The sequence below is a fragment of the Pezoporus flaviventris genome, unplaced genomic scaffold, assembly GCF_033815535.1.
Source record: "Pezoporus flaviventris isolate CSIRO_AGI_PZ_B2104156 unplaced genomic scaffold, CSIRO_AGI_Pfla_v1 ptg000016l, whole genome shotgun sequence".
Classification (NCBI taxonomy): Eukaryota; Metazoa; Chordata; class Aves; order Psittaciformes; family Psittacidae; genus Pezoporus; species Pezoporus flaviventris.
In genome coordinates, this window is record NW_026892564.1 from 7,165,858 (window position 1) to 7,698,343 (window position 532,486).

General features: G+C 37.9%; 2 protein-coding genes across 11 annotated transcripts; one reads left to right on the forward strand and one right to left on the reverse strand.

Annotated features, from left to right (window-relative positions):
• The first annotated feature begins 67,216 nt into the window (after positions 1-67,216).
• PPFIA2 (PTPRF interacting protein alpha 2) lies at positions 67,217-388,397 on the forward strand. Of its 7 annotated transcripts, XM_061454685.1 has the most exons (33): positions 67,221-67,539; positions 79,008-79,258; positions 244,451-244,513; positions 268,384-268,485; positions 278,814-278,978; positions 289,085-289,159; positions 309,031-309,147; positions 318,643-318,864; positions 319,896-320,042; positions 321,797-321,931; positions 329,400-329,486; positions 329,913-329,996; positions 330,345-330,476; positions 331,524-331,586; positions 333,935-334,026; positions 336,600-336,735; positions 337,205-337,425; positions 339,119-339,356; positions 342,024-342,053; positions 342,957-343,087; positions 346,520-346,674; positions 350,327-350,420; positions 365,947-366,028; positions 371,705-371,905; positions 373,925-373,987; positions 375,434-375,463; positions 377,027-377,202; positions 378,068-378,165; positions 379,927-380,102; positions 380,197-380,265; positions 381,475-381,634; positions 383,325-383,417; positions 386,897-388,397. In XM_061454685.1, exons 2-32 carry the CDS (start codon positions 79,010-79,012, stop codon positions 383,381-383,383), a joined length of 3,852 nt encoding a protein of 1,283 aa, XP_061310669.1. In that variant the 5' UTR covers positions 67,221-67,539; positions 79,008-79,009; the 3' UTR covers positions 383,384-383,417; positions 386,897-388,397. The 7 variants fall into 7 exon arrangements, 2 of the variants coding, with proteins under 2 accessions (XP_061310668.1, XP_061310669.1); XR_009743619.1 differs by having other exon boundaries at positions 67,218-67,539; positions 346,523-346,674; positions 379,927-380,265; XR_009743621.1 differs by lacking the exon at positions 289,085-289,159 and having other exon boundaries at positions 67,219-67,539; positions 379,927-380,265.
• On the reverse strand, positions 303,745-481,442 carry ACSS3 (acyl-CoA synthetase short chain family member 3). 4 transcript variants are annotated; one of them, XR_009743624.1, is made up of 17 exons: positions 481,005-481,371; positions 472,608-472,752; positions 463,742-463,930; positions 457,446-457,580; positions 457,029-457,169; positions 455,534-455,614; positions 455,351-455,446; positions 441,373-441,524; positions 429,195-429,298; positions 410,986-411,081; positions 408,169-408,232; positions 397,264-397,345; positions 396,197-396,319; positions 392,749-392,848; positions 392,484-392,659; positions 392,067-392,184; positions 303,745-303,758 (listed from the first exon to the last, which is right to left on the reverse strand). XR_009743624.1 is itself a non-coding variant. In XM_061454687.1 (16 exons), exons 1-16 carry the CDS (start codon positions 481,313-481,315, stop codon positions 392,119-392,121), a joined length of 2,061 nt encoding a protein of 686 aa, XP_061310671.1. In that variant the 5' UTR covers positions 481,316-481,371; the 3' UTR covers positions 391,406-392,118. The 4 variants fall into 4 exon arrangements, 3 of the variants coding, with proteins under 3 accessions (XP_061310671.1, XP_061310673.1, XP_061310672.1); XM_061454687.1 differs by lacking the exon at positions 303,745-303,758 and having other exon boundaries at positions 391,406-392,184; XM_061454689.1 differs by lacking the exons at positions 303,745-303,758; positions 481,005-481,371 and adding an exon at positions 480,681-480,787 and having other exon boundaries at positions 391,406-392,184.
• Between the last annotated feature and the right edge of the window lie 51,044 nt (positions 481,443-532,486).

A 532,486-nucleotide genomic window follows, 5' to 3' on the forward strand; every position in this document is an offset into this window, starting at 1 on the left:
ATAAATATAAAAACAACTCCTACAACATTAAATTCACTCCATACCAGCTTCTGTAAGTTCTGGCATATATGTGCACAAAGATGCCTAGAAAGTAAAGCAGCTGTTAGCTTCAGAAATTGACAAGTGCTGATGTTACTTGTGATACTGATATGATTCAGATTCAGGAGAAAAAAAAAATTCTATGCAAATTTTTAAATAATACAAAATATTATTTTAATTGATTTAATATTTTAATTTTTGTAAATTTGCTTATGTGGGTTGTTGTTTGTTTTTTTTTCTATAGCTTATTACATTTTATTTTTCCTCAGAATGAAAGAAAAAGTCCTTTTTAAGAGGCTATTGCCTGCATTCACACTGTCATTAAAGTCACTAGGAATTAGCAATTGATTAGTCCCTCTTAGCAAATTCAAGTCATCAGTCTGTCTGAGCAGCAAATCTGCCTGGCAGAGTTATGCAGCCACACAAAAGAGCCACAGCTCTTCTGTTGCTGGGGGGCTGAGAATTAACTAGCAAGTGTTGCATGGGTAAGAGACATGTCTTGAACATCTTGTCTTCTGCTGCAGCAAGTAAGACAGAAAAGTAAAACAAGAAGTGGAGAGCTTTCACACAGGCAGACCAAGCCCATTTGCAGCTGAGAGAGAAGGAGGTTGCAAGAATTTATTCACAAATCCTTTGAATCGTGAAATATCTTTTTTTTTTTTTTTTTTTTTTTAATTCACAAGTATTACACAATAATAGATGCACTGTAAAGTGATTTATTGTCCTCTGGAACACCTGATGGCTAGTTCCCAAGTTAATAATAATACTCGGTTTTATCCAGACCTTTCAATGCTAACTCTGAATTCTTCACAACAGAGTTTTTATTATCTACATTTTATAAACAGAGAAATAGATGTACAAAAATTACTTGTTCAGGTCATCACTGTCAAAGCTGGGAAGGGATATAAAATAGATTTTTTCCCCTATTGCTTTATTCAGAAGAATAGCTACATAATATGTGCAATATATGCACCTGATACCTAAGCTAGCAAAACAATTGTCATGTGCATCTTGCCTTAAATTTGATGGGAAGAATGGGCTTTCCCCTGGCTCATTTTACACTTTTTTGGAAGTGGGTATTTAGCAGCAGTAAGGAATGGAGGTTTTGCTGAAGAAATAATAGCAGGCTGATAGTACACACTGTATGGTCGTTCTCAGGTCTGCATTCAGCCCAGCAGGAGCGAGAATGGCAGTGTTTGCTCACTCATAACTGAGTGTTAAAACATCAGTTAAACTCTTTCAGATATTATTTTTTATATAGTACTGTTTTCAATTAGTTTTCAATGCAAGGGGCTGACAGCTGCATGCAAACTCTTTCAAGAAACAGTCTTTCTAACTCTCTTTGAATATTAAAATTTTGTAAAATCCAGAATACAGTCCCTTCCCAACTTGAAAAACAAGTGTTCTTTTCAATACATTTGTGTCCCATCATTATGGCATTCAACTGATGTTTGGCAAAACAAAAGTAGGTCGCAAAGTAATGTTCCTGTTCTGGAACATGGCTGAGGTCCTCATTTACTGTACATTTGCTCTGTGGTATCCCTATTTTTTTCTTTTCCTTATGAGCTGTCACTGCTTCAAGACAATTCTAACTAAATCACAATATGCATGCAAAACTAAAACTCTTGATAAAGGAAAGAGGGCTCTGCCATTTCTAGGTTAAGTCTCTAAGATATTGCAACAGTCCTTTTGAATAGTAAATACTCTGTAGCTGTCAGTACTCGGACAAAGTTTATTTATTAATAATGACAATATTTTTACTTGTGTGTCTCTATAGGATTCTGGAAGCTCTCATGCTTCCAGTCCAATACATTGCTGCATGTTTTCATAGTTTATAAACCTTGTCACTTATGTAAAAGGCAAAACCAGCAATAACTCTTATCATGGCATTCGCTTTACATTCATCTCCATTCAATGTTATTGTAAAACATTTGAGAAGACATATTCATGGCTGTATATGCCAATTTCTCATTTAAGACAATTATCTTCTTCTCATTTTATGGTTCCTCTCAGTCTTTCAGACTGAGTTTTGAGAAATATTTTACTTAACACCTGACTGTCTTAAATTTCCCCTTAGAAGATTTGGTACTTGTAGTTTAAAAGTATACCCATTAATTCAAATTGTAGACACCATGAAATTATGTCATAACATAAACAGGTCCCCTGTTGACATCAGCAGAAAATATTTTTGAAGTGTTTATTCAAAAAAGAAAAATCTGAGGGAGAATGAGGGACATACATAGAGGCATTAATCAATGTGACATTTTTCTTATCCCTCTTATAAATAATGTGGGCAACAAGAAACTGGCAGTTACAGCATTCAAAAACAAAGAAAACACTTATCTTAGAGAGCATGTACAGGGTGCATAAAGTGGTGTGAGATATTTAAAGTGTAAAGCCATTCAGATACTCAGAAGATATAATGTTTTCTTGGAACCAAGTACTTAGTGAATCACACAATTAATTTTGATAATGGAATAGAGTGTCTGTAAAATTCTACAGGGAGTTAACCAATATGAAGTATTTCCAAGACATAATGTTTTGCTGCTGATTTATATACCCAACTTTTGGAGAATTATTAGGTCTAATAGTACCACTTGGTATTACTTTACTTCTAATAAATAAAATTGCTGGTTGCAGCACAGAAATATTAGAAACTGTGAACTATAGCTGCTGGATTGATTACTACAAGTAGTGGCTATCAGCCAGTCAAAACACATATGTTGGGTTATTATTTAATACAATAACCTAAGGCAGAACTCCAGCAGAAACCATAATACATATTGCCTAATTAAAGAATATCAGTGTATCATCGTGGAGACAGTGACTCAATGTTAAGACAATAAACCTACTCTTACTGTTAGTATTCTTTAACTTCTGAGTGTTTAATTTTGCAGGATTAACATTACAGTAGAACCATCTTCAAGACCAAATTTCCTGGAGAGGTCTGGATGTAAATTGCCATACCTGGTAATACCAGTGAGCCTCCAATACATGATGGTGCTCTAGCAGTTGCAAGATCCACCTGAACAGCAGGGCTGTTCACTGAAATAGCTGCTGGGCAACATGCGCTTTCCCCAGTCCAGAACTCCAAGGCTCGAAAATGCTATGACACATTACTGTTTGCATCTCATTTAACTTTTGACTTAGGTCTTTGGGTACTAAATTTGCTATCCTTACAAATTTAGTGTTCTGCCCTTATTACAGTCTGCTAAGGTCTGTACTTAGTGCTTTTGTGCAGCCATCATTTCACCAGTCCTTTTTTCCCCCTACGACTAACTAGACTACATAATCACTGCAATTCCTAAACCTTGATGTTTTGTTTGCAAGTTTCTCTGCAGAAATTTCAAGATTACAGGTCAATCCTTTGATGATTTCACCTGCTGTTCAAGAGAACTGAACTAAACAACATCTCTCCATAAGGCACAGAGGACCTAAAGCTTCCTTCCCACTCCCTGTGGCAGGTTTGAAGGTGTGAAGTTCAGAAATTTATTTTCATGAGTGCGAACTTACAAGGCAAATTCATCATGGAAGTCCTAATGTAATGTCAGTGTTACATGCTATTGGTTAGTAAACATTTCCAGTGGATTTTGTTTCAAACCATACCTTATAAAACCTGCTGGAAAGCAATGTCCATCTAGTAAAACTGCTGATGAAATTACAAGGTACAGGGACAATAACCTCACATTTGAGGAAGTTTCTTTAGTCCGGTAAAATAATAAACTTAAGTAAACTTTTTATTGTACACCGGATATTATCTGTGGAAATTTGTATATAAGTGGGAAGGAAAGACATTACTCAAATTTCCTTTCAGTTACTGAAAAAAAAAAAGTGTTATGAAGCCACCCTCTAATGGGTCTTAGGTCCTTTATATCTCTTTTACTTCCCCATTTCCCTGTTTTAGAAGGTATAGCTGCAGCCTGCAGTTCTTGGAGTAGTATGTATTGCTGCTGCTTATGGAAACTGTGACTCGGACATTGCAATGTTCAGTCTTTTTTAAAAATTCTAGGAACTCTCAGTGTTTCAAGTGAGAAAAAAGAAATGGGCTGCTTTGTCTCACTCATAATAGGTAACTGGAATGAGACAGATCTGTGTGCAATAACTACAAGTTAGTTACTAATCAGTTACTACTGGTTAGTGTAAAAAATCCTGCATGCTGACATTGGAATGAAGAGCAGCCTTTACAATAGAAAATGTTAGGGACTATAGAATATTAACTTCTAATATCTAGTAATTCTCAGCTTCACATTTTATGAAGTTATCTGAAACATTAAGTACTAATGTTAAGTATTTTATGTGAAATGCTTAGTGTGTCAGATACTTAACTGACTTTGTACTACATGGCAAAAATAGAGGCACCTATAAATATTAGACCGGGAAAATCTTTATATCAGGGGTAGAAAAAACATACATGGTATCTCAAGGACTGAAAAAAAAGTGCAATGATAATGTAAAATATGAAAGCAAAAAGCAAAAGATCACATAAACAAAATAGGTTTGTCAGATACAGATGTTTTTTCTTGTGAGAATACTGTATTTGTCTCCATCTGTATCAGTGAGTGTGGAAATGCTACTGGAACCACAGCCTCAGAAGACACCCAGAAAACAAGTAATAAAAAAATGAAGAAATAATTGCAATACATCAGTGTATACTCATGATTGGATTGTAAGAAATGATTAGGGGTTGCCACAACCAGATGAGTAGCCACCTTCTGAAAATTAATATTTCAGTAGCTACCCTGAATTTGTAATGCTCGTTTCCTAGTTCTCCTCTTAGAAAACCTGATTCATAGTGATTTTCTTCAATGACTGAAAGATCCCTAAAGAAACACATGCTGTTTTAACCTTAAATAATTAATTTCTTATTAGGCAGCTACCATTTTCTTGACTATGGCTGCTGTTTGCTTTTACTGTGGCATCTGTGTTCCTTCAAAACAATTGCAAGCTTGGTCAATGCGAATGATGACTACGAAACACATTGTTAAAATTTTCTCTTCCAGCAGGATCATTTTACTTCTGAGCATTTCTACTTTCTGAGACCATGATATGATTTTCACCTGGTAGAAATCAACAGAATTCTGCGGGCTTCCTCTGGAGCTGTAAATCAAAGCCATCTGGACAAGTACTGAAACTCACTTGTTTTGTAGTTCAACATCTACAGGGGTTACTACATCACTAGTTAACAAGATTTCTGCTTCAAGGTGTTTTTGAAATAATTCTACAAAGAAACAATGAAAAGAACCATGAACTTAGATGAGATCAAAGTACTTAGGATTTTCCTTCCAAGAATTTGTACCGTTTGCCGAATCACACTTCTTAACTGTCTCAGTCAAGTGCTTCTTATGTGCACTTCTACAAGAATATCTGCAGAACAACAATGCTGTCTTATATAAGTCAGATGTCAGTGTGAATAGAAGCAACTGCTGCACTGACGTTCATGAGAAGTTAAGTGGCAGAGGGTAAATGATTTGTACTAGTAGAAGTGCTTTTGGTGTCCTTGAGTATGTCACTGCTTGTTGACCTACTCTGTTGGTTTCTGGAGTAACATCCAATTAACTGGTGCCAGTCAGTGCCTCCTACTAATGTTAATGCCGTGCACGCTGTAGAAATGAATGGTAAAACAGAAAAAAAAAAAAAAGGAAAAAGAAATCCAAGCATCATTCTGATTTCAAACTGGTGTTATATTAGTGTATATCTCCAAGAGGTGCAAGAGAAGAAGACCTTGTTATTAAGCACTGAGATATGACTCAGAAAATGTGGGTGAAATTTCCAGTTTGGCAGAATTTTTGTGACCTTGAGAAAGGCACACAATCCTAATGTATCTCAACTTCTTCACTTATTACAGAAATAATACTGTATCTTGTTAAAAAAAGCTTATGTGGGGATTAACTGTCTTTTCAAGAGCTTCTGTACAACAAGGAAGGAACTTGCTGCATTATGTCAATAGGATAAGGCTTCCTACTCTGAGCTCCTCTGAAATATCCTTGCTTTGGTGGCTTCAGTTTAGACTGAACATGCAAAAACTGCATGTGCAGTGACATGCAGTGGAAATGGGAAGATCAGAAAAATGTTGAAACCCAAGGAAGGGTAAAAAGAGGATGGACTCTGCTGTATTGTATGCTGAAAACAGAATTATATTTGACAATTCTGATGGAAATTTTAAGCATCTAGATTCCCAGTGGCTTCCCAGCCCCAAGCCGCTATTAGAATCAAACCAATGTAACACATTTTAGAGGAAGTGTAGAAAATGAGGTGAAAATGGACACCTCCACTTTGGAGAAGGAAGTAACCCATGAGACACTCAAATGCCAAAGCCAAATAGGACAGATAGGTTAATATTCACATTGCTCAAAGCCAACACTCTTCTAAAGAAGACAATGGCACCCTCACCCCACAACATTTGGAGGTTGCCTTGGCTGCGTACATACACCACAACCCTTTGAGCTTGCTCATGCCCCATATATTTCTCTAATACATGTGCTCCTTGTGCAACATATTCATGATCTCCAAAACATAAAAAGGCTTCAGCCCTGCAGCTCTGTGTATCTTTGTTGTTTCTGCTTGCACCTCTCTAAAGCCTCATGTTGACTATTGTTGTGAACATAGAGATCACTCCTGCTGTGGGTGCTTCTGTCATCTCTTCAGGTATTAACCATGGATAAGATAGGAAATATTTTATGCTGTTTTCAACACAACCATGAGTTTATCATTCTCTGCAGGATGATACCTTTTCTCCTATTGCAAATATCTTGTAGGAAAACTGAGGTGAGATTCATGGCCCAGGAGTCCAATGTTCACCACTTGGCCAACATATTCTCTATAAATAAGCTAAAGAGAAATGTTGGGTGCACCTGTGAGTCTACTAGGCAGCAGCAGAGGTGCAGCATCTCTTTGCAGTCCCTGGTGCGTAACCAGGAAAAGGGAGTCAAGCAGGTGACTTGTTGGAGTACAAGCAAGATTCAGGCCACCAGTAACTCGGAAATCAGGAAATCCTACTTTGTGAGCAGCAGAAAATGTTTATTCAAGGAACATGTTAGGGACAAATCAACTTTTCCCATACTATCAAGAAATGCTGATTAATGACTGTATTTCCTATATCTTGTAGGACCTTTTTTCTGTAACAAATGTAGATCTTTATCAGATGATTCACTGTTATTGGATTAAGAACCAAAAAAATGCCAAATATGTGGGTTTTATCTTAGATTCCCTTCAGTGAGGAGTATAGCTTTATTTAAACCTGTGGTGTCTACCTTTATATATATCTTTCTCTCAAAAGGTCATTCAAAATTATCTTATCTGAATGAGATAGCCTTAGTGGATATCTGTTATTTACTCAATCCTTTTTTCAAAGTGGAAAAACATTAATTTTCCTCTGGAGTCTTTGTCTTCAGACTAGCTCTAAATAGAAGAAGAATAGGAATTCATTTTGTTTTGCAAAAAGACCCCACTGGTGAGATGAATGAGAAACTCCATTATTTTCTTCTTAAACAATTTAGGTATGACTAAATATTTTCCCAAGTGCATATGAAATTTTCTTAGCTGTCTAGTTTTTGGTTTTTTTGAGATGATGATGATGTGAGAAAAGGGTGGGAGAAGAAATTCCTAGTATCTTTAGTCTTCTTCACTGGAAATATCTGAAATTTGAGCTTTTCTGTGTTTGACTGTTTATGTAAATTATTTCTGTTCCTTGATTAGATGGGCGTGATTGCATTCTGTTGTTTTTCTTTCACATTGACAATTAATGGCTCCTAAGAGAATTTCAGCTGATGTCCCCTGGTAGAAAATCTGGCAGGATGAAGGATGAAAAACCTTAAAGTTGTAAACATTCCTTTCATACGGAAAGAAATGTCTATTGTTGTGTAGAATAAGGGGAATTCAGAATAATTTTAATCATGATACATTCAGCTTTTACGCTAGGTAGTCCTTTTTCATTGTCTGAGAAAAACAACATCAAATCAATTTTTATCAATAAGTTGTAAAGAATAAAGGTCAAGTTTTTACCTGAACCTGAATAGGAAAACATTTAACAATACACAAAATTGCTGTCATTACAGTTGAGATAGGAGTCATTTCTTTGACTTTAATGAAGATGCAATCAGTTTCCTAATGAAGACCTTGGAAGAGTCTTTCTTCATAGCCATGCCTGATAAGATTTCCCTATGATTACTGGGCTGCACTGATCTCCCATTCTCCGAGACCTAGCTCCACAACATAGAATTTCACACCATTGTTTCAGGAAATACTGTGCAGCAACTGCTTGCAAAGGCTGTGGTGCTGATTCAGACTTCACCCATTTTTTACTGTCTCTTTAAACTAACAAGCTACAGGAGTCTTGCCTTGATGTCGTGCAGTTTCATGCAAATCATTGACCCCATTCCTGTAACAGAAGCACTGTACTTTTTTTTGCCACTTGCCCTTTCAGTTTGAACCAAGACTATCTATTTTCCATTCTATAAAATAAATAAAAAATCTTACCATTACACTTTACTGGATTTTTTTTTCCAGTTGTGTTAGGAAATAATATACAGCACAGTAGCAAAATGAAGAAAAGTTTGTAAAGGAATTCTTCAGTGTAAGATTTTATTATACGGTTTGTATTCGAGTACCAAGTATATAAAAATTAAAGCAACTTTCCTTCTGATTTCTCCTTTAGGAGAGAATTTCTATTTGAGACTTATCAGAAACTCATACTTTCCAGTTTCTTCATGAGTTCTGTATCTGTGATTACTGCTGTAAAGAAGTATATAAATAACTTCAACACAGCTTTTTCCTGTTGCTTATCATGCTTAAATCTTAGATTTACCCTTTGAATCTTCAATGTAGTAAAGTTAAATGTTTCTTTCTGAAGAAAGAATTAGAGAACTGGTGGAGTGTCAATAGTACATTTCTTTGGACTAACCTGTAAATTGTATCTGCTTCAAGATGTTTGTGTCATTTTGTTGAGGGGCAAATATTAAATGTAAGTCCAATTTATTACTTAGGGTTTCTTGCATTGGTATATGTTTGGAACAAGAATGGTAAATGGACTGAGAGAGATTGCTGACAGATTGCTCATCATGCAGTCAGGTAACAGACAAAGGTGAATGCTTTCAGCATCATAAACTCATCATCAATCAAAACTGAAAGCTAAATCAGTAAAGCTGTTAAAACGCATACAATATTTATACTCTCCTAAAATGAATATATTAGTTCCTAATTTCTTTGAGGTACATATGTTCTTGATTAACTGTAAACTTCAGGGAGAGTCAAAGCTCTCAATGCTTTTTGGCCAGATTCATTATTTCTCAGATAAAATTGAACAAGACAAAATACAAGCTCCTATGTCTGTAAAATAAAAAATAGATTTTTTTTTTTTTATGTCAGGAGCACAACTGGATGAAAGCAGTACAAAGAAACAGTTGATTGCAAGATTATTTGGGGTTATGAAAGTAACAATACCCTGACAAGGTCTCAATTCTATGTATAATTATGCTTAAGAAAGATCTCAGAATTTCATAGGAATAAAATAAAACAATGCTAAACTGCTAAGAAGAGTGAAATGTTTTCTATATGGAGAATAAAAAAGCTTAAGTTTTTTCTTTTATCAAATGCAGGTTGAAATGAGATATCACCATTGTATAAAATAACATGAGGACAATGGGAAGAGAATATTTGCACTAACAGCCACGACTAGAACAAAAGAAAAATGGCAGCAAAATAACCAAGAACAAATTGCTCTAGAAACAAACAAACAAACAAAAAAAAACTCACCAAAGTAACTCAGTATTGAAACACATCTAAAATGGAAGTCATAGGAAAAAAAGTGTTACTGTTTTGTGAAAGAAGGTGATGCAGCCCTTCTGTTGCTGACAGCAAGGTGCTGGACTCAGTGACTCAGGAGGGTCATCCTTCTTTCCTGCCTCACCAAAATGTTAAAAGGCAGCTTTTGGGTTTTTCCCCAAGCCATGTCTCTCAAGGTTGCATCTGTCTGCACACAATAGCAACTCTCAGTTCTAGGATTCTGTTGAGCTAGGATGAAACTTAACATGGACTTTGTATATTTATTTACTACAACCAGAGTAATACTGGTGTATGAGGATGACAGATGTCAATGAGGTAACATCTGCAACCCTGTGCGGGCATGTGCACACATGCACACATAAAATTTTCTGCATAGTTGCACAGTTCAATATAAAACAATTCTTCAGTTGACTTTCATTGTCTATAAGCTATTTAAATATATATTATTGAAAAGTAACATCATGGAAGCAGCTGTCCCCAGAGGTGTCTAAAATGAAGCAGACACTTACTAAATCACAGACAGGACTCCTAATTTTCTTGTTTCAAAATCAAAAATAATTATTGGTAAAACCAGTTGAGGGCTCTGAATAATAACTGCAAGTATTCTTGTCATTCATCTATAAAGAAAGAAAATACATAATTAAATCTATCATATGGAAACTAATCCACTAAAAATTTCTTAGCTATCAAAAATTAATTCATGTTTTACTGTAGGAACCTTTACTGTGACTCAGATACAAAAGCCTCATCACCCCACTTAGAAATTTCCCATTCAAAATAAGCATGCACAATCTTTGTGCATTAACACTCTAATTTACAGTTCCATTTTGAGTAACAGCAGAAGTAACTGGACCGTGGAATAAATTATCAAGGGAAGTGGTTATGGCAACATCATTTCAGAGAATGCAGTCTGTGACATTAGCAAGGATGGCTTAATGAACTGCTGTGCCAAATGTAGGTCGAGTTGTATCATACAGGTAGCTGTATTATCGAACCCTGAAAACAAGAGACTTCAGTTTCTACCACTGTCAGTCTGGGCTTTTCCTTTTCCCCAGCCTTTCTATCTCATTCTCAGGCTTTTCTAGCCACAGGTGGCTGCCAGTGATGGGGGATGGCTATGTCTATGCTCTAGCCCCCACTCGAGAGTTACCCAGTGGTTAGGTTACCTCACTGACTTCCATGCCCCTGGAGAATCCCTGTTTCTTGGTGTGCCCCAATGAGAAAGTCATGGATGCCAGCCTGACAGCCTGCATCTGCCTGCGCAGTAAATTAGATGAAACAGGTGGAATAAGACAGCTCTTCTGCTCAAGAAAAAAAAATAAATTAAAAAATGAGACAGATGACTCCTTAAGCAAATAAACAGAAGAGAAAGAGCAGGGTTGTCCACACTGCCTCCCAGGGCAAATCCTTGACCTATGCTGTCCCAGGGACTTGGTACAAGCATTTCTCAGGCTATTTCTGGTTGCTCCAAGCCAGAGCTGTGCCAGGGAGCATGTTAACAACTAAGTAGTGTAGCTGACATTGGAAAAACATCATAGCCTGTTTTGCGACTGCAGCTCTAGCTACACCAGGAATTAGCCTGGCAAGCAGATGTGCCCTTCTGGTTCAGACACCGTCACTTCACAGTTTTTGTTTCTCTTTCTGTTCTAGTATTGTTTTCCCCAGCTGATTGATGGGATTTTTTTCCCCTTTGTATATTTTGTGGAAGGAAAGGTAGTGTTTGCAGCTGTCAACACACAGAGATGAGCGCCGTCTCAGTGCCTGGATGCACCACATTACATGACATGGGTGAGTACATTCATAGTGTATCTAATTATTTTCTTGGCCCTCTTCTAAAACATTGTCTATCAGCATATCTTTCTTTGGACAAGGAATCTCCTCAAAGGAGAATTTGCTATAAGTGTTTCTTTTATTTTTTTTTCATTACTGAATAGACCTACAGACAAGATAAAGGCTGGGTCATATTTTTGGTCCTGAGCCAGTACTGACATTTTGTTCCATAATCTACTCTTACCACAGGTCTTAACACAGGATTCAAGCAGAGCTTAGTTGCTTTATATTTCTTTAAACAGATTTTTTTTTCAATAAAAATTATAGTGTTACTGAAGCTGTAAGAGGCTAATTTTAACGAAGTATAGTTTTAAAAATAAAGTCTTTGCATGATATCTGTAATAACATATCTTTAAGCTGGAGTTTATACTTACTGCACCTCTTGTAGATCCTTAACAATAAAAAAACCCTCATGTTCTCAAGAACATGGAAATGAAATTCACAGTTCCCTGAAACGAAAAACTTGAATATTTTCCTTCCAGACTGTCATCTTGTTTTAGTAAGTCCACCCACAAGCTTTATAAAATGTGATACATGAAAGGCCAGAAAGACTGAAACATTCAATAAGAAAGCCATATTTGTCACAATAGCAGAAAAGATTCATTCCATGTGAAAGTGAAAAATTAGATCTATGCCTCCACAATTTGTGATAGGTACTGGTCTGAATGAGGTATTATGTAAGAAGGACTGACTAGACTCAGATTACCTGAATTCATATGAGTGGATTTATTGTATTTATTGCAATATGCATTTATTACAAATATAAACATAAAACTTAGTTACCTGAAATGCAGTTTTGGCTGCTGAATACAATTTACGTCCCAAATAGCCACAGAGTAGTATTCTGATGACTAAAGGACAGCTAGGAAGAAAAAGTTTTGACTTTATTTTTCTTTTGTAATCAGTAATATTTTACTTTACTGCACATTCTGCCCATTCCATGACAAAAAAAAAAAAGCAAACATGTGATGTCCTGGAGGAGCGGAGTATGTCCTTGTTTCTGCCACTGGGTGCCATTGTGAAAGCCTAGACAGTTCATTTAAAACAGGCTGTGGTTTATGGATATCTCAAAGAACACACCTTAGCTTTGTTGCACATGAAAGAAAAGTGGAGGAGCTCTGCCTTCAACCATAAAGATGTAAAATGCATACAAATGCTATCCAAGTACTAAGTATTCTGAAAAACTCACCTCTGTGTGTTTCAAATTAGCACCCTGAAGAATGGATACTTTGGATAATTTTGGCCTTAAGATATTTATGATAATCCCCCATGTATGAAATGGAGTCACCTCACAGAAGTACTGTGTGGATAATTTCATTAGCATCTTTAAAAAATGCGTTAGATGCACTGGCAAGCATTTAGGAAAGCTCATGAGAGAATACATAATAACAGAATGAGTAATTCTGAGTTCAGAATGGGTTCAGTTAATAATGGACAGATCCATACACCTAGAATAATGAAGAATAAACAAACAGAATAATATCAGGCTATCATGTCAAGGAATACCCTTTATTCTTGCGTGTCAGCAGACAGGTTTTTGGGGAAAAAAAGGTGTATATGTTTACCAATCAAAAATTTATCATGAGATATAGGAGGCCTAGTGAATGTAGCCTGAGCCAATTTTGCAATTTTAATGCAGATTTCAGAAGCTGGAGGAAAGATGTTATTATATGAGATTTCAATCCCTACTTAATTCTTTGGTGTGAATACAGCAAGTACAGTTCCAGAAAGCTTTTCCTTAGTAGATACTTTCATTAAAAGAAAATGTTGTCTTTTGGGCCTCCACTAAGGTAGAAGTAAAGCTCTCATTTAGTTTCAGAGACAGGAAGACTGAAGCTCCTAAGCAAACAGTACTCATCTGACTTTTCTATCACAATTATGCCTATTTAATAAAAGTCAGACTTTGGAACTCCACTGTTGTGTAAAAATTTTTCTGAGCATTAAACACACAACTTCCACTAATACAGATTTGACAGCATTTCATATGTTTTTCAAAAGTTCCAATGAATGTAATAAATCTTTTGCACTTAGCGTCTCTACTTGGCAGTTTCACCATGATCCCTCGTTACAAATAGAATTTATACTCTAATCTTGAAGGACAGCTTATGTAAAAGGAAACACTCTTGAAGCAAAATGGTGACATGGTTAGCTGTATCATTAAAACCTTTCCGAACATAATGATCACTGTCAGGCACACAGGAATTACAGACTACTGTGCTTCTTTCAGTTTTAAATTACAGAAAGGCTTAGAATATGTTGTCTGAAAGTCATCACATAGAATCAGCAGTGACCACCTACTTCATAAACAACTGACAGCTCATGACAAAAGTGATATTTTCAATATAGGGAAGTAATTTATTATTTGTTTTCTGTGTCCTAATTCATTGTTAGAGTAAGTGAATGAGAGCTCAGAAAATGAAGATACGCTCATGTACCTAGCCTCAAATGTCTATTCAGTTTAATCATGAGATAGTTTCATGGATTTGGTTACAAGGAGCACAATATGGCCTTGTACACATTGCTTTTATATACTATGTTGATTTAGAGAGAATTTAAACCAGAATTCATCATTTGAGAAAAAGATGAAGCCACCTAGCATGTTACCTTCAAAAGGTCCAGTGACTGTTTCTATATAAGAAGCAATTTCACAGTGTGTAAATGGCTGTGGTGTGTTGCTTGGTTTCACAGAGTGTAGTGTGACATAACATAATGAATGGTTTCAGAGGAACTGAGTGTTGTAAGCAGTAATAACACCAGTGAAAATATCAATAGAAGATAATTTGTACAAACATCAATGTTCAACATTGACCTGGTTATTAGCTTAGGACCACATTCTCCTTTCGTGGTTTAACTGCAGCTGGGAACTAGGTAGCACACAGCTGCTCGCTCACTTCCCCCTGCTCTGCACCCATGCGATGGGGAAGAGAATCAGAAAAAGGAAAATCTCATGGACTGAGATAAGAACAGTTTAATAATTGCATAAAGTAAAATACAATAATATAAAATAAAAGGGAGATTACAAAAAGAGAGGAATAAATCCCAAGACAGACAATACAAACACATTTGCTCACCACCAGCTACCAGTGCCCAGCTTATTCCTGGGCAGCAATTTATGGCTCCCAGCCAACTCCCCCAGTTTCTATACTGAGTATGACATTCTATGGTATAGAATATCTCTTTGGCTAGTTCTGGTCAGGTGTCCTGTCCTTGCTTCTTTCCAACTTCTTTTGCCCCTCCTAACTGACAGAATACGAGAGACTGAAAAGTCCTTGATGGGGGAAAGTATTACTTAGCAACTACTAAAACACCGGTGTGTTAGCAGCATTGTTCTTGGACTAAATCCAAAATACAGCACTTCACCAGCTATGAGGAAGAAAATGAAATCTATCCCACCTGAAATCAGGACATCTTATTAGGATAATTGGAGTTCTGCCTTCTATTTTTAAACTAACTGATATACTTCAGTCAGAGATTTTGCAGTCAACAAGTATGTTCTTGTCGTGCTTTAAACCCAGTCAGGCAACTTGTTCACTCACTCCCAGTGAGTGGTGCCGGGCTGAGAGCAATTGAGCCCCCCCCCACCCCCCCCCCCCCCAGGGCTCTCCCCTTCCCCGCTCCCGGAGGAACGGGGAGGAGAATCGAAAGAGTGCAACTCCCACGGGTTGAGACAAGAACAGTCCAGCAACCAATGTACAACACAAATCACCACTGCTACTATCAACTACAACAATGATAAGGGAAAATAACAAGGGAAGAGAAAACAATACCACAGGCCAAGAAACAAGTCCCACCCGGAAGGCCGTGTCCTTCCAGGTAACTCCCAGTCACCCCCCACCCCGGCCATGACGTGCTGTGGTATGGAATACTTCCCTGGCTAGCCTGGGTCAGGGGCCCCGTCTCTGCTTCCTCCTGGCTTCCCCTCCTCCCTGGCAGAGCATGACCCTCACAAAGTCCTTGGTCAGGGTAAACATCACTTAGCAACAACCGAAAACATCGGTATCACCAGCACTGTTCCCAGGCTGGAAGTCAAAACACAGCACTGCACCAGCTACCACGAAGGAGAAACATGACTGCTACTGCTGAAGCCAGGACAGTTCTGCATAGTTTCTTGTCTGGAGGGAATCTTCTACCTTGAGAACAATTCTCTCACTGAAGAAATTTCCAGAGGTATAACAACATGACTGGGATCACCTATCACCTTGTAGCACTCTTCCCTCTGTTCAGATAAAATATCGATCAAGGCCCCCAAAAAAATAAGTGCAATAAATTACCACCTAAACTGCATATATGACAGAAAAGAAGCTTTTCTAAAATTAAATATATATACATTATGATATGATTTGTAATTCATGTACACAGCATAAAATGAAGCCAATCAAAGTGGTCAGATTCATTACAATCCTAAACTGGTTAGTGTGTGGCAAATTATTCTTCCATTTAGAAATATTTCTATATGGGGGCAAGTATATAGGGGCTTCTTGGGCAGTGTAGTGCAGCAACATTGCATAAATATAAAGACAATTCTTAATGGTAATTTACGAATTCATACTAGGAGGTAGGTCACCTACCTCATATCTTAATTACTTTATAGCCTTACATAAGCAACAAATATTTGAAGAGAAAAAATACGATTCTCTCTGAAGAATAGAGAACTCATAACATTGTTTTCCATTGCTTGATTGTCTTGTTTACAATAACCTAAAAATATTTTTAAAATCCTTAATTTATTACATTAGAAATGAAATATATAATTATGCTACAGTAAAATTTCATATAATTAATAATCTTTCAGGCACTGTAGAGAGTCCCAATTCCATACTGTAATGAAATCAAATTCCCCTGTCTTGAAAGGGACTATTAACATTTGAAATATTGAAATATAGAAATCCTGAGGAATGCCAGCAGAAAAAACAGTAACTGCCTTAACCACAATGCAAAGCATGGAAACACAGAGTACGTAGAATGGCTACAAGTGGGAGTAATCTAGTCAAGATACCCACAGACATAGCAGTGAACAGATTTTATGAGTGATCACCTTTAGCCTAGCTTTGTTTTCACTGACATCAGTAGCAAAAATCAATCAAATTCCCTGGGACGACTGTTAGTAAGAGGCAGGAAGTCTTTGAAAACCATGCCCTGGGCACTGGAGAATAATTCTTGTAAACAATCCTTTTCATCTGCTTAATATCTTCTTGTCCTTGTTATTTGTGCACCCCTGAAACATGGAATGCAAGCCTGCTTCTGACTCTAAAGCTGTGCGTTTCCTATATGTACCTTTACATTGTGCTGGGTGCAGCTCAGCACTACAGCAGTCTGCTCCTTGCTTTGCTTCCCAGGGAAGGCAACAGCACTATGCAGACCAGAAGGGAGTGGCAGCAGTCCTTGGGTAGGATCTCAGTATTGGAATTGATACCCTGACCCTGTTGTGCTCACCTCCCAGTTGGTTTAGCTGCTTTTTAGGATGAGCTTCTGGCAAGCCAGCGATATCAGTAGAGGGGCATACAGAAGAAAGCAAAAATGCAGAAGCTTCATATACATCTGCCCATACATATACACTCTTCTTAGGAGAAGGTTTACATGGTTTTTATTTTGCTGGTTTCTATCCTTTTCTATTTTACTTAAAACTTATAAGTAATTTCTGCATCCCCAGATCCTATGGTTTCCTCTTCCAAACTGTTACAGATTTAGGTAAGTCTAATGCAGCTGACCTTCTTTGTAATTACTATTTATGTGGTGGAGCAGGAAAAAGCTATTTAAATGTTACAGTATTTCAGGGTTTTATTGTCTTGTCTTTGTAGGACTTTTCTGTCCTATCTGACTCTATTTGATCTAAGTGCTTATATGGGCCCAGATCAAGTGTAGCTCTCAAGCACTTAGTTTGTGTCAATTCATCCCACCCTTGCAACTTCAGTGTGATTACTTTTATATGCAAAATGTACATGTTTTTTTTTCATACAAAATGAAGCTTGTACCTAAATACTTTGCTCACGCAGGACAATAATTGTCCTGTTGGTCAAACACAGCCTGCCTGAAATAGCTTTACTGTTGTAGAAATGCAGTTTGTAGAAAAGCGCTTTGACTTTCTTGTGGTTTGGCTATATGGTTTTGCTCCCCTAGCAGCATCTAATGACTTACTCTGTCAAAAAAGGTCTTAAAAATAATCCTGCATTCTATCCAGTTTTTAAGCAAGCATCTTCCATTAAAGGTCTTCCTTCAGTATGGTTATCATACCAGCGCTTCCATCTGAGCTTATGAAGTCCTAACACAGTTCAGGTTCCCTTATTTCTGTGTAGTACAAGCTTGGACAAGTAAGGAACCTACCTCCTCAATTCCATAAACCCCTTTATTTTACCTCGACAGTAATCTGTTATACGGTATTCAGTGAGGATAATTCTGGGAACACAACCTACAACCAGCTGTCAGCTGTGTGCTCTTTCAAAGCCATCTGAACCTCAGATTTCACTTTTTCCTTAGTCCTTATAAAATTTTCAGGAATGGAAGGGAGCAAGTCCTAAAGTGTCCCCTGGAAATGATGTAATAACTCCTCTTCCTAGTACCCCATGTCACCTGTTATTCCCACAGTGTTTCTGGATAGCTGGTCAGCAATTCTTATATTGTCAGTAAAGGTCAATCTCAAAAACATTTGTAGGTTTTTGAGAAAGCTTCACATAAATAAATATGGTAAATAAAATGTGGCAATTTGTATTTGGACTATACCAGTATTTCACAGTGTTCTAGGTGTCTTAGCCTTTCATGATGGTATGGGCCTTATATACTGGCAGCTCTGTAACTTGCCTTTTCTTTTCCCTGACAGCCACTGAGTTTCCCCTTTGACTTTTTCCTCCTTCTCTCTTTCTCCTCTTTTGTTTTCTTATTTTTCCCAAAAAAACAACTTCCACCATTGGAGTCAATCTCTGCCATCAGCTAAGGAGGCCACTAATGTGCATGTAATTTCTGCCAAATTCGGAAATCCATGGCTGATCAAATTTCTTAATGTTCAAAATACTTGAATACTTTTGCATGATAGTAGGGGCTGATTGCATTTTATGAAGCAGAAAGTGTTTGCCAAAGAGAAGACATAATGTGATTTTAACAAAATCAAGGGAGTTTGTCAAAAGATGAGGTAAATCTTAACACCTTCCTTTTGAAATGCAACTTTCAGAGCAAATTCCCATTAAGGTGGAAAGCTCCTCAATGCAAGCATTTTAAGAAATAATAGATAGCCCTCATGTTCTCAGGATTAAGTTCCAGAAATCAGGTTTTTTCTTTAACCACCTGTCAGTTAATTTCTTTGGCAGCAATGAGATAGGAAGAGCTCTTTTTGAAACTGTGTGAAAAGGCTTCCTGTTACTGGCATGAAAATATAAATCCTCAGTGTAGCTAAACAGCACACTTGTAAAGAATGAAAATTAGAAACAGTCTCAGTGGAATGGTATGAAACCCAAATGGACAGATACATTCACCATTGCTGTCACCTAAAAGCCCTATTTACTTCAAAACTGGTGGAAAAAGAACTGAAAATGATATTCTGGCATAGACATGCAAAATTATGGAAGTAGTAAGAAATGAGTTAGCTTTCCTTCATTCACATTTGCAAGCTTAATTAATTATCTCAGGGTTAAAATTAATTTTAAGCATTTGTTCGTTAAACCAAAGAAATAAAGACATTGGCTTTTATAACATTAGGGTTTCTTTCATAATTCTCTCAAACCTTCAAAAGCATAGTAGACAACACAAATATTGATAGCGAGCTTCAAAAAGTAAAACGGTAAATATAACCTGATGTTTGAGATTTCAGCAAACAAAAATTCCAACTTTTAATGCAAGAATAAAAAATATGTTTATAATTTTAGTGCTTCAAAAGATCCCAGTTGACTTCAGGTTCACCCGTCTATAAATTCACACAGGGTTAGGTAGTAGTGGATAGCCAGCCTCTTAAAGGCCCTATGGAACTGACATGCTAACATGAGTCAGAAGATTAATGTAATCTTTTGGTCAAGGAAATGGACTTGGAATTAAGACATCCAGGTGCAATTCCAGGATCTTTTACATTGAGCTTAAATACATTTTCTGGCTGCCTATTAGTAATCTTTTCATTTCCATGTCCTTTTTCTCTCTTGTATGGTTGCTCTCTCCCTGGCGGTGTTCAAGGCCAGGTTGGACAGAGCTTTGAGTGACATGGTTTAGTGTGAGGTGTTCCTGCCCACAGCAGGGGAGCTGGAACTAGATGGTCTTAAGGTCCTTTCCAACCCTAACTATTCTATGATTCTATGATTCTAAGCTATTAAGGGCAGAGATGTTGTATCCCAGCAAGAGGGAAAATTGATATCCATTACTTTTCAAAGGGTATGTATGTCATGTGGGAAAGACTATTTGAAAACTACCAGTCATTAGGAAAGACACTGATCTTGATATTGGTAAAAAAGGAGCGTGGGCATTAACAGAGGCCTTTCTATTCAATCATTCCAAACTTCAAGTCAGTGAACTAAAAAATAAAGAATTGGTGCTCATGGAAACATGGTATCTGACATAGCTGTTCTTTTTGTCAGTGTGTTTTGTCAGTAAGCTTTCATCCACTTATTCTAGACTGGGCTACTAGGAGCTCAGAAGTAGCCAAATCTCATCCACAAATTAATCTGTACCTGCTGCTACTTTGGCAATGTAGCTCTAAGTAACACAATCATCAGTTCTTGTGATTTTTATAAATCACAAGATTTCCAATTTTCTTTTCTAATGAACTTTCAGTTCAGACAATTTAAATGCTACTGATGTGTTTACAATATTGTTACAACATTCCCATTCACCTTTGAACTTGCCAACAAACGTCATAATTGATATTACCAATGAGTAGTGAAAGAGAAAGACATTCAAATAATCAAACTGCTGGAAAACAGTTTGTTGCTTACTGCACATAACCAGAATGAAAAGGAAATATTTATGGAACTGAAATAGAGAGATTTATGGATCAGCGCATTAGTTGCCTATCCAGAAGTTATCAGGTTTAGATACTGCTCTCACTGAGAAGTAAAATGGAGATAAGTCACTTAAAATAAGTCACTGGTTTAATCACTTGTCAGGCTAAGTTAGTTGATAAAAGCATCAACTACTGTATTTAGGTAAAAATAAGATGGAAAATACATACTATACTCACTTGAACATAAATATGTTAAAATTCTAAATCAATTTCAGTAGTTTGAAAGCAGGTCTTGTGCTTTTGGGCAGTACCGACTTGTAATTTTGGGCAGTACCAACTCCAAGGCATGTTTAACACGTGGTTATGTACCTGTATTTTAAAGAATTTACTGTTTTAGCTTATCCATGTTTCTCATTTTGGACAGTGTGATTTTTATTCTCTTACTGCATGAGAAAAGGAAAAAATCCTTATGAAAATGGATCATACAGCAATTGTCATCACTCTAGCTCCTGGGGAGTTATTCCTTATTGATATTAAGAAAAGCATGGCATTTTGTAGAAGAAAATCTCAGCAACGTCTCACTTGGAACTGAGAAGTTGTTTAAAAGTATCTATGTTTTAAAATTACATTAATGCTTTAAAATTGTTGTGAAGTATTTAAAGTTCCACTAAGTTTATTTATATAAGCAACAGCTGAAGATTTAGGCCTGCAGGATTTCTTAAACTTTAAATGTTTCTTCCTGCTACACCTGTTTGAGAGAACCTTCACAAATGGCGATGAAAGAACCATAAAAACTACTAAGTGAGGCTTCAGATAATTTTCCCCCTTTAATTTTTCATGTCCTCCATTTTTCTGAAAATCACAGGTGATAGTTTCCTTTTTCAAGACCATGATCCATAGTAAATAACCACTATGGTACTTTAGCTTCCAGTGATTCCAAGGCTTAAAATAGAGTCTTGAAGTTGAGATAAATAAATAGTGTCATGCAGCAGACAAAAATGCATATGTTTTAAGTGACTTAATTTTTCAAATGTTCTTTATGTGTAAAAATAACATGGTTGCTGTGTTCCAGTTAGAGTATTGGCATGCTATAAACACAGATGTCTAACACAGAAAGCAGATGTTTTCAGAAATAGGTCAGAAACAAAAGACTGACAACCTCAGCGATGACAAAATCTGACAACACATAGGGTACTCAATTCAGTCAGCTAAACTGAGGTGTATAGTGCCCTCTGAGACTTTTATCTTTTGTGTACCTGAAGTGCCCACCTGCAGCTGTCCTCCAGGCATCACATAAAGGAGTCCCATACACTTCTGGACTGGTGAAGCTCAAGCTCAATACAATAAATGGCACTAGATGCTCTGTGTTTACAATGGAAACTCGTGGACTTGTGCTTAGATCAGCATCTGCCCTTTAATTTCAGACACTATTAACAAATGAGAAGTTGAATCTGCCTCTCAGAATCTAAAGACAAAACAAACTAGACTACATTTCTCCACTCAAGGAAGGGTTTCATCTTAGGTGAGAAGATCCAAGCTCCTGCCTTTGAAGCTGTGTACCTTTGGTAGACAATGCTTGCTTTTGAGGGCATCAATTTGATTTGCCTGCATCCTAGGTAATTCTGGAGGAACGACATCAAATACATTTGGTCTGTCAGTATGCGCTATTCTGAAATCGGCAAAATAATGTGCTCCATGGAAAGGCAGGGGAAGGCAGTCAACTTGTCACCACAAGAATGCACTTGCACGTGTGTAAAAAATACAGCCCAATCCGCAAACATTGTACAGGTTGATTAGGGCAATTAGTTTTTAATTATTTTAATAGGAATGTTTCCAGTTCGTGTTAAATAATCAAGCATCTGTCATTCTTTAAGCTGTGGCTTTCAAGATTTTTAAGACTTTTTTTTTGCCAACTCATCTGCAAAGTAGTAAACACTTTGTAGCATGCCTTCTGTGCATATTTGCTGCTTCCTTCTTTATCAGCGCTTCCTTTGGTGTAAATTCAACTCTGAATAAATTTGTAGGTCACAGCAGAACTGAAGAAGTAAATCCATACAAAGTTGTAAAGAAACTTGAGAAACAAACTGAGATATGCAAAAGACGTTTTTATACTACCCTAACTAAATCCAAATAAACAATGGCACAGATACACCATAGAAGCATATAACCAAGCAGCTACATTTATCTTTCTGTTTACTGAGAACTGATTCCACTAAAATATGTGGTGGTTTAATTCTGAGCTTTAGTCTTTTAATTTCTCTTAAGAGAATGCTTTGATGCCAGTTTATCTGACAAAGCAGGACTTTAATAAATAAGGGAAAGAGCTTAGCAGAGAGAAGTATAACCAGTACATGGTGTAATTAGTCAAAACTCTGAACATGCTCAAAAAAGCAACTGATAATCATGCAAAGAATACTCCTTTTCTGTTTTATGCAACTGACACTTAAAAAACTCTGCTCAATTATACAGAAAAACAAAACAACTCCAAAGTTTAAGTGAAATAACTTCTCCATCTAGATCAGTTTAATTGAAGGATGGGCAGTGTTCGTAAATTGTGCGTATATATACATATATAAAAAAGATAACTCTAAGATGGTATTAGAAGGTAAAGATTTGATACTTTAAGAAATAAGAGAGAGCAAAATAGAACAGATTTTTTTTCTCATTCAAACCCACTTTGGAGGTAGATGACTTTGTAGAAGGCATCTGGGTTGTACTTTTGTAGACCCCTAGGAACATGAGTAACATTATTTGAGTGATCAATACTGCCAAGAATATTTTGTTATGAGAAACTGTAGCTTCTGATAATACAAAATCAATGTTAGGCTCTTCTGCAGTATGTATAATAATAGGTGTGATACCCTACAGATTTTTCTATCATAGTCACTGAACTGAAAAGAGACTATCCTATTTTAGACATGGTTTTCTTAAATAATAAGATAATTTCAAATGAGCTAGAAGCAAAAAAGTAAACAAAACCATGTTGGATTGTGTGACCATGTGTTGATTTAATTGAACAAAAGTATATGTATAACTACTGTTCTTCAGTCTGACTCATTTCCCATCAGACTTCTCTCCTCTAGGGAGAATGTCATTTTTCATTAGGAGTTAAATCAGGACAGCTATTGGTAAGCAAGTGGGACAGCAAAACTGTGACTCAGAATAACATCCCACAGCAAATATTTGAGGCTAGTTTGAAGATGAGTCACTGAAAAAGGTAGTTCAACCTCCTGAATTCACTGAACTATTTTTCAATGGACTGAGTCAAAAAAAAAAAAAAAAACAAACCCCAAACCAGGCTGAGAAAGATAAATCCACTCAAAAGTGAAACTCAAAATGTAAAAGGAATGGAAGGACTATTCAAAGGACTGTTAAAGAAGTAAAGGCAGTTGTCTTTATTGAACAGTCAAGTTCAGCTGTGACTGACATCTGTGTATGCAATCTGGGGTATTAAATATGTTTTTTTTCTTAAATACAAGGCTTCAACCTGCTATTTATATTAAATACTGTTTTCATTTGAAGAAAACTATTTAGTCTGTTCATTATCAATTACAGCCTCCCAAGGCTAAGAACAGTCGTACCTGCTGTCCTGGGTTCAGCAGTAGCAGTCATGTTTGGTTTTTTTTTTCCTTTGTGCTAGCTGGTGCAGTGCTGTGTTTTGACTTCCAACCTGAGAACAGTGTTGGTGAAGTCAATGTTTTCAGTTGTTGCTAAGTGATGTTTACCCTGACCAAGGACTTTGTGAGGCTCATGCTCTTCCAGGGAGGAGGGGAAGCCGGGAGGAAGCAGAGATGGGGCGCCTGACTCGGGCTGGCCAGGGAGGTATTCCATACCACAGCACGTCATGGCCAGGGTGGGGGGTGACTGGGAGTTACCCGGAAGGACACGGGCTTCCGGGTGGAACTCGTCTTCTTGGCCGGTGGTATCGTATTCTCTTCCCTTGTTATTTTCCCTTATCATTGTTGTAGTTGATAGTTGCGGTGGTGATTTGTGTACATTGGTTGCTGGACTGTTCTTGTCTCAACCCGTGGGAGTTGCACTCTTTTGATCCTCCTCCCCGTTCCTCCAGGAGTGGGGGAGAACCCCGGTGGGGGGGGGGGACACGGACCTCGATTGTTGTCAGCTCGGCACCACTCACTGGGAGTGAGTGAACAAGTTACCTGACTGGGTTTAAACCACGACAATTTGTTGATCCAGCAGGCATTGCTCTGTCTGAAAACCAGACTGGGTAGCACAAAAGATGATAGCCAGAAACTGTCTTCGTATTCCTAGAAAAGGACTCTGTGGTACCAAAAGGCCTAGGGACTGGTTTTGACACTGAGGCTAGAGAGGACTGAGTGGTTGTGCCCACATTACATAGCATTCACTTGGGGTGATCACCCCTCCCCATCATGAGCATCCATCATTCTAGATAAGCATTTTTTGTTCCCTCTTTCCAGTTTATGTTGCATGCAACAATGTCAGGAATGCATTGCAGTCCATCAGAATGGTACTATTTCATATCATGAAACTGAATGCATCTACCATATGCTCCATGGTAGAGCATGAGAGTGTTTAGAGATCGCAAAGCCTGGTGGGAACATAATGTTGGAAGAGAGAGCTCAGCTTGGTGACACATGATAGGTTACACTTCTGGAGAGCTGGGCAACCGCTGCCATTATTGCAGTGATCAAGTGTAGACTTACTGGAACCAGAAGTGGTGTTGTTGCCGCAGTGGCTAGAAGGTAATAATGGCAATGCGGCTACACTTCCGCCTTTTATAGGATGCCAGTCTAAGGCTAATGGCACTGAGCCGCTACTGCTTCAGTCACATTGGCTTGTGACATGGGTTATGCAGCAACAGCTCATGTGCTTGTTAATAGTGAAGCAGTAGTGGCTCAGTGCCATTAGCCTTAGACTAGTGTCCTATAAAAGGCGGATGTGCAGCCGCAGTGCCATTATTACCTTCTAGCTGCTGCGGCAACAGCAACACTTCCGGTTCCAGTAAAGACTACACTTGATCACTGCGATAACGGCAGCGATTGCCCAGCTCTCCGGAAGCGTGACCTAATAGTCCATGTTGACTATTAGGAATGATCTCTGGAATAAGCAATGCTCTGAACTGTGCTGGTGTTGTCTCAGGGGATATCCATTGGAAAGGAAAATGGCAGTTAGGGCTGAACAGAAGTCACTGTGGATTTTACTCACTATGCAGGAGTTGCATAGGGATGGCAGGGCTGCCATCATCGACATCATCAGCTATTGTCCTATCACTAGATTCAGAGGGAAATTACCCTGAGGTTTCTTGCAGCCCTATGGGATATATAATAATTTCTTTTGGGGAATACTGGTGATACACTTTAGATTGAGAAGCACTCTTCCAGTTTGCTAGTAGTTTGTAAGACCTACCTCCTGACTTGGTAGTAAGAAGTCATGTCCCCTGTACTTTAATTTTTACACAGAAGGCATTTAACCAGTTTTTGAAAGCATGGTGCAAGCCAAAAGAACCTTGACCAATGGGATACAAAGGTAAGACACAGTTTTATGAAATATTTTTAAGAAGTTATTAATGTGCTTTCAAAAACTGGCAAAAGAGTACTTACCACAGCTGCAGAAAAAAAAGAGATAGCCAAAATATGTTGCAGTGGGAAACATGTGTTATGTAGTGAATTCTCATTGACTGACAAAGTAAAACAGATACCAATACAATTAAGATAACACATAAATGTTTATTATTATTTTATTTCATTATACTTAAGAATCACATGTCAAGGACATAAAGGCTAATGAACTGTAAACCAGTTGTTCTACTGCAGGGCATTGGAATCCCATGCTAGGAATTCTCATATGTAACTTAAATTTCTATTGACAACTAGAAAGAATTCACAAGAATAGCTAATTAGAAAGAAATATTTTCATACAGTGATTGTCTTGTACAATGTGCACCTGCAGAGAGGAAAAAGACCGGATGCTGATGAGTCAGGCAGGTTCTCAAGAAGGTTGGCTGTTGGAAGGCCTCTCTTTCATCCACGTAGAGACTGAAATGGAAAGACTAAATCAGGAAATGGTGAACCATGAAACATAAGCAGAAAACAGATAAAAACAAGAAAGTGAAAAAAACAGCACCAAAAGTAAAAAACTGGATGAAGCAACTGAATACAGTGAAAATAAAGCATTAACCCCCTGCATATATGGAAGGGTTTGTTACATGGATGGGAGAGCAAAAATTAGGATCAGATATATGCAATAATTCTGGCTCAGCTTGTTCCTCATTAGGAGCATCTGTTTCTTATACCGCTGTTTTCATGAAATTTTTAGGAACTTAGTATGTTCAATAGATCTTCCCTCCGCAGGAAAGACATACCACACACAGTGTGCAATCTTGAAATTTATTATTATATTTAAAATGAAATATATTTCATTATCTCAGCAGTGAAATCTTGTTGATGTAGTTAACACAATGAATTATGGATGAAGTTTTTGACTAAAGCAATCAAGATTAGCTAGCAATGATGGTTTACAGTGGTTAGGAAAAAAATATAGACCCACAGAATTGTAAAATATCTTGAGTTAGAAGGATCAAATCCAGCTATGATTTCCAGAATTCTGATTCTGGTTGGAGGCTATTTTTTCCTTTTTAAAAAATAAAATAATATCCTAATAAGCAAACTAACATGGAAATACTTCAACTCTGTAGTTTATAAAGTCAGTTCAAGATATATCAGTGTAGCTTCTTCATTTAGAAAAGTCCAAAGATGAAAAAATGAAAGATTGTGGTTTGCAGAATTGGAAGGAACTGGGTGTACACAAGACATGTGAAAGTAAGTGATTTCAACCATGTAATTTTTGTAAAAACTTCAATTAACAGATTTGATTAAATTACTTGGCAATTAGTGAGAAAATCAGCTGGTAGCTCTGTGAAGGTAATGACCAAAAAAATTCATTTGAATTCCACTTATGTGATGAAAAATTAAAGCAAAAAGAACCTTCCTTGAACCTTTGGATCTATTGATGCCTCCAGGAGGGACTGTATTATTCATATAGTTTTAATTCAAAACAAATATTTCACTGGATTCCGTCATGTCTATTAAGAAGTGAGTTTATTAGCATTTTCTCCATAGGAACACTAATATCTTTTCTCTATACAACTATTATTTTAATAGATACTTAAATTATATATTTCTAAGAATTCGAAGTACCAAATTTGGTCAGAACTGGACAATGTGATCAGAAAATACTGGGTGAAGGCAGAAGAGATGTCTCATGTACTCAGGCCTATATGAAGCTGGGACAAAAAAACCTTGGGTGCAACATCATTACTCAACTGTGCACTCTGGGTTCTGGCCTTATATCATGATATTTTACAATTCATTCAATGTAACTAAGTAAAAGATCAGAAATGTAATCACACTATAAAATTTCACACCTCTCTACCCCCAAGGGGACACTGAGGTTTACAAAAGACAGGAAGAGGGAGAATGATAAAAGGCTGATGCTGGTCAAGGAATCTAACAGGGTATTCCTCCGAAAAGAACAGGAAACACTGGAACTTTAGTTTCTCAAAAGATGCTTACTGAGATCAGGCTAATGAAAACAGCTTGCAAAATGAATTTAGCAGTTGGAAAACTGTATCAGTTTTAAATAATATAACCTCACCTCATCTTGTCCAATTATACTGCAACACAAAAATATACATTTCTGTAAAAAAAAAAAAAAAAGTGCAGTTATAGTGGAGATGGAGGTTTTTTGCTATGTATCTGAAAGATTGAATTTGGGTCTCACTTCATATGGATGCCAACGCTGACCTTTAGTGGTCCACATCTAAGGGATGAAGGTTATCAGGTGGGGAAACAAAGCTGACAGGAATGCCGCTCATATATCATTGGCTATAAAACCTCTTATTATTTAATTATTCCTGCTCAACAAACTGTCTAGCTTTAAGACAGGTAATTTGCCTGTATGATAGGAATACCAGTGATGTAATTTTAACAATTTTTGAAGAATTTTCTAACTGTTCACAATGTATCTATGAACTGAATCATGCTGCCATCACACTGCCCTTCCAAATCTTCAGGAAAATATTTATTTTGTAGCACATACAGCACACAGCACATAGGGATCCCAGACGTAAATCAATGCCTCAATAAGCTCTCTGTATTTCAACATGCAAGATATTATAAACACACACAAAAAAGAGGCACACTGCCTCAATAGATCTTGCGGTGGACTTTGATATGATCTGGTCTTGCCTTTCTAGCAGTTTTTTAGCACTTTTAGTCTCTTTTGTAACATTGGATTAGAGAAAATGCTGCATGCTTAGCTGGATTTGTATTGAAGGCAGTGTCCCATGCTAGAGGATATGTGAACATCTGTCACTAGCATCAATGCACTTGTTCAATCAATTAATGTTTAAAGTACCTTAAAGATTAAAACTGCTAAGTGCTATTATTGCTTGTTGATGGTTTATTTCTTAAATTAAAGCCTTTCTGCTAATTCATGAAATCTCAGAATACATTTTTTTTAACCATTAAGATATTGGAAAGTTTATTCTATGGATAAACAGAAAACAAAGTCAGGTTATTGGTTTCCACCACATCAAATATAAGATGAACGATTTTTTTCCTTTAAGTTAAACAGGAGAAACATGAGTTTATGATATGTTATGTTATGAGTTTATGTTATCTTTAGACAGAAGAAACATGAGCATAAAATTAAATGCTTAGGAACTTTAGTTATTATGTGATATAATTTTTTACTTTTTTTTTATATTTCTAACAAGTATCTTCCATTACCAAACAGCGAATCACCTCTCATTGATAATTAAATGCACCATTGACAGTTCCCAGATGAGCTAGTTGGTACCAGGATTGAATATCTTCTATGATTCCAAAATATTCTTTGCTTTCCAAAAGGACACAAAACTGTTGGAACAAGTCACGAGGAGGGCCATGAGGATGATCGGGGAGCTGGAGCACCTCCCTTATGAAGACAGGCTGAGAGAGTTGGGACTGTTCAGCCTGGAGAAGAGAAGGCTGTGTGGAGACCTCATAGCAGCCTTCCAGTATCTGAAGGGGGGCTATAAGGATGCTGGAGAGGGATTCTTCATTAGGGACTGTAGTGATAGGACAAGAGGAAGTTTAAATTGGATATAAGGAAGAAGTTCTTCACTGTAAGGGTGGTGAGGCACTGGAATGGGTTGGCCAAAGAAGTTGTGAATGCTCCATTCCTGGAGGTGTTCAAGGACCAGTTGGACAGAGCCTTGGGTGGCATGGTTTAGTGTGAGGTGTCTCTGCCCATGGCAGGGAGGTTGGAACTAGATGATCTTAAGGTCCTTTCCAACCCTAACTACTCTATGATTCTATGATTCTCTGTCAAATGGCATTAACAAAATGCTGTCTGGTTTACTGACCTGGAGTACATAGAGCATGCCGATAATGTCAACGGCAGCACAATTATTTACTAGATTTCAACAGCAAATAACAAACTGAATATCAAAGTAAAGACAGTCTTTTGCTTCCTCAGATGTGAACCTATATTTGAGAAAAGAGCAACTGAGTTCCTTTGTTTTCCACTACTGCAGAAGGACCATTTAGCTTTACAATTTCTAGTTATTAAGAATGGTTATCAAGTTTATTGCAAAGTGCTTATATAAAAAAATAATGTATACACAGAAAAGCTGCAAAAGAATTTTGATTAATGATTTCTTTTTGAGGGGGTGTGTAAAAATGGCTTCATTTCACAATCTCACTGTCAGTAAAATCAAGTGCAAACAGGGAGACAAATACTTTTTCATTCTAGGACAGTACTGAGTATTAATTTCCCCAAGGAGCCGCCTCAGAAGTTTTTTCTAAAATTTATAAATCAATTTTAATACTTGCTCCCATTTCAGAGTGTATTAGCTACATTTATTCATATGTTTGTGTATTGTCCTACTAAGACTGCTGATGAAAATTTTTTTTTTAGGCTTTTGTCTTTTCAAAATTCTAATTTTCAAAATTGCTTTGATTCCTTTTCATGGAAGCATGCAAGTCTTTACTTCTGGAAATACATGGGAAGAAACAAATATGCCTCTCTTTGTTTTTAAATTAAGATGTCTCTGTCCTTCCATTAGTAATTTTGTATCTCTGCATTTCACCCCACAAACGTAAAATATTTGAGAGTGGAGTTTGGGTACTGCTTGGCTCTGGCAAAAATATGGCTTTTAGCCTGTCACATTTTCGTTTTGTCTCCCAAGTAGATTGAGCAGTCTAGTAAAATCTGTTTCTTAATTTACACAAGGCATGAATTTTCTGGAGCTTAAGGCATGCTCTCTGTAAATGTGCTGACAACAATGACTGCACAGCGTTGCACGCACTCAGTGACAGCCTATTGTGTGAGGAAATGGCTGAGCAATAATAGATTTCCAGAGGGCATAAATCTGCTAATGGTGATTTGATGTTCTGGTTCCTTCTCCTAAGAGAGTAACAGGTTGAGAGGACAGGGAGGTTGTGCGGCAGCCGGAATGACATTTGGAAAGGAGACGGTCAGGAAGTCAGATTCCCTGGGGAGACGGGGGGGTGTTTAATATGGAGTTGTGGCACGCAGGTGGTTGAGTGCACTTTGGCACACACCAGGAGGCAGAGACAGCAGCTTAACTGGTGGTCTGAACAGTGATGCACTGTGAGAGCAAATACAGAAATTTCTGAACAGTGATGTTACATCAAATCATTCAGTAACCACATAAAGTGAACTGATGGTAATAATTATGAAACTGCCCACATTAGGAAGCAGTAGAGAATTTTTCCACCAGAACTTCCTTCTAGCTGAAAATTAGTTTCCTTAACTAAGCAGCACCACTGCTTCTCTCAAAACCATTATACTTGTCCTAGACTAATAACTCTTTCCCAAATGGTTTTAACTGACTGTCCTGTGTTCAGCAGTAGCAGTCATGTTTCTCCTTCTTGGTAGCTGGTGCAGTGCAGTGTTTTGACTTTCGGCCTGGGAACAGAGCTGATAGCGATGTTTTGGTTTGGCCAAGGACTTTGTGAGCCTCATGCTTTGCCAGGGAGGAGGGGAAGCCGGGAGGAAGCAGAGACAGGACACCTGACCCAAACTAGCCAAAGAGGTATTCCATACCACAGCACGTCATGACCAGGATGTAACTGGGAGTTAGCCGGAAGGGCTGGGAGACTGCAGGGTTGGAGGAGGTATCGGTCAGAGCTTGGTCGGGCTTGGGGGACGAGTTATCGGTCAGCTGGTGCTGAGGTGATGTATTCTCTTCCCTTGTTATTTCCTTTATCATTATTATTATTGGTGGTAGCAGTAGTGATTTGTGTTATACCTTAGTTACCAAACTGTTCTTATCTCAACCCGTGGGAGTTGAATTCTTTTCGATTCTCCTCTCCGTCCCTCCAGGAGTAGGGGGAGGGAAAGAAGGGGGGGGAAGTGAGTGAACAAGTTACCTGACTGGGTTTAAACCTCGACACTGACATATTAATTTTGGTATGTAAAACTAAATACCTAACCAATATAAAGGAGAACCTTTTTAATAAACTGATATTTTTAAAAATGTGGCTATGTAATCATAGAATCATAGAAGAGTTAGGGTTGGAAAGGACCTTAAGATCATCAAGTTCCAACAACCCTGCCATGGGCAGGGACACCTCACACTAAACCGTATCACCCAAGGCCTCATCCAACCTGGTCTTGAACACTGTCAGGGATGGAGCATTCACAACTTCCTTGGGCAACCCATTCCAGTGCCTCACCACCCTAACAGGAAAGAATTTCCTCCTTATATCCAATCTAAACTTCCCCTGTTTAAGTTTTAACCCGTTAGCCCTTGTCCTATCACTACAGTCTCTAATGAAGAGTCCATCCCCAGCATCCCTATAGGCCCCCTTCAGATACTGGAAGGCTGCTATGAGGTCTCCACACAGCCTTCTCTTCTCCAGGCTGAACAGCCCCAACTTCCTCAGCCTATCTTCATATGGGAGGTGCTCCAGTCCCCTGATCATCCTCATGGCCCTTCTCTGGACTTGTCTCAACAGTTCCATGTCCTTTTTATGTTGAGGACGCCAGAACTGCACACAATACTCCAGGTCCCTCTGGATGGCATTCCTTCCCTCCAGCGTTATCAACCGAACCCCACGGCTTGGTGTCATCAGCAAACTTGCTGAGGGCGCACTCAATCCCACTGTCCATGTCGCCGACAAAGATGTTAAACAAGACCAGTCCCAACACCGATCCCTGAGGGACACCACTCGTTACTGGTCTCCAGCTGGACATTGAGCCATTGACCACGGCTCTTTGTGCGCGGCCATCCAGCCAGTTCTTTATCCACCAAGTGGTCCATCCATCAAATTGACGTCTCTACAATTTAGAGAGACGTGTGGGACAGTTTCGAACGCTTTACACAAGTCCAGGTAGATGACATCAACTGCTCTACCCCTGTCCATCAGTTCTGTAGCCCCATCATAGAAGGCAACCAAATTGGTCAGGCAGGATTTCCCCTTAGTGAAGCCATGCTGGCTGTCACCAAGCACCTTGTTGATTTTCATGTGCCTTAGCATGCCTTCCAGGAGAATCTGCTCCAAGATTTTGCCAGGAACAGAGGTGAGACTGACTGGTCTGTAATTCCCCGGGTCATCCATTTTCTCCTTGAAAATGGGGGTTATATTTCCCTTTTTCCAGTTGTTGGGAACTTCACCTGACTGCCATGAAGTTATGATGTCAGTTCTTGCAATACTTGAATTCACCTGCCTGTAGAGATTTTATTTACAGAAAAATAACATCATCAATAGCAGCAGAACTAAGATTAAAGTAACTAATAATTATCTATACTGTTATTGATAGTTGTTCCCTATACTGATAGTATTAAATTGTAGATAGATGTGTTACTGTGATAACTAATTGTAGTTTAAATACCAGGAGTAAAACTCTGGTTCTATTTAAGAAGGAAAGCAAAAGTAACCAGGCGTAGAGTTGTAACTGGCTATTACTTAAAAAAATCTTTGAATGTAGAACCCCATATATTTAAAAATAATTAAATCAAAAGCCTTACTGACATGTTAATGGGAGAAAGTTGAGAAGTATTTTGAAGATTTTTTTTTTTCTTGATAAATTGATCACTGAGGTGAAAAATCCTGGGTTTAAAAATACCTTATTCTTAGAGAGGAATGCTCAACATGATGGGAACTCAGATGATCATATTAAAAAAAAATTGTGGCTTTTAAAAATAATACTTCTCATTTCCAATCTCCCTGTTTACATTTCCTTTAAAATGTGAAGGAGAAAAAAATGTATTATTAATGGTAAAAACAGTAAAAGAATCGTGTTTTTCTCCTTAAAAGGACAACTAAAATATTTCTGATGTAGAAACTTGATATCTCAAAAACCATTGCTTTAGGAATATACATCATAATTTATTAACATACAAACTATGTAGTATATGAAAATAGCTCACACAACATATTAATAAGTGTCTTCAGTAGAGAAGATAATCATTGCAGTAGTCACTATATGCCATTCTTCTTTTAAGTTATACTGCAGAGTAGTGCTAAAACTGGAAATTAAAAAGTCATCATCTCTTCAACTAACCTTTCAAAACAACTCCCCCAACAATCTTTGCTGAAAAAATGCTTTTGCTGAAGCAGCTCTTCCTTTAGTAGTACAGCTATTACAGTACCAGTGACACAGATCATAGTTTTCCAAAGTGTAGCCTCTTTTTTTAAAAACTAAAAAGTTTTCTCTCTTGCCCATCCCACCTCTGTCTGATGGTAAAGCCCACAAAAGACTATGTCTGTAAAATAAGCCTGTGTAAAACCGCCCTCAGGACAGTAATCTCAGGATATGTGTATTTATCTAAGACCATGCTGACTGTTCACATGGGAAGCATGAGCTCAACCAAAAGAGGTATACCTAACATAGCTTAAATTTATCATGAGCTCAACCTAAAGATGTATACCTAACATAGCTTAAATTTAGCACAGTAAAGCAATCAAAAGTTAGCAGGTTTCAGTGTGGGCCAATGAGAACATACTTTTAGAAACTTGACTACAGTTATGACTTTTTAGAATGAATACTTCAGCTAGCTAGATGAATACAAGTTTAAGTATAGTTATAGTTGCTGCAATCATACACCCAGTTGCAATGTAGACATACTGTAAGACCTCCTGTGGAGAGATAAAAACAAACTTTGAAAGTCAAATACATTTGGTTTCTCAAATATATTTCAGGTAATTTACAATTATGAAATTTGCACAGTAGGACTGCTGCTTTAACTTGACACAAGCTCTTCTGCTGTGCTACACAAGTTCTCTCTGCAAAAGGAAAAACAAGGATAGGAATTGATTTTAAATTAGAAAAAAAGAGATGCTAAACCAAGAAACTAATCTAAAACAACACTTTTGGACAGCCACAGATCAAATCATCTGTGCAGTTTTAAACTTCATCTTGAAAAAAGAGCAAGGGAAAAGTGCTTTTTCTTTCTCTGATGCTTATCCTCAACAGAAGTATGAACGATTTGACTCAATGGCTTTTCATGTCACAAATTGCAGAAACATATCTCACACTGTGATTAAGTTTATAGTCTCATTAATTTATGCAGTTATACCTATTACTGGTACTAATACAATATTTTTTCCATTTCCTCTGTCTAATTACATAGCAGTACAACAGATGCAAAAGATTCTTCTGGAATAAATACAAGAACTTACAAGGAAATATAATAGATTAATTCCCTGTTTTCAGTGACAGGTTATAAAATTATATATTAGTTCCTTGTTTCACACATTTTTGTCATACTAATTACAGCCAAAAATGTAAGGTTAGTAAAATACACCTTAGAAGTTCAAAGAAAGAAACCTAATTTGATAATGGTCTACTCCTAATTACTAATATTTACTGCAATTGCATGACATGTATTAGTAGGATATATATGTTACCTCTCTGACAGAGCTAGAATACCCTCTTTATTTTAATTCAAAAATGGATGGTATAGGGTAAAAAAGTCTTGTGACCTGTTTGTGAGGCAACGCTTCAGGCTAGAGGTAGTCTAAAGCATTCATTCATCCAGCTTAAATCTAAAATACACCGTGACAGTGCCTTCTTCCTGACTGCAGAAGTTCAGAGTTACTACGCATCTAGAACGACTGGAAAGGAAATATGTTTTAACACACACTAATTCATACAGGATAATAAGGTGTTAAGAAATAATGAATAAACTGAATAAGACAAAAATATTCCTTACACGTGCCCAATGTGACAGATGTTATGTCAGGTTTAGCAGGGGTCAGATCCATTATCTTCTGAAATCAATGGAAATTATCTGACCTTACTGAAACTGAGTAAGATTTACAGAGCACTATGGACTTTTTAAAACCATATTATTTCGCTTTGCCTAGTAGTCAAATTCATAAAATTTCCTCTCACTGGAGGAAAAAAACTAATTAGCAAAAAGCACTCTGCTCTTTGAAGTAAATTAGCTCCCTACAGTTATTCAGTTATTTTGAACAATTTTGCGTAGTTTCATGTATGTTCAAACATCAGCTAAGGTTGTATGGGTGTTGCCATCACTATCTTGCACTGGTAGAAGTTGGTCTTCACTGTCAATTCTTCCAGAAATGTCAATTCTTTTAAGAATGCAGTTCTTTTAAGAACTTTTAATCTAAGTACCAGCGGCAAATACCACACCTGGAGAAGATGGATATTAGCAAGAGTTGTAGGTATACTAATATTGATTCAAACGTATAATTGGTCTGTGGCTTCCAAAGAAATACCTGGATGTTTTGTGAAAAACGAAATGCCCACAGAGACACATCTTGGTCCTCTGTAAAATTATCATAATTTATTGAAAGAAAGAAGAAATGAACAGCATGGATATTCTGTCTTGGTTTTGATTTAAGTGTATCTGCCTCTGCAGGTAGATGTAGAACGTGATGGATTCAAGCTATGAGCCAGCTGGACTTCAACAGCAAGGTCTGGAAGCCATGGAGATGCAACAGCACAGACACATGTCTACCAATGAGCCTAAGAAATGAGGGAAAAAAGTGGGGAGGGGAATCTACAAGGAGGACAGGGGGAGTATATGTATATCCTCCTTCCCAGATCCCATGCAGGGTCTGTAGTAGCTTCCAGTACTTCCTGACTCAGGGGCCTCCAGCTCTCCCAGAAATTCAGACCTTCTGCTCCAGAGCTTACCCCCAAGTTTTTCCCTTTCAGAACTTTCAAATCCCAGTCTCCTCTATCTCACACCTCTCTTATTCAACTTAATGCACATAGTGCCCTGTTACTTTTGTCCAAGAGTCTCTAGGCTTATTTATCATATTTGAGAGCTATTCAGCTGTCATCAGTCCTTCGCTTATGACTTGACCTCACAATGAACCATCCTATGAAAGCCTTTTTCTGTATTTGCCTGTTGCAAGCCTTTCTGTTGAGATCCTTGTGTATTGTAGAATCATATAATCATAGAATGGTTAGGGTTGGAAAGGATTTTAAGATCAAGTTCCGACTCGCATGCCATGGGCAGGGGCACCTCACACTAAACCATGTCACCCAGGACTCCATCCAACCTAGCTTTGAACACTGCCAGGGATGGAGAATCCACAACTTCCTTGGGCAACCCATTCCAGTGCCTCACATCTATGATCCCGCAGCCATTCATGGAATTACATTAAATACTATCACGAACTCTTTGTACTAAGTAGACAATTGTAAGTCCTAGTAATACTGAGATTTCCAAAGAAATATGAGTGTCAGTGATTTACCAGAATGCATAGGTTGCAAAATGTTTTTTATGATACGAGCTTCAGTGAATTCCAAAGATGGCAGAAGAAGTTAATGACAGAGAGAGAAATTACATAAGAATACAAATTACTTTTGTTTTTGTAATAAGTTCCCCAGCTTTAATAATGCATTGCAGAAAATTTCTTATATTCCAGGATATACTGCATTGAATTCCTGATTTTTCCAGTTCCTCAGCCTTTCCTCCAGACCATACTTCTTAATTTATTCATCTTCTTCCCTTTGAATATCTGTGTTCTATTTAGCCACTCATCAAACAACAGTCCTTAGCCCTGCAAAAATTTGTTTTTAAGACTTGTGAATGGTAATAGGGCTCAGTGTTACCGCATTTCTTCCAAACAGCCTCTGATTACAGCACACAGAGAAAAGAATTTAAAGCAAGAGATCTTTATGTGTATACTCTGTTACTCTTAGCTTTCCCTCAAGCCCTTACATGTAAAAATTTAATTTTAATGTTTCCAGTTGTCATCAGGACAAAATGATAGCCTTTTTGCTAGAGTCTAAATATTAAACTGGGACATCTGTTGGTCCTCTTCCTTATTTGTAGGTTGAATCTTTTTTTCCAATTGAATCTTTTGGTCTGCAGATTTTTATTCTGAGCATAAGAAAATATAACATTGCAATTCTGCCACTTATCAAAGCCATTCTTTCAACTTCCCTGCTAATAGCCTTTCATGATTTCTACAGTAATTTAGTTTAAGTAACAAGCATAGCTGTTCAAAGTAATGCATATATATTTTCTGTTATTCAAAATGTTATTCTTACTTAGGGTAGCACTACAATTTTGAAGCAATGTTTCTAAATCTGGGGTTAAACTAAGAATAGCTTAAAATATCACAGTGTCATGTTTGCGCTTTATTTTGGCTTACTGAGGAATACAATGGCCAAACTGTTTTATCTTCATTTAGGTTGCCATTTAATCTTTCTTAGTTATGACTCATACATTAAAAATAAACAATCAGTATTTATGTGTATCCTGAGAGTGCTCTTATAAGGAAAGATGAAGATGTTCTCTTAGAAGATCTAACCATTCTGTAGGCAGGTTATTTTTAAAAAATGACATATTTTTGAGTAAGTGGAGATATTCTACTGTGAGAATATTTAACTGCATGCAATCTTGTCATCGATTCCACCCACTTCAAGGGGAGTTATTATAATGCTTATTGGTGCACTATACCTAGTTAAGGGCATAGTTTCTTTTTTTTGCCTAATGAATTAGAAACCTCTGCACCTTCTTTTTTATTTTAATATAGCAAAAAGATTACTAAAGAAACTATGCTTCAGTTCTGGAAGCTACAGAAGTATGTGGATAGGCTTGTGATGTAGATTCCAACCAAGGCATTTTCTGTCCTGCTACTGACCACTCTAAACTCAACTGGAATATAATAGTAATTTTTATGTATATGAAACAAAACTGACATTAGGCAATGAGTCATCTTTCAAATGGATGAAATAGTATATACCGACTGTAAAGATATTTGTCAATAATATATACGAACTGTAAAGATAACAGTCTAATCTTCTCCTTCCACATTAGCATTGGCAGTTAAAAATTGCATAGCATAGATTTTGCACTGCAATCCAAGTGATAGGAAAAGAGAAATAAATGCAAGTAGTATTTTTTTCTAGTAGTGGATCTCTACGCTGTTTGTTTTATTTGTGGCTTGCAAGGCAAAAAAAACATGTAAAATGGGATTTTTGATGCTATGAGAAGCTTATTTTGGTTTCTGCCCTGTCTGCTGGTGAGGACACACCCACACAGTTTGGCTCATTACCTCTAAGCATGACTGATTAGGTTTTTATGGAAAAAAAGGCACAACGTTACAAATTAGTCAACTGGAGCTATAAATGAATGTAGAGCACATGAAAGACTTGCTTTGAATGCCCAGATAAATCCACTTGACTTTCAATACTAGCATCTGACAAAGCTGACAAATACTCTGGTGCTAAAAAAACTTTCAACACGCAAAAGTATTTGATGCCTTATTTGTCAGAACAAGTAGTGGAAAATATTATCTGTTTCAGAGTGGGAAGGTGAACAGCCTGAAAGTGATGACTTTGGTTTGCTGGAGTTATATCTGAGTTTTACTTAGTGACTTACAGTAAATACAAGCTCCAGAAATTCTTCTTGACTTCAGCCTAGCACAACCATTTCTGCCCACCCCAGGATACTGGAAAATGGCCTGTAGTTTGCATTGACTATATTAATTAAGCAACCTGTTAGAATTTAATGTAGTGCATTATTTTGTCATTCATCATTACAACAAGAAGGTTATTGAAGGATACTGACTCACACAAGTGAGACAAAAGCTTAGGAAATAAATTGCTGCAAAATCATGACAGCACAAAAGCACAAAAACACTTGACAGAAGAAAAGAATCAATACAAATTAACAATATCTGCACATGAACAACAATCTTCCCATTTCAGCTGGGAACTAACAGAAGTAATGTCCTACCAGAATTATAGATGACTACTTCAGGAAGGTTTCAATTCCAGAAGGAATGCAATCATTCTTCTTCCAGGTCACATGATAGAGAGGGCTTACAATCAAACTGTGATTTGGGATGTGCATTTGCCAGAACCCCACAGCACCTAAGAAAGCTTATGTTTCTTTCTTATTAGTTGGTGGAGATATTGCTGTTATCTTGTTGATCACATCTGTGGGGATCTGGCGACGTCCATCTTGCCATTTAATTCCCCAAAATTGTGCAGGTCCCTTGGCAGGTCCCTTGTGCAGGACCCAGTGCAGGTCCCTTGGCCTTACTCCATTTTATGGCAAAACTGGCTTTCAGCAGGATTTGGATTATTTTCCTCCCTTTCTCAAAGACTTCTTCTGCTGTATCACTCCACACGATAATGTCATCAATGTATTGCAGGTGTTCTAGAGCTTGCCCCTGTTCCAGTGCAGTCTGGATCAGTCCATGGAAAATGGTAGGGCTGTGTTTCCACCCCTGGGGCAGTCGGTTCCAAGTGAACTGGACACCTCTCCAAGTAAAAGTGAACTGTGGCCTGCACTCTGCTGCCAAAGGAATTGAGAAAAACACATTGGCATATCTATCCAGTTTGCCTGAATTCCCAATCATCAGAGAGAAAGAAAGGCCTCTGAAGACCTACAAATACAGATACAGTTGTGGTGGGTTCACCTTGGCTGGACACCAGCTGCCCACCAAAGCTGATTTGTCTCTCACCTTCCTAAGCTGGAAGGAGAGAGAAAATATAACGGAAAGTTTGTGGGCTGAGATAAAGGCAGGGAGAGATTATTCACCAATTACCAGGTGAATCAGACTTGACTTGGGGAAATAAGTTTAATTTAATACCAATCAAATCAGAGTTGGGTAATAAGAAATAAAACCATATCTTAAAATACCTTCCCCCCACACCTTCCTTCTTCACAGGCTTAATTTCACTCACGATTTGTTCACCTTCTACCCTCAGAGCAGCTCAGGGAAACAGGAATATGTGTTGTTTTCAGTTCATCACATGCTGTCTCTGCTGCTCCTTCCTCCTCAGGGGACTTGCACTCTTCCATGCTGCAGTGTGGAGTCCCTCTCATGGCAGACATTCTTCCATAAACTGCTCCAACGTGATTCCTTCCCATGGGCTGCAGTTCTTCATGACATGCTCCAGTGTGGGGCCCTTCCACCGGGTGCAGCCCTTCAGGAACAGGCTGCTTCATCATTGGACCCCATGGGGTCACAAGTTCTGCAGCAAACCTGCTCCAGCACAGACTCCTCTCTCCATGGGGCCACAGGTCCTGCCAGAAGCCTGCTCCAGCACAGGCTTCCCACAGGGTCACAGTCTCCTCCAGGCATCTCTGTGCCCCTGTGTGGGGTCCTCCATGGGCTGCAGGTGGAGGTCTGCTACTACATGGATTTCCATGGGCTGCAGGGGCATAGCCAGCCTCACCATGGTCTGCACCACAGGCTGCAGAGGAATCTCTACTCCGGTGCCTTGAGCACATCCTCCACCTCCTCCTTCACTGACCTCGGTGTCTGCAGAACTATTTTTTTCACATATTCTCATTCCTCTCTCCCGGCTGCTACTGTTCCACTGTCCTTTTTCCTCTTCTTAACTATGTTATCCCAGGGTTACTATGACACTTGCTGACAGGCTCAGCCTTGGCCAGCAGTGGATCCATCTTGTAGCAGGCTGGCATTGGCTCTGTCAGACACAGGGGAAGGTTTTGGCAGTTTCTTATAGAAGCCACCTCTGTACCACCAAAACCTTGCCATGCAAGACCCATACACCAGTCCATTTAAAAGAGCTAAAGAGCTGCTTTCTTTTTTTAGTTTTTCTTTTTTTTTTTTATAATTACTACACTGTAGATGCAGTGGTAAACAGCATTCTGAAGAATTTTCCTCTCAGTGACAGTTCCTTTTCTATCTGTACACCTCTCATTGAGAATTTCAGGAGCATTATATTTGATTAAATGTACTTATATCTATGCTAACTTTATATGTGTCGTGGTTTAAACCCAGTCAGGTAACTTGTTCACTCACTCCCAGTGAGTGGTGCCAAGCTGACAACAATCAAGGTCCGTGTTCGTCTCCCCCCCCCCTCCCTGCACCGGGGCTCTCCCCTTCCCCGCTCCCGGAGGAACGGGGAGGAGGATCGAGAGAGTGCAACTCCTACGGGTTGAGACAAGAACAGTCCAGCAACAAATCACCACCGCTACTATCAGCTAAAACAATGATAAGGGAAAATAACAAGGGAAGAGAATACGATACCACCGGCCAAGAAAACGAGTTCCACCCGGAAGCCCCTGTCCTTCCGGGCAACTCCCAGTTACCCCCCACCCCGGGCATGACGTGCTGTGGTATGGAATACCTCCCCGGCTAGCCCGGGTCAGGCGCCCCGTCTCTGCTTCCTCACAGCTTCCCCTCCTCCCTGGCAGAGCATGAGCCTCACAAAGTCCTTGGTCAGGGTAAACATCACTTAGCAACAACCGAAAACATCGGCTTCACCAACGCTGTTCTCAAAACTAGAAGTCAAAACACAGCACTGCACCAGTTAACACAAAGGAAAAAACATGACTGCTACTGCTGAACCCAGGACATTATCCACCCCTTATTCCATACCATTCACGTCGTGCTCAGATCCCACATTTTCAATACACCATCGCTCTCCCACATATATACATCCATATACATACAGACCAAGAGGAAAAAAAATCATTTTCTTAGTGCATGGACCAATCCCTATAATGCTGCCGAGTCCATTCGGTCCATGATGTTCCAAGTTCATTCTCTGTTGGGATGATGGCTGGAGGGAAGTCAGGGCCAGTCGCTGGTGACCTGGAGACATCTAGTTGATGGGCTATAAAAGCATTACACAGCAGGCAACAGCATACAATTGAGTTCACTGGCTGTTTTCCCCTAATATCAAATCCCCTTGAGGTATACATCGGACTTCCCCATCTTCCCGCATTACCCACCAAGTATATCCAGGTCCCTGAGCAAAAGCAATCCCACGAGTGGGTTTGCCTTTACCTGAAGCAGGAATAACCCAGACTGTCTTCCCCAGCAAATTCTTCATATGCACCACGGGAACTCTGTCCCCCTCTACAATATGTAAAAGTTCTGACTGGGCTGGGCCAGCCCTGTTGGCAGATCCTCTGGTGTTGACCAACCAGGTGGCCTTTGGTAAATGTGTATCCCAATGCTTGAAAGTTCCCCCACCCATCGCTCTCAGTGTAGTTTTTAACAGCCCATTGTACCGTTCGATTTTCCCAGAGGCTGGTGCATGGTAGGGGATGTGATATACCCACTCAATGCCATGCTCTTTGGCCCAAATATCTATAAGGTTATTCCGGAAATGAGTCCCATTGTCTGACTCAATTCTCTCTGGGGTGCCGTGTCGCCACAAAATCTGTTTCTCAAGGCCCAGGATGGTGTTCCGGGCAGTGGCATGGGGCACAGCGTATGTTTCCAGCCACCCGGTGGTTGCTTCCACCATGGTAAGCACATGGTGCTTGCCTTGGCGGGTTGGTGGCAGTGTGATATAGTCAATCTGCCAGGCCTCCCCATATTTATACTTCAACCATCGTCCTCCATACCAAAGAGGCTTTAACCGCTTGGCTTGTTTAATTGCAGCACATGTTTCACACTCATGAATAACCTGGGCAATAGTGTCCATTGTTAAGTCCACCCCTCGGTCACGGGCCCATCTATATGTTGCATCTCTGCCCTGATGGCCTGAAGTGTCATGGGCCCACCGGGCCAAAAATAATTCACCTTTATGTTGCCAATCTAAGTCCATCTGAGCCACTTCAATCTTAGCCGCTTTATCCACTTGTTGGTTGTTCTGGTGTTCCTCAGTGGCCCGACTCTTGGGTACATGGGCATCTACATGACGTACCTTCACCACCAGATTCTGCACCCGGGCAGCAATATCTTTCCACAGTGCAGCAGCCCAGATGGGTTTACCTCTGCGTTGCCAGTTGCTCTGCTTCCATTGCTTCAACCACCCCCACAGGGCATTTGCCACCATCCATGAGTCAGTATAGAGATAAAGTACTGGCCACTTTTCTCGTTCAGCAATGTCCAGGGCCAGCTGGATGGCTTTCACCTCGGCAAATTGACTCGATTCACCCTCTCCTTCAGCAGTTTCTGCAACTTGTCGTCCAGGACTCCATACAGCTGCCTTCCATCTCCGATGCTTTCCCACAATACGGCAAGAGCCATCAGTAAACAAGGCATACTGCTTTTCACTTTCTGACAGTTTATTATATGGTGGGGCCTCTTCAGCACGCACCACCTCCTCCTCTGGTGACATTCCGAAATCTTTGCCCTCTGGCCAGTCCATGATGACTTCTAGAATGCCTGGACGACTGGGATTTCCTATTCGAGTTCGTTGTGTAATTAGTGCAGCCCATTTACTCCATGTAGCATCAGTTGCATGATGTGTAGAGGAGACCCTGCCTTTGAACATCCAGCCCAGCACGGGCAGCCGGGGTGCCAGGAGGAGCTGTGCTTCAGTGCCAATCACTTCCGAAGCAGCTCGAACCCCTTCATAGGCTGCCAGTATCTCTTTCTCAGTTGGGGTATAGCTGGCCTCAGATCCTTTGTATCCCCGACTCCAAAAGCCGAGGGGTCGACCTCGAGTCTCCCCTGGAGCTTTCTGCCAGAGGCTCCAGGTAGGACCGTTCTCCCCAGCTGCAGTGTACAGCACATTTTTTACATCTGGTCCGGTTCGGACTGGTCCAAGGGCTACTGCATGAACTATCTCGCGTTTAATTTGCTCAAAGGCTTGTTGCTGCTCAGGGCCCCATTTAAAATCATTCTTCTTCCGGGTCACATGATAGAGAGGGCTTACAATCGAACTGTAATTTGGGATGTGCATTCTCCAGAACCCCACTGCACCCAAGAAAGCTTGCGTTTCTTTCTTATTAGTTGGTGGAGACATTGCTGTTATCTTGTTGATCACATCTGTGGGGATCTGTCTACGTCCATCTTGCCATTTTATTCCCAAAAATTGAATCTCCTGTGCAGGTCCCTTGACCTTACTCCGTTTTATGGCAAAACCGGCTTTCAGCAGGATTTGGATTATTTTCCTCCCTTTCTCAAAGACTTCTTCCGCTGTATCGCCCCACACAATAATGTCATCAATGTATTGCAGGTGTTCTGGAGCTTGCCCCTGTTCCAGTGCAGTCTGGATCAGTCCATGGCAAATGGTAGGGCTGTGTTTCCACCCCTGGGGCAGTCGGTTCCAAGTGAACTGGACACCCCTCCAAGTAAAAGCAAACTGGGGCCTGCACTCTGCTGCCAAAGGAATGGAGAAAAATGCATTGGCAATATCAATCGTGGCATACCACTTGGCTGCTTTTGACTCTAGTTCATACTGAAGTTCTAGCATGTCCGGTACGGCAGCACTCAATGGTGGTGTGACTTCATTCAGGCCACGATAGTCTACTGTTAGTCTCCATTCTCCATTAGACTTTCGCACTGGCCATATGGGGCTATTGAAGGGTGAGCGGGTCCTGCTGATCACCCCCTGACTCTCCAGTCTACGGATCAGCTGATGGATGGGAATCAGGGAGTCTCGGTTGGTGCGATATTGCCGCCGGTGCACTGTTGTGGTCTCAATTGGCACTTGTTGTTCTTCAACTTTCAGCAACCCCACAGCAGAGGGATCTTCTGAGAGACCAGGCAAGGTGGACAGCTGCTCAATTTCCTCAGTCTCCAAAGCAGCAATACCAAAAGCCCACCGGTACCCTTTTGGGTCTTTGAAGTACCCTCTCTTGAGGTAGTCTATGCCGAGGATGCATGGAGCCTCTGGACCAGTCACAATAGGGTGCTTTTGCCACTCCCTCCCAGTCAGGCTGATTTCAGCCTCCAGCACAGTCAACTCTTGGGATCCTCCTGTTACTCCAGAAATATAGATGGGTTCCACCCCTTGACAGCTTGATGGCATCAGGGTACACTGTGCACCGGTATCTACTAGAGCCTTATACTTCTGTGGGACTGATGTGCCAGGCCATCTGATCCACACAGTCCAGTAAATCCGATTGTCCCCTACCTCCACCTGGCTGGAGGCAGGGCCCCTCTAATGGTCGTCACAGCATTGGACACTTAAGTCGTGTTGAAAGGGATTATTCTTCGTTATCACAGGAGCTGGAGTAAAATCAGCTCTTCCACTCCATCTGGGAAACTGCTCACCAGAGACTGAAGCCGTAGCTCTCATGGGACGATCAGTCTTGGCCCTTGCTCCCCTCTTCAGTTCACTCACCCGTTCCTCCAAAGCTGAAGTAGGTTTTCCATCCCACTTTGTCATGTCTTCTCCGTGATCCAGCAGGTAAAACCATAGGGTACCCCGTGGCGTATACCTTCTGTATCTCCTCTCTTGAACAATAGGACGTCTTTTGTTAATAGCTGAGACGCGTGTTGGTACACGTGAGGAGCTGGATAAATCAGATACATCGTCCCTCAATTTGTCGAGGTCCTGGGACAGTTTTTTCACAGCTGAGATGATGGAAGGAGTGAGATTGTCTTCGAACTCTCGGAGTTTATGAACCATTTCATCCACTGTTAGTGGTACTATGTCATTCCAGGTCACTGTTGCCAATGAATGGGCATATGATGACGGTGCATTCCGTGTAAGTTTTCGCCACATGGGTCGTGTACATTCAACTTCATCTGGATCTATAGGTGTATCCCCGTTATTCGGCTTGATGTGATAGATCATCTCTACGATGGCCGATTCCCTCAGAGACTGGATGCCTTTGTCTATAGTAGTCCACTTGGCCGAACGACTCGTAACATCGTCCTTGTACGGAAACCTTTCTTTCACAGCTGCCAAGAGCCTCCTCCAAAGGCTGAGGGACTTTTTCTCTCTTGCAATTGCTTTGTCAATTCCCCCTTCTCTAGCAAGTGATCCCAGCTGCTTGGCTTCTGTACCTTCTAGTTCGTGACCATCGGCCCCATTGTCCCAGCATCGGAGTAACCAGGTGATGATGTGCTCCCCTGGTTGACGGGTAAAATCTTTTCGCATATTCCGCAGCTCGGTTGAGGTCCGAGGTCGAGAAGTTACTTCTTCTTCTTCTTCGTCATGTGAGGATGACTCCTGATCAGATTCTGGACCGGGTGGTGAATTCATTGGTTCTTCATCTCGCTTCACCCTTTTTGCCTCCTTTTTGCTTGTTCTCTTGCGTACAGGGGCAACTGATATTGGTACGAATTGGTCCTCTGGTTTGGCTGCAGTGATTATCACTGTGGTTTGAGTAGCGACTGTACTTGTTGCTGGGGGTGGTGTAGCTACCGTGCTTGGAGCTGGGGTAACCGCGCTGTCTGTTGCAGTTGAAGTTTGAGCAGCTGCTGTACTTGCCACTGGGGTAGCTGCGCAGTTCATTGCAGCCAAAGTTTGAGTAGCGACTGTCACTTTGCCCTCAAATCCGCCGACATTCTTTTCCTTTTGAAGGTGCTGAATAGTGTTGAACAAGGCCCTGTAAGCATAGGCCAAGCCCCAGCACGTTGCCGTGATTTGTCCATCTCTGGTATGGCCAGAATGACCACACACCTCATTTAAGTGTTTTACTAATTCTTCTGGATTTTGCAGTTGTTCGGTAGTGAAATTCCAAAATACTGGAGGGGCCCACTGACCTAGATACTTGCCCATACTATCCCACACACCCTGCCACTCATGGCTGTCCAGCCTCTGGGAAAGTCTCTCGGTCCTCCTACATCGTTGTTTGACCCCAGACAAGACCCAAACCTGAATCTGCTTAACTCTTGAAATCAGTAGTGGGCAAAACACACTCTGTATGCGTGTTAGCATGGTGATTCCCATCACCATCAGCAAACAAGTCTCAAGAGCATTAAAAGGCCATTTAAAAAATTCAAAACTCTCAAATGTAAATGGTCTGGGGGGACGACTAGGAGGGTAAAAGGATGTCTCCTTCACAGGTTGAGCACCTGAGAAGGAGAAAAAAGATGTGTAATTGCTAAGCACCTCCATCATATACCTCCCAAAGTATAAAGGTGGTGACCACACTGGGAACATAAACCAGATCAGTTTCATGATCAATGATTCTATTGTATTACAAGTCATTACCATAAAGTACAATGGGATAAAAACCTTAGCCCAAGCCCCACACTTGAAAAACACTAATACAGCCAATACCGGATGGATGTAAGATATGGTATACTGAAACTGTGAGATCAAGAGGAAAAACCTTGAGAGCCAATAAATCAGCATTGTGACGAGTGACTATCAATCCAGTCAGATCTGTTCTTATCTCAACCCCTCGAGCCCCACGTTGGGCGCCAAAAAGAACTGTCGTGGTTTAAACCCAGTCAGGTAACTTGTTCACTCACTCCCAGTGAGTGGTGCCAAGCTGACAACAATCAAGGTCCGTGTTCGTCTCCCCCCCCCTCCCTGCACCGGGGCTCTCCCCTTCCCCGCTCCCGGAGGAACGGGGAGGAGGATCGAGAGAGTGCAACTCCTACGGGTTGAGACAAGAACAGTCCAGCAACAAATCACCACCGCTACTATCAGCTAAAACAATGATAAGGGAAAATAACAAGGGAAGAGAATACGATACCACCGGCCAAGAAAACGAGTTCCACCCGGAAGCCCCTGTCCTTCCGGGCAACTCCCAGTTACCCCCCACCCCGGGCATGACGTGCTGTGGTATGGAATACCTCCCCGGCTAGCCCGGGTCAGGCGCCCCGTCTCTGCTTCCTCACAGCTTCCCCTCCTCCCTGGCAGAGCATGAGCCTCACAAAGTCCTTGGTCAGGGTAAACATCACTTAGCAACAACCGAAAACATCGGCTTCACCAACGCTGTTCTCAAAACTAGAAGTCAAAACACAGCACTGCACCAGTTAACACAAAGGAAAAAACATGACTGCTACTGCTGAACCCAGGACATTATGTTAATTATGCAAATAAAAATGTTAAAATGTATTACAGAAACCTCTATGTTATGTGAGTGTTTTTTTACTGTGATTTACGCTTCTATTACTGTTTCATAATTTTTCACGATGTCTTCTAAATTATTCAGCATTGCAGTAATAATACTAAATTGTATAATATAGTGTCATTGTTGGGTTTCTTGCAAACTTGCACTGAACTTCTAGGTAATACAGGTCTTCAGGCCTGTTTGTTCCCTGCTCGTACCATTCAGCCTGGCTGTAAGTCTGTAACTAACTGTGGATATGATTTAAAATCCATTTTCCTAAATATCAGGAAAAGCAGGCCAAGATTCAAGCTTTGTCATAAAAGTGTAGGTTGCTTTGACTGGAAAACATCTGCTCTTAAAGAAACTTACAGCTAATACTTAAGAGTTCAAACAAATGCAAGTGTTGCAATTCTGAGTACCATGATATCAGGACCTCCTGCCATCTCACAAAACTGCCATCTCTGATTTAAGTGTGAAGGCCTGCCAAGCTACATAACATGCCTAATAGGAAAATCTGGAAGTAATGATTTATTTGCCTAAGCCAATAACGAATTGGAATGCTGAAAAACTGAGAGGAACTTAAGAATCTACTCCTTGTTAAAGGTCAATATCCAAATCTAGCTAGATAGGCAATTCTTTCTGGCTAAGATACCTTCATAGGAATTGTCTCCTATATTTGTCCAGAAAGTAGTCTTCTTTTAAGAAGAAAACATTATGTATAACAGAATAGACAATATCTTAGCAGTTCAAGTTCCTCAGCTAAATAATGTGAAAGTCAGTGTCAAAATCCTATTTAACCCAACTTGTAGCAGGGACTTTACCAAAATTAGTGCTAGACTCACCAGAGGTCTGAATAGCACAACCCTCTTTCAGAGGTCTTTCTTCTTGTATTCCTTAAGTGTTTTTAGATACCTATATTCAAAAAGAAGTATTTGGGTCTCAGTTACATACACCACAGGTGAGGACTTTAGCCTCTAAGGTATAGATCTGGCAGAAAAATTACTTTGTTGATTACAGAAAATGGAAGAGTTTCAACATGAAAGACAGAGATTCTTCACCTTCCTATTTACTATCTTAAAGCATTTGCCCGAAATACAGGATCAGGTCACTGCCTTACATCAGACAGATTAGGAATCTGAGCCAAAATCTCTCATCTCAAATGGGCTCATAATTGATACAGATTTTTGCCAGTAACTTGCTGTTGTATACATTACATTTCATGAATAAGAGGTCTGACAAAGTCCTGGCAGACTCATGAGCTATGCCATCAGTTCATCAGTTTGATTTAATTGACTGTGGACACCACCAGTGTTTAGGTATCTTTCCATCTGCTCTTTGACATATACCATTGGTGCATGCTTCAGAGCTAGGGTCTTTGAAAGGTAAATTAGATTTTAAATATTTTGTAAATCTCATCCATAAAAAGAAATTATTCCTGGGCTTGCAGAAGACAGGGATTTCAGGGGGATTTTTTCCATCTCTTTATCTATATTTAGAGTTAGATGAAAACAATATAAAATACACTCTTAGTCAATGTGAATGATGTTGCCCCACTAGAATACAATAGGACATACATAAAATACTAAGTTCTATTAAATTAATATATAGAGGCGGTATTACACCGTTCTACTTAACGGACAGTTTCTTTCTTTGATCCTTAAATGTTCTGCACATATGGCCCTGCATGCAAAATTCTCCTTAAACACTGTAATGTAGATTTAGTAAAATTATTTTTTTTTTTTTTAGTTATATGTCCTTTTGTATGGAAGATTTGCAAAACTAATTTAATAGGAACTGGCTTTTTGGATACATGTCAACAAAATTGACTTGCCTAAGTAGAATTTATCACCTTCTCCAATACAATGAATTAATAATAATGGGAAAACTTAAAATCTCTGAAAATTATAAAAGCTTTTTCAGCTCTGTTACCATTAGCTGTTCACATTCCCTGAAGGAACAGAAAATGATTACCAAACACATCCAAATAAAACCATTTGTACAAATCATGAAACACTGTAGAAAGCAACTTGATCTTGAAATAAATAAGTTTTACTGTGATTAAAAAATCTACTAAGCAATTCTGATTCCTATTCCAGATCACTCCCACACACTTAAAAGGAGCCTGCTGCATTTTTTGAACTGCAGAAGATACTAGGATTTATATTTCTTCCAGCTGCACAAGAACATGAACGACATGGAGCCAAATTTCTTCTTATTGCAACTCTCGCTACTGTAAGAGAGTTATCTACTGAAAAAAATGTCCACTCCTGGTTCCAATTCTGAAGTATGACAACATGGCTAAGAGAATAATTTACTTCAACATATTTAGTAATGAAACTTACTTAAACCTAAAAGTTTATGTTATAATCCACTGATTTAATTTTTAGTTTGTTTTTTTTTTTGTGTCTGAAGCAAGAAAAAACTCTGAGTAATAGAGTTTAAACAGGGAAACATTTTCCCTCTTTAATCCAGATATAGCTCCTTCTTTGTTTCAAGTTGCTTTTGAAATTTCTTAGATCCAGTGTTGTGATGGCCACAAGCATTAAACCCTCCATATGATCTCATTTTTTGATGTGGTTCAGCTGAAGACATAAAATATAATTTTAGTTAAACCAGTGCAAATTTTATATCTAGACAAGGCCTATATTACAACTGCTAAATATTTATTATTAGTAATAGTATGATTCAAGGAGATACCACTGCTTGCTTGTAATCTCAAGTGAGAACATTCATGATTTCTCATTCTCTTTTCAGCCATATCTAACACATTCTAGTTTTAAAGCACTGCTCATTTGACGTGGAATATTAAGTAGTAACAAAAAATATAATTTCCATAAGGTTATTTTTACAGAGGTATTTCCAAGACAATTGTTCATTTCTTAATCGGTCACAAAATTTGGCTGAATTAGAGATTATTAGATCACGTATCTATTTATAACAATTTCATGTGCTTTTACATTTCCTTTTATTGTTCTTGTTGGCATTATATTATTTTTAGTAAATAATTTTTTTATGAGGCTGTTTTAGTTTTACTGCAATTTGAGTTTGCTACTCTGAATATTTTTTTTTTAGCTTTCCCAGTGAAAATTCAATCTTTTCTCAAGGAAGCCAGGAAATGTTTACACATATATTTCAAAGATAGAACCTTCCCTTTAGCTGTTTCCAGATTTTCTTCAGAGCTTGAGATCAAATGTCTCCCTGTGTGCACAGAGTAGAAAAAAAAATAAAAAAAAGTCTACAGATATTTGATTGATGTTGGGTTTAAATATGAACAGCATTCTTCATACCTCCAATCTAAGGATCTATCTTCCTAAGGGAATAAAACACCACAGGGCAACAGAAGCTGCACTCTTCAATGGCTACAGTGATAAGTAAAAAGCATTTCTTTGGTGTGTAGGGAAAAAAAAAGCCCTATTTGGGGATGTAAATATTCATATTAGACTACAGAAAATAAGTAACCCTAAACCATCTCAGACAGAAAATAAAATGCATTAAACTGCTTTTACCTTTTCTATATGCACCCAAATTATGTTGTCTAAAGATTTATGACTTTAAAAAGAATGAGCTGGTACTTTCTTAAAGTAAAATATCTTAGCTCATTGCTTGCAACACCTTTGTTGCTAGGCTGCATTAGGAAACAGGCATTCTCATGTTGCCACACTAATTTGTTTCTTCTTTCCTTTGTTAACGCTTCCATTTTCTTTTCTTTTGTCCATTTTTACCTCATGCTTTCTTCAGCTGGGCGATTCACTTCTATATTTTTTATAGTCTAATAATTATATTTCTTGGCATTCTGATTTTATCCTTCAGTTCTGTTCCCAGTCCATCCTCTAGTTACCAGAAAGCTACTGAGCTAATGTCATCCAAAACTGAGTTTTGCAGATGTAACAAGGAAGGGGACACTGTTATCTCCACTGCCCAAGCCAATACTCACACAATTCAATAAATGTCAGCACAAAACAGGAGATAGAAAAAAAGGTAGAAATATTTACACCAGACAGAAAACTTTTACAAACATAATAAGGATGGATTTGGTTTGTTTGTGATTATTTGAAATCAGTTTCCCCGACCCATACTAGATTTCCTCTATGCATGTAACCTTCTTTCCTAAAAGGGACGACATCATTCTGCAAATTGCTAAATTTCAGTATAAAGTTTGAGAAAGTTAAAAACATCACAAAAAGGAAATCTGTACAAGTTTTCATTACTGACTTAGTGGTTTTCAGGTGACCAGAATATGTCTAGTACTAAGTTCTAGCAAAGTGCACTTATTAAGGCGTACTGAATAAAGACATGTAATTAAAATTGTAATGCTAATTTAGAAAAATTAATAGGCACATACATATTTCCTACAGGTACAGCAGCACTTCTCAAATGTCCAGAATGCTTTTTGGACAAGTCTGAGTTCACTCTTTTGAGAGGCTTGGTCATTCCAGTTCTGGAGATGAATCTGTTCCCTGTACAGCACATTATCTTTGTCTGTGCTGGAAACTGTTGAGGTGGTGCTGTTTTGGCTTAGTTTTGTGGGACTTTTTGTTTGTTTGTTCTTTGTGTTGTTTTGTTGTTGTTGTTGTTTTCCTCCATATAAAAACACGTAAACAGATCAACCTGCTCCCAAACTCCACACAACTAAAACAAGCTGTTTTTAAAGGAATGAATTCTGATACCACTAGATGTTCTGAACATGCCATTAATCCACGGTTACACTCATCATCTGCAAGAAAGGTGCCACAGTAGTTATTGAAAAAGGATGTCCAAGCACAGTTCAATAAAAGAGTCATGTGTGATATAAGAGCACATGCAAATGAAATTCTAGCCCTGAGGCTGCAATTGTCATCTTATGTTCAGCAAAATTTTAATATGATTTTGTTTTCTGCTCTATTTGCTGTCTTGGTGCAGAAGATATAAATATACTGGGAAGGGATGATTTATTTGTTTTGAAAAGTGATACATCCGATGCTTTATTTGTTGACCATCTAGGATCATATTCTAACACATTCAACCCTGCTGATACGTATTTTGACAACAGTTTCATTGATTTTTGGTCTGGCCCTGAATCCAGGGAGAAAAGTGCCTAGTATGTGTTCTGAGTTGGTTTTGCTTTACATCAGTGATGAAGAAAGAAGGACAACTAATATGTCATTTAAAAAGAAGTGATGTCAAGTCAGCATGTTTCTGTTCTTCTCTGACTTGATGAAGAGTCACAAGGGCATATTTAGACTTTTGAAGTATAAGAACTCCTTCTTGAACTCTTTTTAGTTCTTTTAGCTAAGTATCTGAATGATCTCTCCCCCAAGCCCTTTCCTCCCTCCCTCTTTTTCTAAATACCAGAGCAACTGCTGCTACTTGAGATGTTGGATACATGCCTACAATGGACACAACAAAAATGAGTAGGAATTCACAGTGATACTGTAACCATGGTTTCATCAGTGAGTACTTGTTCGTATACCATTTTAAAGGCAGAGAGGAAAACAGCAGGTATTTCTGATAGTAAAACAGATTCAAATCCAACATGACAGAATGTCTTACATAAGGAAAACACAAGATTTAGTGGAGTATATTACAGTTCTCAATATTGCCATGATATTCCTGAATGGAATATAATATAATCCTGAAAAATATGATTTTCCACTAAATATGCTTGAAAATACTATATGCCTTAATTTTCCAATACTTTGTAGAATAATCTGAAATTATGAAGACTGCATCGTGCAATGAAAATCTAAAACAGGAGTTGTAGATAAGTTTCTAGTACAATCATCAGTACAATATGCTCACCAAATGTTTCCTTTCAGTCATTTGATCTAACAAAAAGTTTTGGATTAATTTAATTAATTTAAACTACATTCATTCCCAAATAGACATTTTATAGCAAGCCATATTAACACACTTGGAAGATATTTCTGTTCCTCTTGAAATACTATCTGAAACTTGGGACACTACATCTTCTATGGCAGCAGTTGGAATCTACCTTAGATATAATGGCAAGGATTAATGCAATACAGAATGAAAAGTAAGAAACAGTGAGGGAAGAACATCAGAGGGAAAAAAAACCACACATAAAGACATCTCTGTTCCCTAGGAAAACTGACTACAAGATAATTAAACTCACTATAACAAGGTTGAATATTCAAGCACTCGGCGACAAATTCCAAACATGAAGACAAAAACCCATGGGAAGTATTAGCATAGCAATGCTTTAATATTCTGCATTTTAAAAATCACTCTTATGAGTTTCCTATAAATATAGCGGGTCAAAAGAGTCAACTCTCTGGAAACAAGTCAGGATAGCAACTTAGTAAAAAAAAATTATCCCTTTTTATATGCACCAATGAAAGTCATGACAGACTTTACCAGTTACCAGTATGTGTGTTCTGCCATAGGAGTTTCTGTTTAGCACATGCGGAAGAGATCTGGACTATGGAACAAACAGCTTACATGAGCCTCAGAACTGCTGGCACACTGACAGACAGCAATGGCTCTCCTGATCTTAGCACTTGTATTCTGGAGGTGATATTCAACAACAGATGACATATCTGTAGGCCAGTCTACCTGCTGTATAGTTTACTGTTCAAACTGAGAAGTCAGGATAAAGGCATAACTATTTCTCATGCTGTTTTTATTTTCTCCTCTAATTCTCCCAGGTTGTGATCACAGTTTCAATCTCCTTGGAACTGTTTCATCCAGGTTCAGAAGCACTGACCCATGTCTAAAAGGAAAACAAAAATATGAAAGAAGACACCTAGTACTCAGTGATTTTTTTTTTTTCACAAGCACCACTCGAGTTGTCCTTATTCTGTCTTTTTCCTCCTCTCTATTCAGCAGTCCTAGTTAAACTACAGGTGTGACATGCCTATCACTTCAAATCCCTGAGTCATAACATTGCATGAAAGTAATATTTTTTAAAATAAAATATGAAACTCTTGGGTTTCATTATGTTGCAAAAGTCTTGAAGACACAGCTAAACATAACAAAAACAGCAGTATGTGCAGAAAACCTGAAGCCCAAATTCTGAAATCTGTCAAAATAAGACACAACCAGAGAGAAGTGTGGACCTCTAAGCCCTATGCCTTCTGCCATGCCATGCTTACGATAGTGCTTCCAAGGGTGCATACTAGGGAAGTGCCTCTCTCCAGCTCACTATACTGCTTGCGCTAGTTGCACCAGGACCTGTGTCAGCAGTGACAGGAGAAGAGAAGACTCTTCTATGGAGGTGAAAGGCAGAGAAACACCCTCAAGCAAATGCCTGTCTTCCCCTGAGAGGGGTCCTTCAAGAGCCATAACTTGCATTGCATGTCAAGGCCACAGAGGGTAGCTGTAACAAAGCACTCGGTGCTGGCTGAAACGATCAGTGCTGGGACAACAGACTGACATACATGTGTGGTGACACCTCACTTGCCTCAGCATACCAATGTATGCTTCTCCCAGGCAAAGTTCAGTCGCCTCAAATGCACCCTCACTTTAAAACACCACCACCACCAAAAAAAAAAAAGCAAGAAAGCTGCATGTACTTCAGTCTCTTATTTTTCAGTTTGCTCCCCATGATATGGCTCACTATTTAAAGCATTCAGTCTTTGTGTACAGTAGTATGAAGTTATTTGGAAAAATAATGTGTGGTAAATTGGCAGACAAGTACAGTTTAAAATATAGACAATCTGTTGAATGATTTAGGAGAGCTGCCATAAAATTTCATTTCTTATATTATAATATGTTCAACATTTTATGCAACATAGTACTGCAAGAAGATGATAAAATTAAACAGCGAAGGTTCTTTGAAAATGCCTTGTAGGGAAGAACACACCAAGTGATTGTCAGGGCACAGCAGGGGCCAGGCCTGGGGTGGGAGGGACTCCCCTGGGGTAATAGGCCAGGGCTGGGTGCCAAGGCCCATCCCAGCCCCAGCCAGGAGTGCACTGGGGCAGTCCAGCCCTCAGCATCACCTCCCTGGGGACAGGAACAGGCCAGGATGTGGGCTCGACTCAGGGGCATGCATGGCTGGGCAGGGCAGGGCTGTGGAGAGCTGGAGACTGGACCTGCTGTGGTGTTCAGGGTTTGTGTGTGTATGTGTGTGTGTGTGTGTGTTTGTGTTCTGACAGCCCTGGGGGTTTGAAATGGGGTGCTGGGTTGTGGGCAGAATTGGGGAGCCCCAGGGATGAGTCAGAGATGGTCATGGCTCACAGTGCCCTTGGGGTCCTGGGTTATTGTGCTTTCAAGGGAGAGAAAAATATTCACAGACAGTACCGTTTTAACCTTTAAGAAAACAAAATCTATACCTGATATTCTATAATTCATGGAAAGAAATCTCCAGGGCGGAGCTGATGGTATTGTGATCTGGTGAGTTTATGAAATAATAAGATTCCACTACTTGCACTGGGCTACAGAAGATTGCAGGTATCTTATATTTGGGGCCTGAAGGCCCAGGCAGAAGGTATTAACAACTACTAGGAACTTTCTACTTAGTAAAATTCCATAAAGACTCAGAAAACAATGACCATTTTTGACACTCACAAATTAATATAGGAGTCCACATATCAAGCTGTTCAAACACATGAAGAATACCAACTGGTTTTGTAATTGTAATTAAAAAATTAAACAGACATGCAAATTATTAATTTTAACATCTAAACACTATGAAATCCAAAGTCCACTGAGGCTAAAACCCATGCCTGTGCAGAGCTGGAGTTTCATCCCAGTTCTTTACACCGTTATCTAGCACACAATGTAGTCTTTTTGTGTTGTCATTCTGTATTAAAAGTTGCGTCAAAAAGAGTTGCTAGTCTACAAAACAGTCTTACTTTATTTAGTCCAACTCAATAGGTTTGATTTTTAAGGAAGGTAAATGGGTTTTTTTGTGAGGATTTTTATTGGTTAAATCTTAAATAATAAATGCAGGAGGAAGAGAGTTGTTCAGAAGCTTTCACTACCTGGAAACAGTCTGGCAACATTATTTTTAAGTTTAAGGTCTGCAGAAGCTTTCTCCATGTTTAAGATTTACTATTGGTTAGCATCAAGACTCCATTGCTTTTTGTGTTCCACATGTACAGGTTTTCCTTTACCACTAAAATACTGTCTATGTCAAATTTTTCTTTAATCTTTTTTCTGGCAAGAGTACATCTGAATGCTTTTCCCCATGTGTATATATAGCATTGAAAATCTATAGCAGCGAAGTTCTCAGCTTTGTAAGACCTAACTGAACCCACCATACTCTTTAGGTCTGAGTTAAGTGTTAAGGAAAGAGGTATCGCATTGTATCTGATGAGATTCACACAAGAGAATGAGTTGAGGACAGTCTATGGCAAACAGTAGAAGATGCTCTGAAAGAAAACAGGGTTTAGTCTAGTACTCTAAGGGGGCCATACAGCTTTGTAGAGTGATGCTAGTGGTATTCGCTGTCTTTACTCTTCTCCCTTTCCCTAGCAGAATGAGAATTATGACAGTCACCTGTTTACCACAGCTCAAATCTAGTTGAAAAATAACTGACTAATTGTATTAATCACCCTATGAATGATAACGGTTGTTTTTTCTTTCTGAGAATGCTATGTAAGATGTACTCATTGGTTAACTACATCTCTCTCTTACTTTCCTGTCTGGTATTTGAAATAACTCCCATTTGTGCAGAGTTTAGTTTTTACTTTAAACTACATATTTTTCTCCTTTGCAAAATTCAGATAGTCTTTTTCATACAATTTCAAAGATTTTTATAGTTTATAATAGTTATATATCTGTATTAGATTTGATTTGCCTTTTATTTCAAGAAATGCAGATTGACAGAAATGGACTACCTGGAAGCAACAGGTATAGTTTCTTTTTAATAAAAAGATTAATAATTAGTAATAGCTGTTAATGGTCATCTTCAGCTTTCCAGTAATAAACTGAAAAATTATTCCTAACAAAATGAACCAAATGCTGAAAAAGTAGGAACAAAAAACCCCCATCTCCAAGATAATAAAGGAGACATGGAGAAGTAGAAGGTGAACAAAAGAAAATTTCTTCAATCTGTAAAAATTTCATTCTAAAATGGAATTTCTATTGGCCACATTTTATAGTAAGATTTGCTTTTTCATGTGATCAGTATTGAAAAACTTAATATTTGGGGGTTTGATAAATTTCTCTGGTAATTTTCTGGAGAATTCTTACAGCACTAAGATTTGTAGGCGTGAAATTTTTTCTTTTTTTTTTCTTTAATTGTCTTGGGGATCTGTTGGCAGGTGTGTACGCAAGTGTGTGTGTGCATGATATGTGACAAGTCCCCTTCAGCTAGGATTTTGAGTTCTGCAAACAATGACATTTTGTTCATCTCTGCTCTTCTGCTTGCCTCTCCTTTCCCTCTTCTGTCAGCTAATGGTAGAAGTGGGAAGCTTGTCACAGATACAGATGTTAAGAAATCTTTGCCATGACTGAAAATAGTTCAAAACTAACAAAATAAATTGCTAGCAGCGATGCACATAATTAGCAGAAAATATGACTCACTTAAAGGAGAAAACTTAGAAATTCTGCAAATACATGTATTTTTTCCAAATACATGTATTTCTCCCTATGACTGAATTCCTAGTCCATTACTATTTTCTACTATGAATTTTTATTCAGATAATTGAACAAAGTAGAATTAACATTTTTATATTCTTCATTAAATATAATGGACATTAAATAGCACTAAAAATTATAAGCAAAAGGAATATATTTCATAATAATATATTAAGCCAATTCTAGAATACCTTACCTTTTGTCTAACATAATAAATAACAATCTAACATATAGACAGCAAAATAAAGAGCAGGCTCAACATCACTGAATCTTACGTAAATTTAAATTTGTACCGCTACATGTTTAATGACACCACAAGCACTCAGATCTTTGAGAACTAATGGCTCATTATTCCTGTTACTGCATAAATGTATAGAGGAGTACAGAAAAGAGCCCTGTGTTGGTGTGCAGCATGGCAAGGTGAGAGGCTGGAAACCAGCCCCATTGCAACACAGTTAATGCTGTTTGGGCCGTGTTCTTACTGCAATAACAGTAGCATGCAAGCTCCTTTAACTTCTCTCTCTCTTTTCCTCGTCTTTGTATTCTTGCCCCTCATTCTTTTTAATTACTATTTCAGATTCTCTATCAGGTATATTGTGTGGGCAGGAAGCTCAACAGGTACATAATAAAAAGGTTTGTGTATAAAAACACATGCAAGTCCATGACCTACCAAAAGAAGGAACTCGTTTGGGCTTTTTCTAGTCCTGAACCTTCCACTGTTTTACTGATGATTATGAACCTAAGCTTGTACCCTAAGGGAGATGTATGGTTCATATACTGGCTTCTATTTCACAGTTTTACATTAATAAAGAAAATATTTTGCACGTATGGAACTCCTGCAGTCAGACTCCTTCTTCTAGGAAAAAAACTAGAAACCTCTCCAAAGTACCTGGCTGTTAGTAGGGCTGTTTGTCATAGTGAACGAAGAATCCAGTTTCTTTTTTTTGCTCTTAAACAACAATTTGGACAAAAAAAATAAAAAGAGGAAAAAAAAAACCAACAACAAAAAAAAACCCCGAACACACAAACAAAAATCCTCAAACTCCCAAACAAACAAAACCCAAACAATCAAATGAACAAACAACCCAAAACTTAAAACAGTGAGAAAGAACCAGTACACATATATTGCGAAGCTAAAAAATACCTTTATGAAGAAATATTTTAAATGGCATTGGTAATTTTTGTACTGCGAGCATATGAATTATTTAAAAAAAAATTGAAATGTTATTTGCACATCTGATGAAGATTTGCCAGCCAGAACACAGCACCGTAAGCAACTCAGCATTCTTTGAAACTTTTTACACATAGTAGGAATGAACAACAGCAGATGCTGGAATGCAGTGCTGGAATCTCCTAAACTATTGACCTTGTCTTTTGACAAAGCAAGGCTTTATTCTGTTAGCAATCCATTATCTTATGAAGTTCTTTCTAGCACCAGAAGTTGCCATTCCCTTAATCGCATCGAAGTGGAGGTGGACATGCTTTGGCTACACATGAACGTGAATGGTTGAATAGTGGGGAAATACTGCCACAGTTTTTGTGAAAATCTGTTTAATATTCCAGGTAGGCATTTAATCTGTGTGTTTCCTTATTTATTATCCTTATTATCTACTTGAAGCAGAAGGTATACAATTGAGTGTCTTACATCAGCATGATTTCTTAAATTTCTTTGTTTTGGTATGTTTATACACTACTACATTCAGCCCAGCAGCTAAGAAAATCCTACAAGAGTCCTTCATTTTATATTTTTTTGCTGAGCAGATGACATTTTTCCCAATAATGAAACATTCTGTTATAATAAAAGAACCTAACTGTTAAACTCTAAACTTTAATTAATCTACTAGAGAGATAAAAAAACCCAACCCATGGAATATTTGAAAGTATGGAGTATCAGAACCTCTTTTAAATATCCCTGTGTTTAAAATCTAGAATAAGGAGTGGTGTGCATTTTGGCTTTCTCTGAGTAGTCTGTCTAGCTGATGAGCCATACTGCACCACAAGTGCAGTACTTGTAGTTTCCTGGTCATAGGAAGATTTTTATCCAGATGAATAGCACTTTTGTAGCAAAGCTAAGAGATTATCAAAGTCTGTGTAGCTGAAGCTACCTCACTGACGTTACACTGAGACAGTTTACTGGCAATTTATAGTGATGGAAACTTTAATTTGGATACTGCTTTGGAGGGGTTTAGTGTAAGCAGGTTTTTATTTATTCATGTGTGAAGGAACCAGGCCTGACCTGAAATACCTGTGAGATATCTCAATGACCTGATGTTTTCAGATGGAGACGTCACTGGTCTTTACCTTAACTTTTTCAGGTTTGAAATGGTGAAGGAATCTTGGGGTGGAAAGGTAAACTAATGTTATCAGTTAGTTTGTCCTGATGCTGGCTATGATGTCTTTTTTACTGCCATTGGTGTTATAGATTGGATTATTTCTTAATTATAAGATCTTTCACCAGCATCAGTTATGGCTCATGTTACTATTTTCTGATCTCTCTAGTCAACAGCTCCTTTGTGGTCCTCACCCTTGGCTTTAGAATTAGCTCCTCCTTCTTTAACTCACACACTATGCAAAGAACTTGATTGTGACTTGAATGATCTTTAACAAATGCATAGTGATCACAAACTTTAAAATGCTTAAAGTATTTTTAAAATAATGATACCTTGTTTCTTGACCACAGCGGCTATTTTGACAGTCCGCATGTTCTTATACTTGCACGGATGAAAAGGAAGCTCCTCATCTAAGCAACGTGCATAGGACATGAATTTCTCTCTTGTGTACCTGGATTTCAGTGACTTTTACAGACATTGCTGTTACCCACTCAGATCTGCTCCATGCCATCAGCAAAGACCAATTTAGAGCAGTTTGTAAAAAACCTGAAACAAGACAAAGAGGAAAAATTATGACAGAAATGGGAGAAATTTTTTTCTTCATGCAACCTTTTGCTTGCATCTATATGTTAAGGATAATAAAGCTAATAATTAAATCATAGTCCAAGAATCTGATAGCACAGATACAACAGAGGTGAATGACATTTATCATTTCATATGGTAATCACAGTAAAGTTTTCTATTACACTTTAAGCATTCAATAGAAGACAATTAAAATGTTCACTCACATACCACTTTAGCTGCAAGCAATACTTCAGCTGAGTAATATCAGAGTGAGTAGAAAAATAGCAGAATGACTGCTCTTAAACAATGTTCCCAATCTGGGATCACAAAAATAAAAGGTCCCCTTCAATTTTCAGGTATGATATACAACAGTATGTGAGCAACTGGGATATTTCAAGCAGGTCTTTATCAGCCCTTAAATCACACCCCCAGAAAAAGCACCCCAGAGGAGTATAGTAAGACCAGAAGATTCTGATACATTCAAGCATTCTGCAGGCAGGAACTAGAACCTGCTCTGCAGATCAGCTAACTAAGAGAGAGAAAAGCTGTCCTTGCCCAGGTGAGGGCTTTCATCTGTGCTGAAAGGTGCTAACTATCCTATTAAACTCTCAGGTTTGGATGTCTTTTATTGGCCTTTAGTTAGCTTCAAACAATTCAATTCTAAGTTAACAGGATGTCCCTGTTCTGAGCTTTTTCTTCCTCCATTGAACGTCTGCAATAAGAGATTTTTAAGGTTACCGCATCAATTTCTGAAACCACATGTATAATGTTTTTTTTTGTGTGAGAAAATCAGGTTTATAACAATCTTCTAGTGGAACACAGAAATCAAGATATGGGAAGTAAAACTCACAGCTGAACTAGGTAAGAAATTTAGTGAGGAACTACAGAGGAACCCTTAATATGCAAAGAGCCTTTGGGAAATAAGCATGGATGCAATTGTAAAGTACAATCGGAATTATTACTCCAATTACATGGGAATGTAATTTATTCACACAATATTTATTTATTTATTTTTTTCCTTTTTCCCGGTCTTAGCCAAGATCCCTTGAGCTTTATTTCTGCACTCCTCTCTTAGTCTCTAATGGCTTCTTTATCAAGTAAAGGCTAGTTCTAAATATTGGTGCTCTATTTTTTATCCCAAAGTAACATTTCTAAGACAGGTTCTTCCTTCTCTATCTTCATTTAAAAATCTTATGCAGGCCTTCACCATGTTGTAGTAGCTCCGGCAGGCCCTAAAAAACTGAAGTGCTGCATCATCAATATTATGCAAAACAGAGCTACAGGAATCACTTTTCATTCTTACTGCTTTGACTACATCACATACTTTTGTAAACATTATCTTCTCCTCAGTTTGCACTGTATGTCTTGAAAGTAAAGGCAAATCTTTTTCAAAGGTGGTTCTTTACCTCCCTATATGATTAGTTATTCCTTGAGAGTACAGGGGTGTCTACGCTGTTTGTAACAAAATATTTCATGAGTCTCTTTCTTTGTTGGAGGCAGAATGTGAGGAAGACCCATGCTGTGACTTACACAGGGAAGGAAGACAGCTGTCAGATGTGTCTTTAAAGTATTCTTTCTGACATTAAATTATATATATATATTTTATTTTTTTTTAAATAACCTGGTAAATGGTGAAGAGGACTTCCTCTGGTAATAAAGAGTACAATCTCACCCTACTCTTCCTACCTGTCTTTACCCACTTATCTCCTATAAGTTCCATGTGCTCAAATACCAGATGAAACAGAGCCAGGTGACGGAGAGACTGGGCATTTCATGCTTTGGGGCTAATTAACAGATTTGGTTGGCGTACTTGGAGCTTGGATAAGCAAAAATATGTTTTGGAGGTCTGATGGTCAAATTCCATTCAAGAGAAGCTTAAGCGTGTAATTAAACAGCACATTCACTACTGAAGTTTCCATAAAATATATCATTATGCTTTTATGCTCTTCATCAAAATTATCCATGCAGTTTAGTTTTACCAAAAGAGGCCCTTTACTGTAGGGAGAATTCCCCTTGTGTAACAAAGCCCAAAGGGCTTGCTCCATCCCAGTTTTTGTGTTTCTTCCATAGTTTTTCATTTTCCATTCTTCAGAGTTTTCCTCCTTCTTTCACCCCATTGACTTCAAAAGCCTATGTGCTTGAATAGGAAGAGGCTCCTGTTCAAATTGGTATCACAAAGCACAGGTGTTAAGTGGCAGCCTCCACACTATGCAGTAACCTCAGCGCCATGAAGGACGGTATTTCAGCCATTTAGTCCTCTGTGAATCTGGCAACAGAGAAGCTAAGGGCAGCAGGTCAACTAGGACAATACTATAAGTAGCAGTAACAATCTTCCTGTGCTGGGTTTTTTGTTTTTTTTTTTTGTTTTCCATGCTTGAAAGAAAGTAGAGAGGAAGCGCATGAGGAGCTGAAGGGCCAACAGGCTTCCCAAAATGTCCTACAAATGTTTATAAATCAAATGATTATGAAGGAGACTTCAAATCATTGACTCCTCTAGTCCACAGAACAAGGACTGGAATTTTTTCCAAGTTCTAAAAACAACCACCTTGTGTGAACATGGACGATGAGTTCGGATCTCCTACATACCCAGCAAATGTTTTTATCGGTAAGTTGCTCTTTTAAATATGATAAAAAGGAAGGATGTCATAAATGACACTTGTTTTCATCAATACTTAGAAAGAGTGACACCCGCATGCTTACAGATGTTGTTATAAAACATAACAGGGCTAAGTTGTAGTTTGAAGTTGTGAATCCTGATCTGCCCCATGTACGTTATTTTACAGAGTAATGTGCTTTAACGCCAAAGACAGGAAAATAAAAATCCCCCCAAAATAAAGGAAGAAACCCCATCATATATGCCCTTCTTTGAAGAAGTACATACCAACCAGTCTACATGGCTGTCTGCTGAACATGCTTGCTCTCATGAGTGCTTTCTGAGCTGCTTAGTTTTCCTTTGCTTGCCTAACTCAAAACTCAGATTTGTTGCAATTTGTTGTGCCTAAGTGGATGATGGATCTTGCCCTTAGCTGCAGAGTGATTGTTAGGACACCGCTCTAATGGTTTGTGTGTTGAAGATAAATTAAGTCGGGATAAGGATCTGAAGTGCCCAAGATAACTGACAAAAAGCCACTTAGAATAATGGCATAAGTGGAGGGAAAGAGTTGGTTTGTCTCTTTTAACCCATGTGTTGCACTGAAAGGCCAAGCTCCAGCAACAAACTCTGGCTTGGCACCAGCACTTTCTTTGCACTTGTTTTTGCAATGTCTGTGTTGGCAGTTCTTCTCACCTATTTGCCTTCTACCATTCATGTGCATCCCTTCTGCATTTACATTTTCCACAATACAGTGTCAAAACCACTGTGAAACCACCACCGCAGCACCACTGAGCCTTGAACCCACTTGGGGTGGTCGCTCCCCTCCCCTCCCATGCCCTTTTAAAGCAGATGGACAGATGGATTTCATGGACAGTATGTGTAGGAAGTGTAAGCAAATACTGAAATATTTATTGCAAGAATGAAGTTTGTGCAGTTGATAACTGTGTCTCATCCTCAAACTAGGATGATCTTTCGAGGTCCCTTCCAATCTCTAACATACTGTGATACTGTGAACTTGATTTCAAAGTAACACTCTGGAAGTATTAGATATTGGGAAGAAGTTCTTCACTGTGAGGGTGGTGAGACACTGGCACAGGCTGCCCAGAGAAGTTGTGGCTGCCCGATCCCTGGCAGTGTTCAAGGCCAGGTTGGACAGGGCTTTGAGCAACCTGGTCTAGTGGAAGGTGTCCCTGCCCATGGCATGGGGCTGGAACTTTAAGATCCTTTCCAACCCAAAGCTTTCTATGAAATGCTATGAGAAGCTCCCATTTTTAACCGTTTTCTGGCACTCATTTATTCACAACACCCACGTCCTCCGAGACCCCGCGTCCCGCCTCCGCACCCCTTCTCCACCCTCGGGCCGCGCAGGACAGGCGAGGGCTGCGCAGTGAGTTTGCTCGAGCACGAGGGGCCCAACGGATAGCCACGCGGCCGCCTTCCCGCCCTTTCTAACGGCCGGAGAGGAGCCGTTGGATGGGGGAACACGACGCGCCACTCCCCCGACAGGATCCCGCCCTGGTGTCCTTTATGTAGGGAGTTGGCGTGAGGGGATAATCGCCGCGAAGCAGCGGCAGCAACTGCATGCGGGAACCGTGTGCGTGAGGCAGGGGAAGCAGACGTGATTACTTCAGAATTTATTTAAGGAGCGGTGGAAACCACTGCAGCGCCTTCCAGGGGAAGTCCCCGCCAACGAGCAGCGCGCCCAGCCTGGGAGCGCCCGTGCCCGTTCCCCCTTACCGCCTCGCTCGCCCGCTGCCGCCTTCCCCGGCTTTGGACCCGAGGAAAGGGCGCTTGCCATCGCCTGCCGTAATAGTAATTACACGCCTGGACTATTCAGATTATATCAGAGTTTAGCACTGCTTTGTCATGGTCAGATTACAGGAGATGATACGTTTTATTACACTGTATACTTGATAAGATGTACTGGCGTTTGCCTGAACTCGTTTGAATTACAGAATATAGCATCTTGTTGCTCTCGTGCTGTTTTCAACACGGGCATCACCGAGTTTCCAGCCAAGGGTAGGGCAGTCCTTGGCCCCGGGCGTCGGTGGCGCTGCCCCCCAGGCAGGGGCTCGATGCGCGGAGTGGACCGAGCGCATCTGCTGTGAGTGACCGGCCGGGGCTCTTCCAGCTCTCACTGCCGCGGCTCTTGCTCTGTACCGCTGAGACCAGGCTGCGTACGGTGCCTGCCGAACAGCGGTGAGCTGCGGGTAGAGGATTTCTTTCTGTAAAGCAGAAAACAGCCTTTGCTTTTGATCATGCAGGCAGTCGTGCGCGCGTGTGGACTTCAGTCACGCAGAGGCATAATTAGGCTGGAAGGTACTGAAGAACCAGAGAAGTCAAGCAGCGTTCAGTTAAGCTTTAACAAAAGATGAGAAATAAAGGGAAGATGCTTTCGCCCTGGCCCCTCCCTCCTGTAATCGCTTGCCTCCAGCTGCAAAGATGCTGTTGCTCTAAAGGGGCTGCTGGAGCTTTAAGAGGCGTTCCCCCCCCCCGCTCCCGACAATGGTCTGAGCCGAGCTCTGCTTCCAAAGCAAAATTTGTAATATGCCATTTTTCCCATGGATGCTTCTCCTCTTGGCTGCTGACGAAGTGACTGAAGAAAATGCTGAGGTGCCAAGCAGCCAGTCTTGCCGGAGGACGTGTGCGGGGGTTTGGGATTTCTCGGAGCAACGCCTGTGTCACCATTTCTAGGAAGATGGTCCAGGAGTGCTCGGCTGTGTGAGTCCCCCCTCGAAGCCGGTGGAGACTGCGGTTGTTATTGATCAAGTGAAATAGCAGACGCCGAAATAAAAGCCACTAGGTACTGAACCTTCTATTTCTGAGTTAAGACATTCTCTCCTTAGCTCTGCTACCCTCCGGGAGGTGAGATGCAAAAACAAAATCTTGCAGTCTGCTGCTTGCTGTAGTACATGTATGGTATTTCAATGCATTTCTGTAATGGAAGTTGGGGAATTTAAGACTAAAAATTGTGAAGTCAACTTCTCATTTATTTTTTGTGGTTGAGGGAGATGTGAGGCTGGAGGGATAACGTAAAGTACAAAGAGTCAGAATTAGTCCTTTTTTAAGGTACTGTGTTGATCACCCCTCCTGTGTGGAAGGAGTGCAGGATGCTTCTGTTAAAGGTGATATCATAGTTTAGTGGAGGCTGGCAGGTAAGGAGTTAACTAGGAGGAGGAATAGCATGTAATGCAACTCAGACAATAGGAAGGATTTTCCTTATGGAATTGCACTGTGCTGCCTAAGTGATCTTGATGAGAACATCTGAAAAGACATAATTGCAGTAAGAACTGGTTTTGTCAGCCACTATGTTTATTTAATGATTTGGGAAAAGAATAGTTTGTAAATGCAAAATACCCAAAATGATCCAATGAAATGAGTTTTCCAGCTGATGTCACTGTGGACAGGCTAGAACGTATGGTAGTTAGATATCTACTTCTTTTTCTTGCAGTAAAATTGCAAGTAACTTGAAATGACTCCTCAAGATTGGTATGCAAATCAACATTTGACTATAGAGAAAAGAAGGTTTTAAAACCAGTTATGGACAGAAAGGTGAGGGAGTAAAATTAGATTCACATCTAAGGTGGTAGCCTTCAAGGTGAGCAAAATGAATGCTTGTCTAACAGCCATTGTCACGCAGAAGCCAAGTAGTATTCTGTCTTCTCATTCCCAGAGCTTGCCCAAGTAAAAGAAGTTCAGCTGGTAAATTATACCTAGGATACATGAAATTGCAGAGGTGTTCATTAGAACATTTGCTTTAAAAAATAAATAATTCCAAGACTCTTGAACAATTGAGATAACAGGAGATGCCATACAGGGTGGGGTCTGATGAGAAGAAAGATACAACTTTTTAATTTTCCATCTTTATATAGCATATGTACCGGGGAAATTTCAAGTAGTTTTAGAAAAAGTGTTGAAAATGGACTTTTGCAGCCAGTCTATAAATGATTATCAGGATCTGTAAGACAGAATTGCTATCAATTTTGGTGTTAATGGAGGAGTTCCTGAAAACGAGCTTTATGTAACTCAGTTTTGACTAAGAGTAAGCATATTCTGTGTCCTTTGTTTCATTTTTTATTCGTTCACTCACCTGGATATCTAAACTAAGCTGCAGAATTTCTAATTGAGCTAATATTGAGTTCAGTCTTGATGGAGACACAGCTAATGCTATAGATTTGCTGTGACATTTTTCATATGACCTAAAAGATCTTTTGTGCAATGAGAATGAGCCACATTCTTTCCCCCTCTCATAGAAAAGATAACTTAAATAGTCATTGCTTTTTTCCAGTTAAATGTTGTGTGCTTAGAGGGGAAACCTGTTTGTGATTTCTCTTAATATTGTAGGCAATGGTCACATAACATCCCGTGTACTACCTAGTCATGCATAACACACATTTGTGATTTTTATCCCCCTGTTTGGAGGTAGTAAAATGACAAGAGGTTGATGGTTTGCCTGTGTTACTGACTTTTTGCAACCATCTGCCCTGATTCAAACCTACTTATATCCATGACAGAATTTGCATGAATTCAAGCAGTTGTTGGATTAGGCTCCATGCAAGTGATTGGAGAAAACACTGATCTAGGAACCAATCAACCTGGAACAGATTTTGCAGTAGATCATGTACAAGATAGGCAACAGATAAGGAAGAGAATGTATTTAGAGAGCTTTAATGTGCTGCTTCGCAGACTGCCATTGTGTGTGGCTGTTATACCTGAGCACTTCAGGTCTAGAACTACTATAAAAATAAGTGCTTAGGCTTTGCTTCAAATTAGAAGAATTCCAAAGTTATTACATTGCCTAAAAGTCTTTTCCTAGGGAGCAGGTATGTGCTACATAAAAAGTTGCTGCATTTTAAGAGAAACAGTAATTTGGCAGTATCCTACTTCCCCTTCAGAACTTCTCAGAAGGTTTGTGGTAGTTGTAAGGTGCCACACAAGTTCAGTGTCCATTACAGTCCTTGAAAGTTTTGGGCACTTAGTGTGCTCCCTGAGCAAGGGAATTGTAAGGTTTGCTCTATGACTTCTGATGAATCCAAAAAACAGTGTTTGTGTATTAACTGTAAGATGCTGATGACTTACAGTAAATGCATTTTTCTTTGAGAGATTGCTTTACTTACATTCAGAGTACTGAGTAAAGTGGTAAATTTCTTCCTTCAGAGATACTAATTCAATACCAATGGAGGTTTTGTTTTTCAAGAAAGAGAAACACATTTAAAAAGTCTTGAGATCAGTCAAGCATAGCTCTAATTAAGTTGTATTGCTACAGAGCATCAGCTGCCTTCTGGCAAAGGAACATAAGTTTTATCTTTTATTCTTTTGAATAAAGAGGTATTAATGAAGCATATGTCACCTTTTTAAGCACTTTCCCTCTACTCGTTCCTCTTCTTTGCAGTCCTGGCAGTATAAGAAGTATTGTACACGAGGTCTTGTTCTTTTACCATGGACTTCCGTGGTCTTGAAGGTATGCAACAGAGGTGTTTAATCCACCCCTTGTGGTTCCTAACACCAATGGAAAAAAATGCCAGTGCCCTCAGTGTTCTTTCTTGGGTGTCTATGTTCCCTCATACATAACTTTGCGTGCCTTCAGTCATATCCGGACAGAGCAAGATGGCTACCACTTGGTGGTGGCTTGCTGCCATTGTAGTTATATGACCTGTTCCTCACTCCTGAGGACAGGTATGTTTAATGAAGGTCTTAATTGCCTGTTCCCTCTCCACTTCCATTCTTCCCTCAACTCCTTTCCTGACTCAGTTTTGTGGGGGTACCAGTCTGCATTTCTCCTCCAGTGGCACAGAGCTGCGTGATTTACTAGATGCATGATTGGACGCCACTGGTATAATCAAGTAGGATTTGAGTATCAGATTAAGAAACCAAATTGGATGCCTGAAGTATACCTACTTCATCTTTTCTTCTTTCTTTCATGTGACCAGGGTCTTGGTAAAGAAATCCTTAGTAAATTACTTCAGTGGTAATTTACTGGGTCTCTGCAAATCTGACTCCAGATAGCTGCGTACAGATTTCTGAGTTTACTCAGTTCAGTATTAGGTACCTTTCAAGAAGAAGCCAAGTCTGTGTTTCTTGGTAGTTGGGTTTGTTTGGGGGTTTATATTTGTTTTTTTTTCTGTGACTATGATGTTAGGAAAGCTTTTTCTTTTTTTTTTTTTTTTTTTTCAGTTCTTGATAAGAACATGATGTGTTCTTGTTTTTATTTCTCATAAACACATTAATAGCATGGTCAGAGAACTTCCTAAATGTACCAAGCACCTCAGGGCTTTATGTATGTTATAAACATTGACTTGATAACAGATGATGACCACTGAGGAAGTTCAGTGTTGGGATTTGGCGGGGGGGGGGGGGAGGAGTATTTATTTATATTTACTGATTTTTCCCTTTAGATTCTAGAAGGAGCATATACCACTTGACTACTGTCATACTGTACATATGTATTCTCCTGCCAAGCTAGGCTTCATTAGCTTTTCAGTCTTTATTCTAAAAATAGTTTTTTCATTATTTGCTTTACTGTCATTCACTGGGTAGGTGAAAAAATATAAAGCATTAAAATCTTCAATCCTTCAATCCTTTTTTTTTGTTTAAACCATTTGAATGATAAGCAAGAATATGGGAGGCCATAAAAGTTGAGTTACAAGACTTTTAAAACTTAAATATTAAATGTTTTACGGCTTCTGATGTATCTAAAAATCAGTGTTTATATATTAACTGTAAAGAACTGGTGCCTTAAAGTAAATGCATTTTTCTTTGAGAGATTGCTTTGCTTGCATTCAGAATACTGAGTAAAGTGGTAAACTTTTTTTGGGGGAGGTGTCATTTTGACATCCAATATAACATTTTAGGTTTGGGGGTGTTTTTTTTGTGGGTGTGTGTGTATTTTCTGACAAAGAGTAATTGCCTACATTTCAAAAAATAACCACATATGTTCTTTAAATTTGGATGTCTAAAAAGTACATATTTTCATTCCTCTCCTCATGTGATTATGTTTTCATATTTCTCTAGTTTGTGGTTTTTTTTTTGGGGGGGGGGGCTGTTTCTTATTTTTTTTAATGTCATTTGGAGATTAGGATATTTAGTGTAAATAGCAGTATCTGAAAATGTGTCCATAGTTGTAATCAGGTATAACTGATGTTTATGTTTTAATCATGATTTTCTTTACTTTGTCAAAGTTTTCCAAGTATACAGATCCCACTCATCTCCACAAGGTAAAGATAGGCCATTCTACTAAAATAAAGTTTTTCTTTTTTTTTTCTTTTTACTTTTTTTTGTGTGTGTTTGTTGTTTTTCTTTTTTGTTATTTTTTGCTTTTTTTGTTTTGTTGTTGTCGTTCATTTATTTCCTTATTTATGTACACAATGAAATGAACCACAATTTTTTTTTTTTTTAATTCCAAATTTCTCTCCAGCTTTATTTAAATAGATATTAAATTTCAGAATCTCCATGGTAAATGAGTGAATTCTTTAAACTTAAAGCTTTCTCCAGACACATGAAATTATTCCGTGTAGAAGGGACCTTTGGAGGTCATCTGTACCAACCGATTGCCCAATGCTGGGCCAACTGCAAAATAAGATCAGGCTACTCAGTGCAGGTTTGGAAAATAAAGTTTTAGCAATCAGTGTAAATTTCTGAAGTGTAAGGCAGGTATTTATATACTCCAATTTCCTTTATATTTTGTCACATTATCTGAAAATTACAAGAGAAGTAATTTTGCAATATAGATTTGTGGCAATACAATTCAAGCTTTTTGTTGTAAACTTCAGAGGAGGGATTCTGATGATTCATACACCTTTGTCTTCACTTGTTCTTCCTTTACTGTCTGCTCTGAGTTATTTTTCACTAATAGGATTCATCAAAGCTACATAACTGTAATTGCCTTGTAGCACTTGATAGGAAGACGCTGATTAGTGAAAGGAATACTGCCCTGGGATAACAAAAAACATAGGAGCTGGTATGTGCAGACCAAATGGAGAGATTAAAATGTATGCACAGACATATTTTTACATCTGAAATTCAGTGTGCACATGGAGTTGAATGAGGAACTAACAACCTAATTCACTGTATAAAACCAATTCAGAAGAGAAGAGGGCCAGGAAACTTCCTCCTGATGTTTGATCTTTTGGGGCTGTCTCTGGTTACATAGTTATATATAGTGATCAGTTGTATGACAGGGGAGCAGGATCTCAAACCTATTGGCTGATATACAGAATTAGGAAACATGGAATATTCGGATGTCAGTTTATGACTGTATTTGGTCTATCCAAAAGTTACAGTTCAGAAAATCAAGTCCTGTAAGCCGAGCCATTGAAGTGGTAAGAATGGAGAACAAGGAGGAAGTTTAAAGATGGCCCATTAGTTATCCTGGTGAGTTCTGAGTAGAACTGATGCCTACATGAATGAATAAGAACTCTGTATCTGAGACAAATACCTGATACATATGCATGGTTCTGTTATTCCTGAACTATATATATATATATATATGTATATCCAGTAAGTTCAGGATGAATCTGATCTCTCTGTATGAAAATTGATTCATGCATATATAGTGAAACATATCTGAGATGTATCAAAAGTTCTGTAAGCTCACAGATCAGCCACAAAAACGCGTGTGCCATTGTGGGTCTAAAATGTAATAGAAGTGGGCTTGCCAGTAGCCTTATCCTGAACCTTTGAGAACTGCAGCATTGCATGTGGCTGCATTTCCCCTAAATACAATTGAAAAAGGCATTTTTCACAGAAGGAATGACTTATTCTGGTTATTTTACCAGAGAGATCACTTTCAGTATCTAATGGTTGAAATCCTTCCTGTATTAAGTACATTTTAGCTTAACACAGATTTATGATCCGCTATTAGTAGGGCAAGATTCCTTCACATTTCGGTGCATGAAATTTTGCAGTTGATTATATTATGAAACCAGAGTAAAAATTGCCAGAGTTTTGGTGGGTTTTAATCATCAAAGTGAGGCTTAAAATTCAGACTTACATAGAAAAATTAGAATGCTTTCTTTCCTCATTGGAAATTTAAGACTAAAATTACTCATGGTATGACCACATTAGCAGTCAGACCCAAATGTCATAGCAATACTATCTCTATTTTATGTTTTAATGAAGATTCTTCAGGTCTTTCGATCTGCATTGTGCTTAGTTCTCTAGGTGCTGTTGGTGTGTTCAAACTTAAGTTCCTTACAGCTACAGTTAAACTGGAAGCTTAACTGTAATGGCCTGACCCTGTGCGTGAACCACATCATCATGTGGTTAACCAAGGATTGTCTAATACCTGCACACGCCACCAGAAGCCTCTGGAAACTTCAAGAACTCTTATAACTCCCTGACATGATTCGCTTCCTATAGAAAGATCCAAATGCAAATGTGCCCTCCTATTTGTCCTCAGCTGCATGTCTTCAACTACTAAATTGTGATTGGGCTGTTTGATGATACTTTTTGTCTATTTTTGTTGGTTTGAAGTCCATGCTCTGTTTTACCTGCCTTTGCTTTTGTTGCAGCCCTTCTGAAATAACCTCCATTTTCTCCTTTTTTTTTTTTTTCTTCGTCCTTCTAAGTTTCTTAAATATTCTCAGTATTTTGATTCCTTTCTGCTATCAAGCAGAAAACTGATAAAGGGTGCAATAAGGTCCTGGGGAAATGGCTCTATTCTTGAACATATGCTGGAAGAAGGCCAGCATTTCTTGGGAATAGTGTTAAATGGTGGCAGCCTTGGGACACTGAAGGCATCCCATCTGCTGGCCGGCATGACTAATAAATGCCAGATAAAGTGGTGTGGTTGTTTTTTGTTTGTTTTTTTTTTTTTTTGTTTGTTTTCTTGTTGTTGTTTGGTGTTTTTGTTTGTTTGTTTGTTTGTTTTTTAAAAAGGGAGAAACATGTAAAAGAATGCTTTTCTAAGGGCAAGAAGACACAAATCATAGTAATGATACACGGATTGACTCCACAGCTCATTGGAGTTGTAAAGTAGGTATGCTTTACTCAGCGCTGAGGCGCATGGGGATTTCTCCTCCAAATGCATGTGACACCCCCTTTGCCACTCAGTTCGTTTATAATACATATAATGATTACCTAAACATGAGATTGCTTCACACCTAATACATATGCAAAACCTATTCCCATCTAGTATTATAATTAGTTTTCTGGCATTCATCCCATTGGTGTGCCTGCGCAGTGCCTCCTGGTGGTGGTTGTTAGGGGGTCGTGAGGATGAAGGCCTGTAGTTCCTCTTCATCACCGTGAGTAACCTCTTGCTTTCACGCAGACTCAATAGGGTTTCGGCTCCTGTCCAAACCTCAGTTTAGGTACCAGCCGGTTTTATGTATCTTAAAGCAGAAACTTGTCAGGTTTGTAAATTCTGTTACTCTGGCTATCTTTTGTTCCTTTTCTTTCTAAAGATACTATTTGAACAAGAATGTCTTAAATATTAAGCTATGAATCTTACCTACTACAATTCTGCCTAGCAGCTGTAACTCCTACAATTCTGCTTCACCATTCTATCAACTTTGACTCCTATGGTTCTGCTTCACCAAGCACAGCGACTGCTTAAGCAAGCAGGCACAATGTTAACCCTTTATTTCCCAGTATCAGTAAATTGGAAGAGCATGGCATATATGTCTTTCACAAAGACCTGTAAGAAATCTTTCTTTGGGAGCCCCACAGTATACCTGCAGTTGCTTGAAATTTCGTTGTCTTCTGAATTGATGACCCAGGAATACCCTGAGAAGCTGAGTTCCCTTCAAGGTTGTTCTGGGGGCCTTGTTGTCTCCCACAAAATATGCATGTGAGGACATGGCTCAGGATTCTCTTTTCACCTGCTCCTCATTGTTGCAAGTGTCAGCACAGCCCTTTCTGGTGTGACCTACCAGCATTTCTGATCTGGCCCAGGTTAGCATACTGCTTTTCTGTATTTGTCTCCAAGCTGAGGGTGGGGAAAGGGAGAGGACGTATATGGTTCCAACTGAAAAATGGCAATGATCTCCAAATTGCTTGAAGGCAGTGTACATCACCAGTCTGACTGCAAGAGCTCCTGTATCTTATAAAGGTTCTCCTGGGGCTGTGAGCTATGGGAGAAAACTTCCAGTAGAAACTGCCTACATCTGGAACTCCACCCACTTTCCCTGCCCTCCATGATCTTACTGATAGCAGAAGTTTATTACTTGTGTCATGTCATGGTAATGCAGCCCAGTCTTCCAAGGTAACCACACTGCGTGGTCCACTGCCCTCCCAGAATGCAGCAGCTGAGAGGAAGAAGGTGTGGCAACAGTGCCATGAGCATTCAACCCATGGATTCCATTGCTGCCCTACAGCCACTTACATATATATGATTTCCTGCATCTCCATAATGGCTATAGGAGGAGATTTTCTTTCTAGTTTAAATACAAAGAGTTGACATAGCAACAGCTGTTCACACAGAGGTTGCCCTGCCTGTTCATACACACATACCAGCATGTGTGAAAAATTGCACCACTCACTCTGCTGCTGCCTGTGAGCAGTCACAGTGTATGCTGTGCCATTCAGACCATGTGATTTGCTGTGCAGGACATTGGAGGTAATTTCTTGAGTGATGGAGGTTCATCAATGAGAATCCCCTGGAGCAGGAAGTGTACTCCATGAGATGTTGATGATTATGAGGCAGGAAGGGTTCAATGACAATCTGAATTGTTTCCTTTGGTCTTGAAGAATGGCCACCTTGGTCTCTGGCCACCTGCTGCATATGGAAAAGTTATGATTGAACTGGGCTAGTGACAGATGGCCTTGGATGTTTTAGTTGTCCCTTTGCTTTCTGTTGCCTTGACCATCCCAAACTGGTTAGCCATAAGACCTGGGTGGAGATGCTCCACAGGGTGATGGCTGTTTGCTGAGTGAAATATGTTCCCACAACACTGTGAGAGGTTTGTGGAGGCAAGACAGTGGCTCGTCCCTGCTGGTAGTCCCACATATCATGGCATGTGTGGACAGTGGACAAAGTCGTTACATCAGCAGGAACTTCCCAAAAGCTCTTCTGCTTCTATAGGAAATTGAAGTATAGGATGGTGGGTACTCATTTATTCAAACTATTCTGTTGGTCCAGCTGCAGAGTTTAGTCACTGTCCCTATCTGTGGTGCCTCACAGTACACAGTGTCTATACTCCAAAGAGGAAGTGGTAGCTACCACGAAGGTCAGTTGGTAATGGCACAGATATTTTTCAACTTGAAGGTTTTTTTGGCGATGGAGGTGCTGATGTGTTAACATCTCAATATGAAAGGACATTATGGTGCTTCCTAGTGAGGCCTGTAGTTTAGAAGAGGCAAAAGTTAGTGGAACAGAAAGTTTTGAACCTCATGAGTAATGGAGATATGCAGCATTGAATCAGATAATCCTGAGTAAATATACCTGACCTAAATATATTAGAGACGTGTGGACTTACCAGTATCTATCACTTTAAGCTATTAACTGTTTCTCTCTTGCACCTAATTAATTACTAAATGGGTAATAGCTGCAAACAACTTTTATTTTTCATCCAGTCCAGACATTTTAAAAGCAGGATCAAGACCTATCTAAAACCTCAGAAACTAAGCTATTACCTGTGAAGGTTATGCAGTAGTAGCTGATAATTCATGCTGAAATACCAGTGTTTGGTAGTTTTGATAGCTTTGCTAGTTATCACATTTGCCAAAAAAGTGAAAATTAAGGATGCATGAACATGCAGAATATGATCAAGGTAAATCTAAGCAGCAAGCAGTGTTAGCACAAGGGTTGCTTGTGGCTTAGTGATAATAGGAGGAGTTGGTTTTAATGAATTAACAAGTGTCTTAGGTCTTTTGTTCCCTGGTGTATGGCCTGTCTTTCAGTGACATTCTGTAACAGCTAGATCTTCCATTTTTCATAAATGCCACATTCACAAGTTCCATTTTCCTACTTTGGAAAGCAGATCAGATTTAAGAAAATGTAGAGCTAATCCATCATAGTAGTGAGACTAAAATGGTGAGAATGTTACATGATGACACATTTAACAGTGAAAACGTGTCAACCACGTGTCTTGTAGACAAAGATCATGTCCAGAAAGTTCACAGCAAACTTCTAAGTAAAATATTTTACTTTGATCCCACTTGTTGAGATAAAAGTCTTCCAATAGTTACTAAAATAACAGAATATCCAGAAACTAATTCTTAAGTTAATTTAAACTTAAGGTTAATATAACTTAAGGTTAATTTAAACTTACAGTTATGTCTCATGTACTTCTTCAGTCAAACTAGAAAAACTATTTCTAACTCTTTGGATGACTGTCATTGGGTAGATGTCATCTATTATTACACAATCTTTTTTTTTTTTTAATCTGAGCTTTGAGACCTCTCCTATCTTTGGATTTGTTTTTGCTTTGTTGTTTGTTGTTTTTTTTTTGTTTGTTTTTGTTTTGGGTTTTTTGTTTGGTTTTTTTTTTTTGTTTTGGGTGTTTTGTTTTGTTTTTTTTCTTGGGTTTTTGTTTTGTTTTGTTTTGCTTTCTCCCATTTGCTGGACCCAGTATCTCATAGCATAAGTTTCTCCCCAGGTGTGAACTAGGGTTTGAGATTTAAATAAGCAGCTTTATAATTGAAGAATGGGACTAGGTGGTACTTGCTCTGCTTAGGACTGGTTTTAGGAAAGAAACAACAGTGATTCTGACTCTGGTAATTCAGGGATGGTAATTAGGTGTGATTTTTCAGTATTTGACCTCTTGCTGAACAAGCTCACTGGAGAATAATTTCCCCCAAGGGTGGGAATAACTACACAGAAAAATAGATTAACCTGGCATTGTTAAGGCAGCATGATACTGGATCAATGGTTAGCCTAAGCTGTACTGTAGAAATGCCTAGAGCAGAAAAAAATCTGGCAATTAATGGCAGCTGCTGGCATCAATATCAACAATTCAACAATGACATTAAGAAAGGGGAGAAAATCAATGATAAAGGAGACTAAAATGCAGAGGAAGTCTTTTCTGTCATTTTAAGAGAGCATTATTTGCAAAACTATTAGTTTAAAATATTCCGCTACCCTCCGTCTCCTTCCAGTCATTCTTCTCTCCGCTTAGGAAGCACATTCAAAGTCTTTGCTCTGTTGACTTAGTCAGTGTATTTAATCCCTGTCTATCGACCATCTGATTAACATGGAAAGCACAAAGTTGAAAGAGGAAACAATGCAATAATCTGCTGTGTCCATGTGACAGAGTTAATTCCTCTTATCAAATCCCTTCAAATGTTTTTCTGCTGAAGAACTTTCCCTTGATTTGTGTTTTTTTTTTAAAGAAATGATGTGTGAAGTGATGCCAACGATAAATGAGGACACCCCGATGAGTCAACGGGGGTCCCAAAGCAGCGGCTCGGACTCGGATTCTCACTTTGAGCAGCTGATGGTGAACATGCTGGATGAAAGGGACCGTCTCCTTGATACTCTTCGGGAGACACAGGAAAGCTTGTCACTTGCACAGCAACGCCTACAGGATGTCATCTACGACAGAGATTCTCTCCAGCGACAGCTTAATTCAGCACTGCCTCAGGTATGTAGTTTATAAAGATTTTGGTTTTGGTTCACCAGTTTTCTACTTAATGCTCCTTCAATCGTAATCAGTATTTATTCCTTAAAGCCCAAATTCTGCTCCCATCGAGGTTGGCTGCAGAACTCCTATTGATTTAATAATACCTGGTTTGACCTCTTTGGGTCCTGTCTTCTCTTCAGAGTAGGAGTAATGCTGCTGACTTCAAGGAGACCAAGATGAAAGCCTGTAGCTACTGGTTCTTTTGGCTGTTGCACTAGCATTTACAACAGATGCAGGACCATTTAAATTAAAAATCAAATGCTAGGAATGAAAAAAAAAAAGAGGGTGTTTCTAACAAACAGGTAATAAAAGTAGCTTATATAGGTGAAATAAGGTACTACACAAAACCACGTGAGCAACTGATATTTGTATTCATTAATTTTTAAATAATTACATAAATGTCATTACCTAAAATTACCTTGGTCTTTTTTAGGAACTGCAAAATTAATTACTTAAGTTAAAATCATAATATGATATTTTGTTATTCTATATCAATATTATTCTTTTCACGATACTAGAATGAAAAAGAAACATCTTAGTTCAGTCTTGCCAGAGGTTTGAAATATACCATCACTGAAACTACAGTTTTTCTCCATGTTAATTTATTTGCGCCTCTGAACTGCCACTTACTAAAGAATTTGATGGTAGCCATGAGAGCCTGGGCATACTTGTCTTGGCAAAGTTGTAAACCTGTCAAGACAGTGGTTAGAGAAAAAGGAAGACAGATTCAGTTGTGTGATTAGAATAAGGAGATGGTAAGGATGAATCAAATGAGTGAGCAAGTTCTTAATGATAGAAGATGAAAAAGGCACCCACTGGAGTAGGGAACAGAAGCAGTTGCTTAAGGACTAACCCCTGTAGGTTACTGGAATATCTTGGGATAGGGTTGAAAAAGGGAGAGACTTTAATTATTTGAATAATAGAATTACCAGTTTCAGCAATAGCTCCAGCAATAAGAATGACTACACTTGGCTTGGGTAAAGCAGAAAGGAGTAGCAGTGATCTTGGTATACAGTAGAATCAAGGTGTTTTGGGTTTGTTGAGGGTTGTTTTTTTTTTGTTTGTTTTTCTCTAATCTATGGGCAGTTGTGCTTCTATTCCACTGGTGTCTTTTCAGAGTGTAAGAGAATAAATGAAACACAGCATAGATCCTTTATTCAAAGATTTATTGCTAGAAATCTGGAGAAGAGAGGAGGTTCTGCATCTGTGAACCTTCATGGGGTGTGCCACTTAGTACAGAGGCACTCTCAGCCTGTAGTGAGGTATTTCTGATGACCTATAGCAGATGTATAACCCTTAATGTTTCTGTGTCTCACATAAGCAAAACTGCTAAAATGCAGGAGACTAGCTAAGGAAAATAATATTCATCATAAATGTGATACAGAGCCTAAAAGAAATGGAAATTCTAAGGAACTGGATCATTATATTATTTTAATCTTTTTTTTTCTTCTAGTAAATGTTGGTATTGTGTGTTTTTGAATGGTAGCCGAATACCCCCTAAATGTAATTGATTTGTCAGGTGAACACTTTGCACTACCTTATACGATTAAGAATGCATATTTCAGATGGTATTCATTATGTATCTAAATGGAGATGTGTGTTTCACATGAGAAACTGTCTGACATACTGCTTACACTTTAAAGCAGAACCAGATCTTTTTTCTCATCAATTAGGTTGTCTAGATCTTCATGTAAGTAATTCAATGCTTCTGTAAGCCTGTAACATTCTAGTAATACAGCCTTCCAAGAAAATAACTTCCTTATGACTGCTGTACTATTTAGCTTCCTTTATGGACTTGAAATACTCTAAATAGTACTTTTATAAATTTTTTTCTGTTTATAATTTTATGAATGACAAGCTTGCATTGCTAGCAGCCTGACATATGCTGCTATGACCCCATGACAATATGCTGCCCAGTGCTTTTATTGTGGAGAGAGGAAGAACTCTGTGTTCATTTGATTTAATAGAAGAATACATAAAGATATGATGACTATATGATAATTATTATTTAGTTATAATGTTACATCTTATAAGTCTTGCTTTATCTAAAATATTTTTTAGCACTTGTTTTCTTTAGTGGTTTTTAAAGTTAGGTTATTTCTTACTATTTACATGATGCTTTCCGTCTAGAAAATATATATTGATACAGTTACATTCCAAAGCATTTTTGTTAGAACTCTGGTTTTGTTGATTGTCTTAACCAGTTAAAAATATGGTCTGGAAAAGTCATTACATTTTGCATAAATAGAATCTTAACAAAAAGAACCTTGCTTGAAAACTGGGGCAATGAGTAAGCCATAGAAAAAGCTTGTCTGATTGGAAATAGGAAATAATTAATAACATTAAATATGAAGCTTGAGATGTTAGTTAATGCTGCTAAAGCCATAGCTGTTAATGTTGGAGCAAAATCAAAGATTGACTAACTGTAGATGGTTCTAAAGTTTTGTACTGACCTATACTGCAACAGAACAATGTATTGTTAACTATTTCTTTAAAATTCAGGTTACAGAAATGCAGGTGTCTTGCTAATTGCTATCATTGAAGTAATTTTTATTTCCATTAGATTAGTAGTCTTAACCTTATGAACATCTGCGTTTAACTGGCCAGCTATGTTTAAAGAAGGAGGGAAAAAGTGAGCAGGTAATTACAGACCAGTTAGAATAAATGTAATAATAGAGAAGAGTTTCAAACTCTTTTTAAATTAAAAACTAATAATAAGTCAGAAACTTAACTTTAAAATATTACAAGGGTGTGCCAAAATTATCTTTATACAGAATAACTTAACATCACACTTTGGTACCAGAATTTCTAGACTATGAAACTGAACTATGATATCCCTAAAATAGATCTCTTTCAAAGTTTCCCCATTTAAATTACTGCTCAGTATGAAGTAAGAAAAAGTAAAATAATTAGTAAGGTAAATAATAAAACAGAGGAAAAAAATTCAGTTACAGAAGAGATTGAAAGGATGGAAGAGGCTAGTAATAGTAGTAGTTGCTGGTTAAGAATGTGTTTGGAGAGCATGCCAGTAGAAATTTTTGATGACACGAAATTGAGTTGAACAGTCACCTAAGGGAATGAGTATGATAGCACATAAGAATGAGTAACAGATATGGGATGATGTTGCATGGTACAAAGATGAGGGCTCTATATCTAGCAGTTAACAAAAATTTATGTTCTGACTTTTTAGGTAGCAGTAGGAGACAGGGAAAGTACATGTTATACAGCAGTTGCGGACAGCCGATGGGAGGTGGGTGTAAAAAAGATGAATATCATTCTGAAATGTATTACATGAGAGATTTCTATGAGAAGTAGAGGAGAATGCAGTTAAACCAAAGGCTGGTTTGAGCCTTTCTGCCTGGGTTTTTGTTCAGTAATGATTTAGACCAACCTTAAATTGGAAGAGATTCAGGAAAACACTGCTAGAGCAAAGAGGCAATAACACCTTCTGTGTGAAAAGACTAACTGGAGTTTTCTTACTTCTGGGAAAAACTGAGTTGAGGGGGAATATGCATTATTTCAGAAGTTTTCTTGGAGAAGCAGGAAGATGGAGTGACTATGTAAAGAAGGAAGAAAGAGTTTAAGCCAAAAATAATGTTGATGGAAGAAAAAATGAATATAGGGTACCATGAGTAAAGATATTATCATTCATCAGAAGGTCTTGAATTATCAAGGAATGGCATTCAGAATCCATCTTTCTTAGACAGGGTGAAAACCCCCAAAATGTTTTCAAGATCAAGCTGTTGTGAAAGACATTTATATATCATAGTACCTTTGGTTAACCTCTGAATTTGACCCAGAACACCCCTTCCTGTTCTTTATTTCAGAATTTACTGTGGAGACATTCTACTTTGTGTGGGATCACTCACACAAAGAATGAAACATGAGTCTGAATACTTTTACTAGAACTGTTAGAGTTATGTGATAGTACAGTTGAAAAGCATTCTGTGCAAAATAAGTCTTCTGATACTAAGAATCTAGTTCAGAAGTGGTCTTGTTTATTCTTTCTAAAGCTGCCTGTTGACAGTGGAAGCCTCTAAGGAAAATGTACTTAAGTCTGTGCTGCATGTACGCTTACAAAAAGCATTTATTATATTTAGGTCATGACTCTTGAGACCAGAAAAAATAAAAAAAATAAAAAAATTGCTAAATACAATATAACTCTAATGGGGAAGCATAGGATTTAAATACAGTATGTTTGTATTTTGTTGGAATAAAATTAGATCTTTTACTGTAGCTTAAAATGTGCTCTACTAAAAGGCTTAGAAACTAACTCCTGTGTTGAGTGGCAGAAAGAGTAAAATTTTCAATTACAACTTTCTCAAGCATATTTCGTCATAGTCTTCTCTAAGCTAAATAGTCTAGAAAGTGTCACCTATGTTAGTTGCCTTGTAAACAAACATGGGAGAAATACAGTTCCTGCTATTGTAAGACTTACATTGAGTCATAAGAATCATACAAGTTCCATGAATACTTGCAAGAGTTTTACTTACAAGAATACATACTTACAAGGATGCATACAAGAGTCATAACAGTTGCAATAAGTATGCTCTGATAAAAATGCTGGACTAGGCGTGTGTTGTGCTTGTTTTATTGTTTCATTTAGTCTTTAAAAAATAAGTTTCAAGGTATGGAAGATGCTGAGCTATTATTTATATGAAGATACTTATAGGTCATCACTCTGTAGTCAAATACTTGTATTTTGTTCATGAATAATGCACTTGCTCAGTGATTTACTTAGAAATTAATCTAATATTTACATGATCCCAGAATTGTTGAGGTTGGAAAGGTCACTTTATCCAACTCTTCTGCTCCAGCAGGGCCGGGAAGAAGGCTGCTGTGTCCTGCCTAGGACTGTGTGCAGATGGTTTTTGAGTATCTCTGAAGGTAGACTCTACAACTGCCCTGGCCAACCTGTGCCAGTGCTAAGTCACCCTTACAGTAAAAAGTGTTTCCCAGTGTTCAGGAGGAACCTCTTGTGTCTCAGTCTGTGCCCATTGCTTATTGAATATTATATTACCAGAAACAGGGATAACAATGTGGCCCAGTCCTGTGGCTGTGCATGATGATAAAGTAGAACAACTTTATGAGCACATTAAAAGACTTTCAGATGCTGAAATGAATCCTGCTGATTGTCAGTAAGGACAATTTCTCTGATAACTGTCAGTCTGTCAGTCTCTTTTTCCTGTCCTGCACTGGGAATTTATCTAGACATTACTGGGCTCATTATTAAAGGACTGATGAAAATGTGTAAGAACTTTTCACTCAGATGAGTGAGTTACTTTCAGTTTGAATCTGAAATAATAATAAAATTATACTGTGGATGATTCTGAGGAAATAAATTCCAAATTAAGTTTTCAAATACAATGGTATGATTTTTAATGCAAATGTTTATATAATTTAATAAAAATACTAAATTCTTTTAAAGTCCTTTGAATCAAAACTTTAAAGTCAATGATACTACAACGATTTTTTTGGAAGTTTTTTATTTCACAAAATCAGCATATTTAAATTTTAAATGTTGCTAAGGAGTTTTTACGCTTCAGAGCCTAACAGAGCTTTGAGAAATGCTGTTGCAAGGCTGAAAGGCCTGTTGATAATCACAATTTGAAAGCAGACTTCATAGGTGAAATATTATTCCAGGTGAAAATGGTAGATCATGACTTACATTCATTGACTAATACTTTGATATTTACAGTAATACATTGATTTTGTTCCATCTTTGAATACAAATTCTTTTTTTTAGAGAAAATTCATAGATGATGGAAAGGTCATACCATCACTGACATTGCTGTACTTATGCTGATAGAATACCTAATTCTTTATTTACAAAATCTTCCATGTGTTTTAAACTCCTTTCCTGAGCAGTTGCTGGGTTTTTATAAAGAAGGTTTAAGTTCCAGTTTCACTGAGCATTTATGTTATTGTTAATGTTACTTATGTTTTGGGGTTTTGATTTGGTTTGTTTTGTTTTTTTTTCATGGCTATAATTCTTTTCATGTTCTGATGATCAGAATCTGCACCTATGCTATGTCTTTTATAGTCAATTTATTCTGACTAATAAAGCTGTCTAAAAGTTAAGCATTCAGTCTTAATCACATAGAATCTCTCTATAAGAAAATGGGAAAATTAAGTCCTTCAGAAAGGGCAGTTAATTTTGTAAGATGGGTAGTGTGAACCTGGAAATGATCTGAGTTTGTTTTTTTTTTTCTCATGACTAGAGAAAAAGCATTAATGCCTAACTTGGATGGTTAACTTTTAGACAGCTAAACTTGTAGGAAGTGAATTCTTCCCTACATGGGTATAAAAGCCCTGAATTTAAAATGACCTTTAATAACTACAGCAGTCTAAATATGCTATTCGTTGGTAGAGATCATAGAATAATTTATACTGAGAGAGACAGTTAGAACTCAAGGGGTCCAAACCCCCTGCAAAGCAGGGCTAGTTATCCACACCTAGGAGGAGAGTGTTTCTGAAATACATATTTATTTATATATACTTTATATAAATGCATAATACATATTAATACATATGTTTCATAGAATCATAGAATAGTTTGGGTTTGAAGGGACTGTTAAAGGTCATCTAGTCTATCTGAGATGGCATTCTCTCAGAAATTCCATAGCAATAATAGACAACCCTGTTAATGGTAGCTAGCAAACACATGTATAACTTTTCATTTCGATAAATGTTTCATGCAAATTTACAATTTCATGAAAGACCTTCTAATAGTACATGTACAATAGAACAATTGAATTGCCTGTTTCTATATTAGCCTCTTTAGAGTTTTATTGAAAGTATCTTTGCTATGAAACCTTACAACAGGTAGTACTAAAGTCAAACTTTACTTTTGGTCTTGATAAGGAAGATCTTGGTAAGGAAGATAGCATGGAAACGGCTCAATTTTCTGAATTTATTTCTGCCTTTTTGCTTTTATTTCCAGCAACTTTGAGTGTATTGTGACTCCAGTGAATCTCAGTGGTGGAGATCTAAGCACATAGTCCTAATTAAGTATAAATTCTTCAAGATGTTGCCTTCCCCCCCCCCCCCCAATAAATATTAGTATTAGCAATATTTGAAAATCTGTTCTTTCTGGATATAGATAGTAGGATTGTTTGGGGTGTGAGACTGCAACGCTAAAAAGAATTTGTTATATCCTTAGTACCCCATAGATTTTAGCTAAACTCTTAATTGTTAGCTACAAGGATTCAGTAATAAAAGCAGTGATAGAGATATACTAGTAATCATTACGTTTTTATTTCTTCTAATAAGAGACCATTTATTTAGAAATGATTACTGGAGGCACGATAGAAGGGAAAAATCCAAAGAGGGAAATGTAATGACCTTGTTTTATTGAACCACTTTATGTAATTTGATCAATATTAAGCTTTAATAGGATTGTGATTAGAGAATTTTATTGATAGCCTTGCAGTTTCTTCCAATACTGATGGGCAATGAATGTTTTACTGCCAGGGACAAGAAAGGTATTGAAAGACAACAGTAAGTCAGTAGGGTCTTATTCTGAGGTTGCATTTTCTGTTTAAATGTGTGTGCATGTAGTGCATAGATGCAAAAAAATAACATACGTACAAATAAGTATAGTGACATAGTTACAAAAATAAAATAGCCCACCAGAAAAAAAAAAAAGCGTGTTTTTAAAGAATTGAAAATAAATATTGTTCTTATAAGATTAGACACTTGCTAAGCAATTTCAGGAATTTCCTTTTTAGTTAGAAAGAATAGTTTGACCCACAGTATTGTTCTTAAAATAGCTCTTGTTCATGTGATGAAGATGGAATGGTGGCTTTTCTTCTCGTTTTATTATTTTCTGGCTTGCTGAAGAACATAGAGTACCAATAGAATCCTGTGTATTTGAGTGAACAATCAGTACTTTTTTTTTTTAAGTACTAAAACCCTTGTCTTGTACAAATGGCTTCTGTAAGGTCTCCATCAATTTTTTTTATATTTCAAAGTAAAGCTTTTTTTTTTTCTTTTTACATTTCCACAGAATAATTTAAAAATAATTCCAAGAAGTGAAATGCAGATCCTATCTCATGTGTCTGATGTGGAAGTTTCAAGTTTTTTATGCTGGAAGCCCAGCGATGCACTTAGTATTCATGTGTAAAATTTAATCTCAGTCGAGTGCTTGTTGCCATCTCTAGAAGATTTCCACTGTCTTAGAGAACAGTTGTTCAGGCTTCTAAATAAAAATGTCTTCATTTTCAAGTGTTCTGAACCTATGCAGATCCCACTAAAGTCAGTCCAAGGATCAAGTCTTTGTGACTTCCAAAATCAGTTTAGATCACTAAATATAAACATAAATATTTTCTTAAATTGTAATGATACTTTTCTGCTAGTTTAAGGTTTATCTCAGCATATTAATATTAAGGTAAGCATATTGATAACATATACAAAAGACCAGATATTAAAAATAACAATTCTAACAGGGTAATTATAGACGTAGATACATTTTGTTACAGAATTTAAATGTATCATGGAGAGACAAATATTTACCTATACTAACAAGTATTTGCTCAAAACCATAAAACTATGTTAGGGACATGATTTTTTTCTAAAGTACACGTAATTTAGCTTTCTCTGGAGTCTGTGGAGTTTTCCTGATGACTCTTAACAGGTTTGCTGGTGCTGCTGAGTGTTTATAATTCACATGATCTCTGGGACTCTGAACTTCTATGAATAGAAGTTAAGGGATCTCTGGGACTCTGAACTTCTATGGATAGAAGTTAAGGGACAGGTAGAGCAGTAACCTTATTTTTATGTAATATCCTTTAAGATAAGTGTTTTGGGTTTTTTTCCCCTGGTTAGAATCACATAATGCTTTCTTTTTAAATTATCGTTGATCTACTGCATTCTTTACCATGTATGAGTTCTAAAAAAAATCCAATTATATTGTGACAGTCAGTTTGTTATGACAGTCAGTCATCTGTCAAAACAGATAATTTAAATAAGTCTTGGAGACTTGCAGTAAGGTCCTCTGTGTAGGTTGGTTTATTTGAAATGATGAAGTAACCAAATTACAGATTTTTTTTTTCCTGCATGTTTGTTTTTTTTTTTGGTGTGTTTTATTTTTTTTGTTTGTTTATTTGTTTTTTGTCCCCCATGAGAGTCTAAGCAGATGGGAACATAATGATAAATAAATGGAAAGAGTAATAACAAAAATATAATGCACAAATAGCCTCCAGCATGTCTACAGTTTCATGGGTAATCCAGAATTATGGGCACATGCATGGAATGCAGTGTTTCTTGAAATGCATGCAGTTGCTTCTGGAGTTCTTTGGACAGTGTTTTAGACATCCTAGTGAGTTAGGGAAGAAATATGTAGGGGGTTCTGGGCATGATGGGGCTTTTAGAATAAGTTAGAATAAGTTTGGATTTGGCAAGACAATTTTTGATTGTTAATTTTTAGCTTGCCTAGCTAAGCAAACGTGCATATTTTCACTATGCCCAAATCAAAAGTGTTCCTTGACATTCTCACTATCTAAACAAGACTCATAAGAGTATTTGAGTCAGTGGTGCAAAATTTTTATTATTGTATTTTTTTTGCATTTATAATGACTAATACCGTCATTATAGGTATTATAGGCATTGAGCACTAAGATAAATACTACATTCAGAAAATAGATTTTCTGATCTCCTGAAAAATAAAGTTAATCTTTCTTTGGTACTAATGAATAAAGTGCCATCTGGAGAAATGTGCTTTGGAGACAGAATGCAGAGATTATTTTTATATTTAGTATATATTTATACACTAACTTTGTGTATTATACTTCCTTTGCTTAATAATATAAAATTAAAAAAATAAACATTGACAATGGAAATAATAAGTATGCAAGAAACTAAGAAATGCTGAACAAATTTGCAGTGATTTCTTTTTAAAAGGTGAAGGATGAATACTATCTCATCTAATTGGCGCGTAAGCATATTATTGTAGGCTGCTTGGTCCAAAAAGTGTAGAAGACAGTACTTCTGAAATAATGAACACTAATAGATATTACCCCTGTTCGAGTAATATGTTACTAGCAGTAGAATCTTGGTACCAGAAGTATCCCGAGAAAAGGGGCTGTTTTAAGATAGAGAATTTCTTAATGTTCAGTAATTTATACATGTTCGTATCAGATCCAGATACCTGACTATTATGTGAGTTGTTGGCTTTATCTGGTATAAACTAACACAAAATTTGTCAGCCAAAACATATTTAAAATTCTAACACTATGTGGAGAACGGATCAATTGACTTATCCCAGTTATACTGTTTTATTAATCAGCTAAGTTCTGTGGCTCATTTTCTTTTCCATCTAACTGCTTAGGATCTTAGCTTTACTACAAATTCAGCTGCTTCCTTTATTAAGACAGAAATGTGGTTTTATTTTTTTTTTTGTAATTCCACTGATCCTTTTTCAGTCTGTATTGCTGCTACTTCTGCTTACAACTGTGGCATGCAGTTATAAGCATATACTCAACTATCCAATAATATATCATGCGCATAGATTCCTTCCCTCCAGAGGCTCAGTATTTGGATAATATAGGTGGCTTTGAGGATGTATTGTTTACTGAAATCATAATTAAAAAAAAAATCAAAAATTTCAAGAAAAGCTTTCAAGAAACAGCACAGTTTTTCACAAAATTAGACATGTCTATGCATTTATAAATTCTCAGATTAAGTCTTCAGAAATAATACTCTGCATGGACAGATGGTTTTATTTCAGTGCAAATAGAAACTTCTGCTTATTTAATGAGGATCAGTGAAAATTATTCAGGAACCTATCTTTAAGTCTGAAAAATTGATAATCTGATTTCCAAAACAAATAGCTACACAAGAGCTCAAATAATCTGAGTCGAACTTGCTGAAATGTGTGCATTTGCTCCTAAAAACATCACTATATATTTCTGATTTCACTATTTCATCTGGTTACAATTCTTTATAAGTCAGTTGTGCTTGAATCTGAACCAGTTATTTTCTGTGTGAATGCGTCCTTGATAATTTTGCTTCTTACATACGTATTGCAGAGCTATGATAGCTAGGATTACAAGAAGATCAGTGACACTTTGAGGTAATACAAGAAAATAGCGATGTTTTGATCTATGCTTGAAGATACAGAAAAATAAATTTTTCTTGCTGGTCATTATTTGTGTTCTCAGACATAGAAAGAGAAGTGAAAACAATCACTTTTTCTCTGGATACAAATATATCAAAGTACTTGCCTCCTAGAATACTATCAGGTAACTATGAAATATCTGGAATGCTATTTGTCCTAACCCAGTGCTGCATTTTTGAGTCCTTCATTATGATGTCTGTTTGTTTTCTAAAGTAACTTACCAATATTACCTAATTTGCATAGTGATAATGGTATGCTAATAAACCCTTTAAAGAAACCACAAAAATGACTTAACAAAGTTGGTTTAAAACCATAAAGATCTAAACCCATCTGTTTTAGATCTTATTCTCCACTTGAGAATAAAATTCTTGTTTCCTACTGCTTATTCAAACAAAAAAATAGTTTATTTGAAGTCATATCGCAATGATCTGAAAGTAAACCAGAAATTTTCTACACCTGTACATGAAGAACTGTTTTAACTTTACAGTTCTTTGTTTTTTGCAGAGATAGGTACCAATAGAATAGAGGCAATTGTTGCCAAGTTCATAACACTTAGTGCTCATTTCTAGAGTGTACACACACCAGCTGCTCACAAAGGGATGTCAAAGCAGAGGCCTAATGAAATGAGTAAGAACAGTACTGAGAGATCTCGGGGATGCTTTCGCAGACTTCTGCTATTTGCAACTGAGGGCAAGTTTTTCACTTCAGCTTGTATGCTGTTCCTAAGATAGAAGTAAAGTGTTTGTGCTCCAAAACCACTGCAGTAACTTTTGAGTCACTGTAAAATTAAAAAGAAAAAAATTAAAAAATATCATGGACTTCTTCCTACTTTTTAGATTATAGAATCATAGAATAGTTAGGGTTGGAAAGGACCTTAAGATCATCTAGTTCCAACCCCCTGCCATGGGCAGGGACACCTCACACTAAACCATGCCACCCAAGGCTTCGTCCAACCTGGTCTTGAACACCACCAAGGATGGAGCATTCACAGCTTCCCTGGGCAACCTATTCCAGTGCCTCACCACCCTAACAGGAAAGAATTTCCTCCTTATATCCAGCCTAAACTTCCCGTTTAAGTTTTAACCCATTACCCCTTGTCCTTTCACTGCAGTCTCTAATGAAGAGTCCCTCCCCAGCATCCCTATAGGCAAGCTTCAGATACTGGAAGGCTGCTATGAGGTCTCCACGCAGCCTTCTCTTCTCCAGGCTGAACAGCCACAACTTCCTCAGCCTGTCTTCATACAGGAGGTGCTCTAGTCCCCTGATCATCCTCGTGGCCCTCCTCTGGACTTGTTCCAACAGTTCCATGTCCTCTTTATGTTGAGGATGCCAGAACTGCACACAATACTTCAGGTGAGGTCTCACAAGAGCAGAGTAGAGGGGCAGGATCACCTCATTCGACCTGCTGGTCACGCTCCTTTTGCTGCAGCCCAGGATACGGTTGGCTTTCTGGGGTGGGAGCACACACTGAAGCCAGCTCATGTTTATTTTCTCATCGATCAACACCCCGAAGTCCTTCTCTGCAGGGCTGCTCTGAATCTCTTCTCTGCCCAACCTGTAGCTGTGCCATCAATTTATCACTTATAATACCACCAGCTGATATCCTCACCTTCACAAAGATTTAAATTATATGAAAAATCAGTCTTGCCTATCACGTTTTCAACATTGTATTGTTGAAGAAAATATTCATGTATTTGTAAATATGCCAGTCTTGTACATGAGTATGCTTGTCTGCATGCAAGCAATGAATAAAGAAAAGAATGTGTACATGATATGAATTAACTACAAGCTACTGATCCAGGTGCACTCAATCTGAAAACAGATGTGACTAAGTCCAGTAGCAAGTTAAATTTAGTGCACTTATCAGTTCAAGTGTTTTCTCCAAGTAAGAATGAAAAAATAAAAGGTATTGATGCTACTAAATGCAAAATACTTTCTGGTTCTCTTGATGACTCTGCTTTTGAGAAGAGCAAGAACACATTTTACATCATCACTGCAGAATTGCACTGTTGTCATTTTTGCACAGAACATATCCTTGAACCACAACATAACTTCCCTACCTCCTCTTTTTTCTGTGGGTCAGTTGTGACTCATGATTGTTGTACATTGTCCTCCAAAAGTGAGTTATTTTATGAGTAAAAAGTGTGTGACACAAGTCAAAGTCACCATGGATATTTGAATATTCACATGGAAGGTTGTACATTAACAGAATTTTAACTGGCTTGTGACATCTTCTTATTTGAAAAGGATGATGCTCTACAAGCTAAAGATAAGTAGCATATTTGGTTTTCTGACAGAGTGATCACTTTGTAATGTAGTGGTATAGGTTACATAATTTGATTATGTTGTATCCTTAGTGTCCTTCAGGATCCTTCTTTCAATTTCTAGTAGTGAAATCAATATTTCATCCATTTAGACTTCTATTGAAGATTCAGGTTCCCTTCCGTTATGTCCAACGTTTTCCAAAAAAACTTCTGTAGCTTGTTGCTTCTGTAAATGATTTTTATATTCATAATAGGCAGACTTGTTGGAAGCAGTTTTAATAACTTGTGAGAGTAGGTTTACATGGGATATTTAACTTTGATTTTCTATTAAAATTCAGTTGCTACTGCACTGGAGTTTCTACTGATTATTAGTAAAAAAAAAAAGATGAAAAAAAAATACCCAAAATAATATAATTGCATAATCATAATGTAAAATGTTATTTATTATTTAAAACATTGGTTTTTTTTAATTATTATAGTTTGGATTTTCCATGGAAAATAAAATATCTATAATATTTTCAGTCTCTTTTTCCACTATTTTATACGAATATTTTGGAACAGTTTAGTATAAATGCATCTTTGAAAAAAATAGTTTATTGAGGAAAAAATAAAATTCCGTTTTAGGAGTAGAGGTTGCATTTTATGGAGAAGGAAATTATTCATTAAAAATTCTTTTTTTTTATAGCTAGACTTATTTTTCAGACCATGTTAGGACTGTGATATTGTGAAGAAAAAAACTAGCATTACAAAAGTCAAAGACTTTTTTTTTTACAGGCATTGAACAATTTTTGAACACCTTAATGTAAAGTTTTGGGGATTTGTCTGGGTTTTGTTACCAAGGAAATCAGAAAAAAACCCAACACTATAGTGCAAAAGATAAAAACAATTTATTAGAAATTAAATTTTAAAAACAATTAATTGCTAAACTTTAATTTTAAGGCAGTGAAATCTGCATGAGTATATTCTGTTGCCATTGTCTGTATCACTGAATTCTTCTCATTTGTGTAAATATGATTCCAGAGAGAAGAGTAGACCATGTTTGGTAATGATTACTTTAGGAGGATATGCCACATATGTGCTTTTCTCTCTCGTTTGTTTTTTGTTTTGTTTTTTTTTTTTACAAGACCTAAAATAGGTTGGTATTTTATGAAGGTGTAAAAATTCCTATCTGTCCATTTCTCTTTTGTTTTAGTAAAACAGCAAATGATGGTTATTTTGCCTTCCACTGCAATTATGTCTGGTTATCTGTCTTCCTGAAAAATGCTTCCTGGTCAAACATGTTGATTCCAGCTTTATTTAGTATTGCTCAGTAGTAGAGTTGATTGCCTCTGTTCGTAGCTTGAGAGATAAAGACAAGAGAATTCCATGGTGTGGTTTGATGTTTGTAATTCTACCTTTTTTAAAGGCAAAATATTTAGAAATAAGGAGTCCATGCTTCTATTTTATTAGTTGTTCTCTTATTTAAAATCAGATATTTCCTCTCTGTTTTTTTTCTTTTGTTTGTTTTTTTTTTAATTGCTTTGTTTGTTTGTTTTTTGTTGGTTTTTTTTTTAATTAAACTGAGCCTATATGCCCATACAGATTTCCAATAGTTAGGTATTTTGCACCTGTTTTATTTAAGAAACTTTTGGTGGATTATTTAAGGAGCTTTCTTTGCTGTCTACCATCTAACCAGTCTAGCCTCCTAACCCTTTTTCTCCAAAAGTAATTAATACACTGCATTTGACATTAGTGGCTTTATTTTTGAGTCAAATTCATGATGAGAAATCTTTTCTACAAGATGACATATACAAACCTTTTACTTTGGAAATCTAATATTCTGTTTGGGACTTCAGAGACAATTGTCTGTTAGGACCTTCTCTAACTGCAAGGGACCACTTCTTTTTAAGCCTTGGATAGAGATCTTTTGAAGCTTATTTTGCCACATTCTGTAAATCTGCAGTTCAGTGAACTAAAGCAATATGTTACAGTTCCTTCTGTATTTTGGGTGTAGCAGGAATTGATGACCTTATTTCTCATTTACTAATCATGAGGTGCTCAGCATTGCTGAACACATGGAGAGACAGGTTAGGAAAGCAGACTAGATGAAAGGCTTGCAACTTCAACAAAACTGCTGGAGGATATTGGGAATAGCATACAGGATGTTCTCTAAATTCCTGCCTTATGGCATTTTTATGGAGTTTGGTGTCCACTGATTGAAGCAGGTTATCAATATACATCTAAAATATAACATCAAGTTTAATTTAAATTTCATACTTTTTCATTGTTCTATTCCATGTTAAAATGTTATGAAAATTAAAATGTGATACTTATACAGAGCAGGTTGGTTTTTTTTGGTTTTGTTTTTTTATTTGCAACAAATTTGTTGATAGGAGTGTCCCTGAAAGAACAAAATTTTTAATTTTTCTACCTGTCCCCTATAGAAGATGACTCTTTTACTCCACATGAAATGGTCTGCTCTGAAAAACTGAGAAACTTAGATTTTTTTCTTCTCTCAAATAGATAACATTAATTCCATAATTACTTTCATTAAAAAAAAAATTAAAACATTTTGACAAAGTTAATCTGCATTTCTGCAATAGGACTGAGGAACAATTGCATCAAGGAGCGAGGAGACAACCCACAGCAGATCATTTCTTACATTCTTTGTTCAGGGTAACCCACCTGGCAGAATCATTGCAAGCAAATCAAGTCACCTTACAACTGCATTCAGTCAGTGGTGAGCAGATTGTGGATATGCTTTTCTTGTTCTAAGTGTCTCCTGCCTCCTGCAAAGTGAAGCCTGGGATGGTGAGGCATTGCATTTTTATTTATTTAAATGAAAAAGCTCTTAAATATCCCAAAGCCTGTATTTCTCATGTATTATATGAGTAATCAAAATATTAACCGTTGTTACATCATTTCTATTTAGTTTTTAATTAATATTTGTAATTCTTTTTAAAGTGATTATAACAAGACAATATCTAATCAGAGAGCAAAGGTTTGGTTTTGTTTGTTGGTTTGTTTGTTTTTTTTTAATTAGAGGAAGTAGCCATATTTTGAAAGAGCAGCTGTCTTTGGAAGATATAACTTGTGCTTACATGATAGAAGCACACATAAAATTCTTTCTGATAAGTTACAGATAATGTAACTTTGTGCTTCTACTTGCCTACTTATGCATATAAATAGAGCAGTGAGGAACAGTGGTATTCACTGCAGAAATAGTTTGAAGATACAAAAAATGTGGGACTATACAGTTGGGAGTCTATACTTGTGACTGCACATCAAGAAATGAGTCTTGTAAAAAACAAAGATACTGAACTGTGATTTAGAAAAGCTAAGGAGTGCTTAGGTCTGCCTCTGAAGTGCTGTTTAACCATAGGTCAGTCATAAATTTGCTGTTCATCAAACCTCCAAAATGGTTTTCTTTCTGTTTCTTTACCTTTTTCATGTTTCTCATGTGTAGCCCAGGCTTTGATCTGACTGGCTCACTCATTTCCTCTGTCACTCGAAAAAACACAGTGTCTCTGTACATACCTGTTATAGTAAAGCTTTTAAGTTACTTTTGAAAGGGGTGATGGGGAGCAAATTAGTGTTAACAGATATGGAAAAAACCTGTGCAAGACTAGGAAAATTTAATGTCAGTGCTGGATGACACTAAGTGAAGCTGAAACTTCTGATTTATGCTACAGGCCAATGAGCACTGTAGGTTTTAGGTTGTGGAAACTGCTCATGAGATACCTAAAAAAGCAAGATTTGCATTTCATTGCTTCCTTGGTTGGTACATTGCACAGCTGAGTATTTTGAAAGATGTACAGTACATTTTTCAATATTCAGTTTAGCAGTAAGTATTAATACTTGTGCAGCAGTGACTCTCAAGGAATGGAGCTATCTATTTTTATTAATGTATAGTAATTAAATAATTTCCATTTGCAAATTAATATACTTTTTAACTCCATTTTTATGACCACAGAAAAATGTATACAGTGTGTATATACAGCAGTTCCTCTTTCATATTTGTTGTGTTTTAAGCCCAGCTGGCAACCCAGAACCATGCAGCTGCTTACTCAGCCCCCCCTACCTTCCTCCCCCTGCTCCTGCAGGGATGGGGGGGGAGAATCGAAAGAATGTAACTCCCACAGGTCGAGATAAGAAAAGTAACTAAGGTATAACACAAAACTACTACTGCTACTACCAATAATAATAATGATAAGGGGAATAACAAGGGAAGAGAATACAATGGCTCACCACCTGCTGACCGATACCCAGCCCAACCCAAACAGTGGTCTCGCCCTTCTGGGTAACTGCCCCCAGTTTATATACCGGGCATGATGTGCTGTGGTATGGAATACCTCTTTGGTTAGTTTGGGTCAGGTGTCCTGTCTCTGCTTCCTCCCAGCTTCCCCTCCTCCCTGGCAGAGCATGAGACTCAGAAAGTCCTTTGTCAGAGTAAGCATTACTGAGCAACAACTAAAACCATCGGTGTTATCAGCACTGTTCCCAGGCTGAAAGTCAAAAACACAGCACTGCATCAGCTACTAAGACTTGAGAAAAATGACTGCTACTGCGGAACCCAGGACAATATTAATACCAATTCAGTCGTTGATGCTATTCAGGTTCATAGTAGGACCAAGTCTTTGTGTTTGTAGTGTCCCAGTATGGGTGGGTACATTCCAGGTTTTCTTGATTTTCATCAAGTTTTCTCAGAAATACGCCTCTTGTGTTGAAGATTTTTTGCAAGTCTTGTGTTTTTGCGTCTTTTGTCTGTTCCATTTAGGTATCTGTTAATTTTCTGCTTATTTTTTTGGAATAGAGTCTTAAAAAAAGGGAATGGTTTGTTGTCTTTTCTGAACCCCACTAATGTGTAATATTTCTAGCTGCCTTAAAGCAATTAAACATAGCCACAGATATATGGGCTGAAATAGCTGAATAATAAAAAGCAAAGCTTTAACAACACTGGTTAATCCAAAACCGTGGGGAAAATGATTTGCATTGCTGTTAAATGGGTGTGTTTAACATACAAATTCATTTAACTGATATACGATCTTGCCATATTTCTATAGTCTCATTCAGTATTCAAGAGCAATGCAAAAATTACAAGATGAGCTTTCAAAGTTGTGGCATTTTTATAATAATTGTTGTATTTTAAATATTAGCACATATTTAGTGTGGCTGTGTGGTATGTAGATTTTTATCACTTTATGATTTTTTAAAGATACAAATAAATAATGCTGTGGATGTTTTAATCATTTGGACAGTTAGTGTCTAGGTGCTAGAAGATCTGGGGTCTCCCTGGGATCTGGGGTTCTGCCAGGGCAGAGCCTGGCCCCAGGACCCATCCCAGCCCCAGCCAGTAGCAGGGCAGCCGGGGGTGACTGGGGCAGACCCAACCCTGAGTGTCAGACATCTCCCTGGGCATGGGGACAGGCCAGATGTGTGCCTGGCAGAGGGGGACCCATGGCTGGGCAAGGTAGAGCTGTGAGGAGCTGTTGCAGCACTGCTGTGGCAGGGGCTGATTGTCCCAGGGGCCAGAAATAGGATGCTGGGCTGTGGGGGGAACCCCAGGGAGGGGTCAGGGAAAGTCAGGGCCAGTGGTGACCTAGGGACCCTCAGCCCTTATTTATAGAGTTGCCAAGGGAAAAATCTACAAACACTACTATTCTAACTTTTAACTGGTATTCTATAGTTAACAGAAGAAAAACTTCAGTGTATTTTTTCATTTGATAACATTGTGGCCTCATGAATTTATGAAGTAATAGGATTCCACTACTTGCACTGGGCTGTGAGAGATACAAATATATAGTGAAATGAGAAACCTCTTTATTTTACATGTATGAATGGCTTCTGCTTTGCAATTAATTTGTGTATTTATTCGCAAATGTCAAATACATAATTTAGAAGGAATGTCACAATTCAGTTTTTACCTTGCCAGATTCAAAATCTATGATTTTGCATGATGTAGCAACTGGTAGGTTCTTCTGTTCAGCCTACAGGCTTCAAATAGCTGTTAGAACAGCTCTCTTTTGAAGAAGCAGGACCCCTTGGGGATTGCAGATAGGTAAAATTCTTAGGAGTTTAAGAAAACTTAAATTCTGACACCCAGAGACTTAAAAATTCTTTGGCTGCCTTTTTAAATTCTGATGGCAACAAGATGATGAGCCTAATTATATATGCCTGAGTAACAGAACCGTATAAATTAGTGTGATGAATTACCAGTACACAATTAGGTGATAACTAAGGTTTCTTAAAGATGACAATTCTCACTGAGATTTTAAAATAAAAATACTTCTCAACTAAAATGAGTCTTGAAATTCCTTCATATGGGCTATATATTAGTCATTAATATCCTAGTGAACTTGGTCACAGGTGATCTTACCTAGTGGTTTAGAGCTTAATGATCTGGAGGTGTTCTTGTTATTATTAACAGACATACTTCATGTCATTACTTGACTGAAGGGACATAACATACTTAGGTTTATAAGCCATGTATGATTTTTACAGTCTTTGTCACATCAGGGGTTTAATCATTGTCTAACATGCAGAAAAAACAACACTTCTGTCCTGGGTTCAGCAGTAGCAGTCATGTTTTTTTTCTTTGTGTTAACTGGTGCAGTGCTGTGTTTTGACTTCTAGTTTTGAGAACAGCGTTGGTGAAGCCGATGTTTTCGGTTGTTGCTAAGTGATGTTTACCCTGACCAAGGACTTTGTGAGGCTCATGCTCTGCCAGGGAGGAGGGGAAGCTGTGAGGAAGCAGAGACGGGGCGCCTGACCCGGGCTAGCCGGGGAGGTATTCCATACCACAGCACGTCATGCCCGGGGTGGGGGGTAACTGGGAGTTGCCCGGAAGGACAGGGGCTTCCGGGTGGAACTCGTTTTCTTGGCCGGTGGTATCGTATTCTCTTCCCTTGTTATTTTCCCTTATCATTGTTTTAGCTGATAGTAGCGGTGGTGATTTGTTGCTGGACTGTTCTTGTCTCAACCCGTAGGAGTTGCACTCTCTCGATCCTCCTCCCCGTTCCTCCGGGAGCGGGGAAGGGGAGAGCCCCGGTGCAGGGAGGGGGGGGAGACGAACACGGACCTTGATTGTTGTCAGCTTGGCACCACTCACTGGGAGTGAGTGAACAAGTTACCTGACTGGGTTTAAACCACGACAGTTCTTTTTGGCGCCCAACGTGGGGCTCGAGGGGTTGAGATAAGAACAGATCTGACTGGATTGATAGTCACTCGTCACAATGCTGATTTATTGGCTCTCAAGGTTTTTCCTCTTGATCTCACAGTTTCAGTATACCATATCTTACATCCATCCGGTATTGGCTGTATTAGTGTTTTTCAAGTGTGGGGCTTGGGCTAAGGTTTTTATCCCATTGTACTTTATGGTAATGACTTGTAATACAATAGAATCATTGATCATGAAACTGATCTGGTTTATGTTCCCAGTGTGGTCACCACCTTTATACTTTGGGAGGTATATGATGGAGGTGCTTAGCAATTACACATCTTTTTTCTCCTTCTCAGGTGCTCAACCTGTGAAGGAGACATCCTTTTACCCTCCTAGTCGTCCCCCCAGACCATTTACATTTGAGAGTTTTGAATTTTTTAAATGGCCTTTTAATGCTCTTGAGACTTGTTTGCTGATGGTGATGGGAATCACCATGCTAACACGCATACAGAGTGTGTTTTGCCCACTACTGATTTCAAGAGTTAAGCAGATTCAGGTTTGGGTCTTGTCTGGGGTCAAACGACGATGTAGGAGGACCGAGAGATTTTCCCAGAGGCTGGACAGCCATGAGTGGCAGGGTGTGTGGGATAGTATGGGCAAGTATCTAGGTCAGTGGGCCCCTCCAGTATTTTGGAATTTCACTACCGAACAACTGCAAAATCCAGAAGAATTAGTAAAACACTTAAATGAGGTGTGTGGTCATTCTGGCCATACCAGAGATGGACAAATCACGGCAACGTGCTGGGGCTTGGCCTATGCTTACAGGGCCTTGTTCAACACTATTCAGCACCTTCAAAAGGAAAAGAATGTCGGCGGATTTGAGGGCAAAGTGACAGTCGCTACTCAAACTTTGGCTGCAATGAACTGCGCAGCTACCCCAGTGGCAAGTACAGCAGCTGCTCAAACTTCAACTGCAACAGACAGCGCGGTTACCCCAGCTCCAAGCACGGTAGCTACACCACCCCCAGCAACAAGTACAGTCGCTACTCAAACCACAGTGATAATCACTGCAGCCAAACCAGAGGACCAATTCGTACCAATATCAGTTGCCCCTGTACGCAAGAGAACAAGCAAAAAGGAGGCAAAAAGGGTGAAGCGAGATGAAGAACCAATGAATTCACCACCCGGTCCAGAATCTGATCAGGAGTCATCCTCACATGACGAAGAAGAAGAAGAAGTAACTTCTCGACCTCGGACCTCAACCGAGCTGCGGAATATGCGAAAAGATTTTACCCGTCAACCAGGGGAGCACATCATCACCTGGTTACTCCGATGCTGGGACAATGGGGCCGATGGTCACGAACTAGAAGGTACAGAAGCCAAGCAGCTGGGATCACTTGCTAGAGAAGGGGGAATTGACAAAGCAATTGCAAGAGAGAAAAAGTCCCTCAGCCTTTGGAGGAGGCTCTTGGCAGCTGTGAAAGAAAGGTTTCCGTACAAGGACGATGTTACGAGTCGTTCGGCCAAGTGGACTACTATAGACAAAGGCATCCAGTCTCTGAGGGAATCGGCCATCGTAGAGATGATCTATCACATCAAGCCGAATAACGGGGATACACCTATAGATCCAGATGAAGTTGAATGTACACGACCCATGTGGCGAAAACTTACACGGAATGCACCGTCATCATATGCCCATTCATTGGCAACAGTGACCTGGAATGACATAGTACCACTAACAGTGGATGAAATGGTTCATAAACTCCGAGAGTTCGAAGACAATCTCACTCCTTCCATCATCTCAGCTGTGAAAAAACTGTCCCAGGACCTCGACAAATTGAGGGACGATGTATCTGATTTATCCAGCTCCTCACGTGTACCAACACGCGTCTCAGCTATTAACAAAAGACGTCCTATTGTTCAAGAGAGGAGATACAGAAGGTATACGCCACGGGGTACCCTATGGTTTTACCTGCTGGATCACGGAGAAGACATGACAAAGTGGGATGGAAAACCTACTTCAGCTTTGGAGGAACGGGTGAGTGAACTGAAGAGGGGAGCAAGGGCCAAGACTGATCGTCCCATGAGAGCTACGGCTTCAGTCTCTGGTGAGCAGTTTCCCAGATGGAGTGGAAGAGCTGATTTTACTCCAGCTCCTGTGATAACGAAGAATAATCCCTTTCAACACGACTTAAGTGTCCAATGCTGTGACGACCATTAGAGGGGCCCTGCCTCCAGCCAGGTGGAGGTAGGGGACAATCGGATTTACTGGACTGTGTGGATCAGATGGCCTGGCACATCAGTCCCACAGAAGTATAAGGCTCTAGTAGATACCGGTGCACAGTGTACCCTGATGCCATCAAGCTGTCAAGGGGTGGAACCCATCTATATTTCTGGAGTAACAGGAGGATCCCAAGAGTTGACTGTGCTGGAGGCTGAAATCAGCCTGACTGGGAGGGAGTGGCAAAAGCACCCTATTGTGACTGGTCCAGAGGCTCCATGCATCCTCGGCATAGACTACCTCAAGAGAGGGTACTTCAAAGACCCAAAAGGGTACCGGTGGGCTTTTGGTATTGCTGCTTTGGAGACTGAGGAAATTGAGCAGCTGTCCACCTTGCCTGGTCTCTCAGAAGATCCCTCTGCTGTGGGGTTGCTGAAAGTTGAAGAACAACAAGTGCCAATTGAGACCACAACAGTGCACCGGCGGCAATATCGCACCAACCGAGACTCCCTGATTCCCATCCATCAGCTGATCCGTAGACTGGAGAGTCAGGGGGTGATCAGCAGGACCCGCTCACCCTTCAATAGCCCCATATGGCCAGTGCGAAAGTCTAATGGAGAATGGAGACTAACAGTAGACTATCGTGGCCTGAATGAAGTCACACCACCATTGAGTGCTGCCGTACCGGACATGCTAGAACTTCAGTATGAACTAGAGTCAAAAGCAGCCAAGTGGTATGCCACGATTGATATTGCCAATGCATTTTTCTCCATTCCTTTGGCAGCAGAGTGCAGGCCCCAGTTTGCTTTTACTTGGAGGGGTGTCCAGTTCACTTGGAACCGACTGCCCCAGGGGTGGAAACACAGCCCTACCATTTGCCATGGACTGATCCAGACTGCACTGGAACAGGGGCAAGCTCCAGAACACCTGCAATACATTGATGACATTATTGTGTGGGGCGATACAGCGGAAGAAGTCTTTGAGAAAGGGAGGAAAATAATCCAAATCCTGCTGAAAGCCGGTTTTGCCATAAAACGGAGTAAGGTCAAGGGACCTGCACAGGAGATTCAATTTTTGGGAATAAAATGGCAAGATGGACGTAGACAGATCCCCACAGATGTGATCAACAAGATAACAGCAATGTCTCCACCAACTAATAAGAAAGAAACGCAAGCTTTCTTGGGTGCAGTGGGGTTCTGGAGAATGCACATCCCAAATTACAGTTCGATTGTAAGCCCTCTCTATCATGTGACCCGGAAGAAGAATGATTTTAAATGGGGCCCTGAGCAGCAACAAGCCTTTGAGCAAATTAAACGCGAGATAGTTCATGCAGTAGCCCTTGGACCAGTCCGAACCGGACCAGATGTAAAAAATGTGCTGTACACTGCAGCTGGGGAGAACGGTCCTACCTGGAGCCTCTGGCAGAAAGCTCCAGGGGAGACTCGAGGTCGACCCCTCGGCTTTTGGAGTCGGGGATACAAAGGATCTGAGGCCAGCTATACCCCAACTGAGAAAGAGATACTGGCAGCCTATGAAGGGGTTCGAGCTGCTTCGGAAGTGATTGGCACTGAAGCACAGCTCCTCCTGGCACCCCGGCTGCCCGTGCTGGGCTGGATGTTCAAAGGCAGGGTCTCCTCTACACATCATGCAACTGATGCTACATGGAGTAAATGGGCTGCACTAATTACACAACGAACTCGAATAGGAAATCCCAGTCGTCCAGGCATTCTAGAAGTCATCATGGACTGGCCAGAGGGCAAAGATTTCGGAATGTCACCAGAGGAGGAGGTGGTGCGTGCTGAAGAGGCCCCACCATATAATAAACTGTCAGAAAGTGAAAAGCAGTATGCCTTGTTTACTGATGGCTCTTGCCGTATTGTGGGAAAGCATCGGAGATGGAAGGCAGCTGTATGGAGTCCTGGACGACAAGTTGCAGAAACTGCTGAAGGAGAGGGTGAATCGAGTCAATTTGCCGAGGTGAAAGCCATCCAGCTGGCCCTGGACATTGCTGAACGAGAAAAGTGGCCAGTACTTTATCTCTATACTGACTCATGGATGGTGGCAAATGCCCTGTGGGGGTGGTTGAAGCAATGGAAGCAGAGCAACTGGCAACGCAGAGGTAAACCCATCTGGGCTGCTGCACTGTGGAAAGATATTGCTGCCCGGGTGCAGAATCTGGTGGTGAAGGTACGTCATGTAGATGCCCATGTACCCAAGAGTCGGGCCACTGAGGAACACCAGAACAACCAACAAGTGGATAAAGCGGCTAAGATTGAAGTGGCTCAGATGGACTTAGATTGGCAACATAAAGGTGAATTATTTTTGGCCCGGTGGGCCCATGACACTTCAGGCCATCAGGGCAGAGATGCAACATATAGATGGGCCCGTGACCGAGGGGTGGACTTAACAATGGACACTATTGCCCAGGTTATTCATGAGTGTGAAACATGTGCTGCAATTAAACAAGCCAAGCGGTTAAAGCCTCTTTGGTATGGAGGACGATGGTTGAAGTATAAATATGGGGAGGCCTGGCAGATTGACTATATCACACTGCCACCAACCCGCCAAGGCAAGCGCCATGTGCTTACCATGGTGGAAGCAACCACCGGGTGGCTGGAAACATACGCTGTGCCCCATGCCACTGCCCGGAACACCATCCTGGGCCTTGAGAAACAGATTTTGTGGCGACACGGCACCCCAGAGAGAATTGAGTCAGACAATGGGACTCATTTCCGGAATAACCTTATAGATATTTGGGCCAAAGAGCATGGCATTGAGTGGGTATATCACATCCCCTACCATGCACCAGCCTCTGGGAAAATCGAACGGTACAATGGGCTGTTAAAAACTACACTGAGAGCGATGGGTGGGGGAACTTTCAAGCATTGGGATACACATTTACCAAAGGCCACCTGGTTGGTCAACACCAGAGGATCTGCCAACAGGGCTGGCCCAGCCCAGTCAGAACTTTTACATATTGTAGAGGGGGACAGAGTTCCCGTGGTGCATATGAAGAATTTGCTGGGGAAGACAGTCTGGGTTATTCCTGCTTCAGGTAAAGGCAAACCCACTCGTGGGATTGCTTTTGCTCAGGGACCTGGATATACTTGGTGGGTAATGCGGGAAGATGGGGAAGTCCAATGTATACCTCAAGGGGATTTGATATTAGGGGAAAACAGCCAGTGAACTCAATTGTATGCTGTTGCCTGCTGTGTAATGCTTTTATAGCCCATCAACTAGATGTCTCCAGGTCACCAGCGACTGGCCCTGACTTCCCTCCAGCCATCATCCCAACAGAGAATGAACTTGGAACATCATGGACCGAATGGACTCGGCAGCATTATAGGGATTGGTCCATGCACTAAGAAAATGATTTTTTTTCCTCTTGGTCTGTATGTATATGGATGTATATATGTGGGAGAGCGATGGTGTATTGAAAATGTGGGATCTGAGCACGACGTGAATGGTATGGAATAAGGGGTGGATAATGTCCTGGGTTCAGCAGTAGCAGTCATGTTTTTTTTCTTTGTGTTAACTGGTGCAGTGCTGTGTTTTGACTTCTAGTTTTGAGAACAGCGTTGGTGAAGCCGATGTTTTCGGTTGTTGCTAAGTGATGTTTACCCTGACCAAGGACTTTGTGAGGCTCATGCTCTGCCAGGGAGGAGGGGAAGCTGTGAGGAAGCAGAGACGGGGCGCCTGACCCGGGCTAGCCGGGGAGGTATTCCATACCACAGCACGTCATGCCCGGGGTGGGGGGTAACTGGGAGTTGCCCGGAAGGACAGGGGCTTCCGGGTGGAACTCGTTTTCTTGGCCGGTGGTATCGTATTCTCTTCCCTTGTTATTTTCCCTTATCATTGTTTTAGCTGATAGTAGCGGTGGTGATTTGTTGCTGGACTGTTCTTGTCTCAACCCGTAGGAGTTGCACTCTCTCGATCCTCCTCCCCGTTCCTCCGGGAGCGGGGAAGGGGAGAGCCCCGGTGCAGGGAGGGGGGGGAGACGAACACGGACCTTTATTGTTGTCAGCTTGGCACCACTCACTGGGAGTGAGTGAACAAGTTACCTGACTGGGTTTAAACCACGACAACTTCCTTTAATAAAGAAGAAGAAAATTGTAAGAAAAAATACAGTATATTGTCCCTATAAATGATGTTTAATGTGTACTTTAACACTTTCAAATGACTGCCCTTCCTTTTTAAGCATTTTAGGTTGATGGGATACCATCTTAATGAGACAGCCCTAATTATAAAAGTGTCACTTCTGGAAATGAATAAAAAATTTCATTAAGAGCTCAGTGATTATATTTGTGAAGATTGTCTAGCTAATTTAAGTTGCAAAGTTAGATGATGCTCTTAAGTGGTAATCTTATGTATTTTAATAGGTGTATAATTCTGAATAATTTCAAGGAGATTGTTAAATTCTATGATACCATTAAAGATACTTTTAACACAATAGGTTGTTCATTCCTGATTCATTGTCAGCTTCCAGATATAAATTGGAAAACAGGTATAGGTTAAATCACTTGAGAGCTGGGTGATTAACCTAGTTAGCAGGCTCATACAGTCATTGCTGTTCCACATAACAGCAGTCAGATGGGCATACATCAGTTGGGTGACTTTGTGTCCTGGTGGGACAGATTGCCCTCATTCTTTGGGGCATCTGCAACATCCCTGTTAGTTTCACTGACTTTAAGAAATGGCCCAGATCCTTAAAGGTTATCTTTTGCCTGATTGCTTTTGATTCCTTTAAGAGGTTAAGCTACTAATGTACTGTTAAGCACAACCAGACTTGTTAACTAAGCCTCCAGTCTTCCTTTGTGAGCCCTTTACCTCAACTGTCACATCCACTGGGTTCAGTTAAATACTCCTCACAGTGCCAGTAATCAGCTCAGAGTGGTTAGCAGCTGCCTACACTGCCAGCAGCCTACACTGCTGCAAGTTCTTGGGAAAGGAACCTTGATTCTCATCTAGTCATTGTCCTTTTTGGGGGAAATTAAAACCCTGTAATTTTGGTTCACTGCTTTAATGATAAAAAATACAAACCTGTTCTAAAATGTAGGTCTCTAGCATACCGTATGTTATTTTTTACTGCCTATAAGCTGGCCAAACAAGTATAATTGCTGAAAATATATGTGGTTTTTGGCTTCTCAGGCTGCTTAAAACTGACGCTGAATTAAGTATGAGAGGTCATAGAAAGAGCACAGTACATTATGTTGGCTGTTCATGTCTAGGCAGAGTTATGCAAATATATATAACTTCACACTCTGTCATCTTTCTCCTGAGTGAATTTATTTCAAAAGAAATAAATCTTTTGGTCTTTTCTAATCTGAAATCATAACTTGGCTTCTAGTCTAGGTCACTTGTTCTGTGACCAGCCACACTAAGGGGATGCAGTTGCACGTGAAGTAAAGCTAATTTAGGAGTAGAATTATCTGAATTTGTCTTCCTGATTTTGTGGGCTTGTAGTAATAGTCACATGAAATGGAACAAACTAAAAGAAAAAAACAAAACACAAACAAAATCTGTCTCATCGCCAAGTCTTTAGTAAATTTTCCTTCTCCCTGGAGGGTGAACTTGATATCCAGAGTACATAGGTGCTTCTTGTTATGTATACGTATACCGTTATCACAGAAACACTCTAAGTGGACTGTTACCATTGTAAATCTCTGGCAAAGCAATATGTTTTTCCAACATATTGGAAAAATGAACTATAGACTTAGGCTTAGGAAAAATGTTAATTGAGGGTTAGAATCCGTTAGAATCTGAAATGCTAATCTAATTTATTAAACACCTTACCAGCTTCTGAAAGGCTGGATATGGTCATCAAAGCCAATCATAAGAGAGGACAACAAAATTTTAAAATGCCATCTCTATTAATTTATTTTTTTTCCAGGCTGTGTTGGGGAACTGAAGTCACTGGGTCAGATGCAGTACATCCTGATGTAAAATGTGTCAAAAAATATTTTGGTTTCTTTTTCTTTTCAGAATTGGTAGTTTATTAATAAGCTACCTCCTATTTTCAAACTCATTGAGAGTATCTGCATTTTAGATGATAAAATAATGTTTTAAACAGCAAAACATAATTTCTTGTATAAATTAAGATTAACCTTAATCTGTAAAAATAGATACAGGGGCAACATTTCTGCTTTCTGATGGACTCACTAGTCTCCTAACTAGCATGACTTACTACTTGAGGTAAGGCTAATTTGGACATGAGGTAAGATTCTTTGAGCAGAGTTAGAGATGATAATGCATCATTGGTGATGTAGTAAGAAAAAATTGTCAAGGAATTTGGTAGATTCCTAATGTTTTGAAGTTAAGGAGCTTTTTTTGAAAAGGAAGACTTCATATTTTTTCAAGTTTTTCTCAATAAAAATATCCTTGCAGTGAAAAGCATATTGCTCCAAAATGCTGGGAAAGGAGGAAGAGGATGTAATAATATGAGGTTATGTCAAATGAAGCTGTAGGCTGGCCATATAGGCTTATTGCAAGACAGTTTACTTAATAATGAAAGGATGGAAAATGACATGATACATTCTTAAGTACTGAAAATAAAAATATAAAACCTAAACTGAAAAGACACGTTTTGAAGGTACAAATGAGGTTTGCAACTGATGGTGAAAGACATAGTATGGTATGAAATAATGATATTAGAAACTCTAAATGTGGAAGGGATCCTGTGGTATGCTAGTGCTTGATAATGTTGCAAAAAATAAAACGTTACAGAAGTCAGATAGCCATAAAATTTAGAATGAACATGAATCCTGCATGGTCATGAAAAAAAGTAATGATTTTGCTTTGCATGAAATTTGAATGGGGGGGTTAGCCTGCATGCGAATAAAGGTTTAGACAATCTTGAATGTAATGGAAAAAACTGCTGTAATGCAAATAATTTTTTTGAGAAGAATTTCATATAAAATGGTGTTATAATAAAATGTAGCTAGTATCTTAGCAACTATGTGAGTGAATATCAGAATAGGCATGTTACTTTTTCTTTGATTGTTTATGATGATACATTGTGGGTAGGAAAATGAATCTGAACTTTCCAAAAGGCTGCGTTCCATTTCTTCATCTGCATAAAATTGTAAAAGTCTGAACTCTGAAGTTCTGCATAAAAAATTATGTAGGTTTTTTGAAAAGTCTATGTAAGGCTTCTGTAAAAAGAAGGATTTTATGAAAGTCCACCAGTAATAGTTCTTGGCACAAAATCAGACATTCAGTTGGTATGCTGTGAAGCATAATTGCTATGAGAAAGGCCTACAGGGGGAGGACAGTAAACAGGAAGGAAGTCACACTGATACTTAGAGGCACAACTTAAAGCACTACAAAACAAAAATAAAAATCTAATCAGCAAAATGGTTCCTTTGTGGATCAGCGGTTCATCTGTTGTTGCTTTGTAACCAGTTTGGTTTCAGGGCCCTGAATGTTTTAATGTGTTATAACAGTACTCTGCATGGAAAAGTTTCCCTATTCTGTGCCTTTTGTTTCTCTGTTATAAATTATATATCAGTATTAATAAAATAGAGCTTTTCTCTTTAGATCATATTTTTACCATGGCATGGGAACAGGGAGGCAGTAGAGTCTGCCTCGTACGCAAACCCTGCTCCTGCCATCCCACTTTACTTCGCGTGTGCTTAAAGCAAATCCCATGAGCCTTGGTATAAATAGAAACAGCAGCTTCATGAAGTGTTCATACTTGCGTTGTTTATGAAATGAGAACATGACCTATTCCAGACATGCAAAATTGCCTAGTTTAGAAGGAAATATTTTCACAATTTAAATAATTTTGATAGTTTAGTTATTTTATAAATTTTATATTATTATCTTGGATTTTTGTGGAAGTAAAGTTTCTGATTTGATATATTTTACTCATTTTAAAAGTGAATGCAAAGCATCTGACAATCGAGAAACGAGCAGAAGGATATTTGACGTTACTGATTTGTATCTCAACCTCATTGTGCGTTTTTCTTCCTCAGGTTGTTGATTTATTGTTTTCAACCCACATCAACAGCTGTGTGACACAGTTACCTCCAGGTCCCTTTAAATTATAGATATCTGAATGTTCAATTAAAAAAGAAAAAAAGTGCTTCTGGCACATAATATACGGATATGCTCCGTAAATAAAAATTGTGGTATGTTTTGGTTTGGGAGAAGGTTCTTTGCATAAGAAAAGCATTATCTGTGAATATCATTAATATTAATTTAAAAGTGGCTGGTGATGGAGTGAAAAACCATTGTTAGAAACCTATTTGGAATGAAATCAAAGGTGCTTTTTTTCTTTTATTTTTCACTTACTTGTAGAAAACAAACTTCTTGCATCCAAGAAACACTTGGTTTGCATGATCTTGAAAGGTAAAGGAGCATGGGGCTGGCTAGCTACACCTGAGTGATGTCATAAAGGGAGTCAGTAGCCAACTAGCAACCAGAAAACACAGCCTGCAGGAAGAAGTTTGGTTGCAGACTGCTGCCTTGTGTCAGGAAGCAAGTTGGCCTAGCCTGAGTACTACTTTGGAAAGAGCCTGTTATCAGATGGTTTCCACTGTCAAAAGGATGTTTTTTACCCTCAGTCTACTTACAGGTAAAGGAGATTCAAAGTGGGATACTCCACCACCTGAATTATTTTTTCTTGAAGAAGTTACTTGAGAATAGCAGAAGGAATAACAGGGAGTGGCAGAAAAATGGTTATAGCTGCTCTCATCTTGGTTGTAGAGCAGACTTGTGCTTACCTGCTGGCTCCTGTGGGACTAGTTACTGAAGTCTGAGTTACATGCCAGCAGTGGTGTGTTGCCATGAAAGCAGGAAGGTGTTGCTGGAGATCTGTTGTGTTTCTTGTGAACTACTGGATAATGTAGTGAGATGGTGTCCTGTTGTACCATTGTCACACTTCTACCTTAACAGTTAATGCCTCAGACTTTTTTTCCCCAATACTTCCCTGTGTTAATGCTCTTTGCTTCATTTCTCATTTGCTTTCTTGGGGCAGCACTGATGTTTTCATTATCTCGGATTAATTTAACAGTGCTCCATGCTGATTTAACAATCGCTACTCTAACTTTTTAATAAAAGTTCTTAAGCATGGTTTTTCAGGTATAAATTTACAACAGTAAATTTTAAAAGCTCCTATTTTTATTTTGATCTTCTTTACTGTAAAACCCAAAAGAATCTATACCTGTATTCTGTCACTTACAGGTGACATTCTGACTTGTGGAGAGAACTTATTTCCTTCCCTGGGGATGGCAAATACCCGTAACTAAAATTCAACTCCCCTTTTGCATGATTTATTGATGATACTGATAAATGGCCATTCTTTATGTTAAGCTGGTGATTAAAAATCATGATGAAGTGTTGCTTCTGTTCAGAATCACCAGAGAAAACAGCTTCTGTAGAGCTAGCTCACTCCACTTTGTTGGTCTAAACCGTGTCTAATTCTGATCCCAGGCTATGTGCTGGTGAGGGTGAATTTAGAAATATAATGCTTTCTGGACATAATATGGTGGGGTTTTTTTGTGCCTTATTTTTGTCAGTCAGTGATAACCGTTTCATACTAATGGTCTGTAGAAATACATGCATTTTTTATAATACTGTCTCTTAATATTTCAAATTAGTGTTAATGTTTAATATAAAAAGAAGAAGTTACAGGCTTGTAACTTTGTGTCTTTATGCTACCATAGAACTTCTGAAAAGAATGAAATATTTGGGGTTTTGCTTACTAGTGCATAGTTTCAAGTGCTTTTCTAGAAAAATGTTTGCACAGTTTTCAGTATCTAGTTCCCTGAAATAATTCAATGAACACTCACATGTCCTTGTGGAACTGATGCAGGTTCTACAGTTTTGTACTGTATTTGAATGTATGCCATGCCCTCTGAAGTAGTTTATTATATCATTTATAGTAGTTTATTATCGTCATCAAGTTATACATCCTTACATAGCTTTATTACAATAAGATGTTTACATGAAGTAAACTGCTTTGGATGATGTTATAGGATGATGAATGTAGAAGGAAAATAGAAGGGAGAGAAATATTATGTTTTGAGCCTCTGTTTATGTTAAGATCAGTGTAGATTATTGTCAGAACTTATCCTTACAGGAATCTAATATTAAAGGAAATGTTAGAGGATGCAAATTCTGTTTTTTTTATTGAAGCTGTTCTGTGGTTTGTATTTTGACAATATGATTCATGTTGTTACTGAAAGTAGTAGGTTGATGCACACTTAATATCTTGTTATGGAAACTGAACTTCAAAAATAGAAAGGAAGAGAAACACTTAAACTGAATTGTGGATTTGTAACAATGCTACTTAATGTGTAAGATTCCAGTGAAAGTAACCTAATTAAATGTTGAAGAGAGATCTTGGATTTGGCAGCAATTTTCTTGTTCTTCATCACTGTGATAAGTAGTGATTCCAAGAGTTCTGTCTTTAGGACACTGAGATTATTTTTCTTAAGGATTTTTTTTTTTCCCCATGTAAAACTAAGCAGTTGAAGATGTTTCTGTTGACTTGCATCAGAGTCTAGAGTTCTGATAATGAAGCTTTCTCTCAGTGTAGCATGATTGCTGTCATGCACTTAAGTGATAGCACTTAAAACATCATTAGGGCTAGGTAGTATTCTACAGATGTGTTATCAGGAGGTCAGAAAATGAAACAAAAAAGCCTCTGTGCGCATATGTCTGTATATTTTGGGGGTTTGCTTTTTTGCTTAGCTTCGTATTAGTAGATGAGGCAATTCTGAAAAAAACTTTTGATTTACCTTTGTGATTGTTTTACACTTAGAAATCTCAGTGACGTCAGGTATTTTCTTAAGTAAATCAGCCTGTGCTTTTACCTCCAAACCTCTATGAAAACATGAAAATTTAAAGACTCAAATGGTATCCTGCTGGTTGCACTGAATGGGTAGGAAGAAAAACACGTTTAATTTTTATTGAGGCAGATAGTGTTTTGCTAAAGAGGACCGTCTCCAAGAAATTTTTCTCTCGGGGAGATGGGGTGGTGGGAAGAGAGTAGCAGGTCTTAGACTTGGCAGCTAAATGAAGTTTTGTTTTTCCCCTCTATGTCTTAATGTGCGGATTAGGTGTATTTGCACAACTGTCAATGGTGTCTGTCCCACATTATAGGGGGAATGCAAGTTGTTTATCTCAGTGGTGAACTTATTCTTTCCCTGTTGTGTATTGCCTTAAAGCAATGAGATGTGTGGTTTGGCTAAACTATTCTTGTTCTAATAATCCACAAAACTTATAAGGGGAAGAAACTGAACCATTTTGTCTCCAGCTGTCTGCCTTTCTTACTTTAACAAGATAATTTAAAAAACAAAACAAAACAAAAAAAAACCTTACTAGGCTTAAAGGTATGGTAATTTGTTCTTCAGCTCTGCAAGGTAGCTTTTCTAGCATATTAAGTTTTTTAGATACCAGTGAACTGAAGACACTCGAGTGTTCAATATCAGAATCAGTAGCATTTTACCTGAGGCTTTTTACAAGTCTGGAATCCTTCTTGAACAGGGTCCATGTATCTTTGTATATGTTACCTGTATGCACAGCAATATCTTAAATTCTGGACCTGGTAGGAATTACTGTGGATATAGCTATTCAGCTGCGAACATGTAATTACAGCCTGGGTTTGTCTGCCTTTTTCACTTGGATCAGGAAATGTACATTGTACTTTCTCAAACTTACTAGTATTTTAGTCATCTGCTTATTCCTGTGAGCGCAACAGTCCTCTTTCCATACGCTGCAGAGAAGAAAAATGGTCAGCAAGCTGTGCTATATACTCCCTGGCTCTAACCATTAAATTAAACCCTCAGATTAGTAAAAGCAAATTGAATGGGCCATTCTTATTCTGACAGTTTGGTCTGGACTTAAAAAGACCTCAACATTTTTTAGTATTGGAAATTGATAACATGTCCTCAGCTACAAAACCAAAGAGTTATTTAAATTAGTAAACCGACTGGCTAAAGATAGAATATAGAACCATAGAATCATTTGAGTTAGAAAGATCATTAAGTCCAACCATTAACCCAACACGGTGAAGTCCACCACTAAACCATGTCCCTCAGTGTCACATCTACATGTCTTTTAAATACCTCCAGAGATGGTGACTTAACTACTTCACTGGACACCCTGTTCAGTGCTTCACAGCCCTTTTGGTGAAGAAATTGTTCCTAATATCCAGTCTAAACCTCCCCTAGCGCAACTTGAGGCCATTTCCCCTTGTCCTATCACTTGGGATTTTACCTGGGAGAAGAGAATGAAGCCCACCTCGCTACAACCTCCTTTCAGCTAATTGTTGAGAGTGGTAAGGTCTCACCTGAGCCTTCTCTTCTCCAAACTGAACAACCCCAGTTCCTTCAGTGCTCCTCATAAGACTTGTGCTCTAGACCTTTCACCAGCTTAGTTACCGTTCTTTGGACCTGCTCCAGCACCACAGTTTTTCTTGTAGAGGGGGTCCAAAACAGAACACAGTATGTAAGGGTGCAGCCTTGCTAGTTTACTTTATTAAAGATGGAGTGGATGGCAGTATGTGTTGCTAAGATTGCCTTATAGTTTTGACTCCCTTAAAGTAGGTTTTAAGCACTGGAATGCCGTTTAATTTTATTTCCTTAACACTGAAGTTGTTCTGATTATCATTCTGTTTGGCATACAATATAAAGTGTCCTATTTCCCCTCATCCTACACATTTAAACTAATGCTTGGTTTTTATTATAGTTTAGAATCACTAGGTCTATCTTTCAATAATGAAACATAGATTATTATGGCCAGAACTTGTCTAAAAGGATGACACAAGAGTGGAAGTTTGTTTTTTTGCTAAAGCAGCTGAGGTTTTTATAAGAAAAGAATTCCAGCTTCCTTGCAACACTGAAGTGACATAAATTACAGCACGGGTCTTCTGTTACTTTCTGAAATTAATGCATTTTGGCATAGTACCTGCATAGATTCTAAAGTCCTGTAGAGGATAAACATGAAATATTTCATTGTATGCAAGTTACGTTATGCTGGCTGGAAGCAAAAAGTTGCATAGGAGATGCTCTGCAATATGCAAGTTCATAATACACAATGCTGAGCACTTTCCAACAGGTGTATGAGTTCCCACACTTCTTAGTAGGTTCTTTAATACATTCCAACTGTGTCACAAGTTATTATTCATGTTGCCCTTTTCAGCATTTCATTCTGTCTCTAACACTTTTTATCCTGGAGGTGCAATGACCTTTGAAATTAAATATTTTACGTAAAACTTTTGAAGGGTAATGTACACTGACATATAGGAAAACAGATCATGAATGCCTAAGAGACTCAGGACACCTGTTGTAATCTTACTTAAAAGTCTTGAAAAAGGGATGCAAATGATAAATGTATGCTATGTGTATGAAAATCATGCACATTATTACTCTCCCCCTGTCAGGATTTATATGCCCATCTTGTCCAGTTTGGTGACATGGCAGAGAAGGTTATAGCAGGATTCTATGTGTAAAAGTCAAAACACGATTAACGGCAAATGGAAACACTATGCAGATGTATTTAGACTCAGAGCAGCTAAACAAATAATAAAGATAAGTTATTGTGAGTATGTCTCCTCGAACTGAAAGAAGACATTGTGTTTTATCCAGAAGAACAGTGTTAGTACAGTGCTAATAGACTATCAGGCAGATCTTAGAAATTCAGTCTTATGGAAACAGGGTGGTGGTGGTGAGAAAAGGTCATATAGTGGAATGCCTCTTGCTCTTCGCTATTCGAACTTGGTTTCATGTAATCAAGAACTTTTTCATGCTTCGTTATAGTACTTATCTCCTGGTGAATGAGTAACAGACTTGGAAGGTGACAGGCTCTCTCAATAATTGTAATGCCATTGAGAGAAGGTCTGACCCAATAGTCCATTCCAGTCTAGTCCTGCTAACTCTAAAGTAGTGTGTGGGTCCTTTCAGTGTAAGGGTGCATATTAACAGCGAAGGGTAAGGATGAACAATGAAGCTTCACAGCTTCTGTAAGATAAAAAACAGTGCAAGCTGCACTGCAGATGAAGTAATTAATGCAGCTATGTCATATGCTGGCTTTGCAATCTTCTTCCCTTATCCCTCTTTGACTATAAATTGCACTAACAAACCCAGAAGCGGAGGTCTAAATCACCTGTATGCTTTCTGGATCACAGGTAGGAAGGAATTCAGTTTGATCCAGTGTTCTTCCTTCTAAATTGGATGTGAGGGATGTTCATATACATTTGGGAGCAATATGTACAGCTCCACTGCTTGTGGAGATTTTGATTCTGCCAGCGTGGATTTTTTAAAAATAGCTGCCCCCCCCCCCCCCCCCCCCCCCCCCGCAGTTGCACACTACAGTTATGCAGGAATTCTTGATCTGCATCTTATTCCTCAAGGAGTGTGTTTAATTAAGACTTGGAAACTGCGTCAATCTCTTTATCCCTGTCAATGCTTGGCAGATACAGAATTTTATCAGATGTGACTCTCCTTTTTTTTTTTTTCCTTCTCCTTAATTCAGTTGTTCTATAGCTTATGTTAGAAAAAGTATAAAACAAGATTTCATAAAGAAAGGAAATAGGCTGGAACTTTTGTGTATACAGTAGAGATTTGCTAAGCAATGGGAAATACTTAAGATATTTCCTAGCTATGGAAAGTTTGAGATTTTGGGGTTTGTTACTGGTTTTTGGTTTTGTTTTGGTTTTTTTTGTGTGTTTTTTTGGGGGGTTGTTGTTTTTCCCACAGAAATGGCTACGTACTCTCACTTCATGCCTTTCTTCTGTAAATCTAAATCTTACTTGTCAATTAAAACTTGCTGGCTCAGTTACCATCAGCCTTAACTGCTTCACTCTCTTACCCTTCTTTCTCATCTTTTCTGGTCGGTGAATGACACATGGTGGGTTAAGAGTTCTGAATAGCTCTTTTTTCACTCTCCAAGATAGTTTCTTTCCAGTTGATCTGTTATAACATTTATTCCCTGATCATGGTGGCTGGGAAATGGGATGTAAGTTGGGAATTGGGAAGTGTATATCCTTCTTTCCTTCTGCTCCCCATTTAAGAATTCTCATTAAGAATCTGCTCTTCATTTGAAATGAACTTTCTTAATTAGAAAGTTTCAACTCTTAAATGAAAATTAACTTGCTTAGTCTTGCTTAGTTTGCATGGTTCTTCTGCAGTTGTAATTTTCTGAAAATAACGAACCATTTTTTATTGTCTAGAGTTGATAATTGCTAAATATATGATAGATATTTCTTCCATGAGCTTCATGTAAAAGGTGAACATGTGAGTTTGGGAATTACTTCATTTAAAACACAGAGAATTTCAGGAGCACTCGTGCTCCAAAAGCTACTTGAATCTTTCTTTTCTGCTTCTAGTTATTGTGTGATTTAAAAAAAAATTGCCTTAGGCCCCTCACATCCCACTAAGAAGGGGAAGGCACTAAAGCAAAGGCAAGCCATGTCAAATGCCACACAAATGGGAGTGTATCAGTAGATAGTGCTATCCTGTCAGTTCATTTTTGTGGTATGAGTTTATGTGACAGTGTGCGTCACTGATGAATGCTGAAATACAGAAAATTTGAGTTAGGGCAGTGAGGAGAAAGGAGGAGGCTCAGACTATATCTGGCCTTGTTCATTAATATTATGCATAAGCCTAGCTGAGTTTCTTCCTTGGAAATGTTTCATAATGTCACTTTCTTAAAGTGTGTCTTCGTGAGTTGAATGTTTATTATATTTCTTGGTCTTCAGTTGACATTTTCTGGTACATCAGTTTTGCAGATAAATCAATGTCTTCTACTCAGGAAAATGCATTGACTGCATAATATTTATCACACTGTAAGAACATATGGATGTTATTGTCAGTTTTGCCTGACCATATGCTTGGACTTGAACAGACCAATGTAATTCCTGTTTTCTTAATGTGTTAAATATGAAAGTTTTAATGTGGAATAGATTACAAATTAAGCAGGGAAAATTCTGAGGATTTTTTTAAAGCCACCTTAAACACAGAAAGATTTTTGAAGTCAGGTAGCCTCATCTCATGTAAACAACTTGTAGGGGGCAGCAGTTGGAGTGGCTGCATCATTCTGATTTTCTGTGTGTGTGTGCCTGCTTACATTAAAACTTAAACCCAGCCCATTACTGAGAGACTGTTCAGGAAGATTTTGGTCTTTAAGATATTGTGGATGTTAGTCTGATCCCTAGTCACAGCTGCAACATTGCAATGTGTCACCTGTGCCTATTTTGTCACCAGTAATAGACCTGGAAGTGGGTTTATATATTCAGCCTTTACTGTGATGAGCCATTCAGCATTCTAAATTGTTATATTTCATGGGAGAATAGAATGGCAACTTTGTCAGCTATTGGTTCCATATGATTTGAGTACTTTGTGTGTACTGCTCTATTCCCCGACTAATAAATGAAAAGGATTTGCTTTCATACTTAAAATAGATCATAACATTTGAAGGTGAGTTGTATTTACTTCAGTATAAAATTATGTCTTTGTTTTCTTATCCTGCATTTGTTTCACTTTTAAGAAGTCCTATCGCAAATCAAAACATCTATGAAATTGGTGATTTTGTTTTTTCTGTAGAATTTGATAGTTGATTTTTGAACAGTAAAAATTTGGGTTCTATGTTCTGTGACAAACTGTTTGATTCCTAGCAATCATTTTAAACTTGGTATCGAGAACTGTGGAGCAGTAGAGGAAGAAGGGACCCTAGATGACCATCTAGTCCCATTGCCTTGCTCAAAGGAGAGTCAGCTAGAGCAGATTACTCAGGATCATGTCCAGTTGAGTTTTGAGTATCTTCAGGCACAGAGAACCTCAACACCTCTCACCAAACTGCTCCAGTGTTTGATCACCATTACAGTATTTTATTTTTTGTTCCTTGAATTTAAACAGAATTTTTTTGTTTTCCACTTTCTGCCCATTGCCTCTTATCCATTCACAGTCCATCACTGAGAAGAGTTTGGTTCCATCTTCTTTTTGCACTCCCCTTCAGTATTTACACACATTGGTAAGATCCCCCCTGAGCCTTCTCAAGACTAAACAATCGCTTTGAACTCTAAACAATTGAGATGGTGCTGTTCATGTGTGTACCTTAGAATTTGTGGGAAAATAACAGTTTCAGTGAAGACACGATATTTTCATCTATTTGGCAATTTTCTATTTGGCCTTATGCCTGTACATTGTGGCTGATGTTTGCACAGCTGTTAGCAATTGCTCACAAAGAGGCTTGCAGTAGAGAATCCGGCTCATAATATTAGATACAGAAGGCTTCATTTTTTAAAAATCTACAGATTTTCAATCCAAAAAGAAAAACCCTCTCTTTAAAGAATTTAAAACCCCATCCTCAGTAATGTTAGCTCATTGTGTTCTATGAAGATTTTAAAAAAACACATTAATGTTCACTGTGGAATTTAGAGCTACTACTCATCTCTGCTAGGTGCTTTGCAGTAAACAAGGAGATGACATCTACACCAAAGATGTGCTGTTAAGATAAGAGAGTGGGCAGAGGTAGCAAGTGGAATTTTAATTTCTCAGTGTTGATAGTCAGAAGACAATGTTGATCACAAAGGTAATCCAAGTGTGCCCACATCAACCCTGCAACAAAACGGAATTTTATTAGTAGATTTGAAGGGAAGTAGCAAAATAGTAGGAATCTGTAGGGAATTGCTTTCTAAAATAAGAAACAGTTTCAGATGAAACTCAAAGATGTAGACTATAGAATGTCACAAGTAAGCAGAGTTTTGTATTGCGGTCCCCATACAGCTGTAGTTAGGAATTCAAGTAGCTATCTTACTAATACTATCGTTTGAGAGTGAGAGAAGTCAAGAAACATCATTTCTTTTGGAAGATGAATGCATTATGAATCAAGCAAGTACTTTTGGAACTTAGGTACACAAGAGAAATAATGTTCTATGTTTCTTGATGTCTTTCTCATGGACACTTAGAACAGGAAAGGGAATTTGAACATAACAAATTCTTTCCCAACATGGAGCTCAGAAGCAAATCTAGAACTAAGTTAGAACTGAGTTCCTAGATCTGCACACTGATGGAAATGGTTGACTATATCTTAAATTACAGCTCAATGTAAAGGAAAAATACAGTGTAAGGACAAGCCATAAGTTTTTCTTTTTTTTTTTTTTTTACTTATATATGTCAATGTTCATTTACATAAAAAAGGAGAATTTGTGTTCACATACCAGTTTCTAATACTATTATATGGTAGTGAGAGAGAAATGACTAAACAGAGCAACAAAAAAAATTAAACATTAAAGGCTGGTGGGTGTTCTGTTTCTGTGAACACTTCTGTATTCTGAATTAAATAACATGCAGTCTTCAAAACCAGCTATACTAACTTCTGGGCCAGGTAGTGATGAAACTTACTGAGATTTAGATGTTACATTTAATACAAAGTTCTGTTGAATCCCATGTGTAATGGTCTGCTTTAGAGCCTCACCCAACACCTCTTTTGAGCAACCCACATTTGTGAGATGTCCTGGCAAGAACAGCCAGTCTCCAGTCTACTGGAGAACATTGTGATTAGCATTTCTGCAATTTGGCCATAGATGTGAATTAAGCCCATACAATCTTTCTGTTATTTTTAGTGACACACTTATCTTTGCTCTGTCCTTTAAAAAGCTTTTAACCACAGAGTGGGCTCAGTGGAATATTCCTTTGAGTTTGCAACTTTAGCACTGATGTCTGGAAAAGCATTGGAAGAGGGAAAGATGGAGTTGCAAACTCTTGTACTTCAGCTCTTGATGGCCCTGCTACCTAGGGGAGCCTAGTATTTCTTGTTGTAACTTAGATGTGCCTAAAGCCATTGTGGGTGTTGGAGCAGCACAAACTTAGGAAAGTGAAAGTGATACGGCCTTGGCTCTCACCTCCCTCAGACCTCTCAGAAACTGTCATAATACCATTCAGTGAGATTGCCTTGTATTTCTGGAGCCAGTACAGGCACCAGCTGACCTTGGTAATAGCTAGTGGTGCTCATGACACAGAACTGAGGCTGGGAAGCAGAGCCTCTAGACTTGTTTTCACTGTCCATCCTTATTGCTTAATTCCTTAATCTCTTCAAATGCTGTCGAATATAAACACACATTTATTCACTAAACTTCTTATTTCTGCTGATGTATCTGTAAGCTATATTAATTTGAATAAAAGAAGACAGGCCGCACACAAATTAATGGGAAATTCTTCATCAGTGCTCCATTGTGCAGAGGAAAGTTCAGACTCATTCTATGGGGCAGACATGAAAGTGTCATAAAACAATGATCAGATTCATTTGTTTTTCTTAGAACAAACAAAACCAACCAAACAAAAAAGAACAAGGAAAAAAATCTCAAATTAACTTCAAGTTTAATTTGAAGTGTAATTAATTAATGTGAATTATTACTCATCTGCATGTTGTACTCTTTTCCTGATTTCTTTGTCTTTTTAAGTTAATCAGAATAGATTGCCTCCAGTTTTACTTGTCCAAAAATGTGAATAATAAAAAACTGAATAGGGACAGTGTGCTGAAATGCCTCAGCATAGATGTTCATGACCACTAAAAGCAAAGGACATTATATAAGAAAGGCAAACAGCCATGAATAATCAAACAAAGCTCTCCATGTATATTGGGACTTAAGCAGGGTAAGAGAGAGAAAAAAGGAATCATTAGCAAATGAACAGCTGGCAGAAACACATGTTTATTCTTTATGTCTTTCATGAGATATACAGCTTTCTTACTGGAAAATTTAAATTGATACTGTCATTTGTAATAAAAACAGTTCATGTAGCTTGACTTCATTTGATGTATATACAGGAAGATAGTAAATTCTCTGCAGTTCTTTGGGATAGTAATGTCTATCAATAAAAATGAACACATATTAAGAGCCTCATAGTGACAGTTACATACCATATCTTGTAGATACTTTTTTAAGAATGAAAATTCAGAATAAGCATGCTGTTATCCCTGTCTGAAGCAAAATGCTGTAAAATGATTTTCTCACAGCTTAGTGATTAATCCTATACAAGTTTCCTTAACCAATCCCACTTTAGTTATAGCCCTTCCTTGAAACAAAACTGCAAAATATGCTGAGACTGTGATTTTACTTAATTTCTCAAGATCAGTGAACTTATTTTTTGTAAATGGTCATGAGCAGAGTTTCTGTATTGATCATTGAACTGGAGTGAAGAAATAGAGGAATCAAGTCCTGAGAGTATAGTAAGCTTAGGGACCTTAGAAGACAAGTGACTTGTAAGTCCTGGGCAGTGTTTCACTGAAGCACTAGAATAACATGAAGGAAATATGATATAAAGCTCAGAAATGATAAGTGATATCATTACTGAGTTGAAGAATAAACTGTAAAGTACATCAGGTAATTTACTGTTTAAAAGCAAAGGTAATATTTTTTAGAAAAGCTGTCTTCTTTTGAATATATGTTTATGTTTACTTTCTGTCACACAAAATGTCTTTTTCCACCAGTAAATCTAGTATTTCCTCTGTAAATGGAAGCTACTTGCAAGAATAAAGTAGATGAGTAGATATGTAAGACGAGCTTATTTTCAGGAAAGAAACAATATGATCCTAAACTCTTTTAAGATTCTTACTCCTATCTGTGCTATTAAAAAATTGTATTGAGAAGTGATCAGTCTTTGGAAAGCATCATCTCTGTGAGAGGAATAGAACCAGTCTAATCTATTGTGATCATGCTTGAAACACAGGCGTACTGTCTCCCCTGTGCTCTGCCCATTACCATGTTTACATGCCTGCAAAGGGTAACATGAATACTCCATGAATACTCAGGTATGCAAAGTCACATAAAATCAGACTCAGCTGGGCAAGTTGGTTTCAAATAGAAGTGAACCAGGTTTTAATTCCTTCTTCATACTTTGTTTTTGCAAGGGTTAATCTTTTGTTTCTTTTGTATGTTTGTGTTCTCATTTTTTATGTACTGAATGCCAGATTTCAATCATATATAAGATATTTTGAAGAGACGAGTGAAACAGGAAGTCCTGTCTGAGAGGCAGTTTGGAATAAAGTACTACTTAAAGATGAGTTTAAATGTCCTTCCTGCCTCTGAGGGGACCTGGACATTAGCCTCCTTGCAAAGATAGTGCTATTTCTCTGCCATATTAAAGCAAAGATATGAAACCCTTCAAGACAACTGGATGTATCTTGGTAGATTTTTCTGCAGGATTATAAATGCCACTGCTTTCTATTGGTGATATTTGAAACTGAGGATGATAGCAAAGATTAATCTAACTGACTTTTGGCTCTTCTGAGGCTTCTGCCTCTGATTTCAGATGTTGTACAATGCAAACATATATTAGATTATTCACAACTGCTTTCATATAATATGAATGAAAAGTAAATAGGCTAAGATGGGATGCATATGAATCACTGAAAATTATTGTCCCTGTAAGTGAAGACTTTATAAAGAGTGCTTCTGTGCTACAGTTTCTTTTTCATCTGTGCCCTTGATCTTTTCAAGTTGCTTTGTGACTGTGACCCTGCCAGTCTGCTCCTTTGCAGTGTTTGTCATGTTTTGGATGATTTATTTTTTTCTCCTGAGGAAAGTAACTTTTGTCTCTTGTGAAAATTTCTCCTGGTTGATTGGACAGGCCTTTATTGGAAAAGGCTGATTTCCTCTTTTCCCTGGCACCTCTTCACCAGACTGACCTCTTGGTCACGCGTAGTTAGAACGTGCCAGGAGCTGCAGGCAAAAGAGGCTGTGTAGTTTCCCTGCTCCAGCAGCACTCAGGTGGATCCTTTGGGAGAGGCACCAGGTGCTCAGCTTTCTGTCCTGGCACTTACTTACCTGGAACTTCTTTTTCCTTCTCAAAGCAGGTCTGGTCATAGCTTTGCAGTTTCTTCATTGAAAGAAGAAGAGTATCATCTTCAACAGTTCAGACCTGTTGGGGGAATTGGCAGCTCCTAAAACAGGGCTTTGAGAGCTGGCCATGAGTCTGTTAAATCCAGCAAATATACTAGTTGGTGATTTCAGTGGATTGTGTGAAACATCTGGAATGAGTGACTGTGCTGTTATGGCACAAGCCAGCTGTGGGTTACCAATTTACTATATATAGGTATGTCTTTTTCCAACCTTTTGCCATTAGCAGCTGTTTCTGAGATGCAGTGAGCCACTGTCTAGTGGTACCCAGGGCAGGATCTGATGGGTTTCCACCACAAATTAGGCAGGACCTCCTGGCAGTGATTTGCACCTTTCCTTCAGTCTGCCACCATGGAGTGGAAGGGTATTATTCTTGTCATATAGGTGGAGAGGTTCCTTCTAAAGGCCAATTTCTCTTCCTAATAGCCTAGGTAGGTGAAATTTGTGGCTGTGCCAAAACTGCATTGCTTTCTCAAAGGCATGCCAAGACAGAATGCTCAAGGGTAGGATTTCATTGTAGCTAATGTTAGGGTTTTGTTTTCAGGCTGAGATGAATTTCTATTTGAAGTTGTGCTTCCAGTGGTTTTTCGTAACATGAAATGTTTAGGCTACTCTGAAAACCATGCTATGTTTTCTTTCAAATAAACATTATTTGCTAGTTGGTTGTAACTGATAAATACATAGGTATGTTATTTGGAGACATGACTTAGCACATGATTAGGGATTTTATATTGCTGTATTTTTCTTGGAAATTTGTGCCTTATTGAACACATTATTTTATTATGCAGTTGCCCTGTGCCTGTATACTACTTGAGTTCAGGGAAATATACCTGCAATTGTGTTATTGTAACTTAGAAATACTATTAGTACTAATAGTATTAGTACTAATAGTATTTCTGTTAGTACTATTACTATTAGTATTTCTAATACTTTTAGTATTTCTAATGTTGTTAGAAATGCGAATAGTATTTCTATTAGTACTATTACTACTAAGACACTGTATTTTCACTGTGTATTACTTTGGTATCTTGTGTTTAGTTTTAGCATGAGACATTCATTGCTTGTATTTCTTCAGCCACAAATAAAAATAATGCACTTTTAAAAGAACTGTAATTTTATTTTCTGTTTTACTATATTATACTACATGGATTGATCTATATTATATTTTAATGAAAAGAAGACTGGGATTTATTTTGGTAGTCTGCCTACATTCATTTTGCTTTCAAATTAGATAGGAAAATTAACTATTGGTTTGAATGCATCACTTTAACAGCATTGTCACAACAATCAATCCATTATCAGTCCATTTCAGCCATTTTAAATCTGTGATTATTTTTTTAATTCTACTTTTTGCTTTTATATATCTTACCTTGTTTCCTTCTTTTCAGTATTTTAGCATTCTCCCCCCAGCTTGCTTTAGAATGATGTATGTGAAAGTACCAACTTTCATAGCTGCTGTAGAGGCTTGATTTACATGTATATATACAAGATACCTCTAAAGCCCATAGTATTTACCTCGGTACTTATATAGAAGGCCTCATGCATGTGATGTACCTGTCTCTTAGTAGGAAGTGGTTGTTATGACATGTTTTCATTTTGGGCAGACCTTTGAAATGTACATTCTCTCTGTCAATATTGCATGTCATCATAAATTGGGGGAAAGAGTTGGATGTGTAAGAGAAGAAATTTCTACTTTTTTCTACTTTTTCTGTAATATAAAATTAGTTGTAGAATTGGGAGGGGGGGGGAAATTGATTTTCCTATAGAACTTATTTTCTGCTCCTTACAAAGCTCACTTAATGCTTAGGCAAAGACATATTACCAAAAAGTCTAAGTAGATACTCATGCATAAACTAAGAAATCTTGGAGCGTACCATCTTTGTGCTTGACATTGGTATTTAGAAAATTTTAAAATATGTGTGCCCTGATTATGTATTGAAACATATTTTTAATTAATAATGAACTAATATGGATGTACACTGCAATAGGAGTACAGCATGTTCTGAAAAATGCATAAAAGGTGATATGTTTTTTTCTGCCTTTTTTAAGTTTGAATGAATTCAAAAATAAATAATTTCATCTGAAGCAAAAGGATTAAAAAAGTGTATATTTTTGGGGTTGGTTTTTTTGCCAATTTAAAACAATTTTGCGTTAATGCTAATTAAGAATGGACATAAAGATTTTTTCAAAATGAAGATTTCTGTCCATTATTTAGACTGGTGTAATTAATAAAATGGTTTCTGTGATTCCCACTTCTCTTACAGTTCGTTACATTTTTTGAATGTTGGAGGAAAAACTATTAAATGTAGTCATCATACCTCATTTAGGATGCAGACGTGATAGCACTAATTAAAGTTTCTTGAATTAAATAATGTAATTGGGTAGCTAACTATAGCTGGTATTTTAGAGTAGTTTGTTTTAAAGCTCATTATGTGGTCTTAATGAAACTGGCTTTTCCTGATTGGTGCTCACTACTCCAGACAGGTATACCCAGAGCTCCTGTCTCACCAGTGAGAAAAAACTGTTTCAATGTAGGAGCAGTGAGGATTGTTTAGCAGGAAAGAAGGCATAAAATTAGGCCTAGGCTGCTAATTAACCTTAATTAGAAGCAATTTGTTTAGAACCATAAGTTTTATAGCCTACTTTAAGTACTTCAGTCCTCTCTGTGGTGGCTCTTTTTAGGAATTCCACCCTATGAGACCTGTATAACCTCTGTATGCTTGTATCTAAATGTCTGTGGCATGCACACATGTAGAGAGTACAAAACCTTCCTTTACACTGAATTAAAATAGTGTTTTTTTTCTGTAGTAGTAACTGCTGCTACACTGCATTTTTTGTTGTGTTCTCTATTTCAAAGGTTATGTCACCACTGTACAGAGACATTTGAGAGGCAGAACTAGACTTGGTGCATGTTGGTACTTTTCAGTAAAAAAATAATTTTAGGCAGTTTGCAAAAGGTATAATGAAGTCCATCACAAAATCTTTTAAAGAAGGTTTCCTGAGTTTTTACAAGTTCTGGGGTCTAGCCTGTGTATTTATTTTCCCTTTTATCACCTGCTACTTGTGAAATTTGAAGTTTTGTCTTCCAGGAGGTTCTGAAGACCTTTTGAAAGCTTAGTAATTAACAGAGAAACAGTAGAAAACAAGCATGCAAATTCAATTAGAGGGATTTTGGAGCTACCTGTAATACAGCATATGTAATATCCAGATACAGTGCTTTCTATAGCAGAAAATTTTCCTGAAATAATTGAGGATACTGTCTAGAAATACTTTTTCAAAGGTACAGGAATGCATTATCAGATGTGATGTACAGTAGGCACAGAAAAATGAAAGGGCATGTAAAGTGTAGGAAAAAAGCCAGAAATAAAATACAGTATTTTGCATTATATGAGAGACATGAGACCTAAAGACACTGTTGCATTTCAAGTATCTTTTCATTGATATCTCAGGTATCATCTCATTGTCTAGATATAAGGGGAATAGCTCAATTATATTGATTCCTGACACCAGAAAATGCAACCCAAGGGGCAATTTAGATTTACCTGAATTAAACTGGAAGGCAAATCAGTGACAGCTTTATAATACTTAAGTTACAGTTTTAAATTCAAAACTTAGTTGGAAAGGAAAAGCTCTATTACACTTTTAATGGTGAAAGCAAACAGGGTAATGTATACAAATATTTCTTCTCCTTTTACAAATGCTTTCATTTCAGGTGGCAGAGTCTGGTGATCTAATGTACAGTTAAATAACCTGAAACAAAACCCTTGCCAAAAAAAAAAAACAAAAACAAACCAAAAACCGCAAAAATCAAAGAAAACCAAAATATCCGAAACCAAAACCCCAAAAAACCTAAGGCTGACATTAAAGACTGGAAAAAGGTTTAGGGATACTACTACCAGTCATATTGCTAATTCCTTTTTAATTTTTCATAATTTCCATACCTCAAGGACGTGGCTTTCTAAAAAGTATGGTTTTCTCAGTGGAGATGAAGGAAAAGGAATTGAGGCTTCTGGAGTTGAGACCTTCTGGGAGCAGATTTGGCCTTGCTCACGCAACACAAGCTGGAACAATCCCAGCTGGTAAAAAGTTCATGCACAATCATTCCAGGCAAAGGAACTGAACTGTAAGCTTGAACTCAGTCCCAGGCTGCTGCCCTTGATGCCATTGTCCTCTGGAGAAAGTATTATTGGAATAGGAATCAGTAAGCACAAGTGCTGCCATGGGGGGAACAGGCATTACCACCTCCAGAGGATGATTCTGAAATCCGGTGTCTGGCCTGGTGAACCTCAGAACAGACACATTGCTTGAGGTGGAAGAGTCCTTTACCCTTTCTGGAATCACAGTTGGAGGACCATGGGGAGGGAACAGCTTTCAGGCAGCTGATGTTGTTTATGTCACAGAAGAGACATAAACTGGTTATATCTCTCATAGTGAGATAACCAGTGTCCAGCCCCAGATCTCCTCATGGTGAGGCATGTTACTTCTCCCTCCAAATGAACTGACTCTCATACAGTGTTATTCGTAATGGATGTTGGCACATGGTTTAAAATAAATTCAAGAAGCAGAGAAAGAAACAAGTACAGCCACGAGTAGAGGGGAAAAGTACTAATGAAAATGTTACCCAGCAAGTTTATTCTAATGCTTCAGTCTCCTTGTTAGGATGATAATTGTCCATTACAGGCTTTGCAGGTAGTCAGTCAGTTAAAACAAGATGGCTTTATGGTGCTCCCTCCCCATCTTGTCATACTCTCAAACGCCCCAAGTGCCCTTTGTATTATCGAGGATTCAGTTTATTTCACAGTATGATTTAGGCTTCTCTCTTTCTTCCAAAGAGAACAGAGTATTATATTCACATAAAGACTGTAAGATATTGCACTGCTATATATGACTCATGGTGTCACTGTAGCATATAGTATTAAGACACAGCTTATCAGCTGTCCCACTGCATGTTAAAGGAAATCTCTTTCTACATCTTTAGGTGTATGACTTCTGTTAGTTTATTAATTTCTACTACAAATCTGCAGGTTTTCCACTGCTAATCTGTCCCTACTGCTTCCTTCACTCAGAATTCCTGTCACATCCCCGTTCAAAATGCAGAGCTATATATGAAGGTGCTGGCCTGTCCCTGCTGAACAGCCTTTCCTCCTGTCCATTTTCTTTCTGTTGAAGAGGTTAGTTCTCACCTCATGCGACCTCCTGGCTCTAATAAATGGTCCCTATGCAAATCAGGAATCATTTAAAAATATATTTTCCCATTCTCCTCTTTAGTCTGCTGAAGCCTGTGAGAGTGCTTATTTCCTTGATTGTAATAAAACTTGCATTATTAGCTGAGTTCCTCAGCTGTAAAGGATTACTTGTTTTCATCCTTTTCCTTCTGTAATACCTTACAAGCAACAGAATCCACAGACAGAGCTGTCACTTTTTGACCAAAGCGGACAGGAGGAAAAAGCAATTAGTAAATGATACAATAGAAGCCTACCTCTAGAATATTCCACTTAAGAGAGGAATGCGTCAAAAATAGAATTCTCTTCTACTTTATCTAACAGCAGAAACCAGAAACATGAATGCTTGCTTACTGAGTGAAGAGATTGCAAAGGAATTCTCTATAACCTTGTCAGCTAAAGTGGTGAATTAAATGGCATGTCTTGAATTACTCAAGATATCAACAAACTCGCAGGCAGGCAAGACTAAAAATGTGATAGTCCAGGTTGTCCGAATGGATCACATATGGTCTAGTCATAGGCAAAGCAGTACTCTCCACTGAAAGTCCTCTTTATCCTGACAATAACTTTTATATGTGGACATGATGTTGTATTTTAGTAGAGTTGCAACATACAGAATATTTTTAGTTGTGTGAATGGGATTTTTATTTGCATGAAAAAATGATGACATAAAGCTTAGTCTGTTTTTACTGTGTCATGTTGGTATTAATGAACTGTTGCTCAACCTGCAGTTTAACCATAAATGTTAGGGAGGATTGTTGGTTTTCTTTAATGTCCTTTTGGAGTGACTGTTTCAGGCATTGACAGGGTACTGTCAGAAATTTATGGCATATGTTGTCCCAGATCAAGGGACTGCCTGTCAGGAATACCAATAGATGGATATATGGACGTGGAAAAACTGACTGAGGGTTTAAAACTTCAGGCATCATATGTATGAAGGTAGCTTTTGGAGAAAGAATTAAAAAATACCCCCCAAAAAACCGCTTCATTTTTTAAAAATTTGATTTAACTTTTTTTTTCTTTTCATTTGACTCCAGAAATTAGTCACAGATATAAAAACTAAGTTTCAGAAGATAATTCTGTTCTTTGAAGAAGAGGATGTTGAAATGGATATTCTATTTTTTCTCTTCATTTTCTATGTGTGTGTTTTCTACATAGAGCTCTCCTGTCATAATAAATTGCTAACACTGTTGCTTTTCACATCTGTCTTTTGGCAAGACTCGTGGGTACTTAAAGAGATTAAACAGGGCAATTACTAAGTAAAGTCTCTTGAAACTATCAGTCTTGCTAATGAGAGAAAATGAATGCATGCTTCCATTTAAATGAGATATGTGAAAGACAAGCTTTCAATATATCATAGTACCATGGAACATGATGTAAACGTGTTGGAGCAACATGATGGTATATTGGAAAAGAGAATAAAAATGAACATGAAGCAGCAAGGTTGCTATGGGCAGAAATGTTAGACCTTTTAATTGCATGCTTTGTAGCCTTTGAGGAATTCTTACACAGCTGGAATTGGTGACCATTATTTGAGACATCCATATATTGGAGGTTTTTTTTTTCCTTCTTTCCTTCTTTTCCCCTCCCTCCCTTTCCTCTTTCCTGGATGTGGAAAGGCTGATTTTGCAAAATATCAAATGAAGTAACTGCTGTTCTTAGCATGGTTAATAAGTGTAAAGAACTTACGAGAAATAAGGTCTCTCCCACTACCTAGTAATTCTGATAGTATTTGAGACTGTAATGAGGAAAACAAAATGGTGCACTTTTCAGAGCTCGGTCACTTTATGAGAAAGGCTGTATAAAGTGTTTCTTGTCATCAGCACTAGGTGATGGGTCTTCCTGGCACAGGCTGATCTTACATAGTCCATACTTTGTAGTAACATAGTTGTATTTTTGTCAACTTCTTGGGGGGGGGGGGGGGGGGGGGCAGGAATTGTGGTGATTTTCCTCTGTCTTCTTTTTTTTGTCGTCAGAGAAAGAAGGGGAGATCAGATTAATACTTAAAAAATAATGACACCGGAAAAAATATGAGGTTGAAAGTTAAAAATATTTAAAATAAGAGCTGTAATTTATATTGTTTGTTAGTGTTTGAATTGAGAAAGCATGTGTAATGTGATTAAGTCTATTTAGGACTATTGTGTAGTTACTAAGCTTGGAAAAGACTATAAATAAAAATTATTGTCTACACACTTTTAACTATGTCATGGTTTAACGCCAGCTGGCAACTAAGCCCCTCTCAGTCACTCACTCACTCCCCCCTGGTGGGATGGGAGAGAGAACTGGAAGGGTAACAGTAAGAAAACCCATGGGTTGAGATAATGAAAGGACATGATGCTTTAATAAGTCCAGTGGTTGCACTTATACCCAGAAAATGCCCAAAGGCTATCATTTAGAAACTTGAATTATGGTAGTTTAAGCATTATTTAAAGTATTTTCCATAGAAGCAATTATTAACATATTTAAGCTTTTATTGTCATAGAATCATTGACTCATGGAATGGTTTGAGTTGGAAGGGACCTTAAAGCTCATCTAGTTCCAACCCACCTGCTATGGGCAGGGACACCTTCCATTAGACCAGGTTGCTCATAGACCCATCAAGTGTGGCTTCTGAAAGGTTTATAATCTTTAATGTGATTTGTAGGAAACTGAGGAACATTTCTTGTAAGAGGTGTGACTTCTCAGAGGAAAGAGGAACATGTGAACTGTATGTGCCTCTTTAAACATTCTTGCAAAATATTGTAATGGTTTAATGCCTGGCTAGAAGCTGAGAGCCACACAGCTACTTGCTCACTCCCCCTTGCCCTGGCCCAGCCCACTGGGATGGGGAGGAGAACTGGAAAAAGGACAAATCTGTGGGTTGAGGTAGGAACAATTTCATAATTGAAAAAAAATAAGATATACTACTACTGATAATAATAATTGTAATGAAAAGGAAGAAATCAAAGAGAGGAATAAAACACAAGAAAGACAAGTGCTGCACAATATAATTGCTCACCACCCACTGACTAATGTCCAGCCATTTTCACTCCCATCAATAATCTCTGTGAATCTCTCTAAATATGCAGTGGAGTCTGAAATGTGCCCTGCCTAAATATATGCAGCCTATTTTGCAAAGTCACAAGTGGTAATTTAGTGTTTTCAAATATTTTAAACCAGGTGTAAGAATTATCAGAATTCTGCACACACAGCAAACCTTTTAAAGAAAATAAATACTTGCCTTGTGCAGCAGGTGATGTTTACGTGTTTACTGTGACACACAGGTGATTAGTTTTTTAAAAAGAGCATCATCTGCTACTTATTTGCATGCATTTTTTCTTTTATAAAAGTGTTAAAATTATTACCATATCAGAAGTCCTTCTTGTTAGCATTATGATAGCGATAATCACACAGGAAACTTGATGTCCTCTTCAACACACCATTATTTAGAAAATCGGATATAACCCCCTTACTCTGTGTGGGACCCATTTTCTGTTTATAAAATAAAAACACAAATTATTTTAAGATTCAGATAGCAACTAAATACTATGTATTAATATTAATGTATAAAATAGCATTGGAGCTGATCTAAAGAGTATTTCAGCTATTTCATATTACGTTGTTTTTTTAGGGCTGTTTCTATGGGGAACCAGAAAAAATATTTCCAGATTCTATTCTGCCATCCTTTTTGAGACATATTCTGCAAACCTACTACAGCTGAAGGATATATGTTATTTCTCCTTTTATACTGTTGATGCATCTCTTCTGCTGTGCCTTATGTTTTACTTTATCATAATCAACTTTGTACCTGCGCCTGAATCTGCAAGCTCTGTCAAAATTCCTTCTAATGTTTTAAAGCCTTTTTTTTTTCTTTTCCTAAAGTCATGGTTAGTGTGGATAGACATAGGGTAAATTACTTAAGATGTTAATTTTTTTCTGCTTCCCAGTTTGCAACAGTTTTCTTCCAATGTAGAAGAGGATAATGGGGAACAGTATTTTGTCTCTCTTTTTCTTCAGTAATACTTTCTCCCCAGATACTTTCAGTTATGAACAAGAAAAATGATGAAGTCGACATTCTGAAAATACAAATTTCTACTCTGTTTTTCTAAATGTAGTGCTTCTTTAAAAGAATGAAATACTGGCGGTTATAGCAAAAGTATACACTTTACACATACACATACAAACACGCATCCTTACATCTGAGCTATCTGGCATTTATGTGAACTATTCATTGTACTGAATTTTGTTAAAGTGAAAAATGATTACTTTGTCATAAACAAAGATGCCTTGGCATAAAAGCTATCAAAAGGTAACCTTATGTATGGTGAAGTTACGGTGATAGTGTGTTCCCGATCCTTAGTGAGGCAACCGTTATTTTGCAAACAATTATTTAGAATGAAATTTTAACTCTAGTTTTTTAACAATATCTTTGTCACTTCAGAAGCTGTGGCACTGACTAGTTCCTGTAAAGAGAGTTTAGCACCACATCTCAAAAGTTCTGCCAACCTTACTTAAAGTTCTGGGCTTTTATCCAATGAACTTTTCTGGTTTTGAAAAATGCATTAGATTAGATTTAACTGCATTTGATGACTAGCTGTAGTGAAAATTGCCACTGTAAAGAAGAATAGAAGGTTACAAGCAGTCCAATTCATACTGAAGTTAAAAACCAAGAAAACTCTTCTGTGCCCTAAAAGTCTTTTAAGCATAGTTTTCTAGTAGAAATTTATATACAAGTTAGTTCCTTCTGAAATAATGTGTTTTGGAAAAAGATGGGTGTTTTTTTAGTTTGACTAGATATCTGAATATTACATGGTCTCTTCACAGCTGGGATCGTATAAAACAATCTGAATTGTAGCATTCAGGTAAATAAATAAATAAATAAATAAAAAATAGTTTTCTCTGCAGAGAAAGCCATCACATATTTTGATAGAGATAATAGTTTACATTTACATTAGTTTTAGAAGTGATTTTTGATAAAAATGGGAAAGTGCTGTTGAGATAAACAGCTTCTAATGAAATTAAATTTCTGATCCTCTGCTTGAAAGTCAGCCTTTGACAAATACAGCAAAATTAGGAAACAACAAGCAAGGGACAGGTAGTATTTTAATCAAAATACTTGAAAAGGTAAAGCATTAGAAATAAATGCAATATATACCAAAATCATAAATGCCTACTAGGAAAACTAGATACTACTGACTTGGTAATCCTGTAAGTATGAAGTGCTATTCATAAATTCTCACAAAACCTCAGGTCTTGCTTTTGCACCACTTGTTCAAGAGAAGTTAAGTTAAAGCCACTCCTATGAAGTCTAGTTAATCATAGACTGACAGGGGTGTTGAAGTGGGGATTTATGTTTGCCCAGTAGCTCATGTCTGTAGGTGAAACAGAGCTAGTGAATTTGGAACTTCCAAACACTTGGCAGCTCCAAGAGGCTGCTGTCCCACTAGCATGAGGCTGCACAGAGTGATTTAAGATTCTCTTTAAAAATAGTAGGCAGAGTACCTGCAAACTTTGGCCTGTATTGTTAATTTTAACTATAACATATGTTTAACCTTTCTGTCCTTTTCATAGAATCATAGAATCGTAGAATAATTAGGGTTGGAAAGGACCTTAAGATCTTCTAGTTCCAACCCCCCTGCCGTGGGCAGGGACACCTTATGCCAAATCATACCACTCAAGGCCTCGTCCAGCCTGGTCTTGAACACCCCCACGGATGGAGCATTCACAACCTCCCTGGGCAACCCATTCCAGTGCCTCACCACCCTAACAGGAAAGAATTTCCACCTTATATCCAATCTTAACTTCCCCTGTTTAAGTTTTAACCTGTTACCCCTTGTCCTATCACTACAGTCTCTAATGAAGAGTCCCTCCCCAGCATCCCTATAGGCACCCTTCAGATACTGGAAGGCTGCTATGAGGTCTCCACGCAGCCTTCTCTTCTCCAGGCTGAACAGCCCCAACTTCCTCAGCCTGTCTTCATATGGGAGGTGCTCCAGTCCCCTGATCATCCTCATGGCCCTTCTCTGGACTTGTTCCAACAGTTCCATGTCCTTTTTATGTTGAGGACGCCAGAACTGCACACAATACTCCAAGTGAGGTCTCAGGAGAGCAGAGTAGAGGGGCAGGATCACCTCCTTTGACCTTCTGGTCATGCTCCTTTTGATGCAGCCCAGGATACGGTTGGCTTTCTGGGCTGCAAGCGCACACTGAAGCCGGCTCATGCTCATTTTCTCATCGACCAGCACCCCCAAGTCCTTCTCTGCAGGGCTGCTCTGAATCTCTTCTCTGCCCAACCTGTAGCTGTGCCTGGGATTGCTCTGACCCAGGTGCAGGACCTTGCACTTGGCATGGTTAAACTTCATGAGGTTGGCATCAGCCCACCTCACAAGCGTGTCGAGGTCCCTCTGGATGGCATTCCTTCCCTCCAGGGTATCAACCGAGCCACACAGCTTGATGTCGTCGGCAAACTTGCTGAGGGCGCACTCAATCCCACTGTCCATGTCAGCGACAAAGACATTAAACAAGACCGGTCCCAACACCGATCCCTGAGGGACACCACTCGTTACTGGTCTCCAGCCGGACATTGAGCCATTGACGACAACTCTGTGTGTGCAGCCATCCTGCCAGTTCTTTATCCACCAAGTGGTCCATCCATCTATCTCTCAGACAGTCTGAGAGAACAGTGTTTCTGTGGAAGCTGCAAAGACCATGTGACACACATTTAGAAGAAATTGTGAAAACAAGGATGACTTTATGTTAAAATATGGCATGTGTTAAGCATTCAGTAAAAGATTGTCAGAGAAATTCACTTTCCCCTCTCCCCCCCCCCATCACTTTGTAATTAGGAAGTGATGATGATATTCAAATTAATAGTTAATAAGAGATATCTTATGCCAACTATAGCAGGCAATCCAAATCCAGTAGCAGTTAACTGCTCATTTATTTTCTCTATTATATGTATGGTAAAATACCATATCTGGAGTGAATGTAAGTATGGGTAAATATCAAATGTTAACTTAGTAATGCATACCAAGAGTGATCAAACTAGATGTGTTAGTAGCCTAAAAAATACTTGAATTTGTCTTTTATGTTGCATAAAAGAGAACCATCTCTAGATTTGTCATGCTGCATAGAAATAAATCAGATGTTCTTTCTATGTTGACAAATACAATAATGACTATATCTGATTTAGCTTTTGCTGCTACAGCCTTCATAAGATTTCTTCCTGCTACGAACAGTTAAAATACTTAAGATCAAATTAAGGTAAAATTGTCTGGGGGGAAAAAAATGAATTTCAGTCACTGCCTTAATATGGATGGATGTGTGTTACTCATGCATTTGTATAGTTTTACAGTAGGCCCAGAATGCTAAGGTAATTTCAAGCAGATTATTTGTCCTTAGACTTTTTATTTTAACACCTTCTGCTAGAAAAAAATCTCTGAGATTGGTTTAAAGAAATTAATTATATCAAAAAGAAATGCTCTTTCTTTCCATTTCCTGATTTCATAATGCAAATTTGCAGTTCTGTTAAACACACCTTTAGCCTTCTTTTCAATAGCCTTGTGTTTTGATGGGAAAAGCGTAGAATGGTTTGGGCTGGAAGTGACCTTAAAGATCATCTCGTTCCAACTCCCTGTCCATGAGCAGGGACATCTTCCACTAGAACAGGTTGCTCAAAACCCTGCCCAACCTGGCCGTGAGCACTGCCAGGGGTGGGGCATCCACAACTTCCCTGGGCAGCCTTTGCCAGTGCCTCACCACCCTCACACCTAAAGAGTAGACTTTGTGCAGCAAATATAACATCCCTGATTGATAGAAAAGTTTGTCATCCGAACATTGCTGTGGGTTGAACATTTTAGGGACTAAAATCTTGACCTTTCTTGCAAATTTACATTTAAGAAAATACTTCAGTGTTGTTCAATTAAAATATTCAGGTTTAAAATTAAAATATTTGACTTTATTACACTTTTAAAAATATCTGAAATATAATTTGTTTTGCATTATGTTTGTTTCCAAAATGTTTAGTTTGGAAAAATGTTAATGGAGTATTTCAACAGTAAGTAAGTGCTTTGTGACATTTTTGCTTGAAGTTCAAGTGAAGGAAATGTTGAAAATTTGTGTTTATATAAAATGGTTTTATTTTCACAAACCAACATTTCTGAACAGAATAATATCCCTCAGAAGCTGTTATTAAAACCCCCTCTACTTAAATGGAGAATGAAAAAAAAACCACATTTCTAATCTTCCAGAGCAGCACTGCCTCAGTTCTTGTATCTGCACAATGGCATGTGACATGCATTCACAATTTATTTTACCTTCCTTATTCCATCAAACAAGCTCTTTGCATTTTTTCTCCACTGAAATTATTTATTTGCACTTAAGGCAACAGCTGGGTTCTGAACTTGGCAGTAATCACAATTATAAATCAGTGTTTTGCTTATGCAGCTTGTGTATATAACACCGTTCACTACGTATGTAGTACACACTTTTTGCAATGATGAAGTGCAAGTTATACCTCGTGCATTTCATCTGCAAACACTCTTCTTATTTCCTTATTTTCAGCCTTCATTATTCTGCAGTACTCATGTGCATTGTGATGCTATAGAGAAACCCTAATTTTAGTTTAAAAAGTTCTCTCTTCTTGCAGCCATCTATTTTAATCTGTGCCCATTCTGTCCATTATAAGTGGTAGAGTTACCTGTAAAATAAATCTTCTGGGAGTAATGGGTGTATTTTGAAGCACAGATAAGAATTACCCTGCGCATTTGCCCAAGGAGAGATGTTAGGGGAGAGATGCTAGTGTTCTTGGTCTCCCCTTTTAAGTTCCCAGCATAAGTGAATCTCTCCCAGAATAATCGCAGCATTCTGGAATGGCATAAAGTTCATGAGCTGCCAGCTAAATCTACTGCAGGTTAAAGGAACTACTAAGGTTATTTTAAATTATATTGGCATTTCTAGTGTTACCTGGAGTTTCTCACAGAGGTGTACAAGGAGTTTAACTAATGGATCAAGTTCAGTTTAAAAAGAGTCTGAAAAAGCATTAGGATATATCTCTGAGTGGCCAACTAGAGGAAGGGTATGCAAAGAAAACAGCCTGCAGCCAAAGAGGAAAAATGGATTTTTCACAGTGCTACTAACAGAAGAAGCTGATGAGCTGCTCTGTCCTCATCAGTCTATTCCCTCATGTGAACCCATGTCCAAAGGAATAATGGTAATTTCTGCCTTGTCAAATTCTCCCCCTCTTCCTGATTATCCTTGCACCACTGATTCAGTCATCTGACATTCTGTTGCAGATTAATTCTCCCCGTGTGCTTTTTTCTTTTTTTAATGGAGACACTATGGATTCAATACTGAAATGCATGTTGAATAAGCGTAAGATTATAATGTTAGTAGGTTCCTTTATGGCCAAATGCTTTTTATCAGCAGAAAAACAAGGGAAGCAGGAGGGAGACAAATGAAAGTAAGTGATTGGGAAGAGACAATGTGACAGGGAAATCGTGTTTTGGATAAAATGTCAAGAAGCTGGGAATGTGGAAAGCTGTTGTGGTTGTTAGCTTCCAGGAGGGTCCATGAAAGTATTAAGTCACCTGCAAAGAACAGCACTGGATCCTTTTGAGTGTCACTGTGAAAAGGAACACACATAAGCATTGAACATTTTTCAGGGTTATGTATAATTTCTCATTTCCTGTCATGAGTCAAAGATGAATGATGTGAATTAAACAATCAAACAATCTATAGGCAGTAATACACCTTAAAACCCCACAACAGTTCACTGGTACTAATCACTGTGGAGAGTAAGGCACAAAGAAACTGGAACATGGGTCTTTATGTTTACTTTTTGTGCATCCCTCTCTCCAGTAGCATCCAAAAAACTCAAAGGGAAAGATATTATGATGTTTCTAAGAACTGGAAAAGGCCTGAATAACTGAGTAGCCCCATAGATTATTGAGAGACTTGGGGTTATTGAGCCTGGAGAAGAGAAGGCACCAGGGAGACCTTATTTCAGCCTTTCAACATATAAAGAGGGCTTATAAGACAGATGGAGAGAGATTTCACTGAGGCCTGTATGGACAGGACAAGGGGCAAGCGTTTTAAACTGAGAGGGAGTAGATTTAGATTGGATATATGGAAAACATTTCTTAAGATGAGGCTGGTGAGACACTGAAACAAGTTCAGAGAATTTATAAATGCTTCATCCCTACAAATGTTCAGGTTGCACAGGACTTTGAGCAAAGTTGTTTAGTGGAAGGTGTCCCTGCCCATGGCCAGGGAGTTGGAACTAGATGATCTTTAAAGGTCCATTCCAACCCAAAACATTCTAGGATTCTGTGATTATTGTGAGCGTTAAATGTACCAAGATAATTTGGATGCATCGTTACTAAATATGATAAATACGGTATTGTATAGCATTCACATTTGCAGGATAGGTGATGCAACTATCTTTCAGAACTTAGAGCAGAGCAGAAATTAATTGAAAAATGAGATGCCCTTTGAAGGCATGAGATATACATAGGAACTAAGCACATGTTTTTCTTTCATGTTGATGACATCCTAGCAGGAAAATAACTGATGTGTTAGTATGCTGTTTCCTGAGCTCCTGTAGTGTTAAAATCTCATTGCATAAAATCTTCACTGTATATAACAAACTTTTTCACCCTTTAGAGGAATTAAAGTGTAGATATTGGGGAAGAGATTTAAGGAACAGCAAGCATAGTCCTGTAAACTCCAGTTCAAAAGCCCATCTTCTGAACTTTTAACCTTCTCCTTTTTCAGTACAATAGTTTAATTCCAATTAGATATTTTTTAAACTATTATGTATCTTAGCCTTTCTTGGGAAATATTCTTTAAAAATATTAGAGAAGAAATAGTTGCTCATTTTACAAAAATATCTCATCAAGTTGAAGATTTTTATTTACAAGTTTAATGCCCTAAGCTATCATTCCACTAAAAGGAAGGCAGTTTTTATGAAGATGTTGCTTAAGGGCTTTAATCTGAAAATAATTTAAAAGAATAAACAGCAAGACCCAAGGGTGATAGGACTGTTTACTTGCAATATACGGTAGATAAAGAGTTTTTTAGTGAATGTATTTATATGAAAATGTAAAATTAATAGCCATGTTTAATGTCTTACACAGGAAACTGTAACAGTTATGAAGATGTTGATGTTTGCATAGGCTCTCCAAAATCTGAAATCCTTCTACTATTCATAATACCTTTCTGTAATTACCCTGGGCCAGCTATATGTGCCGTGGCACCTGACAGCTAAGTGAAGCACAATATTGGGGAAGGAAGGAATATTCATTATGAAACTGTAATAAAATATTCCACATATTAGGAACACTGTGCCTTATCTCAGTGAAAGAGTACAGTTCTGTAGTGAATGTAAGAGGGCAGTGCAAGATACACCGTGCGGGAGATCCTCTAAGGGCCTAAACTATAATAATTGCTACCTTGAGTCTGGAAAGTTGGCTCTTGTCAGCAACAGCTGCATGTTGGCAGTTTTAGAAAATCTTTAAGGCACTCCATCGTATTATTCCCAGAGAAGATGGTAGGGGAGGAGGCCCTTTGTAGATCCTCTCTTGTTTTCTGGGTGTACCTCAGGTGTTTTTCAGTTAACGTGGAAGGTTGGGTCCATATGCTTCAGCTATGATTCTTAATTGTTAAAAAATTATTATAGCATTTTTATTTTGATGTTTTTAATTTCTTGGAGATTTGTTCTCAAATGTGATGAGACAAATCCATGCTGTCTGTGAAGCTGATAATGATGCATGATAAAAGTGACATGATTGCTTCAAGCTAGTGATTTGACTGACATTTCTCTTAAAAGTAAAATAATTTTAATATACATTTAGAAAGGAATGTAAATACTTTGTATGTTATGTATGAAGAACATTTTCAATACTTTTTACTTTTTCAGTTACCCGCTTCCTAGTGGGCACAGGATATAAATTTCTTTTGAACAGAAATGAAAAACATTCCTAATTATGTATGATCATTCTGAATCTGAATATGTTTAGAAATACATAGTTAAGTTCATGTATGTAGTAATACCTATATACATACATAGAATCATAGAATAGTTAGGGTTGGAAAGGACCTTAAGATCATCTAGTTCCAACCCCCTGCTGTGGGCAGGGACACCTTACGCTAAATCATATTACCCAAGGCCTTGTCCAACTTGGTCTTGAATACTGCCAGGGATGGATACATAAGGGGAATTTATACAGTACTCACAGAGGCACATAATTTATTAAAAAACAATTTAATGTTATTTATGAAATCTGTAATTTTTTAAGAAAAATACAATTATATTTTTAAACCAAGAATACAGGAACAGCTTGAAGCCTCCTGTCATTATTAAAGTAATTGCAATACACAAAAACAGAACAAGGCAATGTTAGAAACAATAATCAAAAGAGAAAAATATGCCCAACTCAAGGAAATTTTTTATTACTTCCCTTGCATGCTCCTTGCATTACTTGCTTTTCTTCTTGTAAAGGAATTCTATTATTATTGCATTACTGCCTAAATCAAAATAATTTTTTTATAACTGATCATCTCGGGAGAATAGAGATAGTAAAATGCAGTTATATTTGCATTCCTACTGCGATAATCATATATAGATATGAAGAGAAGGCAAGGCTGTGCCTGTAAGACACAGTCCTAAACTGTAAGAAGCACATTATCTTAAGGGAAATTCAGGGAGGCATTGTGTGCTTCAGGGAGGAAGACACAAAAAGAACAACTTATTCAACAGGAAATGTGCTTAGAGCAATGCCCTCAGAAAGATGTCATTTTCTGTGGAAGGTGATGGAGAGAGGAATAGTTTGCTGCCTCTAAAGGCTTGCATTGTTTGCAATGCTCCATTCCTATTTGTGCCACAACTGAGTGATCTGAGAGCTCCAATAGTTGCGCTATGCTTCTCCCTGTGTACCTTACTTTTAACAATGTCCTAAGAATGACTTCTGACTATATATATATAGATTACACAGAAAAGATCACAGCATGCCCTCCATATTGGACCTCCGCTGTCATCAACAGAGAACTGTATGACTGCAACAATGTTTATAATTTGGGGAAAAATCACACTGACAGATTAGATTTTCTTTCGACATTTTAATCATCATAAAGACTCATTGTTGCTTTGTTGCACTGAAACCTTTGTGAATTGGATAATAAACACGTCAAACATTTGAAGGATGACTTCTTTCCCTGAAATTAGTTAAGCTTGACTAAATGTTGAAAATACTACATTGCTATCAGTTGGCAAATAGGTTTGTTTCTTTGAAATGTTCTTAGACTGCGCAACATATTTGTTTTGAAATATTATAAAGCACTTATTTTTAAATCAGTACTGTATTTTTCCTTGAAACAACTGCTAATGGACAGTTTATTTGAACAGGTAATTACTCTCATAACCAATTCAACATATTGTAGCTTTTCTGAGAAATGCTTTTGGGAACTGTCTTTAACCCAGTACAATTTAAATGGATTTCAGAACAACTTGCAGTGGATTTGGATAATATCCTTTCCATCAGCAGCTAATTGGCAGGAAATGAGATTAATAGTACACAACGAGTTTTTCAGTTTTGATCACTTGTAAGTGCGCTAAAATACCTGAATAACTCTGTATGGCATTACGCAGCACCTATTGTTTAAATAGTCCTATTCAAGCTACTGAGACTAGTGAACCAAGTAGATTTAACTTTCAGACATTGCTAACAAACTGCCTTATGAAAATCACACAGGAAGAGGTTCTGGGTGTCCTAAATCAGTAAATACTTTTTTGAAATTCAGGCTTAGGTCTTTTGTTGTCAACAGCTATGTCTTATGATTTCTGAGTTGCATATCTGCAAGCACTGATGAAGAAATTTGGGCTTTATATACTACTAACAACCCAGACGCTATTCCTAAAAGTTGACACTTGCCATGAGCATTTAGGACAAATTTTAAGACATCCAGTTGTTTCTGCGTAGTACTTTTTTTTTTTTTTTTATTTATCTTGCTTAATATGTGTCTGGTTTGCAAAAATATGTGCACAACATATGTCTTTTCTATTGCTTCTTGTCTGAAACAGTTTTAGCAAAATTAGTACGTAAATAGTGACTATTATTAATGTTGGCATTAGTCTGGCATAATTTGTTATACCCACTCATCTATATTTCATATGCTGATCATGTTGAAAATCAGTGAAGCATGTGAAATTGTAAATGACAAAGTGAAGCATTTGCAATTTTATCCACTTCTGCTCATGGATTAACTGTTTGGTCAAAAAATTAAATTCCCATGATACTGAAGGCCCACAATATGAGGTTTAACCATGTGAAATTTGTACCAAAATTTCACATAAGGGGATCAAATGATAAAGCAGCTATAATGATGTGTACCCATGTTCTTTGTATATGATGTAAGTTTTTGCTAGTAAAAGGAGAGGGAATGAAGCAGTGTGGCTAAATTGCTCAGGGTCACTTTTATGAAGTTCGTAGGACTAGAAGTCAACCATTTTTGTAATTGTGATGCAGACCAATCATTCCCAGAATCCTTCCTAGATGATTACATCCACCTTACATTACAGTGCCTTTTCTAAAGGGCACTGAACTCCAAGATTGATTAATTGTGACACACTGCTTTCTGTGACAGGAGCATAAGCTCTGAATGAACAATTATTTAAATGTTCTCAACTGAAAATCAAGCCCTTGTCATCCATGCTTGATGTACAAACATGGTCTCCTGACTGTCTACGCTTTTCCCCATCTGTTTGGATGGCAAAATGCCTGTTCTCAAATAGGTCAAAACCTTGCCATAGGGCATGTATGTGAGGCAACAATGGCTTTCTGTGGAAGACTGCATAACCCTGAAAGTGTCTTGACTTCTGCAGGCAGTCCTTCCTTTGGTATAGGATCGAAGCATTAGCTCCTCAGGTTTATATACTTATCCTCAGATATTGCAAAGCAGTGTCTGAACAATAGGAAGGAAAAGGAAAGAATGGCCTAATATGATTTAAACAGGGCAAGAAAGAGTCTTTCTTTGGTTTTATCTCCTATGAACTCTGAGAAGAACAGCATGGTTTTAAGGTCTTTAAGCGTGGGACCTGCCAGGCCAAGAGAAGAATCTGGCATGGTGTCTGGTGCATTAGGTTTCTCTGTCTACTTTTGCAAGTATACAGGCAACTTACTTACACGTTCAGGCCCCTGAGGCTGAAAAACAGGAAGCCATTGGTCAATGCACAGACCTCTGATTTCTCAAGAAGATCACTTACTGTAGTAAGCAGACTGCAGACTGTCTTAAAATAATTCTTATCCAAGAAATGAGTGAGGATATGCACATAATTTTAATTAGTCTGACCATAATACTTGCCTTGTTTGTGTGTAAAAATGCAGCATATAAAATGTAGTAGTGGAATTGCTGTGTGGTATGACTTGCACATTGTATGAGCACTTACCTATAGGCAGCAACATACATATCTCATTGCAGGAAATAGTAAAATTAATAAAATATCTTGTATATGTTTGTAAATGTTGATCTTGCAATAGCATAGACAGGAGTGAATATTCTGAGCTCTGTGGCTGCTGTACTCTGGAAAATATAAGCTTTTAAGTTATATTAAATAATGACTAAAATTTTCTGTTACAAAACTTTTGATATGCTGTCATGTATATTTTATTTCCAGCCAGTATACACTACCATAGCAATATAACACAAAAATAATCAAAATTATGGTTCAATTTCAATGGCTTCAGTACCCTGAAAGTCACTGAAGGGATTTAGGTGGGACATCTGTCTTATTTTTTTTCCCCTACAATTTCAGTTCTTTAGGGTTATCTCAGGTAGGTACTGATTGAAATTGATATCCACATTAATTGCAAAATAACCCATTGACACTAAAATGTTCTGGAGTTCAAATACTGCAGAAAACTCCATGCGAGTTACAGTTCACCAACTCCATGAAATACAAGGGAATTCTCAAAGTGCCCTCTAGTGTAAAAAGCTTAGCAATGCCTGTTTATAGAGTGAGTTGAATATAAAATCATACACTCTCTTTTCCATCTAATAAGGTCATGGAGAGAACTGAACTTTTAAAATTCTGCTGATTCATAACTGATTTTTTTCACTAGCACATTCATCTGATTTATTAATATAAAAGCAAATTCAGGTCTATCACCAGGAAAAATCAAACCAAACAGGAATAAATAGCTCAAAACCAGTATTAGGCATATGCTGTCCTAAAGAAACATCAGTTTCCATTAGGAAATACTGCTGGTCTTTCTTTGAACAATGTCAGCCCTGGTGGCCTCTGCAAGTCTGTTGTGTTTCTTCCTCTCCTTCCTGCTGGGTCCATGCCATAAAGTTTGAGCTGAAGTTGCCAGTGTCGTTGCAGTGTCGCAGTGTTTTCTGTCTAGAAAAGACAGAAAAAGAGAAGAGCGAAACATCACCAAAGTGTATGCCTAAGCTTCCTCACATGTGCCTTATAATTTGTCAGCTGTTCCTTTCCAGCTGAAATCCAGTACAGTCTTTAGTTATATTGTCAAAGTTCTCCTTGTGAATAATGGATAAATATTTGTATAAATCTTCAGGTGGGCAGTCCAAAATGCATTGCGTAAACCAAGAGCCTGAGTCTCAAGGTTGATTTTGCAAGTGGTCTTGCTCTGTAAAGTGATGTATCTGCATGCTGGTCTTGAAGTCTTAAGACAGCTGGTAGGAAATCAGTTATCTGTCAGGTATATCTGTGCACACATGTGACTCAGTGCTTCTCGGAATTATCCGGGATTCTGTTACCTTCTGAGATGACAGGCTATTATTTAGTAGTCCAAGGGTTAGAGTAGGATATTTGGGGTCTTGGTTCTCCTCAGCTTGGATCTGTAACTGTGCCACCCTAAATGACTGAGCCAATCACTGGACTGCCATCAGCAGTCACTGGGGCCCCTTGGCATCCTGCCCAGGGAAGCTGTGTTACTCTGCAGCCACAAGTGCAAGAACTTCTCGGGTGGAGCAAGGGGGAACTGGAGATGCATGAGTCTGGTTAGACCTGGCAGCTGGGAAGAGGCAGCCCAATAGTTGCAGCATCTGGTGCTTGGGCTGCTGGAATCACATAGAAAAACACTTAACTAACCTTTAAAATGCCCTACTTTATTACTGTGCCTTTATACCAAGGTTCATCTTGCTGGCCTTGTTTCTGGACCCTTGTATTGTTTTGCAGTCTCAGCATCAGTAAGAGCCACAGCCCGAGCTCTTACACAGAATAGGCATTTACATGGAAGTTAAGGCTGTCTTCTTGAACTGGGAGCTCTGGTTCACAGTCTTCTGGGCTGTGGAAGTTGTTTTACCATTAGGATATGACTTCAGTTCATATAGTCACATTATGATAGTGTACTGTTTGTCCATATATCTTAGATACACCTGAACATTCCTCAGGGACCTAGAGATGAAATCTGGCCTTCCAATAATGGAAAAAAGCACTAGAAAGTGCAGAGATCTTGGAATGCATCACAGCATACCCCTGTGAAACAGCAGACTGTCAGAGAATCAAAACCAAGTCAGAGTGATAAACAATTTCCCTGATGGTTCTTCAGAGCTGCTTCAAAGCCACTTGCCAAATTTGAAGATACATGCAGGGGTCTGGATATTCTCAGAGCAGTTTCGAAGGACTTTACAAAATACCCTTTTGTCTGCTTTCTCTTGCTATATCCCAGATATAGCAGGCAGTCTCCAGAGAAGCCCAAACAGTTGTGCTTAAAACATTCAACCAAATCTTTCTTAATAAAATTCAGGAATGTGTGCTACAGATGTCTTAGCATACATTAGCAGTGTAGGGTCAGTAACGACGGCCTTTTGCAATCCAGAGACTTGTTACTATAGACTGCAGGAAACGAAACAGCCTGCTCTGAAGCACTGTGGGGGAGCTGTTTCCTGACTCCATTGTCCTAGTAAATGATGGGCTGCAACAGGTTTCCCTGTTCCATCAGAACTCTCTATAGCCTTATCTTTCTGCAACTCCAGATCACCTTTCTTTATGATTCATTTAAATTACATAGTCTGGAGGTCAGTCTGCAGAGGAAGATCTATAGAGAAAGCCTTACAAAAACTATCTGGCTAAATGTTAATGTTAGGGACTGTGAATAATCCTCTGTTCTTTCTAAACTTAAACCTTTCGGTGGCAGCATTATAATAATGGGCATTTATGGTTTGCCTTGCAGTCCTGTTATTAATACTGAATAGGAGCCAGTCTTTTTGCAAATCTTGCAGCTTCCCAGTCAGCAGGTCTGTATTTATGGTTGCTATTCTGAGATACCTAATTTCCTGTGCGCTCTGTGAAGCTTTGGTGCCTAACACTTGGTTTTGGATTCCATCCCAGTGACCAGGTGCCTCTAAGTTACTTGTATAACCTCCTAACACTTTTTTTTTTTTTTTTTTTTATGTCTAGCCATTAAAACAGAGTTAATCACTGCTGAAGTTCAAGGTGCTATTTTCAGTGATGTCCAGTGTAGCTGGATGCTAGGAAACAACAAGTCCCCAGTCAGACAGATTGGACAAATTTTACAAAAGCAAAAAAAAAAGCTGTAAGTTGATTTATTTTACTTCAAAACCATCAGAACTGTGAAAATCAGAGCAGTATAGGTCAAACCTATGCAAATGTGTATGACAACCTTCAGTTAAATATATTGGTCAAGAGATTTAATAGGAGTAACGGGTAATAAAATCTTGAATTCAAGAGCAACTCCTTTTGAATTAAAAGTATTTCTCTGCATAAAAATCTGGCCTGAAGGACACTATTAATAATAAGGATTCTTATAGATAATGAAGAAACTATTGTTCCTATCACAGGAAAATCAGTCAGGCTGCTGAAATGTTTATGACTGTCAGGCTTAATCATTCCCAGATTCACTGGTTATGTGATAAATCTGATAAAATGTGATTTAGTCGCATGAAGTCCATTCAGGCCAGGTTACTGGTACTGAAAATAAAAAGTATATGATCTGTAGCTATCTGTTGCATATAGAGCTCTTTATGGTAAAAATAAAGTATCATTTATTCTGAAAACTGTCCTACCAAGTGAAAGAACTTGTTGATATTCAATAGCTGTATAAAATAAGGGGCAAGGCATAAGGGGAGGGAAATAATCATGCTGGGGTTATAAAGAAGCAGTAGCACAAACAAAAGCATCTTAAAAAATGTAGGTTTATCAAAGCTTGGGGGGAAGCAAGTCTGATATTTGGTTTTCCTTTTCCCTGCTACCATCTCTGCTACTTCTGTCACTTTTCCCCTTCTGTGCTAGAAGTGGTAAAAATTACAAGGTGAATCCCAATGTGCTGCATTTTTGATTGCTATTTTATTATATGCATCCCATTTTCAGGATATTTTTTTCTTACTGTTTATCTCTCAGCTAAATTTGGAAAGCTCTCTGCAGGCTGGAGTTCTGTTGAATGAGCTGGCTGCCTGGATAGATAACGTGATGTGATTTTGCACTGGTTAGGGCTGTAAAGTAAGAATACTGTTCTCTGGCTTGCCAAGGGCCTCTTTAAATATATTAAATCTTGTCTCCTTATATCATGTGAAAAGACAAAATTAAACCAATAATCCATTTTCTGAACAATTCTCAGCTTTAGTGGAAAATTATGTAGAGGAAGGGAGGAAGGAGAGATGCCTCATGCACTAAAATAACAAATTTGGGATGTGGACCTGTGGGAGTGAGTCGAGAGGAGGGCCACAAAGATGATAAGGGGGCTAGAGCACTTCTGCTATGGAGACAGTCTGAGAGAGTTGAGGCTGTTCAGCCTAGAGAAGGTTCTGAGAGACCTTAGCCTTCCAGTACATAAGGGGTGCCTACAAGGATGCTGGAGAGGGACTTCTTACAAGGGCATGTAGTGACAGGACAAGGGGGAATGGCTTTAAGGTGAAAGAAAGGAGATTTAGATTAGATACTACAGAGAAATTCTTTACTGTGAGGGTGGTGAGGCACTGGCACCGGCAGTGTTCCCAGTCATGCTGGATGGGGCTTTGAACAACCTGGTCTAGCGGAAGGTGTCCCTGCCCATGGCAGGGGGTTGGTACTAGGTAATCTTTCAGGTCCCTTCCAACCCAAATAATTCCATGATTCTATGAAATTCAGGACACTGTTAGGAAGTAAGGCTAGAAAGTGACCACTAAGATCAGCTACACAGATCCCCCTATAGATTTCCTCCAAGATACTGCCATACTTTGTGTCTCAAGTGAAACCTCTTAATTTTAGAGACTCAAACTGAATATATCAAATTTTCTGGTAGGTTACTTTGTTTTTTAATTTCTAAACAGAGAAGTGTTCTTGCATCTTAATTCTAGTCTCATGTATATACACAAAAGAGCCAGAGACAAAAACAAAAAACGTGTATCTTACCTCTGAAATCTTCAGAGTTTGGCCTTCTTTTCCCCACCACCAAAATTAACAAAAGCTTAATTATATTTCATATATATTTTTAAAGGTGTCCAAGCTTGAGTTCACAAAGACATATTATTTGGGTGACAGTGATTATGCCTTGGGTAACGTGATTTAGTGGGAGGTGTCCCTGCCCATGGCAAGGGGGGTTGGAACCGAATGATCTTAAGGTCCTTTCCAACCCAAACTATTCTATGATTATTTCCCAAGCTTTTGGCACACAGCAGCTTCTGCAGAAAAAATAAAACCAAACCAAACACAGTTCTAGAGAAGAGATGATGAATAGACAGAAATGATAGAGAAGACAGAAGCAGGGCAGAACTCTGACTGAGGCACTTCAGCTGTGAGGATCTTGCCTCTGAGACGAAAGGGAATCTGAGATGTCTTTTCCTGCTTCTGGTTAAGTTTAAAAAGCTATGCTTTTGAAGTCCATACCTGGCTCTAATGGAAGTGCTTTTGGGAATCCTCTACTCTGTTCCTTTTTGGTTGTACATTAGGCACCTTGTGAGAACACCCTCATTTTGAGTCATCTTCTTTTGATGGCTAAAATACTGCTTTACCAGAATCTCATTTTAGATACTATTCCTATAATGGTTCCTGTATTAAGTGAAGGATCTACCATATTAAAGTCACATTTTTATGTGATGTTGTTGTAACTCTGTAGTACAATAGAAACAATGAAAACACATAACTTTTTTAAGGCATCAGTTAGGACTACCACTGGCAGATACCCCAAAATTCTGTAAAGGAAACTGCCACATGCTTCCAGCAGCAGATAACAAGCATTCTCAAATCTTTGCATAATATTTCCTCTTTAAATATGCAGGCTTTGACATCTGGAAGTAGTGCTGAAATTATTCTTCCCTGAGCTTTTGATGGAGAATACAGGGAATGTATAGAAATTTCCTGGGCCATGTTTGCTTTTCACAGACTTTTAATAAACAAGTTTGGTAACAGGAATGTTCAATGATACAAGGAATTTTATTAGTTATGCAAAGTGAAATTTGTAATTATAATTGAGAATGATGGCATCAGGAATAGGTTTATGTTATGTAAAGATGTAAATATGTAAATTTTAAACAAGGGATGTCAGATGAGAATACTCATCTATTTCCAGAAAACACAACAACCAATAGTTCTTCATAAAAAGAATTTAAACTCCATCCAATATTAAATAAATACTGAAAAAACTTATTTTCATAGACTTCAAAAACAATAGAGGTATAGTGAGGGAATAATTGTTCATTGTGTATTAGTCACCCTGCTGCATTAATTATTATTACTAATAATAGCTGTCTCAGAATGTTTGGACCTTGAATTTGGATTAACTTTTCCATCTGCTCATGAAATAAAAGTCCTTAACTAGTCAAAGACTTGGAAAGAATCAGTAGGAACCACTGACTAAACATAGCTAGGACTTTGTAGAGACATGAGCTGTGCCTTTTTACTTTGTCTCTTCCAGAGCACGGATCACCCCAGAGTCACAGGAAGCATATCATTTTCCCTGTGCGGTAGCTGTAGGGCTTCCCTTGCCCTCTGGCTTTTGTCCCAGAGTATCTCCCAGGATAGAATTGATACTAGTAGTATGAGACTTGAAAGGATCCAATTCTTCATCACACTGCCTTTGGATGCCTTCTAACCAAGCATCATATTTAGAAGCAGCGTAACTTCTCATTGTCTCATATGCAACACATGTGTGTAATGTTTAAGGATTAAAAATTTCCTGTACATCATGGCATACAGCAATCCATGTACCCCCACCAGCCCTGGGGGAACAGATCTATCCACCTACTTTATCCATGTAAAAGACAATTCCAATCTGAGAAGGAAGGAAAATGAGAAGGCGTATGAGTGAAGGAGAGTGGTTCATGGAACTTTTACTTTCAGCAATAGAAAAATAACTTTTTGTTTGTACGTTTGTTTGTTTGTTCTTGTTTTCTCAGCCTCCAGAAAACAATATGTGAAATTAGAATCTTAACTTAAACATGGGCCTGTGTTTGATTTCAGGAGTATACTTTGCTAAGGAAATAAAGCTTGTATAGCTTCAGACTATTCCATATTTCTGCAGTTAAAAAGATTAAACGTTTTCCATTGTTCATCAAAAATGGGGGGGGGGGGGGGGAATGGTTTGTGCTAACTTCTTGTAGTTTCCTATTCTCTCTCCTTGCTCCCCATGCATTTGGTTTCCTCTTCTCCCCCTGAGCTGCTTAAGAGATTGTTCTGTCTCTGTGACTTCACTCTCTTGTCACTTCAGACTCCTGACTTGCTCTCAGCAGTTGTCTCTTCTGCTGCTCTGCTTTGTGTGTGAGCCACAGCAAAGCTATCGACAAATCTCAGAGAACATTAGGACCTGGGATTTTCAGTTTTTCCCCTTGCTGTGCCTACATGTGAAAAGCAAGAAAACAAGGATGGGGGAGCATATAATGTTGATGTTTATTATATTTTCCCATCTATCCTGTCTAAATGATTATATATTGTGCTTATATGTACCTAAAGCACAGCACAGTTAGGATTCAGGCATCAGCAGTGTATCAAAACTAAATAAATGAGGCAGAGTTTCTCTCAAGAGCTTGTCAGTGAGTTCCTTAAAGATTGCCATAAATCCCTATTTGCTTCATAAAAACAACTTCTGCTGCATATCTGCAGCAAAGTTGCAGAGAGACTGTCTGAACACGTTGCCAAAGGGGGTTTCTGGCTGAGCCTAACCATGTTCATAGAAGAAAAATGAAATTATAATCGTATTGGGAGATTCTGTGATCTATGATAAAAAAAAAAAAAAATCTAAAATGTAGCATTTATGTTAGACAAAGCTATTTCCACTATCGATATCTTTATTGATAGTATGTTTCAAAAGAAATTTCATAGAGTAAGTTTGCTTAAATTTATTGAGAAGCAATAAGGTCCTGTGTGCTTGTGTAAAGCTTTGTTGTTTCTCATATATAATACCTAAAACCTGTCTATAAAATAACATTCCTGCTTCAAGTTTTTGCTTATCAGTAAGCATATTTAGCAGACAGTATAATAAACTTAGGGGAAAATCTGGTTATTGGCATGCTAGGAAAATTTAACTATATAAACTCACAGATTAAGGTAGGAAGTGACAAGTAATTATTATTTCTGTGATTAATCTTTACAATTTTGAAGTGCTAAGCATCTCAACTTCACTGTGCTGCTGTATACATGTGTAATATGAAGACATGGGATTGAATCTCTCCACCTCAGACAAACTGGTGCTTTGAATTCTTATCTAATAATTTAATAATTTATCCATTGTCAATACCCATTTTATTGCATCCACCTACTATGAATCAAAATTAATTGAAATTACAATCTCAGCAAGCATTTTGATCATCTGTAGATGGAGTTGGACACAGCTCAATGTGCGTGGGGGAAATGAGCATAGACCTTGTGGTGGGAATGGCCCTTCAGTAGGTGACTTCAGCTCGACTTGAATTCCTCTTCTAATTCTCATAACATGCTCTCACTGAGCTGGCAGCACTCATGTTTAGGGAAGGGTTGTATAATTTCTCTTTATCTTGGTAAATCTGGCAGCTGGGCTGAAGCAGCTGAGAGACCTGCAGTGTCTGCACAGCGCTGGGGTGTTGATGGGGGTGCAGGGATATAACGTCCCATTCTGTCACCCAGTGTTTCTGCACACTGTAGCTACAATGTTGGAAAGTCTCCTGCCAGTTGGGCTGTCTTGGTACTGGAATTGAGAGCTACAGGAAAGCAGCCACCTGCAGCATTAATTACTGAGATATTACAGATACTCAGAAAACTTCCCTAGCTTCCTGGCCCACATCAGTGCTGTAATTTCAAATAATTATTGGGTCGTTCCGTTCACTGAACCAGCCAGCTTAGACCTAATGAGATTTTAAGTTAGCCAAGATTTGAAACACTGCAACTTATTAGTCACCCTGAACATTATTGATCAGAAGAGGGTGTTGTAGTAAGCTTCTCTCACATCTGATTTCTTTCAAAAAGAAAGGCTGAGCCACCTAAGCATGATTACTTCAGCAGCAGGAGGGGCAGAGAAATTGCCAGTAGCACCCTGTGACATAAGAGGCAGTTGACAGATCTCAGTAACTGGCAATGTTTGGGGCAAAAATGTTTTCCTGAGGACATGAAGGTTCTGGTTGTGCTCTGTAGTTCAAGTAGGCATCCATAAGGCTGAAGACAGGTAATAATCCCTTCACATGCTAGAATCTTTTGGATTTTTGGAGGAAGAGGGCATGGATAAAGAAAAACAATGTGCACTATGGATAGAGCATCCTGGAGCAGTTTCCTGTGAAATGGATGTAATCAGGATTTATACTTAGGCTGGGTGCACTGAAACAAGGATCAGATTGAGTGATTTCTGTGAGCTGCTGCAAGTTACAGCCAACACAATAAAAAGGAAGCAGAAAGAGTCTTTCCTCTGTTTCATTTTTTGCTCTTAATTACCTTACTGATGCAAGTGAATCTCTATTGCTTTATTTTTCAAGACTGTGAGGTGACCAAAGTGAATGGTACAAATCTGGTTAGAGAGAACTCTGTGTGGCCTGTGCCTGGGGAGAGAGGATGCAACATGCTTGTTCTAGCGGACTGCACACAGTCCTACTGCTCTTGGTACTGGAAACGCTATGAAGAGAAGCGTGGCCAATCCTCAGCAGCATCATAAGTGGCATACATTGGTCTCTGGACTTCTGACTCCCAGTCTGTCCTTGCAGCTGCTCATAAGCCCTAGCAGAAGGAGATGGTCCTGTGATGAGCCCTTCCTGCCAGCCCAAGGGAAGGAATTGTGTGCCCTGTGTTCATAAGGAAAGAGGATAACATGAGGAAGGTGGAGGAGGGAGAAAAGTGGGTTTCAAGTGGAAAGAAAGCCCCTGAAAGTGTACTTGTCTCCCAGTCTCCCTAGCTTCCTCACCACCTATCTAGCATACTTCTACTCCCTCCTATAGCGGTATTTTACCCATGTAGTTCTGCCCAGTACCTATTTCCAGTGTCAATCTATATTATTTGCTGTTTAACCTGCATTTCCATATAACTTTAACAAAATGTGGACTTTCTGCTGTGAAGATATGATTGCTATAGTATCTCTGCTTGTTACCGATTGAAGTTCAAGTTTATTTGTTGGTAAAAGAAATTTTCATATAGTTAAGGGTGGTTCAGGTCACAAGAGGAAGATTTTTGTTTTTTCAAGGAAAATGAATGTCGACATCTGCAGATGTTGTTAAGTTAATGAAGATGGGCTAAAATCAATAAATATATTATGACATAGCCCTCATTGCACCAAAGATTCAGGTTTCAGAGACGTTTGCCTAATTCCCACTGAAGCTTGTCTTTTTCATCAAAATCCGAACTTTACCTGACTATTCATATTTTACTTTACTATGCATGTTTTTGTATTTAGCTGTCCCTATGAATAACTCACAACTTTATTGTAATAACCTCATTCCCATGGGATTCAGATATGTAATCATCTTACATTTCCCAAGTGAGGAAACAAAATGAAGAAAGATTTAAACTGCAGTTTTGACAATTCTGCTTATCCTGTGGAATTCTTGACTCTTGGAATAACCCTGTTGATGCTAGTGAAACTTTTTCATGGAGCAAATCACAGCTGTTACTGGCTTGAAGGGCATGTCTAAATCTTTCTGGAACCCATCTGAGCCAGCTTCTTAGTGACGGGTTCAAAATGAGCAATAGAAAATGAACTCCGGGCTCCTGACAGTCTGAGACTTGAAACTAGGAAACCTCTTTCCACCATGCAGTTCTATAGGTGACCGATGTGGCCCATGAAAGGTGTGGGGTGAAGCTCCCCAGGACACAAGAGCTGTGAAGCTGTGTCTCCTGGCCTGCAGCCCATGGCTGCTCTGTGTGTCACCCTGTCAGGCTCCACATATGAAGCACCCTGGCCCCGCATCCTGACACCCGCTGCTGCTGCCATGGGGCCAGCATCACAATCCCTCTGCTCCCCATAGATTTGCTATGGTCAACATCATCTTGGGAGATGAGGAACAAGATGCCTTTTATGTGACCTCAGCTAGATTATCAAAAGGTTACTGGCCAGAGACCAAATTAGTCTCCTTGAAATGTTTTTCTTCATTGTTTACTAGCCAGAACGTTTTATTATGCAGGCTTCAGTGCCATATAATTGCAAATACTTGTATAGTTAAAATGGAGTTGAACCTCACAGTTTCTTGATATTTTAACTTGTTAGGCACATTAAAGTACGATTTTTTAAGAAAGAGCACCATCTTGTGGAAGTACGTGGTCTGAGTGTGCTGAGCAGCCAAAATCACGCTGAAAGCCGTGCAGTTAAACTTGGGCATTGTGAGTTTAAGCATCAGTAGTCTTTATAGTCACGGTTTTACCTTAAATATGAAAATAAGGAAAAACAAAGAGGAAGATGCGATAACATATTTCTTCCTTATTATCATAAGCCTTCACAAAGATCATTTGGAAGCTCTGAAAAAATCATTTCAGAGCTTATTGAAGTAGATAAACCTTAAGATACTTCTGAACATATTCTAGGGTGACAAAGTGACAATGCTAGATTTGAGGCTAATTCCTGAGAATATGAGCTTCAGGTTTATGATTCCTACACAAAAAATTATTTTAGACTACAAGTTTTGTTTGATAGACCAGGGCAATGGCCTTCAAAAGGAAGTCAGAGTACTGTTCTCTGCAGTACAGCCAGCTATATTAGAGCCTGGATTTAAGCCCGTAGTACATTCATTGTAAAGCAGTCATGTTTGTACTGAATGTTATTGTACTGTAGGTGAAGTGCAGTCTTTTAGACTTTCTGTTACATTTGGTATTTCTCTGTACCTCTCTGTACTGTCTGACTGGCTTCATGCTTTGTTTTCCAGTCATTTAGTATAAAAATGTCAAATAGAACTGCTTCATTAAATGGAAATTATAAAATAACTCTATTTATATAAGCTAATCAATTTACTCAATCTTTCACTTATTTACATAAAATCAAAATAAATCAGTAGTCAAACTTTACATTTTAACTACACTTTATTTTCATGTGTTATGTGGCACTCTCAGATGCTCCAGTGTAGTTGCTCTGGCTGTTAACATAGAGCTGTTAGCATACAGTAGTTCTTGAAATCAGGCCTGGTATTGCATGCTGATGCACAACTGTCCCGGTAAAAACACATCACTCACCAGGCAAATGCATCACACTCACTTTGATCATTTGGTATGTCAGAAAAAAAAGGCCTTTTATAGCAGCGTGAAAGAATGTTGCTTCAAGGCTACAGGATTTCTTTTGCCTTCACTTAGCATAAGAGATTCTCCTATGACAAATATTCTGTCGCTCGGATACTATTTTAACATTTTATATATATGCATACATGGATGTATATATAAAAGATGTATATTTTCATATATATGCATCTATATACACATGTGTCAGTAGAATAATTCCCCAAAGCTGGTTCAGTGAATAAGTGAACATATTTACGTTTTTATGTCTCTATCTAACATATAACAACCTTGCAATAACTGTTTTTTTTGGTGGAAGTGACATTAAAAATGGGTATAACTTAATAACTTGCAAAAGTACTTAGAAGTTCCTTTTGTATTACCAGAATGGACCTTATAACCAAGAAAATCAGTTTTATGTTCCCATTAAATATCCTAGCCATCTTATATAGGCATTGATTGCTACTGTTCTTTCATGTCAGATGGTGTGTAAGACAAGTGCTAAATCAGAAATGCATGATCTTCAAGCAGAAAATTTCCTGAAAAATTTCATTTAAGCTTTTGAAGGAGTCACATTATTTCTCATGGCTTCCTGAAAAACTTCAAATGTACTTTTCTTTTTAGAAAGGTTTGTTCTTGCTGTTGTTGAAGGTTAACATGACAGATCACGGTGATACCTTTGTTTCTATCCTGGTAAGTGTATTTTGTCTGTGTCTGGTAGTGGTTGATTGTATATTTAGGCTAAAAGCATATATTAAAACCTAAAAGTTTGATGTGTCTGCCCTCCAGTGAACACAGATCAAAATGAGCACAAGCTTTATATTGCACTCTTGTCTGGGAGATCTTTGGGACTTTTTGACCAAGTATGACAGACAAACACAGGTGTCGCCAAGTTAAGGAGACTGGAGGTCTAGCAGTCTGGTCTGCCCTGTAGCTGTGTTTAGGAATACATATTTCCACAGAAAACTGAAGAAATTTTGCAGGTAATTTTGACTATCAATTTACAATAGAAATTGCCTTTTTGTTGGTGTGTTGTTTTTTGGGGGGGTTTTGGGGGGTTGTTTTGTTTGGTTTTTTTTGGAAGGGTATTGTTTTGTTTTAAAATTTTGAATTATAAATAGAAATTAGCATCTTGCACTTAGGTAAGCTATGATTTTTCACAGGGTTTTTTAAAATTTATTTTATTATACAATTTTAAAAGTTCTAAGCATAAACATAAATGATCGTCTTTCACTTGACGCCTACTAAATGCTGAAAGTGAAACCCCTCAGAAATAGGCTGTGCATATTGTAAATTCTCTGACTTTGAATTACTGTTCTGATGGATTTGATTTTTTTTTTTTTTTACATTTCCCTCTTTTGTTGCTGCTGCTTTGCACTTTCTGGGAACTGTTGTGTCTTTTACCTTGCTCAAAAAAACTATTAAAAAAATATATTCTGAAATAAAAGCCTGCAGCAGCTTCAGATATCATCACCTCTCTACTTGGTGATAGATGCCAACCCTTGGTCTGTGTCACCTCATGTTCTGACAGAAACAGAGATGTGCTTTTGTCTCAGCCACTGCAAATCACAATCCAGTATAGCAGTGCAAATGATTTTTGTTAGTAGTATGAGCTAATGTTGCAGCCTGCAAAAGGTGTAATGCATGTGACTAATCTCTATTTGTGAAAAAGGCAGAATACTAGAATTGAATATACAAACCTCTTCCTGTAGTTTCAGAAAATCATTGCCTTCACTCACGTCTGTTCATGTTTAAGATGTGTGAAAAGTTTCTTAGTGTTAGGAACAGCTTTTCCTCTTTTGGTTGTGTATATGAGGGGTGCCTCCTTCTGAAATCACACATCTAAATACATCTGCCTGGAATTTAACAGCCACAGCCCTACTGGAGAAGGAAGGAAGGTGGTGTAATTTTATCTTTGTTTTTTTCTAAGGACTTTTCTTCTCATGATTCCTTATTTCTTAACTAGAAGACTACTTGAACTTTTGATATGTTGTTCTCTTTTTTATATATTCTTCTGTTGCTGAATAATATTGAGATTTCAATATGAACAGCAACTGCATTAAAATAAATAAAGAAAAAAACCCTTCTTGTTTCCCTCCTTCCTTAAATACAATAAATTCTAGTTTCTCTAATAATCCAGGCTTTGTAAAGTTACTCAAACTTGTAAAATACTACCAGGAGTAGTTGTTAACTTCCATTTTATTATATGTATCAAAGTAATTTCAAGAATCCAGCCTTGTATCATTTAACTTGCAGGGTTCATACTCATCCAGAGAAGTTATTAAAACAATTACATACCAGCTGACAGGAAAATTAAACATTCTACATGAAGCGCTTATTTATTTTTACATGTAGTCATAAGGAAACGTTTGTTTAACAAAAGGTGGATAAAACTTTCTGGCATAATTTGATGAGGTGAACGTTAAGGTCTTGTCTAATATTTGGCAAAAAAAAAAAATGCAGTCACCTACTGCTTAAATTTAAGCCACAGTCTTTGTGTGGCCAACAAACCACAATTTCCATGCTATACTGTGTGTTATCTTTGATAATTTTCTGTAGATTTGTCCCTGGCTTGCACTGTCCTTGCCTACTGCTTCTCTTTGTTAGAGCCCTGAGTCAATAGACTTCAGTTTGCCTGAGTTTGCTTTTGTATAGTGTAATCTTTTACCATTTTTCTGAAAACCAGTTAGTTCTGAGGTCTGTCAGCTTTCTGGTGGTTCCCACAAGTTCTTTTCCTTGGTTCCACTTCTGCAGGCAGTCTGTGTTTGCAATTGGGCATTTGAGAGCTTTAAGAATATGTGTAGAATACAACACATCTGCACGTTTCATGCATGTTGATTGCTTCTGACTGCAACACAGCTAGAAGTCTAGAGAAACTCTGCATCTAACACAAATTTCCCAGTTTCAGAGATTCTATAGCTTCAGGTTTCTTACCATTCTCAAGTGGGGATTTTGGGGGTTCTTTATGGTTCCTGTAGGTTCTCTTTGGCCTGGCTGGGTGCTGAGGTGGATTCCCCCACCTGCGTGGAACTGGTGGTGCTCCATGTGATCCTATGACTCAGAGAAGAGGTGACTCCCACCAGCATTTTTTTTCCTTGTCATGTGCTCTCTTTTTATTTTACCACCCACTTGCAGAGAAGGAGAAAATTTGTTCTCCCAGATCACCAGTCCATCATTTTGCTTAAGGTAACACTAGGGACATACCATGAATTAAGATTGCTGACAACAAATGGCAGCGTTTGGATAATTCCGCAGTAATAATTTCAATGAGAAATGTTAGCACTGACCTTTTCCTGCAGAGTTAGAAAATTTTAAGTCACACTCCTAATGCAGGGACAATCCTGAGAATATTTCACCCTCACTGCACTTTGTAGCACTGCTGTTACAAATGTCATATACAAGTAATGTGGTACCACCTCTAGAAAACAGGTGTGATTATGTCTTTTGTACTGTTTATCTTGCACAAAACAGAAGCACATACAGTTCTGTATAAATTTTTCACAAGGGATACAAATACTGGTCCCACTCATGTGAGCTTTAAAACTTAAGAAGTTTAATTTATATTTGGTATTTTAGTGAGTTCAGTAGTCTAGCAACAAACTGAGAAGTACTTGGTACTCCTATCAGTGATTCTGAAGGCTCATTTTAAACCTTTATCTAAAATATGTACTTCAGACTACTGCCGAGCGTCCTCGGTTCAGCAGTAGCAGTCACTTTTTCTCCTTCTTAGTAGCTGGTGTAGCGCTGTGTTTTGACTTTCAACCTGGTAACAATGCTCATAACACTGATGTTTTTAGTTGTTGCTCAGTAATGTTTACTCTGACCAAGGACTTTGTGAGTCTCATGCTCTGCCAGGGAGGAGGGGAAGCTGGGAGGAAGCAGAGACAGGACACCTGACCCAAGCTAGCCAAAGAGGTATTCCATACCACAGCATATCATGCCCAGGATGTAACTGGGAGTTACCCGGAAGGGCTGGCTCATTGCTTGGTTGGGCTCGGTATCAGCGGGTGGTGAGCGGTTGTATTCTCTTCCCTTGTTATTTCCCTTATCATTATTGTTGTTGGTGGTAGCAGCACTGGTTTGCGTTATACCTTAGTTACTGGACTGTTCTTATCTCAACCCGTGGGAGTTACATTATTTTGATTCTCCTCCCCATCCCTCCGGGAGTGGGGTAGGGGGGAGGAAGAAGGGTGGGAGTGAGAGAGAGACTGCATGGCTGACTGGGTTTTAAACCACGACACTTGAGCAAAGCTGCTTATGTGCAAATACATTTGCAAGACTGAAACTCTAGAGAATTATCATGGGTTAATATCTGGCTTTTTTGCCAAACTTCATCCAGAAATGAAGAAAACAATAATCCAAAATTACGTCCCATATTTTTCCAGAGGAAACGTTGTATATATGCATTAAAAACAGTTTTCAATTCACTTACTACCTTTTCTCTTGAATGAGGCCACAAACCTACTTCATCTCAATAACAGCTGTAATAACACTTCAAAGGACCCCTGGTTTACTTCTTCTGTAATTGCCTTCTGCTTCCATTAGAACTGTTTAGCACTATTTTTAAGCAATACGTAACACAAGGGATTTCTAAAATTATGATAACTGTGTGCACTAACTGAGGAAGGGCTAGTTAACTGAATGTTGGCATGGCAAGATACAACATGCAGAACAGTTTGATTTTGTACAGTTTGCATTTATCGCCTCCCCGTTAAAGTAGTAACGAAACAGTGGTGCCCAGAGACAGGACAAGGAGCAATAGCCATAACCAAAAACACAAGCAGTTTTACCTCAACACGAGGAAGAGCTTAGTTGAGGGTTGCAGAGCACTGGAACAGGCTGCCCAGCGGGGTTGTGGAGTCTCCCTCTCGGAAGAGATTCAAAACCCACCTGGACGTGTTCCTCTGTAACCTGCTCTAGATGTCCCTGTCCAGATCATCTGCCCTCACGGGGGCTGAACTAAATGATCTCCAGAGGTCCCTTCCAACCCTAATGATCCTGTGATTCTGTAATTATGTGAAACAGTAACAGACTGTTACTGTGACTGAGTTAAAACTTTAATAGTGAACAAATAGTGGGTACAAATAGTGGGTACAAACTGGAACACAAGAGGTTCCACTTAAACTTGAGAAGAAATTTCTTCTCAGTGAGGGTGACAGAACACTGGAACAGGCTGCCCAGGGATGTTGTGGAGTCTCCTTCCCTGGAGACATTCAAAACCCGCCTGGACACATTCCTGTGTAACATTATCTAGGTGTTCCTGCTCCGGCAGGAGGATTGGACTAGATGATCTTTCAAGGTCCCTTCCAATCTCTAGCATACTGTGATACTGTGATAAATCTGCCATGCTGACACCAGGGAGCTGGGGACACACATTCTTAACTTCTTCCTGATTTTCTTCAGTCTCCACCAATAGCAATGGATCGAGTAATCTGTGTCATACAACATACACCCATCTCTCCCTATGCTGTTCGTAGTGAGCACTTCACAGGGGAGCAACGACACCTAGAGAAGCCTCAACATAACATCATTTTTCCCAGCAGTATTCTTGTTACAGTGAAAGACTACCTGTCCCCAGGTTGACTATCCATCTCCCTCTCTTGCAACCCTGTTTTCATGCACTGATGACGTGAAGGAACATCCCTAGACATCTTTTAAAGGCTCCTGCCCGGCTGTGGCAGGCTCAGGTAAGGCTGCGGCAGCTCCCCGGCAGCTGCAGCCCGGCCTGGCAGCAGGTGGCAGGCAGGGGAAGGGGATGGGGTCAGAGCTTGCCTGTCGCCATTTGTTTTGCTGATATTTGGGGGTGTTTCTCAAACTGGAACATGCAGGAGAGGGTTTCAGCTGATTGCAGAAAATCAGCCTTTTGTCTTCTCAGACCTGGACATGAATAGGTTGTTCTAGTGCTTCAATCTTTAACTAAAAATAATGCCTTATAATCCTTTCATATCTTGTGGTTTATCAATGGCTGTTCGGGCTTAAATCCTCTTTAAAATATTTTGCTAGGAAAATGTCATTTAACAAAGAAGTCATGCTAGGAATAAAATGAATCATGCACATAAATCCTCACTTCCATGTGCATTAAAATGAAAATAGGCCTCTAGACCATCAGTGTCAACTTGGTTATTCTTACCCTAAAGATTTAGTGCTAAGTCCATGTGAAATTTGTGGCATATATCACTGCATGTCTGCACAATCACCTGATTCACATGTTTTGTAATACTGAATGTTTGTAGATGTCTATTAACTGCATCCTGTTCTATGGAGATTAGAAAGTGGGCCCTTACATTTTAAATAGGATATGCATATACTTAAAGAAAAGCCTGCTTAGTGACTGAGGGGCCGCTTTCTAATCTCAGATACATAGTGTGCTCTGCCTGTTTACTGTACATGGGAAACCATGATACTGAGCAGAGATTAGTATGGCATTAAACATGTGCATTCTGCAGTAAATTACCTGTATAATGATAAATATTTTTAAATAATTTCTTCAACCATACAGTGTTTTTTCTTCTTTTTATCAACAGCTTCCCTATGCATTTTAAAAAACCTGTATTTAAAAGCCAGTATGCAACTTTGATGTGACTTTTGATGAGTCACAGATTCATAGAAACATAGAATGGTTTGGGTGGGAAAGGACCTTAAGATCATCTAGTTCCAAACCCCTGCCATGGCCAGGGACACCTCACACTAGAACCATATCACCCAAGGCTCTGTCCAGCCTGGCCTTGAACAATGCCAGGGATGGAGCATTTACCACTTCTTTGGGCAGCCTGTTCCAGTGCCTCACCACCCTAACAGTAAAGAACTTCCTTATATCTAACCTGAACTTTCCCTGTTTAAGTTTTAACCCATCACCCCTTGTCCTATCACTACAGTCCCTAATGAAGTGTCCCTCCCCAGCATCCCTATAGGCCCCCTTCAGATACTGGAAGGCTGCTATGAGGTCTCCATGCAGCCTTCTCTTCTCCAGGCTGAACAGCCACAACTTTCTTAGCCTGTCTTCATACAGGAGGTGCTCCAGTCCCCTGATCATCCTCGTGGCCTCCTCTGGACTTGTTCCAACAGTTCCATGTCCTTTTTATGTTGAGGATGCCAGAACTGCACACAATACTCCAGGTGAGGTCTCACAAGAGCAGAGTAGAGGGGCAGGATCAACTCCTTTGACCTTCTGGTCATGCTCCTTTTGCTGCAGCCCAGGATACGGTTGGCTTTCTGGGCTGCGAGCACACACTGAAGCCAGCTCATGTTCATTTTCTCATCAACCAACACCCCGAAGTCCTTCTCCGCAGGGCTGCTCTGAATCTCTTCTCTGCCCAACCTGTAGCTGTGCCTGGGATTGCTCCGACCCAGGTGTAGGACCTTGTACTTGGCATAGTTAAACTTCATGAGGTTGGCATCAGCCCACCTCACAAGTGTGTCAAGATCCCTCTGGATGGCATTCTTTCCCTCCAGCGTATCAACTGAACCACACAGCTTGGTGTCATTGGCAAACTTGCTGAGGGCGCACTCAATCCCACTGTCCATGTCAGCGACAAAGATGTTGAACAAGACCGGTCCTAACACCAGTCCCTAAGGGGCACCACTTGTTACGGTCTCCAGCTGGACATTGAGCCATTGACTGCAACTCTGTGTGTGGCCATCCAGCCAATTCTTTATCTACCGGGTGGTACATCCATCAAATTGATGTTTTTCCAGTTTAGAGACAAGAATGTCGTGTGGGACAGTGTTGAACACTGATTATTTTTGCCTGGATAGTTTGATAGCCACATTGATTCTCTTTGTATCTGCAATTCTAAGTCACATGGAGATAATTAGTTTTGGTTTAGAAGCAACCACAATGTAGTGGGAATTCTGCATCTTTCTCATAAGGTGAATTTTTTTATGGTATCATGTTTTTACTTGGTTTTGGCTTTGTTTTCCTTCCTTACTTTCTGAAGAAACATCTTTATTTTTCTGAAGGCATTCTCAACGCTGCAAAATTATCAGAGAAAGCTGATTTTTAAAATGCCTCAAGTGACAGAAACCCAGGGCAAGACACAGGGGAGAGAGTAGTATTTAAATATTTTTAAGATTGTGATGCAAAATCTACATCAGCACAGACGCCAAACCTAAAGCTTTCTCTTCCAGTGATGTCGTCTTTCAGCAAGAAGACACCAAAATGTATTCTAGTTTTTGGCTGGAACCCTGGGAGGGGGTGCTGTTCATCCCACACAGCGCTGATGGACTGGTGCTTCTCACAGTTCCATCTCTCTGCTGATTGAATAGTATAAAAAAAGGCTAGCTCTGGTACCGCTTCTTTTTTTTTTTATTATTATTAGATGAAGTAGAAAAAGATATAGCTTCTTAGTATTGCTGTGCTGGACAATTCCTTTGAACACCTACAAGTACATTAAGATGCCTGTATGCTGAATTGCAGAGAAAACCCAATGCAAGAGGGCCAACTCCTCACTGTGATGGTAGATGAAGTCTCTTTTTTTTGGTGTTGTGTAACCAGTTCATTGTTTTTCCCTCATCCATTTTTTTATGTAGCCTAGTTTGATGGAAAAACCTCCTCATCTTCCAATCTAAGCCATTTTTTCCCCTGTGTCATTTTTGCAATACCTGTGCAGCAATATCCTGTGTCAGCAGAAGCACTGTTCTGTGTGGCAGCCTTTGCTTTATAACAGTTTTGAAAACAGCTATACTCATATATATATTAAAATGTTATACTCATGTAGTATAGTATTAAACTAACATAGGAGTTTATTCTAAGTGATGGGAGATATATTTGCTGTTTTCAGTGTTCATAGTGTGTGTGATGGGAGATGTATTTGCTGTTTTCATTGTTCCTAGTGTGTGTGTTTGTTGCAGGGTTTAGGTCAGTGGTACTTTCTGTATCAGGGGGAGGAAAGGAGTAAAATTACTTTCTTTGCATCGCAGTCTACAGAGCAGAAAGAGCTGCACAGAACTGTACCATTTTTTACTTTTCTGTGGATAGTAACATTTTTGAATAGCCATAGACACAACTCCTGTGTTCTGCCATCATCAGAACAAAATACGAAATGAAGACTGAGCCAACTACATTTTAACGAAAGCAACATTTTGTTATTTGTTTCTATAAAATCTATCTCACCAAATTACTGAAGACAATAAACATGGGGAAGAAACTCTAGGTTTAATCCAGAAGATCTTCATTGTATAACCTACCAAATCCATAGATCAAAAATATTAATTTTGAAAATAACTCTTCTCCCAGAAAAGGTCCAGTGTACTTTTGACAGCAGCATTTTTAAAGACAGTGTAGTTAATCACTTTTCATGAACGAGTGAATGAATGAATGAATGAGTAAAAACATTCAGTGCTCTGAATTTAGCCACATGATCCTAGCTCAAACTTAGGTCCTAAACCCCCAGTCAATCATGAAGTAAATTATTATGAATTCATATATATTACACCTTTAAGAGCTGACTTGGAAAACACTTAAAGCTGTTAAATCATGAACATCCTGTCAAGTTATTTACCATTATAACTGATGCAGAACTTTCTGTTCTATACTTTCAGGTTTTTAGGGCAATACTATTCACTACTGGAAATAATTTCTTTTCATGAAGAACTAATTACAAAATGAGAATTTATCAGTGAATATTTTCCATTTAGCCCAGCTCAGTTGCCAGAGAAATGTCTATGTCTCTCACTTGCAGATGCCGAGCACCCATCATTTCTACAGAAGGTGATAAGACATGAGGATGCTCAGCATGCACTGGAAAGGACCTGTGGTTAGCGAAACCTTCTCACAATCAGTAACTGAAAAAAGGAGGGGAGGAAAAACAGGTTTTAATTAAAAATTGCTTTTCCAGGGTCAGCTGCTTGTAGCTGCGTGTTGCTGAAGGGTGAAATAATTTGTGAAACAATCAGACTGAAAAAAGGTATTAAGTTAAAAAACCCTCAATTTTTACAAGCAGAGATGCCTACAGTTTTATGTAGTACTTCCGCCTGCAAGATTCAGTATGATCTGTACTCTGGTGATTAAATCCGGAACACTTAGTGAAGGAGGCTGTTGTCTTTTGGACTTGGCTGTGCCACTCATTACAGCTATTAAGATGCTGGAGTGTGGGAAGAGAGCAGAGTAAGAAAAAGCCTGCCTTCTGGTTAAAGAAGTTGCATTCTTCTCTGAAGCATGCCCTGCTGCCTCTGCTACAGACAACTTGTGTGATTCTGGTCAAGTATAATGGTCAACATAAGCATAAATCTTAACAGACAGTCAGGTGCTGGTCTCTGTTCTTAAATCTTGAGATCATCTAACATTTTCAGGTCTCAGTCACTCCCAGCAAGAATGACAGATTTCTTTGGTCATATAACACTGAGTTAGCTAAAAAATCCCCAAAAAGTTATGTAAGGTACTTCATGTTGAAAGCAAAATTAACTGACAATTTTGGCTGCAATTTGCCAGTGTAATTCAGAGTTACTGATATGTACTGGAAAGGAAAAAACGACCTCATCTCAAGCTGCACACAAGAAAGGAGACTTTGAAACACTGGGATGCAATGGCAATATAGAGAAATACAGTTATTTCTGAGTGGTTGTTAGAAAGTCTAAGTTAAATGTAATACCTTCTACAGAGAGAAGTATCAGAATGTCAAAATTATTTTTAAAACCCTGTCAGGAGAAAATAAAAGATATCAGATCTCAGAGTGGTTCATGATGGTGAATTTTGGGAAACTTAAAAGAAGTCTGGAAATATGTTCAGGTTAGAAATTGTTAATGAAGATCTGTCCTGATTGTCCTGAAAATCAAGAAAACAAGCCAACCTAATAATTCTATGCAGCTTCTTCTGGAGAGAGAAACACTTTCATACAACACAGATTTAATGATTAGAATAGAATACATAAAAGTATAACAATTATTGGAAGGAAAACATGGACAAGCTGGATCGATGCGCTGAAGCCAATGGTATGATGTTCAAAAAGGCAGAGTGCCGGGTGCTAAACTTGAGCCACTGTCATTATTTAAAGCCCGACTGGTTACTCAGAACTGTGCACCTACTTGCTCACTCCACCCATTCTTCTCCCTGGCTCCCAGAGGGATGGGGAGAAGAATGGAAAGAATGTAAATCCCATGGATTGAGATAAGAACAATCCAGTAACTACGGTACAATACAAAACTACTACCATTGCCACCGATAATAAGAATGATTAGGGAAATAGCAACGGGAAAGAATACGAAACTTCAGCTTTCTGTCATCCTCTTTAAATATTGCTAAGACCTATGCTTTTCTAGGAATGTCTGCTTATGATATGATCCCTCATGGCTAGATCAGTCATGTTGTATAAATTATATATATTTTACATTATAAGAGCTGAACTTTCTCCAAGACCAATCATTTTCCACACTGAACTCTACTGTTCTTCTGTTCTAGGACTGAAACTTCCATCTAGCTTCGAGATACTTTTAAGATATATACTTCATTTGGCCAATTCTGTTTCTGTATCATTAACTATATTCATCTGAGTCATAACATCTGATTACAAGACACATGTAAACCTTGTGTAATGTTTTGTTTATATCTTTTTGGCTTTTCTTGTGGGTTCTTTGCAATCAGGTTTTTTCCTTTAACAGGAAAAACTCTTTTTTCAATTTGTAGCCTTTCCTGCTTTATCTTCTAATTTTTAAAGATTATTTATATTAGTTTCTAAGTATATGCTTGAAATTCAAGATAATTTGCATGCTCTTGACAACTCCCATATGACTTTACATTGTATTGGTTTGGTTTGGTTTGTTCTTCTGCCTGTCTGTTGGGCTTTGTGTCTTTGCATTGTTTTGTATATGTGTTGTTCCCTATATGTTTTTTAAATATGCTGTACACATTATGTGCTTTGTGCTTTAGTTCGAGACCCCTTGTTTGCTGCTTGTGATAAAGTTGTGCCTGAATCTTTCACATTTCACGTGCTGTTTCATCATTAACTGTGGAGAGTCTTCAAAATATTCTGCATAGATAAGCATATAAAAAATTGTAACATTTTGAGAACTTTTTTTTTTCCCCATTCTCTCAGGTTTTGTTTCAGGCTGTGTGCACTCTGTATTATGGAGACATGATTGCAGTATGTCTAGATAATATAACTTGTGCCAAGTTTCTTCTAGATGAATTGCATAAAAAGAGCCTTGAAGACTTGGCATCACGGCTGCCAGGAATCAGTGATGATCTATAGATGATCCAGGCAGAGCACATGCTGTTTTACATCAACAGCTAGGGATAACAGTGAAATGAACTAAAGGTATCCATCATCTATGTCATACCAATCTGTATTCTCTCCCCAATTATGATGTATTCTCCATTCAAACATTCCACACTGCACCCAGTATGATTTATCTTGATTGAAGTTTTAGAAATAGTTGATTAATATTGATCATTCATATTCTATCTTTAAATCTTACCCTACGCACCAACTGATTTTCAATAGCAAGAGTGGAAATTAATGACATCTTTTATTATGTGCCATAACTTTAAAAATTCTGGAAAGGTTTGACATGTTTATATGCTAGTAAATCTAACAGTACCAAGAAATGTTCCTGGATGGTCAAACACAATCATCTGTAGTTGTAATCTATTGGCCCAGACCCTGGCACATTTTTCATTTACACTGACTGACTTTTTCTAGGCAATTCCAAAGTATGGTGTGAGAGCAGGACCACTGCAGGAACCATTCCAATAAGCAGTTTGCATGAAGCTTCTTTGGACACTTCTGTGTTGACTAGCTCATCTGTGCACTCTCCTGTGCCAACTGGCCACAAAGATTTGGAACTTTCCGAAGCACATTTAGTCTGCTCCTATAAATACAGCTTTCCTTTCCTCTGTAGTGGTGTCACAGCCTCCATGCCAAGTCTGCTACCACTTCAGTTTTGACAGGTTTTGTCTGCCTTTTTTTTGCCCCGTTAATGTGTCCAGCGATTCAGATAACAACTCCGAAGATGGGCAGTAACACTGAAACACAGTAATGGCTGGGATGAGATTGCTTAGGAGGATGATCTTTACGTAAACTAAAACAAGAAAAAACTGAACTGAAAAGAAGTCTGTGGAAAGGTATCTGTGAAATGTATTTGTGCTTGTTAAAAGTTATTGAGAATAGTAAAAGCTTATTTTTAGCCCTTATGAAAAGGGATGATTTTTAACCATGGAGCATGATGTGACGTGTCATTTTTAATCTAACTGTAGCATTCAGTGTTCCATAATGGACATTTTCTTCTCTAATAGCTGTTTACCATTTTACCTTTTAGATGCATTAATTGCAAAAATGAAATTACAGAGATTAGAAAGACTTTTTGAAGGTTCTTGTAAATCAAATGAAGAGTTCAGTGGTTAATTTAATACGTGAAGAGTTCAAAGACATGTGAAGCAATAAAATATCTTGTTTATCTTGAAAAGAAACCAAGTTTGTCTGTTCAGATATTATAAGATGAAGTGTATGTAATGGAAAATTATGGGGACATAATCATGAATGAGTCATTTGAAATTTTTTAAAAATAAAATCACAAGTTTTATTTAAATTGTTGACTCATCTGTGATTTATTTTCCCAACTGTTCTGTCTTGCTTGTCTGTCAAACCACGTCCATGGTCATCTTAGATTTTTCTGTTAGACAGTGCAAATGTAGAAAACATTTCTGCTGTTTAATGAAATTTCTTTCATGGTCAGTCTCCAAATGCTTTGAGTTATAATTTATGTTTGTCCTTGTCTAGATTGGTTTTTATGCCACCTATTTATTCTGAGGTGTAATGTCGTTCAATCTTAGTAAACTACAGTTAACTTCAATTTCAGTGCTGTTCTCTACGCACCAACTAGAAGGTTTGGAGTCTTGGTAAATGGACAGGAGTAGGAGTAAGATAAAATGTTTCCTTCTGATTTCCATCTGGATGTGCAGAGAAGGAGCAAGACATTTTCTGTCATGGTAAGCTGCTATCTGGTGATGTAGAGACAGGTAGTGAAAATTATTAGGGGTAAGAGGAATTTTTAAGTGAAGAGAGGCTATCGTGATTAGTGCTGTTTGGTTAAAGGAAAAATAAACCACAACTTCTTTATGTAAAATGTAACTGCTATAAAGGAGCTACGGTAAATGTATCTATTTATTTTCTTAACAGAATAGAAGCCAGTCAGTGTAGTTGAGAGATTGAAATATTTAAAACTCATCAAGTCAAACAAATTATATTCTGTGTATGATTTTTCTATAGGTATCTTTCCCATAAAGTATTGCTGAAAATACATCCTGCATCAGACTCCGGAAAGGACTAAACTTTTATATTTTAATAATACAGGTTAAATATGTGGTTGGCTTGTGCCATTTTATTTTTTCCAAATGAGAATTCTTCCTAATGCATTTCAATTAGGAAAATTTTCTATGTATGACCAATACTGTGATTTTACTATTCTATTAGCCACAGGTGCATTTATTTTATATATGTCTTAAGTTCATTATATATATATGATGCTCTACAGTTTTTACAGATGTCCTATGATGCTTTAAAAACATATTAATTAACATAGCCACTACTTGACATTTATAAAAGTTTGAAGCTGCTTGGTATTTTATGAAATTCTAAAGAAAATTCTGAGCTTTGAATCATAATGAATGTACATTGGGTACATGTAATGTACATAAGGCATGTTTATGCTGCAGTGAATATGAAATGAACACAAAGTACGAAGAAATAGGAACTGCCTGGCCTGAGAATGCTATGTTATGTAACCTTGTAGATGTGACTTAATTTGTTTGTGTCACAGTATCTCCTTTTATAAAATATGAGTAATTTTGCTGTGCTCCATAATGTTCTTTATCTTAGTCTGGGATGTTAATCTTGCATGTGTTTATAACAGCAGACTATATCTGGATGTGAATGTGAATTTGTTGCTGCAGATGTTGCTTTTCTCATCATTTGTTTTAGGCAAGTACAAAAAGCCATTTTCTGGATTGTGTGGTTTTGGTTTAGTTTCACATAGGTATTTTTAATAGTAAATTTCTCTCAGGTGTACTTAACCTGTGGTGGGCTTTTGTGTCCTTCATTATCATGTTTTCTGGTCATATTTTGATGACATGTTTAGCATTCAGTTTGGTAGGGGTAGGATTCACTGCACTGGGTGGTAGGATTCACTGCACCTGACTTCAGATATCTAGAGCGTAGGCATTTCTGTCTTTACTGACTCCCATCTCTGTGGTGTGATTCATCTCAAATTAAAATAGACATCTAAAATAGGTCAGAAGCAGTGCCCCTTGAAAGTGCCTGTCTTTATTGACTTAAGGGAGCCTTTGATAATGCAGAGACACTGGCACTTACACTGCAAATAAAGCCCACCAGAAGATGCTGATGTCCATTCCTGCAGTTGCTTGTAAGAGGGAAATGGAAAAGCTACCTTACATACATTTGCAAAGAGCTTTCAATGTGGGGATGTACTCTTTGCTCAATAGCAAGCGATAGCAGCAAGGACTTTTCAGTTTCCCACCTGATATCACTCCACCTGAGGTTTTCTGTGCATGAATAATGCTTGTCTTTTGATCTGTCATCTTTGTAGTCTTACCACTAAGTTTTCAGCATTTTCCACATGAGCAATGAGTGCAGAACACGAGGCAGTAGTCATCTGCTACCACACAGAAGGGACAAGATCTGTTTAAAAGATGAGAACAGTACTGTGTCAGTATTGCAGTGTTTAATTTAAGTTTGACTACATTTTTATGCTTCAGTCAAGTAGCTATTTTTTCCTGACTGTCCAATCCAAATGTATGCTTTTAGACTGTGATCTTTAATAATTACAATTCTTTCTTCAGTTAATATCGGCACAAAGATTTGTTAATTGTTAGAATCATATTTGATGGATCATAGTTGATTGTTTGGAGTTGAAGATGGATCAAGTATGATCCATCTTCATCTTGATTTTCTAGCTAGAGATACAGATTAAGCTGTAAGAATGTTAATAACATATATGACACTGTTTATAAGTTTATGGCACTTTTGAAATGCATGGCAAGATAGATCATGAATAATGCTGCTTAGTCAGTTGCATGATGAATAATGAAGGGAAATATTTCCCTTTTTTCATGTCATCCATACTGAATGCAGAAAGGAAAGAAAAAATACTGTTATTTTTCTTATGTCTTATAAATACTGTGATACTTTATATTATATACTACTTTTTTTTTTTCCCCAAAATGTGTTTAGTAAAGCATAACATGTAACATTATCTAGGTGTTCCTGCTCCGGCAGGGGGATTGGACTAGATGATCTTTCGAGGTCCCTTCCAATCTCTAGCATACTGTGATACTGTGATACTGTGATAAAGATGGCTATTATGAAGATTAAGATTTAGAAAGTCCTTTTTTTGGGATTTAGCATGTTTTGAGGCCATTCAGTCCAAAGATCAGGAAAATTACGATTTTAAATTGTTGCCTTTTACCTTTTTTTACAGAATTTCAGGAAGATAAATATGATAATTGAAAATGAACACTAAATCAGCATTAATCACCACAGCATATTCTATGGTTGCCCAAGTCTGAATTAAAAAGGAAATAAATAAAAATTTGAATTCACATTTCCTAGTACTGGAAAAGTACTCAACTGCATTTGTATATCATAATTTTCTGCCCAGGGAAATGCATTAAGTTTGATTCTACTTAATAGGTATGTAGTTGCTGGATTGTTCTATATTTTTATAATAGCTTGTAAGGGGAAATGGGAGGCTGCTGAGTCAAGAGCTGGAACAGCCATTTGCCCGCAGGACAGTATTGACTGTTTTGTTTTATAATCCCATATCTTTTCTGTGTTGGAAAGATAATTTTAGACAGTGTCAATACACAAACACTCCCACTGCACTTTTGATAGGGAAAATGGCATCAAGAGGTTAAGGACAAGTGCAGAAGAAATCGAATATATTTTTAGAAGAGATGCTGTTTCTGCTTTCTACCATGACCGTTTATAAGGCTGTATGTATGACAATGAAGAGGCATTCACTATAGCAATGTCTTGAAGTCTTTTCAAGCTAATATGTTATTACTGATTTGTGGTATGTACTTACAGGAAAGTGCTAGAAGGTTTGATTGCTTTTCACTAGCTATTAATAGGAATTTTGTATCATCTGTAGAAGACTACATTTTGTGAATAGAGTGGGAGCCACGGGTCTGAGGTTTTCAAACTTGCAGTCACTCCAAGTGCCTGGCTTGTTATGTGTACAACAGTGAGACCTGATGCTCAAAATGACACGTAATAGCATCAGCAGGGCTGAAGCAACTTGGAGAGGCTATTGAAAAACTGAGCATCCTTGAAAATCAGATGAAAGATATCTTCAATTAAACAACCAAATTAATTACTGCTTTTAGAAGTATAACTGTAAATATTGTTCCCTTCAGCAGTCCTGTAGCAGATTCCCATTCCAAGGGTTGTAATCCCATTCAGAATCATTGATCTAGTGTCCTTGGTTCAGCAGTAGCAGTCATTTTTCTCCTTCTTGGTAGCTGGTGCAGTGCTGTGTTTTGACTTTCGGCCTGGGAACAGAGCTGATAACACTGATGTTTTGGTCTGGCCAAGGACTTTGTGAGCCTCATGCTCTACCAGGGAGGAGGGGAAGCCGGGAGGAAGCAGAGACAGGACACCTAGCCCAAGTTAGCCAAAGAGGTATTCCATACCACAGCACATCATGCCCAGGATGTAACTGAGAATTACCTGGAAGGGCTGGTAGACTGTGGGGTTGGAGGAGGTATCTGCTGGTGCTTGGTCGGGCTGAGGGGGCGAGTTATCGGTTGGCTGGTGCTGAGGTGTTGTATTCTCTTCCCTTGTTATTTCCTTTATCATTATTGGTGGTAGCAGTGGTGATTTGTGTTATACCCTTAGTTACTAAACTGTTCTTATCTCAACCCTTGGGAGTTGCATTCTTTTCAATTCTCCTCTCTGTCCCTCTGGGAGTAGGGGGAGGGCAAGAAGGGGGGGAGTGAGTGAGTAAGCTGCCTGACTGGTTTTAACCCACAACATCTAGTTAGCTGCAAGAACATCAGTAATATTTCATTACTTGCACAGTATGAAAGAAGTCATGTTCATGAAGTTTTGTGGATTTCGTTCTGGTTATCCATGTTTCTCCAGTTTATGTTCATTCAGAAATATATTCGCTGACATTGTGGAAATATGATGACATTTTAATTAAGAAAACAAACATTTCTTTTGCAAAGGCCTACTGACATTCACAATCCTTACTCGAGTATTCCCAGTTTCTGTGTAAAATATGGGACTAATCAGTTGTGAATTTTAGATTTTGATTCAGTTCTTTAAGTTCTTACTCAAAGGACCAGTTTAAAAACTTGCATCAGTCAGACAAAAGCTATTTACCAGATGGAGCAAAACCAGAAATAAATGACAAAGACAATTGTCTTGGCACAAGGTTTCCTTTATCATCTAAACATAATTCTGCTGCTCATTTTCATTAGTATTTTCTCTCTGAATAGCTCTTATACTTGTGGAACAGGATATATCTCAGTGTATGTAAAGACTGCAGGATCAGTATAAAATAAATTAATAGGATGAAAATGAATAAAATAATACCATTAGGAAGCAAAAATATTTTTTGAAGGAAGGAGAGGCTGTGCTGTTGTAGTGCTTGAGCACGTTATCTCAAACTTGTATCTTCTTTCAGTTTTCTATCATAAGCTCTCATCCTATTTTTAACTTCATGATAAGGCATATAATGTAAGATGTTCACTTAAAAAGAAAAAACCTTTCTGCTAAGGATGATACATAGGCAATGATTATCATCTGTTAATGTTCTTTCATAATTTCACTCTTAATGTACTGTGATCCTTTGCAATAATTTATGTGATTTAGATGCTACATTTACTGGTAAGAAATTACTCTTACTTTGCCAAGTAACTGTGTGTAATGTTACAATCCGAACAACTTAAAGGATGTAAATAACAAAAGTGATACCTAAGTGATAGGACGCAGGGTGAAATAGCAAGCTAATTGTTTTCACATTTCTTTGCTACCATCTGGGATCACATTATTTTGGAGGCTTTGGTCTTGATTCACCAAGAGTTAATGTTAGATTTGACTGGAATTTTATTAAAAATGCTCATAAATGCAGTCACTGCTATGATTCTACATGAAAAAGTGTCTTTAATTCCAAAGAGTCTCAAGACTTTTCATGAAATATGTATTTATGTAACAAAACAGAAATATGGTCATTCCTGGCATCAAAGTGAACGGCAGAGGACACTGGTTGTGTACTAAATGTAGTTTATTATCTGTGCTTTGAGCAGTTGAAGCACAAGTCACGGAGAAAGGCATGTATCTTTTCAAATCAGGTAAGATACAACTTTGTGGTACAGATCTTTCCTCGACTTTTGTTGTTTCATTACACATTCTTGCAACTCAGCCATCCTCTCCTCCTCTAACTCTCACATTGTGCTCAATATCCAGAACACTTCTTTATATTCAAGTTTTATGTTTTCATTCAGGTTTTTTTTAGATTAACTCAGTGAATCACTGTCATTAAGGCATAACTTAAAAATAGATAAAATCAGTGTTTATATCAGATTCATTTCAGTTACCTAATGAGCTTCTGTATGCAATCTTGATTTACTGATCAAGTTTAATAGAGGAAATACAGATCCAGTGCTGAGGGGTTAAAGTGTTTAAAGAAAACCAGAATGGTACTTTAGATATTTCATCCCAGCTTTGTTGAACTATGCAGAAAGGAAGTCAGATAAGGAACTATTTAATCAGTAAATCTTGAGAGTGTGAGAACTAATTTCTCATACCTATGATGGCTAGAATATTGTAGCCAGTGCTGTACAGGTGTCCTGACTGTGGTCAGCAATTGCCTGTCTCGATTGTGCAAGAGGAAGGGGAATTTTGCTTCTGCCCAGCAAACAAACAGCTGTCCTGGGTTCAGCAGTAGCAGTCATTTTTCTCCTTAGTAGCTGGTGCAGTGGTGTGGTTTTGACTTTTGGCCTGGGAACAATGCTGATAACACTGATGGGTTTAGTTACTGCTCAAATGTTTGGTCTGACCAAGGACTTTGTGAGTCTCATGCTCTGCCAGGGAGGAGGGGAAGCCAGGAGGAAGCAGAGACAGGACGCCTGACCCAAATTAGCCAAAGAGGTATTCCATACCACAGCACATCATGCCCAAGATGTAACAGAGTTACCCGAAAGAGCTGGTTCAGTGCTTGGTCGGGCTGGGTATCGACAGGTGATATTGTATTCTCTTCCCTTGTTATTTCCCTTATCATTATTATTATTGGTGGTAGCAGCGGTGGTTTGTGTTATACCTTAGTTACTGGGCTGTTCTTATCTCAACCTGTGGGACTTACATTCTTTTGATTCTCCTCCCTGTCCCTCCAGGAGCTGGGGGGGGGGGGAAAGAAAAGGGAGGAGTGAGTGAGTAAGTGGCTGACTTATGGCCTGGGCTTAAACCACGACAACAGAAAAATCAGGCATTGTGTCTTTTGGACTTACTTCTGTTGTGGTTGCATTTTATGATTGCTGATTAGGGACTGCATACTTGATAGGTTGTAGAAAATGTATTCTGGATTAGCTCCTGCATTTATAAACTCACTTAGCTAATGAATCAGTGACTAATTTCATTGACCTTTTATAGCACAGAGATAGTTAGCGTTAGAAAACTTAATTGTGAAGTTTGCTATTTAAAAAAAAAATAGTTATGAAAGTTTGAAGTTCACTAGTTGATAGTCACTTCACTCAGGTTTTTTTCAAAATAATTGCAATACTTGGTAAAATGTCCCAGTATTTACAACAGAGCAAGGGTACTTGAAAAAATTAATTGCATTCATCTTTGCATTTCCTCTGAAAGCTTCAGTCATTGTTCTTGTGCTTGAAAGTGAAGCATCATACAGAATACATAGGTTGGGGCATGCTTTATCCTTTACTATTGCTGACCTACACTTTATACAGCTAACAGAAGATAATTTTGTTCTGCAGTGTACTTGCATTCATAGGTTACACAAATCATTATATTCGAAGTTAAAATAGGGCTCGTAAGTACATACTTAAGTGCTTTTCTAAGATACACTTTGCATACAAGCTTTGGTATTTGTATATTCAAGGTACGAAGCAACAAAGAACAATGTTGTGAAATGTTGATAATAATCTCTTAATTACAGAAATGGGATGAATAATAGGCTTTATTTCTCAATACGATAAGCTGATCTGTTTCTACGAGTCTTCCATTCTAAAATGATTTTCTATTTGTACCAGGAAGCTGAAAGTGAACAAAAAAATTCCTTGTATTATGTTTAATTTTCCTTAATTCTCCCTCCCACTTGGTTTTCTGGGAGCCGTACCAACTGGGAAAGGTTAGTTTCTAAGACTTGATATGTATGAGTTTTATAGATTCTTTGAAGTATGTTCATTTGTCAGGTCCTTGTGTAGCTTTTTTGATGGAAAAAGTGGAAATGCTTTTGGTGTAGAACTTCATTAAATGAGCTAAAAGGAATTGTAAATTAGTTCGGATGTGGTGAACAGTTAGACATGATGTGTGACTTTGTGAAGATATTCACTGCAATTTGATATGCAATTTGAGGATCTATTGTTTGAACTGTGGTAGAGGTTTAACATCATTTCAGCCATTAATAGTTGCAGATCAGAATTCTTTAAATATTAACGTATTTCAGTTTAAAGCAAATTTAGGGAATTTTAGCCAGATGACTAATATATTGTATGATACTCCCTCTATATCAATGTCTACAACCGCAGATATTAAAGAAACATCAGTTCAAGTACAGGACTGTAGATTTTGGAAGCTGAGTAGGGTTTCTGTGAGTCTGTGAAGTAAAAGTGATGTGGTCTAGGTTTAATGTGAAAGCTCTCTAATGTTCTGAAAATCACACACTGTCCCTGATCCCGGAGGAAGGCGTGTTTCTGTAACATGGTTTTCCCTGCTAGAAACAGAAATGAGAACAGTATGTGATAAAAAGTTCATGTTTCTGGGTAATAACTCACCTAATTTAATATGAGCTGGTGATTTAAATCTTAACTCAAAACATCTGCTTTTCTATTGCACTACATATTCTGAAGAAAAACTATATCACACAAGCACTAGCATATTAAAAGTGCGTTTGTCCATCTCTGCTGACAGAGATACAAGTTTTTGTATTAGTGTCTCTCAGTTTTCAAGATATTTCACATAATGGTCTGATATATTTTTATATACATATATATAAAATATATATATGTATATTCCCTTTTTGATGTGTAACTTACTGGTTTTTTTTTAATTCATATATATATACATATATTAACATTTCTCTATATTTTTGTATCTACTATATAAAAGTAGATAAGTAGATAAGTAGATAAAAGATTCCCTTTTTGATGTGTAACTTACTGTTTTTTTTTAATTCATATATATATACATATATTAACATTTATCTACATTTTTGTATCTACTATATAAAAGTAGTAGGCCTCACATCAAAAAAGAACAGTTATACCACACTGAAAGTTTTGGAGAGGGATATCTAATTAAAATGTGAAGTCAGCATAACACATACAATATAGGTTCAGAGCTTGATAACTCTTACATTCAAAAGTAATTGCAAGTAAAGCCATCTCAGGAGCATTGCCATGCCTCGTAGTTTTAAACATGCAGGATTTCTTTTCATATAAAAGATTTTTTTTTCCCTCCACTACAAATCTTTCACTTCATGGAATAATTAAGTCATCCGTTGGAAGACTCATTGGAGCAAGTATTTGAATAGGGATTACTTCTGTCACTGAGCTGTACTTATGGTCTGTAGGTCTGTTTCTCCATTTGCCCTGTTGGGTCTGTTCAGTTTTCTTCATTCTGTTCCACTTTCTGCTATGTTGTTTGATACCCATCTTAGTGGTTGTAGCATTCAATTAGACATGGGAGACCTGGTTTCAGCTCTGTGTTCTGAGGAGATTGCTGAATCCCAGCTTTGGGGCTGCTGGCTTTTCTGAAATATGTCTGTGTCTCTGTAATTGTGAACACACATGCTGCTGTGCATCTGTTCATACTTTACTGAATTTACCTATGCTCTAACCAAGTCCTGAGAGAAGGCTGGTTTCACGTTTTTCAGAAAATCACTGTTTTTCACAAATGTTTTCAAGCTGTTTGAGTGGTACATCAAAATTACATTCTGATTCCATGAGAATCCTGCAAGAATATGGGGTGGTTTGTTTTTCAGAGACCTGAAAAAATTTATAGTTGTTACTGGGAACATTTTTTCATGAGGTCAAAAGTTATTGGAGAGAGAGAACAACAGTTTTAATGTCATGCCTTTTCTCCAGATCTACATCGATTAGCTAAGGAGATGTGTTTGTTGGGACTTACATACAGGGTGAGAGGGATGTTGGGGTTTTTGTTACTGTTGTTGGTATTTTCTTCTAAGCGTAAATTTTGTCACCTAAGGAAGAAAGATTCTATATTCAGATTACCAATAATCTGGTATTTTCCTTTGACCAGTTGAAGGGCCCCTTTCTGAATATTAGCATCTAGATCTTCTGGAAGACTACTGAAGAAGTGGAGAATAATCTTTAATTTGAGGTCTATGTCTCAAGAAAATGTTCCAGACAATAGTTTTGCTTTGATTCAGTAAGTGTTATAGAAGCAGTGTGATGATGATTATGAGAAATTGTTAGACATGGATCTAAGAGGATTTTTTCTCTGGCTTACAAAATGTGATTATTGTGGTATGTCCCACACTGGCATACACAGTTAAACAGACAGGTACCTCTGCATCTATCCCAACTCCTTTCGTAGTCATTTTACTTTAGAAACTGTATTATCTTCATTTGCTAAAAGCATTAAGATAGAATAAAAACCAGAGGCAGCCTTGCGACTCACCAGGCTTTTTAGATTTTTGACAAATTTCATTTTGAAAGCACCATTTCTTAAGTGGTTTCTCTGTCTCTCATTTAAACCTTATGAATAAAATACAAAGTGCTTGATAGAACAGGTAAAGTTAGTTTTCTAACCACTTTACATTTTTTACACTTTACTGAAACCTTACTTTTCAATTCTTGTAAATGGAACACTTATTTTTTACTGCAAAAAGGAGTCAAGTTCTTTGAATATTACTTCCTTTAATGTTTTCCTGTAGTTCAAACGATCTGTGTGTGAAGAAAAAATGCAGTGACTGCTTTTTGAGCATTTGATGCAGGTGTTCACAAGTACTATTGACCTTACAAAATAAATTTTAAAAAGATATTGTGTATAGCTAATAAGCTAAGCTGTAGGTCTGCAGCTTTGTGAAGCACAGTAAGGCTCAGAATAAAACTTCAAACTCATATTTAGTTAGGAAAACCTTTCAAAAAAAGATTCAGACTGAAGCTGAGAAAACAGAAAAGAATAAGAAAAAAGAGGTTTATAATATGTATTATATTTAAACTGACTGTAGCTCTGTTAACAGTCTCACAGATGTTTATTTACCCCTATCTGCAGTCTGTAGTAGAATCAAAAAATTAAGAAATGTAAAAAATATCAATTTAGAAAGCAGTACACTCTTATCTAGGCAAGACAGTCAAAATACAAAAAAACCCACAAAACCAAACCCAACGAGTTTTCTGTTATTTAAAGCAAGTTGCTATGTGTTAACTCTGCTGTCAGCAACTGAAATGATAAAATTGTCATTGTTATCAAATAGAGCTATAAACTGAATGCGAGGCATGCTTCAGGTTAGTCAGAAGAGGTCCTCTGTTTTTCACTGTGCATGCTTGCTCAAAATGAAACCGTGTGTTATTGGTTAACTGGGATGCTTAGCATAATCACTTTGCAAGGCTGGGGTGGAGGGAGGTGATTATCACTGAGAACAGATGGGCAGGTCCAAAGCATTGCCAGATTCTGCACAAGCTTCGTGTACTGTAGGTTCTAGCTCTCTTTTCTTTGGCATTTGTGATTTTTATTCACTGCACACATTCTGAAGGGCTAGCTGAACTAGAGGTCAGGGAGCAATGACCTTACAGTTTAGCTCACAGATGTAGGAGTGGGGAATTCAAAGCACTGTCACTGTACATCTGAACTGATGGGGAAGACTGCATTTGGTACAATTTCCTCCCTAAATGTATGAAAGGATTTATCTCCGAGCTTAGCACTCTGCATCTGTAGCTCTCTGTGGATTGTACTGTGCGTGTGACCAGAAATGATATTCTCGGATATGAACACTGTCTCTGCCTCTCCTAAAGTGCATCCTCCTAATGGGACCCGGTTTTATACTTTTCAGGTAAGTGAACTTTAATAAAACTGAAAGGATTTTTCATGGTACTTGAATGATAGGTAAACTTTGAGTAAGAGTAGCTAATAGGTTAAGAAGCTTATGTGTTAATTAGTTTTGTATTGATAAGAGAAAATATGTAAGAAATCACTATCATCGGAATAAGTTTGCTGACTTAAAAATATCAGCATGTAGATTATTCCTAAACAAACATAGAATTTCATGCACAGTGATTTTGCTATTGATTTTCTTTCTCAATAATAATACCATCTTACAATTCATTAGATTTATAGTCCTTAGATGGACCCACACTCTCTGTCTGTTTAGTTCAGATGAGCACTGTGTTGGCATTATCAGAAATTCCAAATTCATATTATACAGAAAAATATTTTTAGAACTTTGAATGTTGGACCTGTTTGGATTTTTTTATATTGATTCTGAATGTAGTTTCATACCCGCTGACGCTTAATTTGATTCATGTGGATAGTAACCATACATGTGCAATTGACAGAACAGCAGAATATATTGTTAGGACTTTTAAGGTTCTCAGTTTTAAGCCAAGTTTTGCCTCATTCAGGTAAATAAGCCTGTGTGCTTAGCTAAATTTAAGAATTTATTATATGCTTTAAATCCAGTGTGCAAAGCAGTCTAATTAAAACCATCTTTCAGTAGCATTTAATCAAAAGAAATCTTCAGTGCCTTGGCTCTGGAAAACTATGTAATCCTGTATTAAGACTTAACAATAATAAACCCCACAACCTTTCTGCCCCGGCTGCTCCTTGTAGCACTCTGGCCCAGCAGGGCAATGCAAACACTCCACTACGTAAAGTGGCAATAGCTTTTTCAGCTCAGCCTCTGATACACTTAGGATTTAAATAACCTTGCCACTCATGATTGTATGATGGCTTTGTCTTTTTTGTTACTTTATGCTATTGTGGAGTGATGTCTTTAATATGTAACATATCCTGTGTGTACTATCAGAGCAAACTATCTGAGGCAATTTAAAATTAATTAAATGCATGGCAAACTTCTTCCACAAAATACAGGTACCCCATTCTCTGGGTCCAATAGCTGCATTTCATTTTTGACTTCTTTTAATCCATTGTTTTTAATTGTACTGTCTTGCCTTCCTTACAGTGATGTCAAATGATAGTTGAGGGCTGTGCAGAAAGAGTGGCATCCTCCTAACAGTGATGATCTGCTGATCCTGGCAGTGATTCAGAGACATGAATGCCCCAGGCCTGTTCCTCTACAGCATGACTACTTTTCTCACACACTAACATCTAAATATTATGTACAGCCTCCTGTAGCTATGCTCTTAAGCACAGTTCCTGACATCAGGTATTCCTTCTGAGCGTGTCAAAATAGTCACTAAAATTAGGATGCTTGATTGTGATACTAAATTGACTATTTTATTATTTCATACTTCATGAAAGTAAGAGCTAACAATGAAGTATATAATCTTTATTACAGTATGTATTGTTGCTATTAGTAATCTCTGTGATTACTGTAGGCATTATCCAACATATAAAAAATTGTCTTCTAAAAATTATTTCTTCTGCTGATTTATAAGCTGAGGGGACAGTAAATATAACTGAATTTTCTATTGTGTTCTGGATACTTTAACAAACAATGTAGACTTAAATGACCTTGGAATGTAAAGCTGCTAATTCAGGACAGTCTGTGTTTGAGTTCTAGAACAGCTTGCTGTCATCAGTGCTAAAGAATCCTGGGAAAACTTAAAAAAAGAAAAAAAACACACAAAAAAATCAACCAAAACAGGCTATATTTTCCTGTGATGTTTTCCTGTGTGAAAATTTTTTCTTCTATGTATTTGTTTGCATATATGAAGTTGTTTAAACCACAACAGAAGTATAAAGATATCCATGTGAAGCAGCTTTCCAGTTCTTGTCTTGTCTTCCTTTGTTGTTCCTTGCTTCCTAGCTATTCACCACCATGTTTGTGGTATCTTCTCTTTTGCGCTTGAGTTACTTCAGTCTTTGCTTACAAATACAATAATTGCTGAGAAGGACTTCATATGACTTGTTAATTGTTTTGATCTGCTTTAAACTACTTTCACCTTTTGCTTAGTTACTGTTTCTATATGTTACATTGTAATCTCTTTGAGACAGAGAATCTCACTTAAATAGTTTGCGAAGTTATGGGACGGCTTAATGGTTCTTAATTTGAAATATATATATACTGATATTTAACCTAAATGTCTGAAAAATAATCTTAGCAAAACTAATGTCTAGAGTTTTTAAAACTGAATACATCTGACTGATAGAGGGTAATGAGTGATTTAGCTGCTACATTTAGCTACATTGATGTAATGATTGAAAGCTGCTGAATTAATTGTACATTGATTCAAAACTGCAACATACTAATTCTTTCAACAACAAAAATGGTACTGAAAGAAGCAGAAAGCATGTGTGCAACTTGTAACTTTATTATTGGCATTTCACTGCTGTTCTTAGGAAATAAGACTGGATTGGCCTCTATGGACATACAGAGATGCATCTAGCAGAGCACTTGGGCTGGGAGAACCATAATTAGTGGATATCTCTACAATTTTTTGAGCATTTATTAAAATCTTAATCAAATGTTTTTAATAATATGATTTAAAATCAACTTTATAAATCTGTTCTTTTTATGAGTTTAATTGAAATCAGAAGTCTGCTATAAATTTTTGAATTCAGAGATTTTATTACCTGATGAACTTTATTTTTAGTAGATCAAATTAACAAGGAATTTCTTGACAAATAATTGCACCGTTTAAAATTGTGTTTTCACTTGCAATGACACAACATAATTAAACAGTTCTTTTCACCTCCCCCTTCTCTCCCACTTTGTTGTATCAGCTTCTTTTGCCTCCAGGACACCTAGTGTTCAGAAAAAGTATTGAATTTGAGAACTACATTATATCTGCAACTACCTAGAAACTATAAAATTCCTAGTACCTTTGTCCTGCTCAGAAAATCGGTCCTGAAATTCTGTAAATGGTGAAAGCATGGTTTGGTTCAGTATATTTGCTGAACCACCTGCTATAATTAAAAGAAGCTTAAGCTTTGATCCCTAGACTCTGCTTGATAAAAACAATTAAAATAGAAAATTATAGGAGAGGTCATATAAAGCAATTATATGATCTATGAAGGGAAGGAGTTGTAACATTATTATGAACAAGATTTAATTTTAAAATTATCAAGGCATTACCAAAGTTTAATGCTTTGTATTTCAGTATCTCTTTGATCTCAATTTCCTTGTGCCAACCTTAGCAGACTTCAGCAGCTGTATAACAGAAAGTGATTTTCCTTCTGTCTTCAATGTTGATAAAAAGTTGGCATTTCTGCTATTCTATGGGGATAAATTAGTTTGCCAGCAGTCCAACGGTGAGCATGTATCTATCTTTCATGAACGTTGTAAACATCAAAGTCCAAGTAGTAACATTACCGCACTCTCTGGTTGGTCTTATAGTTCACTTATATTTAGTGGTTATTTGCGTAAAATAATGATACAGTTGGAAAAGGATTGATTAGAAAAGAGTTATTTTTAACTTGGCTATTGGTTATGAAATGGGAAATGATGCTTTGAAAAAAGACTTTTTAATCAAGCTGAATTTATAGAGAACTGGAGAGTGGTTCCTTTTTTATGAAAGCATAACACAAAGGAACTTAATTTTGACAGTTCAGATTTCATATTTGAAAGCTGTGGAATACTGCTTTGATCATTTAAAAGCAACTTAAACTTACCTTGGTGTTTATCATATCCAGTAAATATTTTGTTTTCTTAAATTAGTTTCTGCACTTATAAATTGAATACTAATTTGCACAACTAAATATTTAAAACATCTTCACATTGTACACAATGTTTATTGCACCAGAATTTGAAATTGAAAGAGTATTTTTTTCTGTTTCAGTATCTTTGAAAAAAAAAACCCAACCAAACCAAACCAAAACCACAAAACCCGAGGTATTTGTACGAACAGTATATTTTTACTCTTGTAACTTTCAATTATTAAGCTAAGCACAAATCTAAAGCACAGATTTAAATGAGGGATAAAAGTGGTTGCCAATAGGCAGAACTTAGGAACTAGGCATGTGCAGTAGAGAAAGACTAACACACTCATATTGTGGCAGTACGTTGTCTCATGTATCCAGCCACAATTTTAGCTGTAAAATCAACAGTATGTAGTAACATTTTCCATAAATGTAAAGCAAAAGCTTTCAAATAACTGAAAGAAATACTAGCCCATTTTATAGTCAGTTGAGATTCGTGGTTTGTAAATTAATTCTTAGGACAAGTAGAGTATGCTTTTTGCTAAGAAGTAATGAAGTAAGGACAGGTCTTTTCTGAAACCTTGGGAAGTTAAAGCAGTTTTTGAAAGTTATCAGATGATCAGAAGGAAATGTCTAAGACACATCAAGGATGTGGCCCATCCCCAGAAATGTTCAAGGCCAGGTTGAATGGGGCTTTGAGCAACCTGGTCAAGTGGAAGGTGTCTTTGCCTGTGACAGGGGCTTGGAGCTAGATGAGCTTTAAGGTCCCTTCCAAGCCAAACCATTCTGTGATTTTACGATTCTATGAAATAAAATTACTTTCTTACTGAATCTGCAGAGGAATCCTAAAATATTCAAAGGTTTGAAACTGGGTTACTGGGAAATGTTTCTATACATAAAACATATCTATCACCATGATGCTGATTACTACTCTTTATTTCTTAGCGACTAAATGTTACAGTCCAATGATAGTGAATTAACAACAGAATGCAAACAGAAATGTTACTTTCTAGTACAAAATGTGTGAAAAAAGCATAATCTATAAGAAATACTAGATGCACTCCTTAATTTTGCTCTTAATTCCTATATTGACAGTTTAAATGAAATATATACTTACCCAGAACTTCTGTTTTATACTATCTTGTAGTTTTAATGTTTTAGTAATCCTATTGCTCTTCCATGTATCTTCTTATATGGAACTGGTAAATGAAACAAAAAGCCTCTTCTGTAAGAGAAAGTATATTGTTAAAATTTATAATTGCACTTATTAGAATACATTTATCATTATGTTATGCTTTGGGCAGGTATGCCATGCTACTCTGTTTAGTAGGCCGTAACTTTTCTAACTGTTTTTTGCGTTGCCTATTTCTATGCAATCTAATTTAATATCAAAGACATCAGGTTTTGAGTTTGCAGAAATCCCCTGTACTATGAAAAAGGTATATTTTTGGTGAGGGAGATGGGTTATCAGTCACCTTGTATCTGATGTGATCACTCATAACACTACAAAGTTTTTGTGAAACATGTTTGATGACTCTGTTCCTACTCTATGGAGACTTAACTGCTTGTGTGGAAAAATATACTATATACTAGATAAAGATAACAGCCAAGAATTTGTGTGTACTTTCAGAGCTGTGTCACCTGGTCCACCTAAGAACTGTGGAATCTGATCTTATCTCGAACCTTTCAGCTGGCTGACCATGTGGGCATTTCTTTCCATTAACTCTCTGGCAGGCGTGGGACTTCTCTCTTAGTTTTGCCTAAATAAAGGTTTTCCTCTTCTTCCTTAATGCACCAGCACAGTATGTTTTTATTTGCAAACATCACGTGAAAGTACTAGAGGCATGTTCTTTGTGAAGGCTGCAAGTCCATGGTAACTTGTATAAGTAGTGATGGTAGACATCACTGAAAGGCCAACTGTAACAGGAGGCAACTGAATAATTTGGTTTGTGTGCAAAACGTGGTACAGTTCACATAGGATGTTGTAGACTTCTGAGGGTTTGAAAGCTGACTTAGTGAATATACATAATAACAGTGGCAGAAAGGCTGACAGGGAGGTGGTTTTGAAGACCTGTGACATGTTAACAGTTACAGAAAATAGTCATGCTGGACCAGTGCTTTAGCCTGTAGCCAAAAACTAAAACTGTTAAAAAGTCTGGGCAGTGTCAAAGGCAGGAGACAATAATAAAGTGATCTGCGTTGCAAATAGCTTGGAAATATTTAGAGCTGTAAAACTGGGGTTTATATAATTTTGGTAATTAGGAAATTCAGAGGAATAGTGTGAGGAATATGCTTATAGGCTCTTTTACTCAGAAATAAATGACAAATGCTAATAAAGGCTGGTCTTGCATTTCAAGTGAGTGATATTTATTCTTATTCACTATTTTTATTCTGTTATATGTATTTTTATTGCCTGTTTTGTGAAGAACAAAGCTTTTCTGCTCAAATATAGACACGCTAATGCAATGTTAATCTGAATGTACACCAAAATATTAATGTTCTCTGTATTCAAACAACTATAAAAGTTTGAAGTAGAGATATTTAAAATTTTTATCTGTTAAAACATATTATTCCAAACAAAATTTCACTAAGTTTCATGTGGTAGTGCTGTTTTTGTTTTGTTTTGTTTTTTTGATAGAATAGAGGAGACTCTGAGCATTTGTTGATCAGCTACAATAACAACTAATAGATTTAATCATTTTCGTGACAGTGTGGCACTTGGACTCCAAAAATGGAACAGAATTATTCAGGCTGACAGAAAAATTAGAGCATCATGCAAGTGTCTGGCTAAAAAGCTCTAAAACTGTATTACTGTATTTAATACAGTGCGCCTTAAGTAGAGAGATAATTTTGTTTGCACAAGGGTATTTTTTTGTAAATCTATTGTGCTAAATAATTGTGATTTGTGGCCATCAGAGCCACAAGATGAGGACAAAGTCCTCATCACCAGCAGTCCTGTCCACACCTGTGATGCAGGGAATGTCTTTGAAAAGCTGCTTGTTTTCTGGTTAGTGAAATCATGCTAAGGACTGCCCCAACTGCCACCAAATATCCTCACTCCTGCTTAAAAATCAGTAGCACTGCATCACCCCTCATTTTCTATAGTTTCTTTTCTAGCCAGTCAATAAAATGGTCTGATAGTTTTTATAGAATGATAGAATAGTTAGAGTTGGAAAGGACCTTAAGATCATCTAGTTCCAACCCCCCTGCCATGGCCAGGGACACCTCACACTAAACCATGCCACCCAAGGCTCTGTCCAACCTGGCCTTGAACACCGCCAGGGATGGAGCATTCACAACCTCCCTGGGCAACCCATTCCAGTACCTCACCACCCTAACAGGAAAGAACTTCCTCCTTATATCCAATTTAAACTTCCCCTGTTTAAGTTTGAACCCATTACCCCTTGTCCTATCACTACAGTCCCTAATGAAGAGTCCCTCCCCAGCACCCTTTTATAGGCCCCCTCAGATACTGGAAGGCAGCTATGAGGTCTTCACGCAGCCAAACATGCTGTTCTGCATGCAGTGAACTGGGAAGGATGAGTGATTATTAACTGACTGGTTTGATCTATAGATGCTTTGCATCCTCCTCTGGGTGGAAACACACATTGCTTAAGGTTCTTTGCCTATTGTACAAAATAATTTTTTCCACTTAAAAGCATTTAACTGAACAGTAAGAAAGCAGAGCAGTCAATGCACCTTTCCCATGCAGAATTCCTGTAATTCAGAGTGTGGCAGGTTCTACTTTGCAAAGTAATGAAGTAGAGTCAAAAAGTACATGTCCTTTTTCTGACAGAATCACTGGGGCTAAACCAGAGCTGCTGCTTCTTTTGCATCTGAGTGGATGTGACCAATATAAGCAGGGGACAGCAGGAGGAATAGCAATAGGAGTACTTTCTCCTATTCCAGAAATAGGATCACAGTTTGGTTTCTGAATCATAGCTAGAAACCATGTTTCTGGCTCAATTTCAGAAGTGCTTTCAGTGTTAGATTCTGAACTTGGGCTTCTTTTACCATAACTTGAATAGAAAAACTAGAGGAATAAATGTACTGGTATTTTCTAGAAGAGTAAGAATACTAAGGGTTATTACACAATAATGTGTCTTGGTTTGATACTCATTGGTCCATTTTCTTAAATGAAAACAAGCTGGATAGAGTGAGATAGCAAAAAAAAGAACAATACAGGCATAGCCTGTTCTGAGAGCACAGATTGTGCCTCTGTAGATGGGTGTCCTGAACTTCCTGTATAAATTGTGGTGATAATCTATTGGAAATAATGTTGGTTTTCCCTTGATGAGTATTACCAGTCTTCCTATATAGCACTGCTGAAGCTCTCCCATCCCTGGCTGGGAGGAAAGTTAAGTAATTTGCAGATTTCATTGTACATTTAAAATATATTCCTAGTAGTTGTCTCAGATCTTGATCATACTCCCACTTTGATTTGCTACACATTGGACCAAGTAGAGGAACGTATTTAATACAAGAGGGTGTTCTGTCTGGAAGTCTTTAGTGCTATCTTGACTAGCTTTTAGTATAACTTCAACCTCATAGTTCTTTGCAGTCTAGCTTTTACTGTATGAAAGCCTGAATTAGTTAGCGGTAGGAACATAAATGTTGCCCTCTACATCAGTTGATAAGCCTATGATAATTAGATTTCCTTCAAGAGCTGGAAATACCGTATATCAGCACTTAGAAATGTTGGGTTTAGAAATGTCTAGTACAGTCTAGAGAAAGATACAGTTGGATAGAAACTACTTACTAGACTTAAAAAAAAAGTAAATGGAATTATATATAGATGGAATAATTACTAACTAGCACAGCATTGACTTTTTTTTATATAAGGCATTTTGTGCTCACAGTCTTTTATACACAGTTCATAAATTTGTAAGGCAAGAGGATCTGTTGCTTGCCTGTTACTCATTTAACATTTCCTCATACAGTCTTCATTATCAACAGCATCAGCTGATGATGTTGAGAGGTGGGTGATCCACCTGCAGATTTCTTCTCTTTCTTACATCTGTCTTAAGGCAAGCAAAAAAGCAGGGGAAGATGGACAATGCAAAATACTTGGTATGTTGAACTGTCCTTTGACTGGAGGCAAGCAATACAATTGTGAATAAACTTTCTTGCTGAGGAACTTGTTAGCCTATAGATATGCCTTTTTTTTTTTTGGAAATTACTGTGATAGAAGGATTAAACTAAATATTCTAATTTTACCATTATTCATAGGTTTTATTTTCATTTTGAATGAGTTGTGTTAATGTACATCACAAGGTTTTTGATACTAAATTTCTTAATAGTGATTTCTGTAAATAAATTTTATTTTGCCTCATCAATTCCTGCTCAGTTCAGTATTCAGTTTGCAGCTATGTTTAGCATAATATTTATGGAGGACTACAAGGCTAAGATTGTTTTGAAATGACAGCTGGCATAATTCAGTTGATACTGTGATTCACTCAGACATGTAAACAAATGAGAAAGGTATGGATTCACTATTTCCACCAAAAGAATTAGAACTACTTATTCATGGAAATTTAAGTGATCTGTTTATATTTTTTTCACAAGAAGGAATTACACAGTTTTACATGACTAAGAGTGCTTGTTCACTAGGAATGACACTTTTCACTTTTTGTCTAATAAGGTCTGATTTTGTTGTTTTTTTTTTTAATTAAGTATTCTAATACTGCATGCATGATGGTGATACAGTGTGAGGTATGACTGTCTGCCCCATCATCCAGAACAGTGTTAGTGCTGAGCAAAGGCAGAGGGGTGAGGAGATGCCAGCGGCAGTGAAAATGCATTGAGGGTGTGATTACATATAGAGATGTGCTTCTGTTGCAAGCTTAACTGAGTGTAAGGGAAGATACTTCATGTGTGCTAATAGCTCCATTAGTAAGTAGTATGGCAGAATAAAAACTGATATCTAGTACAAAAGAGGAGGATCTGATGTCTGTGTCATTCACATGTGGAGGCCAGGTGGGTTATTTTGGAATAGGTCTAGTCAAGTCCTACTGGTTGAATGTCCACAAGTGAATGGAAGGCATCAGATGCACTCTCAAGAGATGAAAACCAAAGAAAGTTGAGAAAATAGAGAAATTTGCTTCAGACAGACTGATGCAAACTGAAACACTAATGTAGACTTGATTTCTGTAATGGCAGGCTCTGATAGCACTTCAGAATAAGGGCTGGGTTCTGTCTTAAATCATATTTTGGGAGAGAATAGTCCTCTCAAGGAGTCCAGGAAGATAAGCCTCCCTATGCTGAGCTAATCTTTGTCAATTTAACTGTATTGATAAAGACTATGTTGACTGTCTAATATCATGAATTCATTTCAGATGAATCTTTCCAAGGCATGCTATTTGCAGTGTTTTATTATTTTCCTAGGACTCTATTACTAAAATAAATATTATGTGGAGAAAATTATTATCGGGATGTTACATTTCTGAGCAAATAAAAAATTATTAATGGAAAGTTTTGATGAAGCAAAGAAAAAGGTTTTTTTGACATTTAGTTATGGAAGCCTCTTTTCTTTACCATACTTCTATATTAGTATTTAAAATACTACTATAAAATCAGTTCACATTAGTAATTGAGTCTCTCTTTCATGTAGTTGGGAACCTGAATTCCAGATGGGGTTAATGCATGTATACAATATATCATATAAAGTTTGAAAACATACATGGCCTCTCTTGACCTGAAGCTTTAGATGGCTTGGCTAGTGCTGTAATGGACAGTGGAACATAAAGCTAAATATCTGCTAAACTGTGCTCAGCAAAAGAATGAAAGTAGTAATTTACACTAAACAGAGCCGTGAACACATCTATTGCTTGGAGTAAAATTGTCAACATCAACCTTTGTGCTTCGAATAAAGATCTGATGTCAGCACTTTGTACTGTCCTCTCTTCAGACTGGGAACACTGTAGCTTGCTTGAGGTAGTCTGGGAATTTTCAGCTGGTCTGTAAAAGAAACCTTTCAAGGAATTTTCTTGTCATAGACTTTTAATAGTTTCAAGCTACAGGTTAAAGCAACACACTTTTCGTCATGTTCTAGTATACATTTTTTTGGCAAGTATCATTTTGGAAGTTAGCAGATAGGCCAAATAGTCTTTATGCAGAAGTACGTCCTTAAATTCAAAGGAAATCAGCAGGGACCATGGAGCGGGGGAGGGAGGAAGAAACAAAACCAACCAACAGCAAATACATTGTTTTAAGTTTCTCAGTTCTCCACTTCCTTTCCTACTCTTCCAGAAGCATTAACGTATGGAAGCGCTTCACAGACTGTGGCTTTATTTCCCTATTCTGAGCAGCACAACTGCATTGGAGGCCTGAGCTTCAGGACAAGTTTCATCATCTCTCTCACCTTTGGTTTGTGAAGAGATTCATAACAGGTCTTTGAAACCATCTCTCTTTCCATTACACATGATTTTTATTATTCATAAGCTATTTATGGAGGAAAGCTTAGTCCTTAGTTTGCATAGTCACTGTGCTTAATAGCATGATGAAAATTGCTGATCTCATACTGCTGCTTTCATTGCAAGACTTGTCTGCTATTTTAATAGTTTAGAGGTGTTTTTCTGAAGTACCATAATGATGTTGTGAAAATTCAACATGTGTTTTGAACCAGTTTCTGGGTCAGTAGTAAATTGATCTATTTATGCCTTCAAGAACATTGACTTTTTTAAATATACATTTTTTAAATTATTATTTTAAGGTAAACTCTGTGATGTAGACCAATACTTCCGGCATGTTTGTGAATTGATATTATAGAAGATTTATCTTTTTCTGACATTTATTCTGAAATGTTTTGATAAAGCTTTGCGCTTCAAAATTTGAGAAATGCACTTGAGAAATCTTTCTTATGCCATTACTTCTGCAGTCACTTTTTCAATATTTTTCCCTAGAAATTTTATATAAAATAAATATATACTAATGAATTTGAATACATTCATGTATGCATAAATAAATGAAATATATTTCACTATGAAAAAATAGCACTTTGGAATCTGATATAAATGACAGGAAATCATAAATCTTTGGAGAACTAAAAGAATCCATAGGAGTATTCCTAAGAGTAGGGTTCTTTTGGTAATTTTGAGGGATTTCAGCAGGCAGAGTTTAAAATTATCTCTGAGAAAGCATGAACCCTTGTAGCTAGGTAGCAGTCATTAGTTGTCACAGACCACTTAAATATGGTGTTGAGCATTATCTAATTACTGATACTATTCATAAAAAAATTTGTGTTTTTCCAGACAAATCTGAAGGTATGGCAATCTAGTCTTGCTTTGCACAGATGCAGTCACCGAAAGGCTTATCGTGTGGCCTCTGAGTAAAATAATTCACGAATAAAATTTGAATGTCCTGGTGGAAGTGCAGCTGAAGTGTCTGATATGTCACAGGAATAGAGTCCAGGAAAGGAGCTTAGCCTTCTATGCCAGACTTTATCAGCCCCCTAATCCTATAGGTGGGAATATGATATATGTAAAATGTTTGCACAGTACAAGATCTGTTTTCCACACTGTGTGACTAGTTGGAAGCTCTTCAAATAGAGTTTCTTTATTCCTCAGCTGTTTGACTGCTTTCAGAATATTGCTGCGTAAGGCTGTATAGAAAACCTGGTGATCAGAGAGAGAGAGCTTACTTTCCATTTTTCCAGAATAGAATTGACTGTGCAGGCAATTATTTCTTATCATTCCCATTTATTATCTGAATGACATGAACTTCACCTTAAGACTTTTACCTCTTGGAGACTTCTAGCCTCAAGGAAGCTGGGGAAAGTCAGCATATAGTAGAGGTGGATAGTTCTCACGTTTTCATGTTTCTTTTCTGTGGTATTCATAGAATACCAGATTTCAGAAAACTGTTTTGGAATACTTGGTATCAGTTCCAGGGAAAAAAGATCTATTAGCTGGTCACCCACCAATGAAGAGTGAATTTTCAAGCTGTGAGGTGAAGAGCCGAGGGTCAGATGCACAGAGAGATATTGGAATGACCCTCATTTTGGCTCACAGCTTTCACTTAAAATGTAGGAATACCATTTTATCTAAGTGTAAATACACAATAAATCCTCAGAGAGAAAATCTGGATTAAGTATACAATTTAGCACCTTTAAGACTTGAAAAAAACACATTTATCTTTTTTCCCCAAAGGTAACCAGAACAAGGGGATTAAGTATGTTGGCCCACTCAGCTCCTTCTGTAAATATGACAAGATCAAGTGCATCTGCTTTTGTCAAGTGACCATTTATGAAACCATCCCTTGTAATTCCCTATTCAGCAAACAAAAATTTAACAAATCTCCTAGGTGTCTGCAGTTGAGCAAAGGGATAGCGTTAGGTCTTTTGAAGATCACCATTCTCTTAAAAGGAAAATTTTAGGGACATGAATTGATTTTATTAAAGAGAGGATTTTACCACAGAGGCAATGAGCATTCATTTAGAACTTGAGAAGAATAAGTGAGAAGGACTCATACTGTGGTTGGAGAATATGCTGGAAACTTTCCTATGGCAGCTGCAGCATGCAAGATCCAAGTCACAAATTGGATTGCATTTCTATCTTGCACGAAAAAGGATATGGATATTTTCAAATTTAAGTCCCACTCATTTCGTGTACCAGCTGCTTTATCACCATTTAGTCTCCTTTTATTCCAGTTACAGTTCTGATATAGCTACAGCTCTTTTAACATCTTAGTGAACATGACAAAAATACACATTCAGATAGCAGCTGAATATAGAGTTTGCTATGAATGGATGGTATAATCTACTAAAGGAATAATAAAAACATTTTCATTCCATATGTTCTGTGTATTTGGGAAAACCCAGCATGTTAGCTCTGAATATTCACCTCACATTTGCATGAAACCAGGGTAAAAATGGAAAGTCAAACCCATTATTTTCTTCCACTTAATTTCTTTCAAATAACAGTGTTGTATTACTTCCTGACAGTGCTTAATTAACAGCCCTGGAGATTTTTCCTAAACTAAGGTTTGAGATTCTTCAAACTCATCTGTGAATTTATCTGACCAAGAGAAAGCTAGCAGGCTTGTTGCACTCATTATTTTCTTCGCAGTGTATGTGTGTCTTGGTGCATGATCTGTGAAAGTTAAATAATTTCAGTTGTATGTACAATTTTTATAAATGGGTGAGCAAGCTAAGACAGATTTTTTACTAACTGAAGGTACAAGTCTGTTTTTCCTCAGAAACAAATTTGGATTAGAAGTCAAGGGAAATAGAGCTTCCTTCCATTTGTCTGTGTTTTGGGGTCCTCTGAGGACTCATCTTTCTAATGTAAACATTTTAGCTTTACTTTCAGGGCAAGATTCATCTCACTTGATATTCTGTATCTGTACTGTGAAGCTCTATCCAGACTATTAAAACTACTTACAGTTTCACCAAACTCTCCTCTGCCTACCACGTAAAGATATAAACTATTCCAAAAGTACCTCTTTCTAAGATTTTGAAGGCAGCTGAGGAGGGTTATCTTTGATTTTTATGTGCTGATTTCTGGTAAAATCAAACTTACTTTCAGTATCCACAAGCTTAAGAGTGAACATTTGTTTTTGTTTTTAAACTTAGCTCATATTCTTACATTTTGAAAATTTGAGGAGCAGGTTATCGGTGAAAATTAGTCTGTATTCAATGTATACGAATTTGGAGGAAGGCAAATCTGAATATGCAAAATGTGTATCCCAGTCACCTTCTGAAAAGAATGGGTGAAGATAAGCTGATAACAAGGTTTGATGTGTGGTTGTCAGATTTCTTTCTTGCCTAATATTAGAGAGTGTGATATAGACGTGGAAAAATGACTTTGTGCTACTGAAATAAACACCATTCACTGATTTTTATATCTAATGCTATGTATATGACCATGGTAAGAGGGGGGTTTTCAGTGAAGAACAGATGTAGTTTGGGTTTTTAGATCAATCTTGCTTTAAAGAACACATCTAAAAGTACTGTTTACTTACATTTGTAGTAGAATTGGCTGTGCTTTCAAATTTGAATACTTGCTCCACAATATGTTTACTTTGCTTACATTGCTGAAGGAAATTTCTGTCTAATATTTTAAATAGCTTTGATATAACCATATCTGTCAAGAACTGAGACAGAGCAAAGAAAAATCAATTATGTCAAAGTCTACATTACACATCAAGAGATCAATCTTGACTTAACGATATAGGATGCTTTATAAGAACCATATATTGAAATTGTCAGCCGTTTTAAAATGGTATGTGGTTATTTTTGGATAAAAACAGAGAACTAGAAGGCTATTTTAAGAAGTCAGAGAGTATAAGGGAAAACTTAATTTTTTTGTACGTTTTGTCTAATCTTAACATCAGACATAAAATCTAGGTAAAATGAAACCAGCTTGGTAAAAAATAATAAATTTAGGTTTGTAAGAACAAAAATTAGACATACTATACTGTTAGACAAAAATTAGACATACATACTGTTTGATTATGGAAAATGAGCATTATCTCTCTTATTACAGTGTAATTATAGTTGTAGTAAAAGTGTAAAAATAATTGTAGATTTTGCCACGCAGTATGGCTGAAGGTTAAAATCTATCCCAGTTTGCCCTTCTCTGCTATTCTGTTTTACTGAAAATCATCATAGGAAGATGGATTTTTGTTCTCTGGCTCTGAAAGGTAAGCTTTTCCTTAAGTAGAACTTGAAAGACCAAAGAACTTCAGCTTTTTTTTCACTATTTCAAGCCATCTGAGGTGGTCATAGTGATCTACATCTGCTTATGAATGCTGTGACCTGCATATTAAGGTAATGTGTGTGTGGATCTACTAGATTCTTGAAATCTTTAATGATTTGGTTCTAGAGCAGTGTAGTTAGGCAGATTGTAACAAACCAATGGAATAGCTTTAGATATGCAGCTGTCTGGAAAATATTTTGCTAGGTCTAGGAAACAATGACTGTTCTCTAAAGAAACCAGCTTTGTATAACAGCAATGTCTAAGAACTACTGAGTCTAGGAACAATGAATTAGTAAAGAAGTTACTGTGTAGAAATAGAAGGAGAACTGCTTAGTGACTGTCACAGAGTATAAAGCTACAAGCTAAATGAGTTATATTGACCCCAGATTTTCACTCTGACACTATAGAGGCCTAGTGATACTTTGGATAAGAAAATATATTCTTTGTCTTTTTTTTTTCTTATTTATGTTGACTCTTTTCTCAGTATCTCAGACATTTTTAAAGTCCTGTATTTCAAGCAAGCTGCTCTGAATGGAAATTTTTAGGATTTGCTAGTTGAGCATTTGGTGCAGAAGGTGCCACAGTCTGTTAGGCAAGAATGACTTTCAGAGGGACAAAAAAATGCAACTCCTTGTCAAAAGAGGTTCTGTGGAATTTATCTTTCCAAATATCACTCGGCTACAAATCTCCCTTGCTTAAAGCCAAAACTGTCTGAAACCCATATAAGACAGAAGGCAATGCAGGGGGTTTGTAGGTAAAAATATAGTCTTTGCCTTCAGCATAGAGCGGCAGCACTTAAGACTCACTTCAGGGCCTAATTAGACATATAGCAAGATCTGTAGCTATACAAACTGCACAAATACAGTTTATTCCCATATAAAAATCATGCATCTTGAAAATGCTTAAAAAATGAACAGGATCTGCCACAATATCAAATGATTCATACATAAAAGCTGTAGGTGAAAGGTTTCTTCTGAACATGCCGTTAGACAAAAGAAAAGTTGATCAGTGTCATTATCTAGGTTTTTCTCCCAAGTTAGTAGGTAAATAACTTTCTTTAATGTAGTTTTGAAAACATTTAAAGAAGTTGTTTTGTAAAAAACAGTAATGGTGGAGAATGGGTGCTAAAAAAAAAAAAAAAATCATCTGTCCTTGCAAAGCAGGTATTGAAGTAGAATGATCTTGTTTGTAGACGCACAAATCCAAGAAACAGTATTTATTGCAGCCCCTAGCAGAACAGATGGAAGCCTGTGCTTCTCAACTTGCTAATTAAACACAAATTAAATCTTGTTTCATATCAGCTATAGTTTGTGTTTTTCTTTGTTCAGAGCAGTGACAAGAAGGCATATAATTCTCTTTATGTTCCCTCTTTTCTTGCTTCTGGTTACCGTATGTGCTGATTTCTGTAAGAAAACTAAAATTCGGCATATAATATTTTTTTTAAGAGATAAGAGCATAAAATAGTTTAAGAAATTTAAGTTTCCTTCACAGCCTAAAAATTTTTGACATTCTTGTGCTTTGTGGGGTAGAAAGAACATTTCCATTTGAAGCCCTGCTGTGATAATAATAATGGGAGTTTTACCACCTACAATATACGGGTAGCTCTGTTGCAAGTATTCAGAATGAACATTTGAGCCAAACTTTTGCATCTGTCAAAGAAAGGATTAATGATAAAAGCTGGCTTGTCTTGTTCAGATTGTCAGTGTTTTCAAAAACTAGGAGCCCCCCAAAGCTTTGCCATTTTTATGGAGCCTACTCCCTGTGTGACATATTACACGAAATAATACTGCTCTATAAGAAAGCTGATAGAATACATGATAAATTAGTTCCTTACAACTGCCTCTCAACATTTTTAATATAAAATATTACATGAGACCATATCAATATACTCCATGCTTTAGTATGAATTGTTACTGTTTTTTCATGAAATACACATTAAACTATATCTTTTTGCTTTTTGTGAAAATAAGTATTATGTTTTCATGTCATTATCTTTCTAAATTAAAATGCTTTAAGTGTTAAGCAATACTTTTGCTATCAGACACTTTCCAGAAGCTGTATTTGAACCCTTCACTTGATTGAAAAAGAAATTAGTAAGACAGTATAATTACACGTATTGTAAAAAAAAAAAAAAAAATCAAAATTAGATTTGAGGATTGATACTAATGGGGTGATTATTAGAATACAAGTGAAGGCATTAACAATTTAATGCTTCATCCATAGAGAAAAGCAAAACAGAAAAAAATAATGGAGGCTCCTGTAATTCTTAAGCAAAGCCACTACAATAAGCAAACAGTTATGAGCTCTACTTCTTTTTTCAGCATTGTTTATAGATTCTGGTAATTGAAGTGTACTATAACTGTTAAGAAAAACAACTGGTTTTCCTTTTACAGGAGAAGGAAAATAAATGCAGGAAAAAAGTACTTGGCATGAATCTGTGGTTTATTGACTTTCTTAACTACCTCTATCAGCTTTCACTTTAACTCTGCCATAGGATGGCATTCTATGAATGGATAACGAAATAAAAAATAAAAGTCATGGCCATATTTACAGATAATGACTGCCACAGCTAGTATTGCATAAAGAACAGCATACAAAATAAGATAAAGAATTTTCAAACATCTGTCATTTTTTATTAGGAATTCGGTGATTTCAGCTGCCAATTTTTGCCTCTCTAAGGTTCTCTTAACAGATAAGGGTACCTTTCTTCAGGGACCTTTGTGATCCAGGAGTAATAAGAAGGTTTTGTTGTTTTGTGTACCATAAATACAAACCAAAATATTAAATATTAGGGATTTATTAACAATGTAAGACTACAGAACAAGTCCATGAAGTTTTTCTTGTAACTGAATATCTTTTGTTACTGAATTTACCTGCTCAGAACTGATATCTAGTTTCCTTTAGCCCTTTGGCTGTATTATGAAAACTATTTCTGATGAATGACACAGAAATACCATACTTCTTTATTTTTCCCTCTGTCTGTAACTGACTTGTGCATATTCTGTCTTTCAATACCATATTTTCCTTATTCTGGTGAGTTTACAAAATATATTTCTTCGACTGTAGTTAAGAAACTTTTCTTCATATTAAAATATACACTTATACTTGCACACAGTAAATGTCTTTGTCATGCCTAATATACCTGACATTTAAAATAGGACAATTTTTTTAAATAACGTAACATTAATGCATGAATAACAATAATACTTTTTTTCAGTAGATTGTTTTTGTATTCTAGACTGTGAGCAGTCTATTTGATTTAAGCAATAAGAAGTTCTCCAGCATTTACATGGAAAGTTTGAAAGGCCACCACCAAGCACCTTTTCAAAAATTCAGCACATGCAACAAAGCTGCCCCCCAAAATAAATCTTTTTTCCACTCTCTGTATTTAATTTAAGCTTGAAAGTGATTATTTGTTGCATATTATTAAGCTACTAACTTGAAAATAAAAGATCTATCAAAAAAAAATACTTTGATCTGTGCGAATATTTTGAGTCTTGCGGAAAGAAAAAGATTCACCAGTTCCTCTCAGGCTAAACCTTTTCACTGTGTTAATTTCAATAAGGTTTGTGTCAAAGGAATAGTAGAAAGCGATCCATATCTCCTCTAACTTTCTATATTCACCTTACCAATTTTTCCCACTACACTCCTCATATATTCTCCCGAGAACAGGTTTTTTTTGAAAAGACAATATCTTTAGACTTATCTAATGAAACAGTTTCAGTGGAGTCCCAGCATGAAAGGGCACAGAAATGTTAGAAGTTTAGCCATGGGAATACTTTGGCACCATATGTTTATCAGGAGGATTTATTGCCAGACACTGATGTTACAGCAAAGTTATAATTAAACTGGAATGAGACTGATGAAACAAAGCTAATGTTTTGATGAAGCTGAAGTTGTTCCATATTTGGAAGCCTAGCTCCAGGTCGTAAGCCTTTTCTTGTATTAGAACAAGAAAACAGAAGCAATTTTTAAAAGCTTTTCCTACTTTTTCATCAGTTTTCCTTTTTCCTAATTTAGATCACATACATAATGCAATATTGCCTGTTTCTTTTGTTCTTAACTACTCAAGCTTTTTCTTTTGAAGAAAATAATATACATCAGATACACAGTTATTCCACTCCTTCCCATCTTTTCCTCCATACTCCGGCATCTTCCCTTTTTAGAAGCAGAAATTTGCTACACACAAATTACTATACTTTTATGCTGCTTTCATGTGCATGGGCTGACCTGTCTGTGTTACCAGCAGGTTAGGAAATGAAGAAAGATCTGCATCTTCTTTGCCCTTCTACATTTGCAGAAAACCAGGAAGACATTTCAGAGATACAGAGTCTGGTGTTCAGTGTGGACCTCAGTATTAAATGTGCCATGACTGAAATGCAAGAGCTGCAGGAAGAGAGCTCCATGATATAAGAAATGCAGAACCTGTGTATACTAGAAAGGCTATGTGCATGTAGAGACTGAACTCTGCCAGCAGTGATTTCTGTTCATGCTATTTTGCATTGTTAGACCTGAATAACACCCTTCAAGACAAGATAGCTCTGTTACCTTGGAAACATCCAGCCAGCCATGGGTAATCTGCCTAAGCACTTACTGCTACTTTTCAGAGCTTTTATCAACATTTACTGAAACAACTCCTTTGACTCAATGTAAAACTTAGTTCTGTTTATGGAAAAATCACCATTAGCCACTGAATTTTTATTATACTTCAGCAGCCTTACTAGAAAGAAAAAATACCTGGTTATGTGAAACCAGGTCTTGCTGTCTGTTCAAAGACTGAATGTTGTCTCATTTACTCCTTCAATTTCCTTATTCACACACGAGAACTGCCATTATTGCAATAGTTTGAAAAAAAAATAGCATTTTCCATTTCTTGAGAATGGCCTCAAAGTACCAGGCACTACTATTGTTATTTCAGATGATTACTTAATCTCAATTTACTGTTGAGATTCGGAGTTGGGTGTCATAACTCTAACACAGTACAGAGCACAAAGCTTCTGACTGCTACTGCTGGTTTCAGTTGTAATACTCACATAAACTAAACTGAGGGACATCAGGCTTAGTACAGCGTTCTGTATTTTGAGAAGGCACCTAACGTATCTTAAGTGAAGTGTCAATATTCTTGTTTTTTTAAACAGATTGACTTCACGGTTCTGTTAAATTGAGCCACTGAGCTCCAATCCTGAAAATCTGTTACAAACTTTTCATACAAACTTAGGCAATTTACTTAACATTCCTTTTCCTTCATTCTGCAAGTCTAGAATAAGAAAAAAAATGCTCTTTTCCCCATCCCTTGACCATAGGATGTGTTTGGATTGAAGATGTGAGGGGAAAGGAGTAAGGCCATTGACATCATGACTGTCTGTCTCTATTACTTTAAATGTTCCAATTGTCATTTAGAATCAGCTTGCACTTAGCCTTCCCCCTGTATACTGAGACCAAAGATGAATTTAGCAAAGCTCTTGCAACTAGATACCATCAAGATGAGAGAGACTGACAAGGCCAAACTGTTTCACAAAGACCCAGATTGCTATATCTGATAGTCTGGTTTTGGTGACTTTGGAGGCACGCTTTTCACCTGTCAAGAGAAAAACAGGTATGTTGGCTGTTGAGCAAGTATTGGTCTCCATAATGAGTGGGGCATTACTTTGAAATGCCTGATGACTTCTTGCAGTTTGCAAATTAAGTGTGCTTTCTCTCTTGTAAATCTAACAACCTACTTCAAAGGTACTAAGAAAACTGGGTCTTTAACCTTGCACTTGGCCTTTAAGCATCATCATAATTAGAGACAGTAGAAGCCTGTCCAAATAAATAGTGAATGCATGTTAAAATGAACCTGTGGACTTGTCCTGCATTCTGTTTTTGAGAAAAGAAACTTTACATTCAAATTTAAGTCAGCCTCAAAAGTAATCCTTTTCTCTTGAAATGCTACTCATTTAATTTTTAACATATTCTGCTCTTTTCTTTTGACATAATATTCTGATAACACATTATACATGCATAAAAAAATACTAGAAAAAACTACTGTCCTGGGTTCAGCAGTAGCAGTCATTTTTCTCCTTCTTAATAGCTGGTGCAGTGTTGTGTTTTTGACTTTCAGCCTGAGAAGAATGCTGATACCACCGATGTTCTTAGTTGTTGCTCAGTAATGTTTACTCTGACTCTGAGTCTCATGCTCTGCCAGGGAGGAGGGGAAGCTGGGAGGAAGCAGAGACAGGACACCTGACCCAAACTAGCCAAAGAGGTATTCCATACCACAGCACGTCATGCCCGGTATATAAACTGGGGGCAGTTACCCAGAAGGGCTTGATCACTGCTCAGGTCAGGCTGGGTATTGATTGGCAGGTGGTGAACAGTTGCATTCTCTTCACTTATTATCTTCCTTATCATTATTATTATTGGTGGTAGCAGTAGTGGTTTGTATTATACCTTAGTTACTCGACCGTTCTTATGTCAGCCCATGGGAGTTACATTCTTTCGATTCTCCTCCCCATCCCACCGGCAGCGGGGGGAGAAAGGGACGGGGTGGGGGGGGGGGGGGGTGTGCAGGGAGAGAGAGGCTGCGAGGCTGCATGGTTCTGGCTTACTGGTTGGGCTTAAACCAGGACAGTAACAAACAAAAAATAAAGTTTCCGCATGACGTTTAACCAGAGGTGATTTGACATATGATGTGGTGTTTCTCATACATCTAAAGATGAGAAAATGTCAACAGAATCAGTCTACTAAAACTCCTTAGGATGCTTCATGGTTTTGAGGATAATAAAGTAGAGAGATTTGGCAAATTTCCTCTGGGAGGGCAAAGCTTGTCAGCTGCCTAAGACTCCTATCAAAGCTACTTCACAGATAAACTGTAGGGCAGTTGTGGCTTAGATGAAGAAATATCAGATCACCTGATTGATCAAATCCTACAGAATAGAAGGTGCCTACAGAATAGAAGGTGCCTAGGGAGGCTTTCTAATTTGGATCACAAATGTAGTTACTTATTTTAAAAGATATGTTTCATACAAAGCTATAAAAGAAAATCAAGTGAGGCTGAGAGTGCACATCATGTTTTTGCTTCTTGCTGTATGACATTTTTCATCTTTCACCATAATCATGCTTAGTTCATCAGCTGTCTCTGGGTACATCTCATCTGACATATTTCATTGGGAGCATACCACGTCAGGCAATATTTTAGCAGATGAAATGACCAATGAAATTTAAAGGGAGATTTTTACTTGGTTTTCTCTTTTCTCTTTCTGTACATAACAAGGTGGGAAAGCTGTGATCCCACATGGCATAGTGACTTCTTTTTTTTTCATAATTTCAATCTGGTTTCTTTGAATTCAGCCGAATTATTTGTGTGATAAGCATAGTGAGTTAGGTTTAAGACTCCAATATGGGATGAACAGAATAAATACAGATTAATTACTCTGTAGTCATTAATCATTAAGTGAACCATTTTACTTTATTCCTGTCTTAATAACAACATAGTTTTTAAATAGACATTTGTATTGAATATGTGTATCCTTTGAAATAGTCTGGTTTATTTTTAAGTAACATATTATATAATAAATCAACTATGGTGTAAGGAGGATGATAGCAATGTATCCCCCGAAACTGAAGTATTACATGGTCAGTTACAATACTAGTCCTATTTATTAATGGACCACTTCTAAGTCAGGGATAGAAATAATCCAGTGTCTCCAGACCTGGAGATATGTCTCATATTGCTCTCTGTATCAGTAGCTACAGGGGGAAAAACACACTAGCCTATAGAGCCTACACTTTCAAAATGCCATGAAAGAGACAAATATCTAGGGGACAGTAAATTCTAACGTAGATTAGAGAGACAGTATAGTCATCTATATTTAGAAAAAGTGGAGCACAATGATATGGCATAATCTGTCATTATGGAGTAATACCTAGTATGTAATACCTAATAGCTATTTAAAAATACAGTAACAAACTGAAAGGAAATTTGATTTCAAATATTTAAAGCCAAACTGATATAAAAAGAGAACGTTCCTGTTTCCAGAGCTACAGATTGCCTATACATTTACTGTTTGGTTCCAAACTTCCCTTGCCATGTTTTAGCCAATAATTAGTTTTTAAAAAAAGAAAACATATGAGAAGGATAAATTTGAATAGAAACACATTTTTTCTTTTGTGTGATTATATTTAGATAATGTTTTCGGAGATCTGCATCTTGTGATTAAAAAAACTGGTGGTTTAAATCCATAACAAAAGAGTACTGGTCAGATTTTGAAATCTGATAAACTACTTTGTTAATTTTTATTCATAGTTTTTAGCATTTAAAAGAGATGTCCTTGACCATCACATTCATGCACAAACAGATGAGTAGAACAAGGGATGTCAGGCTTGCTTAGCACCTCATATATGCAGATCATGCCTTGTAAATTTATTATAATTAAGGTGGGTGATTCTTTTAAATCGTAAAATTACATGAATAAATCTAATTGCACTGCTTCCACAGGAATTGAATTCAAAGTCCACTGTAGGCCTAAGGGAGTTGGCAGTGTCCAATTAAATGGAAAGCATGTCTAATACTAAGTGGCTAACAGAAACATAATTACCATGGATAACTAGAAATAACAGGATTAGAAATGAAAAATTACCCATTATAATGCTGATCCTGAATTTATTGTGCATGAATTCAGCAGTGAGCCCATGCATAGCAAATGTCAGGATTGGGACTTAAATAACAATTGATCAACTTTTGTTATTGTATGTTGAGGAAATAGGAGAATATGAGACTAGCAAAAAATTTACCCCTTGCAGCCCAGGAAGCCAAGCATGTGCTGGGCTGCATCAAAAGTGTGTCCAGCAGGTCGAGAGAGGTGAGACCCCACTCTCGTGACACCCCACCTGGAGTACTGTGTTCTGTTCTGGGACCCCAACACAAGAAGGAAATGTACCTGCTGGAACATGTCCAGAGAAGGACCATGAAGATGATCAGGGGACTGGAGCACCTCCCATATGAAGACAGGCTGAGAGAGTTGGTCATGTTCAGCCTGGAGAAGAGAAGGCTCTGGGGAGACGTTAGAGCAGCTTCCAGTACCTGAAGGAGGCCTGCAAGAAAGCTGGAGAGGGACTTCTTACCAGGGCATATAGTGACAGAACAAGGGGCAACAGCTTTAAACTGAAGGAGGGTAGATTTAGATTAGTTGTTAGGAAGAGATTTTCAGCTGTGAGGGTGCTGAGGCACTGGCACAGGTTGCCCAGAGAAGCTGTGGCTGCCCCATCCCTGGCAGTGTTCAAGGCCAGGTTGGACAGGGCTTTAAGCAACCTGGAGGTAGGAGGTGTCCCTGCCTATGGGAGGGGGGTCAGAACTGGATGATTTTTAAGGTCCCTTCCAAGCCAAATTATTCAGTGATTCTGTGCATTCCTGACTGTAATACCCTGATGCCCTTTTGCTTCCCTTTTCTTCTTCCCTTCTTCCTTCCTCACTCCCTCCCTCTCTTCCTTCCTTCCTTATGAGTCTACTATTCCTGAATTTTACTTTTCAAATAATCTAGTCTTTTTCTCATAGACTGCTCAACTTTCCACTGTACATTACCTATGTAATCCATTATAACACTTATGCAAAAGGCTGTATAATTTGACCTAGTAATGCTTCTGTTGATACTTATCCAATTAAAAGTAATAAAGGCTTAATCAATCTTTACAGCTTTATACAACATGGTTCAGTTTCTGCAGTATAGTATTGGCAAGAAGAATAGTATTTAAATATCCATGATAAACCTACAGATTCTTATAGATTCAGTTTAATTCTTTTTAGGCCCAACTTTTTATCTACTTATTCTGAGGAAACTTGTATCAAAGCCATCAAAGCCAGTAGTTTTAAATATGTCCAGAGGCAAGTTCTGTAAATAAATTCTATTCATATGCAGGAATAATTAAATCTCAGTCTTATGATGCTCTGTGCACAGATCATAGATCAGAATTTATTCTGTTAAAGGAAAGTACATCAAGGTTACAAAATCAGAACATCAAAGAACTCATATGATTCACAAAGCAAATTTCTTATTTCACCTTCTCAATGGTACATTACTATTAAATGACACTACTTTTTGATTCTTTGCTTATTGCAGAATGTATGAAGCATTTGCAAATAAGCTAATACCTTCTATTTCATACTCAGGCTTGTCTTCTTGTCCTCTACATTCTTAATAGTTTTATCATTTTGATAACTTGTGTGATATTACCAATACAGCAGATGGGGCTTCCATGATGTAACGTACCCTTCTGCTTCTGTAAAAAATATATTACTAGCTTGTGATTTAAAAATTCAACATCCTTCCTTTTCTTCTTTTTTGTACAGTATTATTTTTACAGTTTTCTCAGCAACTGATTATTTTCTTCTTTTATTCTAAACAACTGGAGAGAATCTTCTTTTATAGCTTCAGCCTTTTTAGATAGTTTCTTGATTGGTTTCACTCAGTCACCTTCCTTAGGTATCTGTCGCCTAATCCACTTCCCTGAGCTTTGAAGGACTCCTTATCTATTTGTAGTTTTATCATATTGCTATTGCATCATTGTTTCACACAGAAGTCAAAAAGGAAACAATAAGGCTCCACATTCAAATGAGGCTTGCAGCCTGTGATAGAGCCCTCCAAATCAGTTAGAATTACTAATTTGTACCCTGACAGGCTTCCCAAACTATGACATAAGTGAGGAAATCAGAAAAAATGAATGTTAGGAATGCAAGATCTATACATATGCAGCCTTTGAAGGCCAGTTTTACTTTGAAGGACATGTGTTGTCCCTTAATATATAGCTATTTATTTAGCCACACAATACACAATCTCAAGCACATACTTTAACTGTACTTCTGATAAAAAATTACTTGACTGAAATATATAAATGATACTATATGAAATATTACAGTATATAGCTACGTATTTATATTAGAAAAAATGCTTCTGTATTTTTCTGTCATATAAGTTCTTAATCACTCAGATACGCATTTTCATTTTTGCCCATCTCTGTTTATCTCATGTTCATACCCTCTTGTTGGCTTGACTGCTTCAGAAGAAACACTGTAGCAAATAAATAAGTACTTGTCATAGCTGATCAACCAGCGTAGTTGAAGTCCCTGTGTTCAGCTGCACACAGATAGTATTGGTCAGCTTTTGGGCCACATTAGTGCCTTCTCAGGAAGGCCAAAAATTAGAAACTTCCACACTGCAAGCCATCAGATCCATATTTCCTTTCTATATATGGTTCTTTCCATTTGTGAACCCATATGAGAACCTCAGTGATATCTTTTGGTGGCCTTTTTTTTTTTTCCCATTTAATCCTGTTGGTAAAACAGCTATCAACTGTGTCTTAAAGCTTGCAGCTTACAGGAGTCAAAGGCATCCCAGTCATCCAGTGAATAAGGTTGCTTCCCTGATTTAGTGCACTTTATATTATCTCATTCTGCCACCTTCTTTTTTTTTTTTAAGATATTGTTTGTGTTTCAGATCAGGATACTTACGCCAATTTGTTTTTAAATGTAATAAGGTGACTTTCTGGGAAACTTAAAAGGAAGTAATAGTGATTAATACTACCAGAAGGCTTACATCTGGGAAAGCTTTCTGAAATCTTTGTACTACACTCTACCAGCCAATGGTACTCTGTTGGTGAGGCCTGGGAAGGTTTCTGAAGCTCTCTATGCAATCAAAGAATGTGCAGGTATATTTATTTTTTATAGGTAAAATTCATCTCTACTGATAGCCAGACAATGCTACCAATGACATCAGAAGAGAATTAACCATTTCTTTATATAGGTAGATTAATTGAAAAAAAAAATAATATGTAGTTAGCCTAGACACAGCTTCTTGATGGTCCACAGAATCTGTAAGAGTCACTTGTATCGCCTAATAAAAGTGCCTGTTACTACCCAGCCACCTCTACAAGCAGCTGGAGCTGTGATTAAGAGAAATACATCTGTAAAGCCATCTTCTAACACACTGCTTCTTAACTTAATTTGAACATTCCTTATGGCTTTAGTAGTCTAGTTTTATCATGTAGAGTTTTATTTGATCTGAATATGCTAATGAAGTAGACCAAAGTATGTCTGAAGACAAGAGAAAGGTAGGAAAAACAAACTAAAAATTAAATACTGGGAGAAGACAAATGTATGCCCGCTGCATGTCTGTGATCCTTGTATTGGTTTTTACTCCTAAAATAGCTGCATAAAGAATGTGGAAGTGTTTTTCAAGCTAATTAATAACAAACAGAAGCACATTTACTATTTATTAATCAACACACAGTTTGAATTGGACAAATGAAGACACTGTGTTGTTAGTGAATTATAAAGATTGAAGCTTTAGGTTCCTCAAAGTGCATTAGACATCTTTAACTTACTAGAATGTGATGACCTTCTGAAGCTGATGAGATTCCTTGTGCTTAAAATTTTAAGAACATGGTCTAGTAATTTGCAAGGTCAGAGACCTTGAAGGTTGGCTCTCATTAAAAAAGTGAAAGAGGAATAAGTCTAGTGTGTCAAGAAGCTCTTAAAAATATTCCATTTTTAGCAATAATGGTTTTGATGAGGACAGAATATCCCTGAGATATGTATATAACTGACTTCACATGATTTACAGAAAGTCTGTCCAATTTAAACTCACTATCAGTGTACAAAACTAGAAATTCTGCTATGAAAAGGAAGGCAGAGCTAAGATCGAGACATCTTGAACGAGTATTAAAAATCACCTAGTAGAGAATTAATTTTCACAAAAGAATAAATATTAGATAACCAAGATAAAATTAGGTATTTTTAATCCAGGTATCATAGGTTGGGATTTTTTTATTTAATAAAATACTGAAGGTAAAGCAATTAAGTTATCTTTTAGTTGAGAAAAAATTGAAAAAATAAAAGCAAAATCCCTTTAAAAACATCATTTAGTATTATTAAAGTTCTCATTGCATATTTATATAATTCTTATACAGCCTGTACTTCCAAGTATTTTTCTCTCAGATTTCTCAAGAAGGTAAATTACTCAGTATCTTCCATATGTCAATCCTCATTGAATAACACCTACATAGTTCATGCTGCAATGCTGTAGACTTCAAGAATGTCCAGCATTGAAGACAAGTGGTTTGACTCATAAACAGGTGCTTTAAAGAACAAGTATGGATACCTTCTCTTTCCTTATGTGCAATCAGTTTGTGGGTGGGAATTAAAGGTTTATTGGCCATTTGTTTATGCAATACAAATGGTGCTTTTATTACCAAGAACTGGATATGTGTGCCTTATGTCTGGTTATTATGATTTCGTGTCTGTATTCAAGAGAGCCGTGGCTTGTCACTTAAGCCTTGCCCTGTATTTGTGTCATGCTGCTTTGTGTGTCTAGGCCAGTTCAGCATTTTCAGATTCCTTGTACATTTAGCTGAAACATGAGTGAAGCCCTTCGGATTGTTATTTCTGGGTTTGTTTCAGTGTGTTCTGTTACTGTTCTGTGTATGGGGTTTTTGTTGTAAGAAATGCAGAACTCCTTGTTTACCTTCTGATAACAGATTAGCTTCATCTAGAGTAAAAGAATACTTTGAATGAGCTTCTGCTGCTAACAGTGAGGAGGATCCTAAGCTCCGAGTCTTTAAACCTTTTATGTGAAGGGATCAGTGGGGATTTTTAAGTTGACTAAAGTGATGGAGATTACCATACCAAACAATCCTCAAATAGCTGAAAAGGTTAGAAATATGTTTCCGACAAATGTACTTCAGTAGAGTAACTGGAAAGCAATGCAGTGTCAAAGAGTTACAAAATACCATGTTGAAAATTATACCACAAATTGCATGGGATTTTTGCACAGAATTTTAGTTGAAATTCAATGTGCTAAGTATAATGTAGCTGTTAGGTATGATAAACAACATTTTTACTAATAACTTTGGAATGCCTCTGTTTAATTATAAATAATAGAAAGATGTTATCCATTAGATAATACAATTAAGCTGCAATTAAAAAAATACTGCTAAATTATCTAGGTAGTTAAAATAAATATTGAGGTAATGGTATGTGTTCATATAATAAAACCAATCTCAGAATTTAGGATGGCTTTAATTATGAAATCCTAATTTACCTCTCTTTATGTAATATATTCACAAGAAATTTACTATATTCAGATACTACTGTAGGACCTACATAACTGCCAGTGATCTGTTGCTCAGACTTTAAGGTAGAATGACCAAAGGAAATTTTTAATAATGAAAAAGGTTACTGATGCGTTATTAAATGTACCTAAGGACCTTAAAAGGTATACTCTAATCCTATACATTACAAAGCTACTCAAACTGTACTGTGCATTTCATTGCACTGGGATTCTAGAGACTAAACTTGGTTGGGGAGAGGTTCTTAAATTTTGATAGGATTAGATTAAAGTTATTAATGAAAGTGTTTTTCTTCACCGAATTTCAACTATATTTTCTAGAGAAAACAGCAAGATTGAAGCTGAAAATTGTAAGCGTATATCTGAACAGTTTTTACTTCTTCAGAAGCAGCTATATTTCTCAATTTGAAGGGGATTTTCCATCTCCCTCCCTCCCCTTGTCCCTCCGAATGTAAAAACATATTCTGGAAAGTTTTCATTGAGTTTTAAGAAGCTGAAATGAGTTTTGCTACATCCCATCAGAAATCCTTTTTTCAACCTCCAGAACTTCTGGGACGCTCATGTTGGCGTGTAGACTTAGATAGGCAGGGGAACCCAAGACTGCCCTCTAATGGCGCTTTCTGCAGTGTTGCACAGCTGGCAAAAGCTGGCTGGCAAATACCGTACTGTACGTTACACAAACCATTTCCAGCAATTATAGCGCTTCTTTATGCTTGCAGGACACCTGTAAGAATATGTACTTTTTACTAAATAAAGAAACAGATGAAAATGTCTGTGTCAGTGTAAATATTATAGAGTTCACAGAGGGGGGAATGGTTGCCACTTCACAAATTGCTTCTGTATAAAAATAAAAGAAATAAGTATTTAATTTATGAAGCAGTAGGCTCTGCTGTTAGCTGAAATGAATTTCATTTTGTCAGTACACGGCAATTAGAGAAGATTAAGAGAATGATTATGATTCTGGTTTTGTGTATCTTAATGCATGTTAGAGCTGTTAACTTCTACCAGCTGGATATCATACACAAATTAGGGAAAGAACATGTTCTGGCAGGACTTCAGACATGCTACTGCCAACTGATACACCTGTGTGCTGCGTGCTGGGTGTGAGCTTTACAGAAGGTCCAGAAAGCAAAAGAGAACCTAATTCGTTGTAGTTGTGGGGGAGTTTTTTTGTTTGGTTTTTGAAGGCCTGTTTTGAGCCTTGTAAGGAGCACATTACCTTTTAATGGGAAATGGCCCTGTGATATGAAATAAGAGGGCTGTGTTCTGCTTCAAGATGAGCAAAACAGCCTTATTTTGCATTATTACTCAGAAATAAAGGAAGGGAGAGGGTTTGGGGAGATGGGATTATACAGAGCATTCCCATTGCTTTTGAATACCAAAATAGTGTATTTTATACACATTTCTTTTGTGCTATGTGTTGACTCTGAGAGGTAATTTCTGCTATCAGAATATACACATACTCCTGTACTTTTAAGGGACTGTGTCTTTGCAGAGTACATTTGTTTGATTAAATATGACTTCTAAAAAAAATCACACTTTTGTGAGCCAATAACATTGGTTCTTTTAATCTATAGACCCTTCAGCAGCACCTTAGAAAAGTTTCAAGTATATTCCTCGGACCAAAGCTATTGGTCTGGAGGAGACATCCAGATTGAACTGAAGCTGAAACTAAGAAGCAGCTGTAAAATGCCTCATGCTCCCTTGGAGAATTGGCAGTCTTTATAGTGAAAAACAGCACTAGAATTTAGTTAATTCACTTTTTCATTCTTCCATAGGAGAAAAGGGTGCACAATAATGAAATGGTAAGAGCTGTGTTTGTGCTTATGCCTACTGTGTCATCAGCAGTAAGATGACACAAAGTATAGCTCAGAAATGCAGACCCTCTCATGAGTAACCCTTAAATATTGCAGGCTTAACAGAAACTTTTCTGTAAGTACTTAATCCTGTGTGGTGTTTTCATGCTTTTTCCATGCAGCGTTTGGGAGATTATAAACCTTGTAATTATTAGGAGAGCAAAAACTGCAAACTCTCTAAACCCCAGTGAGCTGTGAGCAATTCTTGGAACTTTCCCTGTGTGAGGGTATGACCTAGCTGTTGCAAACAGGTAGGAGGATAGGTAGAAGCTACTCAGATACATAGATTAAAAAAACCCTAAGTGTTGATGTGTACTGAGATGATAGCTACTCTCTTGGGCCTCTCTGTTTTCCTGTGTTCTCCAGTCCACTTTGAAAGCCAGAGTTATTTCAAAGGATGTTTCACTCTAGAATCTTCTTTAATATTTCTTACTAAGTAGGAAATAAATTTCTAATTTGTGTCCCACCAGTTGGACAACACAAGGTAACAGAAGTTAAGAGGAAACTTTCAATTATATTAAAAAAAAAAAAATTGCCATGTTAAAAAAAAAACCAATAAAAACTACTGAAACAAGGACATAACTGTGAGACCTTTGCAAGATCATAAGCTAAGGTTATCTCTGGCAAAGTAAGTTTTAAAAAAATATTTCCAAAACAGGTGCTATTCCTGGTTTCATGGATGCACAATCTGGCCATTGGTCTGTCAAGGGCAGTAGAACTCAGAAGGAAAATTTCAAAGCTCATTAGGAATATTTTGTGTCTGTGAAAATTAGATATCAAGTTGATATAAGTTCAGTTTCCACAGATACCAGAGAGCTATGACCTTCTCTAGTTTTGGCAGCAGTGTAATTTAGGTTTGATTCACTCAATGCTTCCTGCTTATAGTGTTTTAGTGGGATAGTGGGGAAGTTATTTACACTGCTTACGTTAGATGTTTAAGGTAGCTTTCCTGATAAGGGAGATGGAGACACTCCCCCACAAGACCAAACTTAGAACTTGCCTACCTTCAGACTGTAATTATGGAGACCCCCAAACTGACCTGCAGTTCATGGGGCAGTCATGTACCCCTCTTCTTCTCTTAGCAGGCTGTGACCTTGATGTTCTGCCCTCCTCACTGCATTGCCAGAACATTTGCCTGATGATTTAAATCATCTGCGTAGTGGTTTGGTTTTGGTTGGTTACACACACACATGCACACACACAAAACGCCAAAAATTTCTGGGTTTATTAAGCAATCGCACAGAGTCGTCACGCTGCAGAAGTACATATGGTCAGTGTATGGTAATGGGACCTACCCTTTCAGAACCTGTTGAGTTTTATGTCAGCTTGTTACACACCTTGAAACTCCAGCCCACTGCCTGCTGGGGATACTGCTGGGGCAGTTTGGCTTCCAACCTGAATGCCTCAGGCAGCGTTGGTATTCTTCCCACCCCAAAAATCACTTAACAAGTTAGTTTGTTTTTTTCTCTTTGGCAGTTTTGCACTCTGCCACTTTCTGAAGTTTTTCTTTCAGAGAGTTTCACTCTCTGACCTCTTTCTAATCTATATAGAGTCTTGAACCACTAAACTTGAGTAATTAATTAATTTATCATGTCATTGCAGCTGCCCTCTGGGATGTTGCACAGGAATTTTGCTTATTTTAATCACAACATCATTTTAGTTGGCTTTATGAATGATACTCTTTAAAACTTAAAAATAATTACAGAGCATAATTTACATTTAGAAAGAGTGAATTAATAATGCATTTACTTGACCTGAAGCTTTTTCAGTTATATTACATTGATACAGACAGCTTCTAATATCTTTTATACTTTACATTAATTCTTAGAACAGCGGGTTTTGAGGTTTGAGGTCTCCCTATGGACTAACAAATAAAAGACAAGACTCTCTGAGTCATTCCTGTGTAAAATAGTGAAATAATGCCTAACTTAAACCTATAGATCTGCAATTCATATGATAATGTACCTGTTCTGTTAGTCATCCCCATATACAAGATAATTTATTTGTTCCTATATATTTTTCAGCACTTTCTAAAAGAAAATAAGCTTGTAAGTCTTTTCTAGTTTGCAACTTAGATTGAATAGATGTATTTCAGTATCAAGCCAAATAATTAATGCCATCTGTATGAAAACTATAATTGGAAATTGGCAGTGGTAGATAAACAAAAGAATAAGAAAAAGCTTTCTATAAATAAATACTATCCTTTTCTCTTGGCAGTCTATATGTCATGAGAACAAAGAAAATCCCTAACTTCTCTTCCCAAATAAAACCAGATATTCCATAATTACCTCTTCCTAATAACCCAAATCTGCATGTGTGTACATGCTTGTGATTATTTCATAGTATAAAGTCTGGAGGGCCTGTACCGTTATTTTCAGTATTTCAAATAGAAAGTTACTCTAACATGTTCTTAGTCTGCTAAGAGTCACTTACAACTGCATACAGAATCTGATTAGTTATTCAGAATTATGAATAAATTTTATGCCTAAAGTATTGTCAATATTAGTTATGGTGATACTTGAGGGGCACAGGGAAATTTTCAATTAATCCAAGCAATTTTTTTTTAAATTGTCAAAATAACTGAATTTTTAATCTGCAATTTTTTGTTGTAAAATTCATTCTACGTGTTCATTCTGTTCATTCCTTTTAATTGCCAGTACAGTGGCATTAAGGTGAACTTGGTAAGCGCAAAGTCAGATTTTAATTTTCTTTTGCAAAACAAATTCTGACCAAAACTATAAATACATGTCCCACATGACATCCTTATCTTCCAACATGACATCCTTGTCTCTAAATTGGAGAGACAATAGTTTGATAGATGGACCACTTGGTGGATAAAGAACTGGCTGGATGGCCACACACAAAGAGTTGTGGTCAATGGCTCAATGTCCGGCTGGAGACCAGTAACAAGTGGTGTCCCTCAGGGATCTGTGTTGGGACCGGTCTTGTTCAACATCTTCGTTGCTGACATGGACAGTGGGATTGAGTGCGCCCTCAGAAAGTTCACCAATGACACCAAGCTGTGTGGTTCGGTTGATACCCTGGAGGGAAGGAATGCCATCCAGAGGGACCTTGACATTCTTGAAGTTTGACCATGCCAAGTGCAAGGTCCTACACGTGGGTCAGAGCAATCCCAGGCACAGCCACAGGCTGGGCAGAGGGGAGATTCAGGGCAGCCCTGTGGAGAAGGACTTGGGGGTGTTGGTCAATGAGAAAATGAACATGAGCCAGCTTCAGTGTGTGCTTGCAGCCCAGAAAGCCAACCGTATCCTGGGCTGCAGCAAAAGGAGCGTGACCAGGAGGTCAAAGGAGGTGATCCTGCCCCTCTACTCTGCTCTCGTGAGACCTCACCTGGAGTATTGTGTGCAGTTCTGGTGTCCTCAACAGAAAAAGGACATGGAACTGTTGGAACAAGTCCAGAGAAGGGCCACGAAGATGATCAGGGGACTGGAGCATCTCCTGTATGAAGACAGGCTGAGGGAGTTGTGGCTGTTCAGCCTGGAGAAGAGAAGGCTGCATGGAGACCTCATAGCAGCCTTCCAGTATCTGAAGGGGGCCTATAAAAGGGTGCTGGGGAGGGACTCTTCATTAGGGACTGTAGTGATAGGACAAGGGGTAACGGGTTCAAACTTAAACAGGGGAAGTTTAGATTGGATATAAGGAAGAAGTTCTTTCCTGTTAGGGTGGTGAGGCACTGGAATGGGTTGCCCAGGGAAGCTGTGAATGCTCCATCCCTGGCGTTGTTCAAGGCCAGGTTGGATGAAGCCTTGGGTGATGTGGTTTGGTGTGAGGTGTCCCTGGCCATGGCAGAGGGGTTGGAACTAGATGATCTTAAGGTCCTTTCCAACCATAGCTATTCTATGATTCTAAGTATGCAGCTATTTAATAATCTGCCTTTTTATTATTCTTATTATATATCCTGAGATAAGGTCACAGTTTTAAGGGACTCAGTTAAATTTTAGGTCAAATTATATTTCAGGAGAAAGCTGGGAGGCAGATCTTTCTCTGCCCATTTATGAAGTGACATTTTGTTGCTTATTTTGTGGCTACATTGTAAGAATCTGTATCAGAGAGCAAGTGTGCACACTGTACTTGCGTGGAAGATTGACACAGTTGCACTAAGTTACTGTTACTCAGAATGTATTAGAGACACTGTATAGTTGCAGTGCAAGCTGTTCTCCAGAAAGCTTCCTTGTATTTCCTAGGGTTTTTTTGGCCTTATTTATTTCTGAGAAATCTGACCTGGTGCATCTGTACTGAAATAGAAACTAATTTTTTTATATGCTGGTCTAACTTTACTGATGTGAAGTGACACTCTTGTAAATCCCACTCTATAGCAGTGCAGTGCTTCCATGCTAAACATCTAGTGTTCAGTTTTCATGACAGTGATTCCATTTTCTCCTAATATGAAACTATATTTGGCATATTTTAGCTCTTAATTATTTGATACAGCTTCTTTTCCCAACAATATCCTCCACTCCTGCCTCCAAACCTCTTCATATCCTGAAGCTGCTTTTTTGATGTGTTGGTAAAATTAACTGGAAGTAGGTGTTGCTGTAGCTTGACTGTCAAGACAATCGGAGGACAGACATGAATTTATGTAATCTCTTTTATCCTGATGCTATTAAGTAGCTAAAGATTAGGCTCATAATTCTGACATTTCCCCTATTTCAGTGTCTGTATTACAAATAACACAATTGGCCTTCCTATTACTTCTGTATGTTCTGGCAAGAAAACAATAGGTAGGAACATGTATGTGTGAAATGTGTTTATTAAAATAGCATATGAGAGCAAACAAATTTTATTTATTTTTATTTATAGCTGCCTCAGCATTTTTATTTTGTTTGCATATAGGGTGTGAAAAAACTAAAGGTATGTACTACTTCCTCACAGAAGGTCTAAGATAGAGTGCAATCATTAACTTTAGTAGGCATAGTTCAGCTATCACATTCTTTCCTTTGTTGTTACTACCTTGTTCAGATTTGAAATTTTTTTATATTACAGGAATTTCTCTGGCCACATATAAAAAGGGAATAGGACTCTTAGATATTAAGACTAGACTAGAACAGTATACCCATGAGAACATTAATAGCTCTGTTATGACACTTCTTTTCCTGTTAGATGGGTGTTGTCTATATTTATAGATTTTATCTCCCAGATGGATATATCTGTTTTGAGACAGATGGGAGAGTGGGCACTCTGTACCAGCTGCTGGGAGATCAGCATTAAGCATCCACAACTTGGCTCCACTGATATTTGCACGTCATGCCTCCCCTTAGAAGAAGTTGCCTTTCTTAACCACATATTCACAATTGCTAGCTGTGGCATATAGTTGTTTATCTGAAAGTCACTTCTACACTTTTATTGTTAAGCATTTGTGTAGAAGACTATTGTTCACATACATTCATAGCAGTAGGTATAACCAGATAATAAATAGAATATATTAAATGAGGTTAGAGATGCAACACCAAATTCAATAATGCCTGTGTACAAAGCTACAGAAGGATACAGGATGATTTTAGACCATAATATAACCTTTAGTTAATACCATTCATAATACACATGAAGTGCTAATTCTTCTAATTATATTTAGATAGGGTTGTTAGTACCTTTATATTGTATATATTAAGATACTCAGCATCAACATTATGTTGTTGAATAAAGCATAGGGACTATGGTAGTGACTTTTGTACAAAGGTATCTTCTTTGCTTTCAACTGAGGAGGTGGAAATAGCACTAAAAAGTGTAGGCCTACTTTTACAGTTCTAAATAATGGTTTATGTTTTAAGTAACTTGCTGTCTCTCCAAGCTACAGCTCTATCTGCTCGATCAAGTAGCCTGCAAAATATTCTGTTAAATCCACCCCTGTAGCCATGACAGTTACATATCTTCCACTGCTTCCTCAACAAACAAGTAAACAGTGCTTAGAGAAGGGGGATATGTAGGAACTCAGTGCATGCACTGTCAATGATCCATCCTATTTCATTGCATTATCTGTTTTACTGAAAGAGAAAACTCGAGTACTAGGTGTCTCATTGGTCTTATGAAATAGTGTAAAATATTGGTAAAATTTCTTCTTTAACACACTTCTGAAATGAGGCAACTCAAAATTTCGTGCACAAACACATTCTCTTCCCTGCACAGCATGTACATAAGGCTAAATTTAGAATATTGGTGTTTAGGAAATAAAATTGGAAATAATATAACTATCAGCTTTGATATTGTGAATTTCTGTGTCATCTGCTGAAAGTTGCCTCTGCTAAGCATGATGTTTAGGACTCAGGCTCTCAGACTCCCCTTGTGAATACAGATGCAAACTTATTTGATAAGGAAAAGGTAGGTTGGTAGGTTTAGTTTCAGAAAGAGTGCTTAAAGTATAACAATATTTGCAGAAAGTGAGAGGTAATAACTAAGAGGGCAGGAATCATTCCACTAATCTAGCTATGTCCTGAATTTCACTGAAATACCTCTGCCAATGGTATCCCAGTCCTCATCATTGTCAGTAGATCATTGTGGTTTCAGTCAGAGTATTTATTTGATAAGTGAACTGGAGCATGAATCATCTTCACTTTGAAATGGACTTTAACTGGTCTCATGGTGCAGAGAAAGTCAAGGACAGATTATAAAACCTTGTGATACTTTTTTTGGAAGCTTTTTCATGCATTCCTGAAACCCAGTTTAAATGTCATTTGCTGCGTATGCTTCTGAAGTTAATGCACTTTGCTGGAATAAAGTACTTTTCAAATAGGTCTTGAACAAAGTTGGTTTCCTTCTTGCTAAAGAAAATCCAGTAGATAAAAGCAGGTAAAAACAGCCTTTGGAATTTGTTTGCAACAATAAAAAGGGTAGCCAAGAACCAAGTGCTGACCTATTACTCCTAATGATAGGTTTACCTCTATTATATATTGTCATGGCCACCAGATAGCTAACACCCTCATAACTTTAGTATTCCTCTGAGACTCCAGACTATTTATCAGTCCTTCAGCTTCACTTGAGCTGGTAAGTTCTGGCCAACTTCAGATTTTACATATGATGAGTGGAAAGCCAAATAGATTTCATACTGCGTGTGCTTATTGCATATTTGGATTCAACAGCTGAACTCAGAGCATCTCGGATGTTTCAAAGGACAGTGGTCTGCCGACTTTGTAATCCCTTAGTTTTCACCATTGTAGGCTGACCTGGAATTGCAGCACAAGAAGACCATAACTCTGAAGCCTTACTCTGGTTGCAAGGTTAAGTTAATCTTGCTTTGAATAGGAAAGAACAAGGTCCGTTTTTTGGTCCTCTCTGATGTGTTTGGGCATGTAATGTGCAGAATCTTCTACATAATACCACAGGCTTTGTGTGTGTGTGCCTGATGTGGCCCTTACAAAGCACAACAGCCTGGATTTCTGTACTGCAACATTTCTATTACTACGGTAGTTGGCACTCCACGGTGGTATGAATCTGCAGATGACAAGCAAAATTTAAAGCTGGATACTACTGTGGAGTCCATCTGATAGGAGAATAGTACAAATGGCATTTGTTCTGTTTCAAGACCTGGTGACAGGTATGGTGGTGATGTCAACAACTGGTGGGTAAGTGCTGCAAAGGTAGAATTATATCATCTGAAATTTGATCTGATGTTGAATATATTGAGTGTTGTTTAGTGCTGAGGTTCTTCTATTTGGAAGAGGTCAGGTGATAAAAACTTGGAAAATCAAAAGCAAATAACGTCTGTGAGGAAAACTATATAACTTCAAACCAAAAGTTCACAAAATAAAGCCCTTCTAGCTTCATAGTTTAGATGCAATAGAGTTCCATGGACATTAACAGTATATCCTAATGAGTAACCCCGAAATAAAAGTGATTTCTATAAATAAGACAAAACAATTGATAGTAATCTGCTATTAAATAAAAATTCTTACCCCCCCATTTGAACACTATTTTACAGTAGCTGTTTTCTTTTTCTTTTCTTCTGTTAGTAGTAAATAGAATAGATTACATCTAAAAAAAATTTACAGATTTGAAGAATAACTTACAGTCTTGTTGAAACAAGAGAAAGCATTCAGTCTGAGAAGCTATTATACAAAAAATGCAAAAATAGAATTAGCTGCTTTTACACCATTATTTCCTCCAGTTCGCCAAATCATTGGTATCAAGGATCTTCCACATGGAGATGGGAGCAAGACAAGGGCAATACAGCTCCCTCAAGGAGGATTATTATGGGGAAAGTAATGCAGATGGAATAACAGAGTGCTAAAAATAGACTCAGCCTTATAATGTCCTGTTACCATCACAACTTTCCAACTACGTTGTCATGTACTCAATACCGAGAGATCAAGATAGCAAACAAAGGCTCTGTATGTTAGAAACGTACAAACTGGTCTGAATGCTTGCACATATATAATGAGGGAATATGACTGCATGTTTCTGAGGGAGGAAACTCACATTCATGCACTCCTATTTAAGCAGAAAGAGAAAGGGAAATTCTTTACTTGTGATTTGAAGAAGTGAAAGGGACGAGTACCGAACTCATTGGGTAAATTTTGCCTCTTGCCCTCACAGCACCACAGTAATTTTATTTGTATAACTATAATTGAACATAATCTTGAAGCACCCCTTCTTTGTAAAGAAGCTGTATATAAACAGCACCTTCTCGCTCCACAAATCTGTCTCTTGCACACTAAATTGCACACTTGCATTCTGAGTCATATGCATGCACTTCAGGAGCAACTATTTTTTCTCTGTTTTTCTCTTCTCTGTAGAATTCTAATATTAACAGCACTCTAGGGAAGGGAGGTGCAAAATATTCCCCCTGGCATATCATCAGTATTGGCACTGACTGTGCTCTGATTCCAAAATGTTAATTGTTCTGTGACCAAGATAAAAATAACCATTTCCGACTTTCAACCTACATACAGTCTATGTCACTATGCCTTTTAATGGAAGTATATTTTTCATACTAGAATTACTTTTTCAGTAGTTTTTAATAGTAATCATAATATCAACTATTGTACCTTTAGTGGAGAGATTAATTTTTTTTTGTTCCTTTTCTTTGTGGTTTTTTTTTAGAAATCAGTGCAGAGAAAAAGCTCTAATCCAGCATTTGTTTCAAAGAGAGTAGAAATTCAAGTAGTTTTCATCATCTTTCTTCTTTTATTGGCAAAATTCTGCCTCAGGATTTGTTCTTTAAGCAGTTTTCATAAGAAATGCATGAGATAAATGTGTAAAGCTGTAAAGGTTTGCAGCCACACATACACGCACACTGTATATAGTTTAATTGATATGAGTAGTTTTCAGGATTTATGGACTTTTGTATAAAGCTTAAATAATTTTGGTAGTGCTGATACAGTTCCATCCTGATAGACTTCAGAAATTCTAAAGAAATCCTTAGAAAGACCACTACTGGAAAAGTTTCATAGTCAAACACAGTCAAAAAAATGACCAGCCTGAAAATGTTTTGTGTTTACTTTTCCATCTGCATGCTGGTTTACTAGGATACCTGAAAGAGAACTGGATATGCAGCTTGTCCCTTATTTTGATGTTTTGATGCTATCTATCTGCATTACTACCAAAAAAAACCCCATGGATTAGAAGCTAAAACACAGAAAAATTTTCCTTTGGAATTCCCATAACTATATTATTCCTATTTATTTACTTATTTTTGAGCTTAAATGAAATTGAGATATAAACCTGCATTTATTAGTAGCTTATTCCCTTCAAAATCTGATGGAATTGAAAGACCTGAACAATTACAACAGGGGAGTGGCTGGGAAATAGATTGTTATTAAATATAAACTCTAAATCTGTTATTTTGTTCTAAACATAAGAGGGTTAAGTAGTCTGCCAGTACCAGTGTTCAATTAAAAATGGCTTAGTTCTGCTGTTAAAGTCTGTCTGTTTGACTTAATTCCACAATAAAATTGTTCTGTTAAAAATTTCATGTAGCAGCATATGGACAGGGTTTTATGTTGGTCAAGCAGATGCACACTGAGTTCTAGTATGTACTTAAGGCGATACACTTTTAGCAATATAAAGACTTAACCTATATTTACAGCTGGGATTTGCATGAGGGTTTATTCAGTGGGATATTAGTGGCCACCATCATGCAACACATGCATTTATTTATTTATTTTTCTGGGTGTAAACTTTAGGTTACATAGTTTATGGGTTTTTAGTTTAGATTTGTTATGAGTTCCTTTGAGCTGGATATGATGGCTTATAGTAGAGGCATAATATATATAACACAGAGGATATTTTCATTAATGTACTTGGGAAATAGATAAAACCTCTTGGAACCCATGCCTCTTGCAGTGTTGCTTCTTTCTTTCATAAACATCATTGTTTTTTGTCCTGTGAAGTAAGATGATGCCATTCAGTATGTATTTTCAGGTTTATCCTGCCTGTGCAAAGGCTGTGGTTCAATACATTTTGATTTTCAGTGACAGAAACTCGTACCTTGAAGCTGGACACCTGTACAAAGGTCCTGTCCAAACTCATTCTCCAGCTTCGCAGTTCTTTAACTCCTGCAGAAGCGAAGCTTTCTAAAATGGGCGGTTGGCCAGCAATAATAGTCCATGTTCAGAAATACTGCTTGCTGCTCTTCTTCTGCCTCATGGTTTTATAGATCACTAATCCACACGATCCTTCTTAATCTGTCCCTGCTAACTTTCATTTTTAAGGTTTTCTTATAAGGTTATACCACAGGTAAGGACCTTGAACTAACTATAGTATCTGTAAAGAACATTCTTACACATTCATCAGTCTGACATATAACATTGTAGTCTTCAAACATATTACATCTGGTTTTGAACATCAGGGCTGTTATGTGCTTTATGTAGTGTATGCACTTGTCAATATTGGTGATAGTACTTAGAAAGTAAGAATACTAAAGAATTAAGGTTGAGGTTCCATTATCTGGCCAAGGTAGAAGTATAGTTGTGGCTACAAAGAGGGCACAGTGTAACAAATTTGACACACCAAATTAAGAGAAGGCTGGAACAGAGGTGTAAAAGCAGAAAACAATACATTACTGCATAAGACACGCAATGCTTATTGCACTTGCAAATTACGTTTGCAGACTTTCCGGTTTTTAAGGCATTTTACATGTTTCACAGTTGGGATTTATCAGCAGTGGATGTGTCTGGTTCTAGAGCTATAATCTGTACTCTAAAAGCTCAGTACTCAATAGTAATTTAGGAAATTAGATGCAGTGACAGAAGCACGTAGTTCAAAAGATAAAGAATAATGAAGTCTTAAGTATTCAAAACCATAATAAAATGTGAGCAGGTGAAGACATGACACTTCATTCATATCCACCAAATATCAAAATCTGGACATCGCTCTATCTTGTTTTCAAAGTGTAAATAGATTTTTCCATGCAAGTTCTTTCATCCAGTATCAGGGAGTGATATGAAAGAAAGTATGCTTGCAGATTTCTGGATATCACAAAGGAATATCTGAATACTTTTCAGTCAGGATTCACTTGCAAGAAAGTGACTTTGTTGTTTTAAACCAGCACATTCTCATCAGTGTGGTTTCAGAATTCTGGAGTACTGAGTATGGCACAGTATCTTCAGTTGAAAAGTATCACATCCAAATGAAATGGGGGGGGGGGGGGGGGAGAGAGAATGATCACCTCATGCGGACAGCTTTGAATATTTTTGAGGTCTAGAAATGATAGGCTATTAACTCCACAGAATAATATATTTTGGTTACAGACCTTCGGATAACAGTCTGATCTCAAAAAAATGAGGTGAGCGTGCTTGTGGTGGCTTAACATGTTAAGGGTTATTCTTTTAATCACCTAGGTATTTTGGGTATTTCCTAAAGCTTTGGTTTTGAAATTTTGGAAAGACTTTATTTTATTTATTTATTTATGTATTTAAAATCTGAAATTCCCATGAAAAGATCCACAGCCATTGAAAGATTTTGGGAACATCTTGTGTTTTAGGTTGAACTAAAGCTGGAAATCAGGTTTCAGAACACATTCACAAGCCTAATCTTAAAAGATACTTATCAAGAAGTAAAAGTGGCTATTTGTCTCTCTATTATATGATTGGAAATAGATAAAAAATTGAGGCAGCAGCTCTAACAATAGTTCATTCATAATATTCCAAAAGTGACTAAGAGTCATGTTTCAGTTCTACAGAACTAGTGAACTTGCTTCTGCTGACTTGAATGTGAAAAATTAGTAAATTACATTCATGGTTTTTCCCATTTATTTTGCATTTCCATTATGTCAGGTTGTTCGTTTGGTTTCTTCATCTGCATCCAGTAATGTTAAAAACGAAGTTTTGGAAGCCTTAAAGCCTATATATATGTATATATATATATATATATATATATATGTTCAAAGTGCAACAGGGAACTCTTCATATGTAAGCAACATGGTTCTGAGAAGTTGCTGTCTGCATTTTCCTCTCTACATTTGGAGCAGCTTTTTCATGTGGGTGACATGGTTTTGCTCTACACAGCATGCAAGAATTTTGTGCTTGTACTCCATATGACAATGTTCAGCAGGATTGGTTCAGAGCAATGGATTATTTTATTCTTCCTGTGGCAGCTGAAGGGATTATTTCTTACCTAGAGGAACATGTGCAAACAGAACATTAATTTACAACAGGTAATGCTGTTGTTATTGAAATGAAATGGTTAAAACTGAAGCCCTGGACTTTAAAACAGCTATAAGGATATATATATATATATATATATATATATATATATATATATGAAAATCATCATTATATTTGATTTCTCATTGGATTACTCAACAGTATTGATACTAATCATCTCAATGATAATGTAAGGCGTGTATCAAATGCTATATTTTCTAATATAATATATGATACACAATTCCAGCAATGTGCGAAACCTGATAAAGCAAATGTTTAAAGTCTAAGGACTTTTTGAACTGTGCTCACAGTACTCACATTTTTTTGAAGAGCTTTAGTTAGGAATCTTTGCCTGCATATTTTAAAATGCAGCTTTCTGTCTTTTTTAGATTTGAAGGTTATAATAAAACTCAATTGAGTCACCAGAGATCTGAGAAACAGCTAATATGAGGTGTTAACCATTTCATCTTCTCTTTTGGAGCCCTATGAGTTTATACAGCTCACTGCAGTTCCAAAGGAGCTAATACCTCAGCAGAACCTGGCACAGAGCAGCATAGAAACACCTGTTGTGATTCTGAAAGCAAGGTGTTATTTTGTCATTGCTGTTCCTGGGTTATTGAGTGCTCTTTCTTCATAGGCATCATGGCCCACTGGTATGGTTATGCTGCTTCTCAGTCTGAAGTTAGGTATTTCAGAGCACATTCAGGAGTCTTCTATTGCACAGCATAGCCGTGCTCACAAGCTCTGTTGTTTGCAGGGTAGATTTTGAAATGGTTCTGCTTCGCTTAAAAATCTTTTTTTTTTTTTTTTTTAATTGCTGGCATATTCTGTGAAGTTTCTGTATCTGGTTGGCACGGTACAGACTTGGGCTTTTTTGTGACTCTTACTCTTTGCTATGCTTCTAGGGAATAAGTCATAAAACATACTTTTTGTTCTATGTGCAACTTGGACATACACCCAGAGAGCAGGAGGCTCGAGATGAGCATTCTGAAGAAGTGTAATCAGCCTGGAGCACTGAATAGCACCTGAAGCTTGGGGGCTGCTGACATTGGCTATAGATACAATCCTTTACTGGAACATGCTATTGCCTGGCTACCTAGTGACAAAACCAGATCAATACTTAGCAATTTCTTCCCTAAAGCCTGCTGATGAATGCTCCTATATGTGAGCAGGGTATTCTTGTTTTTCTGCTGTGAGAGTTAACAAAATTTCAGCAATGTGTAAACACTGGGAAAGAAAAATTAGCTATCCCATCTGCTTTCCTCTGATTAACATTTCTTCCATCACATGTTTAACACTAAGCCTTTCTGATGGAATTAAAAATAGGTAGCTACAGAAGAGCCTACGTCTATTCATTGACACTCAGTCTTTGAAACTTACAACCATAAAATCACTCGAGTAATAGACCCTACCAGGTATAGATAAAAAAAGCCAAGTGTTCCTGTTGCAGTGCTTCTGTATATCTCATCCTCTTGGGAAAATTCTGTGAGGAATTTCAAATATGAATATATATATATCTGTATCTCAAGCTATTACAAACTATCAGCAACCAATAGTACCAACAATCAATAACAGCAGCAAGCAGGTACATATATATGTATATATGATAGATTACTACAAACTTAAGAGTTAATGAAACAAACTTGTCAATGATGTAACAGCAAATATACTTACTCCAGATTAGTTATTTGTATACATGTGGTACAAAGTGCATTAAATATGACTCTATGAAACAGATTCTGGAAGGGACTAAAGCATCCCAGAGGGCAGGACCAACCCATCCTAGAAGTGGGAGGACAAAATGAACCAAATCCAATTATTTTTTTTTTCAGACTGTTTTCATGTTCTTGCAGTTAGAGCAGCCGATGACAGTTACTAATTCTTACTTCCTTAGGATGTTTTCCCCTTTTTCCAGACTCTTTTCACACTTTCAGATGATAAGTTACCATTACTGTTCATTGGGTTTGTGCTTTTTGATGGTGTCTCAGAATGTCTCTGGTTTCTATGTACCCAGCTGTACTTCAGTGATGCCAGCTGTGCTTCTCAGGATGCTACTTGTTCACAGGCCTAGTTCCTAGGCTAACAGCTCCCAGGCTGTCAGGCATGTTCTTTGTCAATATTTCAGCAGACATTTTCTTCTGTTTAGTTAGTCTAATCAGGTCACTTTTATTCCTTCTCACATTAGAGCTATAAGTGCAAGTTTTAATTTTTCTGTTAATAAGAAACAGAAAAAAAATGTGAGCTATTTGGTTACTAAGCTGGTAGTTTATGCAAGTGATTTATGTAAACTAAGAATGTGTGATGTGGTCCTGGGTTTTTACCTATTATTTAGTAGCTATGATGTTGATCCAGCATCAGCCAGTAAATCCAAGCAGACTTTAGATTCCTTCTGTGCTTGGGAAGATTTGCCTCCACTCCTGCCATCTTCTGGAAGAGGGTGCAGCAGCCAAGCTATCCCCTGACCTGTGCGTATCTCTTGTTGATACCAAGCCACCATGTGTAAATTTCTAACAACTGAGTAGGGCAGGGACAAAAATCCAAGTCTGCCGTTACTGTGGGAAGTGCTCCAGCTGATCTGAAAGGCATTTTCTCTGCTGGAGGAGTTAACCGTTATGTGCAGGGGAATAACAAATATTTTGTGAACTTAATGCTGTGGATGTTCATCTGAGTGGTAGCAGACTTTGGTTCATATCCACGCTCTGAAAATGATAAGAGACTCAATTTGAATTTGACATGAGTGTCCTTCCTATTATGTGACTCTCTTAGCTGTATGGTGCATTGACATGAGGGTCTCTGGCTTATACTGGGAATGCTCTTAGTAATTACGACAGAAGTAGGAGATACTCTTGCAGGATGACAGCGGAGAACAGGAGACAGGCAGCTTTAGTGCCTGAGAGCTAATTAAACTGCCACTGGAATGTCACATAAATAATGGGTTTGGTTTGTTTTTTACTGTTTGGAGTTGGGGTTTTTTTTAATAACAATAGAGTAGTTCCCAATAGGATTTCAAGTGTATCAAAACTTTTCAATATTAATAGCAAACCCAAACTATGGGCATAGACACATGGAACTGAAGAAGATGCGTAAGTGCATAAATTCTCTTAATCAAATATGCATATGAAATGTTTTGTTCGCAGTTTCACTGAGATGCTAACTGTAGCAGAGTCAATCAAAATAGATTGACCAGAAATCATAGCTATGATTTCCTTAAATGTCTTATTGTAGGAACACTGTTGCATTTCTCTCATGATACACTAATTATTCAGTTTCAGGGTTGCAAAATGTTATGATTCTTTTTCCTAATAGATGCTTACCATTAATCCCATCATTGTTTGTGAGACAGCTGGATGAGTAAAACTGTAAAGCTGTTAACACTGTATCAAAAAAGGCAAAGCTGTTGATAAAAGAGTGGGATTCTGAGTTAGAAAAGGTGGTACTTCTGTTAAGTAAGATTACATGACATTCATAACTAAGACTATCAAATGAATGCACTTATTGAGATAATGTTTGCATCTTTGTTTCACAGTAAATGTTGTGTTAATGATTAAAATCACCACACTTCTGATTCATATTATTAACCATATTTTCTACCAGTGTTAATCATGTATTCCTATGCTGAACACCTGCACATGTGCCAAATCATTGTCCAGAGAGAGTGTTAACTAATATATATATGCGGAAATTCTTCATAAGTTTTCTTTTTTTATATTGTGGAAAGATACTATACTGTATTTAAAATGTTTTTTGCAGTAATTGAAGTTTTAAATTGAAATATAAAGTATTGTCTAAATGTCATCTTTTTGGAAACCATATCTTCTTGAGCTTATCTCCTGTCGCTACTGCTATGCTTTTAAGTAATGTTTCTAACTACAAAACTTGCGATGTCCTGTTTTAATTAATCTCATGCACCAAAATGCAAGCAAAAGATAAATGGAAAAAAAAAAAAGTCAGGATTTAATTGTACTTTGACATCTTGCAGATGGATGGATTGATAGACAGATGTAAGAAAAATTCACAGTGCATCCTAGCAAAACACCTTCTCCATGTAAACAAAAATTATGATTAGAGAAATACACCTTAAAATCAGTAAAGATACTACTAACTGAAGATATTTCTTAGTTACATAAGATAGCTCACTGGACTAGGCCCATCATGTTGGTACCAATAAGACTAGCTTCAGGAGTGAGCTCTTTGCAGCATTCCGGCATACACAGAACTGTCACCCTTTGAGATATTTTCTTATCATCAGAGGCAGTTCACTTGGGAAACATTTGCACATGTGAGTTTTGGGATGTGAGTGTTCTGTACCCAGGCAGCACTTCTGCCTTACACTTTTGGTAACATCATGCTGTGGATCTTCCCAAGGTGTGGAGCTGGCAGCTGTGCATCGGTTACCAACATGCAAGAGCATGATCTCTATTTCCCATCCTCCTTCCTCTTACTAAATGCACAAGATATTTTCACTGCTTATAAGATATTCCTTTTAAGACATTCCTGTGACTTAGCATAGCCAGGATGGCTATTTATGTAAACTGTTAACTGATGGTATGTGCAAGCTAATTCAACTTGGTTTAGACCACGGTGAAAAAACAGTTACTTGAATCATTTCAAGTTATACTAAGGTGAATTATGTTGCATTTTCCACAGGCCAAGAGCAGGCAGTCAATTTACAGTGACTCTTTTGGTAAATTTGCTGTCATCTGCGTGTTTGCAGTTATAATGCTTTCTGCATCAACTTAATACCGATGAGATGTATTTGCTTTTTTGTTTTGCGTAGAATAGTGATATTGCAGGTTACATTAAAGTTAGCCTTCAATTAAAAGTTAGCCTTTTATTTCCATTTGCAACTGAAATACAGATCATCTTGGAGGAAGGATTTAATTTGAGTGAAATTAGGGGGGTTTTGGGTGTTCCCAAGCTGGAATAAGTTTGCTACATTTAAAATCCCTAGCAGTGTAAGGAATACATTGTGTTTTACCTTATACAGCAAAAATTTCTGTGACCATTCCTCGGTAGTCTGGCTGTCTAGACATTCTCTTGATCTCTGAATGCATCCTCTATAAATAGTTAGCAACTTGTATTTTGCTTGAAATGGGAAATCAGCTCAGCTTTCCTCTGACAGAGATGGGGTAATCTTTAGCCAAGCAGAAAATCCAATGTATCTGGCACCTGCTGAAATTTTCCTTTCCCTCACTTGCCTGTGAGCAGTAATGACGCAGCAATGGTGAGGAAATAGCTTTTCAAAGCAAAGTACTGTATTTTGCCAAGAAAGATGGGATTAAATAACAGAATGCCTTGTCTAAACTTGGTGTTCCTTAGGAAACAAAGTGGCAGCTTTCTGGCTGAGAGAACTGTGCTATATTTAAACCACTCACCTTTAGGCAATTCACTCAGATGTTAAAAATCACCTTAGAAGGTACCTGCTTTATTCTCTCACAGGTGCTTTCAACTTGAAGTACTGTGAATTATATTTCATTTAGATAATTCAATTTCAGCCTTCTTGATACACATTCTGGATCATAGCTGCCCTTTACTGATCTCTGCTCTCTCCACTTCTCTGTCAGACTGATCTTTTAACTGGCCAGAGTATTTTGATCTGCCCTTTCCCAGCTGTTAGAAAACTTGCCATATTAACAAAGCTAATATATTAATTATATTTTCATTACGTTACTATGTGTTTTATAGGTATTCTTCTTCAGGGGGGCTGTTAGTTCATATCTTTCTTTTCTTTTTCTGGCTATGATTTATACATCATTTTTAGTTTATGAAAATAACACTTGAAGTACACATAACATTCAGATATAATCATATGATAATTTACTAGGTTGTTACAGCTGCCAACTTTCTAGTGACAATATGATACTGGCAGGCTGTTTTTGTTTTTTTCTAGCCCCAAAATAATGTTCCACTATTATGGTCTATTTTTTATTAAAATTACTAAATGCCATTAGTGTTGTTAGACATTCATGGTCTAAATTTGGATTTTATGCTAATCAACAAAATACCTCTGCTTTGCAAACTAGATTCTGTATTTTTTATATATGTATTTGTCTATGTCTGCATTTATGATGTACTCAAAAAGATTGTTTGGATCTACAGTCATTCATGGCACTGTGTTGGTGAACTTAAGAAAAAATATACCCTATACTTATTCAGTGATGCTTTGATGCTAATTCTTTGGCTGTTTGAGTAAGTGTTGCCAGTGTAATGTTTTACTCTTTTTATTATATTCTTTTCGTTGTAGTCAGTGAAGTGTTTGCTCTTGAATTTATCTCTTTAAGTAGTCCTATAGTCTCATTTTTACATGGGCATAATAATTATTGTTATACTTTAAAGTCCTGGTGCTTATCTAGGTAGAAAGGCTCTATGCAGAGGAGCAAGATCATAGGTATCAGGAAACTTTTTCTTTCCTGGACCGCTCCTTGGTCACTGCTACAACATCAGGGACTTGTAGAAACATAGCAAAGGAAACTGGGCTCTTGGACATGTGCACTCTTGCTCACTTTCTTCAGGTCTCCTGGTGTACACGCACTTTAAGCACCTTTGTCATTATTTCCAACAGATTTTCAACATGTGTTTCTGTTCATTTTCATTATAAAGACATAGGTCTCTGAACATCATCTGGTAAGAAATTTGGTCTGATTTGTCCTCCAAGCAGCTGCAGGGAATGTTAAATGAGGAAAAAATAAACAGCTTTAAAAAAGTTCCCTGTGCTTATGTTTTTCTTGGAGCATTTCAGATTTGGGCTTTCAGTGCAATGCTGAGTTATAAACCAGTGTCAAAAATGACAGTTGAAAATAGTTTTAAAATGCTTTTGTGACTCAATGTGCTGTTTTAATACATAAAGACATGCAATCCTCAGTCTGCTGGTCTTCACCTGAAAAGTTCATGTTTAATTTAAATCAAAAGTGTTTCAGTTCTTTTCTTTACAATTAGAATTAAATTTAATTTTTGAACGTGCTTTTCCTCATAATGCTTTTCATGAAAGCTTTGAGAAAATTGAGTAATCTCCCTTTCCTACGTAGCCGAGTTATCAAATTTAGAAGTCTATATTTGAGCTATAGTTAATAGAGAGGAATAATCAGTTTCATGTACAATTCATCCTAAAATATATCCTGCACAGGTCAGATTAATTTTATTTTTATTTTGATTGTGTAGGCTTTTTGTGTTTGGTGTGTTTGGCCTGGAGAAAAGGAGGCCCAGGAGAGACCTTATTGCTCTCTCCGACTGCCTGAAAGGAGGTTGTAGTGAAGTGGGTGTTAAAATCTCCTCCCAGGTAACACGTGATAGGACAGGAGGAAACAGCCTTAACTTGCATCAGGAAGGGTTTAGTTTGGGTATTAGAAAAAATTTCCTTACCTAAAGGGTCGTCAAGCACTGGAACAGGTTGCCCAGGGAAGTGGTTGAGTTGCCATCCCTGGAGCATTCAAAGGACATGCAGATGTGGCACTGAGCGACATGGTGTAGTGGTGGACTTGGTAATGTTGGATCAGTGGTTGGACTCAATGATTTTAAAGCTCTTCCAACCTAAACAATTCTATGTTTTGTTGATTCTAATGTGAAGCTAAACTGATTTTTGACATCTGGCTGTTGCCCAAAGGGTGACAACTGAGAAAAAGGTACAGTTCTTGTTAATTTGTCTTTGCTGCTGCTTGGCAGCATAATAAGCAGCCTCAGTCCCTGATTTGTAAGTTATTAATACATCACTGCACTGCTCTGTATTTGTTTGCTTGTCTTTTGGTATCTCAAAGGACTGGGGGGGGGGGGGGGGGGGGGGTATCTTCAAATGCAAAGAAAAATGCTGTTGCTGAAGTTTGTGACTTAGGCTCTTATATTTACCAGGAAAAGCAAATAAATCAAAACCATCAAAGTACATCCAACCAGTGTACATGTATCCCACATGTACTTTGTTTATACACACGTGACATGGTGCCTTTTGCCTTTTTTCAGAGAAGAAAAATTCTCAGAGTTATACTTCACAGTGCCTAGCAAACATGGTGGCAAATTATAATATAAATTACTTTAATTATTTCTCTAAGACAGCAGGAATGCATGTGATGGCCCTGACCTATTCAGGACCTGCAGAATGTTATACAGTCATCAGTGAGACAGGGAGGGAGAGAGCCAGATTGCTTAGAAGATGGATCAAGAGAGTAGCATTATATCTCCGAGGAATTAAACTGTCATATGCCTGTCCCATTTGTATATTCAAAAGCAAGCTACATTTTTTCAGCAATGTCTTTTCTAGAAGGATGAACATTTAAAACAAACCACCAAACTAAGAACAGTTCAACGAAAACACTTTGCAAACTGCAGATATCTATGTATCTGTATATGTTTTTCTCTGAGGTGATAGTCTATGAGAAAAATCAGTGTGGAACAGTGTTAGCTGTATTTGCTAGTCTTATAGAATGAGGTTATATTTATAAAAGTGGTACTTCTAAAAATAGAAATAGAATATTAAATTATTTTTGTGGGCTCTAGTATTTACAGTGATAATCTCAGCAGATCTATTGTTGCTGCAATTAGAATAGGCAGAGTTTCAATCAATGAATCTTCTTTCTCTTGCATCATCAGGCAGAAGAGAGTGGGTTTTATGTACTTTTTATTTTCCTCTTTAACTTTCTCCAACTCTATATTTTTAAACCCACAGATTTTTCTATTCTCCAAAGAAAAAGAGCAGAAATAAAATCTCTTAATCACTATATTCTATTCTGCTGTCTTGCGACCTCACTCGGAGTACTGTTTGCAGTTCTGGTGTCCTCAGCGTAAGGGCATGGAGCTGTTGGAACAAGTCCAGAGGGGGGCACGAGGTTGATCAGGGGGCTCAAGCACCTCCCGTATGAATATAGGCTGAGAAAGTTGGGGCTGTTCAGCCTGGAGAAGAGAAGGCTGCGTGGAGACCTCATAGCAGCCTTCCAGTATCTGAAGGGGGCCTATAGGGATGCTGGGGAGGGACTCTTCATTAGGGACTGTAGTGATAGGACAAGAGGTAACAGGTTAAAACTTAAACAGGGGAAGTTTAGATTGGATATAAGGAAGAAGTTCTTTACTGTGAGGGTGGTGAGGCACTGGAACAGGCTGCCCAAAGAAGTGGTAAACGATCCATCCCTGACTGTTCAAGACCAGGTTAGACAGAACCTTGGGCAACATGGTCTAGTGTGAGGCATCCCTGTCCATGGCAAGGGGGTTGGAACTAGATGATCTTAAGGTCCTTTCCAACCCAAACAATTCTGTGACTGTGTAATTCTATATAGCCAAATGCCAAAGGAGAAATTGTCATAAATTAAAAGAAGCACTTCCCTTGTTGTGAATACCTTTCAAAAACATATTTAAATCAAATATGGGGAGACGGAAGAAAGTATATGTTCTTTAAAATCCTTTTCATACAGTGTTTTCTCAGATAATATTCAAAAATGTTTGTCTTAGTAGAAATTACCAATGATGTGATGACATCTCAGACTTGAAGCTTCTTGTTTAAGAGGCTGGTAACTTTACATTTCAAAGCTATACCAAGGCAACTTTCAGTTATACACTCAATATTATATTTTAGTCTACTAACATCCACATCCTTCATACTCAAAATTTAATGAAACATCTAAGAAGTGTTAGATGTTTCCTTTCCTATATCTCACATCCTTGAGCTGTGTTGCAGTCTGGATGGGGGATGCAGAGTCAAAGTCAACCTCACTCCTGTTTTGTCCCTGTAGTGGCTGAAGCAGTTTTCTCCACTAACTCACTCTAGGTTTGTGCAGGTCTTTTGACACAGCTGTGCTGAACACAGCAGTGTGGTGGAAGTATGGGCAGTCCTTCATGACTGGCTTCCCTGACCACAGCGGATGGACTGTGTCATTTTCTTTTTTATCCTGCACCATGTTCAAGGAAGACATCCCTCTTTTCCTTTGTAAGAGGAATAAACAGTAGTTTTCCACTGTCTGAAGAGGGAAATTCTCATTACCTGATATGCCTTCTTTTATATTTTCTAGGAGGCAACATTGGTCTGCATTTAAAGTCTGGCATATTGGGCATCCATTAACCAACATAGTATAGACAGTACAAACTCATGTGTGACAAAGCAGGCAATGACTTGGAGAGTGTGTACAGCAGGAAGTTCCCAATTAATACAAGATATTGTTACAGCTCTTTTTTTAATATGAAGGATATGAAAGAGAACCTATTACTGAAGCTTAGCTGTCTATGATTACAATTTCCAGATAGGCTTATCTTGAAGACTGCTTCTTGTCATGGTTTAAGTCCAGCTGGTAACTCAGAACCATGCAGCTGCTCACTCCCCCCACTTCTTCCCCACCCCTGCTCCCAGAGGGATGGGGAGGAGAATCGAAAGAATGTAACTCTCACAGGTTGAGATAAGAACAGTCCAGTAACTAAGGTATAACACAAACCACTGCTGCTACCACCAATAATAATAATGATAAGGGAAATAACAAGGGAAGAGAATATAAAGGTAGAGGGGAAGGGAGAAAAAACAATAAACACGATTCACAGTACAATTGCTCACAACTTGCCAACTGATACCCAGCCTGGCCCAAGCAGAGTTCTGGGCCTTCTGGGTAACTCCCCCCAGTTTATATACTGGTCATGACATGCTGTGGTATGGAATACCCCTTTGGCTAGTTTGGGTCAGGTGTCCTGTCACTGCTTCCTCCTGGCTTGTTGTGCCCTCCCTCACTGGCAGATCATGAGACTGAAAAGTCCTTGATCAATGTAAGCACTACTTACCAACAGCTAAAACATTGGTGTGCTATCAGCACTGTTCTCAGACTAAAGTGAAAACACAGCACTGCACCAGCTACTAAGGAGAAAAATAACTGTTACAGCTGAAACAAGGACACTTTTGAATTATGTCACGGTTTAAACCCAGTCAGCCGCAAATCCGCCATGCAGTCGCTCTCTCACTCCCCCCCTTCTTTCCCTCCCTCTGCTCCCGGAGGGATGGGGAGGAGAATCAAAAAGAATGCAACTCCCACGGGTTAAGATAAGAACAGTCCAGTAACTAAGGTATAACACAAACCACTGCTGCTACCACCAATGATAATAATGGTAACGGAAATAGCAAGGGAAGAGAATACAACATTTCACCACCCGCCGACCGATACCTCATCCCACCCAGCAGTGAACTAGGCCTTCTGGGTAACTCTCAGTTTACATCCCTGGCATAACGTGCTGTGGCATGGAATACCTCTTTGGCTAGTTTGGGTCAGGTGTCCTGTCTCTGCTTCCTCCTGTCTTCCTCTCCTCCCTGGCAGAGCATGAGGCTCAGAAAGTCCTTGGTCAGAGTAAACATTACTGAGCAATAACTAAAAACATCGGTGTTATCAGCGCTCTTCCCAGGCCGAAAGTCAAAACCACAGCACTGCATCAGCTACTAAGAAGGAGAAAAATGACTGCTACTGCTGAACCCAGAACAAGGACCAGTTTGTAATTGGTCCAAATAGTCTATATTTTGATGATTTGGTTTGGTGAGGATATCTGAACTGATTAGGCATAGCATAAATTACACAAACAGATAACACAGAGCTTAAATCAAAAGTACAAGTACTGATTGGCTTCTTCAGGCAAAAAACATTCACCTCTTACCTAGTGAGAGTGCTTAGCTGCAAAATTTCTCAAGACTGTCTTTCAAGCTTTTAATTATCATTACACACATTCATCCCATAAGATTTATTTTTAGCTGTTCTGTTACAGGAAAATTACAAAAAAAAAAAACACCAACAAAACACCACAACAAAACCCAACCAAAAACTTCATTTAGCCTCTATGATATATTCTCCCTGAAAATATATACTTAATAAATGACATAAAAACCCTGTTGTGAACCTGAATACTTTAGTTTGCAGCCTAAAGTACCCTGATAAGGGCATGAAAAATGAGCGCTGGGGAGATTGGTGTGATCACAAGCCTGAATTAAGGCTTCTGTCCTTTATCCCTTACCATCTTTCTCCTTGCAAATGTCAATCAAAAGCTGAGGTATACCCTCCTGGGCCTCCCTAATGTACGTGGGAGCTTGTACTGGTTGCTCCATTTTGTTTGCTCACATTTATATAGAATAGCTATATCCCAGACTCCTCCATACCCGGGCAGAGCAGAATATCTTTCAGTAGTTCAAGAAGGTGGCGGCATTCGGCACTCATCCAAGAGCATGTTTTCTTCTGCCTCATGCTGCTTCCAGATCAGAGGACAAATTGTTTGCAGGAAACTCGATGTGCTGAATTTGAGGATTGGAAGAGGAACAGATTTTGAAGAGGCTTCATCTGACTTGTGGGGCAATCAAAGCAGTACGCTGTTGTTGAAAATGATTTAGGCATACTTTTGGCTTTGCTGTCTGCTGTAGTCATACAATAAAAATGAGATTGCAAGAAGCACAATGTTAAAATTAGAGCGTTTCATTTTATTTTGAGCATCTTTCCAGGAGTTGGGCTTCATTTTGCCTTTGACAAAGCTCTGATAGTGCCTGTGATCCATGTCCAGTTTTTAAGATTTCTATCTCCCACAAGACTCATGTGGTTTCTGAAACCTGTATAGACTCCTCTGGTGCATTTGAGCTCTGTCTAATCCAGATCTGTCAGAGGTCTGATCACCTGGGACCATGTGCATCATTCTCAACGCACCTTTCTAAACTACATTTGCCTTAATGCAGAGCAGTATGCAGGCATGTGTGAACTGTTGTATCTTCCTTCCCTACAGTCCCTCTGTCTGGTGATGAGAGATTACTACTACAACCTGGGTATAGGTCTGGTTGCTGGGTGATTAGAGGAGCAGGATTTCAGGGAATGCAGAAAAACACTATAGATGTATTGGGTTGGTGGTTTGTTTTTTTTTTTTTTCCATTTTCTTACTTTTTCCTTTCCTTCTTTTTTTTCTTTCCTTCCTTTCCTTCATTACTTTGCCTTCTTTTCCTTCTTTTTCAGTACTAATCCTTGATAAAATGACTTGGAACTGAACCTGGAATGTAAATAGAGTCTTCATGAGACAGAGCAAAAGAGTATTTAGCATGATTTCCACAGATCTACTTTAAAAGACAGCATAACATTCCAACATGCTCATACAGTTTCATATTTTTACATGATATCAAATGAGCATACCCTTTCTTTTGTGCACTTGTAATGAAAAAAATACTGCAGTCTGAAAAGGCTTTATGCAAAGGAATTTCTGGCAATTAGGTGAAGAAATATTTTTCAGTTTTGACTAAGAACTATTCAGGCAGTTCCTTTCTAGACTTCTTTTATTAGCAAAATTTTTAACGGCAAAATATATGCCTGAATTATTTCCGTGCCTTGGTACAACACAGAAGCATGATTTGAGATATTTTAATGGCTATATGAAATCAAACTCTGCTTCTTTGATCACTGTTCTAAATCTTTAGTTGCTGTAATAAATTTCTCCTAAGTTCAATACATTTAAATCAATATTTTGTAGTGTAAATGTAAGAGCTTATTTTAACAATGGTGATTTTCTGCGTTCGCATCTTGTAGAGATTTTAAAAATGAATAATCAGAGTATAATTAGACTGCTCAGTCACTGTGATGCAGATAAACAAATATCAATCTTATTATCTCTTTAACATGCTCCCTTAATGATGCGTTATCTTACCTTGTATCACCATGGGGGAAGGTAATATACAGTACTGGGGGAAGATTACTATACAGACTGCAAGGTCTGTCTTTCTGTATATTAGGTATTAGGGCTTGATCTTGCAAATTTTTATATGTAAGTTTAATTCTGCAATGATATCAAGTTCTCTGTAGCTCAATGGGAATACTCCCATGAACAAAGTCAAGTGTGTATAGGTCAGTGTACACACCAGAGAGGTCCTGTTGATGTAGATGGTTGTAGAGTAGGTTTTGTTACTTCTTTTTACATTTTTTTTCTGCAGGATATCATCAAGCATATAATGTATAGTATATATACTATTATGTATACTGTGCATATATGTACAACATATATCAAGTCTTAGAATCATAGAATAGTTTGGGTTGGAAGGGACCTTAAAGGTCATCTAGTCCAACCCACCTGCAATGGGCAGGGGCCTCGTCGACTTGATCATGTTACTCAAGAGCCCATCCGTCTTGACCTTAAATGTTTCCAGGGGTGGGGCACCTACCACCAGTCTGGGCAACCTGTTCTAGCACTTCACCACCCCCACTGTGAAAAATTTCTTCCTTATATGTAGTCTGAATCTGCTCTTTTTTAGTTTAAAACCATTACCCCTTTTCCTATCACTACATGCCCTTGTAAAAGATCTGTTTTCATCTCTCTTACAAGCTCCCTGTAAGTATTGAAAGAACACAGTAAAGTCTCCCTTCAGCCTTCTCCATGCTAAATGTCCTTAGATAGTTCTTTGTATATATCATAATCTATATATACAAAATTATTGTATATTTACAGGTACACACAAATGGAGAGACATACCAATTCTGGCTATAAAAAGATTTTTTTTTTATTTCCTTGACTTAAAAGCATAGACATTTCTAACTTTATTGAGTTAAAAGTCCTAAGTTGATAATTTAGGACCATTCATTTAGTTCGATATTTACAATGTCATTACATGTAACTGAGTATTTAACTGAATGAGAAAGTATAATTAAAGAACAAGGATCATCTCTTAAATGGTTTGGGATTTTTTTAAATGGAGAAAGAAAAATAAATTATGTATGTTTTGTTTCAACAATAAAAGATCCCTTTCTGCACAGAACCAGATGATATCTTCAGATAAGAGGCCCCTCACGAAGACAACTGTGTTATACTAAGGGCAGCTGATAGTAAGATGGGGCAATATAAAGCATTAGATTTAGTGAAAGTGTTGTTAGTGATGGGTTTGTTGGATTTTTTTAGGGGAAAAATAAAAGAAATCTCACATTGTTTTCTGGTACAAACATTAAAAGAAATTAGAGAGTTTTGTTTCATTTAGATGACATGTTAAGAGGTCAAACTAATTTTTCAGGAATAACTATGAATTTCCATGGAAGAAGCAACTTGAGTTGAAGATACTGGTTGTTGGAGTAGTCATGTGAGATGTATGAGATACTACATGGAACCAGCTACACTTCAGGATAGGCTCAGCTGAAGCCACTTTCCTAGACTGAGTAGACTAAAACACCTAAAAATCATTTTGGAATGTGGGAAGTGATATAAGACTGCTCACCACAAAATTCTTGTCAAGAAACATAAAATATTGCTCTGAGAGAGAGTTTCTTTTTTGTGATAGCAGGCTAATAATTATTTTTCTTATAAGTATGTTCCACTTGTCAGTTACCTGTATCATAGAAGTCAAAGAATTAAGGGAGGTTCTGCACTGATTTCTTCAATATATCAATAAATTAGATTTATTCAGTGAATATCTTTGAATTTGCCAGCAGCTTTGGATACCACTGATTATAAAACCTGGCTTTCTTTTTTATTCATGTCCTTATTTTGGAAATAGCCTTGAAATTAGTGCTGTAGTGCTGATATCATAACTAAGAGCGAGAGAGCTCCTGCTTTACCAGAGCTTTGACTGGGGACTTCCTAACATTAATTTACAGAATTAGTTAAAACTTTGTTTAATTTAGTGCTTCCACAGAAGCTTGAAATTGTAGTCTCATTTATCCTTTGTCACTATTTCCATCTAATTATGAAATGCAGGCCAGTTTTCTGCGTATGTGGGCCGTTATTTGTGATTGTTGTCTGACTCTGTCTTGGAAACGCCAGGAGGTATAGCTTGGGGGCTGTTTGATGAATTTTCTGAAAATGTTTTCAGATGTGCCACAGCCTCACACAAGTCTTTTCCTTGTGGAAACACAAAAGATAGAAGAGAAGAAGCCTGGAAACACTTCTGGGTCTGTCATTTAGGATACAGATTGAGAATCTACCCCTGTGCACGTATTTCACAGCAAATAGTAGCTGAAGTGCTCATCCCAGGCAAAAATATAGTTCTAGAGCTTAATTTTCAGATATTTTTATCTCTGTTGACCCTATTTCTTTCCTCTGATAAGCTTTAATGCTGATGCATTTTCTATAGGAGAAAGACAAAACTCTAATAGACAGCTTCCAATAGGTGACAGTTACTAGGGTACAAAGTATTAAGTAGATGCTAGAATATTAGACGCATTCATGAATGGAATAAATATTCTATCAAGATGCATGAGATGGGAATTGCTGCATTACTTACACTGGATAACTCATTCGTGGGTTTTGTATCTCAAATGATTGTCAGTAAAATCTTCATGACAATATGATGTTTTTGTCTTAACGTGCATAGTTTGAAGACAAACAATTTTAGAATTAATGCACAAATTTTATACTTTTTATTGAATCCATTTCTTTCATTTCGTTTCTCGTACACTTGATATTTTAGGTACTATGAGTCCGGGTAGATAGGAAATTACCATGGCAATAAGGAAATGGTCTTATTGCCTTGAAATACCAGGGATCACACATTTCCAGTTATGTAAAGTTTCCCATAGTGGCCTGAAGAGTCAAAATACTGGTCCTTAAACCTATTAGCTGCTAGAATTCAACACTGTTCATTTTATACTTTTCATCAAAAAACTTTTAGTCACAGTTTTACAAGAGGAAAGAGGAGAGGAACCTGTTTACAAGATTAGGCTAAAGTTACCCAGAGGATATTGCTTTGAACAGTGATGAATAACAGACAGAAATGAATTAGTTAACAGAGCTCAGATGCAGCAGTCAAAAGTATACAGTAGATCTACCTTTTCACACAAAAATGCAAAATTATATCTCACACAAAATGTTTTCTGATAAGTAAATTTAAAGATATGCAACAATGTGAAAAATATTTACACATTATTTTTTTAACCCCTTATCAGTAGTTGTATATGTATAAACATTGAGATTAAATTTAATAAGCATTAAACCATTGTTAAATAAAGATGTGAGACTGAAATAATGAATGTTTATAGTGAATGTTTATAATATGTATGTTTTCTTATGATGAGATATTGTTTATTGTGAACCTTATCTTGCTGACGTAATGTGGGCTGTTTTTCCCTTACGAAATTATGGAACAACAGTGGTGTTAAAAGATATGTCTAAATATGATACCTGAATTGACCATGAAGCTGATTTGCAGGGACATGTTCTTTTCAAAAGTAGCTGCTCTTTATGAAGTGAAATTGCCTTAAAAAAAGAAAAAGAAAAAAAAAGACAATAAAAAAGCATTATAAAAACATTTTCAAATATTTAGGGTGGTAAATATAAAGAAGGGAAATCTTACAGAAGGAAGTTAAGAACTTGGCAGCATACATGGAGAGTTTGCTTAAAATTCAAGATTTATTCTTTTTTGTTACCACTAGCAGCATAATTCTCCTGTAAAACTCTGCAAGTTAAAACTGTTTCAAATATTTTAAAACTCTTTATAAATCGCAGAATGAACATCATTGGCAATATGTGGTTTGTAGATAGTCAAACATGGATACATGCATGTGGCTGTTATCAAAGATATTGTTAAGGTGCACATTTTAGTTTACTGCAAAAGTCAGTATTAATATACAGTCAGGCTTAACTTCCTCATAAATTATAATAGTAAAGTCATTATAAAACACATCTTGCATTATGTTGTGTTTTCCAAATGTCATATTGTGTTATTAAAAATACTTGAATGCAAAAATACTGTCTTTTTGTCAGTTCTGAATACCGTGTTTACTGAATTGAGTTGGTAAATAGTCACAGAAATAAAGTGTAGGTCAATACTTACTTTGAGAGATGATGACGCTCAACTATAATTAGCATGAACATTGTATGTATTGTTACATATGCTCACAACAATGGAAAAAAATCGTTGTTTGGAGGTCTAGTCTAGAACTGGTTTGGGTTTCTTTCTTTGGTTTGTTGGAGATGTTTTAAATGGCAGTCACAATACATTGAATCAGAGGTTTAAAAAATACTTCTAGAAATTGTTGAAAATTTCTGATATTAATTTCCTCTGAAGTAAATGTGATCTGAAGAATTGTCGTCTGGTCAGATTGCCCAGTAGTCAGCGTCTTTCTGAAGAAGATTTTTACATGTTGGACTCTGCAATACTAAATTAAGAAGACATTAAAAAGGTGTAAAAATAACATTCAATGCTAATGTATATTCTTCAGATAGCTGAAGGGGCTTCTTTTTGTGTCTTTCCATAAATTATTTTAATTTGGGGAGTAGATCTTTCTTTTTTCAAGCCTCACAAACAGGTAAACCTCTTGCCTTATGTAGAAACTTCATATTAAAGTTAGCCGTAGAGGTATGATTATTTCTCCGTAGTTATCTGACTTTTTGACAGTGCTTCAGAGTTCACTCCTGCAGTGCACTGCAGAGCACTGAAGTGACTTACTATTTGCTTATTTACTCAACACCTCATGAGCCAGGAGATGTAACAATACTTTCAATTTTTTTGTGAATTTCAGTTGAGCCACATTTTTCTTCTCTTAGATCAGCTCGCTTGAATGATAATGACATTCATCTTGTTAACATGGTGTAATTTAAATATACTGTAGCACTGTATAAAACTGTGTTCCATTCAGCAGAATCTCTGTTGCCCCCTTTTTCAGATGACGGTTGCTGCTGGTACGAGCATTGAGAATAACATTCAAAGGACCATATCCTGCCCTAATGTATGTTCAAAATATCTTGGATTTTTGTGTAATTTAAATGCAAAGCCTTCTAATGTGATTTTCATCTTTTGTTACCCACAGAAGCTTGTGCATCTCAAGATTACTTCATATTATATGTTTCAGGGTCAATGAATATTGTACTACAAGTGAGGTCTCACTCCATCAAAATTACTGAATTACTGTCATTCTTTTCTGATGCAGCTAAATAAAGAAAATTTTAATATATTCACAGTTCCTTCTGCATTTACCTTGCTTCCCACACAGCAAAATGCTCCTGTCAGTTGAAATCAGTAGAACAGCAATAAGCAAACTGAGGAAAGCAATAAGAGGCTATATTTATTCTACTGAACCCAATTTTAAATTGGATTTTCATGTAAAGATGTGTAACACTAAATTTGGAAGGAAGGTAATTTCATTTTTCTTGCTTAAACAAATATATCTCATGACTTAGAAGAAGGGAGGAATTCTATTGCTCAGGAAAGGCAGACTAAGAAATCTATCTTGTTAACGAATGAAGCAAATTATTCACTTGTAGTATAATAGGTCATTTATCTTGTTTTAGTAAAAGTATTCAGATAATGCAAAGTTCTTGGGCCAAAATTGAATTCTTATACATTAATTGGAAAACATTAATGAGAATTTGGGATGTACCACTGTGGAAAGACTGTGGCTCTGCATTATATAGAAGTTATTTTTTTATCATGTAATGTGTTTGCTAATTTATTTTTCAGCTAAAGATTATCATGTTTATAGGGGAATAGGTAGGAGGAATTCTGGATAAGCATTTCCATCACCTTAAGTTCTTTTAAGGTAGAACAAATAAGCAAAGTACAAGCACAATATAGACAAAATAACTAATAGCAAAGAGAAAAAATAGTGTGAATTGATATTGGCAAGAAATTTGTCCTCCCTATCTGGAAAAAAAAAAATCAACATCTTAAAACAGTCTTTTTCTCTGGAAAGTTTGTGCTTTTAAGGGAACAGAGAAATTCTTCACACTACAGTCCTAGAAGATAATGCATCTATCTGAATCATTATTGAATTTCTGAATACATTTCTTGAATGGACCAATATTATAAATTCCTTTCTATCATTTGTACTGTTTGATTCCACTTTCAGACTTCCTCCTATGCAGAGGAAAAAAGTTTGCTCAGTATGTAACATACGATTAATCTCCCATCTCATCTGGGTTTTCAATATGACTTTAACTTCTCCAAGGCAATTTTAATATTTCAGTCTGCCATTTTGAATGGAAGATAGTAATAGCTAATAACATGACAGAGTTGACAAGCATGGTGAAACAGAGAATTTCAAATTTAGATTTAGAAGTCCATATCATACCTTAACTGCCATTGAACAAAAATATTCTTACTCTTGCCTTTTGAGATCACAGGAGCTGTCATTATGAACTACAGTTCTTAATTATCCCGGCTTTAGTTTTGTTTTTTCTCTTTGTACTTATGTGAAGTATTTTTGTTCTCCAAAAAGAAATATATCAACCTCTACAAGAAAGGGGATAAAATTTAAAATCCATAAAATGCTCTTCTAACTCCATCTCCTGATTTTTATGTCAAAAGTTTAATGTTGAATTTAATATTGTTGCCTCTACTCTAGAGACAGTAGAGGGTAGATGCATTCTTACCTGTTGGTTTTCTGAAGGTATCAGTCTTTCTCTGTTGACTAAAAAGAGGACCTAAAAGGCTGTCTTGGCTTAATTGCCCTCCTAATAGATGGTTAAAATTAAGTAATACAAACCCTGTTTTCACAATTTGAGATAACGTTTAGGACAAGAATTGCTTTACCTGACTGTAGCCTCCTAAAAGCCTGGTGTTCAATTAAGCCATGATGTAGCCACTTTCAATGAAGAAAACAAGATATACCTTTTGAGAGACTGTCCTCTCAAGATAGATTGTCACTGAGGGGTCTTCCTCTCTTAACTTAAGCTGTAGGTTAGGCCAATAGCTAGCCTAGTAGACATTACAGATCATTCCAAAGCTGAAACTTAGAAAAAAAAATAAGTTCCTGTGTGGATAACAGTGAAAAATCTTGCAAATCAGTTGAAAGCCTAGACTTTACTAGGTCCTTCTGATATGTCTCCATGAATTATAAAGCATTCTTAAAAAGGCTAGATTTCACTTTCAGTGTAAATTCATTAAAATAAAAACTTTCATGTTGAAAACTACTGTTGATTTCCTCTGGGAAAGAGTTCAGTCACCAAGGGTGTGAAACATGCTCTTGCCATTATTATTTACTTATACCCAAAGTCATTCTCAGGTAGTCATGAGACCTAATTTTAGATTCTCACTTTATAAATAGGTGCAAACAACCAGATTCTTAACTCTGAAGACTCTTAACAAGGAGATACTGTATTTTTTGTTGCATAGTTCCAAATAATTCTCAGTGAAAGTCTATGTTATGATTTTAATGATTTTTAATACTTAAATTCCTTAAATTTATTTTTTATTATACCTGATTTTTACATATATAATTAATAATGACCAAAAGTCCTATTAGATACAGAAGACTCCTGTTCAGAGACAGAATATAATCCCTACCAACATCTACATGCCATCCAATGCACAAAGCAAGAGTGAAGAGTGCAAATCTGCACTCACCCTTTCACCCAGCATTTGCGGGGAGGATAGTAGGGGAAGGCAGTTCTGCTTTACAAGTACTTCTGTTAGTACAAAATCTTCCTAGGGCACAGTAACAATTGCAAAAGCAGATTGAGCTTCAGTTTAGAGAAATACTGTAACTGAAAGATCATCCAAAACTTGGTGAATAATTGCAAAGGGGTTTATTCACGCCTAATTCCTCTGGTTCCCTGATAATTGGAAACTGTTTATGTAGCCATTCATTACTGAATAAAACTCAGCTCCTTAGACTTTTTCACACATACACTTTTATGTCATGACTGATTGTTGTTATGCTAATTAGAGAAAAAATTGCTAATGAAAATAACAATGTACTTTGCAATATACAAGAAAAAAAAATTATTTTATTCCATTGAATTCCAAACCCACAATTACCTGTGTGAACCATAGTTTAAATAACTGGCATTAAGGCTCTCAAATATACAGCTGAAACTGTTTCAACTTTTCAATTACTGGACTACATTGTTCTGAAATGTTTTCTGGTTTCTTGTAATTACTGTGAATTCTACAACCTTTTATTTCTGCCTCTAGTAAAAGTAATAGCTATGGAGAGGATGCTCTCAGAAGCATAAAATTATCAGTCAGTGTATATTGCACTGGTTCAGCAATTTAATTACATGGCATTAATTATACATCTGTAATTAATTATAAACCTCAGTTATTTAGTAAAAAAAAAAAAAAAGGCAAAATTCATTTGATTTGGCTTTCTGGCTCTTTATATCAGACCTAAAATCTGTTTCTAGAAGTACTTATCTAGAAGCAGTGACTGAGATGGTAAAACTGTACAGAAAACTTAGATCATTCAAGAGAGATATATACTAAAATATTTCAAAATTCTCTATTAATTCTGAGTCACACCTCTTAATGTTATTAATAACAGTTGTAAGAAGATTTCTAAATATAAAGAGTGTATAGTATATCTTTTTGCTTAATAGAAGTACACTGCAAAGCTTGCAATAAATCTGAAGCTCAAGAAGAAACTGCAACATATTTGAAATCGATCACTCAGATATGATGATTTTCAGGTTACAATTTTGTTACCAATATATCACAAATTAAAAAAAAAACAAATTTGTGTGCTGTTGCTCTGTGAAGTTTACACCTCCACAGACTTCATTAACGTTTACCTTTATTCCCACGTAAACTTCCCTTTTTCTACTTCTTATTCTTATGAATTGTTTACATGAGAGAAGCTAAGTGAAGAAACTGCTATTATACACAACACTAATATACTATTGTAGTATATTCCTTTCTCTTACATACTGTTTAATGGCATAATAAGAGGTACTTAACTGCTGGGTTTGCTGTCTTTCATACATGATATACCAAATCTTGACTCTCTCTCTCTCTCTCTGTGTGTGTGTGTATATATATATGTATCATCTTTATACATTAGTTTTTAAACAACTGCAGTTGTTGCATACATTGAAAAAAAAAGTTTCTTGATAAGAAGTAATCTGTACATCTGTAGATGTACTCTTAAAGTATGCATGTATTCTAGCACACCTGAATGGATATTGCTGATGAATATAAAGTCATTTAGACAGAGCAGTTGATCATACTTTGATACCTCAATGCCATTACTTCATGAGTGGAAACAGTGCAAGCTAGTGGTCAGAACAAAGACAGGACACTTAGTATGCAGATCCAGTTGCTGGGTTTGCATGAGCTTGAGCTTCTGCAAAATGGCAGTATTAATACTCCCCTTTTTTGCAGCTCTTTAAGGTCCAAAGTAAAAATGTAAATAACAAAATATGAAGACAGGCTGAGAGAGTTGGGCTTGTTCACCCCAGAGAAGGGGAGACCTTAGAGCAGCCTTCCAGTACCTAATGGGGCTGACAAGAAAGCTGGAGAGGGACTTTTTTATAAGGGCATGTAGTGACAGGACAAGGGGAAATTGCTTTAAACTGAAAGAGGGGAGATTTATATTAGACATTAGGAAGAAATTCTTTACTGTGAGGGTGGTGAGAGACTGGAACAGTTTGTCCAGAGGTGGTGTGGCTGTCACATCCCTGGCAGTATTCAAGGCCAAGTTGGACAGGGCTTTGAGCAACCATCCCATGGCATGGTGTTGGAACTAGATGAGCTTTAAGGTCCCTTCTTGTAACTATATATACATACAAATATATTACATTTTCAGTGATGAAATATATTTTTTTTTGTAATTGTTTCCCCAGCCAACAGTTCTGCTTTATTAAATTGCTAATACTTGGCATCTAGGAAGAAACAAATATGCCCCAAGAAAGAAAATGAATTATTTTAAAGGTTAATTATGTTAAAGGTTTAATTATTACTTAAGCACTTGTTTCATTCTTACAGCCTATTGAAGTTAGAAATAGTTGAAAAGCATACACATACTGGATGTGACAGATCATAGGAAAAAGCTTACACCAAATACTATGTTTCGAATATCCTCAGTGCCTCAAGAAAGTCATTGGACTGGAAATGCGTAAACACTTTATACAATAATGATTGAATATAATACTACAGCAAGGATTAAACTTGGTTTCAATTTCCCAAAGAAAATTACAGGGGAAAAAAATAATATATACTATGAGAACTCTAAACTGTGTATTAAATATAGTATATTTTTTTTCTTTACCTGAGGAGCCATGATGACAGACCACTAAAAGAAATTTGGAGATGATGTTGTTCTGATTCTATAAAGGAACTTTATTTGGCCTGAACAAAAGTATTTGCCCAAGATGAGGAGCTACTACAGAAACCTATTTCATCTGACAGAAATTCAATTAATGGAAAAAGCTTTTGAGTCTGAATCATCCATATGTTGTTGTTCCTAAGAAGTTTGCCAGTGCAGTAGAGACTTCTGGAAACATTTTGCGGCCCCTCAGAGCACTAGTTGTATTCAGCTGCTTTGCAAATCTGTATCCACCATGTGGTCCCATGGTCTGTCCTTTTAGTAGAGTGCCAGCATAAACTAATACTCATCACATGTACCTATATAATAACATCAGTTTCTAAAGAAGTGAAGAAATCTGCGAGAGCTATTGAATTGCTACTGTTGAATTTTCAGAATATCAGAACTCTCTGACCAGGTTCTTTTAGCTAGTACATACAAGAAAGATTTACTGTTTAATACCACATTTACTTGTTTGAAGATATTTGACATTACCTGGGATTTTGGTTTAGAAAAGTGATACAGCGAGATATTCTGAAATTGCAACAAAAGCACAATGTGACAGTTGTGCTCTACAGTGAACTCACATAGTGAACATAATTCCTGTTACTGCTCTCTATATGCTAATTGTCATGGCACTGGGCATTCCTGGGAATGTTGCTGGGAAGGAATACATAGGGTGAAGCCAGCTCAAAACTGTTGCTCTCTTCAAAGTCAAATTTGCTGTTTGCTCAATATTTATACTCTCTGCTGGTCTGAGCCGCAAATACAGCTCTCCCGTGCTGGTCTATCTGGCTCAGGAAGATAATGCTTTCTGTTGATTATTTTAGAGTAGGCCATTTACATAACCAGTTGACCCACTCAACTGATACAGGTGTTGAGATAAGTTCAGATGCTTTTATAACAGCTATGCCCACTGCAGACATTATTTTCTGAGCTTCATGAGCACGTCATCCTTGTCTGTCTTCTCTGAGTTTTATTTTGTTATAGGGGTTTATTGATCCATGACACAGAATCAGCAGTATTGCAAATTACAGCAAATGCTCTTGGAAGAACAAAAAGAATATGTTAAGCAGTTTGTACATGCATCTCCCTCTTTCCTTAACGAGTCCAAATGATCACATCTTGTGGTTTAAGCCCAGACAGTAATTCAGTACCACTTAGCAGTTTGCTCACCCCCACCTTCCTCTCCTGGAGGGATGGGGAGGAGAATCAAAAGAATGTAGCTCCAAGGGGTTGAGATAAGAACAGTAACTAAGGTATAACACAAACCACTACTGCTACCACCAATAGTAATAATTACCAGAGGAATAACAAAGGAAGAGAATACAACTGCTCACCACCCAACCACCAATACCCAGCCCGACCCGAGCAGTGATCTAGCCCCTCTGGCTAACTGTCCCCAGTTTATATATTGGGCATGACATGGGCATCTTTGGTTAGGTTGGGTCAGGTGTCCTGTCTCTGCTTCCTCTCATCTTCCCCTCCTCCCTGGCAGAGCATGAGACTCACAAAGTCCTTGGTTGGAGTAAACATTACGGAGCAACAACTGAAAACATCATTGTTATCAGCGTTGTTCCCAGGCTGAAAGTCAAAACCACAGCACTGCACCAGCTACTAAGGAGAAAAATGCCTGCTACTGCTGAACCCAGGACACCACATTCAGATAAGAAAGCTGAAGGTTGTCAAGTTCACTTTTTCGGTCGATTCTTACGGATTACACAGGTCCTAATACAGAAATTTCATCAATAAACAGAAATACGATAGTACACATAGGAAAGGTGAAAAAGGTGTCAGTCATATGAATAATTCTTTTTGTTACATTGTTAGTTCTCTGATAGCAAAACAAAGATTTTTTTTAAATGTTTTATAAAGATATCTATTGTCGTGGTTTAAACCCAGTCAGGTAATTCGTTCGCTCACTTCCCCCCCTTTCTTGCCCTCCCCCTGCTCCCGGAGGGACGGAGAGGAGAATCGAAAAGAATGCAACTCCCACGGGTTGAGATAAGAACAGTTTAGTAACTAAGGTATAACACAAATCACGACTGCTACCACCAATGATAATAATGATAAAGGAAATAACAAGGGAACAGAATACAACACCTCACCACCCACTGACCGATAACTCGCCCCCCAAGCCCGACCAAGCTCCGACCGATACCTCCTCCAGCCCTGCAGTCTCCCAGCCCTTCCGGCTAACTCCCAGTTACATCCTGGGCATGACGTGCTGTGGTATGGAATACCTCTTTGGTCAGTTTGGGTCAGGTGTCCTGTCTCTGCTTCCTCCCGGCTTCCCCTCCTCCCTGGCAGAGCATGAGGCTCACAAAGTCCTTGGCCAAACCAAAACATCTCTATCAGTTCTGTTCCCAGGCCGAAAGTCAAAACACAGCACTGCTCCAGCTACCAAGAAGAAGAAACATGACTGCTACTGCTGAACCCAGGACATCTATGAAATACTATCCAGTCACTATAGAGAAGGCCTTTTGAGAATAATTTAAAAATACCTAAACTTTTCATTGGCATTTAAAAATTGACATACATAGAAGTTCTTATGCAAACTGTTGTTTGAAGGTATAGTAGAGACTGCGTGCATGTCCATACCATTTTACATAAGCTACTTAATAACAGACAAATAAAATCTCAACATAATTTGTGGAAAAAGAGCAAATCAAATTGATTAGGCTTCCTAAGGCAAAACAGGAGGTACAACTTTATGCAAAGTTAAGCATGATCAGAAAGGAAGGGTATTTTCAAATTTACCTATTTCAGCAGATAGGGGCTTGTATGTCTGTGAGGGTAGCTTTTACTATCCCCTTTACTTTTGGAAAGTGGACTCATTCTGTTCTCATATTGCATTTTTTGTTGTTAAGAAAGTCTTTTGATATTATTGCAATACAATTGCTTGGGGATTTGGTTGGGTTTGCTGGTTTTTGGTTGTTTGTTTTTTTTTTTAATTTGGTTTTGATTCCAAAAACTTCTAAAAGTGGGTAATGAACACTGAAATGCTGTAACTGCATTTTAATTCATTTAGTCTTCTTGGTTTTAGCCACTTAGTGCAGTTGAAAAATAACTCAAAAATTTAAAGAAGTAACTTTCCTTTTCTAGATATCAATTTACTCTCTCCCACGTTATAACACATTGCTTTCTTAGTATATAGGCACTTATATTTCACTTTAAATAAAAATATTGTATTCCACTATAGCTCAGTGGCTTATTCGTAAAGTTGGTAATAAAATTCTAAACAATAGAGACTGGAAAAGGAAATCATAGAATAGTTAGGGTTGGAAAGGACCTTAAGATCATCTAGTTCCAACCCTGTGCCATGGGCAGGAGCATCTCACACTAAACCACGTCACCCAAGGCTTCGTCCAACCTGGCCTTGAGCACCACCAGGAATGGAGCATTCACAGCTTCCCTGGGCAACCCATTCCAGTGCCTCACCACCCTAACAGGAAAGAATTTCCTCCTTATATCCAATCTAAACTTCCCCTGTTTAAGTTTGACCCCGTTACCCCTTGTCCTATCACTACAATCCCTAATGAAGAGTCCTTCCCCAGCACCCTTTTATAGGCCCCCTTCAGATACTGGAAGGCTGCTATGAGGTCTCCACGCAGCCTTCTCTTCTCCAGGCTGAACAGCCCCAACTTTCTCAGCCTGTCTTCATACGGGAGGTGCTCCAGTCCCCTGATCATCCTCGTGGCCCTCCTCTGGACTTGTTCCAACAGTTCCATGTCCTTTTTATGTTGAGGGCACCAGAACTGCACACAATACTCCAAGTGAGGTCTCACGAGAGCAGAGTAGAGGGGCAGGATCACCTCGTTTGACCTTCTGGTCACGCTCCTTTTGATGCAGCCCAGGATACGGTTGGCTTTCTGGGCTGCAAGCACACACTGCAGCCGGCTCATGTTCATTTTCTCATTGACCAATGCCCCGAAGTCCTTCTCCACAGGGCTGCTCTGAATCTCTTCTCTGCCCAACCTGTAGCTGTGCCTGGGATTGCTCCGACCCAGGTGTAGAGTATTGAAAACCAATTGATTCAAAATGGATGAGAAAGAAAAGAGGTGCCTCCAGGTGCCACCTTCAGTTCTGTATTCCTGCATTCCAGTAGTGCTAAAATAGATGTCTGCCTACGTAGGTATCTTTAAGACTTTTAGTAAATTTGCATGTGATGGTTATATACTAAATATAGTGCAGGCAGCTAGCATTTTGGCTAATCTGATAAAGTCAGATTTTCAGTTCATCAAGTAGGTCAAGACACAGACAAGGTGCTCTGCCCAGGTATACTGAAGCATGACCTTTCCAGACTGTTAGGTAGTTTAGCACCCAGACAGGGGTTTTGCCTGCTGCGTTGCCACAGGCAGTTTACAAACTGTGAGATAGCTATGGTTCCTGTGTGTAGGCTGGAGGTGAGCTGAGTTGCAGACTGCATGGCCACACCTGGGACAGACAGCTAGGATGTAGACTTCAGCACCTCACATGGATCTCTGGAGTTATCTTCTGCTTTATTTCTGATGCTGGGATTCTGTCATTTTTTACCTCCTCCTTGTCACAGCTTTTGTTATCAATACATATTCAGAAGTGCTAAACTAGATGTCTGCCTGAAACAGATATATTTAAGATTTTCTGTAAACTAGTAAGTGATGGTTATATACCAGTTATATTCCAGGCAATTACCTTTTTGTGATGACAGAGATTTCACGGTTTTATACTGAGACAATTGCATGTCTCTAAATCAAAGTTTATAAACTGTAGTATTGTACTGTTACTGTACTTATTTGCTATGTTCACTACACTTAACTAAGTCCCACTGCTTACATTGCAAAAAAGCACATACATTCCCTAGGGAACAGGCAGCCAGTGAGGTATCATTTTCTGCAAGACTTATGTTCTTTCTGTTTGGAAAAGTCTTGCTTTTATGGCCAGGAAGTTAATTTTCATGTATGAGTGGCATAATGCAATGCTGTGGCCTTAATTCGGCATCTACTTTTTTCCATATTAGAAATACCCAATTCCATTTCTCTTGACTGAAATATTTCTCTACAATTATGACAAATTTTCCCCTTTTACTAAGGAATTAAAAGGTAAATGTTTAAGACAAATGGCTCACTATGGAGTTTTGTTGGTAATATATGCAAAAAAGCAGCTGTTCAGTTTTACCAACTTTAAACTAGTACAAGATATACTCTTCGGAAAAGGCTATCATCTACTAGGTTTTGTTTTTCACTGAATTTTGGTATCCTCTTAATTGAAGTAATCACTTTTCTCAGCTTTCTCACATGATCATTTTGGGGTTTTATAGATAGGCCAAATAGTTGATGTGTGAAGGGAGGTTCCTTTATTTATTTTGTTTACTTTTGTTTTCTGTTTTATTGAAGAGATACTTCCAGATAATCATTTTCAAATTTATCTCCTTTTGCCCAGTTGCCCATCAAAGAAAGTATTAGTCACATTCAGAAATCTGACAGAATAAGCTGTTTGAGCAAATTAATCACTATTAGCAATTACTTAATTAATTACACAATTATCAGTTCGTCAGGGCAAGCAGGGAGTTTTACATAGGCCTGCCATCGTGCGTACTTTGATGATACTTAAACCTAACAGTCTTAACCTTATTTGAGAGTGCTGGCACCTAGAGTTCTGTTTTGGCATCATGATCTCATCCACTGCTACTGGGCTGGGAAAAGTATCAAAGTCATCCTGGCTCGTGGTGGAGGAAGGAGTGCCTGGGTAACACCTGCCCAAAAGCTGATGGGCTCTAACTGTGGCTTTAGGCTCAGCTACAGTAAAAATTTTCATCTCAAGTTAATATGCTTTTCAATTTTAAGTTAGCCTGAAAGAATTGATGGGTTTGCTCTAGGGACTTTTTAGAAGCTAAATACTAAATATTTTCCACTGTTGTGATTGAGTTTGATTCCTTTGCATCCACAGGCTTCAGGAAGGAGAGTACCAGGGCAAAAGAGTGTAGCTGTAAAGTTTTAAAATGTTCTGAACTGCTATGGGACCCTAAGCTTCAGTGCATGTCTGGTTTGGGAAGATTTGTGAGGCTACAGTACTAATGCACTTCATGCAGCTGGAAACTAGGAGCATGTTCTGAAACAAGTGTTCTGCTTCCATTGTATTTCTGGTGTTTGCCTTTCTGTGGATGTTTACTTGTCATTTTTATAATGGTCTTGTTTCTGGAAACATACTGTAAGTAAATATACCCAGGGAAAAATACATGTTCAACATGCACTTTTTACACATGTTAGCTAGTTTGGTTTGGGTTGTATTATTTTTAACTTCTGAACATTGGGGCACATCTTGGAGAAACACAAATCATAAGCCAAATATTATACAAAAAAAACCCACAAGAAGTTTGTGAATTACTTCTTTGCAGTCAATCTAACAGATTTGTATCTGTGGGTAGGTGAATGAGTCTGTATGCATTCTATTTCACAGGGGAGGTACAATGTAAACATGTTTTATTTAGGTTACAAATGCACCAGGATTTCTGAGAATCAATATTACTAAAATAATGTTTTCTATTTCTCTTGATGTTAGCTTTTTGTGAAGGCTGAGTGCTAAAGAAGGGCTAAATAATAGTCTGAATCTAGTAAGGTTTAAAACTATCTAGTGAGAATATTTAATAGTCCCTATGGGTATGTTTGTGAGTGTGAATGTATTTCACTAAAATGCTACCTTAGAAAGGTAATTTTTATTTCCTCTCCCCTTCATATGACTCTTTCAGATCTTGCAGTGATACCTGCAATCCTAAACTGAACTTTCCTGAATAGAAGAGCTCAAAGCTGTCACATATACTCTGTCCTGAACATCATCATCTGTGTTTATTTAGTTATCTGGAAACACAAGGTAGTAAAGGGGACAGACATATGATTGAATTGATAGTAATGTAATAGGATAATGAACTTCAAACTGAAATAGTTACTCTGCAGCACCTCAAAGGCAACTGGGATTGTTTGAAGTGTAACTTTCACTTAGAGCACGAGATCAGAATTTAGTTTTCAAAGTGATGGTCACACTTCAAACAAGCCCAACTGCTTCTGAAGTCCTTGTGTGAAGATTAGGTAGAAAAGCTTTCTGTGAAACACACTTGTAGTAATTATTTTAAACATCACTTAAAAAAAAACCCAAACCAACCAAACAAAAAAAAACAACAGTCCCTGTGTTTGCCCATTTCTGACTTGTCCTTTTTATGAAGGAACATGGATAGTATCATAAGTATGCTATTTCAAATTCTGAAAGGGGAAAAAATACACTTTTAATGTGGAAGGAAGAATGTGTTCTGAATAGCAGAGTTGTTGACCTATTATTAATAACTGAATAACTGATCATGAATAAAATTTACAAAGATACAATGCTGAGGAAGAAGAGAAGGAGACAAGTGGCAGAATAGTTTGTGTTCCCCAAAATGAGAGAGAAGGAAAGGTCACGCTGCATTTTGTCAAGTTTGCCTGGGAAAAAAAAACAAGATGCGATGCAGAAAACTAAGTTGAAGCTAGAGAGGTAAAGAAAAGTGAGTCAGGCATGTTTAAATTCAACCAGACTTGTAAACTGGAATTGGCACCAAAATAAGCTGTGCATTCCTTACCAACATTATAAGACAAGGCCTGTTCTGTTTACTGGTAAGTGTGTGTTACTTCATGCAGTGACCCTTCATATATCCTCTCTGTCAGGATTTATTTTAGGTTATTTCTTAGGGCTATGTACTGACCTCAATCTGCCATGTAATGAGAGTTGTATGTATGCATGTATGTGCTGAAGCCATTGTACAGTCTGTAAAGCGCTTCAGCAATTTGCATATTGTCCAGGGCAACTCAATGGCCTTCCTTCAGCTGTAACAGTTAATTTTTCTTCCTAGTAGCTGGTACAGTGCTGTGTTTTGGCTTTAGCCTGAGAACAACGCTGGTAACACACCAGTGTTTTAGTTGTTAAGTAATGCTCACTCTGATCAAGGGCTTTTCAGTCTCATGCTCTGCCAGGGAGGAGGGCACGGGAAGCCGGGAGGAAGCAGAGACAGGACACCTGACCAAACTAGCCAAAGGGGTATTCCATACCACAGCACGTTATATCCAGTATATAAACTGGGGGGAGATACTTGGAAGGGACTGATCACTGCTCATATTGGGCTGGTAATCAGCGGGTGGTGAGCAATTGTATTGTGCATCACTTGTGTTTTCTGAGCTTTCATTTCTTCTCTTATTGTTTCCTATGATCATTATTATTTCTATTATCACTATCTTTTACTTTATTTTAGTTATTAAGCTGTTCTTATCTCAACCCATGTGGTTTACATTCTTTTGATTCTCCTCCCCATCTGTTCCAGAGGTGGGGAAGGGAAGGGGTGAGTGAACAGCTGCATGGTGCTGAGTTACTAGCTGGGTCTAAACAATGACCCTCCATTTATAACTTTGTGTTTATTTTAATCCTGAAAAAAAATAAGAAAAAAGGAGGATAAATATAAGATAAAACTGTGCTGGCAGGGGGAGGTTGTAGTCTTGTAATTCAGTACAGCAGTTTAGTCTCTGCTTAGGCTACTGCTCTGTGACCATTTATAGAATCATAGAATAGTTAGTGTTGGAAAGGACTTTAAGATCATCTAGTTCCAACCACCCTGCCATGGGCAGGGACACCTCACACTAAACCATGACACCCAAGGCTTCGTCCAACTTGGCCTTTAGCACCACCAGGGATGGAGCATTCACAACTTCCCTGGGCAGCCCATTCCAGTGCCTTACCGCCTTTACAGTGAAGAACTTCTTCCTTATATCCAATGTTATATCCAATTTCACATATTTAATATTTAAATATCTGGGAAAATATACTTCTGACAAATTAAAATAAAATCAATCAAATTTTCCATAAAATTAATTTATAATATAGTCATAGTTTGACATTTTAGACCATATTTTGCTCTTTGTCTCCAGTGACAGATGACAAATTTCTAACTGTGGAGTTGTAAATTGTCATCAGTTTTGATGCATTACAATATTTAATCAATCAAGATATACTTTATGTTAAAGAATGTCACTTGAAAATAATAATACAGTCTGCAACATAACTATATCTGCAAATTATTTATGAACTTTTAGAAGTGAATACAAGTATCTATTAAACAAAGGCATTGATTATTAAATAAAAACCAAATAAAGTTGATGGTCCAATTTCCCTTATTATATAGCTGATTCTCTTCCATACTTCAGTAGTATGATTTGAATAAAAAAGTCACTATAGCCCCAACTAACACTTTCACTTCTGAGAAGTGTGCTGCCATAGTGTCTTACATGACTAATACTTCTACAAAATACAGTATGTGTAGTAGAACATTCTGAAAGATGACTAATTAAAACACATTGTAAGCCAGTCTGCAGTTTCATCCTACACTATCTATAATATTATGAGCTGTTTAAACCTCACCCCTCTGAATTACAAATTCAGCTTTCTTGTATTTACAGATGTTTATATGAATGATGTTTTAGCCCATCCCATTTCAGTAATAATCTGACAGCGGTTTAATTTGGTTATATACTCCGTGTGCCTCAGTGTTCCCATCAGTCGGGAGCAAAGCACTGAAGGCACAATTGATATTTTCAAAGTAACAGGGTATGCTGTCCTTCATTGTGATATCTATTCCAAATTGATCTTGCTAACCTGAACTGCAAATCAAGAGACTTTTTAATTTTCCATTTGCTTTTTATTTGGGAAAAAAAAACAAAACGAAAACAACAACCCAATTTCAATTTAATTATTTTCATTCTTGTTCATGAATATGGGAGAATGAGTCTAGTTTAGTAAATTGGATTTGCTACATTGTAATGATAAAATACTTAAAAGTAGGCTATATTTTTATAATCTTCTTCTATAAGATCTATAATCTTTTCATGTATGGAGGCTGTCAAGTCCTTTGAAGCCTCAAGTTTTATAGCTTGATACTAAGGATGACTAGATTTTTAGCATCTATTGCCTTGTGCTTGGGATTTTTTTTTTTTTTTGCTTTTATGAGTGCACATCTGTTGTCATAACCTGAAGAGTTTCCCAGAACACAGGAAATTTTACAGAAAAAAGGAAAAACCTGTTGTCTATTTTATCATGTCTTTTTCCCTTTGTCCTTCTATTTTGATTGTAAATGTTAAATGTGGCTTTGTTGTAACAGACCAATACCCACTGGATGGACATTATTCTTCAGAAAGAATAAATTTGAGTGATCAGTATGCTACAGATAATACAGAGTACCAAATCTAAATTATTTAAAAATACAGGAGTAGGAGAACATTATTAAAGCAGCAGACTCTGTAGTTTATTCAGCAGTTTTTTAATTAAAGACAAATTGACTGGGAAAAAAAAAAACAGAAATGTCTACTGGGTATTTTTTTAGCTGGAGTCATGTAAAATTTAAGTTTTTACATGACAATTTTGCAGGTTAATTTGGGGAAGTAATGAAACAGTTTCGTGTTTGCCTGTTTGGTACTGATTTGAGAGTTACACTTGGGCTATTGCTTGTGCTTGTACTACTTGTTGACAGTGATCTAAAACCATGTGAATTACATTCATATTATTATTATTGCCCTCGTTTCAAGTGAAAACTGGCAAATTTGTGCCCAGATCTTCATGTGTAGTTTCTGATTTCTTCCTAAGTAATCCTGTATTAGAAAATCATTCCCAAAAATAGAGCCATTATAATACTCATGTTGCTGGGCAGATACAGTTTGGCTTGAAAAATCTGTGGGAATTAATCATTATATGGCAAGTGTGCACTGTAGCAGGAAAATGAAGCAGGTTATACCACAAGTCTTGACAGTGGCAATCTCTTCTCATTCATTAGCTTTACATTTATCTAGAAGTACTATCACACGAACTAATATGTAAGCAGATAACAGTTAAAGTTTCTTTAGGTTTGACTCTTGAAATATAATTTTGAATACTTTTTTGTACTCTTGTTCTTCTAACAAATTGTGAAAATAACATGATACAGCTGGTGAATTTAGATGACATTTATATAAGAGTAAGGTTACATATGCTGCAAAGCTTAACCAAAATATGTATATCCACATTCGTTCAATATGTTCAATAGCCTTAATCAGATATATAACTTTTACCCAGTATAATCCTTAGTTCTCTATTATTCTTTTCATGTCCTTTTTAAAAGCAGGCTTTTTTGAGGGTTTTTTTTTAAGGTACTGAAAGAGAATTTGTGCGATTTTCTTTTGCTCAGCAAAACCCAATTTTATATCTTTTAATTTGTGACCACAGTCACAATGGTAAATAATTCATCCAGAATAGTAGGCCATTCACAGAGAGGCTATACTAACTTGAGATGATTTCTACTACCTAGAAGGGGATGTAGATTCAACTGATAATTTAAAGAAGGAATACCTTCTTGACAGAAAGCTGTACAGTAGTTCTCCATTTGTCCAATTTTCACTGAATGACACTGAATGTATTGGAATTATTTAATTCTTGCAGATACTAACATGGGCTCTGAGACTCTAAAAAGTTTTTTTCTTTCTTCCAAGCAGTATTGACTGTGTGCTTATGTGTGAGTAAGGACATATTGCAAAATTTCAGTTGGTGCTCACCTTTCTGGAACAAAAGGAGGGGAGAGGGAGGAAGGGAGTAAGGCAAGAAGGCAAAGAAAAAAAAATAGAGTGTGGGGTCATGAGTCCACTGTATTATGGAGTTAGTTCTCTCTCTTGCATAACAGAAATCTCCCCCTCTTTGTTTTTCTCTGTGAATTAATGAACTCTCACATTGTGACATTTTATCACATTTTCCACATTTTAGATGTCTTACAGACTGATAAATAACTCAAACCATCATTGGTAATCCCTAATAGTTTGAAGCATGTTTTGTGGATATGTAAGAGCCACTAAGATCACACATGATTGACAATTGGAAAAAGGGAAATATAACCCCCATTTTCAAGAAGGGGAAAACGGATGACCCAGGGAATTACAGACCAGTCAGTCTCACCTCTGTGCCTGGCAAAATCTTGGAGCAGATTCTCCTGGAAGGCATGCTAAGGCACATGAAAATCAACAAGGTGCTTGGTGACAGCCAGCATGGCTTCACTAAGGGGAAATCCTGCCTGACCAAATTGGTGGCCTTCTATGATGGAGCTACAGAACTGATGGACAGGGGTAGAGCAGTTGATGTCATCTACCTGGACTTGTGCAAAGCATTCAGTACTGTCCCACACGACATCCTTGTCTCTAAATTGGAGAGACATCAATTTGATGGATGGACCACTCGGTGGATAAAGAACTGGCTGGATGGCTGCACACAAAGAGTTGTGGTCAATGGCTCAATGTCCAGCTGGAGACCAGTAACGAGTGGTGTCCCTCAGGGATCGGTGTTGGGACCGGTCTTGTTCAACATCTTTGTCGTTGACATGGACAGTGGGATTGAGTGCGCCCTCAGCAAGTTTGCCGATGACACCAATCTGTGTGGTTCGGTTGATAGGCTGGAGGGAAGGAATGCCATCCAGAGGGACCTTGACACGCTTGTGAGGTGGGCTGATGCCAACCTCATGAAGTTTAACCATGCCAAGTGCAAGGTCCTACACGTGGGTCGGAGCAATCCCAGGCACAGCTACAGGTTGGGCAGAGAAGAGATTCAGAGCAGCCCTGCGGAGAAGGAATTGGGGGTGTTGGTCAATGAGAAAATGAACACGAGCCGGCTTCAGTGTGCGCTTGCAGCCCAAAAAGCCAACCGTATCCTGGGCTGCATCAAAAGGAGTGTGACCAGCAGGCCGAAGGAGGTGATCCTGCCCCTCTACTCTGCTCTTGTGAGACCTCACCTGGAGTATTGTGTGCAGTTCTGGTGTCCTCAACATAAAAAGGACATGAAACTGTTGGAACAAGTCCAGAGGAGGGCCACGAGGATGATCAGGGGACTGGAGCACCTCCTGTATGAAGACAGGCTGAGAAAGCTGTGGCTGTTCAGCCTGGAGAAGAGAAGGCTGTGTGGAGACCTCATAGCAGCCTTCCAGTATCTGAAGGGGGCCTATAAAAGGGTGTTGGGGAGGGACTCTTCATTAGGGACTGTAGTGATAGGACAAGGGGTAATGGGTTAAAACTTAAACAGGGGAAGTTTAGATTGGATATAAGAAGGAAATTCTTTCCTGTTAGGGTGGTGAGGCACTTGCCCAGGGAAGCTGTGAATGCTCCATCCCTGGCGGTGTTCAAGACCAGGTTGGATGAGGATGATATGATTTAGTGTAAGGTGTCCCTGCCTGTTGCAGGGGGGTTGGAACTAGATGATCTTAAGGTCCTTTCCAACCCTAACTATTCTATGATTCTATGATTCTATGAAAAGAAAAGCACCTTATTATCTTTCTGCAAAAGCATGGTATGAGTCAAAGAAAGTAACACTGAGTTTAAATTAGAGGTTTAGTAGTTCAACATGATGTGGTCCACCCCCATCATATTATTTCTTATATAATTTATTGGCCAATTTTCTTGAAGGAGTAAAAGAAAACACTGCGTAAAAATTGTGAAATCAATTTTGCTTGAATTTATTTGTGGAGAAGCACAGAAAACTCTCCTGGAAAAAGCATCATAGTACAAACGTATCTCATAATATTTTTAGAGACAAACTCAGACCACAATTCTGAAAGTATGGGGTTTTTTAATATTTTTTTTTTTCTTGATATATGAAGAGACCAAGGTTTTAGTCCAAACCAGACTTCCTGGTTTTACCTGGGTCCTGTTACAATACATCAGGGTACATCTTATCCAACCTAAAACTTGTGTGCAGATGAACTCTTACTTTGAGCAGAAATGTAATAATAAACATTTCAGAGCATTGACACCAAACGCACATACTTGCAGTCAACCTAATCTAGAACCAAGGATTATTGTTATGGCTCTTCTGTACTAAGAAGATAAAGAGTGAAATATATTCAGAATTTCGTAGTGCTTTGTCTTGTTAATGGGAGTCAACAAGATTGAAATCTGTGTGCTGCTAATGACAAATAGCTAAAATATATAGTTGATCATTTAGAAAGTGTGGATATTTTCCAACAATATTTCCAATGAAGGAACAAGAAGAAAAGAAAGTACTATATTTTTTACAAAATTTGATTGGATGGAAACATAATAAATGAGAGATTAAAACTGTGAGTGAATTGTGGTATAAACTACTTTTCTATGTTAAACAAGTTACCTCTAAATTTGTAGGAAAGCAAATCAGCTGACATAGCTTGTGTAGAATGTAGAATAAAAATCTTAAAGCCTTACCAGTCTTTCTTCGTGCAGTGATTAATTTGTTCACACCTTCCTGAAATGAACTGTGGTTCAAAGATGCAATATCCATAGGAGATTTTAAGCTGAATCTCCCCAGTGTCTCTAAAACTGAATTTTATGTTGGGGAGGTTGGTTGTTTTTTTTTTCTTTTACAAATTTTCTTCTTTCAGTAGTTTTGTGGGTGTTTTTTATTTTGTGATGGGGGATGATGAGAGACTGTATTTTTATTTCAACTCCCTCTGTACTGGACTGTGTACACACACTGAACAGTTGAGCGTTGCAGATATGAGGTCTCATAATTTCTGAGGCATACCTTCAGTTTGGAGACTAGTTATATATGTTTTGTGCATATTTATTCATACAAAATAAATCTCATAGGCCTTTCCTGGGAACAATAAGCAAAGAAAGCAGCATTTGTTAAGCCAGCCCCTAGAGGCAGAGATTTAAGGCAAGAGAGCTGTGGTATGCCTCCCTAGCACAGTCCTGCTGCCAGCACATCTGGCAGCTCTGTCAGCAGGCCTGTCCCCATGGCCTCCCACACTCCCGAGCACCCTCCAGCCTCTGTTCTGACTGTACCTCAGGTGCCTCACCAGGGAAAGTCTGTGACTTTTTGTTTTCTCATGCCTAACGGTCCTTTCGGTGGCTACAAATTTCTCCTGAATTTGCTTTCAAGACTTCCAACCTCTCTTCAAAGATACACATGGGATAAATGATGAGCTGTCATTTTGAGTCAGCTAATTTTCAGTCAGACTGCTTTATAGCCCAAGTATTAAGACAAAATGGAACAGAAGATAAGGTAGGCTCTTGATGTTATGTTTATTCAGGTGACAAAAATAATTGTTCTTTCTTGGGCTGTTTATCATAAAACAAATTGTAAATGTCCTGATGTCATAGTATAATATAAAAGCAGTACAGTTAGCTGAATAATTTTCGTACGGTTTTAATTCAGTTCTTAATTAGCTTTATAGCCATACAACTTCTACATAAGCTTTAAGAGCACAGTTGTGCCTGTCAAATCAAATTAGTTATGCAACAGATACTACCTTCAGGGCTCCCAAAGTATGACTGACCATGCAAGATTTCTGCTGCAAACAATAATTCCAGATGACAGTATTCCCTTGATCCCTGGGAATGGGAGGGAATTGCACAGGCAGAGGTCCTTATCATCATGTGTTATTGATTACATAACTGGGTAAAACAAAAATATGCTTTGCTTCGTTTCAAACCTGTGAAAGAAATACATTCCCTGGAGCATTCTCATATCTCAGGGACACCTTGGATAAAAAGGGTATATTTAGAATGAGTTTTACTTGCAGTTTTGGAAACATGAGTTGAAAAACTTGTTGTTGTGAGGTTTTATCCTAGTTACTGATTCATCAAAGCAGATGTGACAGAAATACTCATTTGCAAACCTCCAGGGCAAACTCAATTTTACTTTGAGACTTTCCCTGAAAAGGCTTATGATAAAGGAAAAAAAAAGCCCTCTTTCTATCATCATTCAATTCAGAGAAGTCAAAGCTTTTGACAGCCAAGCATCTCTGGTAGTTCAGAAGAAGAGAGGTATGAAGAGGTGGCTGCTTGTTGTAAATGCTGGAACTGCAGATACATCAACAGCACAGGAATTTCAGAGAGCAGGAGCACCTGAATAATTAAAAGGCTTGAAGGGCCTGTGCCAGTGACTCAAACAAAAAGTTCTAAAATACTGGACTCAGGTAGCACAGCTAAAGTGAGTGCTAAAAGTCACTGTGAAGATAAGCTGAAGATATTTCAAGGCTGCAAGGACACTGTGTCAGGTATGCCACTCTCTGGGAGCAGAATTTTGAGTAATGGCTTGGATTTAAGCAAGGGGAAACGCTGATGACCAAACAAAATTTCCCTAAGAATAAGCTCCATGCTACTCAGCAAAGTAGTAGGAACTTCATTCCTTATTTAAGATTGTGTTGACCAAAGCATTAGTGACTGTTCTGCTGGAAGCAGGCTTGCCTTGGCACAGGAAAGAATATACAGTTTGATAAACTTGTCTTTTTCTGATTCCAAGGAAAGCAACCAAAGCATGTTACCAGACTGGTTTGCCTTACTGTACTTAAACAATGGAACTGGGAATTACCAGATGATACTCATCCTTTTCACCACTTGTCACACATCCCGATGCCCAAGCGTATTCCAAAATCTCTATTTCAATTCAAACTGAAACAATACAAAGAAATAAGAAAAAGTAAATAAAAATGTACTACATAGATGACACAGAAAGTTTATTCTGTGAGGTTCTGAAAGTACTATAGACACTTATCCATGTGCATAAACTGTATGTAAATTAGTAACAAGAGTTGCACCCTGTAACCGTATAAAGTTCCTCTTCCAGGAATATGAAGGAAAAAAAGTGTATGTGTGCTTTTGTGCTTCAAAATTCCAGTTCAGTCTCAATTATGATCATTGGCTTTCTATTAAACACAGTATTTTCATTTGATATGTAACATTAATTAAAACCTTAAGGACAGATTTTTTTTTTTGAGCAAAGTTCTAGACAGAATAACACTGCTGGACTGGCAGTTTCTGAATCCTAGAGTAAGACCTACAGGTAGGAGTTCTAATGGTACTTCTGGGAAGTGAGAGAAAAGGTTTAAAATTGAAGTCTTATTTTGAAAGCTGTTAAGGGCTTTAACATCAAGTATGCTGTGTAGCCTCACAAGTTCTTGATCACTAGGATGTAAAATAAAAATACTGATTAGGAGTTATGGAACGTATGATCAACAGCTGATCTGTAAAAAAACAAACCACCGAGGATATCAAAACAATGTTTTCCTTACCTGCAGTTTGCACAGAGGTTTACTGTGAATCTAGTTCCAGCTACTGAAAAATTAAACAAAACAAGCCCTTAGTTACACATTGTCAGCATATCACTTGAAATCTATCTGAATACTTTTAAGTATATTTAGAAACTTATTAAAAAAGAATGAGCCTAGGAATACCTGCCAAGTATCTGTTGAACAGCACTTTAATTCAGATAAAAACTGCTTTCAACAACTCAAGGAGAAGCAGCAAACCCAGCCCTTTTGAGCTCATTGCTAGCTTTTGTCTTAAATAAGTAGACTTAGTCTCATCTTTATCCAGCTGGCTGATAAGATAAACCACCTGGACATGTTTTTTTCTTAAACTGCTTTCTTTGGGGGGGAGGGAAAGAATTAGGAATGACTGCTATTTAACCCTGGCTGCTTGTGTGTGCACTGACTATTTTCCTCAAACTAAAATGAACTTAATATTTAAAAATATGCCTATAGCTTGTTAAGCAGCAATGCTGTTCATCAAGACATCTTTTTTTTTTTTTTGACAAATGATCACGAATTTTAAAGGTTTTTCATCCATTGTTTTCATGAGAAATGTAGCATCTGTTTTTTGCTGTAGAGAATAAAATCAACCACTGCAGTTTAGTATATGTCATGCCTGTCAAAAACTAACACATAAGGAGTGAAACCTTTTCATTATTGAAAGGAACGACAACTATGTGTCTCCACTTTCTACAGACAAAAATCTATGCTTAATCTTGAAGAGTAACAGCAGTTGTAAAAATCAAGAGATTTTACTAGGAATTTTGATAGCTAAAATACATGTTTTTCAGAAAACCTGCTAGTTGCATGTATAAAACTTAACATCAGGACCAAGTTACAATCCAGTTTCATTTTATGTTGTTATTTCATAGGAAACTGACTCCACGCTAACAAACATAAATATTGCTTTGACTCATCACAGCCTTTCACTATAATGTCCAAATACATTTTATAGTGAAATTCAAATATCAAGTAAAAATAACAGGGTGGGGTTTTTTTGTTTGGTTTGGTTTGTTGCTTTGTTTTTTTTTTCACAAAACACATTAATTATTTTTTTCTGATATTAGGTAGATTTTGGTCAGTGAATACCTTAACTTTTTTCTCCCATGCCATGTTGCAACAGCTGCCTTACAGAGAGGCAAGTGCACTCACAAAGTGGATATGTTGAGTTGAACTTCATTATGTGTAAAATGTATTGTCGCTGTTGCTGTGAAATAGGCCAGTTCTGTACCTCTTCTGGTGTGATTCTGATAGCTTTGTATGGGGGATGTTGCCACCAACATGAATCTTCCTTTGTTTCTAAACTTAAGTCAATGTTTTCCATAGGTACTTCTTATTAGATATGCCTAGACTTTAAATGGTTTTGGTAGATATTGATGTTTACACACACCATTTTAGTTTGTGTTGATCATTTCTAAATATTATTTAAATCCTTACACTCTAGAATGCATGTGGATTTGATTATTCTAGTGCTTACATTTTGAGTAACTTCATATATAATTTTATTCAACAGGAATTTGCTGCACTGACAAAAGAATTAAATGCGTGCAGGGAACAGCTGCTTGAAAAAGAGGAGGAGATTTCAGAACTGAAAGCTGAAAGAAACAATACAAGAGTAAGTATACAGCAGACCTTTTCTGGAAATCATGTATGCATAAAGGAGGAGGAATATACTTAAATATAAATTTAGATCTTCATTTTTATAGGCAAAATTACAGCTTTTAAATAAGACTTGTAAGATTCTATGTAACAGGGCAGATCTACCTTGCTACAGTTTAGAGGAAGTGAAAGTACATGTTAGCAAGATACATTGCAAAAAATAGCAGATTTAATATGTAATATGATAAGTACATTCAGTTTAAATGCTTTCTAAAGCAAGGGACTCATGCAGCCTTCCAAGCCCCAGGCCTGCCTAAGTAACCTTCACATATCCTCGTGTCTTACCAAGGCTAAAGGCAAGGTTGCAACAGACCCAGCTTTCTTTTGTGCCTTGGATTTGATCTGAATAAGGATGAGATGAAGGCTGCCACACATGTCATAGTCAGACTGCTTCGTCTAGATGCAGCCATGTGACCCTACAGTAAATGTCACGTACCATGCAGCTGAGTTAGGACAAGATTTCAGCCTTAAATTTACCATGTTCTACTTCAATCAGAAGATGTCTTGTCTGGGGACAAGAATATGTGATAGCATGCTCTGAAAATTCTCAACTGCTGTACAGAATGGTTTTCAGAATAAAATAATTTGCACATGCAAGTATCTGGACAAAGGCAGAACTAATCCAGAAATGGAAGAGGGGAGCAAAGGAGACGTTATGGTGTGTGGAAATATGTGAGAAAAAAAATGAAGTAGTCCCAGATGAGACAGGAGTCAGGCTGGTAATGAACGTATGGAATAGATCTCAGAGAGGTTCAACACCAAGGATGATTTCTCACATCCATATTTCATTCTTCTGTGATCTGGGTAACTCTTCCTTTTTTCATCATTTCATTAAACAAATAGCACTTTGGCTGGTCAGATAACATCTTTCTTTGGTCAGCTGATTTGCATTCTGAAGGAACTGTAACAACCTACAGGACAAAAGAACTGAGAGAGGGTTTTTCTTTCTTCTGTGTAACTATATCACCAGGGTGTCATAGGCTTCAGAAATCTAAGGAAAGACATATGATACAGGTGCCTGCAAAAAGGCAAAGCTGTCCCATCTACTTCCATGCTAGCTTGGAAGTACAGGAGATGATCACATTTAGCACAAAAGTCTTAGAGGTGATTTCCATCACCTCTAAGGTTTGGGAAATGTGATGGGAGTCATAGGTAAGATCTACATTTTCTCACACAAATCTCATACATTCTAAACTGTCTGAAATGACTCCCACAAAAATAGAATTAATTAGTAAAGAAGCATGTAGGAATTGTACTGTATTTTTTAGCAAAACATCTCTACAAATCTCAAGACTTTTAAAGCTGCTTAAACTTTAAGTAACTGCTATATATATCGGGTATTTTAGTATTTAAAGTAAAAATAGGAAATTCCATTAAGAAAATTATTTACATAGAATAAAGAACGCTTTGTGTTAATTTCCAGAATAAATTTTTGAATGCAGAAATGTAGTTAAAAAATACATTCAGTTGTACCTATTCAACAAACTATATATACCCATTCCTGCACAGAACATTCATGAATTTCCCTTTCTTTACAGAAAAAATACCATATAAACTAAATTTGCAATGTCATCTTCTCAGTTGTCCTAAGTTCTTGCTAAGTATGTGCATTAGTCTGTCTAGCACAGTGCTTTATGCATTTCACTACAAAACCCACTGAACATCAGCTTTGGTACATTCAAACTGCAATGTACCTATACTTACTATGGGTCTTGACATAAGCAGAGCAGACTAGCAGAAATTCCCAAACAGCTTGGAGCCAAAGATACCTCCTTGCCAAACAACTGTGAGAGAAAAGGAAGATGAGTCAACCGCAAGTCACACCTAAGTCAGACTGAGCTCAATCATAGGCATTTTCTTTGCAAACCGAGAAGCTTAAAGATCATCCACTCTTACGTTTCTTGTGTTATATAAAAGAAAAATTTGTAAGAGATTTTCCAGGAGAACTAATACCAATGAAGGAGAGTGATAGGGTGTGACAATCCTTGCGAAAAGTCCTTGCAGTTAAAATTAGTAAACTCTACCAGTGTGTTTTCAGAGTGAGGATGAAACTGGGTATTGGAGAGTAAAACCTTTATGCTATGAAAATGATACAGGAAGTGCAGGAGATGTTACAGTAAACAAAAGGAGAAGATGTAGTCCAAGTATTAATGGGGAAGGAGAGAGAGAAAACATTCATGCCTTACCCTGACCTCTACCTTTTTCATTAATAAGTTATTGCCCCATCATGTCATATATATGTTCTTGCCAGTCTAAACTGCCACATACATTAGTTGTCAGAGTTTGCTGTAATAGTAGTGCTGTCTTCTAGAGGGTCCTGTATGTATCTTTTATAGGGAAAGATCGGCATTTTAGAGACAAAGGTGTTGTCTTCAGAATACAGTCTTGCTAAGGCGCTAGTGTTGAGAATTCTGGCAACACTCATTCAGAAGACATTGCCTAGAAAGAAGCATTTTTGCAAACTGAGATTTCTGCTGTTACTAATGCAAAATAGCATTAATATTTTGTAACAAAAAGTTGCTCCAAAATTCTTCCGTGTTTAAGCAAAGATTTTAGTAAAGTAATAGTGTTTGGGGAGCCACTGATAACACTTTTGTGACGAGGAAATTAGATGTATTTTCTAATATATGAACTTAGTCCAAATAATGTTTCTTTCTTCCATCCCATTAGCGTTCACACTTTACCCAGGTCTAGGTTGGCTATGTTAGCAAGCCTTACCTGCATCCCAGGGCGCGCACATGCATAGCCACAGGGAGTGGAACCACTCACTACAAACATTTTTCTTTCGAGTAGCAGTTCCTACTACTTTTAAATAAAGAGGCTGAGTTCCAAATTTTCAGATTGCTGTTTCTGAATTTTTAAATCCAACTTTTTATCTCCCTGGGGTAGCAGCATAAATACACTGTTTGAAGTACCTACTGCTTCAAAATGAAGATAGCAAGAAGAAATAGAAGTGACAACTCTGTCAGGTTCTGAGTACACACGAGCCTGCTAGCTCACTTTTACATTTTCAGTTATGCCTAACTGGCAGTTCTTTACTCCAGATACATACCTGTGGGTTTATTTCTTGGCAACAGCCCCAGACACTTCTTGCCAATCTCCACAGAAACAAACCAACCCTCCCCCCAAACCACACAACCACATGTATCCTGATTTGCCCTCTATGACAGGCTGCCCTGACAGACCCTTACAGAAACATGCATTAGAAGGAGACCATGATGGAATTACATCAGCCTTGTTCTCAGGCTAAAGCTGAAACACAGCACTGCACCAGCTACTAGGAAGGAGAAAAATACAGGCAAACCCAGGAAAGTACCCACCCCTTATTCCATACCATTTACGTCATGCTCAGGTCCCACATTTTTCAATGTACCATCACTTCTGTCTTTTGATATATATGCAGCTGAACCCAGAGCATCAAGTCCTGTACCCACAAGGTCTCAGCCAAAATATCAGTGCTTAAACTTTATCCCAATGTTTATCAAGTTCCTACTCAATCGTTCTGAAGCAAAGCTTCCTACTGACCTTTTACTGTTGAATATGTATTTTTACTATGATAATTAACTTTTTCTGATTTAATACGGTAGAAATATTTTCATGTCAAGAACTTAGCTAGCAACTTAAATCTGTCAGTATATGAGGCAAAATAGAAAATGCAGGAGCATATGTATGTATGTTGATTGGTGTGGTGTTGCTGACAGAAAGGCAGACAGGTTGTCTCCGGAAAATAATTACGTGAAACTTTGAAAACATACAAAAATATATTAATAGCAACTGTTACAGTTATTCCTTTGAATATTCTCTAGGTAGAATGATCACCTATAGCATGTGGAAAGACAGAATCTTTTCTGAAGCTGGAACACAGGTCAATGTGATTTACCATGTTATTTAAAGAAAATTATGAATTCTACTAATTTGGCTGTACTAAGTTTAAATTTAAATTGAAAGTTATTTTTGTCTCAATGCGTATTCTTTAAAAGTAGAAAAAGTTTGTGGGATTACCTTATTAAATAAGAATATGATTATGAGTAAATTTTAAGTTTGGTTTGACAGCTGAAACAAAAAATGTTGCAATGCTGATATGTTTAATTCTGATTGTGTTTTTTCACTGCAACAAAAACCAGACATATACATATACTTTTTGTGTATAACAAAAAGTGTTACTTAAGTTGGTCTGAAATATTTTAGCTCAAGCAGTTCTAGAGACAAGAAAAATTAAACCTTTATACATGCATGAAACAGCAGTAGCAAGCAGTGTCATTGTCTTTCTTCTACTTAGTACCTCAGGAGCTGAAGCATTTACTAACCTGAACAAGGCTGTCTTACATTTAATTTTATTAATATTTTATTGTCTCAATTCTTTAGTGGACAGTCTATGAAGCATCTTAATTTAGGCATTGCAGTCTCATAAGTCACTTAGATCAGAACTTAAACTATATTTTATGATTAAATTTCCTTTTTATTGTCCAGAAAAACTCTGGGAATATCTTTTGAAGTGTGGTTTCGATGCCTTTATTTAGCTCATTTTCTTAGAGCTTACATTAGTTTAAAAGGTGCTGAAACTAAATTGGGCACTCTGTTTTCTTTTTTAAATATGACAAAATGTTCTTACAGTCTGAAAGTACTGTACACATGAAAATAAGTATAGCTATTTCCTAAAGTTCTATAAAGGCAAAAGCATTATTTCACTAATGTAAATGACAATAAATTTAATTAGATTTGCCTCAACATTATATCTATCCTCTAGACTCATCCATTTCTTCTTTCAAAATAAGTACTGTCACAGAAAAGAGGGTTACAATAGTTAGTAAATGTAATATATAGTAATACCTGTAGTTTCAGACACTATAATCTAATAGTTATTTGATATAGTTATTGCATTATTCTCACAAAACACCCTTTCTTCATTTCTATTACTTTGTACCATTATCCTGATTATTACATTTTCTTTCATGCTTTTGCTTCACATATGTTTGTTTCAATTAAAGTTTTAGGCTACCAGTATTTTTTTTCCATTTCAGATGTACAGAAAGACAGACATGGGACATATGCTGCAGTTAGGCTCTAACTTCAGGTTTTCAAAGAAAGATTTTCACTAGTAATTTACCAGTATAGCTATTTGAGGTCACCCTAGCTGATCACAAGTGCAAAGTGGTTTCCGTCACTGTGGAACAATGTAGAAGAAAATGACTGATTTGTGTGACTGGTTTCAGAGATAATCTTCAGCTTCATATGTGCTTATTTTACTTGTCTCCTTTCCTCGCACCAGAGATGGAGATTCACTGAACAATGTGCATTCTAAATATAAACTGAAAGGAAATTTTTGCCTGTGCTGGTGAGAAATTTTAAGCTGGACCTCAAAAGAGAATTGTCTTCTTAGTGGATTGCCCCATTCCTCTAAGGAAAACCTTGAGCTAAGTCTGTATGATTTTAGTAAATCCCTTATCTTTTGATTTTTCTCCCTGTATTCCATTATTTATGCCTCACCTTTTCTGTCCATCACCCACTCCTGATTCTTTAATTTCTCCATTTATTATCCTGCTGTGACCTTTTTTTTTTTACAAATAAGTTTGTTGAAAGTAATGAAAGTTAAAATAAAATATTTTATATTGATTATAATCCAGGTCCTGTAGTAATACAAATTCTACTCGGTGGCACTAATTTCAAATTACTAAGTCATTACTCCTAAAAATGTTTTAACTTTTTTACATTCCATATGTAAATCAGCGTCCATGTAATAATGATGTTATAGTATAATATAGGTAGGTGACATAGGTAGATGTAGTTTATATCATTACATTTAAGTATGAATTTTCATTTCACAGAAATCAATCACTTTGATAAGTGCTTTGGAAATTATTTGAGAAATACAGGAAGCTGGGTGTAATCTGACAATTTTCTCTATTATTGTTGATTTAGTTCTACTTAACATTTTAAAGAGGCTTCACTCACTCGCAAAATATTACTTAGAGCATTTTTCAGTTTTAAGATTATTATTTTAAACATTCTTTAAGCTCATTTAATGTTCAGGTCTCCAGAAAACTTCATCTCATTTAGCTATGATAAAATTATCAGCATGGCATCTTGAGCATCCTAAAATTTGCCCAGCCTAAGAGTTAAATTCACTTGTCAGATTATTTCATAATTTATTGTCAAACTTATGCTTTCCAGTAGGAGAAGCATAGCAATGAAGCGTGGGTGATTCTGTCCCACCTGCTACAGTTGATCTTCATCTTCTTTCCTCTGCAAGCTGCCTGTCCCTCTGAGTGCTTGACAACTATAGCAGCTTGACACAGTGTGAGGGAGCAGAAAATTCTCAGTAGTCCATGATCTGTATTAATGCCAGAGTTTAATTGGAACATACTAAAATACCTAAAGCTGTTTCTAACAATTCTTTTTCAGTTTAAATGAACTACTAATATTGTTGCAATGTTATTTCAACATGAAATTTTTGGTTCTCTCACCAATTATTTGGAACAGTAATTCTTGAATTACTGGGAGGGGGGAAAGTCCTCAACATATCCTCAAGTTATTGTAATTTCCTTTAGTTGTTAAACTACATTGCTTGGACACATTATCTTCAATGTTAATTTCCCCCATCACTGTAGCAATGGAGTGCTTCATAGTTCTCTCAGTGTAGTTAGGTTTGCTCTTCCCAGGGAAGTAGGGAAGGTTTGGGGTTTTTTTGTTGTTTTTTTTTTTTTTTAGTATAATCATAGCTGGGGCAAAAGTTGGGTAAAGCAGCAGTATCACTGCAATGTCCAAGGGTAACGAAGCTGGTGAAGAGTCTAGCGCACAAGTCTTATGAGGAGCAGCTGAGGGTACTGGGGTTGATTAGTCTTGAGAAGCGGAGTCTCAGGGAAGACGGTATCACTTTCTACAACTACTTGAAAGGAGGATGGAGCAAGGTAAGTGTTGGTTTCCTCTCCCAAGTAACAAGTGACAGGACAAGAGGAAATGGCCTCCAGTTTACCAGTGGAGGTTTAGATTGGCTAGTGGAAAAAGTTTCTTCGCTGCAAGGGTCATCAAACATTGAAACAGGCTGCCCAAAGAAGTGGTTAAGTTGCCATCCCTGGAGGTATGTAAAAGATGTGTAGATGTCGCACTTAGAGACATGATTTAATGATGAACTTGGCAGTGCTGCCTGGCAGTAATGAGGCATTGGGAGGCCTGGTTAATAATACTCTTGCTCAGCTGGTTTTGCTGTAAGCAGTTCTCAGAGAATTTATAAGCCAGAAGCTTATGTCAGCATGTTTCTTGAGCAGCCTTTGGGCTGACAGTAAGGAAAATTCCAGTGTTCATAGGCAGTTTCCAGAAAAATGAAACAAAAAATGAACTGAACTGAGTAAAATTCAGGTGAATAAGAACAGAAAAAAAAAAAAAGAAAAAAAGGCATGAAATGTTCAGAGGTAGTGCAGTAGTTCTTCATCAGTATTTTGACACTTAGGTGTGACATCAGCTCATCTGTCTTCATACAGTAAAATAGGCAACACAATATTTTGCACTTGATTTATTTGATGTCTATGACACATATACCAACATTGAAATATGGTTTTATCATCTCTAAAATTCTAATTCTAAGCTAAAGAAAAAATTAGTGGATGACTTTTATGGGTTTAGTTTTCTACATTTTGCATGTTTCTAATATGGAAACATCTTAACCTGTTACCTGCTCTTCTACAAAAGACTAGGGTGCTGCACTTTTCATGCCATATAGTAAACTCCATGATCACCCCATTAGAAATTCTGAATTCCCAACACTCTGTTCTCTTTCTATACTTAGAAGCCTTGTTTAATGTTTCTTTCTCTCTTCATCACTCTTTTTGATCTCCATTCTTCCTTCTCTTAACAAGGATCTTGTCTTTCTTCTGTCCATCCTGACTTCAAATTCCCTCTTGAGACTGTGTGTCTATATCCATTCAAAAATGGTTCTGGATGTATATATTTTTTTTCCCCATGTTCTTTATTAATCTCTGTGCTATAGGTTATGTGTAATTTCTTCTACCACAAACATTTTTCCCCTGTCAAGAATTCTGTGTCCCCATAATTTTTCTTTTGCCCTAAACCAGATTTTCTCATTTTCGCTTCCTACCAAGACTTGCATACAGGCTCTCAGAACTCTCCTTTTTTTGTGTTTGTCTGGAACATAAGTAGTTCTAGGTAGCAGAGTATGAAATATGACAAATTTGCTTAGTGTTTGTCCAGAAATTAGCTATCAAGATTTTGTTATTCTGAACCGCTTTAGCGGGTGCCAGCTTGAGCTTCAGACAACTACAGACTTACAGAAGGAATGGCCATTCTAAAAGCTCAACTGTGGTTCAACATCTTCCCTTTTTCTTCCAATTTCTGCAAAGTTTCATATCATTTTCACCACATTTAGACTGTTACTGTGGTAGCTATGATGCATTGTAAGTTTCTGCATAAAGGCATACAAGACAGACAGCAGAGCAGGGTAAGTCGGTCTCTAACAGGATTAGCCAGCAACTGGAAATGACTGTGGAGAAATCTGAGTCCACAGCATAGATTAGAGCCAGAGTCTGGCTACCCCAGGGCAATGGAATGGGGCAGAGTCTGGGTGCAGAGAGAAGGGAATGTTGCAGCCACGCGGTCTCTTTTCAGAGATGGGGCAGTGAGTGGGTTGTGGCATTAGAAATCAGCTATTGACTTACTTTTCTCCATCTATCTCCTAGATAAACTCGGTGGCCTAGAAAAATCACAATGATACATGAATTTAGACCAAAATTTAGAAATTCAGCTCTATGCATGATAGCAATTGTGTCTTTAAGTACTGAGTTACCATCTTACCAAAGAACCATATCAAGTTCCCAAGGGCTCTGTGATGCAGAGGTCTCTAGAAATTTGCCTGTTACTTTGGACTGCCTCAAATAATTAAAAATCCACCTGTATCTACAATCAGCCCTACAGGGATTGGATGACAAAGCTCATTAATATCTTGCTTATTTGCTTTTGATAAATACAGGCCATCACTTGAATTCAGAAATGGTAGAAATACCCTCCTTTCTTAAACTGTGTGGAGTCATTACGATTCTTAATGTATTTTGCATATGTGTTCACTATCTTTGTGAATGATACAGTTATTGTAACATAATAACTAGGTGCAAATACAGACACAAAAACTGTATTTGAAGCAAAGATAACTTCAAACCCTAATCATTCCTGACTTAATACCAATACATTGCAACTACAATGTGATTATACTCTGGTTTTGCTTTTCTGTGACTATGAATTCATGTAACAATAAAGTTATTATGTGGCTGAGTATAACTATGGATTACAGATAAATATATAAGTAACAATAGCTAGATTAAGAACACATTGAAGGAGAAATAATAAACAGCTATCCATATAACTTTCAAATTTCCACTTCAGTGACTTAGATATAGTTGTATATTGTAATTACAATACATTTAACATGCATTGTGATTCATTAATTTAGTTACCCTGCTTCAACCTTACAGTTAACCAATTCTCTTTTATGTTCAGGCAGTAAGAACAGCAATGGTAGTCCTATGAAAGTGTAGGCAAACGGGGAATTTTGTATACATCAACTATCATTTTAATTTTCCATATAACCTCATAGTAATAATGAAAAATAATTATATATTTTACAATAATAATAGGTTAACAATAGGCTATTTACAGGTTATTTTACAGATATTTATAATAGCTTGAAATTTCTCTTTATGGATCTTTTTGTCTTCCATCATGTCTGCGATGCAGTAGAGACCATGTACATTTTAGATCACATGCCAGTAAGAAACACCATTAGCTGTGGCATTTAGAATGAATAGTCTTAAAAATGTAATAAGATATTCTGTTTACTTTTACATATTTTGTTAAGTAACTTCCAGTAGAAATTGAAACTATCTTACAGTTATGGTGAATTAATTATTAACTTCTTTAGTATTTTTGCATGATGCTTTAGACTGGCTTTGATTGTTATTTGGTTGTTAATGCTCATCAATTACTATAACAAATAATAGTGTAAATATGTACTTAATTTAGTTAAATAGTGGCCCTATGCTGAGTGATTTCTTGTTCTTGCTTTTCATGGCGGATTTTTAAGTTAAATGAGTAGATTTTGTGTTTTTCTATTTATTCCATCTGATTTAGAGTCATGAAATGTTGCCGGTAATTCCAGTAGTCTCTCCTACAGTGAGGTTGCTAAGAAAATTGCTGTTTGGTACTATGCAGGTTATAGTTGGAATTCCCATAGCATTTAGATTCACGAAAATTAATATCCTTTTGTATCAAATCCAATAGCTGTTACTGGAACATTTGGAGTGCCTTGTCTCAAGACACGAAAGGTCGCTGAGGATGACAGTGGTGAAGCGGCAAGCACAGTCTCCCTCAGGAGTTTCCAGTGAAGTTGAGGTCCTCAAAGCTCTGAAATCTCTGTTTGAGCACCACAAGGCTTTGGATGAAAAGGTACAGTATGGAAAAAAAAGCTTACTAAATACTCTCTTTAACTTACTTAACTGTGCCTTATGATGCAGCAGAGCATCTGTATTGTTTATTTGCTTCTTGGAATATGTCCTGTACTTACAGCATTTACATGTGTCCAGAGAAAACCATAAGAATGTATGACCAATATCTGTAATGCACTTCAGGTCACTTTACCTATCTTTTGTAGACAACAGTGCTGACTTTTCAAAACAAGCAAATCTCACCCCTACCAGACATGCTTCTACTTAGCAGTACATAAGGATGACACCATGATATTTATTGTCTTTACAATATGCTTTTAAGTTATTGCTGAGAAAATGTAGGTATCTCACATTTGAAAAACACACAGAATAAAGTGGCAGAATGAGACGTTTCTAACTATATAAATGAACCTGCCTCTTAAAAGTTTTAAAAGGAAAACCTCCTAAATTGCAGACATGTTTTTGTCATTTACTACAGAAGCATAGTGTTTCCTTTATAAGTAGTGTAACCTAAAAAAAAGTAGTAGGTCCTTCATTGAAGAATAAAGATAAAATCCACAGATGACAACTGTATCTAGTCATGCTAATTAGGAGGGTCTTTCCACTGGATTCCTCATGTGTCCTCTGCTGGAAAGACTTTTGTGTGAATGAAACTTTGTACAACTAGGAGGTATCCCTTCGAGCATTGCTGACATGAATTCAGAAATCCAAATGATGTCTAGAAACATTATATTCAGAAGACAATGCGTCTGAATTAGTTAAGAAGTGCCTCAAAACTACACATTCAGGGAGCACATGAGAACCATTGCTCATGAGTAAAGAACCTAGTACCTTGTGGGGTTTGTCTTGGCTGATTTGCTTGCGCTCATTGCTGCAGCTGAGTTGCTTCTCTATTTGAGATATTTGGGAAAGCAGAAGAGACATTTGTGTAGCACAGCATCCATGACCATTGTCTGCAGTGTTGATCTGCGTTTGTGTAGAACCAGTTGAGTGGTCTCACAGTAACAAATTTAACTTTTCCAAATTCAAAAATATACTCAGAAAGTTGACCATATTTAAGTAATTTATAGTAATATTTATTTTCTTTGGTAATAAAGGTGTGAAACACTGTGGGGTTTCGGTCATACTGGGTTAATTTATAAGGTTCAAAGTTAAATGAATTTTATGCCAAATCAAAACTTATTTTGTGTTTAGCTATAGCTTTAGTTCTACATTCTGTTCAGCTACATATCATGGAAATATGTTTAAAGAAAATCTAGGAAAGGGAATACAATGACTCTTGCTTCTGTAGTCAATTTATTGTAATAAGCTTTTAGATGTCATTAAGATTTACAAAATCCTGTATTATTAAAAATATCTTTTGAGGACTGATAGGGTTTATGGTCTGAGCTTTGACCTTTTACCCAACATTTTAAACACTGATAAAATTATAGAACAGGGAGTTTTCCTGCTTCTATAATTTTTGACACTATGCTGGATACATATGAGAAACAATAAGAACTAAACTTTAAATAGATTCTGATTGTTTAGCAGTTATGTACTTCTTACACATTTTCTTTTGTGAATGTTTTAGTGTTTAGGTACTGTGCAGTTTATTTGACATCTCATTTTGAAAATTATTTTACAGAATTAGATCGAAGCTAAATATAATGTTTTGACCTATATCTCTGGAAATTCTGGTGGGTTTTTCTACTGTAACAGGTTAAAATCAGTAATCAGTTAATTTCAAAATCTTGGAGTGACACAGGTAACACATCTTATGCATATAATGGGTCTCTGTCCCAGTGGCAATGATAATTATCAGCGTAGAAAACTCAGCCATCTGCAGTCCTATTAACAGGAGATTTGTTACATTAGAAAACAAGTTTTAAAATAGTTTGGCCAAAATGACTTTTTCCTATTTGCTATTCATCTATGCATTGAACCTCTATGCATTGAACTTTTTTAATTTTGATATAGTAAATCATATTTTAATTTTAAAACTTTCCAAAATCAATCAAGGCAAGAGTTTAATAAATTAGTTTAAAATAATTGATTATAAACCTAGCGCATATTGTTTTCAGGTACACATCCTGTATGAAATTATTTATTTATGTTAAAGTGTCTTTCTTTAGAAGAATTGGATCAAAGTTTTGTATACCATCCAGATACCTGATAATATAATACTATCACATTATGCTGTGATGTTGTGCATTGTCAGTGTTATTGAGACTTCTACTCAAAAATAATGGAAATAAAAGAGACTGCAGACATCCAAATGTGCTGAAAAAACTATGGTTTTTGACAGAAAAATTACATAAATTAGATTTGTTTCAGACCCCTCAGAAGTAAGATATTAATCCACCTATGAAAATTCATTGAAGTTCCTCAGAAATTAGTAAAACAATGTAAGTTCGACCTCCTAGAGGTCATCTGGCCCAACTTCCTGCTCAAAGCAGGCACAACGGTGTCAGGATGCCTAGCTGGAGTTTCCATTGCTGAGTCTTGTACCTTGTCCCTCTGGTCCTGTCACTCTGCATCTCCAAGAAGAACTTGGCTTTGTTTTCTCCGTATCTTCTGGTTACCTAGCTGTAGATAGCAAAAAAATAAACCACATCTCCTCTGAACCTTACTTTCTTAAGTGTGATGAGACCCGGCTCTCTCAGCCTCTTCTCATATGCCATGGGCTCCAGCCCAGGTCCAACTTGGTAGGTCTTCTTTGAAGTCTGTCAGTGTCTTTCTTGTACTGAGGAGCCCCAAACCAGATGCAGTCTCAAAAGTCCAGAGGGGAATAATTGTTTCAGTCTGCTGACTGAGCTGTGTGGCTTTTATTCACCCCTAGGTCTTTCCTGCAAGACTGCTTTCTCTTCCCCAAGCCTTACTTGTGTCCTGAAGTTATTCCATTCATAGTAATGGAACGTCACTTGGACTTTGTAGCACTGATCACAAATCTCTAAGCTTTGCAGTCCAGCCAATTTTCTATGCACTATATAATCCCCTTACCCAATTCAGATCTCACCCTTTTCTCTAGGGGTAAATGAAAGACCTTGCAGAAAACCTCAGTAAAGACAAAGTAAAAGACATTCCCTGTTCTCCCCACATCCATTGAGCCAGCCATCTCATCACACAAGGCAACAAGTTTGGCTAGATGCCATTTGACTTTGACAAAGTCATACTGGCTCTTCCCAATTACCGTCTTGTCCCATATGTACCTGGAAGTGGCTTCCGGAAAGATTTGCTCCATAACCATCCCAAGAGTGGCCAGCTTGTACTTCCCTGGATTTTCACAGGATAATTTCTGCCTTTTATAATGGTGGTCACAACACTTGTGGGTTTTCCACTCATCAGGAACCTTTGAATGAAATCAAATGAATACTGGAAACTTTAATTTTTTCTTCACAAGAAATGTTGACATTGAAACCAATAATTTAGCCTTTGCACACTTGAAAAAGCATAACAAGATATTTTCATAAAAATGCTTGCCTTTTAAATTCACAAAAATCTCAAGAAAGTCTATCCATTTTTCCTAAATGCAAATTTTCTTTCACTTTCTCACTTCCTACGCTTAAACATCTCAAGGTGTTGTAGCAAATTCTGCCACAAAACTTGACTGGTCATGCAAGGATTGCTGTGTACACCATAGGAGAGTTACAAAACCATCCTCGTTTTTCTAATGAAAGTCAATGAAAAAGACAAAACAGACTGGAAGGTGGAAAATAAAACATATCAATTCAGGGTTCATAGTTCCAAGGAGGACTGCTTAAGCATAAGGAAAACCAGGAAAGATACCTTATTCCAAATGACCTCTTGTCTATATATTACATGAAGTCTATACTTTGCCTTTACCTTTTGTCCAAAAGACAGATCACCACAGAGGGTGGTGTCACAGTGCATTAGAAAGAGAAAGCATGTCATTGACAGTTATTTCAGTGTTCGACAGCTCCTTCAGCATCCCTTCACCCCCTGTAGAGTGAAATCTTGTTATGAGCTTCCCCTGCTAGAAAGCCAGTCCCATGTGGCTAAACCAAATATATAAATCCTAGTGAGTAGAAGGTAGTAAGAGTATGCTGTTATTCTTACTTCATCATCCGTGTGAAATCCTAGCAGTGCCAGACAGCCATCTTCATAGTCTGCTCTTGCATAGTCACAGTGTGTTTTGTGAGAATTTTCACTTTAGGGTTTCAGGATAATGAATAAATATATAAATATTTAGTATTATATGTGTATCTCAGATAAATCTCATTGTGTCTCCTTGGGTGAATTGTGTCACAGCAAATAAAAATGACAATAGCTGTATTATTATTTAGAAATTTCATTTGGCATAACCTATACATATATTCAAACATCAGTATGTATCTAATAATGCTAAAATATTTAGAAATCTGAAAACACTGGCAGTGAACACTTCTGCTACCAATTCTAGATTTTCTTCATGTTCAAAGTTAAATTCAGTGATTGTTTTTAATAAGTGTAGGGTTATGTTATGTCTAACAAACAAAAGGTATTAAAAAAATTGAAAGTTTTAGAAACCAGAAGTTAGAACTGATTACAACTGGGAGTGATGTGAAATTCTGACTTAACATTTCTAAAGCCTTTGCTGTTGCCTAAGGCACTTAAAATTTGTGGCTGTATTCATAGGGAAGATAGCCTGTGTGGAAACTTAAATTAATCACCCTTGAGCTTCTTAATGCTTCAATTCCCAAAGACTTCTCTTACTGCTGCTGCTATCTTTGGTTTATTTCATGCAATGAAAAGTTTTAGAAATAATGTAAGACAGCTCTATGAAACATTTTGAGATATATATGAATATACTTGGAACAGTTTATAATAAAGAAGATGAAGATGAGATTTACTGGACATCATTAGAGTTGAATAGAAAATAGAAGCTCAGATTAATTTCATGGTTAGAATATACACTGAGTATAAGAGTAGGTCAGGAAGTACATATTCCTCATATGCAAATAAGGAAGAACAAAAACTAGAAAAATGTTTTTTTTATTTATTCCATTTTATACCTATAATTAAATTCTAACATGTGCCTGAGTATTTTAATGCAGACATTTTTCGTATTTTGCTTTAAACTCTGGGCTCAGCATTTAAGCATTTGGAAAGAAGAAACTATTTAAAGCAACTTCTTCCGCAAACACATTTTTTTGGTTGATGCTTCAAGGGAAGAGTTCAGTTGATCTTCACAGAGGAAGAAGACTACCAGGTGTTATTGTCCTAGCTAAGATTCAAAAAAACACTGGGTTTCTTATGACTAATTCATGGCAGAAAAGTATACCTGATATTCTTGCAAATAAAATCAACCTGGTCATGTGAACATTATCACTATCTTTTTATTCATTAGCAGGTAGCTAGGAGAGCTTTTATTCAATAGACTGTTCATGAAAAAAAGAAAAAAGAGAGTCAATGGTAGCATGTGCAAGGGCTTTTTAGAAGCTCTTTGTGGGCTGCAGATCTGGAAAGAATGAAGAAAGAATTTGACAGCAAGGGAAAAAGTGGGAAGCAGTTGCTAGGAGACAGAGAAAGATGGGTGATATTTTGCACCAACAGCAGTGCTAACATGACATTGACTATGTTACATTTCAAGATAATGCGGTTGCATTTAAAAGCCAGAGGAATATGTAGTCATCTGGGCACATGTTAGAGGATGTATCCAAGCCTTTGCTTGCTGTGCAACCCTTTTGCTCAACACTCTAATAGGAATCTGTCCTTGAAACATGCATATTATAGCATGTTCTGATAGATCAGGTGACATCTGATTACTCTTACTTTGTGAAAGTTTATTTAGTAAAGCTTTACCTACTGCAAAGAAAATAGAAATACATTGAAAGACTATATGAAATTTAAATAGTATGTTATTTCTGAAGTGATAAACATGGTCTCACTGAGATAATGCTTACTTTTCTGAACTATAGTTACTTATTGTCTTTCACTTGCACAAGATAAATAGCATAATATTCTAATCGCTAATTTGCATTTATGGTTCATATGAACTACACACATACCTCCTCCCTTCATAATATCAGATAAAAATAGTTTGCATTTATTCCAACTCCTTGTTCTCTGACAAGCTAGTGACCAGGAACAACACCTTTTCCTGGACCTCTCAGAAATGAGAATGGTTCTGTTTGCTTTTCTTGCTGTAACATAAATCTGAAGAGGAAATCCAATACAAAAGTCTTTGCAATGCATTTGTATATGGGTTTTCAGCCTTTGCCTGTTGCCCTGTCTTTAGATTCTAAGGTTATTAGATATGAACTTAAAAAGTTCAGGAAAACATTAGTACAATTACTAACTGGTAAATATTGCTCAGAGTAAAATATTTTCAAAATACATGCATACCACATAGTTTGGTGTGGCTTTTGTATTCTTTCCTGGAATGTGAATGACCAAACGTGAAATCTTTATTCAGCTTTTGTCTTATTCCTCCAGTTTATCTTAAAATCATTTGAAGACTGAGAAAGAAATTTAAAGTGAGAAATAAAGTTGCAACATTTCCAATGGAAAATGTGAATGAACTAGTTGTTCGCTCGGCAGATGAAAGGGAAAAAAAGAAAGAAAGTCTCCTGTGACAAGGCAGAGTTGCTTTCAGTTCCTTTTGCAACTCTTATACTCACAGAACAAGGACCACTACAGTTTTGATTAGTTCATTATAAAAAAGCAGTACTTTTAACTGTGTACGTAGAAAGAAGGGAAGCCAAGGCAAGGCAACGCTAAGGAAACAGCTTCCAGCTGTTGCTCTGTGTCACACTGGTACTGTTCCATGTTACTAACAATGTTCCTTGTTACCAACAATAAATAGGCCAAGAATGAAAAAGAAAACTATTTGACTATAATAGCTTGATATTCAGAATGAAGACATTAATTCTCTACCTATTTTTTTCTGAAGTGCCATGTTAAAAAAAAAATGTCTCCTAAATTTTCTTTTAAACAAATGCCTATTATTTCCAGGGAGTGTTTATTTCAGGCTTTGAAATGTCCATATAAAACCCACTCAGATTCAGTTCTACAGTGCCACAATATATAAAGATTAAGGATAATTTTTCTGATTTCAGCTCCTGTGGATCTGTGACCTCAGTAATGTTACCTAGTTGGTTTGCAAATTCTAACAGTATTCAAAGTGAATGCCAGTGTTAGACATACTATAATATTTTTTAAACATGCATTCTCATTTGTAAAACACTTAGGCTTTAATATATGGAGGTTTCAGGAAACTTACAAAAATCTGAAGTAAAATTACCAACTGCAGTCTTCTGAATTTTCTCTCAATCACCTTGTCCCCCAGCAGTACTTACAGCCAAGAGGACTGAAGCCAGAAAGATGAATGTCATTTTTCCATGGAGTTTTTGCATCTAAGCTGAGATTTCCATTAAGAAATTGTTATCTGCCAGCTCTCACTGCAGTTAGAGAAATTGAAATGAGGATTCTTGAACACAGGACTACACCCCTCACTCGTAGGACATGGACTTTAATAGTGAAGAGCTAGTAAAAGATAGAAATGGTGGTATGAGTAGCAGGATACAGAAAAAGAGTTTTAGGACGCACAGAGGGGGAACATCTGTGGAGGCAGAGAGCATGATAAGAGAGAGAGGAAAGATGTGAGTACCACATAGTAGATTTGTACTGTCTTGGGTCTGACTGGGAGCAGGTCATCAAGCAGCACTTGGAAGCTGATAGAAGAACTGGAGAAATAATACTGGTTTTCAAGCAGAATATGATTTTAAAAATAGATAGGAAAATGAAGACATACTTTTTCAGGTATACAAACAATTGAAGTTTTTCGATGACAAGCAGAATAACTAAAAAATAGAATTAGATGAAAAATATGAATAAATTAGAATTAGTAAATATAATATTTCAAATTCATTTTCCATATTCCACGTGTGTTAGAATTGAATACTAAAAAAATCATATAAAATGACTGCTATGATAGCTTATGTGCTACCATAAATCCGAAGCTTTATAAGGATGTTTTCCAGGAATTATGTAGCTCATTTTGGAAAGCAGGCTTTATGATTAAAGATTTTTACATGCATTTTTGATGAAAAAAGTACAAAAATGTAATAAATAGTAAAAATGTTTTAGGTTCCATTGAATATTTTGACTGTATTCTCTTGTTCTGTGTATAAAACCTACTGAAACAGTCATGAAAATTTGTAGTAATTTTCACTCTTATCACTGCCACTCACAAACGGCTCAGTCACTCCCACATTAAAATGACTTAAACTGTGTCAGGTGAGGAACAGGCACAGTCAGTTACTGTAGTTCAGCTATTAATTAGATAGTCATACCCTCTAGGAAATGTCCATTTAAGCTACAACATGCATCTTTGGGAAAGTTAACAGTTTATCTTTTTCAATCTTATAGGGCTGAAGGAACAGAGGGAAATGAATTGATCAGAAATTGGACTAAAAAAATTGAGGATTCTTTCTAATCTTCAAAGCATCTTAATATTTCATATACTTTAATACTCTTCAACTCACTTTTCGTTTGCTCCTTTGAGTAAATCTCTTGTGATTTCTGATCTGTTAAGTCTAGCAATATTGTCTAGTATATAATAAAATCATAGTTACCTGAGGGTATTCAAATAATTCATGTAATAGATGAAATATATTTTCATTTTTTTGTTTCTTTTAATAAAGCTGAAGAATGTAAACAAGACCAAAATACCCAAAGTCCTGCATAAGCAACTATATTTGCATTTGTTAGAAAGACTGAATAGGTTTAATTTTTAGTGTTCATTTCCTGAATATGTATTTGACCTTTAGGTTTAGTTTTAAAGTTTAGTGAACATGTTATGTTATAGTTTTGCTAAACTTGTTTTTTTTTTAAAAAAAAGTCTAAGCCATTCTTGAGGTGTAGTGAGTGTATTTGCAAAATTTCACTTGTATCAGTAGTAATAGAAAGAAAGTATGTAAGGAAAGTTAATGTTTATCAGATTAAGAGGTATCACTGGAAAAAGTCTGGAAGCATTAGTACATGCACACCTTTTCAGGGATCTCCTCTATTTGTCAAGCATGTGCAAACAATTGTATATACATGTAGAAGCACTATTTTGCTTTGTTTTCCAGCTACATCTCTTGCTCTAAGAGAATATGCTGACTTTCCTTACAAACATTGCTAATAGCCTTAAACATCCTTGGATCATCAGCTGGAAGAGCATTGCTTCAGTGTAGCTGGAACGTGTTTAGAAGTATATCCCAAGTGTTGTCTGATGAGCCAGGTTATAATATGAGGTTAATGTCAGGTGTCTAATGAAGTTATGTAGATTAGGAGAGGAGTTGCCATAGGCTCCCTTCATAGTCAGGAGTAAGTATCACCTGCACCCAGCACTGAAAGTCACCTTTATGTCTGATTTGCTTTTGATTGTATTAGGACACTGGTTAGTACATTGCCAGCTTAGGTTATCTGTTGTTACATGAGCTGATGGTGAGCCAGAGTACTCAAACAACAGTAAATATGTCTTCAGAAGTATTAAATGAATATAATATTTAATATTTAGTCATAATTTCAATACTACCAATAACAATTGACTAGATCATACGCATCCTTGGAACAGAATAGGCCATCTATGAAACTGGCACAAGCACAGGCATCTTTTCTGCTTATGAGAGTATATCCTGTTTATGACTTTTTGCAAAACCAAAACAAACTGCATGATGATATAAAAAATCTTTAGTATGTGTGCCTAAAGGCAATGCTGCAAGTTATTTTGTAATGAATTTGTTGAATCCAATTGATATGAACAGATTAGTTATCTTCCGTGCATTGGACTTAAAACATCTGCAAATGTTTTTTTTCTTTGTAAAAGATGCTTGTAAACAACATTTTCTTTTTATTCTGTGTCATCTTAGAATATTTGCGTTTGCTGTGTATTCCATAAAAGTACAGGCAAACTGGAACAGCAGTCTGACACTTCAAGTTTGACACATATTTTCATGGGTTTAGTCTTCCCATGGTTAGGTTTGGAAGTTTACAACACTGTATGGTCTCATGAAAGGATGCAACACACATGCCTGGAAACAGACTGGCAGGGCATACAGTAGTGCATATGGCAGATTATATAATCTTTAAAGACTGATAGAAGTTACGTTACTGCACATATTTTGATTTTTCTTCTAGGTAAGGGAACGACTGAGGGTTTCTTTAGAAAGAGTCTCTGCACTGGAAGAAGAACTAGCTGCTGCTAACCAGGAGGTAACACAAAACACTTTCTCCCCTTTTGAGGTTCAATTTCTCTAATACTCTGTCCCATGTGTTCCCTGTCACTTTTCTTAAAGCTCTCAGGAAAAAAAAAAAAAAGTTAAATTGCATTCTGAATAAGCTGCTCAGTGAGGCTTGTTTAAGGTGTTTGTAAGACCTTCTGTTTATTCTTTTACTCCCTTCTCCTGTTCCCTTGTGAACAAGCCAAAATCCTAGAGCTAGTGACAGATTCCCACATTTCTTACAGACCCTGAAAAAAGAGTGAGCCAACAAATATGTCAGTTACTATAAACAATTCAATAACCTGTATTCCTATTTTACTATAAAATTAAGTAGAATACACACATACATATATATATATATACACATACACATATTATATAAATGTTAACATTGATGGAAGAAGGATTATGGATGGCTTTGAAATTTAGGTTTGTCTCTTCCCTTTTAATTACAGTGTGTCATGATGAGCTGTGGTGCCATATAACTATTGTGAATTTGGACAAGAGATATTTTTACCTGTATAGTAGTTTGCAGAATGTTCTCTATTGTATGAAAGGGTTACAGCAACACATATTTGCATTGCACAACAGCAGTACACACATATTGAAAGGAATTTTACACCCCAGAGAGGTGTTTATGAGGCCAGAAATATGAATATTGGTGTCTGCTGGTGACGTTACCATTCCCATTATGTTCTGAATCTCCACCTGATGTGTGCTTCTCACACTGTTAAAAATAAGTCAGACAAGCAATAGAGTTGTATTAAAGCTGTTTTGGGTTATGTCCATTTACTGGTGTAAACTCTTAAACTCAGGTTTAAGAGAAAAGCTGAAAACAGCAACAGACAAAAAAGAAGTACTAACAAATAATTCTGGGAAAATGGAATGTAATTCAGAATAATATGTGATAACGTAAAATATAGACTCCTAATATATTTTTTTCCAATATTCAGCTAGGAAAGTTACTTTCTTAAAGTAACCTCTTAAAAATAGGATCTGCAGTTAAGATATTATTGCTTTATAAATTATAAACTACATATTTTGAATCATTCTTCTCTGAAGTAGCTGTAATTTATCTGTGCAAAAAAAATCCCTCTTTCATTCTTCCATTTCATAACGTCTAGGATACTTGGTTTCAAATGGTTTAGTTACACTGTATTATTTATTCTGTTATTTGCACCAGTCTTTATTAAATAGAAAACAGTCCTTTTGTTCAGTCAAGCCAACTGAGATATATCACACTTTTCTAATCCCTCCCATTTAAGATCCAATTAAATCCAAGTACACTTCACTGAGCACGGGACCAGGTCTTTAGAGCATCACCTTGTTATGTGGAGTTTTAAATAAAATAGTGAAATTTGTATTGACAGTAAGGAACAAAGGCATGCACAATGAAATCTAATTGAAATAGGACTTTCATAGCCTTTCTTGCCCCAAATCCTTAGAAATGTACAAATTTTGTGCCTACCTGATAACTAAAAACATTTAGAAGAGCCAAGCATAATAAACCAAGCATAACATGACCATTAGCACAATCTGAATACTATTATTTCAGTTTCCTGTGAGGCACTCTTAAAGTTGAAAAATGGAAATTCAATTAAATAATAAGGAAAAAAGATGGTAAGAGATGTGGAAGAGAACAGGTGGATAATTTTCAAACAGATAATGCATTTGAACAAGAGCAGATGATTTTCACATAATTATTTATTTAAACAACATAAAATTAATTAGAGAACTGCAGTATATAAGCCTGTTTTCATACTAGGTTCCACAGTGAATACACAGGTAATAAATGGCTTTAAAAATTTATTGTACTATATATGAAAATAAATGGGCTAAGTTTAAAAGGGAATTGAATATATACATTTTTCAGTAATTTCTGTATTCCTGTCACTCATTGTCTGTTCCCCCCAGATAATTAATATTTTGTTTCATATTCTCATACTGATTCTGAGTGTACTACATATTCAGAACTGCATCTAAACATAAAATGATGACAGTAAATTGGTCCCCTAATTAAACAAGTATATCAATAGATATATAGCAAGTATCAGATTGAGGGATACAAAATACTAGAAATGTGTATGTTAAGGTAACACTTTTCTCTGAAAGCCTATGGCTGTGGCTCTGATAGAATGAGAACTGCAGATATTCATGAGTACTTACTGGAAAAATGCTTATATAAAACAGAAAAAAAGAAGGAGAACAACTATAGCTTTCCATCACTGGGTAGTAAACAAACTCTCATTTAGTAGTCTTCGTAGCATATTGCATACACAGCAAAGGGAGTGAAAACATCTGTAGCTCTGTCAAATCTGGTTTTATCTCCAGTTGCAAACACCATCTTACAAAGCACTTTGTATTTGATAGGGAATAGTCACACACATCAACTTTAAACTGCAGGGGCAATTGAGATGGACAGTTGGACCATCATTTGGGGGAAATTTGTGTCGCTAATATTTAAGGGTAATGTGTAATGGAGAAGGGCTTTGGTCTGCAGTTCTAACAGTGACTATTGAAGTAGCATAAGTCACTCTCATTAGTTCAGTTGAACTTTTCAGAAACAAGAATGTCCACCAAATGGTTCATTGCTGTTTTGATTCTGTGATGGCAATAGCTTCTATAAGAAAGTGAATGTGTAATTTATCTCCTTTTCACATAAATGCTACACAGAAATTATTTTGATTTTATTTAATATTTCAATATGCTAGGGATTTTTATGTTTTCAAAAAAGTCAGTTATCTATAAATTGCAATATAAAATATACATCAAATTAAGGGAATCCTTATATTTACTACAGGTTGAATAACAATAATTTAGGGCTAGAATTAACCAAATCAGTTACGTTAACTATTCTACTGAATAGGAAGTCTTGGTTTTAAATTGTGTCAAGCTGGAGGATACTTAACAGGGTACATCAGCTACTTATTAAAACATGTTTACAAACACTAACTATTATACTCTGTCTTACAGAGCACAGGATTCAGTTCAGAATTAGGAGTTTTGAATTTGTGTGTCTACATGTGAACCAGCATCTAAGATTTGACTGTAGTCTGCAGAGGTCTAGTAAATCCAATCTGCCAACTGAGCTGGTGATGAATCTGCCAGGGCTGCCAGATACAGTACAAAATCGACAGGAGAGCTGTCTGTTTGGAGCTAGAGGTGGGGCAGCTATACTGCTGATCAGTCTGCCTGATCACCAAATGCCTGTGTTAGGTAACTGACTCTCACAACAAGCTCATATGTAGACACCTCATGCATAGACAGCTAACTTTAGGTGTCTTGCTCCTTACAAACAGCAGAAGCTCTTTGAGTCAGACACTGGGCTTCTAGATACAGGAGAGATAAAAAAAAAAAAAGGGTCTATATTATATTTACAGTGGATTGAAAAGTCTTTAAATATACGTTTTATTGTGTCTGCTGTAGCTAAGATGAATAGTGGATATTGTTAGTTTTCTGAAAAATTTACTTCCTATTTTTAGTTAAAACTACTGTAAAGCATAGCTACATTTGCTTATCCCTCAGCTGCTTTTAAAATGATGCTGATTTTCAGCTGGTTCCATATAACCTCATTGGTAGAAAATGTAGCATAGAAAATTATGTTTATTATCTCAAAAATATACTTTAGGAACCCACTGAGACTGTGTAGAATATGAAATATTCTATTGGTTTGGGTTTATATATCACTGTGCTCCCATACACTTTTCTTCAGCATTTGTTGAAAATGTCAATGCTGTTTGGAAATGTCAAACAACACTATATCACTTCTGTCAATTGACACACAGATTATATTTAAAACAATCAGGCTTCCTTTTAAAACCTCATTGTTACAGTTTCTACAGAATTCTACTCAATTTTGAGGCTAAATTTTGCTCCTGGAGCTATGAGAGAGCTTGCAGGAGTTTTGGACCATAGATCTGTGCTTCATATAACTGCATGCATTCTCCTATTTAGGCAGTACGTTTCTTCCTAATAGTGGGTTAGTTTATTCATTAGGTTGCCCTAATGCTATTTTTTTTATAGCATCCATGAAAGCGTTAATAGATGATTTACATCGCTGAAGAGAAATGATGATTCACAATTTATGATTCTTTATATTCTATCCCAGAAACACCAGAAAATGTAGCCACTTAGTCACAAAAGAACTTTCAAATGCCATATTTAATTGCCTGACTCTGGCTATGCAGGGCGAGTCAAGAAACCAGTGAAAAATGTGGATACTTTTAGCAGTTGAGGACAGTTTTGACTCTGACTATGAGGAATGCTGTAGACATGATTGTAGCGTCATTGCCACTAATGAAATATTCTGTAATATATATATTAAACCTATAAACGTATATACATATATATACATATGCACATTTTGTATATTTATTTTATATATAAAATATAAAAAACATATATAGAACCATATATATAAAAAAATATAATATAAAACATACATATATATATTAAATAAAGCCTCAGTTAACTATGCAATGTTCTGAGGCTAGCTACGCTGTGTTCCTTTTACCCATGCTTGCATGTGAAAAACGTACATTTATCCCCAGCTGTTTCAGGTCCTATTAACTTAAGGTACTTTTTGTTACAGGAGTTTCTGGGTGGCCTGCGCCTTTGTATGTAATTACAATGCAGAGATTTTTTTAGTAGAAATATCATTAAAAGAATAGTTTGATGAGAAAAAAGGGCATGTACCTTTTTTGAATGTATAATATACACAGAATTTCATTAATGTGAATTTAAGAAATTATAGATATCAAATCTCTGGATGAAACTGGGTGGAATTTAGTGACTTTTTGCCTGAGGAAGTCCAGGTGGATGGCTTATATCTATCTCTGGTGACTTTAGTAAATCTTTTTGCAAAAAAACCTTCATCTGCAGCACCTTGCTTTACCATATTTTCTCAGAATGGTGCAACCAAAAGTTAACTGCTTTGCAAACTCTCTCCTACACCTTTTTTAAGCTTTTTTTTTTTTTTTTTTTTTTTTTTAAGCTATAAATTTACACAGATCTAACTCTGGAGCGACCTTGTTTGTGGTCTGAACTTAAATTTTAAATGTCTATGTAATTGTGCCAAATTATATATTTTCTGCAAAGTTGCACATAATTGAAAATATCTTGGCTTGAAGCATAATCTTTATCTGCTATATGTAATTGCTTTTCATTCTGCATTTAACCTTAACCATCCAGTTAAATGCTAACTGCTGAAAGTTATTGTTGCCCTTAAGTTTTAAATGTGGTAATGAAGCACAATGATTTTTTTGTGTGTGAATGCTTCTCATTCTGCATGTTCCACAGCATTAATTTCTGTCTCTATGCATTTGAATTAGTGTGTGTGGTATGACAGCTGAAGAGGTTGAAAATTACTACAGCAGCACTACAGCCTTCATTGCCTTTTTTACAAAGTCAAAAAGAAAGAATTACAAAAAAAAAGTCAGTTTTGTTGCTGTAGCTGTTTCATTTTGTGTCCTCAACTAAATGTAATCTGAGTTCTCAGAGGAAAAAAACACTGAAATTCTTTGTGGACATTGAGTACAGCAGGGCTGATCTTTGCATTATCATCAAAAGCATTTTTCACTGAATTCAGGGCAAAATAGGTCTGAAGTTCAGTATGTTTTTCAAATAATCATTTAAGAATATTACTTTCTATTGACATATTTGAAATGGACATCACCATTCTCAGTATAATTTCCATAAATTTCTACCATAGAGAAAAATGTTCCAATTTTGAGAAAAAAATCCCATATATTTCCTACAATGACAGTAGATAGTAATTTTATATTTTAATGATTTATCATTCAAATATGATAAAACATATTTTAATATTGTCATACAAAAGTCTTAATTAGAAGTGCACATAGATTTGATTTCTTCTTTTATAACTTTATAACTTTTATAACTTTAGTCACTTAGACCTGTTTGTGTTGGCAACCCTGTAATGTATGTTAAATAAGTTCAGCAGCTTTGGTCTTTGTTGAAATGATTTTGAAGACCATTATTGTGTAGCTGCCCAAATGTCTTAGGGTATTTTCAAAAGACATCCAGAAATGCTGTGTTCTCTTACCCCTCTATTTAGCATGTGGCCACCATATCCTAAAATACATACATTTTCAAATTTTGCCTTGACTTCTCTTCTGCTTCCTATGTATTCTTTAGAAGAAACCAATTTGTATGAAAGATTGTAATTAATAGAAAGGATGTTTGGTGTGTGCTAAGGTGTTAATGGATAGCTTCTTGAGGAAAAATGTAGCTGAACAAATAAGCTTTTTATTCTTTCACAAATACATTAGCTCTAATACAGTCTTTGATATCAAGTGCTTGGAAAGTTGTATATATACTCTTCATTCAATAACATGTCGTAAATGCAATTGCTACTTCCTGTTTTAATTTCTGAATATTCTGAGATCCCAAATACGTTTTGCAGCACAAACTCTCCATAAAGTTAGCTTATTTAACAAAATAAGCAAAAACCTAATCCAGTATATTTGTGTGTGTGTTTGCTTTAAAAATTATTTCAAGGATGCTCATTTTGAAAACAAATTAGGTGCTACTACTCTAATATAAATGTAACCTTCCTTTGGTGTACTTTCTGGCAAACATAGACATGTACTAAATCTATTAGTGTATAACAATTTAATATAAACATTTCCTGCAAGAATCTGTGGAGGTCTTCTTCCTACGTTGTTGCTCTGAGCACATCTTCCATGTACTGGACCTGCTGAATTTCTCCTTACTCACTTTTTCTGAAAGCAGATCAAGGGTTAGCTTTGCTTTTACAGTCTGGCACCCCTAGAAGTTTTCAGTGGTGTCACTTGTTTCAGTCCATACTACATGAGTTCTCCTACACTCCAGTTTCCCTTCTTGGCTTTGCGGTATTTTCTTACATGTTGTTTTACTTTAGAAAAGTGTTAGAAAAATTTTGAATTACAGTTCTTCGTGTCACTCCTTAAACATCATTCCTGTCACCGTCATTACTGATTATTATTAAGAAAGTGATGACAAATTTTTAGTCTTTTTCATCTTTTCTTTTTTCCAACTCTTTTGTCCAAACTGTATACCTTAAGCATGGGTAGTTTTAAATTAAATGTGTACGTACTAAGAGAAACTACATAAAGCCCTAGAGGCACATTATTTTATTTAGGGTCAATGTCCTGGTTACACAGAGGATGTATATAATTCTATAAATAAAACATCTGTGTATATATTATCATATATATCATATATATACACACACAATATTTACATATATTTCAAAAGCTCAGATTTTGTCAAAACCAGTGAAAATCATAATGTTTCTGCCAAATCTGTCTCCAGCTCTGAACACCTGGAAATTAGACCCTGTACTACCAATGAGTGGTAGGGCTTTTTTTTATCCTGATCTGTGTACACTACTAGCATCTTTGTGAGAATAATAATGAAGGAATAATGACTTTGCTACTTCTTTGTTGAGCTTGGTTGGTGGAAACAAAAGAAAAAGCAGGATTAATAAGTCAGTAGGTGTCAAATACATACTGTAATGCAACCATGTAATTGATATTTGTTGTTTTTCTGTTGTACTTGGCTCTGTAAAAGCTCTTTCACTGTGTCATATTTCATATAATTTTTGTGGCAAATTAAAAGTAGCACAGTTTTGCTTATTTAGATAAGGGTTTCTGAAGAAAATGTACCGAAATGTACCTGGTAATCTTCTGTGAAAAATCTTGACAGATGTTCTTTTTCATAATAGCAACTGCACAATTGCTTTAAATAACTCTTATTTTGTTCACATTGTTGCCAGTACACCATAGAAATAAATGTTACATGCTCTAGACTAAGTGCAACAGCACAAGATAGTCATTTACACAGTAACACTTCATTTGGTTCAGAATTCATAATGAAGCAAAGGAGACTAATAAACCCTATTGCCTTATTACCAGTCTAACATGTTAATGTATTACTACATTAAATTGTAAAAATGACTGTTGAGCCACGCAATTAGCATTCAGAAAGAGTCAGGACTCGGTGATGTAAATGGATGGCAGGAGGTCCTGCAAGCATTCCCGTGATGCCAGCCCAGTGCCACAGCTGTGGGCTGCCCCTGGACTACAGTACCCTTGTCGCAAGCAGGCGTAACCTTCTTAGGCATGTCAATAAAACACTGATAGCCAAGAACTGTCAATAGTTATCACGAGTGCAAAACACCAATAGTGAAGGATCACATGGTTATTATTTTCATGTTTTCTTGTTAAAATTATGACTCTGAGACAGATTCAGAGCATCTCCCATCATCTTTGCAAGTTGTCATCCATTATTTGCACTTCAGTGACATGAAAGCAGTCTGAAAGTGCTAGCCACCATGCAATACACACAGGGGCACAGAGAGCAGTGCCTACATCAAGGTTAGAATAGAATAATCAAGACATACCAGAAGCTGCAGAAGCAAGATGTTTTAGCTTTGTTTGACAGAACTTAAGGCATAGCTTAAAGGTCTACTTAAACCATAAAAGAACTGTAACAGATCATTGGAGCTTAGTGTTCTACCTCCCATTTTGCTGTAAAGATCCTCTGACTATTTAAATCAACTGTCTTTTACAGTGATCCTCTGATCAGTTTACAGTTGCTGTAAATCTGAATGTACATTCTCTTGCAGAGCTTGCTATCAAATACTGGATTTCTAGTAATGATAACACCATGCTTCTTGGCCATTAAGGAAGAAGAATGTAGAGATTCTATTTCAATTTACACTTATTTAAGCTCCATGTAGCTCAAATGTACAAGATTTGTTTTCATTAGTCTACTACTGTCTAATCGCCTAGGGTTATAAAGACTCCCTCATGAGGATGATTTCACCTTAATGAGTATTCCTCCACAGCAATGAAAGCTCAATAACAGAATTAAAATCTTAAACATCCTCAAAAAGGAAGGAAGAGAACAATTTACGATGTTAAAATGTTGAAAATATGCATTACTCATAACTCCCACGGGGGTTTTTTCTTTGAATAAAGTCGTATTTTTCTTGACATGTCAGGACACATTTTCAAGGGCTCGATTGTGTAAAGTTTCTGGAAAGCTCACCACTTAAATAGCAATAAAATTCACTGGAATCCAGGCAGTTATAAAATAAACCTAGCTCAGGTTGTCAGACATGAACATTAAGTTTACAAGTGAATTTTCAGAGTGCTACAAAAGCCCTACTTGCAAATTTATCTGATTCTTTTTTAAGTAGAAGAAAAAGTTCTAAGTTAAAAAATTAAAAAGCTTTTTGTTATTTTCCTTCCCCCAAAGGGAGCTGTGGTGAGTTGACCCTGGCTGTATACCAGGTGCCCACCAAAGCTGCTCCATCGCTGCCCTCCTCAGCTAAAACAGGAGAGAGAAAATATAATGAAAATCTCATGGGTAGAAAAAAGGACAGGGAGAGATCACTCACCAGTTACTGTCATGAGCAAAACAGGCTTGACTTGGGGAAATTAGTGTAATTTATTACTAATCAGAGTAGGATAATCAGAAATAAAACCAACTCATCCCTTCCTTCTTCCCAGGCTTAACTTTACTTCCAGTTTCTCTGCCTCCTCCCCTGCAGCAGCACAGGGGAGTGGAAAATGGAGGTTATGGTCAGTTCATCTCATCACATGTTTTCTCTGCTACTCCTTCTTCCTCAGGGGAGGACTCCTCACACTCTTCCACTGCTCCAGCATTGGTCCCTTCCACAGAAGACAGTCTTCCGTGAACTGCTCCTGTGCTTGTCCCTTACACAGGCTGCAGTTCTTGAACTCCTCTCTCCCCGGGGCCACAGGTCCTGCCAGGACTCTGCTCCAGCGCAGGCTTCCCACGGGGTCACAGCCCCCTTTGGGTATCCCCCTGCTCCAGTGTGGAATCCTCCACAGGCTGCAGGTGGAGATCTGCTCCAATGCTTGGAGCACCCACTCTCCTCCTCCTTCACTGACCTGAGCGTCTGCAGAGCTGTTAATCTCACATTCTCCCTCCTATCTCCCACCTGCAATTGCTGTTGAGCAGTAACTTTTTTTCCCCTTCTTAATTATCTTACCCCAGAGGTTCTGCCACTGTCACTGATGGGCTCAGCCCAGGCCACCATCGTGTATGTCTTGGAGCTGGCTGGCATTGGCTCTCTCAGACATGGGGGAGGCTTTTGGCAGCTTCCCACAGAAGCCACCTCTTTAGCCACCCCTACTATCAAAACCTTGGCATGAAAACCTAGTACAGGAGCCCAAAGTGCATTCATTGTCACTGCTGCAGGTTTTATTCCCCACCTTCCAAAGTTATTTTTGCAATCTGAGAAGGTTTTTTTTTGCTTTTCTTTTGTTCTCTCAAAGTGTGGCTGATGTTGATTACAGTGCTGTACGGTCCATAGTTATTTTAGCTCCTACCTGTTGTGAAAATAAAGCTCTATGTCCATATTTGCCCTTTTAAATATAACTGTTTGCAAATCTCAGAACCTGCGTTTCTAAATGGAAAAACTAAAGCATTTCAGCACTAAAGCCATCTTCAGGGAGATTCATTTTTATCTGTTGTTTTAAGACTGTGTATGGATTTATGAGAAGTTTGGTTTATGAAGTAAGACTCTGCATTTATGACAGCCTGAAGAGCATTTTGCATTCACTTGCTCAAACATTATCCCATGTATTTCATTTGATCATGATAGTGAAACATACTGAGATTTTAGCTACCACTCTGGGAGGAAAGATTCCCCCTGCCCAAGCCAACACCTCGCTTTTCCATGTGTATTTATTAATAATATTTCATATAATATTCATTCATTTCAAGTAGTCTCATACCTAGACAGCACCAAAAATCTGTATTTGCTTGTCTGTTGGGAAAAAACACTAAATGAGAAGTTTCTTGCCTTTATACCTTATTTACTACACCTACCAAAGTCAGACACTTGTCTGACTTTGATAGATGAAAAGGAATTTACATTATTAGACAGGTTTGTGAATCTTAGACTTTCATCTGCTTTTGTCTAGTAAAGGATGTTGAGAAGGCAGTTTTCAGGAACACTTTGGTGGTCTTATTACAGGACCATCTCACTAGTACCTGCTTCATCATTTATTCAGAGATGGGGCAAGCTCCCTCCTTAGCCTCTTCCTTTGATCAATGTAGAAAATGAAGCTAATCAGAATTCTTGACTCAATCCCACTGATTTCTGGAAATAGTTAAAACGTTGGTTTTTATGTCAGGCAAAGAGAGCCATCGTTGGTTCAGTCATTTTGATTAATATATAAGTTTTAATTGGGAAAAGTAAATCTTGTGCAAATGTAAATGGTAGGTATCAGGCTGATATCTGATAAAACCACCTAAGCCAGTGCACTGCTTTATGTACTGTAATTCAAATAGATCTTGCAGTGCAACATGTTGCTAATTTTGAGATCCTTTGTAGTGCTCCAAGTGTGCCACTAGCAGTTTTACTGGTACATCTGCTTCTCACTGGGAGAGGTTGTGATGCAACCATTCTCCTTTGCGGCCTGTGGTTACATCCACCTCTGTGCTATTCACTGGAAGCTTAGCCTGAAAGGCTTCCTCTTGGATCCTGCAAACAATAACAGCATGGTGTAATTTGGAAATGATTTCCTTCATGCAAAGTACGATTTATTGAGCCAAAAGGTGCCATGTCATGATTTTGTCTTTCCTGTCTGGTTTCTTATTTCATTCCAGAGCACGTAACACAACAAACACACAGGGGCATTTTCAATACTCATAGTTGGGGTTTCCCCCAGTTCTTCAGCGCGTATATTTTAGGCATGTTTAAAAATAGGAGTTCATTTGGAATATGTGTAAAGCCTAGAAATAGCTAATCTTCTTGCCAGAACAAATTAGAAATCTTATAATGTATCTACTTTCAGGCAAAATGCAATTTCTCATTCAAAAAGCTTGCTACTATACTATAAAACCAGATTTCAATTTAAATCTTTTCATTCTAGTTTGACTGTTTCTAAACCTCTATAACACTTACACAGAGTTCTTGTTCATGATTTCCTGAGTGGTCTGTCATGTAAATATATCAGTGATTTATTCAGTGATGTGAATATGTGTGAAAACATATGCAAGTAAGTGTATTCTATGCTGTGCTGGAATCGCTATGATATGGCAGTCGTGAGACTGCGAGTGATTTGAAAGCAGCGGGACAAAAAGAAGTATAAGCTGGAAAGTAAGAGATGGAAAGACTCTCAAACACCACTGTGACAATTTGTTTTGCCTTTGGTTTGTAAACAGCATTAATTTTGTAAACTGGAGGAATATGCTAAGAAATTTCAAATCTCTAGTAGATTTTTTTCTCTGTACCTGCATAAGATCCCCTGTCCCTAGAACAGGGAATGCATTTCTGCATCTCGGGAACCACAGTTCCTAGTTTTCCATCCTGTATGAAACTGTTGAAGTGGAAACTTGTGACCAGCAGCTCCTCATGCTGCTTCTCATGTTCTGCTTCTAAACTCAGACTGAGAAGATGGAGGCACAAATGTCTTAAAGGCTGCAGCCAAATCTGTCATACCTCAACTGACAGAGGCATTAAAATTGCAGTAAAAGCTGAAACTATCCAGTGTAATTCTAATTAAATATTCAAAGTATATTTTGAACAAGATTATTAAAACATTCCTTTTTACTGACGTAGAAAATGCAAATAATATGTTGACATATCCAAGGTTTTTATGTAATTCTTGCTCTTAAAATTGACAGCAGGCATCCAGGTGACCCCCCATGAATGAGATGCATCATTCCTAAACCACCCTCAAGAGCACATAATTGTCTTAGTTTGGTTAAAATGCCCTTCCCTCATGAAAAAGAAATCTCCTTTTATTAGACCCGGTTTTTACACAGATTCAAAAAAGTATTGTTTTGTTTTTCATTAAAATGTTTTGCCAGTGTGCATCCCATGTCATGTTTTCCCTCCACAAAGGGTGAAAGAAATATGGTATATAGTGTATACAAGATCCTGATAATACAAAATACTGATTACCATTGTAATTCCTTTCAGAAGTTACATATAAAGTGTCAAGAAAATGCATGTGCATTTCTGGCCCTGTAACTAAAATAAAGTATGAATAATGACAAATTTATTGTACAATTAAAACAATTTCAATCACCCTATTGAATATCTCTGAACTCTCTAACCAGTAGCTTCTGAAAGGCTCGGTTGACATTAACACAAATTAGAAATTTAACTGGAAATGGCTACATTTATGTTTATTTAGGCTACATTTATGAATCAGGATTTAAATTTCCACTGAAGCAAAAGGAAATCACCTGTCTCTAAGCATCATATATTCCCTGTGCTATGCTTAATATTTACCATATCAAATGACAGACATTGATTAAAGTTTTACACAAGCTATCAAGCTACACCTATTAAAGCAAAGTCAGAAGGTGGACCAGGAGTCTGAATTATGTTCTAAGTAGGCTGAAATCTGATATTTAACACTGTTCAAATATGGAATGTTATGATAGAATAATGTAGGAGGACATCCAAGTAGGCAATTTCACTGTTCTCTGAAAGACTTACATAAATAAGAGCTGGATGGAAAACTGACACAATATAGTGACAAGACGTTGGCTTAGCATAATATCCATGTAAAAAGAAATACGTTCCTGAAAAGAGGAGATTAAACAAAAAGTCTTCTAGATCTTTCAGCCTTTCAGCAAAGTAAAACATGGTTATCAGTGAGTTTAATTGCGTAGGACCAATTTGTTTCAATATCAGAAAATGAAAGAAAAAGGTTCAGTGATTTAAAGTAGGGCAAGTTTATAAAAAACAGCTTTTCAAAAACTTACTGTCTTCCTTTAATGCTTTACATTTTTTACGTGATCCAGGTTCTTGATGGTGTTAGGGGACAGTCTAACATCATATATGTGTTTAGAGCCTCTGTTAATAACAAAACAGCATACACAACTTGTTCTGAAACTACTTAATAAATTAAATAAATTCACAGTAGAAAAATTGAAGTAAGTAAAACCAAAGTAAAAAAGATTTTAAATATTAGCAAGAATGGTGCAAAAAGAAACCTCTGTAAACATTAATATGTTTATTAATTAAATTAAATATCCTTAAATCTCTATGCATTGTAATCATTTATTCAATGGAAAGCAAAATTAAATCAGTATAATTGTTATATTTAAATCCTTTACTAGTGGATGGTTTTAGATACAATTTAAATTACACAAACATTAAAAAAAGTCAATAGACAAAGTGATGACTTTTTACAGAACAGCAGCACTGGGAATAAGGCCTCAGGGGCCAAGATTTCAAGTGAAGGAAATTGTTATGAATGGGAAAAGTACCCAGAATACCATCCTTGTAAGTTACAGTATGTGATATACATTGGTGGTAACAACAGCTCCTTCCTGAGGATGTCAGAACACTTTCAGGAAAAGCCTAGGGGCGGGGTATTATTTTGTTTGGTCCCTAAGTGGTCAGTATTCTCTGATTCACTCCAAATCTAATCAGGTAACACCACCAGCAATCATCTCAGACTTACAGATCCTGATACCCCCTCAGCTTTCAACTACAAAGTCATTCTTCCTCTCTAAAGGTATTGTTCTTCCTTCCTGGAGTCGTCAACACTACTTATGGACCAAATATCACTATGATTCCTAACAGAAAAATGAATGCATTTAGTTCCTTCCCACCAGCCTGGAGGGATTTCAACTAGCTATTTGAACAGAGAAATATCTTCTTTTATATTTAAATCTTTTATCTAAATCATATCTGAGTATCTTGGTGTTTTGCAGGTTATGTGCTGTTTTCTCATTGGACTTAAGTAATTTGATCAAGAAAATAAATTAATTCAGGTTTGATTTTGCATGTCTGGTTGAAAAGTAGCAAAACACCAAAACACAGGGCAAGCAGCAGTCAAAACATCATACATCTCTGAACTAAACCGTAAGGGGTTGAAGAATGCTGGTGCTTTCAGGGAAAGTCTGGCAGTTAATCAGTAATACTTATGGGAAATCTAATAAAAGCTTTTCCATTGATGCTTGAGATACATGTACAGTAAGTAGTAAAGGGACAAGTCCAAAGTTCTGTAGATGTAAGACAGATTTTGGGATGACATCAGACTGCGCAGACCGAGAAGTGCAGAATTAAAAAACGTATGTGTAGTAGGCAACTATCACTAAAAAAAGTGTAATAAGTTGATAGTTCCTTTTCGTTGTTGTTATAGATAAGTATATGAAGTATGCATAGTAAAGTTAATTACCTGAAGCCTGAAACTGGAAAGGTAACAACTGGCCACTCAATTGGAAGTAAGAACTGAGTAAGTTTCAGCAGCAGAGGTACCCACATTGCTTAGGATGTTTTATGTTTAGAAATGGATTCTGATCTAACACCTCTCGAATAATTTCAAATTAATTATTTTGTTAAATACCCAAAGTAAATATATAGATGAAGCATTTTTCTTGCTTCATTTGTGTCTTGTGGGAGACTTTGCACCAAGAATAAATTTGTTACATTCTCATGTATAATTTCTGTATTCCAATTTGGGTTTTTGGTGTCTATCGAACATAGTTCAAATGTCGCCATTTTTTTGTGTGCTGCCTTTCCTTTTCATTTTGGTCACCCTTTACAATTTGATAGTTTTTGCAACTACAGTGTGAATCTTTTTTTTCCTGTCATATATATGTCTTAGTGTCCTGCTACAGATAGTAATAAGACTGTTTCCCTTGCTAAATAGATGTAATTTATGCTATTCCATACTGATTTTATAGCCTTGTGTAATCTTTATTCATGATGAAATGATTGTCTTATTACATTGTCCTTTTCACTAGCTTGGCTGATGGGTATGGTTCTGTAACAGTAGGTACTTCAGATCACTTCTGGCTTATGTATTAATATTCTATTCTATGCTGTATTTTAATATTTGAAATTAACATTTCCTTAACATCTGAACTCAGATTAGTATTTTCGAGTGTACAGGCATGGGATGTGTATTTCGTCATTTATGGTAATGAAGACCGGTTTTAATTTTGAAACTAAATCATTGAATCCTTATTTCATAAAAAAAAATATGATTCAGTGATGTTGATAGATAACGGACACAAATTCTGCTAAGATTTTGGAGAGAATTTATATGGATAATATAATAGGGATGTTTACCAAAATTGTCATTAAAAAAGGTGGGCTTTAGAAAGTTGAAAATATTTTAGATTTGAGATGAAAACGTAGAAGTTGTGTAACAATATATTCAGAATTACTATGACAAGGTGGGACTTTAGAAATCATGCTGTTTGTTTCTATGTACCTTTGAAATATAGAAGACAGAATCTAAATTGGTGGAAGTTCTTTAAAGTTTGAATGTTATGAAATCCTTGCTTGTCAGTCATAAAAACTGACTACAAAAATGTGAAGTATGTTGAAGATCAACTTACCTGTGAGAAGAGAACAGGCTAAAGGAATGTTTCTTTAGGTTATAGGTTAATTTAATGGGCTTAAGCCACAACACTTAGAAAGGTCTAACTAGAAAATTAATATTCCACATTTCAGTCTTTTTAAGCTCACAACTGTTGTTTTGGTTTTCTCTATCAAGAAACAACTTTTCAGTTCATCTGACTGAGTTTGGCAAAGTTAGCAGGGAGCCAAATTTAGGCCTGCAGCAGGAAGCTGTCTTTAGACTTGACTATGGAAAGACTAGCATCTCTGCAGTTTTACATTAGTTTTTGATTAGAGTACAATTGTTGTTGCTGTGGTCCAGGTCAAATCTTGCCAAGTGTGCTAAATAGGAAAATAATGCCTGTGATAGCAGTTTAGAAAAGAAATATAGTAATTTGAGACCCACAGCCAGAAGTTGAGAAGGAAAAAATGTGATACGTTTGATCGTATTTTAGCATGTATTATTTGGACTTGAATGTTTAGGTTGATTGTCCAGTTTTGGATCCAACAGTAGTAAATGCAACAATGATATTTATCGCCATTTATTTTCTATGAATTGGTCTTTTAATTTTTTTGAATTTGATTTTGTTTGGTTTTAGCAGATGTGACTCCATCCTCAAGAATATTAGCTTTTACTTTTTCAAAAGAGAACTTAGCATGAAAACCATTAAGAATTTAACCTCTAGAGGGTTAAATAGTACTAGGTATTTGGAAAGCTGTCTGCAGACATGTTTTGTAGTAGATACTTTAAGTTAGATATCATAAACATAAAAACATCAATATAAGGAATAGGCATTTCTCAAAAGTAATATTACTGAATTTTATGTATGCTGCACAATTAGTTTCTTACCTAGATCTGTGGTATTATCACTGTCAGCTGGTGTAATGATGATTAGAATTTAAGATTCAGAGGCTACCTAGGAAATAGAGTCCTCTATGTCTTCACCTTCACCTAATTCATCATCATCATCATCCATTCAGCTGTGTTCTGGCCTCCTGTGTAGAAAGTTACACAAATTCTTCAGTGATTAAATTAGTACATTTTCAAATTATTTGCACATTCTTGAAAGTTCAAGCTAAATAAGAAATAAGTAAATAATAAACAAGAGTGTTATAGCAATTAAAAAACTTTGCTTCGATAACCAATAAGTAAATATTCATATTTATTTGTAAGACACAGGAAAGTTTCCATGCTTCTTTAGGAGCATTATTTCTGCCTTAATTAGCCTTTAAATCAAGAATGGAGAAAAAGTATGAAAACAAGTTAGCTGTGTGGACCTGCACAACTTACATCTGTTATCTGATGACCACCTTAGAGCTGAAACTCTTAAGATATGACAGGCTTCAAACTCCATGTTATTCCTGTGTATAGTTACTCTGCGTTCATTACTGTAACAAAACCATTGGAAAAATTAGCTGTAACAATGATGGGGGTTTGGCAAAGAAATTTTTCCCATTCAAAAATCAAGTGAATCTCCCAAAAATAATGATACACAATATTGTACTCTTTTATTTGCCTTTCGCTTTGAAGGGACAATTGCGTGTTTTTATTTACTTACTTACATACTTAAAAAGTGGTAATCCTAGGGTACCTAAAGACCATCAGCTGCTAAGAAAAAATAACTATTGTGAAATATATGATTAAATAATAAAATTTTGAGCAATGTTTATACAATATTCTTGTTGAGCTCCAGGGTTTGTCTTAGATGCAGGTGGTAAATCAAAATGAAGGCATAGTGAAGTCTGCATTTTAATGGATCAATGAAAGATTATCATATGAAAATCCAGATCGACTGTTGGCTGCCAGTTAACATGTCCTATGATTTTATGCTTGTTTTACTTGATATATAATTGCTACCTACAAATCAGAATTTTATAATATGTACATTGAAGTATCTCCCTTAATCTACCTTAAAGTAACTTAGCAGTAATTGATGGCTAATTCTGCTTGGTGGGAACCATATTTTTGGTAACTTAGATTTGAAAACCATTTGAACTGTAAAGAAAAAGAAATAGGTGAAGCTATTCAGAACAAAAAAGTTATTAAATTACCAAGCCCTGTGTACAAAGAGAGTCTATGCTAATGAGATTATAAAGATCTTTTTGTTATTTAAGACGAACCTAATTCTCTTATTTAAGCAAACCATTTTAAAGCACATTCTATTTGTACGATCCCAAAAGACACAGATTGTGTGGGACAGTTTTAATTCCCATTATTTTATATTTTCCTATAATTGCTTTGGGTGAAATGTTGCCCTCAGGTCTCAGTCTTAGCACTGAAATCAGTGGGAGTCACATGAGTCCTGCAAGGGCTGTAATTTGGAATTTAGCAGGCAGTGAATCAACCTGACTCAAATCACAACAGTTTTCAACATCCATACTAAGGAAGAAATGTTTACAGTGGTGAGTCCATGAGATTTCAAATGCTGGTCAGAGCTGATTCAAATAGTCTTTAAAATCAGAATTTAAACATAAGTTAAAAAACTTAAAAAAAAAAAAATTATTAAATTATTAGGATCAAAAGAAACATTTTTTAATGTAAATTAAAATTAAATTAAGTCAACTTCAGTGTCCCACAAAACCTTGGCTGCTCTAAACACTTAGAAGGTAGTATGTCCTTAAATCTTCTCTCCCACCCTATGCTTTTCTATTTTAGGCCAGGACAGTGTTTTAGGGTGCTTCTGACTCAGGATTTGTGCAGACACATTACAGTGACAGAAGCCTTTACATTCACACCAGCTTTCCAAAAACAGCATGTATACATCCTACCTGCTTTCTACTGTTTAATACACAATGTTATCCATCCAGTAAATCATTCATTATGGATGATTATGAAAGCAGAACTGTGTAGAGAGATCTAATTGTGCAATTTATCAAAATAAGTAAGTTTTATATTAGCCAGATTTTCCAGCTTACCGTAGTATAGCATGTAAAAGTCTTTTAGGACCTGAATCTTTCCATCCTGCTTATTGTCTAAGGGTAGGCTGCAAAATCAGAGAGAAAGCAACTTATTTTCCAGTAGATGCATGGGATTTTTACTAGCACTGCCAATAAATAAAACAATACTTTCAATACAATAAAACCTACTTGAATATGCACTAAAACAGTCAATGAATGCCACAGACAAGGGCTTTTACATACATGTTTTTCTTAACACAAATTAGTATGTTGCACTTAGTAACAGACGGGAAGTTGACAGAAAATTAGCACTTCATTTTACATCACCTGGTTTTGATTCATAGCCTTTCAGTACTGTTTTTATATAATGATAGTTTGGTGTCCATTGTGTTCTGTATAGAAGAATGAATTGTCCTTGCATTGTTACAAAATCAATGCCTAACAGCTCTTACTATGTTTAGTATTTAAACCTGTCTGCATGTACAGATAATTTTGCAAATACTACAAATGGCCAAAATAGGATCAAAATATTAATAGATTTAACAAATTGTCTCCTTAGTAGTTTTAAGGTTTATTATGTATGTTGACCAAATATTTTCTCTCTTTTGCAGATTGTAGCTTTGCGCGAACAAAATGCACACATTCAAAGGAAAATGGCAGCTGGTGAAGGGCCTGCCGAATCAGAGCATATTGAAGGAATGGAGCCAGGGCAAAAGGTTCATGAAAAGGTATAAAATGTTAGTTTTCACTGGAATACACCATCAGTTTGAGAAATAAGCAGGTGTTAGATTTTTGTAATGTAAATATTTTGTAGCACATCCCTTTAGAATAGTCTGCTTAATTAAACCAGTATCAAAAATGAGTTTGTTTAAATGGAAAAGAAATTTAAACAGGCTCTTTGATACAGTACAGAGTTAGACCCAGGGCTTATAATAAACTTTGCTTGGAATTTTTGCGTAATGCTACAATTAAGAATACTATATCCTGCTGAGTGATCTTATGTGCATCACATACAGAAGGGCAAGGTGTAGTGGCATGGGTATGTGAAAGGGTATACATGCAATAACTACTGCCAGAATAGTCCATAGCAGGATAACAGGGACATAAAAACTAGAAAAAAGTAATTTTCCTCACTGATACCTATAGATAGTCTTTAAATTCAAGTCCATGTTCATATAGAGAGAAATGAAGAGCTTTACTTAGCACATTTTCAATGAGAAATAGGGATATTGAATTTAGATATTTAAATACTAGATATTTAATATTAAATTTAGATATACTATTAAATTTAGATACTTTAACTACTTAGCAGCCTAAGTATTTGCTGCTTCAGGCTGAGAGAGAGAAATAAAAGGTAGAGAATATTGATTTAGAAACAATATTTTCTTCTAAGCCTTTGTTTTCCAGTTTGATAAAAACCCAAGTTGTGTATCTTCCTCTCTTGCTTCACAGTTACTAAATTAAAATGCAAGCATAACATAACATTTGGCAGACAGATGAAATGCGTAACGCTGCCGCTTGGATCTCTAATTGTGCATTTCTATCTAATGACCTGTGATGAACAGTGGCATAAATCATACTTATAAAGAATAACACTCATCATTACTTATTTATTTTATAGGCAATCTAATTTACAGGGGTGCATTTGCAAGGCAAGCATTAATTTTACATGCTTTGCGGTTTATTTTATGTCTGCATTTTTCTTTGAGTAATCTATGTGATTCAGAGCCATACAGTAAACAAATACTGTTCAGCTACTTTCCTATTCCTTGCAAAATCTTACTCTTTGACACTTCTGTGAAAATTTGTTAAAACAGTGAACATCCCACTCACTTGTGCTTTTAAATACCACCACACTGCTTAGCTGAAAATCTCTAATTTTAGCATTTCTTTGCAAGCTGTGTCTTCTGATTTGAGTCAGTGCACGCCTTATTTATAAGCAGAACCAAATGGAAATATCTGTCCTTTAAGAAATCTTCATTTTTAGATGTTAATAAAAGAGGAATGGAAGCAAAGAAACATATCGTTGTCATTTTATATGAAATGTTTGTAGACCATTATGTCCAGAAAACTTCTGTGCTTCCCAGTCAAAACAATTGAAGTTGGTTTTGCTAAGCTGAATTAAAGGCTTGCACTTGATAACTTTTGCATACTAGATAGGGAGTTAACAGAAGACTATATATTGACACCAGGTCACCCAATGTATGCTAATTCAAATACTCTGCAGTAGCTGCTCTCTCTTCTTCTACACTACCTTAGTGCATAATACCATCAATTCCTTCTTATTTTGTGAAGTCCTCACTTTGTAAGATACTTCTTCTTAAACCCATACTCTAAGCATCCATTTAGAAAACATTCTTTCAACTTCTGCAGTATGCATGGAGAATAAGCTATGAGGTAACCATTTGCACCCTCTTATAATACAGGAAATCAAGGTTCAGTTTCAGTCAATCTGAGTGAGATCCTATGGTTTAGGTTTCAACTTTGTGTCTGATATTCACAAACATATAGGTTAAACTTAAGCAGTACCTTTAGGTAGTCACCCTATTAATCATGCCTATCTTCTTGGACTTTGCGGGAGATAGAGACATGGTAAAGTCTACACAGACGTTGAAGTAGAGCTTGCCTAGGTTTGCAGAATGGACAGTCCCAAACTGACATAGCAATTAGAGGACTCCTTAGCTTAAAATAACCTACAGAAAGAGTTAGCCAGTATGGTTCACATGGAAAGAAGACTGGACTGTTTTCTGAGTTTTAGGTGTGTCAAAGTTTAGCATCTGTTTTGAAGCTGGAGTAACTTCTTGTGTATTTAGGAAAAAGATGACAGCATAGATTTCAGCTCATTTATAACATTAGTACTGAATGATTTCTGTACTTTTGTGGGAAAAAAATCATCTGACTACATTTCACGGCAACACAGAAATATTTTGTATTACTTCAATGCTTAGAAAAGGTGCTAAAAAAAAGCTATTACATAGTTTTAGGCTGCTCCCTCTCAAGAGGATAGAAAGAAGGTCCAAGAACTTTTCTGGGCCATTTATTTTCTTTTTCAAAAAATTTTAGAAAAATGATACATTGCCAGAGAATGGAGAAGTCAAAGTCATGCCAGTTGTTAAAACAATATGACTAAAGCTGCATTAGTGTGTTTATCTATACTGGTCTTAGCAAAATTATGGAAAAACTAATAGTGGAAATTGAGAAAAAAAAAAAAAAAAAAAAAAACTCTCCAAAAAATGAAAATAAAGAGAATACTAAAATGACTCTATAAATTTTATAGAAAATGTTTTGTAATTTCTATGAAAAGTATACATATTTTTATGAGGCAAAGAATTTGGTTCAAAAGGAAATTGTTTTACAATACCTTCCTTTTCTTTTTCTATAAAGAATGGCTCAGTACATAATTTGTTGTTTTTTGGTTTTTTTTTTCAAATGAGCAATAAGGGAAATCAAGCCAGGTAATCTTTAACAAATAGAAATCTTATTAATGGTGACAGGGTATAATCATAAATGGAGACTCATTGCCAAGTATAAATGAAACATCTCAAAAGAAAATAATGATGAAAGAGAAGTAATGAGAAGTATTAACCATGAATATTTATTGCTTCACCAAAAAATAAAGCCTAAACCAAAAGCAAACAAACAAAAAGGGAAAACATCTAAGAAAAAATAGAGTGAATGGCTTTTAATTCTGATTTCACAAAATTACAAACTTTGTAAGGCATCTGCTATAGGAAAGTATTAGGGATTTCAACATGGAACTATGCTGATTTAAAAAAAAAACAATAAAAATCAAGAAGGAGCTTCTAGGGTGTAGCTTTCTGTGCCTGGAGAAAATTGCAGATTGTACTGTGAGTTGCTTTTATTGGTAGGTGGATGCCAGGTCATTAAACAGATAAGGTCACACATGTTCCCTAAGGGGGATTTCAACCAGTTATGTTAAAATTTCTGCTCTATGACAATGGAGCTTCCAAGCTACATCTTTTAAGCAAGATAAATTTAAAAGCTAGCAAATACGGAAACTTGCAAACAGGCCAACTTGCACAAATAGATCTTTAAAGGACTCTGAAAAAGTGTTTAAAAAAAAATCTGACAAAGATCACCTGCTGAGGGAATTCAGCTCTTTCTATTATCAGATATTCTTCTCCTTAAATTGGTGACCAGTGGACACCACTTGCTGCTGTCCAGATCATTCACCTGATCATTAGGGAACTGATTGGCCCACAAGCAAAGGCCAGGAAAGACAGTATTCCCAGTGAATAAATTATCCCTTGAGAAATCTATTTGGAAATAGAGAAGCTATAAAAGTGGGACTGAGCATTAGAGATCAAGATCATGACAACGGAGGATGCATGCAGGGTTATTAAAGGAAAGAAGTTGGGCAGGTGTGAAACTCTGCAGTGGCGCGTAAGTGAAGAAGGAACCTGCCATTTAGCAAGAGGGTAGCTTATGTGCTTCTCTTCTCAAGATTAATGGTTTTCCATCTGAAACAGCCAGCAGTGAGTGACAACTCACAGGTAGGCTCCTCCTGACATTATGAGCAGGGTCTGTTGACTATACCTCATGCACCTCTGGGGAAACTTGAATGCAGGGTGTTAGTAAAGTATTACCAAAGTTCATCTGCCACCTCAAATTATTGTACCAGCAATATTAGAAGAGGCTATTTATGTAAGCAAATTTAAAATTATGATGAAGCTTTTGGATAAGAAGGATTGGTGTTCTCATCAGTCCTTGATGATAAGCTTTCTAGTACAGAATGAAAGGTGCATCCTGGAGATGAAAGCTTGGCTGTGAAGGTGGTGTTGCCAGTGATCTTTGGTTTTTCTCAGCTCTGGAATAATGCTTGAGGAGCCAGTGTGCAAAACCAGTCTGTATCTCATGTAAAAGCAGGAATGTCTTTGACGAGTGGATTTCTGAAAGAAAGTTTGCTGTAAGGACTTTTTGTTTTGCTGTTTACCGAGTGCAGCCAGAATGCATAATGTGTAAAAAAAATAGTGGGAGAGGTGATCCTTGCCCCAGAGCACTCATAGTCTGAATTAGTGAAATAATACTCTTCAAACATACAGTACATTTGATAACCAGATGGCAGGTTTGTTCTTCAGCACTGCAGGTGTCTTTCTGGCTTTCTAATCATTTCTTTCTGGATTAATATTGATAAAGCTAATTAAAGAAGCATGTGCTGAGTGGGACTTAATGAAGATTGGTGGCTTGAAACACCTGAGGAGGTGAGGAGTTTTTGGAGTGAAAGGAAATATAGATAAAAACTGTAGCTGTGATTGCAAGTCTTTATGAACCTAAGGAGTAAGTCTGGGCGAGTATACAATATTCTCTCTGAAAGAGTCAAGGCAAATATTTTGTAAGTACTGTGGTGCTTAATAGTTCAGTCTGTCTGCATGTTTATGAATACTTAGTGCTCAACAGTATAGCATAGGGATTTTATTATACTGAAAAGCTGCATTACTTATGCATTATTTACATGCTGAATCAATAGACTTCTCAGATCTTTAATTTTTCAAGAAAAAAAAAGCTCTTTGCCTGTTTCATATAGATTAATTTGACTTTCAGTCATACAAAATCCTTTTTACCTAACAGAAATCTCTATATACTTCTACATGTCAAGCCCTTTAAACCACTGCTTTAAAAGTGTGCTTACCTTTGCAAGGGAATTTTACCCCTCTAGCGCTGTGCCATCTGATGGCATTGGCTGACTTAACTTATGCTGGATGATTTACTGCAAGGAATTGCTAGGCCAGTAATTTCTAATGCTAGGCTGGGCAGACTAGTAAGAAAAAGGAGTTAGTCAGGGTAAATGGGGACAGGGTTTACTTGCTGAATTTGGTTTGGACAGCTAACTAGCCCTTTTAATTAAGAAGCAGTAAGTGATTTCTCTCTCCTGTGTAAGATCTCAGAAATTCTTCTAATAGTGTAAAGGAGAAATAGGCAGGCACTCTGGAAGAAACCAGCAACAAGAAGAAATATGCCTACCTGTCAAGTAAACTTTTTTTATATTATTATTATTCCCCCCATCCAAGCCACCATTTTGCAAAGTGAGTAAAGGGTAAGAGATGATTACAGGTATCAGAAAGAAGAATGAGAGCTGAAAGCTGATCAGGAAGCAGACTTATTTCAGATCTTAAAATTAGTAATAAACACTGAAGTCTTTTGATGGCTTTGTAGAAGAAGCAAAAAAATGAGGATGGTTGGAGAGAAAAGTGTTGGAGAAGGAAGCTATTTTTACATCGGTATAGTGGTAGCAAAGAAATATTTCAGTTCAGAGAACACTGGCTTTCATAATTGGTTAGAGATTGGAGAAAATGCAAGGTAACTGAAGAGGAGACCTCTAATGATTCTGCAATTTCTGCCTGACACAGACCAAAAGATTTGGAACAACCTAGAGAAGTAGCACAGTATTCAAACATTAAAGAGGCAACCAACCACTTGGAAATTCCTGTGGCAGCTTAGGTGTAATGCTATTATTTTGGGCATAGCTTTTCACACTTGGTTTTGTGTGCTGATTATATGGATGATGATCCTGTTGCTTGTTCTTTAGTTGTCACTTGTGATTGGGCTGTCACATAGCTGTGTCTGTGTTAATATAATTTACTTTCTTTTAAACCTTTTTGCATGAGGCAGTTGAATGGAATAAGAATGGAAAAGCTCTGTAGTAAAAAGCATCTTCTGGCAACTCGTTATTCATTTATTCTTACATTTCAAACAGCATCTCTTTGCAGCATTAAATTTTACTCTTTCATAAGGTCAAGTGACATGTAGAGTTTAGCTTCCTTTCATGATTATTTTACTTCCTTTTTAGTATTTCTATACTACAAATTTCATACAAGTTTATTTGACTTGAGAAATATACTGTATTTCTGTCTCTCCCTGATGATCTGGCCAGCATTCTAAGTCAGACGGATCGTCAGCACTGCAGAGCTCAAAGTAATTTTTCTTTTTTTTCCCTGGGACTGAGGACAAAATTTTCCAGTTTCTCTGCCTGTTTTAAAAGTTGTTTTTTTTTTTAAAACAAACAACAAACTGAACACCTGTTTTTAAAGCTTTTAAGCTTCATATGGCATTTCTTTCCTCCTCTTCCTCACATTGAATTTTCAGTATATGTATTATTTGTAGGAATTAAATTGATTCAAAGAGTGTCTAAAAGTACCTTGGGTTTTAAAACAGGTAGTACTACTGATCATGTTCTATTTCCAAAATATTTCAAAAGTGATTTGTATATTTAAAATTCTGTATATTATATATGAATGAAGATTTTAATATCTCAGCTACCATATCAGCAGCTGACTGGCCAAAAATCAGAGCGCCTGGCCAAAAGTCAGGGCAACTGACCAAATTCATCTATGTTTTATAAAGCAACAGATGGCACTTGCCTTAGGAAATGAAAGGAGAAGTCTCACAAAATGAAGTGAGACAGTGATATTCCTTTAGTTTGAGATGCCATCCTAGAATAACAGAAAGAGCGGTATTTGAAGTCTAGTCACCATGAGTATTAGGGTCATAGGCTTATGGCAGATAAGAGGATATGTCATATCTTGAGGCAGGTAACAGTATATTCCAGTCTCCAAGAGCTTCTGCAGCAATGACATTCTGTTATTTAGAAACAATTGTCTTATTTATATAGCCTTTTCTAAACATTGTGATTTTTCTGAAAACAATTCCTTGCAGAAACTTACCTTGTATCCATTGCTTTATTTTTTATGTATGCTTTAGATAGTTGTTTTTTGGTTTTTTTTTTCCAACTTCAAACTGGCAAGAAAAAAAGAGAAAACGAAATGCCCTAATTTGGCAGGTTCAGAGAGAACTTGCAAAACTTTTGTTCTTTGCTTACATACTTTTACATACTTATATGGGTAAATCTTCATATACTTAGTAAATAGAACTTATTATATGCAGACCTTTGAAAAGCCGTTTTAATGTTTTTATGTTGCAAGTCAAGAAAATATGTATAATCAAAAGGGTGCTTTTATCAAAAGTTTTCATGATTTTAAAGATAACTCTGACATAACTCTAGTGGACATATTCCTATATAGCTTTTGTGTCCTCAACATAAAAAGGACATGGAATTGTTGGAACAAGTCCAGAGAAGGGCCACGAGGATGATCAGGGGACTGGAGCACCTCCCGTATGAAGACAGGCTGAGAAAGTTGGGACTATTCAGCCTGGAGAAGAGAAGGCTGTGTGGAGACCTCATAGCAGCCTTCCAGTATCTGAAGGGGGCCTATAGGGATGCTGGGGAGGGACTCTTCATTGGGGACTGTAGTGACAGGACAAAGGCTAACGAGTTAAGACTTAAACAGGGGAAGTTTAGGTTGGATATAAGGAGGAAATTCTTTCCTGTTAGGGTGGTGAGGCACTGGAATGGGTTGCCCAGGGAGGTTGTGAATGCTCCATTCCTGGCAGTGTTCAAGGCCAGGTTGGGCAGGGCCTTGGGTGACATGGTTTAGTGAGAGGTGTCCCTGTCCATGGCAGGGGGGTTGGAACTAGGTGATCTTAAGGTCCTTTCCAGCCCTAACTATTCTATGATTCTGTATAATGCAGCTTGCCATTTCAAAAGTATCATGGTTTACATCGCATAAACTACATGCTCGCATGCCATTTATTACTTTTCAGATTTGTTTTTTGGCTGCTTATAACCTTGCAGCAGTTCCTGGACCACTATTTAGAGAGCTGTAAGGCAAATTCCATGCAAGGTAGAATTTGTTCATCTGTGACAACTGCTAAAATTGCTGTATGAGATTAAAACTGTAAACAAGATTATAATTATCATAGATAAGAAAAAGTTACCTCAAATTTGCACAATGGAATAAAGTATGATGGTTATAATGTTTATCCTGTTTGAGTACTAGTTGTTTACATATCTGACTGCTGCATAATGGGAGTTTAAGTAGACTAAGTGAACACTTTCAGAACAATAAACTGAGTGTAAATAAGTTTTTTAATTGCTATCATCATTTTATCATAGTGTCCTGAAAGTAGATCAATGATGATTCAGCAGCTAACATAAAATGTCAATATAATTAATTAGTTTAAAGAAAGCAAATTTGGAACAGAGTTTTTTGATATAATGAATTTTTAGAGTAAAATAGCTTTATTCGATGATCCGCAGAAGGGCGAGTGGTCTTAATCTGAGTTCATTTTATGGCTGATTGAGGAAAAAATGTAGTTAAAGCCAATAAGCGAAATAAAGGTCTTTTTGAATTTTCTGGAAGATTCCTGTTTAAATATGTTCTGATGATAATAATATAGAAGTGCTAATGAAAGGAAGCTTGGTTTCCTTTTAGAACTAGGATTATTTCATATATACATTGCTATGCTCCCTACCATCTGAAGGACAACAAGTGCATTTTAGGACCAGTACTCCTGCATGATGTTCTTTAAGATCTATAACATATTTAAAATGACAGTTACACTGAAATACTTTGTTCCCATACTGCATAACAGAAAGGTAACCAATAAAATTGTACCTGATCAAGAAAGTGAATGATAACTTGGACTACTTCAGGTTGATTTCATGTTACAGGTAAAATAACACGCTTCTCTCCTGAAATCATTTATTTACAATATAGAACATATTCCTATAATCATATTTGCAATGCAATGTGAGTTCAAGACTTTTGTATTTGAGTTGGTTTCTTTTCTTTATTTGTAACTATACTCTTACCAAGGCTTTCAGCAGCATACAAATTACTACAGCAGAATGCATTTCCAATGCAGAGATAACCAATAGTCTGTTGTTGTCCAGACTCTAAGCACTTCTTGTTACAGTGAATTTGTGATTTATTAGTGTTGCTTCCTGTTTGCAGTGTTGCCTAGTTTTGCAAATTAAATAGGCTTTGATTAAGTTTAAATGTTGTGTAAGTTTAACCAAGATGTATTCATGCAGTTTGTTACTTTTTAGGATTAGTATTGTTGCAATTTGTATTTGAATAGTTGTAATGTCAAACTAAAGCTGTTTTTATACAGTATTCTGCTCTTGATACAGAAGTTTATTTCTCTATGAGATGTTACATTCTGGAATCCCTAGATATGAATGAATACTAATATTTTTACAATTTTTTCATAACTACACCTGTCTTATCTAGCATGAGAATGACTGTGTTTTTCTCTTCCTAGTTGCTTGTGTAATTTTTAAAATAATCTTTCTTTTAGAAATTCTTTGCATAAATTCTGTGTTAAAAGATAACTAATAGATAATGCCACTTCTCTGCCAACAGCGCCTATCAAATGGCTCCATAGACTCTAATGATGAAGCTAGTCAAGTTGTTGAACTTCAGGAACTACTGGAAAAGCAAAACTATGAAATGGCACAAATGAAGGAGCGTTTGGCCGCACTATCTTCCCGTGTGGGAGAGGTGGAGCAGGAGGCAGAGACTGCCAGAAAGGAACTCATTAAAACAGAGGAAATGAATAGTAAATATCAGAGAGACATTAGAGAGGTAAGGAGTTCATCACCCTCACCTCCTGTTTCTTGACTGTTTTTCCTGTGTTACCCACTGCAAACTTATAGAGGCCAATGAACATGAGTAGCAAAAGGTGAGTACTGGCAAAAGCCCTTGTACACTGGAAACACATAATTTACATTAAGAAATAGTACTAGAAATCTCATTATACAAATCCGTGCTTATAAAAGTGGGTGTGCATATGTGAAACTCAAATAGGAGAAAGGCCAGCTCCTTTGGGATTTAGCATAACTAGAGTACATTCTGGCCAGTTTTCAGCTATTTCAAATTTTTGAGATGAACTCTGTTAGATAAGGGTGCTGGTAATATAGATTGTCTAAAGTACATTTTTAAAACTCCTGTGTGGTTTTATAAAATGATGTTATTTATATAATCAGTTATAATATTTACTCATGTGCAGTAACTTCATTACCCCTCTTATTATTCCCTTCTCTGAATAAATGAAAATGTAATCAGTTTTCCTTTTCTTTCTTCCCCTTTAAATTTGTGGTACTTCTTAGTGCTCTCCAGAGTGTCTATCTTATGTGGTTGTTCTCAATATGTGTGGATGGTTAGCTTCTATTTTAGTATTTTGAAAATAAAATTTTAGTGGGACCCAGGAATGTGCATATACAATTTTCTCCCACATCATTGAACTATGTTTCTACTGTTATGTACCTATATCAGTTTTTCTGTTCTCTGATCAAGCCTTACGTTGTTTAAGAAGCACGCAAGTAAATGTGAGCTGAATTTGGGATTGGTTTTTGCATTGAAAAATATAGAAACTAAAAAAAATATAAAATCAATGAGCATTGTTTCTGTTTGCTCTACTCAGCAGGTACCACTTTAAACATCATAGTTGCAAAAAATCCCAAAGGAAATAAATTCTCTTTAAAACAGAAAAATTACTTCTGTGCATACTTTATGTCTCAGTCTACTGTTAGCACCTAGTGAAAATTAAACTGGTATAAAATGATGTAGCATTTTAATTGCATGGGTTTTGCTGGGTTTTTTTTTGGTCACATTAGGCAATGGCACAAAAGGAAGATATGGAAGAAAGAATAACTACGCTGGAGAAGCGCTACCTCAGTGCTCAGAGAGAATCCACCTCCATACATGACATGAACGATAAGCTAGAAAATGAACTGGCAAACAAGGAAGCCATCCTCCGTCAGGTGCGAATATTACTTAGCTGGTTTCTTCATATATAGTGAATATTAATGCTAAACAGGGGGAAGCTAGGAGGTTTACAATAGTTTAATATGTTCATATTTTTAATCAGCAGATTATCTAAAAAAAAAAGCTTCATATCAGCTTCTAAAACTACTACATGTCAAGTTGTATATTCAACGCTGGGAAATAACTGTATGTTCTGATAGTGTTTTGCATAAATGCACATAGTCTATTCCCTAAGTAAAGAATTGTCTTTGCTTCTTATCTAACAATTTTCTGCATTTTATTTACCAAAAAAAGAAACCAAATCAAGAAAATAGTATAAGGAAAAAAAAAGAATTCCCTTCTGCAGGAAAGATCAAAATTTGCATACAATATATTGTAATGATTTCTACTTATTAAAAAAGAGTATAAGATAAAAAACATGATTGTGCAGCATTCTCATGTGGTACTTTGTTTCCACAGTGATTCAAAAGCTGAAGTATAAAGTGAAGAGAAAATACTGTTTGTAATTTGAAGATTACAATGTGGACTGAAAGCTAACATGAAATTAATATAATTCACATTGTAAAAGATGAAATTTCTCTTCAGCCTGAGTATCAGACTTCTTAATTATTTTTTTTTCACCTATCTTTTCTTCAAACAACATAAAATACTATATGGGAAATAAGCTTTTATAATCTGATAATGTCTGCTTCTATGACCCTGTGCAGATATATTTACACACACATGCATACCTCTCTCTGTATGTGGGTATATATATGTGACTACTTCCTCAGGGAAGTTAAAGAATCAGAACTAAAACTCTGTTTTATTGCTGCCAATGTAAATCATGCTGTGCTGCAGAAGTCTACCCCCTCAAAGCAGTGATCAATAGAACCAGGCTTACAATACATACAGGCAGACTTCATGATGATTTGCAGCATAGCAATGTGAAAAGCCTACCTTTTCATGCTTTGAAGGATTAAAAAAGTTTCTAAAAGCACACTTCTTTTTCATTACATCTTCTATTATCTGGAATGAACAGGAAGCTGGGAAACACTTATCAAGCCATTAAAAAAAGTCTTAATCATGTGGTGTTTCTCAGTAGGCCAGAAATTAGTGCAAAAGTTATCAAAAGTCCTCCTGTTGCTATTTAATGGTTATCACAGATTAATTAGTTTCACCTTTGTAAAATGAGACTTGATTGTAGTTTCACAATGAGCAACATCACTGCCAACTAAAGCAAATAGCAACCATGAGTGAAATTTCAGTTTTAACATTTCCTAATATATGATTGGCATTAGTTCAGAAAATGGCTTTTGACAATTTGTTCAGAAACCTTGCTGGGAATTCTCTTCTTTTGGAATTATACTTCTTTCCCATTTTAGCTCATACATAAACTTTTCTGTGAGATGGACTCAATATTTCCATCTAGAAAATTCTGAATTTACTAGCATCGATGCATTCATTTTGCTCAAACAAACAACCCATTAATCAGAGGACCTTCTTGTTCATCTTCATTAGTGCAATTTTACAGCTCATTTTTTTCCACCTTCAGATGGTCCTTGAGCCTCAGATCACTCATTGTTAGTGAAACTGGCAGCCTACACTGTTCCATGCTAGAGATAATAACTCTCCAGAGAGCTCTCCCAGGTCGTGGAGTATCTATGCCTATGTGCTGAGTTTTGATTGCTTCCCTGATACCTAAGAAAGCAAAGGAAAATCTTAAGTCTGGTTATTTTTTTTATACCTGTTTATCTGTCTTTGGCTTCAGTTGGAAGACAAAAACAGACAGCTGCAAGAGCGTCTAGAACTGGCTGAGCAGAAGCTGCAGCAGACGATGAGGAAGGCTGAAACCTTACCAGAAGTGGAGGCTGAACTAGCACAGAGAATTGCAGCTCTGACTAAGGTACTGCCCTGAGAAATAGGTTCGCTTCAGAAGCCCCATTGTTTAACACTGATTTGCATCCTGATTCCTTGCCTCAAGTACAAAACAAAATTCGTACCAAGATGATTTGAAAGAAGAAAATGTTTCCCAATAGGTATGTGCCACAAGTTTAACCAGGAATGGTCTCAATGCTGTGTTTGTAATTCTTAGCATTTTGGTAATAGAAAAAGTAGTTATCTGTAAGCTAGACTATATTTACAAAGAAGTCCTTTATATTTCCAATACATGTGAGTATTACTTATCCCAGGAGGGTTCATTTTACCACGTTTCTAATTTAAGGGGTGGGGGTGGGGGAAGTCCCATTCCTACACTTACTTAGTTCTGGATGTTTTCATATACAGTGTGTATGAAACAATTATTTCCATTCCAATAAGTGCTATACAATCAAATCTTAGTGGCGACTGGGATCATTTGTACAACGCAAATGAAAAGAACTTGCAGTACATACTTAGATGGTTTGTTTTGAATCATTCGTTGTATCATATATCTGCAAGGACAAATGTGAAACCATGAGAGGACTTCAAACTGGTTTGGGTTTTTTTCCCTGATAAATGTATTATATGGCAGCTTTCTTGCAGAAAAATAATAAGAAAAAATATTTTTCAGTAGTATAGTTTTCATATTTGGCCTCTAATATTTCCAGGTGGGCATGTACTTAATACAATGGCTTGGGTATTGTCAGCTTCATAAAGACATACAATGCTAATATATTTATTCTTCATCCCTTAAAATCAGACAAGTAGAGAAAAATGCATTTAAGAGACTGTATTACATATCACACTGATTAATTTAAGTGTTCCTTTCCCTATTCCAAGGAATATTTCTAGCTATTTATGTGCCTGGCTATTTTTAAATTTGGCGGATTATTTTCAATTCTCATGTTTTTCCATTTATAGCGAAGCGTTAGGTGCTAAACAGCTTATTTGATACGGTCTGATTTTTAAGTAATTTAGCGAAGAAGTAGAAAGAAAGAGAGGCTTATGGGGCATTTGGGTTGGGGGATTTTTGTTATTTTATTAAGGCAAGATCATTATCCAGTAGTCAAGATTACCTGTTGTCCACTTTAGGTTTGCTTGAATGGGTGGGAATCTGAAAGAGAGACCGAAAATGGTGGGAAAAAAAAAGAAGAATCAGCGAAAAGAGAGCTGCATGAAATACCAAACAAATATCACTGCATTTTAATAAAACCTCAGGTGCATATAAGAGAAATCCCTTGCCATTTTAACTTTTTTTTTCAGTTGTCTCTGATTCAACAAATAATCACATATTCTAATACCCTCAGTAGCTTAAAAATATTGTTTTCTATTTTAAGAGGAGTTTTCCTGAATAATTTCTCCAGCAATTAGGCACCAGTAAGTATTTTGCAGTATCAAGCATGTCTTATCTTGCAACTGCATTTTTCCTTGAACATATATTAATGAATAATATCGTAAGAAGAGATCCCATTTCAACCATGCAGAGCACTGAGGGACTTCCATGGGATATTGTTGTTATTGTGACCATAAAGCTGCAGTATTCATTTCTGTTTGTCTTCTTGCAGTATTTCAAAGGATGGGGTTAGAGAGCTGTGAACAGAGCTGACGCTCCACCCCATTTCACTTTGACGTACTTTATCAAAGGTTTTGCAAGGCAGGAAATTAAGAGGCATATTAGAGTGGTAGTGCCAGTTCTGTTCATTTCTCTGTAATGACATGAAAAACTGAAGAAATTATTTAATTTAAAATTCTGTCTTCTTGGAATACATAACATGAAAAATTATGTCAGAATTTGGCCAATAGGCCAAATAAACCTGTATTTTATATACCTTGTATACAACATCTTTGCAAACTGCAGAGCTTATTGAAATGCTGATTTGACAGCTGTAAAGTCCAGTAATTTTCATGAACCACATAAATGGAGCTCAGAACCAAGGGCAATGCTGTAGTCACTGCAGCTTGCTTAACTAGTTTTAAATGAGCTAACTGGAATACTGTTACCATACTAGCTGGTCAATGAAAGCTGCAAGACCTACTTAAGGGGCTGAATAATGCTTAATTAATTTTGCCTTTGTGCCAGCATGCATATTGTCAGTAGGGCTCAAATTAGCTGGCTTAAGACTACTTTAATTCTGCCTACCTTAGCTGTGATCACTGCAATGTCCATATATACTAGATAAAAGATGAGTGTCCTGAACCAGCTAGTCTTTCTGCACTGCAAAGAAGTCAAAACTGATCCTCCTTTCTTTTGTACTACCTCAATGAAAGTGGCTTCTCTGAGATTAATGGGGTTACAATCAAATGAAAGAGGTGAGTTAAGCCTAATGTGTTTTACATGTCTTTTTAAGAAGTAGTATGGGATAACTTGAAACCATGACTGCTTCACTGTGGGTAAAATGTAAGACCAATTATTTACATGTGGAGATAAAACAGAACAAGCATGTTCTGGATTTGGATGTGATTTTTTTTTTTTTAATCATATTTTTCCCTCAAGTTTAAAATATGCATGTTACAATTCTGCATTCAATTTATTATGCTTTTCCTCACAATAAATCTGGGTTGGGATTCTGCAAATGAAGGATGTAGAATGAGATCCTTCTATGCTGTCAGTTTTAAAAACAGTTGTTTTTCCTTTTATATATGTATATATATATACCTATGGGCTAGTGAATGTCTTTTGCTACTTTTCCATGCCCAAACTAGTTCTAAGGAGTGAAGTTCCAAAAGTTTGGACTGTACAGTTAACTCAGATAAGTACCTGTAAATTTACCTGAATCATTTGAACTTTTCTTTGGCTTTGTTTTCACTGTGTTCTGCCCATTGGGTGAACAACTGGAGGGTTAGTCAGCCTGTGGCAGACTAACCTGGAACAGCATGATCCCATGTACTGTGCTGTCCTGCCTGGCTGTCGCACTGGTATCTCTCTGGTCATGACAAGTAGCACAGCTCTCGGCATGTACCCCAAGATTTAGATTGCCATGATTCATTGAGCCACCTTGTAATCACTCTCACAGTATTGGTCTGTTTGCCTGCCCAGGAGAAGAGGCAGTTGGTAGCAGAAAGAATCTCCCTCCGATATTAACTAAACCTTTCTTTATCCTGTAAGATGTTTATTTTCCTCAGAAGGGAGAGACATTGGAGCATCCAGAATCTTCAGATGGTTAGTCTGTGAAATATGGTTTCTCCTCGCATATATTCAAGGAGGCGTCCAGTAAAGACAACCAGCATCCACCCACTTCCATTCACTCACTCCAACTAGTAGTCGCTCTCCTCCTCGGGTGCTTGTGCAGCAGAGGTACCATGTAACTTCTCTGATCACAAGACAGCAGTCAGCATTTTACTTCATCATTCCTGTATGCAGGTCACCAGAAATGCCAACAGTGATTTTTAGCTGCATTAGAGAAGCCCTGAGATGGAGAAGAGGAAGCCATAATCATAATAAACCGCATTTAGCATAGTAACACCTTCAGATACTTTTAAAGGTGATATGGAATGACTTGAAAATTGGAGGCAGGTGGGACACAGTGCTTCTTTTGTGTCAATGTGGGGAACTGGTTTGCACTAAGTAGGGAAGAAGTTGCAAGAAAATGGAAAGAGAAGGTTTGCAATGGAAAGGATGCAATAAAGTTTCTCTTGAGAAAAATGGATGTGGTTAAGACAGAAACCTCAATGAGAACAAGGGATAGAGAGAAGATGATGTGTTAAATAGAGAAAAAAGTTGATAAATCCTCTTCTGAAGAAAAAAAATAAGTCTTCTATGGGGAGGGAAGCCTAAGAAAACTCCATATTTACAACCCATTACTGTCTTTTCAAGCCACCCCTCTTCCTGTGCTTCCCTTTCCACAGAAGATTTTGTCCTGATAGGAGGAAGAAATGAAAGAAGCAAAACTAAATGGAAGGTGTTGATTACTAAGCCTACAAGGTGTAGAAGGCAGTGAGAAAAAGGAGGAGCAAGAATGTGTGGATATCTAGTGACTGAAAGGTTGGGTTTCAGAAAAAGGATTGACTTAAGCCAGCACATTTTGTCACATTTCAACAGGTTAGAAGTAAGCATGTGAACAAATAGCTGATAACTGTGAGCTGTTGTGACTCAGTCACCATGGTCACCTGTTTTCTTCATCAGTTGCACAGCTCAATTCAATAATGCATTCTTTCCTCTTCAATAACTCATTCAATGGATAACCCAGAGAGTTTGCCATTAGAAAATCTGGAGACTGCAGGTGTTCAAAAGTCAAGGTCTCAAAACTGTGGAAATGGGCTTCTACCATTAGAAAAGTTTAGATTTCTCCTGCAGATCAGCACAAAGAAGAAAAATTACAGCACCAGTACTGTACAGGTGGTTTCTGTATCTGAAATTGGACTTTTTTTTTTTTTCAACTAAGATGCAAAGACCTGAAAAATGTGCAGTGCCAATAGTAACAGATGACGTGAAAGCAGCATCTTCTTTGTGGGAGTATTAGCAGCAGGCGCAGCAGCAGTTTTAACAGGGTTTGACAACAGTAATACAAGCTGCTTCCGTAGTCCCTCAAAGCAAAATTTTCCTGGCTTACTGGCTACTTTTTTGCTGTAACTGTAACAGTAACACTGCTGTGTTACTGTCCTTACAGGCTATTTTTTTGCTATTTCATAGCTATTTCATAGCTATTTCACAGAGTGCAAAGTGAGCATCAAGACTCATGCTGCTGTCTATAGGGGTCAGAAATTGTTAGATTTTGTCCATATATTTTTAATCCAGTCTGAGATACACATTTTCTCAAATCTATTTATATCTGAATGTGCTGTAAACACTTTAAATGCTAGTTGCTGAATAGTGCACCATGTGTCTTATTAATCCTCATGTACAAAGTGATAGAGAACAGGCATACAAGTCATATATTGAAAAGAATGGATGGTAAGGTCTGCCAAGCAAGTAGTGAAGCAAGTTCCACTTCAGAAAGATTTGAACTCTATTACCTCTTAGCAAAGCAAGTCAGAAGAAATCCAACTTCTGTTTGTGATCATGAGTCCACAGTTGTCCCTTCTGTGTCACGTATCTGAAACTCTTCTTAGGGAACATGACTAACACTGCTGTCAGCCTCTGCCTCATGCCTCAAACCACAAAGCAGAGATGAAGACATTCAGTATATTTATGACAGTGTGGCCTGGAGAAGTTTGGGCAGGAGGCACTTGCAAGTTCCTTAGGAAACAGATAAATTACTAGGTCTTTTTGTGCAGAAGGGTCTCCTTGAGACCATGGCTGGGGCCTTCCTCAGCATAAAGGGAAATGAGCAGGAGCTGCTCAGGCATTTGGCACATAACCATGATTGAAATCCCTAAACAGCATTAGAGCCCAGGATGGGTACTGTGGAGGTGCACCTATGCTTGTTTAATGTCTCAGTTATAAAATAATTTTGTTCTTTTAAAGGAAAAATAAATGTAAATTATGTAGCCCACTAGACTGGCTTCTCAAGGATGGGTTGTGACAAACAACACCACATTTCAGAATATTTAAAGGAGATTCTCTTTCAATCTAGAAGTATTAGTTTAGTTATCTTCATATTATGCATTAACCTGCAATTAAGAGTATAGAAGCAGCGAAGATTAAGTTTTCAGTCAGTTAATACAGCTCCTAAGTAGTTTAATTCTGTCGGATGATACGCCCAATGGGTTCTATATCTCCCTCACTAAAAATGGTTTAAAAATGAGATAGAATTAGTTCAGCCTTTTCCATTATCAGCCTATCTTTGGTGACTTCAAATCTCCTGACCCTTGGAGATGCATTAAGGGAAAGCTTTGAATCAGTAGTGCAGCCAGGACTCAAAAAGGTGAAAAGACTATCTTCTACAGAGGAGGATGAAGCTTGGTCACTTCACGGAAGGGACAGCATGATCTGGTTTTCTGTGAGGACTTCACTTTTTCAATCCTATCTTTCTGTTTATTTAGTACAACTGAAAGATAAGATAAAGAAAATCATGAAGGGATTGTCATGGGTCCAATTTGTAATAAATAGACAAAATAGTTTCAGGTAGTAAGTCAGATACATCACAATACACCTGCTTCATGATAAGAAACAATAGCTGCACTTGTTAAATTACCTTAGTTACAAAATGTGAATATACTTACTCTGAAAATAGTAGTAATCTTCAGAGTTAAGCATTATTCTTGTATTTATTCAAAGCAGGTTATGTGGATATCTTCATATCAAAAGCTGCAGTTTATGTTAAATCTCTAGATCACAGGCTTGTTTTCTGTCTGAGCTTTTGGTCCTGATAATACTACTGAGTTTAAGTTATGGGTAATTTTAAGTTATGATGTATATCTGGAATTACATTCGTATCCCTCATTATTCTGATAAATCATTAGAAGATGACTATAAAAAACAGTCTTATTTAAGAAAAAAAGGTTGTAAAATTTATATTTCTTGTACATATTATTCACTCACCTAAAGATGGAGTTCAGGATCTTTTTTTGAGAGAGGATAAATATGACAGAGAGAAATAGCATTTGACAAGAGTTACCTCACAACTCAAAGTCATCATCAGCACTGTCTATGCACATTACATAGGCACTATGCACAATCCTGTTTCCATAGCAACGAATCCAATATAGCATTCCCCTTTCCTTAAGGATGCTTTTTTTTTTCATCTTGAATAACATAGACTTGTTTGATATGACAATAACATGAATATTCATGTTTTGCAACACATGACCTAATTAAGGTCAACTTGTGTCAGAAATAGCAATGAATCTTCGGATGGATTACCATTTCTATACTCGGTAATGACTTTTCATTCCTATTAATGAATTCTTATTTATAGGTTCTTCTTTTATCTGGCGACCTTGATCTTCCAAAGAGATCCACCAGGGTGGATCCTTTCAAAGGGATGAAAACTATATTGTTTATTTGGATGAAAGGGCTTATGTAGTGTATTCTAAAATGGAATACTAAAGCTTGAGCCTTGTCTCTTTTGATGTTCTTTCTGTTCTCTAGAAATTAGGGAACGTACCATTAACATTGCTCAGTTCTGTAACTGACCAACCATTAATTTAGTATTTATGCATTGTTTTCATACCTAGAAAATGATAGCAGAATTATGAAGGACTTTCTGACATTGGCCTCACAGAGTCCTTGTTTTTAGTTTGACATAATTAAAAAATAACCCATTAGATTAGACAGTATTGCTTTGAATTCACTCTGTAGTAATATGTCATCAGCCAGCCATCACTAACCTTGAACCTCCATTTGTAGGTTAATAGCTTTTTAGCATTCCATTATTTTCAGTTTCTCCACATCAACTGCATCATATTCACCAAGTATCAGTGTAGTTTATTCCACGTAAAAATCTGTCAGTTCAAAGTATTAAATTTTCAGTCACACTTTTCTTTTAAGCATTCTGTGCTGTGTTCTGTTCAGTGTCAGTGTCTTTAGTTCTGATTTTTCAATTTTGTCCCTCTCCTTTTCCTTGACTTGTTAGTCTGATCCAACCTCTTCTACCTCATCTGATGATTATCAATATGTTATGGAAGCTAAACTACAAGAAATGATCTCCATACGTAGGAAGGTAGTCCTACTGGACTTTACTTTCTATTGCTAAATAGAATCCATCTGATTTGTTTTCATTTTCTTTAACTTATTTTATTTTATTTTTATTGATAATCAACCATCGTGCAGTTCAGTGCTTCAGGAGCTTACAGTTTTACGATGGCAGGTTTGTGTTCAAACCATGCACAGTCTGCATGTTACATTTGGCTGATTTCATTGCTCATAAATAACTCCAATGTTTTGCTGATGCTTGGATGTAACAGGCCTTTGTAGCTGACACATTTCAAGCAATGCTGTTCAGCTGCCTGTTTAAATAAAGTTTCTTTTTGGAAAACTAATTTTGCAGTTAGTAGTAGCTTGCTTTATGTTTTGTTTAAACTTTACTGACATAAAAACTTACAAAACCACTTAAGTTAAAGAAAGAGTTTTTTTATGTTTTTTACAGGCAGAAGAAAGACATGGAAATATTGAGGAACGTATGAGACACTTAGAAGCTCAACTTGAAGAGAAGAATCAGGAACTTCAAAGAGTATGTGCATTGCAGACAATTTCTGTGCACTTTTCTTGGTTTAACTTGTCAGTAAAGTGCTACATTAAGCACTCCAGGACACAAATCCTTTTACTGATAAATGTTTTCTTTCTAGCAGCATCTTCCCACTTTATTTAACCATCTTAATGCACTAGTTTACATCTAGTTACAGCATTCAAAGTATCCTGCTGATAGAAAAATTAATGTGCATTAATCAGTAATTGTAATTACATTTCCTGTTTAATTTCTTTAAATGTCTACAGTTACCATAATTTTTAAAACTATTTTTTAATGATACAACTCTATAATAGTTAATTACTAATCTATCTCTTCTGTTCTACATTAAAGGCAAGGCAAAGAGAAAAAATGAATGAGGAGCACAACAAAAGATTATCAGATACGGTAGACAGACTTCTGACAGAATCCAATGAGCGTCTGCAGCTACACTTAAAAGAAAGAATGGCAGCACTTGAAGAAAAGGTACAATGCAAAGAGCAGTAAAAGTTTCAGCTTAATAAAGCTTCTTCTGTATGAAGGACATTCTGCTTTTATTAGGATGGAGACATGATGCTGATTTTTGTATTACCAAATATTACCACAAATATGGTCTAACTTACACATTCCACAATTAATTCAAGAGTATACTCAAACATTTTTCCAGAACTCCTGCAAACTGGATATGCTGAATATTATGAGTCCCTGTTTTACCAGTGGGGAGTCTGGAGAAGAGCTTGTAAATGACGAGGGCAAAACATGGTATGAGGCAGTGAGAGAAACTGGATGAGACCATGGAATGGACACGTTTCAGATACACTGTCATTCCTGTAGTTTAACCTGCTGCTTTTACCTCACTTCCTCTGGGAAGTGTTATTTGCAGGTTTTCTGTGATGTGAGACATTGGGCCTGCAAAATTCAGTTCCCTTGACCTTTATATTTGCTCTCCTTGATTTCTGCCTCTTTTAATTAATTATTCCTCTTCAGTTTGATCTGAGGGGAATCTTTCAGTAGGATATTTCAGAGTCTCTCAAGAGGATTTACTTCAGGTTTATATTGTTGAAATAAAATGTACAAAGCAAGAAACAGGCTGCCAAAAGAACAACCTGGGAGAATAGTTGTGTTAAGAGTGCGACAGTTACTCAGTTCAAAGAAGATGCAAAGTTTTTGCTGTTCTTGAAAAAAACATGATCTTTGAATTATAAATAATAATAAATAAAATAATAAAATAATTATTTTGAATTATTCCCAGAGTTTAAAATATAATATATACTCAAACTGAGTCACTAAGGGATTTTAATTTTAAAGTCCAGTAAACGTGAATTTTGCTTATTTTGCTACCTTATACATGGAGGCTACCCGTGTATGGTGATATCTGATATTTAACACAGCTCTAAATCCTTTCTTTCTTTTTGTTGTTTGTTTTTTGTTTGTTTGTTTGTTTGTTTTGTTTGTTTTTTGGTGTTTGTTTTCTGTTTTTGTTTTTTTTGGGGGTGGTGTTTTTTTGTTTTGTTTTATTCTTTTTATTTTTAGAATGTTTTGATTCAAGAATCTGAAAGTTTCAGGAAAAATCTGGAAGAGTCTTTACATGACAAGGTACTATTCTGTGATTTTATCTTTTTTACCAAAAATTATGTATTTATTTATTATTTGGATATAGGTATATGGTATGTTAACTGTCCAGCTAGCATGTAAAATCTTCCTGACATCAATAATTCCTTTAATCACTCATATGCCCTAACTAGCCTTTGAGGCTCTCTAACAATTGTTCTGAGCTAAGTTCATGGTTGAGATTCTAGCCTCAGGAAGTCAATATGAAAATTTATATTGATTTCACTGGCTCTGGAATTTTTGTTCTATCAGTTTTAATTCTGAAAATGTCTTGGTTAATGGAGATATATGCATAACTGGCTACGCTTTCATGGTGAAGAATGTAATTGCTTGATTTGATGCAATTCTTCTGAACAGGTGCAGTGGTGTTATACTAAAAATAGCTGAAAGGGGCTATGTTAATTTTGGTGCAAATTAACCCCTCATACTGTTTGGTGAATCAGTCAAATTAATTATAAATATTTGTTCCAATCCCAAATGTTAGGATTTTGTTTTGAAGTTATACTTGCCTTGAGCACAATTGGATACGCAAATGTGTCTGCATTCCGATTCACAGAAGTGGTTTTGCCATGTCTCAAATTCATTTAAAAGTGATTGTGTAGAATTTAATAAACAAAGCTCCATTTGACACTAATATAATTACATCATATGACATCCAAAATCAAGATCTTTGAGAAAAATAACAAAAGTATCTGTTCAAACAAATTTTTATTTTCATTTGCATTCAGGTAACTGTAGAAAGGCAGCGAGATTAAAGTCCCAAAAAGGAGCTTGAAGTGTATTGTAATTGTATTTTAGATAAATAAAATTTATGTACTGTGTTGCCACAGTTATAAGATGATTCAGCTGTCACAAAATCAGGGTCATACTTCATCAAGTTAGATAACAAAAGGACGTTTCTAAAGCTGTGTCAATTGAAACAAAAGTTGCTGTCATTTTACTACCTGATAACCTAAATCTGTATTATGGATACCAGTTTTGTCTATGTAAATAAAGTATTTTTCCAGTCTTATCTCCAACATAATATTGTTTTAATAGTGTTATAGTGGAAGTAAATACAATGGCTAATTCTTTTTCAGTCTGTTTTCTGGCTTGAATGTACATATCAAATCTTGACAAAAATGGAAAGTCTGGTATAAAAAACTACACTTCTATCAAAAGTGATTTTGGAAAGATATCTTCATTTATTATATTTATTGATTCTTCTTAAGGGTGGGAAGTGAATTATACAGAAAACCTCCACTACCACTTTGTGCAGCTAGAAATTCATCCTCTACACAAAACTGCATGCATTTGACTCCCGAGCTTCTAGCTCCCACCTTGAATGATTTATTTGTTCCACTTCTTTGATGAAGAAACTGATGAAGCAGTTTCAGATGGATAGACATGACAGCCGATATTAATAATATCTAAATAACTAGCAGTTGATACAATTAGAGTGACCACAAAGTCATCTCAGTAATTTTATTCATTCAAGAATTACTGCAAAAATACTGCAATAAGAATTATTGAATATGTTATTACTTAAGTACAGATCCTTTTCCTTGCTAGTGTTTTGGAATTCTGAGCATTTTAAACTCTAGTAGCAGCAGTGTAACGTCTTCATCTCTCATGTTCTCTCTTAATTTCTTTAAATTTTATTTTATTTTATTTTATTTTATAGATGGTTTTATTTAGAGATGATAGTTATTTGTACAACTTGGGAACAGTGCTTAATGGTTGCTGCCAATAGTCTTTTTGTTAGCTGGTTACAAAAATCCTATTTCTGTGGCACAGTCATTTTTTGCCAGCAGCACCTCATACTGGAGTTTCATAAATTCCCAAGAACTCTAAAGCTGCAGTTTAACAAGTCACCTAAAATGTGGCTGTCTCTGTGTTGGTATCTGTAAATAAAAAGGCCAGGATGCACTCTTGATCTCCGAAGGGCAAATGGTGTGTTGAATACTGAACTATACCTGACAAGGAGAGTGCAATTAGTGCACAAATCGGTGCTGGTTCTTCTTTTTCTCACCCTAGCTGCATAAGAAAAAGAAAAAAAAACAACATATGTTTCAGGGACAAACCTGTCCTGCCCTCACTTGCAGGTAGTGGAAAAACAGTAGTGCTATACAACCTAAACAGTAGTGCTATACAACCTAAACAGTAGTGTTATACAACCTCCTTTTGATGCATATGACTTATTAGCAATAATGAGACTTGAATGAGTTCACTGCCCTTTCTTGTTACAGTCAGTGCTATGTTCAATGTGTCTTCTTTAGCTTTATGAGAACTATCTTATCATGTATATGCATTTTGTATTACAAGTAAGTGTATATTACTGCTCTTCTTTTCAGGAAAGACTTGCTGAAGAAATTGAGAAACTGAGATCTGAACTGGATCAAATGAAATTGAGGGCTGGTTCTTTAATTGAGCCCACCCTGTCAAGGTAATACTTAATGACAAAAGTTTCCTCAAAAGTTCCAACTTTGAATTGAAACGGAGCATAAGAGTCAAGTCTTTATGACAGGGATGTGCTCAGACCACGTGTGAAGCAGTCATGTATTTCATTAGAAATATAAAATCTGTGCAATGATTATTACTGTTGCTTTTTACTTTTTTCATAGGTAAACAGGGCCTTATAGCAGTGAGTATACACGGAAATATTATTAAGAAAAGTCTTAAATTATGGAATGTTTTCAAACTTACATCTAAATACCCTTTTTTTTTCCCTCAGGAGACCTTAAAGTTGAAATAATCATCTTTAATGCTGAAACTGATCAGTGTGTTTATGAACTTATTTATTTATTCTATCAGTTATATCTTCAGCTGAGGATGATGGCAGTATTCAGTGAGATCTAAAAATACCATAACAGGACAGTAAACATTATGCCTCTTTTCAGTAGGAAAGTAATATGGAAACAATAGTGAGACAGATACCATAAAAATAGCTACTAACAGCTGAAATTAATTTATAATTCTAGGAAGTCCTTGTCTAGAAGTATCCCTCAAAATAAAATTGTTACTTTATGTATAATTCTGTGCCATGTCCAGTTTTCATAACAAACATTGACTTTTAAATCCTGGCAGCAAAAGCTCATGGACCAAGTCTAAATTCAGATCACTGTAATCTTCTAAAGCTATTCTTGTTTGATGTTTTTCTTGCATCAGGTATTGTCTGCCCATTGTTTCCTCAGGCATCTTGCTCGGTATCTAGACATGGTTTCTCCCTCAACCTTTTACTATCTTTTGGAATAATATTTTTCTGTACACAGAGAAGTGTAAATCCATGAAATTCAGAATGTGATGCTTGTAACTGTTGTAAATTTTTATTCCTTTGGGAGTGTAAGTGTGACTACACTCACACACAACCCTTTCTTAAGAGTGCTTGTGAGGACACAGACTATTGAACTGCTGCAACAAACAGCTGAGATGTTTTGGAGCAGCTGCACTTGATGATCAGCAACCTTTCTTGTTGGGTAGATGAGTATCATTAACCTGTGCCCTGTAAATTGGAGTCTGATTAGCCCTTGTCAAAAGGCTGTTTGAATTTAATAAACTGGATAAATGTGTTGAGAATTCAGCAGGTTCGCCTAAAACAGTATGTTTCTCCTGTGACCTCACCTTGCAAAACTACCAGCCCTTTCAGGAATAGGGAGGTGCCAGCTTTAAATACTAATTGTTTTCAGCCATATTCAGCTCTGTATTTGCAGGAATTTGTTCATTCAGCAGAGTACTGAAACTGGCCAGCTGATAAATATCTGCTGTCAGACACTGGAACCTGGGCTGTTTCTGTTTTCCTGCCAACTTGCTGCACAAGTGCACAAGTGTGACCAGCAGGTCGAAGGACGTGATGCGGCCCTCTACTCTGCTCTCGTGAGACTCCACTTGGGGTACTGTGTACAGCTCTGGTGTCCTGAATACGAGAAGGACATGGAGCTGCTGGAGGAAGTCCAGAGGAGGGCCATGAGGATGAGGGGCTTGTGAGACTGCTTGGAGACCTCATAGCAGCCTTCCAGTATCTGAAGGGGGCCTATAGGAATTCTGGGGAGGGACTCTTTGTCAGGGACCGTAGTGCTAGGACAAGGGGTAACAGGTTAAAACTTAAACAGGGGAAATTCAGGTTAGATATAAGAAAGAAGTCCTTTACTGTAAGGGTAGAGAGGCCCTGGAGTGGGTTGTCCAAGGAAGTTGTGAATGATCCATCCTTGGCAGTGTTCAAAGGCCAGGTTGGACAGACTCTTGGGTGACATGGTCTACCTTTAGGGCAGTTACTGTTTTTATTTTTTGTGTACAGTATTTACTGTAATAGAATTTTTCTCTGATAACTAACAATATTTAGCACTTCACAGAATCATAGAATGGTTTGGGTTGGAAAGGGCCTTAAGATCATGTAGTTCCAACCCCCTTGCCATAGGCAGGGACACCTTCCAGTAGACCAGTTTTCTCATAGCCCCATCCAGCCTGGCCTTGAACACTGCCACAACTTCTCCAGGCAACCTCACCACCCTCAGAGTAAGCAATTTGTGCCTAATGTCTAATCTGAATCTCCCCTCTGTCCTGTCACTACATACCCCTGTAAAAAGTCCCTCTTCAGACCCCTTTAGATATTGAAAGTGCTATAGATATCCTCATGAACATGTAACACATGGAACCTCAGGCATATTCATTCAGGAAAGTAATGGAAGGAAAATATATAGGATTGTACATTCAACAGCTAGTTCTATTAATTATCCTGAAATCTGCTTGTTTTTTCATGCTAAAGTTTTGGACAATAAGTTTTATTGTGGAAGCTAATTTTAAAAAATCAAAGGTTTTATTTGTTTAGTTTCTTCCTTAATTTTCTCATGATAAGTTTTCACTTTAAAATTCTTTCTTGTGATGCGGTTTTGTCATTTATTATTTGATACATAATAATTTGTTTGTTTACAAAAAGAAATCTGTGTTCCTAGGCTGAAGGTCATTGAATTGTTGTTGTTATTACTATTACTTGCCCAGTCTACCGATGTGGTTTCTTTATAGGCCTCACCTTGACTCATCAGCAGAGCTGAGGTACTCTGTGGGCTCACTGGTTGATAGCCAGTCTGACTATCGGTCAACAAAAGTGATAAGGCGACCTAGAAGAGGCCGGATGGGAGTTCGCAGAGATGAACCAAAGGTTAATCCCCAATTTGTTCTCATATGCTGGCTGATAGGAGAATGTATTTTAGGCTGTTAAGCTTATAGTTTGTGTTTTTCCAGAAAACAACAAAAACCAGCAACCCACCAAACAAGAAAACCCAAGCCAAACAGCAGGGATTTTTCTACATATGCTCAGACATGAGTACTGTAGTAAAATTAAGGCAGGAAAGGTTAAAGTTAAGAATCAAAGTTCAGGCACACTTGACTGTATGTCTTTTCCGAGCATCTTTTTTGTGTAGATTTTCCTGATAGTAATTTTATACACCATTAGAAATTATGTGAAAATACTTCACATCATCTGTTGTAATACTGCAAGTATTAATGGAGAGTTAATCATTGAATAAGTATTCTTAAATGTTAGTTGTTTTCCTTTCCCATTTTATAGAAGTTCATATTTGCAGATCTTTTACATGGAATAAGCCATATACATCCTTATTGCCGCTCAGGTAAAATCACTTGGAGATCATGAGTGGAATAGAAGCCAGCAGATTGGTGTTTTGAGCAGTCATCCATTTGAAAGTGACACTGAAATGTCTGACATCGATGATGATGATAGAGAAACACTTTTCAGCTCCATGGACCTCTTGTCACCAAGTGGCCATTCTGATGCCCAGACTCTGGCCATGATGCTTCAGGAGCAGCTAGATGCAATTAATAAAGAAATCAGGTATGTAGCCTGAACCAGTTGTGATGTACTTATGATTACAGATTCAAGCTTCCTTTAGTGCATGAGTTAAGGTACCATTCATAGCAATTAGAACACCTCTTGCACCTTTAAATGTTTGATAGTGTATCTGCTTTTCATAAGAGAGTAATGATTATGTGAAGATAGCAATGGCATCCTCATTCCCTAACCATAGAAATTTCCTTCAAAAAATGTTCCAAGTGAAGAACTGCTGACCAGCTAAAGAGAATTATACTAGAGAAGGCTAACACGTGGCAGATGTGACAGATCATTACTCATAGCCCTCTTTTCAAGGTCTTTTTCACCTTTCTGCATGACTCCACTTAGTCAGTAATGACCTCCTATCAGATGTATTTTATTTCAGTTTTCTTCATGCTTTCTTCTGGTAATTATTCCTATGTTACATCTAATATAAACCATGTTTTCTAAGACATGGTTTTGATTTTCTATGGAGGCATTGAATGTGATTTTTCGTGCTCCAAATTGGGTTACAGTGCTTGAAAATAGGTGGTGAATTGAATGTATCTTCATAATTTGTTTGAAAATTTAATGGAATGATAGAGAATCCAATGGCATACTTTAATTGATTTTTATAAACGGAACCATATTTTAGGCTTACAGCATTCCTACATGTAACTGTAGGGTAACTTAAAAAAACCCAACATGGTGTATGCAAAAAATCCTCTCATTTGTGACTTTCTCTAAAAGGAGGTGAAGGAGATGTCACTAACTGTATTAGAGGCTTTCTCTATGCGGGTGATAGATGCACCATCCCTGGAGACATTCAAGGCCAGATTGAATGAGGTTCTGGGTAACCTGGTCTAGTTGAAGTTGTCCCTGCTCATTGCAGGGAGGTGGGACTAGATGACATTTGAAGGTCCCTTCCAACCCAAACCATTTGCTGATTTTACAGACAGACTGGTTAGAAATCCAGTCAAAACCAGATTACCTTTGCCAGCTCTCAATCTTTCCCTGAGCAAGACAACTTTAAAGGGAGAACTCTACTGGAATATGTTGAATTAGAATAACTTTTCTGTTCTTCACAAAAAAAAAAAAGCACTCCTTCTAACCTTGGTTGATGGACAAAGGGCTTATAAACAAACGCTTCATTTTAAGCACATTTTTTCATTCTAGGTAAAATCACAATTAAAAAACAAAACTAAAAACCCAGTGGAAGCATCCTATTGAGGCCATATTTAAGAAGCTTATATTTTTTGCTAAGAGAGCTGTTTTAATGAAATTCACTTAAAACCTCAGTGCTTTAGAAGCAATTGTCATTTTTTCATCAATTCATAGGGATGAAACAGACAATTTGTTTTACATGTTCTCCTGTTTTATTAATTTGGATTATTTTAGCAATTCCCTTTTAAAGGCCCAATTTCATTAGATTTGAAGTTTGTGTTTGTGCTTTAGCAACAGAAAATCAGATGTAACCAATTTAAGACTGGAATTATTTTCCTGTAGTAAATCGGATTGTTAACTCCCCCTCCCCTATATGGTATATATTTTTTCATTCTGGTGATTAAAAAAATACCCTTTTCAATATTATTTTTGTGTTGATCTGTGATATTTATCTTTATTTTCTTTTACTTTCAAATCTCATTTGAAAGAATGTTTATTAGTTTTGCTTTTGGGGTATCAGAGACAAATACAACATTTTCTTTTGTCAAATAAGGTTAATCCAAGAAGAGAAAGAGTCAACAGAACTGCGTGCAGAAGAGATAGAGAACAGAGTGGCCAGTGTAAGTCTGGAAGGCTTAAATCTGGCCAGAGTCCACCAAGGTACCTCCATTACTGGGTCGGTGACAGCATCATCCCTTGCAAGCTCATCTCCTCCCAGCGGACACTCAACTCCTAAGCTCACCCCTCGCAGTCCAGCCAGGGAGATGGACAGAATGGGAGTTATGACGCTGGTAAGAAACTTTGTGATGACAATTTTAGGTGTGATATATCTGGTATTAAATACTTAATTTTTCAGTGTATGAATGGCTTACCTCTCTAATTCTTTATTCACCTCTTTGATGTACATATAGGTAGCAAATTCACTAGGATATGGACATTTGGGTGGTTTGGGGTTTTGTATTGTGTTTTTGAGCATTGCATGATTCACCAGGGGCATAATGGTCTGAGGACCAAGGGCTTCCAGCACACAGGTTGTGGAATTACTAAGAAACAGAACTGATTACTGGAATTACTGTAATCAATTTATATGTAAAAATGTTGCTAATGAAAAGCTGTGAAGTGATACAGTTATTACACAGTAGTCTGTGGGACTACTGCCAAGTTTAAACCTCCAGGAAATGTCTAGAAGACATTAAAACCTTCTACTACTTCATATATATAATCATTTGGATATACTTCTATATTTAGTATATACTTGCAACATTTTGTATGTATTCTTCATCATGGTATATCAAATACTTGAAATAAGTGTTTTTTTTTCCAAGAGTTGATTTCACTGATAATTTTTTAACATTACAAACAGCATACAAATAGATACCAAGCTATCAAATTGCCATGCAAAGCATTTTTAAAATACTGTACCTTTGAGGGCATATTCTGAAATGCCTGGTTTGATTTGAAAGGGGATTTGCAAAAAAAAAAAAAAATTACTTTTTGTCTTAGACAAAAAGTAACAGTGCAACAGTCAAGTAAATGAAGGTAATACGCATTGACATATTCAAGACATAAACCTCTGATAAGAATGCAGATGCAGGATTCAGCGTTCAGAGCGGTCTGCAAACTATTTTTGAGCCTGGGTGAATTCATCGCTTTAAGCACTAGGATTGAATCAGAGCAGCTGCCTCTGCTGATCTCTATGTGCAGGGAAGAGAATAAGATATGTGTAATCCTATTTTTTATTTGCTGCTTCTCTGATAATCGTGGTTTCCCCAGTGTCCCCTTGTGGTCCATTCCTGGGGAGCAACAGCAATGGTTCCCTTTGGAGCCTCTCAGCAGAGGGGAAATGAGGCTTGATCTCAATCACAGGGCAGAAATTAACTCTACTAGCCAAGAAGGCTGCTAAGAAGAACTGGGAGTGGAGCCTGGCTGTTCATTCTGCTCAGCTGGGACTAGGGGCTTCTGTCTACCATTATTTAGCTAAGTACTCCCTTTTCCTGGGAACTGACGACTTGTATCCAACTCTGCCCCTCCCAGTTCAGGCATGGTGTCTGCTGCCTTCTTGGAACAGCAGAGGGGATGTCAGGGCTGGCAGCTGTGACAGACTGCAGTACTGATTCTTGGAAGCCCCCAGTTCCCACTGCTGAACAGCAGAAATGAAAATGGTGGTGGTACAGACAGTTATGGAGGAGGCAGGTGTACAGGCTGCTGTGGTACCTCTCACTTCACCAAAGCAGCACCTTCACGAATATGCAGATTACTTCCTTTTCACCATGCAGTTAAACAAAGCAGTCTGGCTACAGATAAATGCAACGGTTAAACTGACCTTCCAGCAGGCACCTGCACTGCCTGGTTGCTTTGATTTGGACACAGTAGCTTTGGGTCAGTAGGTTCATCAGATTCAAATACGAAATGACAGCATAGCCTCTGTTCTTCAGGTTGCCATGGACTCACTGGTATCCAGCTCTAGCTGTGCTAAAGCTCAAATGGGTATGTCTGTATGGCGTAAGTTGCAGTTGCGTTCTAGATATACCATAAGCTGTAAAAGCAGCACCTGACTGGGTGCTCAGCAGCACAGCCCACAGCCTTGCTCACCATCATCAACCATTTCAGGACACTTCTGCCCAGCACTGTTTCAGCAGGAGCTCAATGTTGAATATCTCCTCCTTACTGGCTGGTGACAGGCAATGACTGGCTGTCAGATATCTTCTAAGTGGAAACTTTGTGTTGGGAAATGTTTTGTAGAAGTTTGATCTCTAGAGCACGAATTGCCTAATAATCCTGTAGGAGTTGGCTGGAAAAGCAGTACTGCGTAAATTTCTGCAGCCCAGGTAAATGCAGTAAATATACCCTGCAGAGCATCTTCAGCTTTAAATGAATGAAACATCTAACAAAACTAAAAATGAAAAGGGGGTAAAACAAGACATATTCTAGCAGCCTTCTACTTCCAAATAATGCTCCAGTGCAGAAGATGTGTGCATTTGATTCCATTTACTGAAAACGCTAGTCACTTTGATATGGGATAACTGGAGAGAAAGACCCCTGTTTCAGATATAGTACTTATTGATGGTATTTTTTTAATACTTGGCGAGACACCAATACATTTGTAATATTAGATAAAACTAAATCTCTGTTGGGGTTAGCAGAAAGATTTATATGAAAACTCAAAAAATAAAAAAATGCTGTGATAAGCTTGGAATGTCCTGTTCTTGATAAGCTTATGAAAATGAAGATGATCGTAACTTTAGAAAAAATAACTGCTTTCCTGAATTGGCATATCTGTCAGGGTTTATATTATGACAGCAAGCGTATAATTAGTATATAATATGGATGGTATTAATGAAACTTCTGCTTTCCACTTTTGAATGTGAGAAGAATGAATGTGTGGCATTTTGTTATGCTCAAATAAGATTTATTAATAATTCTTTTTTTGTTGTTGCTGCTTTTATTACCAACCTAAGCCAAGTGACCTACGGAAACATCGGAGAAAGGTATGATACTAGAGGGGTATTTTAAGTTTGGGAAAGCACATTTTTCGCATTCTTCTGCTATTCAGATAACCTTGCCAGCCTCTGCATTCCCTTTACTCCTTTTCATTCAATTCCTGAGTGTAATCATTTTAATCCTACCTGGAAAGTCTTGCAGACGTCACAGCTAAGCCACAGAATCAAGGCTCACGAATGATACCTCGGAGTAGTAGCCTCTAGAGCACAAACTTAAAGGAATGCAGTTTAAAACTAACTAAATAAAAAGTGTGGATGCAAAAGAATTACCTTCAAATGTATTTTGGCCATTCTTGCTGGAGAAACCAGAGTGAGATTACTTGAAGTCTTCTCAAGCAATATAAAGTTATTTACAGCATTGGCACTGATTATGGGATTTATCTTTGCATGAGAGGAGATAATATTAAAGGTAAACCATTATATGTTGTGATATCAAAAAATCATTTTTGTCCATGCTTATTTTCAAGCATTCTGATCATTCTGTTAACAAGCTGTGGAGAGAGTGGTCCTCTTTATGTCTGTATTTACCTTCTCCCTTACATCCCTGAGAAACTTTGTTTACTCAAATAATCCTTTTTAATGAAGAGACATGCTCATGTCTTAAGGTTATTTTCCTGTTTAGACCTTCAATGAATCAACCTGTTTGGCATAAAAGAAATCAATTTCTTCTTCAAATGTGATCTTTCTTTCAAATACATACTTTAATCTGCCATATTTAGACAATTGCTCTTTCCCAGTAGCTTCTTTTAAAAATAAGAATCCTTACAATTTGCCAAAAATCAAAATGCCCCTGAAACTGTGCATGCTCAGTTCACTTGACAAATTACTGCAGCATATGTTGCAACTTTCTTGAAAAGCTAATCTGCTCTCAATGGAGTCTCTCTCCCCCAGATCGCAGTAGTTGAAGAAGATGGGCGTGAAGATAAAGCCACAATCAAATGTGAAACTTCTCCTCCTCCAACACCCAGAACTATCAGAATGACTCATACCCTTCCTTCTTCATACCACAACGATGCCAGAAGGTAAGATATTTGTAATATGAATTAGTACTTCACAGTTTTACCTGGTGTTATTCTTTTCAGATTATGTTGTTTAACTATTCCAAAATGAATGATTTCTTCCTGCTGCTTCTTGGCAATTGTTTCCCCTACCATGAGAGCGAAAGCCTTATCCTTTGTCTTTTGCATGACCCTAAGAACATTTGTCAGTGCTAAAATGCAGAATCATAGAATCACAGAATGGTTGTGGTTGGAAGGGTCCTCTGGAGAACATCTGGTCCAACCCTCTTCTGCTGCCAAAGCAGTTTCACCAAAAGCAGATTGCACAGGATCACATCCAGGCTATTTTGAATATCTTCAGAGAAGGAGACTCCACAACCTCTCTGGGCATCCTGTTCCAGTCCTCTCTCACACCAAAAGTAATGAAGTTTTTCCTCACATTTAAATAGAACTTCTTGTGTTTCAGTTAGTGCCCATTGCCCCTTATCCTGTTGCTGGGCACCACCAAAAAGAGTCTGGCCCATCCTCTTGACACCCACCGATAAGGTATTTGTATGAGTTGATATGATCCCCTCTCTTCAACTGGGGAGCCCAGATGCAGCCTCACCAGGGCTGAGTAAAGAGGGTAGAGAGGGAGGATAACCTCCCTTGATCTGCTGGCCACGCTTCCTAATGCACACCAGGACACTGCTGGCCTTCTTCACCACAAGAGCACATTGCTGGCTCATGGGCAACTTGTCCATCAGAACTCCCAGGTCTTCCTCCACAGAGCTGTTTTCCAGCAGGTCAACCCCTAACCTGTACTGGTGCATGAGGTTATTCCTCCCTAGGTGCAGGACCCTACACTTGCCTTTGTTGAACTTCATTTCCGCCCAGCTCCCTAGCCTATTCAGGTCTCACTGAATGGCAGCACAGACTTTTGGTATATCAGCCACTCCCCCCAGCTTCATATCATCAGCAAACTTGCTAATCCTGCACTCTGTCCCTTCACCCAGGTCATTCATTAATAAGTTGAACAAGACTGGACCCAGTACTGACCCCCGGGGAGCGCTGCTAGCTACAGGACTCCAACTAGACAGCGTCACTGATGACAACCCTCTGAACTCTGCCATTTAGCCAGTTCACAATCCACCTTACTGGTCCCTCATTTAACCCATATTTCCTGAGCTTACCTATGAAGGTGTTATGGGAGACAGTAACAAAAGCCTTGCTGAAGTCAGGGTAGACAGCATGCATTGCTCTCCCCTCACCTACCTAGCTGGCCATTCAATCATAGAAGGTTATCAGATTGGTCAGGTGTGATTTACTGTTGGTAAATCCATGTTGACTACTCTTGATAACCTTCTTTTCTTCCACATGCTTAGAGATGACATCCAGGATGAGCTGTTCCATCAACTTTCCAAGAATGGAGGTGACTGCCCTGTAGTTTTCTGGATCCTCCTTCTCACCCTCTTTGAAGACTGGAGTGACATTGGCTTTCCTTCAATCCTCAGGCACCTCTCCTCTTCTCCGTGACCTTCCGAAGATGATAGAGAGTGGCTTAGCAATAACACCTATCAGATCCCTCAGCACTCATGGGTGCATTTCATCAAGGCCCATGAATTTCTGGTTGTCAGTTTTGCCTAAATGATCTCTAATCAGATCCTCCTTGACCAAGGGAGTCGCTTCCTTTCTCCAGACTTTCTCTCTTGCCTCCAGGGCCAGGGATTTCCAAAGGCTGGCCTTAGCAATAAATCCTGAAGCAAAGCACACTTTCAGTAACTCTTCTCTGTATCATTTGTTGTCAGGGCATCCATCTTATTTAGCAGGCCCACATTTTCTCTAGTCCTCCTTTTGCTACTGATGTATTTGAACAAGCCCTTCTTGTTGTCCTTGACATCCCTTCAGATTTAATTGCAAATGCACCTTAGCCTTCTTCATTGCATCCCCATATACTCTGACAAAGTTCCCATATTCTTCCCAAGTAGTCTCCCTTTTTTCACATTCTGTAAGCTTCCTTCTTCTGTATGAGTTTTACCAGGAGCTCCTTGCTCATCTGTGCAGGTCTCTTGCTCCCTTTGCTTGATTTCTTTCTCATAGAGATGCATCAATTTTGAGCTTGGTGGAAGTGATGCTTGAATATTAACCAGATCTCTTGGATCCCCCCTACCTTCCAGAGCCCTAACCCATAGGATTCCACAAATCAGGTCCTTGAAGAGGCCAAAGTTAGCTCTCATGAAGTCCAGAGTGCTTATCATAATCCTGCTTATTGCCCTGTTCTTTTCACACAGGATCCTAAACTCCACCATCTCATGGTCACTTCAGTCAAGGCTGCCCCCAACCTTCACATCCCCAGCCAGTCCTTTTTAGCACTTCTCATTGACTCCTCCAACACCTGTGGCAAAAGGTTACCACCAGTTTTGTTCAGGAATTTTCTGGACTGTGTATCTTTAGCCATGTTGTCTCTCCAACAACTATCAGGTTGAAGTCCCCCGTGAGAACCAGAGCCTGTGATCATGAAGCTACTTCCAGCTGTTTTTAGAAGGACTCATCAACAACTTCTTCCTGATCGAGTTGCCTGTAGTAAACACCTTCAACCCATGTTAGCCTGTCCCTTAATTCTTACTCTTAAGTTTTCAACTGGTTCTTCATCTGCCCCTGTGCAGACCTTAATACATTCCCATTGCTTTCACATAAAGGGCAATTCCACCACCTCAACTTTCTGGCCTATCTTTCCTGTAAAATACATAGCCATCTATGACAGCATTTCGGTCATGTTAGGTATCCCACCATATCTCTGTAATTGTTATGATATCATGGCCCTGTGAGTGCGCACATCTCTCTAATTCTTCGTGTTTATTCCTCATGCTGCATGCATTGGTGTACAGGCATTTCAGAGAGGTAATTGAGCATGTGGGTTTCCCAGGAGGGATGCAAAAGGATCCATACACCTTAGCCATACGTACCCTTGAGGTGGCTGGCCTTCTGGTTCTCATCTTGGGAGGCAGCTGAAGAGCATTTGTTGCTGCTCTGGTTGGCTTGGCTTGGCTTATTCCCCAGTTGAATGCGATGGTGTGACTATTGCCACTTTAGACCCTGCCCATATATGCTGAGTATTTGTTTTTTGAGGTACAGTGTCAATCATTACTAGAAGGAGTGAAACTTCAAATCCTAGAAAGACAAACTGCAGGCTGATTCTTGTGTTTTTCATCAATTTTTCTTAGCAAATTGAAAATATTTATTTACTTTCAGCCTTTTTTTTTCCAGTATGATCCATTCAGACTGATGGACAAAATGTGATCTTGTATTGCCCCGCATGTTGCTAAATTGTTTAAAGAAGATGGTGTGATTGTTTCACTTGTTAGGAGATCATTGCTGAAGTATAACCAATTTGTTTGCAGAACTGCTCAGAAAGAAAAATCTTACCTGCAAATGTTGCCATGTTATCTATTCCATTTCTTTATTATCATTTTGTAGTAGCTTGCCTGCTTCATTGGAGCAAGAAAGCATTGGTCTTGGCAGTGTCAATAGCAGCCAGGACTCCCTACACAAAGCTCCCAAGAAGAAAGGAATCAAGTCTTCGATAGGACGCTTGTTCGGTAAAAAAGAGAAGGCTCGTCTTGGACAGCTCAGTAAGGCATTAGTGGTAACAAGCTAACATCAACATTTCACAGTCATTTTCCTATTTTTAATTTTGCTGCTTTTCAGTTTCCAATTTGCTTATTTTTCTGTTTTGTCTGGCAGAACTTTTCCATTAAACTTCATTGATATCAGCAGTTGTATTTGTCATGAGTTTGCTATAACATAAATGAAAAGAGACTTCTGGCACAAATTACTAGAGTCATCCTCTTCACTGAACCTACTGCTTCAGTAGTCTTTTGAACTAAGGTAGAAGTGCTAGCAGTGTATCTTCAAATAGCCAAATAAAGAGGAGCTGAGAAAGGAGTAAGTAATAAACCGCTATAAGCAGTGTAGCTATGTGATAGGGAAGGTCCTTGCAAGTAAGTGTGTTGCTTTTCACATTTCATTGTGTCGATAGATGCCTGCTAGTGCCTATCACTGAATGTCCTCACAATACTCTTTCAATTAGCTATGCTGCTCACAGCAATGCTTTGTTTTCTTTCTAATACTTCTCTCCTTTTCCCTAGAAGAAGACCCTAGTCTAATTAATTCCTGGTAAAAATTTTCCTCTGTGATTTTCCATAGGAAAATACACACTACATGCAAAATTAAAAAAAAAAAAACAAACAAACAAAAAGTCATAACATAACTTTATTTAATTACCTTAGGTAGCATAAGCTAATGGTGAAATGACCATCTTTAGCAAAGGCTCATAGTCTGCATGCCTGGGTAGGCAAATACATCCTTAGCTGCAGTCTGTACTGCTAGGCTGTCTGATCTAGCTAGATTAAGATTAGTATGTATGCACATTCCAACAAACCATCGAATTGGAATAGATGTGTCAGTAAAATAGAGATAGTAGCTATTTCTTAGTTAGGAAGATGTCACATAATGTGATTTGTGAGGGACTAAATTTTTACTGCCATGGTGACCAAACAATACCTGTAAAAGAATTTTAAGGGCTTACAATATGTAAACCTAAAATAAAAAAAATAAATTCATATTAAAACATGTCCTTATCACAACTAAAAAATCCATCACCAAAATCATACAGAATAAAATAAGGTAACATTCAGGTCAGAGTATCAAAAACTCAAATAACTGAGCATTCTCCATTTATACTCCAACTTTTCTCGTATCTCATGAAACTTTGTGTTCTTGGAAAAAAAACTCTAATCACAATTTAAATTGGGTTTTATTCCCACTATAAGAAGAATAAAAGTCATTTATTCAATCTTTTTAATAGTGTAATGTATTTCAGCATCTATTAAATGAGCCTTTCAAATACACCTGCATGTCACCATCTGCACTGATGGAGAACTGTATAACTTCAGTGTGCAATATTAATTCATATTTACATTCCATAAAACCAATTTTATTGGTAGTGGTAGATTATGCATAATAATCTATGATTTCACAGTAATTCAGGAACACAGAGGATAAAGGTGTAACAAAATGTTAGTCTTCCCTGCAGTTTCTTGCAATGTAGAACAAAAATAAAATAGCAGGAACAATGTAATCTGCAAAGACTAATTTCTTAATAATACCCACCATGTGTAATAAGACATACGTATAATTGGATAAAACTTATTTGTAAGTCTCGACACTAGCTCATGAAATCACAGAACAATATTAGTGAAGATTTACTATTAAATGAAACAGCAAAGATTTCAGTATAATTCACGTTTTAATTAAGCAAACTAGGTTTACAGGCATGTATGAAAATAACAGTAGGACTATTAACTGCCCCAAAAGTAGATGCAAAATATTTTTAGAAATTGAAACAGCATTGAGCTGCTGAATTATAGTTTTTCTCATCTTAATTCTTAAGATATCAAAAGAAAACCAAATATTGAGTGACAATTTTCATTCAATAGCTGTATATTAAAGACCAAATAAGATTTAAAAAATATCATGGTAGTACTTGGATCAATCCTATGACAGGTAGGCTATCTGTGCAGCTATGTAATTAATAGTTCTATTTATAGTAAGTTACTGTATCACAGAAATCAAGATAGTAAGCCCTACCATTACTGCACTGCGATATATTCGTATGGGTTTTACAACTTAAACTTATTATACAACATAAATAAAGGAATTTCATTTAATTCCTTGTTTAAATTAAACACTCCAATATAGATACATACTAATTTTTAATATGGAAAATTTCTTCAATAGCTTATGAAATATTGAAGATGTAATAAATGTAATTTTTAGCTACAGAAACATTAATTTGTTTTCTTATATATGCGTATTTGCACATGCACACAATTATGCTTAAAGAGCACTTTAAATGTTCATGTCAATGCAGAGGATATTAGGGATCCCAGTGATATTATACAGCGTAAGTACACATCATATTTCCATAACTAATTCTATAATAGCTCTAAAAATCACATGTAATATATACTTATAATATATGTAATATATATATAATACGCATGTAATATATACTTATATTTAAGAAGCAATACTGTAACCTCCAAAGTTTCACCACAAACTTCAACAGAGCCAGGTTATCACCCAAAAGATCTCCTTGCTCTGCATTCCCTGCAGAGCTCTGAAATGATTAGTTTTCTACTGCTAAACTTGCCAAAGTTTCATTATTTTGTAATTTGCTAGTTTTACAACCTCTGTCAAACCATTTGTGTTCAAAGGTAAATTCATGCCTTAGGAGATCTTTCTCAGAATCAAGATTTCTATATTCTTCAAGATTAATTACAGGAAGAGGGAAAAGGAATGTTACAGGGACCATGGGTGTCTTTTGTTTATTATTTATTTGTTTGATTTTAAACTTACCCACTTGGGGAATACCACACTAGACACATACGCAGGTCCCTTCTTCCTTGAATCCAGGCAGCAATAAAAAAGTCAGAGCATCTTTCTGCTTCTTCACTGGGAAAGTCACATTAGAGGATATACTGTATGATCCATGCTCATCATACAGTAGCAGTAATGTCCTTAGTTCATAATATGACCTTATCGGTCCAGGTGTCCTTGTTTACCACAACCTTTCCTTGTCACTCTGTGTAAGTTATTCAAGTTCCCATGCCTTTGACAGGAATTAGGTGCCCATGAGACACATCCAGGAAGACCTGTGAGGCTTTTTAATTCTCTGACAGATTCTTTGTGTCATCTCTGGCTTGGGAGTTCACAGGGATAATGACAACAAAACTCCAAGACTCTCTATGAGAGCAAAATGAAGACTTTAATAGTACAACATTACATAATGCTATATTATGTCAATAATAATGACAAGTTCTTGAGAGCTTGAATTCTTGAGAAGGCCCTTTCATTTGTACATTTCACAACTAAGATTAAAAAATGGTGAGGGCATTGCTTACTTAGGACTATGAGATTGATCTTCAGGAGGCAAGGAAAAACAAGCAAAGGAAATAAAGTTGCTCTCTTCTTAAACTTCTGCTAAACACAAGGAGGAAAGTCTTTACCTCTACTTCTACTCTTTTCCACATAGCAAATGCTTGCAAAAATTTACATCCGTAGGTGATAAATGTTGTCCACAAACACCAAGTATCATGGTTTAAGGAAACAAACATAGGTGGTAGTGGTGGGTGGGAGGGAGATTGAAGGGTTGAGGGTGGGAAAAAACTGGGAAAGAGCTATGGGAAAATATGATGGGGCTTGGTTTGTTTTGTTTTCCAGGAGGCTACATGGAAACAGAGGCAGCAGCTCAGGAATCTCTGGGATTAGGAAAACTTGGAACCCAAGCAGAAAAGGACCGAAGGCTAAAGAAAAAGTGAGTACCTTTCTCATGTGACTTTCATTGGCTCAAACTTAATTCAAACATCAAGTTTTGTGTTGTTTTTATACATGTGCAATGAGAAGCAAGATCATCCACTATGGCAGTTTAGTACTTAGTAAATTTTTTTCCAGTTTAAAAGTTTTAAAGCTGCATATAAATTATAAGGAAAACTATTCAGTCTGTCAGTTGCACAGTATTGTTTCATCTGTGAAAGGATGTAGGCTTATGAGAAAGAGACATTTTCTATTTCACATTGTCATGAATTCCTTTTGACTGTACAATTCTTTAAAAATAGGCAGCATTTAGTGACTCACTACATAGATAAATTATTTTCATAAGGTAAAGAAAAATATTTTGTTTTGCATTATCTATTGAACATATGGTTATTTCTGTCTATAGAAGTCAAAGGCTCCCCATAAACCCTAGCAGCTTCACTTTCTTTTTGCCTGTCAGCAAATGGCAACCTAGCTTTTGTTTGCATAAATCATATAATAATTTAATACTATATTTGCTGTCCCTCCTTGTAAAATCAGTACCCTGACTCATAACAGCTACCAGCACCTACGGAGAGCTATTAAAATAAAGCTACAAACACAAAAGAGCCCTCTTGGCAACATCACAATTCCAGTGTAATTAGAGGGTGTCAGAGAAAAAAGGTGGTACTTAAAAGTGACTGCAAATTCATTTTGCAAACAAACAGGTTCATTTTTCATCCATAGCCATTAACTTTAGTGCTATTATTTGGATTCTGAAAGCCTAATTTTTTAAATTTGCAGGGATTTCAAGTTTCTTTCAGTCTTTCAATGTTCCTTTGCAAAGTTTCAAGAGAATTTGCAATTCTAATCCAAAGAATCTAGAGATAGTTTCAGCATCTCTTTAAATTTATATAGAGAGTATTTTTAATCACTACTTTCATATAAATCTCCTGATGAAATACAACTTCAATGTAAACATCCATGTAACGTAAAAATGTGTTTCATTTAAATCAGCCTCAATTTAGCAATTAGAGAAGCAGTCACTGTGCTAGCTGAGAGAGAAGAAATGTTTTAAATTAAGAAACTCACAATAACATTCACAAGGATATCAGTTGATGAGTTTTGTCCCTGAATTTCTTATTGATACATTTCAATCAGTCATTAGTCATTTAGAAATATATGAGTGGAAAGTTTATATTGCTATGCTTTTTCACTAAACCTAGACAACATTTCTGATGCTGTCATTATCATTCTAAAGAATATCAGTGAATTTTCAGCAGCCTCTTTTTTGAAGTCCCTATTTATCTTCCAGCTCTGAGGACTGAAGGTACTACGGTATTGAAATCACTTTGAAGGGACAAATGTGTTCCCTTTGTTCATTTTTTTTCATATGTTAGTTCTTTAAACTGGATAAAATAACTTCAGACTTGACACATACTACTGCATACTTGACATGACTACTCAACATATGAGAGTGCCTACCAAGTTTTGGGTCTGGAAATAGTAGGTGTACAAGTATTCTGTTTTTATACGTATGTCTAATCTCACACAGACAGACTTTTCCATGCTTTCTGCTTTTCAAGTCTTTCTTTTTTTTCTCCTGTGTCTGTGTGTCTTTGGTTCTTTATGGACTAGATATAATCAGAATGTTCTCTGCTGGAAGGAAAGTAGTCTTTCCTTCATGAATAGGACTGTTCATCTAGTCTGAACTGTATACTATTTATCATCAGTATATGCTATATACCTATGTCATTTTTGTTTTTTTTTCCCTATTCCTTTAGATTCTTCTGTCTTCATAGTTTCTCACTTTGGAATCCTTACAACTGCTTTTAAGATTACTGCTAATTTACTTTTGGAGAAAGTTTTCTATATATATTTCATAGTTGTACAAGATATGTGATATGGGAAATATGTAACATTTTGTATTAGAAATATACATGAGGTTCTACTGAATTATGATAGTGATTAGGGAGCCAAGCAATCAATAGGGTATTGTCGTGGTTTAAACCCAATCAGGCAACTCGTTCACTCACTCCCCCCCTTCTTTCCCTTTCCCTGCTCCCAGGGGGACAAAGAGGAGAATCGAAAAGAATGCAACTCTCACGGGTTGAGATAAGAACAGTTTAGTAACTAAGGTATAACACAAATCACTACTGCTACCACCAATAATAACAATGATAAAGGAAATAACAAGGGAAGAGAATATAACATCTCAGCACCAGCCAACTGATAACTCCCCCACCCCAGCCCGACCAAGCTCTGACCGATACCTCCTCCAACCCTGCAGTCCCAGCCCTTCCAGGTAACTCCCAGTTACATCCTGGGCATGACGTGCTGTGGTATGGAATACCTCTTTGGTCAGTTTGGGTCAGCTGTCCTGTCTCTGCTTCCTCCTGGCCTCCTCTCTTCCCTGGGAGAGCATGAGGCTCACAAAGTCCTTGGCCAAACCAAAACATTGTTATCAGCTCTGTTCCCAGGCCGAAAGTCAAAACACTGCACTGCACCAGCTACCAAGAAGGAGAAAAATGACTGCTACTGCTGAACCCAGGACAGGTATAAATGAATTAACAATTAATTGTAAAAAATGCAGTCTTATATTTGCATGTTTTACCTCAGAAAGTGTTAAGTTGAAACCGTCCAGAAAGTCACTTAAATGAAAAGTTTGTCTCAGTAGGTCAGATTCCTTTCTGCTAACACTTATAAGCACAATGCATAATTCCCTCTGGAAGCAGAGCCTTAACAGTAGCTGCAAGTTTACTTATATGGGTAATTCAGATGGGAATATTATGCTATGTAACAACAAGGATAATGTTAATGTGTGTGAGGTCTTTATAAGAGGTAATAGCAGAAGTCTGAGGATAATTTTCTATCTTAGGATGCAGCAATAAGATTTAAGTCCAAACATTTGATTCCATTTTACTGATAAACAAAACTGCCCTATAAACGCTACAGGTACAGTGAGCTCAGTTGCTGGAACACAGAGAGCAGAGCAATTCACCTTGTAAGGATTTCTACTGCTAATTTTAGATTAGGACATAAAACACAAAAAAAGCCAGATACATTAAAAGAATGAAGCATAGGTTAAAGCAGGGAGGCACTCCTTTGTATTACATTTTAGGTCTGGATGATCTTTCTGTATGCAGCCAATTTCTTTCTCTATTAAACCAGCAATAACACCACACACGGAATTTGTGATTCTCTCTTGCACATGTAAGTCAAGTGAAATGGCTTTCAGCACTGTTAACAGCTCAGTGAGCTTCTCTTTCAGTTAAATGGTAGTTCTGGTGCAGGAAAGCAAGGAATCTCCCCTTGACATGAAACCAGAGGTCTGATTCATCACTGTGATCAACACATGAGTTCTGTGAGCAGTACTCATGAGCTTCAACAGTTTGCAATTAGCTTTGAATTAGAAATTAAAAATTGACAGAAGTTAATATAAAAGGATGAATTCCTTAAGATGTTATCCATTTCTTTCAGCTGAATTAATCTCTTAAGTAAAAAATACCTTAAAATGCTAAATTTCTAATTTTGTATTTTTTAATGTATTCTCATCAGTAATTCAGCAAGGATGTCCCTACCCCAGGGATGAAGAAGCATTATGTTTCAAATTGCCAGCTGCTATAGCCAGTAGATACTAATGGTCCACTAGGTGCCCTGGCCACCTGCTCCCCAAATAGCCAGCACATGCATTGACCCTTCTCTGTGCTCATGGAGTTACAAACGTACTGTGGCGTGTGGTAGTGTTTTAGTGCAATTTACAGGTATAGAATAGCTTACCGAATAATATGTTTCACTCAGAGAAGTATGAGAAATCATGGTAATTCTGGAGACCAGTTCTCTCTCTGGTGACTGTAGTGTCATTAACTTAAATTTCAGCATTTTCCTGCTTCTTGCTTAGAAGACACTATTTAGATGTAAAATTTCTTTCAGTTTCAATTGACTGCTTAGACATCATTAAAATGTAATTAACAGTTTGCCTCTGTGATATGCTAGACATTTATAAACCTTAAACAAGAGTCTATTCATCCAACATTTGGTTATTCCAGTAGATTTCTTGGAAACGAGTCTTTCTCCTAAGGCATCAAAGAGAAATTAAGGAAGCTGTGTAAATTTTTTAAATTAAATCCAACATGTTCCTAGAATAATCTAAAAAGATTAATTAAGTTGGCTGACTCATCCATAGATCTTTACTCTCAGACACTGAACAGCTCTAGTTAATATTACAAGTTTTTAAGTCTTACTATTTGTAAATAGAGCATGCAGGCTTACAAAACAAAAAATGAGTGTCAGGGGTATTTAGAGTGGTTAGGGTGTTATTACATCGTTTGGTGAAAATAAATGATGTTGTCGTGTGACAAAGAATAATGTATTGCATTTTTGTTATTTAAACTAGCTTTTATATTCCATTTGACTTGTTCTATACAAAATATTTTTTATATAATATATTTTGCCTTTTGTCTGATGCTCACAGCCTATTTGCCTAATGAGTACTTTCATCAAGAAAACCATAGTTTAGGACTAAAAGTATTAATGGCACTGATCCCTATATGTCACCATTACATTTGATGCCCCTGATGATTCAAATAATTGGCACTCATCTCAGTCATAATTTTTATTTGATTAAGGTATACTGTCCAGAAGACACTCATCACTGAAATGAAAAATAGAGTTTTTCTCTTCCATTATTTTGTGTGTGTGTGTGTGTGATTAACCAGCGTGCGTATGAAAAATGACTACCTAATTTCCAATTCTGAATTTTGTAGTGGACTCCGGCTGCCATTTCTCCATGATTGTGTATACACTGTTCCAGCTCTTCATGATGTCATCCTTCATGGATGTCTTTTCAACCAAATATTATGGCTGTGCACAATAACTTGGCCTTGGCATTCACTTAGAGTTGTTATTATAGCCCAGGCTGGGACCCAGCATAGGCAGTTTCAGGTCAGTCCGATTTCTGTCCGAACTCATAAAGGTTCTCAAAGGGTTCAGATAGAGGCATAGTCCCTTCTGGGACAGCAGAAATTGATTAGCATGTGTCCCACAAGACGATTCATACCTCAGAAAAAGAGTAGATACCACTGTGCCTAAAACCAAATAATCTGTATCTGCCTTGAAAACGCACATCCCTACTGACCTCATCTCAGGTGGCAAATTAAGACACTTTACAGAAGATGTATAAATATTTTACTGTCCTTTTCACTAAAAGAACATACAATGAACCCTTTATAAAAATCTTCTTTAACAGTGAATTCAGCCAAACTTGAAATAATACTAACAAATAGAAACTTGTTTGCTTCCCTTTTTGTAAATTTCCCTAGTGAGCATCAGCTGTATTCTCCTTGTCTGCAATTTTGCCCAGGAGTGATGTCAAATCATCCTTGCCTAAAAGCCTCACTAATGGCAAATACAGCTCTATAGTCTCAAGTGCTCTAAAGTCTACAGCTCAAAGTGCAGTATAGCTCTGAGTACCAGTAATCCATATCCTTTTCAAATGTACTGTTTGATTTGATCTGCAACAGTATGCAATACAGTACCAAATAAATATCTGCCTGAAGAAGGCAGCATGCTTGTGCTGGTTTTGGCTGTGATAATTTTCTTCATAGTAGCTAGTATGGGCTAAACCACAACAATGCTGAAGAAAAGACAGTCTTTTATGTTGCATAAAAAGTATGTAATGACTAGTCATAATCACTGATATTTTACAGGGTGTGTTTATTTCATCCTGTGCAAGGCACTAACAAGAGACAAGGTTTGAGAGATATTTAACTGGTGTGTAGCCCTAGATTGCCACACGGAGGTGGATTTGACCTTGTGCATGCTGCTAACACAGTTTGAAACTGGCCAATGCCGTTGCCTCCTCAGCAAGCCCAAATACAAGTTATGTCCATGAAAATATATTTGCGTGCAAGTCAGCTAGCCTGGATCCTACTGACAGAATTCCAGGCAGAAGCTGATAATTCCCCAGTGTATTAATATGAACATTTGAAAACCAATTATTACTACATAACCAATGAAATAACGGCAATGTCTTGTAATGCCATTGGTCCTGGTGGTGTTAGGATGAGTTGAGCAGAGCTTTAGCTTCACTTTTTTCTTCAATTTTGTTTTGAATCTGGACAAGAATCTATTAATTCCATATTTCCAAAACAAGCTTAAGATGTGAGGTTTATATTTTCCTAGGAAAATCAAATTAAGCCGTTCTTTCAGATGAACTTGTTTTGGGGAGATTTACTCCACAGGTACAGGTTTTTATTTGCCTTGCAAAATCAAGACTTAAGTAATTCTCATATGTAAAATTACTGTATAAAAATAAATTCTTAGTATTCATAGCTTTAGAATTAACCTTGCAGAAAGAATTGCAGTGCTGCTAAAGTCTCAGCTGACTACAGCGATGTACATATTAAACAGCAGTAACTTCCATATGAGCAGAACAGCATGTTGTTTTGACTCTTCTTCCTTTCTACTTAGAAAAGAAAGAATGATATTTTAAGTTCCTTTGATAAATTTGACAAATTCCTAATGGTTCTGTTCCTTTTCTTTTGTTGATGTTCATTCCTATATAGCCTTCAAAATTTGGGAGATGATAGAGAAAAGTGTGGCATTCACATTTAAATAAAATCAGTAAAAAAGCCCAGAACACTGGGACTTCCATTTCTTTACAAGCAAACTTAAGTTTTAGATCACTGTCAACAGGCTACTTGAAAAAATGTTTGGGTAGACCTTTTGGGGGGATAAGAGTCTGAGACACCATAGTTATCTTTTAGGTGCTTTTAAATCCACACAGTGCCCCTTTAACTGGGTTTTGTGTGTGCAACTGCAATTAGAATTTGTCATAGTGTATTTGTGACTACAGATAATCTCCGTCCTCTGCCGTATACAAATAGCTGGTTTTAATGGTTTTCCTAATTGCACATATTTTGGAAAAATTAATCCAATTGGATTAATTAAGGACTTTTTCTGTGCCATCCATCTAATGTTCCTGAATACTTAATGCTTGTTATACACCATTATGTCCTAAATGTGCATGATTTTTTTTTTTACACTGATGTAAAATGTGATGCCTTCCCCCCCCCCAGTCTTTTATTTACTGAATCTGTAGGAAAATTCAAATTTTCTATTTAATTTCTTCCTTTCCTACCCCATCTCTGAGAAACTACCTGATGTTGTTAGTAGCTTTGAGACTGATCTTTAGTACTTCCTTTCTAGAAAACAGTACTGTGTTCAGTATCTATTATTTTCTGTTTTCTTCTTCCAGTTGAGGAAGGAGAGGTATTCAGGGTTCTGATATGGAGATTAGGATTGTCTGCTGTGTTCATCATGATTGCCTTGGCTGGATTGGTGTCTAATCCTTGAGACAGACATAGAATTAATTTTATTTTTAAACTTAATTCCTTTAGGAAATATTTTTAACACTTACTGGAAGACGTTTCAAGTCATTAGTCAGTCAAAGCTTTTGCAATGTTAAAATATATCTGGCTATTGTAGATAGCCAAATTATTCTTATTATATATATTACTATATTATTATATATATTATTCTCTAAGAGGCTTGGAGCCTTCTTAATATTACAAATATAAGAATATGTGGGTATGTATCTTCAGAGGATTATTAAACCTTATTCAAATTATTCTGAGGATGAAAAAATTGATATATTTTATTCTATATCTAATCACATTTTTAATAAGTCTTGTATTTTAAAGAATATTATTTTTATCCTTTTCCCTTTTTTATTCTTTTCCTCATAGAAGAAAAGGACATTTCTATCAAGAAGTTGCAAGTTTTTTGTCAAATAAAAGCAGAACAAAACCCATTCCCTCACTGTTTTACAAATATAAGCCTACCTATTGCAGTTTTGGATTTATGCATAAATATAAGCATCTACCTATATGCATGCAACTGGCTTTCTAAACAGTGATCTCCACAGATGAAATACCCTGTCAGATTAACTGTAGAATTAGGGTTTAAGAGAATAAGTAATAAAACACAGCAGAGGGAAAAAAGTCAACTTAACTTTTAGTTTAATGTATGTCTAAGGAAATTATGTTACTTCAATAAAATGATGATGAAAAGTCAAAAGCTAAAATATAAAGATCCATTTTTTTTCTTCTGTATTTTATTATTCTGCAGACAAGGTGCTCAGGCAGTGAAGTAATGTCCCTTGATTCTCTGCTTCTATAATGAGGGAGACTGCAATGGCCTTCAGGTCCCATAAGTTATTCCCAAGCGACTGCAACTGCCAACTCATTAAAACTGCCAGAAAATTACTTGCATTCTAATTAATTCCCCAGCTTATTTCTCTCTACCCATACCCAAAGGACTATTCAGAGGAGGAAGAAGAAAGGAGTGAGAGTTCTGGTTTAATAGACTCTGAAGGTCCAAAATTAAAAGTTTTTCCAGCAAAGGTGTTCAAGTCAGTCTTTACAGTTAGCTCAGTAGAAAATGAGCATGAATCATCAATTCATATTCAATTCTAGTGCTACTTCCATCGGGTTTTGTAATCATTTGACTAGTTCTCTAGTCCTTTATTTATATTGCATACCTTTGTTGTTCTTCTCTTCCTTAACCTTTCTTTCCTAAACCTTCTGTGTCTAAATTTGTCATTTGTTTCCATCTGCTTCTCTGTATTGTGCTCTCTCTCCTCTCTCCCAGCTGTTCTGCTCATACCACATACATGAAAATAAAATTTAAGGTCTTGAAACCAGCGCCCTCCTGAACTCACTGAAATGTCTGCAGTCTTTTCTTAATTATTATCGGGGCACAGACTTCTCATCCCCAAGTTTTCTACAGCTATCTCCACCAAGCATTTTTATATCTCTATAAATCACTTCTTAATAGAAGTATAATATTCTGAGATGTCTGGGTTTCATTCAGGCATATAATTTTTTTTATGATGGCAATTAAAGGATGCTGAAGAAAGTTTATTATTTTTGATAACATCTTGCTTTCTCCTGCAGATATGGTTACTAATTATATTGGCAAGGATAGGTTACCTTGAGGGCAAATCACTAATACCAGTATTGCTACTAATCTTTTGTTAGTATGACCATTAAAAAATGATAGTCATCTATGTACATGGCATCTGAATATTTAAAGAGAAATGGAGTCTACATCATTTATGATTCCTCTAAAATATTTTGCTCAAATATTAATAAAGTGCACATAGAAAAGTAAACATTGGTTTGTAGTACGCTCAGTTTTACTGTTTCTCTATGTTAATTTGCTTAAATCCACAGGTTTGGGATTTTCAGGATTTTTGGTGTTACACAAAAATCATTATGTAATAATTCAAATCTGGGTAAATGCTTGGATTTGAAAATCTATTCTACATTCACTGTATTTACATATTACTGGCACAAATATGTATTGTAGATGGAGGATGTGCCATGCTGAGTACCTAATAAGTAGCCAAAATCAGTTTAATGAAAATCTCATTTTGACAGATGCATCTGTTCTTCACAAGAACATTTAACTTCTTTAAAACATTCAAAGGCCAGTTAGAAAGATTTCTTTAGTTATAATGTTAGCATTATTTTATCTATCATATGATTTTTATTTTTTATGGGCTACTATATGTTCATTAACATTTATGTGCTTTTTTTTTTCCATTCATCTCTCTCCATCTCATGAAAAGCATATCTGGGTAAGTTAAAACACCATGGTTGCTGAACATACTCATTTTCAGCACCATGTTTATTTCCTATCTTTTATACTTATTTCTTTTTGTTTTTCCGTGAACCTTGTGTTACAGTCCATACAGAAAACTAACCCAAATGAAAACTTTCAAAGTATTCAAAATAACCTCAAAAGCATACAAAAATTCAGATCAGGACTTGCTCCTGCAGGGAATGACAGAATGGATTAAATAATGGGAGACTAATTCTGGTGATTTTTATTTGATTTTTTTTTCTTTTAATAAACAGTTTTGGGAAGGTGGAAAGCCCAGAATTGTGAAGACATTTGAAAGTTTAAGTCAGTGAAAAAGTCCTGAGAGTGACAGCCTAGATAAATGAATGTTATTAAAGCATATATTCCTAGTTACATCACAGAAGACTCAAGATTGTAAATACTCTAGGAACCCAGACTACACAATTTATATCTTTTTGGTTGAGCCCTCATGCTCTGTAGTAGTACAATAATATTTTATTTGTGCATATACTTTTACTATTTTGGTTTTCACAAGTTCTTTTTTTTTTAACCTGATATCAAGTTTAAAATCTTCATCTCCTCTTTGATTTATCATACAAATGTTATATTTTCTTGAATATATTTTGTCATTTATTGAGAAAAATTAATTCATTTAAAACATGTACAAGCTATAGCTTTCTAAAGGTATAAAGATAAAAAACTCAAAGAGAACAGGAGTTACCACATTAATTTAAATAAATACATAAAATGTAACTTGGGTTTTATTGCACATTTAATACCATTATTAATTTATACAAATTCAGCTACCTTATTTTGTCATACAGTGACTTTAGCTATAGGATTCTAGCCTCTCTTAAATATTTAGCAAACAACAATAGAAAAGATAAAATCCAAATCCAGCTTAATTGAATAGCAATCTTCTCTCCTGAATTTATAAGTCTTTGAGTATGAGTATGTTTGCTTTCAAGAGGCAGATGTGCTTAATCTTAAATTGAAATCATGGGATTACTCAGATGAATATAACATATTTGGTCTATCATTACTGTCTACTTCTCTGCTAGAATCATGTAAAATATTTTGTGGTAAATTAAACTTTCTAGTACTGGTGATAAATCATGATAATGTCAGTAATAATAATCAGAGGATCTGCAAGGTAAACACTTTTGTTTGTTACCTTTTTTAAGAAAACATCTATGAGTAAAGGCCATTTCACAAAATCTAAATTGCCTATTAGCCAAAATTTTTAAAATTGATTCTGCTTGTATTTTGCAAACATGATTTGGCTCTTGATTTCACTGTGCCTGCTTTTCAGTTCATCTCACATTTATGATTATATTTTAACTAAGACATCATAATATGTTTAATATAATAGCCCTTAGGACTTTTCATGTGAACCCTAATAGAGCTATCAGAGTAAATGCTATTATTTGGAGAAATGTGAAGATCTGTGTTGAAACAGTGTTCAAGTTCCTTCAAGACAGTGTCTGGACTACACAAACTGTATGCATTATGTATATCAGAATTCCTAAGCTGTTATTTCTTGTTTGCTTCATGGGAGGGAGCCTTTTCTTCATAAAGAAAATCGACTGTCACTGAATGACACTCTTTAAATCAAGATCTTGTTAACTTCCCACACTAAGACTGTTTAAAGATTATTCTTATTTTTAATGAAGTTCATTGCATTTTATGTAATGAGTTGGTGAGGGTTGCTCATAGAGAGCTATAGTTTTCCTAGTGCAAAGGAAGGATATATATAAAATAGCAAATTTGCAGGATAATAACATAGTTTTGCTTTTTCGTTCCCCTCTTCCTTTTGCTCCTATGTACCTCTGCTGTCCAGAGGGATAGTGAAGCATTCATATTCCCCATGGTATGAGACAATTCTGCTCTCAGCTTGGTAGGGTGATTTGTGTGATAAAGAAAATGGCCGAATGTAACAGCATCTTTAGAAAGTAATTTTGGGAAGGACCAGAAGTCAGTGCTAGGGAAGCAACAGCACTTCTCTGACACACAACTTGACAAGTCAGCGTTACATGTTTTTTCTTTTCTGTCTTTCATAAAAGAATGAAGACAGCCCGCCTGTTGAGATACTCTGTCTAAAGCAAATAGACGCATCTCAATTTTTAGATAAATGCTAAATAGTTGATGTTCATGAAATTTCCTGACTTTACAAAATGAGACTGAGGGTATGATATATTTTAAATAGGATATTGTAGTTTTTCCCATAATATCTCCAAGAAGAGGATTTTATTCTTGGACAATAATAATGTTGTCTTTAAAAATACAGCTTTAATTTGGAATTCATTCTGGTGGTAGTGATTTAAAACCCTATGTGCAAAATAGCATTTATAGTAATGCTTAATTAATGTCAATTCTTCCTCATCAGCTTGTTTTCATATGTTGCCAAAAAACTAAATGAGCATGGAAATAATAACATTTTAATTACCTCCTTACGAGTGCAAAGTGGACACATTATAACATGTAGTACTCTTCTGACAAAGTCTTAAAATGAGAAAATGTCCATGTTCCCCTGCAAAGCATCTTCCAAATTAGAGAAACGGTAAAATGATATTTGCAATCTCCAAACCCTATTTTTGTAAAGAAAGAAAGAGGGAGTGATGAGCTTTTTTGTTTCTTCCTCTTGTATTTTGTAAGGAAAATTGAGCCGTGGTTGCCAGCATTTGCTCTTGAGGACCTTCTGTTTTCAGGAAGCCAGTGACTACCCCACAAGGACAATAGTTCATTCAGGTTGCTATAGAATATTTGGACTATATTCCAAAATAGGCAGATCACTGGATTAATTTTTCTGATGATTTGCACTATTGATAAAAACAATGCATGTTTTCTCCTTCATGACACTTTCAACTTATTTTGAAAGAATGGCATTCTTTTATACTGCTTGTTCATATAAAAACCCCAGAAGTTTATTTGACTGCCAGCTAAAGAGCATCTCCTTTAGTCAAAAACAGAAATTCTTGGTTTAGTTCTGGTTTAGAAATTGTAGGGTCAGGTTGTGCAGATCTCCTAGTGTGTATTAAAAAGTAGTCAAAGAATACTGTTAAAAAGTAAAGTATAATTTAAATGAACTTTAATATTGGAGAGTTGTTTAAAAGAAATATCTGAGGGAGGGAAGTATAAATTCTGAAGTATAGAATTCTTTTCAAGAGAAAGAAATATTATAAAAATTCTTTAGTATTCCACCTCAGGAAGTGAGGCACAAGCCTTATGATGCCTCTATTTGCTGTGCATGTCCAAGGATTTAACTTTACATTAAAAATATTTTAAACCCAAAACACTTCCAAAGACCCTTTGGATTATGTTTATCATACTGCAGTCTTCAGCAATAGCATATATATAGGGCATCCCATTTCCAGCCTGGACCCATTTTCTTCAGGCAAAATCAGTAACCACAGCTGTATTTCCTTTAGCTCCGTGAGCCTGACTACCTATGAAGTAACAGAAGTGCTTTCCTGCTCTGGGAGAATGTATTTGTTTAAGAAGCACTGGAATAATGCTAATCCTCCACACCAAGCCTCAGGCCAGTTCAAATGTTGCAAGGTCACACAAGACTCCTTAGAAATATGTACTTTATAATTCCAGCATAAGGTATTAAGTTTTTCATGAAGGTAAGATCTTTAAGTGCCAATGCCTCTTCTGCAGGCACCTCACTTCCTGAGGACATGCAGGAATTTCACACCAAATTAAAGAAATAGGCCACACATTTATGCTTTCTTACAAAGCAAGTATAGCTCTACATGTCTTTGGACATGATGTGCTGGGCTGCATTAAAAGGAGCGTGGACAATAGTTCGAGATTAGGTGATTCTCCCCCTGTACTCCACTCTTATGAGACCACACCTGCAGTACTGCATTCAGCTTTAACGGCCCCCAGCATAAGAAGGAAATGGACCTGTTGGAGTGAGTCCAAAGGGATGAATATGATCAGAGGGCTGGAGCACCTCCCGTATGAAGATAGGTTGAGAAAGTTGGGCTTGTTCAGCCTGGAGAAGAGAAGGCTCAGGGAGACCTTAAAGCAGCCTTCCAGTGCCTAAAGGGGGCCAACAAGAAATCTGGAGAGGGACTTTTTACAAGGGCATGTAGGGATAGGACAAGAGGAATGGCTTTGATGAAAGAGGGTAGATTTAAATTAGGTATTAGGGAAAAAAAATTCACTGTGAAGGTGGTGGGGCACTGGCACAGGTTGCCCAGAGAAGTGGCTACCCCATCCCTGGCAGTGTTCAAGGCCAGGTTGGATGGGGTTTTGAGCAACCTGGTCTAGTGAAAGGTGTCCCTGCCCATGGCAGGAGGTTGGAACTGGATGAGGTTTAAGGTCCTTTCCAACCCAAACCATTCTATGATTGTGACGTCTGAGTGACATAGAATAAACTATGCTGCAAAGGATGTGTGGGAAGAGAAGTTAGATAAACTTCAGTAGTGCTGTCAAGTACTTGTAATGTTGCATATTACCACACCATAAGCATAGAAAGTAAAGCAGCTGCCTTTCTATTAATATTCAGAGCTAGGGATTTAAACACGTATGCAAAATTGAATATTTGAATTCCATTCCCTACTAAGCCAAACTCTCTCAGCCTGGCCCCTTTGCAGTGCACAAATCCCCAGAGGAGTCCATGCAAGTAAGATCACTGTATTGCTTCTATCTTTTGTGATTTTGTAGTACATATATTTGAAATGCTGCTAAGACAGTGATGAATTGCCAAGGAATAACTGAACCACAAAGGCTGTAGTAATAAAGGAAGACAGAGCAAAACTGAAGCTGTAATTCCAAGATTTCCTTGTTATGTGGGAATGTAAGCAAATTTTAATACTACATTAGCATAGTCCTGTCTAATTTGTATTTCAGTGCAGCTTGTTGCTGAGAGCATTCTTTTGTGTTTCACTCAGTAGGAGGCAGCTGAAAGTATGTTGTTAAATACTGGGGGAAAAAAAAGACTTTTGAATGACTGCTTTTTCTGTGCCACCACCACAGTGGGGTTTTATTCCTGCTCCAGGAATAAAAATGTCTGGTCAAATGGTTGAATATGCTTAATCTCGAACATTTTTCCAATAGCCTAGCTGACTGGCCTATACATAACTACCAAATATTTCATACCACTGTATTAAAAGTATGTTTTAAGCTTTGAGAAGGATGTTTTACATATATACTCACTGCATGCCAGAGAAGCTGCAGATGCAGGAATTTGATTGTTATATGATCGACTCAATAGAACTATATCTATGTATATGTATAAAATTTAGAAACCACTTCAATCTATAATTATGAAAATGTATACATCAGTAAAGCACATGCATTTCTTCCTTATATAAGCAATAATAATAAAAAAATCTAACATGGAGCTATCAGAGATACAACCAACCATTAATTAGCCATGAATGGCTTATTTAAGATGTAAAGTAGTTGTACTCAAGACACCCTTGAATTGTACACAGCTGGTCCAGCAAGTTTAGTGTTTCAAACACTCAGACTTGGCAGTGTTACTTCCATGCTTCACTCAGATCTGGAGGTTGGCAATCTGGGGAGTTTCTGGCCCCTTACCAGACCAGAGCTAAGCTAGCCTCAAGAGGAATCCCTCAGTTTTCTCTGTTTGCTAATGTCTTCTATTGTATGTGTGATCCTTATATACAGGGTATGCCAATTCTCTACTGCTTCAGCTAAGAACAGACAGAAACCTTGCCTTTCGTATGTTGGGTGTTTAAAGGGATGTCAAAGTGCACCAAGAGGAAACAATTCGAAAGGGGAAGGAAACCACCGGTGTTTTCTGTGTCTTTTCTATGCCTGTCATCGTGATTCACTGTTGTTACCCTTAACAAAATGACACGGTTGCGTCTATATTGTCCCTGCACATACCTCTGCGTATTTAACCTTTTTTGATCCATTTTTAGACACGAACTTCTGGAAGAAGCTCGGAGAAAAGGTTTGCCTTTTGCACAGTGGGATGGGCCAACAGTGGTTGCCTGGCTGGAGGTAAGTGTTGGCCGTAACTTGGAAACGTAAGTCACTTTTGCAAACTGCTGTGTTTGTCCTTCCAGATTCATTAAGAGACTGTGAAATCTCCTCCTCCCTCCCGTCTGCACAGAGCCGTGAGCATTAAGCAGCTTTTGATACTGGATGGTGTAAATCAGAGGGTAGAGCTGAAAAAAAAGTAAACTAGGATTGCACAGGAAGATGAGGACAGGCAAAAAGGCTTATCAAGTGCACCTGAATCCCCAAATTTTTGAAATCTGATAATTTCTCAGTCTCTAAATATCTAGGAACTCCACAGACAGTATATGTAGGATGATATGCAAAGGAAAAAACAGAAATTAGCTATCAGATTTTATTGGAGGTTAACACAGAAGCTACATCTTCAAGATTTTTAATAAACTTAAAGAATTTGTAACTTTCTGTCTTTTAAAATGTAATGGGAAAGGACTGATTGACCTGGATATCACTCAGAACATGATAAAAAGGTGTTCATCACTGCACTTTCACCTGGGATGTGGCAGACCTAAACTGAAATGTCTCTGATATGACAGACAGTGCCTCCATCTCTGAAATCCAGTCTGTAGACAGCTCTTTCATTTGGAGCACCTAAATGAATGGATTTTGGAACTGATCCAGAGAAACATTCAGCAGAGCTATCCATTTGACAAAAAAAAAAAATCAATAGAATTATTATTATTAATTAGGTGATGGAACTATTCAAAAACATTTACCCAGATACCAAGGGGAGGAGAGGAGTATGTTCTTATACAAGTACACAGTCACTTTGATATGGCAAGGTTGTACCATTTCAGTAGAGGTGCAAGATTTTGTTGCTTCAAGGAATAGGTGTCTATTTGTTGTCTATACCGGGCATCTCAATGTATTCTCATCTGTTCTCATGTCTGCTGTAGTTATCATCCATTGACCATGAGAATTTGCCAGTTTTCCCCTTCCATTCAAAAAAAAAAAAGGTCCCTCTTTAAAGCTTTAATAGGACTATATTCAGGGAATAAATGAAGGGCGAAGAATGAAAAAAAGCTGAATTTCTGCAGAATTTCTGCTTCATATTGGAATCCCTGAAGGCACCTACTGAAAAAGAATAAATGAAAATTGCAGAAAGGCAGTTCAAGTGTTTGCACATGACCTTGGAAAATGGGGTTATATCTTTCTTCCAAAAAATCACTGTTAATATGGAATGTTCATTACTTTGGCTACTATGTGACTTTTTTCATATGACTTTTGGGAGCTCTTTAACCAGATTTTTATCAGGTGGAAATATTTAATCTTACAGTCAAAGCCGATTTGCTGGAAATGTGACCATAAAAAGGTCTATACAATTCTGAATACTGAGAAAAATTTACCCTTGATATCCTCTGGGGTGATCCAAAATTTGAACACATTTCTGACAAGTTAAGCCCTAATCTTTTTTTTTCCCGCTTGATTCTTAGCTGTAGAACAGGATGTGCTTCCCACTGCCCCAGAGAGTGGCTGTAAAGAGAAATTGATGTTTATGAACTTCTTGGGAAATATGATTCGAGTAGCACAAGAAAGCCAATGAGGAAGTTTATGTTGCAGTATTAAATGCAAATTGAATATTGATGATAAAAAGAGATGACGGCAGAAGTACTCTATTTATTCAGCGAGCATCAGTGCATTCAGTCGGCACATGGACACTGTCTGCATTTCATACTGTCCTGGGGACAATATAACATGTGACCCTTTGACTAAAAACCAAAATGAAAGTTAAAGGAGACAAAGGCCCAAATTAAAAGTACGTGTGATCACAGTTCTGACATTGCCAGATTTTTCAAGGCTTAACTTTTCAGCCTTTGTGTTTATTCTGGTCATTTATACATAGCACAGACAGCTGAGAACTGTGGGTTTTCTGAACTAATCCTGGGAAAGTTTATCAATCTTCATATCTGGGTTCTCTTCCTGGAACAATTACTGTACCTTCTATTTAGGGACGGTTTTCACCTTAATTTAATCTTCTGATAGACAGCTGTTTGTTACATAACTAATGTACCTAATTTGGTCAAGAATTAATTTACTTAATGAGCAGCAAGTATTTGAATCCATTTCTGCAGCGTAAATAACTCAGAGTATTTATGCTTTCTAGCTTTTCAACTGCATGTATAAAAAGAAAAATAAAGTAAAATTAAATGGGAATATTTAATAGAATCATAGAATAATTAGGGTTGGAAAGGACCTTAAGATCATCTAGTTCCAACCCCCCTGCCATGGGCAGGGACACCTCGCACTAAACCATGTCATCCAAGGCTCTGTCCAGCCTGGCCTTGAACACCGCCAGGAATGGAGCATTCACAACCTCCCTGGGCAACCCATTCCAGTGCCTCACCACCCTAACAGGAAATAACTTCCTCCTCATATCCAATCTAAACTTCCCCTGTTTAAGTTTTAACCCGTTACTCCTTGTCCTATCACTACAGTCCCTAATGAAGAGTCCCTCCCCAGCACCCTTATAGGCCCCCTTCAGATACTGGAAGGCTGCTATGAGGTCTCCACACAGCCTTCTCTTCTGCACCCTGAACAGCCCCAACTTTCTCATCCTCTTTTCATACAGGAGGTGCTCCAGTCCCCTGATCGTCCTCGTGGCCCTCCTCTGGACTTGCTCCAACAGTTCCATGTCCTTTTTATGTTGAGGACACCAGAACTGCACACAATACTCCAAGTGAGGTCTCAGGAGGTCAGAGTAGAGGGGCAGGATCGCCTCCTTCGACCTGCTGGTCACACTCCTTTTGATGCAGCCCAGGATACGGTTGGCTTTCTGGGCTGCAAGCGCACACTGCCAGCTCATGTTCATTTTCTCATCAACCAACACCCCCAAGTCCTTCTCTGCTGGGCTGCTCTGAATCTCTTCTCTGCCCAACCTGTAGCTGTGCCTGGGATTGCTCTGACCCAGGTGTAGGACCTTGCATGGTTAAACTTCATGAGGTTGGCATCAGCCCACCTCACAAGCGTGTCAAGGTCCCTCTGGATGGCATTCCTTCCCTCCAGCATATCAACCGAACCACACAGCTTGGTGTCATCGACAAACTTGCTGAGGGCGCACTCAATCCCACTGTCCATGTCAGCAACAAAGATGTTGAACAAGACCGGTCCCAACACCGATCCCTGAGGGACACCACTCGTTACTGGTCTTCAGCTGGACATTGAGCCATTGACCACAACTCTTTGTGTGCGGCCATCCATCCAGTTCTTTATCCACTGAGTGGTCCATCCATCAAATTGATGTCTCTTCAATTTAGGGACAAGGATGTCATGTGGGACAGTGTTGAACGCTTTGCACAAGTCCAGGTAGATGACATCAACTGCTCTACCCCTGTCCATCAGTTCTGTAGCCCCATCATAGAAGGCCACCAAATTGGTCAGGCAGGATTTCCCCTTAGTGAAGCCATGCTGGCTGTCACCAAGCACCTTGTTGATTTTCATGTGCCTTAGCATGCCTTCCAGGAGAATCTGCTCCAAGATTTTGCCAGGCACAGAGGTGAGACTGACCGGTCTGTAATTGCCAGGGTCATCCATTTTCCCCTTCTTGGAAATGGGGGTTCTATTTCCCTTTTTCCAGTCATCGGGAACTTCACCTGACTGCCTTGATTTCTCAAATATGATGGACAGTGGATTAACAACTTCATTTGCCAGCTCCTTCAGGACCCACAAATGGATTTCATCAGGTCCCGTGGACTTACACATGTTCAGATTTTTAAGATGGTCTCGAACCAGATCCTCTCCTACAGTGGGCGCAAGGTCTTCATTCTCACAGTCCCTGTATCTGCCTTCCAAGACTTGGGTGGTGGTGTCAGAGCCTTTGCCAGTGAAGACCGAGGCAAAGAAGTCATTCAGAACCTCAGCCTTCTCCAAATCCTGTGTAGCCAGTTCTCCTGAGAGCTTCCAGAGCGGGCCCGTGTTGTCCCTAGTCTGTCTTTTAGTTGCTACGTACCTAGAGAATCCCTTCCTGTTATACTTAACATCCCTAACCAAGTTTAATTCTAACTGGGCCTTAGCTTTCCTAACCTGATCCCTATGTTCCCAGACAACATCCCTGTACTTTTCCCAGGCTGCCTGTCCTTGCTTCCACCTTTTATAAGCCTCTTTTTTCCCTCCAAGTTTCCTCAGCAGCTCCTTATCCATCCAAGGAGGTCTCCTGGCCCTCCTGCTGCCCTTCCCTGTAGTCGGGACACAACACTCCTGTTTGTAGCAGGTGATCCTTGAATATCGACCAACAGTCTTGGGCCTCCCTGCCCTCTAGGCTATATCCCATGGAACCTTACTAAGCAGGTTCCTGGAGAAGAAATACATTTTAAAGTTGTGGTCAGTCTCCTTCTGGCCCTTTGTTTAAATGCAGCTGGATATAATCTACATAATTTTGGTTTACATTTTTTTTACTTTCATGAAAGTTTGTATTTTATTACAGTTAGTTGGAATTTGCTCATATTTTTAAGATTCAGACTAGCATTGAATGGAAGGCAGTGCCTCATCCCATCAGTGGAAAGGGTTGTCTCTGCTTTCCAGATTTGCTGGTGAATATACTGATGGCGTATTTTGACTCATTTCCTTGACACTGTGTCCTCTTTTAGTAGGCTATTATTAAGAGAAAGAATTAATGAAATCAGATAATTCTGATGTCCTATTCAAGATGCACAAAGCTATGCCTGTCTGTTTTCGATGATGTTATCCCCGCATTCTCAGTACTTACGGCATTCACTGCTTATGTCCTTCTCACAGTTTTTGCTATAGCATAATGTATTTAATACTGTGACAACAACTTCCCACACATGTGTATCCCTGCTATGGAATTATCTCCTTTGGGAGCAAAGAGCTGTAGACAATGACAGTCATTAATGAGGCAGCACAAAATGAGACAGCTGAGAAACCCCCCAAAAAATTTATACTCAGTAGGTCCCAGGAAAAAACTGCTAGGAGTAGAGAGTACCTCTTACAAGAAAAGACTGTGGTGGAGCAAGGGGCTTTACTGACCTAGGCTGGTAAAACTAACATAAGGAGTGGAAAAACATGAAGTCAGAAGCACAGAAGTATCATCTAAATCCTCAGGTAATGTAGTTGGGCTTATGTTTTGCTGCAGCTTCTAGCCAATATTTCTAGCTAGGATGTGACACCATACCAGACTCTTCCCAAATTCACAGTCTTCACTAGATTGGTATCTGGACTGTGCTTGGTTTATTTCTACTAAGCAACCAACAGCTGAGAAGTCTAAGATTGTGCCACATGAGTACACCATGGGGACTAACACGGGAAAAGAGTAAAAAATGGTTTAGTACAGAAGTAGAAAAATCACATAATCAGTTCCTCTTAGATTGTTTTCGCTATATGGTAAGACTATCAAATGGGCAGTGACATTGACTTGTGCCACTACTTACTCATTGAAGGCCTGGGAAAGGACGAGCCCAGATGATAGAGACACACAGCTCTGAAATTATTCAAAGCAACCTTTGCCTTAAAGTTCTGGGTACAATAAAAGCAACAAAAAGATTTCACATGAAGCCATGGCAATTGCAAAACTCAAGAAACAATTTTGTTCTGTTAAAGACTGTGATATTCATAATAATTTTTGTGTATTACCAGGCTTATTCAGACTGATAGGTGCCTTGATGGTTGATTTTGTTTGAGAAATGAATGCGTCCTTTCTCTGAACAGCTCTGGCTAGGCATGCCAGCCTGGTATGTTGCTGCCTGCCGTGCCAATGTGAAGAGTGGAGCTATTATGTCTGCTCTGTCTGATACTGAGATCCAAAGAGAAATTGGGATCAGCAATCCTCTTCATCGGTTAAAGCTCCGATTAGCAATCCAGGAGATGGTATCACTGACGAGTCCATCAGCACCTCCAACATCCAGAACAGTGAGTCCTGTTCAGATAACTTTTTATTTCCCTGCAGGAGTCTGCAGAAAGTCTTTTCATAGTATGAGGGTGGCTCTGTGGTAACACACACTTCACAATCAGCAGGAACTGTCCTACACAGACTTAGAAGGACCTGTTCGTCACTCACTTGATTATTGATAGCAGATATTCTGATTTTTTTTGTTGTGCTTTTGATTAAGCTTGGTGTTCTCTAAACAACCGGTATTGAGTGTCATATTTGTAATTTTACCTGCATTTTCACCTTCCTCTTCCTTCAAGTCATCCAACCAAATCAGATTGTGTTTCTCTTTGTTTATTTCTCTTTTTTGTTTGGGGGAGTGCGGTGGTGGCAAGGCAGGAGTGGGGAAAGGTTACATAGGAGCGCAGCTCTTTTGAACCTTGTTCCTATTCCCCTTTTTTGCATCCTTTCAGGTGTTATCTAATCTGTGTAAGCAGATTTTAGTTCTTCATGCTTTTAAGAGAAATGATTGGAGGTGTAAAAGGAGAACTGGAGCATGTGCATTTGGTGAGGAAGGGAGAGAGAGTAGCAGCAGACAGTAAGGAAGAAAGAAGAAGCAGATAAAGTCTGAAAGGAAAAAAGGGTATATATGAAAAAGAGCAAGAAAGTAGATTAGGGGAGAGTAAGAATTTATGTAGTATAAATAAAAATACCTTTTAGTGGAAAATAAAAAATAACAGGCCAAACTGATGAGATAGAAAAGAAATAAGATGATGAGAGCTTCATGCTGAGAGGCTGATGGTGATGGCTGTGAAAGAGGCAACAGGGACTGAAAAAACAAATGAATTGGGCTTGATCAAATGGGAAATATGGCATAGATGTGAAGGACAAAGACTACTACTTAAGAGTGCAGCCCAGAATTCCAATAGTAAGATAATAATAGTTATTTTAGCAATATTATTCATGTTTTCTAATCTGTTATCTTCATGGAATTCATGGTGAAAATTGGAACTGAGATACCTTTGAGGGGTACCAGATCCACTGAGCTGTGTAAGCAATGGGCAACAGGACTCTAATGTTTCTATTGACTGGCCTTTTATCTTTAACTTGCTAAGTTTCTTCAAATATTATAGTTCCCCCATCTGATATTTTCTCCCATCAGCACAGCTGTATATGTCATAACCATGGTAATAGTATGAATCGTAATGAATTTCACCGAAATAAAGCAGTATACACTCAATATCATGTTGAATTACTAAACAAAAATCATTTTTATTTTAAAAGCACAAGAGCATATTTCAAAGCATAAGAGCATTGACACTGAGACAGCAGCACATTCAACCTAGAAACACGGCTAATAATTTTGCCTTGCTTTTTTTTAATACTCCCTGAGTAACTGGCAGCACAAAGCTGCCCTGCACTGGAATGTGGATTTCTGAGTCCCAGGTCTTTCTGTATCCTCTCTTTCTCAGGAAAGGAGTTAATTTACTTCAGCTCTCAAGAAAATAACAGCAGACTTTCACACCCCCTGCCTGCCTCATCAGAGTGTCCTAGTAATAATCTAACTGAAAACAACAGGATGAGGAAAAAGGGTTTTACAAGTGAATTCTCTCAACAATTTCAATTTACAGAAACATGTTAGAAGTAATCATTATTTAGATTACAATAGGAGCATGTGATGTGTGCAGAATATTTAGGCTGGAAAATCTTTGATGATCTAAGCTTACCTCGAGACAGAGCCATGAGCTAAAGGTTGTATGTGCCACTTGTGTGTGAAATGCAACTTTAATTATTATTCTTTTTTTTGTGATGGTGCTCTGCCAGATTTCATCCATCCATTCGAGTTGAAATACTCCATCATGTCTGCTCAGAACCCTCTGATGACAGATACAAAACAAATTCTATGAAGTTGTCTTTAGTTGCAGCTCAGTAGAGGCAAGAATGTGGTTGTGCTGATGGTGATGCTATGCGCTGTTAACTTACAGTGGTGCTGCCTTTCTTCTTTACCACTGCTTACCTAATGTGGATCCCACCTGCCTTCCTGCGGGCCTTGTCCATAGCCCTCAGGCAATGTTTGGGTGACCCATGAAGAAATGGAAAATCTTGCTGCTCCAGCTAAAACGGTTAGTCTTTCCAATTTAATTTAAAATGGTTTCAGTGCTTAAAAGAGAACTAGGATGTATCTTTTGTATCACAGATGCCATATCTTCTGTAGGATGCTTCCCAGGCATGCCATTAGGAAGTCGCAGGGAGTAGTGAAATTGAATTTAAAGAACTGTTACATCATTTCTCAGCAAAGGAAATTACACACTGTACTGTGATCACAAAAATTGTCTTAACCTAAAACCAGTACTGGAGTTTTACAGTACATAATGGTTTCACTGCCAGCGTGAAGCCTCATTTAATGAAATGAAATCATTGTGGTTACAGGTGCAACATTTCCCCTATACTCCATAGTACGTCTTCTAAATACAGCTTTATATCTGCTGAAATAGAAAAAAAAACAAAAGGCTTCAGAATGGTGAACTGCACAACTCAGTGTTTTCATTATGCTAAGACTATGTATAGCCTTTAGTGTCCATACTTGTGTATTCATGCTTTTTGATTCAGGGTTCATGGAGTGTATCATTTATGTATTGTTTTTTTTGTCAAGCTTCTCCCTGTTTCGGGGGGGGGGGATGATGACATAAATATTAATAGATTTTATTCAATAATTCTGACTTTTATCTGTCTTTTACTTGGAAAGTATAGGGTTTTGTGTTTTTCTTTTAGCATTACATCATAGACTCCATAACAGTGCATATAAAACATGATACAATCCTACAAATCCTACAGTGAGATGTCTGAAAAGCCTATCTTCAGTTTAGGAAACTTTATAGTCAGCCCCATCCACAAATGTTGATACAATAAAGACTTATTTCTTAGAAATTTGTGCTTGCTATACTATTATAAGTTTTCTCAGGAACACACATAAAGCAAATTCTCATCAATATTTTTTTTTTCCAACTGATCTCATTTTCAATTTTATTATTCTTGGTAAAGATAATACAAATACAACAGCACTGCACTGACCAGAAGTAGAGCTGATCCTGTTTAACTAGCCAGCCAGAAAAATACAGTTTTGCCATAAATAGATTTATAGAAAAACCTACGTTACAATACATTGACAAGAAGACAACTTCTTACTGCGAATATTTTAACACCTATCTAGAAATGAAAAATGGCATCTGTAATGCCCAATTTTATAAGTAAATGGTTGTGTTTTGATTGTGGAAGCATAAAAAGTGGTTAAAATAATGCTGTAAAGTTAAACAAACTCTAATTACTTTATATCATCTTGAAAATTAGCTAGACATGCCCTAGTAAGATTTTACTGGTTTGGTACTGTAATTGCAAAGGTAGTTTAGCCCAGGACACTCCCACTGACTGGAGTTATTTTACTGGTACATTTTACATGTATGCTTTCATTTGTAAAAAGATTAACATATACATGAAAACCACATCTTTTTATAAATAATTTTTATTGTCTTTTTACGTGCTTTACTAATTGCTTCCTGCTGATAACACAGAAAGAATCTGAAGAAGGCAGCTGGGCTCAGGTATGACCCTTTCGCATGATTTTTTTGAATGGAATATTAATTAAGAGCATTATCCATATGCATAGAGGAGAATAGTATTGTGCCAGTATCTCCATGATTAAATTATGATTTATACATTTTAGAGTTCTAATATAAAGAAAATATTCTCTGGACAGGTTTGCTAGGTTAAAGCACAAAGAAGTACATATGCTGTAAATATTTTTCTTAAAAGAAATGGCTATATTCCAGAGACATCTTCTACTTCCCAGCTAAATCTAGGAAAAATATCTTCCTCATTTTGGAGAATAGGCTCATAAAATATGCCAAGAGTTTGAGATCTAACATTTCTAAAATTGCACCAGATTTTTCTAGAACAATTGTATAAATCATACCCAACTATCATTGTACAAATAGTCGTGTAAAATTAGGAGAAAATTTTTCACTTTAGTTAGGCTATCAATTACTTATATTTTTCAACTTCTCTCTGTAATATATGCACTGTTTCATACAGTCTTACTGGCTTTACTTATAGCATTCTTTTTCTCTTCAAAATCTCACAAGAATGAGAGATGAAAGGACTATATTTTCCCCCATAGAAAATATATCCAGCTTGCACTCTGTTATCCTTTTGTCTAGAATGACAGGAGACATTAAAAACAAAACCAAAAAATGGGTAGGCTTGAAAGTGATGCTGAAATCTGAGCTCAACCCTACTGAAGAAGTGTTAATCTTGCAGTTTGAGTTCATTTCTGTTAAGTTTTAGTGGTACAATATAATTGACAACAGTGAGATGAAAAATCTATTTTGCGCAACCCATATAAAAATAGCTTGTGTTTTTTTTCTTCACCCCATCAAAATTCAGCTGAACAATGAAGTAGCTTAGTGCCTGAATGCTAGGAGGAATCTGGTTTGCTCTTGTCTTAAAGAATTAATTTATTGAGCTCCACTTATGATACGATAGTTTTAAGCTGTTCACAGCTGAAAATATCTCCTTAATGAATTGTATTCGGTCACCTGCTGTGATGGATGATGAATGATGGTGAGCATAAGCTTGTCTGACAAATATAATAATGTTTTAGTCTCAAAAGGATTTACAGGGGTGTAACCATGAAGTGTCATTAGAGCCTGTTTACAAAATCCTAGCTCCCACTAAACTGTGACACAAACTTCAGTTGAATCCCTGAGGCCATGTTTGTATTACCAAGTAGGAATTGTCTATCAAACATAAATATTCTAGAAGGTCAATTGAAAGCAAGTAAAATTATAAAACACATTTCAAGTGTGTAATTTTGCTTACATTTAAAACTCAAAACTGAACATATGATTTCCTGTTACAAAAAAAAATTGCTTAAAGTCTACAAATATAAAATAAGACACAATGGGCGAAACTGCTATTAGTGACAAATATCTCATAGTGGTTTCCACCTCCAATGTCAAAACAGAATGTGGCGTTTTTTAGACATATTTATAAGCTAGGATGTCTCACTAGAAACAAGCATAGCAGATATTATGTTTTCAGTCTGTGGTGCAACCTTGAAGAAACTAAAGAATATATTTCCCCTGTCCTTTCTCTTTCCCCTGTAGACCCTGGCTTATGGTGACATGAACCATGAATGGATAGGTAACGAATGGCTTCCCAGTCTGGGTTTACCTCAGTACCGAAGTTATTTCATGGAATGCCTGGTAGATGCAAGGATGTTAGACCACCTGACAAAGAAAGATCTGCGTGTGCACTTAAAAATGGTGGATAGCTTTCATCGGTATGTTGGAATAAAGACTACACCTAAAAAGAGGTTTATGTGTCTGATGTAGTGATCAGTACTGCACAGAATAAAACTACTTACTTACTTTCTGTTGTTCTGGTGTGGAAAACCACACAGAAAAGTGCGTGCTGAGTGTCAGAAATCTGAATTGTGAGAGATTCCTTTAGTAATAGCAACCACATTGAAATTATGTCTCTTAGAACTAAAGATACTGGTACAGATAAATTTCATAACGAGCGGGGCATTATTAATGCATAAATAAAGCCTTGACAATACAGAAGCAGTAATAATTTATTAAGTGGTTTAAAGTATCAAACAGTGGTAGACTAAGATTTGAAGCCCTAAGATCTCATAATAATGAAAAGCTATTGTGTGTAGCGCATAAAAGCTGTTAAGGGTACAAGCAAATTGAGAGTTGTTCAGGTTATCTAGGGATATAACCTGGAAACTAAATTGGAAATATGGAAATAAAGGCATTTAGACTTCAGAGAGAATGATGTTTATGTGACAAGAAGTGGATTTTTTTTAATGTACTCTCTGATTTGTCACTTTCTTAAGGTCTGATTTGACAAAACATTTCGCGGCTCACAAAGGCTGACCTTTCCTGAGTACCATTTTTAATGTTTTGCGTTTCTTATACTAGAACATTTATTTCAAACATATTCATTTTGGTTTAATTCATTTCGTATTTTTGAAGTCCATGGAGATTTTTAACTGGTTTTGCTCTCCCCTCTGTCCGCAAGATTTGCTACATGGGCACCATGAAACACCTCATGTGAAATGCAGCAATTACATCCTACATGTATTCCCATCTTCAAGATTATCTTTATTAACTCTGTAAATGTTTCTCTTTAAATAACAGAACAAGCTTGCAATATGGAATCATGTGTTTAAAGAGGTTGAATTATGATAGAAAAGAACTGGAAAAGCGAAGAGAAATGAGTCAGCATGAAATAAAAGGTGATAGTTCATGGGAATAAGTACTGGGAATGTTTCTTCTTCTGAAGCTTGGCACTATTAACCCTTTGTCAGGCCATTTTAGCAAAGCATTTAACCATGTGCTTTAAGTAAAACTAACCTAAGTCCACCTATCTTCAGAACACACAATATCTCCCTAAATTATGTACAGTTAAGTACTTTGCTAAATCCAGGCTGCAAGTACAAATGCTGTTTTGATTCATACATTTTGCTAAATTGGATTTTTGAACAGATTTTATCTTATTCTAGCCTCTTCCAGTCTCAGAAGCAGAAGGCCAAGTATCCTGCAGCTTAGAGGGAGGTGCTGGGGGTACCATGGGGAAACGGGAGCACTCAGGACCCTAACACTGATCTCCTGATATCCAAAATCATTGCCTTTGATTTCTTACTTCAAAATGTGTATCATAGAAAATGTTGCTTAGAGGGGTGGCCACTGAGACGGTTGGTATATAATAATAGTTCCTAACAGAACTGGTGTTACTAAATTTAACAGCTGATTTTAAGTTATTTTTCTGTGCAAAGCTCTCTAGAGCATCACAGAATATTTTTCTGCATATATACTTCCTGTTATACATATATATACACATATACAAATATATATATATAAAAACAATTAGGGTTGTTGGATTTTTTTCCATCATCAGAAGTGAATTTTTTGATTTCCAACTCTAGTGACTACAGCAGTTAGCTAAAGAGCTAAAGAAAAAGGAATTGGAAGGGGAAATGGCTACAGTGAAAGCCATCTGCTCAAGGCAGATGATGGCAGGCAGTAACACAAAGGCTATTGTCAGTCAACCTGAGTGGGTACAGCTGGAGACCGAAGGGTAATTGGGTACTGGTCTCAAATTCTGGTGAGTCTTCAATGCCAGTCACTGCTACGACATGGGCAATAATCCATAGCCTCATTCACCCTGATGCACACATCAGGATGTGTGCATCCATCAGTTTGACTCAGTCCCAAGTGGGATTTTGTCTCAGTGATCCCTGGCTGCCACACCGTGTTTCAGATGATCTTGACCCCAGCCTGGGATGCTCTTGGTCAGGCAATTGCAAATGCCTGAACACAGAAAAGCAACCTTAGCTGTACGTCCAAGGATTCAGGAAAAAGCCTCATCACTTACTAACACAAAGCTCAGTGTTACGTTTTCCACTCGCAATTATAAAGATCACTATAATTAACTTTCTTTTAATCTTACAGACAGGGTAGGCTACTTCTTTTATAACAGCCAAATCCTCAAAAATGGTTTCCTAGTCCATTTGTTTTTCCTTAGCTTTATAACTGGCATGGGCCTTGACAGCTCAACCAGCTTTCTGAAATAAAAATAGTATTAGTCTCTTACACTGTAAACTCATCGTTTGCTTTATGGCATGTCATAAAATGGCAGGTGCTCACCCAACTCTCAGAATGTTTAATACAAAATTCTAAGGTGAAGCCTTGAAGAAAAGGTATTTCTCCTGTGTCCATTCACTGTTAGACTGTAAAACCTTGCGTAAGAATTGACAAGGCTAGCGATAGGAGGTGGGAGGAATTGCATTCTGAAAATGCCCTTTAGAGGCATCTTTCTCGTTTGGAAACATTTAACTTGCAGGTAGCTAAAATGACACAGGATTTTGAATAGGTGTTATTAATTCTATATGAATAGTTTGCTGGCATTCCTCATTTAAGAAATGAAGCAGTAATCATGTATGATAACATGAAGTTATCATGTATCAGCAGACTGAACTGATGTTATGTCCTTACAGATGTGCTGGTGTGGAGCAATGACCGAGTCATACGCTGGCTCCAAGCTATTGGCCTCCGAGAATATGCAAATAATATTCTAGAAAGTGGTGTACATGGTTCACTTATAGCACTGGATGAAAACTTTGATTACAGCAGTTTAGCATTATTATTACAGATTCCAACACAAAACACCCAGGCAAGTTTGCTCATGCTACTTCTGATTAATCTGTACACATTATTGCCTTTTATTCATATTCAACCATTTTAATTTTTCACTTTGGTATCTCTAGGCACGTCAGATCCTTGAGAGAGAATACAACAACCTTTTAGCACTAGGAACTGAAAGACGACTTGAGGAAGTAATTAATTTTATTTTCAGTATTTATAACATATCACAGTAAAATATAAAAATTAAATTGAATGCATGAAGACATTTAGTTTGCACATTGTTAAAAAGACTCAGTTACAACTTTAAGAAAAAATTAGGAAATGCCAGTCATGGTATCTAAAGTAACCTCATTTTGGCTACATATTCATAGCACTTTGGATGCTAAATTTGGCACTGCACTCTTACCTTAAGATGAACATTCTCCATAGAGGAAACATGCAGAAAGGACTGGAAGTTTCACTGGCCAGAGAAAGTGGTGATGGGAGGAAGGTGCCTGTGCAATCTATTCTTTAGGACACACTTTTTCTTCAAAAATAAAGAAGACAGAATAAAAGTGAGGGCTTGGTGGCTTGTTTTGAGGTAGGTTTCTTTTGGTTCTTCAAAGTTAATCAGTATGTAATAGAGTGATATTTGGGGCAGTTACCTAGGGTAGGGAATCTTAAAAAAAAAAAAATTCATCTTTAGATAAGAGTCCAGTGCAAAAACAAAAAAAAAAAAAAAAATCAAATCTTTGACCTCTGCACATAAGAAGGAATAAAACTTTAAGGACTTAAGATGCCTATGAATTCTGTGCATGCACATGAGTGTTTAATGCTTTATTAGCACTCTACATAACCCTCCTAATGCAGTGACAAACCAATGCACTTTCTGTAACAGTATCTGGTAGATATCTGATTTTTAAGGAAGTTCTACTTTAGCTGATACAAAAACCATCAACAATATTGAGCCAGAGATTTACGAAGAGTTTTCCACCCTAGCATTTAACTTTTCTAAAGCGTTTACCTTTACAAGAGTGTCTCAAATGCACTGCAGTTACTGGATGCACTGCAACAGACCAGGGTGGTTGTTGTGGAAAACATTTGTCAGTGGGGAGAGGCGGCACACAGCAGGACAAGGATCAAAGGGTTAAAACTTAAACAGAGGAAGTTTAGATTGGATATAAGGAAGAAATTCCTTACTGTAAGGGTGGTGAGGCACTGGAATGGGTTGCCCAGGGAAGCTGTGAATGCTCCATCCCTGGCAGTGTTCAAGGCCAGGTTGGACACAGCCTTGCGTGGCACGGTTTAGTGTGAGGTGTCCCTGCCATGGCAGGAGGGTTGGAACTAGATGGTCCTTTCCAGCCCTAACTATTCTATGATTCTATGATTTTGCTTTACCAAATACAACTCTGTGTTAACAGAGTGATGACAAGAACTTCAGACGTGGCCCCTCCTGGCGACGACAGTTTCCTCCACGTGAGGTTCATGGGATCAGCATGATGCCGGGCTCCTCAGAAACACTGCCAGCTGGGTTCAGATTAACCACAACATCAGGGCAGTCACGGAAGATGACAACTGACGGTATGCAGTCATTCATGCACTTACTGTTGAAAAGCAAGGGACTTATTCTGCATGCTAAATTGACTTCTATTGCATGTCTGTCGCACATCAGAACGGCTGTGTTCATATCATTATAGGATGAATAGTCTGGGAGAGCTGAATTAGGGAATGGAAAAGAACTGACTTGGCATACTGTTGATCTTTTCAGGTTAGCTTCAGACTCTCAGTGTTTGAAAAAAAAAAAAAAAAAGAGGGGGTGGGCATCTAGCAATCCTAGATCTGGAAAGGAAGCATTCAGAAAGAGAGGAATTAATTTGCTAACTTTTATCTGAGATTGCATATAATAGCTAAGCAAATTTTTCAGTTTATTAGCCTTTCTAGCAGGTAGAATGTATTTTAGAGAATGAACTTAGAAAGGACTATCACATTTATTTTCCCAATTTACATTCCAACTACCTAGCTCATCCTTGACCATCAAATAACTCAAGCTGCCAACAATTAGTTATAATCAGACAGGTAGTGTAGTTAGCAAGTACTGAATTTCATCTATATTTTTTCATCATACTAATTGAGTTACTGTATACCAGTCTTAATTTTCTCTGGAAATCTTTTTAGTTTCCAAAAGATGCACTAACTCAGCAGTGATTGGAAAAGTAACAAATAAATCATAATTAAAAAAATATTTAAAACTTAAAAGTCATTGTAAGAGGGCAGGGAGAAAGGACAAATCCCAGTGCAGCTATTCCCTTTGGTATATGGATGCTAAAGCCACGTATACCTGTTTGAAGTTCTGAGAAGTACAAATACACAGACTGGCCTCTTCCAAATACCGTTGCTTATTTCCTCATGAGAGAATTCAGGTCTAGGAATAGATTTGTCTCAAAGTAATTTAATATCCTGCTTGTAGTGATTACATTCTGTAACTCTTGAATGAACTTGGTATGACAGTATTGCCATCTAAATTCCATTAAAACCATCTAAATTCCATTAAAGTTTCTCACTTTTAAAAACAATTCTTTATAGTTGCAGTTATAGATGGAATAATTTAATGATTGCATCATTGAATTTCATTGGCTCTGCTGCTCATCTGCACGCTTTGCTTTTAATCCTGCACTTTTCAGCAACAATGAAGCTGTAAGACAAGAGACCATTCCAAGGCAAATTCCATGTATAAATAAAGGTACTAGCTCCCTAGGCAATTCCATGGCCTACATTACTGTAGGAGCTAAGAACCTTACAAACATTCATGGATTTCATTTTCTAGCCATGCTATGATGTAGAACATATTATTCTCATTTTATAGATGGAGAACTAAGGCACAAGGGAGATTTAGTGATTTACTTGAGGTCTTCCAGATAGTAGACTTGAATACAGGTAGCTTTGAAGACCTACATCTTCATCCAGGATTTGGCTTCCTATCTCCCAGTGCTAGGAACACTATAGTATTTCAACAGCATAATAGGTACAGTATTAGCAGTTTCAACAAAAGAAGGACAAAATTGAGTTTTAAACTGTATTAACTTACGGCAGACTTCAAGAGTGCACCAGACATGAGTGTAAACACTTGAGTTCTGAACTAGACTATGCCCAGATAATGTCACAGAAATCCGCAGAGCAATTTAATAGCCACCCTTCCAGTGGGAAACAGACTGGTTTATTTCCTTCATGATTCTAAAGAGGTTCTGGTTTGTTTCTTTTTTGCAATTTGCAGTTGCTTCATCACGACTGCAGAGGTTAGACAGCTCAACAGTTCGCACATACTCATGCTGACAAGGCCTAGCAAAGAAGCCAGCACTGAATTATTGTGAGTATTCATAAGAGGCCATCATGAAAGCTCTTTATAACTGTACCCTACACCAAATATTCCTTGGCATTATTCAAGCAAGAGCCAGCATGGAGCAGAAGACCTAACTCAGGCTCACTAGAGTGGTCATTAGATCATGACAACAGCCTCAAGTTCAGTCCAGGGGACACCACACTGTTCTTTTTCCCAACTCAAACACCAGGTTCTTTCTGCTGAAACCACTTTAGCAAAAGAGACAGAAGTTTTCAGACAACTCTGTTCAGTTGGTAGCTCACCAACCGCACTGTATTCTGTAGGCTTTCAAACTTAAAGCTGGGGAGACAGCAATAGGCACAGGTACTGAATATACCAGGAGCTAGGAAGAGGAATGAGAGAAAACTAGTAAAGCAAGAGAGATTTACCTTTTTCAATGAGAAATATGTCTAAATTTAGAACATGAGATACCTGCATAAATCTGGAACAAAACTTCCCCTTCACAGAAAATCTTCTGAACTTATCTGTTACAGAGATTCTTGCACTTCTCAAATCATTCAGAACTCACCAGTGAAAAAGAAAGGATATTCTGAGCTGGATGCAACTTTGACTCAAATTTAGTACCAGAATTCATTTCTCACCACTTCTCTTTCCAGTATGGCTATGAATCTCACAGATTCACTCTTCCAGAGTTCTGTGGAAATACACTGTTTTCTGCTACATCACAAGTTTTGTAATAAATCCTAACTTGATGAGCGCTTTCATCAGTACGGCACCATTTCATGCTAATATTTTCTCAGTAAAAGTTTGTTGTTCCATTTCGTTACTCAGAGGATTCTAGGGGAACTGTAAAGAATATCTGGATAGCACCAAAACTTCACCAGGCATTGAACGTGCTTGAATAGCTGTTACATATTGTAGGCAAGACATTCCAGGGCCTGTGAGAAAGTAATTTTTTTTAGATTCCCAAGACTGGGAGAGGATTGAGGCCATTGAGATTTTACTAATTCTGGGCAGGTTCAAAAAGTGCTTAGTGTAGATATTATCAGTGGAAAACATGGATTGCTCAGGATCCTACTGAGGACATGAGCCTTACTTCATAGACCTTCAGAATGTGTATCTTTTCTCCTATATGCTTCAGAATTGCAATGTTGACAGCAATAACTTATGACCAAGAAATTACGTTCAAACACCAAGCTATCTATTAGGCCAACAGTGATGAGCCAAGAACATAAGGTGATGTTTTCCAATAGGTTTGAAGAGTGCCACAAGGGCAGAAAATTAAAATTGGTATGTTAACAAAAATTGGTGTAGGACTATCTGAACTGTTTATTCCCACTGTATTCAAAAATTGTCTAAAACGTAGCAATCCACAAGCAGAAGTAAATTAGCAAACTTTTCTTGCACTAGGTGGTAGTTATATATTTTGAGCAAAAAAGCTGTTTATACAAAGTTATACAAGCTATACAAGTTAACTTCAATTTCTATAGGAGTATTAGCCATATTTCAAGTATCTGATACTTACATTGGTACTTGTCCACTGTTCAGCTAATTACAATCTAATCTTAAATGCTTGAGAGCTCTATAAGCATCAGATTTACATCTAAATGTAGAACCAAATATATAAGAATGACTGACATTAACATACTTAATTAATATTTATTTTCGCTTACCATATATTCCTTTTAGTAAAGCAACAAGATGGTGTGAACTAGATGCACTCTTCATAAGTGCAGTTTCAAAACATCACTGCAGGTTAGAAACCAGAGCAAGTTAAAAGTATTTTTGGCTTTCAGTGAATGACATCAAAAATATGCAGAGAGAAGATTTCCTTCATTAAGATATCAGACTTGAAAAGCTAAGAAAATTACCCGAATCTTAGGGATGAATGCATAAAAAAAAACACTCCTATGGGGAATTTGAAGTTGGTTGAAGGGCAAGCGAAGAGTTTTCTGAATTATGTGATCACAGTTCCTAACAGTTTCTTCATGGAAGGAACTGATTGATACTTGGACAAAAGATTATTTATTACAACATGCCTCCTGAAATTTTCCAGATCCAGGTCAAACTGTGACCCAGGCTTTTAACACCTTTCCTAGTTGACTTACATCAATAGTTGTGTCACCCTGGTGACTTAACTACCTGCACGCATAGAATCAGGAACTGATTCTAACTAGGTGGCAGAGGGGATAGATAGCTGGATGAGCTATCACACGATACAATATAAGACAATTTTTAATATAGTAAAGGGGAATATGCATATAAAAAGCAGACTGAATAGAGAGCTGCGAACAGGTTGCACATGGAACAAATGAGACGGCCTGTGATCACAGCAGGCTGCAGACCTTTCATTCTGCTACTTGCCTTTCCTACAGGTAATGTCAAAGCCTCTTATTTCAAAACAGTGTATGCCAACAACACCAACTGGGTACAACCTTACAGTGTCTTATGGTGTTTCTTCACAACAGCTGGGTTCAGTTCATATGTTTTCAAGTTGCATTTCAGATATTTTTTGCAAATATTTGCTAAAACCACCATGTTAAGCTGCCAGAAACGATGCACTGATATTCTCAGAACAGTCACATGAACATATTCCATGCAGCCCAGTTTGAGTGCACTCTCCAATCAGGAATTTAACAAAATTTAACACTCCTGGTGCCTAGCCATTTTATCATGAAAAGAAGTTTACCATAAAGCACATTGGACAGGTCAAGCTTTCTGCTTGGTGGCCTCATTTTACCCAGCTGAACATCTGCAATGCTATTACACAGCCAGTGGATTTGGCAGTCACACAGTCTAAGCTTTCCTAACACTTTTCTCTACCAAAATACTTGTCACCACCAAGTCAGAAGGCTCAGCCAGAAGAGTTTCACTGCTATAGGCTGAGGCAGTAGAACACAGTAGCTTCATTTTTATTCTAAAGAAATGTCAAAGGGTATTTGGCAAAATCAACAATGTACTTTATCAATGAGGGGTTCCAAAGAGGATTTGTAAAGACAGAGAAGAGTTCCAAAAAGATGTGAATGATAATCTGGAAACAGCTGGTCCATAGCAAAGAAATAGTCAGGGTGAAAAAGGTAAATGCTGTCAAACTGCAGTGAACAAGAAGAGTCACAGAGTACATCAACAAAGTCTATATACTTTAAAATGTGTGTTCCACCTTGTACCAAGTGTTCCACCTTGTACCAAACAGGCAAAGGTCTCCAGATCCACTGCTGAACCCAAATAAGAAAACAAATGTAAAATGAATATAAGCAGGCATCTGTTTGATCTAGGACAAAAATCAGTATACATTAGTAAAAGATTAAAATGCATTATTAATAGGTTTATGTTACAGATCTAAAATTAAACAACAAATGCATGTCTCCCTTAGATACTCAAAATCCATGTTTTACTAAAACATGCAATAGCTTAGTGCTATAATATTTTCTGGTGTCACTGCATCCTAGACTAAATTGGAATCAAAGAATCTCACTAATTAACATTCGTTTATTTTCTTTCCTTAGATGTCATCTCTTACTTCTACTTTACCTGAAGTGCACTACCACTACTTAGGAAAAAGAGCATTAAAACTCTCTGCAAGAACAGGGTAATAGGGAAGAGAACACATAAGTTTTATCAAAAGATATGATATTCCTTTCATGTATTGATTAGTTTAAAACAAGAATTACTACAAAAATAAAAGAAAAACAAAACAACCTCCCCGCTTCCTCTCAGCATCTCTGTCATCAGAAGTTTGGCAGTAGTGCACATCCAAAGCTTTTATCAAATGAAGCCACTCATTTCTACATTGTTCCATCTGTTTTATTGTAAAATACTAAGACATTTACGTATTTACTGTGTATGTATTTCTTTTAAAATGTGTAAGTCTTATGTAAATGGATATAAATATGATTTTTTTAAAATAAAATCTATGGTACATGGGGTCTCAGTGCAAACACTTGACAATACAGTGTCAATAATACTGTTTGTATCTTTCCATTCCACCATTTTTACAGTTTTTGGATTGTAACAGTCAAATGAATATGTTTAGCAGCGTTAGAAGCTTCAACATGTTCCTACTGAGAAAATCTGTCAATATTTAAAGCTGAACACCTGCCTCTGATGATGTATAATAGAATAACGTAACCTGGAACTGGAGCCAAAATGGACCTCTAAAAACAAAACGGAAATGTTAGATCTCTATAGAGAAGAATCATTCATTTTAAGAGGCTCACATCTTAAAAACTAACAAATAAACCTGGAAGAACCATTTACAAAAAACAAAAAAAAAAAACAAAAAAAAAAACAAAGCAAAAAAAAACCAAACTAAAAAAAAAACATGACAAAAAAAGGCAATTTAATAAAACATGATTTATACAAAAAATCAAACACTTTCTTCTATGTTACCTGTGGACCAAGAAGAATCTTGCCTTACCAGGAGCCACCTTTTTATTCCAGGATCTACAGACACCAGCCAGCATTGGAAAATTAAATTTAATATTTGCATAGAATCAGATTCTCACTTCCAGATATATTCAACAAAGAAAAAGAAAGAAACAAGAAGCCAAACCCCACCATTTCTTCATTATAACAGGGCATTAGACAGGCTCCTGTCTAATGTTATGCTTTTAGCCAATATGGCCTTGCTGAGACTTCACAGAAGTCAGTTTTATCAGAGGAAATAACTGAAAGACAGAGTGATTAATATATAGTGTATAAAAGTTTAGAAGAGCAACTATTACCTGCTGTGGCTTTATTTGGTGGTGTTATTGTCGTTTATTCTTTGTTTAAATGGGAAGTTTCAAAGTAAGACCTACTTAATAGTCATTTACCTATTTGCTATTTTTCTGCTGCTTGATCTTAGCTCAAGACCTGTCTTTTAGTTATTTCTTTTAGCAGTTTGATCTGCAATGTTTGCACGTACATAAACATTTGTTTTGTCTATTTTCATTTGGCAAACTTCAGTCAATCAGATGGTGAAAGATTTTGCTCCCCCAATGTCAATAAAAAAAGAATTCAGTGCTATTTGTGTTTAAAGTCTATTAAGCTTGGTACATAGTAGCATTAAAATAGTTTGGATGCCAGATACTTCTCATAGCTAAGCATAAGCATATTTTGCCACTAACAGGTATAAGTTATGAAGGACCTACAGGTGAGAATCTGCCACGAGAGGGAGCACTGAACTTGCTAATGGGTGAGATATGATGACTCCGGTTAAGACACAACTGTATAAAGACATGGCTCTCTTACATACAGTTCTTCAGGCTTAACCAGCATCACTGCTGGTGGTCCTTCTTTTCCTCCCTCAACCTCCTTTTAGATTATTTAAATCCAGAATGTCACAACGTAACACAGTTCCATTTTCAGTGGTTGCAGTATCATTTGAATATACTTCCCCTTGAAAACACCAGCTCCCATTTTAAGAATTTCTTCTGCAGCCTACACTATCCACACAGTCCACACTCAAATTCAAGGGACACAAAGGAATGAAGTGTGTTGGGGAAAACAGTGAGCAAGATCTTGCAACCACAGCTGCAGTTATCCTGCCCCAGATGTACAGTACCCCCAAATTATTTATTTCACAGTGGAAAAAAACAGAGCAGAAATATTAAAAGTATATTTTAAAAAGAGAATTTTTGTGACTTCAGTTGTGCTCTCAGGCTAACATAAAAAATCCTTTAGTGCATCCCTGTCTCCTCCATATAAGCTGGAGCTGTACACTCTACACAATAGCTAAAAATTGTGGGTATGTGCAAAAATTATCTAGTTGGCTGCAACACTTTCAGTACACTGGAAATAATTACTACGTCAATCTCTCCCAGCCAAGTTTCAATAACTCCCTGACCATTAAAATCTACCCACATACCGCTTCTCTCTAAAACCAAAATTAACAAAATCGGTGCTCTCCTACCACGTGTTGAATAAGCAGTTCTTCCTCGATGGCACACCAGGTTGCTGGGGAGCAGCACCAAAGCCATGCACAAGAATGACTACTCCTGCTCCCTTTCTCCAGCTTGGCACAAAGCTAAAGCTGTAAACAAAGCACTCTCTTTCTGCAATCACAGTTCCTCAGCAAAAGGCTCCTCTGGAAAACAAAAGGAATGCCCATGAAACAACTGTTTTTCCATACTGTACTGCTGCAGTAAGGTGGCTTTCTTTGTCTGATTTCCTGAAAGTTGATGAATGAGACATTTGGCATTCCTGGAATCCTCCCCATTACCAGGGTGGTAGCAGAGTGAGTACAGCTGGCCACTCTGCCCTTCTGCTGCAGTCTTGATCTTAAATGATTCCTACCAAAACAGGTTATTACAACTATTTTTCTTCTGGACACACTTTAAGAATGTTAACTATTCAAGCTCTTCACAAACAGTTCAGAGGATAGACAACTGTTTCTTGTCAATATTAATATGAGCAAATAGCCCCCACAAAAGTAAGTGTTTAAATCTCCATTACTAATGTTGTGGTTGGTTTGCTGTTGGTTTTAAGTCTGATAGTAAGTCTTTCTTCCTTAACAAAAGAGCCCCAAAATAGAAAACAGCTTACCTTTCCTTACAAATGGAGAAACTGGTATAGGAACATGAGATGTCATTGGGAAAACTATAAATGATCTAGGAAATTAATTCTCTTCTACATCCTGTTGCAGCATTCTTACTATATGACCTGTGTTCTCACTAATTACCTCTGCTTCCCTGCTTCTACAATTATAACTTGATGCTGCAGCCAGGATAATTACAGCAACATTCACAACATCTCAGCTTTCATTGTGCAAAAAAACGTAATGGCCATGTACCTCGTGAATGTGCCTCAGTTTTCTCTGACAAGACCCTTGTGGTTTCTCACCACTTTTAAAACAAAACCAAACAAAACAAATACACACACAAAAAAACCCCACCCCATCAGTGACAACTCCCAAGATCTCTCTCTTGCCCTGGCTCAGCATACATTGCTAAATTGTGGAATTGTGAAACTGAAAAATACTCAGAAGTCTCTGCAAGGCACTCCATTATCTGGCATAGGCCTTCTATTAAAGCCCTGGCACATCCAGAAAAAAACAGTACCTTTGACTAACTGCAACTTATATAAGCAGTATTTCAAGAAAGTCTCAGGACATCTCTGAGAAGCAAAATTACTCCACATATAAATCACTAATCTGTACAGTTAGCATATCTACCATGAAGCATCATTAGGACTTAGTCTTTATATGCTTCCACTCCCTGTCCAGACTGGGATTTTCAGCTAAATCAGATAGCTGAGCAGGGTGACTACCTTGTGCAATAATCTGGCAAAAAGCAAGTACAGCACAGACTCAGACTTGGCTGGTTTATTATACAACTGTATGACCTGGCTCAACACAGTTGCATGCAGTCCCCAGTGAAAAAACACCCAGAAATTGTTTCAATTTCCTATGTAACTGGTAGAGCTCATTGACTCTACAAAAAAGTCACAAGCATGAGGCAACACTGCATATGGCTCATGTTAATTAGCACCTATCTATCACCTTTTAGCTCCTACCTCAGCCTGCTGAATTATCACTTAACATCCTTACCTCTACCTAAAAGAAGTTAACCTATTTCTGGACTCTTTTGAGGACACTGCCATAGAAAAATATGTCTAGACTTAATTTCTGCCTTACTTTGGCCTAAGTATGGAACCTCTCTTTTATACCAACATCACCTGAATTTGCATATTGCTGACTGTTTTTTCCTGTGGAAAGTATTGCCAAGTTTGAGTAACTTTGCTGCTTTTAAGCTTTTCTGTGAATGTATATTTTTTAAGGTATTTTTACATTTATTGTTCAATTAAAACCTGCAGCTTGAGAAGTAATGCATGTAGAGAGAGTATCCTCCAGCCCCTGGGCTTGCTGAGAACCCCGTATTTTGAAATGGCCAATAAAGTCAAGAATGGGCTGCCTAGTATCTGTATTTGCTAATTTTCTTGGATATACATATCTCAGTGATCCCGTAACATCTAATTATGTCAGCAAAAGCACATTCTGGTTATCCTTATAAGTGGTACAAACCACAACAACAAAATTATGAGAAAATGCAAAGGATAAATGCTTGCCTTTATTTAGAATACATGGGTTTTACTGAATATTACTATGGACAAATCCAGATTTTCACAGATTCAAAAGCCAGAAATTGCCTATCATTCTACAAAAAGACACTTCAGAAAGTTATTGAGTAAAAAAATCATAGAAATCTAATTTACAGCAAAAAGACTTAGGAAAAAATTATCAGTGCAATAAAGAAAACTCATTTTAAAATTTATAAAAATTTCAAAGACAGAATCGTAGGATAGTTTGAGTTGGAAGGGAACTTAAAGCTCACCGAGTTCAAAGGCCCACAAAGGCGCATAATTTGCAAGTAAGGACAATTTATGTCTGCAATAATTTCACATCAGAATTACTATTTATTACTGTCCTCAGTTCGTGACTTACATTTTGTAAGCTATTTTAGACAAACTCAAGTTACTGGTCACTTTATACAACAACAGACTGAAAAGTTAATGCTATAGAAATATATGAATTATATTTGCAGTTTTTAGCAGTCTTAATATCCAGCATATAATAACAAGAAGCAGAGATTTTAGTCTGCTTCATTGGCTGTGACAATATGGTAAACACAGTAATATTTCTAAAGTAAAAAATCAGTCCCACATCATTAGGAATTTTTATAATGTGGTGGTTCCTAGTCTCTTTGTATACTTCATTAACTGACCCATTTGTTACCAACAATTATCCCATTTACTTTTTCTTTAGCACTTCTTCAAGGTGTTTAAACGTGCTAGCATCTTCAATGGTTGGTGTTATCTGAAAAGGAAGAATACACAGAAGCATGTGATAGTAGATTGCTGTCCTTCAACAGTAAACCAGAATTTAATTCAGAGAATCTCCTAACTCTAGCTCTCAAAAACAATCAAGAAAAAAGTACCTGGAAAGCTCTGGAACATGAAAACCTTTTGGGGAAGCTACAGTAGAAATAAAATATACAATGTGGTACCTGAAATCACAGAACACTTGCAGAATGGCCTAGAGAATGGAAACCATGATGTTGTGTCTTTGGATGTGCACATGTGCCCAATTCATTAAAGTATACATCTCCAGCTTACCTTATATGGCTTTCCACTGACAAGTGCAGAAAGAGCTGAACGCGGGATCTTGCCAGAGCGCGTTTTTGGCAGCTGTTTCACAAACACCCCCTTCTGAAAAGCTGCTACTGGACCTATGTTAGTTCGAACTCGCTCAACAATCTCTTTCAAAATCTTTTCCTCTTCTGTCTTTATACCTAGGGTATAAAGAACTTCTTGTTCATGTCCTTTAGCTTTTCTGGGACTTTTGCAAGTCTGAGTAACGTCAGTGTCAGTGAGCTCTCACCTTCTCTCAGTACACACAATGCAAAAGGAACATGTCCTTTTAAAGGATCCTCCTGGCCCACAACAGCACAGTCAGCCACAGCACGATGGAAGAGAATACACTGAGGGACAGAGAACAAAACTGAACAGAACTGATAATAACTGAACTTTCAGTGAGAAAAATCCATAGGCATGGCCAAAAAAATAGGCTTATTTCTTACGTTTTGACAGCACAAAGTACTTAGTAGACCCTGGGATTCCAGTTACACATGTTGCAGATGCACGTGTGTATACTTTCATACACTCTTACATGCAGTTTTCAAACAAACATAAATAATAACTATGGTGGTACAAAATACAAATATAGAACAATGTTAAAGTGACTTACAGCTTTGGAAGAGTATCACATCTTTGTTTTTGTTAGTGAGATCTTTGCTGGAACAAGTAACAGTAGTCTAACATTATGAATAACATAGAGTTAAGTGGACTAAGGACCAAAACCATAGAAACACTCTGACTACAGGGCTATAAAGTCATAGTGGTTTGTTCTGACTCCTATTTTTTTTGATTCTTCACTGCAGAAAGGCAGTGTTTCAACAAAAGCCAAATACAGGCCCAGTCTCAGCTTGCAGCCAGTCTAGTTCCATTCACTCTCTTGGAAACATTAGGTCTTGTTCTTCTTAGATTAAAAAAAAAAAGGGAATTAATCCAGAGTTGCCTCCTTTCTACTACACATTTATACAAGTGATGGACAGTGCCACTACTATCTCAAATTATCTTTTAAGAAAAAAAGTGAGAGATTCTCTTTTCTTTCCAATTAGCCAGCTGAGGATCTCACTTTCTAGGAAAAAGTCACCAAGATGTCTCAGTACATACTGAAATGTGTGTCACTAAGTCTGGGACAAAGTTGGACTTAAGGTAACAGTAGCCGTGAAACCTTCTCCAAAGTAATTGGCTCTTTTTGTGAAAATACCTGTGTCCCTGGGGGTACCTTGCGGTCAACACTGCTTTCAACATGTCCTCTGTACTCAACCACAAAGAGGACCTAAAGTGACCTTACACAAAGGCCACACTCAGGCCTCGTAATGTGACTGTGCATATTAGTTTATCTGTGCATACAAAGATGACATGTTTGCTAAAAAACAGATCTTCACATCCCATGTTGTCAAAATCAAAGGCAGTGGGATGACCGAAAGGGAGGTGAACTGAAAGCAGTTTCAAGAACAAAGGCATTTTTTAAGTGTTGCATTGGTTACTCATACAAGGGCAGAAGCATGAGGAAGACTACAGGAAAGGTACACAGGCAGCAGGAGAAAAACTCTTGAAGGAACAGAAAGTTGAATCAACGCTGCTCCAATTAACAGAAGGGATGCTCTTGTGTGACCTGGTTGTGAAACTGATGGTGGCAGGAACAATTCAAAGCGCTTCCCATAACCTATCCTCAAAACAGATGATTTGTAGTCAAAATAAGCAAGAGGAACTGTCTCTCTGTGCCATGGTCATATGCATCAAGTAGCTTTTATCAAAACAAACCTGCACAGTGTTTCTCACATACTCTTTTTGACAGAAGCTATACTTATTTCACAAACTATGATCCTAGAAAAGTCCCATACTACAAAAAAGCAAATGGGAAATATGTAGCTCAGAAGTAGAGGCATACTCTGTCAAAGTACAAAAGCATGACGATATACGCACAGGTTTTTAAACTGCGTGTTTTTCACAGGAATTAAATCGGATGTGCACAAGCCATATCAATAGTAACACCTACTGCACAGCAGTAACGATGGAGCGCCAATGATAATAATGGATAAATAAACTATTTGTTTGGAACACAATAAAGCTGAAATTCTTAGCCAAAGTACTATAGAAAATCTTTTTAAGCTTGTAATGCAGCTATAATGTAAATGCAGATAATACACTTGTTCAACAAGGTGACTGTCACTTCATTAGATGGCGATTCAATGAACCTCTAATTCTGTATTTACAGATCTTACTGAAGGGCAAATTGTGGTCTCATTAATGCTTTCTCATTTAACTAGCAATTTGCTGTGCATGCATTAATAAAATTTATTTTTCAGCTTTGTTCAAAAGGTGAATAGAAAAATATATAGGATTTTATAGTGATGAAACACTTTTTCTTTCTAGGGAAAGACTTAAGTAGCAGGGAGGAAAATAGAGACACTGAACCTGGGATGAAGGATACAAAGGTAATATAGCTGAGGAGGTGATTCAATTCAACGTTTGCATACTAGTTCCGCATTCAGCCTGAAGTGCAGAAACAATGCCTAGCTCAGCCCCTGAGCAGTAGAGCAGGTGAGCAGTAAGAGCAGTAAGGGGTGGGATGAGACTCCCTGCTGTGCTTTAGTAGAGAAACACAAAAAAAATTACTTCAAAAGGAAAGAGGTTTAATCAGCCTGAAAGCCACCTTTAGGTCTCCGCAGACCTGAGTCAGGGCAGTGGCTGGTTCAGCTCCCTGGATGACCAATGTTCAAAGGATTGCCTGTGTTTGCATGAATTTGATCACTTCTGTGTAATCAGAATTTCTTTCATTCTCTTTCAAGTTTTCCAGCTTTTTTAAAAAAAACAGTCACTAGACTAATAGACACTATAAGGCAAAAAATGACTAACAGATTAGTTCACCATTCCATGAACAGTTAAATTCAGGGTTCTTAAAGTGGTATTTTTCCCTTGTACATGCCCAGCACACCTTTTCCTATACTCCCTGAATAAGCATTTGATATGTAATCAGGGAAAATTGTAACTGGCAATCAATCGCAGTGGTTCCAGAGAAGTGAGGGAACAATGACATGAAACTGAGACACTATTATGAACTGCACTATTTTCAACTTTTTGAGTTGCATGTGTATTATATTAATGACTTTCAATTTAACAGCAGGGTTGTGGGTTTCTTACAGAAATTTTCATTACCATTTAGCACTGCTCATGCAATAAGAGAAAAAAAGCTGTCAAGAAACTGTGAAGGAGACCCTTCATATTAAGAAAAAACACTGAATGTGAGTCTATGTGAAGTCACCCAACACCAAGCACTTTAAAGAAACAATTAAAACTGTATTTTAGGAATAAAAGTTTCTCCTCCTAAATAGGCGGTAAAACCACTTGGCACATTGACCCTACATTATTTTAATGTGTTCCCAAATAAATATATCATCAGGACTTACAGGGATGCTTCCCATGCTACATATTGACCCTTAACTCTAACTTCAAATGTCAAATCATACCTGTCTTATCAATCCCATGGTACAAACTGCTTACTGTTGACTAAATTTATTATGGTTCTGGAAAGCACCATAACAGGAAGGACTTAAAACAATTAATGTTTTGCTTAAAACTACCAACAGAAATGCAATCAAAAAAGGAGAAAGAAAATTAAAGGGTTTAGTGAGATTTTCAATCTCAGCTTACTTTATTTATCTTTCATTCTTCTATTTTTACTGTCAAGCAATGCTAACCTCTTCAATTGCACCTGCTGAAATCCTGTGTCCGGCAACATTGATCACATCATCAGCTCGAGACAGGACGTACAAATAGCCATCTTCATCCATATAACCTGCATCCATAGTATCATAATATCCCTAAATGCAACACAACCAAAAATAAACTCAGAAGTAGTACTAGGAACATGCATTAATTTCCTATGAAAACAACACACAAAACTTATTGTTTCAAATTAAATACGGTTTTGGTGCCCAAAAGATTTAATTCTGTAGTATTTTTCACTATTCTTCTGTCAGAGTATACTGTGCACCTTCCCTTCCAGACTGGTTTTGTTGTTTCTGATAGAAAGAACAGAGGACATTACATAAATATGGATTTTTTCCAACTTTGCTTACATTGATCCCTGACAGCTTGGAGAAGGATATTGCCTGAATCTACACAAGGAAGATGGAACTGTTACAATATAATCATAGTTGTCAAATTGCTCCTAAAGATATTCTTGTTTGCTGAATCTAAAGATACATCCTCATCACGATGCGAGTGTCCACAAAAAATAATTTGTCTGATTAATTCACTCATTTACTTTTATTGAAGCAAACCTTCCATTTTGGACATTCACATAGGAAAGGAAGAAGCCAGTCCCTGGACAGTGAATCTAACCAGGAAACATAACTAATGCAATAAGGAGCCTTCCACGTATTTAGGTGCGCACTGGGCAAGTGTATATTTCTGAGCTGCATGTCAACAGCAGCAGTATATTTGAAGGTATGCTAGTCTAAGGTTGTGAGGCTTATATCTTTTATTAAATCAAATGACATAAAACAACTTTTAGGTTCAGAGGCTTGCATTTACTAATTCTGTTTCAGAGCTTAAAAAAACCAAAACAAACCAAAAACAAAAACCAGAACCAACAAAAACAAAAAAACATCCACAGTGTTGCCAAAAGCTTAAAGTATGGATAAAGAAAGATCTCTGATTAAAATAAGTTACAATCATTTTGACTGCTATCGAGTTTAAATTTACCATGATTCAGTTCTGCAAGATTACCAAAGGTTTATACAATTCATTTCAGAATTCTTACTGGATATTTTTTGAAATATAACCTCTGGAACATTTCCTGATTTTCCCAAAGACCTGAGAATGCTCCAGGAGGCAAAGGCAACCTTAAATTAAAAAGAACAAAGTGTTAAGAAACACAGGTATACCAAGTACAACTTATGTTCTCCATTCATGCTTCACATCCACATAAATAATCATTGGCTATACAATCAGAAAACATTTCAGCTTAATATGCAGATAACAGATCAAAAAGACCACGTGTCTGTTGTAATCACACGCATGTAGCTCTGAACTGTATCCAGGCCATACATTAATATAACATAAGCATCTCTGTCAGTAAAAAAGTGTTTGGTCTAGTAAACACTATATACCAACTATGATATCAGCATTCAGCTTTCAACATTCCTAAGGATTAAGTGTCTGAAATGTCATATGGGACACTTCACACACATACCTGCCAGAAGAAGAGAAGCTACAGAAGTCTCAGCTAACAAAGAAGTGTTTGTTTCTTCCTTTAAAGCTCTGACAGGGTTAAATATAGGTTTACCTGAACTAGGAGGTACATATTCAGGCATATCAACACAAGTTTTATGAAGCTTAACCTAGTAACAGAGAGAACAATCATGCAAGCATTTTTATACCGATAAACCCATAAATGCCTCATACAGATTTTACTAGTATATGCCTGCATTCCTAACCAGCAAATCTTTAGCCAGGAGTACTCTATTTTCTACTGTGATAGTGTCCTTGTGACGCAAGACGGCAACACCTCTAGCAGTGAAACACCCCTCTTCAGCATAGCAACACTGGTATCATTACTAGTCTCCTATGGTGTTCAGGTCAAAAGAACAGGTGTTACCAGCTCAGTAACATGTACATTTCTAACACTACAGGCCCCAGAAGAATATTTATATATCTATATAGAGATATAAAATATACATATATATATATATACACAACACACACACATTTCTTTCTAACTGAATATGGTATAAATAGTACAAGCTACACCGAAAAGGCCATATCATGTAGTAATGATTTCAATCCATGGTTTTTCTTACAATCCCAGTTTTTTTTGAACTTAATTCAGCTCAATTAGCATAAAGAATATCTACTATAAGTATTACTTTCTCTGAGGCTTCGGGCTCAACACATCCTATAAATCACATTCCTTGAAAGTATGGTTGAGGTAAGGCCAGAAATGCCAAGACACTTCCAAAGTAGTCACCCAGGCTTCACGAAGGCAGATTGGCTTCTGCCCAGCTGAAGTGAATTCACTGGCCTATTTTAAGCGTTTCAAACTTAGTAAACATCCTTGTGACACACAAAAATGATCTATAGGGTATTTAACTTGAAAAAAAAAAAAACAACAATATATTGATCCCGGTGTTTGTGGACATAGGAGTTTAAAAGAAAAATCTCTTGTTTAGATTCTAGAAGAAACACTAGAGAATGGAAGTTACTATGGTTGTTGCCTGGTTGCTAATAGCATGGCAATTCATAACAGCCTCAGCCATTGCAGGTTTTGAACTTTAAATTTCTTTCAGTCTGAAACATCCTTGTGATGGGAGAGAAAGGACAATTCAGATTGACAAAGTCCTTAATTTCTCCACAGCTCTACTCAGTAGTTTGCACTTATTCATTAAATAGAAAGAACAATTTTACTGCTGAAATCAGAAAAGCATTTTCATTCCTGCTACTGTAATTGTTTATAAATCTAAACACAGAAGTGTGTGACATCACAAAAATGCAATCCCTGCTCCCAACATTTGTTATTGTTTGGTTTTGTGCCTATTTTGTCTGTTTGCTGGTGAGGGGGTTTGGTGGGGTTGGTTTGTTTGCTTGTTTGCTTTTGCCTTTTCTTCTGGGGGTGCTGTTTTTCTTGCGGTTGGTTTTTTTTTTTAAAGGAAAATTGCACTGATAAGTACATCTACAGTGCTTATTTTGTGAGGCTATGGAAACCAGACTGCTAAACTACTGGCTGTCACAGGTATCGCCAGTGACAAATCATATCGCACAAATCACAGCATAAGAGACACAATCTGACAATGTGCTTCCAAGGCTTTCTGTAAAATATTACTTGCTGTTAGGCTTCCAGTCCATCTACTAAGCAAAAACTGAATGCCATCCTACATGTGTCCATCTTTCAAGCAAAGTAATTCCAGAGGAATAGGCACATAAAATTCTTCCATGACAGTAAAGCTCTTAGCATCATTACCGACTAGAATTTCTAGGTGCTGTGCAAACACAAGTAATTAGTAAAATCAATAAAGGTAGAATTCAGCTTGCCAAAACATAATTATGTGTATTGGAATTTTGCCAGGACATGAGAATTAAAATGCCCAGAGACAAAAATACCTCCATCCCACTGCTGTCAATGGGAATGCTCCCATGAATTCCATAGGAAGCAGACCTGGATCATAAGTATGTGCAAAGAGACAGAAGAGAGAAAATGAGATAGTCTTAAAATAACAGCAACCTGAAAACAAACATCTCTGCCTTTCCTCAGTCATAGAATGGTTTGGGCTGGAAGGGACTCTTAAAGGCCATTTAGTTCCAACTCCCTGCCATGGGCAGAGACATCTCCCACCAGACCAGGTTGCAGAAAGCCCCTTCCAAACTGACCTTGAACACTGCCAGGGATGGAACATCCACGTCTTCTCTGGGCAACCTGTTCCAGTGCCTCACCACCCTTACAGTAAAGAATTTACTTCACCAGACTGCCATGACTTCTCAAATATAATAAATAAGGGCTTGGCAATCCCTCCATTAAAAAAAAAAAAACACCAAACAAACAAACAAAAAAAAAAAAGCCACAAAAAAAAACCCAAACATTTTGAGATGTTTGGTTTGGGTCTGTTCTCCCTAGGAATCACAACACAAAACACCTGCAAAAGTCCTGTATTTAAAAAAATGTTGCCTCCTTGTCCCAGCACTGAGTTGATATTCAAGGCCTTTTGGGGTTATTTTTACCACGAGGATATATTGACCAAAAAATGTCTGGTATGCATAAGTAAATAGGATTGCCCCAGAGATGGTCCTGCTTTCCTTTCACAAGTGACAGTACCACAGAAGACCAAGGAGGAGGTAGGCTCCTTCATTGTCATTTCCATGATACAAAAAGAAGCTGCTTTGATTGGTTTCCCCTTGGGACATATACTGTATTTCTCTGGCTGTCTGTTAACTTCTTTCTCTCATCCTGCATGGCAAGCCACAAACCAGCCAGTATTGAGCCTTTGCATCTGCTATCAGTTCAAAGATAAGCCCTCCCTTACACTACTCGTGCGTTTTGTTTTATATGTATTATATAAATATTTTATATGGTCATAACTACAGTAGCATCTTCTATCTCATCATTCCTTTTTCCTTCTGTAAAGAACAGTCATGAGCTTCAACAAAGACAAATACAAGATAAGCTTGCCATCTTTTTCTGAAATATGAATGTATTACCAGCTATTCTGGATCAGGCTACTGAGAATTCTAAATCAGTCAGCTCATCCCATTAAACAAGCAAACACTAGGAAAGTTTCAAACCTAAGCTGAGGTTTAAGCCAAAAACCTACTCTGAGGTGAATCAAAACACGTGAACTTGGGAAAAGCTGACCTTTGGATTTCAAACCTCAAAAAAGATGTATAGGTCCAAATTTTGATCTTGATCATGCCTATTTTTTACCAGTACAGGAGCAGCAGTACAAATGACGCAATTCTCAATTCACTCTAGTGCAATTCAAATGACGATTGTAGAACTACAGGAATAAAAATCCAGGCCCATTTCTCATTTCAAGGTTGAATGCATTTAGGACAACATTAGGAAAACTAGGTAAACTGCGTAAATTCATTATGTAAATTATATGGGTTCATTTTACAAAGACCTATTCTGGTTCCATTTTACAAAGATAAGAAGGTAGTTTCATTATAAATTGGAGAAACTAAGACAGCTTAGGTGAGCTTGGCAGCATTATAAAAACATTCTGAAGTGCTTTCACAGCAGCTGTTTTCTGCTAGACAGTTTTAAATCACAACCATTATCTGTTTTTTTTAGCAGTTTCACTGTTCATTTATTTTTCATACAATGCTGGCTGACCTTTTACAGAACAGCCCACCTTTACCTTTGTCCATGAAAATCTGACTCTGTGTGTCACATCCTTTTAGGATGCCACTCATCCAAATGGTGTAAGATTCCTTGTGGTTGGAATTTGTTCCAATTTGTGGTTGGCAATTATAGACACAGCACTCAAAAGATAATTTACACAGAAAAGCAGATTTCTGAAAGTACAAATGAAAGTCAAAAGCTGTTAGAGGTGCTACCTTGTCTAAATTTCAGAAAAGTCACCCTGTTATTTTATGGTAGACATTGGTACTCACAAGCTGCTCATTAAAGCCAGTCAAAGCAAGTGTAAACCATTGTTAAGTGAGTTTGCGCGTGTGAAGGGAGCTAAATCATCTTGACTGACAGCTGTAATTATTACTCAGCATTTATGTAGCACCGTGCATAAACATCACTCAAAACATTTTTTTGATTGCAAGTTTGAAAGCCATCTGGAGTCTAGAAGCTTTTTCAGACACCGGGAACAACAGCACAGGAAAAAGGGTGAAGAGGTAAGAGTAGGGGATCTCAAACACTCATCAGTTTGCATGAAATACTACTTTAGTTAGCTGAAAGGGGACAACAGTAGTCGGTCTCAGTGTGAATTTTTCAGGAAAAAAAATACAGTTAGTAGGGAAGCGAGAAACCCACCAAAATCTAGTGAAAGCACTGGAAAAAGTTCAAATGCTACTTACATGTGCTCAGCCAGACATCTGTTAGAAAACTCATCTTTGCACAGATTGCTCTCACACTGAAAGCCCTACTCACTGTTTTGCTTGCAAAAAGACAAAGCCAGTAAACATGTGGAAGGCTAGCAGAGAGAGATCTTTCGCACAGATTTTTCATGATCACATGATCTGACCTCCCATATAACACAGGCTAAAGAATGCCATCTACTAAATCCTGCCTCAATCCCATAACCTTTGGTTAAAATAGAAACCCAGGCTTGACCTAAAGGTGTCAAAGAAAAGCACCATATTCCAAAGAATTTGTACCAGTGATTTAAAACTTTCCCTGTTAAAACTGTTTTATTTCTCATCACAATATATCTAGCTTCAGCTTACAATCTCTTTATGGTAGACTAAACAAGACATCTCTCAGAGATGTCTTTTCCTGGGGGAATTTTCTGACCTTGATGAAGTTACTTAACTCATCTTGGACAAGCTACATTCCCCAAGTTACACTGTAAATTTAAGCCAAGCTTTCCAGCACTGTAGACACTCTCATTTTCTCTAAAAACCAGTCACTTTATCAATAGTCTTTTGAAATACAGACATAAGAACTGAACATAATGCATTAATGATTTTACTAACATCATATCCACACAGTAATAATAGTTTCTTTTCAGTTGTCCCTACTGAATAACAAGGAATCATATTGCCTGCTTAGTTACACTAGCAGCTTTCATTTGCAGGTCTTAGGTGTTCAGAGGTTTATCCACTGTAACATAAAAAGTTCCTTTGAAAATCACTGCCTTCTAGGGTACAGTCCTTCATCTTATAAATCTAGCAAATTTTCACTATTCCTACCTGTATGACCTTTGCTAAAAAGAAGTATTGCAAGTGGTCTATGCAAGATGACACACTTGCTTCACATGATTCTGCAAGCATTTTTCTCCCTCAAGCAATCTTCCCTGAGGCCAAGCCACTCAGAATGGTCTGCAACATGTCCTTCCTGGAGTTGTCACAGAGTTTCAAAACAGAAAAATGGACAACATTAATTACGGAGACTAGATTAGATCTTCACTGGCTATTTTGGTATCTCAGGTAGCTTCTATCTGCATTTCCTCTGAGCTAAGGCCATATACCCCTCACTTTTGGCTTTGGGTGGATTCTCCCCTTGTTTTCACTCTCTGAAACCACTTTTCTTCCTGGGAAGAGGAAGAGCATAAAGGAGAGCTGTGACCTTTCTTATATGCTTATCCCAAATTAGAATGCCCAAATGTTGACCCACTAAGTCTTACAAGATTTTTCTTTACTTTCTTCAATGGGATACCAAGGTATTACCCTTTAAGCTCTCTTGCTTAACATTTCTGTTATGCATCTTGATTACATTCCTGGCTACAGATTGCTTCAGACTTCCACACAGATACTGATTTTTTTCAAAAATGCATTATAAGAAATATTAAATGACTATCCTTTTTGTTGAACATCTATTTGCTCTCTAAATACTGTACAAAGATTGAGCAGAGTACCACAAACCATGAAACTGTGAATGAGTTGCTTATTTCTGAACATCTCTTCCACTAAAGCATACTAACTTTATAGTATTTGCTTTAAAAGTCCTATTTCTATTCAGTTAACTTAAAATCTAAAATGATAAAAACCTGTAAACTTGTCATGACCCTTTCTGTATAAACCTCATGAATAAATATTATTTTTCAATACTTTACAGTCTTACAGCATTGTACATGAAGTTTTGCATTATTTTACCCTATATAATGGGGTGGGTTGCCATTTGAATCATTTCAACGTTATAATTTTCCTCCCTCTTCCCCACTAATCCCAAATTGATGAAAAAAAAACCTCACAATATTAATGGTCTGCAGAGCCTCGCACACAGTCACTATTCTTAAATGCAATTTAAACAACACAACCAAAACATTGCAGAATTGCTGTCTATTGTACTACATTGTCTCATCTCTTTCTGAATATGAAGCAGAAATATTTATGTGATTCTGTGGAGATCGATAAAACAAATTTGTAAATACTTATCCTGCAAAACTCCATTATTATGCATAAAATTAACTATACAAATATACTAGATGAAGTGTCTAGCTGGAAATTTACTGGCAGCCATTACTCTCTGGTTAGAATGAGCATAAAGCAAATTTAGTCCTCTTGCTATTGTGGGTGAATATAAAGAATAATGCTAGCTAATGAGAAAGTTCTGACAACTGCTTCATAGAATCATAGAATCATACAATCGTTAGGGTTGGAAAGGACCTTAAAATCACCTAGTTCCAACCCCCCTGCCGTGGGCAGGGACAGCTAACGCTAAATCATATCACCCAAGGCCAAGTCCAACCTAGCCTTGAACACTGCCAGGGATGAAGCATTCACAACCTCCCTGGGCAACCTATTCCAGTGCCTCACCACCCTAACAGGAAAGAATTTCCTTCTTATATCCAACCTAAACTTCCCCTCTTTAAGTTTTAACCCGTTACCCTTTGTCCTGTCACTACAGTCTCCAATGAAGAGTCCATCCCCAGCATCCCTATAGGCCCCCTTCAGATACTGGAAAATAAACATTATGGGTTTGCAGTCTTTATAATGTACAAGGAGAAAACAGAGCTTCCCACTGCACTGGAACTTAAATGGGATTTCTCTTTGCTAAGGTTCGTTGTAAGAACAGAAAACTTGGAAAATTCTCACAGCTAATCACAATTACATCAGGCACACACACATTTTCAAGTGTGTATTAATCACAGGCAGGTCAGAACAATGCAAAACTGTGTCACTAAATCAGACCAGTCATTGCTAAGGGAAATGGAGGTCATCCCTACTGTAATTTTCACTTTGGAATAAATCTTCATAATCTTTCATGTTCAAAGATTTTCCACAAAAAAAAAAAGATAAAAAACAAGTAAATTTAGAAACAATTCACACAAGCCAAACCTCATGAGTTTTTGTTTCCTTTTGGTTTTGGCTTTTTTATTTGTTTGCTTGTTTGGTTTCCCCTTTGTGGTTTTGGGATTTTTTTGTTTGTATTATGTTAAGATGGAGAATTAATTTAAAAGAACCTATTGGCTCAAAAGATTAAGTCAGAAAAAAGGCTGGAAGGGAAAGAAGGGTGACAGTTACCTTAGAATTGGTTTCATATTGACTAATGCTACAATGTAATTTCTTTCCCCACTTCCCCCCCCCCCAATTGCAATAAATATGGACATGATAAAAATAATAATGTCCCTGTGCCATTACTCGTTCTTGCATAATCCAATGCAAAAAAGCAAAACAAAACAAGAATTCCCCTTTTACCCCTGACAATTTATTCAACTGCAGCAAAAGTCATGAGGGACAAGTTAAACAAAACCAAAACAAAACCAGCAATAAAATCAATAGATAAACACACTTGTAATCACTTAAGATAAATGCCTAAATGTTGAGCCACATTAGGGAAGATAAATTCTGGCCTTAAGAGTTTGACAATAACAGCAAACAGGGCCATCTAATATAGTAAGTGCTCCTGACAGGCACTTAATCATAGAGTCATAGAATTATAGAATGGTTCAGGTTGGAAAGGATCTTGAGATCATCTAGTTCCAACTCCCCAGCCACGGGCAGGGACACCTCCCGCTAGATCAGGTTGCTCTAAGCCCTGTCCAACCTGACCTTGAACATTGCCAGGGATGAAACATTCACAACCTGCTTGGACAACCTGTTCCAGTGCCTCACCACCCTCACAGTAAAGAACTTCTTCCTTATATCTGACCTGAACTCCTCCTTAAAAGTTCAGATTTAAATGGGTTTAAGTTTGAACCATTTACACAATGTCCTATCGCTACAGACCCTGATGAAGAGTCCCTCCCCAGCATCCTTGTAGGCGCCCTTCAGATACTGGAAGGCTGCTACGAGGTCTCCCCGCAGCCTTCTCTTCTCCAGGCTGAACAGCCACAACTTTCTCAGCCTGTCTTCATACAGGAGGTGCTCCAGCCTCTGATCATTGTTGTGGCCCTCCTCTGGACTTGCTCCAACAGCTTCATGCCCATCTTATGTTGAGAACACCAGAACTGCACACAATATTCCAGGTGAGGTCTCATGAGACTAGAGGGGCAGGATCTCCTCCTTTGACCTGCTGGTCACGCTCCTTTTGATGCAGCCCAGGATACGGTTGGCTTTCTGGGCTGTGAGCGCACACTGAAGCCGGCTCATGCTCATTTTCTCATTGAAATGACAGTAATGACTCAAACATATGCACACATCTACTGACAGTACCCCTTAGTAGATGTAATTCAGCCAGTTTGGCAGAGTTGCTAAGGATGGAGTCCACTTCACTTGTCTTTTGGCAGACAACCAAAAGGTACCTACCCTAAGCTAACCATGTCACCTTTGCAGTCACTGGAGAGACATGAGCCCATCTGTAAGGCTGCTAATTTGATCCCAGCTGAATGGCTGAAAGCTGCGATCAATTTTCTTACAAAGTACCTTTCTCTCTCTTCATTGATTACAAGCCTAAGTTTTATCAGGTATCAGGCATGAGAGAGCTTTGAAAGATGGCCCTTCACTCCGTCCAGGGTTACTGACACGCAAACCACACTCTTTATTAAAGGCTGGAGCAATTTTCATTACTCAGACTCAGCAATGGAATGAATGCACAATCTTACATGTGTCACACGACAACTATGTCTAAATATGAGTCTGCTGATCCAGGGAAGATTGTGTGTGCATTTAAACACATGGTTGTGTGCCCTGGTGGCTTAGACCTAAGGTGCTGAAAATTAGGTAGGGTATAAACTTCATCCTGAAAGCACTCATCTGTGTCAAACAGTACAATAACTTCATGTGATACCTCCTCGGTCTCCACAGTGGCCTAGTTACATTAGACCACTAATACAGCTGAGCAAAAAAAACCTCCACACTTTGGTAATTCCGACTCCCAAGCAAGCACTATGAGGCCAGCCAGCCCACACGCCTGCAGCAAGGTCCAGTGTCTGGAGCTTTTATGGCCAGTTCATGTGGCCACAGCCTCAGTCCTCAGCCAAATTCTCTAACAGCTCATCAAAATCGCTACATCTGTCCCAATCTTTTGGCTTTTGGCAGAGTTTCAATTCACTGAAGGTTAATGCTAATCTTGATATTTTCTTTCATTCATCTAAAAAGCAGCAAAGATTGAGCTACCAAAACTCTCCCAGATTTTACCACAAAAGTGGATGAATGCATTTCTTTCAGGTCCTGTAATTGCTGGCAGTTTGGAAGTGTTCATAACTGAAATTCTGTGACTGAAGATGGAGGTGGCTACAGCTAGCGTGTTAATCACAAAGCAGGTATCTGTCTGAGGAAAATACCATTTGCCTAAAACCCTATGAAACACCCAGAACACAGGGTTGGCACGTACTGTGGCAAGCAGTAGTCTATCAGTCTTTACCTAACTAAGGAAATGTTCTGCCAACAGTGAGGCTGCAGAGGCAACTGATGTTATCTAAACAGAGGCCTCTTTATCTAAGAAAAACTTACTTTGAAAATAATTTTAAAGCTTATGGGACTCATCTTGCAGGAATCTGGTCAGTGGTACTAAAAATCACCCACATGATGCAAAGCTGAAGTTTTTTTCTTTTTTTTTTCTTTGCTGGAGTCTTTTCCTGTATGTATTTTGTCCAAGTACTACCCTAACTGAACACTGTGCGTTTCATGCAAAGCACAGGCAGAGACAACACACATTCTCCCTCTAAGATTATACACCAATTGGGATTCAAAGATAGTGAAAGAGGAGGCAGCATCACACCCATAAATCAAAGCATGTCAATCTGCCCCGCTGTAGTGTTTCACTAAACTGAAAGATAAAGTAGTGAAGAGAATACTTCAGTATCTTGCTCACACATCACAACAGAAAGACCTCATCCTGTGCCAACAGATGGTAATTAAGAAAATGGTAAACTCTGCTGTCTAACAAAAGAACCAAACCAGCAACGGACACTCATTCACTCATACAATTTCATCTGTGATTTTCAATCTTTCAGTATTAATGGACATTAAAAGTTCTAGCAGTTTGATATCAGTATCAGAGACAGCCATACTTTTCAATTCTCATTACTTCAACTACTGTGTTATACATAAAAACTTCAGTCAAAAGACAACCCATGTAGGAAGATTCTCTTAACAGTAAGATACTTAGCTTGCTTACTTTACCACAATATTTCCTAAAGTCTTTGCCTTCACTGGTTCCTTATTTTCATCTAGAATCATCACTGTAAAAAAGAAATATAGGAAAAGAACTCCTGATTAGTGTATTTTTAGGTGGAGGACAGTGTCTTTCTTCATTATGTCACGCTTCAGAACAGCAATACACCAAGCAACAAAAGGAATTAAGTAATTTGGGAATGCCAACTGGATAATCTTTTAACCTTATTAACACTGAGCCTTAAGTACAAAAAGTCTTAAATAATACTGCACTTTGGGAGCAGAAATAGCACAAAGACCCAAAAGGGAAAAACTGAGAACTGAAAATCAGATGACACCTTCATAGTGGAAAATTTAAACTTCCAAATAGCAAAGGACCATTAAGATACATGACAATACAGGAAAAAAACGTGCAGGTAACATGAGTGGGAAACAACAACTAAGATTACTGGAGGCTAACCCAGTTAATATGAGAAATACCATTAGCAGTAATATGTCTAGAGACACAGAAAAATGCTCCCCAGCTGACATGGCTTATTCTAATCTAGCACAAAGATAAAGTAGCTCATGAACCTCCCAGAGCTGCACAGCGGGGTAATGCCAGAGTACAACAAAGAATCCAGACCTTCCAATGAAAGCCCTTTCCCTGGGTGACACTGGCCCATCACTTTCAGTGGAAGCATTGTACCCTGGTACTGAGGTTTCTGAGGAAAACCACGTGAAACTGCCTCTTCCCTGCAGTCATCTGGGAAATCTACTACAACCATTCCATCTGAAGGTGCAGGTATAAGAAAGGAACAACAGATAGCAACTTGGTAAATGGAATTAAATAAAGTGAAATGACTAAACCATGGAAAAATGGAGAGAAAGTTTTGTCAGACTCAACAGACATTGATTTAAAATCATAATTTTTGAAACCTGCCCAAGCAAAGAAAGCAATGTTCAGCTGGATCTAAACTACTACAAATAATCATACATTTACTGTCCGTCTTGCAAGTAGTGTATTTCAATATACAAAAATTTGGGGAAGGGAGATCTACTGCTCACCCCTGAATTACTGAAGAACTGACTTAATTCTTCAAAATGTGCTGTTGCCTCAGTTTGAAAACAATGCGATTAAATTATCTGGTAAGGCATCAAGTAGATCAAAAATAAAGTACAATATAATGTCTGATTTAAGACAACAAAGCTAGAAATCAGTACGCTATCTTGACTCACTTTTAAATGGAATTTCTGCCACTGCACTTTGGTATCATAGCTAAATACGGCTTTTATTCTTCATATTCTAAAAACTTAGCAAGGAAATCAGTTTATTCTAGCAATACTGTAGCAGGAAAGAATTTGGCTGTGATTAAAAAAAAAGGAGAAAGAAAAGAAAAAGATTTTGTAACTTCCCATTCATATCGCAGCATAAATACAACATAATTTAGCGATGTCCAAAATCATTAACAGTTGCATGTACAATCTAAAAATACACAATCTAGTTTCTAAAGGGCGTGAGGATCTCTTGCAATTAACATAGTAGCAGCAGCAAAACAATATCAAAACAGAAGTGGATGACAGCAAGAAAGCCGCCAATACTGATCCACTGCTTTATAAATGGCTGCATTACAGGAGGACATAAGTGGCCTGAAAGAAGTAAAGTTTTTCATAAAGCTTTAACGAATTTTAGTGCTATTTTCATGTTTCAGTTTTAGGGCATGCTAAAGGCATTTCCTTCATTCTATTTAAAGAAATTCTTCACTACTAGGCCCAATGTTCAAAAGAATTTGTAGGAAATGCTTATATTCTTGCTATTCATACTTTTTTCTAGGCCTATCATCTGATAGCACATGCAATGCAATTACATTCTTCTACTCTTCCCTATTTATTACAGCTGTGGACAAACTTGATGGCTGTGGGTTTTTAATGTTGTTTTTAAGCTATACCATAACTATAAATGCCAGAACCCAGAGGTGCTGAAAATTAGTATTTTCTGTAATGTTCACATTCACTTGCACGCATTAGGAAAAAACCACAATTTAGCTCTTTCTGCTCAACGATGTGAGGACTTTTCCTGAAGATGGTTTGATTTCTAATGTAATTATTTTTTGGACATCAAATAATTATTGAAAACTGTGTTAAAAAACAGGGATCCTAGGTATGAAAATATTTTTCAATTCTTAATCCTGTAGCTGAACCCTCTGCATGCAAATACCTTCCAGACAATGAGAGGTCATCTTTTTAACGTTTGTCCATAGCCTAGCATATCTCCCACCTGGAAATAAAAATGATCCACAAGTACTGAAAAATAATGTACTTAAAACTCTAGTAAATATGAACTCTGCATTATATGTACCTGTACAAAAAAAAAGCAGAAAACTGAGTTTGATTTTCTTGAAAAACTATGAGATGAGTTCACATAGAGATTTATAACCTTGACAAGCTGCTTACTAGCTCACTAAGACTTCTTTGTGGAGGAGACAGACCTCAGTGAGAATTTTCTTAATGCTTTTCAGAATAATTCTCATATAAAATTGTACAGCCAAAAGAAAATCATAGAATGGTTCAGGTTGGAAAGGAATTTAAGATCATCTAGTTCCCACCCCCTGCCATGGGCAGGGACACCTCCTGCGAGACCAGGTTGCTCTAAACTCTGAATTTCTTCTTCACAATCGCATTCCACAACACACAAAAGAGCAGAGCTTCCTATTAAAGGAAGGAAGAAAATGTGTTAATAAGACTCTAACTTGCTTTCTTTAAAAGGTATGAAAATTAAAGAGAATTCACTTAGGAATATAAGTAATATCCTTTCCTACTAGCAAGTTTAGCACAGTCTTACCATTGTATCCTGGCACTGGTTTTCCTGCCTGTCCGGGTGGAGGTGTTGTAGAGTTCCCTAAACCAATACAGGAAGCAGTAATTGCAGAACCAGATTCTGTTAAGAGAACATAGGTATTGTTAGTTAAGTTTGTTCTTAGTGTCATTAAGTGTTTATTGGTTCTAAGTTTTGCCTTCTAGCTCAGCACATCAAAATAATAGATTAAAAAAAAAATCTCAGACAAATAATGGAAGTTTCAGAATTCAAGAGATTTTACGTATCATCTAATGAATATAAGTCCATCGCAGAAATTTGCATTCCTCAAAATGGAACATTTTTCAGCCCATATAGAAATAGTTCAGTGTCGTAGTTTAAGCCCAGGCTGTAAATCAGAACCACGCAGTCCTCTCGCTCACTCCCCCGCTTTCTTCCTCTACCCCTGGTCCTGGAGCAATGGGGAGGAGAATCGAAAGAATGTAACTCCCACAGGTTGAGATAAGAACAGCCCAGTAACTAAGGTATAACACAAATCGCTACTGCTACTACCAAAAATAATAATGGTAAGGGAAATAACAAGGGAAGTGAATACAATACCACCCATCAATACGCAGGCCCATCGAACAGTGAGCCAGACCTTCCAGGTAACTCCCAGTTACCTCCTGGGCATGACATGATGTGGTATGGAATACCTCTTTGGTCAGTTTGGGTCAGGTGTCCTGTCTCTGCTTCCTCCCAGCTTCCCCTCCTCCCTGGCAGAGCATGAGGCTCAGAAAGTCCTTGGTCAGTCTAAACATTTGAGCAGTAACTAAAACCATCGGTGTTATCAGCGCTGTTCCCAGGCCAAAAGTCAAAAACACAGCACATCACTGCACCAGCTACTAAGAAGAAGAAAAAATGACTGCTACTGCTGAACCCAGGACACCCTGAATGGAAGGCAGGTCTGAAATCCCGTCTGAAGCACCAATATAAAATACCTCATTCAAAGTTTCCAAATGAGACTGCACAAATATCCCCTGGAATGTCTTTGCCTTCCTAATTACCCTCACAATTAGGCAGCTAGAAATTCCTTCCTCCTCACCTTCCTCTTTTTTTAAAGAAAACTCAGTTTCATACAATATTTTTATACTGCAAGAGTTGCTATTATAGAAAAGGAATAAAAACTATCAAGTCACGTAACAGAGCCTAAATTTGAAAAAAAACACCAACCAACCAAATGAGTTGATATTCCTCTTTTTCTCTAAGAAAAAAAAATCTATAGAAATTACTTTTAATGCTGCTGTAAGTCTGAGCCATAGAAAGCAAAGTGTAGGTGGTTGCAAATACTAGCAGGAACACAGTATGATACCATTACTTTAAAAATGTGGCTTTATCATTCTGGGGATGTCCCAACTCTCGGGTTACTTGGCCTGGAATTCATAGTCTACACCACCCTCAAGTATCACCACAACAAAGTGGGTTTGTCTTCAGCTCTATATTTATATCTGATAAGTATGGTCAGAACTGTTTTCAGTTCTCTTGCATTAGGAAATTACAGTTGTTGTTGCTGTGAATTTTCTGAGCTTCCACAGCATATGTCTGCCACTTCAGGTGTTGTTAAATGACTGTTCAAGTGCTAAAAAAAGCAGGAACAAGATGAAAATTACAGAAACTTGTGGTGGTTTTACATTAGGTGTTAATGAATAGCTGAAAATTAGCATTAACAGCATATTTAAGCTAGGGCCTAACACCAGCTGTGGGACACAGAATGATAATTATCAAGCCTCAATTCTAATAAAGACAAGCTAAAAGGTTTGCTTACTTGTTTCTCCATCTTTCTCTGTTCCTTCCTTTACATGATGCACATTTCCCACACAAATCACAGATCCTGATCTTCTATTCCAACAAGCAGAACACCCAAGCTACAATTACAGTGGTGACACAATATCAAAATGATCTAACATGTCCCATCTCTGATCACACTGAAAGTTGCAGGAAAAGAAACTTGAAAATTACTCAACAGTTTGGAAGCTTTATTTTCTGCACAGTGTATGTACTGAAGACTTTTTCTCACTTCTCCCCAGAACATAATGAAAAATGTTTTTTTTCTTAGAGAATGGTGAATTGGAAAAGACAGTGGAGGGGACACTTTCTTTTTTTGACTGTGTTAGGAGGAGAAGTGGTAGCCCAGAGTATGTCTTACTTTACATATCGCAGGGCAAGAGCTAAATATCATCTAACAGATGAGGTGAGAAAGGTGTTCTCCTATCACTAAAACACAGTGATTAGGTTTGCTACCAAGAAGCAGGGAACAAAGCGTCACTGTTAACCTGATGCACCCATGAGATCTGCAAGAACTGGGAATTGACAAATATTTCTAATCAAGAGTGCTCAACTGAAAAACCCTGAGGGAAAAGAGAGAAATGAAATATCTGAAAATTAGTTTTGATTGTTTGCCTCTCTGATACACAGCTAACGAAAACAACAAAAACTAGAAAGGAAACTTCATCATACTAATTTGTCTGTATTTGCCCCTGCTTTTTGGATAACTGTGAATAAGACTGAATGAAAATCTGCTTATTCTAAACAAGAACCACAAGTTCTAAAACTTTGTGAATAGCTCTCTAATTGCTATTTCTTCTATTATCTTCTCAATTACCAGTGGATATATTATTTTCATATTTACCCAGTGCTCTAATCTCCAAGCTGTACATTCAGTTCCCATGGGTCAATAAGATTTCTTAGACTCATGAAAAAAAAAAAAAATTCTGTAATTGACCAGATATTAATTCAGAGAGGGAATCCCAAAAGCATCTCCTCTTTGTGTTCAGTTAACAGTTCCCGAATGATAAAGATTCCCATACAATGCAGAAGCACAAAGGAGTACTGTCAAAGGATGACAGGAATCTTTGTGCTGTACATGTCTTGGGAAATCTAGTGTATCTTCCCAACAGGATCCTGGATTGAAATATCAATTTCTCAAAACTATCAGGAAACAGCACCCCTTTGTAGGAGAGGATTTTTAAATCGCAGAAAAAACAGTCTGACTTGAAAGTAGAATTCAATTCAAAATCCTGCTGAAAAGAAATCACTGTTCAGAAGAATACAGAAAAATAAGCACTGATGAGAAATATCCTTTACCAGTTTTGTGTAATACAAGTACTGTCTGGCCCTTTTATATATTTCCAATAAATAAAGTTGCTTAAGAATCTTTGGTTTCAATTAAGGTTGATTTCTTTAAAATTCAAGTCAGGACCTGTATGCAGATGCTTGTCAAATGGACATTGCATTCCACCTACCCCTTACAGCAGGCTTCTGAATGCACAAATGGACATACCTGACCTGACATTCGCTTATAGTCATAGATTCATTGAAATTAATGCATAGTGTCTAGATAGATTCCTAATTCTGAAGTCTTTAAAAACTTTAACGTTTTTAATATAAGGAACAGAACAGTAAATCTGTCTTCCTGTCAAGCATTTAGGTGCTAACCCTTCACTCACTACGCTAGTAACTTAGCTCACCCTCCGGCTATGGAAGGCTTTTCAGGGACAACTGGATCATAAACCAAATTTCTGCATAACACCTTAATGTGACAATGAAACAGTTATCTAGAAGAGCAATGTTTCGTAACTAGTCTGGTAGCTACATTCAGCATCTGCTCTGAGTTATAATGGAATGAATGTACATCTGAGAATAGCAAAAAGCACTTCACTGAGACTTGGAAAAGAGAATTAATGAGAGGCCATTTTAAAATCATAGCTGTTAGAGTGTCTCAAGTCCCTCACTGCATTTTTACTTTCAGGATAAGGGCTGATGTAGAGAAATAGCCCTTGAAATTCAAAGATGTGACCTTCTTCATTTTGTCCTACTCTACATGTAAGTGAAAGATATTATTTTAAAGATATTGAGACATTATTGAGATATATTGGACAGCTAATTAACAGTCCAATACAGGCATTTTTGTTGCATTTGAGCCATGAAAGCAGTTCTTATGTCAGAGAAGATGCTGCTGATGCAGTAGCAAAAAAGTGCACTCTCTTACAAGTAACAAGTACTGCCTGACTTTATTCAACAGAAATCTTCCGTCTACCCATGTGCCTAACTTGCAGAAGCTGTGCTCTACCAAATGATGCAGAGCAACAGCTAGTAAGTTCTGTGCTCAAAATTGTCTTGCTTATTCACAGTCAACAGTCAAGTTCAATCAAAATAAACAGTTTTGAAATGACCCAGGAATTTAAATACGGAAAATGCCCTGTGCCACTTACATTCCTGATACATTATGGTTTCTAGACTGTCTCATGTTCCTCAACATAATAGACTGTCACGCTGCTGGAATACTTTATTTTCTGGCAGGATGTACTTAGGGAAAATACACTGCATTAGTATTTGAGTTTGGGTTGCACTAAATGAGTAATGTAAGGCTGTCTGCTTTGAATTTCTTAGGATGCGTGGATAGACACCGGAAACATGCAAAAGAGGTGGGAAGTTGTTATATAGGAGGAGACAGAAAAAAGAGAATTAAAAGGAGCAATTGTCATATGTTAACATACACATTAATAACACTAAGTTCTCAGTATGGCAGTGCTGTTTTGAGCCATTCTCCTGGCAAAGCTGTCATTCTGGTTGAGGGGAATGGAAGAAGTTACTACAGCAGAAGACAGCACTGATAAACTGGGGAGTAGGGTCTATGGAAGGGAGAAAGCTTAGGCAGAAAATCCACACACAGAACAAGAATGCAGCTCTGAAAAGACTCCTTGCACTTGCTCCCTCCACACTGTGGTCATTTTAATTATGCCAGAAAAAGTGAAATTAAAAGTTCAATAAAATAACATCAACATGCTTTCCAGTCTGGCAACAGCTACTGGGCATCCAGGAACAGAAAACTACAGTACCAGACAAATTCTAGCATTCAAAATCTGCATCACAGCATACAATACTGCTTCCTTTTAATATATTCCTTATAATAAAACCAAATGTAACACATCACAGAAATAATATGTACTGGGAGAGTCCTGAAGATTCAGTGCCCAGATCACCAAGTATTCATACAGACCTCATTTCCCTCACCTTCCAGCATATCACAGCAAAGAAGTCAGTTTCCCATGCAGTTCTTCACTGTGAAAACCCAAACAGGTTTCTAAGTCTCTGACTGCACTAGCGGTAGGTGGCCTCACTCACAACTTGTGATTTAGAACTGTTAACCCTGATAAATTCTGTCCAGACAGTCATGCTGCAGGCTGGTAGCTCAAGCACCAATTTAGTCTTATGCTTTCTCGTCTTGGAAGACAATTTCAGATAATTGTTTTAGCCTCTGTACAGTACAGCCATGCCATGATTTCAGCAAGGAGTCCAAATTATCCATTGTATAATTTTGTCATGAAGTTTTCTTCATCTCTTCCAAGGAAGAGATCTCCACTCTGCAAAGCTCCAGGGTGGCACATGAGACATGATACAGTATTAATGTCTTTCTTAGAAACACTAAGTACACCTGGCTAGTGCTGGCTATTTAACTACAAATACCCTGACGCTAATTATTCATCAAAACTAAAATAAGGAGATGACAACCAGCCACTATAATCCACTACACCAGAAGGCACAGAGGAGAACAGTTTGGGTAATCCCAATGCAATGTGATGTATGATGCTGGGCTGTCAGCTGGCAGACTGCCATAAAAGTCCATGGTACAACTGTACCTACATTGTTAGCATATGTCGATATGTCATGACTTTTACTATCTTTCAAGAGTAAGTCTAGCGAAAATTACTGTTCAATTCTATCATATTTATAACATTAATTTCCCCATCCATTTTATTTATTTTCTCTTCCTTTGGCTTAAGTCTGTTGTCAAATGGAGTAAAATTTAATGACATCTTATACTTACCAAAATTCTGATATTCTAATACATTTAGCAGGGTAATGCAGCAAACTGTAACAGAAAAGTGGGCAAAGCCACAAGAAAACAACAGTGACTAAAGAATCTGGAGAACTGTAAATTCTTAAGGATTCCCTGATTCAGTTTTTCCAACTGTCAGAAAGCAAGTGTGAAATTAAATACAAGGCACACATTACACACAATTAGGTTAAATTAAAGACAATCTGTTATCCTAAACTGTGAAAGGCTTTGCTGGCTAGTAGTGCAAATTCAAAACCTCATGCACTGTTTGGTAGACCATTTCACCCCTTATTTCTGAGTATGACAGATGCAGCAGAAAAATTTTTGAACACTGATGGCAATTATCATTTATTTTTCCTCCACCTGACTGCATTCTTAACTTAACCTTCTTGTGAGTTAAGCATACGCAGTTTCAACACAATACCAGGAGCATACAGAATGCCAAAATATGGTAAGTAGCAGTGGTTTATCTTTGCAAAACCCACAAGAAGTATCAAATTTCAAGTGAGGTCTGCAAGTTGAAAGATTTCTATTCAAGAATTTGTTTTACAAGCAGTTTATCAACTTCTTGATGGTCGAATTTGAGATCCTCAGGACAGTGAGAAGAGTGTGCAGCAAGCTCACTGCCCTGGACTTCAAAAGAGCAGACTTTGGCCTCTTCAGGAACCAGCTTAGTAAGGTTCCATGGGATATAGCCCTAGAGGGCAGGGGGGCCCAAGACTGTTGGTTGATATTCAAGGATCACCTGCTACAGGCTCAGGAGTGTTGCATCCCAACTAGAAGGAAGTGCAGCAGGAGGGCCAGGAGACCTCCTTGGATGGATAAGGAGCTGCTGAGGAAAATTCAAATAAAAAAAGAGATTTATAATAAGTGGAAGCAAGGACAGGTGGCCTGGGAAGAGTACAGGGATGTTGTCCGGGAAGCTGGGGACCAGGTTAGGAAAGCTAAGGCTCAGTTAGAATTAAACTTGGCTAGGGATGTGAAAGATAACAGGAAGGGATTCTACAGGTACATAGCAAATAAAAAACAGACTAGGGAGAATGTAGGCCCCTCAGGAACCTCTCGGGAGAACTGGCTACCCTGGATTTGGAGAAGGCTGAGGTTCTGAATGACTTCTTTGCCTCAGTCTTCACTGGCAAAGGCTCTGACACCACCACCCAAGTCGTGGAAGGCAGATACAGGGACTGAGAGAATGAAGACCTTGTGCCCACTGTACGAGAGGAACTGGCTTTCCCTCAGGGATCGGTGTTGGGACCGGTCTTGTTCAACATCTTTGTCGCTGATATGGACAGTGGGATTGAGTGCGCCCTCAGCAAGTTTGCCGATGACACCAAGCTGTGTGGTTCGGTTGATAGGCTGGAGGGAAGGAATGCCATCCAGAGGGACCTTGACACACTTGTGAGGTGGGCTGATGCCAACCTCATGAAGTTTAACCATGTGCAAGGTCCTACACCTGACTCAGAGCAATCCCAGGCACAGCTACAGGTTGGGCAGAGAAGAGATTCAGAGCAGCCCTGCGGAGAAGGACTTGGGGGTGTTGGTTGATGAGAAAATGAGCATGAGCCGGCTTCAGTGTGCGCTCGCAGCCCAGAAAGCCAACCGTATCCTAGGCTGCAGCAAAAGGAGCGTGACCAGCAGGTCAAAGGAGGTGATCCTGCCCCTCTACTCTGCTCTTGTAAGACCTCACTTGGAGTATTGTGTGCAGTTCTGGTATGCTCAACATAAAAAGGACATGGAACTGTCGGAACAAGTCCAGAGAAGGGCCACGAGGATGATCAGGGGACTGGAGCACCTCCTGTATGAAGACAGGCTGAGAAAGTTGGGGCTGTTCAGCCTGGAGAAGAGAAGGCTGCGTGGAGACCTCATAGCAGCCTTCCAGTATCTGAAGCGGGGCTATAGGGATGCTGAGGATGTACTCTTCATTAGGGACTGTAGTGACAGAACAAGGGGTAACGGGTTAAAACTTAAACAGGGGAAGTTTAGATTGGATATAAGGAGGAAATTCTTTCCTGTTAGGGTGGTGAGGCACTGGAATGTGTTGCCCAGGGAGGTTGTGAATGCTCCATCCCTGGCAGTGCTCAAGACCAGGTTGGACAAAGCCTTGGGTGATATGGTTTAGTGTGAGTTGTCCCTGCCCGTGGCAGGGGGGTTGGAACTAGGTGATCTTAAGGTCCTTTCCAACCCCAACTATTCTATGATTCTATGATTCTTACAAACTTAAGTGAAGCTAAGGTAGAGAATATGCAAGTAAACCAACTGGAAAGAATTTAAGTTAAGATATTCTTTCTCAAATATTATTTAGAGAGATTATCACATCTGAAACATCACCTTGTCCATCATGCTGCTTACAATTGAGATTACATTCATTTGGCAGATCAGAACAACTTATTACCTTGATGGGATGGCTGCAAAACACATCTCTCTATAGAACAGAGTGTAAAACCCCTACAAATTACCTGTAAGCCTCATGGAAAAACAAGTGGTTTTCACCTCTTCTTCACCTCCAAGTAAAATTAAATTTGACCTTTCTCACTTGGTTAAATTCTACACAGAGCCTTGAAAAATCTCTACTTAACTGCTTAACTTTCTCTACTCAGAAACTGTAACGTAGAATCTTGACTCAGAAAACACAGAAAAGTGATATAAACAGGAAATGAACCAAACAATATTTTAAAGGGTTACAAACAAAACCGAAATATCCATTAATTAAACAGACTCTCCAGTACAGATGTATTTGTACAACAGGATCAGAGTGTTGCACAAAAATCTGCTTATTTGCTTTTTTTCTGGTTATGACTTCTTGCTGTTCAGTATTCACTTCCACTTGAAGCTCTCCTTATTCTCTATATTCTTTATTGTACAGTAGCACCAAGAGCACTCAATCAACATCAGGGCCATACACTACGGACACCTTAGTGTGTGCTTACTGTCTGAAAGACAGCACAGGCAGTAGCTAAAAGGGACAAGAATGTGACAGCCATATTCATTTTCATTATCCATTATATGAAGAAGGATGATTTTGTAATTAAAATGCATAACCGGACACTGCGCAGTTGACTTAAGCTAATTTAAATGAACATCAGTGAAGGTAATTGTGAAGCCTCATTATTCTTCAACACCTTGGATGGACATTCCCATGTTCCTTCTTCCCTAGTTTTTACATTGAGTTGGATTGAATTGATTTAGATCAGCCAGTTTAGTTTTTGTCTGAATCTGATCCTGCCTGCCATGTGGCAACATGGGTTGGGGATAGGGGTGGAGAGAGAGACTGCGTGGCTGACTTGCCAACAGGGAACCACGACAGTTACACACTACCACTGCTGAGCTATTTATATCAGTATGTTTCATTTAAATAGTATCACAAGTACTTCCTCCTCTGCAATCAATTTGTCCATGTAGTCTAAGCCATACTTTAGGATATCACTTTACATTTTAAATGTCAGCTGCAACACAGGTACACATTTAAGTGTTTTCATAAGCTAGGCAATTTTTCTTAAACAGAGCTCTAGCCACAAATAACTACCTGAAAATTCATCTATGTAGTTAACTCTGTTGGTTTAATTTTATATCAGATCCTAACCTGCAGTGGTATCAACCAATGCCTCCCACGTCAGCTGGGACACTATTTTGTATCTTTAAAAGCAAACACTGCATTGTATTGTGTTGCACAGATTTAAGTATATTCATATTCCAATAAATGGGCAAGCATTCCCATATTATTATGCCCATATACAGCACTGAGAATAACAGTTTCAAGCTTGTTTGTGCTATCTAGGAATTATGATGTTAGTATTATCTTGACTGTGAAGCTATATTAATGCGTGTACAAGAACAGCTGAGCACAGCTAGGCAGAAACAGAGCATTTCCATCATTGTGAACGTATAGAAGCACAGTGGGGAATAAAATAAATCACAAAATAAGCTAAAGGTATCTGAAAATCTGAAGCCTGAACCTCAAAATAAAATCCATTTTGCTTATAAACTAACATATTTTCTGAAGGACCTGACTTTCCATGCTTATTCTTAGATATTAACATCAGAAAAGAAACCAGCAATTCTTTAAGTATTTTTAAATACTTCAAAGTAATTTTAGAAATAAAGCATCTATTACCATGATTACATCTTACACTTGTGAAGGCTTAATACTGCTTGTGCAATAACTCTATTGCTATATTCAATCCACTCATTTGAAAACAAAATTAACTGCCAAACCCATTAAAATTCCCCCAAGGCTCCCTTTCACAATATTACCCAAACACAGAAAGCATCCTACTTGTGGTAATGTGCATGTACAGAAGGCCTCTGAATATTTCAGAGCGCATCCAAATAAAATCTCCAGAATAAATGTACAAAATTTAACCATAAAGAAGATCTAACTAATTAGTTAGAGGTTGGTGGTCCATGACAAATATTAAATCCAAAGAAGAAAGTAAGCTCAGCTATCACAATTCGGCAAGCTAGTCACAAAGCTCCAGAAGTTTATGCATTCTTTTTGTAAGAATACCAGGCTCTTTTGCCTACAAATGGTAGTTTATAATGTACATCTTATAAGTTGCCTATATCAAAATGACAGCCAAGATAACCAGAGGACACTGGAAAGTTTTCTGGCCTTTTTTTGAAGATGTCACATGGCATGTTGAAAGATGTATTAAGTTGGGCAATGCACTGAATTATAATATATTTTCAGACTAAAAATTAACTTCAAGCTTTTATTTTCCTCCTACTGTAACATCATAACTGAGACATGATGAAATTCTAAGAGATAAATGGAGATTATAAAAAGTAATTACACATCTCAGTGCTAACCATTTACTGTTTAATCACTTTGGGGAGCCTTAGTATATTGTATGGATAGTGACAGTGCCAAGTTGGAAAAGACAGACAAAAATACTACTAATTCACATATTTTTGATTTATCAGTGTCTAACCTTTTAGAAACTCCTGTTCTCTTTCTACCTTTACTGGGCAACCCTGAATCCTGCAAAGGTTTATTCCTTCCACGCACCAGATCCGTGCAGCTTACTACTAGCTTTTCTGTCCTTAAATCAGCAGGAAAATCATCTGCTTTACACTAATGAGGACTTTATTCTCTTTATTCATGAGCAATGAAAAAAAAGCAGTCGCCATGTGACAAGGAGATCAGCAACCTGTAACAATTTCACAAATGTAGACTGGAGAAGCTGTCACAGATTGTCTCCTTCAGGTAGATGAGACTGCTCTATTCGTATTTAGCATACCCATTCCTAATGGTGCCCCCTCTTCTTCTTCATTTGCTTATTCAGTGTACACTAAACATTGTTGACGGCTGAACTCCGTAACTTAAGACTGCTTTACAGTTCCTTTATTTTCAGTCATCTAAACCACATCAATGAAATTTTAAAAAGGAGGAAAACATCTATAATGCTTCATTCATATTAATGCATGCGCCCAGCTGCATTTGGAAAGACTGAGATTAATAACCACTGAGAAACTGAAGTTAAATGGGAACAGAAAAGCTTAATACATCCACACTATCAATTCTAAGTTAGAAAATGTCAGTGCAAATGAGACAGAGTGGCACTGGCACAGTGGATACTGATTTTTTACCAACACAGAGGAGGTGCTGACAAGAGTATAGTCAGGAGAAAAAGAGAACCTTTACAGCAATTTAAAGAACAGAGGTGTATGCTTTTTTTCTTTTCACTAGAAGGACCTATTGTGCTTACTGACTTAGACAAGCCCACACTTCAACCAACTCCAGAAATAAAAACAAAAGAGATCAATCTGTTTTTCAAACCACAAAACTCTTGCCATCTCTGACCCAGTATGATCTTTGCAACATGGCACATTTCCCAAACTGCATGTGAGAACTGAAAGCCACGTGAATTGCACATCTGAAATAAAAGTCAAAAGATAAACATTTTTAGAGGAGAAAACACACTTCATGAAATGGAGGAGACAATGAATAGCACTGAAGATCACAATAAACCTATGCACCTGTAATAATTCTTTCAAAGTAAAAATGCCTTAGAGAATATGTATATAATCCAGTCATGCATTCTTTCACATCCAACACCTACATAAGCAGTACATAGTAATAAAAAACACATTTCTGTAAAACACTTTCTCAGCTAAGCAGCTACTGCTTAAATTGCTAAAGGAGAATCATGTTCACATGGGTTCTGCAGAGAAAACTCATGAAAGTTTAAGACTGGAAGATGAGTATAGATGACTAAGACTGAAATTCTACAGAGGCAACACAGCAGAGAAACCATTTTACTAAGTCGTGTCACACATCATATATGATGGAGATGGTAAACAGCATGAGTGCAATAATTCAGTATTTTACCATTAGATTAACAAGGATTAGACCAATCAAATGCCCAGTTCTGAGCACCAGCAGTTTTCAATGTTTCCCTCTCCTCCTTACCCTCCCAGAAACACAGTGCTCCAAAGTAGGGTTTTCACAAATAAACAATTTTATCACATTTCCAAATACACACTCATTTAAGAAACTTATGCAAGTCTGATGTTCAATGGGACTGCACGTCTAAAGGCCCAAACAGTTTACATCATAATGAAACACCTTTAGCAACAACAACACAAAAACGTTGGGTGGAAGGAGAGTGAGGCTGTGGGTATTTTTGCTCCGCAACTATAGCACATTTCTGGGATGTACACACAGATTGAGGGATCCAGTGCTCCACATGAGGAGAGGCACGTTTCCCCACTCTTCCTCCACGTCTGAGTGGCAGGACTTGAATACTTCAAAAGAGAGGCACAACTGCTTTTCACAGGTTTAAGAGACAGGTTGGATCCCTCAAAGCAATTTAGCCCAAATTACTTGGCTTATTAGAAAACATGAGTGTCAAATCCTAATTTAAATCCATGTCACTCCTTTAAGTTAAATTGTTGTAAGATAAAAATTGCAAGGACTGCAATTACTCCAACCTCAAGAGAGAAGCCAATCATCAGGAATAATTAGGAATGCTCCTGGATTCTGACACAGGTTGACCAGACAGACAAAATAAATATGTAAAAGTTCTGTTCTTTTTCATTTCTCTGAAGCTAATGATAAAGGGCATTGTACAAAATTAGACAGCTACACACTACTGAAAGCTCAGTCTCTGCATTGGCAACGTCCATGGCCCCTAAAAGAATTTCCTCCTCTCTTTCCTCCAATAAGGACAACCAAAAACTTACTTAAACAGGGTGTCCTAACATGACATTGAAGGAATGACAAGCTACTGTAACTAATGACACTCAGTCCACATCTTCACAAGTCTGATTACTAAACCACAAACAATGACTGAAATGATCCATGTTCATACACTTAAAGGAGAGAATGCAAGCCCCCAGGTAGAGACATGATAAATGACCACTTTTCACATCCTATTCTACATGAATACCTGTTGTAAATTCAGTTATCCAGAAAATTATGCTCAGAGAATTCTGTAATTCAGGGCTGTGGAGCTGTATAAGTTTCTGCAGAGTAATCTCCACTTCTGTAGAACTGCTCTGCTGGCTATCAGCTTTCACTAATAAAAAATATGATCCCAGTATTTACAGGATACACAGGTCTTTAAAAAGCATGAACTGCATCTACACTGAGGCACCACCTGGCAACCTAGACCAGGAGCCTGGACTTCGAAAGAAATTTGTTATGTATCTTTCATCTCAGCTCCAGACTCTTGGGCTCCATAAGTTCAGAAGTGAATTTTTGACACTCAAAAGAAAACCAAACAAAAAACAACCAAAACACAAACAAACAAACAAACAAACTCCTTACTTTAATTACTACAAATTAAACAGCCACCCTTTGTTTCTTTGTTTAGTTTACCTTTCCTGCTGCCTCTTCATCTGAAAATGCCACCATATTAAAGCAATGCACTGGTTTCATCTGCATGGTTTTGAATGGGACAAAGCACGTAATTGTCAAAGAACAAAATCTGTAATCCAACTGTCAAACGTGGGGAGATGGAGGTCTACATTGACAAGGTAATTCACCTAAAGAACAGTTATGTAGTGGAAATCTGGAAAAATTAGCTAGCAATTCAGCTGCAAAATCCATGTTTCCAGATACTCCAGAGAAGATTCTGCAGAACGTTGCCAGGACAACACAATAGAAACTGAAGAGTGGGGAACGTGTCATGCTACTTGGAGACCAGATTAATAAACTCTTCCCCATACACGATTGTGGTAGGAAGTAGCTAACTGAAGTACATTACAGTATGTACACTTAACTATGATTCATATTTTTTACACTGAATTCAGTGACAGTTGTTAGTACAGTTGTAATATAAGATTTGTGTAACTATTAGTCCTATGTGGAATTACACAATAATAGTATGTCTGATATTACCATCATAGCATTTGCATGTTTTCAAGTTAAGACACAGGGAAGGAACAAGAAGAATTTTAAAAGTGATAGAGTATATTAATTAATTGTGCAACAGAACTTGGGGAATTCCTAATAGTAGATTTAATCACACTATGTCACAGAGTATCCAAGATCTCATTACAATGTGTACGTACTACAACCTTCTTTTTCAGCAGCCATAATGTAGTAAATGTAGTAAGCACTGCATGATTTTTTTTTTGTCGTACTCCTGCTGCAGACACCCATTCCTTACTGGATAAGGTAGCTATTTCCATGAAAACAAAAAACATGGGCGATCATCTCATAGTTCTGCCTGCTCACACTCAGGACATAGCAAATATTTCCAATTTATGCCTCCTACACTTGCATGCTCTGGTAGCTTCAATTCCCGCAGTACATGATCAAGAGTTTTATGGAAACATGTCTCTTGACTGAGATTTTGTACATATAGAATTTTATCACTGAATTTAAAGTTTCAGTTCTGTTTCAACTGAATTTTTCTATACATCCTCGAAGATAGTCTCAAAATATTTTTATTTAAAAATATAAAGAGAAAAAACTCTTTACATCCTATACTTATGAAGAAGCATAAATCTGACTTCTTAAGCTTGTTTCTAAATGTCAAAAACAATGTGGTTACTTCTTTTTACTACAAAATACTGAATAGCTAGCATGAAAGCAACACAAGCTTTCAGAGCCCTCATGCTTCCACAATTCATCACAAACTCATGACTGTAACCCAGAATCACATTTCTTTGTCTATTGAGGCCTTTCCCAGGGATGTGGCACAGCAGCTACAACCTAAAAACTGTTTAGGCTATTTCAAAAAGATTTGGCAAGCTGCCCCATAATATACTTACATGGAATACTGAATGAGAGCTACTGTATCATTTCCTTAAAACGTAACTACACAGAGACAGAACAAGGTCCAAAATGTGCATTCCTTTTCCCTTTTAGACAAAATATCACAAAACACACATAAAATATGATCAGAAAATTTATCTCCAATCAAGAAAAACTGTTTTCTAAAACTGAATTTGCAAAGGCTTCCTAGATAGCTCATGGCAAAATACTCATCTTTCCCAATTTAATGTCTGCAAGACTGTATTTTTACTTACTTCACAGGGGTGTGAAAAGAATTGCATGTGCTTGCACAACTACTTTGAAGATGAAAAATGCTATTTAAATGCCAAGTGGCATTTTATATAAATAAGAGGAAAATAAACAGTGCACAAATTCAAAACAAGACTATCCTCTCTCCATGTACAGATTGAGCACTGGATCTGAAAATAGTGTTCTTTCACGCATTGCCGTGTCTCCAAAGAAAACAGAAAGCTCTTACAAGGCCTTACTGCCTCAAATACTACTTTGCCACTCACTGGTATACGTTTCACAGCTTGTAAGATGTGCTAACAATATTTGTAACACAAATATTAACATTTAAAGTAAGTGTTATTCAGGACAGCATATTGACACAAACCAAAGTTTTAATCAATCAGGCTTTCCAGGTGTAGCTGCTTTGAAGTCCCCTAATGAAAGCTTTCTTCTGTTTCAAAGTACTGTTTCAATTCACAGTGATTTCATACACTCCATAAATCTTCTAAAGACAAAATGGAAGAAAATTCTATCATCTGCATTTCTTTGTCCATACTCATTTATTTCTAATTTCAATATACAGCAAAAGGGCCAGGAGCTTTGCAGATACGTTACTAAACCTGAAGCAGAAAGTGGTTTACACTTCCTTTTAATTTTATAATACTTTTGTTTGTTAGCTTTTTGTTTCCCTTCACTCATACTCATTTCCATCTCCAAATAATGACTCAGTTGCTTCTCATTTCTACAAAGCTGATCTTTTCTCTACTCTCAGTCATAAACAAGGGAATAGAAATTACCTCATCATACAAACCCCACTAATTACCCAGATACTGGTACTGGATTTTCCTCATCATCATCCTTTCCTTTAGCTTCAGTTGAAAGAGTCAGCAACTAAGACATAACTGCATAAGAAGGGCTAGAGTCATCAGGTAAAATCAAGGTGCCAACATTTCTCACAGCTTTGTAATGCTTCTGTTTTGGAAAAATGCCGATAAATTTCAAATTGGCGAAGAAGTAACAATTTGCCAGATTATCAAACGTCAAAAGTATTTTCATACCTAGAAATAAGTCAAAGGCTTTCAATCTCAGGCATAATGAAACAGCAATTTATAACTGCAGCTGCAATTCAATTACAAAAAAGGTAATTCATAAAATTCAACAGTTTTGTTAATTTGAATTGAATTTTGTAAAAAAAAAAATTTAAAAAGTTACTAGTTCTACATAAAATAGCCATCTCAACCTCTTCCTGCTGGAAGTGATAAGGGGGTTTTATTCTGTGCTTTTAGTAGCAATTTTTTATTTTAAATATAGTTTGGAAGATTCCTATTTCTGAATTTTTGGGTCCTCTACCCTGTCATCAGTCACTAATCTTGCATATTTCTAATATGAAGTGAAACAGCCAGTTATCTCCTCTATAAAATATTTCACATTTAGTGCATACAACTTTGACCAAGTGCACTGAAATACAGTAATATTGTATTGAAAGGGCATTTCTGGCATAGAAATCCACTTTCAACAATATCTTGCCAAGTGACAGACACTGCTTATTTTTTCACAGTTAATGGGATATGCTTTGCATTCTGCTAAAAATGAGGTGACTGAACGACAGAAGGGAAGGCTGCTACAATTTAATTTAAGAGCATGCTGTGAATATGAAAATCAAGGAACATACTGTACTATGCGTAGGGTTTGTGGCCTTTGGAAAGTCTCTCAGTCTTACCTCTATTCGCTATAAGTACAATTACACGCACATGTTTAAGGTCTCTCACTCATACCCGAGATACATCTATATAAACATGGTATCATTAAAACTTTGCACTAAATGTAAGTCAAAAGTATAAGCAATTATATATATATGTGCACAGATGACAAATAAAAACACATGTAAAATTATGTACAGCAATATTGTTTACTGCCAGTTCAGTAGGCAGTCAAAGACATTGTTTGATCTTTTAGCCTTTTTAAGTTAATTGCTCATTCTGCACAATTCAGGCCTGTTCTTGCCTATAATCTTTAGGATCATAGAGAAGTGACCAAAATGCAGGTCTCATGCTAATTAATTAGCAGATTAAATAAAAAATTACACTATCTTGCAGGACTTTCTTAGTATATACCTAATCCGGGGGGGATTAATAAAAGTGATTCATTTGAAACCTCCTCAACTGATTCCATTACCTAACATATAATAGAGAGGAGCTAGAGTTTCCCTTTTTTTTTCCTAATCTTGTATATCTGCTATCTGACCCATCATGGAGGAATCAAAATGTTTTCCCCCCCCCTAGAGAGAGAGAGAGATCAGAGAAAATCTGCATCTCAAAACAATGATGCACAGAAAATAGAAGAAATATTCTTAGAAGGGAGCGAAGGAGGGAGAGGAGGAGGAAGCTTTTGTAATACTCTTCCTTAGCTTCAATAGCAATAATGTGTGCATGAAGCAAAATCCAAATCTGATCTTGTAACAGTAAAATTTGAAAATCCACAGTTATAGAGATACATTTGATGGAGCCTTAATCCAGAATTCAACTGGCACTTTTGCAAAGTTACACACAGATTGGTACTCTGCTTCACTGATACTTCACTGATACTTCTAAGTATCTAATCCTCCTTCAAGGGAAATATATGGGAGACATTCCAAAATAATCCATTGAAGTTGGATTAGATCCACACAAAACAATATTAAAGACCAAAGCATCTACTCTGTGCTGCATATTTTTTAGGTACACAAAAATACACATGCAAAAAACTTAACTTAAACCTGAAAGCTTCCCTAAATACCAAATTTTCTGTCACAAAGCAGTCACATCTGCAAACCATATAAAAATACAGTTCTACCTGTAGACTAGGGAAACAAGTCTGAAAATATTGCCTCAATGTATTTTACAAGTGGCATTTTAAAACACTCACCTGTTTGCCACCAGTGGTCCAAGACAGGTACTCTGAAGACCTTTTTTGACCATTCTAGTGTGTCCACATCACAGTGCTCACCAGCTACAAATAACGTTCTGAACCTTTAAATGAAAATTAAAGAAAGTGTATGTCTTGATCTGGATGGGGAAAGGAAAACAACAAATTCAGTAAATCACATAATCATAGAAAACCAGGTTGGAAGGGACCTCAAGGTTCATCTGGTCCAACCTTTCTAGGCAACGCATGACCTAGACTAGATGTCCGAAACCCTTTCCAGCCATATCTTAAAAGCCTCCAGTATTGGGAAATCCACCACTTCCCTGGGGAGATTATTCCAATGCCTGGTTGTTCTCATTGTGAAAAATTTCCCTTTTGTGTCCAGTCAGAATCTTACCAGGAGCAACTTGTGCCCATTAAACTCTTGTCTTTACCATGTGAAAAGAAATAAGTACCTCTGCTCCCAGATAAAGAGAAAAGGGGAGGAAGGATTCTTACTCTTTGTAAGCTCCTTCCTACTAAGTAAAAATTAGAATCTTAGTAATACTAATTTATGCTACTTAATAATCATGTAAAAGAGCTTTATTTTCTGAATGCAAAGACCTTGGGAGAACAGAGGCAATCAACTGTCAGTGGAAGTAAAAGTAATTTAATGCTTTGTACACAGAAACTAGGTAAATATCCTTTAGGCAAAACATGTCAGAAACATACCAGAAAAACTATTAAAGAAATAAACAGAACTAAAGGAAATACTTGTAGCATAACTCTTAGTTTTAAGTTGTTAATAGCGTTCCATTGAAGCAGATTTTAGTATTCTTTGAACTGCTGAGTCATCTTTTTATAGGCATTTTGGAAATTAGTTTTAGGGAAAATTAATGTGACATAGAAACATTTTCCTGTGGAGAGGCAGGCTATATATCCTACTGGATAATGCCAAACAGAACAACATTCAGCAGCCTGGGGTCCCTGATCACAGTTCTAGACTTCAGCTCATTTGACTGGATATTCCCACAGCCAACTTTGGCAGAGAAGAGATGCAATGCCTGGCAGCTCTGACAGATGTGATCTGCATGTTTGTGCTATTAAAACAGGTAGTACTATATAACTGAGCATTAAACTCACAGGAAGACTTCATCTTTAGTATCTTTTACTGGATGCTTAGCCATACTTTATTGCCCTTTACTAAGCATCAGAAATGCACTTCATGCCTTGTTTAGAATGATAAGTTCCTCTATGTCAGTGGTAGCTTTCTTAAATGACTACCAGTACTTAGAAGCTAGACATTACCATGTACTACTGCATGCTAGTAAGGTTCTGATCTTTCTGACATTTGCACCATAACTTTATTCATGTCATAGAAGATTTTCTGCACTTATTCCCTAATGGGCAATTTAAAACTTTGTTAAATTACATGTGGTGCAGCCTCACCTTGAGTACCATATGCAGTTCAGGACAACACAATTTAAGAAGGATGTTAAGGTACTCATATGCAACAAAGCTGGTGAGAGGGCTGAAAGAAATGTCCTATGAGGAGCAGCTGAAGACTTTGGGTTTGTCTAGTTTGGAGAAAAGGACCTCACTGCTCTCTTCAACTTCCAGGGGTAGTTGATGCCCCAAAGCCTGTCGGCGTTTAAGAAGCACTTGGAAAATGCTCTTAACAGTATGATTTGAATTTTGGTCAGCCCTGCAATGCTCAGGCAGCTGGACTAGATAACTGTATAGGTCCCTTCCAACTGAAACATTCTTTTCTATCCTAATTGTCACAGATACTCATGACACTGCCCATACACCATCACCTAGTAAGATACTAAGGAGAAGAATCATTCGCAATCTTGCCACCACACCTCCAACAAAGAAACAAGCTATCTCTTCAGGCAGAGACACACAACTTCTAATTCAGATTCCTGATGTACAGATGAAAATGAACAGCCAACTGTACTAAAATGAACAGCCAACTGTACTCAAATGAACTGCTGATTTATGTTCAACGTATGGTCATTAGTACATGCCTTCTTTTATAGTCCATGTTTTTAACAGCATGATTTCTATTGATAGCAATGCAAGGTATTTATTCTACTTGGTTCTTATTATTAAAAATTAAAAAAAAAGTCCATGCTGAACAGTTCTCTAGACTTCTATAGTCCAAAAAGAACAAAGGGCAACTTTAGAGAGTAATTTATCTCTAAAAGACTCAAAAGAGTAAGGTTTATTTTCTATGTAACAAAATCAAAATGAAAACCAAATGAAACAAAATCCAAGGCCCTAGAGCAACACTAACATATGACTAAGCCGCTGTTTAAAAAAGTGGCAATAGACACAGCTATTAAGTCATTGCAATATAAGTTGGAAGGGATGTTCCTGCATCTCAGAAAAAGGAAATCACGAAGGTCTGAAAGTTTTGGACATTCCTGTTTTTATACACACTTGTTCCTATTTAAGCAAAATTTTGAAACAGAAATCATCTATTTCAGAAATAAAGTCTAAGCCAGAGGGAAATTTAAGACATTAACATTTCTGGTTTCATTTCACAGATAAATCACAATGAAAACCTGCGCCTCCTTCCCCAGAAGAGTGGTGTGGCAGTCTGAAACGCTTCAGCCATGTCAATGAACGTTTGTAACCACCAGGTGCAATCCTGCCACGAGGTACAATGTGAATTCTGGATCCAGAGCTGCCATGCACATGCCATTTCACTACAGACCAAAAAACTTGCTTCCCTTCTGCAGTATCTGCACAGGATGGTCTCATGCCTTTCCTCTCCCAAATCCTCCCTACTTGGCATATTACCAACAAAGACAGAACTTTCATTTCACACAGAGATGCAATTACAAAATTCAGAAAACTGAGGGAAGAGAAGAAAGGTAAAAGGCAAACACGGTCAGACTCCACATCGGAATTCTCTTTACTTCAAAATAACCTCTTTCTTGGAGTGAAAGTGTACATCAATACTCACATTTCCTGAATAGCCTGTCATAAGAGAAACTGCAGAGACACCCTACCAAGTACTCTATCAATCCCCAAGGCTTCTGAGATGACAAAATGCCTAATTAAAATATGAACAGAGGTTCATGTGGCCCACCATCAGATTCTGGGATTAAAATCACCAACGCAGGGACCACTGCACCAGCTAAATATAACAACCTGAGAATGGTCTTTTCTGTGAACTAAGTAGAAGTAACAGTCATAAAGGTAGCCACAAAAGTAACTTTGATACATGAAAATTAATTTCCTGCACATCTAGTTACACACTTATGAAAGTCAGAAGACATCAAAAAATGTTACCATGTTGAACTTTAACATACAGATTAAATAATTCAACTTCCTTAATTGCAGAACAGTGTTTTGGCCAACCTTCCTTTCTGACATCCAAGATGGCTTTGAGTGGCTTCTTTCTTGGAATAGATGGCAGAAGGTCAAATGTATAAGCAGTTTTCATATCAAATAAACATAGTTTTCTGTACTCATAAATATGCTACATCATTTTGGTAAACTGCTTTCTGAGTACATCTCCCACATTAGAAGACAATGATTATAATGAGCGTGACCCCAATCAATACCTTGCCCCCAAATGCTTCTTATTGTAAAGCACAAGTCATTGTGCTTTACTGCTTAGCTGATAATTACAGTTAATAGCTAACTGGAAGTTAAAACACAGATAAAAGCTTACGATAGAAGAGAACAATACATTGGACAAGAAAACACATAAATACATATTTTGTTTAGTTTTTTAAGACTCATGCCGCATGTAGGGCACTCCAGTTAAGCACTGCTCAATTTACATTATATGGAATGTTCTGTAATTAGGCATGTTAAATGCAACATTTCAGCTATGATGTAAACCATCAGATGATGAATTCATTAACTTTATAAATTGCTGAAAAAAAAAATCTGTTAAGTGCCTTTGTTCTAAAAATAGGGCAAGAACTTAAAAGACTTGACAAAAAAGTTAAGACATCATGTTATTCCCTGAGCCAAAAGCAGAATTCCTCTCTTCTGAATTGCCAGCTTTAGTAATCAGATTCAATAATCTGCAGGCTTAAGAGGAGCATTATGTTGCAAGAAAGGGAGGGATTAGCTCTTTGGCAAATTTACAGCACAAAAAAATAAAAAAGAATATCAAAGTGCCACAAGCCTAACAAAGCATAAGAACTGTGGAATTCTTTTCTCCTATCAAACAGTATAGCAAGAGACAGATGGCAGTGGTTACAAAATATCCCACTGAATTATTTTTCTGACAGTCCACTTAAAACTTCAAAGAATGTCAATGCACCCATCCTGCAATCATCTATCCCTGCAATGCAATTAATGGATAAGAAACATCTTAAAGCTTCTCAGTTAAATAAATGTCCCAAGCTGTTGTTCTACAAACCTACATTACTAGCACAAAATTCAGTGCAATCAAGCTTTTAGGACCTATTCAAGAGTCCAGCAAGTGGACTCAAAGTATCATCACCTGTTATATGTCATCATATCATGCCTTGACTTCGCAAACAAAGATTTGGGAAGGCTTTACCCACGCTTACTACAAGCATGCTGATGACTAAAAAGGCCAATGTGGAATAGGCAAATCCGGCTGCAAAAAGCACAGCGAAAGGTCTTGGGTACTATAGGTGGGGTGCAATTCTTTCTACGTTGTCTTTTTTTTCTCCTTGAGACTAGTTCTGCGTGAGTTCTCAAAGGACTCAACAGCATTATGTACGGTGTGTCTCCAAGTCTCCCAATTGGAGGCCAAGGTGGACCACTGATGGTAGTCAATATGGCCAAGGCTAAGGTATTGCTTCAGAGAGTCCTTATATCTCTTCTTTGGGGCACTTCTCTTATGGCTACCAGTGGCCAGTTCACCGTAAAACACGATCTTAGGGAGGCGGTGATCCTTCATCCTAGAGACGTGCCCTGCCCAGTGTAGCTGCAATTTCAGCAATATGGCCTCAATACTGGTGACCCCTGCCCGTTCGAGGACAGTGACATTTGACACATAGTCAGTCCAATGAATGTTTAGAATTGTATGGAGGCAGTGCTGATGAAAGCATTCGAGGAGTCGCAGGTGATGACGGTAGATGACCCATGATTCAGACCCATATAAAAGAGTAGACAGTACAATGGCTCTATAGACACTGATCTTTGTACTTTTCTTCAGGTGTTTATTGCACCAGACTCTTTTTATGGAGTTTTCCGAAGGCTCTATATGCCTTTGCTATTCTGTTGTCTATCTCTTTGTCGATCGCGGCATCCAAGGAAATAATGCTTCCCAGATATCTGAACTGCTGAACTGACTTAAGCTCTGACTCGCCAATGGTAATGTGCGGATGGTGATAATCTTCTTGTGATGCAGGTTGGTAGAGAACTACTGTCTTCTTCAAGCTGACTTCCAGCCCAAAAACCTCAGCCGCCTCCACAGAGCAAGATGTTAAATGCTGCAGAGCTGCTTCTGTGTGGGCAACAAGGGCGGCATCATCAGCAAAAAGCAGTTCATGGACAAGATGATTTAGGGTCTTAGTGTGGGCCTTCAGTCGCCTTAGATTGAATAGGCTACCATCAGTACAATATCAAATATAAATGCCATTTTGTTCATTGAGGTCTACCATAGCCCTTTGGAGCATCATGCTGAAGAAGATTGTGAATAAAGTTGGTGTGAGAACGCAACCTTGTTTCACACCACTGGTTATTGGGAAGGGCTCAGAGAGTGCATCGCCATATCTGACTTGGCCTTGCTGATCCTCATGTAACAGAATAATCATTTTGAGGAAGTTACATAGAGCCCCTTATTCTGTTCTCTACACTTTTCTTGCAGTTGTCTGAGAACAAATACCATGTCTGTGGTACTTCTATTAGCTCTGAAACCACACTGACTTTCAGGTAGAAGTTCTTCTGTGATAGCGGGTACTAATGTGTTCAATAGTATTCTTGCAAGAATTTTTCCAGCAATGGAGAGCAGTTACACCTTGGTAGCTTGAGCAGTCTGACTTTACACCTTTTTTCTTATACAGAGTGATGATGATTGCATCACAAAAAAATCTGATGGTAATTCAACTTGTTCCCAACAGCGCACAACTAGCTCATGAAATTTAGCATGAAGTGCTTGGCCTCCGTGCTTCCAGATTTCAGGTGGGACTCCGTCAACCCCAGCTGCCTTGCCAGTTTTCACCTGCTGTATAGCCTTAAGAGTCTCTCCCATGGTAGGGGCTAAATTCAATTAATTTTTCACCGGATGTTGTAGAATGTGCTGGATTCCTTCACCTTGGACTACACGGTTAGCACTAAAGACTGTTGGAAAATGTTCAGACCAATGATTCAGGATGGAGATTTTATCTGCAAGAAGCGTTTGGCCATCTGCACTAAGTAAGGGGCTTTGAACCTGAAATGTGGGTCCATACACTGCTTTCAGAGCCTCATAGAATCCTCTGTGGTCACCCAAATCTGCACATAATTGAGCCTTTTCTGCTAGGTTGAGCCACCACTTGTTCTGAATGTCTCGAAGTTTCTGTTGGAGTTTGCTACATGCAAGACAAAAGGCTGCTTTTCTTACATGACAAAGTGGCTGAGCGAGGTGTGCTTGATGAGATCTCTTTTTGTCAGCAATTCCTGGACCTCCTGGTTGCTATCGTCAAACCAGTCTTTGTTTTTCTTTAAGGAGAATCCAATGAATTCTATGGAGGACTGCAGGATGCTATTTTTAATATGTTGCCAAAGTGCTTCAGGAGAAGAATCTATAAGCTGGTCTTCAAGCCTAGTTTGAAGGTTAGCCTGAAAGCTGTCCCTCACTGCAGCTATTTGGAGATTATTAACATTAAGCCTCCTCCTCAGTATGCCGCCACTCTTAGGTTTGGGCTTGAAGTGGAAATTAAGTTTGCAACACACAAGGCGGTGGTCTGTTTGACATTCCGCACACTCGGGTGTGACAGACATCATGAATATTTCTCTGGCACCCTAAGACATAATCAATAAGGTGGCAATGTTTAGATCAAGGATGCATCCAGGTTGTCGTCCGGCTGTCTTTCTGCTGGAAAATAGCGTTGGTGATAGTAAGCTGCTGCTCTGCACAGAACTCTAGTAAGAGGCGACCATTATCATTGCAGCTGCCAACATTGTGCTTGCCTAGTACTCCTTTCCAGGCGTCAAAGTTCTTACCTACTTGGGCATTGAAGTCACCAAGGATTATGATTTTATCTTCTATAGGAACCTTTTGAGTGAGGTGATGCAGGTCGGAGTAGAATTTTTCTTTTTCTGCAGGGTCAGCTTGCAGAGTTGGAGCATATATGCTGAAAAGAACAACATGCTGCTTATTGTGTAGTGGAAGACGTAAGGAGATAATACGATTGGAATGACCTATCGGCAAATTTTCAAGTTTAGAGACGATGGAGTTTTTAATCATGAAGCCAACTCCAGAAAGATGACTTTCAGTTTTGGATTTGCCTGACCAGTAGAGTGTATAGCCAGCACTATGTTCTTTACGGCTACTTTCCTCACGAAGGTGAACTTCACTGAGAGCAGCAATACTGATGTTAAGTCGTGACAATTCATGGGCAATTAGCGCAGAATGGCACTCAGGATGCCCACTGTTTGCTGTATCAAGCATGGTTCTGATGTTCCAACATGCGAATGTCAATCTGGACGCACCTTTGGAGGCAGGTGTATGCCTTTGTCTCTTTGTCTTTAATCGACCGCAAAAGAAGATGCCCACTGGCCGCAGCTAGCCAACCAGGTGGAGGGCTGTCGTGGTTTAAACCCAGTCAGGCAACTTGTTCACTCACTCCCAGTGAGTGGTGCCGGGCTGACAACAATCGAGGCCACCCCCCCACCCCCCACCCCACCAGGGCTCTCCCCTTCCCCACTCCCGAAGGAATGGGGAGGAGGATCGAAAGGGTGCAACTCCTACGGGTTGAGACAAGAACAGTCCAGCAACCAATGTACAACACAAATCACCACCGCTACTATCAACTACAACGATAAGAGAAAATAACAAGGGAAGAGAATACAGTACCACCCACCGAGAAACAAGTCCCACCCGGAAGCCCGTGTCCTTCCGGGTAACTCCCAGTTTCCCCCCACCCCGGGCATGACGTGCTGTGGTATGGAATACCTCTTTGGCTAGCCTGGGTCAGGGGCCCCATCTCTGCTTCCTCACGGCTTCCCCTCCTCCCTGGCAGAGCATGAGCCTCGCAAAGTCCTTGGTCAGGGTAAACATCACTTAGCAACAACCGAAAACATCGGTATCACCAGCACTGTTCCCAGGCTGGACGTCAAAACACAGCACTGCACCAGCTACCATGAAGGAGAAACATGACTGCTACTGCTGAACCCAGGACAAGGGGGAGATGAGCTTTGGTTAGGCCACCTTTTCTAGGCCTCTCTCCATATGGAGCAAGCAGTGTTCTCTTAAAAAAAAGGCTGCCTGGTCATTCAGGATGCTGCCGAACAAGACCGTCATCTCCTGGGTCAGTCTCGAGTGACCAATGTCCTGAACCACCTGCATGCAGGGTTGGGTCTGCGACTTCCAGTGCACCTTATCACCTGCCGTTTTGTCCCTCACCTGTCGCTACAGGGCTTTGCAAGTGTGGGTAAGCCCTTCGGGCCTGCACAGTGGACTTTTTAGGCACAGTGTGCGCAGAACTGGCCCCACCCTTTACACCTGAGGTTTATCTGCCAGGGCCTAGGGAGCTTGGACGGTGACAGCAAAGCCCTCAGGTCATAGGTTTGATTAGAGTAAGTCCTTCTCTTAGATGGATGGCCTTACAGGGCTATATGAGCTCCATCTGCCTGGGTTTGAAGTTAGAGTTGTCCTTCTCCTAGGATGGTTGCCCGAAAGCTAGTGAACCCATTCTGCCCATGGACACACTTTGTCTGACGCTTCAGTTGAGATCTGTCTGGCATGGGAGAACCTACCGGAGGCATAAGCCACCACCAGCATAGCTCCCAACCTCACAAAGGAACGCAAGCTCTTTCCCCACGACAAGGGGGTATCTGTGAAAGAGTATCACCGGATACAGGGGACAGATCAAGGTCCCTAATGGCCCTGATGCAATCTAAATTGCTCAGTACAGCATGTACATTTTGGTTTCACTCCAAGCACAAAAGAAGCCACATCTTCAAACCACTGCCCAAAAGCAGGAGTGTTCACATGGATAATAACCAGAGCTGCACAGCTCAAGACTCCAATAGGAATGGCCATACATGATCTACAGCAGCACAGAGTTGGGGGTAGCACACAGAACTGCATAATGTACTTCAATTGTCCTAAATTCTGGGTCTTAGTCACATGTCCTCTAGCAGCATAGGTGAGATCAATTATACGAGAAGTATTTCACAGTAAAAGTTTTCTTAATTTGCTACTTTAATTTCACATCCTCTTGTTCCGCTGTTATGAGACAAAAAATGGGAGTGTCTAATCTACTTGCTGTTCATTCTTTCTGCACATTTTTCATGTGGTCTCCTATTTTTTAGTAAAGCAAGTGCATTAATATCCGGTATAAGTTGAACAAGCTAAGATCTCTAGATCCTCTTATATAAAATGGCAGAACATTCGCAACTGACTTAAAGTCAAGAAAGCCAAGTAGGCCATTGGACACAAACTGCAAATTATCACTGATCACTGGAGCTGTTGCCCCGTTCCATGCAAAACTGCCAGTTGACAATTATTTGGACATCAGACCTGACCAGCTCATAACAATTATATCAATTAAAAGATGAAGTGTGATTCCAAATATGGGAAGAGTTGATGAGTGATGTTATGGAGTTAAGCTTGTAAAGATAGGAACAAATTCTAAAAGCTGAACAGAATATGCTCAGATATACGAGGGTCATGGAATTTGGATGTTGTTTTTCAAACACAACAGGCAGCAACATGATCAAACATGCTTAGCAACACTGTTTTATCAAAACCTGGTCATTTAGACCCTCTAGCAATATATGCTTGAAAAGGGCTTTTATCTTATAGCATTATAAATCGAATATCTCTTCTGCTGTCAAGCATGAGCAATGTTTAAGACATAGATGACACTTTGTGTCAAAGTCGAACAAATTTCAAGATTTTACTCCAATGGCCAACAGAGTTTGAAGCATACACACTAGAACCTTTGGAAACTTCACGTGCAATTTTGGGCAGAGGCTACTGATGCCTCCAACATCAGCTCTTAATAGAATTTATTTAACTTATGCCATTTCAAAAGAACACACATCTGCTTATAACTCAATTTACTCCTGTAAATCAAGTACTCCCTTGTATACCGGAAGCTGTCATTGCCTACCAACTCTGTACCTTATCAGCAATATTCCTTTTTAACAGAACTTTTAAAAGTGACATTGACTTTTACCAGTTTTAAATAGAACTCCTTAGAAATTAAATGCTCCATGGTGGAAACCCCTTCTGTGACTGCATTCCTGGACATGTGCTTCAGAATCTCTACAGAGTAAGTAAGGATGCATGCCAGCCCAGGCAGCAGAAATACATCTCATATCAAAGATTCTACACCATATAACAAAGAAAGCATCATAGATCAAGTAAATTAGTTAAAAGTAAGACTGATTTCAAACTGAACCAGGCCAAATTCACTTGAGCTTGGATGTGAAAGTCCAGCTAAGTAACATCCAAAAGCAAGGATTTTCCGAAAATGGGAATTTAATCACCTGTTGAACTCCAGTTCTTAACAACTGCACCTACTAGATATTAAATGCTGCACTAGAGAGTTTAGTAAAGAGAAGTCGCATACCAGTGGATGACATGGCCCGAAGCTGAGTGAATTATGATACAACTAAAGCTGAAGAAAATTGAAAAGTTCATTAACTGCACTGAACAGGAATAGCAATGATGAAATACCTCTTTACATCTGGGGCAACTGATATCAACAAGGAGACTCTTATCTGGAGTTCTCATTTGACCAGAAAATGTGACAACTTACAGAGCAGGGTAGCAGATCTTTCATTAAATGAATACTCCAGACTAAGTCATTTTAGTCATTGCCTAAAAAAATGCTGAGGAACAGTAATTAAATTTCCTAGTATCCAAACCACTTTCTTGTCAATAAATATCATAGAATAATAGGGTTTTAACTGAGTCTGTCAATTAGGAGAGTCTGTCAATTCCCCTCAGTTAGGGTCTCAAATGAGCTTGTTTTCTATTTCAAGGAAGAGTAAGGATTGACAACACTCAAAACAGATCAAAGAAAGTAATGATGAACTTGTAATGAATACCTCAGGAATAAATCCAGCTTACTAATAAATAAAACTCGCTTGAACAATTAAGAACGTGTAGGTCTAATGAAGCTACATGGCTTTGCATCTTCCCCTTCTCTTTGGACACGCGTGATAAAAGATGTTCTTATGACTGAATGGTGCCTATACAGTCTGACACAGTCCTTTGATGCTGAGCAAATTATTCAGCTGCAAGATTAGATGAGGTCCAAAATCAAGTTTCATTTTTAGATTATTTTCTGTGTAAGATACAGAAACTTGGTCTGTAGAAGTACTAAACATTCACAGATGCAAGACAATGTGACAGACACTTTATTAATATAGTGCTAATAATGCATTTTTCAACCATATAATGCTAAGAACTCCGAAACGTTGGTAGTTCAGTGGCTCAGATTGGATATTCAAAACCCATAGAAGACTTTGACCTTAATCTCTCATGCCTCAGCTTCCCATCTGCAAAATACAGATAAAACCACTCTCTCATCTCACAGGGGATTTGTGAGGATAAACTCAGTCAAAGCATGCTGACAGTATAGTGATAAACACCTTAAAAATAGTACAAGATAGCACATAACCAGAAATAGTAACTTAATTATGGAGAGATAAACAAAACATTGACTAGCTGCTGATTAAACAAACACAAAATATCCTCTGCACTCAATGAAATGAGAGGTCATGTGGGAAAACAGTACAGGGTCACGTAAGCCAAGACTGTATTACAGGTTATAAGCATAGTGGAGTAAAACTAAGGTTGAGCGAGCAATCCTAACTCAGTAAGAGCTCTTAACCTTAGAGTCATAAACTTCTAAACAGCTTTCATCTTCTCTGAACTAACAACATAAATTTACAAGCAAATACCTGTGTACCTAAACTATCAAGAATACATTTAAATTATGCTATACGGAGTGGGCAAAACCCCAGACACTCTGCTATTCTTAGTTCATCCCGCCTGTTTCTGGAAGAAACTACTTCCAGTGTATCCTTAGTTCACCTTTTCAGAGAGTACTGCTTTCCCAAGGCTGCCTCAGGGTCCTGCTGACGGATTGCTCTAATTGCAGTTGGCGAAGTAAAGAAGGCAGCTACTTCATGCTCTGCTAGCACACGGAAATAGGCCCCAGCATCTGGCGTTCCCACAGGCTTCCCCTATGGAGAGAATAATTTAAAATGTCACAGGATAAAAATACTTCATGATTCCTTGACAGTTCAAAGCTTGAACACGTAACAGGAGTGGTAGCACTGCAACAGAAGTAATTCCTAGTAGGACTTTAAAGAAGGCTTTGTTAAAAATAAAAATACTGTGACCATATTCACTTGTAGAAATAAGTTCACAAGCTTTGGACACAACCTATTTCATGAACACAGCACACACTAGCTGCTATTTAGAAAAACAGGACAAATGGACACATGAATGAAAAAGCAGCCACAAAGAGCTGTTACTACACTGGCAGCAGAGGGAGTAAGGTCTGCATCTACCCTTATTGTGAAGCAACCTGTAAAACACTGAGACCCATTGAACTAGGGGCCTCTGGACACAGTGGCACTGCAGCTACATCCACATGAACAGGCCTACGGGACTTTTTCTTCCCTGGAATTTTCCTCCCAATTCTAGGAAAATTCCCATTTAGCTGCTTATAACTGGCTTCTTGGAATCCTTGTGCTGCTACCCCCTACATGAAGCCTGGAGAGAAGCTGAAGACACCCTTTCTTGTTTAGTGTGCTACCAGACTGCAGTCTTGTTTGTGGTTGGGATTTTTTCTTTTTAAATTACTGGTTTTTTTTAAACAACTAAACATTGTCTTGAGCTAAGGGCCATAGTCAAGAGAGCTCTAAACAGAAGTAATCCGATGTGACAAATTGTCCAACAGTAAGTAATAATAAAATACTATTCTGTGGTGCTGTAAATATGAAAAGCAGTTGGTACAGGATCATATAATCACAGTCTAACTGTTTGTAATCACTGCAATACATGAACTGCTCCACACACGTTCTGAAACCATGAAAAGATGATGTTAATGTGGAATGAGTTTTAGCTCTACAGGTCCTGCCATAACCTTTTCAACTAGAAAGGCCACACTTGGAAGATCAACTTTGACAGAGCACACAAGTTAGGAGAGACATACATTCTATACTGCAAACACAACTTTGTTAATGCTTTACTCAAGATGACACAGGCATGGAGAAAGTTTCACTATTGAAATGCCACCATCTTTCAGCAGCTTACCCATCACAAAACAAATTCATACCTTCACCACCCTTGTGTAAATGCAAATTTGGAATAGAAAGATTAACAGGTCTAGCAGGAAAGAAACAGCATATGAAACTCTAATACTTTTCATCTTACCAAGACACAAAAGGAAGAGAGAGTCATTTGAATATCTTGAATAATTTACTAAATTCAGTATTTTTATTCTGACAATGAGGCACTAGTAACACGAAAACGCCTGTATGAAAATACACACTAATCAAGTTAGTTGACCCATACCAACAGAAAAAACAGCAAGCTGGCTGTGATGCTGGCTCACGGGAATTCACCCCCTTCTCTGTCTTCCATCTGCCCTCCCCACTGCAATCTACCCCACACTTGCTCTGCAACCAGCTGTGCCTAACACTGGCAAGAGCACTGATAAACCATTTGGCAGATTTAAAGAATGCAGCATGCCTGAGGTAAGATATATACAATTGACTTTGGAGCCCTATGGTGAAATACTGCTGGTGAGAGGACACTGGATCACAGCAAAATGAAAAAAAAACCAAACCAAAACAATTACTTTTTTTGAGGATAGAGCAGGCATTGAGAGGCAAATTAAGAGAAAATAAACAAAAGAAACAGTTCCCAGCCCAAGTAGCAGGGAGGAGTATAACCAATGCAAAAAAAATTCCTTTTGCTAATAGCCTATACAAATTATGAAAAAGAAATGCAGAAGAATGCTTTCTGCCTACTGAAGCATCAACCTTGCAAGATTCTTCACCACAATTTTCATGTGCTCATCAATATTTGTACATGAACCTATTTTTTCAAGTTGGATGTCACCTCCCTGCGATGTTCACTATACCTGCAGCTCTCTAAACATCTGGTCAGGAGCTCAAGCCCACATCACTAAATAATGCTAAACAAAATAAATGGTCTCAGACTAAAAAATTCCAAATTTCCATAAACTTCTCATATTAATGAATTACGTAATTGAACTGGTATCAATCATCTTGCACAGCAAATAAACCTACCTGTGGAGAAATCATAAACTGGTTAGTCTGCCAGTAATAATGCAGGGTTTATTTTTAAAGAAATGGAAATGTCCAGAGCCCATAAATGAGCTGTGTCTGGCCCTCATCACACCCACTCCCTGATAGGGCCTTGGCTGCCAGTGCTCAAGGCCAGGTTTGGTAGGGTGCAGCTGTGTAATCTTGGATCAGATCATCAGGAAGACAGCAGTTGTGAGAAGAGCTGAAAGGAGCTTCCCCTTCCTTGAAAGGCAACTTATGCTCAGGCCCTCACGCTTGATCCCTGCTCAAGCTACACTGCAGCTGAGTCCATGCCTCACACTTCCAGAATGCCTAAGCTCAAACCCAAGCCTGAGTCTGAGCCCATATTCAACACAAACAGCTAAGCCTTCAGTAGTATGTGGGTAGGCATGCAGGGATGTGACAGGTTGATATTTATATGTCACACATAAGCTACAGCATCTTTGGTTTGGAGAAGTACCATCCTCAAATCTAGGAGAAAAACAAACAAAACACAAACAGTGGAAGGAAAGGAAGAGACATTTCATCTGACAGATGACAGGAAGTAATATGCAAAGAATAAGACAACACTCAGAATACTCATGTAGGAGAGGAAAAAAAAAAAATTGCCCATTTGTAACATATTCTCACTGGTTCTGCAGAAAAAATTCCCTGGTGCCTCAGCAGCTGGTCACAGTTTAGCAAATGCATAAACAAAAACCTACATGAGCAAAACAAATCTGAGACAGTGCAAATTCATTTCAGAGCCCAAAAAAAACCTACAAATAAAATTGCCAAAGAGAATTATCATTTATTATACAAAACTTGTAAGAAGTACTGCGAGATGCCCTGAGAGGCTTATTACCATATGCAATTCTGATTTTTAAAAAGCAATATAAACAATAAGGCACAGGGTAACTGAATTCACAATGTGTTGACAGATTGCTGAGTCAGTTGGGGACTACAAGCAAGTGAGATGCTTCCACTGGATTTCTGCAGGGATTAGTTCAAGACCTGTTGCTGTTCAGTATTTGCATCAATACTGCAATATTTGCAGTAATATCTGTGATTAGGAGGAACCAAGGGCACAGTAAACAAAAACAAGACAGTCAGAAAGAGTGATCTGCCTCAACTGATTTAAAAAAAGAAGAGTAGAAACAGACATTTGTTGCGTCAGCTAGGAGGATTCAAGTAGAAAAGGCGTTATTTTAATAACCTACCAAGAGACAGACAGGAACATCTTTCTGGAAGTACTTAGATTTAGCATTTATCAGATGTCAAACAGCCCAGCAGCCATCCGGAGGCAGAATGTGCTGACATATAATATATGATTATGAAAGAAGTTTCATAGTCAGGCAGCAAGAATGATAAAGGGGATAGAAAAGTTCAATGGAGAAAATCAGAAGTCACTGGGATGAATTACTTGAGGAAAGACATATAAGAGGAGCTACAATAAAATAACAGCAGCAATTCCCATTCTGCCTGATCCCTAACAAGGGGCTCTTCAATTAAGGATAAATTCAAAATTGTGAGGAGGAAATTCTCTCTGCATAGCAAATATTATACATGGAACTCATTGCCACGAAAACCTGCTGATGCCAAAGCACACTCAAAATCCTGTCATATCAGGATTCAAAAAAGTATGCTCATAGAAATGCTCATTCTTCTGCTGCTGACACTGCTGCCAAACCAAACCTCCACTAGGGACTTGAGATGGTATGTCCTACAAAATTTGTTTCACAAATAAAATCAGTAAGGATGATGGCAGAAAGATCACAAAACTGGCAAACTTCTTGCTTCGTAAGCTGATAATAATGGCTGTAAGGAAGGCTGGATGCCTCCTAAAACTGGGCCAAACGAAACTAATTTAAAGCCGATTGCTGCTGTGTACCCTGCAGATTTGCTGCAACAGCAGGCACTGGGAGGACCCCAGTGAGCGTGGTGAGGATGGTTGCATGAGCACAACAGTGTCTCGAAATAGCACTGTGTGGGACAATAGCTCCTCCTCTGTCCTAGACCACTCAAATGAAGTCCTTAATGAATGGCTCCTTGGCAAGTGTGGGCATCTTTTTCATTACCTTAGCTCCAATTTGAAGTCCTAAGCACTGGAACTACAATGCTGCCTTTTTCCTGACATCACAGGATCACAGGTAGCAGCTAGATTTTCTCTTCATGCTGCCCTGTTGCTTTACAGCTTGTGAACAGCAAGAACAACCCAGAGTGGGCTGTGAGCCTTCAAGTAGCTTATTTATAGCTGAAATGTGTCATGCCTTGGAGAAAACAGCTCAGGATAGATTATACATTTAAAACAAAACAAAACAAAACAAAAACAAACAACCAAAACCAACAAACCTTGCTGTATTCAGAAGAATTCATCAGTGTCTTCACATTCCTGACAATGCTATTACAGCAAGTAAAAACTGCAAGCACAGTTTCCATAGCAATTGTTAAAATGACAAGTTGTCACCTACTAAGTAATTTAAAAATAAACAGATCACTTTAAGAAGTGAGGACATGAACTCAGCACAGTTTATATTCAATGGTGGTTGTCCCTAGGCAAAAGGGATGAGGTGTTCTTTCTCCTAAACAGCATACTGATACTTCCTAACCCAAAACCTATCATTAGACAATCATTTAGGAAACTGACTACAAATTTATGAATACTGTTAAGAGAGTCTTCTGAGCAGAGGAAATATTATACACTATTCTGTTTGTAAATATTATTTCTAACCCTCTAAAAGATGACACTGATGACACATCTTCAGGCACTCATGAACATTCTCTGAAAACTTGCTTGGTGGTACCCCAGAGAAAGAAAAGGGGAAATATACTGTTTAATAATGCGTTCACCAAGAGCAAAAAATCATGCAAACAAAGCAGACCTGTAGGTTAAACAGATATTAACTCTGATTTTTCTTTAACACTGCTAAAGAAATAGGGTTTTTACTCTATTTTCCCAAAGCAGCACATTTTAAATTTAGAGGTGCCTTTATAATGACAATAACCATCTTGATCCCCACGCATTTGCCCAGAGATAAAACTTCACTGTAAGACAACTATGTAGCAGAGACTGCTTAAGGAACTCATCACCTTCCTCACCATTCTCCCTTGTCTTACCCTGCACTTGCTAGAATGAAAACCTTTTCATTGCAGTCATTCTGCCAATTCATGCAATGATTTTAAGGTGGTACCTGTGTACCAGTGGTCAAAAATAGGTACTGCGAAATTGTCAAACTCTTTCCCTTATGTCCAAGAAAGTGCCATTTTTCTCACACTGCATTCCTCTTCTAAACTAGTGTAGTGGTGATAAGTTTATCTCCCTTTGGAATGAAGAATCTAATTAACATCTATTAAGTGTTCAAACATTAATTAGACTATAGTAATTTAATACTCAAGCTAATATATTTGATTCTATAAATGTGCATTTCTGCTACTGCATGAAGTTTTCGCCCTTTGTTATTGAGAATAACAGAGAAGTCAAACTCAGTGGTCCCCAGCCCTAAAATAAAATGAATTTAACGGGAAAACACTCAGGTTTTGCCAGGCAGACTAGAAAATTGAATTCTTTTATAACAGAATTAAACTTGAAAAGGAATAAAAACTATTTTCTGTGATTATTTTACTATTTCACTTCTATTTTTCTAGTGAAACTCATTTATAACTGCAGTTCTCTGTTTAATTATCCATAGAGATCCTGAAGCCACTGAAGCCCCCCCCCAAAAAAAAAAAAAACATACTAGAACTATACTGAGCACCCAGAGATGAAATAAAGATGAAGATGGGGTTTGAAAAGTATCCCACGTAAGGTAAATTGGCTGAGTTACAAAATCAGCCTAGAAAAGAACTCAATTTCTTTCTTCCCCAAATTTCAGCTTAACTCAAACATTTAGTATCAATACATTCAGAACACGGGGAAAAAGAGATTATTACCTATATAGGTATACTTACACACCCTATAGGGTTACCTTTAGAACACCCACCTGCATATGCACATGTATGATACACTGACACTGTAAGGAGCAGCTCTTAGCATCATATGCTGAGATTTTTCACACTCCTACAAGTAAGAATTCAGTCTACAAAGTCTTTAGTCAAAACAGTTGACAGTCTACTATTTCATGCTGCAAAACAAGCAGTGACCCTAACTAGAGGACTATTATATACTGCAGAGTTAATAACAGATGTAGGTAACAGATGTAAGTAATAGATGACCTGAGAAGGTGCAGACCTGTGCTGTCCTTGTCCCTCTCTTAGTTTTGCCCAAAGATCTATTCCATGTGAGTAAATCCAAGCAAAGAAAGAAAGTAAAGATTTTTAACTTGTGTTGAGGCCATACACCAGAAAATTAATGTGACATATTGGTCCATACCATTTAGCACAAAAAAATGTCACCAACTATAAGATCAGCAAAGAACAGATATTCTTTTCCTAGAGTATATTTCTGCTTCATAAATCTCGAACAGACTTATTAATTCTGATTACTTATACAAATAATATAATTTGCTGGTAAAGCAGATTCAAGATTGAAGGATGGCATGTTAGTACTTAATTAAATATAGCTTATAGAAATGTCCACACATCCTCTTAAGCTTTCATTTCTAGGCAAAAGAATGAGGTCAAAATTAGTAGCAGGGTGTTTTTGCTTAAGGATACTGAATTTCCAAAGATTTCACATGGTCTTTACATAACAGCAAAGAGATGTAATAGCAAAGATTGTTACCAACCTGACAGGAGAAGGACAAAAGGACTGATGTGGGATTTCAGTGCAGCACACAACTTGTTCTTCCTCACCCTTTCACCTCAGGAAAAAGCAGGTGAGAAATGCACACTGAATACTTCAGTATGCAAAGCCATGCATACTTCAGTGAGTTTTTCGGAGCCAAAGCTTGTTTGTCTTGTTCGCAGTGATCTCTTCTGCCACCAAAATAATGCAGAAAAGACTATCCAGACTGTTTCACTTCTTCACAAGAAAAATGATGTTTTTATATACAATACAAACATCATTGCAGTGATCACTTTATTTTGTAAGGAGAATCATAGAATCATAGAATAGTTAGGGTTCAAAAGGACCTAAAGATCTCCTAGTTCTAACCCCCTTGCCATGGGCGGGGACACCTCACACTAAACCATGCCATCCAAGGCTTCATCTAACCTGACCTTGAACACCACCAGGGATGGAGCATTCACAACCTCCCTGGGCAACCCATTCCAGTGCCTCACCACCCTCACAGGAAAGAATTTCTTCCTTATATCCAATCTAAACTTCCCCTGTTTAAGTTTTAACCCGTTACCCCTTCTCCTATCACTACAGTCCCTAATGAAGAGTACATCCCCAGCATCCTTATAGGCTCCCTTCAGGTACTGGAAGGCTGCTATGAGGTCTCCACGTAGCCTTCTCTTCTCCAGCCTGAACAGCTCCAACTTTCTCAGTCTATCTTCATACAGGAGGTGCTCCAGTCCCCTGATCATCCTCGTGGCCCTCCTCTGGACTTGTTCCAATAGTTCCACGTCCTTTTTACATTGAGGACACCAGAACTGCACACAATACTCCAAGTGAGGTCTCAGGAGAGCAGAGTAGAGGGGCAGGATCACCTCCTTCGACCTGCTGGTCACACTCATTTTGCTGCAGCCCAGGATACGGCTGGCTTTCTGGGTTGCGAGCGCACACTGCCGGCTCATGTTCATTTTCTCATTGACCAACACCCCCAAGTCCTTCTCCACAGGGCTGCTCTGAATCTCTTCTCTGCCCAACCTGTAGCTGTGCCTGGGATTGCTTAGTAGTTAACTAAGAGCCTACATGACTTAAGATATTAAAATCAATCCCCACATTACTTAGCAAACTTTTAGGAGTTCTCACAGATGTATTCATGCTCGCCCTACATAAAGGAACACCACACAGGAAGAATCCAGTAAGCATGACCTCTGGAACAAGAAAAAGGTATAGGACAGGTGTACAGTATGTACACATGTACTACAAACCATCAGAAAACCACCTCTGCATCTGGAGTTATTTGCATTTTCAGACACACAGTGTATACAGGGCTAGTTCGTCTGGAGATTTTTATCCATCTACACAAATTATGTATGTGAACATATGAACTGTGATAAATTTACTGCACTCCCTTTTCCACATGAAGATATATTTAGTTACAGAGGAATCCTTTCTGCAAAAGAGTCTCCCTCATGAGTTTAACATAATTCTCTCACTTACCTGTTCCTCATGAATTCTGCCTTTTCTTCTTTTCCTAGTATTTTGGCTACTACTTTTAAACAAATGCCTTCCTCCTATTCTGATTACTTTTAAGTCGCAATGTCCTACAAATCACCTTGCTTCCTAATGTCCTTCACGACTTGTATGTGCACTAAGAACCAAGCACCACTCCGGCAATCAGCAAGCTGACACTTGTCATTGACTCGAAAGGTTTCAAAAGTACCACAGTGAGCTGATTTGCAAAGTCACAGAAGCAAGCATATCCCATCAAGATCAGCACATCAGAAACCAGTCAAAAAAAAAAGAGCCATGTATATGCAATACTCAAATGGCTCATTTTACTGCCATAGTTGCACTGCAGATACTCTCTGCGTCATGTATTTCAGTAACACGTTCATTGCAACATTTGATGCTGAACACTGAAAGTAAGCAGGTCAGTAAACTTTACCTGGACAGAAGGTACAATGAGATTCAAACTAAGAACATCAATGTGCTCAAGTTTTCTCCAGCTGCTGCAATCATTGGCTGGGAGCACGATGGCATGTGAGCTTCTCTGTCTTAGTTGTTTACAGAAAAGTAAAACTTGTGCTTGTTGATGTCCTGAATTTGGAAGGTACTGGAAACATTTGCAAAGTGTCTGTCCCACACAGCCTGGTGTCTTTCAGATGACCGAATGTACACTGCAGCTCCATTATGAATTTGGTAAAAGTACAATTATATTAGGCCTATGCATCTCTACCTTATGGTGTGAGGCACAAGGGTATGCAGTTTCTCTCATGGTGCTCACTGGAATTTCACATCCTGCCCCCTCTTGGCAAAAAGGCACTGGAATTATGTTTTGGTTCTGTGACCAGAGACACGGAAGATAAGGGATACAGAAACATTACGGTAGACTTTACTGGCGATGTGCGAACCGACATGCTCCTGTCACCTGAATGAAACAGATGAAATGGACAGTGTGAGACTTTCTAGGAGAGAAGTCCCTTCAGTCAAAAGAGCAAAGATCTGTTGGATAGTTTTCAATCAGAACATTCGGAGCTGCATTTTCAGTCCAGTGAGCAAGACTAAGTCTAGTCTAAAATAAACCTCAAATGACATGTACAGTCATAGAATCATAGAATAGTTAGGGTTGGAAAGGACCTTAAGATCATCTAGTTCCAACCCCCCCTCCATGGGCAGGGACACCTCACATTAAACCACGTCACCCAAGGCTCTGTCCAACCTGGCCTTGAACACTGCCAGGGACGGAGCATTCACAACTTCCTTGGGCAACTGTCATGGTTTAAGCCCAGCTGTAAATAAGAAACATGCAGTCTCTGTCTCCCTCCCCCACCCCCACCCCCGCTCCTGGAGGGATGGGGAGGAGAATCAAAAGAATGCAACTCCCATGGGCTGAGATAAGAACAGCCCAGTAACTAAGGTATAACACAAATCACTACGGCTACCACCAATAATAATAATGATAAGGGAAATAACAAGGGAAGAGAATACAACTGCTCACCACCTGCTGACCGATACCCAGCCCGACCAGAGCAGTGATCTAGCCCTTCCAGGTAACTGCCCCCAGTTCTACATCCTGGGCATGAGGTGCTGTGGTATGGAATACCTCTTTGGCTAGTCTGGGTCAGGTGTCCTGTCTCTGCTTCCTCCCAGCTTCCCCTCCTCCCTTGCAGAGCATGAGGCTCAGAAAGTCCTTGGTCAAAGTAAACATTACTGAGCAGCAACTAAAAACATCGGTGGTATCAGCACTGTTCCCAGGCTGAAAGTCAAAACCACAGCACTGCACCAGCTACTAAGAAGGAGAAAAATGACTGCTACGCCTGAACCCAGGACAGCAACCCATTCGAGTATCTCACCACCCTCACAGTAAAGAATTTCTTCCTTATATCCAATCTAAACTTCCCCTAAGTTTTAACCCGTTACCCCTTCTCCTATCACTACAGTCCCTAATGAAGAGTACATCCCCAGCATCCCTATAGGCTCCCTTCAGGCACTGGAAGGCTGCTATGAGGTCTCCATGCAGCCTTTTCTTCTCCAGCCTGAACAGCCCCAACTTCCTCAGCCTGTCTTCATACGGGAGGTGCTCCAGTCCCCTGATCATCCTTTTGGCCCTTCTCTGGACTTGTTCCAACAGTTCCATGTCCTTTTTCTGTTGAGGACACCAGAACTGCACACAATACTCCAGGTGAGGTCTCAGGAGAGCAGAGTAGAGGGGCAGAATCACCTCCTTCGACCTGCTGGTCATGCTCCTTTTGATGCAGCCCAGGATACGGTTGGCTTTCTGGGTTGCGAGCGCACACTGAAGCCAGCTCATGTTCATTTTCTCGTTGACCAACACCCTCAAGTCCTTCTCCACAGGGCTGCTCTGAATCTCTTCTCTGCCCAACCTGTAGCTGTGCCTGTAGCTGTAATAGAAGAGGGTTCCACTTTTAGTCTGAACCATCTGTGAGTACATCTTTGAGACCTTCCTTCAGACTGAAACACCAAGCATAGATTCTGCAGTACCTGTATGCTCAGTTCTGCTCTCTCTGTGAGGCATCCAGCAATCCACTTGTGTCAGGACCTTGTATGACCCTTCGCTGAAGACTATCATCAGCCCACTGAGCACTCAGGAGTGCATGCAGTGGGACTGGAGGAATACCACTGGTCATCAATATCCTTCAATCTGGTAAATGTTATACAATGATTAAACAGCAGTGCTAACCAGTACTTCTCTCTGTCCTCAGTTTTCCCCTCCACCACACTTGTATGCTTCACATACTCCCTTGCTGCATTCTATCCATTTGTTTTGGGTAAACCTGGCTAATTCAACCATGCCTTACCCTACCTGTAGTGCCCTTCCCTTTAAACATTTGTGGAGTGACTTGGGGCAGAAGAAGGGATAATATATTGCCAACAACCACTACATTACCTACTGCATTTCACAGAAATGGTATCATCCTAAATGGTATTTGCTGTGCAAGTGCAGGGCTAATTACAGGGCAGGAACAGGACACATGTGGCCAGAAGTACCAGCAGCACTACCACATGGTACATCCTTTATACACTTCATTTGAGGAGAAGAGACAGTGTGGCTGGTGTTTTGTACAGAAGTCTAGGACAGCTGTTATCAATGCATGTTATCAAGGACTGTAGGTCCTGGACTAAGGATGTGGATGTCCTCTTGAGCAGTGGCCTTGGTGGACTGCTCTCCCTTCACCTGACGATCTGTTCAAGATCTTTGTGGTAGGGGCACATGCACCATGCCATCTCTGACGTATGGTTTTGCTTTCATCTATTTGAAATGAACACAGCACTGCTTGTCAGTCCTCTCCCCCTCTGCAGCAGGCTTGAAATTAGCAACAGGGTGCTGTATCTGCTGGAGAAACTTCTGGGCCTTTCAGAGCATATGGTCAAGCTCCAGGTTGCCCCTTCAACAATATTCTGGAAGGCCACTGCCAGGGTTGTCACTATGGCAAAATACAGCAGTAGGAAAGGAGGAATAATTTTAATAAAATCGTAAGAAAAGTGTTCAGAAAGGAGGAACAACAAAAGAAATAGCACTGGTTAAGAGGACAGAAGCAATAGCTTGAGAGAAATAAGAGCAGTTGAAAGTCACTAGCAAGCAGGCAGTCATTAGCAAATATGGAGTCGCACATGCCATCCGGCCCTTTTGCAAGCAGTAGAGGTACTTCAGAATAAGGTGGGAACTCTTGACAGTTTTAAAGCTTTCTGTTGGCATGCGTACTTTTCATTTGTCCTGAAAAACTTCTCAGCAGTGCAGTCCTGCTCATTGGATCCTATCCTTTTAACCCACGTGGCAAAACTTCTGCCTTAGCTTTCTCTACAATGTCATTCACATGTCTAAAATCACTCTGGGAACCACATCAATAAGCAAGGACAATCAGAGGACTTATTTCAGAACTGCACTACTGCTGTGATTTGAAATATCATGTAGCTGTCCCCCTAATAACCACTGCTTTTCTGGACTTGAGGATTCTTGACCCACTTCAAGAGGCATCTTGTGGTTGTGAGAATCTCTCTTCTAAGTTTATAAAAAGAGTGAACTTTGAGCAGTAACGTATACCTTTAACTTCCTAAACAGGATGCAGCAAGCCCGTTCTGTAGAGTTTGATGTAGGAACTTCTAAACAATTTTGGAGGCAACCTTACCTTACTACAACTGTCCATTCTTCTTCAGTATCCCGAGGCTTAAGAAACTTATTTACTCAAAAGTTCAGGCACAATCCAGCATCAGCACCCATCAACAGTAGTGTTTGAGTTTGTAACAGTGAAACACATCTCAACCTTTCTGTTCTACTATGGTCATCTTTAGTTATACGGTATAATAGCAGGAAGATGGAGAAAGTTTCATCATAATATCCATTTCCTTATGCAGAACTTTTGCACCTATGATGGTCTGTAAAACAGTATGTTTCCACAATGCCATGCTGACTCCCCTGCTCCGGAAGCACTAGGTACAGATGGTGCTCTACCAATTGCTGTATTCACAGCATCATCAAAGCTTGTTTCACAAGCTTTTTCATGTCCTCAGAATCCAGTACATTCACTATACTTTTGCAGATACTGTACACTATGAGTTACCATTGGATTTCCCTTAACAGTTCACAAGCTTCTAATTACCACTACAACTCAACATGCCATGATGGCAGAATTAAAACAACTTCTGCCTCTAGGAACACTGAAAAACACAGAACAATTACTAGGGGGACATCATGCTGCACAGTGTCAGAGAAGTTGGGATATACCCAGAATGAATGCAGACAACCAAGTCTCAGCATGCTTGAAAGCTAACAATGTCAGTGCTTTTACATAAAATGTGTTTCGCTGTCACTGATGGGTACTGGATTTACTCCCTAAAGAATAAAGAAGATGGTTCAAGCAATACTGTATCTTCTTGCCTGGCAATTAGAGAATCAACAATAACTTCTGAAAAAATAAAACATAACATGATTGGTTTTTTGAGCACAAAAGTTAGGATGCAGCAAGCCACTCTAGTTGGACTACTTTACTCTCCCTCCCCACTGAGATTCATCCCCAAAGCAGAAGGACCAAGTCCTGAATGTCATCTGAGTCTTCACTCAGGTGCCTTAAGTCATAGAAAGAAAAAAGAAGAGAGTCTTCTTAGAAGTTCTGGCTCTAACGATAGAGCTCCCAATTGCCTCCAGCTCAGGTCCAGTAAGAATTTGTCATCTCCAGACATGCAAAACACAACATACTCTCCTAGATCCACAATAAATGTAGTCTAATGGCCTCTGGCTGAAGCATCAGCAACACAGGTACTCTCCACCATCTGCCATTTCTGGGTCTGTTGTTTTGGAGTTCCTTGTCCTCCTGACCATCACCAGTCACACAGATGAAGTAGAAAACTTTGAAGGATAATGATGAATTAAGTTTTCCTTAAGAATTGCTGTAATAGACAGGAGAGTATAAGCACTGAATATATACACACAATTAAAAAATATGTGGCATGAAGAATAGAAAGGTGTAAACAGGATCATTGACTGGAGGAGATGCTGTCTTTTAAGAATGGATCATACCTCATACAAAACTGTAGTATTCCCATGAAGGAGAGGCCCATAGCAAATATAGGAATGACCAACAACCCAGCCTAAATCAGAAGCTGCCCACCACACCTAAAGTGAGAGGAAAAAAAAAAAAAAAAAGTGAGGAGTTTTTAAGAGGAGTTCAAAAACATTTACATGCCATTTAAACAGAATTACCTCACCAGGTTTCAGTCCATATATAGCTGACATTGTCCAGTTCAGCATAACTGCATAGCCACCTGTTGGCCTGACAACACCCTAAATGAAAAATTTGAATATTTAAGATCATTTGAAGGATGCAATGATATTCCTGTCTTCTACTAAATTTTAGGCTTTTAGCAGCAGACTTAAAGTTGCATAGATTCAATAATTCTCATTTAAGGAAAGGATCCATTCCAACAAGTATATGCTTGTGCTAGCATTCCTACTAAAGAAGGTTTTGGAAAACAAGCAAACAAATAAGCAAACATACAACAAAACAAACATGAAAACCCAACCCAAGGTCTAAATGACAATAGTTTTCAGAAGATAACTAACAAAACTAGAATTCTCTCATAAAAATTGGATATACAAATATTTAGTCAACTACTTGACAATCTTCATCTTGGAAGCATGATTTGCCAAAGATGCCTGTCTTCTTCTCTGGACAGAAAACACAGTGAAGTAAATTTCTGAGAACTTTTACCTCCGATATACTGCATTTTCAAACTAATAGCCAAGGAAAATACCTGTTGCAACAAAGGATCTTGTCCTGGACCTTTTGACAATATAATGAATTTAATATATATGTGTTGCTTCAAAACACCCACATTCAAGGAAAAAACAGAGACAGTTTTTTTTGGCAAAACTTATGTTTGTTTTCCTTTACCTCCCCAAAGATTCTGAACTTTATAAGACACATTAAACAATTTTCTAGTAGTAATTTAAGCACTGCCTTATCCAGGGATGTGTGGTACTGCCTCTGAATTTCTGGTGGTGAGTACACTGCTAGAACATTATATTCTGCTTTTCTTTAAAAGAGGATTGTAAGTACCAAGCAAACACTCAAGTTTGCTTTAAAAATAAGCTCTTTTAAAAATAGATCATTAAGACTAATTGACATTTTAGAAGCAAACATTTTCAAAGAATGTCCTATGTTAATTTTCACTTAATCAAAACTTTCATTTTCATGGGAATTATGTTCTCAGAACTGTTCAGTAACACAAGCTTTCAGAACATGCTTAAATCCATTTAATGTGTAATGTCATACACTACATCTTACTTAGATTAGCTAATATGTAAATAATGAATAAGCAAAGACTATTCAGCAATAAATATTATCCCATAAGTGATATATTATGTAATCTTGCCATTAAGTGACCATACTTCGCTCATCCAAAACAAACAGTTAAAACACAGAAGATACTAATGGATAAAAGACATTCTGCCATCCTGAAAAGTTTGTATTGTACAAACATAAACTACATTTACTTAAGATATTACTACTATTTAAATAAACATGATTTATTCATTGACACTGACTGTAAACTAGTGAAACGTGAATAAATGAGATTAAACCATTTCTAGCAATGCTTATCATTTATACCACTGAGCTCCGGCAAACATTTTCAACCTCTTTAATTACATAATTTCTCAAGTGGAACTCAGAAACAGACTACAGATAGTCCTTTACCTTAGGCAAGCCCGTTGTTCCAGATGTATACAGAATATAAAGTGGATGATCCGAGGGAACAGAGACACATTTACAACACTGTGCTTTGGCAAGCTCTTCTTCCCAGTCAAGATCACGACCTGGGGTATGATGAACATGGCCCTGCCCATTGAAAAATAGAAAATTGTTGGAAGAAAGACAGATAGAGTAAATGGAATTGGGTCAAAAACATGTACTATTAAATATTCTGTACCGTAATTTCTCTGCTGCATTTGTTCTATTTATTATTTAAATCTTACGAATATAAAGTTCTCCCATCACATGAAAAAAACAAAGTACAACAAATACACTAAACATTGCACTTGTAGAAGAGAAAAGGCATCTGCACTACATACACATCTGGAAGTTAATGTAAAGGCATAATAACTGTACACCCACCAAATTAGGTCGCGTGTAAATGAGGACTTTATCAGGTTTGCTCTGTACCCTTGCCAGTGCTCCTTCTAGGAGGGATATGTATTCCACCTTCCTTTTCGGTTCTACTCCAAAACTTGCTGTTACAATAAGTTTGGGCTAAAATAAAGAAGTTAGATTGTTAATATATACATTTACAATATATTTTATACATGTAACCTAATAACATGTTTTCTATGAAATTTTTTGATTAATGATGCTCAAAGGATAAAATCTATCTTCACACAATTAGAAACAGGAAACTGATAAAAATCCCTAAGGAAATCAAGCTCATACAATCTTGCTGTCCATGCATCTGTTTTTTCTTCAGGAGCATACTAATAACTTCTGGCACTCTTCACCATTTTCAAACAAATTTGAGTAAGAAATAAACAGTATTAAGTTCTTGTAAGGTGCACAAAAATAACAAAAAGAGAGAAAATCCCACCTCTGACTTAGCCCTTCCATTAAGGAAAAGTGTACAGTGATGCCAACAAATATCTGTTCTGTTTAGCATGCTTTTGAATTATCTGCCTGCACCAAGTGGCGTATTTCAAAACTAGCTGTAGCACTTTGCTGGCTCTTTTCCAACCTGTAATTAAATGGCACAAGAGGGAAAAATCAGAGAAAGAGGAACAAGCAGGCAAACATGATGAGAAGTACAGAAAGAGAATAAGCTAAAGTCATAAGGCACATGAGGGAAGTAAAGCTAGAGTCTTTCAAGCGCTGGTTGCAGGATTCAGGATGCAAAACCTCTAAAAACGAGATTTCCATAGTTCTGGTGAGTTTTTTGAATAATTTATATTTCCAAATGTGGATTTAACATCTTTCCCATTAAATTAACCTCGGGTTTTATGTAAGATTTCCTAAGTCAAGAAATCTGCATACAAATTATTTTGACTTAGGTCCCAAGATCAATAATTTTATTTCATGAATTTTAAGAAATAAGAAGCAGGACCAAAAAAAAAAAAAAAAGTGTTAAAACACATTTTAATGGGTGAAGAATGAGCCTTCAATCTCCTTGCTTTTGGAGTTTCAGAAGTATATTTATCTTATGCCCCTCAGTTTGATCAAGCTAGTTTGCTAATTGTATGCATTTGCATAAATCTCATTAAGTAGGCACAAACCATGATGCCACAGCTAAGGCTGCATTAAATTCCACACAGAAAGCACAGATTAAATCAGTTTCTTAGGCAATAATCAAATGTTTCCTGTCCAAATTTGCCACTTGACAAAGTCTGCTAATAAGTGTGTATGCAAAATAAAGATTTCAGGATTTATTTAAAATTTTAGGAGTTGATTTAGAATTTCAGGATTTATCATCTTTCTCTTTTGGAATGCACTGTTTTTAACAAAAGATGATACAATGCAGTTAAACTGAAAATTCATCTGGATGCTGCTCTGAAATTAGACTGTAATTTATGTAAGATATTAACACAGTTCTAGTTTTTAAGATGAAAGACTGCTGTCAACACCAGGTTTACAGTCATTTGTAACTGGTGCCACTTCTGCTCATCAAATGGTTTGTATGCAGTCTAAAAATAACCAATGCTAAATTGGCTAAGAAGATATATTTCCCAAATAAGAGTTGCTACTTGGAAGTATCATGGATCACTCCGTGCAAATCAAAGGTCTGTTACTGGCTTCAGCTGCTGCTTTCTAGTATTTTGCCTCTCTACCTACTGATACTACTTCCTCTGCATCTCTGCTCCCATGTTGCTTTTATACACCCATTCCCCACTTCTTCTATGGCTCCATGTAGTCCTGCGTGCTAAGATTACATAGAAACAGAACTAGTTTGAAGGAAAACCAGCAAAGTTCAAAAGTTAGCTGGAGAAGGAATGCCAGCAATAGTGAGCTGTAGGGGAAAAGTATAAATTAAGTAGAAATAAGATAAAGCAAGGCCCCATAGCACAGAACCAATAACTTCATACTGTTGTAAAGACTCCTCCTACAAATTTTTCTATAATCTTTAACAGCACATAAGGCAAAGCTTAGAAAAAGGAATAAAAAGATTTTTATTGGGCCAGGTAATAAAGCACCAAAAAGCCCAAAGTGAAAACTAACTAGCTTTGGGGCACAAAATGTCAGGAGTGTAATGAAGATGTTTACTGAGAGATGCAGTGGTCAGCCCATCATTATACAGATATTTTCCAGTGGTCTAAAGAAAGAGACCTTAATCATCCAAGTAGTTAAAAATAAAAACACAAGACACTGCCTTCTAATCTAAAATACATATTCCACAAATAGACAGTGCTTCAAGACAAGAAAATACCTGACTATAACTATTATAAGGCAATTACGCATCTTAAGTATCAGCAGCTAAGCTTGCTGCCTGATCATAGAATCACAGAATTACAGAATGGTTTGGGTTGGAAAGGACCTTAAGATCATCTGGTTCCAACCCCCCCCGCCACGGGCAGGGACGCCTCATGCTAGACCATGTTGCCCAAGGCTCTGTTCACAACCTGGCCTGAAACACTGCCAGGCATGAAGATTTACCACTTCACTCAAAAGGTTTGATTATCTTATGCTGAGTAGTAAGGGTAACCATTCATAGGCATAGCTGTGTGTAGAAACTATGGTCTCTTCGGAATAAAATATTACAAAATACGAGCTCATTTTTTCAAGGAGGAAATTCAGAGGAATGTAACACCTCTTTTATGAAGAACGGCTGAGAGAGTTGGGGTCGTTCAGCCTGGAGAAGCCTCATTGCAGCCTTTCAGTACTTCAGAGGACTTATAAGAGAAGGGGACTAACTTTTTATCAGGGCCTGTTGCAATAGGACAAGGGGTAATGGTTTTAAACTAAAAGATGGGAGATTTAGACTAAATATTATTATGATGAGGACACTGAAACACTGGAACAGGTTGCCCAAAGAGGTGGCAGATGCTTCAACCCTCGTATTCAAGGTCAGGTTGGATGGGGCTTCGAGCAACCTGATCTAATTAAGGATGTGCCTGCTCATTGCAGGGGTTTGGACTAGATGACCTTTGAAAGTTCCTTCCAACCCAAACTATTCTATGATTCAATGAAAGTGTCTATTGTTTCGATATTGTAAACTATATAGTCCCACATTCAGGTGAAAGGAAAGAGAACAAGAAATGTTTGTTATCATGCTCTGTATTACTTCACTGCAATTCACTGTAGAATGCCTGTAACTGCCAATACCTGACACGAGTAGAAATTATCAGCAGGACTTTGTAGCATTCCCAGACCTATTTAAAATTCAAGATAAATGAAGGTAAGCTGGCTAAGTATATGTACCTTTTCACAGGCAGAAAGTGCTTGTTATTTCTTTCACTTAGATCTTCCAATAAAATGTGAAGTTTGACCTTTCTTCCACAAAAGCATCTTGCAGCCAGCTTTCCATTGCACTTTTAACTCTAATTAATGTTACCAACATTAGCTCCTGAACTTCAGCAACTAAACCAATTCATAAACCAATTCACATAAAAGCCTAACAGAAAGGCTGGTTTTTTGATACAGCTTCAATTAACTTCTGAGTTCAGCAGAATACCATCTATCACAACTACTTATATGCATATATCCTAAATGTAATCTCAGTATTATGCAATTCATTTATCAAAAAAGCTTTACTGTGTTGCAAAACAGGGCATGTTTTGAAATTTAGGTTGAGGATGTACCTCTCCTCTGACTTACACTTTCACTGCACATCAAATGGACCAAAAATCATCCATAATATTCAGATGTGCCTTTTAAAGAAGGCAATGTAAATTAGGATTTAATCCATGGCCTGCAGCTAGTAATTCTACAGCTAACACTTCGAAAGACTTGCTATGTGACCTTGGGTAAGTCACAAACTTTCTCTGTTTTTTTTTTAATGCATGAAGCAAGGATTATGACTACTGTGCTGTCTCCCTCTGTTCCTCAGAGAAAATCCATCAGGATTAATTAGTTAATATTTGCAAAATACTCTAAAAGTAAACACGCTCAATAATTTGTGTTGTAACAACTTTCATTTTAAAAGTTTATAATTTTTCCTCTACATTTTTTTTTCTAATTCTATGAGTTACAATTAATTTTTATAGCCTGTTAAAAAGTGAAGGAGTAAGCAGAAAAACGGGGAAAAACTATGGAGCTATCAGCCTTCCCCTAGCTTTCTTTACACAATTCCAACAGCCATTTTATTAACTTTTTCTTTGTTAAAGCATCCAGTCGGGGAGGGGGCATGCGTTCAACTTCCTATTTACAGATATTCATACAATTCAAGCATTGGTGATCTGAAAAGCACTTCTGTACACAACCATCTAAGCAAAAGTTCCACAAATCCTGTGGACTTTACCCTACATAATATTTTGGTTTACACATCTAACCAATGTGATTCAATGATAGACGGCTAACCATGGATGGTCTGAATGATCCAGGTGATTGATCAATATGACAGACATTTTTGTCTTATTCACTAGTAGAAGACAAGAACAGAAGCTTCCAATACAAACACTATTAGCTGGTTTGAAACTAATGCATACACAAGCTACTAATATGCATATATAAACTACTAAGTATATTATTAAAGTACTATTTGCATTTTCAGTTACAAAAACTTACATAATAATTCATAAACACACCCAACTTGTGCTGAACTTGGAAGCCTTTAAAGCATTCGCCTCAATTAACTAAGATCTCTGCAGAGTCACTTACTTAAGGTAAGTGGTTTCCTAGCTGCCTTGATTCACGTAGAAATTAGATGAGGTAGACTCATAGCTGAAAAATCATACAGCCCAGGACATCTAAATGTCAAGCAAACCGATGAAGTCATTTAGGACTGGCAGCATTGCTCTTATACTTCAGGAAAATGCTGAGCAAAAGACCAATTTTAAAGTGATGCTTTCTAGAAAAAGATTGACACAGGGGAAGAGAAAGTATGTTCTAAACAGACAGCAGCATATTAAAATCATGTTACTTTAAAAAGAGGTCATTGTGAGAATGAAGCCTTAGGCCCATAACATACTGGATAAAGAACTGGATGGATGGACACACGCAAAGAGTTGTGGTCAATGTCCCAATGCCTGGCTGGAGACCAGTAATGAGTGGTGTGCCTCAGGGATCGGTGTTGGGACTGACCTTGTTTAACATCTTTGTCGGTGACATGGACAGTGGGATTGAGTGCATCATCAGCAAGTTTGCTGATGACACCAAGCTGTGTAGTTCGGTTGATAGGCTGGAGGGAAGGAATGCCATCCAGAGGGACCTCGACACGCTTGTGAGGTGGGCTGATGCCAGCCTCATGAAGTTTAATCATGCCAAGTGCAAGTTCCTACACCTGGGTCGGAGCAATCCCAGGCACAGCTACAGGTTGGGCAGAGAAGAGATTCAGAGCAGCCCTGCGGAGAAGGACTTGGGGGTGTTGGTCAACGAGAAAATGAACATGAGCTGGCTTCAGTGTGCACTCACAGCCCAGAAAGCCAACCGTATCCTGGGCTGCATCAAAAGAAGTGTGATCAGCAGGTTGAAGGAGGTGATCCTGCCCCTCTACTCTACTCTCCTGAGACCTCACTTGGAGTATTGTGTGCAGTTCTGGTGTCCTCAACATAAAAAGGACATGGAACTGTTTTAACAAGTCCAGAGAAGGGCCACGAGGATGATCAGGGGACTGGAGCACCTCCTGTATGAAGACAGACTGAGAAAGTTGGAGCTGTTCAGGCTGGAGAAGAGAAGGCTGCGTGGAGACCTCATAGCAGCCTTCCAGTATCTGAAGGGAGCCTATAGGAATGCTGGGGAGGGACTCTTCATTAGGGACTGTAGTGATAGGACAAGGGGTAACAGGTTCAAACTTAAACAAGGGAAGTTCAGGTCAGATATAAGGAGGAAGAGCTCTACTGTGAGGGTGGTGAGGCACTGGAATGGGCTGCCCAGGGAAGTTGTCAATGCTCCATCCTCCTTCAAGGCCAGGCTGGACAGAGCCTTGGGTTACACTGCTTACTGTGAGGTGTCCCTGACCATGGTAGTGGGGTTAGAACTTGATGATCTTTAGGTCCTTTCTAACCCTGAGTATTCTGTGATTCTATGATTCTATAAAATTTGTATCTCAATGTCTGCTAAAAAGTTATCAACCTCAGCACATATATAGTACTTTGGTCATATTGCAGTGTTAGGCATCCTAAACAAACTGAGACTGTGTGCCACACAAAAAGAAAAGGTGTCAGGCTCTCTGGGAAAAAAAACAACAAACAAAAACAAACAAAACAATAGGGTTTTGACATTGACTTATCTGAGTAACTAATGCAATGATGTTTGTTTTTCCAAATACGTATTACCTTTGCATGGTCAATGCGAACAGAAAGCTCTTTGGATGCAAATCCACCAAAAATCAGGCTATGGATGGCTCCTATTCTTGCACAAGCCAGCATACAGTACACTGTCTGTGGAATCATGGGCATGTAGATGACCACACGATCTCCTTTCTTCACACCATGTCTGATCATGACATCAGCTAACTTGGAGACCTGTACAGACAAAACATTCACAGTATATTAAAAGTTTCTCCAGATATGTTTTTGCCCCATAAAAAACAACTTTCACACAATCAACCGATGCAGGACATTAAGGAAATAGTCAGTATGATACATGAAGTTTACAAATGATGCAATCAACGAATTTAGGAAAATTTCCTTTTTGCAAAAAACACAATAATACATTTTTCTTTTGTAATATGAGAATGGACTGTGGACTGAAGCCAATTATTTTACATATTACAAAAAAAAAAAAAATCAGTAACAATGTATTCCAAATTTTTAAATGACACTCTAATCATTCATTCTTTTATCCAGAAAACTGCTCATATTTCTTAATTTTACCTTTTAAGAATGGATGTAAACAGAGCATTTCATAATGCAAATTCTGTCCTAAGTAGCTAATGTTGCAGATGGAATGACACACTTCGCTTGTAAAAAAAAAACAAAAAAAAAAAAACAAAAACAAAATAAGAAGTGGAGATATGTTTATTGATATAAAACAATGATTTAACGAAGTTAATAGTAAATGCAACAGTGGTTTAACAAGACTTGTTGGTGAGGTACATGTGATTATTTAATGCACAGAGGACAGGGTAAGACAAAGCTTTCAGGCAGGTGCTCCTGTTGAGCCATAAGGGTCAGAAAGGACCCCTTGCTTTCTAAACTCCTTTCAGAGTTTCTGAGGGGAGTCTAGGTGCAGCCAGAAACAAACTTAGTCCAAGACTTGCTCAACAGTTTACATCTAAAGGATTATACGTGTACAATCAATACTTTATATCATTTAACTAAGGTTTCAAAGCATGCTATTAATCACTTATGCAGAACATCTTGAGCAAGGAATCTCTCAACCACGAGGAGTAACCTTGAGAGGTGTCCCTACCCAAGGGGAGATTCTGGCAGCCTGCTGCCATGCAGGAGAGATCAACAGGCCCTGGGCTGTCAACTATTTATGGATTAGGATGACTGACTTTTGTCATATTTGCATACCAGCCATATTTCAGTTGGTGCATGCTCAACAAGCTGTTGAGCAAGACTTATGGCCCTTAGCTATTGTGCTGTTATCTGTCTCCACAAAGTCCAAAATAAGCCAGACGCAGCATTCACAATCAATACTGGTGGCTATAGCTTAAGCAGAAAAATGGGGGGAAGTGAAGAGCACGCTGCCACAGCTAAGTCTGAAACACAAATCAGTGTGTAGTAATATTTCCCCTACCTCAGTAAATTTCTCGGACTCCAAGACAAGAAATCTTACACCCTGCACCAAATACATTTCAGAAATTTCAGAGAAACACACTTTGGTCTGAGAAGTCTTTTTTCCACTCATTTTCAGATTTTCATTTTTGGCATGAAGGAGCCTGAAGACAGGTTTCAGGCAAAGTGATCACCATACCAAGCTGAAAATTCACACAAACTAAGGTATGTATATGATTTATTTATAATAGACCTCTTATATTAAATGTTACCGATTATCAAAAGAAAGTATCTTTAATTATAGACCTATTCATACTTATCAATACTATATGGAACTGAGATATGCTATCAAAACCCAACAAAAATCAACAAGGCCTGGACACAACTAGAATTTACTGCCATGCCACCAGCATTTACAGTCATTTCTAGATATTTCCCTGCTAAACGCAAAAAACATCACTTAAAAATCATCATTAGTAATTTTGTAATAGAAGACTTCTTATGCCTCTATACAAACTATAGAACATTGGTACCTGGCTACAGGAAGGAGACAGTGAAGAGGTCTGCATGTACTTAAATAATTTTTATTGAAACCAGTCATAGGTAAACTGCACTTAAAGACGAATGCATGTAGCATGCCACAGACAGGAATCACATCTTCCATGCAAACCCAATAATTGCTTGTCTGCACTTAACCTCCCTATCCTAGAGTTTAATGGCACTGAAGACAATAACCCAATATACTACATGAGTACCTATGATATTCCTTGTGGCCTTTCCCTCATCCTTCTCACAGCCAGAGGACATCTGGACTACATATAGATAATACAACACCGTACCTGCAACTATTTGGAAGAGTAGGGAACAGTTTATTTTAAGGGTTTATATTGACCTTAAGGTTGATGTGGAAACCCTGAAACATCCAAGCAATCACTCTTTCTTAAAAAAAAAGGCGGGGAAGATGTCAGTAGTGACATTTCATTACACTGTTAAAGCCATGAAATATTCCTCTTTGTTACAGTGTGTTGTCATTTATGGTTTACTTTAAGACAGCTTACTTTATCACTCAAGATTTTATAGTTGCTATTTTCCTACCAGCATGCTATTTCTCTGCTTGTCTTCAAGTTTAAGATTGCCCTATCACTTTAATATATTTGACACTTCAGCAATAAAAACACTTGAGACCAAGTGATATAATAAGAAACTCAAGTAGGTTTTCAGCTTTGAAGATCTGGGCTTAAATTACACTTCTATCAAATGCAAGCCCCCTGTAAACACGGCTTTATTTTTACCCAGCCACCAAACAAACAGTACATATGTATTAGCAGTTCAGGTCTAGAGAAGTACTCAGTTCTGAAGTAAATCACCAGGCTGCCCCTAGTAGTTAAAAAAAAAAGCAGTTTTGGTCCATGCCAAAAAAATTCTTCTTCAAAGATACTAAAATGGAAATTCCACTCAAAATCCTCAAAAGAGGAACTTCAGAACTTCCTGGGTTGAACAATGGCTGGGTCTCACCAGTGTTCAGTCCTTCAATAGAAGCTGAACACAAGAGAATTCTTCAAATACTGAGAGCTCCTGAAACATCCTGAAATACTTCTTGTAGGGTAAAAAGAGCCATGTCACATACACATTACTCTAAACCAAAGGCAGCAGGTTGCTCTTCACCTTCTCCACTGTGTCATTTTCGCAAGACTACTACAGAAAGTATTCCTTCCTACTCCTCCCATCTCCTTCATCAGCCTCTTCACTCTTCTATTACTCTTCTTTACTGTTCCCAGGGAACCCCCATGAGACAATATGCAGGAACACCCCCTTGGCCCACTGCCTGCTACAGCAGGCAATGCGAACTGCAAAATCACTGACTCAGATGCCCACCTGTGTGTACTCCTTTCCTGTACATGTATCGAGCATGGACTGTATTTAGGAGGTTTCTGGTACAATTAGGACACTGGGCACAGAGCTGTGGAAAGGTGGTGCAGGTCTCTTGATTGACTGTGAGAGCTGTTATGCCTTCAGAGACAATTCCCCAGAGGCTGAGAGAGAAGGTCTATAGAGCAACGAGCTCTGCCCTGTCCCAACTCTGCCTGTGTGCCAGGCACAGCCCTGGCAACTGTTGACGTCATGGATGTGGCATGTCTTGATAACAGCTCTCCTAAGCTTCTGCACAAAACACTAGCCACACTGTCTCAAATGCAGTGCGTAAGGCACTGTGTGAAGGACCTACCTTGTAGTGGTAGTGGTGCTGGTACATTCTTCCACAAATTGCAAGAAAAATAGAAAGCAGAAGGATTGCTAGACAGCTGCTGGGATTGCAGTTAGTTGCAGAAATCTGTCCCTCCTTTTTTCAGACGCCTAGGAGTTCTTTGCATTGAGTAAGTTGGGGATTTTTAGGAAGGGTCATTTTCTTTCCTGGAGATTGGCTGTGGACTGTGTGTCCCCAGGAAGAGACTGGGATGAGATGGAGCATCCTTAATACTTATCAGCTTGGCACGGATTCAGTGTTTGATCAGAAGTGATGCCATGGCATTCACTCTACATGAAGAGATAGGTTCCAGACAACTATTTGCCCAGAAAGTTTCTGGTACGTGTGAAGGATAGCCCATAGTATTAGGAACAACTCCTACAGCACCCGTTCTCCTGAAAGGCCATTATTTAGACAATATTCACTCAGAGTGGGGAGAGAAATCAAACAGCAGTGAGACAGATGAAGGGTGAGCACAGCACTTCATAAAGGAATCCATAAGTCAAGGAAACAAAGATCTGGGGGACAGCTATGTTCAGACATCTCTGAAGTAAGCTATAGGACATTCATTTCAAAGGACGAAACTAAATCTAGTCCAAAGCGAAACTCAGAAACCACATATAGTGGTTTTATCACAGTTAATTCAGCATGGCTTTGCTTCACTGATCCACTCAAGCTGCGCCAAATTATACATTACTATAGGCACTGCTGACATTGACATGCTGCAGTATAACTATCTTCAGTCAGGGGAGATCAAGTTCCAGCCACTTCTTCAGACTTTTACAGTGTCATTTGGAAGTCTTTTGTGCAGAATGTGAAAAACCCAAGACACCACTCTCTGTAAATTCCTGATTAGTCTCATCCTTTAAAGAATACTAATATTGATATTTCTGAAGAGCTACCCCAGAGACATTGCAGTTAAATCTTTCTAGGACAGGCACTGAAGAATGCCATTCAAGATTTAAATAAGATAAGAGCAACCAGTATTAAAGAAGTCCAATACATAGTTTTATCAAGATAATACTGCTTTACCAGACAAAGAGGATAAAGTAGGGCTGTCAGTCTCAGTAGGATTTTCTGTCTGTATTCTAGTTTTAATTCTAAATCAACTCTGAGAGAAGATATGTCTTGAAATGAAAGTAAATATTTCTAAGAAGGAACTGGTCATTTTTCAAGGCCGAAGACAAAGAAAGAAGATGGAGTAAAGCATGAAGAATGAGAAAGACTACTAGAAACAAAAATCTGGGTGATTCTTCAGTCATATATAGAAGATATGAGATGACAGATATATACGATGACAGATATACACATAAATCCAAACTGGCAATAGCCAATACAGCTATTTTGGAAGAAGAGTAATTTTAGGATGAGTAAGTATGAAAAAACCTTCCTCCAGAAGAAATTACATCCAGTCCACTGTTGATAACCTGAAGCCCTTCTTTCTCATCCATGTTCTTGTAATACTCAGTGCTGTCAGAGGCTTGGGGGTTGATGGTTTTACTAATCCTCTCACGTTACTGCACTCAGAAAATATTTATTACAGCACCGAATTCAATATGTTAGCTGCGCATTGTTACTGAAAAGCATCACAGAGAGAAATCACACTGCCTTTGTCTGCATGATCTGTCAAGCATCAACAACTGCCAAAGACTCAGATTCTTGAGATTTCGTTTTAGCAAGTGAGGCATTCTAGAGAATAAACCCAATGATGTAAACAGAAGGGGTTTTTCACCTAACAACCTTTACCTTAACTTGAAAATGGCAGTATTTTCCAACACAATCAGAAAAATTGTTTGTAAATGAACAAAAGGTTATGAACTTATATCTTCTGCTTACTTTTATATTTCTCTAATACTACTCAGACTCAGTAATACTTCTAACAGAATTTGTGTCTCCCTTACCTTTTCCTGCCATCTCACTACTGCAATTAGAGAACCTCCCAAGACATACCCAAAATTTTCACCTACATCCCCATTTCACTGGCTTCAGTCCAACATTCAACCCTCATTTAAGGAAAAAAGACCAATCAGTACATTCTGGAAGACTGTTTATGTCTTAAATTTGGCAAATTCCTCCTGTCTGCATTTGGAAGATTTCATCTGGAACAACGTATAATTAACACACTTAAAATGCAACTGTGTGCACTACATACAGCTTCAGTTTAAGCAACTGTAATTCTCAAGACTTCCCAAGAGACAGTCTAGTTGTGCAGAATATCAACACAAACTGATCTTGTCATTATTTACATCAATAAAGAATAGCTGAAATTGGCCTGCAATCCTTCTAGTCCAGTTCTGACAGAATAAATAACTAACTAAATAAATAGATCCCACAGGTTGGGCACTAAACATTCACAAGCTTCCAACATTTCTCTCAATTATGTGTAGTTCAGTGGTGCTTAACATCAAAATTGCAGCATCACTGTAGCTCTTAGATCTCAAAAGCAGTGCAACAAATAGAAAATATAGGGATAATTTGAAAACAACAGGATTTCTGAGTACATAGCTCAAGCTATCCCACCCTCCTGAAGGAGCCTTATTATCTCCAGCCAAACACCTATGTCATTTTTCTCACCCTTACCATGAGTGTGATCATGGAACAAATGATACAACCTGCTATAAAACTCTGCATCTCCCCATGCTGTGACCCACAGTTATCCTATATAACTTCTGGTAAATCTGTCTATAAACTCTACTTCTGTTAACCAAAAGCCAGAAAGAATTCCACCACTTCAAGTGCTGATGTCTTGTGGAGACACTTTGAACAGGCAGGCTCTCTGAAAAGACATCCTCATTACACTATCAGTCTGTTTGGCATTACTGCCCAGACAGACTACTAAACATTCACTGGATATGGACAGTCTGAACAACAGTGTGACCGCAAATACACACTGTTGGGCTGTTTTAAATTGGGAAAGGAGCTCCAGAAAGAAGGCAAAAGGCTTCTTTCCCTGCCAATAGGTTCATCCACTTTGGTCATAAGCCTGATCTGCACTTACACTGATCTAAAATGAAACATTCAGAGCACTGAAAGTCTATTTCAAAATGACAAAAAATATTACTTTTAGCTTACACTGAGCAGACTGAGAGCACAGTGACAAGCACTGACTGAGGACTTTGAGCCAACATCATCACCCATGCTCCACGGTGGTTTTGGTAGGCCTTATGTTAAAGTCTCTCCTGCACCTACAAGATCCATGACACCAAATACACCAGCCCATGTCACCCATTTTCAGCAGATCTCTTTGTGAATACCTTTGTTATTGGGTGTCCAGTAGTTACCAGGTAAACCACATTAAATTTATTCCACAAGAGTGGACTAGAAAGCTTCAACAGAAAAGACCTTAATCTCAAATGAAGCCTTTCACTCATATTCCCTCCTGAGTAAGGCGAAGAGCAAACTGTAGAGAATTCAAACACAGTATTTAGATAGGACTCAAGTACCAGCAAGATTATAATGAACTTCTGAATGAGTTCAGCTACGTATACCCGGAAAACTTAAACCAGTTCTTCCATTTGGTTTGGTAATGCTGCTGCAAGAGAAAATGTGAAGGAAAGGATGTGGATACCAACTACCAAATTTTCTCATTCTGCACAAATCTGTCATATCCTAAAACAATTCATACACTTCTAAAGAATACAAAGACACAAACTTAGGAGACTTAATACCAACATCAAGCTTAAAAAGCAAAACAAAAGCTACTTTAAAAAGGTTACTTTTCCCTCCTTTTCAGGGGAAATGTCTACAGAAACAGTTCACTTAATATAATTTACATTAAAATGTTGTATAACTTCATTAAAAGAAAACAAGCATGTATTTCAATATACAATTACATATGTATGATTTTATTTATATATATATTGTGTATACATATTAAGTATATATTTATATGGCATATGACAAGATTGTATCTATAAAATTATAATTTCATAAAGGTAATATTATGTATGCTATATATCTACATTAAAAAATAAATAAAATTAGATAAGAAGCTGGGCCCTTTTAAAATCCTCTGATTTCTTAAAACACTGAAGCTAATTGTTCTAGACCCAGCATACTTCACAGTAATTTCCATGTTCTTGTTTGAACTTGGTAAATCAACAGAATACTGATGAAGAATAAGTGATTTACATATTTTCCTTAAAAGATAAAGTGCAGTACAGGTTTATCATTTTTTATAGCTGAATGACTTCTCTTTTCTTGCATCAGTGGAATAAAATCCTCACAAACTGAATTACTGTATTGTGAATTTCATTTCACCTTTAAAACCATAGGTCCACATTACACCAGACACTGCGTGCCTAAGTGAAGTGACTGTAATGTATTTCCATGTGCAAGATGTATTAAGGAAGAACATGAGTCTGACTCCAACATTTCTTTGTACTTAGTGTTAAGTGCAACTGCTATATAAAACTGGAAGAAAAAAGCCAGCTAAACAGAGGAGCAGCGTGATAGCAAAGCACCAGCTGACAGCTGAAAGCATGGAAAACACTGAATAGGGCAGACTGCAAACACCCATGGTGGCAACAAGCCGCAGTCAGGCACTGAGAAAATCTGAATGGGCTGACGCAGAACTGAGTATTCACCACCCCAGCTGGGAGTAAGCTACCCCAGCCAACAGGGAAGTCAAAATCCACACTTTCTGGACAGAAAACTAGCGCAGCACCATAAGCATCTCCACTGCAGCATCCCTACTGCAACATCCCCAGTGCAACATCCCTACTGCAGCCTATAATTGGGCAGGTGAAACAGCTTTCTTTAGAGTTCCTCCCTCCAACTGTAAAACCAATTTAATTTGGTTTAACACTCAGTTATATGCAGCAATAGCATATAACAATAGCAATAGTTCATTTCTGCAGAACTCTATTTTTGTTTATTGTAGCAACTGTCAAGTGACTTGACTAGTATTTGCTTTACTCTTTTAAATATGAAATAAGAACTGTTGGGGGGGGGGGGCGGGGTGGGAGGGAGGGGAGAAATCCAATAGTTAAGTTTCAAATTTAACCCACCAGGAATATAAACTGCAGAAGAAGAACTAAAAGAAGATCAAAACCTCTTAGATGTAGTATAACTAGTACAGGGTACAGGCAGCTAAGCTTACAATTTAATACTGAGCACAGCAAAAGCAGCAAAAGGAACAGCCTAACAAGGTAGAACATTTCTACCTCTGTAGTACCTTCCTGCTGTGAAATATTTACCGCATATTTTCAGTAACAAGGTTATTCTCAAACATACCTGTTCAAGAAGCTCCTTATATGTTATTTTCTCCTTGGTATTTGTTACAGGACTGTCATAAATAATAGCAATTTTGTCTCCTTGTCCATTCTCAACATGACGATCTACAGCATTGTAACAGATATTCAGCTCTCCACCTACAAACCTAAAAAGAGAAGTTGTAAGTATGTAACAGCCAGCCTTCCAAACAAATACCTTTTTTTTTCTTTTTTTTTTTTTTCAGTTTAGGGGGAATGAGAGCACTGAATTAAAATATAGCTCATAAAACATTATACTCAGGTCAGGAAGTCATTTTTTATTCTATAAACTAGCAATTTACTCAACAAGCTAAATAAGCCCCTTACTGACAATATCAAAACTCCTGTACCTTAATTGACTTAACTAAGAATTTGCTAAACTTGGTCTTAATTTAACTGCTTTTGCATCAATCATTCTGATTTTTATAACTAAGGTTTCACAGAAAGAGCATACATTCACATAAAATAACCTGACATTATGAAAATACATTATCGCACTACTTTGTGTTGGCAAGCTCATACCATTTTTAAGAACAGTTTTAGGAATCAAAATGTTCTTATTCATCTCTTAGCAGTAACAGTCAAGCATATAAGCATCTGTATCTAAATGAAACTGAACCCAACAGTTATAAAATCTTATAAATTTGTCTGACATTCATAATCCATTTGACGTTACCATGTTTTACATCAGTGACTCAAAATCCCCTCTAAAGGGACGTGTCATAGCCTCTTCAACAGCCAAAAAATTCTCATCTTCTAATTAAGAAAAAACACTTCACAAACTCAGGTTTCATTTTCATTGTCATTTTACATTGAGGAGGGCTTGAATAAACAACCAAGTGCAGCATAATCCTCAAGTAAAAAAATACAGAAGACATCAGCTACAGTGATGACTCTACTGAGAGATGGCACAATCTAAAAATTAAAGTTCACGCTAAATAATGTTCTGTATTTCTTTTTCTATCTGCACATATCTCTCTACAGCAAAAAAGAAATGGAAAAAACATATTTGAAAGTTTCAGAAAAGTTCTGCGGGGATGCCCTACTGTGACAGTGTATTGTTATAATGTAACTAGAAGTAAAAACAGAGAGCCTAAATTAAGCCACTACTAGTTTAAAAGTATTTTCTTCACCTTTCCTGTATAGTAAATGACTGCTCTAAACTAGAGTATTTTAGGTAGTACTCATATATCCACATGCACACATGCTATGGGATAGTCTTTATTGTCAAAGAATAGCAATTATTGAATTAGGAGTTAGGATGTTTAGGATGCAGCAATCTTTTCCTGCAACTCCTTTGCTACACCACTACTAAGGAGAAAGTTAAGGACCAGGAAACTACCAAAACCACACTCTACTACAAATTGCTTCCTGTAAAAGAGTAACTCTATGAACAATAAAGGATCCAGTTTTGTTTCATGTAATACAGAAAATTCTGTATTACTGTCATAAAAGTTGTGTTCTCCACTGATTTTATAGCAAATCACTGTAGGATGATATCAACGAGGGAACAAGGGAGCACAGAACCTGGGCTACTACTGAGAACAGTGAAAACAGGAGCAAGCACTAGAGCTTAGATTCTTCTAAAGACACATGGCAATATCACACTGACACATAAATTTTTAACTATCACCTGCAAATAAATATGTGGCAAAGATGTGACTGCAGGTCAAAACAGAAATACCCTGTCCTGGGTTCAGCAGTAGCGGTCACTTTTCTCCTTCTTAGTAGCTGGTGCAGTGCTGTGGTTTTGACTTCAGCCTGGGAACAACGCTGATAACACCGATGTTTTTAGTTGCTGCTCAGTAATGTTTAGTCTTACCAAGGACTTTCTGAGTCTCATGCTCTGCCAGGGAGGAGAGGAAGGTGAGAGGAAGCAGAAACAGGACACCAGACCCAACCTAGCCAAAGAGGTATTCCATACCACAGCACATCATGCCCACTATATAAACTGGGGGCAGTTACCCAGAAGGGTTAGATCACTGCTCGGGTCGGGCTGGGTATCGGTCAGCGGGTGGGGAGCAGTTGTATTCTCTTCCCTTGTTATTTCCCTTATCATTATTATCATTGGTGGTAGCAGCAGTGATTTGTGTTGTACCTTAGTTACTGGACTGCTCTTATCTCAACCCACGGGAGTTACATTCTTTTGATTCTCCTCCCCATCCCTCTGGGAGTGGGGGGAGGAAGGGTGGGGGGGGGGGGAATGAGCAAGCAGCTGCATGGTTCTGGGTTGCCAGCTGGGCTTGAACCATGACATACCCTCAAGACTATATGGTTAGTCTGATGAGAGCTCTGCTACCCCATTCAGAAAGCGGGAACCTCTTATGGGATCAGAGAAGCACAGATGCACCTACTGAGACCACAACTGCAAGACTTTTGCTTCTCTACTTTTACCCAAGGATATGCTCAAATACCTCATTCCAGCTAACAAATAAAAGCTGGCTTTGAAAACCTGCCCTGTGCTACTACAAACTTCTGGTGATCCAATTCTCAAGGAGGTGTTACCTATGGGCAACTTTGATTTCTTTGAACAAACTTTAGCTGGAAAGAAACAGGAGCATGAAACCAGGATGCAGTATACTGGTTTTGGCTGGGATAGAGTTAATTTTCTTCCTAGTACCTGGTACAGTGCTGTGTTTTGGATTTAGCCTGAGAATAACACACCAATGTTTCAGCTGTTGCTAAGTAGTGCTTACTCTAAGTCAAGATTTTTCACCACATTTATTGTTGTTGTTTTTATTGTCTTCTACTTTTTCCTTTTATTTTTTTTTTTTCCCCAGTTATTAAACCATTCTGAACTCAACCAATAGCTTTTACCTTTTTCCAATTCTCTTCCATCCCACTGGGGCTAGGGGCGGGGGGGGGGGTAGTGGGGGAGAAATTGAGCAGCTGCGTGGTACTAACAAGGTTAAACCATGACACCCCATCTTGGACTAAGGACATCAATGAGATACTCCTATTTAAAACAGAGGTCTAGGATCAAAAAGAACATATTCCAGTAGACTTCAGAAAGATCAGAGGTGGATCTGCAGGATATTTGTAAGAGCTGCCAGTAAATTTTGCCATAATAAGCAGGACTGCAAAATGCTAATCTGGTGCTAACCAGACAATTATCTCAGTGCGGCTTACCAACTAAACTCAAGTCTGAAGAACCTTATTTTAGGCTGTGATCCCAATGCTGAGAAATTACTAATATTTGATAAACAGAGGAGGAGTAAAACAAATAAAAAGAATACACAGTAATAACTCTAATACATAAAAGAAACTGCATTCAGTTCACCAGCAGTCTCTGAAGAGCTCAAATACCACCCACTCGTGCTGTGGTGGAAAACAAATTATAGGATTCTTCCTGTCAAAACTGACAGAATTTAAAATTGTTTATGGTATCAAACCAGCTTCCTTCACTGTAACATTTATACCAATAAGATTTAAGGAGGAAAAGGAGGTGGCTGCTCTCTTCTCACAAGTAACATGTGATAGGACAAGAGGTAACAGCCTCAAGCTGTGCCAGGGGAAGTTTATATTGGATATTAGGAAAAATTTCTTCACTGAAAGGTTATTCAGGCATTGGAACAGGCTGCTGAGGAAAGTGGTGGAACCACGTTCCCTGGAAGTGTTCAAAAACCATGTAGATGAGGCCCTTAAGTGACATGGTTTAGTGTGGGACTTGGCAGTCCTGGGGTAACGGTTGGACTTGATGAACTTAAAGGCCTTTTCCATCCAGCTGATTCTATGATTCTAACACTCTGACAGCATCTACCTATCCTTTTGATAAGTCTTCTTTCCCACACATCCATGAAAGCAGCAGCTTTTGATTGTCCACATTATGCATAACTTAAATCTAAAAAGGCATCTTTTTAATAATTTGAGTCTGGTTAATCATTAGGACCTTCATGAGCTTCTTTAAAGCTTCCTACAGCAGTCACCTCAGACTTACTGCCTCTCCATCACTGGGGCTCAGCAACTCCAGTCTCATCTCAGCCCGAGGTCTCGCAGAGTTTGCATGTTTTCACAGGAATCTCAAGCACATGCACTTACCTCTTTAATCATATTTTAAAAGACTACTCTGATAACCTTTTAGGGGGTAACAGTAAAAGAGGGCATGAAAGTTCACATCTTCTGTAGCAGGACTCCCATTAAATGCAGCTTAACATCTACCATCTGCAGTCTGGAAGGTTTTTTACTGCATTCGGTATTTTTCTGGGTGTGACAACAGCCTACTTCCTCATAAAGAAATAAGTACAGTAGGGAAGAAGGTAACATGTAATTATGCCTTAGTTTACTCAAATATTCGAAAGCTATGCTTTAATTTCCAACACTACCTGCTATCTTAAGAATCAAAGTAGCTGCATTCAGAGACAATTTTCAGTCTTTAACAGCTCCAAAGCAAAGATAATCAAGAATTAAAAAAAAAAAAGAAAGAAACTAAAGGCTCTGAATAAAGCTGGCATACATGCAAAAGAAAAGAACTACATTAAAATTACTTTGCACCATAAGTATAAAAATGCATATTGCTAAAATCCTTTATGCCATGCAGGGTACACACACTTCCCCAAGCCAGGTCCCCAGGAATCAATTGAATTATTTTCTAGATGAAGTGAGAACAGAAGCTGAATAAAATGTTAGACAAAACCATGTCAATATTAGATATTCTGAGATAATATTATGTTAATTGATCCTGTCTTGTTTTTTAAAAGTGTAAGCAACATTTGAATACCAATCTGTGCAACATTCCTAAAGTTCAGATGGGATTTTATATTGCATTTATGTCTTAGAATAAAAAACCTACCTTGCAAAATTGCCACATGCCTACATGCATTAGGAAAAACCATTTCCACATTCCTAAGGAAATATGTGCTTTAACCTTTACAACAGGGATTCCACAAGATTCAAAAATAATCCATTCAAGTGTTTCACTATCTTTAGCATTGGACTTTTCTTTCCAGCATCTAAAATCTACATCTCCTTTATCGCATTTTAAGGCTTCTAGTTTTGACCCCTTCAAAGCCAACTCAAATAACAGTTTTCCTCTGAACTTTGCCGCCAAATTCTACGAGTTTTAAAACTTCAGTCTCCTTTTTGGCTTTTACACCAGACAATTTTATTCCTTCATCCTTTTCTTGACCATTTATGCTTTTTTGATCTTCTCTTTATTTTTAATGTGCACAAAACCAGATGGTGTTTTGACCCATACCAGCCACTTATGCAGGTTAGTCAATGATACCTGGGATTTCTGCTTCACTCAAGCAACACTGACCACTTACCTTATGGAAATCATTCTGCATCCCACTAACATAATACTGGTATTTCCAATGTCAGAGACTAAAGATGCACTAGGGCATGAAATATGTTTCTTTCATGCTCCTACAGTATTTAGAGGACAAATAAGAATTTGCCTTATAGCTACATTACAACTACATTAACCACCCCCTTCAATTTCTTCAACCAAAGCAAATGAGACTGAAAAATATATGGAAAGTAAGTCTCAGGTTTGGCAGCCAAAAACAAAGATATTGAAAAAATTGTATTTATTAATTAACCAAATAATAAGTCTCCAAAACTGGAGACAAATTCTAACTAAGAAACATATACATGAGCTTCTTGACACTATTTTTAAGGTCTCTGTAAGCTGTTTCCTCAGTAAACCTCAGAACTACAGCTACATCTTTACCCTGTTAGACCAGCAAGCTATGCTTTTCTTGGAATCCTGGACTCCTCCTCAGTTATGTTTCATCCTCTTTGTTTTCTCTTCAGCATGTCCTCTGAAAGAGCCGCTTGTATCCTCTCTCTTATAGTAAGTCTTTTCCTCAAAGAACTTCCTTATCTTCATCCTGCTGAGCATACTGAATGCTGGTTAACTATCTGGTACTTCAGAGGCATTACAGTACTACATTAGTATGACATCCAGCCTGTTATCACTTAAGGGGAACTTAAATTTAAAAAAGAAATAAAATTGCATGTTGCAAATTAATACATTAAAGAGGATTATACAACTTCAAATTGCTTAATGTTTTATTATCCACAACAGTTCAACAGATACCCGGCATGGAAACAATAATTAGGGCCTGTTGTTGAGTCTTCAGAGCCTTGACATCTGACTGAGGGCAGAAGGAACCTCTGGAGGGTACAACCCCCCTGCTCAAGCAGAGCCACCTAGAGCTGGTTGCCCAGGACCATTTTGAGTATCTCCAAGGATGAAGACCCCACTAACTCTGTGCCACTGCTCAGTCACCCTCACATTTAGAAAATGTTTCCTGACGTTCAGAAGAAACCTCCTGTATTACAGTTTGTGCCCCTTGCCTCTTGTCCTGTCCCTGGGCACCACTGAAAAGAGGCTGGCTCCACTGTCTGCACACCCTCCCTTCAGGTATTTGCTCACGTTAACAAGATAATTTCAGTCTGTGGCAATTTGCATCCACAGAGGGAGAAAGATGAAAGTGAGAAGTGAGGACAGAAAAGAACCTTAGAAGACAAGTCTGACTTCAGCCCAGGAAATTCTCTTCAGTTATCCCTGCCATAAGGCCAACTAACTTCCACCTGATAAATCACAATGCTTCATGAAGACCTAACCATGTTACTTTCAGCAGGCAAGCTTATCATGCTCAACAAGTCAAACCACATTTGTTTAACAGAACTGAATAGCAAAACCATTCTCTTGAGCATGTCTTCTATATTATATTCTCATACCTTAGTTCTTATAACATAACCATTGTATTGACTGCTTCATTATTCTCACTATTCTGTTCAGGAATGCAAGAACCAGTGAGCTTTATTGGTCTTTAATCACAGAATCATAGAACTCTTTAGGCTGGAAAAGAGCTCTAAAATCATCAAGTCCAACCATTCGCTTGGCACTGCCAAGCCTGCGACACAGCCATGTCCCTCAGTTGCTACATCTACACATCTTTTAAACACCTCAAGAGAGGGTGACTCAGGACAGCCTGTTCCAGCGTTTGACAACCCTTCTGGTGAAGAAATCGTTCCTAATATCCAATCTAAATCTCCCCTGGTACAACTTGAGGCCATTTCCTCTCATCCTATCACTTGTTATTTGGCAGAAGAGATCAACCCCCACCTCACTACAACCTTCCTTCAGGTAGTTGTAGAGAACAATAAGGTCTTCTCCGAGCCTCCTTTTCTCCATCTAAACAGCCTCAATTCCCTCAGCTGCTCCTCAGAAGACTTGTGCTTCAGACTCTTCTCTAGACCTCTGTTCTCTATTGCTATGCAAGCAATACTACCTACCTGCCCTTTTTGAATAGTGCCGTGACCTAGAAATCAAGGTCAGTGGACTCTATCCATCCATTTTAAGACTTCTCACTGTCACACAGCCCTGCTGACTTCATAAGCTTTAGCCTGGCTGGTGCCATTTAACATTCAGCTTATGACATATAAACAATTTTCACTACTAGAGGTGCCACAGAGTAACATCAGACCGATAAGAAACTAAACTCCATTCAACAGGTTCTGCATTTCTTCATTTGGGCAGATTTAAGAATGATTAATATTTTTAATTCCACTTTTAGAATTATTATTTTTAAATGTCTTTTTAAATTAAACTAGAAATACCTAAAAGTGGCAAAGAATATCAATGTACCAAAGATGATCCTCATTGCCTTTTTTATCTTGCATCAGTTTCTCATTGGAAAAGATCAAAAAGCATGATGTGACCTTACTGAAAACATGTGTTTGTAGTCAACATAAAATTTTAACAGGTAAATTGCCTTTGAGAAAGTACTGGAAAACCTATCTGGTAATTTACAAGAAGGGTGTCATATTCTGTCTTAGTCAGTTTGCCATTCACCACACATATATATATATTACACCACAGATATATGTGTATTACAATGACAGTACTTTCACCAAACTTTATCTTAACCACATCCTCTAAATTATTACCTGCTTAGTGTCTAAGACTAAACACCTCTGAAAGCCACAACTCCTGTGTTTCCATGCACCCACGTCCCCTGGCACCCCATGCCCAGTTTCCTAGGCTTATAGCAGCCAGTCCCTATGCCCAAAAGAGGTCCTATGAGAGGACATCAGGTGCACTCACATGCATCCCTCAGACATACACGGGCTGACACACGTGTATGTCACACCTGCCACACACGACAACTCCTCTCTCACCCCGACACACTCATCCATGCGACTTTTAATCATTAAGCTTAACCAAACGTAATAATTAAACCCCTCCACTCTCTGCAGCCACCTCCTTCATCAGCCATGGCACACTGACCACGCACCACCAGTGCTGGGGCAGTTCTGCGTTAACCGCACGACGCAGCACACCCGCGCCCCCTTCGGCAGGCTGCCCTCCCCGCTACAGCTGAGCGCTGCCCTACCGCGCTCGCCCCGGCCCCGCGCAGAGCAGACTCACCAGGAGGAGCGCCCCGGGCGGCCACTCTCCAGGGCCCGGTCCCAGGGCTTGTACCAGTGTATCTGCTCGGCGGCTGCTCCCCACACCTTCTCCGGCTCCGCCAGCGAAGACCTAAAAACCTCCTCGTACTCGCCCAGCGCCCGAGAGGAGGCGGCTCGGCCGCCAGGCAGCGGGCTGCGAGTAGCGGCAGCCCAGCATGGGAGCGGGCCCCCCGAGCAGGGCAGTCCCGACAGCCGCCAAGCTCCGCCGCCCCGGCCCGCAGCCGCCCCGAGAACTTTTGTCAGTGCCGGCAGCCTGCCCAAGAAGCCCATGTTCTGCGGCCTGCAAGGGACGGGAGCCGCACACGGGGCACTGAGCCTCCACGAAGCCCTCCGACGGGACCGGACCAGGCGGAGCGGCAGCAGCGGCTCCCAGTGGCCAGCGGTGGGCGGAGGGCCTGCCTCCGTCCCGGCGCCCCGCAGGTAGGGGGCGCTGGGGCAGTGCGGAGCGAAGGGATGAGCGCCGGGGCAGGGCGAACGGTGGTCCCGGGTGCACCCTGCGGAGCTGCAGGACGGGAGCTATGTCGGGGGGTGTGCCAGGGCCGCCCTGCATTCCCAGCGCTTGGCAGCGACTCGTCGGCGGAGAGAGGCTGAGAAAGGGAACACCAAAAACTTGGTATTAATTTTGACTTAATAACTTGAGAATAAAAGATCATTCTGTTTTCCAGAAGACGTTCACATTTGTAGTGTTTTATTTTACACATCTTGGCGTATATTTAGAAGCTCTCGCTGAGTTTCGGTGGTAATGTTTCAGAGTGTTATAATGCACAAGTCAGCTAAGACATCAACCAGCTTAAAAGATGTTATTTTGTTCCATACGAAATTATTTTAGTGCTCTAATAGGTCTATCCATTACATGTCTCTCAGGAAATTCTTGCTGCAGTCACATTATAAAAATGTTATATGGCTGAGGAGAACTCTAATATATTCTATATTCATGGTTAACTCAGGCATCTGTTATCTGACTGTTGTTGAATTAGTGCAATGGGAACATAACAACACATTACAGGTAAAGAAATAAATGCATAAGTAGACTGTTTACCCACTACAGTAGGTTTTATATATGAAATAAATCTCTTTTCCTGGTTAAAAAGAAAAAAAAAAAAAGAGCAGTGGAGGATTTGGCCTATAGAGTTCAAGTTCATCAGAACTTTTAAGATCACCTTCAAAACCACTCACAGCCTTTCAGCATAAAGACTGGTTGCTGCTTCTGGTTTTGAGGCAAATATAATCAGCTCAGTTTCCCGTGACTTGCAGAGTCTATTAGTGTTGTCCAGTGCTGTATGAACCACTTATCCTGTGCTGCACTGCAGTTCACCTCTCTTTATATAATATATGTAATATTACGTTATTTTACATTACATACGGTGCTGAATCCAGTGCAGTGACTGTCTACCTGAGGTATGCCACTGGTGGACTTAACAAGATGTATCAGTTGCCCCAGCCCAATTTGTGAAGCCCACTCTCCCTAATCAGATCATTAGAGGTACATTATGTCCACGCCTCAGGGTGTAACCCTTCCTATTAATTGCCTTACAAGCTACGTTTTTTAGATCACCAACACTTGGATGCCCATCTTAATAAGGAAGGGACATACAGAAACTGGATGCAGGCAGCTTCTGGGTGGTGATAGCAATCCGTTTCTCAGGTGGAACATCTCCCTTTTCCCTGCTGGGGAAAAAACTGTCATGGCCAGGCGAGCTAAAATATTTCTGTGTATTCTGTAACGTGTTAGTTGTAGGCACTAGTACTGAAAGAATCATCCTGAGATTTAAACACCTAATGGTCTGTGTCTGATGATGTCTAATATTTCTTGTGGTGTTGAAAAGCAATGCTAACCATTTTTCTGCTCTCTCCATAATGTGTGTTTAATGTGAAAGTATAAGCATTTGGCAAATGAATTTGCATTGCAACAGTTAATTCCCTGGTATTCATTTTGAATACATATCCTACTAGAAATTATATGCTAGAAGCATAGGGGATACAAATGAACTTAATCAGAACATGAAGTGCATGAAATTCCATTTTAGCTAGCATCCTAATATCTGTTTCCTGAAGGAATGTTTCTAATGAGTATCTATGGAACATACTTCATTAATTAAACTCATCACAACCCATACTGATAACTGAAAGGATAAAGAAGGGGATTGCTAGTTCTCCCAATTGCATGCTAGTAATTTAAGGTTCACTTACAAATACTATTATAGCAGATTTCTGAATTGATGAATTTTCTCTCTGAGGCTTTTTTTCTTTATTGCAAAACTTGATGCTTCTGAAATTCACACTTGACAAAGAATTCTGAAGTAATGTCAAGTGATGTGTGTAGCAATTCCCTTTGTAGCTGTAGACTTCATTGAAAAACATATGTATGTGTATAGGCACAGATCTAGCTAAGAGCAAAACCGTGAAACATGGCCTGGCTTCTTATGCAATTGCAAAATTATTTACTTGAAGCCTTTCTTTCATTTAAGAAAAGCATTTTTTTTCCACAATGGTATCCTTTAGTGTAAGGCATGCCTGTTTGAAGATGTATGTATGTTGAAAAAAAATTGGCAGAAAAGTATTATAACTATCATCTCCAGTATACGGAATGCTCTGACTGCCCTAGTCTACAAAACTTCCAAACTTTGGTAATTCAAATTTCACTTAGAGTTCTTTTCTAAGCACAAATTAAAACTGTAGTCAAAGAATTAGTACATACATTAAATCACTTTGCTATGGTACTATACAGCCTTTTGTCCAACTCTTAGACTGTGTCTATCCCAAAGAACTGCCAGTCTTATACGAATAAGTTTCACAGTCCCGTATACCGCTGATGTCTGAAAAATAGTCATAGTTTTCCACAATGCAGAGTTAAATTCAAGTTGATATAAACTTTCACATTTTCCTGAGAGGTGATGGAAGTAGTATTAGTAGTAACTGGCACCCTCTTAAGTACATAAGTAGATACAATTATTCTTCTGTAGATGCAATTATTCTTCCATAGATAAAATTCTTCTTCCAGTTTAATATTCAGTCTTACAACACTGAGCATATCACAGCTTTACTTGAAATCCACTAAAATTAATTAAATTACTACTTCATTGTCGTGGTTTAAACCCAGTCAGGTAACTTGTTCACTCACTCCCAGTGAGTGGTGCCAAGCTGACAACAATCAAGGTCCGTGTTCGTCTCCCCCCCCCCTCCCTGCACCGGGGCTCTCCCCTTCCCCGCTCCCGGAGGAACGGGGAGGAGGATCGAGAGAGTGCAACTCCTACGGGTTGAGACAAGAACAGTCCAGCAACAAATCACCACCGCTACTATCAGCTAAAACAATGATAAGGGAAAATAACAAGGGAAGAGAATACGATACCACCGGCCAAGAAAACGAGTTCCACCCGGAAGCTCCTGTCCTTCCGGGCAACTCCCAGTTACCCCCCACCCCGGGCATGACGTGCTGTGGTATGGAATACCTCCCCGGCTAGCCCGGGTCAGGCGCCCCGTCTCTGCTTCCTCACAGCTTCCCCTCCTCCCTGGCAGAGCATGAGCCTCACAAAGTCCTTGGTCAGGGTAAACATCACTTAGCAACAACCGAAAACATCGGCTTCACCAACGCTGTTCTCAAAACTAGAAGTCAAAACACAGCACTGCACCAGTTAACACAAAGGAAAAAACATGACTGCTACTGCTGAACCCAGGACATTCATAAAATACATATTTTCATGGAACTTTTCAAGTAGATATTTTGACTATTTTTAGTTAATATAAAAGGTGGTTTGTGCGTGATTTGTTCAGCAACAGTGAGATCTGGTCATGGGAACAACCAAATCAAGCCAAGCAAACAAAACCAAAACAAACGAACCCCCCCCCCCCCCCCGAAATACTTGGGCTTGCCATTCTTCTTTGTTTGACTGCTGCCTTCCAGCCTAAAGATGCCTTCAAGTCAAAGGTCTTAGGTATACTTAGCTTTTGCAGCTCTCAGAATAGTGATGCAATGCTGAAATCAATGCATCTATGGTGGATAACCTATCTGCCCACTGAAGGTGCTGGGAATTCATGACCTTCTTTTCATTTCTACCTTCTGGAAGTGGTAATACGGAATGGTAATGTGCTGGGACACAAACAATGAGAACTTATAAAAATGCTAAAATATCTGTCTGTGCAGGCAGAAGCCACTTTGTACAGGCTTCTGGAAAGTGCTTAAATGGAAGTCTGACTCAATCCAGGTGACAATGATTTTGAGATCCTCTGGGATGAAAATGTGATTTTAGTATCAATTATTACTTATGTTATAATTTGATTCCTTCCTGAGGAGGACTGACAGTGCAGGAAAACCTGTATTTCATCCATACTTTTCCAGATCTAAGTTCTGTTTCAGAAAGCTTCTAGGGCATACGCTTAGCTTTATTCTAGGAGTCTTACTCACATAAGACCGTGCTAAATCTGAGTCAAATGTTCAGACAGCTCTGATAAAACTCTGCAGGGCAATAATTTTCATACCTTTAAGGTCTAAGCAGACTTTGAAAATGTGGGAAATAAAACCAGGTAGATAATGGGGAATTCTTAAAGATAAGAAAAAAAAGAAAACCTAAAAACCCCACAACACCACATTACAAATCAAGCACATGAAAGCAAAGTAGATTCACACAAAAGCAAAATTTATATGTTCTTCGGTATTTAGGCATGCTTGAGGAAAAGAGTCCATGGCCAAATCCATGGAGGACAAGTAGAATTTTAGCATTTGCTTTTCATTTCTGCTGTTGGGGATTTAGCTTACAAACTTGATGATGTAACTTTATGAAGACAGTCACTGAACTTTGATTTCCAGGTAACCCATGACCCTGAGCTGCCCGGATTCCTGAAATCACAGGTATTGATTACTTGTCTCTATGAGAGCAAAATCTGCTTTTATATCCAAAGCTATTCCCATTTTTTTTTGATAAGCCTCTACCACTGTTTTACAGATCACTGCATCAGAACCATCACAGGCACAAGCACTGTTATTACAAACTGTTCATCATTCAATATATATTCTTTGGAGGGGACAAAAGAATTTCAAGCACTGGTGTTTTTATTGATGTTCCTTTTGAACTTGATAATGAAAATAACCATGGATTTTGCAACCATTCTTTTACCCAGAAAGTTGTCTTTTCCACAGAACTACAAAAGAGTCCATTAGCCCTCAGTCTAAATGTTAACGTCACTATTGGCATAAAAATTAAGTAATTTTATAGTTACCTGTTATATAAGTATTTCTCACCAGCAAAACTTTCTCAAATTGAGAATACAGCCCAAGAAGTATGAGGAGTTTGGCCACTAGTACAGAAACTCTACGCTTAAAAATTGCAGTGACTCCAAGTCCTATTTTTGACCTTTTTTGCCTAAGATAAAACTGATGTTCCCAAAATTTCCAGACTTGCCTGGGTCAAAGGTACAGAGATCATGTCTCCTGACTTGGAGGATTTGGGGAGGATGAAGAGGATATGTAGATAAAGGTAGAAAGAAAAAGAAAAAACATACACACTCTGGGTGCATTCGGAATGCAAACCCTGCATCATTGGCCAGGCTAGAGACTCCTAGGAGCATGGAGCTAGTTGGCACAGCTTTAGTATTTATATCGTTGCCTGTCACATCCCTCTGGAAGAAGCTATCAGGGTATTGCAAGGACAACAAACTTGCCTAGGAGCCTGCCCCAATGGCAAACTGTGGCTTAGCATATTAACATATACTGAAGGGCCTCTTTCTGTATAACTGACATTGGCTTAGTCTGCTCCATTTCTGGTTATCTCCCAAAGCTTCATTCTTGCAATTCCATTCTCAACAGTTGCTGCATTTTGTCCTTGTTACCTGTTTCATGATACTTATTCCACTACAAAATTATATTCACAGCATGACAAGAAAAGCTAATGCTCAAACACTGGTAATGTGCTGATTGAGTTCATCTACAGAATTATCTTGCAAGCAAACTAGAAATTAACACCTAAATTGACTAAGTACAAAGTCAATACCGTATTTCATTGCAACTGTCATTTACTAATGTGTGCTGTGTTTTTAAGAACGCAAGTTCATCCAGACCCATATAACAATTCTGTGAATTTCTTGAATGATCTCAGTTTTGAGCAGCTCAGGATGAATGAAATTTCACAGCAGCTTAGGGAAGGAATAGTAGCTGTCACTCAGTTTGCCCCAAATAACATGAGTAATAATCTTTGGAAATAGCTTTTTCTATAGCTCATCTTGCAAATTAGCATGTCACAGGATTCTGGAAAAAATCTAAATAAGAAAAATAGGCACAAATTCAGGCCCAAGAATCATTGTATGAAGCAGAAAACCCCTTACTGGTGAGCCAGCAGCAAAATCATATGTCCAAATACATTCAGTTGTACACTCAAGCCCACATTTTCTCATGGCCTCACTCTCTTACAGTGCTGAACTAGAGTGCCAGACATTTACATTTGCACCTTGGAAAGAGGATTCCAGATTTAAATTTTATGGCTATGGAGATTTTAGATTGCAAGGTAAAATTTTAGACTCACTAAATCTAGAGGTCAAAAGTCCCTGATTATAACAGAGCAGAGGCTGCATGCCCACTGTCAAGATACTCTTTTCTTAATAATTTACAGTCTCACTAGTGTAAAATGAGTATAGTACACATCAAGGAGAAATTCAAGGTAAAAGGCAGTGAAGAATCTTCTGCCACCAGATAACCTATTGAAGTAAGCTCTCTGGCACTGGGAAAAGGAAGAAAACCAATTTCTCTGTCAAATCAGTAGATTAGGAGTGGAATTCAATAAGACAGACATTCCGATTTGAAATCTGGTGTCCTGGGTTCAGCAGTAGCAGTCATTTTTCTCCTTCTTGGTAGCTGGTACAGTGCAGTGTTTTGACTTCTGGCTCAGGAACAGAGCTGATAACAATGATGTTTTGGTGTGGCCAAGGACTTTGTGAGCCTCTGCCAGGGAGGAGGGGAGGCTGGGAGGAAGTAGAGACAGGACACCTGACCCAAACTGACCAAAGAGGTATTCCATACCACAGCACGTCATGCCCAGGATGTAAGTGGGAGTGAGCCGGAAGGGCTGGGAGACTGCAGGGTTGGAGGAGGTATGGGTCAGGGCTTGATCGGGCTGGGGGGGGCGAGTTATCGGTTGGCTGGTGGTGAGATGTTGTATTCTCTTCCCTTGTTATTTCCTTTATCATTATTATTATTGGTGGTAGCAGTAGTGATCTGTGTTATACCTTAGTTACTAAACTGTTCTTATCTCAACCCGTGGGAGTTGCATTCTTTTCGATTCTCCTCTCTGTCCCTCCTGCAGTAGGGGGAGGGAAAGAAAGGGGGGGAGGGAGAGGGGGGAGAGTGAGTGAACAAGTTGCCTGACTAGGTTTAAACCATGACATCTGGTCATTTGCCTTATCACTGGTGTCGTATTTTCTTTCTCCAAGCACCCTGAAGTTTACTCAGAGTACCTATACTGTTCTACTTTTTCAGGGTCAAAGGAAGGAATTTCAACATGCACACTGCATGTTCAAATATTTGCTCACTCCTGTTAAATGGAAAGCAGTGAATGATTTCTAGATATATGTTTTAGAACACAGTATTGGATCTTCAGGATTTATTTTTCAGTACTGGCTTTTGGGGGCTTATACTCAATATTTCTGCTCACTGGAATAGCAGGATTACTTATAAATATGAAGAACATTCAGCTGGTTCTTGCTCGGTTATCCAGTGTATGTGTTTGGAATTACATAACAAACGATGTTTTACTATGTAGTTTAATAGCAGAGGCTAAATTCCCCATTCATTTTGAAGGTCAAGATCTGTAGTGGACTCTTCTTAAGCTGTGTAGTTGTTATCACAGCTTTGAGGTGGATGAATTCGTGAATATTTGCTTGAAATGTTTAGATGTGCATTACAGAGGGAAGTTTAAACATCCATTGTGAGCTTGGGAATTTGTTAGAATTTCAGAACCAACTCTTTTACAGGCTATACCTGAGGAGATTGCTTTATTGGCTGTCAGACCCAAAACCACCTATTTAAATTGTCATATCCATGTATAATGGTTTCTATAAACCAGAGTCCAAAGTTTAACTTCTTGGCCTCTGGAAATACTAGGTCAGCAAAACCAGTGTCTAGGCTTTTCATGTCAGGGTAAATATATAATTTAAAAAAAAAAAAATAAAGCCTTGAGTAAAAGCTGAGTCCTTACTTTTTAAATAGATTTGGTTTCCATCTCACATGAAAATTTTATGTTGACTCATTAATAGCTGAGAATCATTTTTATATGCAGTTAATTCTTTGGTACTTTAAAATGGTCTCTTTTCTTGTAAAGAGTCACCCTGAAGTATCCCTCTGTAGAACACTATGGTATTTCATACAAAACAAAGTATCCTTCCTTGTAACAACTGGACAAGCCAGATGGCATCTTCTGTAAAATTCAATTCCCCAAAAGTTGACCTATTTTCTTGACAGCATATTTAATGAAAAAATGAACTCATAGGAGTCTATTTTTAGCAACAACAGTATTTGCTCCTTTTTACATCATTTATGGTTTTCTACCAAGTTTCTTCTTTCCTGTTAGTTAAGTATAGGTAAATGTGGAAAACAAAAGCTAAAAACCTGTCTAATCTCATGCTGGCACTAACATAGATATGATAGTAGATAAAACATCATGAATAAAATATAAAATCTTGCTATTTCTGCTTCCTAACTGCACCAAATATCGCAAGGTTCAGTATTAATACCTATACAAACAATTCAGACCCTGTGGGCTACATAATCTCTGACCAAGCTGAACTACTTCTTAAATTGTAAGAAGAAACTTGTATGAAATTATTGTGGATATTTTCTGAGTCTAATTTATCAGCTCTTACTTTCTATTTCTGGCAATCAGGAGTTCTGAACACTAGGAAAAATGATGAACGTCAAATCACCTGTCCTTCCAAAGTTAACAATATGTATATGTATATTAACTTTTTTAGGACAACGACAGTGTGGTTTTGTGTACCATCAGTACCTAGTTTGTTAGGGGGTTTTAGCAGTCTTAAAAATCTTCAGATCCAAGAATCCTGTCTATGCGAAAACATTCCAATCATACACATTTCTTTAAATTTTAGTAACAAAACAGCCTGACTAAACACAAAGGATAGTAAAATATATGGATAGACTTAAAGAACTAAATTAATTTAAAATAAATTATTCAGAGAAAAAAATACTTCTTCATAAACTTTGTGGCAGTAACAGTCTTATTTTCCTAACAGCTTCAAAGATAAGAAGAAAATCACATTCTCCATACCAACCAATAGATTTATTTCCAGCTGTCATATCAAGGATGTGTTAGGGTAAGGATCAATCCCCTCAGATTTTGGTCTCGATACCTGTAGTGCTAATTCAATCAACAGGCTTGCCTAAACTAAACAGCTGAAAACCAATCATTATCCTCAGCCTTGGTGCTTAGTAAGAAGGCACATGATAATTCCATTGTAATTTCAATTATAATTTTGGGCGGAAAAAAAATCCTTCCTCTTCATGTGCTGAATATTTTTTGCATACATTTTCAAGGCTCTGAGGATTTTTGCAAGGTTACCTCTAGAGCTATGAACATTTTAATGAGAAAAAAAGGTGCTGTAATATATAGAATACAAACAAGTGACAAAATCACAAGCACTAGTTGTCTAATAACTTGCTTGCATCTTAGCCAAAGGAAGAATTATTCCATTATAACATGTCTTCACAGATATTTGCCATCAAATTTTGGTTTCTTTCCATACTTCTATATCAAAAGGATTAGGTAGTGTCACATAATAATAAAAAGATAAAAAGCAGACTCTAGTATAACTTCAGTTTAACACGCTATCCCTAATTTGAAATTTCATTCTCTGTCACAAACTTAGCAACAAAGCAAAGACATTCTAATTCAAAATCAAACAGGAATGCTCATCAGAGATTCATAGAATCACAGAATGGTTTGGGTTGGAAGGCACCTGAAAGACCATCTAGTTCCCACCCCCCTGCTATGGTCAGGAACACCTTCCACTAGAACAGGTTGCTCAAAGCCCTGTCCAACCTGGCCTTGAACATTGCCAGAGATGGGGCAGCCACAGCTTCTCTGGGCAACCTGTGCCAGTGCCTCACCACCCTCATGGTGAAGAATTTTCTCCTAATATCTAATCTAAATCGACCCTCTATCAGTTTGAAGCCATTCCCCCTTGTCCTATCACTACATGCCCTTGTAAAAAGTTGCTCTCCAGATTTCTTGCAGGCTCCCTTTAGGTACTGGAAGGCTGTTACAAGATCTCCCCAGAGCCTTCTCTTCTCCAGGCTGAACGAGCCCAATTCTTAGCCTGTCTTCATAGGACGGGTGTGTTAGCCCTCTGGTCATCTTCATGGCCCCCTGGCCTCACTACAAAAGGTCCACAACCCTGTTATGCTGGATGCAATACTCCAGGCGGCATGTCACGAGAGCAGAGAGCAGAGCAGCTGAGAGTGTACTTTGCTGGCTCATGTTGAGCTTCTCATTAACCAACATCCCCAAGTCCTTCTCCTCAAGTCCACTCTCACATCCTTCATTCCACTCTCTGTATGCTTCCTTTCTGTGTTTTCAGTTTGGCCAGGTGTTCCTTGTTCATCCACACAAGCCTTCTGGCATTTCTGTGTGCCTCAGTAATTTTTTGATTAGAACTGTCTTGAGCTTGGAGGAGATTTCTGGGTTTATTCTATGGGTTTTGTATAAAATCCACAAAAAGGATAAAGCCATTCCTCATCTACTGCCCTGCCCACAAAGAAGACATTCATGTGTGTGGGACACACAGCTGGAGGTACTTGATTCACTTGGCAAATTACACTACCTGTAGCGTTCCCCCACCTTTAAACAGAGGCAGCTCAGGTTTGGAGTTAATTGCCTCATCTATCTAAACATGGATTTAGATATCTCAGAGTTTATTACAAATCTTTTAAACCCATATAGCCCTTATGAGGTTACACTTTAGTCAGTTGAACTGAGCCTGAAGACTTTTAAACACAGTAATCTATGCTTAGGCAGTCTGTTGAACTGGAACTCTCAAAACCTTTGTAAAAAGGTGTGCAACACAAGTCATGTTAGAATGTGTCCTCATTTATACACAGATACCATCTCTATACCTGGTTTACATAGGCCTCATGATTAAATAAAACACAAAGCAATAACAAATAAATCCTCTTTTTGATCTTATGATCTAGAGATTATTCATAGTAGCTCGTTAATCAGGCTGATTTATTTATTTCACTCAATTCTAAGACTTATATTCTAATGAATTGTTTACAAGAAAAACACTGGTTATGTAATATCTGTATGTGCTCGAGAGAGTATTTGAGCTTTGTTGTTGCTTTTTAATCATCTTTAAATTTACTGATCCTTGTAACAGACACTTGTGTATTTATAACAATATTCTGTTCACCCCTTAGATTATCTATGCCTGAGTGGGCCTGAGTGGCAAGCCTACTGCGGAAAAAGGTTTAAAGATTTGGAAGGGGATAGCACTGTAAAAACAGGAAAAATATAAAACAAGTTCCTGAATACTAATGTAAGGCCCTAGCTAAAACATAATAACATCAAGCCTATGGTAACAGACAGTCCTCCCACATGTACCTCATTTTTTAATAGGATACATCCATTCATAAACGTACAGTAACTGCTTACCTAACATCTTTCTAAATGTAGCTAACCATTTCAACAGAGCACACTCTAAAACTTAGATGGTTGCCCCTACCCTGAATCTTTTACTTGTAACAGATCTGTGTGTATTAGCAGGCTCTTCTATTTCACATTTTGACTTTCAGAAAATTCAGCAGCTTTGTCATGACGACAATGGATAACTGCCACAATGAAATCCAATATTGCCATATTCATATTTGAATTAGACACATAATCACATTATTTGTTTGCTTTAATTGTTTTTATTCAGAAAGACACAGATTTCATTTAGCTGCTTATTTCTTATGCTTATTGTTTCTACCGGTGCTAAATTTATAATTAATCTTCGCAACATTTTATCTAGTTGTATTTTCACAGAGGTCAATAACTTTTTTTTTGGTTAAAAGTACAAAATCAGAATGTTGAATTTACCACAAAACTAAAATCTACATGTTCAAACCAGTTGTTTATATTTCATATTTAATTCCTTCTCTCAGTCACCTACAAGGGGTTTGATATTTCTTGAAGATTTTTGTATTTCTGCTCCCTAGAATTCATGAAGTCTTCTCTGACCTCAGCAATGCCTTGAAGTATCCTGCAGTTGGTTTCTACAGTATGTTAAATATGCAATCACAGCAAACTCTTTTGATCCTGCGCTATTGAAGGCTCAATTTTTATCTCTTTTTTCAATTCCTCCTCTGTTAATCTGGCTTCTAATCCTGCTGTCTTTGAAATGTGAAGTTTATCTCCACTGACTGCTAGGCAAAAAGCTTCACAGTGCATGCTGAATCTTCAGCTCTTCTTAAATTCACTCCAGTTTCTCCTGTTTTCTTTTGACCCACAATTTTGAAAATGAACAAAAATGAACAGAATGGAATCACAGTATCCTCATCCAGTAACTGTGGATGTCATTGCCTACCTCTTCTTATTTCCAAAGGCTCTTTGTCTCATTCCCCAGCTCTTCCATGAAACACCTTGAGATTGAGGTTACCCTGTCCCTTGTCCTGGGTTACTGAATGTTTTTTTCTCCCTTGCAAAGAGGCTGGCATTGCACACCTGAAGAAGCAATGCCATGAAAAGCTGGGGAAAAAAAAAATGGAAGTTTTGGTTATCATCTGAGTCTGATACAAGATCTATTGTGCTACTTTCACCACATCTTTTCTGATCCATAATAAGGATTTGTGTATTTATATGTCTAGAGGCTGCAGAGGAAGGCTTTTATTCCACATTGTCGTTATATTGATCCAATAAAAATAACTCATATTACTGAACATAAAGAAAATCAGTTTAAGTAATGACATGTGTTGTATAATCTGTCACGGCCTATTTTATGTAGATCTGGAAAAGTTCGTATTGCTCTATGGATAAAGGTGCCACAGTGACAGAATAGCCAAAGCTTAGCAACAGAAGAACATCACATGGAGACTCCTAACCACCACCCTTTTTTTGCTGGAGACCTTGTTGGGAGTTTGTAAGTTATAGCCTGAATCCTAAGCATTTGTGCAGTGATCCATTCATGGTCCCCCCCCCAAAAAAAAACTAAGATCTCTGTCAAAAGATGCATGCAAAACAGAATGCCAGTTTTCTAGTTGTGGATGAGCACTTGCAGTGGGGGTGCTACTTGCATCTATTGCCACTGCAGGATTGCTATATGTGGCCACACAAAATGAATCCAGGGCCACAGAATCCACAAGCTTAATTAGTCTCGTGAAAGTACTAGCAAGCTACTAACCATCCACAGAGGAATGTCATTCATCCACCATACCTTTGCATTTCTGATGCTTCCCCTCCATCCAAAACCAAATGAATGACTTCTGAATCAGTTCCTGCACTGCATGGGGGAAATGCAAGATTTATAGCCTCAGGGCCCCTACCATTGTTGAAAGTGGTTATGAAAAGATCTGTGTGAGATGTACTGCTGAAAAGGTTTTTTTTTATTACCAGGCTTATCTCTAATAACTTTTTAATGGATTCCTATGCCATGGTATGCCTTAGGAGAACTCCAGAAGAGACATGGCAGTATCAGTAGTATAATGAACAGACAACTGACAGGACTCAAGAGACTGGTGTTTACTACTGAGCTGCTAGCAAGTCACTTAAACTCTGTGCTTCTGCTTCTTCCTCTGTAAAATGCAGTCTTGACAGTTATCTCACTTGGTAATACCTGAGTTATTAACCATTGCTTCTGTGCAGAAGCATGAATGATCACTGTGCCCTCTACCTACAGGTTACAGCATCCTGAATTACCATGGGCCACTGACATCAAGACTGTTTGAATAAGTCATGATAAAAGTTAAGACACCTTTGGCAGCTTTGCTTTCTGTGTCAGTGCTGGTTTTATACCAGTAGTGCTTTCTGATACACAATTTTATCCCTCCTTCCACACTACTCACAGCAATGCAGCCAGTCTTGGGGATAACTAATAACAAATGACTTCTCAGTTGTCGTATTAACTGGCCTTTGCTTCTGCACACATTTAATGCAATAAGCAAAAAAATCTAAGTCAAGAAGATTGAAACACAAGCTAAACAGCAGATCCACCATATTCCTCAGAACCTGCATTAAATAACACAAAGTGAAAAATAGTCAGAATATGGCAAATGTCACAAGAACACAGCCTTCTGCTGGCACAGTCCAGGAAAACTTCTACATGAAGCTTCACTCCAAAATTCATTTCTATTTCTCATCTGGGAATCAAAAAGCTTTAACAGATATTAAGTAGATATTTATAAATTACATGATAAATTACAAACATAACCTATAATCACAAGTGGTTTAATTATAGGGGCAACCAGCCGTAAGCTGTGTGCAGGGCTATGCATATAAATATCCTAAACAGTAATGCATTATTAAAATAGTTTCTAAGACAACCTATATTGGGCAGTAGAGATTACATTTAAATTAGCAAGTCATAAGGCATAATGAGAATGACTATATAGAAGGAAAAAGTTGGTGCGAGAACTTTAGGTTGGTGCTGAGAACTTTAAAGGCTAAAATACACTTTTTTTTTTAAGAAATCTTACTTTGGTTTCTATTTAATCTGGTCCCGAGCATTAAATTGTTATTAACAGTTGAAATGCACTGAGTGCATCTTGGAGCATATGTCCTGCTTTATCATCATCTGAAGGGAATTCTGCTTGCCTGTCCAAGGTCTAGTTGTCATGTGAAATTCCAGGGATTGTTTGTCACAGAACATTCCCTGCTGAATTTCTTGATGAACATGGTAAAAAAGTTTCGAACTGCAGACTGTGCCTTTGCATTCAATGTTAAAAGAAGCTCTTTACAGGTTTTGTGGTACCAGCCTACCTCCTTTCTCTAACATAAGAGAAGTGCAGCCCAAGGCCACATACCGTGACTACAAGCACTACTAGATAGCTGATGCTCAGTCACCTCAAATGTGTAATGTAAGAAGGCACACAGCCAAAATAGTTTAAGAACTGGAATGTGCTGAATTGTTTTCTGAATGCTTAAGAAATACTTTTCTGGTGACAAACAAAAGAAAAAGCAGCTGTTAATTTTACAGTGTGCATTTTCTGTTATTTGTTTAACAGGAATTAGAACACTAGCATGTTAATTTCAGTGCAGTTCTTTAAAAGATTGATGACAAAAGGCAGTTTCTTCCTGTGATTTTCATGTATTATCCACTTTCCTCTTGCTTACTGTTTTTATATCAACCACTGCTCTTCTAGTAACAGAGCATTTGATAGCTGAACTAGTGTTGATAACAATGCAAGAAACGAGATATATTGATCCCTCCAAAGACAGTAGCAAAGAAGAGAGAAAGAACTTCTGACAAATCAGGCAGCTAAAGCTCAAGAAGTCAGTAATTAAGAGAACAGTTAATTGAAAGTATTGAGTTTGAATGACACAGAGGAGAAACCTGGTGATTCTTGTGCAGACATGAACAAGAGGCAATCAGAGGCAGCACATTTGACTCCCTAAGAGCAAAAAAAAGGAGAAGAAATTCAGTCACCCTTCAGCATGTACCACAAAAATCTGCCTAACCACAATGAAAATTAGCATGATCAGAAATAGAATCTTTTTTTCCCTGAAAAACTTTCAAAAAGAAAGACAGACTTCTAAAATTCTTTGTAAAAATGGGGTTTTGTTTCTATCTCCGATTTTAGTATCTAAATTGATGCAATTTGATTCCTATTTGTGAGGGAAATGCTTAACTGCAAAATTGAACATTATATTAAGATAGCTTTATAGCAAATCATGCCAATTATTTCACTCACATTAAATCATCTGCTGCTGGTTTTTTCTACATAGCATTTTTGTAGGCTATCTTTGAAATATTTATTATTCCTAAAAAAGCCCTGATGAAGTGATGTGGCCAGGAGAATATGCAATCAAGCTTGCTTTTGGCTAGTATCTGCAAGATTTCATTTAATCCAAATACAAGAAATGCAAAGCCTGCTCATTTACGAAAAGTAACCTCATTTTCTACTTTGGACATGACATTCAAATGTAAAGTGAATCCCAGCAGTGAATAAACACAAGACTTGCATGGAGCCTATAGCTGCAAATCATTCACATTTCTCCACAATATAAGTACTCAAAGGTCATAACCTTTCCTCATCTCAGACCCAACATAAAAGCTGAGCACTTTCCAAGGCACTAAGTCACTTCCCCAGCAACTTTAGGTGCACTATGCTAGGCAAGAGAGCTCCACTTTCTACCATCTATTACTAATGGTCAAAACTATTTATGTGTTCCAGCTTGTTCACTTCTATGGCCAAAGCACTGTGTTGTATGTTGGAGATCCAAGGAGAGAAAACTCAGAGTTGCACATGAGTGAGTGAAGACCAAATAGCCCACTGCTCCACTAAGAGCTGGGACAGAACTGAGCAGTAGGATTTAGGGCAACCAATACAACCCACTGGATGCTCACCTCAGGGTTCATAGTATTCAGCAGCATCCCAGTTAATTGTAGTACCACTGCCAGTTACAAGAGCTGCACTTGATCTACTTGTAGATGTATGCAAGATACACAGATGGGTCCTCCTCATTTGTGTCAATGAGTCTTACCTACAGAAGAAGTACAGGACCATCCTATACCAGTAATGAACCATAGAGTCATGTGATTTGGTTCAACAAAAGAATAGGATGCATGCATGATGGGCAGAGGGGAGTAGAAACACTGTGACAACCTTGCTGGTAGAAGCCCTTCAATCCTTGCTAATTAGGTTAATCAGGATACAGTAATGGATGGAGGGTATCTCCATTTAAAAGGAAATGTTGTACAGCTGTAGATCATTAAAAAAATGCAATAAACAAACTTCTATCAAAATTAGTTTATGGCATCTTTTATAAGATACAAAAAATGCACTTTTCCTTTCCTATTTTAAATAGAAAACTGTCATGTACTTTATACTAGTGTTCCATATACCAGGTCAATAAAGTATAATCAGCATTCTCTTTATGAAAAAAAATAGAAGTTATCACAAAGACCAGGCATTATTTAAGGTTTTCAGTTAAAAATAGCACAAACCCTAACTTTGAAATAAGAAGTGTCAACAAACCATCCAACTTTGATTAGGTTTTCATTATTTTGCATTTTAAAAGAATAAAAACTTTTGAGATACTGTTTTTCTCATTTGAAATTCTTGAAGAGTTTCCAAGGATGGAGTGGCCTGCTGCTTTGATATTGCTGCTACTTATTCACAGATTTATCAAAACTCAAGCCTTAAAAATTCACTTCTTTTTCTCTAAAACTCACTGTTTGATCACTTTTCATTAAAAAAAAAGAAAAGCAATTTTAATTTAATGCATCAGATTATATTTTTTATATAACACAGCATTAAAGAAGAAGGTAGAAACCAAACAAAACTAGCCTTGGCTTATTTCTAAAATATGCTCCATTATCCAAAAAGGCATCCAAAAAGTGATATAAAAATTATTTGAGAGCATTTTTTCAAATCATTAAAAGGAGAAAAGTCAAAGTAAACTGACTTCATAATACCATTCTTCATTTCTATTCAGTGGTATTAGACAAATTTAAATCTATTTTTGTCCTGTTTTCTTCCAGTTCTTGTGTATTATGTTTTCCTGGTGACTTATCTGTCCTAATTAAAAACTTCCATGCTGCACTCTCCGTGTTCTTTTCACAGAGATGAGTGTCTGAAAGGTTTTATTGAACATCTTGTGAAAAATAGCAATGTGCTCTATTTGGGTTTGTAATTTTCTAGTTATTTATGTTCTTTGCCTTATTTTATGAGTACATCATAGCAGATGGCTTTATCCAGCCTGGCCTGGAACACCGCCAGGGATGCAGCATTCACAGCCTCCCTGGGCAACCCATTCCAGTGCCTCGCCACCCTAACAGGAAAGAATTTCTTCCTTATATCCAATTTAAACTTCCCCTGTTTAAGCCTTACCCCGTTACCCCTTGTCCTGTCACTACAGTCCCTAATGAAGAGTCCCTCTCCAGCATCCCTATAGGCCCCCTTCAGATACTGGAAGGCTGCTATGAGGTCTCCACGCAGCCTTCTCTTCTCCAGGCTGAACAGCCCCAACTTCCTCAGCCTGTCTTCATACGGGAGGGGCTCCAGTCCCCTGATCATCCTCGTGGCCCTTCTCTGGACTTGTTCCAACAGTTCCATGTCCTTTTTATGTTGAGGACATCAGAACTGCACACAATACTCCAGGTGAGGTCTCACAAGAGCAGAGTAGAGGGGCAGGATCACCTCCTTCGACCTGCTGGTCACACTCCTTTTGATGCAGCCCAGGATACGGTTGGCTTTCTGGGCTGCAAGCGCACACTGAAGCCAGCTCATGTTAAGTTTCTCATCAACCAATACCCCCAAGTCCTTCTCCGCAGGGCTGCTCTGAATCTCTTCTCTGCCCAACCTGTAGCTGTGCCTGGGATTGCTGCGACCCAGGTGTAGGAACTTGCACTTGGCATGGTTAAACTTCATGAGGTTGGCATCAGCCCACCTCACAAGTATGTCGAGGTCCCTCTGGATGGCATTCCTTCCCTCCAGCCTATCAACTGAACCACACAGCTTGGTGTCATTGGCAAACTTGCTGAGGGCGCACTCAATCCCACTGTCCATGTCAGCAACAAAGATGTTGAACAAGACTGGTCCCAACACCGATCCCTGACGGACACCACTCGTTACTGGTCTCCAGCCGGACATAGAGCCATTGACCACAACTCTTTGTGTGCGGCCATCCATCCAGTTCTTTATCCACTGAGTGGTCCATCCATCAAATTGATGTCTCTCCAATTTAGAGACAAGGATGTCGTGTGGGACAGTGTGAAACGCTTTGCACAAGTCCAGGTAGATGACATCAACTGCTCTACCCCTGTCCATCAGTTCCATAGCCCCATCATAAAAGGCCACCAAAGTGGTCAGGGAGTATTTCCCCTTAGTGAAGCCATGCTGGCTGTCACCAAGCACCTTGTTGATTTTCATGTGCCTTAGCATGCCTTCCAAGAGAATCTGCTCCAAGATTTTGCCAGGCACAGAGGTGAGACTGACTGGTCTGTAATTGCCAGGGTCATCCATTTTCCCCTTCTTGAAAATGGGGGTTGTATTTCCCTTTTTCCAGTCATTGGGAACTTCACCTGACTGCCATGATTTTTCAAATATGATGGCCAGCGGCTTAGCAACTTCATTCCCCAGCTCCTTCAGGACCCACGAAATCCAGGACCCCTGGATTTCGTCAGGTCCCATGGACTTGTTCACATTCAGATTTTTAAGATGGTCTCGAACCAGATCCTCTCCTACAGTGGGCGCAAGGTCTTCATTCTCACAGTCCCTGTATCTGCCTTCCAAGACTTGGGTGGTGGTGTCAGAGCCTTTGCCAGTGAAGACTGAGGCAAAGAAGTCATTCAGAACCTCAGCCTTCTCCAAATCCTGTGTAGCCAGTTCTCCTGAGAGCTTCCTGAGGGGGCACACGTTGTCCCTAGTCTGTCTTTTATTTGCTACGTACCTAGAGAATCCCTTCCTGTTATACTTAACATCCCTAACCAAGTTTAATTCTAACTGGGCCTTAGCTTTCCTAACCTGGTCCCCAGCTTCCTGGGCAACATCCTTCCCAGGCCGTCTGTCCTTGCTTCTACCTTTTATAAACCTCTTTCTTCCTTCAAAGTTTCCTCAGCAGCTCCTTATCCATCCAAGGAGGTCTCCTGGCCCTCCTGCTGCACTTCCTTCTAGTTGGGATGCAACACTCCTGAGCTTGCAGTAGGTGGTCCTTGAATATCAACCAAGAGTCTTGGGCCCCCCTGCCCTCTAGGGCTGTATCCCATGGAACCTTCCTAAGCAGGTTCCTGAAGAGGCCAAAGTCTGCTCTTTTGAAGTCCAGGGCAGTGAGCTTGCTTCACACTTTTCTCACTGTCCTAAGGATCTCAAATTTGACCATCTCATGATTGCTGCATCCAAAGCTGCCCTGGAGAGTCACATTTCCAACGCGCCCTTCCCTGTTGGTGAGCATGAGGTCAAGCATGGCCCCTCTCCTTTTTGGCTCCTCTATTACTTGCACAAGGAAGTTGTCTTCTACACAATCGAGGAACCTCCTGGATTGCTTGTGCCGGGCCATACCGTCCTTCCAACAGATGTCAGGGTGGTTGAAGTCCCCCATGAGAACAAGGGCCTGCGAACATGAGGCTGTTCCTATCTGTCTATAGAGTGCTTCATCCACAGATTCCTCTTGATCAGGTGGTCTGTAACAGATCCCCACAGTAATATCTCCCATAGCTGTTCTTCCTTTGACCCTGACCCACAAACTCTCTGTGGACTGCTCACCTGTCCCCAGACAGAGTTCCATACTCTCCAGCCTATCCCTAACATAAAGGGCAACTCCCCCTCCCCGCCTGCCGGGCCTGTCTTTTCCTAAAGCGCCTGTAACCTTCCATTCCAACACTCCAGTTATAGAAGCCATCCCACCATGTTTCTGTGATGCCTATTATATCATACCCCCGTAGATGTGCACACATCTCTAATTCCTCTTGTTTATTCCCCATGCTACAGGCATTTGTATGGAGGCATCTGAGCCAAGCTCCAACTGAAGCCAGCTCATTGGCTGGAGCAGCTGGGATATCTCTGCATTGCTCTGAGCATTTATTATAGGTTCTGGCAACTGACTGGGTGTGTTGGAATGGAATGATGCCACCCTCCCCCAACACATCTAGTTTAAAGCATCCTTGACCAGTCCGGCAAGCCTCCTACCAAAACCGCTCGGAGAGCTCCACCAGCCTCCAGTAGACCTGGCCTTCTAAATCGAGCCCCGTGTTCTAGATACCCAAACCCCTGACTATGACACCACCCTTTTAACCATTTATTAACCTGGCTAATCCTCCTAGCTTTTTTTAGGTCCTCCCCTGTATCCTGGAGAATTGACGAAAAGACAGTCTGAGCTTCAGAGCCCCTAGCCACTTCTCCCAGGGCTCTTCAGTCTTTCCTTATGTTCCCCAGGCTACTACTATCTATATCACTAGCACCCACATGGATCACTAGAAGTGTAATAGTCCGTGGGACTTACTAGAGCAGGCAGCCTCTCTGCAACATACCTCATCCATGCCCCAGGTAAGCAACACACCTCCCTTACGACTGAGTCAAGCCGACAGACGAGTGCTTCTGTCCCTTTCAAAGTCAGAGTCCTGTACCACTACAACCTGCCGCTTTTTCCTCTCAGCACCAGTAGAGAACTTTACCAGTGCATCTTTTTTCCCTTCTTCTTTGCATCACTATTATAAAGTGATTTATAGTCTGACTCTTTTGTACAGTACTTGGTCAAGTATTTTCCACTCCTTGTTTTAAAGTAGGGCTTAGTTTTAGAGAAATCATACTTTACAAATGCAAATGCTCTGCACCAGGGGTGGGGAGGCAGAGGAGAGAGATGGTGAAGGAGTTGGAGGAGGATCTCAATAAAAAAGGCCCAACAAAAAATGGCATAATAACATAGTCTTTTTAGTAAGATAGAGTAAAAAGAGGAGTATAGATAGTAAGTAAATCTTTCATCCAATCAGATGCTGGGAAGCCCACTTTCACACAACATCAGACAGACTGCAGATGGATTGTTCCACAGCATGCTGCACAGCTCCCATCTGTGGAAAGGCTTCTTCTCCCTCCCATGCTGCAGCACCCTTAATTTTGTTTAACAGTCAAGATGCTGCATCTTCTCCTGACAGGCTGGGCTGTAATCACTGGCATAACATCCATGAGCATGCAGAACAGGCCCATATGGGGCACTCTAGCACATTCCCATACAGCACCTGCTCATACTAACATATGGACTGCTCCAGCCTTAAGCATAGGGCCAGAGACCAGACATGGCCTGGTCAAGATCATTAATTCCTCAAATGCATTGTTGCCTGCAAGGTTCCCAGTATAATGAAGGACACTCAGTTTAACACTGTTGATTTCAGACCATTTCTCTAGTTTTATCAAAATACTCTGTGTGAGTACCCAAATCAGCTTTTCAGAAGCTGCCATGGCCTCCCCTTCATAATGCTCTCATTCATTCATATGTGAGTAATCATAATCAATCTGCTGAAACATCTTCTAGGAAGAGGCTTGACATCACCTTTATCCACAATGCTTTTATCTCATCAAATATATGCATGGGATGGCTTTCCCTGTCTGCAGAGAACAAAAAGCAAAGTCCACTTTCTCATTTATCGCTTTTGCCCCGAGTTTAACTGTGGTAGGGCGAAGGATTCAGAACTGTGTGATTTTTTTCTTTTTGCTTTGTAGTTACAAAAAAAAAAAATCAAAATAAATATTCAGCTGAACTAAGAAAGACTTCACTTGCTTTCTTAACATCTTGAGCTCCATTAAGTTTCTGTCCTTTCAGACTTTTAAGAATGGCTAGAGATATAGGTCAAAATAATCAGTTGTCATGGTAATAGAATTGCAAGTGTTATTCTTGCTTTTAAGGTTCAGAATATGGGCTCTCTGTTTAGTTTAGCACTCAGAGATGTAAATTACTGCAATAAATAAATTAATAACAAATGACTTCTCTGCAAGTTTCCAAAATACAAGGGTGATCTTTATGTCAAACAGAGGAAATATGGATTTGTCCAGCAAATTCTGTAGTACTGCTGAGAGGATAAGCATGACAGAAACAGGCCTAAAGTTTGTTCTTATTGGGTGCAAATTTCTGTATTAGTCATTGAACTTCTGCTGTTGAAAAAGATGTAATAAAACCTACACAAACAGAAAATGGAAAAGTAGCATGTGTGACTATTTAATCAATTGCAGGGTGAAATATGGAATGGAATAGCTTTGTTTGTTTGTTTGTTTGTAGCTTCAGTCTAGTGGCAAGTCTTCTGCAACTCGGGTCTCAACATACATTTAGTAGAATCAGGAAACAAGCTCAGCATGTATTGTACTAGCATGTATAAAAATACATAGAAAATACTAAAGCAAATGCTAATTAAATGGCGTTACACAAATTAAAATATACACCTCTACTTGAAATATCAGCAGCATCAAAAGATACTAGAAATGAACGAAAGTGCCATATCATAAAATCATAGAATGGTATGGGTCTGAAGGGACCTTCAAAGGTTATCTAGTTCAACCTCCCTGCAACGAGCAGGGACATCTTCAACTAGATCAGGCTGCCCAGAATCACATCCAGCCTGGCCTCGAATGTCTCCAGGGATGGCTCATCCACCACCTCTCTGGGCAACCCGTGCCAGGATTTTACCACCGCTATTGTAAAAAATTATTTGCTCACATCCAGCCTGAATCTCCCCTCTTTTAGTTTAAAACCATCACCCCTTGTCCTATTGCAACAGGCCCTGCTAAAAAGTCTCTCCCCATCAGGGTAAGTGCTACTTAGCAACAACTAAAACATCAGTGCATTACCAGCATTATTCTCAGACTGAAGGCAAAACACAGCACACTGCACCAGCTACCAGGAAAAAATTTAACTCTATCCCAGCCTAAACCACAGCAGTGCTGAAAGGCCACAGTAAGGTCTCCCCGAGCCTTCTCTTCTCCAGGCTGAACAACCCCAACTCTCTGAGCCTGTCCTCACAGGAGAGGGGCTCCATCCCACTGATCATTTCTGTGATGTAATAGTAAAAAGATGTGAATTTTATAATTCAAAGAGAAAGAAAATTAAGAAAGTTGGTGGAAGTATAGAAGAGAATGAGTAATGCAAGTAGGTTATTTAGATGTTCCTATATACACTCTCAGAGTATAAAAATTGGTAATAAGTGTTGAAAGAAAAACACTTATCTTGTTAAAGATCCATTTCATTCTTAACCCTTCATTAAAACAATTTTTGCAGGATAAAAAAAGCCCTATCATATATTTGGTTTTCACATGCTCTTGCAAAAGTAGGTTTTTGTATTTCATCTCAGTTCTGCCCATCCACATGCTTATACTTCAGTATTAGCTCCATAACTGCAATGAAAGATTTAGCAGTAAAAAAGCTGCCCACTGCACCTGATTTGAGACCTCTTTCTGTGGCAAGCAATAGTAACAGCACAGAGAACCCTTTCATCCAATTCTGTAGAGCAAAATGATCAAATTGTAGTTGGCCTGAGGACCAGGTATTTTATTGTTCACCTTCCTTCACATACCTTGCAACCACAACACTCCAGGTGGATGTGTCCAGTTTTTGTTAAAGAATTGAAAAAAGGAACCTGAAAAGACAGCAAATTTCTGTATTTTCAACAGCCTCCTACATTTATCATATTCACACTGTGATAGCACATTGGTCGCCCCAGGTAGCACCTGCTGAAGACCAGAAGGTTTTTTAGATATGAGGCCAGTATTTTTCTATACATGATCTTGATTCAAAAATAATTGAGCCATTTCAATGCAGATTGACAAGATGCTTCTTTGCTTAGAAACCAGAAATAGAAAATTACAACCCAAGAGCTAATGACTCACAAAATCACTCTGTGAAATCAGGTTTTAAAGCAGAAAACATCTTGCAACCTCAGTATCACTATTGCCCATGCAGGAATATAAGTTATTAAAATCAAGAGCATAAGGGAGAGAAGCAGGGCAAGCAAGATAGGTTGTTTTGAACCTAGATATCTGTAATAGCACCACCAAGAGCATTGCACATAGATGTTCTCAGCTGGAAAAAGAGAAAATTGCATGGTGACATAGATTTGCTCCCTCAAAAACTATTCATGTTTCATTGTGGAACCTTTGAATGAACAGCTTTAGCTCTATTTGAGTACGTGTGTAACAAATACAGAGTGAATGAAAGAGAACATTTAGACAGTACCAGTCACAGAGACCCAAAAAAGGATTTAGGTGGCTAACATGGGGTGCAGGCTGAAATGGCAGTCAAACGTATTTGTTGTTATCACTGATCTGCAGGATTTATATAAAAGTGAGAAACTCATACAGACTGGGTACTTTCAATAATAAAATTCAAGCACAGGATAATATCTTTCAATCAAAACTACAGTAAGCTGAGTTACTTCATTCTGCTGTTTCTATATTCAGTCAGTTTATCTTGCTAATACTCCAACACCTGAATCTTAAATATTTTAGCAGTGCTAAGATAATCTTTAGGTAATTTCTGGCATTGTACTAGAAGACTATCAGGAAAGCAAAGTTTCTGCAAAATGATCAAACAAGTACTGAATTCTCATTCACTCAGTGAAAGAAAATTTCAAACACAATACACATCAAAAAGAATTTCAGTCCTTTCACAGAAGGGAATATGATGTAGTATTGATATAAAAGGAGTGTTGAAAGGGGACTGACTAAATGACATTCATTTGTTTTGAAATTAAAAGAAAATTAAACCATTTATCCCTAAAGATTGGTATTTCCACTTCAAGCATGTAGAATAAACATTATGCCATCTTTGAAAGCACTCAAGCCACACAGATGTGAAGCTGCAAGATTTTATACCTCAGTCAAGACACTTCTCTCACTGAAACAAGAAAGGAAAATTGAAGCATGTAGGTGATGCAAAGATGAAAAGGAAGATTCAAGGAGGCCACTGGACAAAGTGCATTCTAGTTCTTAAAATTTCCATTACTTTTCTTCCAGCTTGTGGAGTATAATCATGCAAAGACTCTCATCAAGCTCAGTTGTGCCTGTTACTCAGCCTGTGTATGGAAGAGAAACATTTTAAGCAGTACCTATTCAGGGTATCATAGCTTACCTTTCAGGAACATTTTAAATCTAGGCAACAGTTATGATGTCAGCCTAGACAGGAAGTATATTAATGATGAACAAAAAGTAATATTCCTTGATAACATATTAAAGGGAGAAGTTGCACTGCTTCTGACAAGTGTCAGACAACTCAGTACCTCACACCAAACACTTACTCATCCATTTGTCCAGACATTATCTACAATGACACAGGCAGATATTTTCAGCTCCAGACCAACAGCTGATTGCTTCCATCCCCACCATAAGTCCCTTTAATGATTAAATTAATGAATATATCAAGTTATTTCATTTCTAGGATTTCTGAACATTGTTTCAGAGTGAAAAGCTCCAAAAGAATAATCATGTTACAGAGATCCATGAAATAGTAAAATTCGCTTTATTCAGAGACAGTATTTCCTTACTTCTGGGTCTGGCACTTTCCAATGATGGAATACAACAGATCATAAACTCAATACAATGCTATAAAAATGTATAAATGCAATAACTTTATTTTCTTTCTAATTAGAAAAATCTTCAACCATAAAGATGAGAGGACATGAAGGTGTGCTATTTGCCAGAGTTTGCCTTAGATAGTGACAATATGTATGCTTCAAATAGCTGACTGTTTTGGACCGTTTTCAAGGTCAGCCATTACAACTTTGGTTCTAATTCAGTTATGAGTACTAGTTCTGCTAAAAACCATCAAAATTACTATCAGAAAATTCTGACTTATTTTCACTTCTTTTGAGAACATGTGAAAGCTTTCCCTTTGTTCTTATGACTGTGAATATGAAACTCATTTAAAATTCTGTATCAGTGCAAAGTTATCTGTATGTCAACTTATCAATCTTTCAAATTATTTCAAATGATTTCATTGTTACAAAAGTGTGCAGTAAGCACAGATTTGCTGTATTCTTTGAGTGGTGTCCTGGGTTCAGCAGTAGCAGTCAAAAAAATGTTTACTCAGCTTTTCCACTGAAATTCTCAGAGAGAGAGATGATGAAAGCAATTAAAGGAGAACATAGTCTTATAATTTGTGTAACATGTATGATAAAATGGGGGTTGAGTGGAACAAAGGCCATTGCTATGTCTGAGAATGCATTTCTAGCAGAGAAACAGAAGCCTCTGCTCTCCCATTTACTGAGGATGTGAAGGACAGGGAGAATGATAGTGAGAAGGGTGGTAAGGAAACAGCATTTTTAAGGAAACAGCTAGGCAAGGTAATAGCAATTAGTGGAATGAGTAGATCATATACGAAATTCTCTTTCTTATCTGTTCCCTGTCAATACAAATGCAGTCAGACCTTGATTACTGCTGCAGTGAACAATAAAAGGTTTGAGACAATATAAAACAAAAGCATTCAGTGATACTTTGATGAAGAGACAAGAAACACATTACAGATGCTGAATTTCAAGAAATAAGAACAAGTACATTAAATAATTTTATCTGGATTTTTTCCATGACAAGGATTTTGAAACAGCTAGATTTTAAAAATACTGTGATGTGGAAGTAGAAACCCATAAACAGAGAGAGGTTGAATAAAAGCAAGATGGAAAACGAAGACAGGAGAACCCTGAGCATGTTATGGGAAACTCCTCTGTCTTCCCCCTGGAAGACTAGAAAACAAGGCTGCTTTCCTGCTCTGTTTTATTTATTTTGGCAGCAGATCAGTGTGTCCGGTATGGCTGGGGTGTTCCAGACTCATTAGCATCTGTCCACCTAACATTACTGCTATTACAAGGCCATTCCAGCCTTCCAAACAGGAAGATTAAGCTGCTTTTAGTGGCTTTCTTTTTTTCCCCATGTGTTTTATTTTTTGTTTTCTTTTGGCTACTGATCATTCAACCAGCTTGAGTGCATAACAAGACAGTTCACAGTATTGCTCACAATAGACCATAACCGTATCTTCCTGACGGCACAAGATAGCATTTGCATGAATAATTGCAGTGTCAAAAGCAGCCAGAGGCCTACCCTGTACTTAACTATCATCTTCATGTGTTGGTTTTTTTTCCTAGTTTTCCTTCAGTAACAAAACAAGTCACTCACCACAGATAAAAACTTGACTACCCTGAACTGAAAGGGCTTGGGTGTCAAAGCAGCACTTCTGGTGAACTGCTCCCTATCAACCTCTTTTATAGTTTACACTTAAAATTTCCAGCTCAAGGTTCTCAGTTAAATTGTTTCAGCTGTTCTTCTTGAAAGGCAGCCACTCATGAGTAAATATGACCACTACAAAAATAAAATCCTGACACGAAATTAATGGAATTCATAACTCCCAGCATAAAACTAGTGCTTTATTTTCAAGAGCAGCTTTTTTCATTTATTACTTCACTCTTTCTCCATTAAATAAATATTAATTATAGTGTTATCTATACAAGTGCTTCATACTCTATTACCTGGAATTTGCAGTTATCCTTGGATCTGCAATGAAAAGAAGTGCTTTTAAGAAGAACTGTATTTTTCCATATGCCTTAACAGTTGTATAAAACATAATGAAGAAGGCGGGAATCTGCATGTACCACTCTGTCAGTCCTACAGGATTAACCTTTAATTGTGTTCATTAGATTGTGTGATTGTATTTTATACTGTTACTTTTCTAAACTTAGTAAGTGCTGTAAATAATGTTGTCCATGGCACAGGTCTCCTGTGCAGTATTCAGGTCTCCCTGCAGTACTCAAGTCAGCAGATTTACAGCTGTCCTGTACCATAAATGGAAAATAAATAAATAGATAAATAAGAAGAGGCTGAAAATTCTCCTTTCTAGTGCACACAAAGTTTCTAACTTTAGAAATATATTCAAAAAAGCTGGCTGGATATAGCATGATACTTGTCCTGTAAGAAATTATCCACATCAAACAACTGATACTGTGTAAAAAATGTCTTGCTATGTTAAATCCTTTCTGGTGTTAAAAAACATGCAACAAAAAATGAGGGCAGGATTTATTCCAAGGCTTGTTAATGATATTTGCCTTTATGAGTCAGAATGAAAAGTTTGCTCCATGGTGGCTTAATTTGCCAGCCAAGAAGTGCTCTCAAGCTCTGCTAATCAAAAGATTGAAATGCAGCCTTTGGGATCAGCCTGAGCCTGTTACTCAGAACATGAAAGAATTTAGTTGGGTTGCCAGACCAATACAGTTAGTTTTTACACTTTGCCATTCTGGCAGACTGAAATCAACACAATACAAGATAGATTATACATGCAAATGCCTATTAATAGTAAAGACAGGTAGGTGTGTCTGTTTCACAGTTCAGGCAAATTACCATGGTTTCCAAGAGCCTTATGGACTTCAGAAGCCTATTGCTGAATATGCCATAATCTAGTTATTTAAAGGTTAGATGAGAAATCACTGAGACAGTTGGCTCTATAAAGAATTTTTTTTAAGTGGATGCCTTCTAATGAAATTATTTTATTATCATCTAATATAATTTTTTGGTTTGCCTTGTTTAGAGTGAAAAAACATCACATCTCTCCTCTTACTTGTTCTCTCATGTAATCACATATAAATGTCCTTCAAAACACTCCTAGTGTATGTAGGAAATTACACTGCATCCTCTTCATAATTCAACACTACCAGTTGTGAAGCCTTCCTTTGAATGCTCTTTCTGTCTTCAGCAGTGCAAAGCTAGTCAAATTGGCATTAGCAGTACTATTAACATACTCTTCAGGGGAATATATGTAAATTCATCTATAGCTATGCTTAACTGGTAGAATCAGACTGGTTGAAGTTGAAAGGGACCTCTGGAGGGAATCTCATTAAACACCTTTGCACAGGCAGAGCCACCTGAAACCTGAAGCCAGTTGCCCAGGACCATGTCCAAAATGTCTTTCTGATATCCCCAAGGATGCAGGCTCCACAACCTCTCTGGACAGCCTGTGTAAGTGTTCCATCACCATCACAGTAAGGAAAAATATTTCCTGATGTTCAGAGGGAGCCTCCTGTGTTACAGATTGCCTATGGTCTTGTCACCAGGTTCCATCTTCTTTACATCCTCCTATTGCCATAAGATCCTCCTGAGCCACCCTTTGGCCAGGCTGAACAGCCTCATCCTTTCCCTTATAGGTGAGATGCTCCAGTCAGATAATCATCTTAGTGACCTTTCTCTGGACTCTTTCCAGTATGTCCATGTATCTTTTGTACTGGAAAGTCCAGAACTGGACACAGTATTCCAAGTGTGGCCTCACCAGTAGCCAGCAGAGGAGAAATGTGCCACTGTACAGTATGTCCCACTTCAAATATATACCAGAACTTCCTGAAGTTGTTTTGGTACTTCAGGTCTCAGGACCAGTATTTCTGGATTTGTTTATCAATTTCTGTACTAGATACATTAACAACAGATATTTTAATACAACAGAGTGTATGGTATATTCGCCTATTACATGTAACTGCGTGTATGCGCACATCCATATTTCATACAGGAAAGAGATATTCAGAAGACCCCAGGCATGCTGAATTTTGTTTCATTTTATGCAGACTCTCAGCTTGCTCTATGTTACCATAGGGTTTAAGTCTGCTAAATAATTCAAAACTATACTTTTCACTGTTGGAACTTTCATTTATGCTACTATTAGATTCTTATCTGACAGACAGCTATGGTCCTTGCAACTCTCTTCTTACCTGCAGAAGTAATTTGCCAGCCATGCATATCCTTTCACTTGTCTCTCTTCTGTAAAGACATTTTTCCCAACATTCAGCTTTTGGATTTCTTAATTTTAGAGAAGATTCATGCCAGCAGCTACTTAACTCATCTTCAAGTAAATGCATTCCCCAGCAGCTGTTTCTATTTAACCATGCTTCTTAAACTTCAAGGAATCAACTGTGAGAGACCTGTAAGATTTATTCTTTTTTCTCCTGCTGATCCATAAAATCATGTGCTTACTTGATTTTGAATATCTCCTCTTTCACACTTTCCTGGCTCAGCGGAGGTCTCTCAATATTTCTCTGATAGAGTTTAAAAACAGTTGCAATATTAACATGTAAACGAACAAATAAAATAATACATCTTGTGTACAAAGAAAACTTAACCCTTTCCACAAAGAACCACCAAAAAAAGTCCTGTGAGTGTTATGCAGTTCTAAGGAAGTGATCTGAAACACAAACACTGGGAATTTTTATTTTGAGGACTGCTGTTTGGCATCTATGTCATTCAACAAATGCCCAGACAAATGGTAATGATATGCACTTAAATGTAACCATCATCAAATGAATCAGTATCCTCCTGCCATCTGCAAACACTTAAGCTCTTAACAGGTACCTTTAGAACTCTCAAAAATGCTTTGTTGATTTTTATCACATTTAGATCACCGAGATAAAACTTTATCAGTGATGTGTCAGTAAATATAGCAACAGGTAAAACTGGAATTTTATATCTTTCAGATTATATCTGTCAGTGTTTTATGTTTAAATAGATACTGCATCAACCTGTCTGTGGTGAACTGATGTCCTTTATTACATCAGTTCTATAAGAAATAAAAGCTTGATAGAACATAAAACTTGGATATATTCAAGAGACAAGCATACTAGCCATTCATTCATATTGATTTCAGGGCCATCCAAATATCTACAGGACTCATTGTCTTATCAGAAAATTCCCTGTTGTCAGAAGGTTTTCTTCATATGTTTGCTGCTTTGATTTTATTAATCAAATAACTTTAAAACCCACTCATTATTAATAATATAATAAAATCTGCCAGGAAATTATCAGGCAGGATCTGAATGCTAAACAGAGACAGAATACAGAGGTTTTATATTACAAGTTTCCTTACTTTTAAAAATTAAAAACTTTGGTAATAGAATAGTTCAGAGAAGCATTCATCTGAAATACCCAAGAATAAAATCACCACAATAATTAATACAGCTACTTGTTATGAGGAATATAAATAGGACCAATAAGGAGATGATGTTTTGTTCCCTCATGACAAGAACTGTATCACTGTTGGAACAAGTGCAGAGAAGGGCCACGAGGATGATCAGGGGACTGGAGCACCTCCCGTATGAAGACAGGCTGAGGAAGTTGGGGCTGTTCAGCCTGGAGAAGAGAAGGCTGCATGGAGACCTCATAGCAGCCTTCCAGTATCTGAAGGGGGCCTATAGGGATGCTGGAGAGGGACTCTTCATTAGATACTGTAGTGACAGGACAAAGGGTAACAGGTTAAAACTTAAACAGGGGAAGTTTAGGTTGGATATAAGAAGGAAATTCTTTCCTGTTAGGGTGGTGAGGCACTGGAATGGGTTGCCCAGGGAGGTTGTGAATGCTCCATTCCTGGCAGTGTTCAAGGCCAGGTTGGACGAGGCCTTGGGTGATATGATTTAGCGTAAGGTGTCCCTGCCCAAGGCAGGGGGGTTGGAACTAGATGATCTTAAGGTCCTTTCCAACCCTAACTATTCTATGATTCTAAGATCAGGAATTAGAGGGACCTATACCTCATTAATACAGAAAAAGTAAAGCTACCATACTTCTATTTCCAGAATTGACAATAAAAGTATCAATGGTAATCCTAAAAGTAAGTCATATTGAAAGATGAGAAAAAGTTAGAAAGCATTAAAAATTAAATGTGTTATTAATTGTAATAAATATATATTAATGAAAAAAATTACATTTTAAAGACAGAACCAATTACAGTTATTTCTACTTTGCTTTACCACTTCAGAAAGAACACATTAACCCACACAAACACAACCAATGTACCGTTGAACTTCTTGTTTGAGCCTCCTGCAAGATACACCTTACACTGTGAAATAATACCCCAATGCACTGTGAATTTTACGACCAAGGCATTTTAGGATAGCTGTGATCTTTGTTATGAAAAATTTCTACAATCAGGGAAGAAGTTTACAAATGGCAGATTAAATGTGACTTAAAACCATTGCAGGTATTAGGTACATAAATGCAATCCTGTAACATACAGAGAGCTATGCAGTCAGACCTCCCCACATCCTGCACTGGATTTTTTCATCTGCCTTTAGCTTGACACCCAATCTGGTAGATATTCTCAAACACACATGCAGAACTGGACCTGGGAAAGTGTGAGGTTGACCCACACCTGATCTGAGATCCCTCTCAGGTCTCAGCTGTGTTCTGAGCAGCCAGGCAGCATGAGTACACGTACAGCCATGTTCAGGTAACAAGCAGAGGCTTGGGCACCAAAAAGGTTCAGTGGAGCTCGGACTTCAAGCATTTCATGACACACAAGTAACCCTTTCACCTTCCTGGAGTAGCATATGATTTCCTTGTGGCTCTGTTTTCAACTTCTGAGAGCAGATACGCAGCCCTATAGTCCAAGAAATATGGGATTCCTCCTGCTTGTAGACCACAGTCGTCACACTAAGCTACAAAGACAGACCTCAGGTCTTGTGAGGCTTTGGTCTTGTCCTGGGCAATCTGAAGCCATGGTTTAGTTTGTTTATCTGTAACAGCAATTATTGAACAACCAGCTGGCTACTATTCTGTTAGTTTTTTGCTAAGATTCCGTACAATCATGGAATCATTCAAGATTGGAAACGACCCTTAAGATCACCGAGTGCAGCCATTAACTGAACATTGCCAAATCCACCACTTAATGTCCCTAAATGACAAATCTACATGTCTTCTACATACCTCCAGGGGAGGTGACTCCACCACTTCCCTGGACAGCTTGTTCCAGTGCTTGACAACCCTTTCCATGAAGAAATTTTTCTTAATATCCGAACTAAACCTCCCCCGGCACAACAGTTCTACAATTGTGTGCTGAAATATTCTCATCTATTTCTGTAACTAACAGATGACAATAACAAATTGCTACTGTAAGGGGCGAACTATTTTTTATACAAAAATAATGTAGTATGGAGGAGTAAAAGCAGGAAATGACGGCAGGGACCTTGAAAGTGTGGGCACAGGATGATACTGGAAGCCTTGGGGCAATAAACAACTCACCAACAGTCAACCACTGCTTTCTGAAAGAATGCAACCTCAGGAGCTGTGCGAAACCAGCATTAGACTTACAAAAACTTAACACATATCCAGCATATGTAAACCACAAGACATATTGCAAACCCAGATGTAATGCCACATTGCAGAGCCATGAAGAAAAAGCAACATGTAGCATGTGCTGGCAAACACACGAAAATGAGCCCAGGAGTGAGGAGAAAGAAGCTATTAATATTACAAAACACCTGAGATGCTAGTACCTTGCTGATTTGACTGTTAAAGCTTCAATCAGTTTAACAGTAAGTTCTTCTTAATTTTGCCTATGAGATCCTGCCTTTTGCCTGTACAAGAATTTGAGCACGAGAAGTTGGGACTTCAAGCACCTGCTCTGTAATGCAACAGACTGGGAACAGATTGAGACATTTTGAGATTGCAAAGGGATGAACAGCTGGAAGAAAGATAGATTGCATCAACGCACCATCACAGATTAAAAGGAAGAGTATAGCTGCGATTTTCAAACTTACAGAAATAACTTTTATTACTTTTATAAATTTATTTTAAAGAAGTTGATACATATGTTCCTATATTAATTGGGAAGACATTGTTATATGCCAAAGTAACAAGTATCCTTTTCTTCAAGATCTGGAGAAGAGAAAAATATCAGGCCTAATAACAACATTCAAAACTGATATAAATGATGAAGGGATATGAAAGAAAGGGGGAGGTGATAATAGAATTTATGTCATTTTGCTGAAAGTTAGCCTCACAGCCTGCTCTGCCAATCACTAAAAACAGCAGCAGTCACCAAGCAAGGAGAATTGATTACAGGCAGTAAAAGATAAGGACAAAGAGTTTGTTGGAATTCCTCAGTCCTCAAATGCTGAATATTTATGTTAATTTATCACTGCAGTTCATGTACTTCAAATGCAATCCATAAATTATTCTGTGTGTTACTGAAAAATAAATGGCATTTTCTTTGTAGTGAGTTATTCTGGACACAGTAAGGTAAATTATGGTTAAATATGACGTCTTCGTTGCTGTCTTTTCCTGTGAGTGGTTACTGGGAACAGTGACTTAAATTTCCCATTTTGATGAAACTCTCTTGCCTGTTGACAACAGATCAGAGCATGAAACACACCACTTCAGGTAGCTGCTGTGACAAGCTGCATTTAAGATGGCATCATCCAGTGCTAAAAAGCTACAAATACAAAATATAACAGTGCATATACCTAATCCCTGTCTGCTATTGCCTGAGATTAGGAACGTATGTGTGTTACTTACAGACACTCCAAAGATAATTAAGAAAAAGCTCCCCAGGTGTTTCCTTGCAATTTTTGCTGTAAACAGGTTACAAGATACTTCTCTTTTTTTTCCTGGGAGACTCAGAAATTACTCAGACACTTTCAGAATGAACCCTTAGCAATCCCTTCACTTTCAAAGCTGTCATCCACACAGTTTCTTAAGCCTTTGCTCAAGTTTTCCCCAAACAGTCCCACATTTTTTTAACCTTGTTGGACTGCTGACAGCATGAAATACAAAGCAGTTCACATAGACATTCCTTGCTTCCCATAAGATGTGTGAAGACAGCAGTATAATTCATGTTTCTTGATACATCCCAAAGTCTGACAGTCTCAAATGTTACAGCAGTTGGCTAAAACTGAAGTTTCGCTGTGTTCACAGAGAAGCAAAGGCAGAGGGAACAGTTCTGCAGAATTTGCTTCCTCTGAAACATCCTCCACTACTGATCACTCCTGTTATATTTTAAATGTCTGAGCCTAAGAAAATCCTTTTGGATTAATTCGGTTTCTTGATCTCCAAATATCAGTCAGGGAAAAAAAAACAACAAACCAGCAAACTATGAGTAATCATTGGATCACAGAATGGTTTGGGTTGGAAGGGACCTTGAAGATCACCCAGTTTCAATCCCTTGCCATGGGCAGGGACACCTTCCACTAGACTGAGACAGTTGCTCAAAGCCCTGTCCAAACCTGTCCTTGAACACTGCCAGGTATTGGAGACACACAGCTGCTCTAGGCAACCTGTTCTAGTGTCTCACCACCCTCACTGTGAAGATAATCTAATGTATAAAATAATATTTTAATCAGAAGGTTATAATCAAATGTGAGCTGTCATTGACACAACATTCAAGATAACCAAGCCTCATCCCTGCAACCCAGATAAAAACAAAGGGCCAAAGCAAGCAACTCACCTTGGTACAGCTGCTTCATACATTTGCTACTGATGAGCCATCTGCAACAATGCTTTCTGTAACTAGATAGTCATGACACTCTGTTGGACTGCTGAGTGACCAAGGATGGATCCTTACGGGAAGCCCTATGGGACTGGAGAGGCATGCTAGATCCAGATATCGCAGGAAAAATCAGAGCAGCTTGAATGTGACCTCTAGGCCTAACACTGACCAGTCCAAAGTAGAAAATTGATATTTATAATTTCTGAAATCTCTGGCCATCTGTTCTCTAAAGCTTTACAACATTTAATTTCTGCACATATCTAAGCAACAAGGCCAGCTTTGTAGCTGAGTCATAATCTCACTCCCTGAAATTACTTTATATTAGGAAAGCAGTCAATAAAAATGGGGATGGGAACCCTTTCCCTTTTAAATTTCTACATTTAACATCTGGAATGCACCCATCATTGTTTATGTAGCTCTATATGACTGAAACCAAGCCCATAATGAATATTGTTTAATGCCTGCAGTATCCTGAGATTGCACTGGTAGAAATATTTAAATTCCCATTTTTGAGGTAATTGAAGCTTGGCTTAAACAGGCTCCACAACATTCATTTTAGTCTGAACAAAACAATCATTTTTCTCTTTTTTTTTTTTTCAATTCTCAGTGATGCAAAGCTAAAACGCTTTCAAGCTGCCAGCTACATTTTGTTTGGGGGTTAGTGAAAAATGAAGTAATGCCTTTAAAATGCTTAACAGCTGGTAATGAAAGCCTCACCCAGGAGATTCTCAAAACATGCAGTTCTGCTTTGCCCTAAAGTATTGACCACCTCTGTATTGATTGGAATATTTACTAACTCGCTAGCAGGCAGAACATACCTTTGTTTTGCCTAGACTCTTGGATTTCTTCAGTTCTTCAGTCCTTGTGGATGCTAATAATCCAATCCATTATTAATAACATCAACCTTATAAACTAATGAATGCAATTGATAAATTATGTCTCAAATAGCACTTGCTGTGCTCAGCATAAATGCTAACTGATCTTTAGTTGTCCACAATGTTTTGTTTAGCTAGCCAATAAAATAATTCCTGTTGTATTTTATTTAGCTGCACTCCATGTAATTTGTATTTGCATCAGGGAACAAGAGAAGCGGCTCTGAATAATGTAAGTCCAAAGCCCAAGAGTTATCCATGGAATCATTCCCATACTCAACTTTCCAGGGAATTAGCACAGCTCGATATCTTGCAATACTTGATACTAAAATATCCTTCATGCCTCACTGCAATTCATTTGTTGAGTATACATGTACACAGAGTCTCAGTTCCTGCATGTGTCACTTAAAGTGGTTTTAGATTTAATTTCTCAGGGTTTGAATGCCATAGAAACACAGTTGAAAAGTATTTTCTGCACTTACTACTAACAGAGCCCCTTAGCAGGCCAGTCTCACAGCATAAAATCCATTTAAATACACTATTGAAAACACTGTAGTAAATTTATGGATGTAAATAGCCTTTAGCTTTTACCAGAAATACCAACACAGGCATTAAGAATGGTAGCACTGGGACCTCTAGGTATATCAAACATGGCATCTTAACTGAAGTGGTGGAGCAAGGAATAAAAGCATGACTAGCAATGAAGGGGAGGAGGGGGGGACATCAAGCCTTCACAGTCTCTCTCCAGAGACATAGTCATAGAATTTAATCGTTTAGGTTGGAAAAAACTTTTAAGATCATCAGATCCAACCATTCACATAGCAATGCCACCACTAAACCATGCCCTTAAGTGCCACATCTACATGTCTTTTAAATACCTCCGGGGATGGTGACTCAACAACTTTTCCAGGCAGCCTGTTCCCGTTCTTGAAACCCTTTTGGTGAAGAAATTGTTCCTAATATCCAATCTAAAGCTCCCCTGGCACAACTTCAAGCTGTTTTCTCTCATCCTATGGCTTATTACTTAGGAGAAGAGACTGATCCCCACCTCACTACAACCTCCTTTCAGGTAGTTGTAGAGAGAGATAAGGTCCCCCCTAAGCCTCCTTTTCTCCAGGCTAAACAACCCCAGTTCTCTCAGTTGCTCCTTATCACACTTGTGCTCCAGACCCTTCACTAGATTTGTTGCCCTTCTCTGGACCCACTTCAGCACCTCAATGTCTTTTTTGTAGTGAGGGGCCCAGAGCTGACACAGGATTTGAGGTGCAGCCTCACCAGTGCTGAGTACAGGCCCAGTCCTACTGGCTATGCTATTTCTGATACAAGCCAGGATGCCGCTGGTATTCTTGGCCACCTGGGCACAAGCTGGCTCATGTTCAGCTGGTTGTTGAACAACACCCCCAGGTCCTTTTCTGCCAAGAAGCTTTCTAGCCACTCTTCTCCGAGCCTATAGTGTTGTGTGGGGTTGTTGTGGCCCAAATGTAGGACCCAGCACCGAGTCTTGTGGAACCTTATACCACTGGCCTCAGCCCATTGATCCAGCCTGTCCAGATCCCTCTGTAGAACCTTCCTATCCTTCAGCAGATCAACACTCTTGCCCAGATTGGTGTCATCTGCAAACTTACTGAGGGTGCACTCGACTTCCTGTCCAGATCATTGGTAGATATGTTAAACAGAACTGGCTCCAATCCTGAGCCCTGGGGAGCACCACTTGTGACCGGCTGTCAACTGGATTCAACTCCGTTCACAGCCACTCTTCGGGCTCAGCCATCCAGCCAGATTTTACTCAGAGAACAGTACACCTGTCCAAGCCATGAGCAGCCAGTTTCTCAAGAAGAATGCTGCGGGAAATGGTGTCAAAGGCTTTTACTAAAGTCCAGATGGACAATATCCACAGCCTTCCCTTCATCCACTAAGAGGGTCACCTTGTCATAGGAGGAGATCTGGTCAGCAAGCAGACCTGCCTTTCATCAGCCCATGCTGACTGGGCCTGATTACCTGGTTGAGTGCTGTGTGATGGCACTCAAGATGATCCACTCCATAACCTTTCCTGGCACCAAAGTCAGACTGGCAGGCTGTAGTTCCCTGGATCCTCCTTCTGTCCCTTCTTGTAGACAGGCATCACATTTGCACTCTTAAAGCACCAAGTCATCAGTCCTGACAGAACTAGTCAAGGGATAGTTATTGTGACACAAAAACAGGTTAAAAAAATATTTCTTTATAAGGAAGCGTTTGTTTTTAAGTTCACTTGTTGCCAGACCTTTTCAACCATAGCCACTTTCCAACACCTGTTGTATTAAATTTTGCATCAAATGACCAGACCAGTTGTAGACCATCCTGCTCCTCAGCCCAGAAACATGGTTCTGCAGAAAGAGAATAAGATACCTGTCCTGGGTTCAGCAGTAGCAGTCATGTTTTTTCCTTTGTGGTAGCTGGTGCAGTGCTGTGTTTTGACTTCCAGCCTGAGAACAGTGTTGGTGAAGCCGATGTTTTCAGTTGTTGCTAAGTGATGTTTACCCTGACCAAGGACTTTGTGAGGCTCATGCTCTGCCAGGGAGGAGGGGAAGCTGTGAGGAAGCAGAGACGGGGCGCCTGACCCGGGCTAGCCAGGGAGGTATTCCATACCACAGAACGTCATGGCCGGGGTGGGGGGTAACTGGGAGTTACCCAGAAGGACATGGGCTTCCAGGTGGAACTCGTTTTCTTGGCCGGTGGTATCGTATTCTCTTCCCTTGTTATTTTCCCTTATCATTGCTGTAGTTGATAGTAGCGGTGGTGATTTGTGTTGTACATTGGTTGCTGGACTGTTCTTGTCTCAACCCATGGGAGTTGCACTCTTTCGATCCTCCTCCCCGTTCCTCCGGGAGCAGGGAAGGGGAGAGCCCCGGTGGGAGGGGGGTATGGACCTCAACTGTTGTCAGCTCGGCACCACTCACTGGGAGTGAGTGAACAAGTTACCTGACTGGGTTTAAACCATGACAGATACCTAATAGACCTCTTCCTCCCTGGTGGGAATCCCTTTCAAAGGGGAAGGCCAGTCAACACATGAATTGTGAGCAATGCAGTCTCAGGAAGTGAAAAGTTACCATATTGTAGAGCAAAGAAAATATTACTGCTTTTTGGGTTTCTCAGCCAGGACCAGCTGAGAAGCCTCTGTGGCCTATGACACAGTAATTTAGCTTGTTTCATTACTCCTGTGGGCTTCCCAAATTGTTTAGGGATATTCTCCTTTAATTTTAGAATGCTCTCAATGAGAATCAAAAGCAAGGGGTCCCACAACAGCTCAGCAGCATCAAGCCAATTCCTTCAATACAGAGCTTTCTCATGGCTGGGAAAAAAAAAAAAAACAAAAACACAAAACAAACCAGATGTAATGATTTTTAGGATTTTGGTGTCTCCAGCCCTCAGCGTTGCAACAGCATTCAGCTTTACAGAACTAGCAGAGCAACAGCCACAGAAATGGAGGGGGACAGGGCAGGTCCAAGTGGCCAGGAACATTTCTAGAGACTGTGGGCAGGTGACAAGGTCCCACTCTTCTTCTACTAAATGAAGAAAGGATCTACGCTGCCAACAGACAGCATTTTGTCATATAACACAGATAGGGGCTGCCAGAGGACTGCTGACCAGGACTACTGTCTCTCTCTGCAGTCGTATTCTCCACAGGCAAGTAGGGAGTGTTCATCTTCAAGATCATGAGGTTTAGGGAGGCAGCCATAGGGCAGGGATATGCTGTGCACTGCTCTCTTTGTTTTGTTGCCCTAATTGGTTATGCTTGAAACCAGTTCTGCCTCTACATTACCAGCCTGGAAGATGAGCAGTGTGTTGTGGGAAAAGCTTCTCCTTTAACAGCTCCATAGAGTGAAAATGTAAAGAACACATAATTGATGGAGGATGGTGTTGAAAGGTCTGGATATAGAGGGGAAAATCCTTCCAGCTCCACACCTTATGGTTCTAATCCCACCCCAAAAGATTAATCTGAATCCAGATCCTGAAATTCCCTGCTCTTCTGAAATTGTTGTCTGTTCATAATAACAGTCCTGTTCCCTTGAAAATACTCTGGAATACAGCCAGGTTCAGAAGTTTTGCATAAAGAGAGTTCTGAAATCCCTCACAAGCTAGGAAAACAGACACAGCTTTTCTTTTGCATGGATACTAAGAATCCACAGGTACCTCTGGAGAGAAAAAAGAAAGCAGGCTTTAAATCCCTTACTGGCCTATCTGTGAGATAAAGAGTTTCCCTTCTTGCTGCCAGGGCTAAGTCAAACTCAGAATAGTCTGTGCAGTCCCACTTCAGGAAGAGAAGAAAAAAAAAATAAACTGCAACACTGAGACTGTTTGCAGGCAGAGAGCAAAAGAAAAAATGACACATCTAGCAAATTCCCATCCCACAGCCTGCTGATGGCAGTGCTCTTCTCATGCTATTGTCCTCAGTTTCTGGGCTGTCTGGTGTTCTGATACCCAGTTCTCCCCATTGAAATCTGCTGACATTGCTTTAGTGATGCATAACCAAGTTAAACTCTAACTGCCCATGCAGGTTTCAAACACAGCACTGGAGAGTGCAACACAGAGATGTTCAACCTTATGCTTCAACAGAGCTTATTTTATTCAGTCCTAGTAAATGACAGACATCACGCAGGCCTCATGCTTCATTCTGGTTAGTAACTCATAAAGGGAGGGAATATCAGGGGACATTCCCCAGCAGGCACGGCTGAACTGAATCTGGAGACAGGAGGAGAGCTGCTGGACCCAAACTTAACCTGATTATCAGGACTTATCAAGTTCTTCCTTCTCTCCTAACACATGAGATATCAAGTGATAAAAAGAGCAGCTCACATGACAGTAGGAAGAACTGCAGTAATAGGCTATACTATCAGTACTAGATTGGTTCAGGTGTCTTGTAGCTGCATGTCATCACATATGGAGCCTTTATTCTGCCATGGGTTCAGCAGTGCACACCCGTACTCACTGGCAGACAGCAGATGAGGTCAATGGGTATATCTAGTGGAAGGGATCCTGAACAGGGAAACTAAATGTATTCCATTGATGCAGATAAATGAAATGCAAGTGTAACTGCAGGATGAGTGCTGGACCAAGCTAGATGTGAAAGGCTTTCTCTCAAAGTATGAAATTTCTCAGGTACAGGAAAGGTGAAAATAAAGATCAGCAGCATTTCTGCTTTTCCTTGGAGGAATCCTTTTGAGGATTGTTAGGATTCATTCCCCTATTATATAACCAGTGCTGTTACTTTGCTGATTTTATTTAGGTAACTTTATTAGCTTCATGGTTGGACCAACAGAAGTAGATGGCTATTTTTGCATAATGCAGTATGTAACCAACCATTTAGGGCAGATACTCAACATATTTAGGGCAATTCAATACATGAAGTGCATATGCACTGGCCAGGGTAAAGGTACAGAAAGGCATTGTACCAAAAGAGAAATAATTTAAAAAAAATAAAAATACTTAAGTCAAAGGAGAAAGTTGGATTCAGAAAAAAACAAGCAGAGCAGTATCAAGCCAGGACATGATTTCTCTCTGATAATTTCTCTCCCTTTCCCTGCCACCTCACTCTCTGGCAAAGCCGAAGGCCTTGGTTTGGGATACTCTTACTTGCCTGTGCTACTGCAGGGTACAGACCACAAAGTAATATTGGTTCCTATGCCCATGCTTGAGTTCAGTATGATTCGTAAACTCACATAACTCTCACCAATTTAGTTATGAGTGACTGCGTTGTCTCCTATGTCCCAATTTATCTAGTGTCAGGAATCTAGAGTTTCACAATAGGTCACAGCAGAAGGTCATTTCTGGAAAGATGTTAAACAGGCCTGTGAACCACTGACAAACACTGTGTCCTTGGGGGAGACACAAACAACATGCAGCCTGGGATGCCCTCACATGAATTATCAACAAGAACCAGCTGGCAAGTGTCCAGTGGTCACTATGCTCAGCCCCACTGCCTCCAAGAGCTGCTCATATGGCACAATTAACTATACATCCATGAGAGGAATTTGCTTAACTGGGTGTGTTGGCAGGCTCCCCCAGCAGCCCAAAGCCATAACCACCACTGGGGGCTATAATGGCTGCATCCAGCTTACTCTGGACATTGCAGTACAGATGGAAACATGGTAGCCAAGGGGTGTCTAGAACAATGGCACGATTATCTTGCTGGTATGCAAATATAAGTCAATTATCTTTATAAACAGTGGACACCCCAGGGCCTGTTGAACTATCCTGCACAGCAGTGGGCTGCACGCCAGGACCTCCCTTGGAGCAGGGACACCTCTCAAGGTTACTCCTCAAGATTGAGAGATTTCTTGCTGCAACAGATTCTCAGTAAGTGATTAATAGTATGCTAAACTTTGAAACCTTAGGTAAGTGATATAAAGGATTGACTGTACATGTACAATCCTCTAGACATAAACTGTTGACCAAGCCTGGGACTAGAATGGATCCAGCCACACCTAGACTCATCACTGAGAAGGAGTCTGGCCCCCTTCTTAACCTCATGACTCAATGGGAGGGCCTCCTTGACATGTTTTTTCTGACCCTCTCCTCTATGCAGTAAATACTCAAGTATACCTTACCATCAAACCCTGTTAAACCACTGTCATATTTATCACTGAACTGTGTTATCTCACTGTTTTACATCATTGAAGTTATTGTCACTTTCTCTCTCATGAGTGAAGTGTATGACTCCATCTGCGACATTGTGCCAATGCAGGGAGATGGCACCATCAATCAGAGCTTCAGTATGAAGCACTTCCAGGCTCACGGCAGCCACTGACTAGAAAAGATAGCGCTGACCACTGCTGCAGTGACTAAGACAGACCTGGAGAAAAATTAGAGGCTCATTGTTTTATGATAGCTATTGATGTGACAGGAGTGCTGCTATAGTGGGCCTCGTTCATCATCAGTGGCTGTGAAGAAAGCAGGACAGAAGAGCCCTGTGACCTGGTGTTAATCCCAGCAGTATTTGTCCATTTCTTCAAATATTTTTTCTTGGAAAAGTTAAGATATAAACTGTTGACAGTGCTGCAGCCATTAGAGTGGAAATAAAATCGAGAATTTGTTCTCTGGCCTGGAACGGAACATGGGTCAACTTGTAGGTAAATTTCATGTCTTTGGATGTGAATGAAGAGCACATTTACCAGAATGGTGTCATCTGTGGGTTCTGAGCAGATGGACAACAGCATGCGTTGGAGAATACTGTTAGTATAGTGCCAAGAGGAAATGTTCCTCTGAATATTAGAAATAAGTTACCCAGAAAATCAGCCAAGAACCTTAAATCTGTACATTTCAGACTTCTCTGAAGGCCTTCTGTGAGGAAAATACTGTATATGTCATTTAATTAGATTCTGAACAGACTCGGGCACATGTTCTCACATTAGTTAACTTCACTGAAGCAAGTAAGTTTGCCATGAGAGCAAAGATAGAGCATGCCCAGATGTTTGCAAGATTAGTCTTGCAGACTCTTCAGCTCAGGAATCAAGACTTGAAACTGCCTCCACACAAACAAGTTTACTAAAATACAGGGACTACAAACAGTCATATCAGCATCTGTGCAAACCCAAAACCCACACAGGCCCTGAAGCTGGTTTTGCCCCTGGGATGCACAAGGAAATAGAGTAACTTGGCAAGTGAGCATGACTGCACTGCAGTGACCAGATGTGATGTAATTGTTCACAATGTCACACAGATCAGCTCTGAGGTCATGTTGATTGGAGATGCAGCAGTGATCATTAAACTGCTTCTTAGACCAAGACAACTTAATCATATTTGCCCTTGACTCTCTTTCCTTCTGAAGACAAAGTATTATTCTCAATAACAATCAGCAGCAGCCCTGACATTCTGGTCCCCAGCAGTACTTAAATACTGCCATCTCTTGTGAGCATGTCATTAAAAAAAAACAGAGGAAAGCTTCAGCACAATCATTATCTGTCTTCTGAAACCTAAACCAAAATTAATCTTTTCCTTTTTTTTTTACAAAAAGCAAGACAGAAAGAGAAATACTGCTCATTTTAGTCACAAAACTTCTTCTCCCAGTTGTCATGTTTTTTTATTCTTCACTGGTTTGTTGGTGCTTTTGAACCCTCAGATTGTCAAACATGGTTATCTGTGTAGCTTAATCAAGTAATTAATGATTTCAAATACTTAAGCTTAATTTAAACCTTATATGCCTTTAAACACACCAGTTTTGCAAGTAGCTTCCTTTTCTCCTCTTCCCAATTAAAATCTAAAAATGCACTCTAGATCCCAAAAGGGCTTTTTAATCATATTTTAAATTTTATGGCTCAAAAAGGTACTTACAGAGTATACTAAAATCAGAGTTAATTACAGTAGCTCCTTGAAATCAAGGTCCTACCCCTCTTCAGGTGCATATCAGAATGTCACTGATCACACATGAAAATTAACACAGGACTAATAGTTACAGGAAATACAAAGTTTATAGCCAGTCTTATCTGTTGCACTGCTCACACTTATGAATTAATTAGCTGTGGCAATTTTATGGAACTGTGGTTTGTCCTTGCACTTGTCTCCCCTATGCCTACATATGCACCTCCTTGTAACTGTCACTGTAAGTTCACAGCCATGTATTCTTTCTCTGTCATCATTCTATATAGGTGGCCTGGGTTCAGCAGTAGCAGTCATTTTTCTCCTTCTTGGTAGCTGGTGCAGTGCAGTGTTTTGAATTTCAGCTCGGGAACAGAGCTGATAGCGATGTTTTGGTTTGGCCAAGGACTTTGTGAGCCTCATGCTCTGCCAGGGGGGAGGGGAAGCCAGGAGGAAGCAGAGACAGGACACCTGACCCAAACTGACCAAAGAGGTATTCCATACCACAGCACGTCATGCCCAGGATGTAACTGGGAGTTAGCCGGAGGGGCTGGGAGACTGCAGGGTTGGAGGAGGTATCAGTCGGAGCTTGGTCGGGCTTGGGGGCCGAGTTATCGGTCGGCTGGTGCTGAGGTGCTGTATTCTCTTCCCTTGTTATTTCCTTTATCATTATTATCACTGGTGGTAGCAGTAGTGATTTGTGTTATACCTTAGTTACTAAACTGTTCTTATCTCAACCCGTGGGAGTTGCATTTTTTTTTCGATTCTCCTCTTTGTCCCTCTGGGAGCAGGGGGAGGGCAAGAAAAGGGGGGGAAGTGAGCGAACGAATTACCTGACTGGGTTTAAACCACGACAATAGGGATAGAATTGTTTTGCTGGAGACAATGGGAAACCCAGTGAAGCACAAGCAATAAATATATTCTCATGGACAGGTCTACTTTTTTGGGTTTTTGTTCGTTTTTTTTTTCCTTCACTTAGAGGGTTCTTGTTAAGAAATCACATTGATCCAAAAAATTTTATCCAAAATGTCCATTAATAGACTCAACAAAGAAGATAGATGGATAATTCATTATGCTGGTCTATGAGAAGCGCAAATCAACGCTTCTGTTCAATTCAAATAACTAAAAACACTGTATGAAATCATGCCTTATGGGTATGTTAAGACTGCAGATACAGTGCTTGCATATGAAAAAACCTGATCTGGCATCAAACTAGCTACCTGAAGATGCCTGTGACCTCACAGAGGATAATTTGCACTCTTCTCAAAGGTCCTCAGTACTGACAAACTTTAAGTGATGATCCGATCCTTAAACCAGTCAAAATAAGTAATGGTAACAAAGGGAAATAGATTCAATTTTCAGTTTTCAAAGGTATCCAAAGGTAATCATGGATTGAAAGTCTGATTTGTAACTGCTTCTAAACTACCTCCCTGCCTGAAAGAAAAAGTGGACCCTGCTCACTAGGGCGCAGCCCACTTCCCCAGACAGAAAATATAAGCCTACCAGCAACAGGTTTGCTTTTCTTAGCTTTGCAGTAGCTGTTTTTAAAGACACTACTTAGACTTACAGGCTATAGAATCATAGAATAGTTAGGGTTGGAAAGGACCTTAAGTTCATCTAGTTCCAACCCCCCCTGCCATGGGCAGGGACACCTCAAACTAAACCATGACACCCAAGGCTCTGTGTGACCTGGCCTTGAACACTGCCAGGGATGGAGTATTCACAACCTCCCTGGGCAACCCATTCCAGTGCCTTGCCACCCTAACAGGAAAGAATTTCTTCCTTATATCCAAGCTAAACTTCCCCTGTTTAAGTTTTAACCCATTACCCCTTAGGCAGAAACTCACTGGGCTGAGTAGACTCTTTATCTAAATTTCAATGTAGCCCAAGGAGAATTTCAGCAAAGCTTGATCCTGTTCTCCCTGTTATCAACTGCAGCTGAATCTTTAACAAAACCAAAAAAAAAAAAGGGAAATATTCTGAAAGGCCAAATTGGCTTCAGTGTTTTGGAAAATAGTAATTGCACTATCTATCTGCAAAAAGTCATCCATTATATGATACCAGAATGTGAAATGAGGCCTGTAGGAAAGTATAGTTCTGTAGTACAGGGCAGTACAGTGGAAAAATACCGAACTATATATACACAGCTATGCACTCACAGTAGGACTTTCCAACTCACCTGAAATATTATTTGAGATGGCATGGCTCTCCTGGGACAAAATGAACTGTACTTGTGAGTAATGCATATAGTTCTCAGAAAGCACTAAATCACATTTCTGTGAACTGATGCAGTTCTTTGCCCAATAAACAAACTGCTCTTAAACCATTAGATTTCTCACATAGCAAGTTCTGCCATGGAAACCGCATGGAAATAACCAATAGAATTTTAAAAAAGGAAGGATTCTTTCTCCTGTAGATGCAAAATGTCACTCAAAAGCAAATCTGAATGATGACAAAAATTCTCAGTCTTCCGAGAATTCACAGCCCGTATTACAACACTACCACAATCTCTGCTTTTAGTTGTGCTGAAGTCCAAGGCACAAATGAAGCATAAAAAGGAGAACAGGCTGAATGCATGTTCTGAATCAGTCCTAGAAGGTGATCTATGGTATTGACAGTTCTCTGTACCTGGAATCTTCTCTGAAATAACCTGGTATTTCACACAATATGCAAACATAAACTATATTTAATAGGGGAATGACTGATACAACTGATAATCCTGCAAATTGAGTAAGTGGCATTCCACAGAACCACAAAGTCAATACAGGAACAGTGGAGTAATGTGCTGCATTTAACAAAAGTCATAACTGTACCATAGTAAAAATCTGTTTTGTGGCCTCGAGGTGAAATAAAGTAGCTGTCCAACAAACCTTCCAATGTAAAGCTGGATGTGAAAATTCCTGCAGCATACTAAAATTTCATGGGAAACCTAGGTAGGAACCCAAATGTAAGTACCCAAGGTGAAATTTAGCACTGACAAGACATTTAGTCCAATGACTAATAACCAGAATACGGTTAAAGGCATAAAACAGTGCTGTGTAACTGACACACAGATTTAGCTGTGCCATACCAGCTGCTTGCCACGCACCTCCATAGTTAAACAGGGCTTTGACCTCTGGTAGAGGTGGCTCTGGTGATAAAGTGAATAACTGACTTTACCACATTACTCCAGTTATGGGGCAGCATCTTAATTAATTGAGAAGCTCAACATGACCAAGCGTTGTGCACACACAGCCCAGAAGGCCAACTGGGCTGCATCAAAAGAAGAAGCGTGTCCAGCAGGTGGAGAGAGGTGATTCTCTCCCTCTACTCCGCTCTCATGAGACCCCACATGCAGTACTGCATCCAGCTCTGGGGCCCCCAACATAAGAAGGGTGTGACCCTGCTTGAGTGAGTCCAGAGCAGGGCCATGAAGATGATCAGAGGTATGGAGCGCCTCTCCTATGAAGACAGGCTGAGAGAGCTGGGCTTGTTCAGCCTGGAGAAGACTCAAGGGGGACCTTAAAGCAGCCTTCAAGTACCTAAAGGGGGCCTGCAAGAAATCTGGAGGGCAACTTTTTACAAGGGCACATAGGGATAGGACAAGAGGGAATGGCTTTAAACTGGCAGAGGGTAGATTTAGATTAGATAGTAGGAGAAAATTTTTCACTATGAGGGTGGTGAGGCACTGGCACAGGTTGCCCAGAGAAATTGTGGCTGCCCCATCCCTAGAAGTGTTCAAGGCCAGGTTAGATGGGGCTTTGAGCAACCTGGTTTATTAGAAAGTGTCCCTGCCCATGGGAGGGGGGTTTGAACTAGATGGTCTTTCAGGTCCCTTCCAATCCAAACCATCCTTATGAATGGTTCTATGAATCATCCCATGCAAAGCTTAGAACAAGGGGACATGAGCTATTCTGGCAGCCAGTGAATGCACTCAGAGTGGTGCTGGGTTTTCCCACATTGCATTGCACTGTGCTTTGCAGAAATAACTCTCTGGCCATTGTACCACCAGTTCCTTGAGGGAAGTTAAATGGTCATAAAAGTCGTAAGAGTAATAGATCATAATCATTATCTCATCTAACCTCCTGAATACCTCTGCCATTCCATTTTTCTTTAGAAGTTAGATTAAAGCAAGCCTTTTAGAAAGACTTATGATTTTTGTTAAGATTTCAAACAACAATGAGTAATTGGTCTCTATGTTATCCTTATTGCTCAAATAGTACATCTTACTCAATTTGTTAAACTTCCAGTCATGGGATCACCTTATGACATAAGACTATAAATCTAAAGACTGTAAATCCCTCCACTGTTACTCCTCTTCCATATGCATGGACCTACACACAATAATTCAGTTCCTTCTAACCTTTTTCTTTGATAAGCTTTGACTGCGGTTCTTAAATCTCTTGCCAAAGCTGATTTTCCATCTTGAAAGGCAACACCAGGTCTGGACACAGTATTCCAGTCAGTTGTTTTATGGATGCTAAGTACACAAGACAGATCATTTCTCTAGTTGTACTTCCTATTCCTCATTTATATATTCAAGAATTGCATTAGCCCTTCTGGCAACATCGCACCAAGGACTTTACACTGAGCCTGATATGCAAGTGCACCCCTCCCTGAAACAATCTCCAGTTCAGAAGTAATCATGGCATTCTTCATCACTTGCTAGCTGCAGCATTAGAACATATAATTTTTCAACTGTAACAATTCAATCAACTATTCAGATAATTCTTACCAATAATTTGTGCAGTTTATTACAGAACCATATAATAATTTAGGTTGAAAAGGGCCTGAAAAATACCCAACCTCTTGCTCAAAAGCAGTCAAATTTCCCAGTAAACACAGGCTGCCCAGGCTCTTTCCCAGTCAGGTTTGAGAATCTTGAGGGACTGAGGTTTCACAGCCTCAGTGGGCAACAGCTTTCAAGGCTTACCCACTTTCACAGTGATCCTTTTTATTTTTTAATAATCTGTGTTGTCTAAACTCATAGCCACTGAAGCCTTTATATCCACATTTTAGATCTTTGAATAGCATACCAGATTTTATTTCAAAATTTAGCCACAGAGATTCTACAGCTCTCTCATTAGCAAATAGCCTTGTTCAGTGGCATCTGACCACTGACTACATGTTAAAGATCTATCAATAAGCCAGTCTGCAGTCCATACAATATAAAAATCTGTCAATTTGGTCTAGTTTCCTTGGTTCAGTAAACATCATGTGTAATTTAATTAAAAGCTCCAATACACCCCAAGGAATCTGCAAGAACACTGAGAGTCAGACAAGGTGCTTCTGTCTGAAAAGCATCTTCCAAGATAGCAAACAGGCTAGCAGTCATTCTTCTAACTAGTTCTGCTAACTTTTGCTATTAGAGTTCACTATTTCCCCTGGGAGGTGGCAAAGCAAGGGTTCCCTGCCTCATTTCACACCCTTTATCCAGTCACTGAATTCAGGTGGATAACTTCTGCAGTTTTCACAGTTCAGCCTCCTAAAGTATTCCTCAGCTTGGTCTTTAATGTTCTTGAGCATTAACTATGCAGTTATGCTGATTATGAAATGTTTAATTTCAGCAAATACTGCTTTTCATCTTCCTTGAGTGCAGCTAATACTCCCATTCAAGTCTCTCATCCAAGTGCCAATTAGCCCCTGTGGAAGAGCACACAAAAAATCTGACCAGCCATAGATGAAAAAGGATAAACCCAGAATAAGCTTATTGCTTTCCACAGTCACCCTGCTCAAGCTCAAACATTGATTTTTTCCAAAGCTGTATGTTTCTAAAAAGCTACATATTTGGCATTAACACTATGTATTTATTGACAGAAAAGCTGCTGTTATAACTGCATTTTGTTTCAAAATGTCTATTTGCAAGATGGCAATTTAATAGAGCAAGTCTGAGGGTTATTAGGTCCTATACAGAAAGCAACTTGGATGGCTAATTAACTTGGCACCTTGCTTTTGATATTATTTAAACATACTTTTATATCCGTAATAGATTCTTTTGAAGTGTCATAACAGTTTGAGTGTTGTCACATTAGGTTGTTATAGCTCCAAATGTGTACTTCTTCTCTGTTCAGGACTATGAATCCAATACTGGGTAATGTGACTACTTAAGAGCTGCTGTTACACTTTATGTCAATCCAGCTAATATGCAAGTACATAAAATCTGTGGAATAAAAAATCTTTGTGTTAAGGTTGATTTTAAGAACTGACTGCTGGCTAGTAACTGACTTCTTGACTGGTATTTTAGCCAACTGAAACGTCTTCTCGTCAAGATACCCAAATGGGCTACTGTTTGTTAAAGAACTTCGTGATGAATTAATTTTATCAGAAGTGGGTGGTTCATACATATTATTTTAAATTTCTCTAATTTTACAATG

Bases quoted from the DNA above. Each gene is read 5' to 3' on its own strand.
- PPFIA2 (XM_061454685.1), top strand. From the start codon at position 79,010: ATGATGTGTGAAGTGATGCCAACGATAAATGAGGACACCCCGATGAGT. The intron at 321,932-329,399 runs GTACTGCCCTGA...TTGACTTGTTAG, and splicing joins GAATTGCAGCTCTGACTAAG to TCTGATCCAACCTCTTCTAC. The intron at 375,464-377,026 runs GTATGACCCTTT...TTTCCCCTGTAG, and splicing joins AAGAAGGCAGCTGGGCTCAG to ACCCTGGCTTATGGTGACAT.
- ACSS3 (XM_061454687.1), bottom strand. From the start codon at position 481,315: ATGGGCTTCTTGGGCAGGCTGCCGGCACTGACAAAAGTTCTCGGGGCG. The intron at 472,753-481,004 runs GTGAGTCTGCTC...TTCTCTTTTTAG, and splicing joins CGCCCGGGGCGCTCCTCCTG to GTTTGTAGGTGGAGAGCTGA. The intron at 455,615-457,028 runs GTAAAGGACTAT...TTTTTCATTTAG, and splicing joins GAACAACGGGCTTGCCTAAG to GGTGTTGTCAGGCCAACAGG.